Consider the following 570784-nt stretch of genomic DNA (forward strand, 5'->3'; position numbering starts at 1 on the left):
TTGTCTGGACTCATCTCATATATGCTTGTACATCTTCCGCACAGGTCACTTGAGAGACCCTGGTTCTGGCTTATGTGAGCCAAAATTGAATTTGATGTATTAACACAGATTGCTGACGTGATAGGTTAACAATCAATTTTTTCCAAATAATCCTGTATGGACATTCAGTCCTACAGAATTAATTGTGGCTGCATGCAGAAAAATTGCTCAAAACTTCTTAATAACAGTGGGCAATAATGCCATCAGTGTGCTCTTCTACAAAGAATACACTGGTCAGAGAAGACTTCCTACCTAGCATAGCCTCTGGGTAATTAATTTTCCGGGTATTACTGTGGCAGTTGGTTCTGTTCATCACATATCAAATCCCACAATATAATTCATTTGAAGTCCAAAAAATAAGATACACTACAGCTTTGCCATTTGGTTCCAACAATCAGAATATCCACAAAAAGGGAATACCTCCCAACCCCCAAAATTTAAAAATCCTATTTTCTCTCACCTTTCCATCACAATACTCTATTTTTTCCTGCACCTCTTCCTCACTGTTTCTTCTTTCTTGATTCAATATTGACCTTCTAGATAATATTGATTTTGGAGGCTATGTTATGAAAACATCACAGTCACTGTTATATAAACATAAATGTTTTTAAAATATTTTCATTAATTTTAATCAACAATGCAAACCCCGTATTTACTTTCACATATGCAGAGGAAAGATGCCCTTCTTTCGGATATTGCCTTGCACTTGCAATGAATTTTTATGTTTTAGTTGTAACTAGAAATGTTGCACATTAACTCAAATTATCTTCAGTTTGCAAAGCTAAAGGTAGCAAAACGCAAGTCCAAAAATGAGGTGGCAAGAGCACATTCTGGCAAAATTACACTGTAAAAACTGGAGACAATAAACACAAGAACACAGAGCAGAACTATCTCTGAACAGTGGGTTACTCATTTACAAAGAAATGTACCTATATTAGCTAAAGTCGCTCTTCCAAAACAAATTACATGGCCTTTAGCTCTTAGTCAATGCTATCTATGTAACTGAGGGCTATTCCGGATGTTGCAATTCCAATTTACCGTTGCCATGAGTGCTCTTTGCAGTCTGGCAGCATAAAGGAGCCTTAAATTAATTGACATCTGGTACATAGCGTCCAGGGCAGTTACTAGAGAATGTTAATTACTTTTGAAGATGTGGTGAAATTTTGAATTATGGGATCCAAAGGAACAGGGAGTGCTGCTCCCCACGGGGCAATGATATGCTTCAGTAAATGGCTATAAACACCGTGCTCAAAGTTGTCAGATACATCCCTAATGCTCTGTCCACTGCATAGCCTAGAAAGTGGGAATGGAGTGTTATGGAGTGTTTTCCTTTTCTTGGGGTGTTTTATTTCTGTTCACAAGTGGAAAGAAGGCAGTTGTTGATCACGTATGAACCAGAATCATAAGTAGCTCCAACCTTTGCTTGAGCATCCAGAAAAGCAGAATTGTCTGTAAATACTTCATTGTCATCTGTGGTTATGCCACTTCTCCTGTGTGTGGTCACTAAAGACACTTTATTCTGAGGTTTTAGCAGTTTTTCTGTCTTTTTAAGAGTTTTTACTTCCTGAGCCAAAATTAAAATGGTAACTAACAACGTAAGTCTATTAATATTCAACAGCTGTGCAAGAATATATTGATAAAGAAACCTAATCTATTATTTGAAAGCCATTACAATATTTTTTTAAAAGACTGTACTTATATCATGAGTAGAACTAAAAAATTAAGCCAGGAGAGTATTGCTTCTAACTGAATGGAAATTAGCATGCTGTATATGAAAACTAAGACCATGGACTCGCTGAAATTCTATTTTATAGAGTTATGTGGTGAAATACCTCTCTTTCTTCATTGTTATTGCAGGGTATAAAGCTGCAAGTGTCATCGCTATGGTTCTGTGAGAGGGACACATCTTCTGAGCTATCCAAAATTGGCAAAGGACTGCCTGTAAGAAAAAGCAAAGTAAAAGGTCTCATTGCAAGCATATGCAAATTGCTGAATCACCTTTCCATACCTATCTCAGGTTTTTTAAAGATGTCTCAGAGTCTGGCAACACATTGCTTCTTACATGGATAATGTTTGCTAACATCTTTCTATCCTTCCAAAGGTGCTTTGTCCTGGACCAAAATAAAGTGCAGACCACATCCATTCTCCCACCTTTAAAACTTCCAGGACAACAAACTCAGTGAGTAAGCAGGTGACTGCCCAATCTGCTCTCCCTACCTTGTAAAATATAAATTTGATAATTCATCTAAGAATAATAGGATTGTTCTAGTGATAACATCCTCTGCAAGTCAAGAGTTAGAGACCAGTGCCTCCAAACCATCTGCAGACCATTTTAAGCAGACAGAAAGTTTCCACATATCTTACCTTTTACACAGGAAGATGAGTTAGGCTCCTTGAAAAGACCACATACATGTGGGAAAACTCCAGGTGATTTTCTACCATCTGTTTTTCCTCCAGTAGGAGAGGGCTGATGTACAACCTGAAGAAAAATGGAGAGGCCTGGCATGCCTCACTGTAAGATGGGAGCTGTCAGTGACATGGCCAGAGTGCACTTCCCCTGCCTAGGAGTTAAGCTGTTTGTGTTCGGATGTCGTACATGGGTCTAACCTTAGTTCAGAGTCTTGTGGAGAAAGGAAGGTGGAAGAACTGGAAGAAGTGTCAGACAAAGCCATGCCCACTGCCCCGCCCACCGCTTCCCTTCTCTTGGAAGCTGCACTTTGTTTGGTCCATGTTGGTTTGCACTGCAGTCGTCTGTACCTGGCCGTGCACCTCGTTAATCCAAATCCCAGTCCTGACCCATAGGATGACTTCCTATCATGACCCCAGACCTGTTTCATTACTAGAGGCTTTGACAACTGGGATTTTGGTCTAACCCTCACTTCCATCCCCAGCCTGCCCTCCTTTCTGTCTGGGTCTGGGGGATGGGCACTGCCCTGCTGGACTCCATGAGCTGCTTCTGATGGTCCAAGCCCGTGGCCTTCCTGGGAGCCACTAGCCCATGCAATGCCCCAGTGCTTGGTGCATGTGATCAACTCTGAACTTTTTCTGAGGCAAGAGGGGAGGTTTCAAAGCATTCACCCACACTCTGGCCTGCCTATTCAGGTATCTGAATAGCTCAAAGTATGCAACAGTCTCTAAGATAATTTCTGACAAAAAAACCTTGAGTTCCAGGGAAAGAAGACCTAGCAGCAGTCATGTGGGGATCAGGGTGCTGATATAGCTTCTGAAAAATTCTATAAAAAGAAAATAAAGGCAGTTTAAATAAACTATGCTATTGACTTACTTTTTCTGTTTCTAAAGGTGTCAATCTTCCCTGGTTAAGAGTCCTCCTGCCAGTTGGTGTGCTTCTACCAATGGAGTAGTTAGATGGTTTCTTTTCTTGAAATTCTTTTATCACTGATCTCAAAGGATTAGCTCTTTGCACAGAGCTATCTGTTGCCTAAAAAGTTTGAATACATTTTTATTAGGTTAATATAGACATCTTCAAATAGCATTAAAAGTCCTTCTACAACAGGTGCATCATTAAGCAGTTAAACTTTAGAAAAATGTTTATTTGTGTATGTGGGTATACCCACAAACACACACACACATCTTATACATAACTCTGCCTGGGGTCTTGTTTTGCTTTGCACTGTGGAATGATGGGTAGGGTTAAAAGTTAAAGGAGAATAAGAATTACAGAGGAGAACCAGCTGCTGCTTCCTGGATGATGGTCACAATGCCCCACAAAAGTTCCCCAAATACTGATAAACACATGGTATAGAGGATGCAATGCAGAGGGGGCCTCTGTGGCCTCCCTCCACAAACATCCTTCAGGAAGGAGAAATGGTGTTACTTTGACCATGACTGTCTAACAAGGAAGACAAATGCCAAGGAGAACTACCCAATGAGGACCTATGACTACATTCACTCAAACTCCACCTAAACCTAAAGAAATAGTATAAAAGGAGGTTGGAAATGGGGAGAAATCAGAGAAAGATTTCCACTGAAACTGCTGGGATCAGCAGTTTGACTGAGAGGTCAAACCCATCTTCCCTTCCCCCTATTCAGGGATACCTGACAGATGAGAAACTATTCTATGTGTGCTGAGTGCTGTTTTAAGAACTAGAGCTCACTTTTGCTCCATAATATATTGTTTTGTATTAGAGTTTGTGCTTGTGCTTGCTGTATAGTATTATTAGATTGCTTTAAATACATTTTTGCAGATAGACCTGATCACTGATGACCACAAACTTTATTAACTTGTCACAGTTTGTATTAATAAAGAGTGTTATTCCATAAACTGTTAGAGTGAGTCCTTTATAAAGTACTGACAGTTTGCTAGCAGCAGAGTAACGTGTGGGAAGACCTGCTGAGGGGTTCTCCCTTACACTGTTATACGGCAGCCTCTGAAAAAGGGCAATCAAATTACCCCGATCTTGTGAATCTGTTTGTTGAAAGGTTCCCGCGTGGGATACCTGACAGACTGGGTCAGTACATATATGGTTTCATTTTCCCTGGGGCACAAACAGACAAATAAATCTCTGTGGGCTGAGAAAATCTCCCGACTCTAGGAGTCAGGCATATTCCCCCTTTTTCATGTGACACATTTCTCTGTACTGGGACAATGATGCTGGTCAAGGGTAATCCAAGGCTCAAGGCGTCAGGTCAGCAGCTGCTGTCAGGCTCTCACCCCTCAGTCCCAATCACTCTGCCAACAGCAGGAAAGGTAGACGTCTCTGGGATATCACAACTGAGGTGAGCCTAATAAAATCTGTTGCATGATAGTCCATTTTTACTTGCCAGATGTCCACCCTTTTTACGTTTTGATCTCATACATCTCCATCTATCAGAGCTGACACAAGTCTTGTAGAACCCTAAGAGGGGTGTGAGCCACAGAAGGGAAACCAGATGCAAACAGTTTCAAAGAAACTATAGCAGTTATTTAGACTGGAAAGATCACAGAAACAAAAGTACTTCTCCAGTTTTTCATGGAGACCTTAGATAAGAGCAGAGAGGAAACAGAAAATATTCTTGCATGACCACCATGATATACATGGGATTAATACACTGACTCTCAGGGGTTTGAAGCTACAAAGAAAACTTTATGTTGGTATGACAGGAAAACGGAAGCTGTACTCTTGCCTAGATGAAACTTTGAAGGTACTGAACCTAGAAATGGTTGGCAATACGAGACAAAGACATAGACAAAGTCTCACAGCCCACATTGCTAAGTTATACCAGAAATGGCAAGGGATATCTCTCTGTCTGTCAGAACTGATAGCAGAAGAAGCTCTAACACATTGAGCTGGTGAATAATTAGGAGCATATGATCCACGTGATGGTAAGAAACAAAGAAACAATAAAAAAAGCTGGAAGTGGTACCAGGTAACTCTGATTTTGAAATGTCTCACATGCTGAAGAGTGGCTGCTTGAGAAGGTTGTGTAAGCTCTTCATAGAAAGAATATATTCACCATCAGCTTCATTTATTCAAGTCCATGAGCAATTGTTCAAGGGACATGGGACAAGCAAAATACAAATGGGGAGACTGAACTGCTCCTTCTCTGATAACACTGGCCATTGTTTGACAGCTGTAAAATTTTCTCCATATGATCAATGAAATTTAGGGGATCTACTGTTGCTGTGGATGGTGATCTCTTATATATATATTAATAACTGACATTACAATTTAATGGATGTGCTTACAAAAGAAGAAGAAAAGAAAGAAATCCTGTTGTAACACCACAGAGTTGTAGGATTTTAAAAAGCTAAATATTTGCCTCCAAGCATAAAACTGTTCTTAGCAGGAGATAGGCAACTGATTAGCTCTTTCAGACAAGGTCACCTAAAAGGTACATAAATTAATAGAATTTATTGTTTAAAAGAATATGATTTATATTTTTACATTTGGAGGTATTTTCTGCAGACAGATTCTGTGGATATGCTTGAATTCTCCAAACATAATCAGGTTTCCAAATACAAGTGAATGGGCAAATTGTCAAAATACACCTGGGACTTCAACTTGAGACAAGTGGTATAGTACTAAGGACCTTTAAGAGTATTTCTGATGAAGAGATATTATCTCAGAAATTGCAGACTGATGGAAGGAAAGAGCTCCTAATCCATAATTTCATTGCTAAAGATCTCAAGACCGAAACTACCAAACTCTTTAAAAGAACTTGAAAAGCCATCGGTGCAGTTTCACAGCAACTCAAAGCAATTTCAGCTCAGACTTCTAGGGTCCCACTCCTCTTCCTCCGTTCCCAGCCACATGTTTCCAGTCCCTCCTTTTGAGGCACCAGCAACCATAGAGGGAAATTGGCCTGGCTGAGTGAGTAGAATCAGGCAAAAATTAACTATTTTTTTTCTGCCTGGTTAGTTTTGAGTCAGCTGGCTCACGATCTTCAGAAAGTGCCAGTAGGGCCACAGCAGCTCAAATATTCATCAGATTCAGCCAGACACTAACATGTGGCAGCATTTTTTTCCTCTGCAATTCAAGCTTTTAAAGAACTACTTACATAAGACTTGTGAATAGAAGATACTTTATGGCAAGATGGAAGCAGAAAGAAAGAAGAGATATTTGCATGAGCATGGTGAAATATATCAGCCAATTCAGTTGAGAGAGCCTTCATGCAGAACAGTGTTAGTAAAGGTACTCCAGCTCCATGCATTGTAAAAGGTGCTAATTTCAGGTTTTATGCATTGCATACACTAGCATACTTATTTTTAAAGCAATAATGTCAGAGGAATCAAGACAGGTTTAGTGAATTACGTGTAGTTTCAGTTCTTCAAACTGTCCTGGAAATCTCTCACTTCTCAATTCCCATAAATAAGGATCTCTTCTTACCCTCAACTATCATAGTTGAGTCATACAGATTTGCATTCCCCCAACACATCAAAAAGCTTAGAAAAAGCAACAAGTACTCGTGGATAAAGCAGTGAAAACTCAAATGCTATAGAAGTCTGTCTACATATTCACAGAAACTCTCTGCTTCAGAGTTAGTAAATTGTCAGGAAGAACATTTATAGGCAAGGTAATAACATGATCAAAGATCATCAGAATCCCTTGCCAGATTAGACAGTAAAATCTAAGTAGACTGTAAGTAAGCACATCTGACCTTGGCTGAAACTTTTCCAACAAAAATATTAAGAAATGCTATCAGTATACCTTTCAGCACAATTCCCCTCCCCTCCTTCCCCCTTTCCATCCACCCTCACCATGCAAACGAATGGATATTTTCTCACGGAAATCATTAATATCTACCACAGTTGCATTTTAGGCAGGAAATTGGCAACTTGTCCTTTTAATGTGCAGCATTCATAAATCTACTTGTTTGCAGAGGATTCATATAAGTAAATATTAATAATTAATAAATACTAACAATTTGGGCCAACCTGTACATCTTTCAAGCCATATTCTGAAAGAATCATTAATGATGTGCAGTTAAAAATGGACATTTATCTTGTCTCACTAAAGCACAACTTAAAGTGGACAGTTCCTCACCAGGTAGATCATGTTAGAGTATGAACAGAAATCATCCTTAAAAGTATTTTAGGCAACCAAAATATATCTTCTCCAGAGATGTAGAACATCTCATGAATGTGAGGTTTTTTTACTTCATAAATTATGTTTTCAACCTGTATTGATCAGTATTCAGACTTGCTTGCTCCCTAATTGTTTTGGTACGTATCCTCGAATTCTGTTAGTTTTAACAGAAACAAGTCAGACAGTAATTGTTATTTTGCCTTCTTGGTTACAGCTGATGAAACTCCCTAGTCCAAGCTAGCTTTAAATTAAATATGTTATGCTGTAGTGAATTGACCCTGGCCAGATGCCAGGTACTCACTAAAGCTACTCTCTCTCCCTCTGCAACTGGACAGAGGAGAGAAAAAAAAAAATACAGTGAAGGATTCGTGAGTTGAGATAAGGGCTGGGAGAGCTCAGCTACTGATTACCTTCACAGGCAAAACAGACTCAAAGTGGGGATAGTGGATAAATTTATTACTAAGAAGATAAGAGCAAAAGAGTGAGAAATAAAATGACCTTAAAAAAACCAACTTCCCCCCACCCCTCCCTCCTTACATGTTCTCCCTCCCCAGCAGTGCAGGGGAACAGGGAATGGGGGTTACGGTCAGTTGTTGTTTCTGCTGCTGCTCAGGGAGAGGAGTCCTTCCCACAAGTCCTACCCTCTACTTTCTGACTCATGAACAACATATATTGCTTAGAAATACAATCTTGAAGGCAGGCACATAATCTCTGCATCCTCTTCAAAGCTGCTGTTGCACACATGACTGATTCTGCTCTTTGAAGCGTATTTAGTTTAAAGTTGTTCTTACCATTGTCTCTTTTCGTATCTGGCACTGTATAGAATTCACTAGACTTGCTGTCTAGTGACTTTCAAAAACATGCTGTCATGCTCACTACAGTGGAATAGATGCCTCCCTTCTTACCTGACATTTTTTGCATTTTATTTCAGTCCCTAGACAGGCAGAGTCCAGGGTGTGTTGGACAATCTAAGTTTTGCTTTAGCCAGTGGAAGCTTCCAGCAGGTAGGAGGAATTTCAGAGTGACTGTTCACTTGAATAAAGCAAAGATTTCAGCTAAATGTGAGCAAAAGTAAGAAAGGAGATTTATAATAATCAAGGTGCTCATAATAGAAGCAAAAAATACAAAAGCCAAGAGAAAGAAAAGCATGATGAGTCATTTAGATATCTATATTCTAAATAATTACATGTGTAAGAAATATGGTAAGCTGGCTGCGGAGAAGCAGTCATGAACATACCAGCCAGAAAGAAGCATCTCAACTGACATGCTTAGTTAACTTGTCTTAATTTGTAAAAAGCTAAGTGATTTTTCCACTGACTTTACCATGGAGGCCACTAGTACATATTGCAAGTAAAGCCTTGAATGGCGAAATACTAGGTTTATGGTTTGCTGAGGCAACGTAAGGAGATTACTTGTAAAGCAAGTCTGTAAAGTGGCAGGTACAAAGAATTCAGAACATAGCTGAAAACAACAGGCAATTCAGTTTCCTCTAGAAAAGGAAAAAAAAGTTTTTCCTACTGCAAAGTCAGAAGAAAACCTGCAAACAAAGTTATGTAGAATGAGAGCACAAGCTGACTGCAAGAAAATGTGAACATGCTTATACACCCTTCCGTTTGCATAAATTTTGATTCCAAAGAACATTCTCTTAAGTACATATTTGAAACTGTGGAAAAGAGACTACTGGCAGTAGGAATGCATACTTTGGTACTCACATGTCTAATTAAGTGTCTTTGCAAACATGTCTTCAGCTCCACGTGAGAGGTGCTGAGGCTCTTGCGATTATCTCTCCATGAACTTTCTTCTTGTTTGGATGAAGATGCTGTCTCTTGCAGAATAGCTTCTGCAACCTAGTGGAGAATTTGTTATAAATATATACCTTTAAGTTCAAGGCACAACTAGTAGAACCAAACAACATTCAAACCCATCTGGCTCTCTGTTGTAAGAAAAATTATGATATTTAAACACAGTTAATGAAATTCCACATGATGTTCTGCTAGGGACTGAAACTCCCCAGTATAAGACAAAATCTTTGTAGATGCCATCCTAGCATCTTAATATACATCACCCTACTGTCACTCTCACACAACAAAAATATTCAGTGGCTTGAGTAGAAGCCCTACATCACCAAATATCCAAAAGCAATAGAAATAAAACAGAAAAACTGGCCTACAGCAGAAGTCAATTAGCTTTTTCTTATCCTTGCTTTTATTGGAATTTTTATATATTTTGATTCTGTACCTGTGACTGATTTTTTTTTTCTGACCTTCAAAACCTATAAAAGGATGAGTCATATGATCAGGTACATTTGGGAAAATTAAAAATAAAGTGAAATATCACTGCAAATGACATTTTCAATGGATCTTAATAGTATTAGGTGAAAAATCTCATTAACAAGTACATTAAAATCAAATAAAAAGAGCGACTAAAATTTCTTCACTCCATAAAGCGAAGGACAGGTTAATTGGTGGTTCTAACATCTTTTGAAGATGCATTACTAGAAATTAGATTCAAAAATTAGGGAAATGCCTAGGAGTAAATGGCTTGATTTTATTTTCTTCTAGGTTCAGCCATTCTGTGGAGGAGTAGGATTCATCTCACCAGACCGTACCATCTAGAAGATAATTATTTGTTCTAGTTGCTTTGACACACATAGGATGAAAGTGATTCCTCAAAGCATGTATTTGTCTCTCTTGAATGCACAAGGAAATTAAATGATCCACTTAAACCAAATTTCTGTGTTTTGAATTCTAGTCTGAACCATTTAATTTCACCAAGACTTGCTGTCTGCTTTGTGAGAAGTGGTCAACTTTAACTTCCTTTAAATCCCTTACAAGATGTTATTTAATTATATAGTAAAGGAACAAGTAACCCTACAAGTATACTAAACAAGGAGGATACTGAATAAAAAAATTACATGACACCCTGTAAACGTATGATTATACTGTTTTGATTTTAGGAGATCAGCAAAGACATTTATACTAGCAAGCTGTATTTTCCACCCTGATTGTTCTTCCTGTTCCACCCCAGCTTAACTCCTATTCAAGAATGCAACTTGTACCTTTGAAAGGCAGGCCACTGACAGTGTTTCCTTCCCAGAAAGTTTACAACATAAAATAAGAACTGAAATAAGGCTTAATAAAAGATCCCACTATATGTGTTGCCAGAAACAAGCCTGAACCTGGCTGAAGAGATGTTTTATTAAAAAGGTGAATGGCATTATATATATAAAGAGTAAAATTATTTTCAGGAGACTTTAGGTGGCTAATTTAGGCACTGAGAGTAAATTAGTTATCTAGGCTCCCTTCCTAGTTAGCAGAAGAAGACATCTGACCTGATAAAAGAATCTAAGATAGGCTAGCTATATTACCTGGTAAAACTGCCCACCTCATGGACAAGTAAGGCTAAGGTGAGGAGAATCACAAGGAATATATTTACAAAGCATATATTTTAACATGGCTTACTATAGAACAGACTTTCCCCCTTCAGGCTAAGCAGGGGAGGAATGGAGGACCAGTATTCATGCATGACAGCTCCAAAACAAAACTACTCCTGAATTTTTCTTTTTTCAGACGCTATTAAGCACACAATATCTTCCAGTACCGGGGTCACTGATTTTCTGTCCAAAAAATTCACAGCTTTTGGGTTTTTTTCTGCTTTCCATCTCTGATGTTCTGAAACTCTGAGCTCATCTCGAAGCTCCATGTTCTGCCTGGTCAGCAGCTCAACCTGGTCTCTCAGCTTGCTGTAGGCAGCATGCCAGCAGGACTCACTTCTCTTGAACTCCTCCTGCAGTCTGGCAATCTGCTGTTTTAGTATCTATAAACAACAACAACAACAAAAAAGTGTTCCATCTTATTGCCTGCTCTGAACTAGGCATACTCACCTCACACATCCAGAAAGAAGCATGGAGTCTTTTGTTCTGGTTAAAGATCTACACTATAAAGGTCTTCAATTGGAGGAAAAAAAAAAAAAGAAGAAAAAAAGAACATATTTGAAATTATTTCATAAAACCAATAAACAAACAAAACCCTTCAAAACAGTAAAAAGACCCACTGCCCTGTGAACTCCTATATTGTTACAAAGTGAGATGAGAGAAGTTTGTGCTGTGTGAAAAAAATCAGGAAATTCAAACTAATCATAAAACAATCACCATTAAATCTAAAGTCTTTTCAAAAAGGCTAGAATACAAGGTATATTTTAATGACAAAAATATCAGTTCAGATCTTCATGTGGTGACAAAGAATAGTTAAAATGCTTCTTACAAACAGCAAGGGATTGCAAAGCCATAATTTTCAAGAGAGTTGAAAATGAAAATAATGAAATTTGGAGAGGACTTTTCCATATACATTCATCTCTATTAATTTTCCCATGCCCTTTCTTCCCTTGCCCATGCTGATGCAAACACTGAGTCCTCTTCCTTCAGGGCACTCATGCTGGATACCTCAAATGGAATATTGGTGGAGGCAAGATAGAAATGTGCAGTTTGCCCTGCAGTCAACCAATTTTCATATGCAACCCTTTCCTACTTCCCTTGCACTTGTGTGTCTGCCCATTTATTTCCTAATCACCATTCTTTCTTTGTTGTGAGCTCCCTGCTCTGAATCTGGCACATCCATCAGCCATTTTGAAGAATCAGCAGACTGAGAACTTGAGAATCACACAGATAAGTGACTCAGAAAATGTTTTGGGTTTGTTTTGTGGAAAATTAAATTTTTGAACCTGCACTCATTATGATATCAGGTCAGCACAAAAGATTAAAACAATTCTATCAGACTTCATCTCTAGGGCTAGACCTAGTCAGGAAACACAATTATTCCCTGGCAGAAATTCTAAGATTTTTTTTTTTTTTTTAAATCCCAGATGGAAAGAAGGCTGATGTTTTAAAATATTTCACAGAGAGGACATTCAAAATATTTTTATTCAAAATACTAAAATAACCTTACTGAAACATTTCCTGTTGTAGATGTTACCTCTAGAGAAATATGGAATGTAAGCAGAGAAAACGTTCACTATGTGTATAGTACAAAAATAAGTATTTCAAAAATGTACAAATGAAAAATAAAGAAGGTACAGAAAGTTTGAACAAAGTACTATCTTGCCAGTTTTAATTGTTCACAGAATAACAGAATATGCAGAGTTTAAAGAGGCCCACAAAGATCATTGAGTCAAACCCTTAGCTCTGCACAGGACCATCCCCAAGAGTCACACCATGTGCCTGAGAGTGTTCTCAAACATTTCTGGTTAAGAAAAAAATTGAAATTGTCAGTTTGCTGTCAAATATATCCGTTTGGTTTAGACATCCTTTTGCAGCAGAACATTGTTCCAGACATTTCTGAGCATTACCACTACCCACTGTTCTCTCCCATAAAAATATAGCTTTTAGCTGCCCCAGCTCCTTTATTTGTTTCACATAGCTCACCATTTTTTCCTCTCTTTATCAGTGACTCTTCCAGAAAATTGCCCCTCAAGTCATATTATGTCTAGCTGGTTTTAACAGGGAGAATGGCCACAGATAATCAGAGATGACTTTATCACTAGGAAGGCTGAAACAGAGGATTCAAGCAGACAGAATTCCCTAAAGGAACTTAGAAGAAACTATAATAAATGATTTAGGGATGTTATTAGACAGGTTAGACTGTTAGACACACATCTAGATATCATAAAATACCTCAAAGCCAAAGATCAGGATACTTTAAGGAAAAAAATTAACCAACAGTCGCCTCAGGGATGAGAATAGAGAATGAAGGTCATTAACTCTGTTGCACTTGGGACAATGGGTCCTAATATCAACAAGATGCAAAGCCCACTATGGCAGGAGTTGGAAATTTTTCAAGAATCAGCTCAGCTGGGCAAATCAGTACAAGGAAGGATAAGGAACAGGGGAACATCCCAGCTTTCCTCAAGAAATGGAAAGCACAACCTATTTTTTTCTTATATAAAGAAAAACAAATGTATATTTAAAATACAAACCAAAAATGTCCTATTAACATCAAAAATCCTCACTGTACACACAACTGTCCTCAAGATGTGGCATGAATAATTTGCCATGTGTGGCAAATGGAAGGATTCAGATACAACCATAAGATGTCTGCATGCAAGGATACTAATTGATGTAAATTGCATATTTATTCTCCAGAAGACAGCTTACTTGTATTTCTTCTGATTTCACATTTTCTTCAGTGACTCTAACTGTTCTTCTGAACTTGCTCTGGGCAATTTTTTCTTTCTGCAGTGGGTGAGTTTGATCTCTATTGTATTCCAAGGTGTGAGTCAGCTCCTGGCTCCTGAGAGTCTTGGGCTGGTCTATTCGTGTTCTGTTCAGAAGGTAAACAAAAAATATGAGGTTGGCATACAAGACTGTAATGAAGGACTCTTATTAGATGTACCTTCTTCAGGCATGATTTTTGGAGGGCTTGGGCATGTCCCTTATATGCTGGTGTTGCTGGGAGTGGCAACCAGTTATCAGCACTTGTCAAAATTGAGGTACTTCCTCACTGGGAACACTCATGCATGCATTCAGCTATAAAATTTATTCTATTTAGCAGCTGGAAACAATTCTAATTGAAATTTTTGACAACATAATGACCATGAATTTAGAGGCTTTTAAATATATTTTCTATTCAGACAGATCGCTAAATTAGGGCAGACCTGCAGAAGGCACAGCTTGTTCCCTGTCATTGCATCTGTGAAGTGCTGCATCATGCAAGACTGGGGACTGAGCTGTATTTCCAGCAGCCCAGTCATTACTACAAATCAGGTTAACCATGGACCTGAATGAAAGGGGATAAGGTACTTCACTTTCCACAGGTAAATATACTCCAAGATAAGTGTGGGAGTTTAGCACCCAGAAGAGATGGTGCCTTTGAACTTACTGTCTCAAGGCATGAGTGACCTGGAAGTACACTTAAAAGCTCAACAAGAGGGGAGAGTACAAATCTGTACATATCCTCAAACAGAGTTTATTTATATGACTGATCTAACTGCTTAGTTCATTTCTAATATAAGGTTACTTGGTATGTTCAGCCTGGAGGAGACTGAGGGGAGACCTCATTGCAGCTGCAACTTCCTCATCAGGGAAAGAGGAGGGGCAAGCACTGATCACTTCTCTGTGGTGACCAGTGAAAGGACGTGAAGGAATAGCCTGAAGTTGTGTCAGGGGAGGTTTAGATTGAATATTAGAAAGAGGTTCATCACTCAGAGGGTGGTTGGGCACTGGAACAGGCTCCCCAGGGAAGTGGTCACAGCACCAAGCCTGACAGAGTTCAAGAAGCATTTGGATGATATTCTCAGGCACATGGTGTGACTGTTGGGGATGGTCCTGTGCAGGGCTCAATGATCCTTGTGGGTCCCTTCCAACTCAGGATATTTTGTGATTCTTTAAATTATTTGTTATTTTCCTGCTAACAAATAAAAAGCGAGCTCCCAGCTCACTTCGTGACCTACAGCCACCATCTGTCCATCACTATTACTTGAAAAGCAATGCAAGATACAGGAGGCAGCCATGACCTCATGTTTCCCTCTCAGTAATGGAATTTAGCACCTCAGGAGCAAAATATAAGAGTTCTCAAAGATACTAAGAGAAAAACAAACTCCCCATATCCTGCTGTTCTCTATAATGCATTACCTAATTTTTTTTGTTGTTTTCTATTCTAATTAAGCCTGACAAATATTCTGGTTAAAGGCATGCTAAAGAAAACCTCAGCAATAGTCAATAGAAGTATTAATTCCCCTCAAATTAATCCAATTAAATTAGCCCCTGTGTGATTATGTCCAGCCTACCACTGCTCCATATCCAGGCCAGTAACTCTGAAACACAATATACTTGAAGAAAAGCAAGATACAAGATCTATGTGTAACATTTTCCTCTAAAGACTGAACAGTACAGTTTTAAGTCAAGGCTAGAAAACAGATCCTGACCTGAGGTAATGTAATAACCAACAACATCAGGAGCACTCACAAAATTTCTTTGGAGCTTCTGATAAACAGTTCAAAACCCAGCTATAAATTACAAATAGGAGACAGGTGCAGAACACACATAGAAAATATATTAGAAAAGCCTAAACACTTTGTGCAAACCCAAATTCTTGCTTTCATCCCAGGCACATCTCTGCATGAGGTACATCTCAGCAAGCCGTCTGGGAGGCAGAAAACACACATGAAGCAAAAGCACTTTTTTTCCAAGAAAAAGTTTTTCAGTGAAAAGCAAGTCACAAAAATTAAACCAACCACATGTTGGCTACTGCTGTTGGTCCAGAAAGCATCCCGATTCCATACTACAAGGTAATTAAGCATTAAAAATGGCAAATAAGCTGTCCTTGCTGAAGGAACAAAAAATAACCATCACTGAATACTCTGGCTGATGCCAAATGCCATCAACAGCTATCTCAGTGCTGCAGGGGTGGACCCCACAGGCTGATGCCTTGAGTGCTGTCCAGGCTCTGTTAGACACCAGATACAAACAGCATGCTGTATCCCAACTGTTTTTACTCTTTTGCTTATATTATTTCTGCCTGAAAAGGTCTGAAAACAAAGTACTTGGAAATAAAAAAATGGATATATTGGGCAGGTTCAGGCATGTCATGCTGCTCTCAAAAAGATTTTCATTGATTCCAGTGAGCATAAGTTGTCAGCATGGCACAAGTGGTATTGCTATCAGTGTGGCAGTCATCTTGTGTTCCTAATAGGGAACTGATTCCTAATAGGGTTACTGATTTAAAAATACAAAGTAGATTCTCAGATTGCATAAATCAGCACAGGGCAAACACAGCCAGGGAGGATAAGCTGACTTTTGCAGTTAGTTTTCTCTCTTAAATTAAAAAAAAAAAAAAAAAAAAAAAGAAAAGATGTACATATTGTACTAGACTGACATTTTTGAATAAATATCTGTGTGGAAATGCTAGGGGCTACTATGGCTAGTGACATGCATAAATCCATGGAAAGCTCTTTTAAAAACCTGCATTATTATGAGAAAATCAAAGTAATTTCACCTGTAAGGCAGCACTGTCAGCAGGCAGAGAATGTAGTGCTGGCAGAGTCTGGCACTGCAGTGATTCTGCACCAGTACATCACTCCAGAGTCAAAATTTACATTGGCAAAAGTAAAAGCAGAACCTAGTTTCATTAACAGGTTTACAAAGTGTCAAATCCCACAAATATTCACATCCAGAACACCTATTACAGTCAGCCAGATATCATCTTCCAATATATTTGTAAGGTCACAAACAAGAAGGATCTTTAACGAAACCATTTTTTTAAAAGACATTGAAAGTATTTTGCTGGAAGACAGCTATAGGAGGAAAATATACAAACCAATAAATGTAATTGTATCTCTTTTTGTACTTATCCCATGGTCTTTGAAATTAGGAGGAACAGACAAACAGATGTGAAAAATAATTTACTTTGCATTACATATTAAAAAGTTCAAATCAATAGATTATGTTCATTTCATACCAGTTAAGAACTAGGCTTGAAATGCAAAGAGGAAAAGAATCTTTTCTGTGTTTCAGTAGATGGTATCTAGGAACTTCTAACAGATTTCATCACATTAAAAATATGTATTTGATTTGATTGCAAGCAACAGAGACATTTCCATTGCAAACCCCATAGTTCAAAAATTATTTATTGCCAGGATTTTGTGGCAAGAACTTATTTTTCTTCCACAAAGAAGTAAACAAATGCCAAATCAAACTACAAACTAAAACCTTTTCAGCATTCAAAAATTATCTTGAGTTCTTACTGATTTCCCTGTAATCTGAAGATATTCAGCAGCTTATGAAAAACATTTGTCGTTATTCAGCTTTAAGACCCAGAGCTGGCCTCCTTCAGTTAGGTGTTTTACTACGAATCTAGACAGCTAAATAAGTGTTTCAGTTCTGAAACAATACAGATGCCCTTGAAAAGAAGCCAGCTGATAAATAAGAATTTAGCAGCCTGATTTTAAGGATTGTAAAACAAATATTTGCCTCACTGCACACACAAATCAATTTCTGGTGTATATGGATTTACCTGTGAAAATTCATTGCTTTCTCATGTTTTTCTTTCACTGCAGTCAGTGAAGGGGTTCCACTGTTATTACCAGTCTCTAATCCTCTGCTAAGAATGTTCTGGGTTTCTTCTGTAAAGACATCTATGTTAGTACACAGAACTTTGTGAATGTTTATGAACCGTCTCTGCATATTTGAAACCACAGACTGCATAAGTGCCATAAGTTTTATTGCTTAATCTATCAAAAAGAATTAATGTATTTTTGCTTAATTATGCAAGTATTTCATTCCCAGCATATCTCTTAGTAGTGCAACTCAAGTCCTAGAAATCAAGAAAGTGAAACAGATTTGGGATGTATTAGTGTCAGTAGCTGAATTCCTTTTCAGGAACGTGAATGCCAATGATAGTTCAACCTTAGTTTGAGTGTAACCTTCAAAGAGGCCTTGGGAACTCGGTTTTGACGTCAGTCTGACACAGAGCGGAGTGTGCTTACTAAATTGTGACATAGCAATTGAGAACCATGAAAAGTGAATATTTCTGCCCAGATGATTACTCAAGACAGGACAACTGAATTTGGCTGATCCTGCACAAAGAAATAGTTAATGGGTTTGGAATGAGGAGTCAATGTGGAGGAAGTGCTTCAGTGGAAACTAAAAGAAAAGTCAAAAAATTGCTAAATAAAAGAACAAAATCCTGCTTAACCAGGTTGCCATTTCATTGCCAGAAGTAAGATCACTGGGCCAAAAAGCAAGAAATATTGGTTGACCAAAAAAGTAGGGCCACATTCAGGACAAACTGAGTGAAGATTTTCTTAGGAAATTATGATTTGCCACTGATGTGAGGCTCTCTGTGTCTTAGGAACAAAACATGTACATTTGAGAAATTATTTTGCCCACTTTTTAAAAATCATGTATTGTTTTCTCTGAGGAAATTAAAAAAAGAATGTGAACATCTCAATGTCAAGGAGTCAGTCATACCTAAGCATCTCAGGGAACTCTAGCAGTGACTTCAGGGACTCGCTGAACCTTTCACTCATCTCATGGGATCAAATGTCTTCATCTGAAAGTGCACCTTAAACAACAGACTTAGTGATGATGAAGTGCTAAGCAAAACAAGGGGCTTGCAGATTTATCTCTTCCCTTTTCTCTTTTTTTTTTTTCCAGTTTAGGTCTGAGAAATACTAACAAAGGAGGGCATATATCTAGGGAGTACAGGTAGAATGAGTCATAAATACAAGAGAAATTTTCTTCCCCTACAAAAAATAAATGTAAATCAAAACTTGGGTAGCTTTTACCTAAAGTGTCTGTAAAGAGTTTTTTCTGTAGTTCCTTCACTTCAGGGATTTCTTTAATCTTGAAAATAGGAATCTCATGAGCCACTTTTGAGGATGGCAGATGTAGGCTTTTAATACCACTGTCCCTATTCTCATTCTTTGATTCAGGCTCATGCTCTCTCCTTTTCAATCTTGTAAGGTGAAATAGGGACTGCTGAAGAGAAGAGTGAGCCTTGCTCCCTTTCAGACAGACAGCCCCAGTACTAGAATCACTGCTGCTTGTGCTGCAGGAATGATCTTGCTGTCCTGAGATTGCCTGAATATCTTGTTTTCTTGGTGGTGATCTGCTGTACATTTTAGCAGACGTTTTTTCTGTTCCACTGGGTTCATCACTAGCATAGTCACCATCAGAGAGATCCAAATGTCTGTCAGTTTGATCTACTCTCTGAGTCACATGCTGAGAGGGATGCTGAATGTGGTAAGATTTGGGGTCATCATCACTGTTGAGAGATAAGCAGTTTGACTCACAGGACAAAGATGCAACTTGCCACGTCGAGGCAACTGTTCCTTTCCTTTGCCACTCTCGCTGCAAAGCTGAGGATGACTCTCCTTTCTCTGCAGCCTCAAGTGGATTACATGTAATTTTTATTATCTTGTCATTGACCATCTTAAACCCAGAATGGATTTGTCTTTCACTTTCTGAGTTCTGGCTCCCCAAAACAAGTTCCTGTGGGCATACCTGAACCCATTTCTGACCCTGTGTGAATGCAGGGCCCGCACTACACTCTACGTCCTTTGTGTGATCTGTTTCTAAATCCTGCAGTGGATGCCTTTGCAGGAATTCCAGGGGGGTTTTTGCTCCAGCTACGAGATGACCCTTCACAGTCTGATCCACCCTACCTCGGTCCTTTGACAGGGTACTCTCCAAAGGTCTTCCATCAGTTCTGCCTGCTTGTCCTAGAGAATCCATATGATGAGTTTCCCTTTCCTCACCCACTTGTAGGTTCATGCCTGTCACTGTTTCAGGACATGGTTGCAGGATTTCAGGCCATCTTCTCTGTGATGAGTCGACAAGATTTTCCTTTGAGTCTTCATCTCTCCCAATGACTTCTTTTTCTTCTGCACTTTGCTGAACTACTTTTGATTCGCAGTCATTGTTTATCTCCCACTCAGCTAAAGAACAGTCTGCTTTTTTTTCATGGGTATGCATCTGCATGGAGCTACTGACCTGCAGATTTAACTGAGGGTGTTCCCCCAGCTGCAGTATGCCTGTGTTCACTTGGCCAGACTGGAAGAAATGACCCCAGTGATTCAAACCAGCTCTTCTTGAACGCTTGCTGTCTTCTTTTACAGTCTTCTGTTTAATTTTTTTGAGCCTTGCCATAACTTCTCTTCGTTTCAGAGAAACCTTTAGAGGTGTTATTTTTGCCTTGCTCTGGAAAAAGAAAAAAAAATAAAATCCTGAGAATCAGTCTGAGAATCTTTCTCCAGAAAGGAAGATATTCAACATAATTGAAAAAGCTGAGATATCAGAAGTCTTAAAGGCACTGGCTATGGGTAACTGAGTAGATAAGAAACAGCCTTGACACTACAGGAAAGGCATGACAACTTTTAGAAGCAGCCACTATGTTACACCTCCATTCATTCAGCAGTAGAGTCAAAGGGTTAAGATGGTGCTAAATTACTACATGATAGAAGATGATAAAAGTTCTGTCCTTCGTTTTCAAAGGAAGTTCAAGTGACACAGAAATATGTAAATGTATCAGTTTGAGATGTTATTTTGCCAGGGAGACATAAAGAATATTCCTGAGTGATGAGATGTGCATCTTCCAACTCACCAAGCCTAACAAAATGCTGAGTCTGACACCTAGAGGTATCAGGAATAAGCTCATCTCAAACTGCATGCACAGCAAAAAGCAGAACAGTGTTACTGTACTTGGCCCTGGTACAAACACTGTATTTGGAGATGCCCTCATTCTCACATTAGTGGCACATGAGAGACCATTTATTATCAGAGAGTCATAGAATCAGCCAGGTTGGAAAGGACCTCTGACATCATCAAGTCCAACCCTTATGGAACAAACTAACAGAATCAACTTTGATGTTTAATTTAGCTAAGTATCTTGAGACTCAGGCACAAACTATAACCCAAAATATATGTGGAAAGAGAGGAATCCAGTGGAAAACAGTAGGGGAATAGGACTGTGACTGAGTAATAGTTGTTTGTTTTTTTTTTTACTTTGGGGAAAAGCCTTCCAATATCACATGAAAGAACAGTGGAAAAATGTGCTACCATGCCAAAACAGAACCCACACAATACCTAAGTCCATGAGAATTTGTCAAAATCTGAGTGAATGAACCAATGGCAACAGTACCTCTTGCTCCTTGTGCTGTTTCTCTGTGAGATGATTGTCTGCTTTAAGCTGCTCTTCAACAAATATTTCAGAAGTCTTCTGTCTAATGCCAGCTGTTGATGTGATTGGCCTAGGCAAGTAATAAGAAGGTACTTATCTGTAAGGTTCTCCAATTAGTTGTCTTTTGATAATTCTTCTGGAGCTGATCTGGAGTTTAGAACTGTAAGTGTTCTCTACAATTTTATTAAACTATGAAGAATGTTAGTAAAATCTCACTATTGTGTGAATCTGTCTCACTTTAAAACACCCCATCCAGCCTAAGCATTAATTGTACTTTTAGCAAGCAACATTTTTTGGTTGGTATCAGTCTTTCCTTAAAAATAGACAATAGTTAAAAAGAAAAATATTTCAGTCATTTCTCCAGACTAGAGCTGATGGCAATCAGAAGGAACTCACTATCTTTCTGATAGAGTGGTTTGAATTAGGTAGTGAAGGGTGATAGAGTAGAGAAAATAACATCTGTAATGTTGTAGAAGGCCAAAATGAAAGCTGACTCAAAATGAAACATAATACAGCATATATGAATGTATGTAATCAGAAATGTGCTTGAGCCTCAATTTAGTCACTTACTAATAATTTCTGCTGAATATTAAAAATTCTGGGTTTAATAGAGGTGCTAGTTATGCAGCACATCACTGTTCTTTCTATACCCCACCTCTACCTAACACCACTGTACCATGGATGATCTTTTCATTTGTCAGTCTGTCTCTGTTATCACACACCATAGAGCAAAACTGCTGCTGAAGAAGACTCAACATTAGACAATACACATTTCAGGCAAGTTTACTGCAATCCAACTGTAGCCTGCCATCATAGCAAAAATGTCACGAAGACCTGCAGTACATTCAGCTGGAGTAAATTCTGTGCCTTAGTTTCATCCAGTTCATGCCAATAATACAATGTGAACCCCAAGTAGGGGTGGCTGGCAGACAGACTTCAGAAGCTTATTGCTGATCCAAAAAGGCATATGTGGACAGGCCCATTTGTTCAGACATGCTTATGGTCGTGCCACCTCTTCCCAGCCTTCTGCTCTGGTGGTTTTCCCACAGCTTAACACATTCATGACAATTACTGTCCACCTGTGCTTTCCCAGAAGTTGTCCACTTCTCTTTTATACATGCTGGAAGGTTCAGTGTGCCAAAGACCTGCTGCTCCTATCTGCACCAGTTGAGGAAAGGTAACAACTCTATGAGCATTTCTTCCATCACCAGTGCCAACCTACCCCTTCTTGCCTCATTGTGAGCACCCCTCAGTGTCCTGGTACAGCTCCTTTCACAATGCAGTGATGTACCAGATCAGAAAACTGATCCAAGTTAAATGTCACATTTCTCCTCTCTACAGATAATTTTAACAAGAATTACTTCGCTGACCTGGTCACTATACAGGCATATAAAAAATGGTCTCAGCACAGCTGAAGAGGCAGAGGAAAGACAAGAATGAATGAACTACCATCACAAAATGATGGCTACTACAGAAGTGATGGTATATCAGAGGATGTTATCTCTCCCTGCCAACTTTTGTCTTACTTCTATCCTTTGAAGATCATACTTACAAAACAAGTGCATTTAAGTTGGCTAGACCAACATTCTATTATATAGAAGTAGATCAACTGACAGGCCATAGACCTGTCCAATTTCTACCCATGCATATCTGCCACTCTCAAGCAGAAGAAAGAATCATTGTGTTGCAAATATAACACATATTGTTTATACAATCAAGAAAAACATGCTTTTGAAACTTGATGGGCTGACTGAGATAATTTCTCACCTATCTTCTATGTTTCCAGTCTTCATCTTCCCCTCTATGCCAAAGAGAGATGGAGAAATCTCCTCCTTTAGTTGTTCTCTTTGTTCTTCTTTGGCAGCAGAAAAAGCTTCAGAGAAACCTTCTTTTAAATGACTGCTATCTAAGCAGAAAGACAAAGGTCAATGAAAACAAAATCTTTACAGAATAAATAAATGAAAACTAAATATCATAAAATAATTAGAAATATTTGTATTTTCAATAGCATAGGCAAGGTTTTGATTTTTGAAAACATTTTACAGAATATAATTGAATTACATAGGTGAAAGGATGCAATCTGTGAAAAAAAGAGGCTTCTCATCCTCAAGTCTAGAGGTGCTGGAAACATGGAAAGGACAAATGGTATGCTTTGTGCTCCTTGCCTCTAGAGATTTGTAATCCTTGCCTAATGTGTTCACGGCAAAATGTGGCAGTATAGGCACTGCTAGACAGTACTGAATTATTTATGTATCTGTAATTATATGACTTGCAAACCAGTTCATTAAACACTTTAATAATCAGTATTTGTACATATGAGACTTTCTAACCAGGCATTTTCTATTCTATTTTACAAAAGTACAAATTTGTGCATCTTTCTATTGAAGCTGGGTGTGTTCATCACAAGTAGGCAGCTCCCACTTCAATCAATTTTTTTCTGAGTGTCACCTAGTGTTGAGATTCTCCTTCAGGTCAAGCTAGGACTGACAACTGGAGCAGAAGGCCTTTATTTGCTCATTCATACTATGCACTGTTGCTGTAGGCAAGAGCTATACAGCTCACTTCATCATATAAATGCAAGCAGTGCTACTGAAGTCCTTTGTAACATGCTGAAAGGACTTTCTGGTCCAACAACAGGAATACAGAAGTTTTATACTCATCCCTCAGTCTTTCTCAGTTGTGCAGCAAACATCTTCAGTCCAATGGCAGACAAGCAGTGCAGTTTCTGCAACTTGCTTGCCTGTCTTCCACCAGAATATGACTGAGGAGGTCATAGGTGACTCAGTAGGTTGACAGCAGCAAGTGATGCAGAACTCATGTGTTCCTTCCCAAAGTCTTAGGTATGGGGTTGTGCTGTCTCCAGAATGTTTTAATGAGAAGAGGTGCCTAAGCTCTGTAATTTTCAACTTGTGCTTCCCAGTGCAAGGCAAGAACAATGTATCCAAGCAGCTCTTGAATTCACCTTTCTTTTCTTTTCTGTTCTCTTCCTGAGCATCTTGTCTGGAAAGGTTTTTTGTGGGGCTCTCTGTAGACTGAAGCAACGGCTCCGTGCTTATACCTTTAAATAAGAATGTGAAGTGTTACACAAACTGTTGATATGCTTATGCTTATGTTTCCAGCAATAAAAACCCAGACTCATCAGAACAGTTGGGAAAGGGTCATCTCAACCTAGTCCTCAAGCCCATATTCAGCTGAAGAATATCTCAAAGACAACTGCATGGACCAGCTTCCAGTGGGAAGTTATCCTGATGAACTAAGGTCTTTGCACCTTCAAGCCTTAGTTTTACACAGGCAGGTCGAAGTTAGCACTGCTTTAAAAAAATGCAGTCATACCTCCCCCTGTCCTAGAGTGTTCCTGCTGTCCAGTCTTATTCAACTTGTTTAACAACAACCTGGAGGAAGGGATAGAATGCACTCTAAGCAAATCTACTGATGATACAAAACTGGGGGGAGTGATTGATGCACCTGAAGACCATGCTGACATTCAGGGGACCTTAATAGGCTGGAGAGTTGGGCATATAGAAACACAATTAGGTTCAACAAAGGCAAGTGTAGGATATTGCACCTGGGGAGGAATAACCCCAGAATCAGTTGAGGTTGGGGGTTGACCATCTAGAGAGCAGCTCTGAAGGGACCTGGGAGTATTGGTGGATGACAAGCTGACCTTGAGCTGGCAGTATGCCCTTGGGGACAGGAGGGCCAGTGGAATCCTGAGGTACATCAGGAAGTCTGGCCAGTAGGTTGATGGAGGTGATCCTCCCCTTCTATTTAGCCCTTGTGAATCTGGAGTATTGTGTTCAGTCCTGGTCTTCAGAGTTTAAGAAAGACAAGATTCTACTGGAGAGGGTCCGGCAGAAGGCCACAAAGATGATTAGGGGTCTGGAGCATCTCTCTTCTGAGGAGAGACTGCAGAAGCTGGGCCTGTTTGATTTAGAGAAGACTGAGGAGAGATCTCACCAATACATACAAATATCTGAAAGGTGGGTATAAAGAGGATGGTGCCATACTCTTTTCAGTGGTGCCAAGTGACAGGACAGGGAGTAATTGACATAAACTCTAACTATGCTGTGGTTGCATGATTCTGTGATTCAACCACCCACAGACCACCCCTTCTTCTCCCTCATTGGTACTGACAGAAGTATTTCTGAAGCTCTCTGATAAAATTCACTGGCAATTAGTCCACATTCAGTTTAATCCAGCAATAAAAGAATAGTTTCAGACACAAGAAGGAGACAAGACTCTTTCTGTGAGAGTACTTGTCCTGAGCTGTCTTGGAAAATATGAAGTTAAAATTTCAGTTGTGCTATGGGACTGTCTCACAGCATCACAGTCAGGTGTTGTTGCACAAGTTCAAATGAATCCATGATACATGTCTAATTTACATTATCTTCCCTTTTAGGCTGTTTTATTCTGACTTCTTTTTGTTTCTCTTCCCCCCATTTTGAAATCAGTTTTTGATTTCTTGCAAATTTTTTTTTTATTCCTTCTAAGCCTTTGGTATCTTCCCACAGAAGACAAGGTTGGCAAAGTGTAACAAAGAGAAGATGCCAAGTAGAAGCTTACATCGTTTTAACTCTGAATGATGTGATTCCACACCAGTGTGACAAACAGCAAGATTGCTAAAAAAGACCAGGCCTTCTTAGCTAAAGAAACACATTCTCACACCTTTGGAAACTATATCCACATCCTACTTCTTATGTGTCTCCCCTTGAACACAACATACTCCCTACTTCATGTAACTTAGCTTTTCCAATGTAATTCCATTTATATCTGCAAGGTCCAATTTCATTGAGTATGAGAGATAGGATGACTGTGATTCAAAAAATAAAAATAGTCAAGTTTAAAATGCTTTAAAAGCTTTTATAACAGGCCGCCATAATAACAAAGCTCCTTCCCTGACCTACAATAAAACCAGTAATAATCACTAGTAAGGGCAAAAATTCACAGGAGTTGCACTCCTGTCCATTAGGTTCAGATTTCCAGCACTTTTCACCCACCTGAATCTGAAAGCTGCACATGTTCTCCCGAGATTTCTGAACTGCTCTCATTTGGCATGAACACCGGGGACCCGCTTTGCCAAGCAGACTGCATTGCCAAGAGAGAGGTCTGTAAGAATTCCGGGCTCTCAACTTGGCAAGAATTTCCTGATGGGAGCTGGACAGGAATGAAAGTAGCTGGAAAGCATGGAAGGGGTGACGTCATGGCTACTAGGTGAGAAGGTATCCCAGGGGAAACAGAAAAGCCTAAAAATAGTTGCCAGAGAAACAAAATTAGAGAAGCTAAGAAAAATATTTTGCATTGAACCAAAAATCTCTTGCTAAACTGTTATTGCATAAAACCAGTGTTTCTTTCATGTTCTCCAGTGGTTTACATGTTCAGGATGAAATAATGAAATTCTGTTTATGTTATTCTGTTTAAATTGTAAAACCTGCTTGCTGCAACCATCAGTCATAACCACAGTTATCATATGCTACAGGGATGGTGAATTAAATAGAATATACAAAGTACTCATGAGCATGTAAAAAACCCAACATTTCCCTTAGGATCCTTAAGTCCATTAGGAGGTAAAAGCTAGATATTATAAAGTATCTCTGAGCCACACCATAATGCAAAAGAGGGGAAAGTTTTCCTTTTAGGTCTGGGTGGCTGGTTACGCATTGTATTAGAAGACTACATGGAAAAGACATAAGCAGTTCTGCACTGGGAACAAAGTCCAGGTTCACCACTTCTGGGAAAGAAACTCCTTTTTAAGGTTACAAAATCACATTCGCTTCTTATTTTCTTTCTTCACACCATGATTCCTCTCTGTCCTGTGACCTGATTTCAACAAGTAGAAAAAGAATGGCTGAGGCTGAAAATGCCTCACGCCTAGTTAAGGCATTTTTTGCAAAAAGGTTATCTGTGAATTTGAATCCTGTCTGGTACAGACTCAGGAAGATCCCAACTCGCTGCTTCTGGGCAGATGCTTCATCCATGCAGCTAGCAGGTGGGCAGAGCCACTTCTGTCTGTGTTCCATATGAGAATAAAATGACAACCTGTAGTTCAATGAAGTTTTGATTTTACCGTTGATCACTGTATTAGTTTAAATGCATGACAAAGCAACTACCTTTACTGTAATAAGACAAACCATAGCCCTACTAGTTCTTCATATTTTACTTCTTTAAAGCTTAATTGGACTAAATCATGCAGTGTCTTTTGCCACCCTCAATCTACACTGCCTCTAGTAACAAATAAGAGCTTCCAGTGCAGATTTTGGTCAGCTTTTCATTCAAGTCAGCATTTTGTCTATGGCTTTATGCATTAGCTAAATGTAGCTGGATACACAAATACACCCAAATAGCATGCTATAAATATATTTCTTACTGCATGAGCTTGGTCTTGAGTTCATGGTACTAACTGTACTTTCTTCGGAAATGTGTCAAGTGATTTACAGCACTGGGGCAGGGGGAAGAGAATTTGAATGATGAACCATAGCAGACTCAAGGCACTTTCCTTCTCACAATTCAGTCCTTCATGAGAATCCAAAAAAAGTGGTGCAGCCTAACAGTTCTGCTCCTGGTGAACTGATGGAAGTAACAACAAACACCCTGCTAATTGTGGCATTTGGGCAGGGATTAATGAGCAGCATAATTTCTCTGTGGATGTTCTACTTTAATAAGAAAATTTGGAAACCACAGACTGTGTACTTATTCCGCGTGGTCACCACAGACAGCTTGATGAGCATTTGCCTATCATCATACACTGTTATTTCTCAAGTGCCTTATTCTCTTCAGTCCCATATTGCTTTGCACTGCTGGCATCAACAGGAAGCTCAGAAAGGACCCCACAACACAAACAGACAACCTAAGTTGCAGAAAGCCAGGCTTTTGGTGGGCACTGTGCAGCCAGTGTTTGGCCCTTGCTTCCTACCTGGTGCATCTACCCCAGCGTACACCGCCTGCTTTCACACATGCTCTGCAGCTCTGACAGCCATACAGCTTTTCAGGCTACTGTTAACATGTTCAGTGTCAGAACCTGCTGCACCTCAGTGGTGTAATGGATCCAGATGTCCATTGTTTATCCAACCCAACATTTTGCCATTCCTAGGGAAGGTTTTCTGAACCCATGATGCTGAGATGGAATGAAGAAAAGCCCCCTTTATTTTGTTAGCTAACAACAGTTATTATATTCATCTGTGAGTTAGATTAAACTCACTAAAATTTCATTTTCTTTTACAGAAGCAGTAATGTAAGGTCCTTTTTCCCTAAAGCCACCACCAAGTGCCAACTCCAAGAATTTCTGGGATGGGGGTAAGGTGAAGGCAAGAGGCCACAAATTCTTAGTGGTTTTATAATTATTACTTTACCTAAAGTAATGCCTATTGCTTCAAGTGAAAGATCTGCTGCCTTTGCAAGCAGATGTTCCTCATATGGTAACTGAAATAAATAGAACTTTTATTATAAATGATTCTGTCCAAACTGGTCAAGGTAGATGTCCTATGAGGGTTTTTTTTATGTCCATGGATGAACAGCAAAAACATACCTGTCTGAGAGGACTTAGTCATACTATGTATGGTTAGAAAATGGGAAAAAAGTCTTTGAAAAAAATGTAGTTTTTCAATTCTAAAAAGCTGTTTGTAAGACCTCATCAGGCTACACTGAACTCTAGCAAGGTGCCATCACCTAGTTCTTCTAACTCTCCTCTGAAGTCTTAGCATGAGATTCTTGCACAGTCCTCAACTGGGCAAAGAAGCTTGAAATTAGATTGAGGAACTGATGCCAAATCAATGCACAGATGGAGGCTGGGCATGCCTTAGACTGCTTAGGCTCTTAGAACGTCGATTAGGTGAAGCTGCCTCCACAGAAAGTTATCTGAGAAGCAGCAGCAATCCAAGGATCATCTGGCCTTCCTATACCATTACAGATGCTCCCTTTCTGATGCTATGCACAAGCAGCACTGCTAAAGCCAGGACAGTGCTGTCACAAGTCTACACGATTTCCCTAAATTCTTCTTTCACTTTGAGGTCACACACTGAGGAGAACGTGCCACTACTGTGGAAACCATGGGAAGGGGTGAGAGTTCTCCTTTTGTACTTGCTGAGTAGATGGTGTTTTCCAGCAATGCCACTGGTCAAATGAAATTGTTCAATGAATTGCGTCATGCTGTTAGGAACAGGCTGCACTATTAAAGGTAAGAGTTGATTAATGGAAGCATGGTGTGTTGACTTTCTTCCTCTGCTTTTATCCATGAGAATCTGGAACTTTCATTTATAGGTACAGAAGAAAAAGGATATTTCATCTTTTTGGTACTTCTTAACACTATATTGTAATTTTATGTACCACCATTCAAGACTAATTGAAGTCTGTACAGGAGGTCTGTTATTAAACCTAAAGGTTGTCCTGAAATTTTTATGTAAAACAGTAGGAAGGTGTTTTCTGGAGTTTACAGCTTGTGTGCAGTGTGTGTAAAGAAGCAAATGTTTTAGCCCAACTGCCAGAGGAGGAGCCCCCAGCCATTTAAAACAACTATTAAATCTTTTCATTCTTTAAAGAACTACTGCATTTCACTGCTGGAGTGCAAGCATCAGCAGGTGCAGATACCAGTGTCAGGAGGGATGCCCCTATTACCTGGGTTGTAGAGTGCAATGATTTTCTGCTGTTCAGCCACCAGCCTTTGCAACTGCTCCATCTGCTGCTTCATCAGCTGGTCCTGCTGCCCTGGAGCCTGAAAATATCATGAGGATACAGTATCAATCTAGACATCTGAATGGCTTTTAATTAGAAAGAGTCAGCATATCTGGACTTTGGGGTTAGGTTATTTCCTAAAGCCTGTATTACTTTTAATAGACATCTGTATGTAAAACTCTTTTGCCATTTTAGAGCTCAGAATTAATTAGTACACTGACACTGTGCAGACAGCATGTGCCTTGTCAGATTTTGCTACTCAGTCTCACATTAGCCAGCATTTTCTCTTGGTCTGTGTGCTGGGATTTCCTTCTCACAGAAGCTAAAGAACAAAAGGGAGGTGTCCGCTTGTGTTTCGCACCAAGAAGGTGTTAGAACAGCATCAGAGCAGATGATACCCTCAGGTCAAGCTTCACCGTAAAACTTAAAAATACATCAGTGTTCAATATTTCATTGTTGAACTATATAATAAATGGAAATTACTGGTATCATTGATGAATAGGAGCTTTCAAATGTCAATATCCACAAAGCACAGATGCAATTAGGAGGAAATATAAGCATGGTCTGAAATTAGGGTCAAAAGGATGGAAGAATGACTGACTTTACAGGCCTTTTGCAGGCCTTTTGCAGGCCCCTTGCCTCCCCACAGGGACGCACCTATCCAACTTGCCTTGATTTTCTGAATTTCCCAGTTTACATCTGACTCCTTCTTTCAGTAATCTGTTTCTTCTGTCCTGTCCACTGAGAGGAACTACCTGAGATCAGTAGTGCAAGTGATAGGCCTTTTTTTTCCTCTTCTATTTATTGTGAACTACCAGATCTGTCCCAGAACTAAAATTTACAGCATAAAGACAGCCCCATGTTGTTGCTGTGACAGGAGCTTCTCAGCAGTCTACCTGTAAGCAGCATTTCCACTCTACTGTCTCTCTGTCCAGTATTACTTGAGAAGCATCACATAACAAAGCAAAGCCCAAGGTCACTTTTTTAAAAACCAGAATCTTTAAGAACAGTTCAAGTAATTCACATAGACAAATGTCAAAAGGCACCAAAGAACAAAGAATGCCTAAGACCCAGTATCAGATCTCATGACCAGCTGTTGGCAGTTTACAATATCACAGGATATAATCTGGTCATTAAACTAAGTGACCTGGTTAACGTCATCCAAGAAAAGAGGTAACAGACTCTCGCGATTCACAAAAAGATATCTTCAACTGCAGCTTTACTTACATGATTATTTTTTCAACAACCAAGGAATAACAAGATTTCTGCCCCCATATGTAAAGTACCACACTCAGACTGAGAAAGCCTAAGCCCCTATATGTAAAGTACCGTTCCTTAGGCTGAGAGCTGAAAGTGGTGCAGACTCCTGACTGAGTCTTAAGTAATCCCTTGAGAAGGTCAGTAGGGCATTGGATTCCAGGGTAGCCTCAACAGCCCACTTAGGAGTCATCAGCCACAGAAAATTTAGATGATCAAGGAGCCACTGCACTGGCAAAGCCCAGCTATCAATCTCCCAACATGTGACTGAAAAACAAGTTTTGTCTATTGTCAAGAAAAGAAGCCCTGATGTGAGGTGGGTTCAGGACAAGAGACAGACAACACAGTCTTGTTAGCACAGGTTCTTCTGATTTTGACACAATCAAAAAATGTTAAAATAATTTTAGATCTCCAGTGGAGAAAGGATTGATGACTTCCAGCATAGACACGTGTTAAATTCAAGTGTTGGAAACATAAGAGTTTCTTTAAAATATACAACTAAGGCACTGTGTTGTTTATTATCTTACGAGAAACCTATCAAGCACTCAGTGGAAGAGATACTGTGGAGTTTCTTCTGTCCATCACTTTGTCAAAGCTAAGAGGAAAATGTCAGAAATGGGAAAAAAAGTAAAAAAAAGAATATCCCTTCTACTAGGAGGAGGGAGACAGCAATAACTACGAAAGTAGATGAATAAGAGCAAAACTGATCAGTTGCCTCTTGTGAAAAGCATTCTATTACATGGATGCATTAGAGCAACAGCATGAGACACACAGTTATGATACACTTCTCAGTGTTTTCCAGTAAAACTTCCTATCTATACACAGACACAAAAGTTACTGACCCTTTCTTTCTGGACAGGCTGTGCCATTATCAGAAATATACAATATGCAATTATAAATTCAGTGATTATTTAAAGTAAACTAACCTGTTCCATGGTTTTGTATGTGGGAGCACAATGGCTCATCCCAGGCTCTGAAGCAGGGAGCAAAGGAGGAGTGAACATTTCTGAAGTGTCATTTGCATCATAAATCCCAGCCTGGATTACACTGGGATTCAACTTCTGAGGACAAGAATCAGAGCTGGTTGAATAATATAGTTGCCTTGTATGCTGAAAAGCTTGGTTGTGGCCCAAGTTATCTGTTGAGACATTACTGCTGTCCATTGTACCACTGGCTTCACTGCATGAAAGTGGAGAGTTCTTGCTGGAGGACTCACTCATAGTGTCAGCCCAACCCAGGTATGAAGAAGGTGTGACCTTCTCAATTATATTGGAAGATGGTACTGCTCCCTGATAATCTTCTATGACCTTCCTTTAAAGTGTCTGCTTCCATGCCCTCCATTCCAAAATCCCGGTCAGTGATGTGTTATGAAACCCACCATGAACACATGTGTTATACTGACATAGGAAATCCTGTAGTTTATTTTCTTCCTTTTTTTCCTTTTCATCCAATAGATTCTTTTTTAGCCCAGGCTGAATGTAGAGTATCTTCAGACTTCAGAAACTGTAAAACATACATATATATATTTTATGTATTATTATATATGTAAAAGAATATATAAATATACATAGATATGCATATAAAATACTGTTAGGATAGATGAAATACAACCCCCCCTATGAAATCACAATATTTTTGACAGCTAAAAGGGCTTAGATGTACTGCCTGTTCTCTCACAATTAAAGTCTCAGACAAACAGAACAGATTACAATAAAAACCCAAACCCATTCCCCACTAGAAGCATTTGTCAATATGTTTGTCTTTCAGCTAAGTCTTCAGCCTTTCAATTCAGAGAAAGTGCTTCATGATCAAAGATGACTGCAGAAAGCAGGAAATGAAGATAACAGAAGGAAAAAAGGAGAAAACAAATGGCATGGGGAAAAAAACCCAAACAAAAAGATCACTAAAAAACCATCTGATGTTTAAGTAGTTCAAAAGAATGTTTATTTCAAAAAGATAAAATAACACTGCTACAGCCTGCTTGATTCTCCCTGAGACTGGTATGGCTGAGACAGCTGTAAAAATACAAAGTCTACTTCACTCCAGTTCTTCCAGAGCAAGGACCAGACATTTGTTACTTACCTTGAAAAATTGGGGAGGGGTTACACATTTCAGCAGCTGAAGCTGGTAAGCACTTCCATCTTGTCTGCTGCTGAGTAGTTTATTTGCACTCTTTGAGAAATGTGAAGTCTCCAAGAACTTTGTTCAGTCACAAGAAAGTTATTTAATACCTTCTTCCTACCCTAATGTAAGTGGTTTGCGTAAGATGCTTACACACCCTACCAGCTTTGTTACCTGCTTTGACACGATCCATCATATGTAGCTAGGAAACGTTATGTTGTTTGCAGTCTTAAAGTCCCTTTAGAGTGACCAGAAGTTCCTCTGGAAACACTTTGTAAATCTACAAATCTAAAACAACAGAAGTTGAGACTGTCTAGCAGATATGCTAAAATATGAATCCTACAGAATGGATCTTCAATAAGACTGAAAAGAAAAAGGAAGCAGGTGTAGTGAAGACAAAAGAATGGACAGGGAGAGGTCAGAAAGGATGGGCTAAATAATTCCATCTAAAGAAGTAAAGCACATGACTCTATATTGCAATTCCCTCTGAAGCCTAAGAGGGAACACCAAATTCCTGATTCACCCCATTCTTCTGCTGTCTATGGCAGTATTGGTTGTGCCTTAATATTCACCAGGATATGACAATTTGCTTCTACAGAGGTCAAACTCAATTAGAGCTGAAAGCTCCAACCAGAAAGTGATTTTTCAAAGTATAAGGCTGTATGCAAGTTGGTTGTGGGTTTGTTTGTGATTTTTTTTTTAAAGCATAGGAAACAACACCCTCAAAAAATTAGTGAACTGTTCATAGGGTACAAAGTTCAAAAGCTAAGCTTTGTAAAGGCTACTCTCAGTAGTAAGAGGCAAAACAAAAGCTCTTAATGGCCTGTCCCACTGACATCACATTTTGTACCAGGTGCATGGAGACTCCATGTCCTGGACATGCTTTCTCCAAAATACAAATGAAGGAAATATCCTCTCCAGACTAAGAATGGTGGGATCTGGAAACAGGCAGTATTTGCCAAGGGTCTCTCTGAACAAATACTTTGCTTTAGGCACAAAAGTAAGGCATTATGAGGAACTGGATTTTGTGAGGAAACCTCCATGACAAGGAAAAGATATTCTAACCTTGGCACTAATAAGGAAGTCTCTGAGTGGCAAACATGACAGTGTCAGCTTTTATCTCATCAAAAATAAAAAGGAATTCTTAGAAATGTCCATTATAATTTATTTTCTTCATCGGTTTAATATACTGTAAGTTCAGGAAAGTAGGGGTTGTATTTTAATGCATGAGGTTTCACAGGTGATAAATTGTTTATGAAAGTTTACACTGCCTAGGCTGGTAACTGACTTGAGTTTGGATAAGAAACTCAACACTAAAACTTTTTCTATTATGTACCTTTTCAGTGTTTGCTTTGTTATTGCTGCTGATTGCCAGGGAATTACAGAGTAAACAGAAGCTCTCACCCACAGCCCTAATCCCTGCAGTTCTTCCTGGTCTGCACCTCTCAGTCAAAACCACATGAAGCCACTCCTGCTCCTGGCAACACAGTAGTTCCTCAGTAAATACAGCTAAATAAGTCAAAACTTCTCCATGTGAGGCAGAAGTACCTTTGCACCAGCACCTTGGCAGCACTGCAGGAGCAAACAAGGAAAACCAGTACAGGCTGATGATTTTCTTGTGAAGTGTTTGTGAGGAGTCTGTTTCAGCAGAATCTTTTCATTTAAAAAGTATCATAAAGAGTAAAATGTTTTATCTCAGGTCTTAGCTTATGTTTTATCTCAGGTCTAATAAATATTAGACAAAGTAGATAAATAAAGCACTTTTACACAGGCCTTCCACCCATGTAATTTTAAAACACTCGACATGTTAACTGCTTGCATAAAGTCAGTATTTCTATGCATGCGTGACATGACCTTTTAACACTGCTAAATCCTCACAAATTCCACTGAAAACAAGCAGAAATCTAACTGAAAGATCCGACAGTTCTAACCATGTCCCCAAAAATAGCATTAGGAAGTTAACCACGTGTACAAGGGCCTGCACACCTCAACTAAAGTCTCACAGCCAGACTCACAACCCTGCAAAAGAGCTGCCAGTGATAGGAGCATCCAGGGGAATCCCCTTCCCACAGCACTGTCTGAAAGACTTTTGGGACAAGAATTTTCCTAAACCCTGGAGCAGTTGTCCAAGTTTCTCCCTACCAGAGATAGCAATGAGAAGTTATTGTTTGAAACTGCCATTTTGCTTTTTAAAATCTTTTTATTAAAAGTGAAGCAGCATCCATAAACTTAAAGCGTATAGATAAACAGAACAAGGAGGCATAAATCAGTGATGATAATTTTCTTTTAAGTAGCACAGAATATAAAACATTCAACAGGCACTGAAGTGCTGGACTTATGCTGCATTCACTGCATTCTCCAAAATCTGGTAAATGTTTTCTTATTCTGTATCTGCACTGCTCTATACCTAACTATCCCAGTCACTGGTCTTGGTCCTTCTCTGCTGAAAATTGTAGAACTGCATAATAAAATGACACTTTATTTAATAATCTACTTATGCAAATAAGTATGTAGCTCTTCATAGGTTATATTTTTGGCTTCTGTAAACGTGAACGCACATTGACCTGTTGGAGCAAGTCCAGACAAGGACCATGAAGATGATCAGAGGGCTGGAGCACCTCTGGTATGAACACAGGCTAGGAGAGTTGGAGCTGTTCAGCCTAGAGAAGAAAAGGCTCTGGGGTGACCTTAGAGCAGCCTTCCAGTACCTAAAGGGAGCCTGCATGAAAGATGGAGAGGGATTTTCACAAGGGCGTGTAGTGATGAGACAAGGAGGAATGGCCTTAACCTAATAGACAGTGGGTTTAGATTAGATATTAGGAAGATATTATTTACTGTAAAGTTTGATGAGGCACTGGGGCAAGTTGCCCAGAGAAGTTGTGGATGACCCATCCCTGGAAGTGTTCAAGGCCAGGCTGGATGGGGATTTGAGTAACCTCTAGTGGGTGGCATCCATGCCCAGGTCTGGAACTTTAAGGCCCAACAATAACACAAAAAGAATGAAGTCTGGCATCAATTTTCATTAACTTCTGTGTGATGTGGGGTACGTCTAAACCGACAAAATGAAAAATACCATACACAAAGACAAAAATTTCATTAAATTTTGTTTAAATAATACTGAATAGTTTCCAAAAATACTTAGCTAGCCAATTGCTTTTATAGCAGAAAACAAAGCCCTATCTAACACTTCACACCTTAGAGTGATTCAAGAGAAAAGCAAAGCTGGTATCTAGCTAAACAAAATGGAGTTCCAGATAGTTCCTAGAATAATTAATTTAGGATTTAATTACAATCTTCAAGTCTTTTGTTGTAAGAGATATGCTGACAAATGCATTTAGAAGGTGTGTTGGCAGATCATGCCTTTCAAAGTTATTAATGGATTTGTGATATGTTTATATTTGTTTATTTTTCATTATGCTTTGAGATTTAGTCTTCTTATACAATATGCAATTGTTTAATGATATAATAGGAAATCATACATTTGTTTAGGGTGAGGAATATAGTCATCTGTTTGTATTATTACTTGCTCCATGTGACCACAACGGGCTGATACATTTGAAAGCTGCTGTTTAACAGTGGCAAATTATTTCCAATCTATAGCCTGTTCTGCATATGTTATCTGTTGCTATTGGAACACTGAACGTGCCACTGAAGTTAAGATAAGCAGTGCTGAAGCTTCCTGTGCGATGGAGTGACACTGTTTCTCACCACCAGCTGTGAGCAGTTTAGACGAACCCTGGACAGATGCAACATTTTTCTGCTAAGTCTGAATACCTTACATTAGTATTTCCAACACTTTTTATTCTTTCTCCAAGTTGATGGCAGGTCTCCTCTTGGCAAGATGCTGCCAGCTGCCTAGCTAGCAAATGGGATCTTTAGAAGCAGCCACAATGTAGAGCATAGACTAATCTTTCTCTTTTTTTTTTTTTTTAAATCCCTTCTTTTTACTCACGTGCTGGCAGCACGGGCAGTCATCTGCCCCAAACAGTCTAGTCTGCATTGTGGAAGCATGTTACAGCAGTGTAACCTCCAAATTCAGCTTTGTGGTACTTGCTTCTGTTCTTTTGGACAAGCAGTTCCAGACTAAGTTCATGACTTCCCCCAGCTGCAATAGCACAACCTGAGGGCTTGCTCTTCCTGAATTAGTGACTTGCTAGTGTGATTTGTTTAGTTTTGAGTGTACACTACTAGCAACCTAGTAACAGTATCCACAATTCAGTGTAATAATCTAGTTGATATGAGTTACCCTCATTTAAGTACAGCTCACTGACTGTGCACCATTTAGAATACTCCAGAGTGCTTGAATTACATGTAATTTATCTTCACCTCTGTAAAAGTTCCCCAGGAGAGATTTCTGTTGCCTTCCATGTTGACTGTTCAACTTTCACCACAGCAGAATTATTATGACAGTGGAAAACTTCCAAATAAGTTTGGTTTGGAGCTTCTTTTTTTTTTCTCATTTGTACACCACACCATATAGAAAAAGGCCTCTGTTAAACATAGGATAGTTTAGCCACGTGTTACAATTAAATATAATCAACTTTCTAAAAATGTAACTCAAAGCATGCTTGGTAATTCTTATCTCCCTCTGTGCCTTTCCCCTACCCAAATAAAAAGGCTACTCTGGAATTGAAAGCAAACAGAAGGAAGTCCCAAATTACATGAAGCTAAACAAGATCAGTCAGCATGTCCTAATAAAGGTTTCTTTGGATATGAAAAAGCATGTTTTTGTATGATCTCCTATTATACATATGCTACATTTCTCTCTGCCCATCTCTTATCCAAGCATCTGATACCAACCCTTTTTCCCAGAGTGGAGCAGTGACTGAGCTGCCACATCCTCAGCATCCATGGGACTAACGTGGTGAGATGTTGGGAGTCCTCTGGTGTCCAAATAAATTCATATTCAAGTAGAAAATATAATGGGTGCAAACATAATGGGAATAAAACTTAGTTTCAAACCACCTGAAGTCTGCCCTGCTATATAGTTAGTCAGGGGCTGTCTAGCAGAGGAAGTGACCCCAAAGTGATCTGCAAACCAGGTAAATATAAAGCTTCAGGATGCTTAGAATGCAAAGAGCTTTGACAAGCAATTTAAGAAAGATAAAAGCTGGATGAAAGTGAGACCTGAAAGTTCACAAACTAGGAAGAACTACACAAGTCTATAAATATATACAAAATATATAAATACATATATAAATAATATTTACATATGTACAAATATATACATAAACATACTTCCTAGTATGTTACCTAGAGTTTATGAGGAAGCTATTAGTACAACTAAATATGGAAAGAAACATTTGATTTTGCAAGGAACTGCTACAAGGTCAGCACAATCCTTTTCAGTTGTTCTGCTTAATTTCCTTGCAATAAACTATACGTGGAATTTTCTGGTTGGAACTAGGATCAATTTACCTGTTGGCAAGTGCAGCAAAACCAGTAACTCCCTAAGACAAAACAAGTAGGCATTGTTAACTCACTATAATTTAACCCCAAAAGGTAATAGTAATTAAAAGCAACTTGAGAATGGATTTCAAACTTTCTCTCCTGTTGTTGATTTCAATAAACTAATCCCTAAATAGGAGAGGAATTCACCAAATAGCTCCCAGCAAGTGCACCTAATTGGATTTGTAATGCTTTGTCCCTTTTATTATATGTTGTTGTGTCTTAGAAGAGAAATCTACAAGTAGAGTGAGAAAGGTCTGGAGATTAATTCTCTAGAGACATTGCTATCTGCTGTGAAGAAAAAAATTATTTCTGCTAACTGGACAGTACTCCCCCATCTGATTGAGAAAGTTCAAGTAACTGGTTATGTGTACTGACATAAATGGGTACAGATCTCTGTTACACAAAGTCTACTCAAGCCCACAATGATAAAAGATCTGACTTGGGGAAAAGGTAAAACGTAGGACTGCACTGTGCTCTGTAATATGATTCCCCCCAAGATTACTCTTTCAGACACTTCGTACGTGTTTTAACCACTAGAGGGAAATCTTACACCAGTCTGAACGTGCAAACAAACTAAAATCGAAGCATAGAGATGATATGTAATAAATGTAATAATGAAAATAATTTTACGCGTAAAAGAACTGCATGCTCTCTGAAGTAATCTCCAGGGATTCTTAGGAAAGTAGCAATGTCTCACAACATGTTGTGATATTAAGTATGAAATTTCTAAAATATTTAATCAGTGAAGAGTGACACTTTTGTATATCCTACTGGCTACTAAACTCAGATTGATGAAAACCCAAACAGTTTCTGAATACACCCAAGCCTCCATACTTGTGTCAAGAAGCCAGTAACAAAGATTTACAGACAGTTTTTAAGTTGGAACTAGGTGATACCACAGCATTGACTCAGCCTGTTTATGCCATGACATCCACGTTTTCCTCTGGAACTACTCCAGCCCACCTTGAGTGAAGTTCCCAAGAAGAGTACTTTGCCAGTGGAGCTACACTGGCTACAACAGACTATGACAGCAATAATGGGGATACAGCTTACACCAACAAAACTGACTTCCTGCCACTTGTTACTAACCTTTACTTCCTTAACATTAACGTTAACATTTCCATGAGCAACATTGTTTTGAGAGCTGGACATTTGTCTCCTAATTAATTAAAGATATTTTAGAATCTTGCTCTAACTTCTTTTTGTCCACAATTCTTCCGCATAAGCTTCCCCACCCAGAGAATATACATCTCTGATAGTGACTGTCCATATCTGGGAGCACAAACCTCTCTACAGAACCCTGAAAACATGTGTGTGTCTCAGTTGATGTCAGATCCTATAAAAATTGATATCTTCTTTTTGCATTTTTCCCATGAGCTTTTTCTGTTGCCTGGTTATACAGAATATTAAGGGATATAATGGGATGTTTTTATAAGACTAAACTAACCGATTAAAAGCATGTCTTTGGGCATTAAATCTATAGAGATTTAAGGTACAGAATGTGAATGTAGATAATCTGAGCATGAATATTTTAAATGTGGCTCAAATTCAAATGAACAAACATTTTAGATAGCATTTCAGATAAAAATCAAGTGAGTGGAATTAGCTATCATTCAGGTTTTACATCTAATATTTTGCAACTTTAGTAAAAATGTTATGCAAGTTATCATGTTTCTGTACAGTTGTATCATTAGCACAAAACAACAATTTGCACCTTTACAGAAATAAATATAAAGAACAGAAATAGTGAAAAGGAATTAAATCCCCTAGTCTGAGATATAAAGCCATCCTAAAAACACAATTTCCATGGCTTTCTTCAGTAATATATTTTAAATTTAAATTACAAATCAACAGATATTTATAGAAAACTTGAGAGGGAAAAACTTGAAAATAGTTGAGAGCATAACAGCAGTTAGAAATAATTTTTAATGAATCCCTCTTCACACAGCCTAAGACAGGAACAAAAGAGGTTAATGAAAACAAGGTAGAAAATGTTTCCTGCATTGGTAATTCTGTTTTAAAACTCCCTTTCTCTGAAAATCCCAGAGAATACAAAAGAAACACTGTGTTTATACCAAATTAACTACAATGTAAAAGATACACCAGTTCTTCAATGTCAGTTTTGACTATTTCTATCCCTGCTGTAGCACTTGCTTTTGAAGTGTAAAACCAACATACATAACCACTGGTCTGAAAATTACATAAACTGGGAAAAGCCTCTGAAAACAGTACTATTTTTACCACTGTAGTTAAGAGCTGAATCTGTTTTGAATCTGAATCAGAAAAATAAATACAAAGGTGTTTACATTTTTCTATTATAATTTTATGAGACAGATGATTAAAAACATCATAATTTACCTGAGATATATTAAGACGACTCTTTCAAGTTTAATAAATGGGTCTCTCTTAGAAATCAAACCATCTACTATAAATACACAGCATTCATGCATTCTACCCAACAGTACATTTTCTGTATGATAGTGTTTCTTTTTCACTTCCATTCTGTAGTTCCGTAATTGAATACACAACCTAGAAATTATTTTTATAAAAACATACTTGATACTAGTAAAAAATAATAACAAATTACATGGAATAGAAGCAAAGCTTGATCTGATAACTACAAGAAATTAATAGGATTGAATCTGAATAGCAAAAAGATGAGCGAAGAAAATCAGTGATAGCAAGTAGAGTTCCATTTGTAACTGCTTTAATGGCTCCATATTTCTGTAAAAGTTTTTCAGAAATGGGACTATAAACCACAATAAAACCATAGCTCAATGATCCAATGTAGGATAAGAAACAATCAAACAAAAATTCAAACAAAAAATTTTCTGGAAATTGGATAGTTTTTTTACTTTATAATTCCTAACCATTAGATAGGACTAAGCACATATTCCTCACAAATAATACTACCGTGTTTTCTACTGAAGCATCACGGTTGTCTGTGGTTGGCATAAATCAAGTTTGTATATTTTCCATTTTAAAGAAAAATTTTTACTTCAGTGTTCAGCAACTATTTCTTATGGAAGAAGCTGAGTGTTCTCTACTTCCTCTAAGCCTCAGTGAATTAAAAATGTATAAATTTATTCCAGTTAGTACATATTAAATACATATCAATACACTAACTTGTAGTAACTAAAACAAATGTTTAGGAACAACATTAAATGGAATAAGAGCTTTGGAAAGTTTTGATGGAAGAATATTAATTTGACTGGTTTAGCTCAGTCTAATACATACAGACCAAATTGCTAATGCAGTAATTCAATATATTTCTATATATATTCTATATATTTATATATATATATTTATATAGAACATATATTCTATATATTTATATATAGAATAATACATATTCTATATATTTCTATATATTCAATATATTTCTAGCAAAAAGGCAATGAAAATAAATGAAATATGAAGATTTCATTAGAAATATGAATGGTGCATCAGGATATACAACTGGGTTACAAGATACCATCAATCCAAAGAAAACTGATTATGGATAAGAGCTAGAAAACTGTACAGGCAATGGATTTTTCAGTTTGTGGAGAAAGGAATCCTGACTCAGTGGATAAAAATTTTCACCATCAAAATAACTTTTTAACTACTAGGTTTTGTTTTCTTGAGTAATTAAAACCTAGACACTTTTCAACTCAGGTTAGGTAGCGGAGTTCAGTCAATCAAAAATGAAGAATTTTTTTAAGGAACTCATCCTACAGGGAACTGAACTATGCTTGAAGCAACCTAGAGAACAACACTTTTCTTAGTGGTCACATTGTTACCACCGGCTCTTGAGTTATTCACCCACAGGAGAGGAGATGTCATTTAATTCCCTCTTCAACCTGAAGGACCTGCAACTTATACTGTCCAGAAGAAAAATAAAATCTATTGGTGTTGGGCAATTTAAGGGTGAAATTCTCCCTCTTTTTTTGCATTTTACTTTTTTTTTCAGCTGTACTTTGGATAGACTGTTTCAAAGAGGGCATGAGATCTTAACTCAGAAGTGATGGCAAGGGCTTGATGCCTGCTACCACAGGAGGTGGTTGGAGGGAATACCCTGATTACTTGGCAGCAACATAAAAAAGCAGATTATGAACCACTTTCAGTGGTTTTGTGAAATCATTTCCTTGGCATTTATTATAGTATCTGAAAAATAATCAGAAATCTCAAAATATTTTTGATGCTTCATGAGACAAACTGTTCTGACATTTTGAAACTATTATCTTTTTCACTTGATCTAAAACTATTTTCCCGTGTCCAAATTTTTAAAGCTTCAAGTACCATTTTTTGCTTCAGTCACAAGAAAATTTCCCCAAACTTTCAAAAATTGTAAATAACAAGATTGACCTGCAAAGATTCAAAGCAGAGTTATATCTGTTATGTACCTAATCATTATTAATAACCTTCCAAAACAAAAATATTCCTCTCTAGACTGTTTCTTCCAGTCACCACTCACAATCTATAACTATTATCTACATTTGCATATAATTTTCATTTTCTTTCCTTTGCCTTTCCTTTCTAGTTGCAAGGCCCAAATGACTCTGATTGTGTCTGTCCACTGTGACTCTCTTGTAGGCTCACCGGCTTATAGTGATCACACTTGTAAGAAAATTATTATGCAAATAGAAAAGATAGAACATGAAATTTAAATACCATGGGAAGAAAGTTGCCATTTTTTATGGGAAGATGAATAATAATTTAGGTCCATTTTAAAGATTTTCATATGGTAAGTTTCACAGAATATTCTGAGTTGGAAGGGACTCATAGGATCATCAAGTCCAACTCTTAAGTGAAGACTACATATGTCAGAAAACAGATTTAGCTTTAGACTGTCTGTACTGAGATGTTGTGCCTTTATTTAACAGCTTGCACTGATGACCTACCTCCTTCCGAACTGCTAGAATGGGAAGTGTAAAGCAGGGCCACCATGGACCCACCAAAAGCAGAATGGAACCCACTAACAAGCAGACCTTGTACGTGCAGGCAATACCACAACTCAGCCCCAGTTCCCAGCTGGAGGAAGATATGAATCGGCTTCTCGAAGCTTATCAGCCCCATCTTCTGTGTGTAAGACATGACGCAACACTGTGTGTATCCTTCTCGCTTTAAATATGATGGGAAATGAGAAACTCTGTGAAACCAAGTCTTTTCTTTCAAAAAATCCCAGATGGAATATTTTCAACAAAAAAGAAAATTTTACCATGTGTTTGTTATGCACAGTTACCACAACATGAAAATCATAATAAAATGCAGTATACATAGCAATTTTACAATAGCAGCATTACTCCACAAGCAGTAAAAGCAACACAAACTTCCCAAGCTCCCAGGCTCCTCTAAATCTGTGCTCTTTTCATGCCCTGAACTACCAGCATCAGCCCTAACGCACATGTTGGTTCTGCTGACATGGCCACCAAATTAATGACAATATCCGAGGGTCCATCAGCCACACCTGCTGACCAGTCTGCCACTACAGCCACCTGCTGCTGGACATCGAGCAGTAGGACTCTTCTCCTCCTATACTGCAGAGAAAGGTTCTGGTAGCTGGGGGAGCTATAAGGGTGGCTTTTCTGAGAAACTGTTAGAAACTTCCCCCATGTCTTGACACAGCCAATGCCAACTGGCTCCTCCAAGATTGGATCCACCGTTGGCCAGGGCTGATGGCAGCAACGCCTCTCTGATAACATAGTTAAAAAGGATAACAAAGTTAAGTAGGAAAAAAAAGTTATTGTGCAGAAGTAATTGCAGACAGAGAAAACAGGAGTGAGAATATACGAGAGAATCAATGCTGCAGAGACCAAGGTCAGCAAAGTAGGAGATGCCCCAGGCACTGGAGCTAAGATTTCCTTGCAGCTCATGATGAAGACCATGGTGAGGCTGGCTGTTGCCCTGCAGCCAACAGAGGTCCATAGTGGAGCAGAGATCCACTCTGCTCTGCAGTCCCTGGACAACTCCCAGACTAGAGGAGGTGAATGTCCAAAAAAAAGTTGTGACCCCATGGGAACCCAGCGATGGAGCAGAGTCCTGGCAGGATGCAGGGAGAGCAGAGCCCATGCTAGAGAAGGTTTCCTGGTTGGAACTGTGACCCTGTGGGGGACCCACACTGGAGCAGTCTTTTCTTGTAGGACTGCAACCCACAGAAAGGGACCCATGCTGGAACAGGTCCTGAAGAACTACAGCCTGTGGGAAGAACTCATATTGAAGAAGTTCATGGAGGACTGTCTCCTGTGGGAGGGACTCCATGCTGGAGCAGGGGAGTAATTCCTCTCCCTGAGGAGAAAGCAGTGGCAGTAAAAACATGTGATGAACTGATTGTAACCCCCATTCCCTGTCTCCCTGCACTGCTGCAGAGGAGGAGGTAAAGAATTGGGAACAGCATGAAGCCTGGGAAGGAGGAAGGGTTGGGAGTAAGGTGTTTTAAAGATTTGTTCTACTTTTCATTATCCTGCACTGAAATTGACTGGTAATAAATTCAACTAATTTGCTGAAGTTCCATGATAGTAACCTGTGAGTGATCTCTCCCTGCACTTATCTGAACTCCTGAGCCTTTCATTATATTTTCTCTCCCCTGTCTAGTGGAGGAGGGGAATGATAAAGTGGTGGGTACTTGGCAGTTATCCACGTCAAACCACCACAGGAGTCCACACTGTCCTTTACCCCCATCTTTCCCAGAGACAGAGTGGTCAGTCATGGCAACCAAGATTTCAGCTGCACCTCAAGCAGGACTTTTGTCAAGGCCTTGACACCAAAACAATTTGTACCCCAAGAACTCTTTTAGTTGCACCTGTGTACCACATTTCTCTTCCCTCAGCAGCACTTCTCTCCCCCAAACACCAGAGAGCGGCTAGGTACATTTTCTACATTTCAACATAATTTTCAGTGAGCATTTCCCCCTCACACAATCCAGCATCCAGGAGGTTGTACCTGCTCCCATCTGAGGCAGCTGTTCGACCACTGCTTTCAATTCTCCTGGGTCCCTCACAGCTACCAGGGACTGCCGGGTGAGAGACCCCTCTCTCTGGGGAAGGCTCCGGTCTGTGGGACCCAGCTTTGCTCTCTTCCCCTGCCTCCCTCACCCCCGAGGGAGGATGATCTTTCAGCCAGGAAACATTTCACAAAGGCTATGGCATGCCTGCCCTGCCCTCTCCCATGTTCCATCAGTGAGCCTCCTCTGGTGGGACAGGGACAATGACAGGGTCAGTGACTGCCTGTTGGCTGCTGCCTTGCCCCAAAACCCCATTGGGACAGTGTTTGGGTTGGTCAGTGGATGAAGGCCAATGCAGGCATGGAAGCAGGACTGTAGATGATGGATATGCTTTTGAGCCTTGCAAGGTATTGCCCAAGAGCTGCCATAGGTGCTTCAGCCCTGGACTTACTGCTCTAGGGCACAATCCCTCAGGCAGTCTCAGATGGACAGACACTGCACCATTCAGATATGAGAGATTTTGCACTGAATAAGAGAATGTTTCATGGCATGACATGTAGAAAATAACTCTTAAAGTTGAGGCGATTTTTCCCTTTTCAGTACCATATTTTATTTGCTGAATTCTCTCCCAGAAAATCATAATTTCTATGTACAGAAAATACATGCATATGTAATTACATAATTTTCTATTATATTCTTGCCTAAATTGCTATTTGGTAATTAAATTTATGCAATCTTTATCATATCTGACACTGATATTTAAAAACTTCACACTGCAGTGGAAAGAAGTATGGCTTGCACCAGCCAAAGCAGTATTAGCTTTGTGTGCCACATCAATGTGTTTCCTCAAGGAATCTTGATCCTCTTCTGTTCTCCATCCTGCCCCCGTGTCCTTCAGCTCCTGCTCCTATCTACCTCACTATCCCACCATGACTGCTACAGTGTGGTGACGCTCACTCAATGAGCAGAAGATAGACTAAGATCCACTAAGGATTTGCTGAAAAGTCATGGCTGGGTAAAACTAATTGCATTCATTATATTCATAAATATTCCTATATTCATAGTGAGTCAGATGCTGACTCAGTAAAAATTCTGGCTGAATTAAGTCAGATTCTTGTCCTTTTTTTATATATGGTCCTTAATAATTTCTGAAGCTATATATATGCATATTTGAGCTAGTAAATCTATTCACAAGGAAACTTTGCTAACAGTAGCTAAATACAAAGAAATTAATCATATATTGTTGCAACAAAAAGTGTTGGAATAATTGCATTTCCAGACAGTTTGCCACATTTTAAAAAGTGGAATGTGAATTTCAGCTAGAAAGAGACAACTTTTCACAAAGAGGCATTCACTAGATTATCAGCATTGTTGGATTCTAGCACCTGAATCCTGATGCCAAACAAAGAAAAGAAACTCTTAAGCAAAACTCCATTCTCTGTTCAGAGAGAATATCAGGAGATGTCAGAAAACCTTTCTGATGGTATTTCGAGTATTGTCTTTTAATAATAAATTTCTTCTTTTTCTAATGTTCACTTTAGAAGATGTGTCACTGTTGGCTTTGAACAGCCTCAGCCTTGATATAAGCAAGTCCTGATGAGCAGGTGGAGTATAAAACTGGCCAAAGATTTACAAGACCAAACACTTAAGCCCAGCTCTGTCAGCAGCCTCGAGCCTCTTTCTTAATTTCTCTGCTTGGTTTCCTGCCCAGCTTTGCTCAAGATGGGTTAGTATTGTCACAACATGACTTGTTTGCAATAGAAGCAATATAAGTGGAGATCTACACTTAAATAGGATTTACATGTAGAAGTTATGAAGAGAAACAACATAAATGTAAGAATGAGCCTGGACATAACTTTATTCACTTACTTATTCCTTTGGGGACATTTCAGTGTTGCAGGACAGATGAGATGCAATTTTTCCCTTACAAAATGAGGAGACTTCCTCTGTAAACTTCACTTTCCCTAAAATTCTAAGAGAATATACTTCAGAAAAGCATTAAGAGAAGTGAGTAAGATTTCAGTTTTACACAGGACAGTGTTATTCTTTTATCTTAATTGGTTTCTTGAAAGGAGTTGTAGATCATGGAAGCTCTCTTAGAAGCACAGAGAAGCTCAAATGACTTGCAGTCACATGCACAGTGACACTGGTTTGGCTTGCTCAGTGAGAAGAATCCTTCAGTAATAACGTTGTTCAAAGTCTATTATATAGTAAAAGAAGATCCAGTGTCAGTCAGAATTTCACTAGTCTGTCTTGAATGGTAAGTATCAGAGCTTGTCTTTGAACTACGTTTATTGTATTTCTTGTATCTCTTGCACCATAGGTCCTTCATTAGCTTCACAAAATAACTTCTGAACTTCACTCCAATAAATGCGTAGAGCACAGGGTTCACACAACAGTGTAAAAATGCTATGGTTTCAGTGGTGTATTTGGCATAAGCCAATATCTTTTCATTTTCACAAGATTTGTCTATCTTTCCCATGTTTACAGCTGTCACAAGAAGAATAATATTATAAGGTACTTGGCAAACTAGGAAAACAGCTACAATTAATATGATCACACGGATTGCTTTGTTTCTTTTGGAATTCTGAGCTTGTTGCAAGGATTTGACAATGAAGGTATAGCAAAAAATCATGAATATGAAAGGTATAAAAAATCCAAATCCAACTTGTAACCACAAGAGCACTGATTTCAGCATCTTACTTTCAGACTTTTTGTCAAACCTGTTATCGCAAACCTCTTTGGTTTCATTGATGGAGAAGCTGTAACTTTCACTGTAAATAAAAGAGGAACTAGAGACTAAAATTGACAATACCCACACAGCCAAACAGATGAGTTTACTATATGCGACGTGTCCTTGCTCTGAGTTTAAATGACTTCGTAGCCTGTACAATAGCAATGTACCGGTCCACACTGATAAAGGCCAAAAGCAGCATGCCACAGCTGAAGTTGATTGCATAGATACCTCTAGTCATTTTGCAAATGAAATCACCGAAAATCCATTCATTAGCAGCGTAATTCACTGCCCACAGTGGAAGAGTGAGAACAAACAGTATGTCTGCTATGGCCATGTTGAAGAGGTACACGTCTGTCATGGACTTGGTTCTTTCATATAAAGCAAAGGTCATCACTACGAAGATGTTACCAACAAGGCCAACGACACAAATCAATGAATATGCAACTGGCAGAAATACTTTTGTGAACTTCCTGACTTCCGACTTAGAACAAGGTGGCATGATTAGAGAACCATAGTCTGAATAGTCTGGGTAATTGGGATATTCTGTGGTACCAAGGCCTGTCTGTAAAAAAGGAGATCAACAGTTAACATGCAGATATTAATCTTTAATTCTTATATAGTAGAAACACGATAGATGACCAACCACACACCACAATTACAAATGCATTTAATGCTGCAGAGTAGACTTGTAAGACCTGTCTAGGACATTTCATAAACTCGTACTTAAAATATGAACATGGAAGTAATCTTTTTGAATGTCCCAGAGGTCTCCATATTTAAATATATTATGCATAAAGGACTAGTCTGCTGTCACAAAAGTCACAGAAGACTCTACAGTGTAAAAGTCTGAAGTCGAAGTTGTAAAAGTCTGAAGTCGAAGTAGGGGTCTAGTCTTCCTTTACCATCAAGGAAGGGGAACAGACCTTTCTAGTATGTTATTCTCATCATACTAATGTAGTTTGACTAAATCAAGCCCAAAAATGAGTGCTTCTCTCTACTCAGGTAGAAAGGCAAGCCAGGATAACTAGCCTGAGACAGAGTTACCTGCACCACAAACACCAATCCTGTAGTTACATTAAAAGTGTGCAAACCCAAAAAAAAGTGGTCTTTGACAGTGAACTCTGCTGTCAGAAACTACTTCAGCTTAGAGGTTATTAACATATTAACATATAATTAACATATTAACATATATATTAACACCTGAAATTAGGGTGTTTGGATCTGCAGTCTCAAAGAACTGGGACTTCCAAATTCATTGCTTTATTGATGTACTAATACAGTTTATCAATTAAGTGCTTACAGAATTCATTTTGGCAGTACACTTCACAGAAAAATATGCTGAGAAGAACTTCAAAATACTTTCCCAAGGATTTCTGAAAAGAAAGTGAAATAGATTGGATTGGTAAACCAGCACAAGAAATGTGAGTAAGAAGAAAAACACAATTGAAAACAAAACATTTACTCTAAACACAAAATCTCATCATGTCAACTATATCAACAATTCACAGGAGCATCCCCGTTAATCACATATCTCTGCAGCAGAATGTACAGTTGTAGAAAATGGATGGTTTGTCTCAGTATCATTATGTTTATTCATAGGCTAATAAATGATATATGAGAATATGTGACTCTTACTTTCCATTGAATTTGCACCAAAAAAATTAGAGTAAATTAAATTTTACTTTCAGAAATTCTGTGTGACAATGGCAATCAGTGTATTGAGGGAAATATGGAACAAATAAACAGTATACTTCAGTATACCTTAGTATACTTCATAACAGTAATATGAGACTTTGACTTTTTTTTCCACTCTGGCATTTTATCAGTGCATCTCCACACTTTTAATATCACATTACTTGCTCTTTTTTATTACACTAGTGAGGTAAATGAAGAGTGCCAAAATAATATCTTCTGATAGTGTTGAAGATAATACGCCATGGATGAACAGTCTGAGCACTAGTGTTTTGTCTTTGGTGAACAGATTTAGAGTGCTGTGTTCAGTGTGCGGTGTTATAGGCTGCACTCTATGAAAATAATTTGTTTTCTCTATTATCACTGTCATACCTATTTTACAAATGTTAATTAAATTGCAGACCTTGTGGTGAGGAAGTATTACTACCTTTATTTACAAGGAAAGAACCTGAGCACTGAGTCATAGAATAAGTATCTACTTGAGATGTTCAGTTTGAGACACCTACCCCTCTCAACCTCACTTTTAAGAGCGCTTAGAATTACAAAGGACTTCAGTTACATTAAGAATTAAATCCATTGACTGATTGCATGCAAGCTCAGACTCCTGCAAATCAGATCAGAGTCTAAAGTCATAGAAAAATAAAACTGGGAACATGCCAATGGTGGCCACATGTGCGAAGCTGGGCTTAAATGACTTGTTTGACCTCATGCAGGAACCTGTCGGCAGGAGATTTAATTCCTCAGCATTCCCCTGCATGAGTTCAGTCCTTCTGTTTTTCCATCAGTTGTTCTGTGAGAACTGCACCTATCAGCAATTAAGTAATTTCAAGGACTGGATGACATGAGGTCCCATGCTAAGGCTTTAAATGGCAGTTTTGTCTAGGGTTTGCCTGGTTTTTGCTAGTTGTGCTACTAGGAAGAGCACATGGGTCAACTTTAAGTCTAAACAAGCAAAACCTTCCTGTTTGTGAATTACCTAATTTTGAAAGAGGGAGACAGACAATCTGTAAAAGTGGGACAGATGAAGTCCAGATATCACTGGGAAGTTGCAGGAGGGAAAGGACAGAAGAGTCTCCAAAAACATAATGGGAATGACTCATGTGGGGATGCTGGCTTACAACAGAGGGCTGCAGATGAGTAAAGACCCATACTATCCAATGTTGCTAAGGCATCACAACTTCTCTGAATTTCCTGTCCTTTAGACAAATCTTTAACCACCTCTCCAGCTTCCTCTGCTGGCTTTTTGAAACTGATTTTTAGAAGCTGCAGGAATATGACAATCTGAAAGTACTTGAACACCTGAAACAAGTTTTAAACAACTTAAGGTGTCTCTCAGACTTACAATGATGCAAAAGACAAGCAGGTAAGTCGTGCAGTTCACCTCGGGCTGTAGTCCTCTAGCCCATCTCTGTACAACTCTAGTTACCATCTGCTGCTTTACACTCTCTGATCTCATCCAGCCAGGCACTGACATTGCACTTAGCTGCAGCTGCAACAACTCTTCAGTTAGACAGCATTAAAGGGGTACCTGTCTAGGTTATTATTTTAGAAACTGTTATTTTATTGTTGCAAGCAAAACACTATTGTAGGTATCTGCCATTCATATCTTTTTAAGACCTACATGGTTAAAATATACGAAGAGAGCCTGACAACATATCTTCTCTGTAAAAGTCACTCTTCATTCCACTTAGACGAAGTCACTCCCAAACATTAGGGTAATGTATAGAAGGAAGATTACTGGTTGAAGGCATTGAGAATAAAGTCAGCACAGGTGTTTCCTGCAGCCTACAAGAAGGGTTAAGAAGGCATTTCAGATTAAAATAGAGAAAAGGCTGTTTAGTTCTCAGAAGAGCTCAGCAGAGAGCCTATAGAGAACAGCAACTATTCATCACAGGAGAGCTGCATAGTCTCTCTGACTCTGCAGGAATTCACAGAGGCACTGCCAGCCACACATTTTTTCAGAAAATTACATCCACTGTCCAGCAAAAGATTCCTGAGGATGGTTGGTATGAGAGTAGTAGCAAAGGACTCAAACTGAAATCAGAACTGCAGAGATCAGATTCAAACTTGATTTAAATCTATTGAGCTTGACTTCCTTTTTTGAATTTGAGATGGCATTTGCTGAAGTTATTAAGAAGATGCACAGGCTGCTGAGGAAGTTGAATCAGAATTCTTATAAACATAATTTTCTTTTTGACTTAAATCTTTCTAACATTCTTTCAATAGGCACCTTTATAATTTTTAGTCTTCACATTTATGTCTTTATTTAGCATTAACATCTTAGGTAAATATAAAAAATAGATTTCCATATATGTAAGGTGTTGTGTGTGTTCTAGCATCACTTATGCATTACATATGGGCAATGTCTATGCATGTGCCCTCAAAAACATTTATGTTCTGAATATTAAATAGAAAAGCCTTGCATTTTTTTAGCTTATTTTTTCCCCCCCTCATCCACATTATCACATTTCTTTTTACTATGAAAGCAGCATGTGAGTACTCAAAGGTATGACTAAATCACAATCTTAAAAATTATTTAAAATATTATTTGAAGTATACAAGCAAAATACAATTAATAAAGACAGACACAAGAAAAAAGACATTTTTCTGTGAGGAAAAAAATTCAGTCAATAAGTACTTTCAAGAACAGTCCACCTTTGTAAGTACAATCCTACTTACATGTTCACTTTGATACAGTCATCACACATAAGTGCATTATATATTACCTTTTTTTTTTAGTACTTACCAGAAAAATAATTTTCTGTATGCCAGGTGAAAGAGGATGTATGATTCTGTTACATTTTATTGTGGCTGCCTCAAGCACATTTACCATCAGCCTCAACACTTTAATTTGAAAAACAAGAAATAACAGCATTAGTTAAAGGTATAGAGTCAAGCTGAAATAATCACCACTTCCTTCTAATAAGTAGAAAGAATAACCTGCTTTTTTACGTAAAGGAAAATGTTTCTGTGCTGAAAACATGCAAGTTGGAGGCAAATATTTTAGTAATTTACTAATTAGGCTACCTCTATAATGATATTATTTTTAAAATGATCAAGCTAGAATTAGAATCATAAAAGGTAGGGTGTTAATTGCCACCGTGCTCAGAACACATCCTGAATGATGACCTGTTTTTGCAAAGGGTGGACTTAACGTTATGCAGATGAGTAATTTCAACATGAATCATTTAAATCAACAAGATCACTTAGAGTAAAACTGTGAAATTGAGAAAAGTAATAATTGATTCATAGCTGTTTTAGAGGAAAAAATAATAATTTGTTGTATATCAAGGTGCACATAATCCAACTTTTTGGCCTGAACTGCTAACACTAAATGTAAATGTCCAGGTAAAGTAAAATGTGATTGTATTTGCCTGTTTAGCACACACATTTGCTATTCACGTGCATGCTGCTCAGGTCTGCTGTCAAAATTAATTGTAACTAGACGTGAAAATATTTCATTTTATGTTTCCTGAATTTCAAAACCTATAAATAGTTCTTTTCCAGAACGTGGCTCCTGATGGCAACTTACATGTTTGCGTTAGCAGTAGGGAGGGGTAGGGGTGAAGAAAAGAGAAAAAAGAATATCAAAAAAACCCCTTCAAACTCCTTATTTATTTTAGAAATTTTGTTTGTGATCCCATTAGAGACACCAGCTGTCATAAATACAGACAACTTTGTAATATTGTTAGATCTGATTAAATTGATAGAATACTGGACATAAAGAAATGCAGGTTGATAAATGTTTTGCTCACTCATCTTCTTTTCAAAACTGAGCATTATCACAATAGCAGTGGGTCCCTAGAAGCTTAAGTATGGTGCTGTTTTCCACTGACCAAACCCAGTGAATGAACCTTAAGGACCCTTTAAGTGCTTCTTTCTCTTAACTTTGAGAGTGAAGAGATAGATCTATGTCTTGCAAAGCAAACTTCATTACACAAAGACAAACCTAACCCACGGCAGTCATGTAAGGAGCAATAGAAGTAGAAAATCTCTTTCTATTACAAAAACTCATGTCACTTCAAATCATCAAGTCCATGATGACTTTAATCCCTATTCAAACAAGCACTTCTACTGCTAGTAACAGCTTGCAACATCTCTCTCAGGCAACAACCTACTTTTGAAATACCATCAGATTAGTCTGCAAAGCAGTAGAATATTATCAACGATATTTCATGGAATGGGAGCCATCAAAATATAAATCAGAACTTTATTAGCTAATTAAAAGATAAATCAGAGTTTTAGCTTATATATTACAAAAACTATTGCTCATCTTATTCCATATTCAGGTGCTTTCTAATTTAAATGTATCTTGTGCTTTTACCCTGCAATATATTCAATATCCATCATGAATAACAGTCTTTCAGAAGATGAAGAATTCACCACTCGGTGAATGTCAAAATTAATAAAAGGTAACTAGTCAAACTTACCTTCTCAACACATTTTCCTTTAATCCAGTTATAAAGTCCAACCAGCCTTCTTTACAGATGCTTTGTGCTTCACCTTCACACTGTGGCAAGTGGAAAGTTTTTTCTCTTTAACACAACTATTTGATAATCTGCATGTTATGCAAATGAAGCCCTCACATGTAGATAGGTTTTGTTCATATGTTAAAGCTCAGAAAGGAAATCTACTCTCATTTAGTTAATATGGTTATTGCGGTTTCTCAAATCTCACCACATGTTAGTTTTCTGCCACCACTAATTAAGGAAAGAAAATATTTAAAGATAAGGAAAACAAAACCATTGTCTGAGTTATTCCAGAATCCACATGTTTCTTCTGGAATTACTCAGCATGTTGCCTTTTTTGAGTCTAAAAGAAAGGCAGCATGCACGCCCCATGTTGTTCCATCCTGCTTTCATGTTCCTTCGGTTAAATTTAGATTAGTCTAATCTGACTCAAAAATCTGGCCTCAGCTGAGGTTTTGATCTCTTCATCATTACTTTGGACTATAAAACGTAAACTGTGTATTTACATTCAAGTTGTTAATGTTACCTATTTAATTTTTTTAACATGACCATCCTACATTGTCAATATTTATTTTTTGCATTAATTCTATCAAATTTTCCTTCTTTCTGTTTGTATCTGGCTTTTCACTCCCTTTCAAACATGTCAAAATCCTGTTTGGTTTTGGTAGTTCCGTATTTAGTTTTTTGTTCTCCCTATTTCTTCCCCTTTCTTTGTTCAGCTTTTCTAGATTTGTCTTATTACCATCTCCTGTTGTCTTCATAATTTCTTTCCAACAATACGTTTTGTAGCACCACTCTCTTGCTTCCCCTTTGATCTTTTTTTGTTGCCATTTTCAACCTCCCTTCCACCCCTTTCTATTATCCTCTTGTGTGCAGCCCTCCTCATAATGCACATTTTGAGGTGTCAATGATTGATATCCATCCCACATTTACTAGCACCCATAAAAGTTGTAATTACTCAATCACCTCTGTCAAACATTTTAGAGAAGACAGAGCCCTCCTAAAGGTCTTCTACAGGTTTGGGTTTTTTTCCCCACAGGAGCAAATAGTGCTCAGGATGTTAAATGGGAAGTGGTTGTAAAGAGAGCACTTGGGAAGGAGAGGGCCTGCGTAATCAGTGCTTAGGTCTCGCCTCTAGCCCAAGATATGATTGCCTTTGTAAGATATCACAATCCATCAGTTTTCTTCCACCAATGCACTTGCTATTTAACTTGAAAATAAAAGGAAACCAAAACAAATTTATGGTAAACAGTTTGCTGGTCATCGTAAAGATTCAGAGGTGATTTCTTGTCAGACTAAACATGGAATTTTTGAAGAAGGAGCACAGTCATACTCAGAGCACTCCTCTGATTCACTGCAGAATCACTTCTTAGAAACAGCCTAGCTTGTAGCTGGTATGACTTCCAGCAAGAAGTATAAAGAGCAGTAAATGTATCCTTCCACTGATAATCATTGACTTCAGAATAGTTGGTTAAAAATATTTTATTGTCTTGGAGAAAATGTTGATAAACCAAAGTTTTAAACAAAAAATGGTCATATTTTTGATGGAAATTGTTATAGCAAAAATGACAGTTTATAAACCACACCAAAATGCACAGCTGAGTTATTATATGGTTGTTTATGCTTTTATTCTCTTTTGCAGTCTGAGCTTATCAATCAGACTAGATTTCCCAGCTTTGGACAGAAAAAGAATTATGTACAATATAACACCCACAGGGAACCCCCCAAAAGGGAAAAGGAAGGGAAAGGGAAAAGGGAAAAAGGGATAAAAAGCAAGTACTTCCCTTAAGAGAGCAGCAAACCACACCAAAGAACCGCCGGCACTCTCTGCCTCTCGAGGCCAAGTAGGCCCACGAGGCCTCACTGCTTCGCCCGGACAGAGCGACAGCAAAGAACCTTCGCCTTTGGTCTGCTGGAAGAAAGAGGAATGAGAGCTTCCTCTCTCTCTTCTTATTTATACTCTCACTTACGTAAAAATCGTATGGAATACTGGGAACATGGCCTTGGTTCCTTGGTTACAACCTGGTCACCAAGGAAGACCTAGACTCAAAACCACTACAAGATGCCAGGCTGTAATCTCTCTGCCCACAAGAAATTGTTTTATAGAGCAGAAAATGCATGCTTGTTCCTGAAATCCCAAAAAAGAATACATAACACAAGTCTTATTCCCTTATTTTGTACTACCTGAGAAATTCTTTGCATACAACTGTGCATCACCCAGATGATGCACAATCTTTTCTCAGAGGGAGAAGATTGCTCTCATTGTAAACGTCCTTTCTGTGGGGGAAAATGGTTTCATTCCTGTGCATTCCAGCCCAGTGCAGATCTATATTTCAGAAGTACCTAGTACAGTGTTCCTTGATCTCATCTAGGTCAATGAATCCATGAAACCACGTCCATGTTACTGCAATATTTACACAATTTGGCAAAATGAGACCAAGCTTAACACAGCGGCTACACTAAAAAGCTTAAAATCAGATTCTTGCTAAAGTGGATCTAAATTGTTTTTCAAATTAATTATATCAGAACAACGAAGGCAAAATATTGCAAAATATTACCAAATAACTTCTGCTTTCTGAAGTCAATGGTCTACTGCAAGAAAGTTATGCTGAATTGTCTGCCAGTGTATGACTCATTTACACTAGCCTGTAGAGGACAAGTGAATTTCCATTTCATAAATGCTGCAATCACAAGGCAAAGACACAAGTAGAGTTAAGTATGCAATTGCTGAAACAATTTCTATGGGTCTGATCTTGTAGTCAGACCATACCCATTGTGGTAGTATTTTTGTCTTGCTTACTCAGTCACTCACTGTTTCATGTCTCATTGAAATAATTAGCAAAGTAATTTCTCAAAGCCTGTCATCAGTCTCTACTCCCAAGCATTTACATTTTAACCAGAGAATGTAGAATTCATTGACCTGATTTCTTTTCAAAGCTGTACTTTCTTTAAATGACTATTTTTACAAGAGGTCCAAACCATGGAATGCCCCAATCCCATTTCTCTGGCAGTAAGCTTCATGGCCTAAGAGTTAAAAGACAGTTTAAAAGGTGCTTGTATAGCTTATGATACAATTGGTTGCTTAGTATGGAAATGTTAGGTCATCTGGGATCCTGGCTCCCACCTAAAACCACAAATGATGAAATGGAAGAATGAAATTTGAACTTTTGTCTGCATAGTATGAAGTTGCTACCTTGGCTGGATACATATCAGAGATGGCCAGCAATTGCCTTTCAGCACATGGACTGCGACTTTACCAATTGTAAAGATGAACTGAAGGTGTTGTCTGGCCACTTCAATGAGACAATGACTCCCTCATTTTACTTCTATACCATAGTGTAGGCTGTAACCACTAACCACACCAATGATCTGAGGCTACCCAGAGAAAAAATGCCACAGGAGATTGCCCTGCAAGGAGGAAAATCTGCTTTCAGGTCTTCTGCACAGCAGAAATTACTGTTCCTAAACAGTCACCACGGAGAAAGCACTTGTGCAGGCTGGTGAAGGAAGGAAGTTGTGTCCTAATCACAGATCCTCTCTCTGGTCGGGTGTTGGTCAGTGACATAATCAAGCACATGTTTAAATCATTATGTTTTTAATAAGCTTTAAACGTTTTGGGCACTTAATTCTTACTGCGTGGATTAGGAGGGAGGGGCAATGCACACTGGGGTGTTGTGCCAAGCAGATGACAGGCAGAGTGGTTGCTGACACAGGATCTTCTGCTGTGCACAGCTAACACATCTCTCTGAATTCGTGGTGCAGCAGATAGTTACCCTTTCACTTCCCTTCTAAAAGTGGGCAGCCGCTGTTATCGTTTGATCTCTAGGTCTTTATGCATGCAGTCACTTGCTGGTAGTTAGTGCTCTGATAAAACTGATTTTTCCACTGTGATTTTAGAGGTGGTAAAAAAAAAAAAAAAGTAGCACGAAGCACATTACTGATCATTTCCTCACAGGAGCCGCAAGTTGGCAACTGCTGTTGATTAATTCTGTGCTGCACAGAGAATGCAAGCATGTCCTTATATCTCACTTCTGAGAGATGATGGTTTTGTTTCCACAAATATAATCTAGCCTACATTAAGACAGGAACTTGCAAATGCTGTGGGGCAGATATGTCCGAGAACCAAGCAGCACAGCCAAATCTACTGACATAATGCTATAGGGAAAGAGCATGAATAGTGAAGAAGAGTAGATGGTTAGCCCAACCAGGTAAAACTCTCCTGCCAGGCAGCACCAGTAGTACAAAGGGACAGATCAGTTCAATCAGTTCCACAGATCAATTCTGGCATTGATTTGAACTTTACAGCTGTGCGGTGTGTTGACCCTGGCAGGTTAATAGGGTCACATGATAAAGCCACTTTATCATTCCCCTCCTTAACTGGACAGCAGAGAGAAAATACAAGGAAAGGCTCATGAGTTCATATACGGACAGGAAGATATTCACCAATTACTACTGTGGGCAAAACAGACTTGACTTGGAGAAGTTAACTTATTTATTACCAATCAAAATCAGAGCAGGGTAATTAAAGGAAAACAGATCTTACAAACACCTTCCCCCCATCCCTCTCTCCTTCCAGAGTTTAACTTTAGTCCCAGTTCTCTACCTCTTCCCCCTTAGCAGTACAGGGAAAAGGGATTATGGTCAGTTCATCACAGGTTGTTTCTGCTGCTGCTTCCTTCTTAGGGGGAGGACTCCTACCACTCCTCCTGCATGTGGTCTATCTATGAAGTTCTCCAGCATAAATCCTTCCCAAGGGGCTGCAATTCTTCATAAACTGCTTCAAAGTGGGTTCCTTCCATGCAGTGCAGTCCCTCAGGAACAGGTTGCTCCAGTGTGGGTCCCACTTAGGGTCACAAGTCCTGCCAGCAAACGTGCTACAGAGTGAGCTCCTCTCTCCACAGGGCCACAGGTCCTGCCAGGAGTGTGCTCAAGTGCAGGCTTCCCATAGCATCACAGTCTCCTCCCACTGCTCTGGTATGGGGTCCTCGAGGGGCTGCAGATGGATCTCTGCTCCCCTAGGGGCCTCCATGGGCTGCAGGGGCATATCCTGCCTCACCATGGTCTGCACAACAGGCTGCAGTGGAATCTCTGCTCTAGCACCTGGAGTACCTTCTCCCCCTCCTTCTTCCATGACCTGGGTATCTGCAGAGCTGTTTCTCTCATATGTTCTTATTCCTACCTTCTTTGTCTGCAGTGGCTCTTGTGAAGGTTTTTTTTTCCCCACTTCTTAGCTGTGTTTTCTCAGAGGCTTTACCACCATCACTGATAGGCTTGGCCTTGACCAGCAGCATGTCTGTCTTGGAGCCATCTGTCATTGGTTCTATTGGGTACAGGGGAAGCTGTAGCATCCCCACTGTCAAAACCTTGCCACACAAACCCAACACAACCTGGAAAAGCAGAAATTTGGTTACAGCTCTTAGCCTCGTCAAGTAAACTTCTCCATCTGCAGCAAGCCGAGACTTTTTAACAGATCTCTCAGTGTTTCATCCTTACCCAGTGCAAAGCTATGCCAGATAGTTCAGGTGGTAGACTCAGTACAGCCCCCAAATATCCATTTATCTTGCTGTAAGTTTGATTTTGATATCTGTGGCACCTAACTCAAATCTTAATGGTATTTTCCCTGTTCATTACAGGGGGATTGGACTAGATGACCTTTAAAAGCCCCTTTCAACCCAAACTGTTCCATGATTATATGATTGTGTTGTGCAGCACAAACGTGTTCTTTACTGATGGGGAAAGCATGTGTGTCTGTGAGGACTCACTGGAGAAAGCTGGTAACTGATAGCTACCCACGGTCCTTTCTCCCCAGGATGTTTTGGTTGCCTCCACTGCCAAGATTTGGGAAAGTGAGCTAGTATTAACCACTTCCTGCTTCACTGCATCTTCCTCCCACTTCATTGACCAGGCTTGGCAGACATCTAAATTTGCACTGGGCCATCACTCATCCCCAGTGGGCTCTTTCTGCTCTGAAGCTTTAGTGCCCAGTCCAGGAATCATCAGCTAGATGCTAGCAGGGACGCCCTCATCAGGATCTGCAGCTGCTCCCCATGGCTGCTCTCTGTGGCCCCACATAAAGCAGTCTTGGCTCTATCTGCTTCCTCCTACAGAGAGGGACAAGGAGGAACTGACCTTTACATGCCCCAGCACAGTCCTTCCCTTCAGAGGGGACCATCTTACAGATATGCTTCCTTCTCTCACCCTCAAAGTATTCTTTCTGTTCACAGCCAACTGACCTCACCAGTCTGTGTTTGGAGACAGGATCAGAACTCGGATGGTAATATTTGGGCCAGCAGTCTTGTTCTTTCATAACTTCACAAACACAATATTCCTTTTCCTATTTCCAAGCTCAGTTTCTCCCAAAATACCTCTGACCATTGCTACCTGAAATGCTGAGAGGAGACCTGGCCCAGCTAGTCATTTCTCTTTACCTACTGTCAGTCATAGCAGTAGGGATGCTGCTCCTCTGCACCTTTTGTCCATTCATCTCAAGCATATCTGCTCCCTGTTCAATCCAGAGTGGCAGGACTAAGTGTCCTGGCTTAAGGCACACATCACAAGAATCTCTGAGCAGACTACCTTAATATCAAATGTCAAAAAACCAGAATCCAAAATGATAAGTGGATTCTCAAAGCAATGCTGATTACATTGGGTTTGTGTAATCTGTTCCTTGACTTCTCAACCCCAGTGTAAAGTGAAGTCATGGGCTCAGCGTGCCTACAGCTAAACACTGCATTTCATTTAACATTGCAGCACTGACTCTTCAGCCCCTTCTGAATTAGGGAAGGCCTGAGTCTAGTGAGGTGCTTAGACCTGCCTACTTCTAACCATGTGGATAGTCTCAAAGGTGTTTTTCAGTCTGGTTTAAGAGACAATTGGGCTGACATGTCAGCTGCCACAGGCAACTGACCTCCTGTCCCCTACCTTCTCCTGGGCTCTGGCACCTGCCTTTCTCTCCTGGTGACTGTCTTAGTTTGCCAAAACAACTGAAAAGTGTTCATCCTCTTTCTTTGTTGTTTTGTGCTGGTTTTTGGGGTGTTTTTTTATTTTTCAAGTGAGGAATTTGTCCTGTGTTTAGCACAGAGAACCATACTCTTTTAGAGTTCAGGCAAAAGCCAGCAAGAAGCAGCCCAGACCTTGGTCCTAAATACAGTTAGGTCTAGTTTAACTCCCCTCCCTCTGCTTGTGGAACAAGGGTTCTTCTTGGTGAGAATTGTAACTCCCATCTGTAACCAAGAGAAAAGGTCTCACCCACACAGTTGAGGTTTGTCCACACTAACCCACAGTGACATGTGAACTCTCAAAAGGATCCCCTAAGCCTCATATTGACCTGGTTTTAGAGGTAAGATGATGCTTCCTGTCAGGACATAATGTGTTGTGTGTGGCAGTTATACTTGGGTCACCCTGCTGTCACTGGCACATGGAGCAGCTGGTCCTTCAGGAATGCCCTTCAGTCTGTCCAACAGAAAGAATATTCTATTACACTGACATCAAGACTGGCATTCACTGCCGAGCCAGGTCTCTGAGGATATCTTCATTACCCAGCTCTACAACAGGGCGTGTTCCTCATGTCCAAGTTCACACAGAAACCTACTGTCAGTCAGGGTGTGTCCAGGGAGTTGTTTTACTTTTTCCATTTTGATATATACAGGTGTTACATGACACCAACTTTACTTACTGTCTTTTGTGAGGATGCAGGGAAAATCTGCTTCCCTGTCACCAGGGTTTCAGCTTTCATGGCTGCAAAAGAGCAAGTTGTCATGCCACTTCACACAGCAAATGCAGACAGCAGGACCAGAGGTGTTCTCCTTCAGATACTGCCAGACCTGTCCAACCAGCTCTGGCTTTTGGCTGCCTTGTACCCTTGTCAGAGAATCCTTGCTGTTACTACTTCAGTGGGACTAAAACAGGCAAGCAGCTTCCACTAATACAGAATTTCTACTGCACCTTTTCCAGGGATTTTATGTGATTAACACCATGCCTCAGCTGTGCTGGAGAAATGGAGGGAGTCCTACCAGCTGAGCTCCGCCAGAAGGCTCCTGGACATCCTGAAGCGATAATGTGTGGTGTCTTAAAAAATTTAATCCAAACAAATACAACAGAAGAGCTTGCACTGTGATGCCTCACTTAATAGTATTACTGAAGAGTAACTATGAAAAGACCTACACTGTAATTACTAGATTCGTGTCCTCTGTTGCTCAGATGCTATATGCATTGCCTGATAACCATGAGCTACACCTCAGAATTCTGAAGTTCCCCTGGCTCTACAGAAGTGGAACCAATGGCAGGATTAATGACTCAAAAAACAAATAGTTGTTATGGTATGGTATTGCAATAGTAATTTATTTCCTTGTGGATTTCTCATGAAGTTTCAGTACTCAGGTAGACACTTCTCAGCGCAAGGAGCTGGTAAGTAAGGGAAAGGTTGAACTTGAAAACCTCCCCTTCTGCTCTGATGTGCCACCCTATAAGGCTGAGAGTGATGCCATGCCAGTAGCCAGAGAGAAACCTTCAAGCACACTACATAGATCCTGCCTGGTTAAGCAAAGTGTAAGGTGAATGTGAGGCTGGTCCAGCCTGAAATGAAAAGAGCCAGTATTTTTGCAGTTCTCCCTGAAGGTCTTTTTATGACTTTGAAATAACTTTTCTTAACACTAATTTTCCTTTTCCATCACAGCTAAGAAAAACAAAGACTGTAAAAGCCAAGACAGACCATTAGACTGAAAGACTTTTAGAAGCAACAGGAGATTTGTGGTTAAAAGTTATTTTGAGCTACTACTGAGGAAGATGCCCCCTCACTGAAGGCGGCACAAGGTTTTAACGTTAAAAGCTCCCCTCTGATTATAAGTTAATTAAAAAGCTGCTGTTTGAATAAGAAAGAAAGAACCTTTGCTAGAGTTCAGTTTGCTATAAGCTGTGTACTAAGAATGCTTTGTTTTGGAGAGGGCTTAAGATAATTTTTGAAGAAGTTGAAATCTTATTATTCTAATCATTGGAAAATACAAGAATCAGACTTGTTTCTCTTAATAGTCATAAATGCAGAGATTTCTCACTGCCTACAGTTCTATCTTGTTATATCTGAGGTGGCAACATCCTACTTTAAACGTCTTTCATCTTCTCTTTCTGCACTCCTGGAGGGCCCAGGGTGGTTTTCAGTCTGTGTTAGAGTACCTTAACACCCAACTCACATTGCAGCTTTGAAGCTCGTTTTTGACAGCAGTTTCTACTTGGGACAGTTGCCAACCTGCTCTCTCAAGAAGGAACTCTTTCGTCCCCATACCACTCAAAGGCTTTGAACTTAAGACTAGAGTTTGAAGCACTGTCCCGACACTAGGACATTTAAGCATGCCTCTGGGGTGCCCAGTTCTGCCACACAGCCCCTCCTGAATGACCTCTCAGTCTGCCTGGTTCCAGCATCTCTTCCCATTACACAGTAGCTTTAATGTACCACCACAGTGCAGGTCTCCATCGCTGAACTAGTGTTTGTCAGGGAAAAACCACATCTGCCTGATTTGAAGGTAGCTCTAGGGTTTTCTCTCTGCAAAGACAAGTAGATATATTAGTGAGGCCTGCTGTCTCTTTCTCCCCTCCAATTTTGCTCTAAAAGCTCAGATCAACACCAGCATGGGTTTTGTTTCCTTCTGAGCAATGACATTGCCATCACCTCAGACCCATCCCAGACCGAAACGGTCGGTCACTTGCAAACCATCTCACTTTCAGCAGAGAGTTGAGTTGTAATGGCAGGTCATTGTCTCAGGTCAGGGAGGAAGAAAGTGACTGGACCAGCATGGGAGGGAATCCACACAGACACTGGTGGTGCTTGGGGATGTGTAATGAATTTCATGAGCTGTAGGCTGACAAACTGTCAAATTGCAGCAGGTCCATCCACTCACATTTTACAGCTGAGGATGTGACACACTGAAACACTAAGCAGCTTGGCCAGAGTCACCCGTGAAGCCTGTGGCAGACCTGTGAACATACTTTCAGAGATGCAGGTTGGTGCCACAAGGGCTAGATGGCCCCTTCTTGGAACATGATCAGACAAAAGTAATTTCCCCTGGTGCTGTGAGCAGGGTGGTTGGTGGGAGCAAAATTGTGTCAGTCAGGTTCATGGTGTCACTCTGCAGGAAACAAATGCCTCTGGGAGCTGAGACAGAGATGTGATGAGCAGGGGCAATTCAGGGACAACAGAGGGAAAAAGATTAAGTAGGAGACACGGGAATAAAGGTAATGATGGAGGAAAGCCAGAAAGGAAACCGAAGAGGAAACAAACCATATACAGAGTGAAGGAGCTTGAAACAATCAGTCAAGGGATTTTTTAAGTAACTATCTTGTGGCTACCTATGCTGTGCTTAGAGTGGCTGAGTTCCCAGTCTGACAGGCCTCAGGACTAAAGAACAAAGGGGGCTTCTCCGAGATCAGAGGTTTTTTTTACCTTCTCACAAACCATCAAACTAATGGGGAGGAAGAATAGCCAACTCTTGCTAACATCACTGTACAAATCTGGGAGTGAGGACGGCTCTGCACCACATAGTCTGAGCATGCCTCACCATACTCCACCAGGACTTCAGTACTGGTCCCACGCTGCCCCACCACTGACAGTTCAGACTCCAAATATATAGCAGAGGATCCTCCACTGTCCTTCATTCCCCTCCTTTCCATTCTTGAGACTAGATACAAATCTGTGCTCGTGTAGTTTTATATACATGTGGAGTTTTCTGCAGGTAGAGGTTAAGACAAGGGCTTAAGAGGCATCAGTGTCCCTGCACTTACTCACTTCAGTAGGGTTAACATCACAGTATTAAATGCCACTCCCCAGTGCAGTCTTATGCACAGAGAAGGCACTGCCTTCTCCCAGACAGAAAGCTCAGTAGGGAGCATCCTCTTAGCACCTTGCACTGGTGGGCAATACCTTGAATGGCAAAATTTCTGCTTTCCCCCAAGCACTGGCAAATTCTACACCACAAGATTTTTCTGCATTGCCACATTTTTGAATTGGAGCCTTAAATTCCAAGAAATATCATATTTATTAAAGATCACAGTTCACTAACAATCATTCCGAAGATCTGTATGCCCCTGGTTGGTAGCAAAAACCAAACTACTGTGGTTTTAGATTAAACCCTCATTTTAAGAACAAAAGCCAGGGAAGAGAAGGGGCAGCTGTACTCAAGAAAGGAGTATGTCTTTAGCTATGTGTCAGCTTCTCACAGCTCACTGTCTGATCTCCTACACTATTGGAACCAAGAAGGGAGAAAATAAGCTCCGAACAATTATTCTTCCTTGATCTGAATGAAATCTTTTATATGTTTGTGCCTGTTGAAAGTTTGTTTCAATTCCCTTCTCCAACCCCTCAAGGCAGTACAGAGAGGATGAAGTAACAATAAAATGATTCATTAGTAGAATTTGGTTCTACTGTACAGAAAAAAAACAAACAAGCAGTCAACCTGAGCAAAAGTGCAGTAGTGTCAAGTAAACGTATACGTGCTATTTATTGTAAAAGACCGTGCAACTGGACAGTGCTTAGTTTGCTTCCCATGACCAACAGATCCTTGCTGACCAGTAGGAGTATTGGTATACAACAGCATGAGTTAAGATGCATTCTTCTTCTTTTAGTTTTTTTCTTAATTCAAAGTCCATAAGAACAATCTACATTGGGAGATGAGCAAACAAAAAAGGCTGTTCTGCAAGATTTCCTGTTCTGTGATGCATGGGTAATTGACCTATATTTGTGACCCCATTTTTCTTTCAGGTTTGTAGCTGTACTGCAGAGACTCTATCCTTTGACTGAAAGTCTGAAGGAGTGGGAATGGCCAATGCTGGCTACAGACTGAGCCTTAAATGAGGTGAATGACTCCCTAACATGCATGTGTTCTAGCTTCTACATGGCCTTAAGCATGAACCAAACCTTAAATGCTGCTCTTCAACAAAGAAGACACAGAAAGAGACAAACAGCCTTGCTGCCTCAGGCACCTCTTTGTGAATTGCACTCAAACCTGAGCTGCCTGGCACAGCCAGAGCCCAGGGCAGGGTGGGACAGGCTGTTGCTGGCTGTAGTGGTGAACAAGCTGTGGCACAGCGAGAGGACCTCTGCGGTTCTACTCCCACTCATTAAAAAGGGAGAGGGGAGTGACTGACAATTATGAAGCTCCCTCTAAAAATCATGTGTTTCACAGGCTCTTTACATGGTTTGCACTGAAATAAGCTGCACCTGCTTTGTGCACTGCTAGAGCTGTAGGGTTACAAGGTACTTCTGTTACACAAAAAACAGTAGACCAGAGCTGTGAGATCATATAGTCTATATGAGCTACTACACACACGCATCTCTTAACCTTTTCCCAACAAACAGATTTTCTAGCACATTCCCTACACCACCAGACCACAGCCAAACTTAAAGTCCACCTTCCAAACTCTTCTTTACAAATGGGATTATGACTTCCTTCTTCAAAATCAAAGCGCTCCTCAAAGTTAATCTCTAACATGGTGCTGTTATTTCTTCAGATTTTTAATTTTTTTTAAACTCAAATAAATCCTTGCAGCTGCTTCTCCCTGCTCTAAACTGCCCAAACTGGTATCTGCTTCACTATCAAGAACATGGCCATGTGCCCTAGGGAAGGAAGAACAGCTTCAGTCATCCTTTTGTCAATGCAAAGGGAGTTTCCTGCACCAAGACACCACTGGTGCTGGCTGCCAGCAGTTACTGTTTCAGTCAATTTTAGATAACTTGCTCTCTGCTACCACCCATTGCCTTCTCAGCTTCACTGTTCTCAGTTCATGCATGTGTGCTTGATTTTATTTTCTTTGTATAAACTGGATTATCTTGAGTTCTTTCAAAGTGGTACTTGGCACTGCTGAAGTAGTTTCTTGCTATGAAGGTGCATGTGATACTTCTACAGGGCAACTGTGCGAATGACCTGATTTTACTACCTGGTATCTGTTGTGGTTTCCCCCCAGCACTGAGCAATTGAAACGAACACCTAAAAGCTGTTAAGAAATTGAAAAACAACTTACAGCTTGTTTTTAAACTTAGACCCAAGTGTAAGGATCAGCTGCAGTTACTCACACGGTGCATTATTCGATTACTTTTTAAGTCCACATTTTCCAAGAGATTTCTTTAAACATATAAGGTTTAAAAGCTTACCATTTTTATGTTGGCGGGGAGGCTCAGACATACATACACGATCTATGAGATCTAAAATATGTCCGATTTATTAGGATAGCTCAGGGTTTTTACAGCATCTGTATACAAGGTCTCGTGACAAGAAGCACATAATTGGTTACAGGTCACTGTCCAGATGTAAACATGCATTACAAATACCTTTATAATTGGTTATTAACAGGTAACAAGGCAATTATTTACTTTATCAAACTCCACCTTCTTCTTGGCACAGATTTCCTTTTGTTCTAGCAAAGACACCCGCGGCCATCTTGACACCTATAACTTATAGTGCTTATAAAACTATATGAAAGTTTATAAAAGTCTATAAAAGTACCTCACACAATATAAATTGCTCACACATTCATCATGTTCCTCCCACATTTTTACTGCAGTAAAACTGTTTCTACAGGCAAACAAGGTAGTTTGCACACAGAGGCAGCGAGATGAAGCCCGTCTATCCTCATAATAACTAATCTCCCATATAAAGGTAGAATCGTCAAATAATTTGGATTGAAAAGGCTCTCTGGAGGTCCAGCCTCCTGCTCAAAGCAGATCTAACTTCAAAGCTCAATCAAGTGGCTCTCGGTCTGTCCATTTGAGTTTTGAAAATTTCCAGCGATGGAGAGTTCACAATCTCTTTAGGTCCTGGTCTAAGTCTTGGACCATTTTCATGGTGATTTTTTTTAGATTTTTATTTCATATATGCAGCTGGAATTTCTCTCAATGCAATTTGACTGTTCTTTTACTTCTTTGGGCACGTCTAGGAAGAGTCTAGATCTCTTTTTCATATGGCCCATCATGGGCATGGAAGTCCACAGCTTAACCACCCACCTTTACCTTCTCTTCTATAGGGAGAATAGTCCCAGCTCTTCGCAGATGACATGCTCCAGCCTCATCACCATCCTCTAGCCCCTCAACTGGACTGTATCTTGTTGGCATCTCTTGTACCAGGGGAGCCCAAACTGAACACAGTACTCCAGGAGGGGAACCAACCGCTTCTCTCAGTCTGCACACTGACTCATGCTTCCAGATTTTCACTTTTCACAGCTGCACTCAGGCCCTTTTCTGCAAAGCTTCTTTTTATCCAGCCTACCTGCCCTCAATTTGGTTACATAGATGCTTTGAGAGACTTTGGCTAAAGCAAAGGAAAGTTACATCCACTATTGCCCTCAAAGCCACAATGGTTCACAGAAATGTTCCCAGACAGAGCTCTGATTGTTAATTCTAACAGACATCTGAGGTGAGGTACTCCGCTGCATTAGGTCTTTCAGGGAGAATCCTAATGTGAAATACTAAACAGTAGGGTTGGAACTGTACAGTGAAACAAGGATTCAAGGGAGCTTAACTTGTCAGTTATATTTAAATACCTCTAACAATGGAAAACAAGACAAAATTTTGACAAAGCCAAAAGAATAATCAAGACTTATTTTTTTTTTCCTTTGTTGAATCATAAACCATTTGACAACTTGGGTTGACATTCAGTAACCTAATTCAGTCAAGTCTTAGACTTTAGGATTCATCATCAGGAATTGCAAGTTCTTCTGGGTTTAGAAGAATTCTCAATTGCAGACTGGACTAACTCCAAAAAAAAAGCATTTTTCATGAAAACCCCTCAAATCCCATAGAGTTTCCTGAATTTGTTTAAGTGTTAAGATTTCTGGTTCAAGAAGTTTAAAGACACAATTCAGCCAGCACAATAGCTTTATTTTACAATTTGAATTATTATACACAATTCAGTAAAAGCTCACAGGAGGAACAGCACGGAGACTTACCACTTTTTGGTATTTCCTTTAATTAGAGCCAAAGTGCAAGGCCTGCCATTAACTTCCAAGGTAAGAGAACACAGCTGTTAACAAAAGTCATATTAACACTTAAAATATCTTTTGTTTTTGAAAAGGCCACATCTTCAAATGCTATTAGAAATAATTTAATAAACTTTTTGTTTTGTTTGGTATGATAAATTGCCACATATCCTACAGCTAACAGGTAATGGTACATCATGGTTTCCAAGACACGTAAAAAAACCAAACAACACTGTCTCTGCTTTATTCCATACACCTTAAAAAAGGATGCCAGAAAACAATTGTTCCCAGGTGTTCATGTGGAATTTTATTTCCTTCAGATATGCTGTTGCTCTTAAAAAAATAAAATTAAAAAAAAAAAAAAAAAAAAAGAAAAAAAAAGGGAAAAAAAATCCCAAATCAAACTTTTCATATATAGTATCTTGAGGCACAGGTTCCCCTATCCATAAAGAATTTTTTACACAGGCTGTATCATATAACATTGTTGCTATCTGAAGTCTATGGCACATTGACTTTTTGGGGTGAAAAAAATTCTCCTCTGTGTTCAGCTGCTACAATATGGCACAAAGTTAAAAGTTACCACCATGACCAAATATTCTGATGCTTTTTTGCTGGCTATTTTGGGGTGCACATAAATAAAAGGCACACTTTTTCTCTCCTCTCAAATCATTTATGTAATGTACAAGCCTAAGTTCCCAGCACTGCTCCAGGCCTGCTGGCCCAGTGCAACAAAAGATTTAAGTCAGCTTCCAGTGCTAGTAGCAGCTTTATATGCTTAACCAATGGCTTTAGTTTAGCATGCTACTTCCACTGTGGTGATCACTGATGACAGGCCAACAGTGTTCCTGAAAAAAAAAATTACAAAGTCTAAAAAAAGAAAAAAAGTTAAAATTAAATTATTTATATTCAGTTACATGTCTAGTTTCCAAATGTGTTCACAATGTTCAGAAAGTGCACATTTTGAAGTCTTGTTTCAGTATTACAAATGTCCATGACCTATATATTACAGCAGCGCCATGTACAGTATTGTTAAAGAACTGTCAACGTTTCCATTACTGACCCTGTTTTGCAAGAGTATCGTGAAAATACAAGAATTTGCTCTCAGCTAGAACTTAGTGTCCGTAATGTTTTCAGTATGGTATTTTTAAATATTTGCAATTACTTCTGTACAGCACTCAGAATCTGAATAGCAGAGGGTTAGTGGTTTCACTTTTTGGCGCTCATTTACTTAACAAGGATTTTCAAGAATGAAAGTAAACTTACAGCATATGAAGAGCCCTCGATAATAAAAGCTCCACAATGCATTACCACACTGTTAAAAACTTAAGAAAACCCATTAAAAACTTATGAAAACCCATTAAGATTTAGTTAATGATTTGTGAATTCTTATAAAATTATTTTTCGTGATTTAACAACAGATAACATTGAAGAAATTATCATACATAAAAACAGCTTAGGTCTTAACATCAATGGTCTGACAAACATTTAAAAAAGAATATTCTGAGTTAAGCCTAGTGCTAAATTTAGCTCCTAAATATGGCTAAATTTAGATTTAAGAGTTTAGATACTCTCAGTTTGATATGCCTTTACGAAAGCTAAAGTCCAACTTTCAGAAGAATCTGTAAAACAGCAGTTTCAAGTAAGTCTGGAGTAATTAGGTATTGTGGCTAGAGTTACCATAAATACGTACTATATGTTGACTTGATAAAATTGTGTTAAACGATGTGTGAGTTGAACCACTACCTTTGAAGGTTCTTGCTTTGGTTATCTTTAAAAAAAAAAAAAAAATTGAGCTGTTAAAATAACAGTGCAAGTTCACTGTAAAACCACATGCCTCTTTCTTGATGTTCTATCAACTGGTTTTTATTATGCCCACTGCCAGCAATGGACATTTGGCTTGGAAAATCCACCTCCTGCTGTAAAAGGTTTGGCTGAACCAAATGAAGAAAGTAATTCTGATATCAGACTCAAATGGGAACACACTGTTTCATTTAGTTCTTGTAAAGAATATTTAAATGCCTTCTCCATCTACAGTCTTTTTGAAACACAAGGCACAAGTAGGGAGTGGACATTCCAGCAAAAAGTGATTGTCTGAAATTAATAGTCCACAGCAGTCTTCTAGTCCAGCACAATGAAAGATTTCTTGCTGTCCAGTTCTATGCCACGTCTTCTAGATAATCTGCAACGTCACTTAACTGAGAAATGGTAAGGTCTTGTGTGATGCTTTCGAGCTAGAAAACAAATACAATTGCCAACTCAGAAACCACAAAAACAGTATTACGTCGTGTAGTCCTTCATAGAGCAACCCATCCTCTGGGCCTCAAGCTCTTTCAGTGAGATTTCAGAATCCTTTAGGAGATGCTCAGACGGATCATGAGATAATGGGGTTAAGACTTTTGTGTGCTGGGTACTAAACCAGCCTCAAATACATTTTATAAGCCTAGAAAAAGACAGTGAATTGTGTTGCTGAACAACCATGTGGGGATTTTGTTTTGTTGGGGGTTTTTTAATCACTATAATATCTCACTTGGCAGGGATACTAGCTGTAAAAATACAGAATGCAACAAATAATGCAACCTTAACATATTACCTAGGAATGTAGGATAATGGCATATTACTTCACAAAAGGCTAAAAATAAATTCAAGACAAGATAAGAAGACTATCAAGAACAACAATTTAAAAGTAATCATACTTTATCACTGGCATTTGACTCTTCTGTTCCCACAGAAATTTCGTCTATTTCTTCACCGATACTGATATCACTTTTTTCTGAGCGGTGACTAGTACTAAAGAGAAAGAAAAAAAACCATAATCATAGAAATGTCATTTTCAAACATCCACGTATGACATTCACTTCATACCTGACATTTGGTTGAGATTTCATTTCCTAGCAAGTTAAATGTGTAGTTACTTAAAACCCCGTAACAACTAATGGCTTTCTATCTCAATGAAACTATGATAAATAGGATGAGGTTGCTAAGTATTTATTACTGAGCACTCACAATGCTTTAATTTCCAGTTAAATATTTCAGCATATAACAAAATCATTGACTAATAGAATTAATTAAAGTGTTAAAACATTGTTAAGTGCATGGTTCAGGAAAAAAAAAAATCTCAAATCCCTTTCCCAGAAGATGAACAAAGTATCATCTTAAAGTTAACACTAGGTTTTTAAGGAACTCGTTACCCCTATACAGAAAGGGACCTCTTTGTTGGTTTCTGAACTCGTAATTAAATCTATTAAAATAGTAATTGAAGTTTAAAGGTTCCAGCAATAGTGACTGTCTGAAATATTATGAAATAATTCAAATTACAGGTGGATATGCTTAATGCTACTGAGGTATTATCCTTCTCTTACCTGTTGAAGTCATCAGCATATTCATCATCATCTCCGTTTCCTAAAAAAGTTTTAAAAGCTATTAATCAAACAAGTTTTCCTTTTGGGAAATGCAAAATAAAGAATCTATTCCTGCACCAAAATACATGGTTTAATGACCAGAAAAAGTGGGAGTAGATTAAATTACTTGTGCAGATCAGAGAGATGAGTTATGTTTGTCCTTAATTGATCTCAATACTGTTAACACAAACTGTTTCAAAACTGAACATACATTTTCAGGGTGCTGACTACGTTGCTGAATACAAAAGTTAAATACTTGGAAGCTCTATTTTGAAAGAATGCTGACTGTTCTTCTATCACATCTTCTTCATATTGCACCTAAAGCTAACAAGGCAACTTTTGTGGAGGGCAAATAAATATGCAACTGAAAACCAGTAGTACTTATCAGGCTATCTTTTACCACAAATATAACCCCCTTCTTTTTGTGGAAACCTAGACAACAAAATTTATCACTTGATATTAGCAAATGTTTGCACAGAATGAATCAAATTTTTGTTCCATGTGTAAAATACTAATCCACAAGACACATCTTCACAATGGTGTCAAACAGAATGTCAGAAGTAAAAGCTGAAGATTTTAAATCAATGTGTACTTCAGTTTCTCAGATTGCTCTAAGAAGCTGGGCAAGAATTTACAATTAAAAATATCAGAGCTTCCTAATGTTTATCAGTTACTTACCTAATTCTAGTGATCCCAGTTTTGCATTCACCAACCGCAGGTCTTTCAAAACAGAGTTTTTATTCAAATCTGTAAACAAAAGCATTTATATGAGAAATCTGACTTGTAACTCTTCAATAAGATCCCACTTAAACATATCAATCAACCACTTATAACAACTTTCTTTTATAACAACCTTATATACTTTAATAGTATAATACGGCAACATTATATTAAATTTTCAGGTGTGAACTCATAACATTTAAAAACATGAGTAGTAAACAGGGATAATCTCCCAGTACTCGAGATCAGGTTTTACAACACGAAAGGAAATACCCCTAAAGCACTGGAGCAAATAATGTAAGATAAAACAAAGGAGTAAGTCAATTTCAGTTAACAACTGAGCAGTAGAATTACATACTCATAAAAACTGCTTTATATACACACAATAAAAGGAATGTAGAAAAGTATTTCATGCTCCAAAACATAAAATGCCTCAGTGGTAGCATAATATATCAAAACCAGTGTGCAATCACTCAGTAAAGAAAGCATGACTTTAAAGCACATTACAAACAGAAGGGGGCCACATACTCTATCACATTTCCATCTGAATGTGTAGCTCACTCATTATAGGAAATATCTTCTACAATCATCAAAAGACAAAACCATGAAAACTTACTATCAGACTCCTTTATCAAAGGTGCACCAGTCAGGGAGCTTAACCCACTTTTTAGAGGTGGTGCATCAGAAAGAGATGCTAGACCTCCTGCTTTACTGGCTTCCGTTTTCCTAAAACAAACCAAATAAATAAGTACTCCACAGAGCTGTAAAATGTGTGTAGTTAATTTCTTTTCTATTATTAAATTGTCATAAAACTAGAACAGCAATATTACGGCAAAAAAGAGCAAGGGGACAGGACTATTCATTCTGCAATCTTAAAAACAGTAAACCATTTACTGGTACAAGTGCCAAGCACAACATCCACTATGAAAGTCACTTTCTCACCCACGCAAAGACTTCCTCCTATCTTCTCTCACAGAGAGAGCTCCTGCACCTTCATCAGCATCACTATTTTTATCAAGAGACCTTTCATTATTCCCACATGTAAATGCAGCCAAAAGAAGAAAGATTCAGGTATAAATTAGAACTTACTTTAGTTTGTTTTACAACTAAAAGATACTATGTCTGATGAAGATATTAATTCTAAGAGCAATCAGTTCACAGAATGAAAACCTCTCATTTATAGGAAGATAGATCTCATTATCACATGTATAAGTTGACCTGGTTACTACCTAGTTCAAATCCTACTTGCAAGCAAAGGATGAAGAAACACATATTAAAGGAGACCAAGATTTTCATATTTAGTATTGCCAGAACATTGCTACTGTGATTCCATTCCTATAATAATGGACAACATTTGATTCACTCATTGCATCTAGAGCACCAAAACATCACGTGTAACATCACACATTGAAGTGCTTCAAAAGTTTGAACTACGGGTCAGAGACCTAGAGCCACTGAGTACTTGGATCATCTCTCACACTCTCATTAGTAACCGCTTGCTCCCTTCCTCTCCAGTACACTCATCTTACAGGAGTGGGCAAGGCTCCCATGAGGAAATTACCTTATTGCAAACCAAGCGATGCTGGTGCCTCTCCTACTTATTTACCCCTTGGGACTCGAGCACACCAGCACAAGATACCACAAAAGAATTTCACCTGAAGAGTACGTTCTTTTTTCTCCTCTAGAGGAGTTGTCAGGAGAGTAGAAGTGAAGAGATTCAGCAGAGACAGCTTAGTTACAACCAGATTCTAGCTCATTTGTTATTAACATATTCAGCAAGCCTTATTATGGGATCTTACTAGAATACATACATCACAATAACATCATGCATTACAAATTACTACTTGGTGGACTGTGACTCTGCCACAGACACACAAAATTCGGAAATAATTTTTTCTGTAGGGAATTTCCCTGCTAGGAAAAAAAAATCCTTACTTTACAAAATAATTAGAGTCTCTTTCTTGGATGGTCTTTTAAAAGAAATCCAGTTCACCCAGTTTCAAAGTGAATTTTCCTTCTTGTCATATGAAAATGCTCAAATATTAAGAAATTAGTAAATATTATTATGCAGGAGTTTTTCCAGGCTTTTCTAAGTGTCCCAACTTATCATTTAAACCACCTGCTACAACGCTTACTTTAGTTAAAGGCTAGTCAAATGAGCTCTTGAGTAAGGAGGAGTAAATGCAATCATATACAGTTGTAATCTTTATATTAACAATAAGAAAAAGAGAAAATTAATACCACACAATATTTTCCAAACAAAAATCACTGCTCTTTGAGGAAAAAAAATTTGCTTCAACTAAAGCTGTATTATAAACAACCTTCCTCAAAGAGTCCATTAATTTACTAGAAAGAGACCTAGTTTACCTGGGATAATTGCTTTGTGCTGTACCAGAAGGATCCCATTCTAAGAGTAAACATCTACTGAAGTAATAATACGAAAAAGCTTATGGTGCTCTGCCCACTGTCACCATAGTTGGGGGAAGAAAGCCAACATGAGGGGAGTTACTTCCAAACTGACTTACAAATAATTCTGCAATGTCTTCTTAAACTCTAAGGTGGAGCAATTCTCTGATTACTTGAGCACAGCAAAAAGAAAACCATGAAATAATCCTGCAGCATTTCTTAATAGTGATATCTAAACTAGGCTTCAAGATAACTCAACATGATAACACAAAGATAGGTTTTTCAGTTTTATAACAAAGCTGTTGTATAGCTCTGTTTCAAACGATATTTTTCAGTCATCAAACTCCACAGATGAACAACAAAAAATGTGCTTCAGATGCATCTGCAAAATTGGCATATGCAGAACAAACAACACTTCACTGAAAACTTTACTGCACACAAAAGGTGTTGTAACATGAAGAGGAAACCCTCAGCTGTGAGAAAACTCTTCCTACTATTACAGTTTATGGAGCCAGTTTATACTGATTTTTGTCCCCCTTACAAAGCCATACACAGATATTTAAAGCACTATCCCTGTCACTGTCCACTTCTCTTAGTCCAGATCACCACTGCAGCTCTGTTGCAAGAAGAAACACTGCTGCCTGTGCCTCATACATGTTTATTCCACCAAAGAAATTGGCTGTGAACATTTTATAGCCTCACTGATGCACCCTGAAGCAATACGGGTTTTTCCACTCAAGGTACATCCCAAGAGATCCCAGAGGACACTGTGCATTTCAAAGAATAGTCAGAGAAATGCAAATTTCAGAAATAAAATGTTACAGAACAGATCTAAACACTTGCACTTACAAGTGTAAATGATCAAATAACAACTAGCTCTCAAAGGTCTGCAAGTATAGTGAGGACAAAACAAACCTGGTATTATGTAGAACATTCATGTTACCTACCAGCCATAAGTTCTTTCTGGTTTGGGTATAGGATCATCAAAGAAAGAGTCTCCTTCTACATCATCTTCATCCACAGCTGCATCACTCTTTTCTTTGGTATTCAAGTCTTTGTTTTCTAGTTGAGGATCTAGTTTTGCTTCATTAGGCAGAAAATGAATGCTTCTTTTGCTTGTGTCCCCTGATGAGACACTAGTATCACTCTGAGTGTTTTCAGCAGCCTTGAAAGATAAAGAATGAAAGGAATAAGTATTTATGTCTTGTAATACTCTAAGTGGTAATATAAACACACAACACATAATATATAACCACCGTCACTTTTTAAAATGTTAGCTCAAATTCCTGAGAAGTACTAATAAATTTATTAGTATCATCAAGAATCACACAGGAGAAAAAAGTTGTTTTATCACTTTAGAAAGTGTTCTTTATTGTTGCTGCCATAAAAAAACTTCTGTTCCATCCTTTGCATTGCTATGCTATCTAGATCACTCCTATTATAAAAGTAAACAATTTTTAAATATTCAAAATTTTAAAACAATTTCAAATAAATCTACAGACAGACTGACTCTTGTGCTTTATTCATGTTATTTTTCAACTTGTCTATAAGCAAATCTTCTTAGTTACAGCCATTGCCTTCAAAAGAAATGCAAACTACTCTAACTTCCATATTAAATGGTAATCTCTGCAATATATTATTAAGTTTTAAAGTGATAAGCATAAGAAAACTGCAGTTACTGATACATTTTCCTTTCAAATACTAAAATCAAAAATGACACAAATGAGATACTTTAAAAGTACATAACTTCCAGTCTTTGTATCATGCTTATGGCTCAGACCTACAGTCTACAATGTAACGACAATTCCATAAGCTAACTTTAACATCAAGTCATACAACTCAAGTTGTAACTTTGCAAGGCTTTGTGGCCCAAAGAACAATATTCAGATTTACCTAGATAATCAAGCTGCTGTGAAAGAAAAAGATTTTTTTTTAATAGTATTTTTCTACCTAGCAAGGAATACTACTTTTATTTTCTCCTAGACCCATTAAAATTAAACCAGTAAAAAGATTCATTACATTAACTTCCTTTTTGCACACTAAAAACAGCACAGTTTTGAAACAAAACCAACAGTATTGTTTAATGCAGATACCCAACATGTAAGTTGTAAAGTCCCAAGTGTTTCTTTATCAGTAATTAACTTTCAATCAGAAGACTGAAGTAAAATTTTCAAATTATAGGCCACAGGAGTTAAAATTACCCTGGTGGGTCTTTTTCATACCAAGGCCATTTTATCTCAGCCACAGAATCACATTCAATTGCTGGCAGCAGCTCAGTTTTTTTAGGGCAAGAAGAACTACTCAAACCCATAAGTGGTAGTAACAACAATATTTTAATTTCGTATCCTTGAGGAACAGAATTGTTGTTGAAAATTAAGAGCTTAATGATAGCCTGATTAGAATAAAAGGGAAGCTACAGCTACTTCTCTGTTGTGGGCCCAGAGGCAGCAAGCTGCTGCTATGTCATCTGAGAACCTGCAAGCACAACACTTGGTCTTTGCTTGAATTCATAGATAAAAGTTTTGCTGAAGTGAAATAAATACTTTCAAATCGCAGATGATTTAAGTGAATGCCATCATATCATGTGTGTCATAGGAGTTCTCTCTTCTACTTCTCATGTATGTCATGAAGCTTTTCATTATATGTAAATAATCATACCTTATTTGGTATAGAATGTGTACTTGACCTTCCATCAGATGATTTTGATGTGGGGCACTGGCTATCACTTAGAACTGGAGCCACCTAGAAGTTTTACATAAACATTTATTAAAAAATATATTTAATTTTGTCATAATTTCATCCAACAAGAAACAAGGCTACCATTCTCACTTGCACAGTATGCAAACCGTGACACTGTCTGTGGGAAGATGACTTGGTGTAGAATAAGAGAAAATTGGGAAGTTATATTCACATTCTAACAGAAGTTACAACAGTATGGAAATTATAGGGTGAAATGCACGAAATACATTGCACAATGATTGCCCACACAACACACCCTGCAACCCCAAGTGCATGCTAAGAGGGATGAAACAGAGGGTGCAGCAGAGTGGAGATGCTGTGGTCAAGCTCTGTTGTAACTCTTGCAGGGAAGGGAACCCAGTGGTACCATGTAGCTGATAAATCACATAGCAGCTGTCAACCAAGGAAGAGAGGATATGTTGTCTTGCTGCTGAAGCAGCAACTGTGGTGAAATTGCTCTCCTCAGATGAATTCGGTTCTTTATAATCTAATTGTAATACTAACTCCATCTCAAAGTTACCCTCCGCCAAGGTACAACCACCCCTCACTGAGCACGCGCTCTATATTTTATTGACTATAAGTTAAAGAGTGAGTGATAAAATCTTACATCAATCAGTAACAAAAACATGTATGACTACAGTCACTCAAGCTCTACCTAAATGTAAAGTAATAGTATAAAAGTAAACTAAGATTGAGGAGAAGTTAGGGAAGACTCCACCATAACTTCTGGGGTCAGTTGATGGGCTGAACCTGTGTTCTCTCCCATTCAGTAAGAACCATATTCTATGGGTGCTAAATGATTATCTTGAGCTAGATATTGTTGGTGATTAGAGCTTGTTGGTGTTGTGCTTTAAATATGTTTTTGCAGTCAGTTGTTAACATGAGCAATCTTGCAACATTAACTTGCCAGAATTTTCTAATATCAGTGTTTTTATTAATAAAGTGTGTTATTCCACAAACTGTTTAGCATGAGTCCTTCAAGGGCGCTATCAGTTGCCAGTAGCAGATAACATATTTGACAAAGAGTGAGGAAACCCAAGAGAGTGTCTCCAAATCGTAATCAACTATTTGACTCCAATACGCTGTTGATGTGTGCCCCTGAACAAGCCAGTCAAACCGCCCTCTGATGCAGCAAGACTGTTCAGGGGAGCCCCGATAATGGGCAATGACTTTAAACTCCCCTGAAGCAGCTTAAGACTGTGCCCTCTTGTCCTACAGCTGGTTGCCTGGAAGAAGAAACTGATACTCACCTGGCTCCTCCTGGATCCATTCTGTGCTACTATGTTTTAGTAGAATATTAGTAAAGAGTACTAGGGTGGCATTAAAAGTAATAGAATAGTCATGATATTTATCTCTTATCTCTCTGATAAGTAGAGTTGAAGTCATAATATAGTAACAACTCAAAACAGGGTAATATAACAATAGCCAGGTGTTCTTAATTTCAGTTTATTTTTCATCATTGAAATGAAAATTAATAAATAATTACAAAGAAAGAAAAAAATTACATGTTAATACTACTTACTTCTCCATCGCCTGAAATCTTTTTCTGCTGACACTTCCTAACAACCTCCAACAACAGGGGACCACCCACAGTACCTTCTGCTTCTGTAATTCCCAAATCTCGAGCTAAGTTTTCTCGACCATCAAGACCATTTAGCTGAAGGAGAATTAAAAAAAGAATCACGACATAGAAATAACTGTCAGAAAACAAAATATACATTGTAATATAAAAAAAGCTTTTTGGTCTTATTTAACACAGCTTATAGTTTGAGTATCACTGATTTTATTTAAGACTTCGTATTGCACGGGGACTAAAGTAACAAAATCATAGAATCACTTAGGTTGGGAAAGACCCTTAATATCATTAGGTCCACTACTAAACCATATCCCTAAATGCCACACGTACACATCTTTTAGATACCACCTATTGCATAATTTACTTCAGATCTGTACCTGAACTTGTCACAGATCATGCAGAATTGTTTTAAATATGCAAGAATCTATCATTAGCATGCTGTCGCTGTTGGTCCCTCACAACTGAACTATACTTTTTGTCAAGTATATCTGCACAAAGTACTTTGTTTCAATGAAATTTCTCTTAGAATACATTACTGACATTATTTTAATTTTCATGCAACAATACTAACTTAATATTATGACATAGTAAAGTTAGCGGCAAAAAAGGTCACAGGAATGCTCTGATGCATACACTATTATATGATTCCACAAAAATCGTTAACTTGATAATTCATGATTATCGAGTATTGATTCTTAATAAAGGGAAATACTCATATTAGCACACTTTTCTGAAAAATGTGTTTTTATGACAATAAGTACCTTTTACAGACTAAACATAAAAAAGATGTATTTATTATAAAAAGAAGCAAGTGGTTTAAATAAAACTGTTACAGTTTTTCTATTTATTGTCATGCAGTCTGAACAGTCAGGATTGCATACAAACAAAACCAGTATATCTTACTGTGCTTGATTCAGGTTGAAAAACAGCCAACGTAAAATCAAGATTGAAAAACCGCAGAAATTCCGCAACAAGACCTGCTACCAAGCGACCTAAAAAGGAAATAAGAGTAAAAATACACCAGACAGAATTCTTACTTCAAAGATTTAACACTGACGTTGTTTCAGTATGAACATAATTTAGACATTCAGCAAACTAGTACCACATAGCAAATTTGTATACCAACTCCCAAAATTATTTAACTCACCCACTACATTAATAATGCTGCAAGAGCATAGAGATTGCCTACAAAATTCATGTGTAAGATTATTTTTTAAAACTATTCAGCTGTTTTTAAAACATAATTTTAACATTTCTCCTATGTGTTTATTCACTCCTGCACTTCTACAGTTAGTTTTCACTGAGTACTGTTTCTATTGGTCTAGAATGTCTCAGAGTTAGCACAACCATAAGTTATAACAAAATATGAATTTAAATGCATTAATCACCTTAGTTAAAAATGCAATTTCAACAATATTAACTTCAAATATTATAGATTGAGTTCTATTCCAAATGAAATGTAATTATGACATCTGAAAGGAACAAAAGCATGTCACAAAGACTGTACTGTTAATACAATTCAAAGATTTAATACTTTGTTTCCTGTTTTTATTATTTTGAGAAGTATATACTAAAAAAAACTTACCATCTTTTGTACCTAAAAAAGTTTTCAAGCTTTCATTTACCAGAGGTGTTTTGTTCTGTCAAAAAGCAAAAACCAAACAGTAATTAACATCATCTTTGTGCTAGAAATTGAAAACCACAGCAAGATGTTTTATTGAATTCTGTTCCACAATAGTGCCTCACATATGTAATTCACTTCTTCAAAATCTACCTTTGTATTAATTCGACTACCTACAAGTAAAAGCTACATTTATTTAGGAAAATTAAATTTGTCTCAGAGCTGAAGTAACTTCACCAGAATTCTTACTAGCATACTAATTTTTATTTACTTAATGACTAAAAAGACAAGGTAAGCAGTTAACTTCCCAGGTTGCTCCGCTAATATAGTGTGAAGTTTGTTTAAAGAAATTCAGTCCAGCCTTTTAAAAAATGGAAATTTACAAATCTTCTAGACAAAGCATGGACCATGCTAATAACTAGTACACAAATGAATACTAATCTTCTATTAATTAAAAGACTCTCCAAGATATTATGAAGATGGTTTTTTTCTCCCTTGTTAGATTTGCTCTTTTCAACTTTAATTTTTAAACTGAAATAAATCAATGTGCTATGCTTGGGTTTGTCAGAACTGTTCAGGGACTTTTCAAAACCAATTCTACATGCCACTCCTAACATATCAAAATGTCCTGGGTAAGAAAAGGATCCTTTATATGTATTTATTACTACAGCTTTAAATGCTAACACACACACAAGAAAGTGCTGCCTGAAAATTGAATATTTAGGAATTCAGAGGAGTGGTAGTATTAATATACTTCCAGCATCTATAGCATAAATTTAAAATATCATGATAAGCTTTTTGAGAAATGGTGAGCTGAAATCTACTGTAGCAAATTTCTCTTCAGTGCTGTTACTCTAAAGATAGTGTGGGAGGTTGTTCTCTGGGTACTCCATAATATGCTGAAGCTTCCCATAAGAGATGGCACTGTTCTGCTGTATCACTCTTCCATTGTGTCTTCTTCCACAATTTTACACTAAATTTCTGGAATATACAATCTCATATCATAGAATAACTACTTTTTCTCCTTATTAATGTCACAATACTGTCTGTTTCAGTTAACCAATTTTCCTGAAAAAGCACAGCCATCTAACCAGTAGAGGAATAGAAGAGTTTTCCATTCCTCTCTTTTTGAAACAGATGGACATACAGTACTCTCAACTCTACAGTTCCAGAAAATGGAAAGACACAAGAAATGGAGCAATGTCAGCAGCAGAAGAGGTCATAAGACCAGTGTCTGTATACCACAGCAGTATTGTTACATCATCTTGATAGTATCTCATTCCCTTAACATTATTATATTGTCAAAGTATCAATACATAGTACATCTGCTAATTAAGAATTCATGCTTAAGTATTAAAGTAAATCATTCTGAAGCAAGCCTACAACATCTTTATGGGAAATACCAAAAGCATCAGCATTTTACAGCATTACGTTACTTTCACAATACACTTGTCAAAACCCCCCACTATAATATTTTAAATTTCGAAAGACATTATTCTGATTTGAGAAAATCTTGATCAGTCAACTAGATATCTTTTTTTAAATAAGTATTTGATAGAGAATACATTTAGTTATTCTGGTCAGTTTGACAGAAGCAATATAAACCCAGAAGACACAGTTACTTAAAACTACAATTTCAAAAACCTATTTAACAATTCCTATTTTTAAGCATCAAGAAATACCCTGACAATCCTGTTTTGTGTTCTTTATGCATCATGCTCTTATGCAGAAATACATATTTTTATCTTCTTACATGTCACAAAAAGAAAGTATTAAAGCAATTATATTTAATTCTACATGAAGAACTACCAGGATGGTTTTTTCTGCCTGATCTATTTTTTAAGATTCTCTTACCTCTACTTTCTCTTGTTCTTCTAATGCCAAAAACACAGCTGCTCGTAACTCTGCCTGCCAAGTAAAAAACAAAACAAACAGCATTTCTATAAGCACTGTTTTCCCTATGCAAATAGAATGCAAAGAGCTAGCAAGTAGCTTAACAGCTATTTGTTTCTCCTCAAGCAACTTGGCATGGACTGTAATCTACATCAGTGCAATTAAAACACATAAGACTACAGGCAATGTGACTTGAGGCAGAGAAATAATAGTTTCCAGTCTGAGAACAAGGCAGGAGGGGAGAGCAGGGCGAGGGAAGCAGAATTTCATAGAAGACTTCCTAAATTATTTCTTTGTACATAAAAATATTCCAAAGTACCTACATTATCTCCTATTAGTATCTTCCAAGAGTTAAACATTCAGCTCTTTCAGGCAGCTTTGAAACACCATCATTTACATACCCTTCATTTACAATTCATTCAGGAAACATGGACAAATAGCTTATAATAGCCCATTTAAAAGTTAACATTAAGATATACAAATTCCTGTTATTTCTTCTCAGATTATGTGCAAAAACACAGATGTTCTCAAGGAAAAGAGAATCCTAGTCATTCAAACGCTCCTGTAGTAACGTTTTACCTAACTAATTCTAAATATATTACTATCAAGAATCAGAACTCTTCTAAGAACTACTTCGAATATTTAAGCCTTGCATACCTAATTTTTGTAAGCACTAGTTTCTCTACTTCTTTCATTGAATGCACCAAATGGATAACATACATTTGATGAAGTAGTTTGCCACCTTAATCAACTCTTAATCTGACATTTTGAAGTAACTCAGTCATTAGACAACATTGCAGTAATAAACTATAAAAGACAGTGTATGAAAGTTTTCTCAAAAGCAAAAAAAAAGGCAGGGTTTTAAAGAAAGATCTATTTCCATAACTAAGAATAAAAACAGTATGAATAGTGTCTGGACTTTCTCATGTATATTACAAGAGGTAACTAAACACGAATTACCCTGTAACTGTTCCCTCCCACCAAAAAAAAAAAAAAAAAAAAATATCTTTTCATGGGAAAAACAAACACTTCCTTTTTCAGTAATACACTCTTTGGACACCTTTTCAAAGGACAAAATGTAATGCACAAAGGCCTAAAGAATTTCTCATCAGAAGAAGCGTAAAATGCTTACCATAACTGTACGCTCTGGTCATACTGATACTGCAGTCACATTTTTTTCAGTTGCTGGGATATAGCATTCAATCAGAAAATTCTCTTACAAGCAATTAATTTATTTATTATTCTTACTTTTTTTTTTTCAGGTGATGGGGTATAGCAGGCAATCAGCAATCTTACACCTCATTCATTTAAATATTATTCTTACAAAATCAGTTTACATTTAACTTTCCCATCAACAGCTAAAAGCTTGTTGATTGAGTTCTATGTCACTGTGATAAACTTAATATGCCTGTGAGGCTTTCTTTGTCACTTATGCCACAGAAACCAAATATACTAACATAAGAGGACAATAAAAATAAAGCATTCCTGACTAGCTACTACAACTGTTCAAAATAAAACACACCAGCCATTACACACGGATTGGGGTAAACCCCCTTAAGGGTCTGGATAATGGGACTGTACAACAAAGTTGTCTGAAAGTAGTTGCCAATACATCAGCTGATCCAGAGGCTGACCTATTTAAGATTTTGGAACAATATTACAACTATCTTTTTTATTTTTTTTTGCATAACTAGGATTGTTTGCCTGCTCCACTCCTCTAGGTCCAATCTAGAGGCTTTTAATTACAAATTGAGGTGCTTTTCTTCTTATTTATTTAATGGCACAGGGTCAGTTTCTCCCAGATGTTGCCATTCCCCATTAATAGCTGGTTCACCTTTATTTATTTTAGTGCCCAATTAATAACCTTAAGGTCAGGAGCTCATCACTAGAAGATAACACCACCGGCATTTACGACATCTCTGTTTTATCTTACCTGCATCATCTAGAACACCACCCTTAAGCCTTTCCACAGACATGCAGCCCCACAATCAACCCTTCAATCCTGCAAGCATCACAGTATTGAAGTTACACGCTCCTGTACTATCTCCAAAAGGAAGGTTTGCACCACTACAACACACTGACGTTCATCCTTTGAGGTGGGTACTGCTCAGATCACAGTAGGATATTCTCAAAATATCATCTCGATAAATTTAGACATGGAAATATACACTAGAATCTGTGTGAGATTAAGGCAGAAATCCTCAAGCTCATGCAGAAGAAAGTAGAAAGCAAGACAGTAACAAAGCTGAGGACAGAGTAATAATCACCCTAATGCAAGATGAATCATAATAACTAGTAGGATGGATAATGTCATATAGGCTTTTCAGGATCTGAGACCAGTCATAGAGAATTTGAACACCAGCGACTGAGATCAGGTATGGCCATAACACTTTGCTCCCACCAGCAGATATGAAGGCTTATATAACTGCATAGATTAATCCATTTACATCATTCTTCTCACACCTCTTTTGTTTTTAGTAAGTGTAAACAGTTTGCATTTGTCTTTGCTCTGGTATCCTTTGGCACCAGCCCAAACTGTGTTCCACACATTGTTAAAATCTGCTCTTGACATTTTCCGCATGTCCCTATTCCACACTGCCTCATTCTGATAGTAGTTTTCAACATAATACAAATACATTGTGAAGAATTTTATTCACAGTCTAGTAGTAGAGCAGAGCAAAGCTTGATAATCAAAATCCCCACCCATATCCTTCCTAAGGCTTCAATAAAAAAGGGTTATGTCAACAGAGACAGATATTGATGAGTAAGGTAGGTGGCAGTGTCTACCATCCATCAAGCCTACAGACTTCTTTCTCATCCCCTGGAAGATGCCCGTTCTAAGTAGTTTTATCAGGCAAGAGCCCATGTCAATGAGACAGCAATTTGATTTCACTGAACGTAGCTAAAACGAGTAGGGTTAACATTGTAACATGTAACAACTACTGTCTGTATCCCAGAAAAATAGGGGTCAGTGTTTTGAAACAAAAGAATGTTTCCCCTTTTCCTCACGGGCATTTGCAGCTCATCAGACAACACTGTTTTTTACTGATTGCTGCTTACTATAAATCAGAAGCTTGTAGTACATGAAAGAAAGTATCTTTTCTGCACTGCACTATAGTATCCCTCTTCAGAACCTGGACAAGTTAACCCCATTTCAAATACAGAGCCTTTTGCAGGTATCCTAAGTACTGTCCAGGAAAACACATCTCTCAACCTGCAGTTCCCTGGAATAAGGGAAAACAGTTCTTACTATCTCAAGAGCTCCCCAAACACATTTTTGAGGTGACATCTCAAAAATGCCAATCTAATTTGGAAATATGCTCTTAATACAAAGACAACAAGCACCCACCTTAACAAGGTTATCAGTCTGATTTAGTATGCTTGTAAAAGCCATCCACAGCAGCTTAAATAGCAGACACCAGATGAGAAGTAAAAAGATTAAAGACCATCCAGGAATGAAGGATGACCTATAGCCTAGAACTACCTCCCACTTGCAGACTCCACAACATCTCCGGCATATATAAAAATTAGTGGCACATGGGCAGCTTCCTGCACAACTTTCAGCACCTCCACTTCCTAACTCCAAAACAGCTGTCATGTACCTTGGTAGATATAGAGCAGATGCTTTGCTCTGGAAAGAGCAACAGTAGCATATTAAGCTGTTTAATCTCTGGTGATCACCCCAGGCTAAAACCCTGTGTGTATCAGGCTAAAAAGCCTGCACCGGTCTTATACATGCCAGATACGTATCACAAATCCAAAGCTGGTGCCAAAACACAACCAGCAACTTCACTATGAATAATACTCAGTATCCACTCTGTCCCTCCGTCTGCAATATTTGTGAGGTTCTCATCCTTTAGCATGAGGTGGTGTGCTCTCCGCCCCACATGCTACATTTTGAAACCTTGGCTAAGTGACATAAAGGATTGATTGTGCATACATAATCCTTTAGACATAAACAGGTGACCAAGTCTGTGACTAGATGTGCAGTCACATTGTACCTAGTCTCCTCTCAGAGAGGGAGTTCATAAAGCCTTTTCTGAACCTCATATCTCAATGGGAGCATCTCCCTGACAGTTTTGTCTGACCCTGTCCTCTATGCAGTAAATAATCAAGTTTAATTTGCAATCTCAGCTTGTTAAACCACCATCACATTTACCACTGAACTTTGCTAACTTACTACTTTATATCAGTAAGGTATACGTTGCTTCTCTCTTATGAGTGAAGTGTATGACCTCATCTGCAACAGAGTAAGACCAATCAAGTAGTTTGCATGACCATTTTTTGTCAGCAGCATTAATTGGTTAAGAAAGTTAAACTTGCTGGTAATGTAATTGTAAAGATGAAAAATGCTGGGAAAAGGAAGAATTCATAACAAAATGGAAGTAGTAAACACTTAAACCCCTAAACCCTGAATAGCCACAGCTACATTTATCAGATGCATATCACAAAAAGTTCCCGTTCTCATGTTCCCAAAGAAGGATACGTGCATGATATTATGAGGACCATACCGACATTTAGACATTGAATTTCAGTTAGTTTACCTGAAATAATTACAGATGGTTATATTTTACTTAACTTATAAAACTAAAAAGAAATAGATGTTACATTAAAAAAAATTAATTATGCTCCCTGATTACAAGAAATGAGTTGACTCTCTGGTATGAATAGCTTTAAAACAAGCAACCAATCACAACATGCAGAAAGATGACAATGTACTGTAAAGCACGTTCATCATGACAGTTTATAATTCTAAGACATTTAAATGCATTGGTCATTATGATAAATGGAATGAAAATATAAAAGCAAATAGGAAAATTTTAACTGACCTGTATGTATGCAGTTAACATCTCATTCTAAAAAATAGTATTTTTATCTTATCTAGCATCAAAATACCCAGTACCTCAGCTGCCCAAAAGCTTTACTAGGCGTATAACATTTGTGATTCTAACCTCCCTCACATCTGCAGCAACAGCAAGTTCCAGAGAAGATGCAAAATATAGGTAATATAAACTTAATTTTTCCAAAACAAAAGAGATAAAAAGATACAAACCAAACCAAAATAAGATAACAAAGAAGCACAGTAAAAAGCATAATGGCCCCTCTTGCTCTGACGATGACAGCTTCCCTAGGAGAAAGATCACATTCTTTTCAAGACACAACACTCCTATTTGTACACTATCTCATAGAACCATTATAATTTTCACTGAAGTACAAATATTCAAATATCCACAGTCATATTCTGTATGTTTACAGAATTCATTAGAAAGCTGTCTTATCCATTAGACTAATTCCAATGATTAACAAACTATATATACATATAATATATATACACATATTGCAGCTTAGAGAATACCGGAAATTCTTAACTGTAAGTGGCAAATACATTTACACATTTTCCAGTTTTCACAACAGTACTTCATTAAGTACTCTAGGTGCTCAAACTCTAATATAAATTCAAAAATCCTGAACATATTTTTAAAATGTCATATAAGTAATAACATTTCTTTTCAGCTAAATAATTTACATCAACACCAATGCTCACCAGAAATTAATCTCAGAATAAGAATAAACTAATAAACTGGAATCCATTATCAAATCACGCTTTATTAGAGAACAAAGGTATCACAATAAGTTTCTTTCTAAAAATTACTCAGTCATTATGTTACAAAATGTATTAGCTGACAGCCTGATACATTCTATCCCTTGAAATAATTCCCCTTAAATTCTAATCCTTCCAGAGCTGTCATTACCTACAGTGCTTCATAACCAATGCATACCACTGGCCACATTTTTCTCTTTAATATAGCTACTTCAATAACCGCCCCCTAAATGGTCAGTACTCATTCTGAAGTATAAGATAAACAACTGTTTTGATAACATGTAAACATTCAGTTCACCACATAATAAAAAAATATTGACACACAATAAATAAACACTATTGATCAAAGTTATGTTTAATTCATTTTAATGAAGGGATGACTACAATTTTTTTAATGGATTGTATAATCTAATTTCAATTACAAGATGACAATTTAAGAAGACTTGTTCAAACTTAATTCTTCCAGCAATAGGCTTTTTGTCAGATACGAGCAGAACAAATTTGTAAGTCATCATGGACATTAAACTTACATGCCAGTTAAGGTTTACAGCTAAGGAAAAAAAACCACCACGAACTCCTCCAATCAACAGACTTAACCATAAGCATACCAGTTAACAAACAGTAACTCCTAATATTAAAAAGAGCCATAATCCAGTTATATTTTTCTGAGTCATTTGCTAGTTTGCCTTAAGAATACCTTACACAATATTGGATGCCACACACTTTTGGCATTATGGAATAGTGAACCACAATAAATATATTTACACAAAACTCAATGACCTGGCAACTGTAGTATAATAATTTACACATTACACAAAGGCAGGAACTAAGAAACTACAGATCAGGAGCTAAGTGTAACCCAATTGCCTTGTGATTCTTTTTTTAATTACAATTTTATTATCATCATACTTTCATTGTTTAACACTATGTGAGTGGTTAACAGGTGGCCCAAAAGGCCTGTATGACATTAGTCAGTAAAAGGCCTCCCTACTCAAAATGCAGTTATATGAGCTAGAATCCTCACACCTACCCAGGGAGTTTAAATAAGGATTGTCCATTTGAAAGGAAAGAACAACACTGTTTTTAATATTTTTGTTGAAAAGTATGACTAGCCCAAAATGCAGGAGACTTCAAAGCACACACACAAATATGCTCTCATTCCCATTAACCATTTCAGTTATTGAACTGTTCCTAAAATATCAGCAACGACCATCCACCTCTGAAGGCTTAAAACAGAGCATTGTGGACAAATACCACTATCCCTGATGTGAAACCTACACTTCATTTTTCCTTTAGCATGGAAGGAAACCCATCTATTTTTAGGCTTCCTTACCTGCACTGCTGTCTACTATACACACTAGTTATTGTTGGAAGCTTCTAATTTGAACAAGAATCCATGGAAACAACTTTCATACCCTTTCTTACACAAGTTCAGGCTACACCACAGACTTGAAATAGTGTACACTTCACTATCCTCTGTATATTTTCTTAACATGGCATTATTTGTTCACTATAGGCAGGTAGCATCTCCAGAGAGTCTCTAGATTTAGCAAGCCTTCAAGGCACAGCTCAAGCAACCCACACTCAAGACAAAGTGTTTAAATAGAGACTCACAGTAGCTCGCTTGAAATTTTCAAGAGGGGTTTTCCTTATCGAAGCAAGGATAAACTCTACCCACTCCGTCCCGCACCGCCCGGCAGCAGAACGCTCCCAGCCCTAAGTTTAGCGGCAGCAAGGGGGCTCTTGAGGCCACACGGTACCTACGAGGGCAAACCCGCACAACCGGGATCGGGCTCCCCGCGCTCCCGTCCCGGGCATCCCGCATTCCCGAGGGGCACAGCCCGTGCGGCGCTCAGGCCCGGGGCCCTCGTACCAGCTCCACGAGTGGCCAGGGAGCACCAAGGGGAAAGCAGGCGCCACCGCCAGGCCGCGACGCCGAGTCAGCAGCCCCAGCCGGGAATACCGGCTGGAAGCGGGAGCGAGAAGGGACGAAGCCCGGTAAGCCTCAGCCCCCCCCAACACTCCGCAGGGACGCGAGCCGCTGGCAGCGCCAGCCAGCGCTCCCCGCTCCCCGCTCCCCGCCGGGCGGGAAGCTCTCCTTCCCCAACCTTAATCTTATTGAGCACCCCGCTGCTCTCCAGCGTCTGCACCAGCAGGTCCCGCAGCTCCGTGTCCTCCTCCGCCGCCGCGGCCGCCATCTTGCTTCTCCCTGACAACCGCCCAAACCGCGCTAGCGGCGGCACGGAGCCGGCAGATTCGCCACCGCCGCTGCCGGCGGCACCAGCCGAGGGCGGACCCCAGAGAGTGGGGCGGACCGGGCCAGCGGCCCCCCCTCGACACCAGCCCAAGAGGGAACGCAGAGAGGACACGGCCATCCAGCGCCGCCGCCGCCCACAGAGCCTGGAAACTGCGGCGGCGAACGCGCAGAGCGGCGGGCGGGAAGTTCAAAGGAGGGCGGCGGTAACGGCTGAACCGGGCGACCGCCCGGCCCCGTCAGCGGCCCCTCTGACCCTCCCTCCCTCCTTCCCGCAAGGCTCCATCCCAAGGAACCATACGAGGAGCGGCTGAGCCTGCTCAGCCTGGAGGAGACTGAAAGGAGACCTCATCCCACTCTACAACTCACGACGGGAAGAGAAGGGGCACACACTGATCTCCTCTGGTGACCGGTGACAGGACCTGAGGGAATGGCCTGAAGTTGTGTCAGAGGAAGTCTAGGTTGGATATTAGAAAAAGGTTCTTCACTGGAACAGGCTCCCCAGGTCACAGCACCAAGCCTTCCAGAGTTCAAGAAGCGTTTGGACGATACTCTCAGGCATGTGATGTGACTCTTGGGGTGTCCTGTCCTGCAGGGGCAGGAGTCAGAGACAATCCTTATGGGTCCCTTCCAACTCTGAATATTCTGTGATTCTGAACGCCAAATCAAGCCACGTTCTCCCACACCCGCTGCCTACAGGTGCTCTGTATTTGGGTTTAAGGAGCGAACAGCTCCCGCTCCGCGGCAGAGTGCAAGCCCTGGGTGGGTCTCGGCTGCTGAGCCTGGCTGCTCCGCCACACACACGGGCACCCGGTGCCCAACAGCATCGATAAGGGCTTCTGGAGCCCTTGTTTGTAACAAGCATGTTAGCGGTTGCTGCTTCAAATAAAAAGTATAAAGCTCTGTAAATTGTAATGCTTAATCTGCAGCACTACGCGTTGCATTCTCTCACGCGGAACTGCCCATGATTTTTCTTAAAGAGAAGTCCAACATATGATAAATAATTTCGTAAGTTAGGAATGCTCCAAGGGAGCAGGTAGACCTCCTAGTGGCACAGGGCGCTGCTGAAGGCTGCTTTTAAAACGTGCGCAGCGACTCTTTTGGGGATGCCTAAATACTCAGCCTAGCCTGGGCAGGCAGGTGCTCATCACTCTGCCCTGCTTCTGCTGAACCCACAGGAGGTACTGCTGGAGTTTGTTCCCATAGGTTTATTCCCATACCTACCCAAAGAATATAGTGCTGCAATTTTGAAGTCCTGAAATTTGGAAACATTAGCAGTCTTCGACTTCAGAACAAAATTGTGTTAAACTAAACACAAAACTGCACTTCTTAAGACAACAATCCTTTCAATCTAATTTTTCAAAACCGTGTCAGAAACAAATAATAAATGCATAAACATAATGTATGGCATTAGAGTTGTATTTTTTATTTGTTCACTAGATCTCTAAATTTAATGGAAAGACAAAACAGACTTGACACAATAATTGATATAGGTAAAGGAAAGCTAGAGTAAAGGAAAAAAAAGTCAGTAGACTTAGATTATAATTTGTAAAATTCATTTCAGCATTTCAGTTACAGTGGCTTCAAGTTCTCAAATACATGTAGAATAGTTTGAATCCAGTTAACTGATAACCCCTTTCGAGCTCTGCAAAATACCAGACTATTACTTAGGTAAATATTCATCACCTTGAGGGCAATAAACCACAGTTCAGCTTCCTATTGCGATGTAGCCTCAACTTGTCTCACATTTGAAGGAAGTGTTGCCATTTTAAATGTATGTAATTCCCAAGTCAACCCCTAAGGAAACCATAGAAACATATTGGTACACAGTCTCTTAACACAATTTAAATGAAATTTAAGCTTTCAAAATCATGCATGGACTAAGTCTATTGACTTAAAATTAGGACATGAGAATATACATGTATTTCAAAATGTGTGTGTCTGCTCAGAGCATCATAAATGTTTTCTTAACACACCTTTAGGAAAGAAGTCTAACTGGATCTGTTTGTTCTATTTGTGCAATGGAAATAATCAAAGCCAAACAACCACATTGTGTCAGGGAGACAAAATTTGAAAGTCTCTGTCTGGATTCTTAAATCCTAATCTAAATGTAAACTGCTGAAAGGTGGAAAAATGTACTCTTCTGAAGGGTTTAATATAAAATCTTTAAGAAAGATGAATCATGCCAACCTCATTTTGGGTTGTTTGGGTTTTTTTCAAGGCCACACATTTCAGCATATAAACATACAGAAATCTAGATTACTACTACATTTGTTGAGAATTTTTTGAAGAAAATGTTATTTTCATGAAATTTAAAAGAAACTTTTCAAATATTCTGACATTTCCTCATTTTTTCCACCACTTTCTAGTCATAGCGTAATGATTGTTAATAGCCATCAGGAGATAAACGTCAATAAAGAAATAAAAGATCATACTACACAAATGAGTATTAAATGGAAAGTCTTGAGGAAACAGTTGTCCAAAATAGCTGTCCCTTGTCTTTCTCATACTTCTCAAAAGTCTGCAAAGATAAAATCAGGCTGAGTGTCCTTATCTAGTGCCTCTTCATGGGCAGTGACAAAGATCTCAGTGCCAGATGGAGCCATAATGTCCTCAGCAGCAGGAAGAGCAGTGCTGCATACAAGGATCTGGAAAGCTTCACTATTTTTAACTCTTCAACAAAATTTCTGAAACTTTAAATACCTCTTAGACACTGTCAGAGACAACAGCAGATGGATCATGCATTCCATCCAGCACAACATTACATGTCTCACAGAAAGGTGGGCAAAGAGATTTTTTTTGCCTCATCCTTCTTACGTTGTAAATGTGTAAACATAATTAAAATTTTTTTACCAGTGAGTAAAACTGAGACTTTGAACAAAGACCTTATTACAAAGACTGTAATTAATCTGTTTAAAACAAATGTTTTGCTTGCGGAAGCAGATCTGCCCACATATTTCTCCAGTGCATTAATAGAGGATGGCTGTGACATATCCCCCCTAGTTCAAAACTATACAAATTGATTAATAACCACGCTTTGTATTTATGATTCACACACTGGCAGAGAAAGAGGGGTCAGAATATGTTTCATAGTTTAACTTAGCGCTGAGAAAACAGTGAACCAAGTCCTGCCTGGAACATTTGTGACTCATCCCTTGGGCCTCCTTCCTCAGAAGCTTCCTACTGTTTTCAAACACGAGTGTTAGCTTCTCAAACTTTCCTCGCTATTTTGAAGAAGCACGCCACAGTCGCCCGTGTCAGCATTCCTCTGTTCGCCTTACTGAGCTCGCGTTAGTCAGTAGTTCTCCTACTTAGAGTCCTCGTTGCAGCCTCGAGGACCTCCGTGCCGCACACATTCTCAGTAGGAAATCAATGACAATTAAAGCCTAGAATATGCTAAGGAAGAACCAAACCAAAGCAGCAAAACCACGCACATCAATTCTGTCTTCCGCAGCCCCCCGGCGCTCCAGCCTCGCCCGCGCTCCCATGGGCCCGCTCGCCGGGACCCCGGCTGGCCGCGAGGATGCCGCGGGAATGCCGCGGGACACCGCGGCCCCCGAGCGCCCCGGCTGGGGGCGCGGAGCAGCAGGCAGCCCCGGCGCAGGCCACAGGGAGCCGCCGCTGTGGCGGGAGGCGGTGCCGCTCCCACCGCCCTCCCTCCCGCCTCCGAGGCGGGGCTGTGCGCGGCCCGCAGAGAGGCCCGGGCGGGCAGGGCAGGAGCAGCGGGCGGAAGGTAACGCGGGCCGGGGGTCCCGGGCAGGGCTACCCAGCGGGGGCTAAGGTGCGGTGAGGTCTGAACGCGAGGCAGTGAAGGTCAGGTATGAGAATCTCCCTGCTGCTCCCCCTTCCCGTGCCCTGCCCGCCGTGGGGCTGCGTGGCCGTGGCAGCAGCCGGGCAGGAGCAGGTGATGTTTGGCCCGCCCGAGGTGTGCCTGTGGAAGCCAGTGAGATTCTTGATTTGCGCGAAGTTAGGTGGGACTTGCAGGCCTTGGACGGGCTCAAATCATGTTAGGTTTAATTTTTTATGCCTTAAGTTCCCTGTGTAGCAAATCGAAAGTCAGCCAAAGGCATGGCAGCATTTCTCAGAGCTGGGAAGACTGTTAATAGTTCTTTTTACACTTGGCATCAGCTTTGGCTTGCACCAGTCGCCTGCGGGCATCCCGCTTCCGGTGCTCGGGTGATTTGCATTTCTTAAAATTTGAGAAAACACCTCTGTAGTGATTTGCAGCAAGAGCTTATGGTGTCGGGAAGTTACGTCTGGTATCAGTGCCCGGAGCAGAGCAGTGTGCTGGTGGGCCAGGGAGGCGAGGTGGGGCCGCCCTTGGGAGTTCCCCAGGAAGCCAGGCACTGAAACCGCTGCGGCTCGAGTTCTGCCTTGAACTGTACTTTGCAAGACAAGTAGTGAGGAAGTAATACTAAAAAGCTTGCTGTGGCGGTGGACGTGAGTATTGCTTCTTTAAAGTGCTTTTTGTAGTTACTGAGGCTGTCACTCGTGCTTGGGACGAATGGTTAGCTGGGAGTTGACTCTGGAGGAAAAAGTTGCCGGAGCTAAGAGCATTGTTACAAATTAAATTAATGCTTCTGGTATACCGTGTTGTGACTCGGCTTGTCTAACTCGTTGTGGCAGAGGCAGTGCACGCTGCCTTGTTTGGGATGCGACCAAAACCTTGGGTGTTTATTTTTGGGCCTTTAGGTTCCAGACTAGCTGTCCTAGATCTTACCTGTGGACATTGTTTTCAGCATTTAGCAGCGTCTGTCCTATGTCGTAGCCATGGGAGCCCTCTGCTAATGCTTGAGTGCTCTTCTGCAGCCTCGTCTCTATTCTGGTTCTATTTGCTGAATTGAAGTGTAGAGCTGGCAATTTTGTATAAATCTGGGGGTTAAAGAAATAAAATACGGTAGCAGAATATAGTGTTGCTAGTGTGCCAAAGAAGCATGTGCTATGTCGGTAGTCTCCTCAAGATGGTATTATTAAAGTTAAAACTGTGGTGAATGTGTTAAAGAAAGATTTCATCACGATTTATTACAAGTTCACTATAGCCTTTGATAAACCTGGGCAGATAATTTTGATAACAGCACAGAACGATGCTAACACAGCTGAAAGTGACCTTATCCTGACTGGTTTGCTAACACACACATAGACGTTTTGTGCATTCCTATTCCAGGTATAGTAAACCAAGTGTCATCCCAAAGCTATTCTTACTCTTTGGAGTAATGAACATGAGTTGGTAGCCTAGTTTTTATCCATAATGAACATGAATTGGTAGCCTAGTTTCAAATAATAATTTTTTGTATGTTTGCAGGTTTCAGTTTGAAGTTTTAAGTTTTCTTCATTATGGAATATTTTGGAACATCATGACTTTTTTTATGACTTTCATAATATGAAATCCCAGTTTCTTATTAGAGAGGAATTGATGTAAGATTTGCTGAATCAATTCTTTCTTGTATTTGTGCAATGAGTAACCTAGTGGAATTTCTAGTAAACAGAAGCAACTTTTATTAAAAACAGATGTGCTTCATACAGCTTAGTTGTTAACCTAGTTTTATTTTGGATGTGTATTTCCTCAAATATGCATCATTTGGGTGCTTTTCAGGTGAGATTGATGCACTTTTCACCTTTCACCATCAATGTCACAGTCCAGTAAAAGGTCAGCTTGAGCAAATCATTCAGTTTGTCATGATAGTGTTATGGCAGTTCAGTATTGTCTTCAAGCTAAAACATTAGAGTTTATCACTTATCAGTGGAAAAAAAAAGTAAAAGTTACAGATTGGGGCTTCCAACTTTGCTCACTGTCTCTGTTGCCCCTATATTCTGGCTGCAGGGTGCAGTGCAGGGCAATGTGCAGAATAATTCAGCACATTCCATTGTTCTGATAGCAGCATTTTTTGAAGCCCCCTTTGTTTCAGGTCGTTTTTTGATCAAGTATAAGAGTGCTATGAGAAAGAGGGGTAATTGCCTTGATGTTTTTTTGCAGCTTAGTCACTGGGAAAAAAAGTTTCTGCCTTCCTGCCAACTTAACTCATACCAGTTTGCAAAAGAAATGGCATCATGCTTGCTAGTTTATTTTTCTTTCATAATTATTTCCTTAAGGTGTTTCCACACTTGTGTACAATGCAGCTTTTTTTTTGGTGATGTGTCGCATTACTGTCTTTTAAATGGTACTTTCTGCTTTTTATAGATAGGGCAGAATCTTACATGAATCTCACCGAATCTTACACTGCTTACATCTCTCAGTGTTTTATCTTGGGTGCATAGTTTATCATGCTAAAAAGTAGTCTTGCTTGGTTGGTTTTCAGTCGAAAATAACAGTAGATGAAATCATTTAACAGGTCTATAAGGGAGAATCTCATGTCATTAATTCTTGAGGTTCAAGTGATGAGACTTGAGATCACTTAAAATGCAGAATTTCTTGGGGAAATTGGATACCCAGCAGTTAATTACTTATTTGAGACTTTTTTTTATACACTCTGTGAGTGTATAAATTTCTTTAATACAACATATATGTCTTGCTTCAGCTAGCTTTTGATAAAGATCATTTCTACATTATTGATTGCTTTTCTCTACAAGTAGGACACTCCAAATGATCAGAAAATTAACAGTTGGCAACTAATATTTATCTTCTAATACCTTCTATTTGGCTAAGTACTTAGGTAACATATCCATTATAAATTAGAGAGGCATTAATGTATGAAACAGAAGAATGTCTTAAAAAGTGTTAGTTTCTTCACAATTTAGCAAAACCTTCTGATAAATTTAGTTGGCTAATGGTTATTCCTTGTTGCCCAAACCCCTCATGGAGTTTTGAAATCACGCATTTTGTGAGCTGGGAGGCCACCTTGTTGATTTCAGCTCAGCCACAGCATTTGAGGAACTGCGGGGTAGGGCTTGTGGGGGGCCCTGCAAAGTGGGTCCAGAAGCATGCAACAATGGTGGGACAGTGGATGGACTCTTGTTTATGATAAGCTGTGGGTCAGAATTACACTGATTTTCCCTAAGTTAGCTTTAATGGCTGAATCAGCAGTGTCTTCATTGGTGTGAAAAGAGGCTTTATTTGGCTATTATAAAGATGAATTAAAAAAATCTTCATAGAAAAAAGAATATGACTTGGGTAGTGAGTGGTCTGAAAAGGGTCACCTAGATTACATGCAGTGTCTTGTAGTGCTTTTTTTTTTAGGCTTCTCATTTTGCAAAGGTTGGAAAGGAGGTTTGGTGAGGCTTTAATAACTGCATGTAAATACACACATGCACAGCTGTTTCTACAAGGTAACCTTTGAAATACTGTGAAATATCTGATGGATACAGGAGACTGTTGGGTTTTTTTGACCTGTGCCGTGTGAAAGTCCTTCTATTGCTGAAGGTTGATTTTTTTTTTTTTATCACTGATTTTTCAGGTTCACTAGTAGGCAAATTGTGCATGGTTTCATAGAGGCTATCTCAGCTTTATAACAAGAACAGAAACTAATCTGGTTTTAGCAGCGATTTTTTTTAATACCACTTAAGTAGTCAACTGGTATTTGGAGAGAATTTGGACATTATCTTTGGCTTCCTTTATGTTTCTAAGATCAGCCTTTTTCAATCCAACATGAATATTCAATGTTAAGTCAAAATTTCTTTAATGAGTCACTTTAGGCATTTGAGCTGACCACAAGTAGAGTCTTAAATTAAAATGCAGTTGTATAAAAGATTTATGTATATCTATTTATTGGAAGGTGGCTCTACTGTGTGCAAGTAAAGGAAAAAAAAAGAAATGGTATCTCAACCTTGATGCCATTAGTTTATGAAAATGAGCGTACAAGCTGGTGAATCAGGCACAGCTTTCAACGAGATCCCCTCAGGCACATAGTGTGACTCTTGGGGGTGGTCCTGTGCAGCACTAAGAGTTGGACTTGATGATCCTTGTGGGTTCCTTCCAGCTTGGCATATTCTGTGATTATGTGATTCTGTGAGATCCTCATTTTACCCATAGCCTAGAGTTACCCTGTTACCTGGTGTTTCTGAGATAGTAGTGTTTTTCTGCATTTTAACATTTACAGTACACTGGATAAGTAATGGATTTCTTCTTTTAACACCTTTTTACAGCTGTCTGATTAACAAAATGAAACCTGCAAAACTGCACTGTTGGATTCTGGGTTGGTTTTCTATGGCATTATGTTGTTGGTGTACTTCAGATAAATTCACTCAAAGGTAAGTTATGCTATAAAAAGAAATGTCTAACAGCTCATTCTTAAGTGCAGATCAGAATAGTTTAACTTCTAATGAGAAAAGCTTTCTTATTATGTGCTATTTTTGATGTGTTATTCTTCCCTTAAGTGACTTTTAAAAACAAGGCATCTACCTTAACTGGAGGAGCAGGGATCATGCCTAAGCAAATCTTTACATTTACTAATATGCCAGCATGAGAAAAGAGGAAAACTTAAATTACATTTGTTGCACTTAAAACTTGTGTAATCTTGTTTTAAATGAGTCATTTAGACTTGTGGTGTAGTAATGGCAAAAATGGGAAGTAATTTTGAGACCTATAACAAAAAAACTGTAACCATGCCAATGGCATGAACTGTTGCATTATATATCTTTCTTTCTTCCTTGCTCATTTCTCTGTTCCGGTAATTTAAAATTCCTTTTCATATGGCATCCCAACTGGGGCTGGATCAGTGCTGCACAGCCTTTTCGTGGTTGCTGCATTTGGCAGAATCTGAGTTTGAATACCGGTGGGCCACGCCCCAAATCACACCCTTCTATGGTAAAAGCTCAAATTCCTATTGCATTGTAAGAGGAAATAAACTTTTCGCCTTCTTTTCAAAGCTTTGGCAAGAGAATGGTTAAGGGTACCCAGATCAGTGCTGAACTTCATGTAATAGCTGCTTTGCAGCTGGTTGGTAGCTTAAACACTGTGCTGCTGTTTCCTGAATCCCCAGGACATAGGCTGTGCCTTGGCATCTTGGTGACAGAGGCAGTTCTAGAAGCACATTCCTGAACTGCACAGGGCTGGATAACCGGGGTCAAAAGAAAGGGAGATACTTCTGAAGCTGGATAGATATTGAAAATGGCTTTCCTTGAATTCCAGTTCTGAGCTTAAGTTTCTAAAACTTGCTCTGTTTAGTAAGTACCGTTTTCTGACCTATCCTTAGCCAAAAAGTTGTTCTAGGAGATTTGTTTTGGCATGAATGAAATTGCAGAAGTTCCGCTGCTATTTCAAGTACAGGTGGAAGATCTAATGAAAGATCTTTCCTAAGTGAGGATTTCTTTAAAGCAAGGAAACTAACTGCTCTGCAATGTAGAGGAATTCTTTTATTCAAGTTTCCACAGCAACAGAAAAAAACCCAGATAGAAGTGTTAATAGTTTTCATTGTGGCTCTGCCTGGTCATTTCCAGAGCTATTCTCCTAAATTATTTAAGAAACATAAATACATCTGAATGTTTAAGAGAAGATATGTCCATTGCAAAGTAGAAAAACTAGAGGAAAAAAATTGAGAAATGATGTAACACGGGATGTTCCCTGCTTTCTCAGGTTAAGAAGTAACCTTCTCTTTCTCTCTCTCTCTCTTTTTTTTTTTTTTTGGTAATGTAACCTCTGGCAAGAAGTGATGACAGACATGTGTCTATTAGCTTCCAGAGAATAACAGTTTATTTTGACAGTTCTGCACATAATGCTGTCAGTTTGAACAATTTACAGTTCTGTTGATTTTTTTACCATTTGCTGTTCTATTTAATCACTTTGTGTGGTTGCTTGATAGCTAATTATATTTGCTCTAGTGTCTGATGCAACAGGCTTTTTATTTACTTCTAGTTTAACCACAATAGGTTTGCTCCAAATTGTGGGAAAATGCCTCTGTAGAAATGCCATGATATAGGCTTCCAACACTTTTTGAACAAATTTTTGAAGGTTTTTGTTTTGTTTTTTTTTTTACCTCTGCATGGGCATAAGATAGTCCTGGTGCCTCTGTGAGTTATAGGTCTCTTATTCTAAGAGGTTTTCAAACAGACATGCTCTTGTAAAATACACAATACTCCTGTGGTTCTTCCTCAGGTAACCTAACCTTAAGACTTTGTCATAGTTTGATCATTTATTAAATGTTTAAAAATTACTTAATTTTTAGTAAGCATTTTAAAAATGTACTATTTGAATTATGTGTCTATAAACTGAGAAAGTCAGTATTTTTGAGATTTATGGTTTGTACGTTACCTTTTGTTCTGAGCTGTTGGGTTTTTTTAATCTAAAAGTTTGGAGACACTTGCAAGATCCAGTTGCATCTCCTGCAGCGTCAACTACATTGTTTGTGGTCAGTTGTAATCTTTCTTTTCTAGAAGAGTAGTTACAGTTGTATGCATAAGGTTGTATACTTTTTTCCCCCAGATAATATGGTTATCCAGAAGAACTAAAAGATTCTTAACATCTTAAACAAAAACACCTTTTTAAAAAAATATTAATTATTGTTGTAAAAGTGTGCCAGTAAGTGATCTCCTAAATATAAACCAGAACAATGTATTTGTTCTGTATTTAGGAAATGGAAAGCATATGGCCATGCAGTGCCAGAAGGAGAATTTGTTTAACAACGGGGGGTATTAGCAGTTTTCTAATTATGATGTTTCTCTGTGCTTTGTTAGTTTGTGTTTGGAGTTCTTTTTAAAATGCTTGAGGAAAAATAAATTCATCTATCTTTTTCCAGTGACAACCACCCTCATACCTGGAAGAAGCTTTATCTTGCTCATCATTGGCCAGTGACTGTATGCAAGGTGAGATTTTTTGCATGAGTTTATTCTCTTTTATCCTAACAAAGGTAGCCTTGGACAATAAATGTGTGAAAACAGAATGAATAAATCCCATTAAGCATTTAATCTTGGTTTTGCCCTTATATCTTAATAAAGGCTTTGGCTGATCTTGATGCAGCTTTTGCTACTTCCCCTGCACTCCAGAGCAACTGTAAACAGGATGAGATTGTGGTGCGTTACAGTAACTGCACACTAAGCTTGTTAAATAATTTGTTAGTTGTAAAGTTAATCCCAGATTTTTACCAGGCTGTAAGAAGACTTGCCTGCCTTGTTTGACTGAAGGCAGCAGATCAGTACAGGAACTGTCTGCTGCACAGTAAGGTTTTTACCGAAATACTCAGAGGCCTCTTCTCATACAGCTAAGTTAAAAATATGTTATACTTCCAAATGAAGGACATGATCAGATTTACTGATCACAGTAAATGACACAATGATAAAGAACTTTGTGGGTAGTGGAGATGCTTCAGTTTCAGACAAATGTCTCTGGAGCCAAAAAGTTGTCTTAGGCTTATTACTATATTAGAGTCTTATTACTATAATAGAGTCTTATTTTTTGTGGTACTTTTTGTACTTTTTTATTTCTCCTTCCTATTTCTGCAAATACATATGAAAGCAGTAGCAGCAAAAGTCAGATGCTGCCTACATATCTGAGGAAAAGTAGATGTACTTTCCATTACTTAAATGTGGAGGGCAAGTATCAGCAAACAAAACTCAGATGTGCATGACTGACTGAGGCTGAGGACCAAGACCAATGTTCTTTTTATTTTTTGCTTGTCTGTTTCTGAGGGGAAATAAGGACCGATTTGATGCAGTTTGTGTCTGATTTTTTCATTGATTAAACATCACAGTTACTGACTTCAAGCAGAGATGTCAGTGTTCAAGAGTTTATAGTGCCTGGCACGAGTGGGTGTCAGTCAGTAGCAGTGCAAACCCTTGCTTGCATGAATGAGATGTGAACAATTAAAAAAAACCAAAAAACAAATTAAGACACCAACCAACGAATCAAACCCCTACCAATCAGTTTTCCCACTGTATATTTATGCTACCTACTCCTCTTAATTCCTGGGTGGTGCTGTTGGTAAACTGACAAATAACCTCTATAATCTTCCAATGAAATTATAAGGAATAATTAAAGATATTAAGCATCAGAAAGCATAGGCATTCTTCCACTTTGTTGATTCCTTATGATCTTCTGTAGTAAGAAGTAGATGGAACCATTCAAAGAAGTGAAGAAAAAGCAAAATTAAAATCATTGTAAGTGAGCTTTTTTCCCAGTTTCACATCACTGAGTCTTATGAAGAAACTCAACTGTAGTCCCTTAACAGATTTCTTTTTGTCACATAAAAGCAGTTCCTAAATTCAGCTGTGGTTTTGGTTTTTTTTTTTTTAGGAATGTAGACCCTTCTACATGTTGGTGTATTTATATATGATAACTGTTTTGTTTCACAGAGTAAATATTTTTACTCATTCTTTATATTAAAACTGTTGACACAAAGTTGAAAGGAAAAATAGCTGTGTGAAGCAAACTGCAAACTCATTATATCACTTATGTAAAAAACTTTTGAAACACTCCTTTCTGAAAGTACTGACTAGTTTATGCTTCCTGTATAAAGGAATCTGATAATAGACTTTTTCCTACATACTGTGTACTTGAGAGGATAAACACATGAAAGGTTTTAGCTTATTGGCTTCTGCTAGAGATGTGTTCAACAAGAAGTAAATCTGTTTTATTTCCCTCCTCCTAAATTTTTTCAGCACCCTTAGGTTCATTTGTTGATTTGTTTTACCCCTGGGGGTAGGGAGAAGGAAGAAGGGGAATAATTACACACTCTTTGGAGGAGAGAAATTGAGGAGTTGAGCTCTCTCCACAGTTTCAAAAGCAAGGATTTTTCATAGCAGTTGTGATGTACCTTTACAAAACAACACTTAAAATTTATCTTAATTAAATGGATGGCTTAGTTAAGCAGGGTGGTTGGAAGGGAGAGCAGGATTAAATATTTCACTTCCCAGAAGCTGAATTTTCATTTAAACTTGGTGTATCCACATGTGATCCAGTAGCACTACTCTGTTGTATGTACAAAATTCTGTACCAAGGGACTTGTAACTCGGGCAGCTCAACAGGTAACAACTTCTGTGACAGTCCGATGGTTTTTCACGTTTTCACATTTCAGAGGTGAAAAAAACTTCCATGCTTCTGGCACGTGCTGTTTGTGCAATGTCTTGCTGTTACAAATCAGCTGATCTCTCTGCTGCAGCATTCCCTCTCAGCACCGTGGGTGCTGTAAAGCCTTACTGGCACTTTTCTCAGTTTTCTAGATCATGTATAGTTAATTTGCATTGATTTGATTATCATATTACTTCAAAACAGGAGAAAACAGTGCTCCTTTTTCAAATTAATCTGGATATATAAGGCTTTCTGCGGTCTGATGTCCCCTTGAAAATACGTGTTTGTACCCTTGTTTCAAATCAACGGTTGCCTGAATTTGAATTAATCCTCCAGCAATCAGTCTATGATAAACAGGAAGGCTGACAAGTGTTTTTGCAGAAGCAGTCAGTGATAACCAGCTTTTCAGACTAGCATTTTCTTGAGTTATGATATTGATTTAAAATTAACATTGGAAAAATACCAAGGCTAGAATTAGAAAGGAGGATGAAGCTGGCCAAAGCATGTGAGGCATGAACTAATGTTTTTTAGGTTGCATTGACCACTTAGTTCTGCCAACACACAGGATAGCACCAAGAGCCTGATGAAATGTGTGGAAAAAACTGCTAATTAGTGCCTGAATAGGGGAAAACTAATTCCAAAATTAAAATACTCTGGGATTTCCATTAGCATGGAAAACCTGAGAACTGCAGTTAAAGATTGGATAAGGAACACAATTGCCTTGTTCTTGTTGCCACCCTCAGTTGAGCGGGCCGCTGGCTATTAAAGTGCTGTATTTTGGGCTAGATAGCCAAACTCTTTCAGCTCCACAAAGCTTGTGTCATGACAGGAGCAATATTGTTTAGGAGTTTGCAGTGTGTGTTTGTTCAAAATACCCCTTTCAGGAAAAAAAGCTATTGCTGGGTTTAATTGCTTCTGTTGGTGGCAAGAGAGGAGAGGAAGGAAATGGGCACAGAACAAGACTGTCTTGCAGAGCTTGCATATTTGCTGCCACCGGCCTCTGGCATGTGGAAAGCAATTAGTGAGATTACAGGCCTGTCTTTGCTCTTCAGTGCACTCTACTCTTTCTCTGGCATCACATAAAAGGCATTGTGGCATAATTAAGACAGGAGGCAGAGCCAAAAAGGAAAGCTATTATTATGGTGAAAGAAATTCTGAGGAGGTTGTTAGTTAATGGCAGAAAATGTTTACTAAAAAGAGCTGTAATTACTAAGCCGAATAATCTGGGAAAATACAGTAATGGTACTTTATGATGTTTGAAGTTGTATTGTTTTGTTTTGTTCAAGAGTATGTCTCTGCTCTAAACAATAGTTAATATGTAGGCTATTTCTTGAGTATTATCAACAGTTTTGATAAGGGGCACTTTTTTGTTTGTTTTTATAGGAGTGTATATAGTCTTTCTTCTCTCCATTCTCTTGTACCTCAAGTCAAAATACTTAAAAAAATAAATTCTAGCCATTTCACTTGGAATAAGCAATGTATTTAATCTCTTTGTTGTATTTTTTCCTCTTAATACAACAATAAAACTAATTCTGAATGCTTAAAGAAGGTTTTGTGCTTTTGTAATACTATATTTTATTTTGATAGTTTTTATTTTAATGGCACTGCACATCTTGAAAAGATCTGGTGATAAGAAAAATACAGGGAGCTGCCACCTGGAATATGATAAATGCAGATAAAGCTCCATTGATTTAGCATGGATCAGGCTATTCTCTATTACCTCAGAACTGTCCTTTGTCTTCTTTTTATACTGTTTGTTCAGGATACCCCTGGTATTCACTTGATCTGCTTCAAAATTCTTATGCCAGTTGGTCTCTGCTAAGTGGCATAATCCATGACAGCTTCAAGTAACTGGGGTGCACCAGTTCCTTATATGTAAAAGTTATAGAGTAAGAGTTCTCGTGTCTCACTAGAACCTTGGACCATCAGTGCATGAGGTTTTATTTTTCCCTCTAAATCATTGGACACATACAACAAATATTCTTTATTTTTGTTTTCTGCAGATGACTGCTAATGATTGTCAAGACCCTCCAAAGTACTGGACAATACATGGGCTGTGGTATGATCATAGAGGGTTTTTATTTTAGCTGGGAAAAGAAAAATCAAATATTGTACCAGGATGTTTGGTGGCTTGGGTTTTTGTTTGTTTTTGTTCGTTCGTTTGTTTCTGTCTTAATCTATCTGTTCTTATGATTCCTTGAAACAAAATCAAAACCCTGTGGTTTGGCATAAAACTGAAAATCATTTCTGTATCTCATGACTTGCTGAGCTTCTGAAATCCTCTTGCCACATGATTATTTTATTTATACGTCTCCTTATGAGATCAGTAATATTTTCAAACAGAAAGGAAAGTATAGTTTACCCTCTTTTTTTTTTGTACACAGAATTTGTTAATATCTCATGACTGCTTGTGGCTTTAATTATCCTAACTCAGTACTAGTATTGCAAAAGTGTAGGAAAAACCAGTTTGTTGCAAAGGAATCAAGTCACTGGAATTGGTGCCAGTGGCAGTAGTTCAAAAGTTTTCCTGACAAATACACGTAAAAAATCAGTACAGGAGTTTGTTAAGCTATGACTAGTGCCACCAGTGATGTCACATACAAGGTCCCTCCATATTGCTGACACACCAATTTGACTTGTATGCAGAATGAGAGGGACTGGAAGGCCAAAGAAACAACTTCTTAATGAAAAATCTTTTGGCCGTAATTAATGTCTTGAATATTTTATTTCTAAGCCACTGTAGATTCTGATGAGTTACTTGTATTTTTAAGTAAATTCTCCAGCTGTAATCCTGCATATTTAAAATTCTGGCCAATGATACAAAATAGAATGCTGTTTGTCACATTTAGTGAGTAAGGAGACAGCTTTTTTTACTTTTTTATTTTTTGCTTCCCCAGGCCTGACAAAGCTGAAGACTGTAATAGGACATGGCATTTCAATGTCACTGAGATTAAGGTATGTATTTAAAACAAAAACAAATGTACCAAGCAGAGCTGACTGCAATTGCTTCTGCACATCCTACGTGCAAAATCTGTAGCTTATAATGTTTCACTCTTAATGTTTGCTGAGAGGTATGGGTTTTTTTAAGGACTCCAGAAATTCATTAGGTGCTTCTGGTACAACTTGAAGTTGCAGTGCTTGTGATCATTAGCAGCTGTGCCTACTCAGATTTTGTGGACATGTAGTTTGACTCATTCAGTCATATCCTCTTATCCACATACACAATGGATCTGCAGTGGCAAAAAGTACCTCTGAAAGAGATTACAGTCAGTTGATGTTCTCTCTACATTTTCTACTGCACAGCCAGAACTTAGAAAATAAAAGAGTTAAGAGTACAGTGTTCTGTATGTCTTCTCCTAGGCAATTAGTCCTTTTAGGTTCTTTTTCTGATTAAAACAAATCCATATTTCACTCACGTGTTGTAAACAGAGATAAGAAATTTGAGCCGACAAATGTGAAAAGCTGCATGTTTGAACAATTTCTGCAGGGACAGTTGAAGGAAAATCTTACTTTGAGGCAGTGTGTCAGTATAAGTGCGTTCAGATATTTAGGCAGGTGTACCTATCTGTTGTCTCTCCCACAACAGCATTTTCAGAATACTGGGGAAAAGGACCTTTTCTTTTTCTGCACAAAATGTTTCAGTTGGGGATGTTGAAAGATAAGGCTTCAGTTATAGAAAATTTGTTAATGTATGTAGATTGTGTAAGACATAGCTTTTCAACACTGTAGGTGCTTTTATTAACTGTGATTTTTTAGGATCTAATGTCAGACATGAGACACTATTGGCCTGATGTGCTTCATTCGTCACTGAATCGCACCCAGTTCTGGTGAGTATAAAAAAAACAAACCTAAAAAGCATTTTGGATATTATTTTATAAAAAATCTATCTGAGTAGTTCTTCAGCTGAGATGTGTACGAGAAGCAGTGTCCAGGAGGCAGTGTGTCTTGTGAGTTTCATTTAGCATATAAATCTTTTTTCTTGTAAAATGCAGCTGTTGAAGAGAGGGCTATGGCAGAAGTTTTGGAGAAATGAAACTTAGTGAGGAAATGTTTCCTCCCTTAGTCCCCAGGGAAGAGAAACAGCTGCTGTCAACACAATAAATCTGAACAGCAGTAGCTCTCTGGGATGTCACAGCTAAGCTGCAAGAGAAGCTTCCAGGTCTCCTTTCCTAGCTAGATTCACTGTGTTGCTAGCCTTGGGAGAGCTTTTCTTCTGGGCTTCCTCACAGAGGAGGAAATAGAAAAATAGAATGCACCGTATCATCCTAACTGTATTCCTACAGAATTCTCTCCTTTTACTTACTTTCCTAGCAGCCTAAAATCTGGGGATTTTAGGGAGCCTGGGGGATTTATTTGGAGATCAACCTGCTTGACTCATGGGAAGGGAGAAGGAGATTTTTCCTTTCTTGCTGTTTTTCTCTTGGCTTCTGAATAATCAGGCACTTGGACCAGACAGTGGTATTGGTGTATTTTAGTTTGCACAGGCTTTGATTCAAGTGCTTTGTTTTAAACTAAAATCATCGACCATGCAAGTTTGCTGAGCCATGAGCTGCACCAGCCAAGGTATAGATATGCAATTTGTTTTTCCAGAGCTACAGTGAAAGCGGTAACAACAGATAAGAAGCAGAGCAAATAGCTAGGGGCAGTAACATTTAAAGCTGTCTCAACTAGAAGTGCCTGTAAGTTTTCCTTTTAATTGGATGACTGTTTCTTCCCTATGCCACTAGGGAAAAGCTTTGAAGGGAATGTGCAATTCTTCTAGTGTTGTCCTTGCTCTACAGAAGACACTGGTCCTCAGAGTCTTAAATTAGTCCTAGAAGTATCTTATGGCAACCTAAAGTTGCAACTGTCAAAAGTGGTGGTCTCGCTTTTTTTTCCCTCTAGTCCTCTCTTCTTAAACTGTGCTGGGAGGGAATGACTCCTGTGTGGTAGCACAGATTTATGCCACTTTAAACTGTTCCTGGAATTAGAATAAGAAAAATATTTTGATTGACAGAGTAATTTACTCCCTATCACAAGTGCACTGTAATTGGAAGCTATAACTGCAGATTTTGTAAATGCAAGCTTTTAAGCGAACTGAAAGTCAGTAAGGGCCAACTGTACATCTCTCTTCAGTTAAAATGCTATGTTTACTTAGAAATTAAAAAAACCCCACCAAAACCAAAACAACTCTATGGTGTAAAAATCATGCTACAGTAGAAATGAGAATATGAAAGTAAAACTGACTATTCATGATTTTCACTGTTGTAAACTAAAGTCATCTTAATTGGGTAAAGACCACGAGCAATGACAAGCAAAACAGGGATTGAATATCTTAGCATATCATATCAGGGTTTTCCCGAGACTGCTGTAATTGTGCAGTATGTGTCTTCCTGGCTTCACCTCTAACTGCAGCCATGGCTTAAAAGGGGAGGTAAGGAATCTTCCTGGTGATTTGAGGATGGCTGTGGGTACTTCTGTAAAGGTAATGGCACATCTCTGTTCACCTTGTTAGCTTACAAACTGTGAAAATTGTCATCCAAGAGCTTGAATTGGGCAGGATAAAATGCCTTAATATAGGAAAAAGACTAATGTGTGCTTTGTATCTCAAAAGTAGTTAACTGAAGCCGTCCCTTATATGGTAGTTAATATTTTTTGGACCAAATAAAAATTTCTAGAGCAAAAGAATTCCCTTCAGGATGGTTTATACTTAGGTATATGATATAGAAGAAGGAATCTGTGTTTAACCTATTGGACAGCTGAGTGTCCTCAGTCTTTTAGATTTTGTGGGCAGCACTTGTAGCTGTGTTTTACACACCTTCTTTGTTCCTACTCTAATAATGAGGCAGTCTTCAAGCTGGATGGTTTCTCTAATCCTTGGACACACCTGATAAGCTCCTGACTTTGTCACATCTGCATGACTTTGTTCTTCAGGGAGCTCTGTCCTTGTTGTACAAAACAGGAAACAAAATCTCTTTGAAGTTCACCTTCTTTTCCACACATCTGAGTTGTACCAGTTTCATTTCTTTGTACTTCCTCAGCTCCCTGAGACTTAATTTATAGAACTTTATCTCTGAGACAATGCAAGTGTAACATTTATCCTTAGAAGCACCATAGAGAAAATATGATAACACAGTGGAACCCAATCTAGTGCTGTAAGCCTCACTGCTGTGTACCTGCCAAAGCACCCGTGTCCTACAGGGAGGAGAAATGTTCCATGAAGTTACTGACAGTAGGCATACATACTCTGTGCTACTGCCTGTCTCACAGGTGCAAGAGTTGCAGACGGATGGTGGCCTTCATGAACACTGGTAGCTGTGTTCTGTGTCCACATGCCACGCAGCTGTGAGCTGATGTTCAAGTAGAATTAGCTGGTCATATTGCGGTCTAGGTGTGTCTCAGTGAGTAGCATTGAGACATTATTTCTTCTGATTTCTAAACAAACTATTTTATGTTATTCCCTGGTACCTGCAGCTCCTTCATTTCCTAACTACTTCAGTTTGCTTTTAAAAGGAAGAGGTGAGGATGGAATTTCATATGCCTATGCTGAATGTCAGAATTAGCTGCATCTGCATAATTATTTCTGTTCTTTTTTTACATGGCTGTGCTGCAAAATAAAGTAGCACTGTGAAGAGTGATTTGAAATTTGAAAAGGAAGAACTGAAAAAAAAAGACACCCACCTGAAATCCATAGGCAGTCTTATTAAAGATCATGCTGTTTAGTCTTTCAGTAGACTTTAGAATTGATAGAAATATATGTTTAGCTTTTACCCATTTTTTGTCCTATTTGAATTTGTTTGCCATAACTTTGTAAGAGTTTCTCTCTTTTACATTCTGTTCCTTGCTATTAAAGGAATTGATAATGGGCTAGGAACAAGACTTTAGAGCAGGCCTATGAAAATACTGCCACAGGCCAAAGTAAAAGTTAATGCTAAAGTCTTGTTCTTAGCAGCTTTTGCAGTTTCACTGTTCCACCCAGAGTAAGGCTTAATCCTTTGAGTTATGAAAAATTTTTGCTGCTTTGAAAGTGCATTTGATATAAAAGACTCACAGAATCACAGAATATGCTAAGTTGGAAGGGACCGACAAAGATCATCAAGTCCAACCCTTAGCTCTGCACAGGACCATCCCTAAGAGTCACACCATCATCCAAACGCTTCTTAAACTATGTCAGGCTTGGTGCTGCGACCACTTCCCTGGGCAGCCTGTTCCAGCAAAAAACTTCTTTCTCGTGTCCAACCTAAACTTCCCATGGCACCACTTCAGGCCATTCCTCAGGTCCTGTCACTGGTCACTAGAGAGAAGAGATCAGTCTGCCCCTCCTCTTCCTCTTAAGAGGAAGTTGTAAACTGTGATGTCTCCTCTCAGTCTCCCCTTCTCCAATCTGGACAGACCAAGTGACCTCAGTCTTGACTGAAAAATAAAACGTTTAGAGATATTTGTTTTCTAGGCAAATTCTTGCCATTCTGACCTCCAGACATCTCTTTGAAATACACTGGGAGATCGTTGTTTCCTAAGAGCATGATACATATTTACTTCATAGTATTTGGATGTTGCTATAATTGAAATGGTGAGAGTCATCTTTCTTGGTTTTGCTTTTTACATGTGTGCTATTTTTGTGGGCAGTGTCTACTTCCCATGTGTAGCCTTTCAGATACTTGATTTAAGTATAATGAATAGCTTGCACAGCATATATATCTCCAAATAATGTTTTCTAAAATTTAAGTTTTGCTTTTATCTTATAGGAAACATGAGTGGGACAAACATGGCACTTGTGCAGCCACACTTGAGGTCCTCAATTCTCAGAAAAAATACTTTGGTAAAGCCTTAGAACTCTACCAGCGTGTTGATCTCAACAGGTACATAAATGAACTTAGTGATCTGCCTTTTATTTCAAACAGTTTCTAAAAGTTTCAAATCTAGCCAAAATGAAAGTCTAAATCTGATGGCAGAAGGAAAATTAGTGTAAATTACTTTTAGTATTGACATTCAGAAGAAGGGTTGTGTACTCTGAGAAGCATGTCTCTGGTCACTTCAGAGTTTGGTAAACCAGCACCATCTTCCACAGCATCATTTTATACAATGTGAGCCAGTAGATTTTTGAGAAGTTATGTTGGCTGTATCTCTCTACCAAAAGCTGAGGTACCTGTAGACTTCTAAATTAAGTGATGAAGCTGCCCACACTACTGAGTCATACTGAGGCCCAAACACTTGTTTTTAAGACAGTGCTCTGCTCAGAGAAGAGAAAAAGCTGCAGGCAAAATTGTGCAGAACATCCTGGAAAAAGGCTGAGAGGTGACAGCAAGAGAGGCTGTTCTGAAGGGCAGTGTTCAGCTGCTGCAGGCAGCCCTCTGCTGTCCTTTCTAACAACCCCGATATGACACTCTTGCTTTGTCCTAGGGGCTGATTCATCCTCATGGTTCCAAAGCACTGGACATTCCAGATTCAAAATCTTGATGGGAATGTTGTGGCTTGTCCAAGCACTGTAGGTATGCGTTCTGGCTGCAGGTGAATGCCAGAAAGCGTCTTTTCCTGATCAGTGCTTGGTATGGATGAGAGAATGTTTGACTTAGATTTGTTGGCCATGGATTGTCTATCTGTGTAAGTGGCCATTATCTGAGAGAGGATATTGTTTTCTATGTAAAAACATACCTTAAAAAAAACTCAACAAAACAACCCAACAAAACAAAAAAATCCTGATTATGTTCTATCAGTGTCTTGTCCAAGAAATCTCCTAACCAAAGTCTCATTTAGCTTTTGCATGTGCACAAAGGAAATAAGTCTTTCTTCCCTCCATTCTTGTAGGTGTATTTTAAAAGCAGATTTCTCTAGACATGGTGCTTAAGAGCGTGTCATATATAGTGTTAAAATTAATAATATCTGATAAGCCACTTGCCTAAGTTAGCTGTGATGGTGTGACTAAAACATGTACAGATGGCACAGTGACCGTTTATTTGACTCTGTATCAGCATGTGCAACACTGCAGAAGAATAGAGACTGAAGCATGTTGAAATTAATTGCTCAGAGCTTATTATCCATTGTAAAAATGAATATAATTAATGTTATCTTTACTGAAAAGAATGAAGACTGTCAGTGTTCTCACAGTATTTCATTTATACTTAAATGAGAAAAATTAATGTTAGTGATTTAAAAAATTGTTTCCAAAAAGCAAATTATTAAAAAGAGGACATCATGCAGGCTTCTGTAAGAATTAACAGAAGACTGTCTATTTTATTGACCTCCTTATATCCAGTGTAAAATGACAACATAAAACAGCTTGTCCTTTAGTCTGTTGCGTAAAATCTTCCCTGTGCTGAACCTGACCTTGGAAGGATTGAGCATTATCAGCACATATGAATTAAATTCTGCAAGATACTGACCATAGCCACTCCTTAGAGAAAAAGCTGGGACACAGAGACTCATCACATTTTGGGTCCTGAGTCTTGTCAGCTTGGAAACGTGGACTCCTCTCAGGACTGAATCCAAAGGAAGGGGTATACAGGCTAAAGGTTTCTGAGTGTTCCCTCGTTCCTCTTACGTTAACAACTTTCCTAATAAATATGTTTTTGAAAAGAAAACATTTCTGCCCTGACATTAATGTTGATCCAGATTCACACACCATATCCCTCTCCCAGTGTGCTCTGTGCCTCCCACCCCAGCAAGCCCACCCAGTGTTCAATTATGAGGGGGCCCAGAGCAGCCTCACTTGGTCTGCCTCTGTCTCCTCCTGGGGGTAGGAGCACAGAGTTGTTTCAAGGCAAGGGAAAGAAGGCAATTAAACTGCATGCCCTACCTGGCACTGAACGGAGCACTGTGCCAGTCCCTAGCAATACCTGAAGGCTCAACTATCCCAGCTGCTCAGATTCAGGTGGGGGAGAGGGTTATTCCTGACCCTGCTGAGTTAGGTGGAAAATGGCCTTTTAGAGAAGAGGAACCTTTTCTAGGCCTGGTAAAGAATGGAAGACAAGTTGCTCTTGCTACATGTCACTGTAATGCCAGGTTCTCCTTATCTGGTTTACCTAATGATTATGAAGGTATGTTTGCAGAAAACATGGAAAAATGTTTTATCTTTGTTTCAGTTGTCTCTTGAAAGCTGGGATAAAGCCAAGCAGTTCGTATTACAAGGTAAGAGGTGATCTTTTACAAACCAAAATCATGTGCATGCACTTTTTTCAGCAGGAGTCAACTAATTTCTATAGAACAAGCGATCTTTCTAAAATTGTATAGTTTTTTAAGGTTGTGCTTTTCCTAAAAGTTTACGTGAGCTTAATAGGTGTGGGAGATGTTGGAAGATGCACTTGTGACTTATTAATCTCTATAAGCTTTTTAATTTTTCAGATGACTACCATAAAGGAAGCTCTTACAAGATTTTATGGTGTAACACCCAAGATCCAATGCCTTCCTCCAGAAGAGGTAAAAACCCCAAACAAACAAACACTCACTAAACTTTCTGAAATGGAAAAAAAACCAAACCAAAACAAATTTTTTTTAAGCATTTTTATTAAAAAGAAAAAGGCAAAAATAGAGTAAAAAAAAAATCTTCAGTATGGTGAAACTTAGGTCTAGGTGTTCCTTGTGTATGCATCTCTTTGCAGTTTAGATATTGGTTGATTCTTGGAGTTGAGCTCATAAAAATGTTGCTTACATACTGGCACCACTTAGTTCAGCTTATATTATTGTTACCACAGTCTTTTCTTAATGTAGAAATATTGTTACTGCAGGAAGTCGCCATTCTTTACTTACTACCTTTGCAGTTAGGATTCTTACCCAGAAAGTGGGAGCACTGGGTTTTAAAGGTTGCTTTGTCTTAAAAGACTTAAACGTCTCCTCTGTGAATGCTGTAACCACCATGCTAGAGGTGTTGCTGTAGCTGAGCACTTTCCACTCCACCTGCTAAAGCTTAATAACAAATTAACTAAAGCCAACAAGAGTGTGTTACTTGAAGCAACAAAGGAATATTAGTTGAATATCACCCGCTTTTTGTTTTTAAAGAAATACAGAGCTAACACCAACCCCAGTTTCTCGCCCTGTTCACTGTAGTTCTGCCGTTGCTTTTAGAACAGTTGGGATACTGCCCCAATTATGTGAAAGTAATTTACAGCTTGGGTCTCCTGTGCTTAACAGCTGAAGGTAATGGGTAAGAGAAATTTAAAAGTACATCCCAGTTATTTAAAGATAACTCTTTTCAGAGTTTCAGCCTTGTCCATGCCTGAAGTGCAGGATGGAGGTACTTTGATGTTTGAAACATATTGCACCCTTGCTGTTCTTAAGTTTCTCTAAAAAAAAAAAAGGAAAACACAAAAAAAACCCAAAACAAGCAAAACCATCCCAAAAACACTACCCCAAACTAACAACAAAAAAACCCTCACCACAGTTAGTTTTGTCTTGTACATACGTTTTGTCCTGCTTAATTGTTTTGAAACTAGTCTTTTTATACATAAACTTCGTTAGACCTGAGGATTTAGGGGGATTTTCATGTAATCTTTTTGCCACATGAGAGGCCACTGCACCTTCCTGCTTTATTCATGAACAGTATTTTTCTTCTTAGCCTGTCCTTTAGTCCAAAAATGACATTTCTGCTCCTTTTGACAGCTTGGTTTTGTATTCTCTTCAGTAAAAGCTATTATAAAACTGAGTTTCTTTTCTGGCTTTTGGAGAATTTTTATTTGTTTCAGTTCTTGTCCTGCCATGTGCCCTTCGATATTCACGGAGCTGAGCCAGAGCTCGTCATTAAGGTGAATTGCTTCTCTACACTTCTCTCCATGAAGCTGATCTTATCCCTCATGTTTCTAGGGTGAAAAAGCACAGACAATTGGCCAGATTGAATTCTGCTTCACCAAAGAACTGCAACTAAGAAACTGCACGGCACTGAAGGGTGGATCCAACGCAATGCAGGCTCCCTTGAAGCTTGGAACTGAGGAGCTGTCTGTCTGCAATGATACTCTCCCAACCTATTATCCTTCAGAGGTCCAAGATCACAAATGAGGCTGTAATAGTTTGAAAAACTTTTTAAACAGCAAAAAAAATTGTAATTATTGTAATATTACGACCCCCTGTCCATATCACAGGCATACTGTGAAGACTGCTGGAAAACACAGTTCTTTTGCCATTAAATGAGAATGGGCCACATGATGGGATCAGAATCTGATTTATAGCTTTGTCTGGCTTTTTTTGCCTGCTTATGGTTTGAATCAATGTTCAGAAGAGAACTGTGACTTTATTTCTCTTGCAGTTAAGTCTGCCACTTTAGCCACTTTTGGTGTTTACCAATGAGTCAGGGAAATTTTGTAATTCTTTGTTTTGAAAGGATGATTGTCTCTCTGAGATGAGATGACAATTGCTTGAGAAGAAAATATTGTAAACAAAAAGAACTTTGAGGCCTGTCTGGAAATCCATTCCCAGACATAATACCTACCTATGCCTTGCATAAATTTGCTCTCCAGAAGTGCAGAACAGAGACATTGTTCTCTGAGGTGTTAAACCTTTCCTCACTCAGGGATCACAGCTGACCGAAGACAACTTTTGTATAACTTCTTAGTGAAGTGAGGTTAAGTTCTCCAGGTCTGGGTTTTTCTGCCTGAAAGACCCCAGGAAGACTATTCTTTGATTATTTTTGCAAAGTAGCTCCATACAGTCTTGAGGAACAACCAACCTTAGAACGTAATGCTAGTATAGGAAAATTTTAGGCCCTAGAAATGTGTTGTTATTACTTTTTTGTTGTATTTGAACATTTAGCATTATACACAAGTGTGAGTGTCTGCACTTTTATATAAAAATGAGATTGTTGTGTAATTGCTTTGTTCCAAGAAACAGCTTGTTACAGGTGAAACAATAAATACTACAGGATTTTCAGTAAAAAGTACAAATGTTGGCAGTAATGCATCTCTACTCCATAATGATCAGTAACATGACACAAAATTGGGTGTTTCCAAAGGAGACCAAACTTCAGTGACATCCTCTACACCGTGCTGTGTTGTTCTGTCTGTCTCAAATTGTCTTTCAGAGGAAGACACTTACGGCTCAAGGAACCATCTGTTAGAAGAATATTACTGTGAAAACATGAAATGCTTAGAAACAAATTTTCTGAGAAAGTCTTAGAAACAAATTTTGAGTTTCTGGGGAGTTTAGAAACTATTCACATTTACTCTCCTTTTTTACTGTCCCTATTTCTCTACCACCTTTCATTTAACTCTCTGTTACCTACCCATTACAGAATGCTGTCAGTTTTTTAGTCTTTGGTACTTGCAGTATAAAATTTATTTTCTTTTATAATGCCAAATAATACCTAGGGAGAGAAAATATACAGTATCAACTCTCCGCAGTTAAGGTGTAGTGCATTAATTTAAATTGAGGAGAGCCAGTAACTCCAGGGACAAACTTTACAAGGAAGTGACACAGACACTAATAGCCTGCTTAGTGAGAGGCTCCAAGGTAAAGCTGACTCTTGCCGAAGGGAGTCAGCAGATTCACACAAGAGTCACAAATGACCAACCTCTGCAGCAGAGTAGAAAGTATGGCTTCCGTGCATTTTTTTTTTTTAGCCTTATTTTCAAATGCAAGAAATGTGAGGGAACTGATAAGTTTTAAAACTTTAAGGAGAAAAGAACATAACATAACCCAAAATGAGGGAGGGAGGCAGCATGCTAAACAACAGCTTGAAACTGCATAAGTGACTGATGAAAAGTAAGGGTTGGCTAAAAATAACCTCACAGACTCCAAAGTTCTGTTTAAAGGGACATACCTGAAGTACTGCATTTGCCTTAAAAAAACCACACCCAATACTTTTTATTTTGCCAACATTATTGCTACTACTAATAAATTAACCATAGCAAATTTAAATATTTAATGTGTAATAAAATACTATATATGATTACCGTTGCTTGGGTTTTGACAGTCTCACCAGCCTAACTTCTAGGAAGATACAAATGTCTTTTAAAAGCTACTGACTGATTTTTATACAGGGATGTGCCAAGACACTATAATGTTTCAAGTGATGTATTTAAGGGATGCTTCAAGGGCTATGTCTGCATGTGGGCAACCAGTAGAGCAGATGAATGAATGCTGACACCCCTTCAGACCAAAGATCACGTCCAGCCCTTTATGTTCCCTCTAACCATGGCTCTCAGCCAGTTACGAGCCTTGTAAATCACTTTCCATCAAAATGTATATAGTTTCAAGAGTTGGATTAACACAGTTTAAATACAAGAAGAAAACAAAGTTATATTAGGAACCATAAAAATCAGTTCTGAAAAGTGTCATTCACTTCCATAAGTAATATCATCAGACTTGAAAATTCAGCACAGCCTGAGGGTGATTTGGCCTATATTCTTTTCTGCATCATTAAATAAACTGACTAAATTCCAGCAGAAAGGTTGTTCGCACAGTCTTGGTGGTTTAAAACACTAGTCAGCTCTACAATGGGATTTAGCTTGTTTATACCCTTTGTCTGTCTACTCTCTCGTGGAAAATGCTTAAGCATCCCTTGGCATGTAGATTAGAGCATTCCAAGGACAGCCACTCTTCCTGGAGCATGGGCAGGTCCTTTTCTCTCTTTTCTGTCTCTCCTCATGGCCTCACTGAGCCTTTTTCAGTTGCACAGGAGCCCAGCTTCAGCCAAGTTTATGGGGGGTGGGGCGGGAACAGATTGGAAAATTCAGCTTCTCCTGAGTTTCATTAGGTAGCTACCCACGTGCATGTGTATTGTGCTTAAGGGCACATCTGTCTCTTCCTACCGGCAGCCACCTGATCTGCCACTGCCAACCACAACAGGAGATGGGAGAAGCGGGGTGGGGGGACTTCTCCCCATCACTCCCACTCTTAGTGGGGGCAGCAGCTGGTTGCCATGTCCCAGCTGACAGGCAAAGCTACCTCTGCAGGCTGAAACAGAGGTGGCACAGGCCTCTGTCTGTGTCCCTACTCTGCACCCTCAGTGGCTGGAGAGCGCTGGGCCATGCTGCTGGCCCCAGCTGCTGCCCATTGGAAGGAAGAAAGTGGTGGCAGGATTGTAGTGCCAACTCAGCATGTCAATATACTGCAAATCAAGTTCCACAAATGGAGACAGGCTAGGCATCTACAGCAGCACATGCTTTACTTTTATAGTGGGAAAGGGAGATTTTGACAGGAATGGATTCTTGAATTTGGGCACCTCTGTTCTGGTGTGGTGGTGCTTCAGTCAGCTGTGTTCTGTATCTGTCTCTAAGCACCATTAAGCCAAGGCCCTAGATGGTTAATGATGCTGCTAACAGCATTATTGATGCCTGATGATGGTACTGATGATGCAAAGGAAAATTGTCAGGACTTTGCAAGTCACATTCCTAGGAATGGAGCAATCGATGATGAGGAATGTTGTACTTATTCTAAATTCAGATTGTCATGCTGCTAAGGCAGCTTCCTTCACAAGGGTCACTGCATGCCTCCCATCCTTCTAAGTATTCCCTACTCCAAGAAGTTGCCATAGAGTTGATGCAAATAATGTTTTAGAAAGGATTTAAATTTCTTGTGCTTTAAAGAAGAAGAGCTTTAGTATACAGGCTAAGTGAGACCTGATGTGGGAGATGGGCAGAGTATTTTTGTGTGTGTGTACTGTGATTTTCTTTATTCCTTACCTCAAAATAAATTGGAGCATCACAGACTAGATGAGGATTAGATAGAACTCTGGGGCAGCCAAGCCCAACCATGCTCACAGATTGGTGGAACAAAATCTATCAACATACTCAGCATGAAAATCTCAGCACTGACATCCCTACACAGTGCTTAGTCTGAGACTGATATTTTAGTAATCTTCTATAAAAAAGAAGGAAAAATTACCACGTGATAAGAATTTTAAGGAAGTATCGTAAAATTCTTAAGGAAGTTGAAGCATACCAGGGTGCTATCTGTAAGAAATACTTTTCTGACTACAGCCTCATTTACCAGAGAAGAGGCTGTTCACTTAAGTTTCTTCTATAACTCACACAGTTGTTTGCGCTAGAGACCCGTACTCTGCATGTAAATCAGAGGAGACGAGCCAAAACAAAATTAGCAAGAGCTAAGAGCACAGCAGTTACCTTGTAATAATTACAATCTCTCTAAACAAGTATGATGCATCCCAGCAGTTACCCGAGGTTAGATCACTTATTTCTGCTTAGCATTGTTGAGTAAAGCTTCCTGCTGTCAGCCTTGAAGAGGTTTCTCTCCGAAGTACTCAGCTGAAGGTGAAGAAGCTGTGCATACCTGTAGCAGAGATTGGAAAAGCTGTCATGTCACCTGACTGCTGTCATTTTAGCCCATCAGCCTTCCACAGATCCAGCTCCCTTATTGAGATTTCACAGGTTATGATCATGTCCGGATGACTTGTGCTATCAGTTTCCAGTCCTGGCTGTTGTGGGCTTGTGTTGAAAAGAACATTTTGAAGGAGCTGTCCCACCTCATAAACCATGATTTGCAGATGCTTGCCAAAAGCCTGGGGTATGCATTTGTCAAGGATTTATTAGCTAGGAGGCTGGCTGACTAATGCGTGAAGTGGGAACCACTTTGTTGTCTTCCAGGCTCTCAGATGTTACAGGCTTAGAATACTAGTATCCTACTGAGGCAGTTGTTTTATACATAACAGCTGGCCCTGACTTATTTTTTATCCTTCAGCCCCTGCATATCTTCAGAGATTTCAGTCTTGCAGTTTCTGTGGGATTCAGTGAGCAGCTTGTCATTTCTGAAGCCTACTGCATGATAATCACTGTAACAAAATAGCTTTGGGACACAAACTACCCTCTCATCTCCAGTACCTCATGCTGTTTTCTCTTTAATTCCCTTCATTATCCTCAGTGACTTGAGGGATGAATGGATCACGCTCTTTGATCTCACAGGGTAACCAAACTATTTAGGCATAGATATTGTACCTATCTATGATTTTGAGGGATTCTGATTGCAAGGATCACTGGAGTTCTGGAGAAAGGTAGGCGTATTGAGGGACAGCGTCTAATCTTTTATGCCTTTGGCACTCTTTTTTTGGCCTGTCTGGCTGATTAACAGGCTTGCTGTCACACTCACATCTGACCAAGAAACAATGTCTCAAAACTTATTAAATCAGTCATTAAATAAGTCTGGGACCTCCACAATTACTTAAACAGAAATTTGGCATGGATAGGTTGGTCTGTCTGGCAGATGGGAGAACAGGGAAACTGGGGTATGTTTTCTTACTCAGTTCTGCAGCTATCCTTCTGCAAGTGAAATTCAACTTGAAATGTGATGACAATTTTCAGTCCCGCACAATTTAAGACTTCCATGGACTTCTTGTCTGTAGAGGGGCATTTCATCCACTCTAGCCCTGGACAAGTAATTAAAGTCTAAATGCTTAAAAATGTCATAGCTTTTGGAGATAATTAGAACATTTGGTCCCTACAATGGAAATAAAACCCTGGTTTAAGCAGCTGAGCTCTGTGTGCTTACATGGTGGGAACAATGTGGCGCTGCAGAGAGATGGCTAATGCAATAGTTGGACTGTTTTAAATCCAGCTTCTTTCCAGGCTGGCAAAGGCGGGTGTCTGGCTGCTCTGGTGCTGCCCTCTCTAAGCCTTTTGAGATAAACCAGGTATGGCATTCCTGGCAGGAGCCCAGACAGCATTGGTTAGTGCCAACTGCTGAGTCATACATGGCACAGTCACACGCTTTTAGTCACCCTGGAGAGGTTTCTGCTCCCACAAAAGGCCTCTGGAGAAAATGCTGAAGAAGGTTTTGTAGCAGAAATGAGAACCCAGGGCTTTATGATTTTCATGCCTAAATTCCCTCAAATCTCATAAGAAGCGTACATGCTTTTTCACATCCATCTCTTAAAATTTGATAAGCAGTGTTCTGCATGTTTTCCCCTTCTCCAGCTGAATCCTGCTGGAAGCCACTAGTGGTCAGTGGTGGCAATTTTAATTACTGGCAGCTTATTTTACAAGCCACAGAGAGCCAGACAGAGCTAATTCCATAATCCTGAAATATAAATAATATATTATCTAATAGAGATTCTAAAGTCCCTTCAGGCTTGCAAATCAGCCAATTAATAACTTTTTGGTTTAAATGTACTGAACACTGTAATAACCTGATGTCATTTTGAACACAGCAATTAAGTATTCAGTTTACAAGACAAATGGAGACTCATTACAGTCAATCAGGGAGAATTACACAAACTTAAATTGCTGGTATTTATCACAGTTTCTCAAAAGAATATTTTATTAGCAATTTTGAAAGAAAAAGCTGCTGCTCTGTTTTTCTTTAGAAGTACTGCCTTCTTTATAAAGAACTTCTAAGGAGATAATTTTGCAATCCTAATGTTTTATGGTAATTAGACTGTATATGTCACCATAGGTCATTGTGAAATTAGAGAGGGAACATGACAAATATGTCTTATACTGGCAATTTCTTAGCAATTTATTTTAGGTTTTTACCTTTGTAATGACTAATATGAGAGAAAACTTTACTTTAGGTAATAGCAATAGGAACTGATTCAGAAGCCAGTGACTTCCACTACACCAGACAGAACAAAAACTCCAACAAACAAACAAGCAAAAAGGAAGAAATAGTAAGATTCGGTATGCTTAGTTTGTCATATTTGCCTAATTTGGAAAACGCTGGAAATTTTCCAGTACTTTAGAGCTCAGTAACACAAGTAATACAAAGAGCACTTCGTTAAATACACAACACACAGATTCAATTATTTATGATTGCAATTTTTAATGATGTTCATTCCACCCATCTCTGTAAGATTTGTACTATATTTATCTTTTTTACAAGATTGAATGAGCTGTAATAAGCTGCCAAAAGCCAATTATCAATATTGGTGTAATACTAATACTTTGTGGCAGATGAATTAGAATAAAATTATTTCTGTTTAGCCAAGGATTTCAGATGAAATAGCAAGTAGCACCAAGACTAGATTTAGAGAAAGAAACCAGGCTGAGGCTACTTTTCAGAAACTTGCTTAACAATGTTTCCCCCTTATTTCTTTACAGCACAGGAGCCCAGTGGTATTGGCTCCACCTATAGCACTAGGGGGTCCTATTGCTTTAAGGTAAATTTTTAAGATCAGTTGAACAAATCACAGTCAAACTCCGTTAATCAGTAAGCTTTGCATCATGAAAGATTTACAGTAAAGTTCCTGTTTTAACTCTCTGCTTTCGGTAACAGCATGCTTCTCTTCTAGGTTATTTGGCATTAATCATGTCTAGACTGAGATTTTGTGTTTTGTAGTCACTCTTTTTGAAGATGTCATTTACATGAACATTTCCTGAAATGTTACAGTCAACTTCAGTTTCCTTAAGAGACATTGGTATTACAAGACATCTGGAATTTGTATTCAAGTAACAGAGCAGAAAAGTTTGCAGAGAAGACCACCTTAATGAAGTAGTTTTGCCTTAGAAAAGTAGTTACATTTCCATAGGAAGAAGGGAGCAGGTTTGTGTTCATTTCATTTATTCCACACAGAGAAATCTATATAAAGGCTCTGAGATAGTGAGCATGCCATGATGCAGCCTGAGTGCACCAGAGAGTTTATTACCAAATTTTATTCTGGACTTTATATATTTACTGGAATTAGCTACCATGTGACTTGATCTCAGAAGTGTTTCAGGGTAGATTATAAAGTAGAGAAAACTGTCCTGTTGGTGTCATTTATATGAGACAATAAGCAGTTCCATATTCTACTAGCTGTAGGGTTTTTTGGGCAACATTTTAGTTTTGAGAAAAAGTGGGATTTGGTCAGAAGAGAAGGCCATCAGTTCAGTTGATATGCTAGCCTTGTCCAGGTTGGCCAAACAGCCAATTTGTTCCAGGATGCATCCAGAACAATTCTGAATCTCTGTTATTTGCTACATTTTCATTTCTGTCTTGGAAGAATAACTACCAAGCCAAACATTTTCTACAAGTCTGAATTTTATTTTCCAGTGAGCCTTTCCCAGACTTCAGCAACCACTAGAAAGCATTCCTAATGCAGCCAAGATATTTGCAGTTCCAAGAGTATCACAGTGCAGAGCTGTGCTTTATTCTGTATCTGGATCAAAACTTCAGCATTTCAGACAATTCAGTTCTGAAATTCTGAGTCTACTTGTACTTGTGATCTGAACTTCTGCTATGTTTACATTAGCCTTCCTATTCTGGATTTTACAGAAGAGGGAAAGAAACCGAAAGACCAAGTGACTTGCTGCAGATTACAGAGAGAAGTAAATCACCCATGACCAGAACCTCATTTAGTGCTGCGTGTATTAGCTTAAATTAGATTTGCAGCATTATTTGCTCTGTTTTGTTGCACAGTATTGTAAGGGATTTGGCAAAAGATTTGTTTATGTCACAGAGAGAAGAGTTATAAATAATAATGTTTTGTTCCTACAGGTGCTGGTTTACAAATAAAATGACTGCAGGAGAAAATAATGTGCAGTCTGAAAATAATGTGCTATGTATCTGAGTTTAAAATGTACTAATTTATAACATTAAGGCAAGCCAGCATGCATTTCAGTTCTCCCAGACAACATGCATTGTCCATGTGGAGATGAATAATTGCTGTCCTTGAAAGCCTGTACACTAAGGCTGGTGGAAAGCTGTGCTGTCAGTCATCCCAAAGGATGTGTTTCTATGAAGTACCCACCAATTAAGAACATTGACCCCTCACAAAACTTTCCTAAACTTCACAAACAGTGCTGCCCTGTGGGAGACACTGCTGCAAATTTCCCTTCTTCTTGATTTGGGTTTTTCAGGACTGAAAAGTTCTCCTCCTCAGCAAGCAAAATAAGCTGTTTCATCAGGCTCTTCCAAAAACTAAGATCCTCTCTGCAGCCTCTGGATGCAAATCCTGATGCGCATGTGGGCTGTTTTCCCTGGAGTTTTCCAAGAGGTTTGAGGTTTTCTTTGAAATAAATTCTGCACTTTGGGAGCTACTGTGAGGCAGGGGAATGCTTTGAGACTGGGAGGAACCAGTCTTCCTGGAGGATGTTTTCCTCCTGATTCTAGGTTCTCTGAGCATCAGAGGTTTGAAAACAGGGATTTATCTGGTCAATTACATCCAGAGAGAAAGAAGTAAATAAACTGTAGAAATTTTTAATAGCTGTTTGCTTGTGTAGTGAAATAGGCATGACCAGAACAAATAGGATGGGCAAAACCTAAAGTGGTTACTTGACTCCACCAGTGATCTATGGTGGAATTTATGTGTCTTTATCAGGAACAGATTTCTCTGGCTGGAAGCAAGCAAAGCAGCAGACAAAGGAAGAAAATTGTCTCTGTTAAAACTGTTTGGAGGATACTGTCTGAAAGGTCTAGTAATTAGATATACATGCAAGTCAGGGCAGCTGTTTGCCTGGGGTTTTTTTTTTAGCTGTGTGACAGCTACTGGGTCATGTTATATTGCAAGATAATACAATCACAGAAATAGTTTAAATTGCTTTATGTGGGAAATTTCTAGTCAACCGTGTCACAGTGATGTCTCAAGGTAAATTGCAGCAAAGCTTGTAAGAATGTTTTGCAAATTATTTAGGATGTCATAAACAACACTTTTCTGATTTTAGTGATACTGAGAACTCATAGTTATTAAAGTAAGCCTTTACCTCTCCAGTGATAACAGACAGGTGATTAAGACACTGTTTGAAAATAATACTATGTCTCATACTCCGCTCAACAAGGATAATTTTTTTTTCTTTCAGCAGGCTATTGTGAAGCTTTATTACTGCTTATAATGAGGTTCATGATATTAGAGCGAAATTGTACCAGTAATTACTCAAGTCAGAATATCCTGACATGAGAAAATAACATTTTTCAAACCCCAATTAAATGAGCTGAGTGAAGATTCAGAGCTACATGCAGGTTATTACTGGTGACCTATAGAAATGTATAATTATTTCTCGAACATTCAAGCCAGCAGTTACTTAAGCCATTTAAGCAGTAGAAACATGTTTAGGAGTACTTTAAGTAGAAGCAGTAAAAGAAAGTATTGAAAACAGTAGGTTTTAAATGTGAGATAGGAACCTAGGAATTTGAAAACCAGCAAAATTCTAAGATAAAACTATTTTTTCCAAACAATTTAAACATTGGGTCTCAATCATGAATTGCCACTTCTCTACATCTCAGTGAAATTTTAGATGTTTGGTGAAGGGCTAGGCAGCTTTTTAAGCAAGACGGGGATGTTTCTCCATCCAGAGAATAACAGTTAAGGACTTGTGGGGAGGAGAGTGGGAAGTGTGGCTTAAAGTGTCACCAGGGCAAAAAGAGGGCAGCGGATCTTAAGTGCTGAAAAGGAAATGTAAATCCTGCAACACATTTCTGTCTGATTGCTTCCTAGGAAACGTTTTCATATAAAAGAATACACTAGGGGTAAAAAAGTAGGGGGAGGCATTCATAGGGTGGTTCCAGGTTAGCTGAACAGCTGAACATTTAGGGTTAATTCCCAGCTTAAGTCTCAGAAAATCAGCTGAAGGCAATCATTCTGTGTAGAAGTTAATTGAACCCTGAAGACTCAGATGGGCATGATGAAGATAGAGAGTGGAGAAATACTAGACCTTTGAGAGAATAAACGTGAGTATGGATATGTTAAATGAAGCTGGGAAATGAGGGAGGAATTATCACTTGCATTTTGTTTTACGGCTTATTGAGGATAGATGAAAGCACTGTGAGGGACTTTTACCACCCTCTTCCAGATTTGAATTGACAGAGTGACTGTGCAATCCAGCTAAGCTTGAACCTTTTGTTTTTATTCTTTCTGCTGTGACCTTAGTGTTATAAAAGTTTGCTAAATCTTGAAAAGCAAATTGCAAGACTAGTGGGTAATAGCAGCTCAAAGCCTGCAAATACCCCTATTGCCTGTTTGAAAGGCTCTAATGAGGACAAGGGAGCTTTGTTTTGAAATCTAGGAGCATGACTGCTCTTGAAGAATTTTGCTCTCTGCAAGGAAAATTGTCTCATTTGCACAAAGCAAAGACGTCTGTTTTGCCTCTGGTCACCATTGCCCTGCATTCTGTGGTTGAGCACTGCTATGGAAGTGTTACAATTCCGGTCTGGTTTTTGCCTATTTTTGTTGAGCCTTTGGCGAGTTGGTGGTGAGATTCATTTGGTCACCTGTGCATGAGGCCTTGAAACTTCTTTAGAAGTTGCTTTAGCTTTAAAAGTAACTTATGATAATGAATTCTGCTATTCTTGCAGAACAGCTGCGTTTCTTTTCTAGTACAAGTAAACTTTTATTGATCAATACTCATACACCGACTTTAGCAAGCTTTTGCTTTTCAAGCCTTGCTTCACAAATTGTGCGTTACTTTTTTTTGAGAAATACAAAAGCAAGTTAGGGACATACAATGGTTCTTGAAGCAGAACACGGATCATAATTTATAAGGGGACATCAAACATAATCAAAATATAAAATTATACTGCAGGCTTAATTTTATTTAGTGTCAAGAAAGACATTAAGTTCGGAACAAATGCTATACAATACTTGTTCCAGACCTTTTCAAAGTCTCTAGATATAAAGATAGCAAATGGATGACAAAAGAAAACCCAGGAAATTGATATCGTAAAACATCAGGTTGTTTAACTAGATGGGATTTATTCTATTGTACCCTCTTTCTCTCAGTAATTATTGCTAGCAACAAAAATTTCTAACTGTAACTGATTCTAACTAAAATCTAACTGTAAGTTACTACAATTCAATACAATACATATCTGAATCAAAATAACAGTCAGCTAGTGCACATCTGACTGACAGCCCCAGGGGTCAGATATGAGACTACATGGCTGTCTGCACAGTGTGTTTCCTCCTTTGCAAACACCCTCTCACTTGCTCACAAGGAGGATGTGTGTCTTACATGCAACAACAGGTCAAGGGAAATAACTGCTGCAGTCTTGCCAGAAAACCATTCCTTGAAAGTGCTCCCAGCACTAACCCCAGGAGTACTGTTCTTTCCCTCCAGAGCCTAGGAACAAGTGGCTCTCCCACAGGTGGCCCTCATTACCTGAAAGAGGAGCTATAAATTAGTGCAGGCTGGGTATATAGGAACTCTCTCTGCCTTTCTGCCTGGGATCTCTTGTGCAGTTTGTGGTGGTACTGCAGTACTCTGGGGAAGCAACATTGCCTGGGTGGTGGGTAGGGAAGTGTATCATCCCTATGGGCTTCTTAGGCTGTGGTACTGCTGCACCTTGAGCTGAGAAGGTGGAAAGTGGCTTTGAGTGGCATCGTTTCCTTACTGCTCCTCAGGAGGGGGAAGATGGGCATCTAGAGGTAGGAAGGTGCTAGCCTGACTTACTCATATTTAAAACGTGGCAAACGTTGTGGAAAATGCATGCCCCATATAAGCAAGCTTGCTGTTTCTGTCTGGGCCCTTCTGCTGTGTCTTGTGGGGTGGGAGCCTGGCTGCGTGGCATAACAGGTATAACCTGTGAGCACCCCATCCCAGCCTTGTGTGTTTGTGTCCCAGCAGTAGGTAGGAATTCTGGTTTGGGCATGTAATTCTTCTAGGTGATTTTGCTGTGGGAAGCACTTGCTTGACCTTTAATGTCTATTTTGGAGAGTCACTATGTTACAGCTGTTTTCTCTCTGCTAGTGGGTACAGGAAGTAGTAAACAGTTTGGCCCCTTATGCAGCATAATTCTAACTTGCCCATCAAGCTGCTTTTTGGGGTTTTTTTCTTTTTTCCCCAAAGAAATAGGAAATGTGAATTATGTGAAGGTGGTGTACAGCTGTGCTGTGTAGCCCAGCATCACACAGCATGTCAGGATTTTAGCTCTGGTCCATGGCTTCCTGCCCTCAGTTCTCCCCTCAGTCCTTGCCTTTGCTAATAGCAACTGTAGTGATGAGGGGAAATTCTTCCTGGCATTACACAGTTGATAGATGCAGGCTGGCCTTCAAAAAAGCCTTTAATCATTGCTCATAATGTACTTCATTTCTTGAGCTCAGATATGTAAGTCTGTATCTCAGTCATATCATGCATTTGCCTGCAAAAATAAGCAGCTACTATGCTATTCATTTGGCAAACGTAATGGAAATACAGCATATCACACACTAAAAAAGCTCCAAATCTAAAAAAATTGTTAGTTCTGTCTGTTTAAAATTCAAAACACAGGAGAAATTAATTCAATTTGGGATTTGGGTGGGGGTTTTTTTGGGGTTTTTTTGGGTTTTTTGTGGGGTTTTTTTGTTGTTTTTTTTTTTACCAGAAGAGGATTCACATAACACTTGCAGTGTTTAGTAGCTCTATTTTGCTTTCTCATCTTCAAGCTAAGGTCATCTTTAAAAAGACAAATGCAAACTGATTGAAGGAGAGTAAGTCATAATGCATATTTGTGTTTAGATTAGAAATTCTTGATTTCCTGTTCATTTTCTGTGCATGCTTTCTGTGGTCTTTATTGATTTCAATGTTTGTTCTATTGGAAAGATAATAATTCCCTTTGAAATAAGGACACTTGATGTTCAAAGCTCCTGTAATAATAGAGGATTGGTGCAGTTTACATTAAATAGACTTGACTAGTTTCCAGACTGTAGGTTTGATCCCTTGAAGAGGAATTTATGAAGCTGAAGTATGTGACTATGACTTCAGTTAGTGCTGCATCCACTCCTGTTCTTAGTGTGTGAGGTTATGATTTACTGAGTGAAAACCTAACACCGTGCACAAACCTTGAAAATAAATTGTAAACAAAACCCTCCAATGTTCTCGTCCTTTCCTTTGTTCAAGGGTGGGGCTTCCACTCTGTCAGAGCCAGAAGGGTTCTATGCGAATCTTTTCAAAGGATTTTGTTTTGCTTCTCCACCATTTCTTCAAATATTATTGCAATTGCTGAAAAGCTCGTATGTTTCTTGTGTACAGGTTTGAGTGCCTTTTGTCTGAGTTGACATACTAAAAGAAAAGTGGGCAGTTAGTGAATATAACATGCTCTATTTAAATGTAATTTAGAACGTTTATTTTCTTGACACTTTGGGTTTTTCTCCTAAGGTTGATTGAAAAATGGGTCCTCTTTTAGGAACACTATAATTCAGTTATTTGACGTACTTAAGCAGAGTGCATCGTTAGCAGGATCTAGCTTGAAGTCACAAGTGAACTAGTGCCTTGATCCTCAGTCACCCAAAGTGTCTGTGTCATAGTTATTGGATAAGTTACTGTGAGGTTTTCTATTACTTGATGTGTAATCTTATGTCACATTAATGCTACTCCTATTGATTTATGTTTGAAGTTATGCTCTCTCTATGCTTCTAGGCAATCTTACCTTCTCTGCTGTCACAGTGTTTCAGTCTACGTTACAGAAAGAAAATTAAGGAAGTAAGCTGTAATTTTATTTTAAATTTCCTGAATATTCTGTAACCAGAATAATGTTGTTCTAGATCTAAAATAATAACTTCATTACGTAACTAGGATGATGATTTGCTTGTACTTCTAAATGTAACTACTGACAGAAACACTGACCTGTGCAAAAGTAGTCTGTTTCATCAGTGAAAGTTAATGAAGACTTGAAATTTATTTCTTGGGTACAATTCCCTCTGTTTATGCTGGAGTATGACACATGCTCTTACCATGTTTCATTGCAGCCACATCCAGCCTAGAGAGATACAGCGTTGTCACTTTATCATCCTATTGGTGTTTCTGCCCAAAATTGACCCTTTCTGCATGGTCCAATTGAGGTAGCAAAGCTGTTCTTGCTCCGTTTAGTAAGAAAGTGTTTAAGCAGTTAGAGGGAATAGACTGCAGCTACCATCTCTCTCCCTTTTGCCCCAAGGGCCTTGCCATCTGCCCCACTGCTATAGCATTGAGGGGACAGGGGGAGTTTTTCTTTGGTTCTTGGGGAGGGAAGGAGAATATTTTGGGGGGATGGTGTCTCTGGATGCAGTGAGTGTGGCAGGGTAAATGAAGGCTCAGACATTCTCCCCTACCACTTGAATTGCTTTATTGCCTTCAGTTCAGCTTTTCTGGCCCTGAATTAAGGGCAATGTGATTGTCCTTTTATTTCTTCCCATCCACTCATTTTGGCTGCAGTAAATGTTCAGGCTGTGCTGCAGCTGCTGAGAAGTCTTGACCCAGCCTGACTGGAGCTACTGTGTTCAGCTCTCCAACCTCTGACAGAAGTGGCTGCGTACAGCAGGCAAACAAAAGCCTCTTTGTTCAGCCAAGGTGCTGCTGCAGCAATAGAAACAGGGCAGAGATGGGAGTGTGTCCTTGGAATCTCTGCTGTAGTGCACTGTAAGCTGCTCCTTGAAGAGCTATCTAGTGTATTTTTCGGAAAACAATCTCTTCTGTGCGTGTGAGATAAAAATATGAAGTCACAAAACTTACTATAGCCTTGTGTTTCAGGAAAACTTTTGCTAGAACTAATATTTATTGAACATCTTTAACTGCTGTTTACCAGTGCATAACGGGGAATTATCATTTTACCACCTTAATGAGGAATATCCCAGAAGGTTGCACAGGGAATTGTGTAAGAGATTACTTAACTGAATGCTCCTGAGGGTCAGCATCTTTGCCCCAAAAAATGCCTTCATTTTTTGTTAGGTACAGGATGTAGCAGGTAAGGCTGTGTTTGGCAACTCAGCTCTATGAGTGCTTAATGTCTTGCATGGCAAGCTTTGGATATTGGGCAAACTGTCAGCAAATCAGCTCAGGCTTTCTAGCTGTGTGGGCTTGCAGTGCAAACATGATGAAAGTATTCAAATGCCTTGTGGAAAAACCAGTCACCACCTAGTTTAGTGTAGATGGCACTCAAGTAGATTGTAGCACTTGAATGACGCCATGTGTTGTCACTTGGTGTTGCTTTCAGTCTTGTGCACTGGCTCACTAGCCCCAAGGCACACAGGTTATGAAGCCAGACCCAACACTGTACCTCAACTGAACTGATGGTTCAGTGCAGGAACACAGTGGGGCCCCTGCTGTGCTAGCCAATTAGCCCTACTGAGGACATCAGCTAAGCCATGTCTGTACCGAAGAAAGTTAGTCTACCACAGATATCTGAACTAGATTTTCTGTTTTCCAAGTTAATTCTTACAGTATTTACCTCTTCGTTAATAGTAAGAAGTGATTAATGTAGGATATGCCAAATACCTGCAGCTGTAATGCGTATAACTAACAAATGAGAAAAGTGTCTGTTTTTCTACAGCTCCTAATAGCCTTCATCCCTGTTCTGTAGAGGCAGAACAGGCTGGCTTTTAATAACTGTCCATTGCACCCTTTAAACTGAAGGCGTCCAATTACTATTGTTGCTTTCTAAACATATTGATTTTAATGGTCAGTCTAGACCTTCCCATTAAAGAGGAATGGTGAAGCCAGAGCTTTGCAAAAGTTAAAAATTAAGCCAACCTTCTATCTAGCTTTGAGCATTTTATATTTCATGGGACTTAGCAGGCATGGTTTTAATTTGAACATGGTAAGTTATGAGTACTGCTTCTAATATACTGAATGCCTTATCTACCACTGTTTCCTCTTGTGTTTCTCAGGTATGTACTTTACAACTAAATTAAGTAAATTGTTTCAGCAGCACTAGCAACACTTCTTTTGTTGGAGTAAACAACATTTCCCCTGTGAGTGCCATGATTATCAGTGTGTAGGTATTGTTTTGTGTTAATCTCCAGGTTCTGCACAAGTGGTGGTGAAACATTCAAGCGCTGAGCTTGAAAAAATTATTATTGAGGCACTGAACAAAGACAGCTTCTGCTGAGGAAATTTAGTCATCTTGTTTTAGGAATGACGGTAAAGCATTTCAACATCTGCTCTCATGGAGGAAAAGTAATGTGGGGGATTTTATTTGTTTACTTGCTTTCAGTCAGGAAGAGAAGCTTTTGGTAACTTTAGTATAAAACTAGCACAGGATAGGCAACTTAGACTTTGCTCCATAAATGATGCATGGATCCTGGGCAGTTTAAGTCCTGCTCTACTTTTACTAGTTACTTCTAGCATTTGACACGTATCCATTCACTACAGATTTCATCCATCTAATACAAGCTTGATTGCACAGATTATAGGGAACTAGTCATGCAAAGCATGTTTCTTCCATATTTGGGATGGTGTAGTGACAGATTGAGGCTAATATGGAACTATGCTCATGCTTTCTACTTCTTTGCCATAAGGCTGCATTTTATGGTAAATTAGAGTGGCTGTTGATGGATCTGCATGTGATGATAGTGGTCTGGGATGTGCTCAGACCTCACCATTTGCTGTTGAGATTCTGTGTACATGTTGGCTTCTGCCACTGTGTTGCCATCAGTGTTTTCTTCATCACAGGGATGACCAATCCGTTAGCTGAAGGGTCTCTATCTAGATAGTCTCTATCTATCAGAAGGATTTCTGTGGTGTTTTCCTCCAGTTTATACCAATCACGTACTGTCAAATGATGTATTTTGAAGTGTTCTTTTAGTGTGCCTCAGTCTTTCCGTGTTTTGGACTTTAAGGGTAAATCCTTCATGAAAGGGTCTTCATGAAAAGTCTTCATTGGAGTAGACTGCCCAGAGAGGTAGTAGAGTCAGCATTCCTGGAGGTCTTTAAGAAAAGACTAGACATATCACTTAATGTGATGGTCTAGTTGACAAGATGGTGCTTGGTCAAAGGTTGGACTTTATCTCAGAGGTCTTTCCAACCTAAATGATTCTGTTCCTCTCAAATCTACCTGTATGTTGTAGAGGACAATACACATGTGCTTATTCCATAGATACGTATTCAAAAGCATAAAGAGGTTAAAAGTTGGCTACTTGCTTGAAATCTGTGTGTTTATGTGCTGCAGGGCAAAGTTCTTTCTGCCCCAGGAGATCCATCCTCTTTGGCTGCAGAACGTAGCAGGAACCATTTGAAAGGACCAAAGAAACTTTTTTTTTGTTCCTTGGGGAGACTGAAGTAATCTGCAGGAAACATTGCTAATGCTCTGCTCCTATTTTGTTCTTCTCTGAAGTAACTTTTGAGGGATCTTCAGCACACATTGTGCAGTCTGATTGCTTTGGACATTAAGGGATGATCAGTGGTTGGGCCTTCTGTACTTGAGCATTCAAGGCTTTCCAGGAGTCCTTTAGCAGCCAAAACTGACATCAAATAGGTGATGCACTCAGATGGACAGATGTTCTCTAGTGCAGCATCTGAAAGGGACAGGGAAGTGTTACTCCTTTGCTGCCAGCAGGTTTTTTTTCCTCCCCCTTTTACCAATGGTATTGATACTCCAAAGGCCTGATCTTTTCTCAGTGACGGCACTTGGGGGTTTCCATCCTTTAAGACAATGTTGCATGTAGCTTGTTTGCCTGAGATATACCAAATATGAAGCTTACACCTTGTTTGTGTAGTGCTGCAGCTGAACAGATGGGCAAGTGCCAGCCTTGTCCCAGAAAGTTATGTGCAGGGAAGGAGGCTTGACTAAAATTTAGAAAAGGGAAAAAAAAAGATGTTGGGCAGATGGTGCTGGTCTGGCAGTGTGGCCAGGTGATGTTTGCACTGCAGCAACCAGGAAGAGGCATTTAAGTGCAGAGTGGGACCTTGGGAATGCTCTTGAAGGAAGTAGGATTTTTTTTTTTTCCTGAATTCTATGTCAGTAGTACATCTTTTGGCCATTGGCCAGGCAGAAAGTTATCTAGCTCAAGTGCTGAGTGAAGGCGTGTGCTGATGAATGCCTGAGTTTTGGCATGAGGTGATTACATTAATCTGAACACTGAAGTCATGGACCTATAGGTGTGTTGACCTACTGACAGAAACAGTGATTCTTTGTACCTCTTCACTTTTGTGCATCAAATGGGGAAGTAGTACTTTGCTTTTTCACCAAGCAGTTGACATGTAAGTTATTAAAGTACTTTAAAATGTAATTTATACCCAATGTCCTTAAATTTGCTTCTGTACTTGGATATCTCCTGCTAGAGTAGGAGTTACCATAACTCAGAAGAATATTGATGTCTCTGGTCCCCTACTCCATATTTGGTAGCAACCATTACACCCATTATCTACCCCTCAGGAGACAGGTAAAAATAGATTAAAAATCACCATGCAAATAGTCCAGTGTTTTGTTACACAGTAGGTAAAAATGCTTCTTTGTATTCTTGATGCAAGTAGAACTAATCTTCTTGCAATTCTTGGCCTAGTTAGCATATCTGCCAGTATTACTTCTGCTAAAATTTGAAAGTTGCTAACTTTCTTAGGAAAATTCTCTAACTACTGCCTGCTCTGACCAGATCTCTTGTGTGTCCTCAGAGACAAATTGAACTTCTGTTTGCTCCACTGTGTGTTATTTGCTTCTATGGCCCACATATGCCATCCCCTCTTCCCCTTCTATTTCTTTATTCCACTCCTAATGTGATATTTTTAGAAGTGGACTATTCACAATTTTGTGATATTCAGTCTTTTTCTGACACAGTATCTTTAAGTGGATCGAGGGGAGTTGTGGGGGTGTGGTGTGGAGTGAAGCGTGGCTTTTTCTGCTATTCTATTCATATAATAGAATGTCTGTCCTGGTTGTCCCTTAGATGTTACTGTAATGGAAATGACTGGTCACTCTGGAGTGACACAATTATTTCTAGCATTACATGATTAATCTTTTGTCTCAGATTCTGCTTAATTACAGCAGTAATTAAGTTTGCCAAAGAGCTTAGTTTGCCAAATACTTAGAATTCTGAAGCTTGTGGACAAGTAAAGATGCTTTTTTCACATATGGAAATTATGACAGAGTACTCAAATCATGAAGAAGAAAATCAGGTATCCTTATTAATGAAGGAGACCCTATTCTTTCAAAATCTCTAGTCAAACATTGTCCTGGAGTGTTCAGTGGGATTACTCTGAGTAAATGCAGCAAAATAAAAGGGGTGGAGGGAATTACCAGAACCCTCATTATTTCTTTTGAGCTGAGATTGAAAACTTCTGCTTTTCTTTATGTAGGGTTAAGAAATGGAGTATGAAATGCATGCTTTGCTTAGTCCAATAAACTTGAACACTTAATTTGGGTCCAGTTCATATCTTGGTGCTGAAAGAGTGCAGTGAGTCCGCTGCAGGATAGATGCATCATGCTTATAACAGAAGTATATATGCTAAAGCAATAACAAGATCTCATTGCTTGGTTTCCTCTGTTTCTAATTTATGTATGTTTAGACTGACCAAACTGATCTGGAAATGTACTGGTGGCTTTTGATATTCCAGTTTGGTAATAGATTAATACCTACTTAAGGAAGCATGTAACTGTATGTCTCAAGAATTAAGTGAAGTTCTTGGAAAATATGTAAAAAGATTAGATCTACATGCACATATTTTTAACTTGACTGCAGGTGCAGTGATCCCAAACCTTGGATTTGCCTCCCTTAGGATTATGTTGACATGTCCCATTTCCCCAGTTCCTGCTGTCACAGACACTTTGGTCTTTCTCTCAGCCTATGGCACCCAAGATTTATTTGTATCTCAGAGGATAAAATACAGTCCTGTAAATCAGAGCTAAACAGTTTTTTAAAAATCAAGATGACATGATATAATCGTCTACAATCTTCTTGTGTCTTCTCTGTGACCATGTCTGTTTCATAAAAGGGTTTTCTAAAACAAGTGTGGTTTGTGCTCTGAATTTACTGCACTTGGTCCTGTCTCTGTCCTCACATTTGTTGGTGTTATGAGGCTGTTTGGGGGAGTGTGTACATCAAGTTAAAGGTAGTAACTATGTCTCATGTTGTTGCAGGGGAAGAAGAAGGAACAGAATATAAGAGCCAGGGAGTATGTAACAGCCAGGTTCTGTGGCTTGTGATTCCAGTTACGTGTCTGTTATGTGATTGACATCACTCCCACTACACTTTTTTGGTGAGCCATGAGTAAAGGCAACAATCTAGATACTTAATTGCTCAATCTGTAAAGCAGATGAAGCTGCATAATTGGTGTTACGAGTTGTTACTTTAGTGCTGTCACAGAAGTCAAGAAAAGTGTTCATATTCAACACAATTAAAAGACTGAGTTATTGCAGTGGTATCTGAATGCGTGGTTCTATTTGTGACTCTAGTTAAGGTCTGGGGTTTTTTTGTGGGTTTTTTTTTTTCTTTTATTGTGGTTAGTGAATTTGATTCTCCTAGCTGTTTTTGGCATTTGGACTTACAGGGCAGCTTATTCATGTTGAATACGGTTTGGAGAAGCTGGATGAGACTGGAGGAGGAACACTGCTCGAATGTTCCTTTTGTAGACTGGTAGAAGAATTTTCATGGTTCACTAAAACTTGTTCTGAATTTGTACAGCACTGCTTATGGAAATAAGCTGTGGTTTTTTGAGCATGGAATAGAAGAAAAATTCACCCTGCATATTGACTATTTGTTCCAAAATGGCTCTTTGAAGAGCAGTGACTTATTTAATAGTAAAACCTTTTGGACCATGACAAAGTTGCATGAACAAGTTAACATGCATGCTTTGACCTCAATTTGAGGAGGATTCAAATCAACATCTGCATAAATCACGGTCTCTGCAGCTGGACATGTGCCATGCTTGTTACATAGTAAGGGTGTAGTAGACTGTGGGAGCAGAAGGAGGAAATGGCATTTGAATAGGTCGACTTTACTACAGGCTTCATAGTTCAGAGATAAAATAACAAAGGAAATGATAAGTAAGATAATTCTTTTTAAGACTAGAATAATATCGGGCTTGGCAAACCTTAGAATACCCTTCTGTTAACTGCACTTGCTATCAAGATGCCAACGTTTTGAACTGTGGGAAAAAACCTGCCTAATTTTTCTATTGCTTGCTCCAGCCCCCAGTTCAGCCGTGGCGCCCTTCTCCCCTCGCGGGCACAGTGCCCGTGTTCCTCGGAGCGCTGCGGGACGGCCGGGGGGCTCAGCCGGGCGGTGAGGGCGGCGGGGCCGGGCCCGGCGCGGCGCGGGGGGGGCCTCGCTGCCGTTACCATGGCAGCGCCCGCCGCCGCATCCTCGGGATCAACTTTCCCGCTGGCATAAAAGCGAGCCGAGGCGGGGGCGGCGGCCGGGAGGGACGGAACGGGACGGGGCGGCGGGGATCGGTCGGCGGCTGCGGAGCGGCGGCCGCTGCCTCGTAGTGCCTGAGCGCCCCGCCCGCGGGGCTGCCCGGGGCGCGGCGGGCAGGCGGGGAGCCATATTGACGGGCGGCTGGGCTGAGGGTCCCGCGCTGGGCTGGGCACGCCGTCCCGTCGTCCGCTGGCACCTTCGTTTCTCCTCTCCCGCTTGCACCGGCGGCCGACGGCGCACTCCTTTTTCTGCTTGATCCCGTCCTCTGGCACGCATCGCCCAGCATGCCGATCGCCCACTTGCTGGAGCTATGGAAAGGCATAGAGGTGGAGCCCATGGAGACGGAGGTGAGCGGCAGCAGCGGTACTGCCGGCCCCTCGTTCCCGCCGGGGGAACCACCTCGGTTCTGCCCCAAACCTCGCGAAATGGGGTGTGATGAGGATACCTCTCCCTGTCCGCTCCCTGCTGAGAGCGGCAAGCCAGGCGAGGCTCGGGAACCTGTTGCCCCACACGCGGGGCGGTTTGGAGCGCGTTGCGCGGTGCCGCGGCGGTGCGGGATGTCCCGTCCCGTCCTGTCCTGTCCTCACACCGCGGTCGGGTCGGAACCTGCCCCGGGGTGCTAGGGCGGCTGAAAGGGAAAGAGCGTATACCGCAGATACCAGCAAAGCGGGCTGAGGCGGGCTCAGGCTCACACTTAAACATGAATTATGTCATCTGCAATTTGAGGCTCGCGTAAGTCCGTAGACCTCACCTGGGTTCTGATTATCCATTTTCCCGTTGCCTCTAAGCACAAGACTGTGCTTTCAGGATAATACTGGAAACCCAGTGCTGCGGTAACTACCTGGCTGCTGTGTTGTATGTACTCACGATTTGTCTTGTGGCATTTTCGTTACCTGCAGTTTAAGGTTATCTTGTGTCAAGAAAGGGATCATTCAAGGTCAAGTTTTCGGAGTGTGCTCTCAGGCACATGGTGCGATTCTTGGGGTTGTCCTGTGCAGAGACAGGAGCTAGGCTCAGTGATCCTTGTGGACACCTTCCATTTCAGTTTATTCCATGATTTTTTGGTACAGTAACAGGACAAGGGGATTCTTGAGTGTTTCTGGGAGTTTTGAGTAGTGTAGTAAAAATAAAATATTTCAGGTAAAAAATGTACAGCACATCATGCGTATTTGTAAGGGATGGTAGAAATAGATGAAACTTGTGAGGTGTGGGGGTTTTGCATTTTTTTAACACCCTACCCCATTCTTTGATTGAAGTATTGTAACAGCAGTTTGGTGAGAAAGGCAGCTGGGATCTGGGGAATACAAAGCATCTCCCTCAAAAAAGGAGTTACTAGCCTGTGGGAAAGGTTTCATGCAAGGTTTTAGCTTATACATGTAAACAGTACAGTAGAAGTGATACTGTAATGTATTAGCACAGCTCACTCTGGAGTCTCTAGGTGAAGGATAAGTTGTGACGTTTAAGGATAAGTTACAGAGGTTTAAATGGTGTAATTCACTTCTGATTGCTGACACTTGTTCTCCCTTGTGTGATGCAGGGAATCTGAGTACTAATAAACAGATTATAGCTGTGAAACAGTGTATCAGTCCTGACTTTCTTTGAGAAGTCAGCTGACTCCTTGTTAAATCACTTTAACAAGAAGATTTGTATAATTGTACCTATGGCGAACATTTTTCTGCATGAACATCATAAAAATCGTGCTCCCCTCCAAATCTTCCTTTCCACTGACTGCAATATTCAAAGTGCATATGCATGCTTGTTCTTTTTCTTCTTCCGTCCCTTCTTCCTAAAATCAGGTTGTTTTGTGTGTGCCCAGTGTTTTTCTTTCTGGCTTAGACACAAGGCACTTCAGTTACTGCTTAGATTGCTTTTTTTGCTGTCAACTCCTGGGAAAAACTTCCCTGGATCATAGGGTAAGTCCTGCACTAAAGCCCAATATACATAGCTTGGGACATCTTTGTATTGTCACCTCTTGTATTGGCAGAGGACTGTTTAGACCTGTCTTCCAGAAAAAAGTATGTGAATCTCCTAACCAGATGTAACTGCCCTATTGCAATTACAGTTGATCAGAGATTTGGGTTTGTAGGTTATGGTAGCAGGCTTTATTTATTTATTTATTTTAATTTATTTTATTGTTTGTTTGTTTTGTTTTTGGGAGGGGGTTTCTTTTGGGTTTTGTTTGTTTGCTTTGGTTTTTGTTTTGTTTTGTTTCCTGCTTTAAAGAATATGCTGAGCTACACTGCTCTGTTGCAGAACTCTCTTGCAGAGATTTCACTCACAAAAAGTGTACAGAGGGTTAATGAATTGCAGTCATAAACTCCTGTGGTTTAGATGAGAACAAAAGATAAAGCACCATTTATTATATCTATTTATTGCTGTCTCTAAGCACATTAAAGATACGCTATAACTTATAACCATTTTAGATCATGCTGTAGATAGAATTCCTGAAGTACCATTTGCTCAAATCTAGTAAAGGTACATAGAAATTAATTTCACTTCTTGTGGGCTCTTCTCCATGAAGACACTTTCAGACAGCAGAAACATTTACTCTTTAATGAGCTGAGTGCAGCTTAAACACTACTGGTTGCACTGATTCAAGGGAGCTGTCATGGTCTCTGAATCTGTGTGGGATAAAATGTTTTCATGACTGTCTGCAAGTTGTTCTTTTTCACGGAAGATTTTCACAGTTAGTAGACAAGAAGGGAGACAGTTTAATTCTTCGATGCATATGGACCTCTTTCTCCTTCCCTTTCTTGATGCCAAAAAGCCTTTTAAAACAGAGGCATTTATGAGTGCCTGTGCATGAGTCAGGTGCATGACTTGCAGATATTAAAGGCAGCTTTTATAGTAAATCAATCACTTGATAAGGAAGAGTGCATTGAGGGCATGTTCTATATTATGTTTGTATAAAGGAAGGTTAGAGTGAAATCCTGCTTCCTTCACCTGTTGACTCAGGAGGTCATTAATTGTGTTTGACAAGTAAGCAAGAAATTTGGGATATTTGCTGGGTCTAGAATTTCTTTGTGAGTAGGCGAAGTTATTGATCCCACAGATGGGATAGTGAATTACAGCCTTGGGAGTATTTTTCCTGAGGAAGGGCTGTGTGATCAAGCTCTATGTAATCTTTCTACCTATTTTCCAAAGGGTTCATCACTTAATAGATTTCAGCTGAGCTCAATATTGAAACGGAAGTTCAGCATTTAGAAAATGTTGTCCTATATATACATATATTCTCTTTTCTAAGCAAGAAATGCAGTTCCAGTTCTCTAGTTTTTTTCATGAATAATCTTGTTTTGTTCTTTATTCATTCTGTGGCAAATGTGTCTTAACTATTCATCAGCAATTTTAATAGTGCTAGTATGATCTTGCTTTCTTCTCTTAGCATTTTATATATCTTGGTGAAAGCAAGTCTCCATGGATTCAAAGGTTAATTTAACTGTGCTAAGTGTGAAGAATTAAACATGCCTTCTATGGTAGTATAAATTGAAAGCGAATTAACTGCCTAAAACTAAACTGCATTTTGTGCTATATCTTGACTTAGAATTGCCTTTCTTGATAATGTATATTTGCATGACTTTTCCTCTCTTTTCTCCTCTCTGTACACTAGACTGTGTTGGAAGATGCTGCCCCAGATGAAGAACCTGTAAAAGAGGTAAATCTACTTATTTGTGGATCACACAAATGTTAAGGAATTATGATATCTTCTTCTGCCTTCATGGAAACAAAATGTCTCTGATACTATTTCTCCATATGCTTCTAGCTCTGAAGATGTTAACCCATTTTTGATCTCTTACTACAAGGTCAAGTGGAAAAAAAAAAAAGTTGAACTGGAGGTTAGGGAATTTTGATTTACAGGTATTGTCTGTACGTTTTTTCCAAGAAATAGCACACAGCTTCTTGAGGCTTCCTGCAGAGAAGATTTTGTAATAACCTCAAAAAGAATAGCTGTCATATTAACAATATTTGTGTATTGTAAATTGTGCCTGATAAATTAATTCCAACAACTATTAAATCGAAGTCATTACATTTTGTCCACTAGGCTGGCTCTTCACCAGAGGAAGAGTGAGCTAACATTTTGTTTCAAATTAATCTATTGCTTATATTACTGTAGAACTGTGCTATTGTTCTAATTAAAAAAACAAACCCAAACCTACAGGAAAAGGTAAGTCTTGCCTCAAAGTGTTTGAATGTCCAATTTAGACACAGAAGGTCATATGAAGATGCAAAACAGGTGAGAACAAATTAACATCCACTATTATGATTAGTTGAGGGCAAAGATTGACTGTAAAACTGTCTGCCAGTGGCCACAGGTGTTAGTGCAAGGTGCTACTGGTTTGTGTAGAGTAAACCAAGGTGTGCTTGAAAGATCATTTGTCATTTGCTGATGTCAAAAAGTGAAGGAGACTGAATCCCTTCAAGATTGAAGGGAGGCTGCAAAGATGCTTGTCTAAGAAGCCACCTTTTCAAGATAAACTTCTCAGTATGTCTTACTCCTGGAAATACAAGACTTACTTTGGTGTTTGATTTTCAGTGCAAGGATGTGATTTTGTTACTTCCTACTATGCTAAAGGCATAGTTTTAACTCCTTAGTTATAGAAAGGAGCAATAAGTTTTAGTTTTGATCTTTGAAGTGAATACAATTTCCAAATGCATTTTTCTCCTCCTTTTCGTTTTCTTAAGAAGAGCAGTAAATTACTTCTCAAAAATCTTGGGAATGAAATTAGGGGCAGGTAACTTGGCTTGTCACTTTTTTTCAGGATATGGCTGATGATCAAATTTCTGGTTTGTGGGTTTTAGGAGGACTTTTTTCTGAAGACACCTTTGATTTCCCAGATTAATTTAAGCTAGTTAATTTTCATTAGGGATGCTTCTTATAATTCTGAAATTTAAATTTGACAGAAAAAGATGGCATGTAATGCCTACTTGTATAGAAACCTTAATCCTATGTTCTCATTTCCTGATGTAAGTATTACAATTTGCAATCTGATAATGGTGTTTCTTTCTGGTGTCTACTTCTCAACAGGGTGATTGCAGTGCCTGTATGATGAGTGGGAGCACATACTTATGTCTGATTGAAAAGCCTTCTGCACTCGTGCATTATAAAACATGTGCGCAGTGACCACTAACCAATTACTGACAGTGAAATATCACTGTCCAGTGTAGAAGTACCCTCACCCTTCACTTTCCACGTTGCTTCATTACACAGTACTACAGAAAAATACAAGAAAATCTGACTTTCCACCTTACTCTGCTGCTGTTATGCTATTTCAGCTTAGCCTGTAAGCCTCTTTCATTTCTATGAAGCTGGTGTCCTATTGTAGTGGTATTGCAAGAAGGAACAGTCTACTGTTCTAGTGACTGATAGCTGTACTGTGCTGAACCCCAAGTAATTTTTCTTTTTGTTTGAGACATTGAAGAATGGCTTAAGAAGTGAATTTGACTCAAGTAATGCAGTGGCTCACATCTGCTTAAAGGATGTTCTTATAAATAACCTGCTTTAGGCAGTGTTGACCTTCTACTTTCTTCTCTCCTGTGTATGGACAAATGAAATGGTGGTAAAATTCATCATAAAAATTGCACTTCTTTTTTTCTGAGGTCTGATCTTCCTGTTTATGGACAAGTTCTTTAAGTTTCTGGGGGGCAGAAATTAATGGGATTGTTGGATACAGCAAGTGTTTCTGAGGCACATCTTGGCCCTAGAGTGTTGTATGTCAGCTCTGCTCTAGAATTGTCACCTTTATTGCTCAGAGTTGCTATCATCAGGGTTTTTCCCTTGGAGGGGGAACATCCCAAAGCCATGGACCCAGTTTGTCCTACTACAAAGGCAAGCAGGTTAGTGGATGAAAATTTCCTTAAGAGGATTTCAAACTCTTGCAGTTGCTTAGACTTGTGGGATGCAGTTTTCCTTACGTGGTTATATTTGGCAAACTGGCCCTTTCTTGGCAGATAAGCATAGGTTTGACCACCTGTGTTTATCAGAGGCCCCAGCATACTTAAGGGTAATGTGTTTTGTGGTCTAGTCTAGGTTGAAGTGTCAATATTCTATCTTAACCTCCTTGAAGGTGCAGTTGGTAGCAAAATTCTTTGTCACATCTTCCTAAAATAGTGAGTATATGTGCAATAGAGCTCACAGTACTTTGAAATTATAGCATTCAGAAGCTAGCTTGTAATATTGCTTTGAGCTGTTTTACCCTTTCAAGTGAATTTGCGTGCTCTAATTCAAACATTGCATGGGGCTCCTGGGAAAGTAGAGGAGATATGTAGTGGAAATTATGATACACAAACAGAACTGCGTGGCAAAACTGAAAATGGCAGGACCTAGACTTACTATTAACTCTTGTACTGTTTCCAAAGACACATAACTTCTGCTGATACTATGTACGCTGGTGCAAATGTGAATAATAAAATTGGAGAAAGCAAAGGTGGATGCTCTGTGTATAGTCTTATGACAAACATATATTGCAGGCTCAACCACTGTCCATAGAAGATATGAATTTATTGGATCCTCAATGAAAGATCAAGTTTTTATAACTAATGGCAGTAACAGCTCATGTGATAGCATTTAGAAACTGAATTAAAACTATGTTGAATGATCACAGTGAGGAAAGCACAAAACCTGCTTTATCACTGGAAATTTTATATTTGTTGCTGTAGTGCTACTGTTATTAAGGCAATAAGTGCTCATAGCAACATAGAAAGCTAATGCTGGAAGGCACCTCTGGAGCTCCTCTAGTCTGATCTTCTGTACCTTGAATGGACTCTACAAGGTCTCTGGGACCCTATTCTAGTGTTCACACTAGATGCAGAAGAAAATTCTTATGTTTGAATAAAATTACCTGTGCTTTGGTTTGTGTCCACTGCCTGTCACTTCCCTGGATACCACTGTGGAGAGTCTGGCTCTGTCATCTTTTCTTCCTCCATGTATTTATACATATTAATAAGATACTCTCCATTCCTTCCCTGTCCCCTGTCTTTTTTTCAGGGGAAATAAATCCAGCTTTCTCAGAATCTTTTTTTTAATATTAGATCCTCTCATCCATTGATCATTTTTGTGGTGATTATTCACCTTCACTGGGCTTGCTTGGTTTTTGATCCATCTCCCTGTTTGCTTGAATTAATCAGTCAATTCTCTTCAATCAATTCTCCATTATCTTCATCTGAGATAATGATAAGGGAGACAATGTCAAAGCCTTACTTAAAGCCTATGCACTCATCCTCCAAAATGGTTATCTCTTCATAGAAGGCTGCCAGGTTGTTTAAACACAATTTTCCTCTTCACAAATCAATGCTGACTACTCCAAATAATTTTCTTGTCATTTGTATGTTTGTGAATTCCTTCCAGAAGGATCTGATTAATCATCCTTTCCGGTGTCAAGGTGAGGCTGACTGGCTTGCAATTTGTCGGGTCTTCTTTCTTGCAGATAGGAACTACATCCTTTCTTACAGCTCTCAAGAAGCTTTCCTAACTGTTGTGATTCTTCAGAGCATTGCAAATGGTCACACAATAATATTGGCCAGTTCTCTCAGCATTCATGGCTGTATCTCCTCAAGTCCAGCAGACTTTAATTCGGGGAGGGAGAAGAGGGCACCGTATCCAGTTTGTTTAAATGCTTTGTAAACTGACCCTCCTCCACCAAGGCCAAATATTTCTTTTCCACCTGTTTCAGGGGCTTGGGAGTCCTAAAGGCCCAGTATTACCAGTAAAGACCAAGGCAAAAAAAGTACTGGGCACCTTGGCCTTGTATCCTTTGTCACCATCTCCCTTTTCCCACTCAGTAGCAGGACCAAAGCTATTCCTTTTGCAGCTAATATACCTGTAGCAGCCTTTCTTGCTACCCTCTGTGTCTGTGACTAGGTTCATTTGCACATGGGCTTCGCCTTTCCTGATGCCATCACTACATGCTTAATAGTCTCCATGTTCCTCCTGGACACCTCTCTGTTTCCTCCATTTATATATATTCTTTCATGTCTGAATTTTGTCAAATATATTCCTTGTTCATCTGTGCACGCCTTTGACTGCCTCTGCGTGATTTTCTGTTGATCAGGGTGGCCAAATCCTGAGCTTGAATGAGGTGATCCTTGAAAATTACCCTGTTCTCCTGGACCTCTCTCCCTTCCAGGGTCATCTGCCATGGGATTCATCAAAGTAGGTGCTTGAAGAGGACAAAATCTGCTCTACTGAAGCCTAGGATTGTGATCTTGACTTTTGCATTGCTCTATTGCCTCAGGATCTTGAGTTTCTCCTTCTCATGGTTGCTGCAATTAAAACTGCCCTTGAACTTCAGTCTTGACCCGTTCTTTCTTGTTTGTAGGGATCAGGTCCAGCAAAACAACTTCCCTCCTTGGCTTGTTGATCACCTGTGTCAGGAATTGCATTCATCAATGCAGAAATCCCTTGGATTGCTTTTGCAGTTTCAGAAGATACCAGTGTGGATAAAGTGGATTCTTTGAGCATTAGGGTTTGTACACATAAGGCTTCTTCTTGCTGTCTGAAGAAGGCCTTTGCTTCTTCCTCATCAGGTTGTCTGTAGTAGGTACCTACCACAGCATTACAATAGCACAGATGTGCCTCAATGTTGAATTGCCAGTAACAGCCTCTTTCAAAGATGCTGTAGTTGTATTCAACTACAGAAACAATGGGGAATTTTTCCAGGCTGTGTGTTGAGGTCTTCACTAGGATTATGTCAAAACTGCTTAACTGGTTCACACAAGTACTGGAATTGCTGGTGTATTTCTTTGTTTCTCTTGCCAGAAAAATAGCAGTGAACTTAAGGCAAGTCAAAACATTCTGGTTTACCATTAAAATAGTTGCTTTTTTTGCAAAATTGGAGAGGTTGGGTTTTTTCCAGTGGTGTCTGGTGAACGTCTCCTTGTGTCTCCTACTTCAACTAATTAAAGGTCTGAATACATCTGGTATGGACTGTTCAATCCATTATACAGGTAAATGTATGTTGGGGATGATTTTTAATAGTAATCGTAATTGACTGCACAGTCCAGGAAATAAAATCTACATCTCAGTGGATGATCTTGCAGATCACAGGTTAGTATGTGTATTGAGGGCCCTCCAAACAGAATAACTTTAGTTTTCTGCTGCTTTGTGAGTTGTGTGTTTTAGTTGTTGGGAATGCTCACAGAACACAGCCTTCTCCTGGGACAGAAGGTTACTAAAGATAATTGTTGAAGTTTCTTGGTAATCTGGATCTGTGTGTGTGTACACACACACACACAAATCTGTGTCTTGTTAAAAAAGCTTCGGCAATAGAAGCAGCTTGTCCTTTCAGGGAAAAACAAACAGGAAGCTTGTGGTCAAATGAGTGATATTTGACCACGGAGTGGAGAGAAGTGTAATTTTGTAATGTGATGTAAAAGCTCTTGAGGGGGGAAGCCTAGTTCAGGTTGCTAGATGACAGCAACATGTTTACTTAACGTGTTGGTTTTTTTCTTCCTCAAAAAAAGCCCAAACATTCAGAATTATTAAAACATGTTTAAGAAAAACGTTTATAGTAATGAAAAATTGTTTTCTTATCTAGTAATGCATTATAATCACAGTATGTAAGTAGCTGTAAATTCAGGTATCGTGCTACACACATTTCTAAAACAGAGATACCTACCAACTGATCTGGGATGACTTGTTTTTCTCTGCAGAAGTATGTACTGAGTAAGCTCAAATGCAGACCCTTATCCGATTTAGCAGAAGATTACGACCTTGAATAGATTCTTACAAAATTACACTGGTAATGTATTTAAGAAACAAATTATTTCCCCTTCTCACAGCTCTTCTTTGAGCATGTGCTGTAGGCAATGTAAGCTGTTTTACTTTACTTAAACCTTTCCATAAAAAAAATAAATCTGAAGTACTTAGCTCTTATGAAGGATTTGACAGTTAATAACTCTAAATTGCTCTTTAGAAACTTTTTTTTTAATATATTTTGGACATTGATCTACAGTGCCTATGTTACAACACTATAAAAAATTAAATAACTGCCATTCTTTTTTGGAATGAAATTGATCAGGCAACCAACAGAATATTTGAAAAAGTGTATAAAAATGTGTGTCCTTGATGGAGATGAAGGGTTATTCCATCACTGACTTAGTGGGGCTAAAATGTGAGAGGGGACAACTGGGGTTATGGAATGAATGAAGTGTCTTCTCCTCCTCTTGCACCCCAGAGCTTGTGTTCAGAATCCCAGCACTGGTGGGCAAGCTGACAGGACAACATCTGTGCTATAGAATTTTGTTACTTCAGATTCTTTATAAATTGCCTTCTTGTTGTCACTGTCCTCATTAACTGAATTAGGGGAGACACAGGAGAGGTGTCAGTATAAAAAGACCTTATTATTTTTTTCCCTTTGATATTTTTCCTTCTCGTCCCCCTTGTACAATTCATACAGCAAATAGAGATGTAGAAAATTTCAACTGTTTGGGGCTAAGCAGTGTGTAGAAAAACTTACTGAACAAACTGAAAGAACTGAGACCTTTGAATTTTAATGTTTATGTTTAATGATGTCCCATTCATGTTAAACTTCATTTTCTAGCTATTATTGTTGTACAGTCTCTGTTATTTCTTTGAATTACGGCTTTCAGACAGTGTGCTGTTGTGGCTCAGATGCATTAGAAACAAGATAATAGCATTTAAAAAAAACTTCTGAAAAAGTCTGTGAACCTTTATCAGGATTTCTCAATGCCTTTGGCTTTCTGCAGCTGTTGCTAAATGCTGATATCTATGGTGAGTGGCAACCTGCATTGAAACTATACTCTCCACAGCTGAAGAGTGACAGATTTTGTTTCTCAGAAACCTTAGTTTTTAAGAACCAAAAAAGAACTCTGTTTCATTATATATTGAGACCCTAAATGAGGAGACAATGGTGTTCTGGTTGGTAGAAAAGGTCACTGATATTTATAGTTCATGGCAGATCTTCCATTACCTGAGATAGTAACTGATGCTCACTCCCAATGAAGTGTTACTTTTCCATGTGTTGGCCCTGGTCTTCTTAAACCTCTCTTGAATCAGGGCTTTGCTGTGGTGGTGATTTCACCACTATTTCTGTTACTCCAAGAAGAACTGACACAGTGGGGTGATGTAACCTGCAGAGTTCAGGGACAATGCACGGTGGTGTATATTTTGTGGGTGTGTTTTTGGTTGCGTGTTGGATTTTTGGTTGTGTGTTTAGCTATAGAACAAACAGCTAACCAACCAAATTTTTTCTTAAGTGGATGCTAAAATGACCATCTCTGATGTAATCAGTCACGCAGCCACTTGCATGCACAGCAAATATATTGTGTTTTGGAAGCATTTAAAATAATCTTTGCAGTCTGCACTGCAGCACTCACTACTGAGCAAATGTCATGCTGAATGAGGAAAAGAAGCTCTGAAAGTATATGAAAGATGTAAAATGCTTCATGGAATAAGGCTGCTTGATTTTGAACAGGAGTTATTATTCAAGACAAATGAAAGTTTGTCTGGGGAAAAACATGCCCTCGTGAAAACGATCTTGTACCACGATGGTAGTTGGTGCCCAAGAGTGTGCTGGTTCTGAGTGAATTGTATCATCAGGAGAGATGAGTCACTTGGCAGTCCCTAGAGTTAAGGATAATTTGTTTCTGTAATGAGTATGGTGCCTCCTAGAGAGCTGGTTTTTTTTTTTAAATGGAAGCAAACTACAATTTACACGTTACAACTCTAGGGTGAGAAAATCCATTTTTCTTTATTACAATGAGCTCAAAGTCAATTGTTTTCCTTTCTTTTTATCCCTAGATTACTCTAATTTTCTTGCTCCCTCTATGGTTTGTTCTCTCCTAAGAACATAGTGTTTTATGTTGAAATAAGAGTTCTTTTTTTTTTGAATCTTCTTCTTCTCTCCTTCTACTTCCAAGGTTTATAAATAACTTTCACCAAAGGAAAAGTAGTGTGACAAAGAAGCAAGATGAGCACTGTTGTTTTGGAAGAAAAGTATTCCTCTGACTGCTTTCTTCCAAAGATTTGATGAGAAAGATCAGAACATAGGTCTACATCTTAAAAAAATAAATAAATAAATAAAAATTAAAATTATGTTCTCGAGTGAGCATGGCTAGACACAGAAGAATTATGTTGTTATTGTAGATGTTAAGACTTAAGCTTCTGTTTCTAGGCAGTTATGTGTTTCAGGGTGTAGTTTATTTTATCTAATACTTGACTAGTTTTCCTGTTGACTAGAAAGGGAGCTTTTGGCAATAAATTAATCTGGCTGCATTTGAACAAATGAGTTAAACTTGCAGAAGTTCTGTGTTTATGGAATGCGTGATCAGTACATGTGCATGTTCATTACACTCAGGATTTCACAAAGATTATGTCAAAATTTACAAGTAGTGTGTGAAATATGCAGTGTGGGTTTTGTTGCTGCTCTGCATACATTTTAGAAGTTGAGGAGGAAAGCAAATTATCTCTTATGAAGCAACTGAGTTCTTAAAAACTACCAGATGCTTTGTCTCATTTGGCCAACTATTTCTGATAGGTGACCAGAAAAGTCATGTTGTGTACCACCTCTATGGAATACAGAGGGTTGCATCAACACCAGAAATGTGTGGGGGTGAATATAAAGATCTGGTGTCTAGAGTTGCAGGTGGGTATTTGTACAGTATTGTCTCCGTGAAGCTAACTGAAAGTTTCCAACTGTTCAAAACTTTGATCCAGCATTTATATAGAATTTCTGACATATCTAAGTTTTTTGATGTTTAGGTATCATGATCAAATGACTTTCATAATTATATGACGTTAAAACTTTAAGTCTTCTAAATATTTTAATTCTGGATGTGAAGAGCTTAGTAAATGACAAATTCTACCCTTGCTCAGACCGGTTTCATCGAAAGTGAAGGTGGATTTCCTGATTGCTCTTTTGCCTTTATTTTGTAGCTGTTTTCTCCCCTTTTTAATTGGTATGTTTTTGTGAAGTTAATATTTAGAGTAATTAGTAGGTTTGTTTAGCATGGTCTACAATTCTTTTTTCTGATAACAAACTTGAAACAAAAGAAAAATAGAGGGAAACCATAGTGTATACTAATTGGCATTAACATGTTTCATGTATGATTGAGGTACAGTCTATCTGTTTCATTAATGTCTTTTGTTATTTCTGATGCTCTGAGTTTGAAGTGTGGTGTTTAGGCATATTTATTCATATATAGGTACTTGAATAAGTAGCATGATCCTCCTGTACACTGTAACAACCACAGTTCTCATCTCCAGTAATTGGGAACTGGGGAGTCATCAACATTTACTAATCTAAAACTTTATATTTTTAGTCCAATTCTCAATTTTCAAATTGGGGAAAATGTAATACTAATATATTTAATAATACCTCTTTTGAAAGAAAATTCCAAGCACAACAACGAGCAAAACAGTACTTTTCAAGTTTGTGAGACTGTTATTTGAGTGGATTGCTTCGTGGTTTGTGCTGTTAATCATGCATGTTGAGTTTGTATACTCTCCTGCATTTTCCTATAAAAAGTCTTTAATTATGGTGAACAGTCTTGAGAGAGACTTTTTGTATAGTATATATTACAGCAGCTTTTAACATGATTTGCTTTATTAATATATATATTTTTTTAAGAAAACTAAGGCTTCTGACTCACCCTTTTTAATAAAGTAAGCTGATAACAACAGTATTAAATTGCATAAGTAGTGTTTTGGTTCTGTCTGTAAGCCTTCTCCGAGCATCTGTCATCTGAAAACTGTTTCTGACTTACACAGAAGTGTACCTGTGAATTTCTACATCCCATAGTGTGCTTGAGAGCTTTGCTAGAGACTAACACTGGTGGCTAAAGGTGCCGAGCATCTTGCTTAAAATGCTGGATCAAGGGTCTTGAAAACTACTCTGAGAGCGTTTCCTCCTGGATCCCTGATGCAGTAAGTAATTATTCAGCTCCAGGAGTAAGCAGTTAAGTTTGTGTTGCTTTAAGTTTGCTGCTATGATCTAGCTTCCATGATTCATACTCCAGCTTGCCAACTGGAGTTAGAGTAAGGCTTAATTAAATGTGTTAAACATTTTGAACATTTTCCTGAAATATGGTTTGTCATGCTGCATGTAGCTGGCAGACTTGCACACCTTTTTGATTCTCAGAACCAGCTTTGAACAGATAATTGATTTTGGGCAGGTGGTGGGGTGTTTGGTGTACATACTGTCAGCCTTGAAATATCTGTGTAAAAAGAATATTTAATAATTTAAAAATGCCCACGATTAATGGGTGTATACATCATACGTTGTGCAGATGAAGAATGTGTTCTTTTGATTGCTTTGTACTCGTTATAAAATTTGAAAGCCCTAGAGGCTTTGATGTGTCGGTGAGGCTTATACAATCCTATTGATGAAGCTACACAGAATCCAGTTCCTGTCCCTGTCACCCTGCAAGTTCCCCAGCTTTGAAACAGGAATTTGAAAACTGATCTTCCTTTCAAACAGGTAAGCAGGAGTTCTCATGCACAGTAGATCGTCAGCCAGGAGTCTCTAATATTGTTACACCTGGATCCTCATTTTGACTTCTCTAACTCTTTATTCTCCAATAAACTCACTTGTAAATGTAGCTTTAAGAATCTGAATATTTTAAGCTGTAAATGTGACAAAGAATAAAAAAACTATCTAAAATGTATGAATTGGGAGAAAAAAAAATTTAAGTTCAGCTTCTGCACAGAATAACTGTTTATCTCTTAACTTGGTGATTCACTGTTGTGACTGGTTACATGAGTACAAAGTTATTCCTCTTTATTCTTGTTCTTACCCAGTCCTACTAGCCTTTCTTTCTTTTTTTTTTTTTTTTTTTTTTTAACAGTTCACCTGAGTTGCTCTATAAGCTTTGAGAGGAAATTTAACAAAGCTTCTTTGAAAAGCCTGAAATATGCATTTAGTTCCAAATCTTTTAGACTGGCAACATACTGTAGAGAGGAACCTAAGTTTTTCATCCTTAACTTTTTTAATAGTATAGGTGCTGATTAATTGTACAATGGGCTCTGATTACAGGTACAGAATGTTTTGGTGTGGCAATTCATTGCTTCTTTTGCCCATGAAATGTTTGGTCTTTGAAACAGAGTTCACTTTCTGGAATATCTAGAGCTATGGAAAGTGCTTGCTACAGGTTTGAAATGGTGACTTCATCAATTTGCCAGATTTGGTGCTGGGACTGTGGTGGTTCTTGTGATGAATTGTAAGAGCCATAGGCATGGTCTGTTTTCTTTTGAACTGTCTGACTCTTAACTCCTGCCCACTGTGCATGGATTTAAAGATCTCCTGGCAGTCGCAGAATAGGCTGAAGTAGGCTTAAAAACCAGGAATGCCTTCCATGTCCCTTTTGTGATATTGTGTGTGGGGTTTGTTTTTGTGTGGGTTTTTTTGTTTGTTTGTTTTTGGTTTTGTTTTGTAGTGTCCTATATGTGGTACCTGTTCTCTAAATAATACTACAAGTCTTTGCATTCAAGGCATTATAACTACATAATTGTATTTTAGTTAGTATCTTGGTGGCCTTGAAAAGTGCATTACAAGCATAGTTACAGACAACAAATGGCCAAAACAAATGTTACCATCTGGTGACTTAAACAACTGTGACTATCAGTGAACACTTGTGAACCTTCTTTTCCACTGACTTTTCTTATGACTCAGTTATGAATGTGCCTAGGGCTAGCCAAGCGAACTTTGCTTTAGACATTAACAGAGAAAGCTTGTTGTCCTATGGCAATCTACAGAGCCTCCTCTTAAATTTCATAATTATGCCTGGCACAGGAATCTTTGCTCTTGCTGAAGCTGTACACTTACATGTCACTGTCCAGCAAGAAAAGTATGTGCAGACCAGATGCTTCCAAGATACTTATGCAGGCTGATTTGAGCAGAGAGTCTTACTATTGAGAAGACATACAGTTTCTCAGCTGTACAGCTGGGATGAGATGAGGCTGTGGGAGAGAAATGGATCATTAAAATACTGTTTTGCCTAGCTCTCTCTTTGTGCCTGTTTTTTGCTCTTTAACTAATGTAAATGGAACCTGCATGAACAGTTGGAAGAGCTGCTTTTTATAAGATGAAGGAGCTCTGTGTCCCCGGCTGGCAGCTGGGGGAAGCATTTAATGACACCCTAAGTGCTGTATAAGGCAGATGCTGACAGCAGGAGGAACAGTGGGTCCCATTTCTCTAGCTGTCTGGAAATAACAGCGTGTGCAATTCTGAAGAGGAAATCTAACATGGTTTAAGGTGTTCCTTTCACAGTAATAAAAAACCTTGGAGGATGGGGAGCACCTGCAAATCCTCTTTAGCAGAGAATACAGGTGCTGGATGCCTCCCCTGTGGTGGCTGCAGTCTGAATTTGTCTTCAGCTGACAGAGGGAAGTTGGCTTTGTCTTTCTTTATCACAGTGTCTTTTTGTCTCAGAAAAAAACCCTGAGACTTTGTGCTTTTGATTTTTTGCCAGACTATCTGGAGATGTCTTAGAAAAAGTGAGGTAGCTCTTCCTGAGCTGTTTCTTTTAGCTCTTATTTCTTCTGCAGTTTTACTCGGACATCATGCTATGTCAAGATATACTGTTGATCACTTGAATTTAGGATCATTAACTTGCATTGCTAAGACTGACTTTCATCTCTCTGTAAAAGTAAAGTAAAAGTAAGATTATGTAATAGAATACTGATTTTTTTTTTTCCCCTGTTAGGCTTTACACAGCCAAACAAGATAAATGTTTCCAGAAAATGCAGTGAAAACTGGAGTTCCACCTGACCTCATGACTCCATAATGCAAAGGAGCTATGAAATATTGGTGGATGTGCTTATGGGGGTTGGGAGTGCATAGTGTTTTGTACAGGAGTCTCCTTACTTATGTTCTCATCAACAGCAAAACACAAAACACTGTAGTAGCCTTTAAGTATCTGGGCCTGAATAACAGATTTTTCTCATGAAACTCGTGGCAGAAGACTGTATGTGCGCTGCACCTTATTAGGGCAGAGATAGCTGTCTTCCCTATGAGGAAAGGAGGACATAGGAAAAAAGACTTTCCTCTCTATGAGGAAAGAGAAAACCAAAATTCTTCTCATCTTGTTCTAAAAGTATTGTCCTTATGTGGCTAGGAAAAAGTAATGTTTGTCTGTTTATGGAGAGTCAGAGGATCTGGGCACCCAAATCTATCTGCATATTGCATATGGCAAGTTATTGTAACAAAATGATATCTTCAAGACTGAAATGAGTAACTTAATTGTTTCTGCTTCTTTCTGAAGCATTTTGACTTTGTATATAGCAGCATAAATACTAGATTGAATCTGTAAAGTAGAAGCAAAAGAGCCTGCTGTGGGACTTTTCAAATTCTTATAACAAAGCAGATATGGGAGACCAGAATCAACTTTCCTCAGTGCTTGAAGACTTGGAATGGGCATAACTCACTCCCAGTGTGAGTGTCTTGGAGAGGCAGACTACCCTTCGTTTCTGCAATGTAGTTCAGCTTGTGTGAATTATCAGAAATATCCAGTGATTGAAGGTGGTACCAGCTGCATACAAGGGTGTTTTGATGCATTCACGTGTGTGTGTGTGTTTCTCCCCACTGCCCTCCCCCAGTCTTGTTACTAATTTGAAGAGTAAGTCAACTTAAACATAAAAGTAGCCTAAACCCTGGAGGTGGGAGAAATTGGATTAAATAATTTTCATCATGTGTTGCTGTGGCACAATGTAGGACTTCACAGGGCTACCAGACAGTGTTGTGAGGGATAGATGTGACTTTTGCTTAAGCAGAGCAGAGATTTAATTAAGATTTCTGAATGTTAGCCTGATGAGATGAATTCAGACATGCTCAGGTCAATGACCTTTATATCATTACATGATACTTGGAAACATCCATAGGCAAAAGGCAAAACATCCGTTGGGCACCTGCATCTGTGGTATGGGAAGTGATGTCCCTCCTGCCCTGATTATGTTAGTCACAAACATCTTAAGTGACTGGGGTGTGGGTTGGGGTTTGTTTTTTTTTTTTTTTTCTGGGGGGGGGTTTGGGAGAGGGGGTGGAAACACAGGCACACAATGTACACTTAATATCTTTTATCTGAATAGATTACAGTCTTGTAAAGTGCACACTGAAATAATTTCTGATAACATGAAGTACATTTTTCACCAGGTACTGCTCTGCAACTGGTTGTGATATTCCCGCAGCTGTGGGATAGAAAGGTTCAGAATTAGGAGTAGCTATGTGATGACAGCATGAGCTTTAGCTGTGTGCTTGTGTCTGAAGACCCTAACCCATACTACTTTGGATGTATTCCTATATTTTCTTGAACTGGCTAGACTGAAGCTAGCAAATAAACTGCAGTCACATCTCCTAACTGCAGTGTGGACATGCCTGCAGTCTGTTGCCATGGGGATGAAGATAAGTCTAATTTTAAAGAATTATACTGAAAACTTCAATACCCTGAAATTGCATGACCTGTAAGCAAGCAATTTTGCAGCAGTCTTGCTGAAGAATGTCAAGGTTAATTGATTCTATTACATCTTTGTGCTGTTCCTCAGGAAGCAATGTGTATCATCACACTGATAGGATATCCCAATGGTATCAATACTATGGCCAACTTCTGTTAGGCTTGAAAGAGGAGTAGGCACTTGGACCTCTGTTCTCAAAGATTTTGTGAATGTTGTTAAATGAACAAAGATGAGAGACTCAAAGCAGTACCCTACTGGGGATTAAAAAGCAGAACTGTACGTGGCCACAAGTCAATAGGTACTATTCAATGCAAAAAGCAGGCTAGGAAATATGTTTTATGTCCCTTTCCAAAAAGGCAAGAGGAGGGAAGAAGTCGAAGAAACAATAATCATAGATTGGTCGAGGAACAATCTCCATTAGTTCTGCTTCTTGCAGAGCAACTTTAATTTGGTTTTCTTTCTGGGAAGTTTTAGGTCTCCAAAAATACATACAGAAGCCTAATAGTTTCATTTCCCTACAGAAACCATATTGCACCTATTACTGCTACCTGTTGACCTGTTTTTTAACCTTCATTTGATCTAGTTACAAGACCAACTCAGCTTTGAGAGAGAACACACTTTATAGACAAATCATGTAGTTTCTTAATTTTTGTCCATGGGACAGAAACAGTTTTTATTCTTGTTCACCAAGTGCTATGCAAGTGTCACCCTTCACAGTCTAGGAGGAAAACGCAGCGCTTTGGGAATACCTGCTCCCTGTGTGTGCCTGTGCCAGCTGAACCCTGCTGTAGTGGGGCAGGGCTGACACCTAGTGCAGGCTTGGTAGAACTGAACAAGCAGCATATGAAGCTTCTTCAAAGCTCAGTAAAACTTACTTTAAACTTCGGATATCACAAAGATTTTGATTTATAAGTTTTCTGTTTAGACACCTGACAGCTCGCTTGTTCCCTTGCTCATCTTTCTAGCAGGTAGCAGATCTGCTGCTGTAGTGAACAACTAAGGGAGCTGGAAAGTGTGGTCCCTTGTTACTTATAATAACTGTGATAACCAACTGGCTGACTTTAGTCCATGAAAGACATATTTCTGCATTATAGGAGACAGTCATTCACCATATTTTGTACAGATGGAACTGTAGAAATGTAGAAATGTGCATTGGCCATATTACTGTCATATTTGTGGCATTGAAAATGATGCTTGTACTTCTGAGACTAACGCAATACTTCGCCTTCTAAATAGTGGTAACTCTTGAGTTTCTTGTCCTCTTGAAGGGTCTTAGAGAGTGAAACAAATCCACAAAGCAGGTTGGAACTTATCCACGGTAGCCAAGTATTTCTAGTCTTGAATTTAAGGTATTGCAAAGCTTCCAGATAAAGTTTTTTATATACATTTTTTAAACTACTTTGTGTTTTGTATTGTTATACTCTAACAAATGAATGCAGTGCAAATCTGTTGCAGATGGTAACACTGAGTTGCATCATAGAGAATAAGTATTTTAGCTATAATTACTGACTTCAGTGTAGCAAGATTTTATCTTCATTCTTTGCATAGCCATACCCCAGCCAAGTATTAAAAGAAACTGCTCTCCTTTGTTCCAAATCATGCCCTGAAACATACCCCAGCCCATAACTATCTTAGTTCTGCCACAGAGTGTGAGTCAAACCTAACTTTGGACTGGCTTCTTTGGGCATGTGGTTGGTCTAGATGACTTCTAGTGGTTGCTTCCAACCTAAATGACTTTAAGAACCAGGATTTTAGCCTCTGTTTTCCCCCTGCTCTTGCTATGAAGAGTGAGGAAGGATTAATTCTGTGTTTCTTAGATCACAGCCTGATATGTCAATGGAAAGTGCAAGGCGGATGCTGGTTGTTTCTTAACCAAATAAAGAACCGCATTGTCAGCTCCAGTGGTTGGAATGTTGTCACCACAATATTGCAGACCACAGTAACTGTGATGCAGCATAGGGGTCTGACGAGGAGACTGGCACTAGGTAACCTGGGTACACCTGTCAGTTTAACTTTGACGAGGCTGGTTTCTTGGGATGTTCTATGAGACTGGCTGACACAAAGTAGTCCCAGTATAATAGAGCTCAGTTCAGGTCAATCTAAAGCTGGGCTGCAGTGAGGCATTTTTGATATTTGTGATATATGCACTCATGGTAACTTTTCAATTTTCTTAGTTTCAGCAATTCCTGATTGTTAGATCTACAGCACCAGTGCCACAGAGGGTAGCTTATTGTGAGGTTCTGAGCATGTCCATGAGATGGGCCCCTTAGGAAGAAATGCACTGGGGAGAGGGACTTCTCATCTCATCTTGTGCATCTCTGCCAACAAGCCACCTCAAAGATACCACTAGGCTGCAGCAGGAACCCTGATTTGGAGTACATATCTATAACCTATAACAAGCCCAATGGAATTATTCTGGGGTAATGAGTAAATTTGTTAAGCTTGCAGTAACTTTATCCAACAGTAGAGGTCTGTCTTGTTTGGGGAAAGGGTTTTTAATCACTCAAAAATGAATTATTATGTGAGAATTTGAGTAAGTCTTCAGTCATTTCTAGGGTGGAGTTTTCTTTTTGTTTCTTTGAATACCAATTTAAACTTCTTTAATGAGAAGAGCTGACCTGACGGTGCTGTATGAACTTAAGTGAATCATACTTGCCTGTTGCAGGGAAATGCTGGCAATCACTGAGCTGCTGTGAGAAGCAGTAACTGGAAGCTGAAGCCTCTATCTCTTCCCCAGACCTGGTAGCTGAGAACAAAGCTAGAAACCGCTGGCAGATTTTTAGAAGTGTGGGGAAGGAGTTTTTAGAAGCTGGGAAGTGAGCTTGTGCTTCTCTTGAAGTTTTCAAGTCAGAACTGAATTCCTTTCCAGAAAAAAAGGCTTTAGCCAAACCCCAATTATTTGGCTTCAGATAGGCACAAGCAGATGAAAGTTCATGGCTAATGCTAGGCAGGAATTGCTGTAGTAGATGAACATAGTTTTTTCTTCTAATGTTAGCTCACAAAATTACAAAGCTTCTGCCAGAATTTTTATCTTGCAAATCAAATCAGCTCTAAGTACTCTCCATATCAAATTAATTTTTACATCTGTGAATGGAGGGACTGTGCAGTTCAGAAATGGTCTCAGAAGTGCCTAAAAGCACAGGTATCCAGTGCGGGTCTTCTGTTACTTAAAACTCAAACCTCTCTAGTTCATCATTACCTATTAAGGTCTGCAATCTTTATGCCTTTAACCCCCCTCGCTTTTACAGTTCTGGCATGACATTTTCCATGGTGCTGTTTCAGTTGAGCTGTTGGAAACTTATATTTGGTTTTGTTGAAGTTGAGTGACTTCAGCCCAAACACATAATTTGCCATTTATGAGTCAGAACTATGATAGTTCCTGCTAATCATCCTGCAAGTAAAGCATCCCACAACTTGGCTAACTACTCAATGTACAGATGGTTCTCTTATTCCCTCTATCCAAACTTAATGCAAGTTTGCAGTTAATCAATGTAAATTTCAAAATCCTGTTTCTGTATTCCTTCTTAATTTTGCAGATAAGCATTTGAGAGGCAATTCATGAACTGCTCTCTTGCATTACAGATCAAATTTGGTAAGTCTTAATGGTAGTTCTTTGTGTACTTGTCCATACAGAAATTTTGAAAGGTAAAGACAATACAAAATTCTGTGTAAATTTATTGTTTGGAAATATATCACATTTAGCAGAAGGTTACTGTTTGGTTGTTTTTTTTTTTTTAATTTTATTTTGTTGTTCAGTGAAAATACAGTTCTGCATTAGCGAAGCCTTAATTAAATAGATCTTGTAGTTGCCTAAATCAAGCTGCAGCTTATTTAGTTGCTCTTTTCCTGACATTTTTGGTTTAACTGTATTTTTCAAATGTAATTTTAGAATCATCCAGTATTGACAGTGGTTTTGCTGCCTTGTTGCTTTTAAAATTCTAGTTCCACTACCACACCTGAAAGATGAAACTCCTGTGAGAAGCTGGGCATTTTCCCAGCATTAATCCCCTAGTGCATTGTTTTCAGGTGACTTTGTTTATTTGTCAGGGTTTGTTTTACTGTAGGTTATGATCAACTGCAGAAATTACTGGAATTATAACAAAGAATATAATTGTACTACCTTACATGAGATAATAACAGATAATAGGAAGATGGATTTTTTTTATTTTTAAATCTGTGAGCAAAGAACCTGCATGTTGTCACTGTAACATTATATTCTGCATTCCTGTTTTTGGTACATCCACATAATGTCTCAATAGAAGAATAATAGCATCCTTAATCGAAGATGAAAAAGCACGGAAAGTGAAGAGAAAGTTGGTGTTTTTAAAAAAAAAAAAAATCAGTAGTGTAGCTATTTCTAGAAATCTCTTTCAAAATGCTAACAGAACTCAGGTATGGCATTGTTGTGCCAGCTATTGTGCCACTGTGTGTATCTGTAGGAGGTGCAGAACACAGACTTTATAGCATCAATCCTCTTTTGTTTGTGAAGTGTGCAGGAGGTACCATAGGCAGGAGAAAGTGAATAGATTGTACCAGCAGAGCTATGCTGCTGTCCTCAGTTTTTGCAGTTGGAGCTCTCTGTTCAGTTACAGTCATTTCACCTTTGAAAAAGCATAAGAAACATGGTTATTGAGACCAAAGAGTTGGTGGAAACTTATTAGAGCAACGGAGAGAAATGTATATGAGGAGATAGAATATTAAACCTCTTTAACTAAAGGTGAAATCAAGAGATGATTCTTTTGGTTTGTGTGTTTTTTGCTTTTGTGTGGAGAAGTGAAGATGAACCAATTTCAGGTGCAATTTTAAAGTTTTTTCTTCCTTTCCTGTCTAAAATATGCAAGAATAACAAGTAAAACTAAAACACAGGTAGATTCAAATGAATACTAATAAATTAAGAAAATAGGACTAAGTTTTTATTTTATCCCAGAGAAAAGATGTGACTTATTTCCAGTTGTGCATTTTCTGGTTTTCTCTGAAGTCTCTGACTCAAGTCATATATTACTTTTGTTTCTATATCCTTCATAACTGTGAGCAATAAAGAGTCATCAATATAATAAATATTTTTGTAACTCTGGAAATGTATGATTTTAGATAATTTATAAACTTAGAATAGTTAAAAAAAAAAAAAATGTCCAAGAGACATACTTGTTAGAGCACTCTAAATATATGTTGAGATATATGTTGAGACCTAAATCTGAACCTGAGGCATAAAGTAGGGTTATCTCATGTTTTAACTAATGTGAATTTTGTAATCAGTATGTGCAGTATAGAGTCCTAAATAACTTGACCTTATATAAAGGAGGACCAAAATCTCAGCAAGGCCACGAATCATAATGTACCTTTTGAGGATAACCTGATTTTTGTATGGGGTGGATGGGGGGAAGAGTATGGATTATTGTGAGTTTGTGTGAAATATCTCTAAAAAAATCTTTTGACTGTAGGAAAGATTTGCAAATGACTAAGCTAAACACCTTCTTTTATAGCTGCTGTGTACTGATGTTACTTAAAAAGACTTGTAAATAGAAATCAACTTGAAGGTGGCTTGCATTTATAATATAGATTTAGAGAAACTATATGGAGCTGTTTTACCCTCAAAAAAGTGTAATAGAGAAAAGTCTTTGTCAAACCCTGACCACAGTGTCCAATTCACAGCAGAACTCCCCACAGATTTCATCTTCTCCTCACAGTACATCAGGACAGAAGAGAAAAAGATGATAGAATCAAAACCTCTGGGCTGTTGAGGAGTGGGAGGGGAAAGAAAGACATTTTCCTGCAATCCAAACTTCTGATCAAATGTGCTTAGTGTTTTTTTAGGTACATGTTTAAAAACAGAGCCTGAAAACAGATCATATTGGAATTTTCTTGATCTAAGTTATGAATGATCTGTAAGATCAGTTCTTTGCTGTATAGCCCCAGAGCGCTTAAACAGATTTGTACTAACCATTGTCTGGAGTAATCCTTTCTGCATCATAAAGGAGAGAATTCAGTGCTCTGTGTAACAACCTCAAATGATTTAGAGGCAAAACTTGACAAAAACATCATCTTTGGTTCTTGAATATGCAGATCAATAGCACCATGAGCAAAGACTTTTGGATGCCAAGAGCAAAATGTGTGTCAGAAGCTGCTGTGCTGCCCTTACTCTGGGTTTGCCAGTAGGGCTGCAAGAAATGCTATTTGAGTCATAAAGCAGTATTTTTTGTAGCTGCTGTCACGGCTCAGTCCAGTGGCCAGACTTAGTGGAAAATTCTCCTTGTTCAAGAGACCTTGTGTCAGGAACTGGGCTTCTGCACTTTGCATGGGAAGTTTGTGACAGACAACAGAGCTGGTAGTCCTTCCCTCTGATAATCAGGGCCAGAAAGTATGTTCCCAGTATAGATGTGCAGCATTAGGGTTACTGGAAGTTGTGTTAGAAGCTGCTGATCCTAAACACTTAATCTTTAGGGTGTCCAGATTCATATTGAGAAATTTTTTAGAGCCCCACTTCTAAGCACAGACAAGAACGGCTGGATTTGATCCAATATTTACTGATTTACTGACCAACTTTTGCAAGGGGTCAGCTAACCAGGGAAGAAACTGGCTTGTACAAAGCAATTCTCCCGGCATGCTCTAAGTCTGTGAATATGTAAATCAAAACAGGAGATAAAATGGAAATCTGTCAGTTACAGGGACTAAAGTTTGGTTAGAATTGCTGATAAAATATTTTAATGATTTTTTTTAAATTGTGCTTCCTTTTACTCTTCCTTTTTACCGGTGTGAGTTAAAGCAAGAAGGTGTTTTATCTTTTCAGATTTGCATTACTAAGGAAAGTATCAAGGTAACTTAAATAGGTGTAGAAAAGGATATCTGTAATACCACCTTCCTTTTTATGGAACACTTTAATATTGATTCCAATGAAGAGTAACACTATACTGAAAGAAAAATCTGAACTATATTTTTCTTTAATATAAGACACTGTAGATATGCTATATATGCAGAACTAAATGTAGCCTCAAGATGCTTTATTCCTTTAGTCTTGCAGAATTTGCTTATGGCTGGCTTCTCTTGGGAGGCTAATGCCATCTTTCCCATTAGAGCTACTATTAGATGGGAACAGACCTGCTAAGAACTGTGTAGTTCATAAACAGAAATAAAAATAATAATAAAATTAAATAATTAAGAAAAATGTAGTGTTCCTTCTGTGGTTAGATCAGAAAGATGAGGTAAGCATTCATCAATGAATGAGGCATCTTTTATTTAAATTGCCCAAGCAAAGCCTGTAGCATATAACAGTGCACAGACTTGAAAAGGGCAGATAGCCATGTCTGGAAGTAAAGGTGTTATGCACATGATGTTTGGAGGACTTGTTTATTTGCTAGATGTTGCATTTAGCTGAGAAGATTGTGAATAAGCAGAGACTGTGTTAGGTCTGTTCACTGTCACATTTAACAAAAAGCAATTATCTACCATAGTAACCATGACAGAATTCAGAATATATTCAGACACCCATAAATACCTAAAAATAATGCCAAGGTACGTCTTCAGTCCCCAACATTTTTCTTTATTAAAATAAAACCAAATCAACAAAACTGCAGGAATTCAGAATTATAGCTAAAAGTCTACCTTTTACCTTTGCTGTAATGCAGCTCTCTTCCAAAACCTGGTTATGTATTAAAAGGCATAAAAGTGTTTTTATGGTACTTTCAACCTAAATCTAATTGTTTAGTTTGAACTACACTTTAAAGAATTAGATGAATATTGAGTCTGGGATGATTATGTGTTATCTCAAAGAAAGGAAGTCTTTTGAATTTTTTAAGATCTCTTCAAAGTATTTTAATTTGCTTATGTAGAGGAAAATCTTGCAACTTTTGTGGATGTGAGTGCAGAAATAAAAATGCAGCCAAATAATTACAGAGTGAAAAATTAAATTCTAAGTCAATGCTGTTTGACTGGAAATCTCCTAGAGAGAAGTGTAGATACCAAGAAGTGATGCAGATCCTGGAGTAAGAATTGTTAGTTCTAAAAGTAATATGCTGCTTGGTAATTCATACACCAAAATTGCAAGGTTTTTTAAAACTGTGTGGCTTGAGAAGCTCCAAGTTTCTAAACTAAGCTTGCCCTTTTTAAGCAGAAGCTATTGAGAAAGATTCTAGGGGCTGCAATTTGTTTCTGCTACATACATCCAGGTGGGTTTTTTGATGATTTCACCGTCCTGTTTTTACAGGTATCTTTGGTTTTTCTGCACCTTACAGAGTATACAGTGAGATCTTCCTAAGAAATGTTCTTCTTAGCTTTTATCAAAATGGAACCCAAAGGTTTCAAGCATGTAATGCACCAGAGAGAGAATTATCCCCTGTCACACTGCTTGTGTTCCCCAGTTGCAAGTTTTGGAACCTTTTCTTGAAATGGGACTTGGAATTATCTTCGTGGTGTTTTGATAGATATCCTCCTGGTGCAGGATGCTTCTCAGAAAACTACTCTGTAATTCTTTCCCATTAGTCTGAATGCCTGATGGCTAGAATAATCTTTTAAATGCTTTTACCAGGTCTACTGCTTACATTCAGCTGTTGGTTTATCTCAGCAGCTGTCCTGGGTCTGTATTTTTCTCCTGACCAATATTTTGACATACCTTGCACTTCTGTAGCATTTTCTGTGTGCCTCTTCAGTTGGACTTGGACTTTCTCACTGGTGCATAGTGGCATTAGTTCTCAGTTTGGTTCTGCATTTTACTGCAGCTGTCACTTGCCTGTCGTGTTTGGCTCTCCCTTAAATTCACACCTCTGCAGGTAAGTGTGTTTTGAAGTCTCTAAACCTTCTGCTTCCTTGGCTTGACTTACACCTTGCCACTTCCTGGAGGTTAAGCACACGTGCCTCTCTAGAGGTGGAACTTTGCAGCAATGTTTGAAAGTGTTTGAGGTACTTAGGCTTCTGAAGAATGGGACAGCAAGAGGGCAGAGACTTGTGATAAGGAAATGATGTAAATGGGAGAAACATGATACAGGTAGAGATCTGACATGTTAGATTTGGGATTTGTACCTTGTGTGAAATAATATTTATAGTATAAGAACAGGAGATGGAGATTTGGGAACAACTGAAGAGTGTTTGGAAGGAATTCTTATAACACATTTCTGTGTATCCTTATACATGCTGACTCTTCAAGAAGCACTATAGTACTATCAGGGAGGTAGCTTGATCATGAAATGATTTTAAACTGATTAAACTAGCTGCTTCACCATGTGTTCTGTTCTTAAACATAGGGATTATCCCATTGGCATAATTGGGAGTGAATACAGTGTTTCATATCAGATTGTCCTACCACACTTACTGTTTTAGGACACTAGTGGCCCCGGAGATGCAGTATCACTGGTGTGCTGCTGAGCCCTGTCCTTCCAAATCTGGAGCTGAGCTTTAGCTGCAGATTCCCAAAGGGAAGACAGCAATGCCTATGATCACTGGTTCCAACGGCATTGAATCAAACTCAGCATTGGCATGCTCTATAAATACCTCCATGTGTATCTGTATATAACATCTCTGTGTGCAATCTCTTTCTGTGTAGAGTTTTTTCTGAAAACTATTCAGAGGAAATAAGTCTCCAAATGATATAAAGAGAACATAAGTGACAGGCTGTTTCCTGTGCTTGGCTGAATCGCATACAATGTGCTTAATTAAAGGTGCGCAGTGACAGGCTGCGCTCAGCAGGCAGTGCTGGGTAGTGTTCAGAGTCCTGGGTGTTGAGTGAGTTTCTTCTGTAGCACAGGGTTTGAAAGGATCAGTGAGATGCTGAGCATCTCAGTGCCTCTTTCATTCTCCTGTAAATTCTTACCCCTGTACAAGCACCTTTTTTAACTTTGAAGGGTTTTTTTTTTTAGGGAGCAATGCAGACCTGTTATCTTCCTCCTTGTGCTGACAACACAGCTGAAGGCTTCAGCTGAAACTGGAGTGTCTGTATTATAGCTTCCTCATTTGAGTCAAAGATGAGATCCAGCCTAGCCCTTGCCTTTTAATCTGTTGCGGGGCTGGGCTGGTGTCTGGTGACGCACTGAGTTAAGCTGGCTGGAGCGAGTTAATAGAGAAGGCAAAAGGTGTCAAGCCCCTGCAGAATGGCTCAACTATTTGCAATGCCTGACCTGTATCCTGAATGCTGAAAAAAAGATGATAAAGCTGCCTCACAAGAAATTGCAGAAATTTTTCCTTAAAAAGGTAAAATACTTTTTTTATTATTTTTTTTTTTGCTTACTTGCTTTAATTTGGTTGATGACCAAGTTCGACAACTGCATTGTTTTTGTGCTGTCAACCTTGTGATTTCTTTGCACTGAGATGCCTTGAACTGTTCTCTCAATGTAATGTTGTTCTTATCTTGTGGTCTGGGACACAGTGAAAATTCACCAGACTTGAGTGGCATGCTACAGTTTGATCACAGATACAGTTTGCAGATTCTGTCACCCTCTTGTGTTATGCTACCTTTTAACATTGCTCCTTGACTCAGTGGCACTGTATATTCTAAATCTGTCAAGCAACTTAGTGCTATGTTTTTGCAGCATATGAGAGAGAATGCTTCTCATTGACTGACGCTCATTTTAAAAAAAAGTTGGTATTAAAAGGTATGTGTATATGTTACATGTGGGCTGTATATTTGTACTCTGTTTTCAAATATACCCACACAACTCACTAGAGATATGGAGACATCTAATAGAAAACAGTATACTTTCAGGTAGAATTCTGTTTAAAGCTGGGTTTAAAACTACCCCTAGATCATATGTTTCTGTGAAGCACTATACCTGGCTAAGTGCTGTGGTAATTATCTATCTGAAATAGCATTATTTCATATCTGCATTATCTGTGGATCCTGTTTTGGCAACATATAAACATTTATCCCATAGATTATGAAAACATACAGTGTTGTTTTTCTTTCCCCCCTCCTCCCCTCCTTCTCATCTTGGCTACTCATATACACATTTTATTAGTGGCTGCTTAGAAATGCAGTCTGTTTATTCTGTAGAGTATCTCAATTTTCATGCAACGTGTTTGCAGTTGTAGTCAGTTGGAATTTTGCATTTTCACTATGCTGTATAATTTCACATATGAGATTTCATACTGATATCACCTGTTTCAAAATAAAATATTTGACTTGGTTTGTATACTAGTTAAAATAGTTTTAAAAGGGTACAAGAATTGACAATTAGGTTTCAGTGCAAGTTAGAATCTGGCACACAGTTCACTGATTTTTGGAGCGTTTGCAGATGCATATGGTTGGTTGTACCTCTTTGGAGTAAATTTTCACTACTTAAATGTTGACATCACAGTTGTACTGTTGAACTGTCATTTTAGGTTTTCTTATGTTGATTGAAAAGAACTTTCCCTTTTGCTAGTGTATATATTCCTTCATGCTGGCAATATCTGGTCAAATGGTCATAATTCCACTGGGATATAGTAACAACTGTGGATTTTCTGCTATACCCTTGACTATAGGACTGAAACCACCCAATTGATTAACATGGATTAAAATGCTAGAGAAAGAATTATGCTGGATTTTATTTTAATGTAATTTTTGGACATTTATTTAACTGAGCTACTAGTTTGAAGTGACAATGAGAAGATGGGTGCAACCAAGATGGTGTTAAGCATAAGTTATCATGAAAATAGCAGTATGTCATTGGGAGTCTTGGGAGTCTGTTCTCACAAAAAGATCTGTCTGTGTGGTACTAAAGAACAGAGATACCAAATATCATCCATGTATTGATGATTCCTGTTATTTCTCTGGAGGTGGATTGAGCATTTTCAACAAACCATGTTCTTATTTGGGGTAATGTGTAAAACAAAAATGGGGAAAACATCTGTAACCCTTCTAGGACTTATTAAGATGTTAGCTTGTAGAGGCCTTTTTCTGGATGGTGGGAAAGGAAGGCACTGTGGAACAAGTGGCTACATCCTGCCCTATGTTACGTGTGCATACTTTGGACTTGAGTAAGTGCATGAAAGTATTAGGACAGAAACTTGACTCAGACTGGTGCTCTACCTTGATTTTGAGTCACAAGAATTAATAGTGTATGTCAGCCTAGATTGCTAGTTAGTGTTGAGAATTTTTTTCTTCCTCTTAGATGTCTGTTGCATGTGAGCAGGCCATGTTGTGGTTAAGGAAAAAAAGGAAGTAATCTGCAGTAGCTGGAAGGTGAATTAGGTGAACTATGTCTTTGAGGGGTGACTGGGAAGAACTGATAGATATTTTCTGAGAGGTTTTGCTGTGATAAATATGGAGTTCAGTTAATGATTTCTTCCGTTATGTGGCTACTGTCACAGCAATATCTTTTTGAAGCAAGTTTTGAGAAGGACTCATAGCTCCTTTCTTGCTTTTATGAATATAACTTTACTGTGATCTACCTGATGGCTAGCCTTGTGTGTTTATTTTTTAGGTGTTGGTGCAATTAAGTAGTTAAAAGAACATGCTTGATACAGAAGAATGCTCCAAATTGACAAGTTTCTTAAAATAAGTAGATCAGACCTTAGCATGGCCCTGTATTTTCTGGGAAAAGATTATCTACTGAAGAATGACATCAAATTTGATTATTGCAGTAAACATCTCCTTCATAGCTTACGCTTCAATATTATTTACCAAAGCAGCAGTTGAACACCTTATCAGATGTTACTTGGCTTGCTGTTTGTGTAGACACCAGCAGCTCTTGGGCAAGTGAATGATTCTTTTTGTGTATGTGAGGAGTGGTTTCAGAGTTGAACCTTTAAAATGACTGTATTGAAAACATAACTGAGATGTTGTGTTTCAAGTTCCCAGAAGCACACAGTGGTTCCTAAAAGAACTTTTTTCAGGACCTACAAAAATTATTTGGTAAGAGTATATTTAACAACTGTGTTGCCTACTGAACCTTGAAAGGAGTGTTGTCTTTCCAAAGAAAAGGACAGCTGCTTAACATATGAGAATGTCCTTCCATGTAAATTTCTTCTGAAAAGCTTTGTCTGAAACAATTGTGTAAAGGAGAGAGGTGTTCCTCCTGTAGTGCTATAACACTGATATAGTATGCTTTACAAAATGATTATGCACGGAAAATACAATATCACATAAGCTGTTTGATTTAAGAAATGGATCTGAAAATAATTGCTTGTAGTAAACTATAATTCGGTAATTGAGTCAGCATGAAAATAAAAAGCTGGTGAAAAACATTTTGATTTGAATGGCATTCTGGCAGAGAAAAATAGGTTTTCTTAAAAATGGGTAAATTATAGCTTCACTGTTTGAGTAAGATATAATCTCTCCCAATAAGAGAGAAGCACTTAAAGCAAAACAATTAAGACCTTAACTGATGCACTCCTTTACAGGGATGTGGTGCTGTAAATGCTGTTTGTGTGATTTATGGAAATGCGTATGTTTTTTGTAGCATTAAAAGAGAGGATCTTTAATTTTTTTCAGCATTGTGAAAAACAATTTGGTAATGACTGCAGTATTGGCAGAATATTGCTCTGTTGTAGCTTGTGATAAATGTCTCTGCCTTTTCACCATTGCCACCAATAGAAGTTTCTGTCCTTAAGGAATATGTGACTGAGTCACTGATGCAAGGGAGAGCAGAATGAAAAGATATCTAACCACCAAAGGAATCTGACAGTACGGACCTCTTAGATGTCTTTCTGTACATTTGCACATGGGAGAGTCATACACATGGGCAAGGTATTTTTGATCTTTATGATGTTTATGGTGTTGATTCACATTTTTTGTAAAACAATATATTTCATGCACATGTCTATAAAAGTCGCTTTTTGTCATATGCATGCTTGTCTGTTGTGCTCTCAAGGACCTAGCCAGCCTGACTTCAGGGACTGCTCTGTCTTTGGTGATGCTGCCAGTCCAGTTTGGATGGGAGGCTGGAGCCCTTTATAATGGAAGGATTTTCAAATAATCTCCCCTGCTCCTCCATGCACACCTCCTGTAATATTCAGTGACACAATTCCTGTCCTTTATGACGACATTGGTTAGTACAGTGTCAGCTCTTGGAAGCATGGGGAATTTTAGGGGTCTTTAACTAATTTGCATGTTATGCAACGTGACTGTTGCAGGGCCTCTGTGTTAAGGTGCCTAATCTGGCAAATAGGCTGCTTCTGTCGTGACTGTGACAATGTTAGAGAAAGATGAGGATAGTCCTTTCCAAATGTGTTGGAGAGGGTGAAAGGCAAGCAAAATAATTTGGGGAACTCTTTGAAATGAGTATATGGTGTTTCTCTTATGCTTTGTTTTCTACATAAGCTACCAAGAGGGGTGTGTTTGCGTGTGTGTGTGTGTGTGTGTGTGTGTGTGTGTGTGTGGAGGTTTTTTCCTATATCTAGTCCAGAGAAGGTACAGGTTGCCTCAGTTGCTAGCTGGAGCCAGCCTCCTTGGCTCAGGCTGCAAAGACCTAGGTGTTTGATTCACGTGGGCTTTGATTTGTGTATGATGTTGTCCCATCATGACCGCTATTGATATTGCTTTGTCTTATGAGTACATGCTAATGAATCTTCATTCTACCACTGTGAAGACTAAGATAAAAAAACAAAAGTACTTCAGCTTGGCAGTTGTAGGGATGCTGTTGAAGCCAGGTGTGGGAAAGTATTCTTTGTTACACTCAAGCTAGAGGGCCTCAGACTGTTGAGCTTCCTAGAGCTGTTGTAGTGTGGAGCCAGTAAGGCTGCTGAGTGGGTTTTGAGGATGATGGGTGATTCTTGAGGATGAAGGCTAATCAAGACAGGCATCTTCCCAGCATGGTAAGGGGAGGAGAACAGGTTGGAGCTGGGACACCAGCTCAGGGTAGAGCTCTGGAAAACCAGCCTTGTGCAGTTGCTGCAGCTGCTGGAGGAATTGAGGGATATGGAAGACTGGACTCCATTTGTCACGTCTGCATATGTGGGGCCAACTGCTGCCCTGTGTTTTGCAGCAACATCTACCTGCCTCTCTCTGGGGCTGTGGTATAAGCAGGATTGGGCGGGGGGGGGAACTGTTTTGCCACATGCATTGGTATGTTTCTCAAGGCAACTTCCTGCCTTCCCTAGAGTTAACTCCAATGCTGTATTTGTCTTCCAGCTGTAAATGGATGTTAAGGAATAACTAATCTTTTGAACATGAAATATTAACTGCAAGTCCACAGTTGTTTTTATAAGGAACCTTGCTGAAAGTTGTGCTCCAGAAAGTGTGTAATTATTCAAAATAGTCTAGGTTCTCAGTTCCCAGAACAGGTACTGTTTAGGTGTGATCACTTCAAGCAAGTGATTGCGTTGAGAGAAATGACTCAAACTAACACTTAGAGCAGCTGTTTTCTGGAGAGAGGAAAATAAAAAAAACCTGGATATGATTTCTGGTTGGGCTTAAAATGAAAAGTTGCAAGCAGGAGCAGTCTTGTCCTCCCACTCTTAGTGAGAGATGACATTCCTGGTCATTTAAAAACTTTCCTACTGCACCTTCAGAAGACAAGTCTTAGACTTGTCTGTGTGACACTGCCATATTGCTACTGCACTGAGTGGCAGAAGATGCAACTATGTGTTTTGCTGATAGTTTATTTTGAAAGATTGCAGTGGGAGCTTTCTAAAGCATACAAGTCTAAACTTTCCAAGACACTACAAAACAAGTGTGGTTTTGGATGTGTAGTACTTGTAGCTAAAGTATCATGTTCAGTTTTTGGTGTCAACACAGAACAAAGCAGACTGCTCACAAAAGAGGAAACTTCTATTCAAGTCAAGGCAAAGAGTTTTAAAAGGAAAGCAAGAAAATTCAGAGTTTAGTTTGGCTACAGTTGTGTATCGTAGTACATATACATATGTAAAACTAATATAAAGACAAATAATATGTTTATACTGACTTTCAGTTGTGTATAAAACACTGCACAATGCTTTTGCATGTTACAACCAAAAAGTTGTATTCCTATATAGAAAGAAGATTAAGATTGAATATAAAATACTCCTGAATTTAAATTTATTGATGGTCACTTTCAAAATTGCAGTGGAAACTAATCTTTACACTTCTTTTTTGTTCTTTTCTCATGCAACAAGACCTGTACATATTTCTGCCCTTTATATTGGTGTCAGTGTTGCAAAGGAGAGCTTTATTTGAGGAAAGTGAGAAAAGGTTTGCTTTAGAGCTAAGCAACATTATGTATTTTTCTTCTCACCTTATTCTCAGAAATAGCTGAACTAGTCAAACTTGAAAGCTTGCAAAAGAGTTGAGCCTGAGGCAGTCTTCTGGCATGGAAAACTCCAGTCTAAATAGACTTGATTTGGTAGAAATAGACACAACTGAAGTATAATTCTATGATGGGGATGTGTTGGTGCATTCAACAGGAGGTGGTGCTTGTGGAGGTGGTGCAAGAGCCACAGCACTGAGGGAGAATGCAATTCAGCTCTTCAGCACCATCTTCACCACATCCTCCTCCTCCAGGTTGAGCGCCTTGAGCAAGACCATGCCAAATTCTGTGAGCACAACTCAAAAATGTCTACTTAGACACATGACTTACCAGGGAGACAACCCTGCTGTCCATGGGTTGTGAAACTGGATAGCAAATAGAAATCAAGCCCAGTGTGAGAATTTGTACATAGTGAATGTGCATCAGTGCGACTTGGGTGGAGCTGTGTCGGCTTGTCATTAGCTATGCGTGATGTAGCAATCATTTCCAGGTCTTGAAAGAGCAGGGAAGCATACGGACAAGAATAGCAGTAGTTATGTGCAACAGATTGATGTATAATATGAAAAACCTCTCTGAATTTCTGTTATGAATCAAGGAAGTAAAATATATGCTGTATTTTCTGAGTCCAAAGGCTGAATGGGGCTGACGCATGATTCCTTACTAGGTAGGCTTTCTTCTTCCCCCATTAAAAACCCCAAACAAATAGAAGAACAAGTAAAACAAACAAAAAAACTCCCACCCAAAACCTGACAGTGATGCAGGAGGACCTGTGGAAATGCCAGCAAATTTCTATCTCCTGGGTGTACTTGTTGACCTCCTATAAAATTGCTTATGCAGAGCTTAATACTTTCTTAACAGTAAGCTTTTGATCTAGTTTGAGACAGACCTTGGTACTGCTTTGAGAAAAGCTGTACAGTTTTGGCTAAGGAAACAGCCTGGAGATGCTAAATGCTACCAAGTAATCCCTGTTTTCAACCTGCCACAACTCTTCTGTGTTCCTTACTTGCAGCACAGCTTGGACTGTGCTACCAGCCTGTTGCCTGCCTTGCTCTGCTCCACTGGGCATCTCTCCCAGCTATGACACACCATTGACTTCCTGGGAGTGCTCTTGTCTGGGGAGAGCAGGACCTCACTGTATGGGGATGTGGGTGTGCTCTCAGTTGGTTTTACCTCCCTGGCTGAGAAGGACTACTAGATCTGTCTCCTGCAGGTTGTGTTTCACCGACAGACTCACATTTTGGTAGGACTGGGAAGGTCGTGGAATAGAGTCTACCTGAGGAAGCTGGTAGGGGCTCCAAGGTGGCAAGAAGCACTGATGGAGGCTGAAGAATAGAGTGGAGATTTTGACATTAACCTTTGTAAAACCGATGTGAATTTCCTTGCTATTGCTAGCCTAGTATGTCCATTAAATATGTCTTGTAATTTGTTATCTTGTTTAAACAATTGGTAGATAAAGAGGAAGACTACCTGAAACACCACTGTAAGATCAAACAAAAGAAAACCAACAGAAGACAATTATGTGTACTGTTACACACTTACATGCACTAAGCTTTGTCTTATGTAGATGTGTATCAGAATAATATGAAATGTTCTCCCCAAATCTTTTCTGCACAGGGGTGACATCTTCCCTGGAGCACAGAACTGTAGTAAGATCTTTGAAGACTGGTTGCTATAACTACTGCCTGAGGGCCTGGTGCTGAGTGTGCAGAAAAGCACACTCTTGGATGAGGCTAAGCATTCTCTTAGATGAGGCTTTCTAGTATTTCGCAGATTTTTGTACTGTACAGCAATTTCTTGAAATGGGCAGTCAGAAGTTAAAATTCAGGTGGAGATGTATGTATATCATACCTTCTTCCCCTTGTTTTCTTTTACATTTCTCTCTCCTTTATCAATATGTGTGGCGTTGTGCAGTGTCCCTTAAAGAGATCTTACATCTAATTCACTGCTAATTCATGGAAGTCCTCACCAGAAATACCTTTTTTTTTTTTGTCTGGAAGCAAGTGCAGGTGCTTTGTGCTACAGGATCTTGCCACTGGCGTTTGGGAAATACCTCAAGGCTTCAAATATGTCCCTGTAGTCTGTGTGTTGGGGCAAATGCTAGAGTGGCATAAACCCTTTAAATAACAACTATCTTCTGAGTTTCAGAAAGGAGCTCCCTGAGTGGTGACTCCTTGCTGTACTCTGCTGCTTGCTGCGCACTCCCAAAGGCACTGACTGGTTAACTTTTACGGCAAAGTACAGGTAGATGGATGTGTATTTGTTGTTTGTTTGTTTTTTTTATTTAAGCTAAATCAATGCTGTGTTCCCTGCTATGAATATGCTTTGAATCTCAAGTAAGAGAAATGTGCAAGAGATGAGGAGCTGGCAATCTTAAAAGGGTGACTATCTCTATCTGCTTAGCTACACAGTAGAAGGAAGGAAATGCCCCTATAATTACCTTCTGAAAGGATCTTTCAAATACCTGTGCGTGGTATCAGATTAAAGCATAGAGTTTAGGAAAGTATTGCATGAGAACTGTTCTTTGAAGTTTACTTGATTTTGGTATGTAAGAAGAATGGGAAAATGTGATTTCTTAGTGCCCATGACACAGTGCATTTGTCAAGTGCAGCTGTACTCTATCTCTGGAAGACAACTGACATGCTTTCATACAAAGTTTACTTTCTCCATATCTTTCTGTATTTTTTAAGATTTTTGTGGTATGGCTTTCTGCAGAGAGAAGCTTTTTTTGATTTGTTTCTGTTAGTGACTCCTAACTGTGGTAATATTCAGGTCAGTTATTGCAGCTTTTGCCCCACACTTTAACTGATGGGTTCTAGCATGCTGGAGACCCCGTTTGTTGAAAAAGGTACTGAACAGAATTTGGCATAGCTGGTATCTTTTGTCTGCAGTGTGTTGGGCCTCATTCTGTACCTATCATAGCACTTTCAGAGTAGCCCTGTGGCGTAAAGGGCTGTAACTTCCATGGATACCAAGACCAGAAGTAACAGCATTCCCTATGCTTTTAAGGACTGCTGTTCCTGTAACTTGGCTGTGCACTGTACATGCCCTAGCTTTTGATGGACCCCTGAATTCTCCCTTTGCTGAGTAGTCCCATGCTGTCCACTTCCAAAACACTTCACTGACAACTAGTGGGGACTCATGATGAGGAGGTAGTTAAAACAAGCATGGTGAAGGAGCAGAACTTTGCATCATGAGATACTCAGGCTTGATATTCAGGAAACTGACTCAGACTGGAGTCATCACCGTATTCTGTGAGGCTTCTGTGATTGGTATGAAAATGTGACACAGGGGTGTGGAATTTGTCTGCAGAGCTAGTAGCTCAGCAGCTTTTTTCAGGACAAAGCCAGTATGAAATAATTTATGTACTTTCCTCACATTTATCCTGCACTTAATTTTTTTTTTTTTTTGGTAGCCTGTTATGTGAGCTTAATGTGTATACTACTACATTTGTACTGCCTCTCAAAAAAACAAAATGCATTACAACTTGGAAACTTAGTAGAAAAGTCATGGTCAAATGAGTGAGAAATCTACAGCCTGGCAGAGAAGTCTGAGGCAGAAAGTGATGTTTGCATGAAAGATACTTGAAACCTATAAACCCCTCTCTAAAGCTGTAACTTTCAAGGAAATACAGGTTTTTTGGTTCAAAGATGATGATTTTCAGGGTTTTTAGCTTTGTGGTCCATTGAGTGATTTTTCTTGGGATTTTCTTTTTTTTGCCTAGATGTGCTCATGGATTCAGGGGACTGCACATTTCTTCATGAATTCTGGCAGCACTCAGTTCATAGTGTTGACATTAGTCAGTTCTTATTTTCTGTACAGCTAGTATGCTAGATCCTTTCTTTTAACTAGAGCTTGTGATGATAATTATCAGTTTCTTGTTCTGAAAATCAGAGCATTCTCACAAAAGGCTTGATGCTCAGTGGCTCTAAACACATACTTTTCTCTGCATGGAAATTTGTGAACCTACCTGTAAGTGCTTTGTGTACTGCTATCATTCAGGTTATTTACCCTTTGTTGAAATGCAAAGCTCATGGTGTGCTTTAGAGGCGAGAATGAATTGTCTGCTTCAGGAACAATTATGAATATCTTGTGTGAGCAAGCTAATTTCTTTCCAGAACCAGCATTTCCTTTGTAGGTATTTTGAAGAGCAGTTAATAATGTGGGTTTGTTTTTTTGTTTTTTTTTTTTTTCTTTTCTCTTAAATTTATTCCTGTTCAATTTCTTAGCTAACTTTCTGACATACCTTTTTCAAAGTTATATTTATTATATTTGATAGCTTTCTTTATCTTGGTACTTTTTAGTAAATGTTCCTCAGTTTCAGAAAACAATGATAATGGCTTTCTAAATGGCTTAATTCAGTAAAGTGCAGTACTAGACTTGTCACTGGCTATGATCCTTTAACAGCCCAGATCCTTTCCTGTTCCTTTTTACTGGCAGAGAAAGTCATTCATGAGTCTGATGGCATTTGATACAGCATATGAGAGCACTTCAATACTTTAACCTTCTTATGTTGCACCTGAGTAGACTTTACAAGTCACAGAACTATTCTTATAGAGACTTTAAATTTTTCTTTCTGTTCTTAATGTTCATGTATTTCTTTAGCTATCTTTTGGGTTATATCTAGTTCTGTACATCTGTCAGAAATGAACCTGAATTTGTACCATAATCTATGCTGATATGCACAGGGCTTGTTGGATAAACTGGGGAAGACTGAGAAGGGAAGAAAAGAACCTTGACTGCCACAACATATTCAAGCATATTCATCTTGCACACCTGCACTTAAAATTTAATTATACATGTGACTAGATGTAACCTTTATAAAATGTGGAGAAAAACAATGTGAACATACAGAATTTCAAAAATAAAATCCTTCAGGTATTTTTATATCTATTATATGCAATATCATTTAAATAGTACTTGCAGTTGTGGTGCAGTAGGATTGCTACTTGTACCGAATTGTGAGTCCAGTGTAACTCCTGTTGAAATTTTTAACGGTAAACTATATCTGGTCATAATAGTTGTCATCATGTCTGAAGGTTCAGAGCCTGAAATACCACTAGTGCCTTTGGGCTCATCTAGAAATTTTGAAATGTACCAACAGTAGAGTAATTGCTGATCTTGCAATAATACAATGTTAAGTTTTGTTTTGTTTTGTTTTTTAATAATGCTTTTGGAAAGCCAAATGAGAGGCAATGATTAGGATAGTGGGTCACAAGTGAGAATATTTAGATGCCATTGCTAGCTTTGTTCTATTAGATTTTGGTTGAATGTTTCTGCATCCTGAGCCATGACATCCTTAACTTACAGCTTGTGGTGGTTGTGCTTTTGTGAAATGAAGTTTATGGACAGAACTGTTAAAGAGTATTTCTTCTTGTTTTGAAATTTTCCCCTTCTCAACTTACTTTTCAGGTATCTTCCCTAAGTAAAATTTGGGTACACAATGTAAGCAGCATCCTCCAACATGCATTCAAAGTCAGATCCTCTGAATGTTCGAGGTTCACTCTTGAATGTGTTGCTGTTGCTGAGAGGTTCCCTTTTGGTGTATAGCAAAAAGAGATTTGAAGGATTACTGTTTTGCCAGAATGTTTCTATCAAGTCCGAACAACCTTTTCTTGTAATCTCTCAGTACTAAAACCTTCCTACAGAGATGGGTGAAACTTCACTCCTTTTTACTTGTTTTTAGATGTAGGCTATTCTGGAAAAATTGTTTTTCTGACTTGACTTTAAGAAGAAACATCACTCCCAGACTGAATCTAAGGCACCTCAAACTACCAGTGTTTTAATTTGTTTAATTTCCGCTTAATGGAAGACTAGTAGCTGAGCATGGATATTTTTCTATCAAGTCTGTTGTACCTTCTCCTTGGATTACACCCAAAGGTGGCAGTTCTGAACAATGGAACTCCCTTTTCTTCATATAAATGGGATTTTAGCTTCTTCCTTTGCTATATGTTCAGGTTGTCGCCTGTCCTCTGACATCATCCCTGAATTCTTTGCATTGATTTCCCATTTGTTTTGTCTGTTTCCAGGATTCAGCACTGTTGCTAATAGCAAAGCACACATGCTGTGCACCTTCTGCTACGAGCACAAGTCATCCTTCCTGCTATTAGCTGTTTCAGTATGCTGAATGTCATTCAGGCCAAGCTAATTTTTCTTCCTCTTTTGCCAGTGTGATCTCTTTTGCCTTTTTGCTTTAGTTAGGGTGGTTTTCCAGTCCCCTTGAACATGAGTATCAAGTGCCTGCAACAAGTACATTCCATATATATTTCTACACATGGAGCTGTATTTTTTCCTTGCCATAATGGGACCAGTAGGTATTAGTACTGACATGTTCCACCTTTTTTTAAGTTTTCCAGGTTAATGCAGCATCTTTTCAGCAGTCACTGCTGACCTTCAGAAATTATTTTTAAAAGGGAGAAACATGCAAGTATTCAGTTTTCAAACTCTCAGGAAGTAAAGGCAGCAATCTTGGCATGAATCTCTTTTCAGTGACTTCTGGTGTTACTATATAAAGGAAGGTATGAGTCATGCAATGAAGGTAGGTTTCTGTATATTTCCAGTTATCATGCAGGCACTACTCTTTTTGCTTGGGGTTTTTCTCACCTATCTTAAACTTAATGCAGACTACCAAACTGGGTGAGTCTTAGAGGGAATATAAGCATATACACCATGTTTTCTAGAGAGTAATAAATTCACATTCTAATTATGTAGGTATATAGAAAACTCCCCTATTTCTTACTACCTGTTGTATCAGCTAAGCACTGCATAATTTAACCTAAAAATGTAACTCTGAGATATATCTTCATTTCCAGCTCTCTGATGGGTATACCTGCATTTCATTTCTAACCAATTTCCTGTACCAAGCAGAGTAACATTACATCAAAAACGGTAGAAATTATTGACAGTGCATTTGTAACTTACCATATAAACTAGGAGTTAGTACTTTCTAAGACAGTACTGTGTGCAATATTTGCAAGACTGTAGTAGTTTCCAAAAGATACCCACAGAGGTGAGAAATGATAAGATGTGGCTGTGAGGTCCACATTAGATCTCCTGTGATGCTCTGTATGGAAGTCATGGTGTTGGTCTTTGGCCCAAGTGCAAACAGTAGGTTTGAGGAAGACTTGGGTCACGCAAACAGTCCCTAAAGGGCAAGGCAGGGGTGGACAGTGTGAAAGAAATGTAAGACTGTTATTTTGCTAGCTCTAATCCAGGATGCACCCTTTCTGATCTGAATTCATGAGCATAGTTAAATGAGATTTGCAGCATAGACCATATATTTTGTTTAACGTGAGTCTCCCTCCTCCTCTAAATGGATTTTGGGTTTAATTACGCTGTTTCAGCTTTTGATTAGAGTGAAGTCAGTGCACTATGACGTGTTCTTAAAAGAAAAATAACGTTCTAGCCCAATGGAAATGGAATTCTTTTCCAAGGAGATTATTTCCCTTCAGCTTTGCCCACAGATCGGTGAAAGTTGTACTGTTCCCAGAGCAAACAGTGAAGCCCCTTTCAAGTAAACATCAGGTCATGCTCAAAATTGTTTCTGAAAAGTCTGTGGGCTGGGGTGCTCATTAAGATTAGGAGATAAAAGTTTACAGGTGTGTTTTTTACTTTGTTTTTGTTATTGTATTGAAATCTTAAAGGGAAGTAGGCAGTGTTGAAGGAAAAGCAAATCTTAGTATGTCTTTAATAGCCATCTCACAAAAAAGTCTTAAAGCGAATTGGCAATACTTTTCTACATTACAATACTAGAATCCAATAGACATGAGTAAATGTTATCAAAAAACTACAATACATGTCTTTAGCTTGAACTGTGGTTAACTTCCTTATCTTTTACCATAAAATTTTATATTGCAGTTTCTTGCTTTGCTTACAGATCTTAGGATTTAGCTATTCCTCAACCTTGCTTTCAGAGAAGTAAACTAGCAGGAGCCATACAACTATACCATATGATTTTTCCTCCCCCTCTTTTCTGACTGTTGTAGTTAAATAACAAAGAAAAAATCAATGGAATTTACTGTGCCTTTTTTCTTACATCTTTCTTTAGAATTTGGATTTGCCTTGATGTGTTTTGGGATTTTTTTTTAATCTGTGCTAGATTATTTATTCCCATCTCCAGTATGCTGCACCACACTTCTCACTTCTGAAAAAGTGACACAAAAACCCCTGAAGACATCTTAACATGTGTTTTTTCTAAGTGATTGTTTCTCTGCTACTCCTAATCAATTGCTTGATACTGTTTGAAATGAGACTCTACAAGCCAAGTGATAGATTTATATAGGGAAAGTCTTCTGTATGAAAGTTATTCTCATCCCAAACTGGTTTAAAATTCTGTTTTATGTCCTCTGTATTATAAAAATATAAACATATTGTTGTGAGTCACTCAAGCTACCAAAATGGGAAGTGAATCTAGATTTTTAAAATAAAGCTCTTGTATAAACTTACCCGCTGTAAGATGTTGGTACTGTGTTACTGTGAAAGGCTGATGAAGCAAGCAAATAATTGTGTTTCTTTGACTGGATGTTGATAGGATCTTGTTCCCTTTTATTCATAAGCAATACTGAATATGTTGAATTGTACACTGAGGATTCAACCTCTAGTATTGATTTGTCTGAATTACCTTAGGATGGAAGTGTAATTATCTTCGTTTATTTGGGAAAGAACTAGCAACTCTAGTGCACTGGAGGGATATTAGCTATTTATGAACCTTCACCTCCATAGATGAAGAAAACATGAAGTGAGGATTGAGGGGATAGGGAATGGGATGGGACACAACAAAACAAACAAAACACACAGACACAAAAACCCCAAAACAAGCGAAAAACCAAAACCAACAAAAAAAACCTTAATGAACTTTGGAAGTTCCTTTATTTTCACTGGAAGTCCAATGATTTTCTTGTACCTCAGATTGTGTCAGAAGCTGTCACTCAATATTTCAGCTTTTGAGGTGATAATAGACTGCATTATTCATTGAATGACACAGAACATCTGTGAAATAGCTGAAGATGACAGTAAGAAACCTGTTAATTAAAAAGAAATTGCAGAAGAAAGTGATAAACCTAAGGAAATCGTTTCCTCTGTTTTAGTCTTTGCCTTCCTGTTTAATGTTGGAATAGAATGCAGGTTTAACTCTTCAGCTTGAATGGCCCTCTGGTTTACCACATTTATCTTTACATTAAAATAGTATTTTTTTAAAATAACCTTTTCCTATTAAAAGTTGCAGCTAGATTTTCCACCTTAGTATCTGACTGTAGTGAGACAAATTCAAGTGCAGAAAACAGCCTGCTTGATTCAATGAGAAACCCTACAGATGGTTATGCAGTTGTGTTTGGCCACTTAAGTAAACCCAGTTAACAAAACCTATGATTTTTTTTTCTCTAGCTGCTAAGCAGAGTACTTGCTGTCAATGTCCTCCAATTACTGAAGGCTTCTGAAGAGGTAGATGATAAAGTTGGTTACCCAAGACAGATGTGTGTCTCAATCCTCATGTGTAAATGTTCCACTAAAAATGTCATGATGATTACTGCTGCACATCAAGTGCAGCTAATATTTGACAAGTGTTAAAAAGCTTAGAATTTAATCTTTGGCAAGTTTCAGTGGAAGAGGTAACAATATGGGCCCAAACATAAAATGGAAGTTCCATCTGAATATGGGAAAAATCTTCTTTACTGTGAGGGTGATGGAACAAGCTGCCCAGAAAAGTTGTAGAGTTTCGTTCTCTGAAGATATTCAAAACCCACCTGGATGTGATGCTGCACAGCCTGCTCTGGGTGAAGCTGCTTTAGCAGAGAAGTTGGACTAGATCTCCAGAGGTCCCTACCAATCCCAACAACTTTGTGATTCTTTAATATAGGACAGAGGGGCTAAGGCAAGGGGAACCAAATCTATGTTAAGGTTGTGTAGTTACTTAGTGTAAAAGAAAGTAAAGAAAAGAGGTTAAAGACTCTTTTAGTACCTTTTTTCATCTCTTACCTGAGAAGCAGGTTCCTGAATTGAGTAACACTGATCTGTATGAGTGGACCTAAACCAAAAAACATTGTTAAATTAGTTAAAACATTTCTAGATTTTTCTCCTCAGTCCACCATGTATACAAATTTGTAAGGAAGAAAATTTAAAATTTCAAGTTTTTCCTTCAACATTGATCAAAATTGTGCATGGTCATGATGTTAGGGAAATAAAATATGAAAATATGTCAGAAAGTTGTTGAACATCATTGTTTTCAGATAACCTTGTTGCAGTGTTGTGATAAAATATCAACTTAGAGCTACCATGGAAAAAAGTAGGAAGCAAATATGAAGTTGTAGCTGCTGGTGAAAACTTTACACAAGTTCCTTATGTGACTTGGCAGCAGCAGCCTGTCATGAGTGTTTTACCAGCTCTCCTCTTAGACTCCAGCATGCTGGTTTCAGCCTTTGATCGAGGTAGATGGAGTTCTTGGATCTGAAGTGACATGCTGTTTCTGGTATGCTGGGGAAAAAAGTCATCTCTAGTTCTTGTGTTAACATCTGATTCAACTGCTTCTTCAATATTAGCAGTAACAAAGAGTAGTTGCCTGCTATCCTGGCTGTGTGCGTGTGTGAGGATATCAAAGCTGCTCTGCAGTTTGGTGCTGATCTTTAGGAGAGAAGTTGAAAGAGCATAACAGATGTTCCCCTCAAACAACTCTGAAGCCTGGAAGGCTGCATTAGCAACCGGCCTCACGGATAGAAAAGGTGCAAAACGCAAACAGCCTGCTGAATAAAATATGCCCAAGTCCTAGTTTTGCCCATTGTTTCCATGGCAGCCTGGGGCACTGTGGCCTGATGCAGCTGAGCAAACTGGACTCCTCAAACCTGGCTAATGACCTTCTAGCATGCTTACCAAGGGAGTAGGAGGGAGAAGTCTCCCCACTCAGGCTCGTTGGGCAGCAGTGCTTTTCACAGAAACAGCTAGAGTTTATAGAAATTAATGTAAAGACTGCTACAGAGGAAGAGGAGGAGTAGGAGAAGATAGTGAGAGCAAGGCAGAAGCACTGTCGGAGACATAGTTGACTGACACCAGGTGTCCATTCAAAAAGACGCGGTAGTGGGGGAAAGGAAAGACCTCAGCAACAGTATTCAGAGGACTGAGCTGAGAAGAGAAAGCAGGGTGACTAGAAATGGGTATTTACTCTGGGAAAAATGAAAAGGAAGGTAGGAGGGAGCATCTGTAAGCTGTTGTAAGGAGCTGGCTTAGGTGGTGGGCATTCTTGTAGCCTTTTGACTAGGTGCTCTCCTTTTCTGGGGGCAGATGACCAGGCACAATGCAGAGAAGGGAAGCTAATGCTTTTGCTTGCTATTGCTTTACAAGCTCTCCCAACCTGCGTCACTGTCTAAGGATCTATATAAGTATGTTTTTAATTAAGAACTTTAGTTTGGAATCCTACAAGCCGATTGAGAACCAGTATTTACAGATGAGTGACTTTTTTTATTTTCCTCTTATGTTCTTAGTGAAAGGCATATGAAGGGGAAAATAAAAGATTCTCTATGACTTGTAACTGAAGATAAAGTAATATTATAGATGTTGGAAGAGTGCTTGTGATGAATTAAATAGTCCTGAAGAGACTTAGACTGAGACTTACAGAATTTGAAATACCACATAGTTTTGGTAAGAAGTGTATTTTATGTTAACTATTATTATAAGAACTTAATGTTCTTATAAAGATAAAATAACTGAGTCTGCTGGTTTGAGAAAACTCTCCAAATAAAGCAGATTTTGGCCTGTGAAGACATTTATGCACCTTTGCAAATAACTGAAATATAAACTGAAAGTGACCCATAGTGGTACGCAGTTACTTGGAGGTCAGCAATGGGATAATGTTTCACATTAACTGAATTGAATAAAGGATGAGTACAAAAACATATAAAATTTGTTAATTCCTTTTAAGCCCTCACTAATCTATGTGATTGTGGATAATCCCTTGGGATGGCATCAAAATCAGTATATGAAGTGTAGTCAAAAGCATGATGTTCAGCCTTGCAGCATTGCTTGTAGCCCACTAATGCTTTTAAGAAACTGCGTTGCATATAATTTTCTTCTCTTTGGTCAAACTAAGAGTGTCTTCAAATTTAGAAGTGCCCCTATTTGTCCTCTTTCCTCTTGTCCTCTGCCTTAGGTTTTTTCAAGGATCTGACATTTGATACTGCAAAGAAGACAACATGTTTTTCCACATTTGAAGGTTTGTTTAGGTTGTATTTAATCAAGAATGGAGACATTTAAAATAGAAAAGTTCCTGAGTTGCTGGCAAAAAAGGCAAACTAACACCTGCATGTGCGTCATCTCTCTTAAAAGTTACATGCTGGGACTGTTTACTTCAGGCTTTATGTTCTTTACCAAAGCTACCAGAGATTAAAAATGTTCTGTCTAGACAAAGGACCGCTTGGCCTAACATGATTTCCTATCATTTCTTTAATTCTCTTTTCAAAACCTACCACTTACAAGTCTTTCTCAAGACAAACAAGCTGAAAAATCCAAACCCTCAGCTTAGAGCAAGGAATTTAAAAGATGTCTTAGTTATTCCTAGAATGGTTGTCCTTTCTTGTTACATGACTGTCATTCTTCCTTCACCAGTCTCTAGGCTTTATAGTGTTATTGTTTAAAAGATGGAGATGTACTTCAGAGCAGTCTTGAATCTTTGACACTGAAAAATGAAGGGATATGGATATGAGGAAAGTGTCCTTACAGTTAAAACATTACATACTTTTTACGGAATGCAATTGAAAATGGACTTTTTTTTTTTTTTTTTTTTTTACAGTTTAACTTCATAAGCTTTTATTTACTCTGTGCAGCCCTGATCTCTGTGCAAACTGCTCCTTCTAAGCTTTAGCAGCACTGCCACTGCAACTTGTTCAGAGAGACAGATGGTGTACTATTAAATCCACCTGAATGCCTCATCAACAGTGAGAGTAGGCATTGGATGGTTTAGCTGGTTTTAGGGAGGGGGGAATAAAACCCCAACATTAATACTAAAATAAATTGATGCAGCATTGTTCATGACGACCCTGACAACTGGTAATGGGAACTTCTGAAAGTCTTGCCTAGGTTTTTTGTTTGTTTGTTATGTAGATGGTCTTTTCACTGTTGTTCTCATGGTCTCATTCTGGACCTTTGGTTGTTACATGTTACACTAGATGAAAATAAACCTTGTGCTTAAAGATAAACACTTTTATTCAGGTGAAATAAAATTGCTATCTAAATGTGATATTGATCTCAATAAGATACCTTATTATAAAAGTTGAGAGCAGCAATTATAAAAAAAAAGAAGATTATTCTTGTATCTATGAATAATTTGCAGTGACTCATGCAGGTTACCAAATAACCCGATTCAAGTCCTTTTTTTTCTGGCAAAAGCTAATCTATCAGAAAAGGCCATGGCTGTTAATCACTGACCTTTCTAGACTTGTCAAGAGAACTTAAATCAAGTGTACAAATGAAGAAGGAAAAAACAAAACCCAAAGTACTAGTCTGTCTAGTCTTATCAAAAGTGTGATATTAACTTGGTAAGTGTTGCTTAGTTTCTGATTTTCCTCTTCTGTATGTGATGGTTGATATTTGCCTGGCAAACAACTAGCCCTGTTTCAGGTCTTGATTAGCAGGGATGAAGGGTTTTTGTAATGGTTCTGTTTTGTTGTACTGCAGTTCAGTAGTATGGAGAGAAATGATTGCACAGTACACATTTACCACAGTCTGAGAGTTTGGTCACATTTTTGTGTGAAACTGGTGATTTAAGATCTTCTTTCTAATAAATGACTGAGTTCTGTGGCAGGGGAAGTATGTAGAGCAAGAAACCACATTGCACATATTTACAGGATTTAATGCAGAGGAGCTGTTAAGTCTGTATTGTTTCATCTTTCAAAAACTAAGAATGAATGTGCTGCTTGCACCTACTTGTGTATCAGTTATTTCTGTCTGGTGGCTCTCAAAACTACTTTTTCTTTTATTTATAACAGAGATGATCCATATTTGTTTTTCACAAAAGATTCAAGTTTCATGATTCATTTTGAGATAAGCTGTTTTTGGGGACCTATTGATGTATGGCAATGTGTGAAAAGAAAATAAAGATCAAAAACAAGTGGCATGATAAGAAAGAAAGACAGTGGAAACCACTTAGCTTTTCTTATTTTGTTTTATTAAATGATTAAAACTCACTTTCAGTTGAAGAATTCCTACCACTTTTCCATGATCACTTTATACCTTATATGTTGAGGCAGGGTGGAGGACTTAACTGGATGTAAAATGCAGTGCATATGAAAAATACAGATAGGCCTACAGAGGTACTATTATGGGACATGACCCCTAGAAGCAGAAAAATTACGACCAACTATTCATATGAATTTGGTTATTCATGTCCAAAGTAATAGCTGCTGGTAAAACAGAGGGTCAGAATATGTCTCCAAATACATGATCACAGCATTTTCAATCTACTCCAAAGATTACTTCTCCACTCACTTTCCCATACCTCTAAATTGCCTATTTCCCTTTGGTTTTGAGGTTTATATACATACAATGTCTTACAGATCGCAGCAGTGATGGTTCTGACACACTTAAACAGCTTCTGTGATTTCTCTCATAGTCTGCTTCGCCCTTCATTTCACTTATTAGAACACTATCTCCCTCCATCACTTTTCATTACTGTACTTCTCTCTCAATTGTGCGGTTGAGAATGCAGATAATGCGTGTCGTTAACTCTCTGACCCTGGGCTTGTGATGTATAGAGATGTTGTTAAGGGTTTGAGGTATTAACAACCAGAGCTGATGACAAGCTTTCCAAGTAAGTGCTGACCTGATGTACAAGGTTAATGTAACTGTTTGATCTGCTTAATGATGACTGATAACATTAAATATTTGCTGAGTAAACTTCCAGGAATCTAACAAACTCTTACAGATAGAAGGTAAAATGAGCACAAAAAGGTCTAATTCGTATTAGCTTAAGAGAATGTCCATTAAAAATGGCCTTGTAGTTGTTGCACTATTTAGCAGCTCTTAGTTTCGGGCTTAATGTCAGATACCAATGTAAAAAGACACTGTCCTCCTATCTTATTAATTTCTAGGTACTTTCTCGGTGTTAATAATAGATTATTACAGCAAAATCTTTGAAAGAAACTGTGTTCAAAGTCTTGCAGTAGTGACTCTTTTGGTTTTATATCCCTTTCTATGCAGTGCAAGACAAGTATTAAAGGAAATCAGTAGCTTCAGTGTGGTCCAAATGACTAAACACTTGTTCAAATGCTTATGCTCCCCTGTGGGATTGATACGTGGGTTTTTATGTCTGGAGAAGAGATCACAGGTTAGTTTTCTCCGAAGGAATATGCTATACATGCACTGAAATTGCTAGGTGATCCAAACTAGGATGAATTTTTGTGGATAATGGGAGTATTTGCTTCATAACCCCATTACTGCTCTTAAATAAAACAGTATTGTGGGCATAGCAGTGGGAACAGATGAACGGATGTTTTCTAATATCAGGGAATTATTATTATATAATTAGTGTAATTAGTGCATCCTTACCTTTCTTAACAATAAGGTGATAGCTTTTTTTCCTACAGACCAACCTGGGCAGAACTGTCCCGTGATAACTTGTATGCCTTTGTCTCCTTTTCTTTGCAGCTAATTTGTATTGTGCAAAAGGGAGCATGTGGATTGATGTCTAGATTGTTCATGCATGTAATGATGTGAATTGACTTGTTTATTCCCTGAATTCTTTTTATGGGCTCATTTTGAAATAAATTTCTCAGTTACTGATGTGAGTAGTTCAGGAGATGGCTGAACATGCTATGATTTTCCACCTCCAGTGCAGCAGCTGGAGTGAAAATGTTCACATACTTGTAGTCTTCAGTTTGCATAAATCAAAAGAGTGACACTGATGTTCTGCATCTGAGGATCTAGGCCATCAGTGAGATAATGTACAATGAGTAAGATTTGATTGAAGTGTGCTATAAGATTCACTTGTGTAAAAGATGTTATTTATGGAGAAAAATGCATAATATTACAACTACACAAAGCTGGAAGTATTGCTTAGGTAAACTGTTAGAGTTAGTAGCCAGCAAATGGAAAGTGTAAGTTGGAGTGTTTTTCTGTTTTTAACAAAAGAAAATGTTCTCTTTAAGATACTGGGTTTTTTTCTGCTACTGAATTTTGCAGGAGTTCATAAGTTGCTTAATTCTACTTCCAAGCTTCATGGACTTGGATCTCACTTCCCATCCCACAGCCAAACCAGGCAAGGTGATGAGAGAAATTCCAGCAGAACCGTTCTTTTGCTAGTTTTATAGCACTGAGTACTAACTAGAGCTTTGCATGGTTTTCCCTTTTTTTTTTTTTTTTTTTTTGGCCATAGTCATCTTCATTTACAGAGCAAACTCTCATTTCTGGAATTGCTATACTCTTCCTTTGCAAGGAAAAAGTGCTTTGGAGCCTGGTGCATTGCTTTTGGGAAATGACAGCCTGCGTGTCTGACTTTTGTATTTGCTTTCCATGCTTTTTTTTCAAGCTTTTTATCAGTCTCTGACAGCAGAGTATGTGGCGGGACATTCACTTTTATGTCTCTACTTACTTAGGATGTATATTGAATAAAGCAGTGTTGCATTTGTCATTTTGAAAACAGTCTTTCTAGGGAAACAATCTCCTTGAAAAGTTTTGTGCTAGCAGAGTGCTGAATAAACTCCAGGGAATATATTTGACTGTCATGGTTTTGTTTGTTCTGGGAAACATAATTTTGATGTCTGCACACACACCTGGAGTTGAAAGATTTAAGGTTTCACTAACTTACCCACCAGGAGAGCTGTGTATATGCTTTGTGACAAGGGACGTTCTGTCCCTAAAATATATGTGCATCTGTAAGAATGTTCAGCAGCGTGTTCAGTAAATCAGTGTATGCCATAGCTCTTGCTGCTTTGAGTGGTCAATTGATCACATGTTATTAGAAGCTGGGAAGTTCTGGAGAGGCTGTGGGGAGAAAGGCAGAGAGAGAAATCTCTGTATATTTGTCCTGTTGGTTATGCTGCTTCTCCAAGCAGGTTGTATGATCACCTCTGAGGCATATGCTGGCCTAGTTGATTTGACCCAGGATGTCCTCTTGCTTTTATGCCAGCATCATATTTGACAATCACATGTGGCTGCCTCACTGGGATGGTTTTAAGCACAAGCCTGAGGGAGTCATAACTAATGGAACCTTTTTGAATGCTTTTCATTAAGATCACTGCTGTTGCGATTCAAGTTCCTTGCTGTTAGGCATAGCTTCTGTTCAGCGTGTGCTGTAGTGATCTGTTTCTGTAGAGTTGTCTCTACCCTAAAGGGCAGCAAAGTTCTTTCTCTCCCTGCCTACCCTCCTTCCACCCCACCTTTTCCTCAGTTTGATTTGCCTTGTTCTGATTCAAAATGGCATGAGACTTCTGTTTCTGTGACAGAAGTGTGCTCACACAAGAAGGCTACATGCCCTATTTTTAACAGTATCCATTATGCAGGCTTGTTTTTGTTTGTTTGCTGTAACAGCTGTTTTTGAAACATTGGTTATCTATATCCCACAGTCCTCAAGGAGGAGTTTTTATTAGTTGTAAAGTCATATCTGTTATTAATATGCTTTAGTGTTATTGGCTGCAAGATAACTAGAAATTAATCCCTTCTTGATACTACTGTAATCCTTCCATTTGCTCTGTAATAACTGCCTTTCAGACTAGTATTGCTCCATGTAATTTTATTGGCACAGTTTGCAAGTTTGAATCAGAAGTAATTGACGTTTGCACCATATGTTGTTTGATACTCTATTTCAGGCAAGCGGTTTTAAAAAGCATTTTTGTCTGAGAATGCTATAGAACTAAAGAAAAAGTCAGCTTTCATCTACCTGTTCTCCTTACTCATTGTGAATCTAGGCTGTTGGTCAATAGACCATTCTGTACCAGAAATGTTTCAAATAGTGTTGTGTATCCTGCTCTGAATTGTTTAGGCAAAGTTAAACAATCTATCAACACATGCAAGGAGTTTCCTTCAGAAAACAAAACATGAATCTTTCCACCCTGTTACTGCGTCAGTTTCACACAGTGTTTGACAGTAGAAGTCATGCTCCTATTTCCCTGTTTTGACTTAAAATCCAAGTTCAAGTTCCATGTTCAACAACAGTGAGTTTTTGCTCCAAGAGGCCTCTTGGCTGTGTTCTTGCTGCACCCACCAACATACCTGTGGGACTGCAGGCATTTCCTAGAAGATCACCTCTAAGCCCATCATCCAGGTGGGCAGTGTTCACTCAGCCCATGCTACGATCACCATTCATCCATTTGTCCTTAGTCCACCAGAGACTTGGTCCTCCTGGGAAGCCTCCTACCAATGATCTGTTTGGGTCCCTGGAAAATCAAAAATGTGAGCTGATATTTCCCACCTTCTGCAGGATGACATGCAGCTGACTGGGATTGCAGTTCATGTATTACCAGTGTGACTCTGTGCAGTAGCAGCAGGATCTCTGCTGTGTGAGCAGGTGAAGTGGGATGGGAAGGCTGGAAGTTCATAATGTGTCCAAACACATGGTGTTTATAAAGCATATTTTAGGCAAACATACCCCCAATTCTGGCGGCTTGTGAGTTGGGAAGAGGTATAATTTTAAAAACTCAATAGAGATTTGAAGGGTGATCAGACAAGAATTTACCATTTAAAAAGCCCAACCTGAAACAAGTAGTACCATGTTGTAAATATTTAAATACACTAATTGCAACTTGAGGTGCTAATTCTACACTCAAAGCAATTGAAATAAATGTAGGAGAATGCTGCCTAAGTTTTAGGAACAAATGGAAATTACTGCCTATATACGTGAGGTATATAGGGTGTATCTGATCATTTCTACACAAGGACCAAGAATTTTTGATTGAACCAGAGCACGTTTCTATAGAGAGAAGTCTTATTCTCAACTTTCTGGCTCTAAAGATAGAAAAATGCATGTGTGCAAGAATATGCAACCTTTGGCTTATAGGCAGCTTTATTTTCCAGCTAATGTGTGCATCCAGTTTGATGTATTGTTTTCCACCTTTTAAGCTTTCTCCAGCTTTCTTAGGTCCTTTCTAGAAGTCAAGAGACCCTAACTTCTTCAACAGTTACTTTTTAATTCATGAGCTCACTGTTCCATGCTACCAGGTCTGTCACTAACAGGTTCAAGTCTCATTCCTGATACAACTTGTCACTTACTTGAATCTAGCACAGTTCCTCTGCATGTCTCCGGATCAGGCTACATAGACTCTTCTGACTTGACTCTACCATCAACCTGATGGTTTTACTTCAGAGTAACTTTTCTGTTCCTACTAAGCTGTTGTGCTTAGTAGTGTCTGACAAGCAGGACCCTTGTGCAAAATCTTTGTGCTTATCAGGCATCCATCCATGGAGTGCTTGGTTTTTCAAATACTAAGTAAAACACTGCTATTATGACTTTGTATTTTCACCACTATTTTTTTTTTCAATGAAGCAGAAAAAAACAAACAAAATTGGTTTAAATTTTGAAATAAAGGGGCAAAAATGTCCTGTTTCTCACCTACATCTCCAGCTTTCCCTTTTGCTTTAAATCACTTTTTTGCCTGATTACACCACAACAGTAAGGAGAGGAAAAATACAGAATCACATCTGGAATGAAGTTTTGAGTCCTAACAGGAAGCTTGTTTTGGCCCACTGTTTAAAAGGTATGAGAGATGTGAAGAACATTTCAGTATTGTTCTGATATCTTTTTCAGTTAATGGAGCCACTGTGTAATTTGAATATCAGGCTTTCTTATGATGGAGACTGATGACTTTTTCACTCTGTAGTCAGTCTGTTGTATAGCTGCCAGAGAGATGGAGGTGGCATTGTTCCTTGCTGCCCTGTCAGAATGCTCCCATAATCTCTTTAGTGTTGGTATTCTATAAGTTTTGGTACTTGTCAGACTTCTGTGTGGACTGATTCAGGATGCCAAGCTGGGGAAAAAAAAGCTTTACAAAGCTAAAATTAATGGTTTTCTTACAGTTTATTTTCATGAAATGTGGTGCTAGAGCCTGCATACACACCAAAGCAGTCCATACTAAGACTGTTTTATATCATACAGGCAAACTTAGAAATTTAGTATGCAATTTGCCAGTGTTTATTTTGTAGTAACAAACAAAACCCATCTGTTCTTTCTGAGTTTACATACATGCAGAATTAGATCTCTTCAAGGTACAAGAGTCAGGAGAGTTGTGTCTTGTGTTATTTGTGGGGTTATCAGTGCTCTCATCAGTTCATTTTCTGCACTTGTCAGCATTTTGTCTAATGGACACACTGAAGCTTATATAATTCTAGACAGGTGTATCTGTGTTTCTGAAGTCTCTCAACAGTTTAAACCAAAACCAAACCATCTTATTCCTGTTTTCTGCCCCATGAATCGGTGTATTTTCTCTCCATAGTTTCTTTCCTCTCTCTAAACTTTTATTTAGGACTTTGGTGTTACTAGCTAAGCAATTAATTGCCTTTATTTTATTAAAGTGGCATTCCTATCAGTTATGTGTGTAACAGTAAAGGTGTTAGTAAAATGGTGATTTTAAGTGGAGTGATGTTTGCTTATTAGTGCTAGGAACTCCTGTTTGCCTTTTACCTTACTCAGGTTTACTGGGCAGATATTAGAGCTCACAGAATCACTTGTACTATTCAGCTTCCAAAGGCAGTGGAGGAAAAACATTTAGAGTATTAAGTCAGAAACAGAGGAATTACCTCAGTACTTACTGCTGATTATCTAATTCTGTAGCATTATCTTTAAAATCTCAGCAGCTAGAATCGTGCCAATGCATTGGAAATGTGGCTTTAATTTATCTTTTTTTAAGTAAAATATCTATTTGCCCTTCTAGAAGAAGCTTGAAAATGTGAATTGGATACAGTATAACCTGAAAAAGAGCTCATTATTAATTTCAGAAGACTTTGTTGTTTTTTCAGTGAGTCATGTGATTTCTGGGAGCCAAGGCTCCTCTTTTTGAAATTCTGTGTTGGGCAGCTGAGTAGGCTGAAGGCACATGAAGGGAGGGATGGTTGGCAGTGGGAGCTGGACAGGGCTTTCTCATGTCCCTTTGAGGTGCAGAGACTGTTCCAAGCAGTGGTTCAGTTGCTTCCTCCCTCCAGCGCTGTTAAGTGTCCAAGTTGAATGCTAGGAAGAAGTGGTTTTAGGACAGAGATCTCCTTTTCTGATTGATTCATTAGTATGAAGTGGCATTAGTGCAAATAGGGTAACTGTCATCATCAATAAAATTTTGGCACAACAGAATATTAGTCCAGGACTGGTGTTTCCGAATACTGCTGGCAGTCTACATTGTTCCAAAGTGATTGATAATGAATTATTATTTTGCAACAGTTCAACAAATGTGTATCTTTGCTTGTGGGAGAGATACTTCTAAAGTATTTTTTTTCCTATCATCAGGGCATTGCTAAACAAAATCTCCTGTTAGGAAAAGAAGACAGATTTTTTTTTTCATAGTCCTTTGTTCATGTCATGTTTACACTTCATAGCTTTCACTATGTGAAGAGGTATCTGACATCATTACATTCTCAGGTTTTAAGGAACATTGAGTTGCAGTATATTGTTTGGCCACTAAATGTCTCTGAAAACCATACAAAGTGCCAGGAGCAGTAAGTACGTCACAGATAAGGAGCAGAAACGTCTATTGAATTCCACATTTGTCACTGGTGACAGGCACACAGCAAGCTATCCCAAATTATATTTCCTGTGATGTAGCATATTCTGATAATTGGACCTTTTCTTTAAGCTATCCTGCTTCCTCCTACTTCACATATTTAGAGAGTATGAACCTGGAATCAACTATTGCACCGTGTATCCTCCTGGTCATTTGGTTTTCCTGGGATTATCCTGCGTAGAGACTGCAATTGTATTTACAAGCAAATGTCCAGAATGCAACCAGGTTTTATTGGCAGACTTCAGGGAACAGACATACTCCTTGTATCTTTTAGCAGTTTCTTCCCCTGTCTAGTAATTCTTACTCAAAAACTTTTTTGCCTTGCTGGAAATAGGAAAGTGGTGAGCTTTGACTTCTGCTGTTGTTTCTTGGTTTCTTGTTTCTTCCTCAGTTCAGGTATGAGTACACTGGAGGATCTAACATGTCCTTATAGTTATCACACCGTCTTAAAGAGCTCATTCTATTGAATTTATCAAAAAGGAAAAGAATGTCTCTTAGTTTGTTCTCTAGCTGTTTTTTCATACCTTCTGCAACTTCTCTGCAGTATTCTAGACATGTGGACACCAGACTTGGATCAGACCCATTTGCAGAAGTAAAGTTCTCACTGCAGAGCAGTGGCAGGAACAAGAATATGAGGTTTTAAATGTACTTCTGAGTCATATAGCTTTTTCTTTGCAGTGGTGACAATTCTTCATGTAATCTGGTGTCCATAGTACCCTCTATCCACTTGATTTTTGTTCCCCCTGTTCTCTAAATTTTTTACACAAAAGATCCAAACTTCCTTATTTCCTAGCTGAGATGTATTTGTAATGACCTGAGTCTATATTCTTTTTTTTTTATTTAGCAATTATTAAGCACCTTGAAAGGTTTTTCACTAACCTTTAATCCTAAACTGATTAGGCCGCCCAATACCTAATCAAATGTAATCTTAAATACTTAATCAAATGTAATCTCCTTGTTTCAAGCCCTTCATCATGGGCAGATGATGTTCAGTAGTGAAACAGATCAAGACTTTGGTTTGAAGAGTAATACTGTTTTTATATATACATCTGGGCTGTTTGTTTTGAGACTTCAGTTTACTTATGAGCACATCCATATCTGCTTCAGAAGGGTGTTGAGATGTTCTATAGAAATGGTTTTATAGGTCTTTGAAATCCTATGAGAATGGCTCCTGTAATTGTTTATTTTGGATAATAAAAGATTAGGAATTTTTTTCTTTATTTGAACTTTGGACATTTTTGAGCTGTTCTGTGTGAATTATTTAATTGCTTAGAGAATGACCTATAAAGTAATGAATAAAAACAGAAAAAAATGTTCCCAACAATGAAAAAATATAAATAGGGTCTAAATAAAATTGTTAAATATTGATAAAATATTTGTGCCAGCAGTGGTCGCCTGGTCCCTTGAATCAGGACTGAGTCAGATGGCACTCAGAGCACGAGGAGCTGTTTGGCCAAGTATTACAGATAGCATGGTTTTTTGAGTTGTCTAAGAAATTTTAGGGGAAAACCTTATGGTGCCTAATAATGTATCATTTCTCCCCAAAGACGGTCTTGGGTTGCCGCTGTTGGATGTTGCTGGGATGTGTATGTACATTTGCAAACGTTTCTAGACACCATGGTGTCCCTCACAGTATTTCACACAAGACTAACTGCTGTTTATATCCTACTCTATTTTTCATATGTGTACAGTTTTTTGTATAAAATATCTGAATTTTTTGTTTCAACTGTGACAGTAAGTCCTAGCGCTGCTAGCATAACACTCATTCTTCAAGAAAGTTTTTCTTTCATAAATAAATCACAACTGAATTTGACCCCAGTCTGTAGTGGCAGTGATAGAGTTCCTATGACCGTATAAGTGGAAAATATGTGGAAGTGATCACTTTTGTAAGTTCATAGAAGGGTACTTGGGCATGTACAGCTGCTGGGTAGAATTTTCTGTCCCTACTGGTTTTACAATTTTAATTTGGTTGGGGATTTTTTTTCCTTCTTTTTTTTAAAGAAGGAAAAAAAGGAAAAAAATAGGCAACCTGATCTCATTTGTCCCAAGATTGGGCAAGAATCAGTGAGGTCAATTACTACATTAGATCTTCTGAATATGTTGCTGGCAAATACTACTTGGTGTTTTCTTGATAAAGTGTTTCTGTGCACCCTCTGTTGGTAAAGAGCATCTGTCTTTGAAAACCTGTCCCTGGAAAGAATGGGTGCTCCCACTGCAGAGAATTGCAACATTTAGGAAATACATCTTCATCAGGTCTGAAAAAGGCAAAATTTCTAGGTGGAAAATTAAAAGGAAAATGATAAATCAAAGAATAAAGCAGTGAATTTGAATTTGTACACTTTTTTCCTTCTTTTTTTAAAGGCACCTTTTTAAACGAAAGAAGAAACTGATGAGCTGCTGAGGGCTGTGTGGCTCTCACTGGCCTTTCCAAACTTGTGAAGGTGTATGTGCAGGGGAGACTTCCCTGCCTGCCCTGTGTCAGCAAAACTTAAATGAAGAGAGGCTGCTTGTGCTACCTGTTTCTGCTGAAGTGGCAGAAGTTTCAGCAATTAGTAATTTCTTTCTTTTGGATGATTTATACAACAGCTGTTATTTATCTATTCCACGCATTATGCAGGAGACTTAGGATGGAATATGCTGTTTAAAACGATTGCCAAAATAAGAATTGTACAGAGTATTTAGTACCTGGTGTTGTATGAGTAATAGCACTGAATTAGGAATGTATAGAGCAATGCTCCCTGTAGCTCTTCTGATCCTTTAAAAATCATTTACAATTCTCTAATAAGACATATTTACATGCAATTTTAATTTGGTAATTTATAGAGCAGATCATAACTCTGACACATTTTAAGATTGTAATAAGCTTTATTTTTGACACTGCTTCTCTTACAGTCCTTAAAATAAGTAGCTCACTGGCAAAAATCATGTACCTGTGCTTGCTAAGAGCTACATTTTTGTAGTTTTGAGGAAGGTGCTTCTAGATGTGATCTGGTGGTGCAAGAAAAAGATGCTTCATTCACTGTATAAAGTTTTTCACTTTACATCTGGTATGTTTCAAATTTATCAAAAGAATAAATTAATAAAGGCTTAAGGGAATAGCTTCAGCTAACATTAAATATTTTGCCTGTCCTGTTTATGTATTTTTCTCTTTCCCTCCAAACCTTTCCAAAAATATTTTATATTTAAAGAGTACAAGAAAATTACTTCATAAAATGGCTGTGAAAATTATGGAATCAGGCAATATACATTTGTATTATTTTAGATTCTTCAGTCCCCTGTTACTTAGGCAGGTATCCCATCCTCAAAAGAGTGAGTGTTACCCAAGTTTTACAGACAGGTAAGGCAAATGGTGGTTTCTCAGTGTTGCATAGGGAACTGGTGACTGAGAGGGAATTGACTCCAGATTTCTTGAAGCCTGAGCTTATTGCTGTTCTTCCTGCCATGATAGGGAGAGCAAATTTAGTAAATCCTGCCAAGACTAGAGAGACAGGGTAGAGTTGTTCTATTTATATAAAGTTCAGAGAAGTAGAGAATGTCAGGGTTCAGCCCTCCTCTAGTATTGGGAAGTTTATGAAAATGGTCAGAGTTCTGGTTGTTGTTGGCATTTCTCTTGTTGATCAGAGCTGGGTCCCTTCCAGGCATATTGGGGGCAGTTGAGTGATATTGTGTAGCCTCTTTTTCTTCATTCTTTCCTTGAGAATATTTGAAATAAATCTAGTGTTACAGAACAAAGGGTGAGGATGTGGAAGAGTTTGCAGCCCATCAATGTGCAAAATTCCTGTCACTGCTAATTTTGGCATGGTTCTGTCTAAGCTGCACGAAAAGATTTGCACGTTGTTGATTTAAACACATGGGAAAAAATTCAGAAATTTGGGACTTGGCACTGGTACAGAGATCCACGTTGATTCAAGGATCTTAATCTTCCTCTAAACAAAATGTTGGATTTTGCTTTCATTCTCACTAGTGTAAATCATAACTCCACTGAAAGCTGTCGATTTATTCTGGAATTATATGCTAGCGTGACTGAGAGCAGAAGTTGCTTCGTTAGTTTTGTCTGAGAGCAAAGGCTGAGTACCCAGGTAACTGAGTCATTGTACATAAAGAAGTAAATTATTACCTGTATTGTGTTCTCCTTCCAAGAGAAAACCTTTTAAGAGGTTTTTTTGTTTCTTTGTTTATACGAGTGGTAAGGATTTGCAGCCAGCCTCTCTGTGGGAGCTGTGTGCCACTGCCTGTGGCTTAGCTGGGGAACTGATGCCCAAGCGGGTGTTTCAGATGTCTGTACTTTGGCCCAGTTCCCTCTTTGTTTTTGCTGTCACTTCTTCTCTTTGCTTATGCCAAAACTTTCCTCTGTGTTGGGTATTGTGTCTTTTGTCTCTAGGAAGGGTTACCCCAAGGCACCTCCTTGCAAGCTGGTACCACGTGTAGTGTGTGCCAAGTCCTAGAAAAAGCCGTGGAGAGACTTGGGTGTAAGGAACAAAAGCAGGTCTGCAATTGCTCTGCCCCTTCCTATCTGTCTGGTCACTTACAAGTTCATAAGAGCAAAACCTGACTTTTGCATTGATTTTTTGATTTATCCTTGTGTACATAAATAAATGTAGTTACCTACTGAGGGAAGTGGATTCTTATAGTATGTTTCTACTCCTTTTTGTGATAGCTCATCTTAGCACTTTCCTTGCTTTTGTCACTCAGGAATTTTTGAATGGGTTATATGTATAAATGTATTTAAGCATCAGTGTACTCCTGTGATAGTTGGAGGCCAGAATGAGAAATGCAGTTGTGTTGTACTAGTATCTATTTGTCTAGGTTTGGAACATTACACTCTTTTCACCTTCCAAAAGATTGTATAGCTAGGACAGCATACGTAGCTTGACCAATACCATACAGGAAAAGAGCAAGGATAGCTGTTTCGTTGGCTTTCTTTTTTCTTTTGGATGACTAGGAGCACTCCTTCCCTTGTTTAAGCCTGAAATGAGCAGGTTAGGTGCAGGGGGAAAGATGCATTTCATGCCCAGCTGTCCTTTTGCTGATCCAGTGCTCAAGAATTATATTGTAGTGTCCTCCTTTAGCAGAGAACTTGCTGAGAAAAGAAAATTCTCTACAGGATGAAGATTTATGTCTGTAACTGATTAGAAATTATTCAGGAGGAAGATGCAAAGAACCCTTTCAACTGCTTGTTGGGTACAAAGTTTTTAATGTTGTAGAGTGTTAAATGTGTGTGTCAAAATTATAAAAAGATCTTGTGATATTGGGTTAAATAGTGCATATGAAGTGGGGAACAGTTTTACCAGTGGATGAAATTTGGGTGTATAGCCAACTGGCAACACAAGAACAAATATAACAATCTCTTTTCAGGAACTATGGGATGCTTCTATTTAGATGGATTTAGTTAGGCTATTGGCATGACTGAAGTGCTTCCAGAGCATCTATTACAATAGGATATTATGCTAATTGCTACTAAAACTTTGTCTTCAAGGATCAAAATTATTTGAAGAATTACAGGCAAAATACTTGTGCTGGAGAATTTCCAGGGTGACCAGTTCTGCATTTGTGATCACGCATCTCAACCAACGGATGAGTGCTCTCTCTTTGGACTTACTGTAGATTCATAAGGACTAGCAAGAAATAGAATATTTACACCCAACATCCTTTTCTTTGCTTTTTTAATTTTACCTAATGAAATGTCTTTACCAAGAAAGCAATATGCCTTTTCATTCACTGTTTATGCCCATTAACTATACTTTAGTCTGAGATACTGAAATTAGTAGGAAAATAATACATACTGAATACTATTTCAGTTTTCCTGCATTAGCTGTGGTTTAATGTCTCAGACAACTTTTAAATCTCTTACTGATACTTTTGAATGCTATAAATACTTAGTCAGTCTGTATTATTAATAAAAGCATTGATGTTTAACCATCTGTGTTTATAGGCATTATTGTAGGCAGTGATTTTCCTCCTAGTTCTATAATAATCTTTGTGTTTTTCAAGCATTTTTAGTCCTTAGTTAAAACCCTTTAAATTAACCCTGTTAATAACTAATTATAGAAATAATGTTTATGTGACAGTGTAAAGCGCCTGTCAGGCTCCTTTCTAGCACAAAGGGAAAGGAAGAAAGTGCACCTTAGCTTTTTAATGGAAGGGTAAGAAAGGAAAACACAAATGAAATTAGGCCAAGAAAATCTGAAAGTAAGCCTTGACAACAGTACTGCAACTGATGCCTATAAACTTATGCAATTACATCCCAAAAAAAGTGCTATAGTTTGTGCTATTTGTTTCCTTTCAAATCAAGCAACAGGGAAGACAGATCTTCACCCTGCAGGAAACAAGCTGCAGTTTAACTGTGTGGCTTCTTACATTCATCATTTCCTTTGAAGTCCTGACAGTGTACCTGTGCTGTGTATGATACAGCATGAATTTGACAGCAGAAAGAGATGATAAGATTTAGAAAATATTTTTTTTCCCAACCCATAAAGGTTTTTATTTCCTTCTGGGGAATAACTTGTTTCCTTCTATAATTCTATTTATATCGTTGACACATCTGTTCCTTTTGCCTTTGAGGTGCTTTTACAAGATAAATTGTATAATAATCACAGCGTGCCAGGGCTAGATGCTGCCACCAGCTGGATGTAAGTGGTGGCAAGGACAAGCAGTCTCAATGAATAGCTGCTGTCCTGCCTTTTAGCCTGGTGTGCACATGCTATGTAACGTTAATGTCAAAGGAGGTCTCCCTGCCTCTTAGGTCCTTACCTGTTAGTCTGTTGGGATGGAGGCATTGGTGTCACATCTTTCACTTTACACACTTACCCTAGTAAAATGGTAGCCTAAACTAGAGATCACAGAATGAACCTGTTTGGCTGTGGGAGCAGCCCAGCCTAACAATCCTATTTACCAGGCTTAGTATGGAAACTCCCATTTTCATAAAGAAGGAGTGCTCTTGAAATAGTATTTCCAGTTAGGAGAATTCAAGTTCTTTTCGATCTGTGTGCTATTCTATGGGCTGATAAAGAAGCCCTTACCTGTAAAGACTGAGTGAATGTGTTTACGTGACCTTTTTGGTATGCAGAAGAGAAAACGAGGGTAGCTACAGTGAGCTGAAAAATTGGTGCTGAGGAGCGTACAAGTCAGTCGTGATTGTTATGAATGAGATTTAGGTAGTTGGCTGAAGTGCTTTTCAGGAAAAAAATGCTGAATATACAATGGTTTTTTCCCTGTAAAAAAAAGATAAGAAAAACAGCTGTCTTTAAAGATTTCTACAACCTCCCATTGTATCTTGGAGGAATTTAGACACAGACTACCTTAGCATATGTAGTTGACATTGAAAAGTTATCAATAGGAAAATATTGTGATTTTTAATTAAAAACTGTTTTATGGCCATTTAGCAATATACTGTACTATAAGTGAATAATTAAAGAGTACAGAAATAAGTATATCTTGTGTGTTTAAGGGAGGAGTTTTATAACATTATGACTGGGTTTTACTTCATATGATCTTACAAGCTGAAGTGTAACTTAGTGCATCTTTTATTGGGAAAAGATACTCACCTGTTTCTCAACTTGGATGGCTGAAGGAAGTTTTTGCAAAGCCCTGAATAAACATCTGTCCTGACTGTGCAAGCATTTGATGAAGCAAAGCCACCTAAGATGTGAATAACAATGCCTCATTAGCTATCATTTGTTTCAGTTCAGTTTTGTCATTGCAGTCTGTTTTAGTTCTCCGGTTAACATGCCAGTGGCCTTTTACTGCATTTCAATTTTTTCAGGGAGCAGTAGCCAGCTATTTGGAGGACTCAAACCAGATGGCAAGAAACTTGGAGCCTGATTCTCCTTAAATAAGGAGAAACAAGAAATAGTAATGTTCATGTAGAATAAAATTGTTTCAGAGGCAGCAGGATCTAACCCATAGTGTTTTCCCTATTCCCCAGAAAGTCTTTCAAATTATTCAATTTTAATTTCATTCACATGCCTTTTACATTTCTAAGCAATCTCAGCCTTTGAATGCTTCAGTTAATGTTCTGAGACAAATATTACCCTAGTGCAACACCACTGAAGTTGGTAGACCTAAACTCAGAATTAAATTGTCTCCTAAATTTTACTTTGTTTTTATCTTTCTAGCTCAATGTAAAACAAATTCCCACACAATGGATATGGGATTTATATTTTCTTTAAAATTAACTTGAATTGTAATCTAATCTGGATTTTAACTGTATTGGTTTTATCTTGTCTTCTGCTTTTTATTCTATTTCTTTGTCTGGTGGTATTTGTCCTAATTATAATTAGGCTATATATGATTTCTTTGAAGGCAAAGAGCTTCAAAAGCCATAATTAATCTGTGCAGCATCCTTTAGAATGATGAAAGTGCTGTCAAAACCTTTGGCAGTGATTAGTGTATCTGGTCAAAACAAAAATGGATTTTTTTCTGGATTTTAAGATCTCGGAACTTTAATCGCTATCTCAAAGTAGGAGCTACTAATCCAGATATGAATTTAAAGGATGCAGTAAAAATGCTCTCTATGAATTATTTTTGCAACACCATAATATATTTCATTCCCTTAAGTGTGTAAACTGGTGAGAGATTAACCAGTTAATTGTGTTTACAGCATCTTGAGGTTGATTCCTGTGAAGTGTGGAGCAGCTGTGGTGAGGGAAGCTCCTACAATGTCTTGGTATTGTCTGAGGTGCCCAACCATAGAGACAGGCAAAACTTGTGTACCCCGAGTTACAGCCAGTGCAGCACATCTGGGTACTGTCAATTTTTTGTGAATGCTCAGTAAATCCCTCATGTCAGAGAGACGGTTGTTGTCTGGTTGTTAAGTGTACAGGGGAAAAAGGCAGTCTCATCCCGCTAAGACCTTCCTTAATGAACTCTTGAAGGACTTCTGTTGACCTGAACTTTTTTACCCTATATATTTTTTGGTTTTCATTTTACTTACAGAATGTAAAATAAACCTTCTGGCCAATAACCTTGCTGTTTAAGAGTGACTTGGAAGATCATGGATATGGTATGTTGGCACTTGAGTCAGCAGTTGTCTTGCTGTACATATGTCAGAATGACTGAGGTTTTGGCAGGCAGCCAAAAGCCATTTGTAACATATTTCTTCCCAGAACTCTGTTGTAGTAAGAAAGGATTGGTAGACTTTAATTGCCAGATTCCCAGTTTGTGAAATATATCTTCAGTGTCTTTTGGCCTTTCATAGTAATTTCTGTTCAGCCTGATCTTTGAAACTCAACTATTAGTGATTTAATTAAATGATAAAAGGATGAAACAACACTGAAAGACTTAGTGAGAACAAGGCTACTGAAGCCTTGAGTAGGTCTGCCCTGAGCAGAGGTAACTTGCAGCATGTAAAGAGACCTTGTGCATGCCACCTCTCTATCAGAGCAGCTGGCAGTTATCTACACAGTAGATGGAGCACAGGCAGACAGGTTTTTGCAGTGAGTTTCACCAGAAATAAGTATTCTTGCTTTTGCATGCGTATAGAGGTTTTATCAGTCTGTTTTGACCTACAGTGGAAGGAGGCAGAGGCATACAGAAATATTTATCAAAAGCCCTTGGATGGAGAAGCACTTGATGCAGAGCAAGCATCAAATAAGAACCTGGCTCCTTCCACAGTTCAGGTAAGTCAGAGCCTCCAACACTACAAAAATAATAGCTGAGAAAAATGTCCCCAAAATTAAATGGTCCCAGCAAAATGTGCTTGGAAATATTCTGCCCCTGCTTTCAGCTGCACTAAGATTAACTTCAAATGAACTCAGAAATAAAAAAAGACAATTTAAAGTGTTGTCAAATTCCATTTGAATTACAAAATGGCACAGGAGGAAGTAATTTTATTGTTCTAAGCCAAAACATTCAAAAGGTTAGGGTTAAAAAGACAAACTTGTGATTTTTTGAATACTTGTGTCTATGTGGTCTGATACTGCATTTAATTACAGAGTAACATAAACACTTTTTTTGGAAGTGACTCATTTCATTGAAGTGATTCATTTCATTGAACAGAACTTAGAGTGTTCAGTTAGTTGGTATACATTGGTTTTTTTTCATCCTCTTTCAACACATGGTTGAAGGATTGAACATACCACACGTTTCGGTTATCTGCTCTGAAGGCCATGTTGTTCATTTCTTTCAGGTGCTTTTATATACTGTGCAGTTAGAATCTGGGATGATTTAGCAAAAACGCAGTTATGAGATAAATGGGACTGTTTTGCTGCTTGAAGATAGGGAAACTATGGCCTGGATATGAAAATGAAAGTAATCTGGAAAAAAAAAACATAAATGAGCTGAACTGTTTCAATTAAAAGTTTCCTACAAAAGTCCTGTGGCAGGAAGATGACTGTTTGGAGGGAAACTTCCCATGGCAATGTTTGCTAGAATTAAAAGGGGCTCACATAGAAGAAGCATCATTCCCAATACTAAACATTGCTGTAGACCTTCCTTCAGCATTTTCTTCTCTAACTATTTAATTTGTATATTTTGCCTGAGGAAAAGTTAGAGTAATACAAGAATTATAGTTAAGAAAAACAAACAAACACACAACTCAAAAATCAATATGGATGTATGGCAGAGATGACTCATGAATAATATATGTCAGCTTATGTAATACACAATTGAGACACTTTGAGGCCATTTTTAACAGCGTGTCTTTACAATAAGAGTCTGGTGAGTGATCAGTGCTGTAAGCTGTGTTATAGTAGGCTTTTAGCATGGAGACAGGACAGAAGTTGATAGCGTGGTGATGCCATGCTGTTTTCAATATCTGTTGTATTTTGCTTTGAATCACATCCGACCTGTTGCCGTGATGCTTTTTATGCTTTTTCAGCTTTGAAGACAAGGGGTGCAAAAAATCTTGATTCTGTTGGCTGAATTAAACATGTAATATGCACAAAATCTAAACTAGTCCTAGCAACTACATCAAAACCTTTAACTTTCTTAGTCTTTTATGGTGCTGAGATAAACATGGTAAAGGGTCCAAGCAGATACCATTTGATCTGTGATCCCATTTCTTAAACTCTGACAAATCTCTTCACAAAAAATGCAAGAGGACTGGTACTGGAAAAGATATCTTAGTGTTGTCCCATGTCTCAGAATGGTTTTGGATGTTGCTGGAGGTGTTCTTGTCAAAGGTGTTTGCACGGCAGAGCTCAGGAATAAATGCTTCAGTTCTTTCCCCCAAGAACAGGGGCTGTTTACCTTGGTGCCACATTCAAGCCCTCATTGGGTGAACCATTAGGACTGCCAGTTCATTTTCTTCTGACTTACAAAGACTTGCAGGGGTTTGTTTCATTAAGATCTGTGGAGTGAAGGGTGTAAGCTGTTGGAATCAGCCCACCTGGGTATATGCAAGTGACTTCCTGATGGTTTACAGGGGAGTCTGTGGCAGAGCAGCAGGTAGAATTTAGGCTTTCTGAGGAAATGGCTAGAGTAATCCTGCCCATAGAAACAGCCTAGTTCTACTCAGACTAATCTGTACAGCTGGAGGAGTCTTCCTCCTAGGTGTTTATTTTTGATTGCCAGTAGTAGAGAAATGCTAAAAATTAGAGCACACCACCCAACAGAATCTCTTCAGTCATTCAGTGTCTCAGTGGCATGTGGCATTTCTGACTCATGAATGTCATTAGGAAAATGCATTTTCAGAAAGTATTAAGCCATTTTCCTGAGCAGCTGAATAAACTGCTTTCTTGAGGCAAATATTGTTGTACTGTGGATGGAAATCTTTATCACAGTTTAGTCTGGGGCTAAGAGATATTTCTTGCCTTCCTTTCCTCTTCCCCTTACACCATCTGCTCCAATTCAACCTCTTACTTAAAGGCTTCAGTATAACAAAAGATGTGAGATAAGTTGTCCTTGGAAGCTGGAGTGTGTATGAGAGCAAAAGTAACTTATTGCATTTGGTCAGCACGTAGCAGACTACTTTTGCAAATCTATAATGAAAGGGCAAGGTGTTTCAAACACCCTGAAAATCTGATTCCTGCCAATAACCTATTTTACCTCTATTTAAAAGCGGTACTAGGTAGTGGTCATTCTTCCTTTTTGACACAAGTCTTTCTGTGAATTTGATGAATATGGGAAGGAGTATGGGAGAGTATCTTTTAGCAGCTGTTGGTACAAAAGGGTACAGGGCTGCTGGAAAGGCTGGGGAAGTATTAAGCAGTAGGATCAAATGCCTTTGGCAGTCTTTCACACCCTGTGTATTCTGAATATACCACTTAACCGGTCTCCCACCAGCTTATTTGTCTCAAACACTTATCCTGACAACCAAAGCCACCTCCTTGCACACATCACGATCTGTAGAAGTGGATGGAGCAAGCAGCCTACTAAATTTGGTGCGGTCTTTTACTCACAGTGAACTCCAGTTTCAGCAGTTTTGCTCCCTTGAGGTTGAAGATAGGTCTGGGTTTTCAGAGTTGGAAATTATTATCAACTGCCTTTCCTGGAACAGCTGGAACATCATTGAATAGGATGTCTCTTATTTCTTCAGAGACCCGTATGCCTTAGAGCTCTATCTTCTCAATTAAACCACAGCCCCTCTCTTTTTCAATTTTCTGTCTTTGGTGAAAGGTGTTATTTTTTGTACTTGTTACCATTTCTTCGGGGTTTTTTCTTTCTTCCTTTCTTTGTCATTTTCTGTATTCCTAGTGGAATTTGACTGTGGTAACTTGTTTGCTGGTATCTGGATGAAGAATTTCCAGGGCTGAAAGGAAGATTGTTTTTAAATCATGGCAAATTACCTCTGTTCAATCTCATTCTATGCCTGAGATTTTACTTGAGAAGAAAGAAGAGAAAAATCCAGAATACAATAGTATGGGAGGTGGTGAAGATTACTACGTGTTTTCTTAGTTAGTGCCAAAGTAACCCCTATGAACTCCTTGGTTTCCTTTACTCGGAAAAGGGAGAGAACAAAATTGTTAGCAAAACAGGCTCCAGCCTTGGAACTGCCAAAGTCCCTTCTGCAAGGAAGATATTTTTGTCCCTTGTTTTTGGTATTGCATCTCAGCAGTCTTCAATAGCACAATGCGGGTTTGTCTTCTTTTCACTATTCTTGTTAGGCTTTTCCTATACTACAGAAAAATATGGATTTATTGCTCATATTTTGGGTTAGTCTTTCCAGTTGATTTTCAAATTAGCAAATTTTGACTAGATTACTTTTTTGAGCATATTGTAATTATTTAGCCAAAAAAAACCCCAAATGGACACCTTGTGGAGTCCCTATTCATAACTCACCACAATCCATGCTCTTCAAGGTGGGTGGTGTCTGCTCATTGTGTTCAAAAGTGAGTCTCAGATATCTCCTCTGTACTTACCCACTTGTCTGTGTCAGCATGCCAGGGAGTAGATGTTTTGATTGGCAGAGTGTATTTGAGGGGTTTTTTTGCAGAGGTTTTCACAGCTCCCACCCCCAAAGAGTCTTTTGCAAAGGTTCTGCTGATGTTCAAGTAAAACCATTTGCCTTGTGGTCCTTCACAGGGGTTTAGGAGGGATTGCCAAGGAGCTGTGCAGAAGTAGGATGATTGCAAATGACAGCAAATCTGTAGCAACAGAGGAACAGAGACAGGAATGGGAATTACTCTGTGACTGCTGAGAGAACTTGAGAGGAAGGAGGGACCTCATTAAAGTCTGAGAACTGCTCGCCACACTTTCAGTATTTCAGGAACCAAATAATGTCGATTGTTTCTTTTTTTTCTTGTTCTGGGATAAATATGAACACCTGTAGCTCCAACTGCAGAATGATGAACTACTAACACAAATAATTAAAAATGCACACCAAATAAAAGCAATTCAAAACAGCTATCTTACCTTCTTGAATGAGTCTCACTTGTCCAGGATTACTTGCCACTGAATAAGGGACAGGTAATGCAGCTTAGCAAAAATATCGATAAAGTTACTTGCTCGATGAATTATAAAAAGAGGGTGAAGTGGAGAACCAGACATGAAACTAAAAGGGAGGACATAAAATTCTACAATATATAATTTTTTATTTAATAAAATAGTATTTGAAAAATACTTCTGTAGGAATGGGCAAATCTTTGAAAGGATCAGACAAGACAAGTAGTTTCTGAATTTGCATTATGGCTATCAAATCCAACAATGTCATGACCATACCAGATAACTCATAAAACTTCATGGACTCTGAGTGAGGGAAACATTCTTTATTATTACATTTACAGAGTTTCAGTAAAGATAAAACATTGATAACCTGCATATATAAAATCCATATTATTTGAGAGCTTTTATTTTCTTTATTTTGTTATGAGGCAGAATGCAAATATGAATTTTATGGAGAAGGAGATGAGTTGAAGTCAAAACAGGTTCCAGCCAGGTAGATCAGGGATGGGAACATACTGTGCTGAATTGCCCACACAGTGCTGCCAACGTATATGAGTCATGAGTACCAATGCCACTTCCATTTATAGATTCCTTAGGAACAGAGGCAGCTATACATGCCATTGAGTGGCAATTTTTTTAAAGAAGTTTGGACTGAAAATTTTGAGCTCCACAGAACTGATTAAATCAACACAAGACGTCCAAAGTAATTCCCCTCTGAGAAATTACTGAAGTTGCCAAATGCAGCTCTAGGGAAGTTCCAAAGCTTCAGTAATTGCTTTTGTCCCCAAAGGACTCAAGCCTTCAGAAATGTTTATATAAGGCATTAACAGTGAAATATTATGTTTTAGAATGTCAACATTTTGAAATATAGACTTCTGGAAACAAAAGGTTTGATTTTTATTTTCCCAAGGGAACATTCTAAAATATTAACAGCAAATTGAATCATATTCACATTCTGAAAATTTGCAGCCTAAAAAGTTGCTAAGTTACACTTATTCGATCTATTAAGGTGGTCATAGACTAGGGAACCTTGAACTATCTGTATATGCTCTATGAGGAGTGAGTCGTATAAGCTGTGAATAACCATGTAGTGTTACACACTTTCACAGGTTGAGAACACCATATGTAATGTGCATCTGTTAACTTAATACTCATACACATAATTTATATATATGGCTATATTTTAAATAAATTAATTTACATTTCCACACATCAAGTATTTATTGAGAAACTAAGGATTTAAAGGAATAGGAGTTCCAGATTCCTCTTCCATTATCCTATAGAAAGAACTGTTTTCATGGCCTATATAATCCAAGTTGCAAAATATCCACTGAAGGTGAGGCTTTTGTGTCTGAAGTAATCATTCTCTATTGGGATATTTGTTGCTTCTGTTGTTTCCATTTAAAAGAATATTCTTCTTATTCTTCATTCCACAGTAGAAAAGAATTTAGAGAATCCCACTGTTCATATGTGTATACACAGCTGTGTACATATCTGTATGTATATTTTTACAGTTATAGCTACATCTAGGATAGTCTCTCAACATCAGAGTTTATCACCTCTAAACAGAGGAAGTTTCTGGCACCCAGATGAGAGCACCTACCCTGGCAGAGCACACACACACTATGTCACATATTTAAGTCCTATGAATGTAGTTCAGGTTGAGAACTTGAATTTGTCACTTGTGTTCTATATGAATGTCTTAACCTTGAGGCAATTTTTGGGACGTTACGATTTTGGTCTCTCTTGTGAAAGTAGTTCTGCTTTATGTAAGTAATTAAAATACTAATTGAATGTGGATCTTTCACAACTTGAGATGAGTCCCATAACCAGTGGGCTTAGAAAAACAGCCTAGTTAGCCCTGTGAATGTGTAATTAGTTATACAAGATGAGGTTACTCCAGTAGAATAATTGAGAGCAGCTCACCTGAGAATAGCAAAGAAGCTGGTAATTAGTGCACTCACCTAGTCTGTAGAAGATCCACTCCTTCCTGGTATGACTTAGCCTGTTCTGGGATTTGAAGTATGGCATCTCAGATTTCCACTGGGGCTGTGACTGGTTGGATTGTGGGTTGTTTCAGAGAAAACTTGTCTAGATTTTCATAAGAATTTTTAGCTGGTTTGAGGTTTCTCTAGATGAAGAAATGAGAAAAAGAGGTCCGTAATTTTTTTTTTTCAGCAGAAGAGTTTCTTCTTGCACAGCTCTATTAAGAATAACAGCACAAGAAATTCAAGAACTTAAAAAAAAAAAAATCAGTAATGATTCCTGAAATTGTTAATTTGTTAATATTATGTTTTGCAATAACACATAATAAAAGTTACTCTTGTTGCTGATAGGAAAAGTAGACAATGGGTAAAATTATGTTTGCATTGGCCCGTGTTTGTATTTTGACTTCTCCTAGTGCTCACGTGTTTTTCTTTCTCCTGAAATCAGAGTTATGGAAAAGCCTTAGCACTGTTGTTTATAATAGATTCTGCATACTTAACAGCAGTTCCTCTGGGAAAACAAAACTCAAATATCTAGGAAATGTTGCAACCTATCTTGCCTTTCAGAGGATATGACAAGCTTCCTCCTTGCACAGTACGTGGTGTCTGCCTGCAAGCCTGCTGGCACTCTCTGCAGACAGGTCCCAGACACTTGTGATACAGGCTGTTCCCTTCCAGATGTTCTCTGCCCACCAGGATGGATCAGTGAAGAGTATTGGCAAGACATTGTGGAGTAGCTTGTGACTGTATTTGTTCTTTGGAATGAATGGAGAACTCCTCTCCAAAATAGACTGGGACTGTGTACAACACACCCAGTAACAATTAGAGCTCCAAAATGTATTAACTCCTTACAGTATTTGACAGAACATAGCCTCACAGAAAGTCTATTTGCCCTCTCTAAAGGCATACTGTTTGCACTGAAACAATCTGTTGTGCCTTATAAATAAGAGGATAAGTGCTCCTGCAATTAATTGCTGGTGTGGGAATTTAGTAGATTATGTAATGCTACTCATGTGAAAGTGCTCTTTGGCAGTCCAGTACTTTAAAGTGCTGAATGTGTCTATAAAGCTGATCTGTTCTGTTGCCTGCTTTGGTTGTCTACAATTAGTTTGGCTCCATAATTTTTATGAGGGAATGGATATGTTGAGGCTTATTTAAGTTTCTCTCATGATGTGTTGCACATTAAATCCACAAGTTAAAATGGTTGCTGTCCTAAACTGCAAACTCTCTTGGCTCTATAGGCTCCTCATTAATTTTTTTCAGTGAAAATTCCATTGTGTTGCCTGGCACCAGTGAATCATCCCAAAATGTGCTCTGTTTCTCTCATCTAAGCAAACCTGTGATGCTGTGCCAGACTTGACTGGAGCAGCCTTCTGACTACAACAGAGGAAATAGTAGAAGGCTCCTTCTGCAACATCCCCTTATTACTTCTTAGCAATAGATTTCTTTCTGGTATTCGGAGACAAACATTACTGAAGAATCCTTGTTTGGCTTAACTGCTGTATCTGATGTTCAATAACAGAAAGCACTCAAGTGATGCCTAGATCCACTGGAGTGGTTAGATTGATGTTCAGTGGTAAGGTGAACTATTATTTTCACTCTTAACTCTGAGCTGTCTTGTGCTTGTGTGTCAGTGTCCTCATTTGAGACGTTTTGAAGTTTTGGATGCAAGTTGTTTCTACTTTTCCACCTTAGGGACAGTCAGTCAGGAGATGAGACAGATTCCTCAGTGTCACAGGGCCCGTAATTTTCTCTTTGTGTCAATTAACTGGAGAGGCACTTTTCATTCTGTGTTACTGTTCTAGCTCTCCTCTGCACCTTCATTCATACTTCAGGTTGTCACTTGGCATTCTTAAAGCATGTGTTAATATCATCTGTCACTTCCTCCTTGTTAGACTTTAATATTTTAATCCACGTGCTCAGTCTGTGATACCTGACACTGTATTTCTATCCAAGGGATTCTGGAGTTCTCCCATGGGGTTGTTAAAATAAGTTTGTCTTTTGGGCAGTTGTAGAGTAGTGCTCTGTGACTCTGCACTGGACAGGGAGGACAGATCTAATAACATGACTGAAAATGTTGTATTTCATATCACTTTTCATTCATGCTTCTTCTTTTATCCCCCTCCCCAAACCTTTACAAATTTATAAAAGCCTCCTTCTGATATTGGTTTCCATTACTTGCATTGTGGGAGAGTTTAATCATCATCATCATCATCATCATCTAGTCTTCTTCCTAGAAGGTAAAATTATACTAATTTCTTGATATTCCTCTATCTGCTGTGGGGCCAGTTTGAAATACTTAATAGGCATGGGTTTTGGCTTCCCTGTCAATAAAGTGACCAGTATGTTTTGCTTTGTCTTGTAATAACTGGTCTCTTTCTTCCACTTGGGAAATTAAATGAAAATTGGCCAAATACACGTTCTGTTCATGAAACTTCTCAGTTGCTCACTGCAGCTAATTTTGTTGCACCCCAGTCATGACCAGTATTAACAATAACAGGGATATTATACATTCTGGTCTTACTGCAGTTATGATTGCAAACAACTGGACTTTCTGACAGCACAATTGCTATCACAAGCTTTTTGAAAATCTCTAATATTTTTGTGAATGGTGCTTGTCACTTTACATTAGCTGTATAAAACGAGAACAGCCACTTGACACTGCTGGTTTAAAATCTGCTTGGTGCTTTCTGGTCCAGAAACATGCTTGGTTTTCTTGACAGGTTGCAGAAGGAAATTGCTCTTGATTCTTATTTCCCCTGCTCCCTGGTGTGGAGAATAATACAGGGTTTTCTTAGATGTTGATTCAGATAATGCTACCATTATCTAAAATGCTTGCTCTGTGTCTTTCTTCTGTTCCACTGGTGTCTTTTATACTTTCCATATTCTTAAAAGCATGAGATGACTAAAGGCTTATTTGCCCCTTCTGTAGCAAATAATCTCTAACCAATTTTTCCTTTTTGTATTTACTCACTTTTGTCATTTCTGACACTTCAAAATTTTTTAATCAATGTCAGACTGCCAGACGATTTATATTGACAAATCTTGTCCATCATTTACACTTGCTCAGTTATTAAAGACAATATAAGCATATTTTGATTGTTACTTTTTCCTTGTACCTGTAACTTACTGGGAATTTTTCTAATTGTGTGTTGGACAGGAGTGCTGATTTAAAAAACATCCATTGGCTGTTTAGTCTCCTTTAGAACTCATTTGTCCTTTAGTGTATTTGTCTCTAGATGTTTTATCACTCGTTTTTGTTTTTGTTTGTTTTTTTTTCCTTCCTAAATTCTTGTCATCTAGTCTTTTGCTTTATTTTTCTTGCTGCTACTAAAGTAACATCAGAAATTTATTCCTTTCTTTTCCATCTAATTCTCTTTGGAAGTCTTTCTACTTTTCTACCTGTCCTATGGAATAACTGTCATTATCACAAGACGCCTAAGTCTTCAAGGTATTTTTTCCATTTCAGGCTTTCAGTTATAAATTGTAAACTTGAAGTAATTATTTTAGATTCTCATCTTTGATTTTCACTTTAGCCATGTTGTGGTTTTGCTCTGGGTCAATTTACTTTCACACCTCCCGCACAATTACTATTAGTTGAGAGAAGGTTTATGCAGACAAAAGATACCTGATTTGGAAAAATAATATGAACATTTATTACTAACAAGCTAAAACTAAAGAACTATATCTGCAACAATTTTACTTAAGTAAAAGTACTATGTATTTACAGAAATATTTCTCCCCCCCCCCTTTATATCAGTCTAAGGAGGAAAAGCAGTTTCTTTCTCCATTCTCGGAGCTCCAGGTCTCTTCAATAACTCTGCAACACTCTCGTCACATTTGGAACTCTTTTTCTCTTGCTCTGTGTCAGCCTCCAGGGCTCGGCCTACCCCCCTCCTGGGCTAAGACTGGAGGCTTGGGGTTACCCAGGTCCTGAAGGGTTTTCCTTCCATGGGCTTGCAAGGGGACACTTGCCTACCATGGATCTTCTTCCATGGCGTTACAGGGGATAATGGCTTATGAGTCCACCCCTGTTTCCCTATGGAGGTCCCATCCAGTGAACAGCCCTTGGTAGACCTCTCCAGCATGGGTCTAGCATGGATCCCACACATGGATCCCAACATCCCTACCCGAACTGTTTTCTGCTCCAGCGTAGGTTCTCTCAGGGTCACAAATTTCCAGCACCAGCAGCATGGATCTCTCACGGAGATCCCAAGCTTACCCAAGCCGTCTTCGCTCTGGTGTAAGCCTCAGGGTCATAAATTTTCAACAGGACTCTGTCTCATTTCAGTCCCTCTCATGAAGTCTTGGCTCCCTGGTACATCCACAAGCTCCTCTGTGAGCCACATGGAGGTCTCCTCACTCCAACAATCTTTTACAGGTGGCAAGGATTATTTTTCAGTCTTTTCCCTGTTGAAGGGAGAGAGAAAAAGGGGGAAGAAACAGCCCTCCCTTCAAACTTCTCTCTCCTCCGGCTGCCAGCTTTGACCTTGGAGGTCCCTTATCTCTCTGCTAGAATTCTTTCTGCAGCGTTTCTCGTCTAGACAGTCAGTCCTCTAAAGTTTTTTTCCTTCACTCTTACAAGAGAGAAGGGGGGCTTCAGTGCCACACCTGCCCCCGCCCCAGGCTGGGGGAGGAGGGGGCCTGGCCTCCACCTGGGGGCTGCCACCACTCCTACATGGCTGCTACTCTTAATTTCAACTGCGCCACTAACCTTCTCTTCCATTTTCTTAAATATGTAATTAGCAAAGGCGTTACTGAGAGTTTTAATTGGCTTCTTGTCCAGAAATCCACCTGGACAAAACCATCCTCAGCCCCAGGGGCTGGCTGGCTGGGCAAAACCATGACAAACCATATAAAGGTTATGGTTGCATCCTGTATTTGCTTTCTCTATTAGTGTAAATATTTGCAGAAGGCTTGTAAAATTTAATATATAAAAGTTGTACATTAATTACATTACTTTCTATTTTCCTGCAAGAAAATAGGGATAGGCTTGTGGATTTTCCATATGGAACCCAATAATTTTCTGTGAGAAAAATATTTTGATAATCAAATTAAAGGCAGCTTGAACTAAGACTATCTGTACCACCTTGGAGGTACCAGCTCTGTTGTCATAAGGTAAATAGACTTCAGTGTTGATGGTGGTTAAATGCATTTTATCTATTTTATAAAGTGAATTCTTGAAGTATTCCACTGATAAGCATTTGGAAGCAAAATCTCTTTCTTCAGTGGTGTGCTGGAAAGATTTTGTTCGTGCTGTGTAACTGAACGTCAGCTTAAACTGTTGTGCCAGGGTGTGTGTTCATATTGCAGTTCTCATATGCCATTAAAAGATTTGGTTAGTTCCTTGCTTTTTCTGGCAGCGTTACCAGTGATTTAAGATGTGTAATATCACGTTAAGGCAACTGACTTCTGTTCCTCCCTGATACCAAGTATCCAGTTTCTCTGCAAAGGATTTGCAAGAATAGACATTCCTGTTTTAACAACAAGGCAAGGTCGAACAATTCTTATGCACCAGCACCCTTAAAGTCTGTGTAAGGATGCTTAGTTATTTTAGTGAGAGACCTATTTTGAAAATCAATTAACTGCTGTCACCTCAACTCACCAACCTACCAATGCTCCCTGTAGTTCACTGCCTGAGAGAAAAATAGTAAAGAGGAACACAATGTCTCTACTGGAAAATTCAGTAGTTTGACCCTTTCACATATGCCTCCCCATCACACCTGAGCCCTGCTTCATTACAGTTTTTTTAATTTTTATTTTTAAATACAAGAAGGGTGCCACTGTTACTAGCAATTCACCCACAGTGGTAGTGACAACGCACAGGCCTCAAGTTCATGCAGCTACTTGCAGTGATAGATCAGTTTAAGCCAGCTCAGAGCAATTCACTGGATTTTGAAAACAGCTGCCAGAGCTAACAAGCCTCAGCTCCTGGTTCTGACAGTCTGAACACATATAGTGCTGAGCTGCTGTTAGCTGCAGTGAGGATGCCTTTGTATAGATAAGGCTGTATGTGGGTCAGTTTTGAATACTCAAAATCCAATTAAGACTGAGGGCTTTCAGTTTGCCCTTCAGCTACCTTGAGGGCAAAATAATCTCATTTTTGCAAAGAAAACTTATTATAAATGTTTGTTTTGGCATTGCCCGTGAAAGATTTTTTACAACAAACTGTGCCTTCCTCATCCTGCTTACTAGCAAAAATACATGGCAGTGCAACTCTGTGAGGTTTGCATACTGTTTAAAGAAAACACATTTATTTGGCACTATGAGCAAAACAAAAACAAAACCAAACAAAAAAATTTGTAGTAAACTTTTTTGTGTGGATTTCGTTCAGGCTTCTCAGGTGGTCACGTGCAGATTTAGTACACATATAGAAGGGAGCCAATGGAAAAACATGCATATTCTGTCTTACTGTTCCTTTTAGTATTAAGAGTCCTAAACACATAATCCTTTGCCCATTTAACTTGTGTATTTTCTCATTACATATGCATCCACAGTGTGGTGAATGCAAATGCTTAGCAAATGGCTATAGTAATACAGTGTAGTCCAGCAATACCCCTTTTGGCCTTTTTTAGTCTCTTGATGCAGTTGGTACTCATGTTACAAGAATTTCTCCATCAGAGACTAACTTGAGCATCAATGCCACACAAGAGCTTTGCCCTTATCTGTGGGTGAATATGATTAGAATCCAGCCAGGATAAAATTGAACTTACATTTAAAAAAAAAAAAAAAGGCACTTAAGAATTTCTCTGGCTGTTAAAATTGCTTGTAAATGGATTCAGAAACCTGGTTTATCTAAAAACCCAAGATGGAAGAGGGGAGTTATATTTCCATTTTACTTTGTCTATAAAAATCGCCTACCCCAGCCAATTGAAATGTTTTATATTCAATATATATTCAGTAAACAGTATGACACCGTCGGCATCTGCGGCACTTCCTACACTTCATTTTAGATGAATGGGATGGCCAGTGTTACAGTCACGTGGCTGAGTTGTCCCAGCCAAGAGGCTCACTGTATTGACTGAGCACTTATTTCCAGAGGCAGTGTTTCTTAGGTGGCTCCTCTCTCCGATGCCTCTCCCCCACGTGCGCCATCATCTTACAGTTTTTCCAGTCGAGCGTGTGTACTGTTGCTTAGATTTCACACGCTCAGATGCAGGCAATGTAAAGTTTGTGAAGAACCTCATCCTGAACAGGGGATGAACTCCTCTTGGCCCAGTTTAGTTCAGCAAAGCTGATTCTCTGGTGCTCTGTAGCAGACAGCACAATAAAATCTTAATCCATGATTAGGACTTCCAGGTGCTATGTGATACAGCTAATAATATCCCAGTTTCAGGCAAGGTTAAATCTCAGCTGTACAGATCACAGTATTCCTTTCCATGCTGGATGTAAATGCTAATCAAGTTCAACTGATGATTGATGGCTAAAAGAAGGAAAAACCTCTGATGAACCAAGATAATGGGAGCAACTGAGAAATTAGGTGGACTGTTGATTCTAACATCCACTAGTTAATTTTTTTTTTTCTGCAGTTAGCAGGATTTTTTTTTTCCTTCTTTAATAGCATGAACTTTTTAAGATATGAAGCTAATGCAATTATGCCTTCAGGGATAAATCATGTGAAAATCTTTCAAATCAATCCTAATGCTCCAGACAGAATTATTAGAGGTTGTCCCCTGAGAGGATTATGGTTTAAAATTGTGTGTTTGGTGAAAGTTCTGCAATGGAAGAATCTTATTTAGGTTAGTATACGGATAAGAGAAGAGCCACAGAGATTTTAGAACTTGGGGATTGATTGATATAATTTGAAATCTGGGATTGTCCATTAGAGGCTCCTTGTAAACTTTAGTAGATAGAGTAGCAATAAGAGGATCCTCTCATTAAGGAAGAAATGTTTGTAAAATGAGGAAAAGCAGTGAATTAAATGGTAAGATTTCTCAGTGTAGGGAAGTTACTAGTGGTACATGTGCTGTTTATAAATAATCAAGAAGGGAGACACAGGGAAAACAATGAATTTAGTGGTCCTGTGTCATTGGGGATAAAGAGAAGGACTAATAATGAAGAAGTGGTAGGACCTTCCAACAATGGCAGATGACACTGAGTACAGATAAATGTAAAGTGACAGAGGTGTGAAAAATAATACCACTTTTATGTACACAGTGACTGGCCTTGGGTTGACTATTGCCATTCAGGGAAAAAAAAAGACGTTGGGGTTCTTACCCTAGTTCCATGAAAATGTCAGCACATGGTGGCTATGCAAAACACAACACAGTACTACAAATTTTCAGAGAAAAGCAGAGAAAAAAATTTTCTTTGTACCATTGTGGAATTTTATGGTGTACCAGTGTCTCAAATAGCGTGTGCATCTCTGATCCTCCTACTTTTCAGAAAAGGATGACACAGAAATGAGAATAGTGCGAAGAAAAACCCATTAGGATAATCAAAGATATGGAAGAACTTCCCTTTAAGAAACAAATAATCAAAACCTCATGTCTTAAAAAGGAGACAACTGAGGGAAATGAGATAAAAACCTCCAGAATCTTGGTACTGGAACAAGGTTAGTAGAGGCTAGCCAAACTCTCTCCTAGTACCAGAGCATGGGGCTACTGGAGGAAAATTGTGAGGGCCTTCTTTAGAGCAATGAAATAAGCTATTGCTGTAAGGTCTTGTATAATTAAGCTGTGTAACTCCTTCCTTCCAAAAGCTAATAGTGTTCAAACGGGACTGTACAAATTAATGGCGTATAAGAAACTGTAACTCACTATTGAGCGTAGACTACTTTTGGCTCAGGAATTCCCTGACCTACAGCACAGTGTGAGAAGGATATTCAGGAAATATCAGAGCATTCATGTCATGTCCTCTTCTTTTTTGGGCTACTGCTACAGACTGCTATTGGAGAAGAAATCTGGTCTGTGTGGGACTTTGGTCTGAGCCAGTGTGCTTTGTTCCAAGGCTCCTAAATCCCTTGTTTCCATCATCGGTGTCTCTTGCTCCAGATGAAGCAGACCTCTCCAAGACTCCTAATCGATTTCTATATCTATACATTTACCAGGGACATTTAATACCTGGCATCATAGGACAGATTATGAAGGGTTCCTATTTTGACTGCAGCAAAAGCTTAGCACACCTAAGATGTTCCTGTGAAAATATTAATGGCCAACAAATGGATGTCTTTGGATGCTCAGTTCACCAGAGGACAGTCAGCTCTAGTCTTCAGGAGTTTAGGAAGCTCAGCAATTTGCATCCTAATAGAGGGCAGAAAGGTAGACTGGGTAGTAACACTGCCACCTTTGCCTGTGGGCTATCCTGGGGCTGAAGCAGAGCAGCAGTACCATGTACCCAGCAGTTCTGTTCTCTGTCCTCTTGGGTGAACACCTGGATCAGTGCTTCGTCACATGAGTGGACTTTACCACGTTTTAGGCAATTTATATTCATAACAATGCCCAATAGTACAGCTGTAGAAAACCCCTGAAGTAGTAAATCTGCCTGTTATGTACTGTTCAGAGTTACTTGATTGTAACTATTCCATCTACTGTTTCTTTTTACTGTGATAATCTCCACATAATATTTGGAGCATAGACTAGGTGTAAGTCTAGTCAAAAGAGAAAACCAGCAGGGTTTACAGGTCAAGAAGGAAAAGAAAACATTTTTCTAGTTCACTAATTCTGGCCAGTCAAATTTTCCACCGTTCTGCAAAATGTAGTTAAATTATTGGCACATAGCGTATCTGAAGCTGAAAGCTCTGACTGGGAGTACATGATCTGTTGCACTGCTATTCAGACTGCTCTCTCTAGAGACTGATGGAATATTCCTTATGACAGGTAACACCTGAAGCAACTGTCTGCATCCAGTTATTATTACTACCAAAAATCCATTGTTATTGATTAAAGCAACAGATTTGGCATTTTGAAGTCCTTCTCTGAAAACAGCTGTTACCTTACAGCTTGTCAGAGCTGTAAATGTGTAATCTGATAGCAGGTCATCACCTTTCTTTAGTGTTCTCCATCATTCCTCTTGGTTCACAATGGACCTTCTCGAGCAAGTTTTACAAGGTTTTCTTTGGTAGAGTTACTCCTGATTTGCAGGAAGGAGAACAGAATCATGCCCAGCATACTTACTTACTTCCACCTTATGTGGAAAGTTCACAGAACTGTTCCCTGGAAAACCTTTGCTGATCTTACTCATCTACAACCACTCTTGAAAATGCAAACACTTTACAACTCTTTTGTTGTGTAATCGTGTTCCACTTTTTCCCTTCCTTCATTTTTCTATCAGTGCCTGATCAGACAGAATACAGCTGGGGTGGAAAATTACTTAAAATAAAGTGCTGCTCTTTATTCTTTCCCCAGTCTGGTAACCCACTGCATTTTTGCTGAATTCCCTCCTTTTTGAGGGCAAATATTAACCCAGCACCTGACCCATTTGTTTCTACAAAAGTAAAGCTGTATTGACTCAGAATCCTGGCCAAATTTCAACCTGGGTAATTACATGCTTGTCTACATAAATTTCCCTCTGACTTGCATTTCAATAGATGACTGCATTCTGCCTATTGCATTTCAAGCCCTTCTAACTTTCACTTTTGTTGTTCAGTTGTCCTCTGTTACCTGAAAGTACCTTCATTTTGAATAGTGTGGCAATCCATTCAAATATTTTCTCTCTTGACACATGGAGCATATTGAAACCTTCAGGGAGGATATGTACTTCTATGTGTCACTTTATTATTATCTCAATTACTATTACATAAGAGAAAAGATGAGCATATTTTCAAGTTAAAACCAAGGTGAAACAGCAGAGGACAAACACTAAGAAGAACAAAGTGTTTTAATAAAAAAACCACAGGACTATAATCACTGAAAATTAAATCTTTTCGGGATGTCTTAATACATGACAGAGGAACAGAATTGTAGTAGCAGTTTTCTAAACACAAAATTTACCTTATATTATTTTTTTTTTAATTTTAAGTATTCCACTCTCATCCTTGTACTCTTGGCCCTGAGGAGAAGAGTAAATTCCACAGTGGTTTTTGCTAATTGCCAATTAGATAATTTAATTTTTTCAGAAGGTCATGTATTTCCTTTAGTTTGTACAATTAGAAAAATAAGAAATGGTCTCTACTTCCAAAACCCTTGTCATTGTTCTTCATTAAGCTTGCAATGTGTCTGCTTCCAAAGTGGATCCACTTCCTGTCAGGTGATGGTCATCATGGCAAGTCTGTTGTATTCTGTTATATGCCATTAATGACTCTGATATTTTTAGCAGATTTTGTTGTATTCATAGCAAAATATCTATCTACATTAGCATGTGTATATATAAAAATGCATACCTGTAAAGATGAACACGTAACAATATGAAATCAGTATTTATTTTTAACTTGTCTTTAATTACCAACCTAAGGTGCACTAGCATATTAAGGTGTACATCCATTTTGTCTTAAGTGTATTTCTCCACTTAGTTTTCACCTGCTGTTGACATACTTCTGCAGTTTCTTCTGGTCTTATGCTAATTGTCTTGAATCACCTCCCTGTCGTCCATGTGCCTTAACATAGCTTCAAGGAGGTACTGTTCCATGATCTTCCCAGGAACAGAGGTGATGCTGACAGGTCAGTAGTTCCCAGGGTTGTCCTTTCTACCCTTTTTAAAAAGTAGGTGCAGTGATGCCCCTTGAAGTCTGGGTAAGATATGTCAATATTTGTTTGTGATTATTGCATGTCTCCTTAAAATAGTAATGAGGCCCTTATTGTTAAAAAATATGATACTGAGAAGGAAATGTTGGCATCTGAGGCCCTGTAGCCTGTAGGGGCAGATCTCATGATTTAGAGCAACAAGCATTAAAGGTGCATGGGGAGCAAACAGGAGGATTCCCTTGTGCTGTGCAAAATTTGTGATTACCTCCATAATCGATGAGCTGTGTTCAGTCACTTTAAGATGATCCCTAAGCTTTAGCATTTCATGCTAGTGTTCTTCAGGCTGTTCTCTGGAAGAACGAAGTGTATCTATGCTGACCCTCATCCACAGCATTTTGCTGAACATTGTACTGGGACCACTCAGTCTGCCACCAAGCTTGGTTAGGTCTTTGTGGTTCCCCCTGAGAAAAATTGACTATATAGAACAAAAGAGTAAGGCAATTGTTCACGTTCCTTTTGGCAGGTTAATTTATATGAAATGAATGTCGGATGGCACCTTCTGGGCACATTTTATGTGACTTGATGGTAGTTCAAATTCACTGCCTTGAGGCACTTATCATGACCTAGTATAAGCAAGGGTGTATGACTCAGGGAATGTGTTGTCTGCCATCTGTCCTGACTGCTGCACTCATTCAGATATATCCCCTAGGCTAAGCAAAAGAGTAAAGCAGCTTGGAAGATTTTGCCCAGTTTTAAATGCCCTCCTATTGTTTAGACATGACTTAATCTTTTGACCATTAATTTATTATGCAAAAACAGTCAAACATCTGTGGTTAAAACTCAGCGGAATTCATATGTTGTCTATAAATTCGTTTGAAATAGAAGTGTCTTAGTTTGAAGTTGTTATTCTTGGTAATTTTCTATGGAGAAGGAACTGACCAATCTGAATCATTTCAAGTTGCATGAATGGTAGGATATCTGTACAGTTTTACTGCTACACTCTTGAAGCAAACCTTTCGTTAGGGCAGTTTACATCAGAAAACAGCTTTCTCTCTGAACTCCTCATATAGTGAGAGAATAGTGCCATTACTTCAGTGAGCTTTGTACTGTGTTTGTGTTTGACAATAGCTCACACTTCATCATATGTAACTGTGCACACCTGTTGTTCATCAGAACATATTTCCTAGTTCCCAGTCATTTCCTCTGCCTGCCTTCCCTTTCATTTACCTGTGGTATCATGTACTCAGCCTGTATTAAATTTGAAGACAAAAACCAGAAGTAGTGTATATGCTGGATTGAGTGAAAACTGAGCTTCTTAGCCTTTCTTGGAAGAAGTATACTTAGAATTGTAGTCATTTGACAGCTTTGATGCTTAAGCAGCACTGACAGTTACAGTCTGAGGTACCAAATTATTTGATTTCTCAAAATGGGAGCTAGAGTACAAATCTGTATGACACACTTTGTGAATACTGATTGATATTTTAGGGTAATTACTATCTGTTCTGTAAAACTGATTTGAGCTGGTACTTTTTCTTTTCTCTGTGAGTGAGGTATTCATTTCCCTCCAATGTAGCTATTAATCCACAGTTGGGATACATCACCATTTGCTACTAACAAAACCAGTAAAGTACAGACACATTTTGGGTCACTTCACTCATAGTTTTCCCTCTTGCAGATAATTTCCTTCCATTTTTGAGAAAAAGGGGGCCTGTTTAAGGATTTGTAAAAAGGGACTTCATGAACCTTATGTTACTGTAGACCTTGTTCTCTGTCCCTTGGTCTTTCCATGTCTGCTTTTCTACTAACAACTTCTCTGTACAGAGAATAATCCATGTAGCAGTGGAATTGGGTGTGATAAAAGGGGATATGCAAACCAAGCTTAGGGTGATGTTCTGTGGCCCTGAAAATTATTTAGATGTCTGTGCTTTCAGGTGCTTAATTGAAATTCTGAACTATCTCCAGGGTTATTCTTAAAATAGCTGCTCTTGTTGAATAGATATCTAGACATCAGTGAGGAGTACTGCTGTTTCAGTGCTGTTCCTCAGATGCCTTTTTCTCACCACTTTCTTTTTTATTTTCTTTTTCTCTACATACGTATTTCATCTGCTTCCACATGTTATGTGTTGCAGATTAAGACAGGGCAGAAAAATTGTTTTGCAAGGGAAAAGTTGAACTGTTACTCATTTTGAGCTGTAACAAGTACTCTAAAATATGTTTCTAGGTTTTACAAAATGTCTTCGACTTAAAAACCACTTGAATAAACATGGCTGACTTTCCCAACATCTTTTTTTTTCAATTTATAATTTTGCTTTCCTGAATGCTGAAGATAGAGCAATGACAGAATTAACTACAGGAAGAGCCATGAACAAATACTGCAGACCATGAATATTGCATTGACTCTGAGATGCAAGTTTAAAAAGTCCCTTAAGATGTTATTTTGTAAACAGTGCTATTGTAAACCAGGTTTAGGAAATGACTACTGTTGCTTAATGGCTTTCCAGCAACATTAAGTGCTCTTCCACCCAGGAAAACAAATGCATAGCAACTGGAAATTTAAAGTACCTTTTATTTGTATGATTAGTACTGTTGTCAAAGCAGGCTTTTCTAAACATTTAATGGTCCAAGCAGTTATAATTTGATGTAAAATATCCCAAGCCCATGTTATTTACTTAATTGGCAAAATATTTTAAAAAGTCTTACACTTGAAAAGTATGTTCTGATATCCAGCCTAAGTATTCCCCATTAATTTTACCATATTTACAAGTTCTGATACACATGATCCCCCCTAATATTTCCCTATTATCATCTCAGTGAGTTTCTCTCTGCTTTTGTACATTTTAATTCTCTTTCAGCTATTTCGTATAAATAGAAAAGTTGCTTTCATCTCGTTTGATTCTTCATGCTATCCTTTGCTTTTGGGATAGCAGGTAAGGGCTGCCTTGGCCCAGAGGGAAGGTGCACGCAGGGACTTGCTACCCCACACATTTCCCTGAGGCTTCTTGGCAACTGCAGGGCTGGAGAGAGGACAGCTGTGCTGCCTTTAATTTTGATGGGTAAACAACGGTCCGTGGATGGTCAGAAGCGAGGAAGTTCGCAGCATTGCCCTGAGAATTTAACCCCATAGCAGCAGCAGCTGGTGCTTTTGTCAGAAATGCTTTTTCAAGGACTTGGGAAAGGGTGATGTACTCTTCTCCTCAGATGTCACCTAGTGGCTGCTCAGCTGTTTTTTCAATAACCCTTGGAGTTGCTCTCCAAGAGATGATGATCCAGCCCTCCTTGGACTCCATGATCTTACTGTGTCACCATGCATCATAACAATGTTGCAGAAAAAGTACTGAATTAAATAGTACGGTTATTGGGGCCTGGATATTTTTTCAGTGATTTTGTTAGCACAAGCACAGAATGATAATAATTGCATTTGAAGGAAAAGAAATGTGCTACAGATGCCCCATACTGAACCTGTGTCACAGGCTCTTCTAGCTGTGCCTGTGCCACTGTTCCTGTGCCCTGTGTAAAACTTCATCAGCCACCTTGCTTCTGAGGAAGCAATGATCAGGAGACAGTGTGTAAAGAACAAACAACTTGTTGGTTCTAGATGCAGGTTCTAACTGCAGAAACCTCCCTTATTTTTAAAAAAACAAACAAACATACCCACCAAAACTATTTAAAAATGCATATAGCTAGATATCTGGTAAACAGGTGTATATGTTCTGGGTATCTAGCATTTCTTTTAAAGAAAATAGCAACAACAGAACTATTTTGTCTTTTTAACGACTGAAATGCCTTATGCAGCTTGTATAATAGCTGTGACTTTGCACGCCAAAAGAAACAATCTGCTGCTCCTGCTAATCCTTTCAGCCCCTTCTGAGTATTTCTGAGGCTATGTAACCCGAGTTCATCAGTGTTAGCATGGAATCAAATAAATGTTTTTCAGAGAATATTAAAAATGTTGTTCATAATAAAAGTTCTGTAATTTCCATCTTAGTCTGTTTTGAATGTGCTAGCAGATGGAAGGGCTCTCCATGCAGGCTGTGGTGGGAGAACACCATCTGCTTAGCTGGGCCACCATCTCTGTGCCAGTCTGGTTCTGAAGTGTGGCCTGAAAACACTTAGCTTTTGACTCCTTTTTGTGGATCCTATTCAGACAGTTCTGTTTGGGTCTTTTCCTCTTGCGCCTCTGTGATTCTGCTTCTCCTCCTGCATGTACAGATAATAGTTCTCTGTGCTCTTGATGTCTTATGCCCCTAGCAGTGATGACAGTCTTGACTCCCCAGTAGTTTTCAGGATATCCTCTCCCAGGAGACCATAGCACTCCTTGGGTAGAGCAGTGCAATTTTGAGACTTTTTAAGCTAGTACAGCCTAAATAAAGTTGAAAAATTGCCACTTTCCTAGTCAGGCCATTTGATTTTTCTAACCTGAAAATGTTAGCAGCAAAAGCTCAAGTATAAATGCAAACAATTTTCTGTTTTATTTCTAAAATGTAAAAATATAAATTGAACTTACGTGTTGTCTTAGTGGTGGCACAAGAAAGCGTCATAATGGATACTTGTTTAGAAGAATGCCATGTCTTAGGGGCATCATGCTGTGTCCTAAGAAAATATTTAGAAATACATAAGTTTCTATCCACATCTAACAAATGGAACATGAATATTGGTTTAATTTTCTGAGAAGTTCATTAAACAACATAAATATTAAAATGTATCAGCAAATCGAGTCACACGGTTACATTCATAGCATTGCATGTTTTCACTTCCCTGCTCTAGAACAAAGCAGGGCAGCAGTAAAACTGCAACAAATTCCTGAGATTCAATTTCTGGCAAACGACCTTGCAGGGATGCATATTCATTAATCTGCCAAGACTGTGACCCATATCCCTGTTCTTCCTGTGTTGATTGGGTTCTCCTAATTACATGAGCTGTCACCCGATTCCTGGTGACATCACAGGTTGACCTGACCTGTGTGAATTTCTATTTGCCATTCTTAGAGGTTTCCTTCCTTGCTCAAACAAAAATTTATAAATGAGGCTTAAACATTCCTATTAGAATGAAGCTTGTAGCCACAAATGCACATTCAAGCAAAATTCTGCCTGAAAAAATTGCCTTGTCCGTAATTTTAATATCTTGCATTGTTCTAGCAGATTGATTGGTTTTCAGTTACACAACTTTCTAGTTGGTATCTTTTGTACTTAAATGAGTAGTAGAAACTTTAATTATTTGGCTTCCTTGAGTTAACTATTTGAATTATTTTTTTAATGGAAAGATGCACAACTAAATAGCAAATATTCCAGTAGGAAAATTTATATTTTGATGAGATACAGGGATTCCAAGTACTGTTTTGGGGTGGGATTTTTTTGGTGTTACCTTTGTTTCTTTTGAAGAAAACTGTTTTCTCATGAAAATTTCTCAAAATTTCTGCCTCCCACCCCCACCAACTTTCTAAATCTTAATCAGCTGGAGAATGGGAGCTTGACTGTCTTTGCAACCTGCCTTTTCCTTATGAATTCTTAGTGCTTAGTTCTGAAAATTATTATTCTTGTTCTCATATGTCCATATTTAGAGTATAAATTCTTGAAAATTAGTTTTCTAAACAAACGCAGGAAGAACAATTTAAAATGTCACAGTTGATCTGTACAGTGGATTAATAAGTTGATTTTGTGTACATATGTCAGGGTTTAGAGAGAAGATAGCTAAATGCATGTACATCTAGATTACCAGGTATGCAAGATCCATTTTGCACTGTTTAAAATTGAAAAGCAAGATCAAAAATACTCATTTGATCATTTTCAGACTGAAAAAATCATTGTTCAGTGGGAAAAACCTAAGAGTGCTTTTGTCAAAGTCATGTTTTAGCTCTCTAGAACCACACTTTTGAAAGTAAGCCTTTATTCTACTCTAGATGCTACTACTTTAATAAATAATGCATATCTAGTAGTGTGTTTACTGTATGAGGGCCTGTCTTCATTTACAGTTTCATGAGCAAAGTAGCTGGCAGAGGGAGCGGTGTGTATTTGTAATGCAGGCACTACGTTTGCTTTTGTATTAAGTCGCAACGCTGTGCATTTACTTCTAAGCTCCACAAAATGTTCTGGGGCTCTGCCAGTCAATCGCAATTACAACGTGTTGGACCAGTCAGCTCTTGTCACCCCTCAGCTGGGTCAGCCACCTCCATTAGTGCCTGTTCTAATGCACGCTGTGCAGTCGCCGTGGAGGGGGAGGTTGCTGTGAACCGCTGCATGACCCAGATAAAAAATGATTCTTCTCACTTCCCAAGCAGAAAATCTTCATTTTGGCTGTAATACACAGTGTCGTTCACAACCTCTGGACTGACTTCTTGTATCTTTTCATTTGACTCAGGGTCAAAGAAGCAAATATGTGGAATAATCACTTCATGCCATGGTGCACAGTAGGGAAGACACTTGAAACTCTTCAGACAGATGATTTTAAAATGCTTTTTCAGTACATATTTATCAGTAATTCAGTATGTATTTAAGTTAATTCCTTCGCTTATTTTTTTTTTGCTTTTGACTAAGAGATCAGAGTCCTCAGGGCAAATGTTGGTTTAAGCTTTTATTTTCATCATATTAGAGACAATAAGGAATGGACAGGCCTAAAATTGTCAAATTGTAGTTTGTTCTCAAGTTTCCTCTTACTGTGGACAGGAGCTGATTTGATTATGTATCAGAAGGAAATTTAAAGATGTCAGATGCTGACTGCTAGCATCACACTTTTTCCATTTTGACTAGCTATATATTTTAGTATAATATGTACTACTTTGTTTTAGTCTACATCTTGGTTACCTGTTACACAGTCTACTGTTACTTTGTAGTCTTTGGCCCTTGAACTGCGCCTTGAACATACACATGGAAAGTATTCCTACTGACGGTGTAAGGTCAGCTGGCCAGTACTGGAGGTGTCCTAGGTTTGCTGAACAAGCTGAAACCCCATAGTGAGAAGAAATTACAAAAACCAAGTGATGTCAAAAGCTCTGATTCTCTGGGACCCGCCACATGGTGTAGCTAGTCCTATCATGAACAAGGTTGTGGAGTCCCCAGGGGACTGTAGAATATTCCTGGAGCTCTGCCAGGTATGTAATGGGTGCTGTCTGGACTTTGACCATCTGCAAATTTTTTTTGTTGAAGTGATTAGGTCATATATAGTGCCTGACCCAGCCAAGTTCTGCAATAACAGTTTATGTTCAGTTGAAACTTTCATGTTTTAAAGTTAGGAGGGCATTATTCTCTCTAAGTTGCATTGAAGAGAAAAGGTAGCAGTGAGCAAACTGAAGCAGTTTCAGGTTCTGCCTCCTGGTCTGCAGAGGATCACTGCTGTCACCTTCATGAGGTGCAAGTGCTGGCATTTGGGCAACTTATTTTCACCTCTTACCATAATTTCTGTGTGGGGCAGCACAAACATCTTCCTCCTCCTCCTCTGCATTGCTGCCACTGCCAGTTTAATTCACTGTTTCATGTTTTAATCTGACAAAATATGCAAACTGCTGTACTGTTCCTTAGCTGAGTAGTACTAAAGAAACATGAACAAGCTGGGGTGCAAATGACAAATTTGAAGTTAGCATATTGTATACCACATGTTGATGGATGTTAATGAGCTCCCCGCTCTCCTAGCCATGTCCCCTCTGATTCAGTCATTAAATGACAAGACTCCAAACAATTAAACAGATCTGGAGTACCAGCATTTTGTTTTCTGCCATCAGAGAAGCTTAATCTCTATCAATCTTTGGAAGAAAATCAAATCAAATTAACTTTTGTTTTGGCCTTATATGGTACCAAAATAACATGTGGTGGTATTTTTAGGGCATGGAGAGGCAGATCCTCCTGCCTGGAGCTGATGTCTGGGAACAGAGCTCATGTGGGACCCAGTGCTCTGTGGGGGTCCATGACCATTGTGGTACTTTCCCCTTGGCCTGTGTATTTGCTGCCCTTGTAGCCCTTCAGAGGATGGACTATGCTCTGTGGTTTGCTCTTTGAAGATGAGGTGATACATTTATGTCGATGGTAATGTCAGGAGTGTGATCCAGGCCTTTGTATCCTATGCTCTGGGACTGCCTCTGCTTCAAGACAATTTGCTGGAGTTTATTGTGACGAAGAACCTGGAAGCAGAGGCTGGTGGCATGTGGGGTGTGTCTCTCAGGAGCCTGGGCAGCTGTGAGCAGAGTTTGAAAAGAGAGAAGCAGCTTCCGTGTCTTGGTGCCTCTGTTGGGGTCTTGCCTTTATATCTCATCATCTGCAAGAATATTGGCAAACACTGTTAAACTCTTTGTTTTCCAGTTGCTGTTGACCTTGTACTAAAAGTTTGGTGAGTCCAAGGCTTTCTCTGCTGTGCCTTAGTGTTTTCTGAAAAGTTTGAGCTCAGCCTAATTGTCACACAACTGGTTAAAGTATTATTTTTCTTTCTTTGGTTTGGTTTTGCCTGTGAGTCTGTTTGAATACAAAGTGCATTATTAACAGCTTATATTAACATCATTTGTGACTAATATATTATTTAAGTTGAAGGATAAATGATCAAACTTAAAAATAAGTTGCCTTTATTTTATATCACTTTAACTTTGATAGATACTAGACAGACACATAGAACATAGCCCATAAAGACAATTCTCATTCAGTGGTGGGAATTTAATTTTACATAACTTTTTGAGGTCACAGTATCTCTGTCATTTGGATTAAAAAAAAAAAAAGGAGTGAGAGTGATCTCATAAAATCATATTGAATTCATATATACAGGATTTTAAACATACATTGGGTGGATATATCAAGTAATCATAGTATTTTAGAGATGCTATCATTCTTTACTAGTATTCATAATCAGAATAGGGGGGATATCTCCAAAATGTTGTGTTCAAAATTAAAATTCAGCCTTTATGGTGTACCTGTTTTATATTTAAATCTGTTGATGCATAGTACCCACACATTTCTTTACTTTGTTAAAAGTCGGCAACTAATCAATCACTTTGGCTCTGTTGCATTTTTTATACTTCCCCTTTCTTTGATATAATGAAACTTTTGAGAAACACATTATGTAGTTGCTCATACTCCTCAGAGAGGATTCTCCATTAGATTTCTGAATAATTAGGGAAGATATTAAAATGAAGACATTTTTCAAAGACAAATTCTCTTTTAAAACTGTAAACCCTTGCTGCTGGTATTAAAAAGTTACTGCATTTCAAAAAGGTGTGTGCTCATGTGCATACATACAAAAGTGTCTGGAATAAAGACACTGGTGTTTTCAAAGGCACAGGTGGCAGCTAAGCAGTTCAGTCTTTCTGGGCCCAACATAGGACCAAATGTTCTGTCACAGCTGTAGAAATCATTAATATTGCAGGAAAACCGATCAAATGTTATAAAGGAGTCAGTTTTTATTTCCAGGAGTCAAGTAGAAAAGAAAAACTTTGTCTTTTTGAATTTGCCCCTTGCATCTATTTGAATTGGCCCCTTGCCCTCTTTCTGGTGATATGGAGGAGGTGCAAACTATAGTTTTATCCACTTTTAGGTATCTTTCTGCTGATGAGGCAGGTCAAGGGAGGTTTTAGTTAAAGGATAATGGTTCTATTAATTATATTGTTCTGCCCTGTGTTATTTTAATGAAGAGAGACTTTGGATGGGAGTGTGAATTTGCTCAGCTGTAGGGGATGTCACCTATATTACCCTTCCTTGAAGAATAATCATAGCTAATGTAAAGGGGCTAAACTCAGGAGGTGATAAAAAGCATTCTGTGATGGATATGGCAAGTGAGTTTTATGAAGGCACTTACAAACCAACTTCCCTGAACATCACACAGCTCATTGCCTTTGCATGTAAATTTCTTCTGAATGAAAATTGAGGTGCAAGGGGAGTAAGTGCAATTCAGGATCACTTACTAAATCTGCAAGCAGGGAAGCACATATCTGAGAGATTTGGTGATAGGGGACTGAGTACTAACCCGGTTTTGATTCTGAACATCTCCATAATTGTATAGCTGTCATTTCAGATGATGTGTGTATAATTCTGCTATGTCATCTGCCTAGTGGTTTAGGGAATTAAAAATAAATTACAGCATTACAGGACTTTGTCCTGCTAAGATTTATGTAGAACATTTTGCTCTCTTTCATTACAGGGTCATCTGTGTCATTCTGTAGGAACAAAATTTACATTTGTTTTTCTTACTAGGAAACTATTACAGGAACAATATTAAAGAGTACAATAAGAAAGATGCTTAGTAACCAGTCCTCAAGTTTTGTTTCAAAGAAAGACAGGCTTAAGTATTATATTATGACATTAAGTGTGTATTCTGACATTCTGTGTAAACATGTTTGTACTCCACTCTTTTTAATGTCTGTTTTATTCTTCTTTCTTTTATTTTCTTTCTTCTTCTTTTTTTTTTTTTTTTTTTTTTTTTAATGAAAACTAAAACCTGCAGTTTCATTCTGGAGCAGAAATCAGTAGCACAAATTTTAATAACCCAGAAGTTATCCACCTGTCCAGTTAATTCTTCCTTCTGCAACCCTTCCTCTTCTTTGCTGTTATCCTGTTCCCTCTCTGAGATACCCGAAACAAAATAAAGAGCAATTCTTTCTCAGTGACTAACACAAAATCTGCTCTCCTGAATGCTTCTCTAGCAGAAAGTCTGAGTGACTGAGCTGCTGGGTAGCTCCTGAAAGCTATGGCATTGAGAAGAAACCAGATTGATCTCCTGAGTGTGTGATAACCCTTGTTAGGACAGCAATTTAATAAAATGAGACTAATATTTGAAGTTGACTGAATTGCTTATAATTACCCTGTTGATGAGAACTACACAAGTCACAGAGGAAATCCTTATGCTATTTGCTTTCTGCTATTTGCTCTGATTATTTTTTTCATGGAAATACTTAACGCTGTAGAAAGCTGGATCCATGCATAGATACTTGATGGCTGCATTGGCTTCCAGGAGGACTCTTGCTTCTGAACACAAGCATAATTTACCCTGCACTTCATATCTTTTCTGACCTTGCAAATTTGTGCCCTGTTTTCTCTGCTGGGAATATGCCTTCTATCATGGTCATTTGTCAAGGTTAAGTCCAGTGATTAACGTATGTCAAACTTCTGTGTTTGGGGAGGGAAAAATGCTCCAAATGGAAATTGTCGTTCCAGTGGAGGGAATTTTTAGAGGATACTGCTGTTGGTACAGAATTAGAGCATTGCTTTAACTGAAAGTCTCATTGAACTTGAGAACAATAAAAACCTGAAACAGAAGTGACAGTGCTTTTACCACTTTCTGGATGCAGCAGACCTTTGGGGATTGCAGGGGAAAGAGACGTATTTTTGAGTGGCTTTCCATGTCCTGGCAATAAAGTTAAATTGATATGTGTTGGTCATTCCGAAACAAAATGAGTAATATTACTGCTCCCCTGCTCCCCTTACTGGTATGCTGGTTCATGTTCAGTAAAAGGGAACAGTGCCCTCCACTGCAGTAGCTGACTTTGATTTCAAGTGGACTGTTCACAAAGTTATCTACTTAGCATAACTCTGCCCAGCTGGCAGTGTACTGAGTACAGAGTGTAGAGCTAATTCTGCTTGTACATACTTTTGATTCTTTCAGCCTCACAGATTTCAGTAGCGTTCCGAGTTCTTTAAAGAGCCAATTAGTGTTAGTGAAAAATGAAAGCAGCAATGCTTAGGAATTCATCTTTGAAAAATTGTTGACACGTGAATGCTTAACAGTATCACTGAAGCAGCAAGTGTGGCAGCTGAATGCTGGTCTAATTAAGTTTCTCAGGCCAAGTGTGTAAAAACTTAAAGAAAATATCAAAAGTTTATATATTTTAATGAGTAAATCTTCTTCTAATCATGTGTTTACCCGTCATGTGGGCTGAAATTAGAAAGTAACCTATTGTTATTCTGCATTCTGTTTGATTCCCTCCTTGTTTAATTTGGACATGTCTATTTTACACATTCAGCTGTTGCTGTTGGAACACGTGTGGCTGCACATAGTGTCTGCTCATATCTATGTCACTGGGCAGAAATTCCTGTTAAAGGAGGAGTCCTTAATATCATGGATCCGTCACAATAAAACAGAGACTTCTGTGGAGGCAATAGCAGTAAGGTCTTTGACATTACAGTGAATGAGGGCTCCACTAAAATACAGCTTTCCCTTTAGAAAAGGACAATTATGTAAGGGGAAAAGATGATGGTTTTGAAAATTTGTGCTTAGAAGCACAGCAAGCAATGACTTGTAGATGTGTGTCATGTTATCTGTTGTTTAATGATTGCTGTAAGTGAGCAGCATCCTACCTAGACCCAGGAAAGAGTATGGAACAGATAATATGGATAAGACCGAGTTTTTCAAAAAGGAATTTTAAACAAAATAAGCTTTGAAATTCTCATTCTCTAGGTGTGAGACATATATATGTAATACATATATGTGTATGTATAACTTTAAGGCTTTTGTCTTGCTTTTTTGTGACCTTTTTCAAACCTAAATCCTTCTGGGCATTCAATTTTTAGGGCCTGTATTGTTAAGAAAGTTCTATAGGAACTTTCGTGAGCTGTACACTAGGATGGCATGAGGGTGACATAAAAGCTATAGTGATGCTGCATCTACTCAGATACAGTGGAGGTCAGGTGTATGTGTGTTGTTATATGAGGAAGTTTTATCCTAAAAACACAAGAAAATAACATTCCTGAAAAAGGTAATGCTTTCAGGAATTTATGTTAGATTTTTTCAGCATTTCCTGACAAACCTGTGTGAGCTGACAGAAGCAGTGACATAGGAAATCCTAAGTACCATATTGAACAATAGAAATACTCATGTATAATGAGCCTTTCATGGTAGGTTTAATATTCATCATTCCTTTTTTTCTTTTCACATAAAGGGATGTGAGGATTAAAAATCATATTTTTGAACTCTACTCAAAGTTTTTATAGACTTAAATGTAAGGATACTTAATACTACTTGTTTTCTCACATGCAAACTTATTGCATCTAAAGCAAATTTTGGAGAAGGCTTATAATGAAGTTGAACCATCAGTTGTTTACACAAACACATTTTTAATATAAAATGCACCTATTGAAAAAAATGTTTTTTAAGGATCAGGGAAGAAGGATATAATGATTCGTGAGGTTTGAGGGGTTTTTTTGGCCACCTAAACTTTTTCCTGAAAGAGGAAAGTCTTCAGTTGAAACTATAAGAAACTTTCAGTGATAACAGTGATGATTTTGCTGTTTATTGAGCATTAGCTGTGCTTTAACACTAAATACATCTTACATTTAAACAAGAATGCTTTCATTTTTTAGACTTCTCTGAATTACAGTCATAGGCTGTATTTATGTTAAAGGGAGATTTTCTTTAATTTAGGATTTGGTAAAATTCAGATCAATGAATAAGGGAAAAAAAAGCATTTGAAAGCATAATCAACCACTATTCTAGTGAGTGAAGAAAAGAGATAGGCTCACACTGTTAAACATAACATCATATTATTAGTTAAAAAGGCCTTTTTAGCCATCAGCGCGCTTGTAGCAAGCGTGGGTAGAGCCCTTCTCAAATCTTCATTCGCGAAGCCCAGCCATGATGATGATTAGTAGTTATACAATGAAACCAACTATATAAAATGCAAATTGTTGGAGCGTGTAGTTATTAAATAATTTGTTACTGTTTTCCCATATTTGAAATAATGAAAGGTTCTGTTTTCATTACCTGTGCTTATCTGTATTGTCTTTGATTAGCTGTTTCTATATTTTACAACATGTAGTTTCTCAAATTAAGCTGCAGTAATTATTAATTTTTGCACTGTTATTTGTGTATTAGTCAAACACCTAATACGAGCTTAGTACTTATATAGGGAACATATGTTCTCTCTGAAGAGCTGACTGTAAAAATATCTTGGTCCTGAGAACACTGAATGATGCAGGTAGCTTTTTCCAGATGAGTAATCCCTTTCTGACCAAAATACTGCTTGCATAAATTTCCCTCTATTGAATTCATTAAAAACATGCAGGTATATCTTGCCATGAGTCCTAAATGAGAAGTAAAAAGGCTGAATATTTACATTTGTGTTAAATGTACTCCCTTTCCTCTCTGCTTAATTTAATTGAAGATGTAAATGTGCAAGTAATTTTTGGGGGAGTGGGGTTTTTTTGTGGTTTATTTTTGGTTTGGGTTTTGTTGTTATTGTTGTTGTTTTTGTTTTGGCATACCCTACTGGATGTGGAGACTGAGAGGGATTTAGTTTGGGGGTTTCATTTTCCATGCTTTTCATCAGTTAGTGTGTTACTGTTTTCCTAATACTTCACAATTTGAATCCTGCAAATCTATTTATGGTAAGAAATCTTAGGGAATTTTGTGTGAACTTTCAGCAGGTGTAATGCCATTGTTGGATGCAAGTTGACCTTTTTCATTCCCTCTTTTCTAAAGAGGTGAGGAAGCGTTGTGTCATTGCCTGTATGAATTAGTAAATTAATAGCTTCTCATCAAGTGTTTTGAATGCAGTAATTAATGTCACTTCAGGTCATGTTTCATAGCTTGGCAACCCTGAAATGTTTTGAGACTTCCCAGGGTCACAGAAAGAGACATGGTGACAGAATGGATAAAGGAGGTTGCTGTTGGTCCTTGTCTCTGTGTGGGCATGCACACACTCTGGACTGCACCATGCGTAAGCACAGTGCACCCACAGTGAGTCATATGACTGATTTGTGCTCCAATATACACACACTGCACATGGGCACACGTGCGTATTTCCCATGGGAAATCCTGGACAAAAGTGTGGTAGCCTCAGTCTTCCTGCCCAAAGTCAGCACTGGGATCATCAGGGCCATGGAGCTACTGACAGCTAATGGCATTAGCCATGCAGGCTCCCGTGTGCTGCTGGCTGCACAGGCTGGCTTGTCTTGCTCATGGAAAGCTTGGGATAGGCCTTCAGTAGCTCTAAAACAAAACACCATGTTCTGTTCAGTGATCAGAGCAATTATTTGCAATTCAGTTTAAAGAGGGGATCTGGCTATAAGTAAAATATATGCTGAGAAAAAGGGGAAAGATACAAAACTACAGGGCAGCTCAAGGTATTGTTGCAGATGGAGTCCTTCACTTTATTTGTAAGAGAAGCAAAAATATGCTTTATTGATACGAAGTAGCAAATGTGACAGTGGTTTAACAAAATGCAATGGCAAAGTACACTTGATTATTTACTGCATAGAGCACAGGGTCGGACAAAATTGTCAGAGGGATGCTCCCATTGACTCATGACGTTCAGAAAGGGCTTTCTTACTCCTTTTCAGAGAGGAGTCTAAATGTGACTGCTTCCATTCCTAGTCCTGTCCACATTTGCATACCAGCATCCGTAGGGGTCATGGTTTCAGGCAACCCTTGGCTGCCACATTGCTGTCTATCCCCAAAAGTCCCCAGTAAGCTGGACACAGCCTTCACAACTCCCAGTGGTGACTATGGCTTAAGCAGAAAGGGGAGGGAAGCCCCAGGTATGGAGACACAGTGCTAGGTAAAGTCAACTTACCATACCAAGTAAGGTCCTGTTTGGCATTGCAGTTAAGCCCACCCCATGGCCAGTTGTCCTGGAAGGGCACAGAACTGCCATCCTGCTCCTGCATGCTCCCAGCATCTGCTTCTGCTCAGGTACTGGAGCTCATCCAGGATTCTCAGAGGTCAGTTCACAGGAGCTAAGACAGCAGAAAATTTGTGTGTGTAGAGTGTTTCCCTGCTCCTTGGACCAATTGCAGGCTCCTCAGAAAAAGGCAAGAGAAAGTGTTAAGGGAGAAACAGGGAAGGGGATACAGCATGGGAACCCCTTTATCAGTAGCAATGGGGTATTACAACATCAAACTGTACCACTGTAATGATCATATCTAAAGCAGTGGATGCCCATCAGTGTAGCAGATGGTATTATGTGATGAGGCATGGAGATGTAAGGGGATAATCCTGTATTTAAAATGAACCTAGTTCTGTTCATAACCCTATCACAGACTTGCTGAGAGGCCTTGAGCAAACAGTTTCCCACTTCATTGCCTGTTTCTCCAATTAAAGTGATGATCATATTGTCTTCTCATTGACAACTGCTATTCAGGTGCTTAGATGTCCTCTGGTAGGAAACGTTATGAAAGTGAACCCACAAAGTGCAGGACTCTAAATATGGAAAATTAGTAAAAGATGCTAATTTTCTGTACTTTATTATTGCTTGGACCTACAGGCCTAGGGAAAAAAAAGAACTTTCTTTTAATTAAATTTAAAGCTTCATTACTCCTGAGTAGATAAGAGCTCAATATGAAAATATCATTGCTATTCAGAACTACCATAATCTATTGCAAGTCATCTGTGAATCATCTCTAATTAACAAGGTGCTCTATTACAGGGCTTTCTGAATAATGGCAGGCTATTCTTTGCAACCCTCTAAGCTAAAGTCTATTAGCTTTTCATTATCTCAATTACTTTCAATATTCTGGAAAAGCTGTTTGTTGGTTTTGCCTTGCCGAAGAACTCCAAAAAGTGAAGTCGCCGTTGGAAAATAAGGGTATAAAGTTTGTCTCCCAGCTCTCCAAGAAGGATATGCAAATTCCCTTAAATATCTAGAAATGAGAGCTGACATGGAATTTTTTATGGAAATCTAGAAATCCAAGCCTTAGACCCACTGTTTATTTTCAGCCGGTATCATCAGAGAATGGGCTAGGTGCAAGAGGCAGCTACGAGCAATGAAGAAAGATAAAGCCGTCTATGTTTCAAGTTAAGAACAAAAACATGCAACATGCCAATGATTAGAAGACATTCAGTGTTGCTTTGTGATTTCCCTAAAAGACAAGTTGCTGAATCTGATAACAGAGAAAGGAGGAAAGAAAAATAAATATGTACTTTCCACAATTTTAAGTAGTAAATTTGAGCTGTTAACAGCAAGTTGTCTACCCAGCCAGTGTATATTAGCTTCAGCTGCCAACTGTCTTGGATCATTTGTAAAATTCAAACCTGGCTGAACATGAATTCAACAGTCAATATTTAATGTATATGAAAATCATGTATTGTATGCCTGCTGATTTAGAGATAATATAGTGGAAGGGATAATTACAGAATTGTTCATAAGGAAAGTATTTCCCACTAAGCATAAAGGGTCCAACCTGGTTAGACAATGACCCTTTGGTCATTGAAGAATTAAGGAAGCTGCGTACCCAGTGTGACCCATTTGGTAGCTGCCAGCACCAGGTATATGTGCCAATGTTGGTTTTGTATTTGCCAACTTGTATTTGTTAAATCCCTGTGCTATTGTTCATAAATGTTTCTTGCACTTTTCAGGGATGTGATTTTTTTCAGATACTTTTCCTTCCTTTTCCCTCCTTGTGTCTCTTAAAGGGAGTATTGTTTGCTGTTATCTTCCCATGGCTGCAGAGGGTAAGTCGGGCTGGGAGGACAAGGAAGATGACACTTGTTTGTTTCCACTGGAAAGGGGGAGCAGAAGTTATTAGCATTGTTTTGCTGAGATTTGAGAGGCTAAGTTCTAGTAGTTTAGAAAATGCATTTTGGGTGATGAAGGTAATTAGAACAATGCTAACATGATACTAGGATTCAAAACAAACCGAAACCCAAAAACAAACAAACAAAAAAGATTTTTACAAATAATAAAGCATTCCATAAATTTCATATTCTTCTCTTTAGTGGTTTGATATGTGGCATTTTGCTGATGGGAGGTCTGGTATGTGCTTAATGATAGGAATGGAGAAACTATGAGCAACACTGTGGCTGTGTCTGCTCTAATATTGTGACTAATATTCCATATACATTATCTGAAAACATAATCACAGAGGAAATACAAAAAGTCTAGAAGAGAGTTATGCAAATGTCTAAAAACATGCCAGGATTTAATTAAGAGATTGGCATTATTCCACAGTTTATTGCTTATCATGAATGCATAAAGGTTAGCAACAATAATTTCTGATTTGGAGCAAATTGTCTCTTTTTTTTTTTTTTCCCCTCACCTGTTTTGATACATCAAAGTTTCAGGAAGAAAGGAATCGTGCTATTACCTGTAGTCATAGTAGTATATGTTTCAGTTCTGATGCTGGGGCACACGGAGATAAGAAAGATTTGAGCTGCTTCACTTCTCAAGAATCAAAGCAGTCTGGTGAAAAGCACATATTCAAATGAAAGTAATAAATGCAAGTAGTTAAATGCCTCCATAAAATAAATGGTCTTATATACTTTTAAATGAGAAATGCTGTAGTAATATAAATCTAAACTTTTAAACTTCGATTTTGATGACAGTTCTTGCAAAGAAAAAAGTACAGACTTCACTTTGAAAATATGAATTTAAATATGAGTTAAATTTTTAATGTTTGCATATGTAGAAGCAATTGAAATATGGATAATGACATTTTATCACTTCATGATACTAGTCACAACACGTGACATACTGACTTTTTTTTTTTAGATATATCTATTTTTTAAATTTAATAATAACTGATGGTTATGGTTGCTCCTTACTAATAAATGCATCTTATCTTATACTGTCCATTTTGGGGAGACCTAGTGAAGCGGCTTTTTGAAAAACTGCTGAAAAGGCTACTAAGATGTCCAGGTTCTAGAGCACATGATTTACAAGGAGAAGTTGAGGGAGCTGGTGTACCAAATTCTTCTTGGTAGTACCAGGAAAAACAGCTGTGGTCAGTGTCTAAAAGTGCCAGCAAAGCTTTTCTGAAACTAAATGGGAAATTTTGCAAAATGGTTTTTTTGCCTGAAAGGTTGTGCATGTTTTTCAGAAATACCATTTTAACCAGCTCCGACTCAGAGTGCTCTACTGAGCCACTGGCTTTAAAATTTCAAAGTCATTTAAAAACTTCACGTTTATGTGAGAAATACTAGATGGTATTATTTATCCCATGATTGCTTAGCTTCATTCTATTTCATATAAAAATCATCAAGACATATCCAAATAAAACTCAAATCAAGGTTAGGGTAAAATTCAGATTATGCATTAGTGGTTGAGAGTGGGAAATTTCTCATAGTAGTGTTGGAGATACCACCAAAACCAAGCATTACAACGTTACAAGTTAATGGTACACTGAAAATAAATGCTTTTTTTTTGAGGGAAGAAAACATAAAATGGTTTGGGTTGGAAGGGGCCTTAAAGATCATTCCCCTGCCATGGCCAGGGATGCCACTAGATCAGGTTACCCAGGGCATCATCCAGCCTGGCCTTGAACACTTGCAGGGATGAGAGAACTGCAGCTTCTCTGGCCAGACTTTTCCAGTGTATCAACACCCTCTGAGTAAAGAATTTCCTCCTAACATATAATCTAAATATTCCCTCTTTTCATTTAAAACTGTTGCTGCTTGTCCTATCACTATCTGCTCATGTAAAAAGTCACTTTTCATCTCTTTTATCAGCCTCCTTTAGGTATTAGAAGGCGATTATAAGGTCTCCCTGAAGCCTTCTCTTCCCAAGGCTAAACAACCCCAACTCTCTCAGTGTGTCTTTGTAGGAGGTGTTTCAAACCTCTCATCATCTTTGTGGTCCTCCTCTGGACTTACTCCAACAAGTCCGTGTCCTTCTTATGTTGGAACCTCCAAAGAGAGGAATGGAGAGCTTTCTGTCCTATTCTGTTGAGTACACAACAGGCCTCCAGTGAACCACAAATCTGAAATAGTAATGGAAAAATTAAAGAAAATCATAAAGTATTTCTTGTGATGAAGAGCTACTAATTAATGCTATTACTGAGGCTCTGATGAAAACTCTTCTGTTCATGACATCTACAAGAGAGATAAATATAGACATGAACAAGTCTAGGACAGTCTGTGTACTGGGACACAAATAGGGGGAGAGATGGTTGAGTGAGGGGAGGCTAAAAGCTCACTTGCATTTAGCATAGCCAAGTCAAGACTGGGAGAAGATTGCCCTTTAAAAAACAATTTGCTTGTAGGTGGGGAAAAGAAAAAACTTTAAGGAAGATACTAACGTAGGAGCAAACAACTTTAAGTTAGCCATGGTGCATCTAGGGTAGGCACTAGAGTGAATAGGAATGTGAGTTTCTGGGCAGTCTCCCAATGAGACCAAAAAGTACTTAGAAGTTAAATAAATACATGATGATTTTGTGATGGCATTAAAACAAGTTTTTAAGAGTTCAAGAAATCTGTATATTGATTAGATGCCTGTGATTACGTCCAAGTTGCATTTGATAATGGTTCTTAAATTCACTGAGCAGTGTGCATCAGACACATCCAAACTACGTGAATGCCAGTTGCATTCACAGTGATGTCTCAGACCTGTAGCACCTAACCTGAGCTCAAGTTCTGCATGTGCTAGCATAAATGTGTACAGAGATTTGTTAGAGGTGCATACTTGTGTGTGCAGTTATACAGAAGTAACATAACATGAAATTGCCTGACAGGGAAAGTATTAGCAGCCACAGAAGATTAGATCAGACAAATACAAGAAAATAGTATTCAGAAAGTCAGTTAGAGTGGTACTACACTCCCAGTGGTTGGGCTTCTGCAGTAAAGGGGAGCCCAGTCAATTCTAGTGGCTTTCCCAGTGGGTGGACTTGGCACTTCTGAGTCAATTAAACAGCTTCCTGAATTTCTTCAGTACAGCTGTAGGTTACTGTCTCACCCCTTTTGGGATCTTTTTACTTTTAAACAAGCCAATAACCTTTTGTAGATTAAACTTTTTGGAAAGCATATAATGTCAATCTGTAATTCCAAGTTTTGTATGTTTTCAGCCAATTCGCTTCTGCTAGTTTTATAATAGAGAAAAATACTTTAGAACATTTTAAAATGTTCTTTCTATACCACAGCTTTTATCTTAACCTTCAGTCTTTATCTTATCCTTCACTATGATCTGAAGGACATTTTGAAGTGGCCTGCTCAGTGATTCCAGATTTGCTGGGCCAGGCAGCTGCACCACGGCACTTCATATCTGGGAAACCGACAGTTTGTGTTGGTGTAACCTATCTCTACCAAGAGAGGAGGCAGAGCCATCTCACAAGCACACATTCCTGCCCCCACCACAAGAAAAAAATATTGAGTAGGCACAGATATTTCTACAGTGAATCAGATCAGGGAACCGAACTGGTTTAAAATTAGTATTCTGGGGTGATTTTTTGCCTAATTTTAATCTGGACCAGTTCTCCAGTTTGGTTCATTCTGTGGCCATGTCAATAGTTCATTCTGTGGCCATGTCAATAGTTCCTCTGTGCCAACACAGAGGAAGAACAAAATGATGGTCTGGAGATGGCAGAGTGAGACCACAAGTGAGGGCTTATACCAGGACTAATGATTTCTCTGATTGAGCCAAGATCTTTTGTCTAAAATACAACAAAACTCCACGCAGCCTTCAAACCCATGTCTAGCCCTGTGTGAAGCAGGTGGCTTTAACTCAACTCCTCCTTCCCATGAGAAACTTGTTGCAGTCCCTGTTTCCCAGCATCTCTTCTAGCTGCACCCATCTTGCAGCAGGTTAAGTGGGCCAGGGCAGTTGTATTTTCTTCTTCAGTGAAATCATAGAATCATTTAGTTTGGGAAAGACCTCTGAGATCATCAAGTCCAATCATTAGCCCACCACTGCCAAGTCCACCACCAAACCATGTCCCTAAGTGCCACATTTACACATCTTTTAAGTACCTTCAGGGATGGTGACTCAATCACTTCCCTGGGCAGCATGTTCCAATACTTGACAACCCTTTCCATGAAGAAAATTTTCCTAAAATTCAATCTAAACCTCCCCTGGCAGAAATTGAGGCCGTTTCCTATTGTCTTATCCCTAGCTGTTGTAGAAGAGGGCAACCCTCACCTCACTACATCCTTCTTTCAGGTACTTGTAAAGAGCTATGTTCTCAAGGTTCTTCTTGCAGTGCAGGACCTTCTTGCAAAACTGAACACAGGATTCAAGGTGCAGCCTTACCTGTGTGAGTACACAGCACTGCCCTTATCCTGCTGGCCACATTATTTCTGATACAAGCCAGGATGCCACTGGCCTTCTTGGCCACCTGGGCACACCGCTGGCTCATGTCCAGCCAGCTGTCAAACAGGACCCCAATTTCCTTTTCTGCTAGGCAACTTTCCAGCTACTCTTCTCCAAGCCTGTAGCACGGCATGGGTTGTTGTGACTGAAGTGCAGGACCTGGTACTTGGCCTTGTTGAACCTCATACAGCTGACCTTAGCCCATCGACTCAGCCTGTCAGAATCACTCTGCAGAGCCCTCCTACCCTCCAGCAGATCAACACACCCACCCAACTTGGTGTTATTTGCAAAATTCACGAAGGTGCACTTAATCTCCTCATCCAGATCATCAATAAAGATATTAAACAGGATTGGCACCAAAACTGAGCCCTGGGTACACCACTGGTGGTCAGACACCAACTGGATGTTTCAAATCTGATGTTTCTCATGCTCTCATGTGATTCCAGAAACCACAAGATTTTAAAGCCATGTGTGCTAGGAGATGCACAATAATACTTTAAAAATTCCATCATGCTGCTGAAAGGATTTCTGTCCATCTCTGTGTTACCAGCCTATGTGTTGTTACATGACAGGTATAGCCCTCTGAATATTGCTTTGTGGTTCCTTCTCACTCATATTTCTTCTTGCGTGTTTTTGGACCTTCTGAAGTCCAGAGATGTGCCATAAAATAGTTCCTAAAAATTAAATATTAGAAAGCAATTCTTCTCCCTTCAAGCTCAAGGTTTTGTTGTTGTTTTGGGGGTTTTTGTTTGTGGTGGTGTTGTTATTTCAAGTTCCTTGAGTTAAAAGGAGTGAGTCATGCTTTTGAAGAGGAGGTCTGAGGAACATAAAATAAAAGAGATGAGGAGAGAATTCTGGAGTAAGGGAATGGAGTAAAGGAGATATTGTAAATGTTAAAAACATATTAGAATCACCATAAATAAAGCAGGTTTTAGTCCCCAAGACATACAGTAGCAAGCCTCTGCTGTGCCTTTTTGAAATGCTCTTAGATGGCCTTGCTTGCAGTTCCCCAGGCAGTGCAACTAGAGCAAGATGCCCTTGAAAAGCTCTTTGGAAGATGTAAAAAGTCTCTTTTGTCTGTAGTGGAGGGAGGGGAAACCTTGTTACAAGTCTGTGCAGTAATTGCCTTATTTGTTCCTCATATCTGAGGTGTATATCTATTTTCTCCTTTGGTAGTTGAAGCAAAAGAAAAGTCTCAGTCTCCTAATTGGTACATGTTCTGTCCTACATCACTCTGCATGGTAAGATTGCATAACAGATGTTAAAAGAGGTATCAGAATTCAAAATCAGATCCCAGTAAGGTATTAGGGCAAAGGTGTCACATTTTAATGAATGTATATCACTGTACACTGCAAGCTTTATGAATTTGAGATGGCTGCTTCGGGACATTAACAGAAATGTAATGTTCAAAGGCAGGGGGGTTTTACAGGAGTTTTCATTGGTTCAAAAAAATATTGGAGTTGAACAGCAACATTGCTAGCAAAGTAATGAATTTAAGATTCATGTTGGGTATTAAAGGGTGTTTCCTTTTGTTTGAAGAACAACCACTGTATTTAGATAGACAATTTCACTAAGGAAGAGTTTTATAACATCCTGGCCACAAGTGTACGTTTTTCCCCATAGCATGCTAAGGTGGGCATAGAAGTTCTCTAGGATTTTAATCCGTATATTAAATTTACGAATTAGTATTTGAACTTTTAATTGACTTATTAAATAGCATGGCTTACTATATGATAGAATTAATTGTACATTTTAATATCTAATTATTGATAAATACTGCCAATTTAGCATTGAACATATGGGAAAGAGATCCTTGTTTCATATGTGTTTGTGTTGTACATAATCAGTGTTGCTTATTTCTCAATATATCTCATGTGGAATTTTAGGGTTATTTCAGGATTTGAAAAGATACATGAAATTCACAGAAAGATGTCAAAGGCTTTAATTGACTTACTATGAGGAGCTGACTTTTTTTGTCCACTAGGCTGTCATTAGGTTAATCAAAACACTTGGATGTTGAATAATCTGCCTGTGCTCTTTATAACTAACTTCACACACTTGTTAGGTGAGTAGGAAGACATACAGAAGATGTTGACATTTCTTCCAGATATTTGTTGAAGCATCAGCCAGGAAGACTCACCTCCAGTATGAGCAGGCTCAGTGATGCCAAAGAGCCTCATGCACTTCCTGCTGCGTGGTGACTTAGGTGAGAGGAGTTACACTACACTTAAGAGAAAGTGACACTTTATGTATGTGAAATTTAAGAAGGGAAAGGTCATCTAACATATTGATTATATCCAGATCATAATGCAGTCTTGTAACAACGATCAGTCCTAAACTGGAGACATTTTTGTGGCTTGTCTTTCTTGCCTTTACTGCTTTCACTGAACTGTAGTGGCTGTCTCTGGACCCACATAGTCCTTGTGGTAAACACAGCCCTGTTGTTCATCCTTGTGTCTTTGGATGGCTATTGAATGGAGGCCACTTTGCTCTGATCCCAAGTGAGCTGCCTACACACATACCTCTACAGTTGAGCATGGCTGTGGGGTTCACAGAATCACAGAATATGCTGAGTTGGAAGGGACTGCAAGGATCATCGAGTCCAACTCCTGGCTCTGCACAGGACCATCCTGAAAAGTCATACCACGTGCCTGAGTGCAGCCCAGGGCATGTGGATGTTTTCAAAGTAGCTCTAAAAACTCAGGTTTTATTGCTTCATGATGCCACAAACCTTCTAGTAAAAGCTAGCATAGTAGTTTGGCTAATACTATTCCCACATCCATCTCAGTTTCAGGTGTGAAATGCTAATGCCAATTTCTTTAGCTTTATTATATAAAGTGGATGGAAGATGAGTTCAATACTGCTTTTAATTTGTTAGCAGTAAAATGGGACATTGGGCTGTATATTGTTCTGGGTGAATTAAGAAATCATTGCATGAATGTATCAAATAGAATATAAATAACTTTTTGAAGGTCAAAATGATTTTGCACAGGGTTTTTTTTTTTCACACTTCCTGTACAGCTGGTTTAGAGACAGAATTTAGACCTTTTTTTTTCTCTGCCTGTTTCTTCAGCTTCTATTTCAAAAATAGGCAGGGAGAGTTGTGCCTGTAATCAGGAGTTAAGTACTGTTACTAGTAATTTAAAGCAGTCCTTCAAAATTTGTCCAAAAAGGCATACAAGTCCAACAAGAAGGAAGCTAATGCTAAAGATTTTAAGCATGACTACTGTTTTTTTTTATTTATGAAGCTCACTTTTGTCCTGCCAAACATGGGGTAGGTGTTCATACAACCTCAAGCCCCATTTTCAGTGTTAAGTGTGTAATATATTTTGAAAATATTCCATGTATCATTTGCCCTGCCAGATGTAACATCTATAAGGTAAATTTACATATCCCATTGGTTTATTCTTTGACATTACTCACAGTTAATCTGTTTCCGTAAACAAATCTAGCAAATATGTGCCAGGCTTATACTAAAATTTTGGCTGTGAACAGGTAATAGTATTTATTGTGTTTACTCTGAAAGTGCTCTCATGCAGTGACAGAATGCTTCAGCCCCATTTTATGGAAGGAGATTTGAAGCAGTTTTCTCTCTGCTCTGCACTGCAGGTGCAAACCTTTAGGGTCCTGAGTTTACACACCCACTTATCAAAATCAGGGACCTCTGTAGAGTGCACTCTGTCTCCTTTCTGGCTCAAAAATACTTGCATTTTCTTCACTGGGGACAGGCGATTTTGTTAAAAAGAATAAGAGGAAAACTATAAAGTCCATGCCCCCATTCTGATAGTAGATCCAGGATGTTGCTGGATTTTGTACGTGCCCTGGAGCTAGACACAGCCAGAGAGTTTAAGGTTCTTCAAGGTCACACAAAATAGTGTCAGATACAGAAGAAAGGTACTCATTCAGGTCAATCAGTTCAACTAAATATGATGCTTTTTATCTATTAACTTAACTTTTGTACCTCTTGTGTGTAGATATATTCGATAACGGAAGGGAAAAATTTTACCTAAAATTGGTACTTTCCTGAATGAAAGTTTGCAAGCCCCATCATACATTTGTCTGTTTCTCAAGGTTTCAGTGACAAACAGTGGTCTTTTCTCCTTACTGCAGTGTCAGTTTCTTCTGCTGATGATTATCAGAAGTAGAAACAGGCACTTCGGTAAATGTTCCTTGCACTATTTCTGCTTTTAGGCTTATGATATCTTTCAGAGCCTATCAAGGTAAATTTGCCTAATAGCAGATTTCTAACAAGTGCCATTTTTTTTAGTAGTGTTCATGGCTAGTCTGAATAAACATTAAACATATACTGTGCATAATGAAATTCTTCCATCCAATTTCCTATTGTAGAATGTTCACTCAAAGTAGACATTCATAAATATTCATACAATAAGACTGTTTATACTTCAGTTACTAAGTAGTATCCTTCCTTCCAGAAAACTTCCAGTCTTTTACAAGAGAACAGTATGATTTTCTGCTTATTATCCAAAGGAAAGAAAGCAGAATTTTATCTTCAGCAATCTCCTTCATCCATGTTGGAGTAGAAGTTTATGTAATATAAAGGAGATTGGGGTTTTGGGTTCTTTGTCTTATACTTGTATCTAAGCCACCAAAATCTAATAAGACCACTATATAGTATCATCCAGGAAAATAAAATGCTCAGTGACATCACTCAAAAGCAAAAAAAGAAATTGAGGCTGACACTCTTCCATACAAAGTGCTACACAATGTAATCTCCATCCCAGAAGTAGTCTACAGCCAACTGACGTATGTGTGGTCAGTGATGCTGTTGCACATTCCTGTATCTGTAAGAAGCAAAGCACATGAGGGAGCAGTCAATACAGCAATTGTGACACTTGCTGATCTGACGTTTGCGCACTAACACAAGATGCTTTTGTGAGAGTTAAAACGTCTTTCATCTGCTGAAAACTCAAGCAAAAACTATTTTCTAGTCCTGGAGCTATTACTCCTGCAACAGTCCCAGTTCTCCCTACACAAGTAAGAACAAGCTATTGTCCTCATAGTGTAGCTCATTTGATATCTGAAAGTAACACTTATCATCATGTGACTAGTGGGTGCTTAGGAGGAATTGAGGAAGTAGATTTTTAGGCAACTGCACCAAGGAGACCTCAAAGTCATGAAGCTCTGTCAGGGAAGGTTTAGGTTAGGAAAAGGTTTTTCATCCAGAGTGTGGCTGGGTACTGGAACAGGCTCCACAGGAAAGTGGTCACAGCACCAAGCCAAATGCTTCAAGAAGCATTTGGACAATGCTCTCAGACACATGGTGTGATTCTGGGGTTGTCCTGTGCAGGGCCAGGACCTGGACTTAAGGATCCTTGTGGGCCCTTCCACCTCATGATATTCTATGGCTCTTCTGCACCAGCACGGCACAGAAATGGTTCATCGACCTAGTGCCATCTGTGTACATTTTTTTTCATCTTACTACTGAAGTAGTCTACTGGAAAGTCTTCAGTACTTTTCTCTCTATCTAAGCTACTTGCATCCCTGCAAAATACAATTTCAGATCTACCAAGAATTTATTTTGGTGCCCATTTTAAGAACATTTGAAGCTGTTGAATGGAATCCACTGATTGGAATATCACCATATTGAGTAAAATGGGTCTTTTCAAAGCAAGTCATTCTCTCCTGTAGTTGCTGCAGCTCTATTTATACTAGTTGCTTTTCATATAATTACCAGTGTGTTGGATAATGCTTTTAACAACAAGGGCATTACACATATGTGGGTAAAAGAGGTACTCTGCTTTTGCTCAGACTCCTGAGGCCTTGAGATTACAAGTGCAAGATTAAACTGGCATTGTAGGGCTGTTATGCTGCTCTTGGGAATAGAGAAGACTGTGTCCAAGGAGCCTGTGTCCTGCCAGTTTATTGGACCCAGTTAGAGAAGTTGTATGACTTTGCTTTCTTCTTCCTTCTGAGCAGTGATTTTAATTTGCAAAATGACTGAAGGGGCCTGCACCTCCACTGGAAGCTTCTCGTAGTTCATATATAGAAAAGGTTGAAAATTACTGAAGCTTGTGATACACAGCCAGGAGGTCAGAGAAGGGAGAAAAAGCACTTTCTTTCCTGCCTGTTGCCTTATATCCTAATCCAGCCAACATTGCTGATCACTTGTCACTGCTAGTGAGAATGTCTGAGATGGCAAATCACTGCTTGTATTTCACAGTGCTGGCAGGGCAGTATACCTTTTTTTGAGAGAGAGAAAACTCTAGTGAAGTAAGTAAGCAGGACAAGGTACTTAATGTATGGCAGCAGAAAGGCTGATACTCACACTGGTATGCTGGTCTAATGAGATTAAAGCCCAAGCATTTCTTTGGGCAAAGCTCATCATATATTATTTAAAGAAGCATCAATCAGAAAAATAACCACCTCACTCACTGAGGAAACAAAAGCCATATGGCAATTTGTCTAGCATTCAAGATGAGGAAACAGCAGTCACTGAAAGAGTCATATACTATCTAATCACCTGGGGGAAAGTGGTGTTCCTTATTCTGATGATTGGTGTCTCTTGGAAACATCTGCTCTTGCTCCTGATTTTCCTTAATGAGAGCATAAATGACACTGTGCAATTCACCTTTTCTGTAGCATTGTCTCTTGAGCCTCTATTGAGGGAGTTTCATTTTCCCTTTCTTTGCATATCATGTTCTGCTAATCTTATTTGTTCTGTCAATGGTGTCTCTGCTTCTGATGCTTTCTTATTTCTCTCTGGATCTTTTTCTGGCTTTCTGATGAACTTATTGAGGAAGGATAGGTAATATTGATTGCATTTCCAAGGAAGATACTATCAACTCATAGTTTTTGCTTTCACAGTGATCACTGAATTTGCTCAAGTAGCAGATTAATTTTGGGTTTGTTCATAAATTGTTGATTCACATAAAAAAAAAAAGAGAAGGTCCAATTTGGACATGATATGGGGCCTGATATGCTGTGTAAGGTAGTAATACAAAACTTCTCTCAGTAATCATATCATCCAGTTTGTGGTAGATGTCTTGGATTTGCATGTTGTATTGTTTAGAAATTGATGACTCATCTGGCATTGATTACTGTCAGCCCTCTTGCTTGGGTTCTGTGCAGGCTGTTTCATTGTCCCACGTTAATTTTCTAAGTCTGGGTCCTTCAGTCTGTTACTGCTCTTGGTATGGTACATCTGCACACATGAGGAAAGGACCTTTGGCTTATATTAGATATTGATTGGGAATTCACCAATTACCTTTTAAAAATTCCAACCCAGACTATGTAATATCTAATTTCAAGTGGTCTCAGTTGGAGAGTTTGTCTTGAATCCTAGCTACAGGCTTTTGGATTTTGGGTGTTTTTAAGCCTTTTTCCAGTTGAAGTAAACTTTATTTTGCTATTAAGGTCACTGGGAGGAGGGGCAGCTGTGGTATTGTATTTATTTTTTGTGTGTTTAACAGCAAATATGATTCTAGTTTTAACAAGTATCTTCCAGAAAACAGATTAGTATTACTGGTTGATTCCAGTGTGCCATATGTACACTCCACCATGTTTATTGTTTATTCTTGTCTTAAACAGAGACATTTGGTGATTTTCTTTTTTCATCACATTTCTCAGAAGTTGCTCAGAGGGGAGCTGAGAAATAATTTACAAACATGAATTTTTAAGTGCAATTAATTTTTCACGTTGTAGGTTGATCTGGCTGTTGTATGTTTATAAATATAACTATGCATGTTCCAATTTAATCTAATAAATTTTTTTGGCTTGCTTGTTTTTATTAGAATCACTGTGAGAAGTGGATATTGTCTGACGATGTGAAAGTCTGAGTTAATGTTTTTGAAGTCTCATTTATTCTTCTGAAGCAAAGTTAAGGTCAATGTCTTGAAGCATGCTATCTGAATGGAACTATAGTAGAATTTGCTCTTCATATATCTATCCCTATCCATTTGCTAGTTTTACATGCATATGTATTTTTTCTTATTTCTGTATTTGTATTCTTTTTTTATGTACCTTTTTGCATCTCAGTTGCTTTTGCTTTTTGCATTTGGAAGATAACTTTGCAATAAATATCTCTGCTGCTCTGCTGCCCAGTAGGTGAGGAACAATGTCCTAGCACTGGTGGTTGATTGTCCTTCTGTATTTAATAGTTAATCACCTATCTGAAAGGAGAGTAAGAAAGCAAGATCATGCCTGTTTCCATGCCTGAGTCTTGGCAGGGGTGTGAGAGAGTTACATGCTCTTCATGTTACAGTATAACTTTTAGCATCCAAGTCTAGTTTTTGCTCTGATGTTCATAATTAATTGCCAGTACATTGTAACTGATTTTCTAAAAATTATTTTTGTGGTAAAGAACAAAATTCTGAACGTAGTAAGTGTACCTGATAGTTAGGTATTAAGTCACAGCCTGTGTAATTTTCTTGGAAGTTTATTACAGTGAGGATACATGTAATGGTGACTGCACATCCTTGTATGTGAAATCACTATGTATGTAATGGGTTAGGAAGGTTGTGATAAATCTAGTGGTCTAAATGGTAACAGTCACTCACGTACTGCTTATTATTGCACACAGTGCCGTGCATTCAAAGCTGGGAAATTACCACTCCTCTGCGTTAATAAAGATGTCAGTGTCCAGGGATATAGCTGTGATGGGAAGGGTTCAGGGACCTACCCTGAACTTGTCTGATGGCTTTTTAAAACTCAAGTGGCTTACACAGGTGGGAATGTGTGAGGCTGCCAAAAGCCATTGCCAGCACAAAGCCTGGTCTAGCCAATGTCAGGACAACTCTTTGCCAAGCAAAGGGCAGAACAGAAGCAGAAGCAGCAGCAGCAGCAGCTGTGTGGTGTGGCAGGACAGGTGAGAGGTCAGGTAATCAGGTAAGTGCCTGAGGCCTTTGTGCCACTGCAGATTTTACTGCAGCAGGGGTGTGAGACACAAAACTTGACTAGAGAGGCTGCATCAGCAAATAATTTTGTCATTAACCAACTAATTATTGTTTTGCTTCTGGAAAGGGTTTTGGTGTACCTATAGATAGATACCTGAGTTTTATCTTGAGACAGTTGCCTCTGCTCCAGGATTTTTAGCTGGGAAACAACACAACTGTAATGGCGAAGGGCTTCCAGAATCACAGAATCACAGAATACGCAGAGTTTAAATGAAACCATAAAAGCCTATTTGTTTATTTATTTATTTGTTTGTTTACTGATACTTTTCGGGGTACATATAGACTATGGTGAGCTTTTTACAGAAGAGTGGGACAGAGAACCTGTGAACAAAGCAGGTAGTGACAGGCATTACCAAGTGAGGTAGTTACAATAGAGACCAAATATGCAGTTAAAGCAAAGTGCATCTCTTTTAGAGCAGATGGACTATCGTGGTATTGTTATTTAACCTCCGAGTGTCTTCTCATGCTGTAGTGGTGTCAGCTGTCCCTGGGCTTATTTATCTGAGTCATTAATAAGTCATCAGGGTAATTCCCTTTCCATATGAGGTTACGGAAGGCAGGCATGTCTGGGTGCTCCTCAGTAGTCAGAAAGGAAAGATTGCCATGGACAAGGAGTTTGAGCTGTGTGCAGCAGGCAGAGAAAGCTCTTTGGTCTCTGGATCACAGTGAGATTTATTAGTTTTTAAAGAAAAGCTGAAAAATGTGATCTCATTTAGGGGACATGGGGGTGCAGCTATAAGTCTGCATGCTTGCCTGTATAGTTAGGAGCTCAAAATTACAGCCTGTAAATAGATGTACATATTTAAACTCCTAGAGGGGCTGTAGCTCCCTGCTGTAGTACAATAAGAATAGTAATACTTACCATTTAGATTGTGCTTTCTATTTTCAGAGCTGTGGCAGTGTTAGGTATTTCGATGTAAAGCGGGTGGGTAATTGTGAACAGGGTGTTAAGCTTTTCCATTCTGAGGGCTTGGGGTGGGGGCGGGGGATGAAATGTTATTTTGCATACTCCCCATAATAAAAGGAGGTTCAGACTCTTCTACTCTGGCAGTGGGGGCACGACGTCTTTCAGCTTTCTTCCAGGAGCGACTCTCACGAGGGAGCTGATTTCTTCTCAGATCTGACCACCACAGCCCTCAGTAATTATAGCAGCGTCTGAATTCTGAGCTAAAAACAGAAGTGCAGCATGTGCCTATTCCCCATGTGATTCAGAAAGCAGGAAATTGAAAGAGCCTGACTGAGAGGAGAGGGAGTGCAAAAGCAATAGACACATCTAGTATTTGTCTCAAACCTGCTACGCCTGGGACGCAGGAGCTGTCATCTGCCGGCGCTGATTCTGCGTGCAGCCAGAGCGGAGCCTGATTGGGTGTAGTAGGACCTAAGGCAAGGGGGAGAGGCAGCGGGGAGAGAGTTGGGCTCGCCGCACCGAAATGTAAACAGTGGGAAGCGAGACGGGAGTATAACGCCTTTATGCTCCGAGCAGCGAGCATCTGGCTCTGGGCTCCCATGGCTCCGGCAGCGTACCTCTTGCAGGTCTCGCTCTGCCTGTCTTGATGAACAGAAGCAGACCCTTCGGAGGATCTCCTGCCTGTGGATATAAATAGGGGGCAATCGGGATGCGCTAGCTTTCGCCGCCGGCGCCGCAGCTCCTTCGTGCTCCGCGCCGCAGCTGGGACAGGGCGATGGACATGAATATGAAGAAGTTCACAGTGCGTCGGTTCTTCTCAGTCTATCTCCGCAAGAAGTCTCGGTCAAAGAGCTCGAGCCTAAGTAGATTTGAGGTAAAATTCACCTTAACTTTGTTAAATATAGCAAATGCCATTAGGTGCAGGTAAGTAACAGAGGTATAAGGTATAAGAATGCCTGCGTTTACTGATGTGATAAGTAGGTTAAGGTGCTCTTTCCCTGGAGGTGGTGATATTCGCACCTAATGTTCTTTGTTTCAGTGTAATTCAGTGCTTTTTCTCGGTAGTAGTCAATACATTGAATAATATATTTAGTGTGTTGCCAAGGATCCTTTTATCAGCCTTGCAGGGGAGGGGAAAGCTGGTTCAGGACATCATGAAGTTGTAGGAAATAATTACAGATCCACTTAAATTAGCACAAATGTCATCATACTTTGACATAGTCTCATATTTTAGTCTTCCCCTGCACATATATCATTCTTAGTGCTAGTTTTCCAAATAATTAATTCATTTGCTAGTGCCTTTTATATATATGTGGTAGGTTAAATAGGGATTTTCTTGCTTGTTTTTAGGTTTTCCTGTTTGCACATATTTTTTGCATTTCTCTTCTCTCCTATGCATCTCTTACAGCATTGTATAATTTATTTTGCTGTAGGAGAAGTTGTTCTTCGGGAGGTAGGGGGACAATGTCAAAGCTGTAACGATTTAGCAGTGTGGGGAGGTGAAGGCAATTCAAGTCAGAGAGGTATTAGCAGATGGGAATGTGTGAACGGGTTAGAACCGGAGTTTCTGCCTCTCTTCCTCGAACCATTGTTCTTCAGCCCTATATTTGGAGCTGTGAATAGTCGGCAGGATGTGAGATCAATTGAATAGATGTCAGTTATATTTATGTTGTTCACTCTATCATTGCAGATGATCTGCAACCCCTGCATTAAAATAGAGGTAGATGGGGCCTGATTCTCTTCTGTCTCACATTTATTTTGTGCTGGTGTACTTCAATTGACCTCTGAGGAGTTACTCTGATTTTGCACTGGTATTCCCATGAGTAGGATTATTTTTAGGCTGTGTGAATACATTTTAAAATGTTATTCCCTTAGTGTCCTATTTAAAGCACCAGGTAATTGTTTGAATGTAAAGTTCTTCATATGTCATTGCTTAAACAGGACATGCAGAAAAGCAGAGTTTTTGACCTGTGTGGGTTTTTGTGGCGTTTTTTTTCCCTTTCTTTCTTAACTCTTTAAAAATCAACTTTTTAAAAAAATGATTGTGTAAGGTACTTAATTTAATTTACATCATCAAATAGCCATGCTATGCATTTAAAATAAATGAATAGCTCCCTCCTTGCACCAGCCTTGTCCCCGTTGCAAAGTTTAAGCTAGAATAAATGTTCTTTGTAACACACTCTAAATTCTCTAAACTCATGCCCCACCAGAGACAACAGAAAGTAGACCTGGAGTTACATGAAGGAGTTCTGAGACAAATGAGTGTCTTCACAGGCTGTCAGCATCAGGATGGGATGTTAGGAGGGGAGGTGATTTGGAGAGAGCAGAACCCCACCAAATCTCATAAGTATTCATTTGAAAGTGCTGTAGTTTCTGAGAAACAGATTCTACCACATTAACTATTTAATTTACTGGATAATCTGGCATGGATGACCAGTACGACTCAGCATTTGTATCAGGCTAGACCTTGTTTCATTAAAAGAAAAAGAAAGGGGAAAGAAGAAGTCTTTACAAATCTCTTTGATTGTCAGTATTAGTTTGCTGGATGTTGTCAATAATTATAAAATAGTTTCTCTTTATGTGAGTTTCATTGTAGTGATTTTTTTCTGTTATTTTAAATAATTTGTTTCAAGAAGCAGCCTGATACATTTCCTATCTCTCATGTAGCTTCCGAGCATTTTGTCCACTTTTCCTTCTCTCTCCCTTGGCTTGCCAGTAATGACCAACTTGATGCAAAGTGACTCAGTATTATAATGCAATTGGGAATAAGGGTTGTTCCAAGTAGAAAGAAAAAATGATTCATAAAATCTGTTCTGCTATTTAAGTGTGAAAATCATCAGAGACGTTCCTGCTTAGAGGGGGGAAAACTAAATATGAACATCAAGCCCCCTCTGTGATTTCCATCCCTGAGTTCTTCTATGCATAAACTTGCAATTGCAGGCTAACAAGCGCTTGTCAGACAAACAGAAAGTGTAAGGAAGCCTGTTGGTAGCTGGATTTTTAAAAGCCAGAACGTTCTTTATCCTAGTAGGTAGACATTTTTAAAGATACAGTAAAAAGATACAGTTTATTATATCATGGAATGAGTAAAAGTAAAATAAAGGGAAAAAATTTGGAGAAAACATGTGGCGTTGCTTTGCTTAGTGCGCATTAGCTAATGTACCTGGCAGAAATTGTGTTGTGAAATGTCATTTGAAATTTGGAAGGGAACTGCTTTGCCTGACTTGTGTAGGATTTTTGTTACGGTGTTCTTTTGACCAGGTGGGAAAGAGGGTTGAAGGATTTAAGATCGATACTCTAGTATCTTTAAAATACCACTATTAGAGTAGATAAAAAAATAGTATAAGTTATTAATATAAAGATTAAATACTTCTTCTGCTGTGGTATTCTACACTTTAAATTCACTTGCAATGAGCTTCATAGCTCATGGAGCATGGATACAGATGCAGATAATGACTTAGCACATCACAGCTTGTAACTTGACCTTTAACTTTCATATGCCAATATCACTGCTATACCTAAAACAATAAGGTCATTGCCTTCTCTAGATAGCCAGCTTTCATGTTTTTGTCCTGCTAAAAGAGGCAGAGCACACTCTGGTAAATCAAATATTACAGGGGTTTAGTTTCATCTTGCCTAAAATGTGCACCCTTTTTATTGTTCTGGGAAAACCTGGCTGAAATTTGAACTTATTTGGCTACAGTTTTGGTTTTTTTCAGTTTATATTATTTTTCAGTATGGCCTGCATTGTCCTTCATTTATAAGTTATCTAGTGATGTAATTTTATTAAGTGTGCAGAGCCAAGTTCTGCCATTCTGCATGCACAGAGTTCTGATTGAAGTCAGCTGAAAATCCAGCCAAGTCAATGGGAACTGCATGTGTGCATCTGAGAAAGGACTTTGTTTATGGTTCTTGCTGAGTGTTGATGAACGTGAATGTGAAACCATCAGGAGAAAATACGCATGGGTGTGGATCTGCTAAAGACTTTGAGACCCAGTGGAATGCATCTTATGGCAGTGAGCAATATCCCTTGATTTATAAATCAAAAATTAAATATGCCATTTGAACAAGCTGGGAAATACCTAAGCATGTAAAGAATTCGATTATATTTATTCCAGTGATGCAGGAATGGTGGTTTTTTTTGGTTTTGTTGGGAATTTTTTGTTTTGGTTTGGTTTTTTGGAAATTACCAATTGACCAAAAACATTGAGTTTTATTCTTTCAGAAGACGTTTCTGTCTTTTGTGTTCCTGATGTATTTTTAATTAATTATTCTTACTCTTTAATTTCTTTCTTTTAGTTTTTGTTTAGTCTTATTGGTAATGAGGAATCCAAATGTTTGATCTATGTATGGGGCCTAGAGCCTAGCAGAGTTTCTGCAAATCAATGCAAAACTAATCTGGAGCCTGGTGTGTCTCAGCATAGTCAGTTGTGAGAGGCAGGACCTCCTGTGGATGATTCACGTGTGGGTCCTCCTTTGGTTCCGACTCTCTCACACAGAAAATGGAAGTGAGCCTATGCAGACTGGTAAGGAGTAGTGCAGAAAGACTGGCACTGGCTTTATGATACTTTGCTGTGAATCTTAGGCTCTGATTCTGATTTCCTACAAGCTAAAGTTACAGCAGCCTTAGGAAAGCTGCCAGCAAATGCTGAGCTAGACTGCTCCTTTTGCACAGTGGGCTGGAGCAAAACTTCACTTGCAAAGGCTTGTGAATTCTTCTGCACTAGTATAAAGAACAATTCTGTTCTTTATCAATAGTATGTCCTTTATTCTGTCTTCTCTTTTGTATTTTTATACTTAATCACTTGGTAGAGGAATAGAGTCTTTCTGTAAAAGGTTAGCCAGAAAAAAGGCAAGTTAAAGAAAGGAGATGGGGATTAACAACCCATGAACAGCTCTGCAAGGTGCAAATCCTTTAGTTGTTATTTTTTTCCCCGTGGTAATGATCATCTTTGTGATGTGTGTTCTTGTTACAGCAGGTTACCGACACTATTGTAGTGTCTCACTTCCCCCAGCTGCAGGCAAGACTTTTATGAGGAAATGCTGCAATTCTTGTAGTCTTGTACGGCTTGCTGGGGGAAGGGAGGCAAGGCAGGGAGAGCAAGCAAGAGCAGGAGGAGCGTGTAGTCCATCAGATAGGTCACTTGAGGAGCCAGGAAATCCATTTTTCAGGCTCATTTTGACAACTTGCTTTGTCAGTACAGGTGGTTCAGACCTTTGTGCTTTGCATTTCCCATTTGCAAAATGAAAATTATGATGAATATTCAAGTCCTTTGATACTATTCTACCTATTTACATTGGCTTTGGTGGTAAGAAAGTGCACTCATAATGTACACATTTATAATAAAGAAATTGCTCCCCAATTCCCCAACTACTTATGACTTTATCCCAAATAAAGTCTCTTGTGCCTCAGGGTTGCTATGTGCTCCTTTCCACAAGATCAAACTGCTGAGCTACAGAAAGGGAAAATTAAGTAGGTAGATGTAGGGATAACTTGTCCACAGTAAAATCATAGAAAATTTGGGCTGGGAGGCATTTAAAAGATTTTGATCTGGGCTTCCTCTTCTTCCTCCATAGGCAGTGTTACCTATATCTAAACTATTCCACCAAAGATGGGGTTTTTTACCTATTATTCAAAGCCTCCAGTCGTAAATGCCCATAACTTCCATAGGTGATATATTTTGCAACATTATCCTTAGCATTTGAGAGTTTTTCTGATGTCTAACACAAGTTTTTCCTACAGCAATTTAAGCCTGCATCTTCTTGTCCTCCCCATTGTAACTGTGAAAAAGAGATTGTTTCCTGTTCTTTGCAACAGGATTTGTATGCATTTGAAAGCTTTTCAGGTCCCTTTCCTCAGTCTTTCTGTAGGGTAGGAATAATGTGTTTTATCCTTTCTGAAAGTTAGGGACTTCCAGGAACAAGACCTTGGCCTAGTCACAGCAACATTGTTAGGTAGAATCTCTTCATCTTTTTTTTGAATGCTAATTGTCCCTTGTAAAAATCACTTTTATTTCAAAGGCCCCTACCCTGTCAAAGACCAATCCAAACTGTTGTTTTATGCTCCATTTCCACCATCTAAATGTCTGCATGGTGCCCTGATCTGATGGTATTTGGCATCCAGACCAGAGTTGACAGACTTGATCCATGGGCTCTGATGTCAAATCAATTCTGACATACATACATCACATAATTAGACACAGGCTCTGGTCACATAACCAGGGTACATGCATGTTTGGGCATATAGAGCAGGGGCCTGGGATCATAATAGACGAGGTCTTCATTTGGTTGTGGGATGGGTCATGTCTGATCAGCTGATAGGACAAGCACACGCATACCTTGTGTGACACAGTGATATGGTAAACAGATGTTTGATCGTGATCACGAGCCTCTCCACTCTGTCGGTGAGCCAGGTTCCCTGGGCCTGGAGCATTTGTGTGGGGGTGTACAGGAGAAGAAGAGCTGAACCTGGTGGACTGGTTGGAAGATCTGGGCAGCTGAGTCCCCACCTAGCAGTTATTTGGAGTAACATAGTTTTATACAAGAGGCAAATGTGTAATTTTATTCTAGGTTTTAGCTCCTAACATTATATCTTGTCTAACCCTGTGGCATAAAAAGTCTTTTCTCAGAGGGCTTAGCTCTTTTTTACCTCTTTTCGTTATCAATGAATGATTTGGTTCATGCACTTTTCTGCTAGTCTTAGGAGAGGACTCCTTTTGTGTGTGTTTTCTGCATTTATATCCTCACAGGTAACTGGAAATATTTCTAAAGTAAAATAGAAATCAGAACAAAACCTCTCCTTATGTTGATTTGCCAGTTACCTAAAAGACAAATACTTTTCATCTAAATATTTGCTAGTCATTTCTTTTGTTCACTTAACAAGACTTACTGTCCCAATTCAGCAAGAATTCAGTAAAAGTATTTGCTATCAAGGACTCAAAGTACTACAGAATGGTTAGTTCTGCACACAGGGCACACTCTCTGAGTATGCCATCAGCTCTTGCAGAGTACAGTTTTGCTTCCTGGAGAACAAAGTCACAGGAAATGGAAAAGAATGATTGGATCACTGTGTCTGCCTTGAAAATAGCTCTCTGACTGAGGATGTGTAATGAAGCAAGTGATACATCTATTCAAGGTCCTTGCATGACAGCTACAATTCACGTACAGGGAAATGCCTTCCAGGCACATAGTTTGGGATGCGTGTTTCCTCACTGGGTGCATGGATGATGGTGGTGGGGTGGCCACAGCATGGCTTTGGAAGACTTTGAAGGGAGCTGTCATCCTTGAGCTGTGTAATCTCTCTCACTGCTTCAAGCTGTACTGTATTTGAAATGTATCAGTGTTTCAGCAGAGCTGCATTTACTGTGGGATGCGGGAGAACTTAGAGCTCTCTTCTAGCTGAGAGCCAGGAGTTCAAGGATACTGGAGGTGTGAACCATTTAAAGTGCAGAAAACAAAACTGTGATGTTCCTAATGAAAAAAACTTTTTCCTTATATTGCAGTGATATTATTAAGCATTGTGTAGCAGTGCACAGGCAAGAAGAGAAGATATAGGTTACCAGTGTGCTTTCAGATGATAAGTGATGATAATAATTGGAAAAATGCCAGTTAACTTATTAAACCTTAACACACGAACTCATATAAACTCCATCTGTAATTAAAGGGTGTCATGCTCTTTCCTGCAGGGCCAAATCTGAACCTGTGTATGACTGGCAGAAGGCTGTAGATAGTTCTCTTTTGAGGAGTTGTTATGAATAAACTGAAGGTTTTGCGAGGAGGGAAACTGAGTGTGGGGTTTTATCTATAAAATTCACCTTTCTTTGTTGTTAAACAATGAAAGCTAGCAAGTCCTGCTTGCTCTCAGAAGTACCACCCTCAAGACAATTTTGTGGTACCCTCTTGTGATGTCTAACAGGAACATATCAGCTCAGTGCTGCAGCATGGGGCTTCTTTAGAGATACTTGAATGCTAGGTTGTGTCAGTTCGTGCTACACATTACAGGTAAAAAGTAGTGGTGAGCTGAGTTTGAGGGTAGGCAGGAAAAGAAATTGTTTTTTTTTCCTTGGTTTGTGTAAACATGTGGAATATGGTTTATCCATGTGTGTATATGTTCAGAGCCTGGGGTTTTATGTTGTGGCTTTTTACTAAGTTCTGTAGAACTCAACAAGGAGAAAACTAGTATGATTAGACTTTTTAGAGTTTGTACAAAAATTTAGCTTAAAAACCAATTTAATACAGGATGCTGTTTCTTCTACAAATAGGGAAATAATATTTAAGCATAATAAAAAATTACATCTGTTCAAGAGGAATATTAGAGATTGACCTTAAAAACTGCAAAGAAAGCTTAACTCAGTGCTGAATTTGTGGGTGTTATCTATCAATATTTACAAGATTGAGCCTTTGACATCTCCATATATGCATTAACACAAATATGTATTCCAGACTCGAAGCTTTGCCATGTCCCTAGGGGAGAAGAAATCCAGTAATACCTTCAGCTAGCAGTATATGGCACAGGATCCTACATGCCATAAAAAGTGAATGAATTAGGTGGCGGTGAGAACTGTTGAGAAATGCTCAAAAACATTTGGAAAAGTTCAAACCTATAGGTTTGAAAGATCTGTGTGCTGTAGAATGCGTTTTGGGATTGACAATTTTTTGGGGTGGTGATGCTCTGGAGAAAGAAGGTGTGCCCTTGACATTTGTCCCTACTGTCCCAGAAGTCAGTGTTGCTGAGCAGTGCTCACATAGCACCAAGGCTGTTTCCCAGTATTCCCCCCCGACACCAGTAGTCTGGGACTGGGCAGGATCTTGGGAGGGGACACAGCCAGGACAGCTGACCCAAAATGACCAACTGAGTATTTCATACCATATGACATCTGCTCAGATATAAAAGTTAAAAGAAAGGAGGAGGTGGGAGAGCATTTGTTGTTATGCAGTTGGTGTTCTGGAGCAACCACTGCACGTACTGAAACCTTACTTCACAGGAAGTGGCTGGGCAATGCCTGCTGATGGAATTAGATAATATGTCTTTTGTTGTTCTTTGCTCTTGCATGCAGTCTTTGCTTTTGCTTATATTAAACTGCCTTTACCTTGACCCATTAGGATTTCTTTCATCTTTTTCTTCACTGCCCACCTGAGGAGGAGAGTGAGAGAGAGGCTTTGGAGAGTACCTGGCATCACCACATTTGTCTGGGGGGAAAAGATTTTTCTTTTAGTAAAAATTTCTGTTGTTTTTTCTAGTGAGTAACAATGAAAATCCTGCAGCATTTTAACTTTGTTTTCTCCACTTTCACATTGAGAGCAACTAGTGGACAGGTTCTATGACTCTGACAGATATTTTTGTCTTTAACTTCTGCATCAGCAGTTCTCCATGCCAGTCTTTCCTGTATGATACAATCTCTTTGACTAGAAAATGCCTGGGACAGCAATTAAACATTGTAATTGCTTTCATTTTAAAGCCATCTCTCTAAATATCTGATACCCTGCTGGATCTGAGCTAGTCTGCACAGTATCTACTTTATTCCTGTATAGTTAAGCATTGCAATTACTACTAAACTATAATCGGAAAGCAAGGCTTTATATTAGATTATTTCTGTGACAGAGTTCAAGACCATTTTGTATCACTAGATTTGAATTTTTTGATTGCATAATTTGTGCAGGTGTTAAATAGTACATACTTCCTAAGCTTTTCAATAACATTTAATTATGTTGTAAAAGCTTGAAGATTTTTTCTGGCAAGTAAAATCACTAATTTTTCTTCCAAGAAAACCCCTCTTTAATGTTTCATTAAATCAATACTATCAAGATAGCTAAACCAAGACATTTTCAAAATGTGAATGGTTTTCACGTGTTGGCATTTTGTCACTGATTTCAAGCACATGGCAGTGCCTACATTTGAAAAAGTGGAGAAGATGATGTATCTGTTCTTGTTTTCCAGATTCTCATACCTTTGGGAGTTACCTTCTTTGTATGTGGCAACTAGTGAAATAGGCATAATAGGAGGAAAGTGTGATAGTTAATCTTAGCTCTTAGTTTTGCATTCTGTCAACATCCCTTAAACTTCTCTTTGTAAAGGAGGACCACATGTAGGCATCAACTACTCAGTCTCTCCAGCACTGTGAAGTTGTCCTCTGCCTGCCAGTCAGAGATAATAATACTGTTTCATTTTCATTATTTAAGCCTCCTTTGTCCATGGTGAGGTTTTAGCTATTGTAAGCCAAAAATATATAAAGCTAGTAAAGCAGAAGTTGGATCAAACTAAGCTAGGGGCATTGAGGGGAGACTTTGCCTTCTCCTTTAAAAACATTTACTGTACATTATCCTTAGTTTGTTGGCTAACTCAAGCCATTATGTCATAAGGATGAGTCCTTTGGGGGCATTTTCTCTGGTCTGAAAAAAAAGGCAGTTGCACCATGTTAACTGAATACTGGTACAAGACAAAAAAACCCCACCCGTGTTATCAGAGCGGGAGACAAACCAATTTCCTGTGATCTGTTGTTGAGATTTGTTTTCTCCCCTGTGATTTCAAGTTTTTATGCATTTGAAGAATCCATACTAAAAGCACACTTCAAGTACACCTGCTTCTTCTTTTCATATTTTTGTGGAAAAATTAATGCCACATCATAATATACCAAGCGGCAATGTAGATAAGGATGGTGGGCTGCAGAACTTGCTGTCTGCAAAGTGAGCGTAGATAATATTTATTCACCTACTTCCCTCTGTTCCATGAGTACAATTATGGCAGCATCCAGATGTTTTCTTTTCCCTTCCAATTGCTGTTAATGCCATCAATGCTGCAGCATCCCTTCTTGCACAGCAAAGAAATTCAGTCTGTGTTTACTTTTCTCTGAAAGATCATGTGCTAAAAAAAAAGGCCTAATGGCATCTTTTATCTGCTAGTATGAAATGAATTTCTAAAAGCAACAGGAATTATGTATTCTAGCAAAGAAATTTTTCATTTTTCCCTGACAGGAAAACCCATATGGAACATTAAAAGGAATATCAATAATGGTTCTGAGGACTGTCACTTCCAAGAGATAGACTACCTATAGCGATTATCTGCCAAAAGATAAACATTTTATCCCAATTACCTTTTTGAAAATATTCTCTCCACACATCAGGATAAAGTTTACATACCAGTTTACTCTTGAAAATGAGTATTCTGCTATAAAAGGTGTAAGTTACCTATAATCACGTTGTTTGCTTAGTCAAAGATAATTATGGGAATGGTGCCAACTACCATTTTTTTCACTTGCTTGGTTCAAAAGTGTTTTCTACCTCTTTAACAGGTTTATAAAAGAAGCTATAAAATTATTTTGTGTAATGTTTGTATTGAAAGAAATGCTATAACAGGCAGGCATTTGATGTTATGAGAGGAGTTGTTTCCTTGGAGCTGTAAAGAAAGTCTTAAGTTTTTGACTTAATATTTCCATCTTTCTCATAAAACATGTCAAAGGAGTGAATTAAAAATGTAATCTTTTCTAATGCAGACAATCTGGATCATTTCAAAACTAGAGCTTTTTGAAGAGCCTTATTTATGAAAAATAGATCGGTCCCTGGCTTCCGTTCTTGACAGCTTGTTCTTCTATTGATCAGTTTAGGGTTTTTGTCTGTCTCATCTTTTGTGCTCATCTGATCCTCCTTGTTGTTAATCACACAATTGCCACAACCATGGCAATTATAACCTATCCCTAGGGAAGTGGGGACTTTAAAAACATTTATGCACCACAGCCAAGAGAAAGTTTGCCCTTTTACCCTAGCTTTTTAAATCCTTCTGCTGGTGTGAAATTCATGGGACTAAGACAGAAATAAGAACAGAGTTCTCTCCGTGGAGTACCACTATGGTCTGCAAGCACTCATTTATCTTTCTGGTGATCAGAGAACTGTTGCTGTCTGGGATTTTGTATCATCTCTTCAGGGAGGCACATCAACTCCCCATTTTCCAGTTACCAAGGAGAAGAAATTAAGTTGTTTTGTCCTCCTAGGGTATGATTCTTTACTCTTGTCTGCAGACATTTCTTTCCTCTTGTAAATAAAGGTTGAAGATTTGAATATGCTGTGCAATGGTGTAGAATGACACAGCTGGACCACGGAAATGCTGAACTCTGCACTCATAGAAACTGTGCCCTTGAGACCAGGCTCTTGACTCCTGGTGTCTACTGAAACTCACTTTGCCTTCTCACATGTTTCCCTTTTAAGGTAACAGTCTTGCTTTTTCCTTCTCCTTCACCCTATCATTCATCTGATTCATCTGATTCAGCTATTTTGTTTTATGCTTTAGACTCAAACAATGGGAATCACATGTTTTTGCTTTTCTTGTACTGCCTCTGTTTTAGTACTTTCCACCCTCATTTTACTGAGGTAACAGGGAGTCATCTGTAAAAACAAAGCTTTGTTTGAGGAAGTGCTGATTCAGAGGAGATACCTCCAAGGCTGGGGAATGCTTAGATAGCTCCAGAATAAATCCCCAATGCAGTACTTACTCTCAGAAATATCCACACTTCATATGTTGTAGTCCTTGCCTATTTCTCTTCAAATGACTCTGCATTCTGGCATTCTGTAGTTTAAATGTCTTGTGATCCTTTCTCTTTCAGGGAGAGCAGCAGCCAAAACTCCAAGGGAGTCCCCTTGCATCACAGGCTCTAGAGAGTATTGTTGAGGGTTTCATATCTATGACTCAGCTCTGCTTCCAACTGAGCACGAATGTCTGTCTGGGATTTTAGCTTTATATAGTACTGTTTTCACAGCACCTCTACTCCGATTTTAAGGCACGGTTACTATGGCATCTACAGTATCTTATAAAATAGTGAAATAAAGATATCACTGTTAACATTTTTGTGTTGTGTAACAACTTTTGTTCCTGTTTTGTCTGTGTGTTTTCACCCTTTGGGTCTTCTTTTGAACGTTATGGAAAAAGCCTCGAAGTGAAAATGAGCTGCTGATTTTGGTCTGTTGTCATTTCAGATATGTGAAGTCACACAAAGCCTCATGGCTTTTTATGGTTTCTGCACAGTCATCATCCATTTTAACTTGCTAAAAGGAGTAAGCTTGTGTAGTTGTTGATCTTGGAATTTTTGTGACAAATTTCAAACTAGTCTGCATTAATTAAGATCTTTTATGATACAAGGATCTTCCATTCGAAGCACCTTACTCTTGTGGTAAGGGCTACTTCTTTTGACTGTATAATGCTATAAAGCTTAAATCAGTGCAAACCTACAATTCAAAGCAAATGAAAAGCAAATTAAATTGCTTTTTTTTCCTCTATGGAATTGTAATGAGATCTGAATCAAAAGACAACTTGCATTGCTATTGTTGTGACAACATACTACCAGACTTGCAGCAGTATTCCTTCCTCATCACCAAAATTCAAGATGTAGCAGAATGCATTAGCAACCTGCTGTAGATAAACTTCCTTTGCTTCTATCTGTCGTCTGGTTGGTGGCCTCAAGTTGCCAGTAAGAACTACACCAAAAATAATGTTGTAGTTTAATGTTTAAGTGCATCTTAAATGATTACCAACTTTTGGGCTAGCATAAAACTGGTGTCCTCATAACTGAGCATGTAAAAGAGAACTGTCTCCTGGCCAGGCCTGAGAACCTAGAAGGCTAAATTTGATTGTATGGGAGATTAAAGTGTAGGATGGCAACAAATCTGGATCTGAAATCACAATATTCTGTATATTTGGCCTCTATAATATACTGAGGTTGTTAAATTGTGAATCTCTGTTTTCCTCAGTGTAATTTTAACTCTTTCCTGACTAGATCTTAGGCACTGTCTTGTTCTTTCCTCTTAAACTAAAGTATCTTCAGGGCATATTAATTAAATAAAACAAACCAAGTGGATCTCAGTTGGTTGCTGAGTTTCCCAGCCAGAAGTGGATGGATGAGGTGTGCTATTGTCCCAGCAGTGGATGGTTCCCTTGTATGCAAACCAGAATGTCAGGGTCTTACACTGGTTTTCCTTTACTTTTCTGAAATGGTGATGTGTCAGTGAGCTGTGTGTCTGCCATGCAGTCATTTGAAGGGGATTGGCTGTGTGTGAACACAGGAAATTTACTGAAAAACAGAATTGTTGGTTTGGATTCATTTTTAGTCTAGTTTCCTAAGAAAATGAGGCTTTATACCTGCTCCCACACCCCTCTCTGTCTCTTTGCTTTGAAAGCATTGGCAAATTCAACAGAGATAGGCAGAGGAACAGTGCTCTTGAAGACAATGTTCCTGTAAAGTTCGTGAAAATAGGAGCCTAGAGAAAGAGACACCGCTGCTACCACAGAATTAAGGAAAAGGGAGAACAAGAGTGGAAGCATACTCATTAGCCACTGAATAAACCAAGGGAGATGGTTGGAGAGAGGGGGATGGCTTGATAAGAAATGGGAATTCATGACCTCCCCCTGTTTTCAGAATAGTTACTGTACCTCAATGCTAGGAAGCAAAATAGGATTTATATATTTTTTTTGTGAGAAGTGTATTTGGATTACAGAAACGAGTGGAGTAATCTATTTACCTGTATAAATATTTGGGCTTTGAAATATTGTACTACCCAATCATGATATAATTTATTGTAATAGTGCAGCCTTTTACTAGTGTTCTTCCCATGCTATGAAATAAGCTAGCTCTTTTGGTTTAGCAATTCCTGCTCTAATCTAATGGGTAATTTGTCATGGTTACTGAAATACTTTCTCTATAAGGGGCAGGCAAAATAGTATAATGCTGGCTGTTTTTCTCTTTGAAATCCAGTGACCATCTTTGTGTGGAAATATATTAAAGATATTTGTTTGGAGGTACTTATAATACCTTGTATTGAGGGGAAAAGAGAGGCATTTTACTATAATTTAAGGAGAAAGAAGTCACAGAACTTAACATCAAATGATGGATTTATCTGTAGAATTATTTTGAAAATCTTATAGGTGTTAGTAGAAAGTGTAGGCTGACAAAGTAAGAATTAATCAGAAAAATTATCATAGTCACAAGGTTTAAGAAAACTTGTTACAGAATTATAATAGAACATCAGTGTTTGCTTGAAATATCCTATCTTGCTAGCTGATACTGGCTGTGATAAGATGAATAGTTAATTTCTCTGGATAAAAGTGGGTGTTTAGCCTGGTAAGAGAGGCTTTGGAAGTGCAGTGACGAGTCCTCAGGCAGAAATATTTGGAGCAAGCAAGATGGTGTTTACTGATGTTCTCCTTGAAATAATGTATTATAATAATTGCTGCAAAATCCTGTTGCATATGACCATACACTATCAAATTACTTAGTTTGGTGTCTCATATTTCCATGCTGAATAGTCAAGTGGGTTAATATACTAAATTTTGACATTTTCTTATGATTGCAAGATGTGTAAAGAGCAAAGCAAGATTTCTACTTGGTGACACTGTGAAGCTGCTAAATTTCTTAGCCAAGCCCTGACTATATGCCTGTGCCCCACAGCCTGGAGTTAAAATTGACCTGTTTTGCACAGCCTCCTTACACTTTGCCTCTGAATTACAAGTGTGACATCAATGCATACAGGAGAGAAGGGGACTTGTGTGGGCATGTATAACAAATGTTTTACACTAACCAGATTATACACATTTTTTTATCAGACAGTCTGTTCTGCTGTTTGCAATAAAGGGAACATAAGCAAATAATGCCTAGTGGTATTTTTGCTCCTTATTAGGACCGTTTCTGAACAGGATTCAAATTATACAATTTATAAGGAATATGTTGTAATTACAGCCATATCTTGTGTATGTGTGTATATGGCATTTAATATGAATAATGCATGTAACAGTGTAAATACATATCATATGGCAGGTTTTCCATGGAAAATGCTAAGAGGCTTAGAGTTTGATCTCATAATACCATAGGCAACCTCTTGTTGACTCAGACTGGGGGTTTGTTTAGTTCTGCTGGTCACCAAATAGATTAGCAGCTCAAGGTTTTGCTGCTGACATTGCTTTGGAACTGAAATTGTTGTGGTTTTTTTGTTGTTTTTGTTGTTTTTTTTTTTGTTTGTTTTTGGTTTTTTTTCTTAATTCCTGGAAGTCTCTCCTCCTAACTGATATTGTGCTACTTATTTTAAAAATGATGTCAGCTTTTTAGAGTTTAAACTCCTCTTAAAGTGATTTTCAGGGCATGACTGAACAATTTCTGACCTTGTTCCTTCCCTCTTGTTCTCACGGTTGAGCGGTTTTTCTATATCACCTGTCCCCACAGGTGCAGGCTTTTCCCTTTTGGTCTTTAAGAGGCTCTTCCTGCCCCTGAAAAGAGCTGCTAATGAAATAGTCTTTTCCCCAGCTGCTTCAGATGTATCTTCTGTTCCACTGCTGAAGCCCATCCTGTAGAATAAGCCACTTACCTTCCCTTGTTAAATAATTTCTAAGTATCCATTCTTGCCACTAACTGAAGCAAACAAGCTCAGTGGATCATTTCATGCTGCAAATGTCCTTTCCTTGAATCTTCTGTGGTCCTTCTGTTGCCTTAACTTCCACTCTGTAACATTTCCCTCTGTCATAGAATGGTAGAATGGCTTGGGTTGGAAGGAAATTTAAAAGATCATCTAGTTCCAAGTCCCCTGCCATGGCCAGGGACACCATCCACGTAGACCAAATATCCATAATGCTTTACAAAGCCTTTCAGCTTTTCCTTTTATAGTTAGTGATACTAGGGAAGTTAGCATTCAGAATTCCCTCTGAGTTGCCAATGCGTTTACTAGCATAATGTTAAGGACTGTCAGAGTTTTTGATTCTGTATGATAATCAAAACTGTCTGCACAGTCATAAGGGTAAAACTTTAAAGCAAAATTCAGGCATTTGTTTTGATCCAAATCATAGATTACTGTGTTCTCCACTGAAGGTCTCAGTTTCTTAATGATAAATAGCTCTTACTTACAGAGAACACCCATGCTAACACACTTTCATGGTGTTAGTGCATGGGGGTTGTATTTTACAACCAATCCGTTCTTTTCCTCCATTTCTCGGCCCATTTGCAAGCTCCTTATTTTTGTAAGAGACTCGAAGATGGGAAGTGCTCTCTTTATTTCCAGGGGACAAGCGTCTCTCAGGCCAGACAGACACTCCCCAGACACTGCCTTGGTGTTCTCTACTGTCCCACCATGGTGAGCTTGTGTGTACTTATCTGTACTGATTTCAGCTGTACTGCAACCAACTTCTTGAGAACCGGGTTTATGCTTACTACTCCTACACTAAACCTACTTTTTTTTCTGGACCAGCCAACACTGATCTCCCCAGAAGTCTTTAAGTACACTTTTCCCAGAGCTTTCATCATGCATGCACTCTGGATTCGTATTCAGCGGCTCCTGGTTCTTTGACCAAAGAGAAACAAACAGTGTAAGGCTTCCAAACCCAGAGGGTTTTATCATGGGGGGGTGGGGGGAAGGGAACCAGTGTCAAAATAAAGTTTGCGTGTGTCTCCTTGCCTTTGTTTCTTCCCATACTTAGGAATTCTTTGGCTTTGATCAGGGTACTCTAAGGGGGTTTATGGATTTATATTCAGATCTCTGTATCCAATTAATCTTAAGAAAAAGTTTTCTATCCTACCCAATCCTGCATGGCTTCTCATCCCAGATACTCCTCTGAAAGGATTAGTGCTGTAACTGCATTGTTTCTCTTCCTGAGGAGTCAGATTCAACAATACCCCTCTCTGGAGTGGTGTATAAACAGGAAAACAGCTAAATATAGATCACAGAGAGAGAAGGAATAGAATGCAACAGTATGCACAAGAGAAGGATTGCTTGGACAGATGGTGTAGGGCCTAGAGGAAATGTGGAGGGAGAGAGAAAGAGGCTTGAGAACGAACAACAGAGATGGGAAAAAAATTTACCTGCGGCATAAGCTGTTCAAGGGAGTAAGGAGGCAGAAGGAACATCCCTCTGTTCCCTAGAACAATCTGTAACGAACTGGGTTAGCATGAGCAGAGAACAGAGGCCATAGTAGACTCAAAACATTGTTTACTTTTTGGTTATCAGCTGCCTTGATCAGAAGCTGGTCAGCAGAACAGTCTTGGGTACCGCAGCCAACTCCTCCTGGGCAGCCAGCTTTGGTAGAGCAGAAGGCAGGGGTGGTCAGCCTTCATATTAAACAGAATATAAACATTATTTAGTGGGATGGCAAACCATGAGAAATTTAGGGAGCTGCTGCTTCAAACATCTTCCTGCCTTGTTCCCTTAGGTTTATTTGTTTAATTCTCTTGTGCGTTAGCACAAGTTGCTGACCCAGAGCAGTCTAACCACCTCCAGTCACAAACTGGCTTAGAGGAGAAAGAGGGCCCTTATGTATCTCTTTCTCCACACTGAGTCCTTACCCAGCTCTTACCTTTCCTGCCCAAGCCAGGTAGGATGTGACTGGCACACTAGCCGTGTGCTTACATGGATGCACCAGGACCCATCTACATCCCCAGTTACCAGTTTCGGCAACTCCCATCAAGCATGCGTTGCTGTGAGTGCCTCTGTAAATGGGGATGATGAGGTGCTCCTGTGGTGGATCACCTGCTTTGCATCAGTGGCAGCAGGTGAGATGGGTGTCTGTCCTTCGGGAGCCTGCGGACAACTGCTTGGTGCGTTAGCTCAAATCATGGACAAAGCAGGGCTGTGGCACTGACACCCCAGGCTGTGAGCTGGGGCAGCGATGGGCAAATGGACTGTCTGTTCTGCTGCCTCCAACACCAGGGCAGTAATTTTCAAAGGAGATGGAGAAAACGGTGAGAAGCAGAAACATATTTGATTGCCCTGGCTAAATCTGCCAAACCCTGATGGTTGGAGCCTCGGGTCATTTTTGGAAGGACACCCAGGGTTCTGTGTAAATTAAGGCTGGATTCAAAACCTCCTTCTGATTCCTTCCATGCACAAATAGCTTCTCTACAAATATATGGTGTCTGTCTTTTTCTTCCCCACCGTCCTTCCAACAGATCTGCACAGGCTAAACTGTTGGTTGCTGATGAGCTCTTTTTGGAACAGATGATTACCTGGGCCTTTTTATACTGCCAAGCAATTTCATACTGTTTTGCTTTCTATTCTATGTAAATGTGTGCAATTACTCATACTTCTTGCTTAGAAACACATTTGGAAAAAAATTGCAGTGACAGAAAATAGGCATCTTATATCTCATTTAATGTTTAAAAACATTCTTCATCCTATCTTTTATTTTTGAAATGAGACACATGTTCATTTAAGGGAAATTTTTCTCATTTAAGCAAGAATGAGGAAAAAATCAGACCATTATAGAAAAGCTTTAAGAGGCTTTTTTTTTTTCCCCAATTAAATAAGCAGCACACCTTATAATGTTCCAAAATGAGGAATAAACCATTGGGGTTTTTGGTGATTTCTTTTTTAAATTTCACTACCTTGTTTAGAAAAATATTATTTGACAGTTAATTTATTTTTTACAGAACCAAACATATCTGTATGAGTATTGTGGGATTCAAAGCATCAGATAGCTAAGTCTGGTACTCATCTGTTTGTGGAAAGATGTGTCATCTTTGATGAGATTATATCTTATATGCACAAGTCTTTGCAGGATTAAAGTAAAGGTCTCTGTACTTTTTAATTGTTTTATTACCAAAGTACCTCAAGCTTCAGTTTATCAGGAAGTTATCATAAGGAGATTACTAATTTTCATATTTTGTGGGTTTTCAGTCTTAGGATATTTTAATATTGCCTAGCATCCATATAGAAGGACACAAACTTGGTAAAATTAAGTTCTCTTATGTCAGAAAAAATCATTGTTAATATAGCCTGAAATCTAAAACATTCTCTTGCACTTTTAAATTACTCAAGCTTTTAAATCAAAGATATTTGCATATTTGGCACTGAGTTTACTTTTTTTGTTCTGCCTGTCCAGAAATATTACTTAATGTTGAGGAAGAGCTAGTAGTTGCATTTCTATTAGAGCAGAATATTGTGGGGAGTAAAAGCAGTGTATAGCAGTGTCAGAGACTGAAACAGTTAATGATTTACACATTCTAAGTTCACCAAAAGACTTTTCCACATTGAAAAGAAGCGGCTGCTCACCCAGCAAAGCCCACCCCTCCCTGAATACTGCTAAAGGACCTTCAGATCAGATAAGTGGGTGCCATTGTCCAGCTATCCTGGGTGCAGATGCCTACCTGAGGCTGCAAACTTGATTTCCAGATAAGGGAAGAGGCTAAGAAGAGGCAAGTCCTGCAAAGTGGGAAAATCCCTTTTCTCATGCCAAGTCCTCATCTAGCCTGGGCTATACATCTCAAATGATGGACCATGATTGATGCTGGCATGATAGGCAGCTGCAGCTCTCTTTGGAGATGTTGGAGGCTCATGGCATGGCCCATGACACTATCACTGTAAAACTCCCCACCCTGATAGGTGCAAGGCATTCCCACCTGAGCTAGAAGTGTATAATAACTCAAACATCTTTGAGTTGTGTGAGGGGCTTCCCCCAGCCCCAACAATCAGGACCACCACTTCAACCAACAGACATGGAAGCTACAGCTGCAGAGTTTCATCGCTGGACCCAGTGGGTGATGACTATATATGTCTTTCCACCCTTATCCTTCCTCTCCCTTTCTCTTCCTTATGCATTTCCCTAAGCGTTACCTTTATTGCTATAGATGCAATGCTTTAACAATGCTTTATTGCCATAGATGCTTTAATACTGCTATGCTTTAATAGTGCTATATTGCTATGCTTTAATCTACAGATGCTTTAGTATTAACAGTGCCATATTGCTATAGATGCTCTAATATTGCTTTATTGCTATAGATGCTTTAATGTTACTATGCTTTAATAGTGCTATATTGCTACACTTTGATGTTGATATATTGCTGTATAAATGATAACATATATATATGTACAGATGTTGTATTGCTATAGAATGATTACACCCAAAATGGCAACATACCTGTTTACCTTTGAAACAATATTGTTCTAAAATAATCCCTACATGTGTATGTTTACAAACACCAATTATTCAGTGTTGTTTCACTCTAATCCACCCTAAGGGATTTACTAACAAGAACCTGTGTTACCCTCCCCATTCTGGGGTGGGTCGCAATAAGCTTTGTTTAGTTGTCTTCAAAATGCTGCAGACTCATTCCATTCTGCATTCTCCTGCATGGTAAAATCTACTGTGTGTACCTGTGCAAGGTTTTGGGTTTATTTTGTTGTTTCACTCTGTGAGAGCAGGTGCGTTACTGTTTGAAAAGATTAGGCTGATTATAGCACAATAATAAAAGACCACAAATCCTACCCCTTCTGTCCCCAGTAACACCAAGGTGCCGCAGCAGTAGAACCAGCACAGAGAAGGCTGCAGAGTGCTGTACTCATCTAGTGTCAAATAGAAATATGCCATTGTCCTTTGGGGCTAGGGGTCTGCTGCAGACTCCAAATTCTCTATGAGTTTTGTTCTTTTTTTTTTAACATGAAGGTTCTCTAAGAAAGAATTGGGATTGTTTTCTAATGTAGTATTAAATGGCATTACTTCTCATGTTGAAATTCTTTAATGGCAATGCTTGTTACATAAGTCTAATCTGTGTTAGAAAAGTAACTGAATTAACAGTAAGGTCAGGAGTCTGGTTTCTATATGCCAGATAAAGGTTATCGTCATGTATTGCTAATGGAGATCCTAATTTTTGGTGCTCTACATATTATCTCGTGTTCTAAAAGTATATTATATCTTACGGTACTTTAAATGTTCTATATTTATGAAATATTTTTATTATTTCAGTTCCTTTATTCAGCATGCACACGGAGCTGCAGATTCTCCATGGCCTCTGCCTCCTTTCCCCAGTTCTGGCCCCTAATGCCATCAGCAGTCTTACTGCAGTCCCTGGATGAGCACAGGCATGTGCACACAAATCAACACACACATGCATCTGCCTATCCTACCTTGTCCGTGCTCCAGACAGCTCATTTCACAGATTTCAAGCTTGTCCCCACCTTGGGGCCAGCTGCCACCACAACCTGACTCCTTGGTCCTTGCCCTGGGTATGCCTGAAAAAAGGCTGCAATGCAAAGAAGGAATGAGGGATTACAAATGATTTTAGGATGTTTTACCAAACAAAAGGTGTAGGAGGAGCAGTGAGCTTTCAGTTCAGTGAGGAGCCATTACTATGACCATGGATGCTCTGTGTTGGTACTCACCAACAGGGCATGGCTGTGTTAGGTACTTTGATTGTGAAGACAGAAAATGTCCTGTGAACTTTCTAAGTAAGGGATGTGGTGGGGGCCTGGCAGTGAAGGGCTATAGCAGAGAGAGGAAGCTGAGCAAAACTCAGACCAAAGATGATGTGCTTCAGAAGGGAGGAAAGCTGACTTAGAACTAAATTTAAAAAAAAAAAAGAGAGGAAGGGAGGAGAGAGAAACATGATAGAGAGGAGGAAAGAAGGCACATTGAAGTAAACAACAGAGAAACAAGGATGTGAGAGGATTGTAGTGAACAATCAACACAAGGCTGAGAAACTCTTGTCAGAAGCTTACAGAGTGCTGGAAAAAGTGAAAACCTGTTTTGAGTGTTTCAACAGCTGTTCCTTCCAGCTGGTTTTGTACTCTGCAAATCTTGCCCTCCTCCCCCAAGCCTTCCCCAAAGTGCACTGTGGTGAATCACAACTGGTAACTCCTCTGCAGATGCAGTTTGGGCTGAGGAAAGCTAATATCCTCTGGTGTTTCCAGTTTTTGGCTGGAAATCCTGTGAATGATAGACAATCTAGAGGCTCCTGCTTTTTCTAGCATAGCACGGTCCAACAAGGAACACGCAGCTTGCACCCACATTATTACAGAGGAATGCAATAAAACATCTCCCTGAAAGATGGAAGCAAACCCAACAGGAAGAGTTTGACTGGTCAAAGTTACATCTCTGTACCAGGATACATTTCTTTTTCATGTTCACAAATAATGAAGCTAAGCCAGCAAAAGGTTGATGTAGTGACATAAGCCCAGCAAACCTAATTTCCCATTTTCAGTAACATGTTTTCCAAGTTAGATGTTGCTGCTTTGTTAGCGCATTCGATAGAGCATCACTGGCAATCTGCCATTCAAGATTTAGTTTAAGGGCTTTACTGAAAGAGTAACCTGCCCTTTACAACATTCACTGCCTGTGCATGGGACTGCAGTCATGACCTGGAAAATACCACTATCATGATGTTACTTGGTTTTTTCTAGACCATGTTATCATTCTGTAATATAAAAATGCTAATGATACTTAAAATCTCACTTCACTTTTTACATGGTTCATGTACTTTTCATTCCCCTAAGCTTGGACAATGAATCTAAGCCAAAAGATTTTTTTTGGTTGTTGTTTTTTGATTGTTTTTGTTTGTTTTGGTTTTTTGTTTGATTGTTTTTGTTTGGTACTTTTTTGTTTGTTTTGTGTTTAGGGGTTTTTTGCTTGTTTTTTTCTTTGGAGTCAGAGTCCACTGTATTAATTTTATTGAAAAAAGTGGGCCCAGAGACTGAAGTGCTCATTTGTCAATGTCACTAGCTATTGAGGATATATGGTCTATGCCAGTTTTTAAAAAGATGCTGTATTACTTTCTATAGAGTATATGAGACTAGAGAGAAAAACATTTATGTAGCTCCATCGCTACAAAGTGTTAAAGATATATAAAAAAACAAGTCCCTTATTTAAGTCTTCAGTAATTATTTTATTTACTAAAATTGCAACCAAAGCACTGCAAAGCAATGGTTTTCCTTTCAAAACCAGTTCTATTGACCTTAAAAATATATTTCAATATAATTTCAATTGATGATATGTTTAGGCAAGGCCTTCAACATAAAATTTATGTCTTGAATTTTAAATTGTAACATATATTTTCAGGACCTAAGCCAAAATTACTTGCTGAGATCAGGCTGCATTTAACGTGGAATATAAAAGTAATACTTTTGAGCAGAATTAAAGCCAAAGCTTAAGCTCAGCTATTACAAATTCGCTCTGTGGTCTTGACTGAAGCTTGGACAAATACGAACTTTTTTCTTACTTTTGTGTAGAACTGTAAACTGTATAAAACAGCAATAGCAAACTACAAATGCATGCTCCCAATCCTCCACTGATTATGCTTGTGTGTTTCCAGTTGGATGCAAGTCAATAAGCAGCTGATAGTAAATTGGACCACAGTACTGAGTAACATCTCGAACTACAAGTCAGAAGAATGAGTTATTTTCTATGAGCATGAGGTGTATGCAGACGGTCAATTTTCTGTTGGGATGACGTGTTAAGGTGCAGTTGTTCACTGGGCTGTCCAGGCAAGAGATTCAGGGCTGATCGTGTGTGAGCTGACTGCTGTAAGCAGCATGGGCTGGGTTTTTCTAAACCTTCCCCAGTACTTCTAGCAAAATGTGATTCTCTTCATTTGAGCTCTGTAAGATCATGAGATCTGTAGTGTCATATGAACTAAGAATTAATGTGGAAAAAAATCAGTAATACGCAGCACACTTGGTATAAGTGAGTGACTGCCCAGTTGTTAGGATATCTTGGGCACTAGTTTTACTACCAGTAAATGTAAAATCCTAATGCATCCTCTTCCTGGTAGTTTTGTCCCCTCACTGTTGACAGGATGTACTAAAAATAGTCTCCAGCCTATAGATATCCAAACAATGAGACTACTGATACAATTTTGGGAGCAGGGATGTTGCCCTGAGCTATTTATTTACACTAAGAAGCAGCAGGAGGCAAAACTAGTTTTTGTAGATGTAGCTTAGTAAAAATTTCTCCCGAGATTGGATCATAATTTCTTCCTCATTTTGTTTTCAGTGAATAGTTGAGATAGGGTAGAAATATACTTTCCCTCTGAGGAGTGGAGTAGTTTGTTTTAAATTTCCATGGTAATCTCTACTAGCTCAGAAATTTATCTAAAAACCTGAAGGACAGCTGAGCTCCAGCATGCAGAAATTAATGGAGTATCTAGTTATGCTTGGGACAACTATGGCTCTGCCAGTTATGGTGCCTGATTAAAAGGCTGTAAGTCTTAATAGGTAGAATAAGTGAGTTGGTCCTGGTTAATCTTCTAAAATGAGGTAAGGTAGAGATGAATATCTGTACTCACCTCAAGGCAGAGAGTGAGATTCTGCCTTCTTAAATATGTTTCCTGTACCAGTTTCTGTTGAAGAAATGTGTGCTCATTTCACTTGTCATATTTTTACTCTTTGCACTGAGCAGAATTAAGGCTTGCAACCTCTATGCTGATGTCCCTAACAAAAGCTACAGCTGGGATCTCTGGCCATTTCCAGCCGCTGCAGGTCCATGGCTGTGGTGTGTCAGGCCATCATTAAGTTCACCAGCAGTGGGGGGCACATGGGAGCAGCAGCTGTTACCTGCTAGGCCTGCCAGAAGGAATCAAGTAGTCCAGGCAGGACAGCAAAGTTATGGATCTATGCCCACGGGCCAAATGCAACTCATATTGAGCAGTTTATGAAAAAGGCAAACAAGCTTCTTTCACCATCATATTATAAAATTGGATATAATCTATGTTGAAATGTATCATCTGAACTGTATTTATGTTCTTCGGTGAGTGGTAGATAGAAAGCATGTTTTACTGTGAAAAGCAGTGTGTGACCTTGTAGTGCTATTTACATGCCTATTATAAATGGAAGAAAATGTAGATTTTACACCGCTACACTTGGAAAAAAATGTAGATTTTACACCGCTGCATTTGTCATACAAATCATAATCCCTAGGCAAGTCCAGGCAAAGACTGCTAGTATTTTTATGAATAATACAGAACTATGTGTTTTAGTTGTCTCTTTGCAAAAATTTTTACTATTTCAGGAAAGTGAATGAGCTTCCTCTTAAATAACACTTGCTGACTCTCAGAAGGAAAAAGATTGTTGGTCTGCACATCCTGTAGCTCTTCTCACCACCACCCACTACTTTGTCTGAGGATTGTTTTGGTTTGATTTGGGTTTGTGTTTTGTGGTTTTTTTTTTGAGCTCAGGTTTTGTTTTCTTCTCCTGTTACCTTATGAATGGTCCCCTGTGCATTCACTATTATGGATTTCTCTGTTTCTTGTAGGTCAAAAACATTGTCCCTCTCACATAGAGGCACACAGTGTTAAGCCAGGGAGGATGGCCTATGTGCCATGCAAGCTTCTTATCATCCATAGGTGTGAACACCAGTGTTAGGCAAGAGAGGAAGAAAGATACTTGAGAATTTGTTGTAGAGACAAAAGCAATTGCAAACCGGTAGCCTCCTTTTACCAGTTCTACTCCCAAATTCATTTATGTCATGAGGCTGAAGAGATGCAGTGCACAGTGTGTCACCCACTGCCCCAAAGCTTAGTCTAGCCATGACTATGCACAGCTTGATGCCACATCACACATCACACAATGGAGGCATGATGATGTTTCAGGACCCCTCCTTGAGCAATGCTGTAGGCATACAGGCTGACCTTAAATCTCCAGAATTTTCTTTTCAGTCAAGATAGTAGAAAACTAGAGCTGGAGGTTTTATTTTGACAATAAAACAGTAATTGGGATGTAAATTGAATTTTGGAAGGAGCCTAAAAAAACGGAATTTGACAGAAGGAATTTACATCTTGATGTTGGATCCCAGTGTTCTTTCCCTCCTCCTTTTCTAGTTGTTCAAGGGTTTTCCTGTGGTATGTGTCAAAAATATGCTTCTAAGCACTTGGCTAGTGAATTATTCCTTCATGATGAAGTGTGCCTGTAGCCCTCTACTCTTCTGCTGTCCTTGGGTAGAAAGGTCTGTGATGAAAAGACTGCTTTAGAGAGCCTTGTAGTGTGTCTTGGAGATGGTTTCATTCCACTTGACCTCATCCTGTCTGGCAATGCCTTTTACAGCTCAAGCTTTTAATTCAGGATTACTTTACCTCTGATCTTCATGTGCTTCGCTGTGGTCTCTGGTCTCTGTATCGACATGCCTACTGCATGTCTTCCACCCCTAAGGAAAAGTCATCAGTTCCTAGATCAAGTGGCAAAAATCACTATGAAAACAATGACAGAAATTCCTGTTGATGGGTTTCTGTGGTAGATGAAATGATTCTCTACTTTAAAAAAAAGTTGTATGCAGGACTATATTAAAAAATCAGAGAAACTAACTTTAAAAATGTGTTTGGGAATATCTGAGTTCTGAAATGGTCAGATACTACCTGCAAGCATTCACTTTTTTCCCCGACTTACTGAAAACAGAACTTTCCTCAGTAATGATTTTCATGAATCATTCAATACAGGGATTTGCTTGGCAAATATGCATTTATAATCTTTTCATCAATAATAAGGTCCATTGTTTCCTGCTGTGTTTTTTTCTTTTTTCCTCATGTCCTTTTTTGGAGAACTGCAAGCAATAAGAAATACTTTTATTGAATTTTTGGAGTGACATGTCACATCTGACTGCCTCCCAGCATGTTGGCTCCAATAGACATATGAGTAATAGCGGAGTCCAAAACTGCCATGACAGAATGACGTATTTTAATACATCATTTGGGAAGCGTGAAAAGGGCAGCAGTCTGTGGAACAGACAATTGAAGAACTTGTGTTTTTAAAGAAAGAACAACCTTTAGGCATCCATGCCTATTGTTCTTGGAAGGAGTTGAGGTGGGAAATGTAGCTATTAGAATAAGTTGGAAAGTGCAAGACATTTTGCAATGTCCTTTCCATTCTTTATCCTTTTCTTGGCATATTCACTCTTTCCCATCATCTGTTTAGGAAAAAACACCAAACTAAAACAGTGACCTCAAACAAACATTTGCTTTGTGGGCAGGTATTAGACATACAAAAGCAGCATCTTTGGTAAATTCAGGACATAGGAGACCTAGTGCAAATGTGAAAAATGACTTGAATATGCCAGACTAGCTAGCTGAATCTTGTGTGCTAACCAAGATGGCCAAGTGAAAAATGAAGAGGAGGCAGCCTCTCACCTGTTAAAGCTCATGCAAGTCAGTGAAAGTCACTTGCATAGAAGCTGTTCTAATACACAAGCATATGTGTAGTTTAGAAAACAAGCTTTTGATGTTGGGGTCTTTTTGTCTGCCTTGCAAAATATCTGGCATGCAAAGGGCACCAAAGAACTGTGCAAGTTACAGCAGTGAGGTGGAACTGCCATTAAAGCTGTCCCACATTTCTGGAAGTGATGGGCAAACATCAGGATGCTTTGAATTGACCTGCATGTCAGCAGAGAACAAGGAGGATGTTCAACTGCTGCAAGTTGTCTCACATCACTGTTACCAGAGGTTTACTCAAGCCTTATCAACAGTGACCGTTTCCTTCAATTCTTATAGGAATTTAGTGCGGGGAGGAAAACTTATGGGTTCACAGCTTTGGAAACGAACAAGTCATTTTGCTTATGAACAGCAGAACCAGTGCAGTTCTAATAGAAACAAAACAAGATAGTAATTCAGTTTTTATACTCTGTCATGTTTCTGCTGGTCATATGGCATGTGGTAGGAGTGTTTAATACACATGCATTTACAGGGAGTTCATTGTGGAGCATCAGTCATTTACACAATTCCTTTTGTTTCTGATAACTACAGTTTGGCAGCATTTTAATGAATTATAAAAATAATATCTCACCAGTCACTTTTGTAGGCTTGACCTCTTCAGATTGCAGTCTTGCTTTTTCTCCTGAATGCCCCCATTTCTGTATTCAGAAAGGGGGTGTTTGTTTTTGAGTCTCACAAATAGTCAGCAGCTGCAGCAGGAAAAATATTCTCTTTCAAGCAGTAAATCTGTTTTGGAATTGTTTTTTCAGTTTCTCATTTTCTTCTGTTTCCCTTCTCCCACGTTGTTAGAGCCCTCCCCCCTTACCATGGACCATGGTCTAGTGAAAAAAACAGCTGCTTATGGTAAGCTGTGTGCAAACTACAAACAGAATGCTTCACACCTTGAGGCAGCTGCCCATAAACATCTGAAGGTGTTTTTTTGTTGTTTTTGTTTGTTTGTTTGTTTGTTTGTTTGTTTTTAACTTTCCTGACAGCTCGAAGGCACGCAGTTTTATTTCAGAGGGTCCAGGTTAGACAGCAACTCATTTACAGTCGTCTTTTGAAGGCATTGTCATATGCTGATGGTGACCTCTGTCATAAGACTTCTGTTCTTTGAGACTGTTGTCTGGTCTTGCAAATGAAGTAAGGCCCTTGAAGATTTATACTGCACTGCTAGCAGTACTTCTAAGGTGGCAGCAATTGCTCACAATTGCAGAGCAACAGCAATGAGAGTGCAGAATTTGGGCTTGTTTTTCATCCTTTGTTAGTGCCTCTTCGATGAAGTAGTCAAGAGATGAGTCTGGAGGATGAGTAAGATTGTTGTCTTTGGCATCAGGAGCCAAATTACAAAAAAAAAAAAAAAAAAAAAGTGGAAATACAGATCTTTCACGTGGGCAGAAGCAGTAGGGTGAAACAACAGAAGCCAATTGTGAACCACTGGACAAATATATTCATAAAACTGGAGAGGGAGAAGGGCCTTCAGTTTCCTCTCGCGTCATGGCAATTCTTTATCTGCTTCATGGCACTGAAAAATAGTAAAAGCTCATGGAAAAAACGTATCTCAGCTCTCTGCTGCTCTGTTCCATAGATGAGAAGGATGAATGGGAGGAGCCCCCTCAGAACTAATGACTGAATTTGACTCATTGTATTTACTTAATTTTTTTTAAAATGTTGGGCTTAGGGGAGATTTTAGCAGTTTACTTAGAGCAGGCAGGGACTAGGGATATTCTGTCAGAATTGCTGAGCTGTGCCTCACCCACTTGGTCCCCATGAGATTTTGGTGCGCTGAACATTTCTGCATCTCAAATATACCAAATTAGGCAGAGTTGTGGAACTGTTTCTCAGTACATTTTCTTTCTGTTTATCAAATTTGTATTTTAAAATCTTCTTCGAGACTGTACCAGCATTTCTTTTTATGGGACAGTATGGTACCACACTCTTTTATTCACCATTTGATTTGCAATTGATTGCTTGCTTTCAGTGAGGCTGGAAAATTAACTTAGATACACGTGAAAGTAACATTTAAAAGGTAACATAGCTGTTCTTCAGTGGAAGGGAAAAAAGGCTTTTGGTGAAATAACAGAATATCCTCAGAACATATCTTATACTAAATCAAAGGCCTTTGTTTTGTTCCAATGAGAATGCAAATTTTACAATTTTTTTTGGTCTCTTGTGAAGGTTGTGAATGAGGAGTTGGGAGTCAGGCATTTTATTGCAAGACCGTGATAAATATTTTCAGGCATATATAGAAGAGAGCACAGTGTGTTACCATGTTCTTATACTAGCTAGAGTCTCAAGAACACTATAAATCATCACAGGGCTGCACAAGCCTGTACAGAGACAGGATTAATGACTCTGGCAAAGTGTTTGCAATAATGTGATTCATGCTTTTCAGGCCCTAAGCTGGATTCTCTGTTTAGTTCCATGTTATGTGAGGTACTTGTGTCCCTAATTGTCATATAATTGTTCATAGAGTGATTAGGAAGTGTGGTGTGCTGTGGGTGACTGGAATTATTTATTTTTGTTCCAAAGTATGAACTTGAATTATGAGTGAATTGAAAGGAGACTGGAAATTAGGCCCATATCCTGCATATACTTCTGCAGATGTAGCAGATGAGTAGACATGTTTATATTTAATCATGTGCATAAATGTTTACATGAACAGTGTTTCTATTTTTAAAGAGTGGAGGAACTTTTAAATTGTTGCCTTTCTCAATTCAATTCATGTATAACAAAATTTTAATACCTTTTCTTTATAGGTTCTTGAAAAATCTACTTGTAGCTCAGAAAGTCAGTTCAGGTTTATCACACTAGCCAAGGAACTAGAATAGAGCAATGAACGTTGTGTAGTTCTAAATAAGTAGTGCAGATACCAGAATCATCCAATAAAATAATTTTGGTCAAATCAAAGTCAGAATTCAGATGCATTTCAAGTAAGAAGAATATCGAGAACCTACTTGAGACACACAAGATGCAGGTAAGTTCCCCCCTAGAACTTCAAATTATCGCAAATTGCTTTGAAGTATTTCATGTGAAACATCACAAACATGTGAATGTGGTGGACTTACCCTGGCTGGATGCCAGGTGTCCATCAAAACTGCTCTATCATTCCCTCCTCAGCTGGACAGTGGAGAGAAAATATATTGAAAGAAACCTCATGGGTCAAGATAGAGGCAGTTTAATAAAGGCAAAAGCTGCATTTAGAAGCAAAGGAAAGCAAAAGATGTAGTCTCTATTTCCCATCAGCAAGCGATGTCCAGCTGTTTCCCTGGAAGCAGTGCTTCAGTACATGTAGTGGTTGCTCTGGAAGATGACGAATACCCTGGGATCAAAGTTATAGTTCCTACTCTTCTGTGGCTGCCTTTGCTTTGAAGGTAGGATTGCGTAAAGTAGCTGGTTCTATCAAGTCCCTTCTTCCAGTAGAAGTGGTCATAAGTATCAGTCATTCCTTGGATAAAAGAGGTAGGCAGGTATGTTATTAAATAAATGTACCAGTTTTTCATCATACTGCATTAAATTGAGAAAATTAATGTAGTTTAAGCCTTTATATCAGAACTGATTATGGGGATTCACTTACTCTGGTCATTTGAATCAAATGTGTATGTGTAAAACACTCTCTAAATTTCATTTGTGGGTTGAGGGACAGGCAAATATTTGCAAAATGTATTTGGTTTAAATATTAGGCTTTCAGGAGAGGAAGTTGATGGCATGATTTATTTTCCTACAAATCTGTTTTCAAAGATATGAAAGAAAATGGAAACCAGCAGATTTGAAGCAGTAAAAATATAAATTACAAGAAGTAGACACGTTGCCTGAAATTTACAGAGGATTTACAGTAATTAGGTAACTCCATTGAAAGTCCTGGCCATTGTATTTATACAAGCTATTGTATATTATATAAACCATTTTTTTTTTCCTAATGTGTTTTCTGTGGCTCATCATCATTAAAACAGTTCATCTGGTAGTTCAGCAAAGACATAGTTTTTTTTCCTACAGGCCTCCAGTCTGATAATGACAATGTGGCATTGGTTTGGGGAAAAGTGTAAATTTACAGATCTGTCTACAGAAGAGAGCAGAGCTGAGGCTGGCTGTAGGGAACAGTAAAAGTTCTGTCTCCTGGATAAAACACACATAGAAAAAATGTCTGTTTCAGTATTTAAAAATAAAATAAAGTATTTAACCAATAGGAGAGCTGCAGACAAATGAATCAATATTTACTTCTGATATCAGTCCATCTAAAGGAAGAATATGTAGCCAGAAAAAAGAAAGAGGACTCGGGCTGGTTTTTGATTTGCATTTATCAAAATACTGCTGAAGAACATGCCCAAATTCCAACGTACTCTAATGAACTTTGGAAGACAGTAGAAGCAGCAGGAGAGAGAAAGGATAAAAAATTTTGTTACTTTGTTGTTGATACTGTGAAGGTATTAAAGTTAGTATGTGTAATAGGACCAAAATCTTGAAGGTTTTAAAGCATGCAATGTAACACATATGCCTGTCAGTGTGTATAATTTTTACATTTTATTTTCATGTTCTGACTTTACTGGGAGGGATTTTTTTAAATACAATCTTTATGAAGAAGGAAAATCCAGATTAGGAACTACTGTCAGCCAGATGAGGGAAGTTAAGCAGATGGCCAGCTACTGCAAAAAGCTTAGAGAAAACTACCTAGTGTGCAGACTTGGGATTGAGGGGTTGAGGCTGGTTTGTCTGCAAGTTCAAAAGCCCAAGTGGAATTTAGTAGGTTACCTAGTATTACTTAAAATAGTTCTATTCAAGCTGTGGAATGACTTTCAAAGCTATCTTTCCAATATTAATTAAGATGGCTATAGTGTATAAGTCTTAAAATATATTAAATCTCATGATTGCCATTCTTTTCCCCCTTTCCCTAAGATGTAGAATCTGTTAAAAAAATCTCTGCTTTGAAGTCAAATGCATGACTATATTTAAAGTATGTACTACAGTTTCCTATGTTTTTCTAACCAGTATTATTTCTGCTGGATTTAAGTGTATATGGTCTTCTGAAAATCTTCAGGGCAGCATAAATCTAAGTAGTAGTCAGTCAGTTTCAACATCACTTCTGAAGCCACAGTTCCAAAACCTATCCCTCTTTCCTTTTTTTTTTTTAACCTTTCCAGCTGCAAATTTCTACCTGGCCACACTTTGAGACACAATGAGTGATTTCAATATAGCAGAAGGCACATGTTATTTAAAACCAGTTGAAACTGTGGAAGTCATGAAATTCAAAGCTTAAACTGCTCTTTACTGTCTGTTGGACCTGTTGAAAAAGACTATGAGAATGTGTTTGTGTATCATCCACGATTTGCTGTGATTTGCATTTCTCCTGAAAACAATGCTGGTGCAGTGAGCAGGTATGTGTTAAGTAAGGACTGGTTTATAATGTGTGTTATAATTTGGTGTAGTGTACCTGCTTCTATTTCTTGTGAGCTTGAGTGCTCCTAGTAAGTTATTACAGAGTCCTGGGGACTTCAGTGAGCATTTGAGTCGGACTCTCAATCCCTTATTTAGGCAAATGTTTTAAGACAGCTTTGACAGTAGAATCAGTGTCTCCATGTAGTTAGTTGTCAAATGTATTTTATATTTGCTTGGCTAAAAGTACAGCATTGCACTACATATTGCTTCCTCTTTCCCCACTTCCCCACACTCATGAAAAGTGGTGAGCCAAGTTACCTGTGAGACTGTAAACATGTATGACATTTTTGAGAAAAGATCTTGGTTAGAGGATGAAGATGCTACTTCACAAGACAAAGCATTTGAGATCTTTATCATGAAATTACTGGATCATTTTGTCCTTTATATTATCTATCACTGGATTGACTTGCCAAATGCATTTGTGAGTGTGTATCTCTCACTAGTAATTCAAGCTAGCTTGCTAATGTTACCCTAACCACCTTTGCTTCCAACTGCACAGGACAGGAAGTATATACATATCTGTGCTGTGGAACTGTTAGGTTTGGATAATGTTATTGTCTTTGACTCTCTAGAAATGTGTTGGTGGATACTATACACCTATATGGTTTATGTATGTTAGTATATTTGCAGCTACAGTGTAAATGGAAGTTGTCTGAGAGCATTGTAGGATTCTGTAATATCCCAGTCCAAGGTGGAGGTCTTGGAACTAAATCAGAATTGGAGCTCCTGAATTCAGGAGCTCTGTATGACCCCCCGATACAGATTAGGTTTTAATTGTATACTGTGGGATTACTTTAAAAGAGAAGACTAAAGCAGAATTTAAGAGGCCAGCTGCATGTGTCTTCCATGGAAGCCAAAAGGAGCACACAGTGGAGACTTCCAATATCTTCAGCATTGGGAAGGTTTTTTTGTTGCTTACTGTGAAATGTAGTCCTTTACTTGGGTGCTAGTTCTTGAATGTCATAGGGCTTGTTTGGCTTTCAGATCCAACTGCCACCTCTTTATATATGCAAAGTGGTTCCTGTGTTAGCTTCTTTATCATCATTTGGAAGTGAAAATAAAACTAATACTTTATCAACTGATTTTACTTGCTCCTGGATTACCTTGGAATAATGTAAAGCACTGAGGTGTATTTATCTGTGATTATGGAGGAGGATCTAACAGATGCAGTGTGCAATGGCAAAAGTTATGACATGTTTTGCGTGTGGTGTTTTAATTGCTTAGATGATTACAAGAGTGCCTAATGAAGTATCTTGATTTAAGCTGTATAGCCAAAGCAGACAAAATTGTCAAATACGATCCACTCTTTCAGTGTTTTTCAAGTGAAGATCAGCATAACAGAAAGAACACCAGAAGATTAAAGACTATTCTTAGTTTTGTTGATCACTGGAAAATTTTAGGGTTTTAGTGTTTTAGCTTCTGAAAACTGCTTTCACCTTTAAAATATAGCTAGAGGAGAAAAATCTCATTAAAGGGAATGCAGAATGACACTGGTTTTCTTTTCATATATTAAGGTTTTGTCCATTAAATCAGGACCAAAAGCAATGCTTGGATCTTGATGTAAGTCTGTATGTGGGATTGGGAGAAAACAAACAAACAAACAAGAAAAAAAAATGATATTTAAGTAATGTAAAGTTCGATGATGGCCATTTGGGTTTTGAACTACAAGGTTTTTATTTGAGGAAGGGGATGTGTATGGTTGGGGGGAGGAATAAATAGTAGTTGACCCAGCAACAACTGAAAATAAGCTTGCCGGTGTCAGGTTAACTAAGTATATTAGTAACAGCTGTTTTTCATGTATGCCAAACAGGATCCCTGACTATCAACTATTGACTTTTCTAACAGGCATCTGGACTTCCAAACATGATATGCAGCAGCCCATTACTATTTTGAACAAGATCTCATATTTCTTCTTCTGGAGATATATGAGAAACTGTAATTCTGGTGACCTCTAGGAGACCTGTATGACTTAAGCACCCAGGATCTCATTTCTTCCTTGATAATTGTTTTTCTGATTCATAACTCCCTTGAAAATTGAAGGTATTAGGTTGTTTCAATCATGTGTGACAGTGGTACCCTCTATGCTCTGCATTAGAAATCAGTGATGTGAAGCCAGACTGGCCTGTCACATAGGAGGCAGTTCTAGAGGATGGAAAGTGGAGGGTTTCTCACAGGGGCTTCCTCCTTGATAATCCCAATTAGTAATAAAGAACTTGTTGAAATGGAATTTGTGTATAAATTAGCTAAGTTTTTAGCACAGAGCATGTATATAGAGCATTTATATAGAGAGAGCTCCAGCTCTATGTAGAGCTCAATATATAGAGCATTTACAGCAACTAGTTGTATAAATACCTTTCTTATTCTGTGCTGAAGTAATGAGGGAGGATGAAGAAGTTGCACCAAAACACGGAAACATGACTAGCTTTCCAATGGTTGTCCCTTTTGAGGCAATCAGCAAGCTCCATTCTTGGATCCGGACCCTACTTAGAATTAAAAAGAATTATGTTGACTCTGGCACAGATGTGTAAGTTTAGCTCTGGGAATAACGTGTCCCTGAGTGGCACATAGGATTTGCATTCAATTTTTATGAACCCTCATAAGGCCATTGTTCTCCAGTTTCTGATTGATTGTCTTTATGTAATAAGGACAACTGATATAGACTTGTCAGAGTGACTGAGGAAGGTCAGCTGTGACTGGTTCAGTTTAACACAAACTGCTAAAGTTGCAGGATAATTATGGTTTTGTTGCTTGCTGCAAAGCACATTATTTAAGTGGGGTTTTTTTAACTGATGCCTGATGAATTGTGCTTTCTTCCTCTAAATCTTACTCTATCGTGCAGTAGTCCTAATTGCAGTTTACTCATGTTGATTGATGGAGGACATCAGTCTCTTTGTCAGATATGGGAGGTGGACATGGAGTAAATATTTTCAAAGGTCCCTGATTAGGGGTTCTCATGAGGAGGAGTGTCAATTTTCAGAGCAGGTAATCAGTCACAACTCAGACTGAACAGGATCCGTAAGTAATAAACATCTCAGAAACCTAAGCCCAAGTGTTTTCTTGTGGGCACCTGATATTATTCTTTCTTTGTGCTGCCACAGAGCAGGGGTAGGAAGGTGAGAGATGATGGACTCCACACTAGAGTCATCTTAAGGCCTGCAACTTAACTTTGTACCATCCGCAGCTCAGCTGCAATATATAAATTAAAGGGTAATACTGAAGGGTGTTTTGATGTGGGTGTGACAGTGGCGTCTGAATCACCTGTCTGGACTTTTGCAATAAAAAGATTTCTCACTTCTGCCAGACTAACTTGGTCCCAGACCCAGAGTCCATTGCATCAGCTCTCCACAGAACCCAAATACAAAGAGAACAGTTCTACAGGAAGTAAAATAGTCTAGGGTGCACCCTTGCCCCCAAGCTGGAATTAGTAGGAAGTGGTACTGGTTGCAGTTAAGCTCAGATGAGATTCCAAAATGTCTTTTCATGGAGTCCTTTCTGTTCCTTACTCTACCAAGTCCCTCTACGTGGTTCAGCAAAGGTCCCCACACCAGCCCCAGAGCCTCACAAAACTTCCATCAGTTTTGGAGTTCCCCACTGATCTTAGCCCAAACCTATTTGTAGTCCTTGAGTCACACACACTGCCAACTCAGACATTGTAGATCCCTCCCAGGTACTTCTACTTACTATTTTCTCTTCCAGTCACAAATCCCTGCCCATCTGCACCATCTTTCCAATGCCAGCCTTCCTCTTGCATTCCTCTTCAACTTTATCTTGGAGTGCCTAGGGTGCTTACACCCATCTTACCCCTCTGCTGCTTTGCTGCTGCTGCTGTGCTTCTGGTGGCCACTGCTGCTCTGTACGTGAGACCTGACCTCACTGTGAACTCTCTCTTGGCCACCTCCATTCTGATCTCCCCTTTCAGAGGAAAACTCTGCCTCCTGCTGTGAGGCTGTAAAAAGCCAAAGTACCAACTGCACCCACCAAAATCATATAAGACAGAAATCAGAAGACTTGAAGGTTTACTTCTCTTCCCATTTGCTCTGCTTTCTGTTCATTGTCCACCTCAGAGAAGCTTGTTTGGTGGGCCAGTTGTCACTGTGGAACAGTTGGTTTAATTCTTGAGGCTCTACAGCTACCCCAGGTTTAGTTTGTCTCTATTTTGATGTGGGATGGTGGAACCCTGTACCACATCTCTTAGTCTCTCATGGATTCCCAATTTCTGAGTGTTCTTTACAACCTGAGCCTTTCTTCTTTAGCCTTAGTCTACCTGTCCACTATGCAAAACCACCACTGAGACAGGAGAAGAGCTACGCAGTCCTAATGTCTTAAAGGGAAGGGACTCCTTCTAACTGATGGGTTTTTCTGTCCATTGAGAAAAGGCTCTCAGAGCCAACTTTGCCTAGCAGTTCTTCACACCAGTAGTGAAAACAGCAGCTGTTTGTGACTGGAGCACAGACAGAGAATGGTTTGCCTTTCCTAAGTATGACTATAAATGTCATAGTTTTCTGGGCTTTACCACTCAGCTGGTTTTAATGCCCCAGATGCAGCAAAAAATATCGCCCCATTGCAAGCAGTTCCTGTTTTCCAAGAGTGGCCAGATAAATTTGCATCTCTCCAGTGCATAGGAATAGATTGCATTGCCTTCTCTGAGTGTCAGGTGGCTAGGCTCACAAGATGCATAACTCAGTCTGTGTGCACTTTAATATATAGTTCTGAGGTTAGTTTTGGTGATCAGATTGTCTTTCCAAGCCTCGAAGCAGAGAAACTGGAAAACCGTTCATGGAAATCCCGTCAGGAAAAGAGGCTTTCCTAAGTGGATGAAGAGAGATGAAAGATGTGTTGTTGTCCCCTTTTTTTAGCTGAATATATTTTAATTCTGTTGTAATATGAATTACTCTTATAATCTAAATTCTGCTCTAAGAGGTGGGTGATAGGATGTGTGTTTTTGAGAAAGGTGGCACTCAAACTGGCTTTTTCTTTAGGTCTGTTACAAGAATGATTTAGTTTTATTGCTGTGTTGAACAGTAACTGTTACCCCAGGGTTTGGTGGAAAAAGGTTCTGGGAACCTTTTTGATTCTGCTCAGTACAGCACGGCTCCATCTTTTTGTGACAGCTAGTAAGCACAGTGTTTCCATCTGCACTGTTTCTATGACATTATAGAAACTTTTGGTGGCAGACCTGTTCACATAGGAGAATACAAAGTTTAACTATATAGAAATTAATCATGAAATAGATATTGACTGTGAATTGAAAAAAACAAAACAAAAACCACACAAAACCCTGCCTGGATTTACTATTGCATAATCCATGGGAGCATGTGTTCATTTTAAAACGAGAGGTGATGTTTTCTGTGCTGTGCTCCTTCACCCTGTAAATAATGGATGAACTTGTGAAGATGTTAAGAACAGAATTTTTCTACCAACATGGAAGAGGTTATTGGAAATGGTGTATGTTTAGAGGTATGGAAATAGGTGTAGTTTAGGTGGTGGGTCTGGTTTCCTCTGGTTGTTGCAGGGACCCATACTGAGAATATGTATACTATGTTCCTGCTACAAGGCCTTTTTACATTTCCAGAGTGAAATGAGGGAAACAGTGTAATGGTATGAACTTTGAAACAGAAACATTCTTGTAGACATTGATTTTGATTTATTTCCGAAACCCCAAGAAAAAAATCACAACAAAATAAAAGTAGCAACAAAAAATGGAATTGAATGTCATAGAGGAGTTGAGAAGCTGACACTGGGAAAGGGGGAGCACAATTTACTGAAGTCCCCTTGCCTTACAGTACTGCTCTCAGCATCATCTCTATTCCAGTCTGTGACCCTGTCTGGTCTCAGAGATGGCTTCAGTGGAAACACTGTATCTTCAGCAATATTCCACACCAGGCAGCTTTTTGTTTTGTATTATTTTATATTTCTTCTGCCTAACAGGAAATTTAGTCATAATTCTATATGATAAATTTATTTTTAAGTTGTCTTTAAAAATTAATGTTCCTATTCGGTATTGTTGCTTTCTTCTGTTCTATCTGTAGTTTTTCTGTGCTGGCAGAATAGAAGGTGTCTAGAAAGTCTGATACAGGATTAGGGTTAGTTTCCAGCTAAATTTGACCTGCATGGCACTGAGTACTGTAGGATTCATTGCTAATTAATAATTTTATCAATTTTCTTCGCAGAATCAGGATGCACATTGTCCATCAGAGAATTAGTTTGTTATTTTAGCTAAAGAAGTTTGCAATACAAACTTTGAAACAAAAATTAAAATATGTTTTATGCATCCTATATTTCTACAGAAATTAAAAAATTATGCTGATAAAAACATAATTCTATCATTCACAAAGAAAAAAGATTTGTTCTTGGCAAGTTGATGTGAAGTGTGATATTTTTATAGCTTTGAACACCTATCTTGAAAAGATATCCAAAAGGTCTGACTAATGTAATAGATTTAGCAAATTAATAAGACCTGTTTTGTTGAAAAAAAGGTGCATATAATTCACTTGGGCATTCTGTACATCTCTGAGCTGTTTTCATTTTCTGGCTTGCATCTAGCTTTCAATAATAGGTACACAATTTATTTCAATGTAATTATTTCATCTTTGCATTCCCAGAAATTCCTGTAATAATCTGAATTTATATTTAAACTGTCTCTTTCCTTTTAGAAGTCGAATTTGATAGAACTGAATTTGGTTTTCCTGCAGACGTTTTGCAGGCAGTTTTCTGTCTTCACTTAAAGGTCAGGCATTTCATTCCTTAGTGTTTGAAAGCCAGAGTTTCCAGCCCCTGTGAAACACGTGAGACTTTTCCACGACAGGGTCAGGTGCCTCGGTCTCAGCAGATGGGTAGGGTGTAGGAAACGGTGGTAAGCATTGCATGTGTGGGTCTGCTGCAGCCTTTGCTGTGACACCTCTGAGACTGAAAGGTGGTATCTGTAACACGTGGCTATGCTGTAAGGCAATTTATTGGAGAAGCAGTTTGAGGAGAGAGAGTGCCTTGAGCTGCTGCCATGCCAGGTGTTCATGGCAAAAAAACCCCCAAAACAACCCAATCATTTACACTATGCAACCTTTGACTGTGGGAATGCTTCACACTTAATTGTTTAGAAACCCTTTAAAGGCAAGGTGTATCAAGTACCCTGTCTAGTATTGTCTTGTCTCATTGCAAAAAATCCATGCATTTCAGAAAAGCATTTTGCCATTTGATGTGGCTGTTCTCTTTGTGGCAAGAAATGCAGTTTCTGTAGCATAGGGCCTCTTCTGCACGCATGACTGTGTTGTGTTTGTCGGTGTATGTACCATTCTCAGTTTTACTTTTAATAGAGTTAAGTGCCTTTGAAGCACAAGAGGAGTTTTTTAATGAGACTTAATCTCATTATCTGCTTTTACCTGATCCTATCATTGCTTGTTGCTTACAGTGTAGGAAAAGAAAAGCTCCCTGGAAATCTTATTCTGAAGTGTGGAATTGGTGTGAAATCAATCTTGCTTCTTAACAGGAGGCTGGCAGGGAGGGAAGGGGGTGAATCACAGATCAGAAGCAGAGTGAATCAACATCTGGCTTTGGTTTGGGGTTTATTTCTTTGCTTTTCCCAAAGCTGTGTGGTTAAAGGATTTCAGTTTTATTATAATTCTTATTAATTGTATTGTTAATCTCTCTACTGTAAATTAAAGCTCTGGTTCCTATAAAGTTATGAACTTCTTTTTGATTTATCCATGGTGCCTGCTAAGCATCTAACTAGAGCAATTTTTGTGTGTTATTACTTTTTCTAGTTGTGCTCAAGCCTACAGTGGAACAGAGATTACTCAGCAAATGTCTGTAACAACAGTGGGTTGTAAATGCTTAATTAGGCAAATGTGTAGTAATTTAGCAAGTGAGATATTTTAGCCATCCTTGATTTAATTATGTGCTGTATGTGTGAATAGCACATAAAAAACTAGAGGGGGAAAATGCATTACAAATTGGTTAGATTGCTTTGTTAAACTGAGTTTAGATTTTCCTTAGGATACAGTTTCAATAAACCAACTGAAGTAGACTATTTCCTTTAGGAATTCAAGCATAAGTCACTGTCTGAAAAAATGTCATTAATTATTTACAGCATTGCTGCACTTTTGTCCCTTTCCTACTTCACAGGGTATCACTTTTCCAAGTGCTTGTTTTGGTAGAAATCCTCCTCTTTTTTTTTTTTTTTTTTCTTTTCTTCTTTTTAATGTAGGCATGGATCACTGCAGATTTGCTGAAATTATATATTGTTATTTCCTTCTTGCATGCATAACCTGGGAAATAGTTAGAATTTGCTTAAGTAGTGGGTGTATTCTTTTCTTCCCAAATATATTCATGGTGTGTGGGGGGACAGGAGGAGGAAGGAGAGGAGAAGAGTGGCAATGATCCATTTTCATCTAGCAACATTTTTGAATATAGTGAGCTGGATAGTCCAAGAAGTTGCTTTTTCTGATTCAACATGGTATATAATGAATGTAGAAGACAAGTAGAAATCCTCATGGAAAACTTCCATATTAGGGGCACATCCATCCATGTAGCAGTCTCTTCTATGGAATATCCTCTTCTTTCCCCCTCTTGCAATAGAATAGAAGAGGCAGAACATGTCATAGAAGGGAAGGATATTGCTCCTCTGCTGGTGCTGCTCTCATTTTTGCCAAAAATGGTACTTACACCTCAGGAAGCCACAAACAAACCTTTCCGCTTCTGAGTCTGCTTGCTGTGTGGGAGCACAACTTGGGCAAAGGGGAGTTGAGTGTGTCATTACCTTCAAGATATTTTAGAAGGTACGAATGTTTTCTAGCCATAATATGCATGCAGAGATGGTGGAGCTGCACCTGACAACACAGCTATATTAGGGCTTCTCACATCACAGCAAAGCCCTGGTCTCCTACAGTATAGTATTGCTACCTGGATCTAGTGTATAAAATAGATGACGCTCTTGTCTTTCTCACTTTTGAAGATGAGAGGGAAGTCACAGCAGAACTGAGACAGTCATGTCTCTTCCTCAGCTCAGTGCCCCACACTTCAGATGTCCTTTAGGGAGATCCAAAGGGCTGGGTTATGCCTGGAGTCTGAGCTCCGGGCAAGAAAGAGGGAATTGAGAACAGCTTTTTGATCTTTAGTTGCCAGAGAGTAACAATACTTTATGCTACCAGTTTTATGTTACATAAAATGTACCTCCTGTAAAAATTTGTTACAAATTTTTTATTGCAGAAATCAGTTATTCCAGTTATATTCTCTTCCCCTTTTAGAGAGTGTTCACCTTTCTCTGCCTGATGTTTCATCATTATTCATGAGCAGCATTAATGAAGCAGGTGCATAATTTGCACAAGAAATATCTGCCTGTAGTGTCCATAGTTCATTCCAGTGAGGAAGAGGCATTGAGGTAGACTGCTGAAAATGAAACCTGCTCCCTCTTCTTCTGGAAGGTGTAAATATGTTTCAATATTAAACAGAAGAATCTGATTTTGTCAGGTTGTAGCAGTAAATAGTGGCACCAATCAACCCTGAGAAGCAATTAATTTACACAATAATTAGTAATCACTTGCCTTTATATGGAAATTAAAGGCTAACAGCCTTTCCCCAACACTAAATGATCTGAATCTTCGTTCCAAAGACAGCTCCTATGCCCCAGCTTCAGCCAGGTTAAATTTTCTGTCGCAGGTTTCCTGCCAGACACTTGAGGCTGAGTGACAGCTCTTTATTATCAGCAGGGCTGCAGATCTGCATCTTCGCTTTCGCAGTGTTTTCAGTCATTCTTTGTTTATGCTTCAACATTCTGCAGTCTGTTTATTCCTGCCTGACAGCATTTGTTTGTCTGTCTGGCAGGTCACAAGTAGCTGGCTGGAGTTAGTTCAGTGCATATAGTAGGCCACTTTACTGATACAATTTTAGGATTTTGAAAGGTGTTTCGGTGCTTGGAGAATGGGAACTGAACTTTTTCAAATACCAATGCACACAAGTGAAACGAGCCACATTAAAATCCTGTTTCATAATTGCCAGGAGGCTGTGATATTAATATATAGATACCATATATATATGTGGTATTAATATATACTGTTTAAATGTGTGCAATTTGTTATAGGAAAAAACCCAAGCAAACTAGGTGCCTAGTAACAAGGCTTCATCCAACCTGTCCTGGATAAATTCAGGTCATATTTTTTAGATTGACTTCCAGAGTGATGCCTCTTGGAGTGTTTCCAAAATATAATCAATATATATGATGTGATAAACAGCCTGTTTTTAGAATGTGCATGACCATTTTCCAGTTTCAGATCAGTCATGATAGGCAGATTATCAGCTCTCAGTGAACTCCTAAGCAAACTAAATAATTTAGCACAATCATGGGGTTGAATTCATGTGATCAGGAGCCTGACAAAACACAAAGGGGTTACCCAGGGCATTTGGTGGGAAAAAGCAAGAAGTTCTCCAACCTCCCACGTCTCTCGTAGGGACCTTCTCCCTTCCTGCTCCTCTCAGCTGTGCTCTGATGAGTAGGACTGTGGAGTTTGGGCAGGATTTTGCCTAGGGACAGAAGGCAAATATAAACACAGAAGAGTAACAGTCACTAGTTACATTGAATCAAGTGGAATTTTCCATCATTGTTACTGCTTATTGTACCTATTGCCAGAACGAACAGCATCCCTGGCCAGGAGCCATGGTCCTCCCTTCTGGTGCTCACAGGGGACAGAAGATGACCCTGCCCAGGGATCTTGTCAGGCACCTGCAAGACAACAAACCAAGACAGACAAATTGGCAAACAGAGGAGTACAAAGAAACAAGGAGAGGAAACTGAGCAAACTGAAAAGCAAAGTGCTCAGCAGCCAGTAACCCTGATGATGGACAATTTTTATTTTCTTTCCTCTTTTCTTTTTTTCCCCTTTCTTCTTTTTTTATTTTTTTTAATATCACTTTTATCATTAAAAGTGTTTGATTTGCTCCTTACTTTTTACTAGTGAAATGTTAATCCTGTCAGTAGATCATTCTCTGTGTCACTTCCTCCTAATTAAATATTGACACTTTTCCAGAACAGAATGCTCATGACAGAAAAATGAATATACTAGTCTGGATGTGGGCAAAACTTAGTTTGACCTTAAGATAATGAATAAGAAGATGAAAATCTCAGTAAAAAAAAAAAAAAAAGGGCATCTGGCATGTTTGGGTTGTTTTCTCAGGAAACAGTAGATGGTCAAGGATAGGGAAACAAATGTTTTCATGCTCTGCATCCTGCATTTTCTCATCAGTGCCTTGCTTGAATATTTCTCATCATGTTAAGGTTGAGTGTGATGTTGTTGAGGCCTGCCACAGTTGTAGAAGAGCTTGAGGACTTTTCTGTTTTGCAAGTAATGTCCTTTCAGTCTTGACAAATTTTGAAAGTCACTCAGCATTTATGGCAGCATGGAAGGAATGTCGGTAGTAAGTATTAAGAATAAATTTTGGGATATTTGAGGAATTTCCTCTGGAAAGGGTAGCTGCCTGCTGTGAAGTGTTTTATACCAACATTTGTGGTTGAAAAATGAGTCCAAGCATTGTAAATGATTAAGAGACATTATACAGGTCTAAAAAGGAGAGTTCCCTTTCTCTTAATTTGATCTTCAGTGGAAATTGCAGATTCAGATGTTCAAATATTCTTATATAATGGGGAATCTAATAGATTGCCTAATTTCTTTAAAATATTTCTGAAATGTGCAGTAGAAATTTTCAAAAGTGAATTTTCTAAAGTCTGATGGAGCAATCTGAAAAGGTTATCATTTTCTAAAAATGAGAAATAAAACTTGCTCATACCTTGTAGCTTCTAACACTGATTGGTACTCAGTGTGTAGGTGTGATTATCAGCATAATAAAAGTCCATTTTCTCTGTAAGAAGAAAAAGAAAGTTACTTTGCCCTTGATGATATCGCTGCAAGACATGAGTAATCTTTATTGAATTTGTGAGCAATCATCTGAAGTAACTGCACAGAACTTTTAAAACTCAGTAGAAGTTTTTTAATTAGCCCTTTTTTTCTTTTGGTCTTAAATTCAGTTCCCTGTAGAAAAGGCTAATATTGTGATTGGCATTTGTGTGTTATTTAAATGTTACTTTACTAAGAAGTTATCAAAATTTTTAATTCTGCTAGGAATGAAGATGGATCAGTTTGATACTAATTGACCAGAAGAGATAAAGCCACAGTATTACAGCATTGTGAATATTATGCAACTATACCTGTAGTAAAATTTAGAAAGCAGTATTTTTCAGATGTGTGTTATGCTTTGCTCTCTGCTTGTTTATTATTTTCTGCATACTATATTACTCATAGGAAAAATAAAAAGTTTGATGGATTCTTCAGGAGCTCTCCTGCATACAAACCAGTGCTGTGCCAGATTCCTTCCTATAGCAAGGTTGCCTAGCCTTCCCCTTTTCTGAGAGGGTTCTGAACCACACATGGACTGTGACTGAGATTTACAGACTTTCATTGAGGAACGTACCATAGGTATGCTTGGTGTTGGCCTTCCCGTCAGGTTTGGAATATGGAATTTTCCTTGGGAAAGCCATTGTGAGTGCTTCTGAAAATGGCAGTATTCTGACAGCTCTGCTGATTGATAGCTTAATTATCTGGAACTGGAGTCCAGATTATTCCCTAGGTTGAGGGAGAGGGGAAATGACAGTACTTTGGGGATTGAAAGCTCTTCTTCAAGGCAAATTGTAACACGAGGGGAGATTTGGTTGCTGTTACAGAGAGTGCTGTAGTACAAAAGCAGTAGCCCCTGCTAAACTAGGCTGGACCACAGACTCACCTGTACAGAGTGCTGGTAGCTGTAAGAGGCTGCTTGTGCCCAGTTGACTTACTTGAAGGAGAAAATTAAACAAGAATAAACAAAACCCAAAACAAAACAAAAGAGATGAAAGAAGCATATTTAGAATTGGTTCGGTGAGTTTCAAGGCTTGGTTAACTCTGAATTACTTTTTGCATAAACCTTTTTCTCAAAGGATCTTCACATCTGTGAATTTTTTTTGCTATTTCTCTCCATGGCTGGAGGCCTGTAGCATACAACCTGCGTGACAGTAAGTGTCACTGTTATTAAAGCTGAGCAACAGTATGTTAAAATATCAACTGAATAACTGTGGTCAGTGGATTCTGTGGAGAACATAAGCAACAGACCATCCATTTGCTATCTTCTCAGTCTTCAGGATTGTTTGGAAAATACTGGGATGTGAAATGAAGAAATGTGCTCCTCTGGTTTCTGTAGTCCTTAAAAGTGAGGGATGATACAGGTTAATGTCCAGCTGAGGAACCAGAAGAGGATGGTGGTGATCAGAGAGATTTTAATCCCTGAAGAGGGTGTTTCCATGGTCTGACTGAAACTGCATTGAAGAAATTGATTGACTTCAGTTCAGACCTTAATTTCTGTGACAGTGCTGAGCTTTTCTTACTGTGGTAAGCCTCTGCTGTAAGGTGGACCATGACGGATCTGCTGTTGAGGGTGGGCTGGAGGGGATGAGCATGAGTGTCTGGCGCAACCTGGGGCTCCTGGAGCAAGGGCAGCCCCTGCTCATCTCCCACTCATCCCAGTTTGCCGTGGCAATGGGGAGGAGCTCAGGGGTTGTATCCAGCAACATAAGGTGGTTTGGTTCAAGTTGCTGTCAAAATGCAAGTCCTGACTTTTTTTACTTTGGGCCTAATGTGAGGCATTGCATAACGTTAATTTTATTCTTTTGCAGTGCTCAGCCAGTGGCACTTCAGGCTGGGCGAGATGTTATCCTCAGCTGCCTTTACACATGGGTTTTAGGGCACTGGTTTATGTAACCCACTTAATGGGTTTTTTCCTTATATTGTTGCCAGATGTCACTCCTTGTACATATTTGCCCTTTACAGCTCACTTGGCTTTCCTTGATCAGGGCTCTGCCTCTCTGCTGTGTTAGCAGAGCTTGGCCCTACCTCACAGAGGTCAAAGAGCTCAGAAAGGAATGGTCTGCTGGATTGAAGAAAAGGGAGCAGATCATGGTCCCACCATTCCCAGCAGTCATTCCACAGCTCTGACCAGTTCATTCAGCTGGGAACAAGGAGGTTCCATATCTGCTCCACACTCTCATGTTCAGACTTGGGCGGAAAGGAAAGGGCCCGTACTTTCTGCAATGGCTATCAACGCACATAAGTTCCGTGGGAAAACCCCTGTGTAAAAGTTTGAATGCAATGAGTCTTGAAAAAGATGTGTCACGCTGTGGTCAGTGCATTTCATTTATTTTAAATAGGTGTGTAGTCACGTCCAAGCTGCTGTCACAAAGTTTTCCAAGAATTTGAAATGTATGGAGAGCTTTGAGATTTCCTGTTTTAAAGTCCATACAAGGTGCCTGTCTCACTGACTGTGGGGCTGTACTCAGCTGGTAGGTGGCGGCATACAGGGTCGAACACACACTTTGCCAGAACAAATGTGCAATTCGGTCAATCCAGATGACTCCATGAGACCTCGGATGTCTCCAGCAGCATAACCAGTCTGGTCTCTGGTACAGAAAATAATTTGTTCTAGTTTTATTTTTTTCTAGTCTGGGAATGAATTTGTCTGTCCCGTGCGGTTCCCTATATACAGAGAGGTGCTCTGAAATTATGTCATTTGAAGTAGCAACAGGCCTGGTAGATTATGTGTCAGCCCTACCTGTGTCTACTCATGCTTGCTGCTATGATACCAAATTGAAATTACAGCTACCTAGCCAACGTGATTTTACATTCAGGCATTTTTTATCTAATAGAGAAGTCTTTTTAAGTCACCAAGTCTTAATGTATTTAACAGTTTTCAAAAGTTACTTTAATTTTACAAACACTTCCTCAGAATTTTTGCTTGAAAACTATATAATGCTTTTTGTATATAATTTTTCAATTTTTGTCTTAGGATGTCCAAATTTTTAAAATTTACTTTGAAAGTAACACGAAAATGAATTTTAAAACATGAGAGAAAATGAGTTTTTACAGCATCTTTTCAAAATTGATTATACAACCCCAGCTCAAAATCTATTCTCAAGATATGCTTGGTTAAAAAAAAGTCTAGATCTAAATTTATGTATATATATATATAAAGTAACCTTTGTAGCAAAATCCAAGATAGTTCAATAAAGTTTCCATCTCATTTTTAATTAAATACAATATTCCTTCCAGTGAGAAGATTCTTAAAATTAAAGATTAAACAGGAGTTTAAGAAGTTTTAGAAGTCTAGTAGATAGAAAGTTAAAAAGTGTTCTTACATTACAGTTAGCGGAGCTCTTTGAGAAAGCACATCTTTATTTTAGCATTAGCTAAGTAATCAGGATAACTGGATGCCTCAGTCTCCAGTATTAAACACATGAATGCTGTGCAGGTAGTCCCAGAAGTTCATGAAGAGGTGATTATCAGTAAGAGCATAAGCTGCTACTGTCTAAATGTTCTAGTTTTTCTTTCACTCATACTAAGTATTCCCTTATTCTACAATTGGTTAATCATTAGATGTATGACATAATTTACATTTAGTGGCATTGCAAGCACTAATTTCACTGTTTATTTCCTGAAATACCGCAGTTGATGTTTTTGGAACTAGAGAAAACTATTTCACTACAAGTTCTATACTTATAAGATTAAAATACTCTTTTTATGCAAATACTGCCTTCCTCCAGGATTACTGTAATTGATGGTTCTGTCTCTTGGATTTGTGGAGATGGCTATTTTCAGACTGTCTGCAGGTAATGACTGTTCTCTGACTTGTTAATCTCTACTATTCTGATTATCTGAGCAGATGTTGCTTAACCCACAAAATGGCTAGTACCAGTAAGACCAATAAAGAATGCAAGTCAGGGGAAAAGTTTCAATGAAAATGTGGGGCAGAGACAGCCAGCAGGAGAGAGGAAGGCACAATGAAGACAGTGAAGGTATAAAGAAATTTTTAGCTTGCATTTTTCATGTGAAAAACATTCTGGAATGGCAGACTTTGGTTTTAGGTGAGTATTGGAGGTAGTTTCTGGACACAGAAAGGATTGCCCACTTGTATGGTGGTCTGAGGCACGCATGCTTCTCCATGCTTCTTCTATGACCTCTGCAAATGAGGAATTCCCAAAGGATGGGTACCTGCAGCGTGTCTTGGCTCTCCACATTTGGGGGTTCGTGGGACCTCTGAAAATAAACAATTTGGGGTTCTTCCAGAGAGATGTGTTGGGCACACAGTTGCATCAGCAGAAATGGGAGTGGGGATCAAGCAGTGAAGTCCTCTAGCAGTTCCTCTAATGACTTGATATTTGATCTTTCAGGAACTGGAATATCCTATAAGTGCAGGGTAACTTCCTGCCAATACACCCTGGAGACTTATCCCACCTAGTGAGCATATGCTGAATCTAATGGGATGGACCTCTCATGGTGGCATTTCAAGCTCTGCCTGCAAGGGCAGGGTCAAGGTTACATAAAGAGGAGCCGTGTAGAAATGTCCCAGGCCAGGCTGTGCAAAGCTGGTCTGAGCACTGCACTGCCAGCTCTGATGACGGGGTAATCGAACCCGAGAGCTGTGTACCTAACATTTCCATACAGTTCTGTAAGCATTAGCATGCTCTAAACAGCACGGTGTTTTGAGATGGGCCATTTCATTTCCATTAACCTAAAAACAGCTTTTAGTGTACTTTGTACTTTTGAACCTGAAGTAAACCATAAATACCCTCTGTTACAAGCTCTGGAGATTTAGAAACATGAATAGTAAAGACCATTGAATTAAAATTTAGCAATTACATCAGTGTTGCCTTATGATAGGGCTGGGGAATCAGGAAATTTGGGCTTTATTTCTGGTCCTGTCAAGTTCACTGTGTGACCATAGACAAGCAGCTTAACCTTGCGGCATCCGAGGTTAATACCTACCCAACTTGCAGTGCTTTCTGAGGCTAGATTAATGTTTCTGTTGTTACTTGCAATGGATGATGTTCATAGTGCATATGCTGTTGATAATAACAATAAAGAAAAATAAAATGTAACTTACTTTATTTTTTATAGATAGAAAATGCAGAAGTCACAGCCTGTGCGTTTTAACATTTTGAAGAATGCTGCATAGAATTTGATAGAAATAATTGCAGATAATCAAGCAAGTAAATTTATGTAACTATTAATTGTTCATTTGTTTGTTTGTCTGTTTGTTTTAGCCATGTGATTAATCCTAGATTTTTGATGACCCAGATTAGGTCAGCACTGCAATCACTTTAGCAATGCAGGAATACAGAAACTTTCCAATGGAAAATTATAGCAATGGGTTCCCTGAGGAAAGAAACATACAAAGCAGCCCTTTCTAGGCAGTCAAAAGGAAATAATCGACTTTTCATTGCTTTATAGATGCAGCTACAAATTACAAAACTCATCTTCTTTCAGAGTAAGTGGTTTTGGGACCCTTGGCATTAGTGGTCAGTGGAGTAAATCCTGTATTTGGATTGTTGAAATGTCTTTCAGTGTCACTGGAAACTTTGAAGGGAATTTAATTTCCCTTTCACAGAGAGAGAAAGCAAAATGAAGGGACACTGCAGGACTAATGCAATGCTGGGCTGTTCCTCAGGCAGTTACCTTATGCATTTATAACCAAAGGGTTTTGTTTTCACCTTCTGTAGTCAAGTGGGGGTTTTTTTGGAAATCATTTTACACTGGATTACTGAAGGTTCTTAGTCTTTTACAAACCAGGTGAACCATGCAGATTCTCACTTGGGTTTCAATTGAATTAGTTTTGAATTACTGGATTTGATAAGGCTCTATATTATTGAAATGTTTTTGTACAGGTTGCAGTGGCTGCTGGCATCCTGTGCAAGGAGCTTTCAAACCTGGATGAAAACCTAAATTTTCTTGGTCATTTTCTATATAAATGCTTGGGGAGTTTTGTTGCTGTTTAAGTAACCATGTGTTCAGACCTGTACCACTTTAGGAAAAGTTTCTTTAAATACCTAGGTAATTTTTAATTCAGTTTGTTTATGGTTGCTCTTTGTGTAGCATTATAGTCTGGAAATGAGCTCTTTCACACCGAGGAGTGCTAAAATATAAATGGGTACAGTACTGGAGCTCATCTGGCTGGGTTGGTGTATCAGGAGCACTGAGAATTTTCCCCTGCAGATGTTCACATCAGGGGTACATGGTCCAGGTGCCACCTTCTGAATACCAGAAGAGTCGCTGGCATTTATCTTTTTTCAGAGAAGACTTGCATTCTGATGGAAGATAAGCTGGTGAAATCCTGCTGGTTTTCCTTCTGCTCCCTTTTATAACAAGAGGTGAAATAACACAACATTATCTGGTTGTTGTCTAGACTGATGCAGTCAAGCAGCAAATAAAATAAAGGCCTAAGTCTTCAGATTTTTATGCCCTCATCAGTATAGTGGAGTTCAGTACAGTGGAGTCACGCTGTTTGGAATCCACAATCAGGATCTAATAATTTATTCTTTTTTCTAATAACTTTTAAAGACCAAGTGATGAATCTTCATCCTTGACTTTTCTTCATGAAGTAATGGTATTTATGTATTTATGTATTTTGATGCTGCTCTAAAGTCCGTAGTAAGTTCTTTGATAGTTGAGTCAATGTTTTGTTAACAGGATGTTTCCCATCTTTTTTACTGCTTCAAATTTACTAACAACAAATTTAGAAACTCTCACTGACAGTTGATTAAAAAGGGGCATAATTTGTTGCCCCACTTACCTTATTTTGTTGATTAGCTGCAACAGATATTGATGCCCAATTCACTCTTTATGTGAGTAAATTTGGCACATATGCATGACAGTTCTTCCTCTTGTATCACCATTAGCAGGCTTTAACTAACTGGCATTCTGCCATCATGGGAAACGAGAGTTGTTTTCCCTCAGTGTGCATCTTCTGTTCACCATCTGTATCCTCTGTTTTTAGGGCTTGATCCTGCAAAACTGAGAGCAATTTCTTCTCAAACATCTACATATGTTACTAGTAATGGAGCTAAAAGCATAAATCAGAATTATGCCTATTAATAAAGGGAGGAGTTTTTAAGATCTGGGCCCTAAACTTGTAAGGAGGATTCTGAATATCTGTTATAAATCTTGTAATGGTCAGCCATTTATTAATAGTATTCACTGTCTTTACAGTCATGTGGACATACTGTGGGCCCTTTAAAAACACAACAGAAAAATTCAATACCAGATAGAATAAAACAAAAAAGGACAGTTGAAGACTAGTAGGATAAAAGCTGATTACACATTAAGTGGCATCTATTCTGGTGTTTCTCTGTCCTTTCCAGGGAAGGGTTCTCCAGATGTCTAACCTGAATTTTTGACACTGTGATTAAGTTTATTGCTTCTGACTTTATCCATAATATAATTTAGGTTTGGTGCATGTCTCCAGTCTTGCATAGTTGGAGAAATAATGCAGGTAGACATTATAACAGGCTTGGTTTGTGGCTTAAAGTTTTCATGCACAGATTAGGAGGTGGGGAACAGCCCCTGTTTAGACCAGTAGGGTTTTCCTTGAATCCCAGAGCGGGCTGGGAAGGGGTTGTGAGATCAAGTCTGGGAGCTCCTCTGGTATCTGTCTGCAGTGTTCCTATGGGTTACAAACCTGTGCATTGCTTTTGCCCAGAACTTCTGTGTCAATTATAATAGCCAAGGTGATAACCCTGCAGTGTTGAATGGTTGTGTGGCTGCGATGGGCTGGAAGCTTGTCAGCTTCATTTAGGATGACTCTTTGCAACCCAAATCCTTCCATCATCTCTTTGAGGCCATGCTGCTGGAATGTACCCCATGTGTTTTGCCTTATGTCTCCTCCAGAGCTGGCTGCAATTACAAAACAACCCAGCTCCTTTCATTAATGCCATTTCTTCAGGGTGTTATATGTTGTGGGACCAGCCACCTCACTTGCTGTGGCTTACTTTCAAGTCAGGATTTAAAAGACTAGTTACAACTTCCCAGCAGCAGAGCAGCTGGAGACCTGTTTGAGGCAATGCCTCGCCGGGGTGGAGGAGCTGATGATGAACTGAGGGGCGGCAGCTCTGCTCATCTCCCCATCATGGCCTTCATAATGCTGATGAGGACCCCAGGAACTGCATCCCACTCCAGCTCCTGCCCAGCCTAGCCCTGCTGCTCCTCTCAGCACTCTCCCAGCCTCAGCTTGACACCCAGATATTTGTGATGGGATGACTGGAAGGCAGGCAGGAGGTTTTCAGGTAGGATGAGAAGTAACTTGATTTGCTTGTTTTCTGGTGAAGAAAATACTGCAAAGGATTATGTGCCTTCTATTGGTGACTTCTGAGGGAGAGAAATTCAGTAGCTAGCTTGGCTGATAGGCACTGTTAATGTATGATCAACTTAGGTCTTTGGATGAACTTCTATAAAAAAAAAATTCTCATGATTTTTCTCCAGATAAAACCCAGCATATACATGTAACCATATATTTTTTCCTTGTTAATAATTGGAAATAATATTGTGCATTTTCTATAATAGTTATTGCATTTGGTATATGTCACACTGGGCTAACTTGCAGCCTTGGCACAAAAGACTGGCTCTATTTTCAGTGCCCTTAACTGCAAGAAAAATTGCTTAGATTGTTCTTCTGCTCTCTGCTCTTCCAGGAATCATAGTTATAAATGCACCTAAACAACCTTCAATGCCCTTAAAATATATAGTTACAGCTTTTTGGCATAGAAGTAGTTACAGAAATGACAGCTGATGTGGATTTTTTACTTCTCTTTACTCTTACCTCCAAATGAAGGCTATTTACACAGCAGTGTTATGTGTAACCTAGCTTTACTTACTATTCCATATAACTGGAAAATAAGATATAGCTGCTGTGCAGAGATTCAGTTCTCTTGTTACTTGACTTTTCAGATGGATCCAGTAACATAATTTAATGCAAACTCCCAGATGATGTCCATGCTAATCTTCACAAGCATAAGGAGTTCTATGAAGACAAAGAATTTTGATATTGTACAAAAAGCTTCGGTTATAACTTCTGGGTTAAATTTAAGGATAGCAGATGTCAATTTACTCAGCCTTTGTGGGTAAAGAAACGTTTTGAACAGTGAAAACAAATCAGAAAAAGCATAGTCCAAAAATAATGTTTTTGAGACAACTGAGCTTTTAACAAAGCAAACTGGAACTCTGCTTTGGCATAGCAGGACCCTGCTGTGTAGTTACCAATGAAAAAGAACAGTTTTAAATGTAAATAAATTTAAGAATACAAAAAAAGCAAAATTTGTGACAAATTCATAATCAGCTTTTCATTGTGTTTTACATTAAAAGATTTTTTTCCTTGCAGTATTGGCTTAAATTACAGAAACTTTACCTCCCATGGTGTCTTGGAAACACTGTGGCATTGCTCATTGTTTATGACAGGGCAAATGGGGAAACAAATGAGTGCTGGACTTGTGCATTTGATTAAACACTTCTTTAAAGTAACACTTTAAAAAAAGCTGTGGTTTGAGCTTTCCTCTTTGGCTTTCACTGATCATCTTCTGGTTGTGTTGTCTATATTTCCATTGTCCATAATATTAATTTTGGCTTCCTGTTGTTACTGATTGATTGAATTACTCCACTTACTATTCAGTTGTCTTTATGCTATTATTTATAAAATATCACTGTAGTTATAAGTGATGCAGATATGGTTGGTTGGCTAGGGTTATAAAGTAAGACTCTCTATAAAGGCTATAATCTACAGTGGACATAATTGCCTAGGACTCCGTGAGAGGCACAATAAATACCTTATCTGTAAAGGAACAGGAGGAGCTGTTACTTGGTGTCCTCTGTTTCCTACACGATCACTGAATTCAAGTGAGTTTCCAATTTTTTATGTGGCAAAAAAATTACTGGTGATTATAATGTTGCATCAGATTCTTCTTCAGAATTCTGTCTTCCAACTGCATTAAGGATTTCTCTGGCTTTGCATCCCAGTGGAGCCAGCTGGTGATTTTGACTATCAGTGTGATAGCGTCCACCATATAGGGCATCAAAAAGCATTTTTCTTTGATTAGCTTGATGTAAAAAATATTTGATTATGCATGGGTGAAATTTGGCATTGTATTTTGCTACTCCTTCTTATTTGTTCAGCTTACTAACTGAACAAATGTTAAAATGTTAAAGTAGAATAGCAAGAACTCATTTAACCTGTGTCCATTCACTTTTTCTGAATGGGAGGTTAGCCTCTTCTAGGAGCCCCAGACAGCTTTGTGGCTGCTCTGAGCATAGGAACAATCTCACACAGTTTATTGTATAGTAACCTTTAACATTATGAGAGAGGTTGGGGTGTTGCACTATGAAGATCTGTGCTCTGGTCTTTTTGTAAGTACAGTTCTGTAATCACTTATGTCCATTCAGTAAGAACTGTAGATACAAGTTTGTCTTCTCTCTCCACCTTGCCCATTTACACTGTGCAGCAAACTGTTTTTCAGTAAAGCTATTTGGATAATCTTTTATTAAAAACAAAACAACACAACACCTACCTGTTAAGATGCCATGTGGATTTGTTGTAATCATTCTCAGACAGAATAGGACAATGTTGAAATAGCCACAGGTCAATAAAATTACTGACAGGAGCTTGGTAATCTCAGTTTGACCTTTTGCCTGTTTGTGTATATGTTTAAAAAGTGCTTGTAGAATGGAGCCTAGAGCAATGAATTTGCTCTAAAACTGGTGTACTCAATACTTTAAAACCTTGGAGGCTTCTGCGCAGAAATGGATTAAACAAAAAGAATTCCTTTCCATTGGCTTCCTTCATCATCATGTAGCTTTATTTTCAATAGCATTTTGTGAATAAGGTGGTTGAAGTTGAGAACCAAGAGCACTTGATGTACATCTCCCCTTACATAGTTGGGACAGAGTAAAAAGTGTGCAGGGCAGCTGAAAGCCCTGTCTTGCAATCTGCAGGGACGTGGTGGTGAGCACGGCAGTAGGGCTCAGTTTTAAGTTGTCTTGGCAGTTTCTAGCGGTTGTCAGGTGATCTAATGGGCGAAATACTTCAAGGATTGTGCTAAAAAGTGAAATGTATTTTGAATTAAGAGACTGAAGAAACTGGTGTTTTCTCATATTTGTTAAAGCTCCCCCCACTGTGAAAGTTTAGCAAGCTGTCTGACACAGCGTTATGGTTTTGCTCTTCCAGTTTCACGTCCAAGAGCCCTGATTTCCCTGGTTTGTGGTAGTGGATCATGGCAGTAGCCAGGCAGGTTAAGAATGTCCCTGCAGAAGGTTGTTGCAGTAGTTGGTATGAGTATACATCAGGCCAGAAAACTGAAACTATGGAAGCACCTCACATTGTCTGTTGGAGACTGTAGAAAATCCGTAGTGAAAAAAGGTAGGTCAGTCAAGGGCTGGCCTGGAAATATCCAGTATAATGCAGTGTATATCTTTTGAAATGCACATATGCTTCATCTGATGCTAAAGGAATCATTCAGGTACGAGGGAAGGGAGAATTAATCTGTATCTGAGCTAACCAGCATAGACTTTACAATCGGCAGAAAGGGGCAGATAGTACTAAGTCCTATTTTAGAGGCCTGCTGTTGTCTGAAATAAAGCAAAGCCTAAAAGCACCCATTTCTCTGTCAGCTGGACACAAGTTTTAGACAGATACCTCAGAGAGAGATATATGTTTGGATGAATCCTACTCTGAAAGTCCTTCTGGACTTCAGTAGACTGTGGATCAGCTTTGGCTGAACTTTTGATTTTTGCTGCTGTAAAGCTGTGATAAGCTCATCAAGATCCAAGTCAGCTGAGAACAAACTAACTTATCCCATGTGCACTTTTGTTATACAAAAACATATTATCCATTGTAAATCTCTGCAAAAGGGATTGGTACAGTAGTTTGACCTCATTGAAATAAGGGAGTCTTCCAAACAATGTTGCAACGGAGTTTCTTTGCATCCAGATTGCTTTTCTGTGTTTTGTTTATTCTCATTCTTAAAAGATACGTATTTTCAGTCAGTGTGTGTACATAATATATGCTTCTGTTTAGTACAGTGATTGTAAACAATTGTTCCCTTCACAGAAAAGAGGATGTGTGATAATGAGTTAGCAGCTTGTTCCTTGGAGACTGACTGTGTGAATCTTTGAGGGACATGAACAGAGGCTTCTTAGTAGTTCACAAAACCACAAAATGTGATGGGCTTTTTCCTGGGCCAGATTTCCAGTAGATCTGCTGTAAATCTGTTTTAAACAGGTACTAGTGTGTGGTAACAGGCACTGAAATACGTACATCTGCAAATAATGACCTGGGTCATAGCCATGGATGTAATAAAAGTGTACAGCTGAAGAGATAAGTATGCAGTTTTAGTATCCCTTGTTAAATATTTGTCCATGAAACTGGAGCCCAGCATGGGATGAGGTATTGTCAGGTACTTTGTGTAACTTTTTTTTTAGTTTATCTGTGTGTTTTTGTGTAGCTTAAAAAATTGAAGCTGGAGTCTACATAAATAAGCAGAGCTTGGATTTACAGCATTCATATGTGTTTTGGTAGCCCAACTGAGTTACTGGAGAAGGCTGGATGCCCAAGGCTATTAACCATTTATGCAGCAAAGCCTGGTCCCCATTGTGCTCTCATCCTTCCTTTTGTGAGCAGTTCTAAGTGTGCCAGGGCTGCTTACCAGCTTTCCCATTAGGTCACTCCAGTACATGCATGCATGCCTGCACTCTTTCCTCATCTCAGGAAGATGGTTAGGTATTTAAGTCAGATTAAGCGACTGTGTAAAAGAGACAAAAGTTATATTTCAAGTTGTTTAATATTGCAGTTCTTCTCTCAGTTTGCTTCTCTGTTGGCATAGGCACAAGACCAGTTGTCCTTGTCTGGTGCCCTTTTTGATACTTCTTTTCTCTCTGCCTTCAACCTCTTATTCCTCTGTCCATGTTGTTGCTAAATCTTGTCATATCATCTCTGTAGAATTTCTCTTTTGCCATCTTCTCTCTGCCTTGTTCAGCTGCATCAGGCTCTCTCTTTCAATGCCTTCACTGATGCTCTGTGCTATGAACAGTAGCATTAAGACTAATTTGTATTTCCCTTGATTCCATAATGACCTCACATTAGTCCCTTTCCCTATTAATACTCTGCCTGTAAAATGCCATTGAGATAATGAACCTCATTACAACACGTTTTTCCCTGAAATAATAGCAGCAAGACTCCAGTTTGTGAAGTACAAGCTGGTTGAACCCTTAGCTGATGCTTGATTTAATTAATGGGAGGATGCAAAATGTGCAAGCAGGCCAGTATTCCTCTCACAGACAAAATGATAATTACCAAACCCTGCAAGTGATTTGTAAACAGCAGACGGGTATTTTTCCTAAACTGACTAATCCAGTAATGTGATTATCTCTTATTACAGCCTTTTGTCCACTCTGCCTCACATTTTGAGATGAAACCTGATATTTTTCCTTCAATATGCATATTAAAGATGATTCAGTTCTTTTAAATCATCATGCAAATGCCCCAGGGCTTTGTATTTTTTACTTACTGTGCTGTGGTGCTGTTTTATTTGGATCAAGAAATGGTAAGGAAATGGTTGCAAATATGTTTTGCTTAAGCAGTTTATCTTCTTAGTGCAGCTGGAGTTTTTATTTCACACTCAAATGCACTAGTAAAACATCAGGAACCTTTTTTTCTAGTCTGTGAAGCAGCTGAGTACAGCAATAAGGAAACTGGAGTAATTTAGTAAGTATTTATAATTCTTGAATAGTATCCTGAACAGGTAGTCCTTCCTCCTTTTTGGAGCCTAATATAGTATCTGAGTATTTCATAGTCTTTCCAGTGCCTTTATACTCCACTAACCTCATGAAAAAGGAAGATGACTTTACCTGCATTTTACAGATGGAAAGCTGGGACACAGGGATGTGGGGCCTACCTGTATCCTGTGATGGAAATGCATGAATGATGGGTTGCCATCACATTAGGACTGTCACACTAGGTCTTCCATGTGAATGCTGATGTGCTGCAGCAGGTGCCAGGCAGCTCTGGTGAGTGAGCTGCAGTGCTGGTGGGTGGGGGCATTGCTGGGAGGGTCTCTAGTGGGAGTCACCCAAGCCACTCACAGAGAGTTTGTGAGTGGTTCAGAACAGAGTGCAGAGGGAATGATACTGAGCTGGGAATCAGACTTGAACTGTAGTGGAGAGTAACATATGAAAGCCTGTATAAATTATTTTTTTTTCAGTGCAGTCATGTGTACTGTCCCCTACTGTTGCATGTTGTTTTCATAACTCTTTTTAGTGGTGACATAGCGTCATCATAAGGAAACAAGAATACTTATCCTTCGAGGAGTAAAAATATCTTCTAGGCACTGGCTGCAGAGAGACTGGAGTTAGTTCCTTGGTGAATGAGCAGCAAGTGTTCTTCTTTTGCCTATTCACCAGCAGAAAGAATCAGTAATGGACCTTACAGCTCTTCTGAGTTGTAAAGGCCAGTGGCACACCTGTAAGCCATGCCAAGTAGGATGTTGATGCAAATGTTCCTGCTCTTATTTATTGTAGCTTAGAGTAATATAGCTGAGTTCTTTGTCCTTTAATGGTGTGACTCATTTTGGGACTGTGTCTGTTAAAGTTCACAAGTGTATATGAGTATTTGTAGAGTGCTGCTATATGAGTAAGGCTGGCCAACTGTTTGTATTTTTTTTTTTTTGTGACCAGATGGTTCTGCTTTTGTTCTGCTTTTTTTAACCCCTTGTTTTAATAGTTTAATCTCCAAAACTTCTGCCAGCTTGGGGGAAGCCTTTAAGTGAGTAATACAGTATAGAATCAGACCCTGAATAGGTCTTTCTTGTATTAGCATAGAGAAGCACTCTCCATTCCTGTTTTTTCCGTCTGGTTCATTGCCCTCCCTCCCCTAGTCTGTCATGCTTGACCATGTGCTTTCTTCAAACCGCCAAGAACATCCATCTCACTTTTGTCACAGGATGATGCCTTTTGTGCAAACATAAATATTTAGAGAAGTTTACAAAAGATTAAGCTTCATCGAGTCAAGCATTCCTGCTAATGCAGTGTTGGGGCAAGTTAGCAGGGAGCAAGGGCCTGGGCTGCTGTGCACAGCTGTTGCAAGTTCAAACTATGGAACATTCATTTTTGACTCCACCAACCTCACTGATCAAAACCATTTTCAGAGTTGGCTGCTGTTTTTTTCCAGAGTGAAATCCTTCCCATCAAAACAGCTTCTTCAGTGTGCAGGCTTTGTCTGTGTTGTGAATCTCTTGCCTTAGTTTTATTATTGTTATGCAAATTCCTGATGCAGATAATGCTGCACTTGCTGGAACAGTGAAAAAAAAAATCTATGTTAGAGAAGTTCTTAAGATGTAACTCAGAGCAAAACCAGTTGGGAGATCTGTGATTTGATAGTTTGGGTTTCACTCTGATCATCAATGTCTGAGAAAAATTATGCCGTATTCCTTATTAATGTAATACAGGGAGACTTCAAAAGACATAAATGAGAAAGTCCTGTATAAGTAAGAATATTAATCAAGAATATAAGAGGATTTGGTTTGTGGGGTTTTTTTTCCTAGTAAGGTAAAACAAACAGAAGTTATTCTAGAATTTATGCAGCAAGTAAGTGATAAGATTATAGAACTACATGCGAAGGCAAATGGGTGCATGTGTGCAAACACATCAGCATATCTTTCCTTTAAGGGGCTGTGTCCATCTTCAGCCTCAAGCACTGACAGTTTGGCTTTCTGCTCCAGTGGGAAGTGGATTTGTCATGCTAGCTAAAATACTATCTACCTTTTGGACAGCTCACAAGTAACACCACTGTGGTGATGATTGGTGAAAAAATAGATGTCTGGCGTGCTTTTCTTCAGTGCTGCTTTGCTGCCCCTTTCTAGCGAGGAGACCACAGGAAATCCTACCTTCCTAGAAAAATATCCTGCTTCCTCCTAAGGACCCGTGGATCAGGCAGCTCAACTTGACTTTGGGCAAATTGAAAGAGAATATTCTTTCATAGGAAGTGGCTCAAGCTTCATTGTTTGAGACACGGAAAACCACAGTAGAAAAAAAAACAGCCGGTCTGACCAAGATGACCCTTAAAAGCCTCTTCTAACCAACGTTTTTACACTTTAATGAAGTCACAAAATCTAACAGATTTTTCCCATCTTTGGAATCTGTGCTTCTCTGATAAACTTTGGTAGGCCTTGTATTTTGTTCCATTCTTTTTAAATAATATCTTTTTTTTGATATTTTAATTAGAGATGCATATAATTATTGTTTTTATTGCAAGTTTTTAATTAATTATGCTATTCTCTGGGAATACTAGAAATTTTTAAGCATTCTTCCAGCAAGCTAAATTTTCAGCACCCTAATACTTTCAATATATTCCTGTAACCGAACAAATTTAATGAACCTAAAGAGGTTATTTTAAATTTAGTAATACAATGAGAAATATGCTTCAGGTTGTAGGCCTAAGACTTTGATGATGAATGTGAATGGACAAATTAAAACTCACTTATCATTAAACTTGCAAATGTTGCTGAAAGTGAGTTCATGGTTCAGGCTGAAGTACAATCTAGCTGAATTACAAAGGAGTTTGCTGTTTGTGGTAGATCTCATCCACAGTTTTTGAGATCAAGGTGTCAGCTCAAAGGAGAAGAAAATCTGAGGAAGATATATGGTGTATATAAAATTTGGGTTAGTTTCCTTTTCACAGAGTTTTGTCTCCTGAATAATTTCCAAATTTGGATCCACATCCTGCATCACCTGGTTGCAGTGGATGGTTCTTGCTGGGCTGTGCTTCTGCGTGAAACAGAGATGGGCCAAATCATGAAATGGTGACTAGGTGCCCTCAAGCTGCGTTGATTTGAGACGTCATGCAGTTTTCTTCATCAAACCATACTTGTTGGTGGGGATCCATACAAAGAGACTGGCCTGCAGAAGTAAATCCTTCCAAACTCTGCTTGTGCTTCATAGAGAGCGAACTCCCAAGCATGTGAGGTCTAGTATGGAGTTGATTCAGGAGCCCAACTCCCTGGGGAGTGATTTTTATCATTTGTGAGTAACTGCTGAACAAGATGGGTGGTGAGCCCTGCTGTCCAGATACTTCATCTAAACTGTAGTGTGGCAGGGTGGGCTAAGCTTGAAATAATGTTCTTACCAATGTACAAGTCTCTCAGCTGCAGGCAATTTACTAAAGATGCATGTCCCTCAATATGAAAACTCATCACTTCTGAACTTGGTGGAGCCTTTGATAACAGCATGTGGATAATACTGTGTTTCTTTAGGAAACAGCCAATACAAAGTATTGAAGTTGTATGAATGTACTACTGTTTTTCTCATCTAGGAAAAACTTTTTAAAAAAATTGATACATTTAATATCTCCCACAGTAATTAAAGCCAGAAAAATGCGAAGAGAGATCCTGACAGTTATGTACTTAGAAATTCTTTAAATCTCTCTGTGAAAACTGTTCATTGGTTTCAAACATTTCCTTTCAGGCAAACCTTAAACTAGAGGAACTAGGTGCAGAAAAATGAGTTGCTGTGAGATGATGATTATTTTCCCCAATTGTGGTAGCATGTGCAAAGTAGACAAAGCTTTCCAAACCAAGCAGAGGATACAGTCCCTATTCCAAAGCATATGAGTGTAAAGGGGCAAGGTAGGGAATAGGAGGAATGCAAGCCATGTATCCAATGAATTACAGCTGGTAGAAAGCGATGGCAGTTTTTCTGGAGGAGAAGAGAATGAAATTTATTCTTGTTTAGTGCAGAATATACTTAATTAGTAATTGCCCTTAAACTGGAATATGAAAAAAAAAAAGTTTTGTACTCAAAATCTGTATTTTAGGGGTAGAAAAGTTAGAACAAGTAGTTTGGAGGAAAAAAAAAAAAAAAAAAAAAGAAAAAACCACCCACAAGCCCAAACCAAAACATTCAAACATAGGTGTACAAAACATACAGAAATAAAAGTAAGTCTAAATATTATCTTCCCTTATCATTGTGTCCTTGAAAAGCAGGTCCTTTCTTCCAGGTTTCTTTTCAGCTCAGTGACTTTCTGGGTTGCTGCAAACTGCGCAGTCCCTCTGGGTCTCGCATGACCCAGTCACTCTCTTTTTAGAGGAATATGCCAAAATGACTTGAAACAAACAACTAAAACAAATGCCATATGTCACAGCTTGCAAGATGAAAGTCCTAGCTGAACTGGTGTCTTTGAGGAATATGCATCTATTGACAGGAAAATATTTTAACAAAAGAACTTGGAAAATCTGAAGCATATAAAGCTAAGTCTTGCAAGCAAGAAAGTGTCAGTCTTCCTCCCACCACCACCCCATTTTCACATCTAATCGTTAATTTGTTTTCTATTTAAAGGGTTACCAGTAGTAACATTAGAATTTTTGAGGTAAATAGGGAGAGACACTTCTAGTGTCTCTAGACATTTCTTTATTACCTACTCGTTTGAAGAGTTGCTGCTTAAGACTAAGAAAGTTTTTTAAGATTGATTTGAGTAATTAGTTGAGGGGAAACAGAGAAAATATGTGGAGAGATGTGTGCTGGACCCTCTGTAGTACAGATCTGAGTACATGCCACTCTGCTAGCAAGGTCTCTGATGGGCATACCAAGTTCCACAGTGAATTTTTGACCTCAGTTTGTATATTTTTTCTTTACCTAGTCATATCTTGAGGCTCAATAAACAGAAGTACCACACCTGGATGTCCTGACAGTTACCATCCCCAGCAGTAACAGGCATGTGGAATATTTGGACAAGCATTTGTTTCTATTTTCAAAATTTGCTACATGACTGTAGCATCACAGGAGATGAGATTTTAAAAATTAATATATTTCCTTAGGATAAGAGCTCTGATTTGGGGATATTGTTTTCTTTTCTTTGCAGGAAGAAGGTATCGTGAAGGAAATAGACATCAGTCATCATGTCAAGGAAGGTTTTGAAAAAGCAGATCCTTCTCAGTTTGAGCTACTGAAAGTATTAGGACAAGGTTCATATGGGAAGGTAATTTTTATTGTTATCTAATCACCTAGAGCAATACTGAAAATATAATATCTTTTCTCTGAGTTCATTTACACTGATAACTTTGTCCGTATATAAATTATATAGTAAAGGCAGATAAGCAAAGCTCTTCTATGTTCATTTTAATAACACTTTTTTCTTTTAGCTTGATTTCTGCATATAAACCAGTTTAGCAAACAGTGCTTATGGCTCTGGGCAGTGAGCATCACTGTTTATAAAATTAGATTCTTCTCCCTCTTTCTGACCTGTTCACCAGGGAATTGAGTGTGCCACTGCTGCTTAGTTGGAGGATATAAATAGGAACATTCAAAGACTTAAAAAAGTTAGCTGCACAATTCTCACTAAGGGCAAATGAGACCTCAAGCACATTTCCAAGTCCCAGACTGCTGTTAAGCTCACACTTAAACTCACACTTAAGCTCACACTTAAGCTCACACTTAAGCTCACAGAGACCTGGGAAAATCCTGCAGATAAACCCTAGTGCAGAGGACAGCAATCATTATGGTGAGATCATAGGGGGGAAAAAAAAAACCTGGTTACATGACCACAAGCTAATTTATGGAAATAGCATTCTTCACATAACCTTAAGACCAAGGATTTTCTGAATCCTAAAGACAGTTCTTCTCCATCAGGACACGTTAGTTGGAAATGAGAATAGAAATGAAAGATGGAAAGTAAGAGGGAAGAGTCAATTCTGCCTTAAAGTCTTTCCATAGTTTAAACAAGACATTGAAACCTTTGGAACAGTAAACCTAATTGAAACCAGGCATGAAAAAGCTTATAATTGTAAATATATTGTTTTGTGGGGGTTTTAAAAAATATTTCCCAATCAGGGCCTTAGAAGGTATATTGAGAGTAATTATCAACTTCCCGAGTATTCTAGAATTATATTGATAATTAAATCTATTAGAAGTTCCCTGAGATGAGAGGTATCAGGAAAGTTAACATTCAATACCAAGTTTTAATCTAGAGAATTTCTTGAGAACACAGTGACGATATTTGAGTTTTGAAAATTAAATAAATGTGAAAAATCAAACAACTCAAAATTAGATTTACTGTATGACTCAATACAAGAAGGAGAAGAGCAAGAGAAGGAAACGTCTTCTGCAAAAACAACACAGGCAGAATGGCCAGTTTTCAGATTCAGGCAGTAAAGATTTTAGAAATGGCTCACTGTCTGTCTTATAATGTATTGGTTGTTATATTTCAGTATTTACTTTTTGAATTGGTCTTCTAGCTTTAACCTTTTTATAAGCAGAATGTCTAGTCTCTGCCACCACTTCCCAAAAGGAGATCTGATTTCTGGGAGATCAGAGTGTGAGTATGGACATCATACTTATTTGGAGCTGCATGTGATTACAAATGACTTTCTGTTTCTTATCCAGTCTTTAACCACCTAAATTTTCATCACCTTGGTACTTGAGCTAATAGTTCAAATTGTAAGTGTCCAGGGATGCAAGCCTTTAGGTTTTCAAGTTGTTCCCCCAAGGCCTAAATAATTTCTTGCAGGATTAGACATAATTTCTAAGGGAGTGGCCTCAACACTCTTGAGAGGCATAGCACTTGCTTGGCTTTCTAGATTAGGATTTGGGTGATAACCCAATTGTTCCAGCTCAAGGTGTTTTGCTACTTCAGGTGTTAGTAACCTGAGGTGCTTGCAAACATATCAAAATAGAAAATTGAAAGTCATGCTCAGCCACATGCCTATGCTATTCTGGGAGACTAGTATAGTTTAGCTAATATAACCAGTGAAGTAAGCACTCCAGGGCCACTTAGTGGTTTTAAGAATGATGTAGTTTTACCTTTAAGAATAATCAGAAGGATGACATCATTTTGCAGTACAGTGCATTTTCGTTTGTTCTGTTTCCTTTTTGGTTTGATGATTGTTTTGATGTCCTCTGAAAAAGAACACAGTGTTCTTGACTCATCTTTTTTGGAGGGAATGCAGACAAGTATCCTGTCCCATGCTAGAGGGAACAGCTGACTAGTGACTAGTAACGTAAATTGGTAATTTTGCTTATTATAGCAATACAGGTAGTGGAAGTTTTGCAAGATTATATGGCAGACAAGATATTTGTACAAGGGCAGCCTAGTATTTCTGCAGATGCAGCATGCTGTGTTGTTCTATGAGCACTGCTGCTTAAAACCATTATCTTAAGGGTTTGGATTTTGGCCTTTTTTTGGGGTAAAAATTCTATAACCATTTTTACAGAATAATAATACAGCTGAAAATCTGGTGTCTGGGCAAGCTTGCTTTTGACTTTCTGCTCCCTTTCAGTGTAATGCAAAAATTAAATCTTTTACTTGAGCTGGATAGAAAAATATCCCGGCTTTTCTCTGTAAACTTCTAAATGGATTGACTTCCTGTTAATGCTGGAGCAGCTGAGCTTAATTTATCATGAATGTTAATGAAAAACACTTCACAAAGTCTTATGTGTTCCTGTTGGATCCAGATTTCATCATTTGTTCCTACAGTTGTGAGTGTCAGAGCTATTTGTACGTTCATCAAACTAGGAAACAGGAGATGGGAACAAGCAACATGTGCCCAAGCTCAGCAGCGAGTCAGGGCAGCTTGAGGAACTGTGCATATCTCCTATACACAGGAAACATCTTGAGAAGGAAAATCTCACCAAAACATGTCAGATCATATGTAGAAGTGTGGTAGCAATGATGCTGTCAGATGTAAGAGTCCTGATTAAGGTGTTTAATTTTTTTTTTCTATTTCTAGCTTCTGTACCTGTTTGGTAAAAGTTGTTCTCCCTTTCCACAAACCTTTCCTTAAAGGGTGTTTGAGAAGATCCTGATCTGTTAACAGAGTTTTATTTTAGTAAGATAAGTATTTCAACTTGCAAATAATGAACTAGAAACAGACTTCCTCCTTTTTTTTTTTTTTTCCTTTTTGTATTTTAGGTGGAGACAGTTAGCAAAGCTGCATGGTTCCTGGACAGGGAATTAATAAAATAATTGCCACAGAATTTTAATCTAACTAGACATTCATTAGTTACATAATTTCACCTTGACTTTTTTAATTTGTACATTTGTAATTATATGCTATGTATGTGGGACTGTATTTTTATTTCTGCATTTGTCTTCAGCTTCTGTCCAGTAGCACAAGTGCTGAAATAAAAAAATAAATAAATAATTAAAAAAGACACTGTTTTCTGGTACTTCTGACCTCAGCAGACAGAGTAAGTCCTGGGAATCAACTAAAACATTTGTTTATTTTATTTTCTATTGTTAAAACACTGAAAGTCATATAAAGACCAAACTAAGCTACTGATTTCTTTGTTTGCTACCCTTCCAGTGCTCACATGCACTCAGGGGCAGATAAATATTTGCATGGAGTAAAACAAATAGGATATATTTTTAGCCACAATTTTAGTTTATTTCAGTTAAAAATTTACATTGTCAGAAGATGAGGCATAGGAGACTATAACAGGGAAAACTGTCTTTATTATACTAACAGATTTTCAGCTGTATGAACTTTCTGCTTCAGTTATATCTTAGGCAAAGTCACCATTCATGATTTCCATCACAGAATAAACCAAACTGGTTTTTCTCTTTAATGTAATTGATGGCAATAATTTTAAGACACTGCACATTCCTAAACACAAATGAGACATAATCTTTTTTCATTTAAAGTTGGTCAGAATATGAAGAAGTATGTGCATCCTGATACTGACTCTTCACCCAACTTTATTGGATATATAAGGGCAATTAATAATGTCGAACAGATTTTCTCTGTGAGGTGGTAAAGGCTTAAAACTGAAAATTTCTAGAGCTAGCTCAACCAACTGCAGGTGAAATAGATACGAAATATTTTCATCTAGTAATGTTCACTGGATTTCCTGAAAAATAGTATCTATTCTTCTATCAAATGCAGTAAGGCTTGTAAGTAGAAATCAGTACTCATTTATACAAAACCTTTGCTTTTTACAGGTATTTCTAGTAAGGAAAATCAAAGGATCTGATGCAGGCCAGCTTTATGCCATGAAGGTACTTAAGAAGGCAACTCTGAAAGGTAGGGATTGGCACAGTGGCTGCAGTCTCTATTTCCATGTTACTTAGTAATTACTTTTTCTTGCCATATTTTAGATCACTGCTGCTTTATGGTATATGAATGCATAAATATGTCTCTGCTGTCCTCTGTAGCAAATGTTCTAAAAAACATAAACAAAAATATATTACCTATAAAGTGTGGGAGAAGGAAAACAGGAGTTTGGAGTTTCCCAGATTCATGCTTTCTTCCTTTTCGTAGTGTTATTTATAGGACTTCTATTGGGTATACACTAATTTGTAATGCAGTGTCAGTATCTTTCTGTTGCTGAAGTAAATAAGGATATTGTTGAAGTAAAACCTGGCTGCTACTGGGCAGAATGGCCTTCCCAGCTGGTGCCTCTCACTACGTGCCTGAAAACTCATGGGAGTGTGTTTTCAAGTGAGAGGAGTCATTTTGAGGTTGTTAAGATCATGCTGTTTCCTAGCTCACGACCAGTCAGTGCATGGGCTATAGGAGGCTAGGGCCAAATGACTGATGTTTAAAAGCCGGTCATTCTCACCTGGGGCCACTGGCTGCTACAGCCTCACTCAGATGGAAAAGAAATTGATAGCGAAGCCCAGCACTGAAAAGCAAACAGAATAAATTCGGTCTTAGTTGAAGTCCTTAGTGTTTGTTCCTCCATGGAGCTAGGAAAATTTAGTTGTCTTGTTTCCCTGACCTAGCACTGTACTCTGTTTTTTCCCCTCAAAAGCCTGACACTTTTTGCAGATAAATTGGAGAGCATTCATTTTGCCTAAAGCAGATATTTTGCTTTCTCTTGGACAGTGTCGTTTTGTGCAGTGCAGTATAGTGCCTAAATTTCTATCCTAATTGAAGAGTAATCATTTTGAGATAGTTCTGATCCCTTAAAAAAACAAATTTCTTTAGCATGAAGAATACAAATTAATTTACCAGTAATTGGAATGTAGAGTTACAGCAGGTGGTGGCAGGTAGAGCCAGCACCTCTTCTGAGTACTAGTCAAAAGGAGGAACTAGCACACCAGGCATTTAGGCAATCCTTTCCCCTGAGAAAGCCTTTTCAGAGAAAAATTAGTTTGAAGCAATGCTGGCGTGCTGATCTTTGTGTTTGGAATGTAGATGAGAATGTTTGTTCTAGCAGAAGAGCATACTGTAAATAAACTCTTAAATAGCACTGGATATTAAGACATAAAAAGTAATAGGTCAGACCTTTGTACATAATGTGTAAGATAGAGTGATTCTCTGACTTCTCAACCAAGAGCAGGACTGTGAAATGCCCAAACTGAGCTGAAATCAGTTCTTGGAGTCTTCTCCACCAGGCAGAGTCATCTCCTGATGGGCATGGTATCTGAGCAAGGGCTGTGTAACCCCTTAGACATCAATATGTACAAGAAACTTATTTCTCTTTCTTTTGACGACCCATAACTTTTCACCCAAAGTGAAAACTTGGTATTCCCTCTTTTGCTGTGTAATGCTGAGGTGTGTTGAGCAGCTTTGGACAGGGGGAGGGTTTCTTTTGCATCCCCAAACACTTGATTGCTTCTTAATATTTGATGGCTAAATATGTAACATTGGATTACACTGGAAAAGAAAAGACCTGTATTATGGCAGTATCTTAGGAAATCTCAAAATTTAGATAGTGATTTTAAGTTACCCATATTGTACCATCAAACTTCTGTTCTTTCAAGCAGCCCCTGGTGGTCTAGTGGTTAAGGGCGCGACGCTGTCACCACCGAGACCCGGGTTCGATTCCCGGTCAGGGCCACTCCTGGGCTGATGGAGCTCGTTAGCCCTGTAAAAAGGCAACCCATCTATGTCCTGAGGACCTCGCTGCCACCGTCCAAGCTCGCTTGGCCCCGGCAGATGAACCTTAGGATTAAAGGGTGGGCTCAGTTCCGCGCACACTGTGTCTCACCTAAAAAATCCAATGCGCAGGCTGGAAGGTGTAAAGACCTTCCCCGGATCTTCGCTCGCGAAGACTGGCCATTATATTATTATTATTTTCAAGAACAGGCACCTCTGTGTTTGCAGTTCCTTGGTTCATTATAGCACAGAAACATTGCTCTCCTCCCTTGGCTGTTACAGCAGGCTATTTATTGTTTTCTCAAGTGTGGGTCACCAAATCCAAAAGTTGGGGCTAATTTTTGATTTTGCTGGATTGCATTTCTCTCCCCTTCAGACTACTTACCCCTCTGACTGCTAGCTCTGGATTTCCCATTAATCTCAAGATAATTAGCACATCAGTAGGAACTAATCTGTCCACACTAGTTTCTACAAGTAAGGTAAACTTGACAACTGTTTAACTCAAAGTACAAAAATAAAGGCAGAATCCCATTGTCACAGGGCAAGTGAGACAAGCAACAACAAGGATTGCTGTCAGTAAGTTTCCATGTAACTTTTGGCACAGAGATAATATTTCTGACAGCTAAGTCTCATCTTTTAAGTGAGAGTGCTGAATTGTTGCCAACTACCTACACTACAAAAGGCTAGAAGTCTGTGAGGTATTTATTATTATGTCAAGCAATGAGAGCAAAGCTACAAGTATTTGTTAGCACTGTGGTAAGTATTTCCTGATAAAAGACATACTAGAAGACAAAGTTCTGAATGATTTTGCTTTCTGACCTGTACTCTGCACAGTACCACATGGAGCAGGAAAGTCAAAGCTCTTGGTGCTCTTGGCCACTGACGTGGTCAGACAGCCCTAAATGTTATAGTAGGTCTTTTCTGTAGTGAAACAAATTTGCAAAATATGTAAATGGAGAAGTTGGAAAGAAAAGAAAAGAAGAGGGGGTAGCAAAGCTGATTTCTTTTCTGGATTAGCCTGAAGAATGAAAACCTAGATAAATAAGAACATTAGGAAGTTAAATGCCTTCAGGAGCGATGGTTTAAAACTAGCTTTGTACATTGCTCTGAAGAGCAACCATAGGAGGTCCTGTGGAAGGTATTCCTATCCTGGGAGCCTGACTCTGGCTGTGGCTGGCTGGTAATGTTTAGGAAGAAGCAGAACTACAAAATGGTGCTTTCTCCACTGTGTCTACTATTTCCTGCCTCCTTCCAGAATAGTTGCCTGTTGTTAACACGATCCCAACTTCACCAACAGCAGAGGTTAGTATATAAAGGGTTACAGCAAGCAGCAGCACTCTTCAAGCATTTACAGCTCAAAAATGTTTTTCATACAAAAGAGGCTTTGTGTAGGTTTGAGCTTGAAGAAGGTCTGCTAATCAGCAAAACCGCTGCTGCTGTGTAAGGAAAATTAGGCTCCAAAATATTCCAGTTTAGATTGTAAAAGTTTGCAGAGACACATGCTCTACACACAAATATTTGTGAAAATGAAATTAATTTTAACCTCATGAAAGTTCATATTAAATGTAGAGTATATCTGAATAAGCACCTATAACAGCACGGATCCTTCAAAGTGAGAAAGCCACTGCTCCTCTTGCTTTTAAATGAGAGCATTGCACACAAGTTTCTTTCTTTCATGAATCATTTTGTTTTGCTTGTGGGTATCTGATTTTAAAGCAGAAAGCTTCCTGAAGAAACTAGACAAGTGTTTCATTCTATTTATTAATTTTAGGAAAACCTTGTTCAAAATGTTTAAGGATGTTATGTCTGTTAGGTGCCAGATATTGAATACATCAGTTTCAAGGCTGCATGTATATATGAATAACTTACTGTCTTTCAAATGCTGTATATTAAATTACAGTACCCTAATAGCTAACTTTGCAAATATAAACCCTTTTTACAGGCTCCAAGTTCTCAAAGACCTAAATAAGGCACTTAAATACCTTCCAGGAGTGAAACTTTTGCCTTTCAGAATGTCATTAGATAATACTCTTAAAATGTTGCTTTCATGTCTTCATTACATTCTACTTTTTCTTTTTCTTTAAAATTAGATTTTTAGATTAAAAATCGAAGAGAAGAAAGTTGATCTATATGTTTAAAAGCTAACAGAAATATATCAGTGAGTCTCAGCTGCCCATCCTGAATACATTGTGATACTGAGGAAGCAGAAATAAAACAGGGATTGTTTGTTCAGCGTATATTTGTGCCTTGTATTCACCAGCAAAGCTGGAACAGATGGACAGGGCAGGCTGGTTGTTTTGATTCACTCAGCATTTCTCTCGAGGTGTCTTAGGCTTCATTGGCTTTACTGAATGTGCTTCAGGATTCCATGATCAAGAGTTGTTTAGATTGGTTGCAATCTAAGCCTCATTAAACACTCATGAAATGCCCATAAATCCCCAGCAGGTTGCTGTGTTGGAACACAAGGGCTACTTTCTGGAGCTTGAAAATCAAAGACCCATTCCTCCAGGAGACATGCAATGGCATGAAGCCATAATTCACTGGCATAATGCTTATGAACTTTATAAATATTACAGTGATGATCTAGCGAAGGTTATATGTTGGATCATGAGGAAGTAGTTTGCATTTGCATACTTGGTTGGTAATAGGCTGCATAAATCTTGGCACAGGAAGATATTTGACCCTGAGAATGCAAACTACCTGTTTCTGCTTTTGGGGCTTAGAAATGATAATCTTTTTTGTCAAAACCTCTGATATGCTTTGCAGTTTATGATCCCCTCAGTTTAAGCCACTAGGCTTAGGGCTTTACTGTTGTTTGCTGAGTGTGTGTGATGGTTATAGGTGTAGTAAGCCATGAAAACAGCTTTAGTGACTCAGAGAGCTTGTGGTGTTCTCGGGCATGTTGGATTGATGATATTAATTATACACTAAATTGAACAACTAATTTAGATGTTACCAGGTGAAGTGTGATTTCTGTCTAAACCAGTGATAAAATTGTAGTGGTTTCCCTGATTAGACACCAACTGAAGTGGCTTCTTCAGCTTTCCTCTGTGTATGGCTCAGTTTCCCTGTAACAATGGTGGTACTTTAGATTTCAGATACTGAACTACAGTGGTTTCCCTCTGGTTCGAAGGGAATAAAAATCCAACAAATGAGAACTGAGAACAATTTAACCTTATAAAGCAGGACTCAAAACGAGTCTTAACCTCAGATAAACCTATCTCCTTTGTGTTGAGTTTTTCAAGATGTCTTGTTCTATTTTGTTCAGCCCTTGTGTTTGGTGAAAGGCTCTGTTATTCTTCTAGGCTTGCCATTTAAATTTTGGTTTATTATGTTTTCTTAAAGTGTTCTGGAATATTTTTTTATATCTTCCTGGGCCTCTTATTACTCTTTTCTAAACAATTCACCAGGGAAGTCCTCTCCACAGGACAGTTCAAACCCCACAGCAGAGCTCCCCTTGTCATGGTGTTTGGAGGAAAGGCTGAATTCTCTGCATCCTTGGGAACTGCTGCCTAGGCTTCTTTAGTCTGAGAATTTTAACCCTCCAAATGTCATGGCTCTGAGCTCAAAATAAAACCAACACATTGATGGAACTGGAATTGCCCTTAAAGCTGTGACATAGACTCACCCATCTCCACAAATAACCATCCGCTAATTTTTCAGTCAGGGAAGGAAATAACTTCTGTGTGCACAAACACAATAACATTTGATTCCTCTGTATATTTCACAAGTGGCTTGAAAATGTAAAGATCAACTTAGTTGGTATGTGCTCAGCCATACAACAATGCACTTGGGTCACCATCCGGACCTTGTCCATTCACATGCAAGTTTTGTGGGCTAGGATTCAAGATCTCCAGCTTTGTGGTGAGTTGCAGAACGTGCCAATCTTTCCTTTGACAGTTTAGGAGCAAACTGGAATTAGTTGCTGTCATATGAGGAAGCAAAACTTTCTTTCCTCTGGGGGAGTTTTGAAAATGAAAACAAGAAGTTCTTCAACAATCAGTGCTTAGAGGTCACTATCAGTCTGTAGCTTTACAGTGCCTTTGCAAGGTTTCTTGCATCAGATGACCTCTTTCTTCCTCCCCTAAAAAGTCAGCTTGCCCAGGGCTTGCTTTTACTGAAGGAAGAAAGGGTACAGTACTTTAGAGAGAGCTCACTTAGGTTGTTTCTAATGGGCTGCAGAGAATAATGTGTTTGTATACTATAATGAATATGAACTGTGGTTGTACAACTAGCTCATTGTGTGTCAGTAAACATTACAGAGAGTCCTGAATATACAGCAGACTGGACAGGTCAAAAATTGCAAAAAACATTGCTGGAAGTTTATTTTCATAGTGCTTGCTAAAGAGTTCATTGAGACTGTAGCATTTAAGTTAGATACTTAATACTCTTTAGTGATTCTGTACAGTGTTTGGATTCAGGTTTGGATGAGAAGGGAAAAATTTCCCTATAAATATAAACCGAGCATGCATCACTTAAAGGTTTTATTATCTGTTTTATTCAAACCATGTGGGAGTTCTCACTGTATGAAGTCCTGATTAAATTATAGCCTCTTCACAATGCCAAGTGCATTGTGAAGGTCCTATTAGCAGGCAAAATTTCCACTGCTAAACCATTAAAAAAGTGAACCCCGGATATTAAAAATGTTCTGTTTTGTAGCAAGGGAGTATTTTGGCTAGTTTATTTTACACAAAAACCTGTTGTTCCTTGTGGAGCTTTTCCTAAGTACCAAAGAAAATTCAGCTTTCTCTTTGTGAAACCTTTGGCTGTTGAGTTCTGTATAGGGTCACCTTGTTAAAATTGTTGCTCCAGTTGCTAAACAGCACATTATTCCTATTGCACTAAGCAGGACAGAATTATTACACCTTCACCTAAATACAGGTAAAAAAATAAAATCAACCTCCCTATTTTTCTCCCTGTCATCCAACCACACTGACTCACATAGAAGCATACACTTCTGCACTTATCGTATATGCTGTAGGTAAAACTGCTGTGCCTGGCAAACCTAAGCACAGCGAAGTTCCCTCCTGATGAAACTAATTCAGGAGCATGCCCAGTGCCCTCCAGTGTCTCATAAGCATTTAGGTCCTAGGACCAAAGTGTGACATAAAATGTGGGGCAACTTCAGGTCTCCGCACCCATTGTTACTTTCCACAGATTGGAACCACGATACTTCCTAGTGCACTCATAGGTTTAAGCCAAAGTTTCGGACTTTGCCTTGTTGAGTCACTCTTCGGTCCGTGAAATACAGAAAGAATGACTTAACTTTAAATTTACAAAAACAAATGCAGGTTGCATTTGAATTTGCCCCCATCTATTCCAGCCAGTAAAGGAATGGTCACTGGGATTCTTAAGGAATGAGTAGTTCATTATACTCATGTCTTTTTTAGTAGTAGAAAGCAATTTTTCAAATCATTTTATAATTTTCAGTCAGTTTTCCATCTACCTCTTTAAAGTTTCGGTTGATCCTGCTGTGCTTGACACAGTGAATAAGGAGCAACGGAGACACTTCAAACTGCAGCTCCTGTAGGTACCATCATTAAAAAGTTTTCAGACCCAAACTCATGCTTCAAACTCTCCATAGCAGACTTGATCTTTCACTACTGCTTACTTTCCTTTGGATTATTCTCTTCATTGCACTGTATATCTAATGAAAGATATTTGCAGTTGTTCCCAAAATGGGTTTTGTTTTATAGAAAAGACCATATTTGATATTTTTTATTATCAAGTAGCAGATTGCTGTTAATTGCTTTTGATGTAGATTCAGGAATAGAGAGACTATGTGAACAGTTGTCCTGAAGCCATCAGTGAAATGTTTATCCTGTTGGAAAATGTGGTGCAATTCTGTTTTATCTGTAGAAAAAACCCTTTTACCAGGAAAGGACTGGGAGGTGCAATGGCCTTTGTCAGGCTTCCCTCATCAACAATAACTGGAAAGCAGAAGAGGACACAAAAGCACAGCTTAGTGTAATTGAAACAGATCTGTAAAGATGGCATTAAGCTCCAGCTAAACAAATGAGTCCAGAGTAAGACAGTCACTGCTGGCCATGTGCAGTGCTCTGCCTGGGCCAAGTACCTGGGAGTGAGGACTGGCTGATCCCCAGGACAATCACAGAGACTCTGGTTCTGCCTTGGAAGCCTAACTTGTGTCCTTGATGGTCTGTGCCAGGTAAACCCACTGGTGTGGTACTCTCAGAGGGCACCAGGTGCCTTGCACTGCTACTAAAGCATCAGCTGGAAGGCACCTGAAAAAGTCCCATGGCCCACCTCTGACCTAGGGTGGCACTAGCTATGCTTTTGTGTCATTCCTCACAGGTGTTTGCCTAACTTGTTCTTCGACTGTCTCTATCCCTACTGTTACAAAATGCTTCCTTAGCATATGTCCAGTATCTGCCTTGCCACAGCTGGAGCTATTAATTCACATCCTCTCTATTGAGAGCAGTTTCCTCTCTGCAGTTTTCTTCCGCATCTTGAAGATTGTTATCACATTTAGCTTCCATCTTATGTAGGCTGACAATCTTTTATGTTCCTTTCCTTCCTCAGGGTTCATTTTTTCTGGATGTTCGGGTTAGAAGATTTAGTTTAGAACTAGGTGAGTCAGAAGTGACTGTTAAACAAAATGTGATCTGCTCTGGCTTCATGTCCCACATCTCAGGTCCTCTGTGAGTGCTTTTGTTATGACAGAATAGCAGAAGTACCCCTTCTCTACCGTGCAGGTTATTGAAAATTCAGGTGGTTTAATTGAACCAATAGAAATCATTAAAAGACAGCAAAGTGGTCATATTATTGAGATGTTGAATATTTGTTCCTTGGAGAATCCCATCAAGAGAAAGTTCCTAGGAAAAGCCAGCCCTCAAATAGATGGATTTGTAAAATGGCTCTTCTTTCCATTCCTGCTCAAGGCAGCAGCATTTCTGGAGGGTGGTTTCAGTTCTTCATAGTTGCCTGCAGCTATCAACCTCCATTCCCCTTCTCTCATGTTTTTAGTTTCAGAATTAAATTCAACATCAGTGGGCAGGACATACCCAGGCCAGTCAGGCTTTATCAGTAACACCACAGCACTGGTCATTCTTTTACCTTGCCTTTTGCTGTCCTTTGTGTTCTGTCTGGGATCATGTAGGCCAAATGGAAATCTTCATGTGAAGGTCTACTTTTCTGGTTCTTGTTTTTTCTTTTCTTGTTTTTTTAATGCTTTTTCTTGTTTTTCCTTGCTTTGCCTTGCCTTCTCCTCTCTTCTCTCTTCCTCTTCCTCTCTTCTGAGTCTTGAGTCTTGAAATTTCTAATTTCTTGTTTGTCTTGTGCTGTCTTAAAGGAACTTTGTAAGCTTTGCATTTGCTTGTAATGCTTCTAATTTTAAGAAACCCACTGCAGAAACAGAGAAGCTATTGCTGGCAACCCATCGAGTCAGCTGTGCAGCATGTGAATGAACCTCTGGAAGTCTTTTAATCCTGCCTGACGTCCAAGAGCTTGCTGTTGGTACCACGAGGCTGTATGAATTACAGGAAGAGAAAAATTGCTCTTTTGGCAAACACAAGCTCCCATACTTTTAATCTTCATTTCCTTTGATTTTATGTCATGTATTCTGTTCTTTCACGGCAGGCTGCGTGTTTAGCAAAGGAACTGGTACCTCGGTTTGGGAATTACAAGACTTTGGCTCTGCTCGCATCTCTGCTGTCAGCCTGCTGCATGAACATAAACCAGATACTCTTCTTCTCAATCTCCATATCTGTAATGTTAACCTAATTATGCCAGCCTCCTCTTCAGACTGCATAATGTTCTTATGAAGACTAATAGTCAGATATTAATGGAGATGTTATTAACACCCCTCCCCACTTTAAGTGCAATCTGCTGCATTATGGAATTTAATGGCTAAAGATTCCAAATGGATGAAATTGTTAGGAAATGTCTCTTCTGTGTAATGCATTGACTATTTGAAATAATCAGAGCTATGAATCAACCATGCCTTTGAATAAATTTATAGATGTAGTGGAAAGCTAAATTGAAAATACAATAGCTAAATATCTCTGGGATTTTTAAACTCCCTGATGGACTCTGCAAGTCTTTGGCTGTGATACAAATCCATTATCTATATAAAAAGCGTTTGTTTGTTCTGTTCACTGAATAAGTTGCACCAGTTGGAACATCCAACGTAATTGCCATGTAACCAAGTTCAGCTGCCTGCAACTGCAGTGCATTTATAGTTGTTTGGAACCTAAATTCATAAGCATCCTCTTGGAATTGCATCCAACTGCTTTTATGGTTCTTATACCACAGCAAAAAATCTTATTTCCTTTCATGCGTGAGGACAGATTAACAGAGTGGTCAACACTGCCACTTGATGCCATTTTAAGTCATAATGACAGCAGAAGACAGGGATTCAGCTGCACTGGTGATGGTTTGCCTCTCAGGATTGCAGCTGGATCACTTGTAAACCTTCACCAAACAGCTGGTTAGGTGTTCTGTTCACGACTGCTGGAGGTGTGCTAGCACTTATCTGGCTCTCCATAAAAGTTAGATGCCACAATGTGTGGGACTACCATCTGAGATTTGTTTCAACAGAAACAAAATTATTCTCTGTTTTTTTATAATCTTCATGTGGGTCACATATGTCAGTTATGGTTTCCTCATGGCTGTGGCATTTGCTCCAAGTTGGAGGTTTTGATGATGTTCAAAGAGAGATCAGCAGTCAGCAACAACAACAGCCTCTCATTTCTATTTTATCTACAGGATTTTCTATCAGCATGCAACAGTAACTGACACACTCAAGAGGTTTCCATGGCATGGAAATTTAAGTGATATTTCCCCAGCAGTAGTTTATTTTTGTCAATTCAAGCAAAGCCTGACTTGTACAGATAATTGTACAGTGTCTGTGGTCATCTTTCAGACTTTGTGTGTGCTATGACATAGTTGCCATTTAGTGGGCAATTGTCTTCATCAGCGCTGTTAACTTGAAGCTGATTTCCTGCTGAGAGGGAGTTTCAAGTTTATGGCTGACATAACCTATATTTCCTCTTTTTCTATTTCACTTACCTCCTCCTATTTATATTCCTTTCTTTCCTTTTATTTTGATAAATAAATCTGTTCCATCATCCATGTTTATATCCTTAATAATGTCATACTGCTAGGTACTATCTTGACCCTTGTATATTACCATAAGAAAGAAACATCTTCAAATGTAAAAGGACTGTTTTGTATTTTTGTTTTTTCACAACATCCCTCACATTTGGGTCACCTTTACCACCTATTTCTGTCTCCTAGGAACTTTCCTCATAAAGAGAAAAGGATTAGCCCCCAGCTTGTGTCGTCGCCCTTGCTGAGAATAGCCAGTGGCTTTGCTCAGCAGCTCCAGTGAGCCACTAGTAGCAGACTTTTATGCAGAAGACAATTTGTTAAGCATCAGATTTTGACCTTGGTACCAAGGAAATCAGGATGCTCTTCCTAAATGCACAGCCTTCATTTAGCTGGCTTTCCAACCTACTGAAATCTAGACATCCCCATTTTCCAGAAGCCCCTCAACTGTCCCCAGGTGAGCTGGAATCTGGTCTCCCCCAGATTCCCAAGGGAGCTCTCTAGGGCAAAGGAAACCTGCCATCCCTTGAGCCAAACAGCAGGGATAAGTGGTGGGCCTGGGCATGTGATCTGGGGTGTGGAGCCAAGGAAAAGGCAATAGGAATGACAAAGCCTCAGCAGAGGGTCAGGAAGAGAGAGGGCTATGGATCATGCGCAGCAGTTGCTCCAGGTGGCATTCCGAGGGAGACTGAGCTTAGTGGTGAGAGCGAGACAAGGCCAGAGGTATTCTTCTCTGCAACTTCAGGAGGCAGGTGATAGCTATCTGCCAGTTTCTCCAGAGCATCCCTCCTCCTCCCACCTCTTTCTGCTTGGAACCTGAGAGGGGGCTGCAGAGGAATAGAGGTGCTCAGCTCCAGGGTGGGCAGAGCAGGTGGTTGCGTGGTGGCTTCCCTTGGTAGAGAAGGGAAGAGGCAGGAGTGAGGATGTTCAGCCCTGCCACTGGTTTGGGGAGTGGAAGTGATTTGAAGTGTGACTACGGGTGAGACTGATGGAGTAAAAATGAGGTGCTCAGAAGATGTAAGACTTGACCTTGCTGCATGAGATTTGCCCATGTCAGAGGACTCCTTACATGCATCCTCATTAGAAATATTGCCATCCTGTTATGACAACCTTGTGTTTAATTTGCTATAGAGAGTTTGCCACATGAGAGGGTTTTCTCAAGCAGAAGAAAGCGAACAACTTCCAAAACAAAGTTTTGAGGAAGCCTGAAAGTTTGCACTCTGTGTATGAGGAGCATGATGGGCTGAGCAGTCACTGGAAGGACTGTCACATGGGTGGTGCTCCCTGGGCTGGGTGGTCCTGGAAGAGCTGCATTACCCCTCTCCATTACCCACAGCTGTCACATATGGGGTAACAGCCATAGTGATCAGAGGCTCTTGGAAAGGCTGTTTGAGATTTCAGAATTAAAAGCACTGTGTGGAAGCTAAACTGCTCATGGTTATTCTTCACTAGGTTTTCAAGTTGATTCCTAGTAAGAATTTTAAGTTTCTGGTATTTTTTTCACTTTGCTGGAATATTCTAATGTAGTGTTATGGGTATTAATCCTGGTACAAATGCTCCATTTCAGACAGCCTTCCAAACACTTGTGCGTAATGGTGAATTTTTTTTTTTTAATTTTTTTTTTAAGGTATGCTTTATTGAGGTAGTCACTGCAGCAAAATAGCACATAGTGAAAGATCTAGTCTCATTCCCCTGCAGTCAAGGAAGGATGGTTTCTAAATCATTGTTCAGCTTTTTCTGTTCTTTTTTTTTTTTTTTTTTAATGTGTCAATATGAGTTTTGAATCCCAGCCCTTTATTCTGCTTCATAAGGGTTCATGGAGTTACGGTTTGCCCGACATAGCCTACATTTTCTCTTTTTCTGTTTCACTTACCTCCTCCTATTTGTATTCCTTTCTTTCCTTTTATTTTGAGAACTAAGTCTTCTCCGTCCTCCATGTTTATATCCTTTAAATATTTATCTGCTCTCCTCCCGTCTCCTTTTAGTCATTGCTTAGTACAGTTTATGTTTAGCTTTTGGCAGTTACTCAGTAACATAGGAAAGAAAGAAAGAAAGAAAATTTCCTCTTCAGTTAAGTATTCTTGTAGAGTTCAAGCAGCTACATATACTTTCAGAACTGTATACAGGGACGGAGATGTAGATGGTGAGATCCTATTAATGTCAACAGCGGTTTTACTACCAACTGTTTTAGGGCCATGATTTCACCCAGAGGCACTCTGAACTTAGTCACATCTTCCACAAGACTCCCTATACGGTAGTGAGTCCAGGCTGAAAAACAATTTGTAATTGTTTGAGCACTGCGTTTCTCTTCTCTAAGGAGAAAACACTAGATCAGCCTTTTTTTGTTTTGTTTCTTGTTGTGTGGCCAAGGCTTGCTGTTTGCAAAGGTTTAGTCAGTGTGTCGATAAGAACACAAGACCAAGGTGTTTCTTATGCTCTAATTTAGGAAATGACCTTGTCTTAACTTCACACCCTACTTGCTGATGGGACTGGAGGCTTTTGCAGTGACAGACAGCCATCTCGCAGATGCTCATTCATTTTTATGAGGCAAACACATCAACAGAGCTATATTAAGCATGTCTGTGTAAAACTTCAGGGCCTGGGCAAAGCAGAGGTTCACTCTGCGTGAATGTTTAGATTCAACACCACAGTTTTACTGGACTATTTAAATTCTAAATTATATTCTAATTTGTCTATATTCTGTGCAGATAGCTTGGAGGGCTGTGTAACTGGTAACCTGATAAACCTCATCCTGTGTGGTTTACAAATAGAAACCTTCTTAGAGCTTCGTATCTCCTAAATGAACTGTGTCCTCAGTGTGGGATGATAAGCCACTATCCCAACTTCCTCAGTGATGCCTTGAATATACTAGTTACTTGTTTCAGAAACCAAACTGTTTGGAATTCAGTAACTGAAGTGCTCACGCAAAAATTTTTGCTAGAGCAAGGCAGATTGGATTGGCTCTGTTTACCACATCCAAGCAGCCTAATGGAAGGAGTGTTTAGAGTGAGAAATCATCATAGTGCAGTCGTGGTCAGGACAGCTTGGAGAGAATGTTAACATTTGCCTCCTGTCCCGTGACCAAATACATCCAACTATCAATCCAAACCAAAAAATTCTGAGAAATGCACTCATTGTCCAGCCACTGCCTCACATTACCCATATTGGAACTAAGTGGGCAAACTACCCTCCAGTAAGGACAATTGCAAAACCATTACTTAATAATTTTGTATATTTACCCTACACTTGAAAGACATAGGTGTTCTGTTTTAAAAACAGGCCTGGTGGGCTTGGTAAACATATTTTTTCCTGAATAATGATCAATAAATCCTCTTTTTTTATTATTCCATCTTCTGAATTTATATTACAACTGAAAAAGATCAAGTTTCTGATAGAGTGTCTATCCACAGGAACAGGACTGTTGAGGGAAAGTTTGCTTGACAAAACAACAGTAGTAAGCATTTCAGCAGAATGCTCTGGTTTGACTGTGTGCAATTTAAAAAAATATTTTATTGTTGTATGTTATAGTGTTTAGGAAAGAGTAGATTAAGACATAAAATAAAACTCAAAAAAGAGTACTTTAATGCACTCAAAATAATTTTTCTCAATTTGATTTTGGCAAAATGTGCTGAATGTAGACCTTTTGTTCCAATTTATTAAAAAGCCACAGCAAAAATATCTTTGAAAATATCTATAATTACAAGCTTCAAGCAGCTCTACAGAAAACATTTACTAGTATTATTTCAGCCTATGAGCAAAACTGCCCCAGTGGCAAATGACAGCATCCCAGTACATACATTCTACACTGAGGGGTAATACCACATTCCCACTCCTTCCAGGAATTCTCACTTAATATTTTATAGAAGATTATCAGTCTCATCCATAAACATTCCAACTGGATCGGGCCGAGGGTTCTATACTATGCCATTAAACAATATATGAGTAAGGCCTCATATAACAAAATAGGAGGGACTTGGGTGAGCTTTAAATTGCTCTCACACAGGGGCATTTTGCCCTGGGTCAGTGTGCCAAGGAACTTCCTGGGGAGCTCCAGCACCACCTTCACCCCCTTTCAGTTCTGGCAGGCCTTTTAAGTGAATTAGTAGTTGCTCAAAAATCCTGGAAGAGAGGAAATGTCCCTTTCAGTAGAACTGGCTTTTTAGACCTGGAGAGACTGAATAAAGGGAACTATTTTTTTTTCTGTAGAAGGTTGGCATAAGAGGGAATATCTTTGCATTTTCACCATTGAGCCAGTGGTCACTCCCAATACTTTTCAATCATAAGCTGTATTTTTGCCTTTGATGATATGTTGCAGAACATATTTGTGGTTAATACTAAAGGGCAGACAGTTTTCACACCTCCAGAGTAAAGTAATCCACAAACTTTATTTGGCCTTGCCTGTAAAACCCAACAAAACAGGTGTGTTTTAAGAGCAAAGAGCAGCAGTGGTTGATTAAACCATGCAGAGCTTCAAGTTTAAAAGTCAAGGGGTGAAACTCATTACCCTGAGAGACCCAGCAGTTCCTGGATGTTTGGATCATCTCCATCCCAAGCAGGATAGGAAAAAAAATAATTTCTCCAGTGCTTCTGTCGATTTAGTAACATCTTGTGCTGGTTTAAGAGTAAACCAGCAGAAGAAATGATGCCATCTCAAGAGATTATAAATCAGAGTTACAATTTATTATGAAGATTACAATAAATACAATGAGAGAGAAAACTGTTTTTAACCCCCAAAGACAGATGTATAACCCAGCACCCTGGGGCAAGAACAGAATGTGTTCCTTGGCCCCTGTGCTGAGCACCACAGTGGTCCCCCTGGGTGCAAAGTAAAAGGAAAGGAAACCTGTTGGTCTGGGTGATGGTTGCAGTCCTGTTGAAGTTCTAGTCCTCCTCTCAATCTGACAAGTGGTACGAGAAGTCCCAAACCCCGAAGTTTACATATGCTCAGGTTCAGGTGGCAATGCCCAGTAGCTCTCCCAGGGCAGGGAGCTTCACAATGGGTGATTTAACTCTGTGAGTCTTGGGATGTTTTTGGAATCTGTGATGGTCTAGGTCGTTGCAGCTGCCTATTTATGCCAGTCCAAGGTGGCCCATTAGCAGAGATGACCCCTCAGGCTGGGTGTGAAGGTGTTAATGCCTTTCCGGAGGGGAGTTACCACAGCTGAGTCATTGGTGCGAAGACAAAGAAACACTCCCCTGCCTCGAAGGGTTTCTTTAACACCCAGCTTGTAGCCTGAGGTGTCAGGTGTGCCCTGGGCAGCTGCTGCAAACAATTCATTTATTACCAGTCCATCAGAAATGACACAGAGGGTGTAGGATACTTAGTTTTGGCTATACCCACATAGTGATAAACTGGTCCCAGCCTCTGTAACTAGGACACATTTCAATAGCAAACACAAGGCAATCGCTCATTTAATACAGGAATGCCCCACGGGTAGGAAGTATGAGGCTTGGTGCTGCCTCTTCCTTGCAGTTGCAAGTGAGTTATGCAGTGTTGCAGCAGGGCAGTAGTTGCAAGGGAAATAGAGTCTAACAGGGGATATGAGAGAAGTTTGATGGAGAAAATTCATCCTTCTTTAGACTGTATTTAAGAGTAGGGGTAAGGACTATATATACCTGTTCATCTTTTCTTTGTTGGATTCTTGTAAGTTGGAACTAAACTTTAAATTATCTATTTTGTGTAGGGGAAGAAGGCCAACTCTCTCATAACTGTTTCAAACAACTTTTTTTTTTTTTTATTGTACAACTATATCAATCCACTTTCTCCCTTCAGGTCATCGTAATTTCCAGAGCCACTGATGAATGGCGTTTACTGGGACCTCTTAATTCTAAGGCCAGCCCTCTTATTTGGTTGTCATTTTAAATTATGCCTGTTCCTAGAGCATAGGTAATTATTACCTGTCAGTAAAAGTTAATATTGAAATTGTTGTTATTGCCTGCAATAGTACTAGTAGTAATAATAAAAATAATAATAGTTATAAGTCTGTTCAAATGAAGCAAATATAATAAAAAATAGGATCATGTTACACTCCAGTTCAAGAAACAAATACTTTATTGATGACTTCACAGGATATCACATCCACTAAGGTAAATAAATTTAAATAGAACATGTGCTTTAGATTAAAAAAAACAAAGTTCCAGGTGCAACTATGCAGAGGTGCTGAAGACTTTCAGTTTTGCACAAGTCATAAACAGATGTCTTTCCAGCTGCAGTTTTTGGCTTTCTAGAGGAAGTTCCCTGCTAGCAGATGGCAGCTTTCTCTTCTCTTCATCAAGCTGTTTATTAAGTCTGTTTTTAATGATGTTAGTTAGAACTGATTTATGCAGTTGTGAGGGGTGTAATTCTGACTTTGCTGGTGTTGTACATCACCATAGGATTTTGCTTACTGGATACCATTGCACATCTGCAGCTCACAGACCTTGGGGAGGCATGGTTTCGTCTGGGACCTATGCATAAGCATATCTGTGTATATTCAGTTTCTCCAGTTTTGCTTAAAAATACACAAAAATTGAAATTTCACCTCTGCATAAGGACGTGAGCATAAGGACATGAGATTTATGTGATCGCCTGGCTGGTCTGTCGGTCAGTATTTCTCTAATGATGGGGTTGAATCCACCAGCTAATTTCAGCCAAAAATCTAAAACAAACCTAATCTCCTACAGCGTCTATGGGAGAGATCCAAGTTGGTGTCCCAGTGAAGAAACAGCAGCTGCCAGAGGCTCCATGAGGTAGAAAGGAGGCCACCAAGCAGCATTCCCAGCCCACCAGGCTACTCTGTGTTGGGCAAGGGTATCAGGAAAATGTGTGAGGAGCTCAGGTTACTGCTCTGAGGATTTGTTTCCAGCTGAATTAGAATATTCTAGAACTCGTGTTTGCTCCTGACAACTCTGATTTTTTTTTTTTTTTAATGTAGCATTAGACTTCATTGATCTGTTCTTTAATTCTCCATGTTGCAAAATTGAGCAGAGGTACTTCAGAGGGATATTGCAAGATTTAATTGAGTTTTCCAAAGATTTAGAGAGAATAATGAATATGTGATAAAGAGTATAAATGGAAGTTTAATACTAAAGTTTAGTATTGATTTAGAGACGTCTGCCATTCCAAATCTCAACACTGAAGCAGCCAAGCTACCTTAAAATACAAACAAACAAAGGAAAGTCTTTGATTTCTTTAAAGCCAAAGTGTTGTTTCATGTAAAAGTGAAAAGAAAAGAAAAAAAAGGGGAGGGGAGGGAGGGAAGATAAAATGACCTGCTCCAGACCCTGGACTCCTAAAACCAAGTCTACATCCTTATTGATTTTTCAGAGTGTCCTTTTACAAAGGAATATCTCCTGCTTTGTAGATGTGGGTTTTTTATCTTTACTGCAGCAATGCTAGGGATGAGTGGTAAAGCTCTGGTTTTAATGGCTCTTTCTCCGTCTCTAAAAGGTTCCGTATTTCAGGTCACAGAGGATCTTTCTTCCAGAAGATAATCTTCACAAAATTATATGCATTTCAAAAGAAAAGCCCATAAAGTCCCTATGTGACATTATCAGTGTACTTCTACGTTCAGGTGTTAACAGGACACTTTTCTGTTTTCCTTTGTGTTGTAATAATGCTCTGCTGATGAAGGTACAACATGAAATGCTGCTCTTTAAAGAGAATTTGAGGTTTTTTACTGTGTGGAACAAAAACACAGTAATGCAAATGGTATTTCCAAGCAGAACCATTGAATCCAGACTCTGATAATTTTTGGAAAGCCTGTATTTCTCCATATCTCATGTAATTAGTCACCACACAAGTACTCTGTCTTCTGGACATAGTGTGAATTTGAATTTAGAAATTAGCTCTCTGCTCTCGTCTACAACAGCCAGCATTAAAAAACAGATTAAAATATCAGAAACGGAATTGAAAAGGTTTATATATATATTCAATTTTCTTTATCTTTTATGTGCTCCAGTGCTACATGAAGAATTTGAAATTGGTTTGCATATTCCTAATCTTTAGTCATATTTTGCTTTTGTTCCACGAGGCATGGCGCTGAGTTTTAAGGAAGTGAGGAGGGTAGTGGATGAAATTTAAAGCCATCATTTCTGATGCTTTATCTGGTTTATTTCTTCTGTTATCGATACTTTTTGATGGAGATTTAATTAAATAGCTTAGTTTGTAGCTCCCCCTGTTCTTGCCTTATTAATTAATTAAGGCTCCACTCCTGGTTAAGCAGTGACATTTCTTATTAAAATGTCATTTTGAAAGGTAGGGATGGGCAAATAATTTATAATCAATAATGCTTTTTGCCAAACACCGCTGAGGGAATTGCAGAAATCTTTGACCTTGTTTGTGTGTTTTCTGTGTGCATCTTCCTGCAGGAATAGCTTTCTGTAAGTGACAGGTACTTGTGTCAGACATGCAGGGGGATTTCTCTCCCTGATATTTCAGGTCAAGGGACTCCGTAGCACAAAAAGGACAAAAGGCAAAAGGCCATGAGAACAAGTCACTAAGACACCAAACCTATCATCTAACAACCCATTCCTAGTTTAAAAAAATAACTAAAAATTAAGCTCCCAAATGCCGATTTTAGCCTGGTGACACCAAGAAGATTGTCTCTAAAACAGTGGACAAAGACTGACACACTTAGAGAGGTAACCAAATCACCAAGTCCTGCCCTGAACCACTCCAAAGGACTCTGGGGAGGGACCAGGCTCCTGTATCTCAATGCACCCGGCAAATATTCATGCTGGAACTAGATTTATGAAAGGATCTATGCTTCTAACACCAGCTTAAAAAAGTAGGTTATCTCAGAGCTATTGATAAGTGTTAGAACTCTCTTCAGTTTTAGGTGCCTTGCAGAGCTCCCAAAATCTATCTCGATCCCCTTATTTAAAAACAGTGTTTAGGCTAGATGTCATTTAATTATTTCTAGAGGTGTATAGGAGCAGACAAGTACTTTGCTTGCATTTGCAAGGCTGCATTAATAAGTCAGAGACATTCACAGGGCCTGAACACACAAACGACTGCAGTCATGAGCAAAGCAGATTGTGCTGGACCACAACTAATGCGTACAGAAAATATTTCACCTATGAGACTCTGCCTTCCTGTGCTGTTGGCAAACAGAGGTGAGAGCAACAGCCAAGTTCAGCACCTATGGAGGAAGTCGGAATATATCACATATATCTCTGCACCGTCTGTGTGGGCAGCCAGAGCTGGATAGCCCCAAGTCACTGACTCCCTGCCCTGCTGCTGGTCCTCAGAACAGACAGGATGCTCCTTTCCTCTGGGCTGGTCTTTCTGATAGACATACATCTTGGCTCCTATCTTTTACCACTGATGCACCGCCCTGTGGTTCCTCCCATAGGAAAGCCGGAGACGAGTTTCATTGCACTGAAGACTTTGTTGTTTATCAAGTCTGTTCTGCAGCCCAGTGCTCTTAGCCAGGCAGTCCATTAAGACATCTGTAATATGCACTGTCTTGCTGGATCTTTCTCTGCCTTAGACTTTTAAAGGGCAAAGCCATAAGCAGAAAATGGTGTCTGTCATGGGAACGCTAATTTAAAGCATCCATGCCCTGGTGGGATCCAGCTGGCCCCAAAGGAAGGTGCATGACACATGTGGGGCACCAGTGGGGTTTCAGCCCAGGGAACAGGGCAGACCCCACTGCAAGTGCCACCCACCCTCATTAGTGGTCTTGCCAGCAAAAGGTGTTGGTGGAGTACTGGGCTGGCCCAGGCCATGTGAGGACAGCAGTGCCCAGATAGTAACTACCTTTGTGGTGCTTCTGAGCCTCTGGCTTCACGATCCTAATTTCTGCTCCAAAAAGGCCAGTATTAAAAGAATTAAATGTAGCCCCATAATGCAGCAGCTACTGAAGCCAATTTTTTCACATAAGATTTTCTTTCCCAATAGTTATCAAGTGATATGCTCAAGCTTTTCATCTTCCTTTTCTTTTTATTTTCCCTTCCTAAGTTAAAAACACTGGGAGAGAGACAGTGGAGGATCAGGAGGGGCCACTTGGCATGGGTCAAGTGCAGTACAAGTTTGGCTGTGAGTGCCCAAGCGTTTGTAACTTTCAAACAGGTTCTTCTTCAGGCTGTGGCAAAGTCTGAGAAACTCAGCCCTACAGGAGCTTCTAGAGAAAGCTTTAAGAAACAAGAGCTACTAGGAGCAGAAAGTATATCTTACATACATGTGTATGTAGGTGTCTGCATACCTACACAAAATTTCTTCTTCAGTACTAACAGTTATCGAAGGAACAACATCATGACTGGTTTAGAATTTGTAAACAAAAGCAATTTCATTTTTATTTGACACTTGAAAATTGAAGCTGAAATATAATCTTCATACATTAATACCAGTTTAAATTTGATACATATTAGTTTGTACAAGACTCTAGGTAAAACCCCCCCATGCCTTGTAACATATAATCTATATGCAAAAACTGAAACTGCTCTTCAAGTCATATTTAAAATTATTTCTTTTGAAGTAGAAAAATCAACTTTTACTCCAGGTAAGTCTGAAGACAGAGAAAAGACCAGCAAAGTAAGCAGCAATATCCTTCTCTTTAATGTTCAGAACTAGACAGATAGAAGTGGATAAGCTCTATTTATTTGCATATATCCTCAGCTGCCTCCCCTTCTCTTTCATACAACACTAATACCTGGAAATGGGAATTGTTTTTATTTTTGGGTAGCAGGTGTTTCCTTCCTTTGTTACAGGCTCCACCAGTCTGGTCCCTTCTGCCTGGTGATCACCAGGGATTATTTCAGGGAGAGCTAATTTGTCCAACATCATGCAATCTTTGTGAATTTGTGCTCATTAGTCCAGGCTGGATTCTCTGCCTCTGTCTGACATACAATGTAAAGATAAGTGGCAAACCACACTTCTAAAAAACAAATTCAGTATTGGTGGAAGGGTCAAGATCTTAGCAGTTGAATGCTACTCCCAGTGGGCATTTTAGTCATACAGGTGAATATTCTGATGGTGCTCTTGTGTTATGTACACTGGTGCCAGCAGATGGATACCTCTAGGGAGGCTGCTCCTGAAGTTAAAATTGGCCTAGGCAGATGGAAGTTACAGAGTAAAGAAAGGACAATGGCAGAAAGCAAGTGGATTTGCCTTTCTGGAGAATATGATTCTTAGGTTCTTGAGTGCTAGGACTGCATAAAAATCTGAGCCTATATAGCTTTCTGCCTTCAGAGCATTTAAATCAGACAGTATTTGATGCTGTAAAGATGCACAGAGCAGGGCAGATCACCAACTGACATGCCAAGCTAAAGTCCTGACTACAAGTTCCAGTGATGATCTTTTGGCAGCCAATCTGAAGGTGGTGATTAGAGCAGCTCTGGAGTAAATTAGGTTCAGGGTGGTTTCAGGGCCATGATTCTGGAGAATGAGATGATGTCTTCTATGGCAGCATCATCATCTTTTCTTTAATTTTGGCATGCCTCCTGTGTGCATGTGGGGAGAAGAGTGATGTGGCACCCTGATAGGTCCACAGCCTGCAACCACCACGGCAGTGAGCAGGGCACAGGGAAGGGGGCTTTAGCAAGGCACCTGCCTGCACAGCTGGGCCTTTCCCTGTTCAGAGGTTGAAATGATGGGGAGAGAAGGGCGTGCTGCTGTTCTGACAGGCTGTTCTCACACCTGTGCAGTGTAAATGCAGGCAGGCACTTTGTTAGGCTAACTAACCTGGCTTAATGGGAAGCATCCCATGTAGCAATGCCCACCTGTACAACAAGAATTCCTGCCTGGGATCTTTGCTGATCTATAGCATAAGAAATGGTCTGCCTTCACATAGGTTAAGCATTCTGTGAGTGTGTGACGTGTGATTTTCACTTGGGAGATAAGATTAAAATTCTAAGATCCCCTTTGTTTTGAATTTTATCTAGAAGGTAGCTTAGGTTGAATGAGCTAGTAAACCTTACATCACTATTGACCTAAGTTTAGCATCAAAATAGCAAGAAATCCAAGTATCTCTCTAATACTATTTAAGGTTTTCAGACCAGCTGGTTTGGACTTATTTCTGTGCATCAGTTTTTGAAGTACAGCAACAGACTGTGTGGTTTCATTATGGTATGTTCATTACTGGTGTGCTGAGAGGACTCAGCTTCTCAGCAGCTCCACAGCACGTGCATGCAGTGACAGAATCTCACTGAGATCTCAGGCTTTGCTACCTAAAATAGTTTCATAACATCTCTTGTAGATGATTTCATCTGAAAAGCATATTGGCATTGTGTAATGCAGAGAAAGAAGAAAATGTCAATACTTTCAATAAAACAGTGATTGACTAAAAAATGCATCTTTAAGATCAAGATTTGATAATATGGGGACTTGAATCCTCCTCAGTGTCTGAACATTCTGCTAGATGTTTTTACTTTGAAATTTTCAGCATCAGTGTTGATTAGCTTGAACTCAGCTCACCTCTGTAACAGTGATTTCCCTTAAGATTATTCATCTTAACCCCTAAAAATAATTTTTGTTACTGCTATCACACAGTAAATTTATTTCTACACACACATTAAAAAACCTAGTTATTTACTCCTTTTATTTTCTTTTTTTTCTTATTGCTGATTGTTAGGATGGTTTACTGGAAGTTTTTTTGTGTAATTGTCTTCCTGTTGTTTGTAATTCTGTAGTCCTTTTAGTTAGGGCAGTTCTACTACAGAGGAAGATAGGGAGCCCTCCTGAAGAACATACTCTTACTACAGTCAGGACAGGCAGAAAAAGAGGACACTTGATTGGTGTGGTTTGCCAAAGGTCACACCACAAGCCATCAGCAGAGTGAGAAGCAGAATCCAGATCACCGTAACCTCATTCCAGTACTGTATCTAGTGACCATGCTGCCTCTTAATATGTCACTGTTCTTGTTGTTCCCTTTTAATAGTTCGAGATCGGGTACGATCAAAAATGGAGAGAGATATTTTGGCAGAAGTGAACCATCCCTTCATAGTCAAGCTTCATTATGGTAACTATAATAAAATATAATTCATGTTTGTTCTAAATTTGGTTGGATAATTGTAACTAGATGTATTATAACTTCATACAAATACCCCCCCCCCCGCCTATTTACAGCTCTGTTTCTAACAAAGTCATAAAGGCTACCTATGTGAAATTCTTCATTTATGCTAAAGGATAATTTCAGTATAAGTTTTAGTCATTCCTCCACCAAAATAGATTTGTCATAAAGTCTGACATGATAGGTAGTGCTAGTGGATTAGCTGCTGCATATACAGCTGCCAACCCCCTTACCTGATGTCTGAGAAAGAAGAGAATCTAAATAAAAACTGTTTTTAATAACCAGTACCAGTCCAAATTTATATATGTGTGTGTGTATGAATGTGGTGTCTTGCTGGAGTTACCTCCTCATCAGCTTCCTGGGGAGCCCCATTATTACTATAAAGGGTATTCAAAGAACATTTGGATAGTGCAGGCTCTCATCTCATACAAACCTGGGAGCTTCTTTCTATGCCTAGCCCTCAGTGAATCCTGGTAAGTACTTCCCCCTGCAGTGGGAAGTACTGTTGATTCATAGGTGCTTGGAGGGGAAAGGAATGTTAGTAATACGCTGTTGTCTCTCAGCTGATACCATTTTCCCCATAGTCCGAGCTCAATTGCTTAGTTCTGTAGAGAAATTAATTTTTTCAGTTCTCAAAGATCTGAAATGACAGTGAAGCAATGGCATGAATGATACACTGCTAGTCCACAAGACTTACTCTTTGGAGACTTTATCTTGATTCAAACTGCCAACATCTCCATCCTTTTCTAATGCAGCATTTCAAACAGAGGGAAAGTTGTATCTAATACTAGATTTCCTGCGGGGAGGAGACCTTTTCACCAGACTCTCCAAAGAGGTAAGCTGATAGATCTTTAACTTAGAAATTAAAGACTGTCTTGGATTTTCAGAACCAGTGGGAATGAAAAATGGCCTTGGGAATAGTCCTCTATATGTGTAATAGAGCTGTATTATCTTGCATGTTTAAGTGGATTCTTAAAAACTGTATTTGAATTATGACATGGGTAATGCAGCAGATACCATGTAGGCATCACTGTCAGAGAAAACGGCACCACTGCTAAGCCATTCCTAGAGCAAAATAGCCCCGACACATTGCTTTCAAAATAAATCTTGAATGTGATGAGAAACAGTCTGAGAAATCAATCTCCAATACCTCTTGCCCCGGGTATGAGCAGAGAACCACTGCAAAGACACACACTCTGCCAGCAGAGAGAAGAGATAGCCATGGTTCAGGGACGGCTACTGCACCAAGTGAGGAGAGAGCTGCCTCCTGGAGCAGCTGCTGGGAGCAGGTCAGAGGCCACACCCCGGGGCTGGGAGGCTGCCTCGACTGCTCTTCTCCTGCCTGCAAGGAGCAGCTGCTGCTTCCATCACCTTCTCAGGCTCTCGTCCCATCCCTGTCCTCTGCACGCCCTGCCCCTGGAGAGGGACTACTGCTGCTTAAGGAAACAGCAGCCAGGGAACAGCCCAAACTTGAGTCTCGCTGATGCTCATACAGAGCAGCTGCAGTAGGTTTTCTAGGTTCATTTACCTCTTCCCAGCCTCTCCAAACACCTCTGTGAGCCAGCAGAGTCAGAGACATTCCTGTGTGCAGTGCAAGAGGCTCCAGTGAGGCAGGCCAGGTGCCCTGGAGTTGTCTGCACCCTGGTGTTCTCTGTCCCCAACACGATGTCCCCAGCCCATGGTCATTTTCCAGGGTGTGGAGACAGGGGTGCAGGAAACCACTTATAACAGAGTCTTTAAAGATACAGACCTTTCAAATGCCATCTTGAGGGGAAGCTCTGTTAGTCTTCTTGGGTTTGGGGAGTTACTGAAGGACTGAAAAAGCTGTGAAAACAGCATTTTTAGTCAAAAGTTGCCTAGCTCCGCCCCACCCCTTCAATTCGTCATTCTGGGACATGCTGCAGGCTGCTGTGTGCACCACAGCTTGGGACCCCAAGTATTTGCTTTCAAGGCTTGTTTGCTAATGAAAGAAGACATTGGCAACAGGTTAATTGAACTGCTGAGTGATGATACTTATATAAGTGCTTAGTACATGGTAGCAGTTATTTTTAATATGAGGAAGAAGATTTAAAACCCCTGTAAAATATCCTTCTGCTGTTTGTCATGAGACCAGGCTTTATTATGAGGCAACATTACCATCACAGCAAAGACCTCCCTGTTTTCATGGAAGAGGAGAGAAAATGTGACTTGCCTACAGAGGGCAGGTCCCTGTTCTGTACAAGCAGAGAACTCAGATGTGGAAGATAACAACTCAGACTTTGTACTTCTTTAAAGCTTCACATTTCCCCCAAAGCTTTTCCAGTGCAATTCACTGACTTCTCTGCTTTATACCATCACAAATGAGTCCTCTTAACTTGAAAGTAAAGATGTACTTTTCTTTTTCCAGTGTTTGTAGCTGACATTGTCTACCTATATTTTGCAGCCATTTAATGGCAAGGTATTGCAAAGGAAGAAGGTCTGGGAAAACTTGTACTGTTTGCGATTTGTTATTATAGATTTGCTTGAATGGTATTGATTTCAGTGGACTTCCAGGCAGATCCCATATATATATCTATATCTATCTGTCTATCTATCTATCTATCTATCTGTCTATCTATCTATCTATCTATATCTATCTATCTATCTATCTCACATACGTGCATGCAAAGCTTGCGTATTTCTTGCTCTGTCTTTCTGAGACATCTGACATTAAGGTATATCTCTATAGATTAGATTTTTCCCTGATTCTGTTGATTTAATTTCTTGACTACATTATTTATTTTAAACTTTATAAATAATTTAAATTTATTTTGAAAATTAATGCAATTTTTACGTTCAGTACAATTAAATTTTTAGTCATGGTTTTTGCTTGTGTATTTATTTATTATTTTGCTTGTATTTGTATTTCTAGCCTTTGCAGTGAAATTCTTAATTAAATTGTGAGACATCTGTTCTTTGAATCATCTCTTTTTTCTCTCAGCTGTCTGGAGCTTCTCAGAGCACTTAAGTATTTTGGCTATGCCTTTCGGAGAGCAGAGACTTAATTTTGAAATCAAGCTCTGCAACTTCTACTGTAGTATTTGCATACTGTGGTGTTTACATATGACAAGTAAATTTGTATTGAGCTGACTTATTTTACTTCTGTCGTGCATAGTATTCACACTTGTGTGTCCAATATATCAGCTTCTCTTTTTGCATAATTATCTCTCTACATATTGAAATTTAATGAAAGAGAAAGTCTGAGAGACAATGAAAGCTGAACCAAAGGGGTTTCTTGCCATTTGAATTTTTCAGAGTTTAGTGGTTTTTTAATTACAGAAGTTTCTTCTCACCTAAAACAGGGCTTTCAGTTTTAGCAGTATCCTGTATCAACTATAGAAAAAAGGGCCCTCGGTTTACACCTCATCAGGCTCTGGATGTTAGATAAGACATCACTGCTTAGGGCATCTGCACTGAGATTCCTGGAACCTTCAGTGTATGGGGTTTTAAATTCATCTCAAAGTCTCTTCATGCTGTGTATTCTGCTCGGATTTGGAAGCATTTCCCTTCCCCAGAAAGGTTTTCCCATGCTGTTTCCTGGAAATTTGGTAACCAAATGCCAAGATTTTAGCAAATATAGGGATATGAAAGCAATAAGGACTGCACTGACTGTATTTAATTTCGCCATAAATTTCCAAATGCTAAGGAGTTAAAACCTTATTCATATTATTGTGACATGATGCCATCCAAACAGATAAAACAGATGAATAACAGCAGCATATTTTGAGGAACAGAAGTACTTAACAGTTCAAGTTTTGTTCTATAAGGGGAATCTGGTAAGAATGGTTAATGTGAGTACAGACAAATTATGGAAAACTGAACCTGATATGGTGGTCCTTCCAGCATTCCCAAGTTAGACAATTCCTCCCCTGTCTGTTTAACGCAAGCCAGCCCACCACTGTCCAATAAATAGATGTGTTCTTTTCTTCCTTTGCTCTAGGTGATGTTTACAGAAGAGGATGTCAAGTTCTACTTAGCTGAGCTGGCCTTGGCATTAGACCATCTCCATGGTCTTGGAATTATTTACAGGGATCTAAAACCAGAAAAGTAAGTTAATAAGAAAAAGCATACTGAAACATATATACATTTTAGGTTGTTTCTGCTCCTTGTCATGCTACTAAATCAGGTGCCAGAGGCTCTGCTTTCCTTATTGTATGTGAGACTCTACACAAGGCCCTCACTAACAGCAGTAGGGTCTTCCTATCATATCATTTTAACATGAGGCCAAGTGTTTTGACTGTGCTCCAGTATAATGGGACCTTTGTGTGCCTAGCCTTCAGTTTAGTAAATGATCTCAGCACAGATTTCAGATCCCTGTGCCTTTAGCAGTGTTCTCTATTTGCAGCATTTAGTCTGGCCTTCCCCTTGATGCAGTGTAAACCACTCGAAGCAACTCCACTTCCAGCTCATACGAAATATGTCATGGTCATGGCACCTTTCAGTTTTATTGTAGCCATTACTTAAAGTGAATGAGCATGTCTGAAAACTAGTGTACCTGTTAGCTCACAAGAGGCATGACAATCAGGATTTTAAAAACACTTTTATTAACTAGCCAAAATATTTTCCAAAGATTTATTCTCACTTACATTTGCAGCAATTTTCCACTCCTAACGTGATGCTATGGAGCATTTTCCTTTCTCTTATTTTATTTTCAGTACTTCAGGAGAGCAAACGACACCCTCAGTGCTATCACTGGGAGTGGCATGATACTGTTTTTATTCTGTGCCCTTTGCCTTGTGCTTTGCCTGCATCTGCTGTGCCGGCTCAAATAGAGCAAGCTGCAACATTTAAAAATTACCAACCTTTTTAATGTAATGGTCACCATCATTTATAAAAGATGACCATTAAGGGCAGTCTGCTTGGCAGTTGCTTACACTTTCAAAGTCCAACAACAAAGCAACCTTTTCCTTCTGTGGCATCAAATTGAAAAATCTGCAGCTCTTTCTTTAAAATGGAGTGTTATTGCTCTCACAATCATGGACAAAACAAGAGACCAAAAGTGACAGGTGAACTTTGGCAGTGAGAAGTTGAAGGGGAGGAAACTGTTTATCTACGTTAGAGTTCTATATGATGTAAATTTTAAATTCATTTATGTTTTGGTTAGAAAAGTAATAGTAGTAGTACTATACAAGTTCAACAGATGTACTTAATAAGAGCTCTCATTCTCTTGGACTAGAAACTGTTTTGCAGATGATCAGATTTTTCAGTCTAGTTCATTTATGCAACCAAAACTGAAAACCAGAGTTTTAGGCAAATATGGGAAGTCGTCCTCCAACTTAAACAGCTGGAGGGAGCAAAGTACCGGTTTGTTACTCACATGAAATGCAGGTAGGCAGCTGTCACACCACAGCTGCCACAGCCACATGCTGTTGCATCCTCTGCCAGAAGGTCTTCAGTTTCATCTTCATTCTGAATTGCTTTTTTATCCATCTAGCATCAACATTCATGAATGTAACAGAATAACTCCAGCTATAGGTTTTCAGTTTTAAACTTTGATTCTAGTGAGCATTAGTATGAATCATGCACTACTTTTCTGTCTCATGTTTGGTGAAGCTGATTTTCAAGCTAACACATGATATATGAATTTGCTATTTGAAGGTATCCAGACATGAGCTTGTATTCAAGTATAAGTCACAATGCTGCTACATTTATAGGGACAAGCTGTAATTTTTTGCTTTAGGACAAGTTAGAAACCAAGGAGAAAATTAAGTGCATGTCAAAACTATTCACTGTATTTGAGATACTGAGAACTGGATTTTTCAGAGTTCTCATCATGAAGTGTCACTCTGCATTTCAAAGCACATCTCTCAGTGACTCCAGCTGCAAGTGAGAGTGCTTAAAATTTCTGCAGACCAAGATGCAATGCTTCAAATTAGGGATCAGTGAATCGAGAAATTAGAGCTCACCTAAGAAATGAAGGTGTCACTAATTTGCCATTGTCAAATAAAAGCATGTAGAAAAGATGGAATTCAGCTTTCTGTGTATTTTTGTGTGAGCTGAAACCAGCCATCTCCTTCAATGTACTGCTCTGCTAAAATCCCTGAGTGTTACCAGTCTCCCAAGTGGGACAAGATTTCTCTGGAAGAAAACAGTATTATTGTGTAACTGAAAACTTTAATATAGTGAGTGGCAACCTTCACTCTTGTATTTCCTAACTTTTGTATATATGGTTTATGGTCTTTTATGTACAGTTAAATGGATAGCAGTAATACAGTTTCATTTGGATGCAAATGCCATAGTATAAAATTGGTTTACATGAATATTACTGTTGTACAGGAAAGGGAATGACACAAAAGTTCATACCTGGAGATAAAGCAAGGCATTTGATTGAAAACCACATCTTTTAAAAATAGCTCTATTAGTGCAAAGCCTGTGCGTAGTCATACCTAGGACAGCAGAGCATGACAGCCCATTAAAATAAATAGATACAACAGAATAAGAAAAAAGTATTCTCAAGGGAAAAATTGCTAGTTTTGAAAGTTACGTCTGGGAAAGAATAGATTTCTAAATCAGCCAATAGAAGAAAATTAGGACCATCCCAGGATGTTCTCATCCTCCCCTTGCCTCTGGGCTAGGCTGTATATATCAAGGCCATTACAGGTGTGTTGCTAACCTAGTCTTAAAATAGCTGCTGGTCTCCATGGGAGGCCTAGAAAGGACATCTAGAAAGTTGCTCCAAATAGGTAATTCGAAATTCCTTTGCTGCTGTTGCAGGCCACTGCTCCTTGGCCTATCCTCCTGGACTCCCCAGCCTGCTCGTTCTGCTCTCAGCAGCAACCTCAGGAGATTGCAAGCACATCATTCTTCTGCACATTGAACTCTTCTTCAGTAGTCAGTCTTTATAGGTGTTCAATCATTCTCAGTCCTTGCCTTTGGTTTCCCTTGATACCTATCTCCTTTGAAGTGCAACGTGCAGAATCCTACACAGAAGAGGCATTACCAGTCTGATTAGAGCGCGAGGTTTACTCTGTCAGATTTGCAGAACTGAGATAAACTAATTAGTTTGTAATTTCCCCATTCTCTCTCTTCCCCACCCTGCCCCGCCGTCACTTTGTTAAAGATAGGCACTGCATATGATCTTTCATTGTTCAATGCTTTTGCTGTCCTTCAGAAGCTTCTAAAAGTAACTCCTAATAGGTTTGAGATTGCTTCAGTCAGCGCTGTAAGTATCCTAAAATGAAGTTCATCAGAATTGTTTGCATCAAAAAAACTAGTTAGAAAATAGCACTGTTCAGACCATTTGAAAGAGCCCTCAGTATATTAAAATTAAAGGTCCAGCATTTTTTTTTAAATTCCTTGAGCAAAAATCCATGTTAACAATTCAAAGCTATCAATTAATTTTATGTGCAACTGAGAGTAGTTCTAAAGTCAGCTGTACTTACTTCAAAAAGGCAAGAAATAGAGTTTTCTAGTTAAATTTTTGTTTAGAACAAGCAGATGCTTCCCTTAAATTGTTGCAGCCAAATTCTTCTCCTTGAGTTGTCTTGGGGGTTTCAGTGTCATCTCTTGTGGAACAAGGTATTGTTCAGTCACACTGAAAGCCATGGAGTTACTTACATGGTGAGGCAAATTTTTATTTAAGAATTGTAGGATCAAGCTGTTAAATATGGTAAACATGCCAAAATAGAAAAATGGGAACTTTTAAAGTAGTATGTGATGCATATGTTATTTCTTATGCTGTGGTTTAAGGGTATGAGTGACTTAGAAGTAACTCTGCCATCTGAAAATACTTGGACTTTATTATTTATCTTTGTTTTTTCTCTCTCCAGGAGCCTAAGTGCACCTTGATACAATTCTGTCAGAGGGGCTTTGATTAACAAGGGGTGTGTTTGTTGTGAAGCCCTCAGTTATCTGTACAAGGGACAGTTCATATGACTGCTCATACAACAACTTCTGATATGCTGAACTATATTCTAAAACACCAAACACCCAAACACCACTGTTTAATGCATCATGTTGCAAACTATGGCAATTCATTTATGAATGTAGCTGCCCTGTGTAGAGAGGGAAGATCTGAAAATCAGTAAAGGACAAAGGGTTATGGTGGAAAATAAACATCAACTTCCATCAAAGTAACAGTCCCTTTTGGGGACTTTGGGCTGTCAAACAAAGCCACAGCAGAGTTTATGTTCAGCAGGGTGAGATAGCATGGGATTCTATGAAATAGTATGGGATCATGCAAACACTGAAATGTCACAAAATGCTGACAGTTTGTGAGAATCGTCATCTCTTTGATAGATATTTGACTGCTTCATCTAGTACTTTCATAACAAAACCTGCAATCAAATGAAACACTCTTTATGAAGTTTCATGTTTTCTTTCCAACCTGAAAATTTGGCTGCAGTTTCTGAGAAGCATGAAGTGTGGGTTGAATCTTCTGCAAAACTATGCTGACTTTGAAAAAAGACTTAAATCATCCAAAGGGAAAAAAAAAAAAAAAAAAGCAGTCCTAGAGTTCTTGTTTGAATAGATTTGGCAAAACTACACATTGATTTGGGTATGTTGGAGCACAAAGTGAAGCCCAAAAGACATGAGTCAAAACCAAAAAGAGAGAGAAATGGGAGAGAATTGCTCTGGCCTTGATTTAAGACATGATATAAAACAATGCCAACAACTCATAATGAAAGCTTTTTATCCCTGTGATAAAGTTGCATCAGAAAACTACTATGGATTTTGCAGTCCTAGGTCTACTATGAGCTTCTCTTGTAACTTGGAGTATGTCATTTCCCTGCTACTAACTTAGCTTCCCAGCCTCTGGGATGGAGATTTTTAGCCTTTATTTTCTGAAGACATACTTTTAAACTGAGATCAGTGAAAGCAGTTTGAATGTTTGGGGAATGATCCTGATGCTAAAATGTTCAATCATAGAATAATAGAATATCCCAAGACAACCTCAAGAATCACACCATGTGTCTGAGAGCATTGTCCAAACACTTGTTGAACTCTGTCAGGCTTGGTGCTGTGACCACTTACTTCCCTCAGGTATCTCTTCCAGTGCCCAGACAACCTCTGAGTGAGGAACATTTTTCTGAAATCCAACCTGTACCTCAGGTCCTATCACTAGAGAGAAGAGATCTGTGCCTGCCCCTCCACTTCCCCTTGTAAGGAAGCTGTAGACTGCAGTGAATTCTCCCCTCAGTTTCTTCTTCTTGAAGAGATAGCCTTATTTTGTGGAATTTTTTGTTCCAAGCCTTTGTGTGGTTAACTTATTTATGATGTTGGTATATTCTTCACCAAATAATGGTTGTTACTGTTTTGAAGAGCAGGTCAGCAATGACAGTATCCTGTAAAATGGGCTGCCCAGGGAGGTGGTGGATTCTCCGTCCCAGGAGGTATTTAAGAAGAGACTGGATGTGGCACTTAGTGCCATAATCTAGTAACTGCAGTGGTAGGGGATCAAGGGTTGGACTTGATGATCTCAGAAGTCCTGTCCAACCCATCTGATTCTATGATTTATGATTCTGTGGATTCTGTGATTCTATGAAAAGCACTCAAATCTTAAACTGAACAAATAAAATGGAAAAATCTCATAGAGAAAGGTTATCACTCAATGGAATTATAACCTAGTTTAGCATTTAAAAGTAGTCTACTTTTTATGGTTTTTATAATTTTAAAATATTATTTTAGAGGAAATATTATTCTCAAGCCTGAATCACATTTGCAACTTCTGGTCTTTCTTGCCTTCTACAGAATAATACTAGTTTATTGCAGATTATTTTATCCTGCAAACCATAGCTAAAGTAATTGTGATTGATTGTCACAATAAAGTTTCTGCTATGAACATATTGGGATAAAAGGGAACTGTGAAGTGATAAAGATAAAAAGAGATGACACAGAGTATGATCAGGTAATAAGTTTGCTTCTGCAGTCAAAGGAAAACTATTTGTTGTTGTAATTCAGATGTTTAGAAGCAAGTATGTTGTTCTTTGCTTCTTAATGTCACTCTAAGATAATTCAGTGCAACAGTTGTCTTTTTTCTTTCCCTCACTTTTAGCGTATTACTTTCTTTTCCATCACATATAATCTTTGGCTAGTAACTGTAACATTATTTGTAATGGCAGATGGCAAATATGGGAGCACCCAGCTGTCTAAAGAGTGCTTCCAGGGGCCAGAGGAAGCTGCCAGCAGCTGAGGGCATGGTAAAAGGGTGGTTAGGGAACATGAGACAGAGGAGGAAACTGTAGATCGCATTTTAGGGGATATAGAATACACATCCATTGGAAACCAGGATCCATTCATTTTGCTGCTCATGTGAACATTCAGTGTGAGAAACTCTGTTGTTGTGTGCTTCTGACTCACTTGACTAAGTATTATCAGCCTGATAGCTGTGCCGGTGTTGCCTCCATCCCTTTAATGAGGGTAAGGTATGAACCCACAAATCAGTGTGAAGGTCAACGTATGGGAAACATACATTGTATGCATACAGAAGGAGCATGGATTTTCAATTAGAAATCGTGAAATATAAAATCTATAAAATAAAAAATTGATGTTTCTGGGAAAATCCCCACAACCTTTGAATTGCATTGTTATTCACTGAGGCTTCCTGGGCATGGAGCAAAATTTTGCATGGTTTCTTTGAGCTCTACTGCCCCTTGCTTTTTTTCCAGATCTGAGTCTGAGTTCACACTCACTTCCACACTGGCAGATGTTGTATTCTCTTCTCTTCTGAAGCACAGGTTTAGGGGTTGCAGTCACAAAAATACATTTAAACATACCTGTTATAGGCTACTACCTAAAAATTATGCCTCTTCGAGAAAACTGCGGAGAAAGAATAAAGGTAAAGATGCTTTAATTGAGAAGAAAAAGCTTTAATTACTGAAGACATAGTAGGGACTCAGCTTCTGGCCTTTGTTCGATGAATGACACAACAACAGCTTGTTCCAAACACATAAATGAACGACCAAAGATCATCTTTTTTCAGTTATGTTTCAGTACAGACACATCCTTTCATAAAAGTATAGCCCATTATATTTGGTTCACTTCTGTCTTATTTTCTTCCTGAATAATTGTATTAAAGTGACTCTCTAAGAGAAGAGGAATATAAAAATAGCTGACACCTTGCTAGACCATTTTGAAAAGTGAATGAGAAGGAATTAGAACTGAAGAAACACCACCTTCATTACTATGTCAGTATGTACTTACCAAAAATCATTATTTTTCATATTCAGTGTTCCTTCTTGTTTCCACAAAAACTAGCACTGCTTTTTGTGAACTACAGTCATTTTTCACACAGAAATGTTGGAGTGCCTTTGTGAGAATAAAATACGTTGGCAGGTGGCAAACATGAGAACACTTGAACTTGGCTTCCAGGCTGAATTTTCATTTGTGCTTTTGGACAGAATAAATTAGCAGAGGCTGAGATCCAAGAGATTAGGCTGTGACTAGGCATTGTGCTCCACGATCACATTTATTACTTCAGCATGAACCTTTGGAGTTAATTTTAGGTCCAGTGATCCAAGCTCTGATTATGAGTAGAAGACCTGTAGCTCCTCCTCCTGCTGGAAGAATGCACTCTGCAGTAGTTGGCTTTGAACACTGTGTTCTTTCTGAGCTCTGTTTGCATGCTCACCTTGAGCATCCTATGGAGTAAGGAGGAGGCTCCTCATGCAACTGCTGCAGGCTGTGCGTGCTTCAGACATGAGATTAGGTGGACCTTTGAGGCTCATTTTTCTTTCTGGAAATTTTTTCTTTTTAGAATCCACTAACAATTTGTTTACATAAGTATTTGAGTCTTGCATATCTCCTTATCTATCTTAAACATTTTTATTTCTTGTTTGGTAACTGACATCTATGCCTGACTAATGAATGAATGTTGTTTTTGTTTTTGTTTTCTTTATAGCATTCTTCTTGATGAAGAGGGTCACATTAAGATAACAGGTATGTGAGGCACAGAAAAATTAACATCTACAAGCTGATTATTTCTTCTGCAGAATGTTCCATGTATCTTGGCCTTTGGTTGGAAGGAATTTTCTTACAAAAACTACAAGCCAGAAGAGTTTGCATGGTGGGCTTCTCTGGCAATTTTCAAACCCCCATGCTGCACAGCACATGGAGAACATAGCATTTTCTTGGTGAAATTGTACTCTTGACTGATGTGAAGCATGTAGGCTTGGCTGCCTACCACTGTGGATGAAAGGATTCTCCCATTATGACTGCTTTACTCCAAGCAGAGGATGCCTGGAAAGACACCCCTTTGCCACCCTGGAGGTGCTGTCTAGCCATCCTTTTCACTGGTGCCTTTTCACTGGTGGCATCTGTGATTATTGTTGCTAATCCTTTGGTTATCTGAGCAAGAATCCTTACTGGCAGTGCTTTCACCAAACCTGAACTGTATATTTCTGCTTATTTAAACGCTCTCGTCTGCTTTGGGCCAGAACCTCTTTATGAACAGAGAAAATGATATACCTACCTTCAGGGTGTATTAACAAGTGCCAACCAGACACTCCATGTCGGCGGGCCTTCAGCACACAAGTGCTTGTGGCCTTTCTGCACACAAACAGAAGGGTTCTTCATCAGCTGGCTGGTGTGTTTTGTTCAAACAGATTAAGTGAGCAAAAGCATAAATAATCATTTTTATAGACTTGACAGGTCATTTTTGTTTCAATTTATTTAGATTTTGGTCTGAGTAAAGAAGCCATTGACCACGACAAGAGAGCATACTCATTCTGTGGGACGATAGAGTATATGGCCCCAGAGGTGGTCAACCGACGAGGACACACGCAGAGTGCTGACTGGTGGTCTTTTGGTGTACTCATGGTAATGGAAAATTTGTGTTTGTTTGTTGGAGGGGTGGTTGTAGGAGGGATTAGATCCCTCAGATAAAAAGTACTGCTTTCAGCAGTCAAAGTTTGATAGAAAAGTGGATGCGTAATGATTGCTTGGTCATTTTCATTGCATCATCTGTGGCAAGCCAGCTGCTCCAGGCAGTATATGAAGTAACATTTGGCCCCTAGATTCCCTCTTTTTTCTTACAGTCCTTTGCTGCCTCAGTTGGTTGCCATGAGTCATGAATATTTCTCTGGCACAGAAACAGAGCAGGGCAAGCTCAGAAAAGCAGGAGTATTTCAGAAGAAACATCTTCCTAGCTACTAACACGGTTCCTGTTAGGAAACAGTTCACCAAGTAGCAATTTTCAGATGTTAGGGAAATCTTCCTAGAGAAACTTAGAATTATACTGCTTTTTGCAAAATACAGATTTAAAAGGATGTATTTTACAGGGCTCTCTGAGTGTTTCACAGGACCTCAGTAGTCCTTTTGCCACTCATTTGTCTTCTTTACAAAAGCACTGCTGACTCTTATTCCACTGATAACTGGCTGTGCATGTCCTATAGTCTTATTAGCTCAAAAGCCTCTCTTCTCTTCTGATGGGAAAAGAAAACAAGTGCATATGTGTGCCATGGCATGATTCTTTCTTCTTCTCTATCATTATACGGTGTCTTGATTATGACCAGTTTGGGATGTTTGCTTTGTTCTGAGTACATGCTGAAGCTGGTTTAAAAAAATTCATGTATGAAAGAGTTTTAAAATAACTGCTCTTCAGGTGGGGAAACTCACCAGAAACAGACACAAGTGTATCAACTGACACAGAGTAATAGCTAGGAATTCATCTTTTCCTGACGGCTCTTTGCATTAGATTAGTTATACAGAAGTTGAAATTTTCCCCTGCTGTTGTTTAACTTTTAAGTGCCCTCAAGCTATTCTAGAGGTAGTTTAAATTAAACCGATATCAGAAACTTTCCTAATTCATTTTTATACATGGTAATAAATGAAAAGTTAGATAAAATGCAAATGAATGTACAAAAAATCAGTCATGATAGGTTGATCTTTTACTTTATGAGATAGCCATCTTTTTCTGAACAAAGGAAATGAAGTGGACCTCATGGCCTCAATTAGAATAGAGTATTTGCTACAGTGTTGCAGAGGAAATCCATTAATTGAAGATGCTTATTTGTCCAGTAATAGTCCAAAATTGGTATAGTACCTATACCATCATAGGGAAAAACACCACAGAAAGAAAGGAGCTATTTCAGCTAAAGAGTAATGTTTTCCCTAGAGCAGGTAGGAATAAACTCATTGTGAAATTAGTCTTGAAAGTCAAAAGAAATCTCGTGACTGCTGAAGAAGTGAGGTCCTAGAAAACATCTTCCAAGAAGAGCTCCAAGAGATATAGGCTACAGTGAAGCCGCTTGGCTTATGAGAAGGACCCGATTACATCCTCCTGTGTGCTGCAGTAGTTGACACTGAAATGCAATGTCAGGAAAGTTTTTCAGAGAGGTATTAAACTCTCCTCAAGCCAGCCTTCTAAAATTAGCTGTTCAAGTGCTAACCTGCTCTCCCACTGCACCCATCCAGCCTCTTCAGTCTGTGGTGCTGTCGGTGCTGAGAAGGATGAAGGAGTGATCAAAAGATGGCTTGTGACACTGTATGAACACTATAGGTTTTTGGAGCCCAGACACCATGCACTTACCGCTCTCACAGGGCTCTGTCCAGATAACAGAGGTGATGCTGCTCTGTCCTGAAGTGTGCAGGCTGCAGATGTACCCAGGTGCTTGGGGCACGACCACCACCAGCAGCACATCTCTGCAGCTGTGGCTCACAGTGCACCTCACCACGGTTATCTCAGCTTCCCTGCAGAATCAGGGCAGAAGCAGAAATTAACATAGTAATGTGGTCTTCTAATGCAGCACCCTTTCCTGTGGCATGGAAACTATTTTATAGTACAGTACACTACATTCCACAATCCATAGAGTATATTTAAATTTTGTTCACCTTAAGCAGACAGCTGGTGCCACCAGAGGAAGTAAGTATAGGAAGCAGTGTGAAAACCAGTGGAAATTTGGGTTGGGGAGTGCCTACATCACTGATCTAGCAAGTTGACAGCAGTTAATATAAGTAAATATTGTAATTTATTACCTGAAGTATAAAAAGAGTGGAACATCCTTATCTCCTGTGGCCACAAATACATTTATGGGTGCTCAGCACTTCTGAACCATATGTTTAATCAGGAAAATCCCTAGGTTATATTTCATAGAATAAATATATCCCTACCCCCTACCCTTTAATTTTTTATCATATATTTAATTTTGGAGGATAGATGTACATTCTCACTATCTGTCTCCAGTTAAGTGATGTTTCATTTGGTGTATAGATTGTTTTTATTTCACCAGCTAATAAACTGGGCTACTACCTCCCTGTTTTTTGCTAGGCTTTCTTTTTTTTTCTCTTCCATCACTCTTTTCAACCCTCCCTTAGGGATTCAGTGTGTTAGAACTAGAAAAGATAAAACTCCCTATAAAAGGAGATGAATTAAAGAAAGTAAAACCTTTGTAACTGTATGCTTATGCTTTAAGCCTTAGAGTGCTACCAGACATCTTAGAGAAAAATAGGTCTAATCAGTTCAATCTTTTTTTCCTTTTCAACATTTAACTGGTTGGGACAGAAAAAGGGTATTTCCGCACACTAAAAGTGTGGGAAGATTTTCTGATGCTGTCTTTTGCTTTGCTCTTTTCTTCTTGTTTTCCTTGGTTTATTACTTGTATGTTCTATTAGGGAAGCTGTTTTTTCTGACAGTCTGAAAACCTGAAGATCATTAAATGGCATTCAAATTAATTATTTATATTTCTCTCTAATTAATTTGCATTATGATATAAAATAGACAAAATATAGTGGTTGGTGGAATATGCATAGATTGAAAGGAAGTGTATGTGATAGTATAATTTTCATATTTATGTGATAGCATAATTTTCATTAATTTTCTAATATTTATCAAAAGAGGGAACATATTAGGCAGATAGTTATAAAATGGCCTATAACCTTATTATCAGAAGAGCAACCAAACACTTTCATCTGTTCTGTTCTGTGAAGAGGGATTAATATTTCAGTATGAAGAGTTGGGTTATGCTAGGGGCTCCTTGCCAAACTTCAGTGACCAGGGCACAGACTAGAATCACACTGAATGATCCTTGAAGACAGCCTTAAATGTGACATGTTTTGATGATTAATATCAAAACAAACTTGTCTGGAAATGACTATTTTCTGGTCTTGACTTTTTTATTCTTTATGTTATTAATTATTTCATTAATTATTCACTGGGGGTTTTACCATCAACACCAGTATAATTTCATTTATCACCTGGTAGGCCACACAACCAAAACTCTTACCTGCTCTGTTTGTTTTCTGTTCAGTTTGTTTGAATTGGTTTCATGGTAGCTTAGTATATGTCAAAGAGTATAGTTATAAAAATATTGAAATTTACCCTTTCCAGCATTCCAGAGGACAGTACCAGCCTCTCATTAAATATGTGATGATGACTGCTGGGACCCAACTATAATTTTGTGCTGGTGAATTTATGTGACTTATCATAACCAGACAGTTTTCGTTTTCTGCCTTTCTGTACTTTACTCACTGCATTGGAGGTTTTGGAGAAGTCATACTCTGCCAAAGTTTTGGATCAAGAAATCTGCATTAACAGGCGTCTGACTTAAATTGTTAAAAAGTTGGATATTTCACTAATACCTTTTCAGCTGCACTGCGAGAGCTTTCATGCCCACACTGCCATCTCTGAATCCCAGATAAACTGGTCTGCATGATATAACATGCAGAAGTTCTCTTGGAAAGCCTCCCAGAGCAGTGGTTTTGTAGTTCATTGTACCAGCTGATTTACAAGCCCACCACCTCATGGAAGGTGCTTATCTGCTTCAGTTCTGGTAAAAAACACCTTTGAGAGTCCTGTGACCAGAAAGGGGAATATAACTAGAGAAAGAATAGCTATGATGACTTAGTAGGCGGTCCCAAATAAAAATAAATGTGTTTATATACGTCAGCAATGTAGGGAATGTGTAAGTAGTGTAAGTCTTCACAAGGAAAGAAGTTGTCCTTTTGATATCCAAAACTATTCAGCTCTGTACTAATTTTGTAGTAACTATACAGTAGCATTGGAAAAAATCAGTAAAAGACATCAATGCATTACAATCTTCTTTTACAAAATCCCATCATAACACTTGTTTCCTTCCAAGTGCAAGAGATAGTCTTCATGAACATTATTTTGAATGTTTATGGTCGCTGCTATGTTAAGGTATTCAACCCTTTGCAAGTATTAATTAATTACACCTCACACCCAGCTAATGATGAAAAATTCTTAATGCATTTTACAAATGATAAAACTGAGTGCTTGAGCAGGTCTCAGATACCTGGAAAATGAGTGGAAGTGTTGAGAAGAGAACCTGGCCATTCTGACAAGAGTATCTCTCTCTGCTATCCAAAACTGAGTGGTATCAAGTTTCTTCATAACACTGAATTTTATCCTAGGCTCACAATACTTCAGCAGACTTGGGCTGAAGTAATTTGCACAGTCTGCTCTCCTTCCATCTGTTAGGAAGATTCATATGGCAGTTATCCAAGCTGTAGATTTTTTTCTCATTCATTATCTTCCTCAAAGACCTACCAGGGTTGCTTCTTGAATCCATTTCCTCAGCAAATGTAGTACTCTTTTCCAAGGTCTTCCCTCAGGTACATCTTCTGGTGTCTCAAGTGCCTACTGAAATTGGAGACTGCCCTGAAAACAGAAAAGCACTGCAGAGTATGGAGAGACCTTAGCAGGAGCTCGACTATGTGACTTCAGAGGCCCCTTCCCATCAACCTTTAATTCTGTGGTTCTCTTAATAGGCAGCTGAACTGGAACAAATATTTGCCTTTCTTGCTGAATATTGATAGAGAAAGGAAGTCAAGGTAGGAGTGAGGCTCAGCCTTCTGAAGTACTGGCTAGCAGAAGATAGCCCTCCAGAATACCCAGGAAGTGAATCCCTGGGAAAGAAGGAGCAAACAGAGGGTTTATATGGATGGGAAGGAAGGGAGAGTGAAAACTGAGTCTCCCAGCAAAACTATAGGGACTGCTTTAATAGCCAGAAATACTACAGAGTTCATTGTCAGCTAGGCTTAGCTTACTGCGACCTATACAGCTTTGTATTTATGTGCAAGGGTGTAAGCAGCAGGTGCTCACTTCTGTTTTCATGTTTAGGTTTTGCAAGATTTTTGATTTTTTAAAGAAATAAGTAGGAAGACAGTGCAGTAAAGTGGTAGCTTTAGCTGATGAGCATTAACTCATGAACTATTTGAATATTTTTTTTTTCCAGTCTTGTTATTTCATTTTTAACCTTCAACAAATTTAGTCAATACTTCAATTGAGAAACCAGTGCTTTCTTCTAGCTGCAACTTAGTTAAGTCCATTAAAGTAAAAAGCTCTGGTACACTTAAGTCATGTAGCTGCCTTTCTCTTTAAATATTGCTGTTAAGTCTATTTCTTCTGTAATTGGAGACATGTGGTAACAAAGTGCTAGCCATTACAGCAGCAAAGGAACTATTCCCTGCAGCCTCCAGGATGGCCATTTCCCCTACGTCCTCCTGCAACTTAAATTCCCTCCTTCCTTCCCTCCTTCCTTCCCTCCCTCCTTCCTTCCTTCCTTCCTTCCTTCTTCTCTCCCTCCCTCCCTCCCTCCCTCCCAGCTGTAGAGGGAACTACAGTTGACTTCTTCCCACATATCACTGACCCAGCAGTTGCTTATATCTGTATCATCTGCATCAGCAGCGTCAAGCCCTGTACTGCCGGTATAAATGAGACATAGCAGTCATTGTTAGTGCTGTAAATTGGATTTATTAAAACAACAAAGTAACATGAGCAAGTTTAAGTGAACATTAGGTACACGTCCTGAACATAAATGCTTTAAAAATCACAAGGGTTTGGAACAATACGTACTATTTCTGCTGCTGCCCTGGCAAGCAATGTTCTCTGCCCTTCGTCTCCAGTACATCTGAACACTTTTATCAGGACTGAGGCGTTAATAGGCCAGAATTACTTTGGAAATGGTATTTAGGTTCCAATGTCATTTAGGCAGTTTTAAAAATAGTCCCCCATTTTTTTTCTCTGTAGAAGATGAATTGCTTTCCTCCAGCTCTACCAGGCAACTCTTCTCTTGCCTCTCCTAACCTAAGCAGAAGATAACATATTTGTTTTTTACAAATCTTGTTTATATTTGTCAGCTGTAAACAATTTTTAAAAGTGTTTTTTTCCTGTTTCTACTATGGGTTTTATTGCCTTGAGGTAATTTGTTACTAATGCAGATTAATCCTTCAATTAATTATGTTCAGTTAGTTATCTGGCTTCTAAATCTCTCCTCTGTCCTTCTCCCAAAACTAGCACAGCAGTCTCACCATTAGTTTTCCTATGTTTTCTATATTTTTCTCACGGTATAGCTATATTTAATCTGGGCAAAAGGCAAGAGTCAGGCTGTGGAGCAGTCTGACACAGGTTTTGGTAATGAAAGGATCCTTTTTAGCACAAACATGCTTCTTGGAAGCAGTGGGGCTTCTTGTGGGATAACGTACAAAAATACATATAGGCTTGCAGAGTCTTTCCTGTCATAACAGGTATTTAGTTATAGCAATGAGTATTAATTATTAGATTCTTATTATAGTAGAAGAGATCCAATGCCTGAGTCACAGACATGAGCAAGTAATGGTTTTCCTCACCCTCAGTGGACACTGCCCTCCTTTGTGCCTAGGCTGAATTATGTTCTTGGTATCTTTGTGTTTGGTGATGCATAGCCTTCAGCATCCCTTAGTTAGAGAAACCAGCTACAACATGTACCTCCATGAAACTCCATGGCAAGAGCTGTGTGAAAGACCTGGTATTGCAACCATATTAAGGCAACTTCTTTGGCTGGGGTTTTGATAGGCTTTTTTTTTTCTTTTTTCTTCTTACAGATGTGAAATTCCAGTCGAATTTACTGAAAGCACTAATCTGTTTCAAAGGAACCATAAGTGATTGATGTTTTCACACATGTGTTAGGCAAATAATTGATGATGATTGTCGAGTTTTGCTTTGAGATTTGGGTTTAGGTAAATGTGATACTTGGAAAATTCGACAGGGGAACCAAAGCAGGAGAGAAAAAGCATACTGAAATGCCTTGGGAATGTGGGGTTCATGCTTGTTTCTCCTGCAAAATATAGCAGAAGCATCTCTAAGTGGTGCAAATATACAATCAAAAAGGCAGTTCGTCTCAACCTAAAAAGATGGGGAGTGAACCCGTTTTTCATGGACAACAGTCTGTGCCAAACACCTAAGAACAGCCATACCCATGCAGACTAAGGGACCCTCCAGCCAAATATCTCATTTCCAGCATTGATCATAAAACAGGTGCTGGTGGAAACAACATGTATGACACTTCTTCCCAAACATACCAAAACTTGACCCCAAGTATCAGCATAAACACTTTGTAACAAGACTCTCAAGTTAAACAGTCTTGTTCTGCATAATCCAGTTTTGCTGTGTCTTTTTTTTCTGAAGCACAGCCTGTTGGACCATTTTGTTTCCTAAAGTTTTCAGTTGTGTTGAAAATAGAAGATGGGTGTGTCTATCAGCCATGCAGACCACTTCAACACCGATTTGATTTACCATTTTTTTGTTACTCTACAGTTTGAAATGCTGACAGGATCATTGCCCTTCCAGGGAAAAGACAGAAAGGAGACAATGGCACTCATTCTTAAGTGAGTATTGAAACTGGTTTCATTCTTCTAACTATGAGTTAACTCTAGCCCTTTAGAGAGTTTATAGTTCCCAAGTACAGTGCACCTAAATTTCAAAGCTATGTAAGGCATGAATTTAGTAAGGCACACGTAGCTGATGCCTGTATGTGACTCTTAAAACTACTTTCAGAATAAATAGTAGGAACTGAATTACTCAGAGGGCCTTACAAAAGGAATTTATCTTACTTTCTCTAATAATGTCAATATCCACACAATGTAGGAACAGTCAAATTACTGCAGGACCTTATATTTTGTTGTTGCCAAGTTTCAAATATTTTCCTTTGCAAATTTCTTATTCTTTTGATGTTAAGTGCAGAAACATGTATTTGAAGCTAAGCTTTTCTCAGTATTACATTTTTTTTCTGTAGCAGTGAATGGCCAAGAGAAAATATTTACTCTCTTTAAACAGTATATGGTTTAGTACAATTGTTTTCATTAGGTTTGGTTGTTTAAATCCTTCTTGATCCCCAAATTTATTCCAGCAAGCTAAAAAAGTGGAAAAATTCTGTAGGAAAATTACCTATTTAGATTGCAAAAGGTTTTATGAGATTCACTGACTTCTAGTGAAGTCAGTGGGAAAACCTCTCTCAACTTCAGCAGAACAGAGGTCCTCGCTCTGTGTTGCATTATGCTTGGGTAGTCTTTTTTACACCGATTTCATGTGTCTGCCCATCCTGAGTACTACAATTCCACCTTTTCAGTGACAGCAGGATGGAAAAAAAAAAATCTTGAAAAATCTATTTTCTTTTCAAGTGTTGTGTTCTTTCAGAGCCAAGCTGGGAATGCCACAATTCCTGAGCATAGAAGCCCAGAGCCTGCTGCGAGCCCTCTTCAAAAGGAACCCCTCCAACAGATTAGGTACGTATGTGCATTTGATCGGGGCATTTGTTACATGCACCCTGCCTTGTCAGGTGGTGATCATTTCTCTCAGCACATCTTTTCTGATAGTTCTCCTCTTCATTATATTGCATTTTGCATTCCTTCCCAGAGCACAATGAACCTTTAGCATTGCTAGAGAAATTTGCAAAGAGCACAGGTAAAGCACTGGAATTTAAAACATGGTATTAATTTTTATTTCATTTTTTTGGTAAAGAGGGAGAATAAACTGCCAGCTTTTCTGGAGGATTTAAGATAACTGCTGAATATGATACTATAGGGAACTGAGAAACAAGTGTGTTTTAAAAATCTGTATAACTCAGCTGCAAATCTGAGTTTTCATCTCTGCCATTCTCAAATGTGTTTCAATCCTGTCTCATTCTGTTAGCTGGGAGCATTCCTCACAGTAGGCTTTGTTCTTTATTATCCTAAATGTATCATGGCCTTTTTACTAATGTCTCTTCACCCTTTTTTAATAAGCCTATTTAAATTGTGATAAACAAGAAGTATGTATTGGATAATGTATCTTATGCCATCTGTACACTTGTTTAAGAGTTTTATTAAGAAATTAATTGCATTTGATGAGGTCATGGGCAATGCCTGTTGCGTGATTTTCATTGCAAATTTTGTCCTTGCTCCACACAGGGATGAGATGACAACCTAGCCAAGCACAGTGCTGGGTGGGAATGGGGAGCCAGTCCTTCAGCATGCTGCTGTGTCCCCTCTTGTCCTGAGGGGATGCCACATGGCCTGCAGAGGGAATGTCCCCAAGAGGTTTTACCTCTTCACCTAAATGGTAGCTCTTGCAGTCTGACATGCTGTAGACATGAGTGGAAAAACACATTTTCTCAGCAGGTTTCAATTGTTCTCAAGTAATTTGTTTGACATTAGGAAAAAATAGAGTGTTGGGATTTCTGGATTTAATCCCTGTTCAAAAAAATAAGGCGCTGCAGCAAATATAACCTTTTTCCCACTCCCTACCTCTGTTCCTTTCTACTGTTTCCTCCCTGTCTCCGTCTCTTAGTTTTGTTCTGCTCTGCTCATTTTGTGGCTTCCCACAATTTGCTATCCATCCAAAATGGGGCTCCGGTGAAGTCGGCAGGCGTTTCTAGATACCAGTCCTTAAATAAAAAGCTACTTGCTGAAAGAATCAAAGTTCCTTAGTTTTAGCCGGTTTTAGCTTAGTTTTACTCTTACTAACCAAGTTCTTGCTTATTAATGTGAGGCTGCTTTTATATAAATCCTTGCACTCTATAATGTGTTTAAATTGGCAAGTTGATCTGAAAGAATTACTTATCTCCTTGAACCCTCATGGGCCTGAATGGCACATGAGAGTATTTGCAGGCAGTAGGTTTGATTGTGCTGATTATTCTTTACTGATAGGTTTTATTACTATATTGAAGTTAAAAACCCAGAACCACTGGACTTTTGCAGCAGGGTCAGGGTTGCCCCTTCGGGCTTCCAGAGCTGTCCCTGAACATACCCTTGGGCCACTTCCCTCCTCCATTTGAGGCAAGGGCCAGGCCACACGGTGCTGCCTGCAGTCACAGCACATAACACAAGGATTCATGGGCTATGCGGGCAGATCTCATGGCTGGAAAAAACTGCAGGAAGTGATGAACCTTCTCAATCATGTAAAATCAGTCACTAGGAGTTGGAAGTCCTTCACTCTTTACAGAGTTAGACTATTATCATCCTAAATCTGTTTAATATACTAAGTTAAACAGAGATGGAGTCAAGTCTTTGCACTTAACAATATATTCCTTCTGAGCCAGAGCTCTGAAGTGACCCCAAGTGGGAAATGCGAATTTTTCAAACAAATGCCTGCTTCAACTGCATGCTGTATACCTTACTGCACATTGCAGCCTCCCACGAAGAGAAATAGCTGTGGGTGGGCTTTTGTCTTGCTCCTGATTTCTGTGGTTTTGTGGAAAAAGGAACAACAACAGTAGGAAAAAGTGTAGCTTTCAAATAGATCATCTGTAGAAAGCATGTCATTTCCATCACTTCATGTATCCATTAGCCTAAGCAAGAGGAAGAAGAGAAACAGTAGGGAAGGGACAGAGCAGAGAAAATTGAATGAATTAGCAGTTATCCTCAGTCTAGGATGTGCTAACAGTGTCTTAGTGTCTAAGCATTTATCCCAGTCCTTCAAAATCAGTTCAGCACTCAGGCTTCATCTTTACGTGGTTAAGAACATCAGTTGCACATTGCAGAGTTTCCAGTTACCTCCACTGAACACAAAACATTTTTCACAGATATTTCTTCTCTGAAGAGTTGCTTAATGTGATTCTCTTCCAAGTAACTGTCGGTTTCATGTTTCTGTCGGCATTGCTAAAATCAGAATGAATCTGCCAAGGGAATCTAGTGCAGACTTCAGACTGCGCTGAAAAAAACATGCTAGGGAAGTCATAGAAGTCTTATACTAAGACTTAGTATTTTCTTGTTCAGTACCCATGGGCCATAAACAGCTGCCTGGGGACAATTAAGAGTGGGGTAAACGTGTGTTACTTCACCCAAATTTTCTCCCACCCTACTCCTGCTTTAAGGTCAAGCGAGGGGTTTCCTGAACCTCTTGTGGTTTGTTGATGAAGTAATCTTCAACAGATTTCTTTTCAACACACTTCCTGGCCTACTCATGAACCTATATAAATATTTTGCATTGCATCATCTTTTCCAAGTAATTCCACATCACACAGCTGTCTGTTTCTTGACAAAACATCTCCAGGTTCTTCTGGAGGAATCTTCTGAACCTGATTCCTGCTAGCATCATTTAATATCCTATTGTAAACCTTCTTGGTCACCTGTTTCCATGTTGGAAAGTCCTGACCTATTCAAACATTCCATACCATTCCTTGTTGACCTTCTTGGATTTTTCCTCCTTTTCATAAGTATATCCTCTTACAGGTGAGTGTGTCAACATCCATGGTATGGTTGTAGGCGTACAACAGATATACACAATGACAATGTAGTGATGTTCTCCCTTTTGTCCTCTCTTCTCTTTCTAAGATTTGATTTCACACTGTATTTGCCTAAAGCTGTCTGTCTGTCTGTCATAACCCACAGGCCTCAGTGGGGCTGATCACCTCTGAGCACACAATTTTGTATGGTGGGCTAGGATTGTTTATCCTCGTGTGCATCGCTTACGTTTGTCTATACTGAAAGATTACTGGGGTGGGGAAGTAATCAGAAGATCATCTCTCTTGCATTATTATCCAGCAGGCCTGACAGACAATCCTGCATGTTATGTTTGCTTTTTGTATCCATTCATCAGTGACTGTCAAGCAGGCTGTAGGAAGCCATTCCAGATCATTGCGTTTTGGCAAACATCGATAATGTCTTGTACACAAGGGGAGCAGACATCACATTTACAAAAGCTTCAGTTGACAAGACCTTTGTAAAGGTGCTTGTAATGTTGATCTTCTGAAAGTACAAATACTGCAGATAAAAAGCTGAATCCTCTGAGGTGCTGAGTGCCCCTTGGTAGGTAATTATGAATCCCAGGTCCTTCTGGGGAATCAAGGATGCTCAGAATGCTTGTAAAGAAGTATGCTGGGTACCTTTCAGGGACTGATTTCAAAATTGCAGTGCAAAGCCTTTGCTTCCAGGTGTTAATTCTCCTTGAAATGAAATGAAGGGTGCTATTAATAAAGTCAAATCAACCTCATAAATGACAGTCTAAATCATCTCTGACAGTTGTTTAATTATTACTGAGCACCTGTTGGGTTTTCTGATGACACTGAAGCAAATCAATTGAGGTAAAGGAATAAAAAAGGCAATTTTCAGTGAAGACATAAGGCAAAGTAATGAAAAATTAGGTTTCTTACCCAATCTCAGAGGACTTTCCCTCAAATTCCTATAGTAATGTAACAGAAATTTAATACTGGAGGAAACGTAACATTGAGAGTGATGATTTTGGTACTCAGAGGAATTTGAAGACAATATTTGAAAAGGGGAAATCTAAAGCTCTAGGTTATGTCAAATCATTTGGAGCCTCTTGGTATTTTGAATCTGCACTTATTTGTAGTGCAGCTTTCTTTGCCTGTGAAGAACAGGTAGCTAGTCAAGATTTGAAAGTCAGTGCACATAGCAGAGCTGCTGCTGGTGGCAGGGAGCAGCTGTAGCCTTGCCAGACTATGAGGATATCTTGGGGCCTCCTCTCCTGACCTCACTGGTGCATGTGTTCTGCTGTGCCTAAAATGCCATGTCTCATTCAATCTTGAACGTGCAGCTATTCAGCCTTGGCAGCATCCTCAATAAGAGAAAAGTAAAAACCCTCAGCCATCAGATTCTCATTAATGAAGTGCCCTTGTCTGTATTTTTGGTAGTTTATACTGTTACGGCAGTTGTACTGTCCAGGGTTCCTTGAACTAGAAGAAATGTTTATATGGTAACTCTGACTTTGTCAGAAGAAAAGTGGGGATAGGGAGGAAAACTGAAGAACAGAAGTCATGCAACACTCTTCTAAGCATTACTTCATTTTCATTCTTTCATTCTCTTGCCAGGTGCTGGATTTGATGGAGTGGAAGAAATTAAACGTCATCCTTTCTTTGTTACTATAGATTGGAACGTAAGTGGAGCAGAATTTAATTTTTTTTATTATTTCTTTTTCTTAGCTAAATTTTATGAAGACAAACTGCTATGCTTAGGAAAAAAGGCATTCTCTAACAGAGAACCCAGGAACCTTTTCAGTGGGTGGCTGTGTTCCTCTTGCATACATATTTGGCAGTGGTGGGTTTATAGTTGAACCCACAGGTCTTAAAGGTCTTTTCCAATGTAAATGATTTTATGATTCTATATATATGCTTGTTCACATACCCACAAATGAAAGGAAGAGAAAGCTGCTTTCAGCATTGCTGGGGTTTTTTTGACTTCTTGTCTCTGTTTTGTCTGATAGTCTGTCTAATCATTATACTACCTGAGGCTATTTGCAGCATTCTGCAGAAAAATTTTCACATTCAGCTCTAATAAACATGAGACTTCAATTGTGGGAGCTCGACTGGAGTGAAAATCAGTAGCTTTAGATGAAATAATTCCTGTAGTATTCAGTTGTAAAAGAAAAAAGAGCCAAAGGACTGGGCTTGAAAGAGATACTTCATAAGGAATCAATCTGATGCTCTAGGTCCCTCCATCGTTCTGCTTTTATGTTCTATACTGAACTACTTGTTCCTCCTCACTCAGTTGGGCAGGCTGGACTAAAAGCGAGTTTTATTCTTTCCAATATCAGAGACCTTCAGGAATCCTTTTCTCTCTTGGAATGATTCAGAGCAGCCCCAGGTCTGCTGCTACATCTCTGCCAACAGTAGCTCCAAGGAGCTCCAAGACCTCCAGGCTCACTCTTTTCCCAAACTCAACATGGTGCTACTGGGACTGCCTGGGCATTCACAGAGCTGGTACACCAGGCTGCTCAGCAGGTTGTGCTGCTTTATGCTGGAAGAATCATAAATCTTCCAACAGGATAGCTTTGTTAACCCATTCTTGTCATTTTTGCCTGAGTGACCATAGGACAGTATCTGCCCGTTCCACTGGGCTGCAATGGGGGCTATAGAAAAGCACAAAATAGATGGATTTTCAAAAGCATGATTTTACACCTCTGAGCATACAAGTCAACCAGCCAGAACTGGCAATGTCAGCTCCTCTTACAAGTGTTTGATGTTTTATTGAGGTGAACTATTATTTTAACATCAGCACTCAAAATTGGAACAGCAGACATTTGATCAAATGAAATGTGGTTCAAATAAGACATGTCAGAGCTGATTAACAGAATGGTAAACAAGGATTTCTTTTATTGCTATCAGCTACAGCTCATAAAGCTGGTGGTAGAGATTAGCTGCATATTTGATTTAGATGTGTATGAGGTTAAACCTCATATTTTCAGCATCTTATTTGTTCAAATCAATTTATTTTTAGACAAACCTGGAAGCAAACATTTTTCATGTGTGATCTGAACAACTATCAGTGCACCAGAACTTCTGTTTGCCACATTCCTCTAGCATTTTCTAGTTTAATTTTATTCAACCTGTGTTATGATTGTAATGTCTCTTTAATATTTAATGTGTCCACTTACAAATGCTAGTGTGACAGGTCACATTGATTGCAGTTCTTAAGATAAATTCTGGTAAAACCACATGAATGTGTTTCACAGAGCCATTCCCAAACTGCTGCCCAGGACTTTGCATTAAGGCTCATTCTTCTGTGAAAGAACATTTTGTGGTGCCCAAGTAGCCTTTGAAAGGACCACAAAATCATTTATTTTGGAAAAACTTATTAGAAAAACCCAGTTTGAGTAGCATTTTGAAGAGCTGGCATGACTCATAAGCATGTTAAAATATGATCAATGAAAAATGGAGTTCGAGACTTTCCTTTATGGTCCAGCTGACTTTTAGTCCCAGGACATACGTTCTGGACTCTAGATTCTTTCCTCTTCTGCTTCTTACTAATTATGAAATTTTGTATGTTGACTTTACATTTATGGAAACAGAAAGTGAAAATAAAAAATAGGAATTTGGAAGACTTGGGTTGTTTATTATTATTATTATTATTATTATTATTATTATTATTATTATCTGTAGTCCTCTTATATCTCCACAGTCCTTAGCTTTACAATCAAAATACAGGTCAGATGAATATGTCTTGATGTAATAAGAAGCACTGGAGCAGTGAGAGGGTTTTTCTTCTGTGTTTGTTAGTGGAGCAGCTCACTAACTCATCACAGATAAATGAGGCTCTGAATCTTGGAAAGGTTTTCAGAAAAGTCAGTTTTGTCCCATGAGACTCCTCAAGACCACCTTCTGTCATGATAATTGGTGATTGTTTCAAGTTCAGTTCTTCAGGGAACAATTTCCTTCCAATTCCTGAGGAAACTCAACAGTCCTCCATCATTTGAAACAGCTCTTATGGACAGGGAAATATCTGCCACGAAGAAGACAGGTATGCTTGAACATGCCTTGGGGCTAGAGAGGAACATGGATTTAATTGCCCTTTGATGTCTTATCTAGCCCTCTGCCTCTGCTGTAAAATGTAGCTGCGAAGATCCATTTTAATCCAACACAGTTAGTACTTATTGCACTTTCTTTGAGACAGATCATTATTACACCGATCAGCTGTCATCTTTGTAATATATTTCCTCATTTTATTCTAATTTTCCAATCACTCATGGAGATCTTGGGAGGCTTATCTCATTACAGCAGCTACAATATTGTATGTATTTCAGAGCAATGTGAGCCAGCCTGGCCCTGAGCTGAAGCCAGGACTTTGACTTACAGTGATCGTCCAACCAGCTGTTAACATGTCCCCCATGAACAGAAAGGGAACAGGGTCAAAGAAGAGAGAACAGAAATGGATCAGACACAGATGTTTATGGCTGATCTCTATATGGTTGCAGGAAAAGAGTCCCTGATGCCCTCATTTTGTTCTCCGCTAATGTATACAGAATCTCTCACATCAATTTGCAGGCAGTCAGCAAGCAGTGCTGTTGAGGCAGGACAGAAATGTTCATTTACTTTATGCCTTGGTAATATAAAGACCTCAGAGAGCAAGAAACAAGCTCTTTTGGAGGACTTCTGTACTACCTTGGCAGCTATGATAGGACTGCTGTGACTGACAGCACAGAAAATTTCAGCTTTTGATCCTCCATCAAAAGCTCCCTTATCATGAAGGGTCAGAACGGGTTAGTGTCTGCTGGAAATGCAGTGTGAATCATTTTTTTAAGCATGATTTTTCCTGCAAGAGTGATGTGATAATCAGGAACAGACCACCAAGTTGTATCATCTAATTTTAAAAAGAGATTCAAAGCAGAAATGAGTTAGCTTATTCCTTCTAAGTTGTGTATGAAGTCTAGATATTGCACTGATGAAGTCATTAGAATCACAGATGGAAACGTGTGACTTGGACCATCATTTCAGAGTATTTTCAGAGCTGTTCTCTTGGGTTTTAAATGTGTTTACCTGTTGGGGCAGTTATTTCCCATCTTTCACTGTCTTTAAACAGACACAACCTCATACGGTGTCTGGTTTGCATGAAGGCAGCGAACACAGAGGAAACAACATAGTGTAAAAATGGCCCCTGTTACAATGCTGAAGATGCTGCCAAGCACATCCGTGCTGATAGCACGTGACCACTCTGTGCAGAGGCAGTAAATACCGTCCTGGAAAACATGAGTGTGGCCAGAGAACAACCCTCCTCCTCCTGGCCTTTTGCAGATGCCATTCCCATGTTCCAGAGTGCCATTCTCCAGCAAAATCTCTAGTCACCCTAGGTTTAACTTCTGGTTTACTTCTGTGCTAAACGAACTGTGGACAATCTGACACAGAGTTTTCATGCCCAGGCTTAAATTTTGGCATGAGCTAATCTCTATAAGAATCTCGTTTTTACAGCTGTTGTCACCCCATAACAGAGGCCTAAATTTCCACTTTACTGGGTGAAAAATAGATTAAGATTTCTGCAGCTATCAGTCTTACTGCTCTAAGGCATTTAGTAGGCACTGTGACGCAAATTCAGTGAATCTGTTGTTAAATTAATGGACTGTCTTTTGTGGTCGAGGCTGGGACTCTCAGGAAGGAGGCTGGATACCCAGCTTCTTGACAGTTTTACCTGCTTACTAAGCTTGTACCCCCTTTCTTCCTAAGACAAGCAGACCCAAACCAAGTTGACCTCAGATAGTTTCAGTCACTGGCTCTGAGAAAGCACAGTCTGGTTCCTGGGTTTTTTTACTTACTGTTTCTTCTTTCCAGGCCATGCATGATGCATTTCTGGTTTCTCATTGAAAATGAAGAATGAAATCCCTTTTTTGAGACCGCAGTTGGAGGAGTGGACTATAAACAGTAGTTTTTGTTTGGATGACAGGCTAAATTGAAACTAGAGTAAATGACATGCTAGAAAATAAACTGTTAAATACAGCTGAGGAAAGGAATGGGAAGAAAGTGGAATCAAGTTCTTTTTCCTTCAATACTAATCAGAGATCAAACTAAACTGAAAGCATGAATTAATTGCAGGTTTTACCAACAGCAAAAATGAACCTCAAGGTTTGAATTCTGCTATCTTTTCTATTGCTTGCAGGCAATAACATTGAGCTGTTAATCTAGGAGAGGACAAACATTTTAGAATGTAGTTCATCCTTTTGTCTGTTTATTGGATTTTCCATGACAGGTATATGTATCAAGGGAGTTTATTCTCACACTACATGTGCACCACTGTGGAGGGTATAATCTTTCTATTTCTAGAAGATATCTAAGGAATAATTCAATTCTTGATCAAAGAAACTCAGTTGAGGAAATTACTAAATAGGTTTTAATTAAATTAAACCATTTTTTCTTCTTCTTGATATTCGCCAGGCACATTTACAGAACATTTACATCTCTGGGGTTTTTTAGGAGTGCATTTTTTTAAAAGATGATGAAAAATTAACTGCTTATCATTAAGAAGAGAAAGACACGAAATGTTGCAGCATTTTGTTACTGTACTCCTTGGTGTATTGAGTTCCAGCTGAGGAGGTGTTCAGATGAAGCTCATATTAGAGACCTGGCAACATATTTTAAGAAAAGGTCACTGGGACTTGGAGGAAAATCAGTTATTTCAAATAAAAATGTTTCTATCTGAAATCAGAAAGGCAGTTGATAGAAGCTCATAGTTTCTCAAACTTGTGTAGAACTGTTTTCCAGTTAATTCATAGGTGCTTCTTAATCTGAAGGTACTGATTATCAAAGTCTCAGAAGGATGTGAGGGGTTGATAAGTAGACAGAAGCATGAATGTGTATCCAGGTGTGAATATCTAAATCAGTACTCTCACACCTTAGAGTTCATCTTCCTCGTTTGGTGAATTATGCACTCCCTCAGCACAGCCTCTGGATCTGACAGCTCTGTATGATACATGGTGATTCCTGATATCTGTCAGTCACATTTTTCTGTGCTAAGTCAATGCTGTGGCCAGTTTAAAAAATTTGAGATAGGATGTGGGAGATTATTCTTTACTGGGAAGCACATATCCAAAGTCTCTTGAACACCTAATAAGATCCAAAACAATAATTTGGATATCAAAACTGGGATTTAAACTGAGAAAACTAGGATTCTGTTCACATTTAAATGGATGATGGAACTCACAGTAACTTTTGCATACAGAACCAGTATTACCATGACTTGAAAAGAACATCCAGAAGTTATGAGACAGCCTGATAGAAATGGGCAAAGACAAGATTTGAAATTTAACTTGCTATGTCATTTGCCACCCTGATTAGTTTCTGTTGGAAGAGGTCAAGGTCAAGATACATCAGCCCTGAATAGTTTTGGAACAATGATAAGGGATAATAGGTTAATATTTAGTTACCTGATTCAAGAGCTTGGGGAAAAAAGTTTTAGGCAGTTTACCTTTTACTGTTCTGTCAGAAACAGCAGAAATAATTTCTATCACAAGTGGAAAAGGAAAAGGGAGTCATCTGGGTTGTGCTGAGAAGTGCCTTTCACTTGCATAAGCAACTTTGTTTTCATCCCTCCCAGAAAGCAACATCATGATTACACATCTTTAGATGGTAGGTGACTCATGATGAATCTTAAATCCCTCTCTCATAGTGGAGGATGTGGGTTAGGGATTCAAAATACAAATGTAGCTCCAACAGCACTTAAGAAAATACAGACAGGTGAAGGAATTAAGAGGCCAGAGAGAATACGGTTGCGATAATAAAAAGAGAGTGCAGTTCCTGAATGATGCACAGCTCTAAAACATTTTCCAAGTTTTGGACCTCACAGGATAAGCGGTACAGTTAATTCAGGGAGGAAGCACATGCATGTGACCATATTGCTTTCTGCAGTAGAAGCACTGCAGTTGTGAATTAAGACAAATAAAGGGAAGCTGGAAGCAAATAGCTTTCTCAAGGTGAAGTCCTAGCAATAGAAATGTGTTCAGTAGGTGCTGAGTGAGTTCCCTTTAAAGTTCTGTGCAGACAAAAAAAGATGTATGTTAATTGCTATGTTGATACTTTCCAGCTGATGAGGGACACTTCCTGCTTAAGATTGAAATTGGCTTTTAATTATTTGGCTTTGCATTGTGGGTCACAGCAGTTTTTCATCTCTTTTTCTCTCAGAAGATACAGAGCAGTTTTATGCAAGCAGAAACTTTTTATGGTGAAATGGCCATTAATTATTATATTCAGGCTCACCATTTCACTTTTCCAAGGAATTCAACCATAAACATATCCTTTCTATTAAGGCTAATACTATGCTACAGAATTTCCTGCTTCAAGAACCTTTATTTATCAATGCAAAATCAGGTTCAAATTATGGTGATGTGTGTATATCTTAGGTTTAAACACATGCTTTATATTACAGAAGTTAATTCACCACAAAACCTACAGTTAAAAAGAATCATCTTGCATGCAAAGAGCTGGACAAGCATTTATTAATCTCCATTAAATATTTTGAAAAATTAGCTCATTAGGAAGTTGTTTTGAGAGCTAACCTAAAAATACATATTACAAACAATCATAAAGTGAACTCTCCCATTCTTATCACGCTTGAGAGTTTGGATGAAATGTTATATTTATGCTCAGACATGTTCATTATGGGGAACTGTCTGTGGCAACTAATTCAGCCCTTTGAAACCTGAGAACAAAAGCATTTCTAGAAAGGAAATGCACTCTAGGGACTAAAACATGGGCCAGGGAGTCAAACTGAAGCTTTGTTACCCATGCTGCCATTAACATAATATTCAATTTTGGCCATTTCAAGTAGAGATGATGCAAAAGGCTCTTTCTATCAACCTCTAGAGGCTTTGGATCAGATCCAGACGTGCTGCACCTGAGTTTGTTCATCACCTAAAATGTGTGTATGTGTTGTGTGTATGAATGCTTGCAAAGGAGCACGGTGTAGCAATATCTTAAAGATCACTAAGGATGAATTAAGAGACCATGAAGTCCCTCATAATAAAGGCAGTGTATTAGGATGAATTTATGGTGCCTGTTACTTAGGTGATCCCCTACATGACCCCTTACTCACCAGCAGAAACTCACACACCTAGCAGTGCTTACCTTCCTCTCTTGATTATGTTTTTCCTTGGTTTTGCTCCTCAGCTCAAGCCACATTTAGACCTTCAATGTGATTTCCCACCCATCCACTGTGCTTTCTTTCTAGCATATTTTGATGGGAATTTCATTTAATCCTCAGCTGTCAGCCCCCTTCCATTTTACCAGATATACCAAAAGAACAAGTCTCTTGTTTAGGTTATAAGGACCAGGCAGTCAAACCTGTTGCTCAGCTCAGTCTGGCAGCATGTCAAACATGTTGCTAATTCTTGACAAATAGTAAATGCTAAAACAGTCTCAGCTTCCTAGTGGTTCTTTGTGCTGATAGCCATTGCTGCACCACTAAAGTCACCCTGTTTCCTCATATTACCATTGCACATTCCAGTCCTGTCCTTAGACCAGTGAATTTCCAGAGGCCCCAGCTGGAACACTGTACCAGTCTATGGGCTAAATTTTCACCAGAAACATTTGTATTTATATTCCGGACTGCAGGAGCTAAAAAGTCCAGGGACCTTCCAGGGCACAGATTCTAAGGCAGCCTGGAGCCAGAGCCATGGATGTGTCCTCCTTTTCTGTCAGTCCTGCAGGGATACCATAGAGCTGAGAGAGGACACCCTAAAGAAAGTGGGGGAGTCTGTCTCCAGATATTGATGGTGTACACATTCATGTTGATTGTGATCTGTTCTTCTCCTTGTAGAAACTGTACAGAAAAGAAATCAAGCCACCTTTCAAGCCCGCAGTGGGACGGCCAGAAGACACCTTTCATTTTGATCCAGAGTTCACATCTCGAACTCCCACAGGTTAGTAAGGTGGTGCATGGTAATATAACTTTTCAGTTAGTAAGTTCATTCTTCCTTCCACTTCCTATTTCAACGGGGTCTTAAAGTCAGATCACCTGTGGAGTTACAGGGTTTTGCAACATCCAGCAAGATGCAAAGATTGATTTGTCTCCAGGAAGAACAGATTTCACACTTTTAGAAGGAAAAGTAGCTGTTGATTTGCTATTTTATTCCTCACCATTGCTTACACTAGCTGAATTTAGCTATTTTAAATTACTTAGTATGTGGTCAACAGCAATGAAGAATCATCAAGTTCTCAGATCAGCAGAGTTACGGTTATGCCAACAGGAAATTTGGCCCACAATATTTAGAAAAGTGCTTGCAGTGAGAATGTTGTTCATGTAACTTCTATTTCCTAACAGGAATATCACACTTCGTGCACTGTATATAAAGGTGATTGTTGCACAAAACTCCATTTTTTAGTGGAAAGCAAGAATCCTAGTGATGTCAGAGTGGTAATTCCACTTGTATTTCCTCTTGCTAGATATGGATAGGTTACATTACATTTCTGCCTGTGATATCCCTATAAAGAAATATTTATTTATACATTCTAAAATACAAGAATCTAATTAGCTGTTGTTTGTAAAACACTTTGAAGATGGTAAGAACTGTAAATATCACATGGTATTGTAATAACCAAGTATAAGGTCTCAAGCTCCAACATGCAAATTGCCCCAGAACTGTTGCAGTAAGAGTGAAAGACCACTACAAAAACACCCACATAATAGCACGTGAATGACAGCTGAGATACGTCCTGTCATTTTTGTTCAAGCTGATCATGACCTGCACCATTTTTTTCTTAAAACTAGCCCAAACGTCTGTTCTAGGCCTGACCCAAACTTACTTTCGTGGGGTTTGAAATAACAGTAACTACTCTAAATCTTTTATCAATTGATCCTAGTTTGTTGTTTTGTGGGGGGAACAAGGACATGCTGACTTATGCAAACAGTAAAAATATTACACTCTGGTTTATATGTATCCAACTGGAACATCCACCTGTCTCCAGTATGTTTGGTCGTCTTCTAATATTCCTATCCCACTGCATGGAAAAAATGATCTTTGGATACCAGGCATTTCCTTCCTCTGATTTTAGCTCTCATTTAGATTTCAGAGGAACTAATTTCTCTGAAATATTGGAGTCTGCAAATCAGTCTGATCTTGAGAGAAGTGCAGTTTCTGGTGCTGCCCTGGGAAGTCTCACTGACTTGCAAAGAAGCATTAAGAATTTGGATTGCTTTGGAAGTTCACACTTCATTGGTTGTGCTGATGCCTGGGGCTATATTTTACACTCTGCATCTTACTACTGTTGCTTAATTCACTTTGATATGTTGTACAAGATTCTGACATGGAAGTTTTGTCTTGAGGCGGTGGCTGGGGTGGGCAGATGGCCTCACTCAATTCTGCTTTGGGCTGCTATGGAAAGTGGCCTGGGAATCAAACCATGTCATTTCAAAATAGGTGTAATTCAAAGTGTGAATGCCTTTACACTTCTAGAATGATGGAAAATCCCTTGCAGACTGGCAGGATACTTTGCAGACCCTGACTGTTGACTGGTTGGGTGAGCATCACAAAAGTATATCATACTGGCTCATATTGCCGGTAGAATAGAACAAGAACCATTTATATTTTGTGTTTTTTTCTGTCCTGACATAGACCCCAAATAATGTAACCCAGTTACTAAGAACATACCCAGACAGAGAGCACTGTAATAATTCCTGCGCCATGATCATGCAGTTGTGTTTTAATGAAGCTGTCAGAAAGATACTACCAAGGAGGGTATACAGATACATATTGCACTCTGTCTTAAAGAATGAGTTCTCCTGCCTAAAAGCAAGTTTATGTCAACGGTTTGGATCCAGTAACTTGCCAGTCCAGTGATTTTCTGTGCCTCAGAGAGTTTCTTTACCCTTGAGGTTGAAACAGCTTTCTTTGGACTCTTAACCTCAGATCAAAGAGTGCCAAAGATGTGGTTTCTGACACTGACAGTTCATCTCTATGGGTATAGTTTTGCATCACTTTTTCTCTGAGATTTTTCCAAGTTGAAGTTGCTTTTCCGTCCACTAACTTCCTGAATTCATCACTGTGGACCCACATCTCATTTGTGGTGACTCAGCTCCTCACAGGAGAAATGATGATTTGAACAAGGATCAAACCAAGATCATTTTTGTGATCCAACTTAGATTTCAGTCTGCAAATGTTTGTACTGTTGTAATTGATGGGCCAGCATGCTGTAACCAGCAGGGATATTTTAGACTGGCTTTACTGCTGAGAAAAAAATAAGTAAAATTGCACCTGAAGTATCTAAATATCCTCCTCTGTAAATAAGATAATAATGTTTGCTAAGCCCAGTGAAGCATAATGAAGGAAATTACTTAAGATTTAAGAAGCCTTTGAAAACCCTTACAATTAGATGCTCTAGTGGAACAAAGCATTATGATTATCACAGGGAGAAAGATAACCATTATACAAGTTTGGTGTTTGCAAGGAGGTTCTAACTCAGACATGTGAAATGACTCTGTATTTATAGAGACTAGGAAAATTATTTAGATTTCTGAGCTATCAGTTAATTAACATGATTTAAACATAATTTTACACTTTAAAAAATGTTTTAGCATTTAATTCATGTGATGGGCATATCAGTTGTGGGTGATGAATATTTAATAGTGAACACCAAATAATCAGTAGTTCTACTAGTGCTGCTCAAGCAGTTGGCAGCAAATCATGAAGGAACAGGTTTTTTTAAAAGATATGACCTACCTCTTTAGTTTTGGAGCTGGATCACAGCTTTTCTGAAGTCCAGGAGTGTTTAGATTTTAATTATTGTCATTCTCTTTTTTAAAACAAACATTCTTTCCTCCTAATTAATTCCCCTTGGAAAAATCACTGTTCTATATATGCCACTGTAGGAAGTATCCAGTGACGCAAGAGGTCTGGTATGATTCAGCCATGTGTTTGCAAGGAGAGTGCCCATCAAACTGAGATAAAAAATAGCCCAAAAGACAATCTTCTCCATCTGAACTCTGACTTGCTGTGATTATTTCTGACTCCTGTCAAAGCTGAGGTGGCTTTGTGGTGAGAAATATAATTAGCTGGATTCTCAGTTTTGTTTATTTCCAAGCAGATATTTTATTTTTACGAAATTCTGGCTTCAGATCCTCTGTTCATTTGACCAGTAGATTTATACAGGGAGTTTGCACAGTAAGAAATACACATTCTCACATATTTTCAAGGCTGAAGGCAATATTCAGTCTTTCGTGCTGTTGCCCTATGCACTAATGGGTGGTACTGATGGTGTAGCAGATGAGTCCAGTGGGGATGTATTTTCTTTGGATTACTGAGTATTTACACACTTACTACAAGGAGACAGCTTTCTAAAGGAAGTTTAGCTCTGTAACTTTGTCATGGTCAATCACATGTTTCACTGGAGGAAGTGTAAAGGGAAGGGGAGATAAAAAACCAAACCCCCCCAAAAAACCCAAATTAAAAGGTCAGCAAATTTTAGTACTTGTAGGTTTTATAATACCCAGCCAGTTAGCAAGGAATGGTTTCCAAAGTGACTCTTCTTGCTTATGAAAATACCTGGGATAAAACATACACTGGGGAGACAGATCTCTTTAAAGCTTTTCAGAATTTTAAGTGAAACACAGCTCTTCTCTTCTTGCTTTGTCATGCTGTTTCCTTCACCGAGGGTGGTGCAGGTACCAGGAACTGCTTTCTGGTCATTTCATTCCAAAAATAGAATAATTCAGGTTTTTCTGAACTCCAGCCATTCCTCCCCTGGTTTTGCCATGTTAGGGGAAGAAATGGGGAGAAAATCTCCATGAAGCTTAGTTAAAACAATCCTAGTTGTTTTGTGCACCTGAGGACAAGTCAACCAGTGTCTTCCCTGGAGTAGGTCCCAGCTCCTAAAGCTGTTCCCTATAAGAAGATCCCTATAAGGCCATAAACCACCACTGCTGGAGTATTGTGCTTTAACATTTCCTCATGTCTTCTCTACATTCTCCTAACTCACACAACATGCCACTAGCTTTTGTAATGTCTGTAGTCAGGTTGTGCTGCAGAGGACAGATATAGCAGCCTGCAGCTTTCTTCCGCTGCCTGGAGAACCTCTTCTAAGTCAAAAGATGCCCTGCCTTGAGTCTTCTGTCTCTCTCCTAGCCTCACTGCCTTGTACCTTCTCTGTGTGTGTGGACCCTCGGCAGTACTTTGCCGAAGAATGAACATGCACTTTGAAAAAAACCTCTGTATCCAAGAGGAAAGATCTTTATCCAGAGGAAAGGAATGAAGAAGGCACACCGAATTTGCCTAGTAACCACAGTGGTAGTGGATCAAGGGCTGGACTTGATGATCTCAGAGGTCCTTTCCAACCTCGCTGATTCTATGATTCTCTGAAAGCCATGATATGGAGGTGAATTATATTCACATGTATCTGCCAGTTTGTCAGGATCTGCTACTGACTGGCAGGAGAGACTTTTTGGTGGGTGCAGTGCTCTTCCTGCTGTTCTTTCATGCAGCTCATGAGGCCATTTTCTTCCTTCTCCTACAGATTCCCCAGGTGTTCCTCCAAGTGCCAATGCTCATCATCTTTTCAGAGGGTTCAGCTTTGTTGCCTCCAACTTGGTGCAGGAGCCTGCACAGCAAGATGTGCACAAAATGACTGTTCACCCAATTGTGCAGGTACTGATGCTGACATTACACTTTATATCTGGTGGGCAGATACGTATGTGCATAGTGTATTTAAAGTGACTCAGCATTACCGCTGGTATTTCACAGCTACCTACTGTAGGTAGGAGGTGTTTACATGCCGTGTGTAGGGGTGGAAAATGAGAATTTTTCCCCCATGGCATTTATTCATAAGTTAACATTCCCCACAACCTTTGCAAAGGAAATAAGAACTGCACTTTATCACACCTTAAATGAAAAGTACTTCTGAATAGCTAAAATATGATTCCAGTTGTGATGCGGGGCAAGTAACGAAGTTTTTCACTGAATTCACGTCATTCTCAACAGTTTTGTCTTGGATTAGATGATACAGTGTGTGTTGACAAAGGGGTTTAAAGACACAAAGCCCGAGCTCATGGGTGTAAGAGGCTACTATACTCCTGTTGCTGTTGCACAAAAGCCTGGGTGTACTCACCTAAAGCAGGGTGGCTTGATGGGAGAAAGACTTGCCAGACACTTGGTCCTTTGCTGCCATTCCTGTACAACATACTATACAGTTGTTGTAATTTAAATGAGAAATAAATTGCTACAAAAGGCTCAGTGCTTCAGACGATAAGTGAATAGGGAAAAAGAAATGGGCTGCTTAAAGATGCAGTGAATTTTCTCACTAGGAAAAAGTTCATCTCCTACCCACAACCAAAGGTGTATGTGCCTTAAGGGGAGAGCCCCTGCCTGTAGTTTTCATCCTTATTTTAATAATTTACAGCAGACTATGCTATATTATTAAAGATGCTATTATGCAATATTAGGTGAAATGTTCAGCAAGCAGTTACATATCAAAGTGTTATACATATTCCTGTGATTGGCTTTGTAAAAATGTATTGAATGTTAACATACACATGTCTTATAATGTAGCAGGTTCTGTGTGGACTTTGCTAGCAAGGTTACTTATTTAGACAGAGGATTATAGAGGATTTTTAGAGCTGCTGGTCGTTTCTTTAGTCCTGGGATGGAATTTGCAGCAAAGCCTTAGATTCGGGTTTCACCATTTAACCAGTCCACCTGCCCAGACATTTTCCAAAGGGCATATGGATTAAGAGCTTAAAATAGTAACCTCTCACGCAAAATCCGTAATTAAACATATTCTGGAAAAGACCTCCCGTGGTCTGGAGGCACCCCACATATGTGGGATATCTCTTTTGAAGACTATGAGGCCATTAGTATCTTATAAGTTTTCTGCCCTCAATAGTTAGAAATAAGTTTATATTGTCAAGATATGTGGGGTTTTCAGGAGATTTGGGCGCACAGTTTGCTATCAATTTCTAATAGATATTGATTTTCTGCAATCCACCACAGTTTTGCTGTTACTTCTACATGGACAACTCCATCTTGTAGACTACAAAAAGGTAAAAAGGGAGAAGGCATACTTCTTTATTTAAGTAAAGAGCTTCAGAATTTTTTCACTGGACTTGGAAAAACTGCTAAGGACAAGAAAGATCTGTGAGGGAGATGAGATCAAGGACCTCCTTTAAGAGAAGGCTAATCCTTGCTTTTACATTCTGATTACCTTGTTTCTTTTGTCTTTCCCTGTAGCAGTTACATGGGAACAACATTCACTTTACAGATGGATACGAGATCAAGGAAGACATAGGAATTGGCTCCTATTCAGTGTGCAAGAGATGCGTTCATAAAGCTACAGAAACAGAGTTTGCAGTGAAGGTAAGAAAGCCTCTGGTAGATGCCAGAAATGTAGCTGAGACTGCTCTGCCAGCCTGGGTAGCAGTGTAGTCAGTGGATTTTTTTTTTTTGGCTGATTTCTTGTTGGCAGGTGTTGCTTCATTTTTTTCCTCTTCTCTAAGATGATAGGTTTTATGATAAACTTATATTATTTCTCACACTTCAATCTCATCAAATAAAATTCCTGTATGGAAAAAACCTTTGCAGTCTTGCATGGCTTATCACTGTTAACCACTTCAGCCACGGTCCTCACAAACTGGATAAAATTTTTAACAGCTCCTACATGGAATCATTATAAATAGGATAACATATAAAAATGATTGAAAATTTAAAATATTATGTATCCTATTTTCTCAAGTTGTTTAGATCTGGTATTTTTTATTGTAATTAGACAGATCTGTTGGTGAAAACCATGATCACCTAAAAAACTCGTATTTCTTTTTGTCTGCTTGACATTCAAAACCAACATGCTACCCAAAGGAGCAAAAGTCAATCTTCTGCAGAGATTTAAAATATTAATTTAGTTGGATGTTAAAGACAAGTCAGAGTTCTAAACATGCAATTTTCTTTAAGAAAACGTGTAGCAATTAAAGCATTCATGTTAGAAAAGTATTTAATGTTTTTGTTCTTGTACCAAAAAGACACAAGTTTAGATTAAATGAGGAATTATTATAATGATTTTGAAAAAACAGGGACAGTTAAGTCAGATCCTTTCGTTCTGTAGCATCTCTTGGGAACAGGTTGCAGTACATAGAGAAATGTCTTTACTAAACTTCCAGTAAATAAGAGGATCTGGCTAATTGCCACTCTACTTTTCTCATTTTAAAATTTTAGATATGTAAACTTTATGAATAAATGAGATTGTTTCCGCTATTAAATAAGATGATGAAAGCTTAGGGAAGTGATCCAAACTGCAATTCATGAGATAAATGAACTCCAGGTAGTAAATAGAATTATATTAAACATTTTATTCAGTCTTATTTTCCACTACTGGACTGATGACAATGCAGTAGCCATGAAAATCCATGAAACTTCTGGTATTTCCCCATGGTGGCCACAAAAATCTGTAAACCACTAGTAACTGACAGTCTGTTGATGTCATTGTTCAAATAATGGTTGATCTTTCTAGGCTACATCATAATTAGGAGCATGGGCCTATCAGCAGGTCTGTGGGCTTGCATGTGATTGTGCTAATATTTTCATTTCTAATTAATAGAAAATTTAGAGTTTTCCAGGGTCCAGGTTATTTGTCAACAGATGGCATTATGTTATAGTAGGTATAGTAGTATTAATTCTGTATAATTAAATTATGTCTGTGATGAACAAAATGTATACTAAATTAAAATAATTTTACTATTTTACTTATACCAAGTATTGCTGATAGTTTTATTAGTGTAAATACAACCAGTGAGAAACCAAAACGGAAGAACCTCCATCCTGAAAGATGCCTGTGCCTGAATCCAAACTGCCTGAACATCAGTGGGTGTTTGGAGAACCTCAGGGGATCCAGAGCAAACTCAACACATGGAAACACTCAAAACTGCAGCAGAGTTCAACACTGTGATTGCTAGGTTTATGCTCTTTCCCATTTTTAATAATATTTCCACTTTTTATTCCTTTCTTCCTCCACTCACGATGATTCTCTTCTTGTCACATCAGTATGTCTTGATTCTGACTGCCAATGTAGGCAGCACGTGCAGCATCTCAGTTTCTGAAACAGTGTGAGTCAAATGTGTAGCAGATTTGGGGTTGGAGACATTTGGTGGGTTTCTGTTTGTACTGTCTTTCAAGCACATTTAGTGCTGTCTCTTTGATTATTACTCCTACCAATACATTAATTTTACTTTTCTTTCAATATAATTTTAATTTCATAATAAAATTATATTATTTTGTTAGTAGCTCACTTTCAAAAAAATTGCACAATGCCACCCATTTCCAAGTAATTAGATAGTACAGGAGTTGCAACTGATATTATCATAATTATATATCAGTCCCTTTTGACATGCATTCTTTAACTCTATCTATAAAAATCACTGTAATTAGGCTCTTTTGATTTCTGTCAGTAAGTATAATTTTCTCAGTGCTCTCTAGTACATAGCATTCACAGGAAAAAGTATCTGCAGTGATTGTGTGATAGGCAGCAGCCCCACTTGCCTTGCACCACCTCATTAAAAGCTCCCTCTTTCAGATGAACTGGCAACATGTCAGAGAACATCATCTTGTCTCCTCAGGGGAAGCTGGTGATAGGAAAAAAGGAAATTATGTGGTGGCATCACTGCAGGAAGACACACATCATGTCACTGTGTAAATAAATAATCCTTCCGTGGAGACTGCCACTCATCTTATTTACTATTGTTGTGTGGTGCCATATTGAGGCAGCAGAGTACTTAGCCAGAGTAAATTGAGTCAGAGCTACAGTCAGAAAATCCACTCAGAAAACAAAACTTTTCCTAGCCCAGAAGCAGAATGTATTTATTAAAATACAAAACATTTCAGCCCTTTTCCTTTTGCTTGCCAGCTGCTACTAATTGGGGGATATCTTGTAGAGATATTTAGATGTCTAGCAGTGCAAAGAAGTTCTTTGCTGGTGTCATGAAAGGACTTGAACAGATCTGAAATTTCATTCCTTTCAGAGTTCACTGTGATTATGCACATCACTCACTGAGGTGCTTTTGGAATTTCCCCTAGACACCTCTCTGCACCTACAGGCAGTTGTACTCCCTATGTAAATCCAATTGTTGAGCCTGCAGAAGAGAATTTTCTTGCAACCTATTCCCTCTTCTTCCATTGCCAACTGTAAAAAATGAAATGCTAATAATAATCTCTAAACTTATTTAAGACATGCCTTCGGGTTCCTAACTGCGGTGTTTCAGAATTCAGAGTTACATATCCATTTCTGAGAGCATTTCAACACCACGCAACAGAAAATTGTGAAGACAGCCAAATATCCTGCAAACTGAGTCTACCCTAAAACTAGTAGCCACTTACCTGGTCAGTGCAGGTAGATGTTGGTTTAGCAAGTCTGTGTATCATATTCTACTGCATGTAGATACTGTGAGGAGCTTTTAAAATTCTACTCTAAGGCTTTCTTTCTATCTCATTCCCAAGTGAAGAAAGTATAAAGTTATGAAATACAAGTAAGTATATTGTTCATTCTTCTGAATCACAGAATCACAGTATATTCCGAGTTGGATGCTGGTAGAAAGAAGAGAGATGGGGGAAAAGAGTGTTTGTTCTTTGATGGACCTCTAATGTGTTTCAGATTCTTCTGCTACAATATTGATCATCCTGACTAAAAAAGGCCTAATGATTTTTAATAGGAAAGGGAATAGTAATAGTTACAAGCTTCACATGGGTATAAATGTAACAGTGAGGTCAGAAGCAAAGGAAAATCAGATCAAACTACTTCAGCCACATCAGTATCTAGAGAAAATAAGTCAATTAAGTAAAAGAATGATGCTAAAGGAGATGAGAGGGGTTTCTGTGGGTGGAAGAAAGTTTGCAATGGAAGCCTAAGCAGATTAAGAGCTCTTGTTTGGAGTTCAGAGTTGTAGGTGAATCAGATTTTTCAAAACCTGCCAGAGATTTGATGCAATCAACATATTCCAAATGTTTTTCTTTACTTAAAACCATTGCACAGCTTTCAAGCTTGGAGCGCTAGTGAAGCTTTCAAGCTGGATTTTCAGATGTGCTTCTTACTGATGCCAGATTAAGTAAATTTGAAAAGGACTTGATTGCATCTTCCTTTTTCTAAGGATTTATCTATTTAGATTGACTCCTTAACCCCCAGGAGGGATTACTGATGGATAACAGCCAAGTAGAAACTGCTCAGCTATGGCCTGCTCTGCCCCCAAAATAGTAACTGCCCCAGCCCATACGCTGCAGAGGTGGGTGGTTTAAGTGCCAGACTCAACACCTTGATGTCAACCGTCTTCTTCTCCAGGTCACAGGAATATGTAACTGATTAAGTCTTGCGGATTTTTAGTCCCTCCATGCTGCAGAGCCAGGGCAAACAAATAGGTAAAAGCACACATTTTTCCCTCCTTTGAAGAAGAAAAGCATACCGTAGATATAGTCCCCATTGACAAGTCCAATCTTGCAGATGCCGATATTAGAGTGGAATTTGGATCTCAAAACAAAAGTGAATTTCATGATTTTTTCCTATCTCTGTGATGTACTAACCAACTGTTAGGCTCCAAATGTTCCAGAGTTGTGAGCAAAGCCAAAGTTTGCAGTCTGTGTCTGCCACTGGGGTACAAGTTAGTTTATGCTAGAGACCTAGTAAATCCTGCAGTTCATACATAATTCTGGTAAATACCAAACACTGAAAGCACATTTATCTAGCATGCTTTGGTATAGACAGACTGGAGAGAAGGTGCGTTTTAATTAGCTACAAAAATTCAATACCAGTGGAGAAGTGATGTCAAAATGCTACCAATAAATAGAAATCGGTACCTCATGAGAGCTGGTTTTAGTAGGCCTGTGCAATCAAACTTGTTGTATACCTCTATTTATTTGCTAATAACAGTGAGTGACATAGTCAGCAAAACACATATAAATTCCAGAGTTGTTTCATCATTTTCTTGAACTTTATTTTCCTCTTTCACTAGTGCTCACAGTTTTGGTTTGGTTGTTTGTAGGTGGTTAGTGTAAGTAGATAAAATTGCAGATAATCTGAAGACAGGAAGTTACACAGTAGTATTTAGTGGCTCTACAACATTTTCACCTTATCAAATTATTTATGAAGAGCATATCCTTTGCCTCTGAAGATCATATCAATGATTCTGAAAGATACTTTTCAATATTTTATTGAGAAAATATCTCTGACTGCAATGTCTCCAAGAGTTTTGATTCCTATTTGCTTTCGTTTCCTGAGTGACTTGTAATGAAGCTGTTCAGTGTACTCAATAATTCATAGGATGAAAATACAAATATTTGAATACCAGCATCAGACAAGCATTTCATAAATACTTTGCTAGTGTAGTTAAAGTTTCATTAATAAAATTAAAAAGCAAACACATAGATTTCTATCTTACTAACATTCTTGCATATAAGTAAGTGAGTTTTTCCTGTAGTACCTGGGTAGGAATACTAAACCCTGTGGGACTATGTGTACTTTTGGTATCCATGGTTTAAAACAGAATATAAACAAATTAGAGAAAATATATAGCAGAAAATGTGCAAGAATTACAAGGCAAGCTCTACCTAGAGAGCTACAAATATGTATGACGTAAGACAGACAAGAGTCTGGTGGGACACAATCAAAATCTATATATATCTCTAAGGTGATATAAATGATAGATGACAGCCATTTGGCTGCTAAAGACATCAAGACAAGACAGAATGTCTTGAAGCTAAAAAAGGGAGTTTCAGAAAAGAAAAAAAAACCTGATTGTGAGAGCAGTTGGTAAAACAGACTCTTCAAGGACATGACCGAGATGTTCTCCCCCTCACACGCAAAGAAGTTGGGTTTGTCATATTAGTGGAAATGTAGCCTTACAAATGCAGGGTCAGAGGTACAAGACCCCTTCTTACCTTGATAAACTACTGAGAACACTTAGCATGTTCTCCCCTGAAACTGGGTTTATAAAGCTGGGCATCACAGGAAATACTGTGGTCCAGACACTTCAGTAAAAAATGTTTTTGACTGTCTGAAGCATACTCAAGCTTCTTGGCAGTGTGGCACCAGATTCTGTAGGCTATAGGGTGCCATGGAGGAAATACAGGCTTTTGAGGAAATTTAAGTACAAATCTGTGACATTCTTTAAGCATCTATAGGGTGGGCTGTCTTCTAGAGTGCTCTGCAAAGAAACCAGCATTTATAACCCTAGTAAGGGCTAGTTACCATACTGAGTGATTACAAACAGCATGGAGGGTGACCTCTAGATACAATGGAAACAGAGAATGGTTTACAGTAAAATGGATGGAGTAGCAAAGGAGTGATGGATAAAGTTGTCTATGAGGATCTTATGTCTGATCTGTGGCAGTATTTTTGAAGGCTTTCTTGGTTTTCCCATTTCAAACAACTTTATCAAAAGGCTTGACTTCCACACTGGACCAGGGCCACTCTGTACAATTTCACTCACCACAGTAGGAGGTAACATAGCATACTTTATATGGTGCCCTCATTTTTTAAGATTTGGGTTTACTGAAATACCTGCAAAACTTAATGAGAGTCACTTTTCTACTGTTTTCATTTGAGTGTGTTCCAGATAGGAGTTGCACTTGATGATCCTGATGAGTCCCTTCCAACTCAGCATATTCAGTGATTTCTGCAGATACTCTCCCCGTAGAAATAAGTCAGTTCTTCAAGGAGGCACTGCTCAAATACGCAGAGCCCAGCAGCTTCAGAAAGGATAGGCCAATACAGAGTGCTGGGCTCTGCTTGAAGGACTTGGGAGAAGGCAGGGCAGAGAGGCAGGGGTGGCCTGAGCACTTCTCCAAGTAGCCAGCTTGTTTCTAGCAGCAAAAATCGTTGCTGGCTTTTGGGGTAAATGGGATCAAAGCACAGATTAAGTCTTAACTAAAAAATCAGAAAGGGCAGATGGAAATATGGAAGTGTGTGCAGGCCACCTCTTAGTCTCAGCTTCAAAGCAAATCTTAGATGTGCAGTGGTTGTACATCTCCTCTGGTGTAAGGATTCCTGCAGTCTCCTCCTCATTTGGTCACAAAGCTCACAGTGTTTCTCTCCATGGCATGGCTGAACCTCTGAAGACTGTGAAAATATGGTATTTCTTTCTGCTAAGTAGATCTTTTCTGAGACCTAGGATCAGGCAGCAGTTTCTCTACAGTTTAATAATATCATGTTTCTCTTAGCTAGCTTGCTTGCCAAATACCTAAAGTATTTTGGACAGAATTTGGTCCTTCGTGGCTCTGTTTCTCTTTTGGGGCCATTCAAACTATGTTTCTTATATTTGTCTTCCATATTGATGTAATAATTTTCCCCTTTTATAAGTTCTGAATATGATACACTAGTTTCCAAAGCTTTTTGTAAAAGAAGATGGGAGTAGCACTGCAGTTATTTTACAGGCTGAAAAGTCATCAGTCTGATCCAAGGACGTGTGCTGAGCATAGCAGACTAAAACACAGTGTGGATCCCTTCCCACCAAGCTCTTCTGCCTCCAAAACTGTAGACTTCTCCCAAAAATGAGCTTTTCTGTTTCACAGGTGCTATTGGAATAAATTTGTTATTGTTTCTGCACTGGTTAGAAAATATGTACTACCACATAAATGTTAATTACAAGTCCTACAGTTCCAGCTGACAACTTAGGAGTGCTAAGTCAGCAAACAGTGGCAGCAAATGGGCATGCTCTATGTGCAGAAATGTTTAGTGTCTCATCTGCATGGCTTGATCTGATGGGTAGTCCTTATTTCAGAAAATTATTGCTAATTAGGCTTGTTTCTTTTAATATTCAGTTTACTATTTTTTGGAAAGATTTAAGCACGGATAGAGGGAATGAATTTCTGGAGCTAATCAAAACTAATAGCAGAGCAAATAGTCCCTCAGAAACTATTAGGCTTGGAAAAGTTCTCCTTGGAGACATCTTAAATGTAAAATTATACCATGTCCTTTTAAATAATATTAGCTTTTCTGCAGTGATTTTCATCCACATTCAGCTTGAGTAATTTGACATCAAAAAGGAACCAAATTAAAACAGATGCTTGGCATAACTGTGGCTTATTTTTAGAATGAAATATTACTGAAATGGAAACCTGTACATTTTCCAGCAGCACAGAACTGCAGAACTCTGTTTCTGTGACACTTGCATTGGAATTAATACTGTAGATGAAGCTGTCAGGTTACAAGCTCTGCATGCTGTCACACCTCCTTTCTTCTGAAGAGATGCAAATCCCACCTACAGTCAGTTCCACTAGTGGTGCCCTGAATTTTCAAATACATCATAGTGTACACATAATGTGAAAATGGATTCAAAATTAATTCTCCCTTTCCTCATCCCTCTCTTCCCAGAAAAGAAAAGGATTTTTACAGGGAGTATCACATTGCAGTATGTAATGAATCCGTTCTGAAAGGTGATTAATCCATGCTTGCACTCCAAACAGACTATAGAAAAACCTTAGAAGTATGTAATAGAAAATAAAGCAGCTTCAAAAAGCATAAGAAGCTCTCTTCCTTCTCCATGCTTTTTTTCACAAAGCCATTAAAAATTCCCTCGTGCTGGTCAAAAGGAGCTTTACATCATCCTGCTTCCTAAACACACTGGCAGCCTCAGCTGTGGCCGTTCAAGGTATTGCAAGGACCAGGTGTCTGCCCTGACCTATTGTTGCTGTAGATGGAGCAGCAGATTAGGACTATACCAGTAGCTCAGCTGCCCCAGTTCACACTTCTGTATCTCAGTTTCAGCCCCCAGGAAAGGTCACTTGGGGCAGATGAAGACAAGGTAAATGCTGATCCCATTTGGACTGGGGGCAAAAAGAGCTATGCCTTATGCCTCTGCAGCATGATCCACTGAAACTCCTCAGTCAGAGCCCCACAACCCACCCTGCACCTGTGCTGCAGGGTGTACCTTTAATGCTTCCCAGTATTTGTGGATTTTGTTGTGGAATAAATCTACTAAAATAAAATGGAGAATTTTTACTGCAGTCCATGGTAGTGGCAAACACCATGGTGTTAAGGGTTAAACCACCATGCCAGTACTAGGTACATTCACCTTCCCCAAGAATGGAGATACCTACCATCACCCATTTCAATTGATGTGATTTAGACAGAGCTTTTGAGTCCTGTTTCACTGAAGAGGAAAAAAATCAAGTCAGAGCTAAGCAAATGTTATAATACAGTCTTGTTTGTTCATTAAAGATGCATAAAGTCCTTTCTCCCCAGCACAGAAAGACCCAACAACACACAGCAGTTTCCTCACTGCTAGCTCCAGCTTAGCCTGACGAGTACCCCATCCTTTCTCCTCAGGCCCATATCACTGCTCTTCCCATCAGTGCATCTCATGTTTCTTTTCTGTCTCCTTTCTCACTCTCTTGTTTTTCTCTCACCTTTTCTTTTAGGCTGTTCATTTTCCAGAGAGCAAAGGCAGTTAAACTGTCTCCTCCTACCTCTTGCCTTTTTCCAGTCTCACTGCTGTAGTGATGGAGAACTCCATGTGAGAAACACAGCCATTCTCCATTCTCCTCCTGCACAGCCACTCAGGTTAATTTCAGTGTTTGAAAGGGCAATTTGTATTAACATGGCTGGTTCTGTGAAAGCAGATTAGAGAGTGCTTACAGATACCATTTCTTTGGCAGGGCTGTAAAGGCTGTAAGTCCCAGTTGGTGGGTAGTATCAAACAGCTGAGAACTCTAACAATCTGCTAATGGCATAACTAGGTCCAGAAGAAGAAATTTATCTACGTGTTTGGAAGCATGCAAATACCTTCGCAAAACTGCAATAATCAAATACAAATATATGCTGTCTATATAGTTGGTGTGCTAATTTCAGCAAGGATTTATCCTCATAGAATTTTATTGATACTCTCTTTTATGCTCATCAGTCCACTCTGCCAAGACTTGAAGTCATTGAAAACCTGTTAGTAAGGGAGAATTGGGTGATTTTTTCCATTCAGAAGACTTGCAGAAGGACTTCTAAAAACTGGCCAGGTGCATTAATTAGGATTTGGGAAATATTCTCTCCCAATCATTTCTTTCTTGATACAGAAAGACTTCATTATTGTCCTTTAAAGGAACTTGACTCATTTTAAAATATCATTTAATTCTTTGCCTAAATCCCACTGAAGAAAATGCACCTCTTTCTTTCAGTTAGTCAGTCACACAAAGGGTGCGATAGTGAAAGAACGAACAAGTCCCCTATTAGAAAAAAAGGGACACTATTGATTGTACTGCATCCCTTTTACTCTGGAATTGTTTCATACACTGTGACATAAATTAGTTTCCAAGCAATCCCTGGGTGTCCAATACATAGAGAAAAGTCTGTTTGCTTTATGTCTCAGGTTCTTTCTTTTCTGAAGGGCAATAGAAGACCCTTGGGCTTTGTAGTTCTTCTCTGCCAAAGTACAATAGAGCTCATGTTATTTATACATTACAGTGGCTTTCTGAGCTGGTCTTCACCACATATCTATAGAGAGAAATAGAAAAGTAGCATCATCACATATTATTCAGAATCCCAGGACTAGTAGCTGAGAAGATCTTCCCTTACTTTTGTAACAGAGGGTGTTTATGTATACATTTTAGTTGAGTTCAAATCAGAATTAATTTCCTATAGAAAAGACATCATTCCTTGCACAGGTAGAGCTTCAGGAGGTTAATGGGCTGTCACAAGAGAGGAACAGAGAAGAGTCTGTCTTCATGCAAAACATGAAGCGTCTCAGAGGAAATAGGGACCAAGGTGTCAAACACTCTTTTTTACTGCAAGAAATATTTAGAAGTTACATACTTTTGCTCAGCTTTTAATCAAGGTTTAAGATTGTTATTTCGTATCTAAAATCCTTTCTAAAATTTAGCTTGTCATCATCCAACAACAGAGCTTGAAAGCTGTTAGCAAAAAAATCGATTGACTAATAATAATGTGAATTCTGAACAAGAGCAGACACATGTCACAAGCTGTGATAATATGTGGTCTCATGTAGGAAGTCTGATGAGACTACAGCAAATGTGTACCCAAATCTGTGGGTTTTTTTCTTTAGCATTGCATTTTCCAGTATATAGGTAGGAAATAATCCAGAACCTTTAGTCCTCTTTAGAGCAGAGCACCCAACAACAGGCTGGGCTTGGCAAGACAGCCTGAAAGCACATCAGAGATGTGGTATTAAAATGAATTTGAGGACCATACCTAACTGCTACATTGGTTGGATGTGAAATGCCACATACATTGTTGTCTGGTCCAAACAATCTGCAATGGTTGATTTAGTGGACAAAACCAGAACCTCTCCATATGCAGAGGTGGACTGACAGTAGAGATGATCTGTAAAAATTACAGATAAATAAACTCCAAAGCAGGAGCAGAAGCAATAAACAGTACCACAGAAATGGAAAGCTAAGTGCCAGGTACAGGTGTCTGCTCTGGTAGTGGTTCACTGCTTATCAAAGCCCATTGGAAAAAACAACCATGTCCCCACCCTGGGAGAGCCTGGGGAATACCAGAGCTCACCACAGCAGGAACATAGTCCCGAGGAGCCAGAGATGCTTGCCAGGTCCCCTTTGGAAAGAAACAGGAACAAAGAAACAAACCTTAGTTTGTTTCCAGGAGGAAGAGCACAGGCACGGTTAGACTTTGTAATGCCTCTCTCACTTTCTCTGGCAATCGCTAAGTCTGACTTAGGAACACTTTTCAAATTGTGGTTGAGGCTGCTTCATATCTCTTGATATTGACCCACTCCAGAAAGGTGGGTGTGCATGTAGATAAGCTCGTAGGATTGTGGACAAGGTGTTCGCAGTGATTTTGGTCTTGGTGCCCAGCAGCTTGGATGTTGTTGTCTGGAGAAGGAAGTGATTACTGCACAAGTATGGTAGAAGCCACATGCTTTTTCCAGGAGGCCAAACAGCCAGGAGGCTGGTTGTCAAGCATGGGGAAAGCATGCAGGGGAGACTGTGCTGGGGCTGCCTCTGTCCTGCCTCTGTCCTGCTGCATCTGCACAAGGTGCCTGAAGCATGCTTTCCCTCAGTGTTACATACAGGGAAGACTCACACTGCAAACTGGAAAGTACAGCTGCACAAAAAGCACTTAACATCCATCTAGTGAAACTACTACCTTTTTGGTGACATAATTTATTTCATTTAATCTGATATCTTTTGAGAATCTTAGAACTACTTATGAATATCACTGGAAGGCCACAATGCATCTTCCCTAGCCCTTGTTTGATGAGGAACACTGGACCTGTGTTTTACCACAGCTCATTTTGGCACTAAGGTGGGGAAAGATTTGCAGATATTCTGGGAATCCAGCACCTCGTGTTGTGATACAGTCACCTCTGTGTGCAAAAGGAGGCAGCAACCACTGATCGAACCTCCCTGACAGGGCAGCTTCCCTCTTGGCAAAGTCTGCTGTGGGTTGAACAACACACCAGAATACTCACTGAAAGGGTTATCAAGCACTGGAACAGGCTGCCCAGAGAAATGGTGGAGTCACCATCCCTGGAGGTATTTAAAATAGGTGTGTAGATGTGGCACTTGTGGACATGGTTTAGTGGTGGACTTGGCAATACTAGCTTAATTAGCTTAATGCTAGCTTAAAAAGATCTCAGAGATCTTTTCGAACTTAATTCCAGCTTGATTCTATGGCTTTCTGAAAAAGAAGACCAGAAGAATCGGGTGTCACAGTGGAGCCACGGGGCATATTTAAGGAACTGCTGTGGCCATTGCAACATCCGAATAAAGAAACTTGTGCATATTGCAGCCAGTCTGAACTGCTGAGAGATTTCTGCTAAAGCTGAAGTGATTTCCTCTGCTGCTTTATCAGTCATGGGCCAAATGTACGTCACAGGCACACTGAAAAGAGGCACTGTCAGGGTGACAACCTCTTGCTGTAGAGTCAAAAATATTGTTCTGGTCTGTCTAACCAGACTGCCCAGAGACTGAAAGGAATTTGGCAGGTCCCTTCACAGCTCTGACAATGATTTGTGGTGCAGTTTGGGGCAGCTTGTCCATTTAATCACTGTGTCACAGCTTGCACACACATTAAAGCTAAAATGTGTGGGCCTGTGGGCCTGTCTTGCAATTTGCATTTATATAGCATATTGTGAATTAGAAGCATTACATATCATCTGCCACTGTTGCTACTAAATCAGTAACAGACTGCTTTAGGTTATGTTGGTTTTAGTTTTGTGTCAATAGTTCAGATTATTTTTGGTTTGAATCTTTTTTTTAGGCTGTATATATGCATTTATAATCCTGGATTATTAATAGTTGCTTAAAATTTTCCACAGCTCTAGGTATTTCCCTCACAGGAAACTACAACAGAAAAGGGATCTGGAATATATTGCTTGCTACAGTAGCATAGTGATAGTAGTACTTCACACAGTGGTGGTAGTACTTGCCACAGTACATTCTTCTGGTTTGTACAGGGCAGGTGGATGCAAACAAGGGCACATTAACTTGACAAAAGCTATATTAGTTTAGCCTAGGAAGTGACCCTGAGGATTTTTTTGTATGTTAAGAGTTATTGGTTGAGTGGGACACATTCAGTCACTGTGGTTGTATTTACGAGGAGTCAGTTGATCAGGATTTCATTGGCTTCTTGGTAATGTCTCAAATAAACTGCAAGAACAACAGTATACTAAGGAGAAATTACTAGCAGAATTCTTTTCCATTCACCTGTTTTTGAAGTTTTCCTTTATTTATTCAAAAGCAGATGACAATCATCTTCCTGCATCAGCTGCCTCTTGTACCTTCATTTGTCACACTTCTACTAATTCAGTCAAATCACTGATATGGCTTCAAATGCTTGCCTCAACCATGGACAACTACTGACAATCATTATCACTGCACCTACATGCCAGTCATGAGGACTATGAAACCTCTGATATATTCAGTTGTGCATTTTTATGGCTGATGCGTAAAATTCTAGACATGTACTTAAATGTGTATCACCATAATTAAGCCATTAAAAATGCATGCATTTTATAAAAAAAGTAGACAGGCTCATTAGCAAAAGAGGCTTTTAAAAAGTTGTTTCCCTGATAACACCATAATTTTAAATCTGTGCCTAGTTATTAGAGAGAACTAACCATATTTAAGGTTGGAAGCCTTGAAATCCAAGACAATAATGAAATTATGATTTTCGGAAAATGGCACCCATTCTACTTTGGTACACCTGTTATTCAAAAGTACTGCTGCTGCTGTTTCTTAGCATTAAGAAATATTGCCAAAATACTGTACTCCTTAAGAGTGAGTCTTTGGCCATTCCCTGTGAAGTTGCATTTGAGATTCCCACGTGCAGAGATCTCCCTTGTATTGTCTTATAGCTTTTTTTTTGTTTGTTTCATATTTATCATTTAAATCCACAAAGTGAGAAACATTAATCAATGCTTTCAACTGGGCAAATGACTAAAGCTCTTTGACTGACATCCCAAAAATAGGTAACAGGAGCATTGCTATTCTAGCAGCTGGCTTTCCATGAGGAGATGCTCTCTAAGCAGAGGTGTCATGTTTTTTCTGAGACCTGCTGCTATAAAACTAAAACATTTTTATGTCTCACTCTGATAAGGCAAAAGATGTTGATATCATTACATGTCATTACAACAGCATGGCACAAAGAGCCAACTGATTACCAATAGCTTCAATTCAAATCTCCCCTGACAGAAAATGCCATTTTCACTTCTGACAAACACCCTTGATAAGTAATTTTTATTAATTTATCAGCAGACATACAAGCATATGCCAATAATATAAATAATGGCCAGTCTTCGCGAGCGAAGATCCGGGGAAGGTCTTTCCACCTTCCAGCCTGCGCATTGGATTTTTTAGGTGAGACACAGTGTGCGCGGAACTGAGCCCACCCTTTAATCCTAAGGTTCATCTGCCGGGGCCAAGCGAGCTTGGACGGTGGCAGTGAGGTCCTTAGGACGTAGGTGGGTTGCCTTTAAGGGCTAACGAGCCCCACCTGCCCGGGAGTGGCCCTGACCGGGAATCGAACCCGGGTCTCCGCGGTGATAGCGCGGCGCCTTTACCCCTAGACCACCAGGGGCTCCTTGCCAATATTATGATTCTATCCATTTTTTTTATGTCAAAGAGGTAATTTTAAAGCTATGATTATTTTAAAACTTTCAAGGTTGTTTGGTTTCTAAATGACACTTCTTGTAACTGCCATTATTTATAGGTAAACAGAACTATAGGCATCAGAAAGAGGGCCTACACCTCCAGAATCTAAACTAATTATTGCTCCATCTGGCTTTGGCAGACAGTCAGCATAGCTCTCATTTGCACATGGTTTGATCTGTCCTCTCGTAAAATAATGATTAATAGAAGAATTTTAAATATTAATTTGTTTAAACTGTAGAAATTGCTTGGTTTGCGCTTGGTGCTGCTAGCTGGTATTTGACTTCACTGTGCTTCATTTATTCCAGATAATTGATAAGAGTAAGAGAGACCCCTCTGAAGAAATTGAGATCCTCTTGCGATATGGACAGCATCCAAATATCATTACTCTTAAAGATGTGAGTAGTCTTTGAGCACTTCAGCATTAAATGATTTTCATCTTATGGTCAGGCCCACTTATTAGTCCATGTCTGGAAAATTCTTCAGTTGAAGGTCAGAGCTAAAACCAGACCCATTGAAATCAGGGGAAAAAAAAATATGACTCAACAAATTACTGGATAGCATTTGGAAAGTCTGGTCAGGTTATATATTCTCCAATTACTCTCTGACAGACTGTAAATAAATCCAAAGGGGCAGAGTGCTGGAGAACAACAAAATGTGTTTGGTTTTGAAGCACTGTTTAAAAGGAGATCTCCCTAGCTGGGTGTTTCGGTGCACATTGCTGAACACACAGAGTGGTGCTGCTGGACAGGGGATGATCTTTCATGAGCAGCAGCCATTCCCATGCAGCCTGTGGTATGTGCTTTGTTAGGAAGAGGATGGCTCACAGAGTCTCTAGGATTTCCCCCAATAGTGTTTTAATGCCAGGGTGTATTTACCTTCTACTCAAGCAGCCTGAGAAGACGTGAAGGTATTTTTCTTCAGCATTTCATATGAAAAATAGCCTACACCATGCATACATACAGTAATGACGTTTAGTCAGAGATGTTTTACTTACATTGCCTACAGTCTCACCTAGGATTGCCCACACCATGTCAGATTCAGAATTTACAGAACAAAGTCCTGCTTATGTCCGTGGCCAGTACGTTGTGGTTTAGACTTTGTAGAAGCAGATAAAAATTTTCTAATTGTATTCCCTCAAGAGAATCTCACTTAATTCCCAAGTGTTAAAGAGTATCTCAAAATCTGTGCAAAAAAAGGCTTTGTATCCCTTTCCAAAATCATTTAGCATTGATGGCTATAACGCTGCTCATTATTGCAGTCCAGGTAAAGGATTATGACATGAAAATGGCTGTCTTCCAATTTAAATGACAAAATGTCTTTTACCCCTTGCCCTTGACATTGAAGATAAATATATGTTGTAGCTGATGTCAACAATGTATTCCCCAGAATTGCAAATATAAACTATATAATATCATTAGATGCAGGTCTTGGCCAACAGTATAATACAGTTCTTTAGTTGATCATGACTCGAAGGGAAATATTGATATTTCAAATGGCAAATGTTACCCTGTAGAAGTGTAAAGAGAGAACACTACTGAGAAGGAGGCTTGGGTGAGAGCCAGCAGACATTTGGGGCTGTGTGAAGTGGTGCTGCTTTTAGCAGCTTGGTCTGCTCTCCTGGCATGATAGCAGAACAAGAAAGCTACACTTCTGTATGGTCAAATCAGCAAGCTGCTAAAGACACAAGAAAAAAGTGATGATTAAGTAATTTTAAAAAATTTCCTTTTCTGTTGTTAAGCATAATAAGCACATTTCCCACACATTAGCTGACAATTTCTTCTTGCACCATCTCACACAAGCAAGCCAACACTGTGATTAAAGGACCAACCTTTACCAAGTTAATGGGTCCAAAACATGTATTTATTCTGTTACTCTTCCAGGTGTATGATGATGGGAAATTCGTGTACCTGGTGATGGAGCTGATGAGGGGAGGTGAGCTCCTGGACCGCATTCTTCGGCAGAAGTGTTTCTCAGAGCGGGAGGCCAGCGCTGTGCTGTGCACCATCACCAGGACTGTGGACTACCTGCACTCTCAGGGCGTAAGCATGGCTTTTTTGGCTTAGCTGCACCAGCTTTCTTAAAATCCAACTTCTAGAAATAGCAAATAGTTGTGATTTTGATTCTCTGGAATGTAAATGGGGAGGGCAGTGTTCCTCCCAAAAAATCTTTTACTGTATTTATAATTACATTTGGTTTGTGAAATAGGGTCGTAGGCTTTCTATGCATTTTCCCACTAAGCAGAAGTATATTGAAGTGGTATTTTTATTCCCACATTACGGGGGTTTTGAAGTTCATGTACCTTGTTGAGGTATCACTTGTTTGCTTTTTATCACAGTCATTATTGCAGTACCTGATCTCTTAACAGACTTTCAAATAGGGTTGCTGAATCAGCAGATAGGTAGAAAATCAAATGCTTAGCTCTCCAAATGAAGTGGAAGTTTGAGCAGCTGATGGGAAAGGCTTCTGACATGCTGTTAAAAGCTGGCTTTTAGAGTATAAGCCTCTATATACAGCAGTTTGAAAATCTCTCATTTTCTGCATTTCAGGGACAAGCAGTTTGGATGACTAGTCAAATATTTGCTGCTTTTCCTGCTTCATGGTTAAAACAAGTGCATTTTTTGCTTTGGCTTTTATGTTTTCATGATAATTTTTCAGTCATGTTATAACAAATAAAGGCTATTTTCCCACCACTGAAATGCAGCATGTCTGGTAAAACACACAGTCCCTTGGAGTTGTGTAAATACATTTTGAAATCAGGGAAAAAAATCTCTCCTTTCAGTTGTGAGCTACTCATATGTACAGTGAAGAAGACCTTGCACACTTTCCTCCTATGATGTGATTTCTTCTTCACCTTTTAGCTGAGTATTTCAAGCCATCATGTTCCAGGAGACTCTGCCACCGAGATGATCATACAACAGCCCACTCTGGCTACACTCAGGAAAGTTGTCCCCCCTTAACACAGCAACCTTCATCTTGATAAACCAGCACAGGCTGTCAAAGATTTTATTTCTCATTTTAACAGACTTTAACCTTGTTTTTCCCCCTCTTCATTTGTCCAAGGCTTTTAAGTAACTTTTTTCCAAAACTTAAATATTTTCAGCATGAGCTGTTGACCTACCTCGACCAGCAGACCAGGAATAGCAGCCAAGCCTGGATGCTCCCTGACCTCCTCTTCTTACTTGTTTCTCGCTTCTCTTTCTTGTTAAGGTGGTGCACCGAGACCTCAAGCCAAGTAATATCCTCTACATGGATGAGTCAGGAAACCCAGACTCTATCAGGATCTGTGACTTTGGGTTTGCTAAGCAACTGAGAGCGGAGAATGGGCTGCTCATGACTCCCTGCTACACGGCCAACTTTGTTGCCCCGGAGGTAGGATCATATTTCAAAGCCTTCAATAATGAGTGTCATAGGAAGCAGTCCTTCCTCCCTCTCTCCCTTTTCCTTGCTGCCTTTACAGGAGGAACAAGGCAGAAACCAGGCTACTGGCACTTGGACAGTCTCTATTACCATAACTTTCCTATTCCTGAACTTGTCATGACAGTTATTTTTCTTCTGACAGAAGCTGGTGTCTGTCTTGGACTGACTTACACCATGCTTTGACTCATTACTGGGATAAATATCTTTTTTTCTCTAGCTGCTTCTGATCAGACTGCTTCCCCTATAGTGCACTGTGTCAGAGCAGGATTCAGGCTTAAGAGGGAAATCTTGATGTCAGGAATAAAATCTTCATGTCAGGTTGCCCAGGGAGGTGGGGCAGTCTCCTTCTCGAGATATCCAAAAGCCATCTGGACACAATCCTGAGTAGCATGTTCTAGGAGACTCTGCTTGAGTAGGGAGGTTGTACTGTCCCTTCCAGCCCTTCCATTCCATGATATGAGCTAAAGAAACACCTCTCCTCCTGGACTTTCCTAGTACCAATCCCCCCTTTATGGGAGATGTAGGAAAGGGCTGCTTTCTAATTTTACAGAGAGGGAAACAGATGAAGACCGAACAGCTTGTCCCAAGCATAGGGAGAATGTCTGCCTCACTGGCAAGTGCTGCTACTTTCATGTAGGCCTGTGGGAGTGGGCTTGGATCATACAGCAGTTTTAATGGTTTGGGCTCTTTGCTGTATTTGACCCTTGAGACGTTCATAGCTGCTTCCTTCTGATGAAGGAGCAACAAGTTAGTTTCCTGGGTAATTGTCCATTTCTTGGAGCAATGAAAATCAGAAATGTACTTTAGTACACTACTTCAAATGTGTGTCTTCCTCTGCCTGTTATGGTCCATATAAGAAAAACAAAAGACTATTGTCTTTCAATTCTACATGTGTCCTCTACTATAAAATACTGGTGTCTCTCAGTTGGTATAAATCAGCAATCTTTTCTTCCCCATAAGTCTCCTTCATCCACTGTTCATCTGTACTGTATATAACTGGGAAGAGAAAAATGGGATGATCTTTCTATACAAAGATCCTTTCATGATACCAAGAGTTAATCCCAGGAATCACAGCCTTCCTGCATCAGAAAGAGAATTTGTTACATTAAGACCATTGCCAGGGCAGTATAAATTGAAAACAGGTTTATTTCAGCAAAGAAGTCTTCTATGGCCAAGAAAGATTGGTTTGTTATTTTAAGGGTGTTTGATTGGGTTTCCATATTAGAAATGGGAATGAGCTTTTAAAAATTTATCAAAGTACATAAAAAGGTTCTGTAGCACCATAGCCATTCAATTTCTAAAGCAAAAAATAATCACATTTGCAAGATTTGCAGCACTCAGATTTTCTCCAAGATACAATGTGCTTAAAATAGGTGTAGCTATTTTTCGTGATGGGCTGTTTTGTGTAGTGTCTAGTCACAAACGTTGCCAGCCCAGTGTATTTTCAGATCAGACTCTTCTGATCTGAACTGAAAACAGAAATCACTCTCCCAGACATTCGTGATGAGTAAGAAGGCTCCTGCTAATGCAGGAGACTTTGGAGATTAATTGAAACATTACCAGAACTGGCAGAGAGCTTACATAAAGCCCTAAGTGCTTTTACATTTCACCTGTGATATAATGCTGCCCTCCAGCCTAGACTTGACTTTCATGTTCCCTGTCTGAGCCCCACTGCAACATCTGCCGCGTGCTCATGAAACTAATCAAGGAGGCAGAAAGTCAGCTGAGCTGATGACAAAGAGGACAGTGACGGAAGAAGGAGGACGTGTTTTCCCACTTGGATCTCCCAGTATTTTGGAAACATTTAGTCTGGGATTTCGATGATAGCAAGAGCAAAGATGAAGGCTACCCGAGAGAAAGAGGCACGCTGCCACCTAGTGCGAGTCATGCTGCATGCGGGGAGGGAAGCGCCGGGCTCTTTCCATACTGATGCAGTAAGGTCCTTTTGGATTGAGTAAAAATATTTTATTCTTCAGTTTTCCTCCAATATCCATGAAGAACTACTGTTCTGGCATTTGAAAATATGAGATTGTTTGTTAGATTTTGTACCCATATGCATTGTCATAGCTGAAAAAAAAAAAGTGTGTTTGTAACCTTGTTAACCCAATAAGTCAAAGTCTTGCAAAAATAAAAGAGGGTTGGATAAATATCTGAGTCACTATCAGCATTGGATAAACCCAGGGTATCATTATCTCCAGGGTACCCATTCTCTCCACAGTGCCCTGCCAAGTGTGGCACTAAGAACCAGCTCGTGCCTCTATTTCAGATCCCACTGAGTTCTCAAGGTGACCCAAACCTCTTCCTTGATGGTAAATTCTTCAGCATCCATTACAGCAAGACCCCACTGCATGTTTTGCAAAGCTCTTTCCCCAAATGATTTATTTCTAAAACACATGCCTGTTTGTGTTTCATACCATCTCCTGCCTAGATCAAACACCAATCTTTTTGGCCATGGTTTCTCACACTTTATTCTGTCTGCTCAGTATTCTCATTTTAACCACAATTGCACAGACCTGCTGGAGATATTTTCAAATAGCAGCAACACTAACTGATAACTCACTAGATCCCGTTGTTATCTGTGGGGTGAAGTTGCTGCTGATAAAAAGTACTTGCCTGCAAAGCTTTCCCTGGGCACTGGCACAGAGCGAATGTCCCTGTTATGTAGCAGTGCTCCTGCAAACTGAATGATAGCACACAGCAACACCTCTCCATTATTTTGAGGTTATGTAACCTCTTGCTTAATATCCTGATCCACTAAGTAGCGTCACTGCCTGATTTTTCTGTCATTTACCTTGGACTTGGTTGTTCTTGGTTATTGGAGGAAAACAGCGATGAAGTGAAAATGTAACTGTTCAAAACACCATGAGAATGACCACATGGAAATACAAATGTTGGGTATTCAGTCTCACAGGTGAAGCAAGAAGCAACTGGGTTTGTCAAATAGCAAAGAAGTTTTCCCATAAAAACTAACATTATAGAGCAGGAATGAATGCAGGAACTAAAGAAAACAAATATAACAGCCAGAAAGCCTATATATGATGTGCAGGAAAGAGAGGCAGAAGCAGGATTTTACCAACTTTGTCAAGAGCAGTAAATGTGGCTTTTTCTCTGGTTTTGTTGTTGTGGGGTTTTTTTGGTTTGGTTATATTTTCTTCCAGGTAGCAAATGTTCGCTCAGCAGCATACCTGACAGATGGTTGCTTTACCACTCATCATTTACAAAATCTGTCAAGGCAACTTTCTTTCAAACTGTTTTTCCTTAGCAGAGTTTGGTCTTTTCTATGATAGACTTCAGATTGCTTTTATTAAGTAAATCACCCTGGGTAGTAAGGCTGCAGGTCAGAGAAAGACTTGCTGAATTTGTACATTCCTTTTTCACGTGCTTTGCAAAAAGATGTATCTGCTGATCCATCAGAGCAGGACAAAACTTTCCTTATGTATCAGAACTGAAAAAACAGAAGGGTAGCTTGCTTTTATGGGCAAGTGGAACCACTGAGGTTGTCCCTGAGCTTGGCTAGTGACTTCACTTTCACTTGGACCTGCAGTGACCCAAATAGACATTTGTTCTAATGTGCACTAGCATAAACGAAATCTAGGCTTTACCCTTACTGCTATAACTTACCATCCTGCATTGATATTGAACCTACTGGTCAGATCTCTGCTGAGTACCATGGGTCTTTGTTTTCCCCATAGGAAAAGGGGATCAAGTTTTAGCCTGCTATCTGTGAAGTCCAATCTAAATGCATCCACTTTTCATTATACAGATGTAATACAAGAACAAGCCTTTTATCTTTCTTTGCAGTTGTCATGCATCTTTATTAGTCTGGCATTAAATATGCTTTAGTGTGCATCCATTTGCTGTATCAAATCCAAACTGAACTCAGTTGGAATACTTATCACTGTCATTCAGCCTTATGATTGTTGCATCCATTGTGTTCTCAGGAACTTTTATGTTAGGAGTATGTGTTTCATAGGAGGATGTGTTTCAAAGTATTAATGGCTTTTTTATTATGAAACATTTTCAGTAATTGAAATATTGTTCTGCTTTGCTTCATGTTAGATGGTCAGAGAAGTTCACAGAGTCTCCAACAAACTCTCTCTCTCTCACTGTGCGTCTCTCTCACTGTGGAAGGGACAGATGTGCTTGGTTTGAACCAGCTAACCAGCTCATTCTAGCCTGGACTTCACCTTTCTCCACACCACTACTGGACATTTTGATCCCATGGCAGCCACCTGTTCAAACCAGATCTGTGGTTAAGCCCTGGAAATGTCAACAGATACAACCACTAATCAGTGCTTTTTGCAGATCAGAAGCTAAAAGTCCAGGAATGCAGATTAAATTGTTTTCATCTTTCTCTTTCCTTCACAAAGGTCCTTAAACGCCAAGGTTATGATGCAGCCTGTGACATTTGGAGCTTGGGGATCCTACTGTACACCATGTTGGCAGGGTGAGTGATGAGCTTCTCCTAGAACTGTAATCTCCAGTGAGCTCACCAGTTCAGCACTAATCAATCCTGAAAGGAGTCACAGACAGAGATAGTAAACTGTCTGGCCTCTTTGGAGCAATGTGTTTGGTTGTGTGAAGCAAGAAAATAGATGCCAAGACCTAGAGTTAGAATATGTTTTTCCTAGCGTGCATAAATACTTTGACACTTGACAAATTGTTCAGGGTTTTAACAGACAGTGGCTATAAGTATGCACTGAGACCTAGCCTCCTAAAGGGTTCACTCACCCTTTTAAGTAGTGTGAAAGTTTTACATTAGGAGAGGTCCACAGGACTGTGGAGAGCCACATCATGTTCACCTTAGTCAGGGAAGGATGTTAATTTATTCCATTAATACATGTATTCTCTTCAGCTTTATTATTTTTCTACTGTTACTGTTATTGAGGTATCTGAGCACCTTAAAAAGTTCAAAAAAGTCCCCACCCAAACATAGTTTTCAGATGCTATTTGAAAAGGACAGAAGGTAAAGGAACAGATCAGCAAGAATAGCAACAGGCAGCAGGAACTTTTGCCTACCAATTAGCCTACCAGTGTGTTGGCTAATTTTAAATATTGACACAAGAAAATCCAGAGAAAGAGACATATTGAAATAAGTAGTGAAGGATAGGAATAGGATGTGCAACCCCAGTCTAGAGTTACTAGGCCCCTGAAATTAATTTCCTGGATATGGTATGTGAACATTCATCATCCCTAAGTGCAGCTTAAAACATTTCAGTGACCTCTCTAAACTGTTAAATCTGCTTCATGATCATTCAGGTGTGGCAGAAAGCTTGGATTAATTTCTAGATTTTATACAGAAAATAAAGAATTGCACTCTACCTTTCCATTATTTGCCTCGTGGATTATAGAAAAGGTGATGGAGTCTCTCTATCATCTGTTTTGTTCCTGAGTAAAATGTGTTCAACTTCACTGAAATATATTGTGACTTCCTGGGGAAGTCTCCCTGTCTGATAAGATCTCCAAGAACTTGTTTCTGTTTGGCTAATAGTATAGATTTGCAGTGATACACAGACAGAATCAGTAAAATAAAATCAAGACAGTCACATTTGTTCAGTTGATTATGTTCCAAATGCTTCCTCATTAAATGCAGGAAAAAATCCAAATACATTTGAATCAGAAATACAAATTGCACAACTTAATAATGGCCAGTGACATTAAATTTACTGATGGGTGCTATGAACTTGTACCTCACTTTTTCTGAACTTACAAGAGTAATACAAAAGTTGAGAAATGCTGACTTTTTAGGTGCCAGTGCTGCATTTATGGATGATCTTGTTCTTCCTCACCAGAGGAGATTAGTAGGACCTGACTATTATTTGCACTCGGGATTTTATTCTTCTCCCATCATCACTGTGAGCAGAAAGGGCTGAGACAGCCAGGACTAGAGCATAGGCTTGGGATCCTGTTAATGGAGCTAGTGGCAGACCCCAGAGTTTTTGCCAGTCCTTAACTCTTACTGTGTCCCTCCTGATAGTTATAGGTTGGAATAACATTACATATCTCTTTGGGCTGAACTTGTGTGAAGTCTGAAATGTTTATGAAAATGAGAAAATACAGTGTGAGGAACTGAATTTGCTACTAGAAATCAGGTAGGATAGGAAGTTGTGGCCAAACCAAATATTTGTCTAAAACCCCTCTGTCAAGTTTTCAGAAGAGAAAAGATAGAAAGAAAAGTATAAAAATCCCAAATTCTTCTAAACCTACAGAGCTCTTCAAGATCACAGAGTAAAATTTGACCTGGTAGATTTTAGTCAGCTGCAAAAACCTTATGTCTTGTCACTTTCTGAAGACAAAAAGTGTATCCTCTGCATAAGACACTAATTTTGTAAAGCTGGGTTCATCTTACTAGTCATTTCTGACTGTCTGGATCAGTAAGTAACCTATTGCAGATAATTTCTTTTGCCCAAGAGACTTGAATTTCTTTTGCCCAAGAGACTTGAACATTATGGCTAACAAAACCTTACAAAATACATTGGAAAGGGTTCTTTTTTCCTTGTTCTTTTTTTTTTTTTTTTTGTGTTCCAGATCTTATTTTTTCTCCTTTATGGTTTTTGTCCTTTCTTGCCATTATCAAGGTACTGGTATTGGCAATAAAGCAGAGTTAAAGCAAGAGGTAAAAACATGTCTATTTTTACAAAGAATATTTAATTCCTAAAAAATGAGAACAAAATAAAAATTAGGAATAATAAAAGGAATCAGTCTTTTTGCTCTACAGAACAATAGGAGGAACCACCAGCCTTTATAGGTTGAGTGAAAATGAAGTCACAATGTCTGTGGTAGATTCTGGAAACAAATTCCTGTTGTAATCACTGGCAGTTAACACTAGAACATAGAAATTATGGACTTGCAAATTACATTGCATTTTTCTCTCTGTTTGTTTTGTTTGTTTTATTGTTTATTTGGTTTTTTTTTAATAGATTCACTCCTTTTGCAAACGGACCAGATGACACTCCAGAGGAGATTCTGGCCAGGATTGGCAGTGGCAAATATGCTCTTACTGGAGGAAACTGGGATTCAGTATCTGATACTGCAAAGGTCAGTGAACCCTTTCTCAGATTTTGTCTTGAGATTTAAACAGCACAGAACTCTTTTTTGGTGCAACTGCACTTTTAAAACAAGTGAAGGTTTGTTAATGCCACAAATGTATGGTCAATACATGGATCACCTTTTTGCTGCTCAAATTTAACCAGGAGCAGGCAGTTTACAAACTACCACTTTTAATTCCTGTACAGTTCACAGTTTAGGCTGGGTGGGAAAGCTAGCAAGCTTCCAGTTGCCTGGCATTAATCAGAAACTCTGACAGGATTTAAGGAGATTTCAGTTTTAGCAACTGGTAGTATCCAATGGAAGAATATTGATACATCCCACCACAAAACTGCAGTCAATCCTAATAACATATTAATGTTGCTACCAACACCTATAAGCCCCACAGTGTATTTTTTATCAGATGTCCAGTTTTGAAATTAAAATGTTCAGATGCTATACAACTGACCTAATTGAATTTTAGCTGCCTGAATGTTAGATTTCTATTCTAAGCTTCTCTTGTAACCATGCTTTGGGGTCAGGGAGGAGATGCCTCTAGGTGGCGTGCTCTCCAGGGGGAGTTCATCACTCCTGTGAAGTCACCAGTAATTAATGTTCAGTCAATAAGCTGAATACCCTGCACATTATCTTTTGACAGTATTATCTGCTGAGAGTTGAACATTACACTTGAAAATTTTGCAGATCAAGACCTGACACTTAAAGAATATAAAGCCTATCTGAAGTGCATCATTCTCTCCACTGGACGTGCTAGTGATGGCATTGCCACCGGAAAGATCCTAGTAAAACCTGCACTGCTGTTAATTACTTTTTCCCTTGTATTGTTTTCTTCCTCAAACCCAGGACATTGTGTCTAAGATGCTTCACGTAGACCCTCATCAGCGCCTCACAGCAGTCCAAGTCCTAAGACATCCATGGATAGTGAACAGGGATTATCTATCTCAAAACCAACTCAGCAGACAGGATGTTCACCTGGTGAAGGTACTTCCTACACCCTTGCCTCTTCCTTCCTTGCAGAACGAGCTGTCATTTGTGTAAATATTGTGGAAAGTGATAGAGGAGTTGGGAAGATTATAGCCACAGAGGCCAAATTTAATATGGCACTGTATTAACAGTAAAGATTTTTGCCCTGTCACGTGCTCAATATTTTTAACTTCAAGCTGCTTTGTAATAACCTGGTGGCATTCTGTGCATATACTTCCTTTCACCACTTTGAATCAGAGATACCCTAGCTGTCCGCCAGCCTAAAAGCTATTATCATTTCATGGAAATTGTGCATGCATCACAATATTTTCAGGAGACAGGATAGGGGAAGGGAAAAGCATCAGAGAACTAAATTTCAGCCCAATGTTTTATCTTTCTCTATTTTACAGGGTGCAATGGCAGCCACTTACTTTGCTTTAAACCGAGCACCTCAGGCACCGAGGCTGGAGCCTGTATTGTCCTCCAATCTGGCTCAGCGGCGAGGCATGAAAAGACTTACCTCTACCAGGTTGTAGCAGTACCCCCAAAACACCTCTTTGGAAACCCACAGTTTATTATTTGAGAAATTCAACTTTACTTGGCTAGTAGACCTTTTTTGGACAACCTGCACATGAAGTCGCCAAAACTAGCAGAAGCTCATGTAAGGCAAAGTTCTCCTTTGCTACATCATTTCTTTTACATTCCAGCCCGGGGCCCCAAGTTTAACAACTTCACAAAGATGTGCCAATTTTTCCAGTAGCTCTGTTTCTTTACTGAGATAAAGCCAAATAAAGTAGGTGTGCTCCATCCTTTCCACCCTAGGAAAACTATTTTTGAGTCCTTAAGATGTTCCATGGGAGCAGTGCTCATTTTGTTTCTCAAGAAAAGCACTTTTTGCTATGAAGAACGCAATCGGGTATGAATGCTGTTCCAGCATGTCATGATGAAGTGACTTGGCTGGTCACCAGTAGACATCTGCTGATCTCCACTCACCCCAGGAAGAGTGAAGGCTGCAGAGACACGTGACTAAAACCTTATCTGAAACAAGTGCTGTACAACATGAAGGAGAGAGAGCTGTTGGTGTTGAAAATACCTTCTGATTTCGAGGAATCTTTTGCACTTTTCCCCCACCTTCTCTGGAACAAAGCCAGCACCTCTCAAGGCATGTGTGCCACTAGGCCTGACTTACTCAAAGCTCTCCGAAAGCAGAAAACCTCTGAGAAACTTGGTCTTCTGATGAAATTGTTGGGTCTTATGAGACTGTGGGAAAGCATTCATGTAAAGCAGTGTGAGTAGGAGCCTATAGATCAGGCAAGAAAAAGATGTCTGCTCTCAGCCAGCAAGCAGGTCTGGAAGGAGTAGGGGAGGGGTCTGGGGAACTGAACAAGAGGCAGGGAAAGGTGTGGGTGAAACTGAGGACAGTAGGCAAAAAGACCCATGGCAGCATGGTGGAGAGTACTGGCAAAGGCAACTAACACGCAAGTGGTTGGGGGGCAAACTGGGACTCCCTTTCAAAGCAAGGGACAGTCCCTCTTCAGGGACTGGTACAGAAGGGGGTGGGTGGCTGGGCTGCCCAGGGGCCAGGGGGTCAGTGCGGCCATCCTCCCACTCTGTCACGCAGTCTGCTCACTGAAAGCAGTTCTGGTGGGCAGTAGTGCCACTCTGGAGCAAGCAAGGCCATTTCCAGTCATTGCTACCTGCCCTTCCCTGGCTATTCACCCAAATCAGCCCCTGTCACCCAATATTTCATGTCCCTGCCTGGCTGTTCTGCTCTAGCAGAGCAAAACTCCCCATGCCATGTGTGTGCAGAGAGTACCACTTCTGAAGAGTTCAGCTAACTCTGTTACAAGCTTTAATAATAATAAATTATGAGGAGAAACGGGAGGATGCTCTGCTTTTATAGTTATATGAATATGTACATGTGTATTTATATACATATAAAACAAAAGTTCTGTACCCTAATACCTGGATTTTCCAGGTGCAGGGAAAGAGAACTTTTGTTGAAATGGTCTCAGCAAAATCGACCTTTTTTCTCTTTCCCTGGTTTCAAAGAAAGTGAGCAAGGTTTGTGGTGCCGGATGTGAACTATTTTTTTATTCTTTTTCTTACCCATCTTGGCTTAGGGTGGTCACAAGATGACCAGGATTCTTCTTTGTACTGCTTTTGTTAATTTTATTTTCTGAGTGAATTTTGTCACCTCAGATGCTTTGTGGGAAAAGCTCCTGTGCTATGTTGGTGTTTTCTGTTGTGACGGGGGGGGAAAAAAATGTGAACATGGAGCTTCATATGCTAGATGTGGTAATTTTTCCTTGCTGGGTAGTTTGTACATCTCAGTGCTGAACTGGAATTACCAGATCACTGAATCAGAGTGTCCAAGGGAACAAGGAGTTTCATTTGCTATAGCAATATGCTTCCTAAAACTAGCTCTGTTTCAATGTTGACTGAAGTTTGTTTGTTTGCATTAGTCTATTTTTAAATTTAAATTTATTCTTAATAATTTAAACCGATATTTAATGTTCGGGTTTATGTGCTGTGCACAGAGGACAGCTGCAAAGCAGCTCTCTTTGAAGCCCTTCTCTTTTCTAAAATAAACAATGCTGTGAAACTCCACACAGTGGCTGAATCGGCTGGGACTGATGAGTACAAACACACAGGTGTGTGTCTGTGGTTATATACGCAGCAGCCCGCATTCTCTCCTGTGGCTAAGCTGTGCTTAGGACCGGTTTTTTGCCGCCTTTATAATTTTTTGCTTGTTAGAAGTTAAGTCTCACGTATTTCTGCTAGCAGTACACTGTGAGGATATCCACAAACAGGGATATCCTGGCTGGTGCAGAATAGCTCTGGCCAAGCCTTGTTTCCCTCGAAGTGACTTCTGTCCTTGAAGAAGGCAAGGTGGGCACAAAGATGCAAAGGGCAGCCTGCAGTGAGGGGTGGATTTTCTTGGGTCTCAGCTGGTATGTGCTGTTTCAACAAAATATATTTTTAATAGTCAGTGTAATTGTCTTGTATATGGGCAGAAGGAGTGTTGTAACGATTATGTACAGTTTTTGTCTCCCTGTGAGATTTCCTGGTCATCTTACATTGCTTTGGTTTGCTTCTTCACACAACCATTGGAAATAGTCTTAATTCCCTCTTGTTATACTCAATCGTAATTCTTTGAGCATTTTTTTCAACTGAATATTATTGGAGGCCAAACTTACAGGATGATGCTCTTCCCGAAGTTGGATCGCCCCTTAAGCCATGGATGCCACAAGGGCTTCTTATGCTGCTGGTCCACTGAACTTAATGCCAGCATATGCAAGTGCTGACACTAAAAAAAGGCAGGTAGTCACTTTCTCTTGACCTCAGCTGCTCTTATGTCCTTTCGCACCTCCCTTATCCAGTTCACCATGGGGCAAAACAAATGGGGACAGCAAGAAGGCAACAGCATCTGTTTTGCCAACAGCACTGTCAACACATCAGGGTGGCTACAAGTTCAGTGTCACCTCTGTTCCTCTGTTTCTGAGTTATGCTGAGCAGAGCCCAGGTATGGCTCAGAGTCAGGGTGATAAATGATGGGATGTTTGTACAGCAGCAGGTTACCAGTGCCAAACCGTGGGCACAGAGAGAGAGGACCAGTCCAAGCTTCTGAAAATGTGCCACAAGCTCATATAAACTCCCTGTGACCAGAAGGTGTAGGGCCACCGATGGTATGCCATGGGGAAATAATGTTGACTGTATGTCTTTTTGCCACCAGTGACCTCATAAAGAGAACAGAAAAGAATCCAGGGGTTTGTTTTTAAATCATCTGTTTTTACAGAGAAATTCTTGATTTTGTAGAGTGCTACAGCTTTCTCAATCCCTAGAATTAAGGCACTCAAACACGGAAGATGCAGCAGATTACTGTAGCAGAAAATATATCTTATCTTTCACTGGAAAAATATTCTCAGGCAGGTGTTTTGAAGCTCTGCCTTAGGATGTGTGTATCAGAAATGCCAAAGCAAATATTTAGAAGCAAAGTTCTCTTGTTGAACATTTGCAGGTGGCACCTTTAAACAAGAGTCACGTGAGCTCCACATTCATATATCTGAATCCTAAAAGACAGGTAAGCCGCAAAATCAGGACAGATATTCCTTCCATTAAAATAAAAAGGTCTAAAATAATGTTAATAAGATGCTTTAGTATAGTTCATTAAAAAAAAAAAAAAAGGAAACTGTGCAAGCCCATTTTCTTTTCCTCTTTTGAAGTATACATCATTTTCCTTTAGAAGTGTGTATTCTGACCCTGCTTCTGAAATCCTGTGTTGCACCAACACATTGCAGCTAAGCTGCTTCTGGTACCTCAGTTCCTGTGTGAACACAGTCCCACATTCCTCACTCCATGTCTACCCACAACAGACGCAAACAACAATTGCAGACACTCTCCTATTCTGAAAGTTAGCAAAAGTGTGAGAGTTTTAACTCGGAAGATGAAGTGAAGTTAAATGTAAGGTTCTCATTGTGTACAGACCTAAAACTCTGAGTGTTTAGGTGAAGGGTGGTTTAAAGTCTGTGCAGAACAAGAATGTTACAGAGTAAATAAAATCACAGTAGTTCAGACAGCCAAATTTTAGCTAAAATCTCTTCATAGGTTTTTGTGGGCCTAGACCTTGCATTTCCAGGTGCAACTAGATGACAACATGTGCATGTCAGCCAGGTAACCAAGGCATCTGCTCAAGCATGTCACCACAAGGCTTGCACATGGAAATGTTTTGCAGCCTGAAGTTTGGAGTCTAAAAGTAAGAATTTGGTCTTTTTCATCATCCTGTATTGTGTAAGCCATGATGTTCAGTGTTGAACTGTACAACCACTGTTCTTGCTTTGGTGTGCATAGTTACAGAGTCAATTTGTGCTCCACTATGTCTCCTAAATGGGTGTTATGAATATAGTTTTCAGAGACACTGTAGCCTGAAAAGAAAATGAGGCAAATTAATGCCCTTTTTGATAAAGGCAAATTTTGAAAGGAGAGACTGGAAAAATGCATTTGAAGTGCAGAAAATAAAAACTAGTTGCTAAAAGATTGTTTCTAATTTCCTATCAGAGGCAAATCTTGCGTCCTTTGCTCCTATGTTAGTTCTTTAATCTATATGCACCTTCAGGGAATCAAGGGGAATAGCTCAGAGTAGGGTCCTCTTTCCTTGGCCATTAGATGATGATACATGTAAGGGATTTACTTGGATAGTATTAAATGAATTTGACTAAATATGAACCATGATCTAGCACTTTGTTTACAGGCTCCATATTCATGTTTACAAATTATGACTTCTGAGGCTCACGCTTTTTATGTTTCCTGTATGAAAAGGGCAACCAGTGTACAGATATTTATTATGTTTACCAGCGTTTCTGAATAGATTTTTTTTATAGTACATGGTTTTATGAAGTGTAATATTTTTATAGCAGAATGATGATCTTTGGACTTTCTATATTGTTACCTACAGTTGTTTGCAAACAAGCTCTTCGCTCCCTTTTTTCCGTGCACTGTATCCCATGTTGCTGCTGCTACTATTGCTGGCCTCAGCTGCTGCTGCCCCACTGTGACGTGGGCTGATGGTATTGTGAAAGTGTGCAAACTAACTTCAAAGAGTTGTGATTGTGCTGAAGGGCTGGCTGCATGCTGGGTTCCTCCTGGCAGGAGGGATGTGGAACTGTACCCTACCAGAGCAAGAGTTTACTGTGGATGGCCCCCAAGGAGAAACCTCAGTGCTCACCTTTGTATTCTGCCATTTTGGCTTGGCATGCCCATCCTTTCCTTTCTTTATAAAGAAATAAAAAGAAAAGAAAAAAAAAAGGATCCTGCTCATTTTTGCACAATTCCTTTCCAGTCCCTGAGCACTGGCCATGTTTGAATGCCATGTGTTGGTCACAATAAAAGCACAGTTACTTATTAAAATTATACCTGGAGCTGTGATCTCTGTGCAGCCTGAACACTCAAACCTCTGCTTTGGGAAGCAACAAGTAAGCCTTTAACCCCTTATCAGTCAGACAGTTCACCCATAAGACAAATTTAGGATTTCAGTGCCAGACAAATGAGTACTTTCTCACAAGCTGCCTAGCATGAATTTCCCTTGCCCCTCTGAGATCTTCCCAAGGTCTCAAACTGTTCCTCTGCAACCGTTCCTCTGCAAACTGCCAGTCACTGGCAAGCAGCCTGCATAGCCTTTTCTGCTTGTTGAACTTATTAGTGACCACAAAAGCAAAATCAACCTCTTTTAATTCAAGGGATTGGTTCTGGCATTGCCACATCTGAGCTTGCACACAATTACACCGGCCTTCACGTCTGGATTTTCATCAGACCCAGCAGCATCACAAAGGTGGTGAGTCTGGCTCAGGATCCACACAGGAACAGCATGTGGTCCCAGATACTGAGAAACAGCATGTGATTCAGGTCCAAGCAAGCATAACTGAGGAAACTTGGACTTGTATGTTATTTGTAAGATCTCTGCTCTGACCATAGGTAGCCTTATGCCTCTGTTCTCCCATCAGCTTCTCCTGTCCTACTCCCACTTCTTCCTTTCTTTTCTCTGTCATAAAAGAAACAACCCTTCCTGCTCCTTTAGTCCTCATGGTCCTTCACCACTGAGACATTCATGTCCCTACCAATTCTCTACCTCTGCACCCCAGTGCCTACCATGAACTATTCCTCTCTTCTCTTACCAAGCTTCTGTCCCACAGGTCCATCTTGTGGGTTTTGTAGCCTCTTCTGGTCAGCAGGCCAGTGACTTCTGTGCACCTGTCTTTATAAGCCCAGTGGTTAAAAAAGGAGGGTTCTCTCGAGAACCATAATCATGTACAAGAACATCCAAATTGAAAAGCTGAAGAGGAAAAAAAACCAACAGGCTTTCTCTTCCCTCCCCTCTTCTAGTGCCTCTTTTAACATGGCCATGATCAAGAATGAGCCAAGTTCAGCCACTCTTGGAAAATACATAACTCTTCAGAGGACCTGGTTAGGAAGCCTTGGGGAATGCTAGGCCCTGGGCAGGCAGATAAAGGTCTTGCCCTCCAACCCTAGAAAATGAATAAATGAGATGTCTAAGAAGAAGGTTTTCTAAAATATGTTTAAGTTCTTCATCAAGACACAGCCCTTTTAGGAAATCTGCATTGGCACCATCTTAAATCTCTCACTTTCTGAGGAGTAATGATACTTTTTCTCCTGAATGGAGAAGAACACATTTGCTTAAAACAAACAAACAAACCAACCACAAAAGTAGCAAAGAACTTCCCTCGCTCTTGTAATTTTGCTCTTTAGTCAACATTCATTTCCTTCCTCTGTATTTCTCCTGCTTTATCCCATCCCAGTTCACCTTCCCTCAGAGGCAGGGAGGCCCTGCAGAGAGACCTCGACAAATTAGAGGTCTGGGAAATCACCAACCATGAAGTTCAACAAGGGAAAGCTCCAGATTCTGCACCTGGGACAGAGCACCCCTGGATCTTTGTACAGACTGGGGAATGAGATGCTGGAAAGCAGCACTCCGTAAAGAGACCTGGGGGTCCTGGTTGATGGCAGGTTGAATATGAGTCAGCAGTGCCCTGGCAGCCAGGATGGCCAACCGTATTCTGGGGGCATCAGGCAAAGCATCTCCAGCCAGGCGAGAGAGGGGATTGTCCCACTTTGGTCAGCACTGGTGTGGCCTCATCTTAAATATTGTGTGCAGTTTTGGGTGCCACAATACGGGAAAGATATTAAGCTCTTAGAGTGTCCGAAGGAGGGTAATGAAGGATGGGAAGGGCCTTGAGGGGAAGCTGCATGAGGAGCTGCTGAGGTCACTTGGTCTGTTCACCCTGGAGAAGAGGAGACTGAGGGGAGATCTCACTGCAGTCTACAACTTCCTCATGAAGGGAAGAGGAGTGGTAGGGACTGATCTCATCTCTCTGGTGACCAGTGACAGAACCCAAGGAAATGGCCTGAAGTTGTGTCAGGGGAGGTTTAGGTTGGGTATTAGGAAAAGGTTCTTCACTCAGAGGATGGCTGGGCACTGGAACAGGCTCCCTGGTGAAGTGGTCACAGCACCAAGTATGACAGAGTTCAAGAAAAGAGTTCAAGAAACTTTGGTTGCTTCACCCCCTTTTCATGTTGCACTTGTTGTGTACCATGAAAATTGTCCTGAGACTCAGAAACTTGTTATATGCCTGAATAGCATCTTGTTCAAGGGCCGCATAACTGAAGGCTGAGTACCTTGAGCACTAGAGCAAGGCAAATGATAGGCAGTAACAGTAACAGCTAATGTATGAAGATCATAAGAAGCAAGGATTTTGCATGAAAATCTGTGAAAAAGAGCTGAAGACAAGGATTTCAGGCTGTGTCCAGCCTTTAGAATCCCTTCTCCCATCCAGACAGTAGGAGTATTTTTAACAGCCGGTGCACTGTAGTTATCTATGAGTAACCTGAATAACTGTGTCCATTCATCTAGATGGACTGGAGCTCTCACTGTTTTCTAAACAACCAAAGCTGGCCTGAGATCAATTCCATTTTTTGTTGAGGAAATTAGTTTATTAAGAGGCTGATGACTCACAACCTGTGGTAAGCCTGTGTGTTGTTTTGGCTTGGCATACTCCTACCTAATTCTTCCTGTCCTTCAGGTTCTGTGATCACTGGTAAAAATAGCTGCAGTCATAAAGCCTAACAGTTTCCCTACTAGAATTTTGCAGCTTCAGTTTTAGTGGTAGTCTTGCCAAGGCATGCAAATGAAGATTCGGTGATTTCCATTGCATTTACCCTGACTTTCTAATTGTCACTTTTTTTGATGAGAATTATCTGGGTTCCTGTCACTATTGTAAACTACTATTATCAATCAGTTATTTGCTTTACTCATCTATTTACTTATTTCACCTGTTGGTACTAAAACAGTTTGACCTTTAGGAACATCAGCTGTTACCATGGAGCCTTAAACACAGAGAACAGAAAAAAACCCTCCACTCACTTCAGGGAAGTGACAAGAGTGATTTATCAGCTTTTAGAAACTCTTGGCAGTGCTGATCTTTTGCTATTTGGACCTCTGGTCTCTCTTAAACCACCAATCTGCTGCCATCAGTTGCGCTCTGAGTAGAGCTGCACATCAGCTACGGGTTGCAGTCTTTCTGTTGTGTCTGTGGACTAATACATGCAGGTAAAAACTCTGTAGAGGAATGAACAACATGTTTCTCAATGTGTGACTCGGTGGGGATAAAGCGGAATACCCAGCTGAGATGTATGCATGCTTTTGTCCTAGCCAAAAGAAGGGCACGTTCAGCTGAGCAAAAATGAGGATTATTTGTTGTGCAATTCAGATGCAAAACTGTTATTACTCTCCCAAGTCCAGGAATGACAGCAACCTTCTGAGAATCTCACGTCAGATATCCAACACACGCATTCACACAACTTGCACAATCGCCAGTTCCAAGAAGTCTCCCAAGTGGCTCCATGTTCTCCCACCATTAGATGGTCTATGAGGAAAAATACAGTTTTGGCATTTGAACCAGGGTGAGTTGTATGGTGTATGTCCACCACCACATGCAAAAATCATTGCTCAGTGACCTTTAAACTTGGTATGTTTTTCTACTGTTTATAGCCATTCAAGTCAAAAATACCCTCATAGTCTTGCAGTCAACATCTGAAAGCTCAGTCTGAAACAGTCTGGGTGACTCCCTCAGACACGTATTTCTTCCAGATTATGTTTCATTAAGTAGAATGCCTAAATAGGAAAGATCCATTGCCATTGGCCATACCCTATGCTTAAATGCCAGTGCTTCAGTCTTCTTAAAACTTTCAGTCAATATCATCAACAAGCACTTGATGCTCTTAAAAATTGATCTGTAAGAATTACGAGGAAACCTTACCAATCTAACTGGAAGCTTCATCCTGGCTTCTAAAGCAAAGTAGAAGAAGAGATTAGGCAGTATACGTTAGAGGCAAGAAAATGTCATGCTAAACCTATCATTGAGGCATCAAGTGTCATTTTTTAAATGCACCAACTGATATAAACTTAATACATTTAAAAGGTCCAAAGTTTGGATGCAGGAAAAAAAACCACAAAATGCCTTCCGTGATTAAAGACCCTGATCTGTCCAGCTTAGCCTGGAGATGGCTGAGAAGTGATTACTGTCTACAAGAATCTTCACAGGGAGAAAAATCCCATGTTTTGGAAGAACAGAGAGACAAACCAGAGCTCAAAACCAGGCAAATGTCTGGGTGCAAAATTCATACAGCTGCAGAATGGAAATGAGGTAGCTGTAGCTCTAAAAGTGAGGCTGGTTATTCACTGGAACAAAATCATCAAAAGAGAAAAAGGGTTTGCCATTCCCTTTGTATCACTTTTAGTAGTACCCCTTAGTGGAACAAAGGTTAGTGAAGAAGCAAGTGGATGATTTCAACAGCTTGCAGTAATCTGGAAATCAATTTAAATGCTATGGTGGTCTCTTTAGACCTCAAATATGACATGCACTCATATTGCCCTAGCACAAGCAGTCAACACGGGATGAACAAATCAGGTGCCACAGGATTAATGGATGAACTCCAAAGATTAATTCAAAGATTTTTAGGCCATAAACAACTGGAGCAATCACCTTTCTCTGTCCAAATCTGTATCTCTACTGTGGTACACATGGAGAATATTTGCTGCCTTTGACAATATAGAATATCCTTTTGAAATTTTCTGATGTTTACAACTACCTATGATGTTAATTTAGAACAACCTGTTTCACAGCGTTGGTGCAATATGTTTAAAACCTGTAGCAAGACTGAGTAAATGGTGTTCCCAAAAAATATTAAAAACTCACTGTCTTAAGACCCAAATAAATTATAGCAGCGTTAGTGGTTCACTAATCCTGTAAACCACAGGAGGGCCTTAAACAAACAGATCTCAAACATGAGTGAGGCCTTCAAGTACAGATATAAATAAGGCTTTAATCTTGAATAAGGTCTCCAATCAGAATTAAGCTGTTTAAAAGAGAGTGAAAATTAGGCCACAAAATCTTGAATTCTTAAATTTCCAAGGCCTGGAGCTGAGTGACAACTGATGAACTGACTGACTTTACGCAGCTTCTAAACACCTAAGAGATGTACACCAAGACAGACAGATAAAGAGCCTGCAAAATTCTAATCACAGCAACCTGGGTATTTTTTTTTAAAAAAAAGGTAGGAAGAAGGGAAGTAAATTATTAAATAAATGCAAATGCTGTTTAGTAGTGCACAGTAACTGTGAAAGAAAGTGCACTACTTTCCTCATCTTAAAGATGGTGAATATTAGCAATTCTGAAAAGAACTATTTTTTGTAAACCTAAACATTAAAAAAATTGTCTAATGACACTTGTTCCATCTCTGTGATAAACACTGCTGTAGCAGCCTCCTTGAGGAATGATGTGGCAGAAATTTGCGGAGAGCAGCCACTCAGTATGGAAGTGCTGCATAGCCACCCCCATTGGGGCACCCTCCTGTGAAGTGACAGTCCCTCTTTTAGTCCAAAGAGTATTAAATAAGCCTACACTTGCATCACGCTCCCAGGAGGTGTTTGTGTGGGTCTGGCCAAAAACAGCCTGAAGAAGGAGCTGGTGATATTCCCTTCTCTGATCTGCAGCATCTTTGGTAAGTACTGGAATCACAGGGTTTCCACGTGATGCAGAGATGATGCTCCCGCTGCCTCCTCCTGAGCTTTCACATAAAGGAAGGAGCAGCTTTCAGTAAGTTGTAAAAATGTACTTCTGCACAGCCTTCAAGAGGGACACTGAGCAAAAAAGCAGCACCAAGGTCACAGTGTGGTGGCACAATAAGGGCATTTCTCTATTCCAAATTTCTTCTTGGTTCAGTTTTGTTGAGCTTCCTGCTAAGTGTGAAAGGTTTGGCAGGGCTAACAATCCCTTTCTGTGCAGGGCAGACACTGCTGTCCAGTCCAGGCGCCAAGGATCAGTAGCTAGGTATTGCACAGCTTTTGGGTATAGGCTCTCATACTTAATTTATAAGGTGCTCAGTGTGAAAAACAAGATATCTCTTGTAAAAAAGAAGATAGTCCTTGTGAACTGAAGCTGTAGCATCACCATCTAGTATTAATGTTTATTGGAAAGATCAATACTCATACAAAAGATGAACTCAGACATCTGTGGGGCACAAGATTTCAAATCTTTCTCATAAGACAAGGACCCTCTTTACAGAGTTTGGAGGTTGTCTATAATCACCAGTCGCACATTTGCACACGCACATTTGGGAACGTGAGTAAAATACATCTATTTTTTTAAAAGTACACATACTTGAATATCCACATCTTTTTTCCTGTTAGGCCTTGTACAAACCTAAAGACTTTGTGCTGAGTCCTGAATGACTTTGTAGAAGTCCACCATGACCTATTGTTTATTTCACTTTGACCCCAGTAGCTTTGGAAAGGACTTTGTCATGTTTACCTTCAAGTTACTCATCTTGTATGCCCATGGTTTGTTTATCCACTTTAGTCTACTGAAATTTCCCCCTTTCTTTTAGTTAAAGAAATAGGCCAAAGGTGATTTCAGGGTCCCTATCTGGACACACATCACCAATTCATTCAAAGACCTTTGGCTTCCTTTAGTAAGTCAGGGGCATCCTAGATACTGCCTTGCTCTCACATTTGTCCAGTGAGTGAGAGAAATCTCTGTCTATCAAGAGAAAAATTGACCCTAATTTTAACATTACCATGGATACTATGATTAGACTGAAGTGAGCCCTGGTGTAATCATGCATTTCTGTCTCAAACGTGCTAATCTAATTCCCCCCCCCCCCTAGATTAAGCCTACCAATATTTATGTTCAAGGTTTTCCAGTGGCAGTAGTTTAGGTAGTTGTTCTTTAACTGGGGAAGGGATGGAAGAGGAAAAAGCACAGAACTGTACTTTTCTACCAGAAGTGATCCGCCACTCCTGGCCATCCTCCAGTCTCACTGGGGTTGTTTAGGCTGGGGCGAGCCAAGGTGCCAGAAAAGTGCACATGGTAAGCAAATTTATTAGTAGTGAAAAATGTCATAAACCTATATTTTTATCATATTCTTCTAAATTTATACTTATTCAGCTAAATAAAAATTCATGAGTCCTGAGAAAGATTACATAGGTAAAATGATTGTCATTATTTTCCAGTGTGTGTCTCAACTTTGACCTCTTACTTTCTGCCATCAGTCAGAACTCTTTGCTTCTCCTTATAATCTTTGGGATGTTTGTATTAAATAAAGCATGTTAAGAAGGACATAGAAAGCTCGGGAGAAAAAACATGATTAATTTTCTTCATGAAGTACAAGTGTTTCAGCACACACTTTGCTAGGCAATAATCAAGGAAGCAAATCTCCCCACAACCTTACTTAAGAAGTTCATGCCACATCATTGATACTCATTCCTCAGAAAATGGAAATAATTTTTAAAAGTAGAGTACAAAAGTATTTCCCTTTTTTTTTTTTTTTTCTTTTTTTGGATCATGTTGGATTCATCACCAAGGCAGGTTTTCCATGATGAGGAAACCAACTTTGCTTTGCAGCCCAGTTCGACATCTGCTAGGAAGTGCAGCCTGTCAAGTGAGCACCACCAGCCCTCCTGTTCCGCTCCTCTGGACACCACGGTTGTAGCAATGAAGTGATTGTATGTCATTTAACTGTAAAAGAAGTTTCCCTGATTGAAGGAGGAGAATTTTGCAAGGTGGTGTTACAAGAAGGGGCTCTCTTACCGCAGTTGACCTGATTTAGCAATATAAAGTACAGAGTGCACCTGACTGAACAGGCAGCCCTCATCCCTTCCTTCCCAAACACAAGATAATTATCCACAATTGCCTCAGAGATACCAGTAATTTAGTGGAGTGATAATAGAAACAGCAGTTTGGTGGTGCTTCTGACATGGATGTGCGGCTATTAAAAATTTATTTTTTAATAAATTTATTATAACAATTTCTTGTTGTAAATTAGTTATAATCATTTATTATAACAATTTACTTAAAAAAAGAGTATTTTATAAGTTAAAAAGAAAACCACAAAACCCAGTTTCAAAGGTCCATTTCTTAAACAGTAGTCAATATATCCATGTAGCCCAGTACCTGTATGTACATCACCAATTGCAAGTATAAGTAATTTGTGAATAAACCCATTAATCAGATCTTCTTCCCGATGTTCTAAAACCCGATTTCTTCTAAGCAACCCTAGCAATGTAGCTTTATATTTAAAATATTATCTAAAATTATCTCATTTGAAGCATTATTAGATGTATAAACTAATTAAGTAAACTTTAGGGATGAGCTTCAGCCCAGAGAAAGATCTTAAGACATTTAGTATCAGTCTTCATGACAGTGAAACACACATTAATATAGCCATCACCACTACACATATTTCAGCATGAAGGTGGCTTAAGCAATTTCAGCTGCAATTTTGACTGTCTTTTTTACCATGTGGGACTAATTGAGGACTCAGAGCAGCCTCATCACAGAAAGGCCCCATCCTCCACCTGCCCCAAGGCTCTTCTGCACCACACATATGCAGTGCTGCTTGTGCAGGGTGTCTCCTTCATCTACAGCCAGTTGACTTTTAGGAAAAAAAAAATCCCAGGAGAAAACATGCCCTTAAGAACAGTTGTACTGTAAGCTTAAGTAGGGGAAGATACTGTTTGGGGTTTTCTGTTTGTTTGTTTGTTTCAGGTTGGTTTGGGGTTTTTCCCACCCTTCACAGAGGGTTGATGCTGGCAGTCAGCCCAGCAGCGAGGAGCTGCTCCCACCCTTTAGCAGTGGCCTCCAGCCATCCAGGCTGCTTTTCAGGCACAGAGAAAAGGAGCAGCCTCACTACCAACCCAGTTGCTTCTCTGCCAGTTCTGTACTCTGCTTTCCCCAGTTTTGGACATTACAACTTTTCATAGCACAGGACTAGCTGTTTTCTATGCTCACATAATACAGACAATGTTAGAGACAGAGCTTGTGTTATTCCTACCTACAGAGTTCATAATAACAGGAATAACTATGCTAATGAAAGTTTCAAGTGTTCAGACCCGCCCAGCCATAATCTAATCATGACAGACAGGTCTTTTTGCATGTAAGGCAGGAAAAAGCAGTGATAACTGCAGCAATCGCCTGAAATGCTTGGCTTCTGTGCTGACAAAATGCTTTCATTTTTCTTTGTTGTAGGTAGCACTCTTGCTTCAGTTCCTGCTGCCCAGCTGTTGCTTGGCTGGCCTAAAACAATTGTTAATCACAATAGCAGCTAATCTGCCAATATTTACATCTCGGCAACCCAAGTTTTTTTCCAGACGCATTCTGCATCTATTTCAGTTCTTAACTCTGTCCATTACAATACCTACATTGTAGTGTTCCTTTGGCCTTTCATAGAGGAGGGGCTGTCTTTTTCTTGTGGTTTTGTAATTACACCAGTGTCTTATTATGTCTTCTGCTTGAAATAATGTTTTACTTTGATGTTTGATCCTACTCCAGATCCTACTGAGAACTGCAGATGATGAAATGCCTCTATCTCCATAATCCAATAATTTACCCTAATTGATAAGGTTTTACATAGAAACTATCAATCTCTAAAATGATAGATGCTAATCGTGTGTGACTATGCCAGCTTCGTGGTCAGTCAGTGTGAGAACTGTTACCTGCTAGAAGCTGTATTTTTCAGCACTGAGTAAAGTATTTCTGCATTTCAGAAAATGTTTTCTAAAATGAAGTACAGCTTCTTTTCAAGTGATTTAGTTGTTAAGCATTTATTTCAGGTTTTTTTAGACTAATACTACAGTAATATTTCTAGTAGGATGCCTTCACAAACGTGTCAGGGCTGACCATGTATTTTACATATGTTATTCATTATTTATACAGGACAGCCTCCCGAGTTGGCATTCTCAGCTGTTCAATCTACTTTGTTACTCCTGTATGCTCCACATGGAGTAAAACTGCTCAAGCACCATGCCAGCATGTAGGGATAATGTATCTATTATCAAAGATGCAAAGACAAATGCAAGTGTTACATCAAGCCGTGCTCTCGCTTGGCTCAATTTGAGATTGCAGGCAGATAAAATGTCATAGTCAACTACTCTAGTCAATCGTTTCATCCACCTACTAGGTGATTTGTGTCCACTTCAATGAACAGGTATTTCATTATAAGGTCTAGGAAAACTGTCCAAGCAGTATATCTTTTCTTCATATTTTTCTGCAACTTTGGAGCTCACGTAGCAGGGAAAAATTAACTACTTCAGTCCTGAAGTCACAGTTTCTTGAACTACTTTTTTAATGATTGTTCCCATGTTTGTCAAGCAACACTCCAAATAATGTTTTCTTGCAATTCTTTTTACAGCTGGGAAAAGGCACTATCATTTTCCCCTGCAGGTGTTTGTTAAGAGTGGTATCAGACACAATCTTTAGGACTGACTTTATTGTCAGAAGCTTAACTACTGCATAGCACTAATAGACTGCTCTGAAGTGTCCATAGCACTGATTTTACTGCCAGGAAGGTAGTACACCCGTCTACATACAGGGATATGCTACCATGCATGTGCCTGCAAAGGCATTTCAAGAGGAAGACAAGAGATGCCTGAAAAGGAGAAATATCGCAGACTGCTTTACTCAGCAGCTAGATCTGCATGTGTTGAGGTCAAGAAGTGCTGCTTCCTGAGGTGCAGTTCTGGGATAAGGAGAACAGGACTGGGCATATTTATTTTCCCTGTAGCTAGGTGGATTGACCCTGCCACCCCTACCCCCCACCCTCAAAAACGGGAAATGTGGAATATGGAAACTCTCTTCTGAAGGAGACACAGCATTCATTTTCTAAACAGACCAAGCATCCAGCAGCTCACCTCCTCACAGAGACAAAATCTAAGATACTACCAAACATTATTAAGGCTCACCTGGCCCTGGCTACCTTAAAAGACACCAGCACTAGGTGCACTAGCACTGAAGACTTTTTGAGTCAATTGTGAAGGAGTCCTAGAGTAACTGCTGGAGAACTCTACAGTCTATCTGCTAAAAATAAGGAAGGGAATTCAAGCATGCCAGCTTGGAAATCTAGTGAGGAAGAGTTTAGGGTAACGATGGACAGTAACAAAAGTCAGCAAGTGAGTTGAAAATGTGGTGACCTGTCCAAAGGCTAAGAGAAAATAAGGAGAATAACTGGACAGCCTTACAAACTTCAGAAGTATCTCTTCACAGAGGTCAGAATTATAAGGCTAACAAGAAACAAATGAAAGCAATGATGATTCCAGGAGGAATTCCAGGAAATGGCAGGTAGGATATTTGTGAAGATAATATAAGGGATAAAAGATTTCAAGGAGTCTGTCTGAAAACCAAACCAGCTAGCTACAAGTACCTGTTATGATTAGAAGAAACATAAGAGACATCCTCAAACATACATGGCTTGTCTTATTCACAAGCACAGTTTAAAATAAGGCAAAGGAATTGCAGTCATTAAATAATGCAGAAAGAGTCCATGACAGGCAGGTAAAGACAGAAATATGGTAATAATAACTCAAAATAGGTCTAAATTCAGTGTGAAAAAAATAGACAGAAGCATAGTTGAGACCAGGAAGGGAACCAGTGAAATTTTAGAAACAAATGTGTGGTAGAACCTAATGAAACTTGCTCTGAGGTCCACCAGGCCATCGCAGAAGCAATTTGTCAAGCTAGTAATCTTCCTTCAGCTCACGGAGAAGACAGGGCAGTCCTGCAGTAAAGAAGAACACATGTCTGAAGAGAAGGGGTTAAAAACAACCTACCAAACTATAACTCGAATGGCCTGATTCTCACATGTAAAAAAAAAAAAAAAAAACACAAACCTGCTGGAATCATTTATTAAGCTACCAGTTAATGTTCACTTAGGGAACAACATGCTTAAAAGTACACCTGGACTTGTCAAGAGCAACTCAGAATCACAGAATATTCTGAGCTGGAAGGGACTCACAAGGATCATCAAGTCACTACGCTTAACTGAATGGCCCATACAGGAACTGAACCCTTGACATTATTAACACCAATCTCTAACCAACTGAGCTAATCTCACTCACATCAAATCGAATTTATTTTCTCTATTGAACAGGCTAAAGGGGGTAAAAGAAAAGCTATGAATAAGATAAACTAAGGGAGTTTTTTGTATGGAGTTTGACATCCTTATAAGAAACCTGAAAACCAGTATGCTAATAAAAGCAGTGTAAATACATACAGAACAAAAGCAAACTTCAAATCCTTGCTAGCTGTTTTTGTTGTGTAACTGGTAGAGCCTGTCATGTGGGACTGCTTCCTTCTGGGCACGTCTCTAGTTAATGATTTTTCCATTAACTATTTTAAAAAGTGAGATACTCTCAAAATTGGAGAAGGGTACTGCACTGCTGGTAAGGCTTTGACAGAGACATGTTGACCCTTGGCTATGCCTTAAGAAAGCTGTAAACACAAATGGAGTAGGCAAAAGGTTAAAAGACTTTAAAGGCACAGCCTCTGAAAAAAAGGCTGGAAGAATTCATTTACTCCAGGAAGAAAGACTAAAGAACAACTACTTCCAATGCAAACAGATTCTTTTTTTTTTTTTTCTCCATACATAGAGTTAAGAAAGAAAAAGAATTACAAATATTCAGTAAAGGAGAATAAGAATTTTCAGCCTTATTCTGCAAGGCTAAAAATGTATGTATAACAGTAGCTGTAATATTAACAACTGAGTCTGGCCATATAGGATATGCGGAATCCCACCACATGAGATTTTTGTTCAAACATACAGAACTGATTTCCACAGACCTTCCTTCTGTCAGTGCATGTCGAATCCACTAGAATAAACGATTCTTTGAGACCTCATTCAGATTCACATTGCTGCTTTTAAATAGGAGTCTAAATAGTCCACAGAAGAATGTTGGGCTACATTTTAGCTTTGGGATTAAAACTCTTCCTCACACTCAGCAAAGCCAGGGGTGGTTGTGGGGTGTCATATATGCATGTCATATCATATATCCAGAAAAAGGAAATGACACCCAATGCTTTTCCTAAAACCTGCTGCTCTCTGAGCAAGCAATGGGAGGAGAAGGATAAAGAACATTTTTTTCTCAGGTTTTTGGTGGGTGGTTTTGCTTGGGGGGGTTGGTTTTTGTGTTTTCAGAGTGGGTTTGGGGTGTTTTTTGTTTTGGTTTGGGTTTTTTGTTTGTTTTGGGTTTTTGTGGGGTTTTGTTTGGTTTTTTATTTGTTTTTGTTGTTCTGTTGTTGTTGTTATTGGTTTGGGTTTTTTAACCAGAGATCTTGCAGGGAAGAGGGAAGCAGAAGGAAATGAAGCAGCCATGGCCTCCAGGGCTTCTTGCAGAGCTTAGGCATGGCCTAGGCTGCACTCTCAGCCCAGCTCTAGACTGCAGAAACTGAGGCTGCAAGCCTTTGGAAAACAGATGAGATAAACGTCCATTTTCACTATCTCTAGTGCACCGGGCAAAGATAAAAGAAGTAATGCACATAAAGGTATTTATTTGCATGGCCCACATTTTATGGAGATAGTATTTGCAGGGTTAGAGTTTATCTTCACCTCTATGCGGCGACCTCTGCTCAGGTATGAAATAGAAAGTGCTAGTGAGGGATGGAATCTTAGACCATCACACGTAAAACAACGGAAGCAACTATCACAGAAAGAAGGAATTGCTAGGGCTGGAAGCGACCTCTGGAGATCACCTAGTCCAGCCCTCTTGCCAAGGCAGGTGGCACAGGAACGCGTCCAGGTGGGGTTTGAACGTCTCCAGAGAGGCAGACTCCCCCACTCCACGGGCAGCCCGTTCCCGTGCCGCGCCGGCATTCCCGCACTGCCCCACTCCTGCACTGCCCCACTCCCGCACTGCCCCGTCCCCGCACTGCCCCATCCCCGCACTGCCCCATCCCCGCACTGCCCCATCCCCGCACTGCCCCACTCCTGCACCGCCCCATTCCCGCACCGCCCATTCCCGCACCGCCCCACTCCCGCACCGCCCCATTCCCGCACCGCCCATTCCCGCACTGCCCCATTCCCGCACTGCCCCATCCCTGCACCGCCCCACTCCCGCACCGCCCCATTCCCGCACTGCCCATTCCCGCACCGCCCCATTCCCGCACTGCCCCATTCCCGCACTGCCCATTCCCGCACTGCCCCATTCCCGCACTGCCCCATCCCTGCACTGCCCCATTCCTGCACCGCCCCATCCCTGCACTGCCCCATTCCCCACGCCCCCCCCGCCCCCGACACGCGCCACTGCGGGGGCGGAGCCACACGCCTCGAGGCGCGGGGCGCGCCAATAGGCAGCCACCTGCCGCGGCCGCGCAGCCAATGGCGGCCCGGGGCGCGGCCGCGCGGCCGTTCCCCGAGGGGCGCGGAGGAATGTCGGCGGCGCGGCCCGCGGAAACCCCTCCGGGGCGCGCTGTGCGACGGCCGCCCCCTCCTGCCGCAGCGCTGCTTTACGGCACGCTGCCCGTACCCCTGCCCGCGGCCACCCCACCGCCCGGGCCGGGCGCGCGCGGGGGGCGGGGCCGCCGCAGCCAATGGGCTGTGAGAGCGCCGCGGTGACGGGAGCGGGGGGGTGGGGGCGGTGGCGCGCGCTGCCGTAAAGCGGGCGGCGGGCGGCGCGCGGGGCACTTGTCACCGGCGGCGGCGGCGGCGACAGCGCGGGCAGAGGCGGCCGGGCCGGGCGGGAGCGCCGTGCCGAGGGCGCCATGGCGGGGGCGCTGGGCCGCAAGGCCGTGGACTATGTGCGCAGCAAGGAGTTCAGGGACTACCTGATGAGGTGAGCGCGGCGCGGGGGCGGGTGTCACCGCCGCGCACGTCGCCCTGCTCCGCCCCGCCCGGGCGGCGGCGGCCACCGTCCCTTCCCCGACCTCTCCCGAGCCCCGCAGCCTCGGGGCGCCGTTTGACCCCCGCGGGGCTCGCCCTCGCCGGCTGGGCGCCGGGAGCAGGCAGCAGCAGCCCGGCCCGCGGGTGCCGCGCCCGCCGTCGCCGCGGCTCCAGAGGGCGGTGGGGCTGTCGTGTCCCGCCGCGTCCCGGGGAAACCCGGCTTGACCTTGAAGCGGCGCGGCGCGGTTCGAAGCTGCCGCGGCAGCTGCGCCCCTGGTGACCTTCGCTGTGCCGGCGGTGACAGCGGGAGGCCCCGGGGGTGCGGAGCTGCCGCCCCGCTCCGCTCCGCGCCGGGGGCTCGCTCGGGGCGGGAGCCCCGGGCCGGCACAGCGTCACAAAGAGCCGGCGGCTGCCGTGGGCAGGAGCGAGCTTGGTCCCAGATGCAGTCTGCAGACCGCTCATTTAGATCCCCGAGAACGTGTAAGTGGGTGCTTCTTTTCAGAGGCTCGTTGGAGCCCCGGTGTCACGGGAACGTGGCTTAAGTCGCCTCCCACACAGCTCAGTACTTTTGTCAAGCTTCGCCTTGCGTGCCGCGGTAAGGGGTATGGTACCTTGAGCTGAAATCACGAACCTGCCTTGAGGAACAGTTGCAGCACATTTAAATCTGGTCGAACTACATGTATAGGAGCAGTCTTGAGTAGTCTCTGGCAGACAGGCTGTTTGGCAAAACTAAACAAATAAAAACGGACTCTTCTAATAAAGGTGGTTGAGCAACCTTTTGCTATAGCTGTTGCTCGCTGTCTTACCTACATCTATTGCAACCAGTGTTTGATGTTGAGCAAGCATGTAGGAGGACATCTGTTTATCTGAGAAATGGAGTCTTGATTAAAGCAGCAGGAGATGGTGTAAGCTTGCATGGAAGAGGGATTATAGTATAAAGGCTCAGTAAGGCCTTAAGGAGGGTAGATTTTGATAAGATATTAGGAAGAAATTCTTTGCTGTAAGGGTAAAGCACTGGAACAAGTTGCCCGAAGAGATTATGGACTCCCCATCCCTGGAAGTGTTCAAAACCAGGCTGGATGGGGCTTTGAGTGACCTATCTGGTGAGAGGTGTCCTGGCCCATGGCAGGAGCTAGATGATCTTTAAGGTCCCTTCCAACCCAAACCATTCTATGATTCTATGTAGAGTGTTTGTTTGGCATTCACAAAATCAAGATCCACAGAAACAGTGAGGCAAAAAGAGAGTAAAATGTGAGGTAAAAGAGAACATCCTTGAAGCAAAATGAAGATGGCCCAGAGCAGGCTTCTGTGATTCCTGTTGAAAGTCTTGAGGATATTATGTAAGTTTGATAGATGCATGTTAACATTAATGTTTATTTAATTGTAGCAGGATTCATGTCAAGTATATAAATGGCCATTAGACCAGTGGTGTGCTTCATAAGTAGAAAAACAAACAAAAATCTAGGAGAGATAACGGCTGCTTCCTAATGCCACCACAGTTAGTGGAAGGATCTCTTTCCTCACCAAAGACTGAGAAGGTTTTGAAAAAAAAAACCACTTTTCAAATGTATTTCATCTAGTCTTCAAACAAGCTATATAAATAAGACTATATTGTAAAAAAGAAAAAGAGCATTCCACAGGATTCTACCATTGTGGAATGTGCTCTGCCTCGTTATGTACAAAGATACTTGATTAATTTTTACTTGTATTACTGGGTGTGTCCTGAAGGGCAGAAGTCAGTTGCTCCATCTGGTGTGGCCTTTCAGCATTGTTCCTTGCTTACTAAGAGACAAGTGTCTCCTAGTGTTGGCTTTATGTTGAGTTGAAAATTTAGGTGACTGTCTGTCTTCTCCATAGAAGAAATGGAGAGTTAACTCTTTGCATTTCTTCCTTAAGATGATTGATTCCCCAGGCTACAGGACAATTTTCTTCTTTTCCTGAAGAAAATTCCCTTCTTTCTTTGCACGTAGAGAAGAAGCTTTGAGACTGTGGTGTCTGTTCTAAAAATCAGCATCTAATCACTGCTGCTTTGTGGGAAATAAATTGAAGTATTGTTTGGAATACTGCTGTTGTGCTTTGAATTGCTCGACCCTCAATAGAATAACTGAAGTTACCCAAAGTGGTGGAATTAAGTGCTTCATTACTATAGTTTGGGGCAATCAAAACTTGCAGAGATCTATTAGAATAAGTAGCTTTAGCTTCATAACTTTAAAACAGGAAAGCAAGCATAATGAATGCATGCTGCTTTTCTCAGGTGGATATATCTGGCATTAGAATTGCATTATGTCATGGGTTACCTTTGGATCTTGCACAAGGAAAAAGAAAAATTGCTTTTAAAACTGTCATTAATAATTAATTGTTTTGCCAGTATCACATCTGGCTTTTCTCAAGTGATGATTAATAGTGATTTGAATGACTGTAAATCATATAAATACAAATTTCCCCTAACCATGTCTTAACGCTTTAAAAAGAGCCCAGTAAAAAATGTAAGCTGTAGGTAGACTTCCTGCTTCTTATCAAATGCTGCAGTAATGTTTAATTTAAAACTAGCTGATTAGCATATGAAAGCTTGGTAGCTCTATATATTGTGAACTTCAAGTTGCATTTTTTGTAAAGATCCTAAAAATGGAAGCTGTCACTAGAGTTGTATTATCTAAGCCACTAATAGTAGGCAATAGATCCTCTTATTTCTTACCTATTGATTTAAACCAACGTCTTCTGAAAAACATCCAGTAAAACAGCTTCCCTCCTCCTTTGAGAGAGAAGATATATAGGCCATTCTAGACAAGCTTCCTTTTCTTGTGGTGGAAGCATAAATTATAATATAACGAGTCCTGAGGAGTCCTAAAATCGGATAACAGAAAAATAAGCATGGAGAGTGCCGTTTTCTGGGGCACTTCTGAAATGTCTCTTCGTGATGACTCAGCAGTAATGCAAATGTAGTGACTGTTAACGTAGAGGGCTCTGAGATAGTTCATTCCTTGTAAACCCTGAGCACTTTTGTCATGTAAGCTCTCTTTTAATTGAAATGAACTTCAGAAGAATTGGCATCAGTAATATAACTAGAATTAGCTGATCTTCAGTTCTCATTAGTAAATTTTTAAACATGAGGACATAAGAACTTTAAAAAAGCCCATCCTGTCTGGTCTGTGCTAGAAGCTGAAGGACACGATGCCTGCTTGTCTTTGTGCTCTGAGAACTGAACAATCTTAACCCTTTTGCAGAAGGGTGGTACCCCTTCCACTCAGGGGATGGCAGTGCAGGGGAAACAAATAGTGACAGTTCACCTGTATTTGCTGAATGCTCTCTGGTCTGTTAAAATCCTCATTGCCAGTATGAAGAGAATATGTGCAGAAATATTTGAAAAATACATCTTCTCCACTATAGACTTTTTGGAATGAACTGTAGTACCAATATAAGGTATTGATCAGCTCTGGTGATGTCTAGACACTTACTGAATGTAATTCTTGAAGTTCTTGGAAACTACTAGTTTAGAATAGAATCACTTCAGAAATAGATGTATGCACATACTGCAGTATCCTAACTGTTGTATATGGTGCATTTGTTGCTGCTCTACTGGCTGCAGAGCTTGGGGCTGGATGCCTGCCTCTGAAAGAGTCTACATGCCCTTGATTTGCCCTCTTCTAGGAGTATAATAACTGTTCCAGTCTCGTGATTGCGAGGACAACCTTACAAGACCTTAGCCAGAGCTGCCTGCTCTGTTAAAATAGCATCAGTTTGATTCTATTTTAGGCTTTCACCTCCTGAAAACAACTTCCAGTTTAAAAACTAAGACTGACTTCTGTTGGCACAAAAACATTGTGCCAGGAGACACATCTGAACTTGTTTAGTTAAGGTTTTGTGAAAAAAAATTGTGTGCACTTGTCTTGTGAACTTGAATTAACTATTGCTTCAGATCAGTTAAAAAGAAAACAAAAAACAAGTGGTTAGACTAGTCAAGGGCGTCCTAACAAAGCACCTTGAACCAGTCTGTGGCTTGTTAACAAAGGGTCACTGAAATGCACATCCAGTGTGATTTCCTCAGTTGACCTGATTGTTCCCTTACTGCAGCCATTTACAAAATAGTACTCTAAGAAGATGGAAATCAGTGTGAGGGAAGTGATGGTTACAGAGTAGCTCAGGACAGTGGTAGGCTTTCTATTACCCTACCTGTTAGCTGGTTTCTCATAAGTCAGAACTAATTCAGAACTAAATTCTATCAGTATCTTTGATAGAAAGAAGGTGCTTAAAAGTTCTGAAGCATTTTAAAAGGTTGAGTAGCAAACAATTCTTAAATATATGCTGCAGTCCAGCCTTCATGCATAGATCATTATTACATAAATTAGTATCTAGATGATCACTTAAATGAACCCCATACATGACCAAAGTGTAATTACATGCTAGATCAGTGGAAGTGTGTTATAGCTCATGTTTGGTACAGCCACAGTTGGCACAAACCGTAGTGACATGACAGTAAGATCTCTGGCAGTCTTTGGTTTGACCTACTTACATAGGTATACAAAGAATTCCAGGCGACTTCAAAGCTTTCACTGAAGAATTTTAGCTGTTTAGCTTTGTCATGACAAACCTTGATGGTCTTTGGCATGCTTTAAAACTAGTTGGGATGGGATCTTGGGAGCTTTGAAGGATCTAACATCTTCCATGGACTATAATTGGATTTTATGTTACTAGAAAAAAAGAGTGCAGCAAACACTTGTCACAGTAACAGCTCTCGAGGGGAAATGAAATTTTTAAAATACTTATACAGTAATCAATGTCATGACAGCTTCCTGACTTGTCCCTATCTTCTATTTGTTGTGCACTTCTCTCTGTGCAGATTATGAAAGAAACTAACATTTTTTTCTTCTTTTTTTCCATGTGCTTTTTGAATGGAAAACAATCATGGTGCACTTGAACAGTACGGTAAGAAAAGGGAGGGGATTTCTGTTTTCGCATTCTTTGTAACTTCAGTAACTTGCTGTCTTCTTGCCTCAGCACTGATAAACTCTTGTCTGCACCTGAAAAGCATCCTACAAACCTCCAGGAGTGATGCATTAGTAACATTTATTTGCAAGTCTGAGATTAAGGTGTCCAAATCTTAGCTCCTTCAGAATGTTTTCAGTTAAAGGAGCTTCATATTTTCAGTACTCTTTGCTAAGGACATCAGAGTAGTCTGTAACCCACTCTTCTACATAGCAATACTGGTACGTGACCAAACTACCTGGCTTATCTTTATTGGCCTTTATGCCAGACAATAAATGTACCATATAACTCTCACTAGAGACTCTTCTGTCCTTGAGGCCTTTGTTTGCTCCTGAAACTGCAAGTGGGTATTTTATGCCTGTTATGCTGTGAGTCATAATGTTATGGAAGACTTGCTCTTCTACATAGGCAAAAGACAAACTGTATAGGTGTAGTTTAATTCTGTGTGTGGAAGCTTCAAAGAGGTGCCAGCCTGAAGGCACTTAAAACCAGAGAGCCATCTCAAGTGAGAAGGTTCTAAATCTAACTCCCTGGTCAGCATAGGAGCGCTACAGCTGCAGCACTTCTGGGATGTGAACTGCTTGTGCAGCCCGAACTTGAGTGGTCCATAGTTTATAGTGTATTACTTGGTTATGTTCTAATGGCAATTGATTAAGTAAAAATGTCAAGATGACTTAATTTACTTTTCAAAACAGAGGTCAACACTAAGATTCTTAAAGCTGTAAATGTTTCATAGATTCAAAAAAATCAAGCTTAATTTTCTGAAACAACAGTTGTTTAAATGAGACTCCTGAAATGTCTATAAAAACCTCACCAAGTACCTGTAGTAGGTCACCACTTAAAATCTGCAGTCTGCTTTAGTGTGGTGTTGCTAAAACAAGTTGGCCTGCGCTCTCAATGTGCAAATAATCATGGTTGTGACTAGTTGTTTGGTTTCCAGTCCTCTTGTTGTCCTTTAAAATTATTTAAATGGCTACATTAAAAACTCTAAATCAACACCTTGTGTTCTGCTGACTTCATTTTCTGTGAATGTTTGTATTTTGTTGCTGCATATCTTTGTAAGTGGTATTATAGGTACATATGGCTGTACAGGGTAAATACTGCATAGCCATGCGACTCTTCTCAGTTATGCCATGTTACCTCTGATGTGCTTGAGGGGCTTTAACCATTACAGATGTCAATTTTCTCATCAGTAGGAATATAGTAAACAAATGCATTTATTGCATTCTTCAGAATACTGTTGTTACAAATCCAAGTTTGGACATTTGCACATTCTATAGACACTTGCAGAAATACTGCATTGTTTTGCATGTTGCGCTAAGATTCAGCTATCAAAACAGCATGTCTAACTTAAACTCACTTTTTTCTATAATTTTTGTAGTTAACTTTCTTGTATTGCAACCCAAATCTGCAGGAAGCAAGTGTGGCTTTCAATCTTACTGTAGTATTACAAGCTAGTATCCAGACTGGCAAGAGCATCTTGTAATTAAAATTGCAAGAAACTTAAATATCCCCTGGTAATTCCAAATCACTAAATATGTTGCAGTTAGAGAAAGTGTCAAAAGAATGGATATAGCTGCTGTCTACAAAGCTTTTTCTTGCAAGGTGCATGCATCTCTTTTGCCATATCTGTCCAAGTTACTCTTGAGAATCCTTAGTTGGCCATTAGAAGAAGCTGATGCAAATGCTGTGTGCATCATCTGTGGAAAGAATTCTGGTAAAGCCTCGTTACTCATAATGGTCATGGAAGATGGACTTATGACACTATTTTTGTCAGTTCAGAGTCTTTTAGATAAAACCCACCAAATAGAACTCTTGTTGTTTTTTCTGACTTGATTCTTTCCACTTCTTGTCTCTGGTTTTTCTCTGGATGTACACACCTGTAGCTACTTTTTCTACTCTTACATGTGTCAAATCACTGAGTTTTAAATAATGACTAAGTTGTTTGAGCAATTGCATATGAAGCTCAGGGTAACAGTCTGGTTTGTTTGCATGTCCCTGCTCTTTCAAAAAGAGAGTGTTAGCTCTCACAAGAAGATGCTTGATGAGCATTTCTTCATCCTCATTGTAATATGAAACCAGTTCCAGTTCTTCACTTCAGCAAGTCCTTGTATTTTCATTATATTTTTGAGGAGTCTTATTGGAAAGAGATAAATGCTAAGTCTCTGCACAGAAGTGAGCTGTAAATCTGAGGTTATTATATGACAATGCCAATCAGACTACGTAATGATTGCTGAGCTATAATTACATAAAACTCCGTTTCAATGACTTTACAGTAGTTCTTCTCCAGTCTGCAAGAATATTCAGAGTAGGTTCCTTTTCCTTCCTGTCTGAAGACTAGATCCCACTGAAAGAAGGGTTTAGTCTTTCTGTCATACATCAAAAGTAGTTCCTGTCATTTTGTGGAATTTTACCCATAACCCTGTCCCCTGTAGCTTTGTATGGCTGAGGAAAACTGTAAGAATACTGCTGGAGGTCTTTGGGTTTTTTTAACTTTTTTGTTTCCCCTCCTTACAGCACTTCTGGGGGCCAGTTGCCAACTGGGGACTTCCTGTTGCTGCTATTAATGACATGAAGAAATCACCAGAAATCGTTAGTGGCCGAATGACATTTGGTAAGACCTGAGACAAACTTCTTGTTAGTAAACTGACTGAAGAACACACAGTTTCTGTCTTTCAAGCAGTGATATATTATCAGTTGTCTGCAAGCTTGTGATCAAAGCAGATGTAGATATCAAATATCTTGTTATATGACTTCAGAGGCCTCTTGAATTGAGGTACTGAGAAGCTGCAGAGCTCTCTTTTGGAGAGCTTTCAAGTAATTCAGGAGGGGAGAGGGAGGCAGGTGTTGAGTCTTAGCAGTTTTTATCACCAGACTGTCTCCTAAAGTATAGTTCTTATGGTGCCTTGTACACACACTTGTTAAAATGCTTTTTTGTTAAAAAACTTTTTACACAGTTGTTTGTGTTTTTTTCCTTAACTAACTTAATAACTTAATTCTGAGTAATTTTTTTTCCCACAAGCAAAAACCTTTGGTTTAAGAAAATTTATAGCCTCATCATCATTAGGCTCTGCTTAGAGTAATTCAGTCTGTTAGTCAGCTTCCTTGAGGCAGAAGACTAGTTTAAATAGTCCCAGTAGAGTAAAACTGTTTTGCAAATAACATTTTGGCGACAGCTACACAACTCAGAAAAGTTGAGACACTTTAATTTTTGTGAGTATATATAGTGTGGTGTGTGTACAAATAGTCTTTTATTCAAGCCTGTCAGAGTTTCACAAATCTAGTGAATTCTTGGGTTGTAATTTGCTGTATTTAAATGCAATTATGATAGGAGAACAGATTAAAATAATTTCTCATCTTTCTGGAAAGCAGGTAACAAAGCTTCACTCTTCTGACTGTTCATGATTTCCTGGAGATGGAAACCTCCTTCTCTTAAAGTCCATTTTAATATGTTGCCAGCAAAAACTGTTTTTTAAATACAATACAATACAAAAACTGTATTTAAATAATTGTATCTTTAAAGAGACTCAGTCTTATACAGGTATTCTGACAATTTCTAGGACAGGCCATGTCTCATTGGGATTAACTCGGATTTTTCTGGCTGAGATAATTTAGGTGATAAACTAAAAAGACTTCAGTTTCATAGCACGATAATGTATGAGCAAAACTTTTTTGGGAAGCTGTAGCCCTGTAGAGAAATAAACACTGTTGTATCTTTTCTTGCATTGGATCCTCAAAGTGGACGTATTTGTAGGACTATTGGAAAACTTAAGAGCAATGAGAAATGTTCTACTTGTCAGTACATGCAATAATAGGAAAATTATGCCTCAGTAAAATGCAAATATTTACAATCTATTAACAATATCATCTCTTGCAGCACTGTGTTGTTACTCTTTGGCTTTCATGAGATTTGCCTACAAAGTGCAGCCAAGGAACTGGCTTCTTTTTGCATGCCACTTGACTAATGAAGTTGCACAACTTATTCAAGGAGGACGACTGATCAAATACAGGCAAGTCACACTTCGACATTTTAAAGTCATAAAGTGGTGACTCCTGTAATAAGTACTCTGTTAGTGGTTTTTAACTGTGGTGCAAACCTCTGCATGGTTTCTGAACTTGTTTTAACTTCATTACCTTTTGCAAACATAGTAACAAGCTTGGTGTCAGTAGGCTGAACTTGTTACTTTGCACCTCCTTTGAACTGTCTGAGGTGTGCACATAGAAAAGGCAGGAAGCCCTCATGGTCGTGGGTGGGTGTAGACAGGGCTTTCAGCAGATGCTGGCTATGTTGGGGTTTTTTTCATGCATTATGTTGATGAGTCTGCATGTGTCCATCTTGGTAACTAATTCCTGACAGGGAAACATCCATAAAACTGTGAAGGAGCTGTATGTCTGAAAGAGAAATCGAGCTAAACCTCTTAGAGCTGACCATTCTATATGTGAGGTAAATCTAACTGATGTGACTGGGGAACAGACTGCAATCAGTCTCACACCCTTGTTGTGTAGCAAGTAGTGCAGACACTGCCCTGAGCAATCCTAATGAGTCAGGATTATGGCTTTTCTCTTTTCTGCTCCAAGTAATTAATGTGGAGCAATGGGAGGATGAAAGCTCCTGAACTATAAATTAAAGAATGAGAGTAAGCAAAACTGCAAGTGGACTTGCCTTTGTTAAATGACTGGCCGATGTCTTTCATTCATAGAGTTTTACTGTAAGTTCAGATTTATTTTTTTTTATAACCATTGTAATTCAGTATTCACTCTTACAAAAGCTGTTCTTCTTTTGGCAGGCTGGAGAAAAAGAACTAAATATGTAACTTGAAATAAGCCAAGGAATGTATTCATCCTGAATTACAACCAAGGAAGACTTGCCATCTACAGTTGCTGTGACAATTACAGTGGGGATAAAACAGAAACACGTATTATGAATATGACCCCACCAAGAATTCTTCTACTAATTTTTTTATCTTACCTTTTAAAAAGTATTCAGCAATGTAAACCATTACATTTAAATTTTTGCTGCCTTACAGATCCTTAATAACTACCCTTTTAATAAAAAGTCAAGTCAGCCAAATAACACGCAATATTTGAAAACCCAACTTTTTTATCTAACAGTCTACAAAAGTGGCCCACGATGGTTTGACAAAACTAGTTTTCAATTCAACATGAACAGAGGTTGGTAAACAGAACTGTAGGTGGTATCATTGTTCTATGTATTAACATATTCTTAAAAGCCATTTAACTTGAATGCATTCATTCCTATTCTGTTTTTTGTTTTTGTTTTTTTTTTAACTTGAGCAGTGGCTTGCTAATCTACAAGAACAAATGTGTAGATAGGCAGCCTGGAAGTGACCAGCCATCCCTCTTCCCTGACTGCATGCCTTGTCTCAGTAAGAGACTTTATTAACATACATTTTTAAATCGCACATTATTTAAAGAAGGCTTGGAAAAACAACAGCATAGCACTGAATGAAGGAAGGCAACAAAGCTTGATACTATTCTTTGAGAAGTTCTGAATGGATTTTTTTTTTTTTTCCTACTGTTTGAGTTGTTCTAGATGTATGTAATCTTTACACAGGCAAAAATTAGTGTGCTTGGAGTCTAAGATCTGAAGGACACAAAGTGCCTTTCAGTAGTTTTTGACTTCATTGTGAGAGGGGTTTTTCTGCATGACCTGCCTGAAAGTTACATTGCTGTAAAGATAAAAATGACAAGGAATGTAAGAGTGTATGTTAGAGATTTTATTTCAGTGCAGTGTTTTTGAACAATAAACATGTTCCTAATGGCAATAAATTTATTGAACACTTGGAAAAGTTTTGGTTTTCATGTTGTGGTACCTGATCCTAAAGTGAAATTTTAGTATGGAGTGTCATTTTATTACTGTAACAGCATGAAGCAAAAACAGGCTCAAAAAGTAAACGATGTGTACTGAGTTCAGGTAAGCGTCCTCTGGATCCTAACACATCTTTCCTGCTGCAAGGAAAAGAGGGTGCGGGTTCTTGACTCAGACTGATGCTGAGACAACTTCCTGCTGTGATAAGCAGGGTTGAATTCAGAGCTCTCACTATGCAGATAAGTCAATATTACATATTCTCTTCTAGCAAATATAAGGTGGTCAGTTACGACTCGGTCTAATTCTACTGTGTTCTCAGCTGCATCATGGCAACACTTTTTTAATGGGCATACAAGAAAGAGGGTTATAGGGCATGTCTGCTGGATGGGTAAAACTAGTACTGACTGCTGCTTGTTGCTTTAGAAAAGCTACTTTAGAAAAGCTACTGACTCTTCAGTACTGCTTGCTTGTCACAAAAGTATGATTTTCTCTGCTTCCCTCCCTCCCTATCTATCTCCTGGAATAGAAGCAGCATTACACTTCTGTGTGAGTAGTGAGACACAAGCAGATAAGGATGACGGATTATCTTGGCACCTTATTGTTTGTTATGTTATTGCTGGAGAGAAAATAAGTTACAGGTGAGTTTGAACTTCATAGGCATGAAATGTAGTGTGTTGGGCTGCACTTGGGTAAAGCTTGCATTTTGTGATGTACTCTGGCCTCACCTGATGTTTTGATCACTGATTTTCTTAATTAATTAATCAGTCCTGATTGTCTTAATTTCCAGAGGCAGGGAATACCATTTACAGGAGTTTATTCTCTCATTTTGCTGGTAGTTGTACCATACTTTCTCATGTACTTCCTTCGAGCTTTCTCCTGCCTTTCTTCCCCCTATTCATTCACTGTGACAAGGCTCGAGTTATTTCATACTGGATTAGTGCAAGAGTGAATTGCAGGTGGAAAGTGGGCTCTAACTTGCTTTGATCAAATTTTAAACCAGTGATGCTTCCTGCAGTCCATACAGACTTCTTAGGGAAGGGTGCAGCAAAGCCTTTTTAATGGGAATTGAAGGGACAGAGCCCTGTCTGGGATGGGGAATCTGGTGAATTTCCACAGACAATCAGCTTAGTGACAAAAATAGTTTATATGGGCAGAGTGCCATCAAGTGGCCTATGATGTGTCCTTCAAAGCATTATTTTTTAATCCATTCATATACCATTTCTTTGTTTAAATAATGGTGCTAGGAGCAAGGGGACACCTTACGGAGGAGAAATGAGGAAATTATTGCAGTAAAGTTGTGGTTAATCTATATCCTCCTCCTCTGGCACAGAACACTGAAACACATTGGCATGTGGCCATTTTGGGATGGGGCTGCTTGGGATAATCCAAAAAGGAACATTTTAAAGAAACGGGGGAGATTATATATTCTTGAGTCTGAATACCTTAATGGAGTTAATGGCTTCCTTGTTTCTCTCCCTCACCCCACTCAGGTAGCATTGGATGAAAGAATGGAGCTATGACAGTCACTATTACTGATTAGTAATAATCCAAAATTAGAACTTAGAATTCACATTTGATTTATAAGATTGCAGGGCTTGTTGCTACTTGCTGTTATTCTGGAATACCTATTTGGTTTTAATTTCATGGCTTGCTTTAGTAAATACTTTCAGCTGTAGGATATATCCTGCCACTTAAAATCTGTGCTGCCCTGATCCCAGGCACTGTCTTGAGTGTACTGCTTCTGGTGCACTGCAGTAAGACTGGAAACCACATGGCCTTTCCTCTCTTGCTGCAGTGGCTACTGCTGTAGGGACAGCTGTTGTCTTCTTTCATGTTTTCAGACAGAAAAGAATTTCTCACCTTTCTGCTGGTAGACTGCTGATTAGGAATGCAACACCTTTAGGCATTCAAGTGGGAGACAGTACCAGCTAAGCTCTCAGTCTGTCCCTCTTCCCCCTTTTTTACCCAGATTAAGCCTGAGGTCTCTTGACTCACTTTTTTAAGTAATTTCTACCTCTTCTGCTGTTGCAAGATTTAAGTGTCCTTGATCTGGAAGCTTGATGATTTACGATTCAAATGTGGTAGCACAGTAATTAATGGACAGAAAGCAATAACCATAATTGTGGAGTCAGAAGAGATTACTTAAAAGGATTCTTTAATGAGCGTAGTAACACCTACTGATAGTGAATTTTGCTCAACCTCCCACAACTATCTCATGCTGTATAGTAATTTCAGCTTGTGCTGCTATGTATCTGTTTGTTTGTTTGTTTGTTTTGGTTTGTATTTTTAGTTTGCTTCTATGACTTCTGAATGGTGTGAACTTTCCCTACTCTAAAACCAGTAGAAAACTCTCTTAGCCACAGTACTACAAATACAGCCTGGCAGCTCTCAGAGAAAACAGATTATTAATGTGTTTTTCATACTGGAACTGGTTTCATACATCATTGGTTTAAAATCTGATCAAAGCAAGTTAGAGCCCACTTTCCACCTGCACTTCACTCTTGCACTAATCCAGTGTGAAAAACACAGTAAAATGTAGTTGTCCATAGCATTGAGGGTTATCTTTTGTTCTCTGTACAAAGCACAGTGGTGTCATCTGAGCAAGGACAGCACTGCAGAGAACTGGGCAGAAAAAGGGGAAAAAAAGTCTCAGTAAATTTGCAGACTGAGAGAACGCACCAAAAAAAGTGAGATTTTTTCCCCTTGGGACCAAGGCAGGTTTTGACATGGAAGTAGAGTGTTTAGAAAATAGAATCCTAGGTTAGGACAGACCAGTCATTCAACTACTCTAGTGCCTTCCCTGGGTTCTCACATGAATGCTGATACAAACTGTATTATGGCCAAACTAATACACAGCATCAACTTATCAAATGTGTTTACTTCAACTGTGTGTGTTTCCAGTGTCCATGAACCCGTATTACAGTGCTGCAGGTGCAGACACGTGTTACTGCTTAGATGCCGGTTATAAGAAGTCGAAAGGAGTCAGGAAGAGCAAGAAGAAAAAGATGAGATAGGGAAGAGTACCAAAAAACCTACTAGAGTGATGCTTTCATATCGCTTAGCACAAAGCTCTTAATGAATGCAGTCTGTTTCTTCATGCTGATGTGACAGACCAATAATATAAAATGGTAATCTATAAAATAATTGCAAGCAGAGTTACCAGCTCTCTTAGGTTTTCAACCTGTGTGTCACAGGATATGTTGGTCCTGTCTGCATTTAGGGAAGAACAGTGCAAAATGCCTGATGTAATATGTCTCCAGTTCTGCTTCTTTAGAGTTGGAGAATTTCTACTTTCAACTTAATGCAGAGGCTTAAAAATTTATTCTAATTGAACAAGACATTGCTGCAAGTTATACTATCTCTGTAAAGTGACAAAGGAAGCAGTCTGATGTTTTACAATGAGGCAATTTCTTTATTAAATTAGTCACAGAGAAGTAAGGATGTCTCTCCCCACCCAACCCTTTTCTGCTTTTGCCAATCTAATACCTACCAGTGCATTCCATTTAGTTACCGTGGTAACCACTTATAAATAACCAATGTCCATCGAATCCACTCAATAGCAGCCAGAAGGTTTCCTGGAAAACCTGTTCTGAGTGTCGTCATTGAGGTCTTGCTCCTTCAAGATCATTGCCTCTATCATGTGGCCTTCTGACCATGATACTGCTCTCTTCTCTTCCTACTTTTTTCTCCTTCCCCCTCCCTTCCCACCGTCTTTAACAGTAGGTTTCAAGTAACTATGGCAACAAGGCTGGGAATTTTCCTCTTGTTCATTTCATCTGAAATCTGGGGCATGTCTTTCTCCTTAAGGGAAACTGTTGTATGGGGATAACTGGCCCAAACTCAGCCCTTGGTGCAAGAGAAAGCAGTGCCAGTTATGGCAGCACTTGCAAGTACTTACATGGTATTTGGACCACTGTGTTAGAAAAATGTAAAGGTACAAAGTAAGCCACTTAAAATGTTGAAAGCATTTAATAATTTTTTAAGCATTCAGCACATAATTTACTCAGAGGAGAACCGCGCTATAACTTGCTTTAATTGGTGTTGATTTATAGGCTGGTTGGAGAAGTTTCATATCATGTTTGTGGTTCTAAGGTATGTATTAACTCAAGGGATGCCTTCTCGGAGTGGTGTTGAGTGATGTAAATGATTCTTTAAAGAGGAAATGTGGTAGTGTGAAATCTTAAAGGTGTCTCCTGGCAGGACAAAATACTAATCTCCTCTAATCTGTCACTGCAGTCTGCCTGAATCTGAGATCACAGTTTAAAGACAGAAAGATCTCCAGATTTTAACTTGTAGCAGTGCCAAGGGAGTAGCAAGATTGTCTCAAACACTCCTGTCTTACACATTTGGATATACCATGTCTCCTTTCCCCTACGGTGGCTTAAAATTTTAAAACAATTACTGTATTTGTTCATGGGGAAGCTATTCAAAGCAACAATTTTAAGGTATTTTTGTATGAACTTGATGCTATGAGTCACCTGGAAGAAAAGCACAAAGCCAGCAGTGTGATCAGTAACCTCTCCATTACTTTGTGTTTCTTATACTGTAACTTAGTAAACATCGGCATCAGCTCTCAGCTGGATTATTGTTAGTAACAGAAATGGGTTCAAAGATCTGGCAGGGTATCCAGTAGTGTATCAGTTAACCAAGTGTCTGTGCTACCTGATCTGAGTGTACGATGGCACACAGAGATGAGCTCACAGGGCTGTTTAGTACTTCCTTGCACGTGTTTTGTCAGGCACCATGAGCCAATAAAGGCTATTACCTTTGCCTCCAAAGCTTTGCAGCAGCTCACAGTGTTCCTGTGGATCACAAACACACCTAGCTACAAGTTGCCTGCTAAGCACTCAGGGAAACAGTGAGACCTATGAGTGAGGTTACTTTTTATCGCTAATGAAGTGACAATTGGATCTGGAAAGGTCTGAGTCACAGCAGAAACAATTACCATGAAACCACGAAGTGGCCTGTGACTTGGGGTGATGTGCAGAAATTCAGACAAATTAGAACAGATGGGTTTCCTGAACTGAGGCATAAGAAAGGGGATGCCTTTTTCAGCTTTTGCTTCCTTGTTCCTTATTTTTGGAGCACCGCTACTTGTCACTGTCACTGATGCAGGCTTGTTGGAGCACGTTCATGATGGCATTTTCAGGGGCACAGGATCTTTTCAAAAGACATGAGGGGCATTCATTCCCCACTGGTAAGCTCCTTTCCTTTCAGTGGGCTTCAGAAGCTGCTGCTTTATTGGATCTGAGATGTTTGCACCAAGCAGCAGGATTGAGGTGGAGTCTTACCACGTGGAATAGGCAAGTCCTTGAAGCAGCTCTACATTTTCTGTTTTCTACCATGCTCCCAGTTGGACTGTGTAAGAGATCCTTTACTTAATATTCCTTGTAACCCCTGACTTTCACCTTTCAGCGATATTCAGTCAAATATCCCATTTCCAAAGGTAAAGAATGTGGTAAAGGTGGGGAGTGATACAGGACATTAGAGCCCTGACATCTGACCAGAGCAATCACAGAACTGTTATTTTTATGAAATAAGGGTTTACAGCTGGTAGATCTGCAAGACTGAAAGGCATAGACACTGCCCTGTGTACATTAAAAGTATACCACCAACTGCACCAATTCAGCAAGTTGCCTGAATTGATGCATTTTTCAGGAAGGCAACATAACTTCAGCAGATTTTCTAGCTAGCTTTAAATTTAGATGTGGATGCATGCAAAACAGTAAGGTCAAAAATTGATGGAACTTGTAAGCAAACCATACCATACTGTACAAATAGAGAAACTGAAGCTTGCAAATCCATAAGCCAGAAATTAGCTCCGGATGTGGTAGGTTTGTGATATAAAGGCAAAATGATATTTTGTACTGGCTATTTTGACTCATGTTATCAAAAGAATTTGAGCTTTTTGGAAAAGGAGGACAATTTTTTGATCCTACTACCTTATCAGCCAAAGTTCATCAGCACAGAAACACTGGAAACATAGGCTTTCTGAGTTGCCTGTTTTTCATGGCAAGGTGATGACTGTCTCATGATATTTCAAGAGAGTGCAGAGAATTAAAAATTTCTGTTGAGCAGAGAAACTAGGAAAAATAAATGTTAGGTGAGTATTCCAACCTTCTACTAAAGAAAAGAGCAGGGAAACAAAAACCACCCTTTGCCTCATTTAGGAGTGGGTGTCCATCAGGAAGGGGGCACAGCTCAGGTAGCAGCAGGCAGGAAAGAGGGGTTGTGGTAGGATGCAAGCTGGAACCCCCCACACACTGCCCGGGTTTGCACTGCTCTTCTTTGCTTTACAGCATTGAGACTGTGCACTTTTTCACACAGAAACAAAAACACAGCTTCAGCTTGCTCTCTGGCAGATGCTTACATGCCTGTATTCCCTGTATAACCAGAAAGCCATCAGTAATCCAAGGCAGAGCCAAACACTCCTGCTTAAAGTCATGCAGACCAGAAGGGTAGACCCAGATTTAAATTGTCTGTATCTCTATATATCTATAAATTTGGAGGGGGTGGGGGGTGTCAGGGAAAGACAGGTTTTTTTCTTGTTTTTATATTTTGGTCTCAAATATGCTTTGGAATTAAGACACTTTTGTAACAAATCATTTTATTACAATTCTGGGAGATACTAATGGGTTTTTATGACCTAATCAATCTTTCCATTGCTTAAAGTAATAGTCCTATCTTGCTCTTTCTCTATATATATTTGTAAAAGTAAATAAAAATTATATATTTAAAGGCTGGTCCTGCCTATATTTAAATTAAAAGAGGTAATGGTAAGGCTCATTATCCTAATTCATCAGACTGAAACTTAGGTGTCTGGTCTGACCTAGTCATCCATGCTTCCTCTGCAGCCACCAGAGAGCAGAAGGCAATCTCTCCTTTACTAAAATAACTGCCTTAGATGAGAACTGCTCCCTGAAAGTGCCACCTCTCTCTATGGACTGTAGCAATCCAGAAAATTGCTCTAAATTTTAGGCTTCATTTTTTGACTGCATCTAGTTAAATTTAGTAAAAGAAATTAATTACAAAGCTTGAAGACAGCAGCTATGATTTTGAAAAACCCAACAACTGCTTCAAGGAGGTAGCACAGGAGATGTGCCCTGGTTTTAAAGGCCTTCAAACAATCACCTGGTGGGATCTACATACAAATACTTTGGAATCCATCAATAGGTTGTGAGGGTATATTGGAAACTGAAAGCAGGCAGCAATCTTTCAAGATAGCACTCTTTCCTGCTCCCTGTCTTCCCTTCACATGCCACCATCCATGAAAAGGCCATGTACCACTGCCTTGAAGACCAAACATGGCATCTCAAGCAGTCAACTGAGAAATCACTGGAGTCAGGGCTTTGTGGGAAAGCTATGGGGATACAGAAGGGCTTGCACACATTTGGCTTTAGGGGGCATCCCAAAGATTTCAGCTGCAGGTTGTGTTCCACTTGGGAGGAGGTGGGGAAGAGACTGCCATGCTCTGACAGGTTTGTTGTCACGCCACCATTTCCAGTGGAAGCATGAGCCCGCAGCATTTCTATGGAACAGAGGAACTAGTAAAAGTAAACTGTTGTGGGTAATTTTTGCCATCCCTCTGCCCAAGCAAATAGCAGTGAAGCAAACAAAACTCCCAGCATCATGCAGCCATTATGCAGGACAAAAAGTAAGCTGGATGCTGTACTTATAAGGTCTCACTGACCATTCCAGAGGCACCTGAAGCATCAGGAAGTTCCCCCTCCTTCTCCATTCCATTTAAAACCAACAAAACTACCTTCTGCTCCTACCAGCTAAGGTCTGCTCCCTGTCCCACAGGTCCAAATGCCTTGTGCTTTCAGCTATTCTGCTTCTGCAGAAGTAAATGGGTCATAGGGGAGAGAGCTTCCTGAGGTTTGAGCTGTATGGATGTAATCTTCCAGGCCCTGCTGTGTCACACTCTTCAAAGCTTCACTTCCTCACAAGCAGAAGTCAAGGCAGAGATGGGGCTGTCCTAGTACACCCACCGATCTGCAGAAAATGGCATCCTCGGGAAGCTGGGAGCTGTGGAAAGGCAGCCACCACCTTGGCTTCTCCTTCCAGGACAGGCAGGAATGTTTTCTTCTTATCTATGGAGTCCTCCGACAAAGAAGAGAGGCCCTGAAGAGGCATGAGGAGACAGGAATGACTCCATCAATGCAGGGTCCTCCAGGAAGCAGTTCTTAGTCTGGGATAGCGAGAAGAGGGACATGGGAACAGTAGCTCCTGCCAGCCATGAGTTCCCTTCAGAGCCAACCCCAAATGACACTCCCATGTTGACAACTTTGGACCAGCAGCAGAGGAGGAGAAGGTCACCAAAGACGCTTTGCTCATCACCTCCTGCTCCTGTCAACTGCAAACCACCCAAGGCACTCAAGCCAAGCAGATGGCAGCAAGCTCCATAGGAGATGCCATGACCAGCTGGGCCTCTTCCTGGGGCCACTGGGCATGCCAGGTACCAGAAAGATGATTTTTGCACACATCCCCACCCCTCATATACAAAAATTCCTTCTTACTTTTCTCCTCCCTGGCTTGGAAGGTCATGGTCATGTTGTTCCTTTACACACTGTCCTTTCTGCTCAGGTCCTCACGAGGTACAGGCAATGCTGGCCAGCTCAGGAGGGTGACATTTTGCTGTTATTTGGCTATTTCACACAGCCACGTCTGCAAGTGTTTCTCCTACTACGAATTTTGGCCTTAACCTAAAGCTTCCTGAGATGCCAATGACCATCAGGCTGGAAAGGCACAGTTTGTGTTCAAGTGTTTCACCTAAAAGTCAAGGTAAAAGGCAGATGGAAAACTTCCTAAGTGTGCATGGGGAGGGGAGCAGGGTGGGAGGGGAAGGTTTCTGTCCTGAAGGGCCTCATTAGGGGCTCTGATGCCCTGGCTTTTATCAAGTTTCATTCACATAGCAGCAGGTTACACAGCCCTTATCACTCATCTTCCTCTCCTGTACCACCCCACACGGCTGCCTGCTGTCACTGCAGCAGGCAGGGCACACCCCTCCATCCTTTTTCCCGAGCCACCAGCCTCATTCCTGCTGGTAATGCACTCAGGCCAGGGCTGCAGCGCTCATCTGAGAGCAGATCACACAGCAGACACATATTGCATTCAGGGGCAGTGTCTGAACAGAGCAGGACAGAGAAGACTTAGGTAGAATGACCATGCTTGAGCAGAGGGGATGGAAGTTGGAGTGTTGCTCGGAATGAGCAAGCAGAGCCAAACACACGGCAGCATGATGGCCTCTGCCATAACCCTTCTTCCAGGGGCAGAGGTTAAGAGAGTACACAGCACCACACTGGAAATCTCTGGAAGAAGGCATTTACACTTAATCCTGTTTCTGCCCTAGTCATTCCTAGCTGGAAAAGCACCTGACTTGCTCTCAGTTGGTGTGCGGGATGCTACAGGTGCCCATAATTCAAGAAGGGGTGAGGCTGTTTGCTTCTACAACCTCTCTGGGCAACCTGTTCCAGCGTGTGATCAGTCACACAGTAAAGGAGTTCTTCCTCATATCAGGTGGAACTTCTGTGCCTCAGTTTCTGCACGTTGCCTCGCGTCCCGGTGGTCGGCACCACCGCGAGGAGCCTGGCTCCATCCTCTTGGCACCCTCTCCAGCCAAGAGGATGGAGCCAGGCTCCTCGCGGTGGTGCCGACCACCGGGACACGAGGCAACGGGCAGAAACTGAGGCACACCAAGTCCCTCCTGAATACGAGGTGCCCTAACGCGGCCCTGCCGGGGCACTGAACACCCACGGCGCCGTGTCCTGCGTCTGCCCAGAGGGCTTTATTTAACCACCAGCTCGCACCACCGCGCTCATGCAGGCTGAAAAACCCTTCTTCCTCCCCACTGCCCCCGCCGGGGGCTGCAGAGGGGCCCACCCCGCTCCAGGCGGCTCCCACGCCCGTCCCACCCGGGCTCCCGGGAGCGCCGCCCGGGAACCTCCCACAGCGGGGCGGCCGCCCCAGCGCGCAGGCGCGGCCCGTCACTTCCAGGCTGGGCCGGGGGCCGGAGGGGGAGCGGCCTCTGTCCCGTCCCGTCCCGTCCCGTCCCGTCCCGTTCCCCGGCGTGGCCCGGCCCGACCGGAGGGAGGGAGGGCCGGCATGGAGAAGCTGCGGCGGGTGCTGGCCGGGCAGGACGACGAGGAGCAGGGACTGACGGCGCAGGTACCGCCCGGCGAGGGCCTGTCCTCCCTGCCCCCTCCCCGAAAAGTTTTCTGCGTGCGCCGAAGGACGGGGGGCTGTGGGCACCAAGGCCTGGGCGGTGTATGAGTTTTGGCAGATTCCTGTCGTGTGAAGCTTTTTTGTTCTGTTGGTGGCTTGGGGTCATTAGGTTTTGTTTTGTCAGGTCTGGCTTTGAGGTGGCGGGGTCTCCTTGTGTCGTGTGTGCTCCTGCTGCCCGGCCTTGGTGCTCGATCAGTCAGACAACAGATTTTCGTTCTAAAGAAGGGTCTGGTTGTGCTCTAGGACGACCCTGCTTAAGCAAGGGGTTTGGACCAAATCGCCGCCCACTGTGGTCCCTTCTTCCAACCTGACCCCTTCTGTGATTCTGTGTAAATTGCTTCTCCATTTCCTTGTGCCTTTGAATTTGCAAAAGCAAAGAAAGGTTTTCTTCAGACAAAGATCGTTTTGTGTATGTTGTGCTGAAGTTACTTTTTGCGCCATACTCCTCAAGTACAACTTAACTTGCGTATTTCCTTCCCGCTATCTTCCTCATCTCTTTGTTTCAGTTTTACTGCGTTTGAACACCGCACATTCCTGAGAATTAATCTCTAGGCTGAAGCAAAACTGAGCATACTTACAAAGAACCATTTATTCCATCAGCTCCCTCTTAATCGGTGTGACTGCAGGTCAGAGTGCCCCACATCAAGGAATATCTCGATACTGCTTGCTGCAGGGTGCTGGAGCGTAGTGGAGGAAGCAGGAATGTAGAGCAGCCTGTGTCTGACAGCAGCTAGCAAACCGTGGTGAACCTGCACAGCCTGAGCAGAGCTGGCATAATACTGGTCCTAGCAGCTCGCTGTTGACATGCTTCATTTGGTTTTGCACTGAGTTGCTGCTGGTCTTCAAGGTTTAAGAACTTGGCCTCTTTGCCACAGTAAAACAGCTAAATTTTGTCCACACCTAATTCTGGAAGCAGTGTAGAATCTGCGCTTTCACATCAGAACTGGCTGCCAGCATTTGGGAGGGATTCTTCACCTTCTGGTCTTGTCTCAAGATTATCAAACAAATACTTACATTTCCATTAATCTCAACTCAGTTCCAAGAGAATTAATTAATCTGCCACTACTAGGCACATTTCATGTGAGGCCTGTTAGTGAGACAGAGGTTGATGCTGTAATGTTTAAAGCAATGATCAGCAGATAAAAGCCTACATCCCTAATATTTTTATATTTGAGGTATATATGCTGAGGAGAGAACTGAGCTAATAGTGTGTTACTTGTTAAATGTCAGTAATTAAATTATATATGATTTCACTGTAGCATGTAATGATAGTGTTATAGCCAGAGAAGACTTTAAGTAATAAAAGATGTGCCTATATTTAAAGCCTGTCCAGTACCTGATAGAAGAAAACATATAAATATGTCTTTGGCATAACCAGAAAGATCTTTAAAAAAAAAAAAAAAAAAAAAAAAAAGAAAGAGAAAGAAAAAAATCAAGTGCTTAGGCAATTTCTCATCTGTAGGTTCCTCTCAAAGTAGCAATGTGTTTGTAAAACACTGGAAATCAAGCCTCTTTTTAGTGAGAAAATTCATACGTGACATTCACTAAAGCTATAACTGAATGGTGCTGACTATTTTTAAAATGTGTGTAGTAGAACAGAAAAGTATAAGCACCCATGAAGAGAAGAACACTTTTTAAGAGGTAAGGTTGTGAAAGAAAGTATAAGGTTATGCATTTTGTGTGTAAAATCTTCAACTGTTGTAGTGATCTTTCTGGAACTGCGTCATGTGTTTAGTTAAAAACAATGACCCTCTCTTTGGAATAGCTGACACTTGTGTAATAGCTATCATATGGTTCATGTCTATAGATATCTCTGTGTTTTTCTCCTTGATTTTTACAGAACCATTAGCATGAAGGCAGTAGAAATTCCTGCTAAGTAGAAGAAAAGTATATAATGAAACAACTGTCTTATGATTCACTGGAGTTCTGTACTTTCTAAACCAACTCTTGTTTCTTGCTGCAGTTAGATCCATTACTCTAAATATATTATAGAAAATGAATTAAAGGGATTCATTATCAAAAAAGATCAGTAATAAATTGTAAGTATGCCAGTGTACTGATGATGTCAGGACAACATTATGCTTTTTAGTTTTATCAATACCAAAACTAAAATAAAATCAGTCCATGTGATGCATTGGCTAAGTTTCATGTCAGCTGACAGCTGCTTAAAGCATTCAACAAGATTTCAGCAAGGAGGAATAGACCAGATATTTACATTTCTTATATTTAACTCTCTGGTGATAACATAAATATATATAACGAAGTCTGTTAGGGAAAGATGAAAATATCTCTTTAAATATTTAAAAAATATTTCTTAGAAACTCAATTCGGCAATTTACACAACATTTGTTTGATTTTTCTCCATTGCTTGCATAATCTTAAATTTACCACCAAGAAAAGATGTAGTTGCTAATAATAAAGTTCTAGAATATTTCTTAAAACTTGTAAAATAAAATGTTTCTGCTTTTCTATTTGCCCACATGGAAAACTTTTATATGATCATTAATATATGGAGGGAGCTTAGGTAGATGTTCAGAACCACAAGAAGTATTTTTGATTAGAGGCAGCCTTGCAGATTATTATTCATTTTGTTTACTGTGCAAACTGTTCAGCAAAGATGGTGTTACCCCGTCACTTGCAGCTTGTGTATCGGACTATTGCAAGACTGTTCCTTATGATTCAGGAAGTCTCCCTTACAGATTCCAGTTTCCACTTAGGTTTCCTCTTAGTTTCTGGATGTCTTGGTCATTTCTTTGACACAGTATTAGCTTGAAATAACCAGTGAATAAAAATCTTTGCTTCTTGCCCAGGAGATTGGCATTAAAGCTTAGCTACAGAAAACTAAGGATTACCATTTGCTGATTTCAGTTTCTTTTTTCTTTTCTTCTTAGAAACAAGCTGATAACAGTACAGCAAGAGGGGTGTGTTTTACAGGAACTCCCTTGCCACCACTACTGTCTAGTTCTCCATATGAATCTTTCCCCAGATATGGAACTTGCCTGGCAATTTTTTCAGTCTTTTAAGTAAAAGCTTCTGCTAATGCTAATATCACAGACTGCAATGTCAACTCTTTTTATCTGAAATCTGGGATTAGCTGTACGGTTTATGTCAGACACAGGAAAAAAAGATCCTAATCACCCTCGCATTGTTTGCTGCTTGTGTTGCAGGGTCAGCTTAGACTTACTTATTCATAAGGTTCCGTTTCATAGTCTCTGAGAAGCTAAACTGTTACTTCAGGATGTCTCGTGGTCCCTCGTATAGACATTACTGCTCCTGCAGCACGTGTGGCAGAATAGACACACGCTGTGACAGGTCCTCAGCTTTTACAGATTATAGCCTGGCACTTTAGCACAAGCTGATGTCTGTGGTTTACGTAGCTGAGCTATGTACCTGTCACTCAACTTTTCCAGCAAGTTCCATTGCTTCCATGAAACCTCAGAAGTATTAATCATAGAATTTCCTGAGTTAGAAGAGACGCACAAGAATCACTGAGTCCAACTCCTGGCCCTGCACAGGACATCCCCAAGAATCACACCATGTGCCTGAGAGCATTGTCCAAATGCATCTTGAACTCTGTCAACTTCACCCATCCTCTGGGTGAAGAACCTTTTCTTAATATCCAACCTAAACCTCCCCTGACACAACTTCAGGCCGTTCCCTTGGGTCCTGTCACTGGTCACCACAGAGAAGAGATCAGTGTCTACCCCTCCACTTCCCCTCATGAGGAAGCTGTAGACTGCAATGGAGTATCCCCTCAGACTCCTCTAAGAGATACTCCTAGGTATCAGGGACTAAGAAAATGCGTCTCTAGTTTCAGGATTTCAAACACTGCATCATCTAGGTTCAGCTTCACCACATAAATGGTGACGGCATTGGGAATGGTTGGACGATTAGCCTTCATTTTAATGCCAATTAATTTATTATTACAGAGGATGCTATGTTGTGGTGCTCTGGCAGCCCTCATGCCACAGCCTGTCTTCCTGTAGCTCATGTGCATGTATTGTCAATCTAAGTTTTTAAGAAATAAATCCATAAAATATATCAAACTAGTTTTAAAATCATATTTTAAATCTTGTGGCATTTTTTGCTTCAAGCCCTTGTACGGTTCTCTTGTTTCTTGTATTTGTATTTTTTTCAACTCAACTGTTAGGGATTTAGATGAAGATAAAGCTGTTTACAAATTTATATGAAGAATGAAATTTCCTGTTAGTAATTTCAGGAGCACCGTAGATATTAAGATTAGAGGTAGAATATTGGTAAGTGGCAGCAATGTGCCTGATACACCTGAATAAATGATTTATCTTCATCCTTTATGTGCTTTCTAGGCAATCTGAAATGTGTATGTTGGGTTTACTGATAGTCTTGGCCTCTCCACACTTCATTTCTGAGCAGGGATGGAAAGGATTTTTACTCCTTTTTTTCTATGTGTGTGCTTGTGATCAGTTGCCTGAATAGGTGTAACTAAAAGTGTGATTGAAGTGGATATCTTCAGCTATGTCCTGTGTGCTCCTCCTACACTTTGTACATGTGTAGGACTGTGACTATCAAATATGATTTCCAATACTAAACCATCTTTCAGTTACTGTTTTTGTCTGTTTCCTTAATGCATACATAAGGATAAAGTGTTGGACCTAACAAGGTAAGCTGCATCTTCTGACCTTTGAGAAGTTCTGTCTTAATTGCTGAACACAGAGAAGAGGAAAGAAAACTCAGAACCATAGGGTATCCCAGCTCTGTGTCTGCTCAGGCAGTAAGCCGGTGTAAAAGATTATTTTTACTACTCTAGTCCCCCTTCTTAAAAAAGTATTCCAAGTATTTAATTTTATTAAATAAGATGACTCATTTTTTTATAAAAGTTTATAAAGAAAATAGTTCCAGCTGTTCCTTGTTGACATATATTCAGATGATGATTCATCCCAACACATATACATGTGCTTTTCCTGTGGCACTTTTTTTTATTAAACTAGATATGGATTCTTCATTTGTACAGATGTGAAATTGTTCTAAGTAGTAATCAAATTTCATTGGTCCATTTACCACTGCCTGAAAGAGAAATTTCTCCAGAGAGTAGGAGAAACATCATACCTAACTTGTATATTTGGTTAATAAAACTTGATTAAAATATCTGTAGACTAGATAACAAGAGGGCAAGTTTGCTTGTGTCATCTGAACAGATAGGAAAGTTGGCTTTTTATAATCATCTGATGTAAGCTGAGGCAATGCTTCACTTAATAGGCCAGTTTAGAATAGAAAGTATATTTAATTGTAGTGACCTGGAGTAAGCTGAAATACATTGTTCTTACAGCATGGGTGGGGAAGATGACCTGAGCATATTAACAAATCACTGCTGCTGAAGGAGACTGTTCTACCAGCTCTGTGGCCCTGCCTCTTTCTTTACATCAGCACTGTGGCTTTTCTGACAGCTTGAAGAGCTGATTTGGCTCATTAGGACTAAGTCATCAGAATAGAAGGAACACTAGTCCTTTTCCCACGTTGTGAGTTGTGTCACCTAGTTCAGCTCATTAGGGGAGTCTTACAGGTTCTGGAGTCACTCTGGAGAAGGAGGAAGTAAAATAATCTCTTTCAGCAGGTTAGCTGTCTGATGAGACAAGCTTTGTGTTAATCTGCTTACACCTTCACCCTGTAAGGAACAGTAATTGAAGCAGAGTCATAATGCTTGTGGTGGATACTGGTAATAGTATGTTCAAGGGATCATGTCTAGTAACAGGAAAAGGAAGTAATATTCATAGGAACCTACATGTTGTTGTGCTGCACAAATAGATATATTCCACTGCAAATTGCTAGAAGGTTCATCCATTCTTTTGCTTTGGTACAATTGTGATAATTTTCACTTGAATGGTAAAAAGAAAGTGTTTGAAAGTGGGGTAGTATTGCTTGAATGCCAGGATATACCTTCATGAGTTTTGTCCTTTTTGTTTGTTTTGGAAGTATGTTTCCAGATTGCTAATAAAATTTTGCACTGTGAAAGAATTAATATGCAAGTGTCTGTTAAGGTAAAATGACTGCTTCTGGCTAAACAAATATTTTGTTTGAAATTAAGGACTTCAGTGTTAAAGGAAAAATTTCCTTTAGATTGTTCAAAACTGACTTTGTAATATCCTCTTTTTTCCCCTCTCTTCCTGTTAAGGTCCTTGATGCCTCAACACTCAGCTTTGGTACTCGAGTCAGATGGTTTGCCATATGCTTTGTTGCTGGCATCGTGTGCTCTTTTCTTGTAAGTAAAGAGTGGATTTTTCCCTGTGCTTTACTACTGTTCTACAGTAGAACTTCATTCATATTCACACTTTATATGTGATTCTGTGTTTGCTTTATTCTGTATTCTGAATTTTTTATCCATAAATTTACCTGGACATTAAATGTATTATTGGCATGTAGGGCTGTTGCTCTCTAAATTACAATTTTACCATTTTTCTTCCACTCACAGCAGAGAGCATTATTATTGTAGTATCATAGATTTTCTTACTAAAAGGTTTGAAGACTGACAAAATGTAGATTTGTTACTGGTGTACTAGGGGTGTGTACCCATCTTATTTTTATTCCCTTCAATAAAAGGGGAAAAGAGGCTAGGCTTGAAAGGTTTCTAAAGGGTGAAGAAACCACAAGTGTAACCTATCACACCTAACAAATCAATAGGTGATAACTGTGGTACTATATTGACATTTGAAAATCCTGCTGCATTCCTGGTGTTCTTAGAGTCAGCAAATCATTTATTCGTTCTTGAACTTGAGGGGCTGGCAGGAGTCTCAAGCCTGCAGTTAAAAGTTGAGATCTGTTAATTGTTTTGGTTAATCACAATCTGGCACTCTTACCTGTGAGAAATTTTATTTAAATAGTAATCAGATCAATAAAGGAAATAGAGAGTGGTATTTTCCATATTGATATCTATGCCAAGTACGGTGACATCTCTGGCCACATACTTGTGTTGGAGAGGGAGCAAGTTCTAGGGAGGGAGCTCAAGATTGGATAGCCCTTTTTTAGGTTTGGTTGAATCCCTCTCCCTGACATTAACACCCCCCCCCCCCTATTTAACCAGTATAATCACAAATTTTACTATACACCACATTTGTGCTTTAACATCTATTTCTGGGCATGTTAACATCACTGATTTTGCTGCTTTTTTTTTTTTCTTAGTATTTAAACTTTGTGTCTGTTCTGTATCCCATGGTGTAATACTATGAAACAGCAGATAAAGGGCTTTTGGATCTTGGTTTCTTAAAGCTTCCTTGAATTATCTTGAGCGTGGTAACAGTCAAAACTCTGAGTAGTGTGTTTGTGAACCTCACGTCTTGTAGAATTTAGCTTCCTAGCTAAGCTTTTCCACATAAGAGAGACCTGTCAACTCCACCTTCTTTTCATTCCGATTATGGACCTTTTGGTAAATTTTTTAAGTTCTTGGCCGATGAAAATTGAAGGTGGTGTTTTTTCTTTAATCAAATCTTTGCAAAGTGGCTGTAGCTTTCATTGTAGAATAGAGCTACACTCTTTTCTTTCAGCTTTCCATAGCTACTTCTACTGTGCAAACTGACACCACAGATTTGCACTAAAATTGCAATTGGGTAGAATATAGTTGCCTTTTTTTTTTTTTTTCCCCCCAGGACACAGTGTCCACATCACAGCTTGTTTTGCTTCTAGCTTAGGCTCCATTTAGGCTCTAACAGGCTGAGAAGATTGGGGTTGTTCAGCCTGGAGAAGAGAAGGTTGCATGGAGACCTCATAGCAGCTTTCCAGTATCTGAAAGGGGCCTGCAAGGAAGTTAGGGAGGGACTCTTCATCAGGAACTGTAGTGATACAATAAGGAGTGATGGGTACAAACTGAAAGTGGGGACATTTAGGTTAGATATATGGAAGAAATTCTTTAGTATGAAGTGCTGAAACAGGTTGCCCAGGGATGTGGTGGATGCCACAAGGCTGGGTTGGATGGGGCATCGAGCAACTCAGTCCAGTGGGAGGTGTCCCTGCCCGTGGCAGGGGGGTTGTAACTAGGTGATCTTTGAGGTCCTTCTAACCCAAACCATTCTATGATTCCATTTCTCTCTGATCATCATAGGTAACTGTAATCAGCAGAAGGGTTTGGATTTTTTTGTGTTTAGTGGAAATAAGAGATGTCTGGAAGTAAGTGTTCTAAAATGTTTCTAGTCAGCCTTAGTGTGTATTAGACTACAGAACCAGATGGTAGATTGGAGGAGGAGATGGTGAATATTAGTGGAGTTTTAAGACATTTTATCCTTTGTGTGTGGAGGTGCAGGATGTACAGTGGGGCACTGTAACAAAACTGAAAGTGCTGTAAATAGCATATAACCAGTACAAGTAACTGTGTTAAACAATATAAACAAATATTGCCTAGTTGTAAAGATATTGTGAAGTACGGTAAACCAACACGTTGTTTTGCCAGTAGGTGGCAGTAGAAGTATGATGAGTAGTGACTGCTGCAGCTCTGAGAGCAGAGTACTCTGCTAGCGTTAGGTCAGAATGATGCTCTTCGTAGTCTGAAAATATATTTATAGACTATAAAATCTAAAAAATTGCAATTAACTAATTGCAAACATATAAATAACCTGTCTTTTATAGGGAACAGCATTGCTATGGCTCCCAAACGGGATCAAACTTTTTGCAGTGTTCTACACCCTGGGAAATATTGCTGCGTTAGCCAGGTACGATTTCTTAGTTATGGTTCTTAGAAGAGTACCCTCCTTTTCATCTACATTTCCATTTGCTTTTGCTCTAGAATGGTGTCTGTTTATGTTGTGTATAAACAACATTGTTTTCATATTGAAATGATAATATAAAAACTTGTTTATTTAACAGATTTAACACTGTCATAATTGTTGACTATTAGTTATCTTACATGCTTGTTTTGTGGACACATCACAACTGCTATCTGAAGTATGAGTAACAAATTGCTGATTGCATGCTTTATACTTCTTACAGCTACGTCCTTCTGCCAGGTGCAGAAGTGCCTCAGTTTTAGGGACAAGGTGGTAGTATGACCATTGTGTGGATGCTTTCTTATTGCAAGGAGCTTTTTGCTTTTAACAGAGAGATCATCCTGTTTCTCTCTCAAGAGAAAATTCTTTGAAAAGGAGATGTTCAGGAAATCCTTGTTTTGATTGTAAGGCCAAAAGCAGAACCTAAAAATCATCCACAGTGTATTTTTAAACAATTTAATTCTTTGAAGTATTCCATATAACAGTCTTAAAAGATTTGCAGAAGGGAACTCTTAGGATCAAAAAATTTTCTTTCACAGTTTGAAAAACATGTGAGAAACAATGTCCATGCAGTATTTTCAGTTTCTGTTTGTCCTCCTTCTTTTATTACCTTAGTATAGTTGAAGCATGGTCATGGGGCTCAAACCCCGTGGAGTCTGGTCTTGACTTTCCTGGATTCTATTACTTTAGTCAAATGACTTAATTCTTGAATCAAAGCATTGTTAATCTGTTAAAGCTCTGGTCATGTGACATTAACATTTGAGAAATGTGAAGATGTACTGCTTTTCCTCAACAAATTTGTTAGGAGACAAAAATTTCTATACTGAAATCAAATCTCATTTGTAGAACAATTACAACTCATACTCAAACAGAACAAAAAATCAATACCGGAGGTAAGCAAAGCTGAGTGTTTCCCATTCATTTGTTTTGTTTTTTTTTTTTCTCTCCTATTAGTACATGTTTCCTGATGGGGCCACTGAAGCAATTGAAAGCAATGTTTGATCCAAAACGATTAATAGCTACAATTGTGATGCTGGTAAATATACTATCTTTGCTTCCTTTTATTAAAAAGTTTTCCTTTAGCCTCAGAGCTAAATTTGAAGCTTTTCTAAAGGGAGGTTATTTCTTTGTACTGAGAAATAACAGTTAAGCTGTTTAGCTCTATATGTCATAGAAATTATCTAGCTCCTTTCTATGAGCCTGTGTTTTTGTTGCTTATGGGGTTTTTTTAATTAATCATTTGGAGTGAAATGTTCTTTTTACTGAATAATTGTTACGAAATGCTAATAGTAGGTTGATTATTTTTAATTTATTTTCTAAAATAAAATTTAAAAAATTTCTAAAATAAATTTTAAATAAATATAATTAAATTAAAAATAAAATTTAAATTCAATAAAAAATAAATTTTAATTTATTGTATAAAATAAATTTACTTCAAGAACAAGGCGAGAGAGAGACATTTTAGCTACTGTGAAAAGTCAGTGGTCACCCAAGTGTAGCTTGACAGTTGTTTGTTGGCTGCAGCTCTGTCTGTAAAGGTTAGTGGTTCAGCGCTTTCAAAGCAATGGAGAAAAATAATTTATTTCCCCCAGAGTGTGGGAAGTCACATGTTCAGCTTCATGATTCTCCATTGTGACATCCCTGGCTCCTTTACTTCCATGACCATTATTTCTTCTTTCAGGGGGATGGAAAAAACTCCCCATCCCCAATGTCAGAATTCCTATCCCAAAGCTCTATATTAGGTACTTCAAAACAAGTTTTCTGCCCTTCTTGCTCCTCTGTTGTTTTGTATTTAATTTCTCTCTTGTTCCTCCTGATTAGTTTCAACTTTTATTTTTTAAATGTAGTTGTCTATTCTTATTCTCCCTATCATACAACTTTTTTTCTACTTGATTAGAGCTGATGTGGGTGCAAATTTTTTCTGAATGGCTTTCATATGGGTATGTCCTCTCGCATACCGATATTAAAAAAAAAAAAAAAGAATCTTATTTAGGAAGCTCGTGTTTGCCCATATCTTTTGGGAAAGTCACGTGATCCTTAGCTTGCACTCCGAGCTTGGTTTGGTTTGGTTTGGGGTTTTTTTGTTTTGTTTTGCCATCTTTTACAACCAAGTTACAAGTCCTAGGGAAGCTAAGTTTCATAGGTCTGCAGTAAAAATGTCCAAGGATATCTCCAGCTCTCTAAGAGTCTGTGTTTGCTGAGCATGAATTCTGCAACACTTTACAGCTGTGGGCTTTTTTCTGGTGAAACTGAGAGCCTAAGCCAGACCCTTAAAAACAGCAGGCACCAAAATAATTTTGCTCTGATGATCCTGTTATCCATGATGCTCAGATATGGTGACAAAGACAATAACTTGCTTTGAAGGCTGTAGAAACAATACACATCAGGGAAATGGAAAGAGAAAAGAGAGTAGAGAAAACACCACAGACCTTCCTAGCTGTGCAAAGGAGCTACCAACAAGGTTTGGAAAAGATGGAATGAAAGGTTTCACCGAATAGTGAACATGAACACTGGATGAGAGCTAAGACTGTTAGAATAGAAAATTTCAGTAAAACGGAGAAGAACTGGAAAATTTACAAAGTTTTGAAAACTTTTTATGCATTTGACTATTTTAATCCCCATCCTCACACAAAGCTAGAGTTGTAGGCAGTTCAGGAATCACAAACACGTTTGGAAAATTTCAAGAGTCTGTTATGTTTCTTTCAATAGAAAACCAACAAATTTTTTTCAGTGAAAATGAATTTAAAGGTTTTTCTGGTTTCTGCTATGTGCAATGACAAATGGAGGAAGCCAGATGAGATTTAGTGGAAAAGTTCAAATTGATGATTAAGCTTCAACGAATGGCTGTGATTACTTGGCATAGTAAACCAAATATATCATTGTAATGATCCTTAAAAGTATAGCAGTACCTTGAACAAAGCTTCACATGAGCATTTTCACTGTGTCTGAGCCAGCTGCTTCCTAGTGGGCGCTTCATTACTGTCAGAGGATAAAAAAGCACTGGCAGATGAAGTATAGCCTCTGTTTGCCAGATACTGTAATGGTGAATGGATGTTTTTAATAATGGGTTGTTTGTAGTGATGCACATACCTTTCTTGTCAGAGATGGTTGTTACGAATACTAGATTCAAAATGATAATATGTACTGAAATAATAGAGTAGCAGCTCCCAGACTGGTTGCTTTCAATCAAGCTTTATCATCTAACCCCACCTCTTAATAGACCTACACATAAGGCTACATACACCTGGTTATACTCCTCCTGGTTCTTGAAGTCAATTTCTTACTCCTTTTTCTTCCAAGACTTGTCTTGTCCCAGCCCTCCTGGCCTTCCGTATCTCATACTGTGCTTTGGAAAACACACTTTACATGGAGTTCAACATGATAGTCACTGTGTGACAGGCTTTAGCTCTGTGTGTTTCATAAGTGAATTCTGAAAATGCTGGTTGCCCATTTCAAACATGAGAACAGTTACTGTATTTGCTTTGCTGTGTATTTGAGTATTCATTCTGGGGTTTTTTGTCTCTCCTTTCATCTCACCCCAGCTTTGCCTACTATTGACTCTATGTGCTGTATTCTGGGTAAGTGAGAACACTTTATTCCTCTAAAAAGCAATCTATCTTCATTAGTTTATTAATTGTATTGTGTATAGTTCAATTGTGGAGGAAAGATGAGCTTTGTGTGTGGTGTTTCTGTTGTCAGGTGCAGTTTAGTTTAGGTGGAGTGATGAGTCTGCTGGCTGTAAAATCAAACGCACCCTTCCACCTGCTTGTGATGTAGATGAGAATACAAAAGCTAGAGCTTCAGGTTCAGTCTGCAGACCTCTGGAATAAAAACTAAGAAAAGCAAGTTAAAATATTGTTTCATTTCAGTGATGTCAGAAAATATCAGAGAATATGTAGTGGTCTTCAGAAGCCATGGCTGCAGAATATTAAGCTGATTAAGACAACAGCAGAACAAGTACCTTCAAGCATTTTGATTGAAAACTGGCTGTACCTACATGCCACAGAAGTAAATATGTTGTTGGACATATTCATATGGAATGAACTTCCATATTTGCAGAAGTACAGTCTCATGAGAGAGTGGTAGCACTGATGCTGTTAAGTGTTTTCAAAGCTAGAAAAGGTTTTCATAGCATGATGCTAATGAAGTGATGGATGAAACAAATGGAGAGTTGTTAGAGAGAGGAAAGAAGTAGCAAATTAAGATGATTTAGGCATTGTCAGTTAACTCAATTTTTGATTGAACAGACTGTTCCAATTGTTTACAGTATAGAATGGTGCAAAATGATCTAACTAGCCGTATTTGCTTCATTTTTACTTAGTGGAACAAAAAAGGTTTGGCGATGTTATTCTGCATATTGCAGTTTTTGGCAATGACATGGTAAGATTCTTAAAATTCCTTTTCATTTCTTCTCCCTGTTCCTACACCCTCATGATTATAAACCTATATATACATGCTTTGCAAGTAAGTGTACCCAAATGCCAGCCTCAATCTGTTCTTCTAAGATAGGTTGTGTAACTCCAACAAAATCTATATTCAATCGTCTTGCAGAAATGACAATTTTAAGTATATTCTGCAATGTGTGAACTTATCTGAAGCCTTATAAAAGGAATACATTGCAAAAAGGTTCTCATGCCTTTTCTGTATTGTGAAAGTAACAGTATAAGCGTATGTTCTGCGCATCTCTCTCTTTTTTGAGTTCTATTTTTTCATTTTTGAAGTGAAAGAAACTAAACATTTTCATCCTGCCTCAAGAATACACAGCAGCACTGGGTGAAGAGTGGGTGGATGTGAGAGGGTAAATTTAGTGCGGCAGGTACTATGATGACCACCCAAATTCACTCGGGCAAGGCTTGGCAATGTGTGAGTGAAGGTGAATGCCTGAAATCCTGGCAGAACTTTTGGAAGTTACCTCTTTCTCCATAGATACATACTTTGTCTCTTTGTCCCAGGTGAATTACTTGGTGCTAACTGTCAGGCGACCCAAGGTGACCACAGTTCTTGTTTGAACTTGCCCTGAATACACAGAGCCTGTCTATGCTGAACTTGGGTTTGAGGACAAGTAACTGGACTGTTGGGCATTGTGCTATGCCCAGGCAAATGCTTGGTATTAGATAGAGCTAACTCAGACTGTGTTCTGCATGTTTTCAACAGACAGTTCGCATTTGTTAAGTGTCCTACAGTTTGATCAGGCTGGGCATGAGAACAAAACACCTCCTGGAGGCTTGTGAGAAGCAAGTTTCAGAGGACAATAGAGTTATCAGCTGTTGGAGTGTCACAGTTGTGGCATATTGTTCATACTACAGCATATATCTCTATTTAGAGTTACATAAATATTAGATGTATATTTGCATAGTAATTCAGATTCTCTTTAAAGCTGGAAAAAAGTTGTCTCTATCATCGTGAATAGTTTTTCCAGAAGCATTCTTTTTGGGTCTGGTGATAATAAATCTTGGTTTTTTAAGTTCACGTGCATTAGAAAGTATAAACTACGTTAAAAAAAAAAACAACAAGGAGAAGTAAACCACCAAATCCTTGTCAGTATGTTTAGTTCTTATCCAAATATGTAATCTTTTCTCAGGTAAGCATTAAATGGGATAGGTAATCTTGTTTAAAGTTGTGTTACAACAGGTTGCTTTTATTAATGCTGGATTATAGTGAAATAATTCAGCTCAAGGAGATACATAAACACTCTGCAAATATATTTTTTTCCTCTTTTTTTCAGGTATAGTCTGTCATATATTCCTTTTGCAAGGTGAGTCTGCATAATTTTCATCTTAACAAAAGTCAATTACCTTTAGGCTGGGAAGAAAGTATGTGAGAAGAACATAACATCCTTCCTTTCCTTTTTAATTTTTGGAAAATGACATAGCTTAACTCAAAACTAATGCTTAATACAAACTTCAAATACAAATAAAGTGCACAGTAATTATCTTGGATAAATTTCCCTCTAGTTTTCATCACTGAAAAAAAAATCTTGTTTAAGTTATCCAGTAATTTAAAAATACAGTGATACAATAGTGACTTTTATGGTATTAAAGTCAACTTACAGATTTGAGGTCTTAGTTAAAAGCAAATGAACGACATAGTTTCAGCTACTAAGTCTACTTCTGAATTCCTCCATCATTTTTGGGAGAGGCAAAGGCAATGCTTTGTGTTAATTTTCATTTTGGTAAGCTTCTCTTTGTTTTCACTCTCGTGTACAAAAAGGGAATGAAAGCTAGCCAAACACAGAGTGAAAACACATGCAAGTAATCAAATATAAGAACCTATTATAGGAACCTATTTTTTCTAGAATGATTCATGTAAAATGCAGTTTGGTCTTTCAACTGTGTTTATAAAAAACAAACCAACAAGTTTTTTTAAAGCTTCAGATTTCATCTAGGAAGGACTTTTTTTTTTTTTATATAGTAGTTGATAGTTACAGTGGATAAAACACTTTACCTGAACTTAGGCTTCAAATTGTCATCTTCCTATTTCTGACAACCCAAGCTAACCCATTCAGAAGTAGTGTTCTGAATTCTTGCAGTTCCCAGTAGCCAGGAGACAGTCTCAGTAGGCTCCCTCCTCTTCTTTTTTTTAATATTTTTTTTTTAATGTTCTGCTCTTTACAGAAAGCAAGTTGAGCTTCCAGTCACTGTTTGTTTGGTTTGTTTCCCCTACCAATAGTACTTTTAAGTTCTGGGCAGAAAAAGATCTGGTTACATACATCAGTTAATTTCTTTGGGTTTATTTGTCTATTAGATTTTATGAGCCAAAGAATTGGATTTTATACAGGCTACTTTTAGTAATTCAGTGAATTCTTTAAGGATTATTGAGTTCTTTGCTTATGTGGAATGCTATCATAAATTTCTTGGATAGGCTGCCTTTCTTACAGAAACAGTGCTCTAAACCCTGTTAGGTGCCAGAGAACAGTATTATGTCATTTGTATAAAGTATGCATTTCTCTTGCTTTCAGCTATTAATGGTTTACTCTTAAAAACAGTTAACTTGTTCATGGGTTTGTTGGGGGGTTTTGTTGGTTTGTGCTTGGTTTTTTTAGTTAATTGTGGCTCTGGCAAAAAAAGCCCCCTCAAACCAAACCCAAATGAAAACAACAACAAATGCAACAAAACCAAAATCCATACCTACAGTGACTTTAAATAGAGTCACGAAGGTATGTTTCTTCATTTTTCAAACTAACTAACAACAGAATACAAATTCCACTCCTTAGTAAGTTGTTACTTTCTGAGAAAATGAAAAATAAATGAGATTAAAGTGAGTCATGTAAGTATAACAGTCAGAAAACAGCTTATTTTCAATTTAAAAAATACAGCCCTTCAGATCTTTGAAACCTTAAGGCAGCACCAGCTCTCCATCCTACACTGTCAGTATGTGCACTTTAAACCCTTCAGCCTGTGCTTTATTTCCTGCACTGTGATGGTTTTAACTCCAGTGTAGTTTGGACTCAAAGCACCTGCGGCTTGCTGACTGTCTGGATTTGGTGCATTCCTCGGCCATGCCCTTGCTGGCCAGCCTGAATGAAATAAGACTCTGACCTTTGCTAAGCCTCCAAGTTTGCTGCAGAGCAATTCTTAACACAATGTCTGCATTTTAGCATGTGCTGGAATATAAACAGCGTGGGAGACCTGTGTTTCAGGTTGGGCTTGAGCCTTTGCTTTAGTCAGTTCAATAGAGGAGGTCACACACAGATCCTGCATTTAATAAACTATTGATATTTGTCTTTAGTTTCTTTTGTATTTTAATTTTAAATATGTGATGGTTGAGATGTCTATAAAGAAAATAACAAATAACTTTTTTTTTTCTTTTTAAAGGGATGCTGTGATTAAATGCTTCTCATCCTGTCTAGGGTAAATTATAAACAGGAACCACTGTCCACTTTAGAAGCCAACTGTAAATTTTGCTCAGAAAACTATACTTTTCTACTCCTGAAATAACCAGTAACAATTTAGTATTTTCTGTGCCTTTTGGATTTGGAAAGATTAAATAATTTTTACTAGAAAGAGTTTTAAAAATAAATTTTGTGAATTGTTTGTGTTTACCCTGGAACTTCCAGGCTTTTTTTTAACAAAAAAGTACACTGAAATACTTCATGCAGAGTAGTCTTAAAACTACTTTGCATCCAGTAACAGCTTATTTCTCAGTGGAGGCAAGCCCCTATGATCTGGGTAGTATGCATAAAGATTTCATTTACAGTTCTGTCTAAAATTTGCAAGGTGCCATTCATGTTTGTACATTATCCACTGTATGTTTTCCCAAAGACAGAGTTTTATAAACATTGTAAAGATTTGGTAAGTTATAATTAACTTCTCATTTGAAATGTTCTGTACAAGTGCCTTGTGAAAAAAGCTTAATGAGGATATGTGAAAGATCTGTTTAATGCTTGTTGGATTTTATTGAAAAACTGTATTTTAAATGATTTTTTAAACTTTTGTACTTAAATGCTTTTTACTAAAAGAACTTATGGCAAATGTATAAATGAGACTTGTGAAATAAATTCATTTTAAAGGTGCCTAAAATAATTTTCTTTAGGAATCGGCTACAGAGGCTGAAAATTTCAGCATTACACTTTAACTATGAAAGTAGAAAAAGGGGGATATGTGCATGACTATCCAAATTTGGTTATTAAATTTGCAGACGTGACTTTAAAGCTTCTTTGTTTTTGGTATTTAGAAAAACTGTTCATCCTGACTTAAACTGGTAACAGATTGAAATGAAATACTTTAATACTTTGCCTGGCTTCAGTAAGAGGTTCTCATTTCTAAATTTTTTAAAGAAAGAGCTATTTAGTTATTCTGGAGCAAAGTTAAATCTGTAATGGTTGATAATATATTGCAGAGATTCTTTTGCACAGGATAGATATGCTTGATTCATGTGTTCAAAACCTGTTGTTTTGGAATTACATTTTTCTGTTAATCCACAAATACAGAAGAAGGAATGGCTTGTAAAGACATGAGCTGCAGTGTCAGGAAGGGGAAAACCCCAGTCTTCTTAGTATTCAGGGCTCAGACTAAAGAGAGGAATTGCAGTACAATACATTCCTGTGAATCTCGGTGTATGTTGCAAAACATAGCAACATCTTTTGGGGAAACTGTATACAGGGTGATTGCATTATTTTGCATCTAAACTGCCAACCAAGGAACACCTTTTAACCGATTAAAACAACAAATTGCTGTAAGGCATCCTTCCTGCTGGTAATGGGGGCCTGGGTAGTCCTGGCCCTGCAGCAGGCTCTTGGGCTTGCTAGTAACTGTGTGGTGTAGTGACGTGCTCCAGCTTTGCTCACCCCAGCACTTCGGTGCTGGAGGACCCTTGAGAGAACTTTGAGTTCCTTGTAGTTATCAATTTGCATTGAAGTAGAACATGCATAGGTGGTGATGGATGTAATCCAGGTTATGGCCATCACTGCGTCTTCCTCTCTTGCTGCCACTGATCACAGCTGACATCAAGGGGATCCCTTCCCACTAGTCAGTCAGTGCTTCAGCACTGGGCTTTCAGTTGCTCCAGAGCTTGTTTTGCCCATAATCCATCAGTTCTGATGGTACACAATTAATCACTGTAAGTTTTAATTAGAATGGTATTGGTTTTTCTGATTTTTTTCTTATTTATTTATGCACTATGGTAAATAATGAAGTTAACGCTGCTCAGTTAACACTTAGATCACCAGGAGAGAAAGGGTTCAAGAGCTGAGGTCCAAAAGTTCCATGTACTGGTAGGCCCTTATATGCACTTTAATGTTACATTATGTGCTCTTACTTGTTTTCTCTCCTGAAAATGTAAGGATTTACGTCCTCCATCTGCATACAGAGCACATATACTGTATTGTTTTGTCTATATTTTTTGCTCCTCCACATCCTGTCTTTCTTTAGTGAGTATTCCAAAAGCTCACAGCTGATGAATCCTCGTAGTATAATACCCTTTATGATAGTGTGGAACCATAGGTGTGAAGATCTCTGTCTCAGTGGACTGCATATGTTTTGCCTGTCTTTTGATAAAGTTTTGGTATGCTATGTAAAATAGTACTTTGAAGTAAGTGCTGTAGAACTGATATGCCATGACTACTTTGGCTAAATTTTGGAGTGGTAGTAATCTTGGATTGATAGGAAACATGTTTACTTACTACTGTCCCATGAAACCTCTACAAACTTCTGTTGTTGAGTAGGACTTGAAAGGAAATTGCTGCCTTGTCCATCAGAAAAAAAACCCCCAACCAACAAAACACAAAACAAAACAAAAAACCAAACAAAAAACAAAACCAACCAAACAAAAAAAGCCAAGAACCAAAACCCACAACAAAACCAAACCAAGAAACCACCCCAACAGCAGTGTTGAACTATGCACTTTGTCTCAGTCACAGATGGCAGTGAGGCTAGGAAGAAACACGTCCGGACTATGCTCTTCCTGAGTAAGCAGAGCAGCTCTTGTCCTTAAAGGTGGTTGTGCATTGGAATTTGGTGTAGTAGCAAGTCTGCAAGAGGTCTGAGTGTGAGTGCACTCTTGTCTAGTCTGCCTAATCTTATTCACGGTAATTCAAGTAATCAAGGAGCTCAAAATATCATTAAAGTTTTGAAGAGGGTGTTAGTGTAATGTGACATTAAAATACTGCCCTTTCACATTTGGGCGCCTGAGGACTCTGGGAAGAATTTGAAGCCTGTTTGCCCTCGGGGCGTGCGTGAGCCCCACCGTACTGTTCTTTACCTTCGACTCTGCTGTGGGCCGGGCGGAAGAGGATCGGGAGAAGTAGCACCCGCAGCGAGCTAATGAGGCTCGTCCAGGAGGAACGGACAGTGCCGGCACTACCCCGATCCCAGCCCGCACGCCCACCCCGCGCCGGGGAAGGGTGTTCCCGGGGCGGGCGAAGGGCGGGAAGGGGGGCGGGTTATCGAGAGGGAAAAGCCACGGCGGCTGTCGGTGCGGATCGAGCTCGCATCTAACGCCGGCGGTCGGGGCTCCTTGTCCGCCTGTGGCCATGGGGCTGCAGCCCCGGCGCGCCGCGGGTCCCTGCCCGCCCGCGGGGAGAGGCGCCGCCCTGCCCGGAGCGCGCCCCACGGCTCCCTGGGCCCGCAGCGATGAGCCAGAGGGAGCTCCCGGCCGCACCGCCACCCTGCCGCCTCTCCTGCCGGCCCCCACGGCCTCCTCCGCTGCCGCCCGGCCGCAGCCCAAGAAGCCGCCGGCGGCCGCCTCGGCTCCCAAGAAGGCAGCGCCGCGGCCCGCGGAGGAGAAGGCGCCGAGGAAGGCGCGGGGAGCGCCCCCGGAGCGGCCGGGCCCCCTCTCCAGCTCCTGGCCCTGCTCGTCCCTACAGCGGCCGCCGCCGCGGAGGGTGCCGGCTGAGCGGGGAGCGCGGCCCCAGCCCGCCCCGCCGCAGGTGCGGGGGCGCCCGGGGGCGGGCAGCCGCTCCTGTGAGAGCCTCGGCGGGGGGCCGGGGGAGGCGGCGGGGCGCTTCTCTCTCAGCCTGCCCCCGGAGGCGATCCGAGTGCTGCAGCGCCGCAGCCTGGAGCGGCAGCGGGGGCAGATCACCCCTGCGCCCGGCGGCAGAGCGACCCTGGCCCGGCGCGGCGGCGGCGACCTGCGCGCCCTGCTGAAGGTTTCGCTGCTCAACGACCAGCACCGCTACGACGACGAGGAGTACGAGGAGGAGGAGGAGGCGGGGGCGGCAGCAGACGAGGGGCTGGTGCGGAAATGCACGGAGTGGCTGCGCGGCGTGGAGAACGCGGTCGGCCGCGACCACCCCGAACGGCTGGAGACGCTGCCGCACCTCGGCACCCTCTGAGCCGCCCGGGACCGGGGCCGGGAGAGCGGCGCGGAGGGGCCTCCGGATCGAGAGGTGGGGCCGCTGTCTGCAGCCGTCATCATAGCCTTTGTCGTGCCGTCGGCGCCGCGGGTTCCGCCGTGGGGCCGTTCGCGGAGCCCCCGGACTGGAGCCGATCGGGGGGGCGGCGCCGCCGCTGGGGCGAGGGACAAAGGAGCGGCGACGGCCGGTGCTCGGAGGGAGGGCAGCTGGCTCTGGGCGTCCTGTCTCCACCCTTGGGGTTTTTTTAAGACTTACTTTAAGAGTACTTTATAAGATGTGCGTAATGGTTTTGTATATTTGTACATAAAAGTTCATTTTTATTTATTTGAATAAATGACTCCTGTGTTGCGGTAGCCTTTGCGCCTTGCTAGCTTCGCGTCCCCAGTCTGGCGGTGTCCACCAGCGCGTGTTCGCTGTCTCGATGTCCTCAAGGTAAGGATGGCGGGCCGACCACCGTGGGAAGAGCCTGATACCGTTGAAACCCAGGTTTGCTTGTTGATTCAGTTGCCGCCAACTCGGCTCTAAAGAAGACGCTGTGGCGGAGGAGACGGTGCGGCACAGGCGAGATATCGAGCAGGTGGGGGCGAGCCCGTCCCTGCTGGGGGCAGATGGTGGCGGGGGCGGCCACCGCGCCAGCGGGGAGCATCCCTCGCATGGACAAGAGGAGGAGGAGGGCGCAGTGCAGGCGGCCGTGGAGTGGGCAGAGGCTGATCAGGTCGTCTGCGCCCGGGGCCGCGTCTGCGCCGGGCAACGGGAGGGGAGCGGCTGGGTCTGTGTGTGTTCAGCGCGATTTCCCAGACAGTAATTCAGACACATCCGACCTTTCGAGCTGCTGCCAATTTACGAGGTGGAGGAGGAGGGAAGGAGGGAGGGAGCGCAGCAGCAGCATCCTTTGTCAGCGTCCCCCGGCCTCACATTGCCAGGGCCCACCGCAGCCTTCCCTGCTCCGGGCTGTGACCGTACTTCGTGTTCAGAGCTCTGTGTGTTGGGAGAGGTGAGGAGGGCCAGCGAGAGATTCAAAAATTACCGTCAGAAAAGGAAAGGTAAATCTTGAATGGGCTGACAGTTGTCTCGGCCACCTACTGCCGATCTCATATTGTTACCCGGCTTCTCAGAACAACAGTCAGACCTAAACATTTACTGTGATTCTATAAATGTTTTGTAAATGAATGTTTGAGCATTTAGGAACCCGTTAAATTGAATTACTCTTAGCAGAGTAAAACAAAGATCAGTGCCACAAATTGGGCATTATACATTTCACTTAGATGCCAGTTGTTTACACCAAATGACATTTGTGTTGACTGTTCTATTAAATCATAGAAGATAAACCTTTCTATATATTAGTTGCACTATGTAGCAGTGTGCTACATTTTGGTTTGTTCAAGCACTTTTTTCCATTTTTTTAACCTGAAATTTCAGGAATTACATGCTTTGAGAAAATATTTATTTATTAGATGCATTGATTCCATTCCATGGCTAGGCTTCGCAAACGAAGGTTTGAGAAGGGCTCTACCCACGCTTGCACCAAGTGCGCTGATGGTTAAAAAGGCCAGTGCAAGATAGACAAGTCCGGTTGCAGAAGGTACAGCAGAAAGACTCCCCAGGTGGTATCGATGAGACGCGATTCTTTCTGCGTTGTCTTTTCTCCTCGAGAGTGATCCTGCATGTGTTCTCAAAAGCAGCAGCAGCATTATAGATGGTGTGTCTCCAGGCCTCCCGATTGGAGGCCAGGGTAGACCAATGGTGGTGATCAATATGGCCAAGGCTGAGGGATTGTTTCAGGCAGTCCTTGTATCACCTCTTCAGGGCTCCTCTCTTGCGGCAGCCAGTGGCAAGTTCCCCATAGAGCACGATCTTAGGGAGGCGGTAGTCCTGCATCCTGGAGACGTGCCCTGCCCAGCGCAGCTGTGTTCTCAGCAGCATGGCCTCAGTGCTCGTGACTGCTGCCTGTTCAAGGACAGACGTGTTGGTCACAGCATTGATACTGCCATTGAAAAAGTGATGAACCACTGTAAGACGTGTGAAATAGCTATGCTCGTAGGCTGCAGAAGAAAGCAAGGGGCATGAGAATTTACAGAGTCTAATTCTATTTCATTTACACAAATGCAAAGATTCATTTGTAGTGATAGCTTATGAAATACATGCATCTTCATATGCCTTTAGCTGAGTTTGCATGTAATTCTGCTGTAATTATCAATTTTCAGTAACATCTTCAAGCAAATATGCCTCAACAATTGCAAATTTCTTGCCAAATTTAATATATGATGGATTGATGTAGACTAATTTTTTATTGTTGTTTTTCCATCTTCTAACAATAAGGAAAATGGTAGTAGTTGAGCTATAGCTGCATTTTCCTTTTGTGTCTCTTTTGGAAATGCAAGTTTACAAATGAGCATCCTGGACTCCTAACGTTGTTCCTTATAAGTGCTCTATGGTTTCTTATCAGCTATAATCAGTATCTCCAATTGCAGCAAAAAGTGATTCATTCATTATGGGCTGAAGTATGTTAAAGCTTGTGAGGCTGAAAGCTGCTTTGTTCAGAGCCTGAAGTGTGGCAAAAAAATCAATAAATTTGAATGCACAGCAGCAACAAATACAGCATGAGCTGAGGGAGTGTGAAATTGAAGAAGACGGCCAAGTCTGACAAAGGAGGAACCTGCTCAAAGTATATTAGAAAGAAGAATTTGAGAACTTGGGAATTACCTTTTTTTTCCCCTGAAGAATTGATTAGAGCACTGCTGCCCAGAGGTCATGCAGCTAGGATCTTCTGTGTTAGGTCACTGTGCATGGTAACTGGAAGTGGGACTGAGATGAGCTCATCCTGACATAAGGTTATGCAGTCCTGATTTTGGGCCGGATGTTAAGAGCCACTGGATTTTCTGAAGTCATATAACTACTGACTGACTGTAATACTACCTCCTTTACCAAATGGTAACATTAAGATTTATTGTTTTCTTTATTTGCTCCCTTTCTGTTCTCTTTGAATGATAAATGATGCCCCTAGTGTTCTGAATACTTTCAGCTGAAATGCCCATAAATCTTATAAGCAATATTAGAGGAAACAGAGGAAGATACTCCCTTCATACTAATAGTAACTTCTGTTAATTTTGCACACAGCTTACCTCTCAGTACTTTTTCAGTTAAAAAGAAAACTGTTGGGTTCTAATATCTAAAAACTGTAGATAAATTAAACATAATAAAACTATTTAAGTCATTAGTATGTGTCACAATGGACATTTGAGCTCAGTGGCAGGCTTCAAAAGACCAAAATGCCAGTGGAAATTCAGACAGTGGTGAAAACACTGAAATAAATCATTGCATTTGTCTTAGTGCAGCATCGCTACTGCTATCTAAGATCTATTATTTAATTATATGGGAATAGGCATCATATAATGAACTAATCGACTGTTCCTTTCCTAGATGAAAGAGAAAGAGCCTTCTGAACTGTTGAGAACCAAAACTTTCCATCCCACTGGTCCCCAGTCAGCCTGAGCCTCCCTCCATCTGAGACATGGGTTCAGGAGAGATTGCTATTGGCATGACTGGAAAATTCAAGTGGGATGCTGTGAAACAGCATTTCTCCTTGTCACATGTGCTCAACTAAGGTGAGAGGGCTTTCCCTGGACAATAAGGCCACTGCTGCTTCCCCCCAGTTCTCAGCCTCTGGAGCTGCTCCAGTGTAAATATGATAAGGTAAGAACCCTTCTTCTATATCGGTGAAAAAATCAGGCATGTTTAGGAATACTTCTCAGATGGCATAGATTTGATTTTACCACAAGAACCAACAAGCAGCCTGGAAGTCACTACATTTGCCTTTTGCAGTGTATTAGCCATCTCCAAAGTGCCTTAGCCTAAGCCTCCCATTCATAACCCTTTTAGCTGCTGAAGGAGAGTTAGGAGCAGCTGGTACCATGGATGCTTAAAATAATCAATAATTGCTTCAGGGTAGATAGCTTCTTCCTCCAAACACATCAGTATGATTTACAGTGGAAAAAAACACCCAACCAACACATACTCTGAGTCTCTTTTTTTTTTTTTTTCTTTCAAGGTAGCTAATAAATAGTGTTGGACTTACTGCTGTTTCTTGGCAAGCCTGAGTAAACAGAGGAAGCCCACGTTTCCCTAACCAAACAGCCCCAGCCATAAGCATCACTGAGTTTGTTCTTGGGTTCTAGCCCAAATCTCAGCTTTCCCACTCCACTGACAGTTAGTACCATCTTTCATCTCAAAGCTGGGGGGAGAGCATTGTGTTGCCCAGCTTTTGTGGTTTTTTGCGTTTTTCCTCACCAGAACGCTTGTAAAGCTCATGCAAGTGGTATTCACTGAGCTCTTGACAGACATCTCCACCTGCCCTTCCCAGCTGTGCCTAAGGGATCTGACACACAGCTGGATGGGAGCATCAGTTTGTGGGCTGCTGTCCTGAGAGGACTAGTGGGGTGGTGTTTGTGTTGACCAGCAACTGTCCTTACAATTGGGGGGCTCTTTCTTTGGTTTTGTGGGTTGTTTTTGTGAGGTACGTAAAGGCACATTCTGTTTTCTCTCTTAAGAAAAGCCTCTTTTAGGTGGTGGTTTTGTAAAGAGAAGAGCTTTTGAGAAGGTTTGGCTTTGGCACTTCCTGGAAGAGAAATCACTGCTTTGCAATGACCAGGTACAGTGATGTGCAAGCCCCCAGCTGACACCACTGTAAGGAGGTGAGCCCAAAGGATGCCAAGTAACTATCCTAACAAACCCTACTGCAGTTCACTTCCTGGTCTCCAAGAAAGATGTGAATGTTTCTTTCCCTTGCCAGGGAGGAAAACCTGAAGTAATAGTCTCTTGAAATAGTGCTGGTAGTTTGTTATTTATGGCTGCTCTTGTTACTTCAGAATATAGGGAAAACATGACTGAACATGACTGACTGAATGAATGCCTGCAACAGGACTGCTCAGCTGATGGGCTCTGGTCTGGATCTCACCCAGCTTCAGGACCAAGCAAGCAGATGGATGTGGTATGGGTTAGGAGCTACTTCCAGAGAAAGAAGCTGTTTCCCAGTGATAACAGTAAGATGAGTGCATAGACAATCAAATAAGGTCTTTTAGCCTCTTTTAATTTTATCAAAAGAGTTGTTAAAGGTTATTTTTGGAAGGACATTATTTAAAATCCATTTTTTCCCTTCCTTGCAATGTACGGTGAGGGCCTGAGAGTTCTGGGATGGCTTAAAGGTTTCTTCGTTCCTTTCCCTCCCAACCCCCATAAAATGGAAGATATGAAAAACATGCAGCCTGTGTTTTGCAGTCAGTTGTCTTGAGTTAATGACTGTCCTGGTTTCGTTTGAGATAGAATTGATTTCTTCTCAGTACGGTGCTGTGTTTTGGATTCAGCATGAGAATAATGTTGATAACACACTGATGTTTTTTGCTAAGTCCTTTTCATCTTAAGTCAAGACCTCTTTATGTTTCGTGCTCTGCCAGTGAGGAGGTACACAAAATGAAAACTGGGAGAGAACATAACCAGGACAGGTGACCAGGACAGGCCAGAAGGGTATTTCATACTATAGAACATCATGCCCAGTATATAAACTGTGGGAGCTACCCAGAATGGGGGCTGATCTGGGTTTAGGGTCTAGCACTAGTCAGCAGGTGATGAGCAATTATACTGTGTATCATTTCTTTGGTTTGTGGTTTTGTTTTATTAATTATCATTGCTATTATATTTTACTTTGTTTCAACTATTAAACTTTTCTTAACCTACAAGCTTTACTTTTGATTGTCCCTTCTATTCCACGGCTGGGGGTGGGGAGGTGGTGAGTGAGTGGCTGCATGGTGCTTAGTTGCCAGCTGGGCTTAAATCATGACAGTGATATTAGGTCATTCTTATTGTAAGGGCCCACGTTTTGGGTGGAAGTGCTAGGTGTAATAAAAACTGTAAGAATTATTTCTTCTCCCGGAATTAGTTTTACTTTTTGTTCAGTGAGGGTCAACAGATGTTCATCTCTCAGCACTCTGACTGAAAGGAGTGTAATACTTCCATTATCTTTTCTGTCACCATCACACTTGGGTGTTGGTCAGAGCTGAGCTTTGAATGAAAAGACAAAAAAGTTCCTAATTAAGCATAAAAATAAATTAGCACAGAAGCTATTACCTTCTTAGCAAATAGCACAGGAGAGAGCATACTGTAGCAAATTCTGGTATTCTGAATCTTTTTTTTTTTTCCCCTAAACATTCTCTTGTCTGCCAGAGTTTCACCAACCAGCATGGTCCCAACAGCCGGGCAGGTAGTCACACAGTGAGGAGCTAGGAAATGATTCACAGCATTTGCTTTGCCAGGGAATTTTCTGAATAGCAAAACCCGAGTGGGAACAGCACTAAGCAACCAAACTCTCAGTGCTTTAGATTAAAACCTATCAGAGGCTATTTAGGACTAGGATAGAAGTAGGAAGAAGTAAAAGCAAAATTCTGCAGAAAAGGCTCTCGATGAGTGAAGCACCTGAGAGCAATTGGCAAGGAAAAAACTGCGGGGTGGAGGTGGAGCTGCATGGTGGGGGTGTCCCGAGGCGAGAGGTGTCCTTGGCTGGGGCCATGCCTCTCCCCCGGGATGGGGAACCACGGGAACCTCCCGGGAGTGCCAGAGGGGACAGAGTGGGGGCCGTCCCTCTGTGGGGCCCCATTGCCCCTGCTCCCCTTGTGCTGGCCTGGCCCGGGAAAGAGTTAATAGTTCTCAGTAAGAAGCTGCGGCTTTACTTTTCTCTCTCCTTTTTGTTTGTATTTTGTTGATGTTGTTGTTGTTTTTGCTTTAACATAATGCGTTTGGTAATTATGGCTATGTTCTTTGAAAACATTTTATTTGCTTAGTGCCTAGTATGTGAAGATCTTTAAAGAGATCCAGCCATTTTAGTAGATGTTCATATAATATAGTCCTCCCCTTTTTTTCCCTTCTGCAGCAACCACTGTTATAGCTTCTCATCTCATTCCTCATAATGAGCGAAACCGGTCTCCCCTTCTTTCCCTCACCCCTGCAGTGCAAAGTTTCAAAGCAAAGAGAAAAAGAGTCAACAGTTGAATAAATGTTTCTGTGACACTGTTGTGTGGGACTATGTGTCATTTTATCACCACGTGAACTACTGAACAGATCCTGAGAGTGAATTTCATGCCTCTTACCAGGTGGGTTGTCCTACACGTTCACACGCCTTCTCCACATCAGTTTGCAATGCCTGAAATCTCTTCTCGAGACAGGCCCAAACACTCTGCACAAACATTATTAAAAAAGACCACTATGATGCCCTGGTGTTAAGTACTTGTTAAGAAGATATTTTGTACTGCTCACTGTATTCAACCATATGTTCTATGGAGACTGGATGTTTTTCAATTAATAGGTAGTCCCTGAGCTGCTTTTAACTTTGAGAAAAATGTTGTACGAAGACTTCATGCAGGTCATTTTAAGGTAGAAAATAATATGTCTTGGCAGGTGTATGTGTGGGGTAATGCACAAGATGTCATTAGGATGTGATTCTTTTAAATTACACATACATGGAAAATACTAATCTATTGCTTTCAATCTCATTTAATTTTTCCCAGTGAGATTACAAAAAGATTTTCTCAAAATGGGAAATAGTCTGACCCAGACACTATTAATGATCACTGTGATATCTTTAACTGAAAACTGGCAATATTGCAGGGGGAAATTACTGTGAAATAGCAAATATTTAATTCATATTGATGCTTACAATGCTTTTTGGACTGGTTTTTGCTTCCTGGCATATTTGGGAAAGTTTACTGCGCAGGATAGGGCATTCATGTGCTTATTGCTAACCTTGTCATACTGACAGTTCATTGTTGGGATTGTATTTTTTTTCTTTTTTTTGGAGTTCTTATGGAATATATGTCTCTATAGTGGTTCTCTCTGCTATTTGAGATTTAAAAAATGCTGCAATTTGTGGATTGTTTGAAAAATGCCAGTTACTTCTAAAGATTTAATGAAATTTCTGAAAAAGTAAGCCAATGACCTATAGGCTTGAATCTGTTAATGAGAAATCTCTGCCTCCACTGGCAAGTTATTTAAAAGATGATGAAAGCCAGAGGAACATACATTGAGAATGTGCAGCTGTCAAAACTGCAGACTAGGGGCAGGCAAAGGACTAAGAACATGGGTTATCTAGGGCAGTACTGAAGAGTAAGTAGAACCATGGACTACAAAATTCACCTGCCAAATGGTGCTCTCATCAGAATGAGCAGCTGGAGAACTGTAGTGAATCAAGTTAGAAATCCTAAAACACACCTTTCCTGAGTCTGAAAGGTTGATTTTTTTTTCCTTTTTTTTTGGTGGGAGGAGGGAGGAAAAATGTTCTGTGATTTTATTTTCTTTTTCTTAACTTCAGAATGATTAATTTCAAAAGAAATTTGAAGGTAGTAAATGTATCTCTAACCTCTAGTGGATGAATACAGATTTCAAGCAGAGCAGAAGGAGCTCAGGAAACTGGTTGCAGACAGCTGTGCCACCACTGGCTGATCCCCAGCTGTGGCAGGACCTGCTTGGCTCAGCTGGCTGAGCTGCTTAGCATGCCTGCTTCCCAAACCATCAAATCCTGTGAGCTGGAAACCTTTGCTCATCTGGTTTGCTTTGACTGATACAACTAGGGAGAGCTTCCACAAGGGGCTGAGTCAATAGATGCAAATGAGATGTTTTGCTATAAATCTTGACTGTGCCCAGCAGGTCAGCACTGACCACCTGAAGAGTTCACTCTGCACCCTATTTTTTCCTCTTTAGGGGGGGTGGGAGTGGGGGGGCTTAAACCATTGCTAGTTAGAAGCACATGAATAGAGAAGAGGTGGTGTTAGTAGTCACACAGGAGCTTATTTCCATGCCTCTTGGATGGGGTCACATAAAAAGCAGGATTTCATCACACCTGATGGTCACAAATGTGCCTACATTGACTGGTTTAGTTGTTTACAGGGGTAATAGCAAGTTGTGTGAGTGATCCTTGCTCGCACCATTGTCTGCATACTGCTGGACAGCAAAGGGGTTCAGTTTTGCTTGAGAAGCAAGCAGAGCGGGTCACTAAGGCTCCTTTCTTTTTTTTCCTTTTTTTTTGTTTTCTATTTCATCATGAAAAGAAAGAAAACAGTTTACAAGAACATATCTTAAGGTGTTTGGTGTTTATATCCCATTTATAGACCTGTAATTCATCCTCAGTTAATATAACAACAAAGTTAATAAAATAACCTTTATTTTGATTCTCTGAATGATTCACCATCCCTCTTTGTGGCTGTTTTGTTCAAAAATAAAGGGGGAGAGGTTATCCTGAGTACAAAGGGAGATGATAAAAGCTTCAGTCTGTTTCTGGACCTCCTACGTAATATTGCCATAGTAACAAGGAGCTGAATGTGGCTGTTCATCACTGAATGCTGAGGTAAAGCAGACACTCTTCTTATTCAAAGGAATATTACTAAAATACATATTTTTTAAGGGGTCAATAAGGAATCAGGAAAAAATTACCTGCCTTACTTAGCACACTCTGTAAGCTAATAATAAAGTGCCACTTTGAAAGAAGACAGGACAAGTAAGGCATTTAGCAAACATTTATAATGCTGTAAATCAGAGCATTTTATCTTCCACACAAAGCAATGCTGAGGTGTGATGTGCAGTCACGGATAATATATTTTGACATAAAAATTACATGAGACAAGCAGCTCTCTTTTCTTCTGCTTAATACATTTCTGGCATGGCCGTTGGCTGTGGCTATTGCCAAATATTTGCACTGCAGCATTGACTGGCTGGCCTCTAATCCAGATTATAGTATAAGTGGGTAAGGTATCTTGTGTTTTTAGAACTGCATGATGTCACCTAGATCCTGGTGCTATATTTTAACCATTAAACCACCTCCAGAGGGGATTAAATTCTGTTCCAGGTGTGTGCATCAGGTAAGTATGTATATCTTTGACATTTCAGTGGAAAAACGAATAGCTTAATTGCTCACAGGAAAAAATTGGGAAGGATAAAAAAGTGCACCCATTTCAGTGTACTATTACTAGTGTAAATACTGTTACTACTGTAACTTCTCTATGCTTTATAGTAAGAATTAGATATTTAACTTGTCGCATTTCTATGTCCAATAGCAGCTTCCCCCCTGCCTTTTTTAACTTTTCTGGATTTGATCAAATGATGGATTAACAATGAAATTTGTTACTCTGCACACACTCTTAAAGGCCTTATTAAATTGCAAAATGTTGATCTGGTGTGGTTTTGTTTTTGTTTTTTTTTCTTTTCTGAAGGCTTTTTCAGTCTGAAGCTTGTTTAAAATGAGAGCTTGAAGCATGGAGCAGAACCTGACTATCAGCCACGGCTGCCTTCTGAGATCAGGGGGTAGGAAATTGCAGAAATGGAGACTGAGCTGAGAGTGCTGGAAAATCCCTGTGAAATGCCAAAGTAAATGGATACCCCAACTCCTTCTGTGACTGACTTAGGTAGCAGGTGACAAACTGGCTCCACAGGCAGAACCACTTTCTTCCCTCAGCTCTGTGCTGGCACCCAGGCAATCCTACGTGTGCTGGCAGCTGCTGGAGCAGGTTAGGTGGTACATGAGGTGTCATTTCTTTGAGAAGGCAGGAGGTAGGGTGGCCTTCACTTTCTCCTCTTTGAAAAGGGCACCCTGGGCAGTCAGATACACATGCACACCACGGTTGTGGAGTCAAGCGCACTGAAGTTAGGTATGAAGTAGTTCAACCATCCCCCTTTATTTATGTGCTCATATAGCCTTTTTATAAGTGATCTCTACATCACTTACATGCTTAGAATTTGGGTTTCCAGGTGCAGCCTAGTTGTGTATCTGGGAGTTTTTATGCCTTCCGGTGATGGATTTTACAACAGCTCCCTGCACTGGCCGGTGGAAAATGCCAGAACCTGCCTAATTATGCAGCCTGTTGGGCTGCATGTTGACATGTTCTGGTTCATATTGACTGTGTTGCCTGGTAAAAGGCTGGCAAATCCAAACTTTCAAGTTCTGAGCGTACTAATGGGGGCTTTCTTGTATTTCATCTGCCAGGGAGTCTGCGTGGAAGGGAACAAATAAGGATCGTGTAACTTGGTCTCTTTCCACAGTTTGAACACTTGCCTGAATTGTATTTTTATTGCTTGTCTATGAGTAATAAATACTTTTTTTTTTTTTTTTTTTCCTGTGAAACTGTGTCCTATCTGACTTGTGGAGCTCCGGTTTCAAAATCAGCCCTTAGGATTTCAAGGGCAGCTTTGTGTGCGTGGGAAACTGTTGTTCATGAGGAGGCAGGAAACAAAGATTTGGAAGAGAGAAAATTTATCTGTGGGTTACTGTTTCTTTCAGATTACTGTAATTAAAAGAAAAATTGATAGTTTTAGGAACAAATGAAGTGCAGGATTCCTCTCTACCTGGTTCATGTCCTGGTCTTAGGGAAGAGTTATTGCTTCATATGTGTCCTCTTTGCCTTGTCTAATAGTCTCAGAGAAGTTTAAATATTCTTCCTCAATGTAGTCAATAGCCTGGTTGTTATGTTGCTTTCCTGGAAGGTGAGGGAATGTGGATGTGAACTGTTCCATGCAGAGGAAGTGAGTGCGGTGACCACTACTGGTCTGTTACTCAAAGTGTGCCATTTTTTAGGACAGTTTGCACCATCAGAGAGATGACAGTGAAATGTTTCTGCTTGTGAGGGAGCCCAGCTCCTATAGATGTCTAAGTCGATAGCTAACTCATTACAATAATGTTTAGTGCAACATCTGAGTGTAGATTTGAGAAACATTTTCTTGGACACTTCTTTGTTACTTTAGGGATTTTTCTTCCCCATCTCTGCAGCCAGGGTATGAAAAAAAGTTAATGCTCCTGTGAGAGGGCAAATCTTCAGCCCTTTAGCCCTGGGCTTTGTCAGAGTTTGATGTCTGGCTTGGACTTGTGAATGCTAGTCTGTGAGCTGCAATACCTAACACCTAGATGGGGTAATGCCAAGTGTTGCCTCACTGTGAGTGTATCCCTCTTTTGACTGCAGTGGATTCAGGCCCTTGTCTTAATTTCTATGTGTTGTGATGCAGGTGCTTTTGCACAACAAAAATCTTTCTGTTTGGGGAAAAAGATAATGTAATGAAGATAGGACTATAATGTGTACTTTCTGTGGTTATTTGTTTAAATTCTTTAGAAAAAGTAGACAATGTATCATCTAACAGAAAGATGAAGAAATGTTGACACAAGGCAGTGTTGGTTTATGTTGGGGTTCAGTATGGTATCTTATGTACTGCCAGCAATTAATCCAACACATGAATGACCAGTTAAGAACATTAGCACACAAACAGGCAGATTTGAACTTGGATTTAACAGTACATTTACAGTGACTTCTCAGCAGTTGTGTTCATTTGGGCTAAGATCTGGCTCACATAAAGGATCGATATGCCAACATATGTATTTGATTTTTCATCTGCTGAATACTTTTTCTGCTTGTCCTTGTGTAATTGCCAGGATGCTGCACACTGTAACTCACCCTTGTGTAAGGCCAGTCTTGTATTCCTTATGTTGTTTCCTCTTCTTTCAACAACCACTTGTTGATTGATTCTTCACCCATCTCGAGGCTGAATGACTGGTGCTGCAGGAGGTATGGAATCTCAACAGTAAAACGTATACTGCATACAAAGTCTTCAGCTTTGCAGGTGGAGAGTTGCATGAGCTTAAAAGGAGTCTTGGACTGTCTTGTTCCAGAAAGTTTTCTTATGGTAGTTTAATTACTTCTTTGTTTAGATTTCTGCACCTTTGCTGTGCTATCTTCAAGCCCCTTTGATGTTGGTCCAGAAATAAACTTCACACCTGTGTTGGTAGGGAAGAGGTGAAGAGCCACTGACTCACAACAATACCTCTTCATCTAAGCTTATGTATATGTCTGTTTTGTACGTTCTCTGTAGAATAAAGCTTCGAGCTCAGCTCTAGGAAGCTTACTGAGTTGTCTAAGTATAGTGCTGCTGGGAACCTCTGTGTGGGAAGAGGCAAATGAGATATCACCAGGGAGATGCTACACGATGGAGTGGGGGAGGGGGAAATAGGAAAATAAGGTTGATGTGAAGAAGAGTAGACAGGAGCTTAGGGACATGGCACAACAACAAAATACCTCAGTCTGTGGCACGGTTCCATTTCTCTCTCATAAATCTTGTACTGCACACATGGTTCTCAGTAGCATCATCTTGCCTCTAGAGATGCGAGCACCTGCACCATCTGTCAGCCTTGACCTCAGAGGCAGGACATCCCTGGCTGTTTGCTGGTAACTCAGTGCGGATGTGCATTGATTTAAAACCATAGAATAATCAGCGCTTTTCCCCCTTGCTGCTTTTGACAGAACTGCAAAAGTTTGCTTCTCTTTGCTGCCCAGGATCCTTCACATGTTGGATTTAAAAATGAGAGTTGAACAGGCATGGCTGGAATTACTGCCACTTCCTTTAGCCCTCTCACTTACAAGACACTGTCAGTGCCATAAGGTATTATTGCTGTCTTTCTTTGCTCCGGGCACTGTTGCTGCCTCATACTTGGAGAGAGGGCTGTGAGGTGGGTGCCGAGGCTGCCTTCCACTCTTCTCACCACAGTGGGTGCCTGCAGGCCTTTCTGCAGGGTGGGAACCACCAGGATTATGCATGTTTGCTCGTGTCCTTGGTAACAATGTATTACTTACAATGAAAGCGAGATTCTTCCCACTTCAAGCAATTTGCCTCTTGAGCAGCACTTTGGTTTTTAACCAGTGAGATGGATTTTGCAAATAAGCTGGAGGAGGAAGTAGTGGTGCTTTATGCTTATGTTTTTGTGTTTTGTTCTTGTTGTTTTCTTTTAACAAAACAAAGCTTCTTTTTAAATGTCATTCATTTTTATTGTCCGTACTGTCATTTTGCTTGTTGTCACATCTGCCTCATTTTGCTGCTTATGAGATATATATATTATCTATTTACTGACTTTCAAAATCAATCATTGGCATTCTTGAGATTTCACAGCAACAAATAGTACTAGTGAAAGAGAGAAGCAATATTGTGCAGGAATAAGTGCAGTCAATAATGCCAGATATTTCTGCGAGATGATAGCTATTTTCTTTTCAGGTGTCAGTTTCCTGCAAAAAAGAAAGGCGTGGTCAGACTTGATCTCAAATAGCACTTGTGAGGGACGAGTGAATGTGCATGTTAACTGCTTTGTGTTGCCTCTTGACCTCTGGTGGGGGAGCTTGTACCACCTCAGAAGCATTGCCACAAAAGCTATGGCCCTGTATGATTTGGGATGAGAGATGCTTTCTGAAAGGGCTGTTTCTTGGAATGACACTTAGGAATTTGGTGAGCCCAGAAAAGTATCAGGCTTTAGCCAGAGTTGGATGCTGAACCATTGATAATTTAGAATAAACCAAGGAAAAAACATCTCACAGATAGAATACACTAACTAATGTAAGATTTTTCTGTATCTAGTACATGAATACTTTAGTTCCTCAAGTCAGATACGAGGTCACAGGTCAGTGCAGGACAAAGAGCTGACCTGTTTTATGCTCTTGCCACTAAAAACCCATTCCAACCCAGACCTCAAAAATGAGAGTACATGCTTATCCTGAACCTCCATGTTGTACTTGCCTGGAATATTTGCTTAGGGATGGTCTAACAGATAGCTTGTTCAATCAGGTAGTGCATCTCTTCCAGATTAGTCTAGTTTTAGTGAGACATTTTCAAAAAACTCTTTTTTTCTTTTTGGTCTGTGCTCTTAAGAAATGCTTTGATTCTTTGATATCCCAACACAGTTCTGCGTGGTTTTAGATGTGCAACAGGCACCCAACAAATCAACATAGTTTATTTCTTTGTATCAAAAATTTGGGCAAGCCTTGCCTTTCTGTGAATCATCAGAGCTGTTGTTCTGCCGCAGGCCAACCCTCCAAGACCTTCAGCTTTGCCCATGTCCTGCAGGCTGTAAGTCACACCTGCCTACCTACTATGGATGTCCCTGATACACTAATTGCATCACACGTGGCACAAGAAGCCTTGCATTTCAGCAGGACTTATAGGTTGTTTAGGATGACATTTTTGTGGTTTGCTGGTGCAGCCTCTAGAATTTTGGCTGCCCATTTCTGTTCTGTACAGCAGAAGAATGTGTCTGCTGAGGGTTAATTTGTCAGTTAAGTGTGCACAACTTCCACTCCAGTTTACTGGAGGTGACTGAGAACAAGAAGAAGGTTCTTGGCATTTAAATATGGGTAGTATGGAGAAGTGTGTTATTACAGCCAGCTATATCCTAGCTTCATTCTGGTTATTGGCTCCAGTTAGCCCCAGGTTTCATACCTAGGGGTAGCAGCCCAGGCACATGTATTGAGTCACTTACTCAAACCCTTAGAAACACAGTCCTCACACTAGTTCTTTATATTTTGAAGTAGAGTGTTAGCCTATGTTATTGCTTCATAGTAGCAAAGTTAAAAGTACTTATGAATTAAATGCTCAATTACATGCTCAATTAGATGCTTCAATTGCATATGTTTTAGCAGGGTCTGAATTATATATTGGCAAAGACAAACCAGATGGTAGCCATTGCCACAATTGCACAGCCTCTCTTCTTTTTGGCACTGATTTATCTTTGTACAGAATATCAAACATGGCAAAGAGAAGAGGATAAAAGGCAAATGAGCATTTAGTGAGGGTGATGAGGAAGGTATGGTGAAGCAAGCCCTGATGGATCAGGTCATGCCATTATGGCAGGTTACCTGTAACCAACAGTAGTGAATTTCAGGATTTCTGATCGAGTAGCAAGGAAATGGTTCTGTTGCCCAAGGGCTGGAATTCCCTGTTTCATAGCTGGCTGCCAAGAGAGTTTCTATGCTGGTGATAAGAGAATGGATACAGACATCTGTTGTGGTCACTCTAGTGGTATGTTCAATTAATTTGTCTATTTTTAGTCTTATGTCTGTGCAGGCAAGAGAAATATTTGACTATATAGCCTAAATATTTTTAGGTGTGGTATTTTGCTGTTCCTTTGCTTCAGTGCTCATTGTTTTCAACTGCTAGCAGGTGAGAGTCTGCAGATGAAGGCTGGTAAAGAGTTCTTTGGTCAATTTTGGTATAGAAATGTATATCACCTGTGTGTCACATTAGAGTTGACCTTGATTAACCAGGACATTAGGGGGATGGTATTCAACAGTATTTGCTTGATAATGGCATATGCAAATATGTGCTATATCAGAGGACACTTGTTAAGAAAGCTTTTGAGGTGAGTGTTGTGGGATACTCTCAGGATTTTCTTATGGTTAGTGCTCAGCTTTGGTGTTTACTTTATCAGGGTGCAATTTGACACATATAGATCTCAGCTCATGCCTTGCTAATAACCCCAAGAAATGTGCTTTTTCTTCAAGTACCATCATGCCATTTGCAGGACAATGGCATGCAGTAATATAGCAGCTATGATTTTGTGGTGCCAGAGACAGTAACTGTATGCAGTTGAAAAGACACCATGTATTCAAACTTCTTAGCTGCACCTGTTGAGATTTACAAGGGGTAATGGTTTGAAACTGAAGGGCAGTCAATTTAGATTAGATATAAGGAAGAAGTTTTTGAGAAGGAACGTGGTGAAACACTGAAACAGGTTGCCCAGAGAGGTGCTGGATGCCCCATCCCTGGAAACATTCAAGGTTAGGCTGGAGAGGCCTCTGAGCAACTTGGGCTAGTTGAAGACGTCCCTCCTCATTGTAGTGGAATTGGATGAAATGTCCCACCACAAACAATTCCATGATTCTACAACTCTGCTGGAAGTTTGAATGTACTTTTCTCTCAGAAAGCTGATTCCTATGGCTTTTCTTTTTCTCCTTTACTGTTACTCTGATCCCACATAGCTGTTTGGCATATTATGCAGCTGAGGTGACATCTCTGTTCATCAGGGCAGCTAATGATCCAAACTCCCGGAGACTGGGGCAGCAGATAGGAACAAGCTGCGGATGCCGGGGCTCAGAGGAGGCGTGCGGGCGCTGAAGGACACTCAGGTCAATGTTGCCATCTACTGGGGCCCTACAGGAGTTGCCAGTTGCGTACAGCTGGAAAACTCTGCCGCCTTGTATTTGTAGTCCGGAGCTGGAAAGTGAGCAGATAAGAGCAGATGTCAGCAGATAAAAAGTAAAAACCTCTCGTCCAAGTTCTTTCAAGCTGAGTTTAGAGAAAAAAGGCTTCCAGAAACTGGGAAAGGAAAAGATTCTTGGACTAAATCTGCTGGTGCCTTCCCCTTTCCCCAGAAAAAAAAGCCACCACCAGTATGAACATTTCCTTCAAGCAATACTACTGGCCTGTACTTTACGATACTTGTAAAGTGTTCTGTACAAGGTGGTTTTGCTCATATTCATTGCTCTGTGCCCTGAACGTCTCAATTTCCAAATTAGTCAACCAGTACTTACATCAAATAAAAGTGTTAATATTTTTGTGCTACAGCAAATAAAAGTGTTAATATTTTTGTGCTCCTAAGAGGCGTGTAGCACTAGGAGGAGAGGAAATTTATGCCTCATCTTCTTTGTTGCATTAATTAGTTTTCTTTTACCTATGTAATGCAGATAGATTTGTTAGGAAGATATCAAAGACCAGTCTGTCTCTTCAGTTTTAAGGACACATTAAAACAAGTATGTGAAATGACATTTCAAAGGGCGTATTATTTAAACAGTTTCAACTTGCTAAGCAACTTGAATCCCTTCAGCTTTTCCTTTTATTTTCCTTCTATCCAGGATATACATAAGTGTGTTGATAACAGAAGAAAAATACATTTATTTAAGAACAACAAAAAAAATCTGTCAAGGGTAAATTAGTGATACACCCCATCCCTCCAACACCCACTGCCTTGCCTTTTCTCTCCCCCCTCCCCCCCAGTGCCAGTTTAAAATGTACTAGGATCTCTACAGCCAGATAAATGCTATTTATGACTCCTACCAGGACTTGCTGAATAGGGAAGTTCAAAGGCAGAGAATTCAGATCTCAGTATCTGATTTTTATCATCAAACAAAATTTTGAACAGCAAAAGATGGAAAAAAGTGTGAAGTTTGAAGAGGCAGGGAGGATGTTGGACAGAGGGAGTAGCCAATATTTATGTATTAAATTCTTCGAATTACAAGAAGAAATCTGTTTTCAGAAAGACTTTATATTTTCCTCTGAATGCTTTCTTGGTACAGAAAAACATTTTCTATCTCCAGTTCAGCTAAAATGGACCAATTGGCACTGAGGGCTGGAATTATTAAGGTGCAGCTTTGGCACAGATTCATATATCTTTGAACAATTCATGTATTATAATAATAACTCAGCAGGTTTAAAAGCAGTAAACAATGACTATACATGAAACACAATAAAAGCAAAATATATCAGGCAAAAGGAAGGGAGTTTACAACAGTAACTACAAGAGTAATTATTTTTTCCGATGATAGGTGCAAAGGCACGTGAGATATTAAAACCACTTTTCTAGTTATGCAGTCACTGAAAAAATAAACTAGTAAGAATTGTGATGTTCTGTTTTCTTTTTTTACTTTGATATTTGAAGAAATTCTGAAATAAATAATATAAAAAAATATACAATCTTTTAGTAACACACTGAATGAAACTGCTGTAACAAGAAACTGCAGACAGCCCAGCAATCTCCAAACAGTTTTTATAGCTTGCAATTCACCAAATGCCAATTGTGGAAATCTCCTTCCTGTCTGTCACTCAGGTTGCTAACAGTGGCATCCTTTTATGGACTCTTACCCTTTGCAGTTGCTATTCTTTCTTTTCCTCAGAAGAGGAGAAAGGCTTTCCAAAATTTTCACAGGTGAAGCATGCCATATTTTCAGGAAGCACTGGGGAACAATCCTGCCAGGAGTGAAATAGCACATTTATTTTGGTGATATGCCAGCCTGCAAAATCCCTGTGGACATCAATATCTAAATGTTAGGGGTTGTAGGTTTGGTCTGTCAGCTTGGCTGCACAACAGCTTTGTTACTTGATAGGAATTCTCCTCCCTTATGCATAATCCTCCTTATGCATTAAGGTTTTTGTTCCTGGTGGTATTATTTTGTCTAGCTATGAATTTCCACATGCTGTCTTGGACTGTTATTGCCCAGCTTGTGATTCTGTTTTTACAAAATCTTGTTAAGCTGGCTTGCTGACAGAAATACAGTCAGAGCAGTGAGCTGAATTTTGTTCATTTGCAACTAGCCTGCAGGCAGAAACAGTTCTTGTCCTCTCTCATGTTCTGTGGCTTCTGTCAGCTCGAGGATTTTGTGCTGACGTGCCCTGTTGCCCCTTAGCAAAGTTTTCCCTGGGGTATCCTCATCTCTTTACACTATTTAGTCCTCCAGCAGGGTCAGTGAAGACATGAACGTGTTGGCCTCTGAAACAGATGCCACAAATCAGTCTAGCACTTCTTTCTAATTTTAATGGAGATGAGCTACTAGTTGTAATTTCTCGAATCTCTCAGTTAAGATGTAGAGAGACCGTAAATCTTAAAGCAACAAACATCCCCAAATCCTACACTTTGAAGTGAGTAGGAGCTCCTGGGTCATCAGCACTTTTCGGAAACAGGCTGCTTAACTAGGTGTCCGAATCCATTACAGTCTTTTTTCTTTTTTCTTTTTTCTTTCTGAAAACTTTGGTCTCAATGTTTGAGGAAACATAAAATAAAACATTTGCACGGTGTTAGCAGCGCCTCTCTGAACAGCCTCATACAAAGCCAGTGGATACTGTAGCATCCAAACTCAGCACTCCTGTGCCAAGCCAAGCATTTGGCTTGAGGATTCATTACATTTATTATTGCTAAATTTTGTTTGGTGGGATGTATTTTGGGGTTTTGTTTGCTTTCAACTTTTTATCAATAAAAATTATGAAAACCAAACCAAGAAAACCTAACCCAAATGTCAGGCTTGTTGTGGGGGTTTTATTTTGGTTTGGTTTTTCCTTTTTTTTTTTTTGAGTTTTTCTAAGTTTCTTCTATCAGGACTTTTCATTCCCTATCTTACATTGTCTGCTTTCAAAACTTACTTGGGTGTGGGATGGGATATCCTAAACAATTGCTGCAACATCTGCTAAATCATGTTTCTTTGCAGAGTATAACACAACTAAATGAATGCAATATATTATGTTCTTATTCTTGCTTCCTCATTTCTGTCTTAAACTGAAAATTCAGTTTAAACTCCACAGTCTCCATAGAAGAATAATGAGTTAATCAAGCTGTGTGCTGTTACTTGAATTGGAGACTTTTTTAGAAGAACTAGTACAATTTTTCCAGTATATAACTGTATAAGCAATATAGTGAAACACAGATTTAAAAAGTAGACCAATTTCTGATAAATTCTTTATTTCATCAATTAGGAAAGGAGGGGAAGAAACATGAAGGTGGTACCATGACTTATCATCTATTATGGAACATATCATGGCACAAGTGTTTACATTTTACTTCAGAGTAAACTCTTCAGCCTGTGTTGGCTGACTCTTGAGGGCTGACTCATCCTGCCCAGCAGCCTTCAGCAGCCTGGCTTGTTGGACTAACAGCCTGAGTGGTGTGGAACTTTTGTTTTAATGGCACAGCTACGCTTCCGCCACAGCACTTTGTAATCTCATGGTGAGCAGGTGCTCATAATTTGTATTGGGGGTTATTCTGTCTGAATAATCTTGTACTAAGCCTTTAGTACTTGGGCATCACAGATGCCCAAGCATTGCAAAGAAGTGGGTAAGAGCTGAACCCTGTGCTGGGAAGTGTGGTGCTTCACTATTGCTTGTAACTCTGCAGCATTATTTGTGTGTTGAGTCTTTGACAGGCTGCAGCAGAACCATCAGCAATCCGATTTCCCCCTTTGTAACCACATGATCTGGACCTTTACTCGGTGGAGATGGTTTTTGCGGTGGTGAGTTTTTGTGGTGGTGAGTCCCTCAGGGTGGTGAGTCCCTCAGGCAGCTCTCCTGCCCAGAGGTCCCAGCATGATGATACTTGTGTCCTAGCAATTGCAGCCAGAGAGAGCCATGAGAATATGTGAGAGAACCAGTGCTGCAAACACCATGGTCATTGAACAAGGAGGGGAAGGTGGTGCTCCAGGTGCTGGAGCAGATATTCCCCTGCAGCTTGTGGTGCAGGCTGCTCCCATGCAGGGACCCATCCTGGAGAAGCCTCTTTCTGAAGGACTGCACCCATGGAAGGGACCCACACTGGAGCATGATCATGAAGAACTACAGCCCATGAGGAGGACTCACCTTGGAGGAGTTAATGGAGGACTGTCACCTATGGAAGGGATCCATGCTGGAGCAGGGGAAGCGTGTGAGGAGTCCTCCCCCTGAGGAAGAAGGAGTGGTAAAAAAATTAAACTAATTTCCCCAAGTCAAGTCTGGTTTTCCATGACAGTAACAGGTGAGTGATCTTTCCCTGTCCTTATCTTGACCCATGGGACTTCATTGTATTTTCTCTCCCCTGACCTGAGGAGAGGAGTGGCAGAGTGGCTTTGTTGGGCACTTTGGTGGGCACAGCCAGAGTTGACCCAAGTACACCAAAACAGATATATGATACTTCAGATATGCTATATCATCTTTCTCATGCTTTGGCTTTCCCTCCCAGTTCACAGGATGCTGCTCATATCTTTGGAGAAGCCTAGTCCTGACAGAGGGGGAATTGGAAAATCAAAGGAATGGCAGTCAATATAGGGCAAGAGAGACAAAGTTCATCACCTCTCACTGGCAAACCTTGCTGTGGTCAGCAAAGCACGGTTAATATCTGTGGGATAATGTAAGACAGTTGAATAGATTTAGGTTTTTTGTTTTCTGTTTGAATGTTAGATTGAAGCCTCTTTGAAAAGTAAAATTGAACAAAAATCAAAGAAAGAAGGAGGTCTCCAAGCAGAGGGTGCTTGAATTTGTAAATAATGAAGAACACTTCCACTTCTTTTCTTCAGGATTTAAAATCTAGACACTGCATAAATTATCTTTTTATACCCTGATGACATCTGTCTTCTAAAATATGGACAGAGAAACCTGCACCCAGATCAAACAAGACAATTTGTTGTAACTTGTGGTTTTCCGTCTGTCTGCCCATCTCCCTTCTTGTCTTTCTTTGAGATTAAGGATGCTCTTAGGCAGAGGGTCATAAAGATTGGTACTGGTTTCAAAAGGTAGTCCTTGAATAAGGAAGACAAGATGGCTTTGGAGCATTGTCTGAATGCTGCCTAAAGTGATGGAGGACAGCACTGCAGGCACACATGCTCTTCACAGTTTACAGTACAGAATGTGACCAGGGTATTTATATGTATTTTGTACGTTTCACCACCATTTTGTATGTATATGTATCTATATCTGTATGCAGTATGCGTAACAACACAATAGACTGAGCTCTGGTTTATGGCTTGCCCATTTTGTGACTTAAATGTTCCTCTCTTGACACTGGCTTTTCAGGTCATATAGCCAGGAAAATTAAGCAGATTTGCAAGAGGTAGTAGTAATTACTTGTCTTGTTGCTATTCTTTCAATGTAACTGTAACCAGACATCAAGGCACAGACTTCAACAGACTGTTACAGTCCTTTAGAGTTGTCCTTCTCCCTCTGCAAGAGCATCCGATGCCTGAAGCTCTGGACCTTTGTTCTTGCGTTCTCAAGGCTAGACTTGCAGCAAGAGGAGAGTGAGACGCTCCTCTCCAGCACAGAGATCATATGAGCAGATGAGATTTACAAAAGAACATCTTAGTGTATAAGCTGTTGTGCTGTGATGGCTGCAGTAGTGTGAGTGAGGAATAGCCCCTTTGGAGCAGCGCAGGGTGCCTCATTTCAGAATGTGCTTGGTTACTTCTGTGAGTCCTTCGAAGCCAGTTACGTGGACACATGGGCATTTTGAATAATTTACAAAGCAGTCATGAGACATCGTTGGGTGGCACTTTGCTTCTCCTCTTTTCATTCTCTTGAGGAGAAGGTCAAGTGAACAGATGAAACTTCCCATGTCGAAATGACAGGAAAGGTGAGGGAAATCCCATTTAGTCAGCATTCAAATTAGTAAACTACTTTGTAATTTCAGAACTATATTAATTTATTTCACATTAAAAATAGAAAGTCTGCAAGAATTTCTTCTTTTTGACAGGGTAACTGATGACTGACAATTGTCCATTTTTTTCTTTTTTTCTGTTGACTGTTGAGATGATTGTCAGTAAAGCCTTGAGCTGACAGAAATAAATTTAAAGCTGAGAATCTTCCCGGGATAGAAGATATTTCACACAGTTTTACTAGCAGCTGCATGTGTACATGCTGGGCAATTGACCAGGCTGGAAATAAGAATATATATTTAAAAAAAAAAAAAAAAAAAAAAAGCCTAAGCCATGTAGATATTTTTAAAACAACAACAAAAATCCTTGGTATGATTTTTTTAAAGTTGCTTTAAAACAATAGTTAATAAAAGGGGGAAGCTTCTGTGTCAATAAGCTAAGAAAAATCCCACTTTTCCAGGATTTTTATTTCAAATTCAAATGAAAATCACTTGTTCATTGTTGTTTTGGTGGGGGGTTTTCCGTTGTTGCCGTTGTTTGTTTTTAAATTCTATTTTGCATGTGATTTTTAAGCAAAAGGCCATTTTTAAGTGTCTGTTGATGAAAGAAAAGTTGTCCTAATCTATTTTTGTTGTTTAGGAAATATGGAAAAAAAAAGTTGAAATGACAAAATTTGTTTAGGGGAGAAGGTGTATTGAAGACTTGTTTGAATGTGTAGTTAAATTAATTCTTAGGATATGTGGCACTAGATAAACTAGATGTAATTTCTGGATTTTTTTTTTAATGGTAGCTGCAAATTAGGATAAATATATAGTTGAGATTAGACTTACTAGTTCTTATTATTCTTTGTATCACTTTTATAAATTTTTCAGATGTTTAAAAAACCTAAAAGATTTCACTTTGAAATACCTCTGAAGTTTACAACTAGATAGGATGTCTCAAAGTTTTCAATGAGATGCTGCAAGCTGTTTAAATACATGCTGCCAGTTTCTGTGTTTTTGATATCAGGATTGTTTTCCTGACCTAGTAATTTACGGGGTTTTGCAACTTAGTGGCCTTATTTTGCATGTAAGATTACCAGTGAAGAGCAAAAGCTGCTCCTAGATACTCTAAAAGGCTTGGGTTCTATTTCAATCCTTTGAAGGTTACTTTAACTGAGGAACACTCCAACAAAAGTAGCAGCCTAACTTTGCAAGACATTTCCATCTGAACTTGTAATAAAAAGTATGTAGTCTGATTCACTCCCTGGGCGAGAGGGAAATAAATCTCCTGCTTAAGACAGTCATTATATCTGGTGCCACATATCAGGTTGTCTCTACAGCTCCCTGTTAAAATAGAGTTGTAGGCTTATTAGCATCCTATTAATATGTGCATAAAATGTAGTCTGTGTCTGAGCCCAAATACACAAGCTGGGAAATCAAAGAGAAATCCTTCACACCTTTTGCTGGCTTCATCCTGAACTTTTATTTAGCTCAAAACAACTTCCTTAAGAGAATTTCCTCTTCTAAAGGAAACACTTTTCTCCATACTTAACAGGAGAATACTGCATTGAATTATTTTTGGAGTGACACAGTCACCATTGGGAGGGAATTGCTTTAATCATGACATATGAATCTTAATTTTGTCTTGTGTAAAGTATCAATCAATTTGAAAAGCATTGACTCATCTGGGGCTTTTTTTCTTTATAGGTGAAGTTTAGGGAAATGTTGAGTAGAGAGCATTTTCACTTATTTTTTCAAAAGCTTATAAGGGAAGGACTACAAAGGCTGCACTGTGTTACAAGTTTTGTTTTATTTGTATGAACAATAGTAGCATAATTGTTTCTGAGTTCTTTAGGACTTTATATATACTACAAAATTACCTCTAAAATTACCTCGGGTTGGTTTAATACTGACTTAAATATTGCAGTGGAAAAACTTTGTCTTAAACAGTCATTGTAATTTAGAATTTGTTCTGTTTAGCTTATGTTAGTAAGCACTGGATTTAGGCTGAACTAATATAAGTCACTATTAAACTGAAATAAGACTCTTGTACAAGTTTAAAGTTTAGTATTTAATTTAAGTGTTTTGTAAACCAGTGCAGCTTGGTGATCAGACAGAGACTGTTGTAGTTGGAAAGTCAAGTAGACTGCAGTCTCATGCTAGTTAAGCACCTTCCTTTTTCCAGGCAGATAGAGAAACACCCTGATAATTTTGTCAGGCAGAAAAGGAAAAAAATGATTCCCTAATACAGTACTGACTCTTTTATATTCACACTGCAGTTTGGAAATTTGATGAATAAGTATTTGTCAGCTTCTACACATCTCTGATAATCTTTCCCTGCACTGGTAGTCAGACTATCATTTGACTATTACTGGTTTTTAACTTGTGTTGTTTTGGGAGCCAGTGGCAACTGGCTGTGGAAAAGTGTGTTTCCTAACTCTTCTTGGTCCAAACTGGTTCAAAAAGTTACACCTGAGAGTCTGGCCTGGGCTCCAGAATAATTTGAATAAGTTATCAGGAATTGTAGCACTTTGTGCATGGGAGAAGGATGCAGAGAATGAGGTGTAACTGTTGGATGGAAATCTTATTCAAGGTGGCATTTGTATAAAGCAAGCTGAGAGCTGCACTTGGGGAGGGAATTGGATAGATCCTTGCATGCACTGTTTTGTCTGATGCCTCGCAAAGTTCTCAAATGTGCCTTATAAACTGCTAGGAATTGTTTAAAAAAAGTTAGGCAATTCTGTTAAAGCTTGAGGATTGAGAAAAACCATTTGGCAAAGGAAGGTGGAGTGCTTTTAAAATCAAACCAGCTATTTGTGTCCTTTAAAATAATCTAATTTAACAGTTCAGACAGTTTCCAATAGCTTTATGTTGTTCAAACCACCAAAAGTCTGTATTTTGTTCTTCAAGATTTTTGTTTTCCGAAATATTTTCCCCCTTTATTTTCCTGCTTTGCAGCTGCCAGTGAAAGTGTCCCCTGAATTGCCTGCAGCCTGATGGTAACTGTCCTGCAGAACCAGCACCAGCAACCTCCAGGCAAGCTCTTCCAACACTGCTGTGCCAATAGGTCTGGAAAAGGTACTTCATCCAATTACTGTTGTCAAAAAGATTTGTAAAAGTATGCTAATGCTTCTTTTTACAGGAGTTCCTCGCACTGTTGCTCAGAGCTTCCACTGCATTATTTCCCATTGTATGTAAATGTCAAATAAATACATGGAGGACTGGAAAATGCAGGCTTCTTCCTCTGCTGGAGCCTGCACGCACGAAATGGCTGAAATTTTGTGGCCTTGTCAACTCTCTCATGGGGGCCTCTAAGTCTAAAAAGAATCAACATCTCACATTTTCTTCTCTTCCAGTATTTTAAAGTCTGTTTTCCACAATAAATCATATACATGGATTTAATGCAAATATGGAAATGAAATTAAATTTAAAAAATAAAAAACTAATTTTTTTTGCCCAAGATCTTTTTGTAGAGGAGACCATATCTGTAGAAATTAATAGACCAACTCAGCTGTTTTTGTTGTAAAGGCCTGTAGATGTCTAACTGGACTCATGTTCATTTGCAGGCATGTCTGCATGGTCATAGTGTGCCCTGCAGTGTTTTGGGTACACAGAAGAAAAACAGCAGTGGTAATGAAAATAAGCGTATTTAAATAAGTGACTGTGGTTGCTGACAAACTTCAAATCAGCTTTATCCTTACAATTTAAACCCAGAAGTACTTGAGATACATTAATATGTCAATATTTATGTAGCGAAAGTCTTTAGCACTGATTCCTCAAATCTGCAGCATACTTTTAAGTCAGCCTCCAGTTGTCCTCCCTCGGCACTTGTCAGCTCACATCACAAAGTGAGGCTGAGGTCAGATGGATGGATGGATGTAGGACGTGCTTCACCTTGCACGTGCCAGCTGCTGGTGGGTGTTTTGGTCCACAGATCCAGATTAGAGGTTGCTCAAAGTGAAAAACCCCAAGTGGATGCTGGGTCCTCTGTACTGACCTTCATTCTGCAGGTTCAGCTTCCTCTGTGTGGTGCTAATTTAAGTGTGACCAGAGATGTGCACCCAGATTCTGTTAATTTAATTAGTCTTAATGTGTCTGTAGTGCATCTTAGGAGGTGTGAAACTCTTGGTCGTTGCTATTTGTACTGATGAAGTCTGTAAAAATGTATTAGGACTTAAAATCTTAACCTGGAGAATGCAATTCCTTGGTATGCTAGCATATAATCACTCATTTTTAGTATTGACAGCTATATATTTCGAGCAAATAAAATAACCTAAAGACTGCAGGGCTGGTTGTGCCAGTCTGTGTTAAAAAATGAAGGTCTGTAGGAGCAAAGGATAATGATTTTGTTTTTTTTTTTCTTAATGGCTTTCTTCAGAAGAAAAAATTTTGGGGAGTATTGAAGAGAAAGGGGGAAAAATGGACTGCAGGGGAAACTGAGAGCTGGATTCTGGTCTAGTGGAGGACCTGCATCCGTTTCTCTGTTGAATTTAGCAGGTATGATGAGAACCCCCACAAAGTATGTCTGCAGCGAAGCAAGGCATTTAAATATGTGCTTTAATGCTTCATATCTGCTGCCTTTCTTACCCTAAATCTCATAGTTGCTCTGCGTAGGAAGGTACATATGTAATGGGTTATGGAGAGTAGAAACAAGCGGGCGTATACAGTGTAGGCACAATGCTTTGCTCTGCTCATTGCCTGCAGATGTCCAAGCTATGACTGTCTGTGCTGTCTGTGAGCCAGCATCGTTGGAAACTGGGGCTGTAAAACTGTAGTGTGTGACCTGTTGATCTCCATGGTGTCTCCTGGTGCTTCTCTTTTATGGTCTTTTTACACGTCTCTAGCCTTCCCAGTGCTGGCATTGCTGGAATGCAGCACCAGACTCTGGGACAAGACAGGTGAAATGGTTGTAAACTAACAAGGAGACGAAAGCCTTTGCTCTTCTCCTCACCTATTCTGGATTTCAGTAAGACTGTTAGCATGATAGCATTGTAGTTATATTTAAAGGAACACAAAATGTGAATCACTGTATGTAGTGATTGTGACTGTGACAGCTACTTATTAACACCTGAATATCAATATAGTGCTGGTTAAGTATCTGTGAATCTTATCAACCAGCCCCAACGATGCAGAGAAGGGCAAATCTCATGTCTACATTTTACTTGATTTGTGAGATCAGGCTCTGACATCTAAAATTTAGAGCCACTTTTGATCTGATGCTCACTTAATCACATTTTTATGCTTTTTACCCATTTTGTAATACTTGATATGACAAGGGAAAATCTGAAAGGGGGTGAGAGTAGAAAATGAGCAGAGCAAAACAGTATATGCACTGTCTGCCTCTTTCTCAACCCATTTTTGAGTTTAGTTTATCTAGAGCTTCTGATGTAGCCCGTTGTTTTTTCCATGCAGGGAGAAACTGGGCACCCAGTGACTGAAAATTATGTATGTTACTAGTACAAGCCTGGATTTTTCAATTTCTTTAACAGTTAGCCTTTCAAGAATGCCAAGTGGGAATCTCATGAAAGTATTAAATATTGCTCCCTATTTAGTGTAAATATTAGTGATTTAAAAGAACTTGCAAACTGTGCTGATTTCCTCTGAGCAGTTTTTGTTCCGAGATTTTTGTTTGTGTGGAATTACCTACGTTTATAGGTAGTGAATGCTCACATTTACTATACTTAGCTGGCAGGGAGAAATAGTGCTATTGGTTTTAGTAGTGCAAGAGGTAGCACTGAGAGATACTACTAAAAATAGCTGTTCCTACTGTTTGCATGAATATTGTGCAAAACCTCAACAGGACCTTGAACTCCTGGAGAACAACAGATGTGGAAAAACTGTTGTCTCTAATTGACACTGTGGTGTCAGGTGAACAGAAGCAGTGAGCTAAACAAGTGCTTCCTCTGGGTTAAGCTGCATTTCTGATCTCTGGGACGACGCTATGTTCCTAGCTATGTTTGGCTAGCACTAAACTGTCTGTGATAGCATTTACTTGGTAGCATGCTCTCAGTAAATGTTTCAGATTTTTCTTATATATCTCTGTCATATTTAAATGGCTATCAGGTTTGCAACAAGTAATTTCTTACCGTTCAGGATGTGAATCTCATTTTCTTGGGAAAAAATAGAACAATGCAAACCTTATTTCTTTCACAAAGGAATAACTTTTAAAAGTTTCACAAACTCACAAAACCTCCTCAAATCTCTGACTATAATAGACTCAGTGATCTACAGTTTGAATGATGGAGAGTGTAAGATGATTTTTTTCCCATGGAAAATTAAAATTTTTTCTTTCTTCATGAAGATATGATGTGATTTTTCACAAGTGTGTGAATCTTTATAATCCTGCCTAATCTTGTAGCATGAGATTCCTCTTAACCTCAGCTGCTAAAAGCTAAGTATCTCTCCTAAGCTAGTAATCTAGGAAGTAATTTCCCACCCTTCCCCCACCTCCCCCAGCAGATAGCGATGCCAGGGTGATTCATCTCACCTGTTTTACTCACCTATCCTAGAATGGGATAAATGGCGATCTGGAGACACTTATCTCTCTTGCTTGACTACAGAAGGAGTCTCCATGACTGGCTTGGACAAGCCACCTGATTTCTAGGTGGCTATGGAGCAGGGAGACTATCTCTTTTGATCTCAGTGTATTAGATGTAGTTTTCAAAGATGTTTTCTTAGCGCTGAAAGGATTGCTTATATATATGCACACACTCGTACAAATAATACCTTTCTTAGTACTGGGTATTTTGTGTATGGATTTGTGTACACTTTAATGATCAGTACTTAAGTGTATAATTTTGTGTCCCAAATTTCTTTCTGAGAAGTGGCAAGATGAAATGTATGTATGTGGATAAGCTATGCAGGCACAACAACTCCCTTCACACAGAGGAACAGGGAAGCTCTCACTGTAACTGGGTGAAACTCCTACCAGTTTGGTACCTGAGAAAGGCCAATCTAGGCTGATGTCAAATGGAATAAATAAACCTAATTCTGAAAAATCAGTAAACATCCATAATAGTTGTATCCTTTTAGCTGTGGAGGAAGATGTTTTGAGTTCACACGTATTCATGGAGTGGCACCTCAACAGACTCCACTCAGTTCAGTTCTCTGGTAAGTCTAGGTCTGTGGAAAAGGGCAAGCTGGTTAGGGAAACTGAGGTTTCCCTAGTTGTAGTTTTTCCGTATTGCTGAGGAACATCAGTGCCTGGATTGTTTTGGTACACTAACTTCTGTGAAGCAGCGCTCCTGTCCCAGCATGCCAGGAAACAGTGGTGCAGACCCTTCAGCACTTGGTTCCCTGCTGAGCTGAGAGGAACCACAGAGGTACTGAATTTCCTAACTTTGGTGGCTGCATGGTCTCCTTGAAGTGCTGAGCTGCAAAGCAGCAGCAGTGAGAAGTTAGTGCTGCCACAGTTCTTAGTGGGTCCTAGACACTTTCCGTGGCATGAGCACTGGACAGGTGAGCTACAGGGACTGTGGGTTTTTTGGTCAATTATCCTTCTGGACTCTAAGCCACCAGTATCTGGGAATGATAAGGACACTTCTATGCCACACACTTGTATGACAGTACCAAGACACATGTCACAAGGCTTAAGGCATATAGCTGGTTACTGTTCAAAACTCATAGGATGGATGTTCCAAGAACTCTGTTGCAGAGTTTATCCCTGTCACAGATGATTTTCAGTGCAGGTTGAGGGGGCCTGTTGCATGGAGAGGCTGCACAGCTCTCTCATGCTGCTGGATGAGCAGAATTTGGAAGTTACAGTGAGAACTGTCAGCAGAGGCAGCGGAGGGAGCACGGGGCATGGGTAACTGGGCACACCTTTGCCAAAAGCCAGTGAGGATTTAACATATAGTGCTATGGGAAACTAACTCATCTGCTGATGTTTGATTTTTTTGAAATGGCAGAAATGGGGAAAAAATTGTTAAAAATGAAGGAAAATCAAAGAGTGACGTGGAGCACTGTGAATTAGCACCCTTGTGGTCTGCTTTCCTTGTTGTCTTGTAATGCCGAAAGCACTGAGAAACTATTGGACTTCAACTGATGATATTTTGGTTAACTTTCATCTAGCAGTGATGATGGAAGCAGAAATGGCATGTGTGAGAGCACTCTGGCTGTGAGACAAGGTTAATTTAGTGAAGTTAAGTGGATTGTTTCACCCATATTGTGTTATAGCATGACACGCTAGAAAGAGCTCTCGGTTCTTTGGGCTGGACTCTGACTTTCCTGTGTATTTTGCAGTGCTACAATGATGCAAAAGTCCTTAATTGCATAAAAACAGTGGCAGGTTGCAAAGTTTTGGTTTGGGAAGTTACAACCAGCTTTTTTTATTTTGTATCTTATAATCTCAGTGCAAAATTGAGAATCTTATTTTGTGTCACATTTCAATAAAACTCTGTGCTTCCTAAGGGAAGATGTGAAGTGCAATCTATGAGGCACTTTAAAAGTCTGGAGTAATTTATTGAGGTTCTTCATATGGTAGATACAAAGTATCTCACAGTTGGCATAAGGATCTCAAAATTGCATATATTTCATGCCATGTTTTTGGCTGAAGTAGAATATATTTTTGTCACTTTGTTAATTGTTGAAGACCTTGACTTAAATTTTAAGAACAATATCCTTTTCACTCTGTTCTATCAGAAAGGTTGTGATTAGAAAAAAATTACTGTTCTTATGGCAAAAGTCTGAGAATTCACATATGTTTTCTCTGTGAATCCATTTTCCTGACCTAAGCTGTCGAGTTTTGCATTGTCCTCCAAAAGAGAAGTTGAAAAGGAGTGAGAGGGAGAGACAAAGGATCACAGTATCTCAATTTTACTTTCTTTCCTGAAGAGTGTTCTCCTCGGACAGACAGTAATTGTAGTTTCTAATGACACAAACTTGAAGGGAAACAGAAGAAGACTACAAACAGGTTTATGGGCCTATCAGCAGGAATATGTGGCTACAAATTGCTGAGTAAATGAAACAGCCTGTTGTTTCCTAAGCCTGAGTTTGTGAGTGTTATGCCAAAGTATTTGAGGAGGAGCTAGAGCACCAGGCGGTGTAAAGGATACCTGCTGGGCCCTAATTGGTGCCCACTGTTGTTAATGGCTTCCTGTGGCTGAATGTTTACTTGTCATTTGTTTTGTGCTTTGTTTCCCAGCTACTGGAAGGAAAAAAAATACTGACCAAAACTTTATTTTGCTTTTAAGTGGACATCGCTGGACATCAAGTGCCATGCTGCAAATTGTCCCACAACACTAAGTACCTTGAGACTATTCCTCAGTCCTGTTATTAGCTGTTAGACTTCAGAGTTAAATTTGCTTTAGATATTGGTTTTGAATTTGAAAAACTACCTGATTTTTTTTGCAAACTATTTTTATCATATATTTAATACATATTATATATTATATAACTAAGAAAATTATGCCATATAAATGTCTAAAGCTTTTTCTTCTGCTAGTCTTTGTATGGTTTAACATTTTAAAAATACCTCAGAGAATATCACTCTATTTTTAGGTATCTGTTTTCCTGAAATGTCCATTTCTCTCATAAATCTCATTTTTTGTGGGATATTTGTAAGTGGTCTGCGAAAGATGAAAAAGAATGAAAACCTGCATGCTCAGAGCTTCCCTGCAAAAGATTCTCTTCCTGTATATGATGCAGTTGCTGTCTGGTTTAGTGGGATTTTTTTCTCTTCTGATCCAAAGGGATTAAAAAGAAAACTATCCAGGTCAATGTTTCAGACCCTTTGCTTACCCTGTCCTTGGTTTCTCTAACAAGACAGCCTGTTATTACCAGCTGTGGTGTGAGCACCACCCTGCTGGGAAAAAGGAGTGAAACCACTGTTTTTAACTGGGCCACCAAATAGTTTGTGGTGAATAACCATGTACACACATTGCTGATGAAGAAGGAATTAGAACTAGTAAAAACATCCTAATCCTATAATCTTAAATCATCTGCTTCTCCTATACTGGGTTGTGGAAGTTGGGTTTTCTTTGACTGGTATCAGTGGAGATTTAGTTTCAGTAATCCTGGAGAGCAACACAGACTTCAGATAAAAAGCACCTATATCTCAATGTAGCAACTAATTCTTACAGCAAGAATTTTTAGATATTTGTCCTCTGTTCACAGGGACATACAGTCTGATATACAGAAACATAGTATGATTGCAAAGAACCAAATCAGTTTGTGATAAGGCTGTGTTTGGAAGCCAGTTCTATAGCAGTAATATGTTAGATTTCAGACAGTCTTGAGATGACCTCAGAGGCAGACCAGACAACATAGGAGAAGATTTCCCTGAAGTAAAGAGCAATTTTTGGGGGGACATAAATCTAATTGCTTGATTACCACTGCCTGTTGTTTCAGCTCTGTTTCACATGTGTATCTCTTCCATGTGCATTTGGCTCGCATGATGCATTTGCTTGCAGATGCACTGTCCACAAAATATTCTCATATTATTTTCTTGCCACTCTACATAACACCAGCTGGAGTTCTTTATTAGGCATGGAGTTTGGAAGCTACTAAAATCTGAAGGAAACTTTACCCAGTGTAGAAGACCATGATTTAGATATGGAGTTTCAAATATTTAATCTGTGCTTACATAGGTAGTGGAGAGAGGGAAGGAAAATGGGCTCAAAATTGCCCATAGCATGTAGCCAGGAAGATTTTCACTTTGTAGGCTTATCTCAAGAAAAGCGCTCTAATTAATATGGGAGTCCTTTTCTGTAATTCCTGAAGGACCTTGATTGGTAAGAATAAAGAGGCATCTAAGCTGATTTCTCTTGAGTAGGAAGATGGTGATCAAAAAACAGCAGAGGGAGGAGTAAACAGATTTGCCCCATCTTCAAGGGGAAGCTTAGTGTATCTGAGTGTATCTGAAAGTATCCTTATTCCTAAGTATGTCTCTAATGCATCTTCTGGCATGTAGCAAGGTATTTGTTATCTTTTATTTGTTCTTGTTATTGAGTATTAAATAATCTAGTATTTTTATGTAACCTTTCTCTCTTGGATTGGAAGACTAAACTCCAGAACCAACAGAACTGTGAAGACTTTTTGGATGTTGGTTTCACTGGGCTGTCATAATTCATAGATCAAATAAAAATCTGGGGATATAAGATCAAAAATTTTGTTTTCTTACACATTTGATCATAGCTGAATATTTAAGCAGTTTATCTGGATGGGGAGGGGGGAAGAAAGGAGCCCCAAACCGATTGCAAAAAGTGACAGCAAGAAGGCAGTAAGAAAACAAAAGCCAGATCTTTAAGTGTTCTAGGAGTGTGTAACTCATTAAAACCAATGATTCTGTTATCTTTTGGGTCACCTGAAAATCAAGTCCAGTAATATGATGTTATTCCTTTAGAGTATTTCTTCTGTTTATCACATTTTTTCTGCTTGTTAAACAAAAAACATCCCAGTCTATAGAAAAGGAAAGTCAAAAGTACATTTCAAATAGACATATGAAATGCCCAAATCCAAAGTAATCTTAAAATTATTTTAATAAAAAAGAAGCCTCTGTGCCAGAATATGTAGATACTCTGATCAATTTGCCCAACATGTTTTGAACAAGTGGTTTTCATGACTGACTGTACTACAGCATTAAACTGATTATTCAAGTGCATTAATCTTTGATGAGACATATCTTGATTTTGGTTTTGATAATTTATGTATCACTTGCTCATTTTGATCCCCCCATAGTAATAAGGAGATCAGGTTCTCAGTCTTTATCTTGCTTCTCTCTTAACCTTTCCCTATCTATTTTATACCCTTATGTTGGTTTATACCCTAATTTTTACCACAATCTTACAAATATGGACTTGGTTTACTGCAGCTATTCCATTAATCTGAACTTGAATGTTGAATCAAAGCTGCCAGATCTATATATAAATTAAGGGAAAAGAGTATTAGTCAATTAAAACTATTCCTTTGATTTCTGTAGAGGTGTCTCAATCTCCATCAGTAGATCTGGAGCATAGATTACTCAGCACTTACATTCTGTTTATAGTATATAATGTCTTACACAGATCTATGAGTACTGTGATATTAAGAAATTTTTAAAATTCTATGGATAAATGCTAGTCTAGAAACTGAGTGTTGGAGAGATGTTGAAATGGAACCATTTCTATTTCTTTCACAAGCTTGCAATAAAATTTTGATTATGGATTTTCTTTGACTTTACAGCGATTTCTACCAAAAGTTTGCCTTCTGCTACCTTTGTAAGAACCATTATGCACCGGCTGGCCATGATTTCTCTAAACCGAGGTTGTGAGCAGATGAAAAAATAAGCAATTTTTATTATAGTTAAATAAAACACTTGTGCTTTCAAACAGTGCTACTTAGACCAGTATTATGCCATCCAAAATCATTCCTCCCTGTGTCTAAGCTGTGCTTGGAACAGGAAAATAGTGGGGACAGCTACCATGAGCTGGTCTGCTCTGGCAGACCCACTGCCTCAGTCCTTGTTGAGGACCTGCCTCCATGCTTCAAATACTTATACAAGCAAAGTAATTCTTTTGCTGATAGATGTTCCCTTAAAAAAATAAGTTCTTTCATTAGAACAGCATTTTTGGCTATCAGGCTGTGGCTCCACTGTGGTTTTGCTAGAGTAGTGAGTGTCCCATGGTGGTGGAATTGCTCCCTGCCTTCCCTACACTATTCTTTAGTCAGACAGCTGCCTGGTAAGGATTGAAATTTGGACCTAGATTTAGAAACATGCTCATCCAGTTTCTTAGTTCTTTGTTACTTCTCAGTTGTGAAGAATGAGGAATAACACACCAGTGTTTTTCTAGGGCTTGGGGTGACCCTTTTATTTCACTGTAAGTTTGACAGTGAACTCATGTACACCTACATGCCATGGGAATGACACTGTGCTGTATGGTAGGAAGGGACCGAAGAAAGTTAGAGGAAACAAATATTAATTATTCAGGCAGTGTTTCTAGGCTAGGGAAGTTCTGTGTCAGATTCAGGGATCTGCTCCTGCTGTTAGGGGGAAGCAAAAAACCTAAAGAAAAGAATATTTGTCAAGGTATCAGAGTTTTTGATGCTCCATACGAAAACTAAGTGGTATGGAGGCAGGAAGATTGAGGATATATAAGTGGAAGAGGAGTGACACAGAGATAAGAAAGTTGCAAATGCTCCGAATAAGCTTTATTGGTGTTTGCCCCAATGTTCGTGGTAGAACACCTTCTCTTCCAGTTCATCGTGGCCAGATGTCCGGTGCAAAGGTGCTGTAAACAGAAAATGCAAAAAGAGTAAGTTTAAAGGATGGTGATGAATAATGCTTGAAAAGACCTAATAGCACTCCCAGTTCTAATTATATGCATAGAAGGGATTTGTTATCACGTCTGAAAACTGTTTTGGTTAAAACCACTTTTCAGATAAGTTAGCCATGAAAACTGCTTGGGTGAAACAGCAGCAGGATAAGAAGGAAACCAAAATATCTGCCAGTTTTACTTCAGGCCCCTTCTCACCTCCTCCCCTCAAGCCCACTTGTTTCCCCTCTTTGTGTACAGTTCACCAGCTGTGCCCTGTGAGATGAGCTGGGGTGGGCTGCGTTCCTCACACCTCTATGTGATGCACACATCGCTCTCCCAGTCTGTCAGACTTAGCAGTATTTCTTGGGCCAGACTGTCAGGTTGCTGAGAATAAGTGAGGGTTTAATTTGCAGTTTGCATTCTTTTCCTAAGTACTACATGCTCTGGAGAGAAGTCAAAAGCAGTTGTATGATTATGAACTCAACAGTTCCATCCATCTATCTTCTAGTTTAATGAAGTCAGTTCTGTCCAGAAGGTATTTCACATGTTGGGCCCACTAAACTCATTTATATTGCAAGGGACAAAAATAACATCCTTTTTCTATAGGAACAAAAAATGTGGTGAGCCTCAGTCTCTTCTTGCCAGATTAAATATTCTAATCTTAAATCCAATTTTTTTTTTTTTTTTTTGTGCATAGGTATACATATGGTCATTTTGTTTTACCTGTTTCTTAATGGTACTCCATTTGATGCTGTGGTATGATATAGCTTTTTTCTTTTTCTCAGAAGTGCTGAAACCAAACACTATAGTAACTGATCGTCAGAACAACTTTTTCTGTGTCTCCAGACTTGTAGCATATTCATCCCTGTTATCTAGATAATGTAACAACATCAGCAATCTTAATAGTGTTTGTGTAGAGGACTTTTCTACTCCCTACCACTCATCCGTATCATCCGTAACATGTTGATTGCTTTCTGTTTTGACTGAAGAGGGAAGCTACAAATCCTGTGCTACAGGTGGCAGAGCTGCAGTGCTCTGGCACTTGTCCTATGTCCTCAGCTCCAGTGGTGACAAATGGGCCTGCCAATGCCCAGCTACTTATTTGCACGACTTCAGCTGTGCCTCTTGTGGCTGATATCTTTGTCATGGCTGCACATTTTTCCTGTGGCAACGATGCAGGTGACAAGCTATGTTTTAGTTAAAGCATTTAAGCTATAAGGCTGAGGCCTTTAAGGTGGCCTTTAATATGAGAGGAAGAGCTGACTGATTTGATATGATGAACGCTTTTCTTTTGACCAAGGGAACGCTTCAGCCTCCTGTCCAGCTTACAACCCAGCCTCTCTCTTCCCAGTTAGACTAGAGACAAATATACTGTGTGATCTCTGCAATATGTAAAGCCTTGATAGACCTGAAGTTGCACAGGTCTCTTCTGTCAAACTGAAGATGCTGCTTACACCACTTCCCCCAGCTATAGTCCCTTGTGACAGGATCTCCTCTATAGGATGATCTGGCATGGAGGATTCCCCCCTGTCATCCTGCTGCCACCCTGGCAGCCTGCACAGCTGCCACCACAGCAGGAAGTGGGACACTTCATAGAAAATCCCTGCCTTGTTTTTTGGGAAGATGAGGGAAAGTGGAATGACAAAGTTATCTTTTCTGACCATCTGACCTCTTCCCTAATTTTACCTCTGCCTTTTCTGAGTAGCACTCTAATTCGCCAGCAGGTGGGAAAAGAGCTGTTTATGGCAGGCTTTGCCCTATGAGGACATCAACATGCCCTGGAGAATAATAAACAAATGAAGTCTAATAAATGAAGACCTACTTGAGCTCTGGGTAGGATTTAGCATTGGAGAACAGGCATTGTGAGAGCTTTGCTTTGACTGAGATGTGGAGTTCTTGCCCATGGAACACCAGACAATACCAAACAGTATCTTTTGTCCATAGGCTGGAAAAGGGCTTGGATAAGCAAATTCCACTCTGCTTTCTCTCTTTATCTGACAGCTACAGTCTCAAAGCTGGAGCCAGGAGTAGCTCACAGTGAATCCCTCTGATGAGCAGACATCCCATGAGACAGACACCCATGAGCAGAACAGGGGGACTTGGGCCTTCTTCATGCTTTTGGGTAGGCTGACAGGAAGGTCTGGACAATCATATATCACTAAAACGGACATATTCCATTGCTATTAAAAGCAGCTTTGAGGCCATTTTCATTTCCACCTTTACTGTCTGAGTAGATGTTACCTCTATAAATTGCAGTTTTGTCTGTCCTTAAAATTACCTTTCCATAGGATTCAGCCACCAGCTGACACCTTTCGGAGGATTTAGAGTAACCCTTATCCAGTGTGCAGAGCTGGCAAAGAGCAGCATGAAATGAAGGTGAAATTTACCCCATTAACAGGACAAAAGTGAAAACACAGAAATGTAATTGTTCTAATTCTTTATTTAAGGAAAAGCCCACATGTGAACTGCTGCCTAGTCTGGATTAGCTGCCAGGAAGCCAAATTGTGCACCCAGAAAAAACCCTGGATGATTTCCCTCTGTGACAGCACCCTGGGTTCCCACTAATATAAACGACAGCACAAAACAGTTCCCAAGTGCTGATGGTGAGAAAGCAGCCTGTCTTAGCTTCTGGAAAGAGGTTTATTTGTAGCCACTTTCAGGTGACTCTTGGTAATTGTTCCCAAACGAAGGGAGGGTTAGCTGGGGTGTCACCAAACCGTGAGGGGGCCTGATCAGCCTTTCATCCTGCCCCAGGCCAAGGGTGGACCACACAGACCCTGTTTGCCTGACCCAAGGCAAATATGCCTTGGCTCAGTGCTTGTTTCTGTATGCTTGGCCGAGGCAGAAAGTGATTGTTCACAAACAGGTGAGAGAAAAATAAAGTGGAGAAATGAAGGAGCAGCCTTTTACGCGTGAAAGGAGGAAAAGGCCACTCGAAAATTACTTGAAAACCCCTGAACCTTTCAGACAATTATATTGGCAAGATGATAAGAAGAACAAATGAATTGAAGTCAAGGTATTTTTAGAAGAGAAAACGGAAAATAGAAAGTTCAGGCCAGGAGTTTAGATGGGCTGGTCGAAATGGGTTGTCTTATTCTGGCACGTCCCGGTTGGGGTGGCTTAACTGTGATCCCACGAGTGGGGTGGGGAAGGAAAACCAAAGAGGGGAACATGGCACATATGCAGATTGGGTTCTTGATAATGACTTTCCTTCCTCCTAGTATTTTGTATATTAGGAATATATTTATTCTCACACAAGGAGTTGCAAGTAGTTATGACACTGAGCCATTCTACAGTGATAACCTGTGCAATGCAAGTGTGTAGGTAGCCATGGGTGCAAGTCTGTGGAGAATCAGGCCCAGAAAGCTTTTGTTTTTCTCTATGAATTACAAATGGCTTTCAATCAAAGGCCTGCTCGCAAACTGGCACTAATTTAAATACATCTTCTTTTTTTTTTTTTTGAACTGATACAGGCAATTGATGTAGCTTTTACATAGACATTGCCTAGAGCATTTCCTGATTTTGTATTGTTGCCCACCACAGTTAGAGAGATATATTCAAATCCTAAGATTTGTTGGTGCTTATTCTCACAGAACGAACTTTCATAAATGTTAGTGCCCTTGTACTTTCCTTAATTTCCCTGCTCCCATCATATAAAGCCAGGCAAGTCTTCTTTCAGTTTTCATTTGATTCAGCTCTGCTCTTCAGCTTTGGTTAAATGAGGATCCTCAGACTCATGAAGTTAAAATAATTGTTTAAAATATTTTTCCTCTGCAGTTCTTGTTCTCTAGCTCTAACTTTAGTTTACAGAGAGGCCAACTTCTTGTTACTCTGAGAAAATAGAATTTTTATGGAATTGCTGCAGGGAGCAACCCTAGACTAGAGGAGAGGACCAGATGCAGAGTTCACATTTCAATACTTCATCTGAGTTTTAAAATAGAAGACAAAAGAGAATAGAATAGTTCCGCTGGAAAGGACCTACAGTGATCATCTAGTTCAAATGTCTATCAGTTTGAACAAGCAAACAAAAAAAAAATCTGTATATAAAATCTTTTATAAAGAATCTGTAATTCTTGCAATTTTGTTCCAAATTGTAGGTATTAAAACAATTACAATGTAGGCAAGGAGATGTTGTTTTCCTTTTTCTTGGATGATATCACTGTGCATAATAAACTCTTGAAGTGAATGACATTTATCTGAATAGCAAGAAAATAGATCCCCTTTCCAGATGTTACTTACACTTGGGACACTGCTTATGTCGAAGAAGAACTGCATGTATTTAACTGTTGAAAGTTGGAATTTTAATAAAATCCATCTCAGGCATCAAACTGCAGTCTGTAATCTTGGTTTAGGTAAAGACACCCACATTCATGGAGACTAGAACGTGCCAGACAGTCGTGTTGCAGAGAATAGCAGCTGCGATGCTACACGAAGGGCTGCCGATAGGCAACCTGCATGCAGCCACATGGGCTTGAAGGCTAAGAGAGTTTCCTGGAACAGGCACCAGCTGCTTCATGCTGCTTAACTTCTGTGCTAGAAAGCTTCCCTTGGCATGCTTGATTTACTAGTGTTGGCAGAGCATCAGCAAGCCCTAAGAAATGGTTTGTAGTCTGGCATGTTGAAGAAATCAGTGAAAACACTGAGAGCAAACAGGTTGGCTTCCTGAAAGGCAGAGTATCCTGCATCAGTAGCATTCACTTCATGCCTCCCTTCATTTCTTGCCTCTCAAAAGACAGTTAGATCTGAAGCATAAAGATGAGAGTTTAAATATGATAACTCTTGCCTTTTCCACTGGAATTATTCTAAATGAAAGTAAACTGGAGAAACTAATATTGTAAGTAAATTGTGTAAATGTGTAAGTAAATAATTTCTTCACTTTCACCCTTATTCTCAGGAAATAAAGTTTATTTGTAATTCTACTGTCTGTTTCTCTTTCTTCCCCTGCTTCTGAACACACTGGCTTTTTTTTTTTTTCTATCTAGGGTCCTAAAGGGTTTGTGAAAACTGGTATCTGGGAACAGGAGTGTGAGTCAGGGGCAAATATGAAGAAGAGATTTTCAATGCAAGTTCAAGTTGCCTTTTTAAATGTCACTTGAGGACACGTTCATCATTGGCACTGCAAGAAGCCAGCAAGTGAGAGCTTTTACTCAGCTCTTGACATAGAATTTAGGGATAATGGGCAGGAATTAAAAATTCAACAGTACAGGAAAGGAATTCACAGAGGATATGGATCAACAATTTTTGTTACTGCTGCTGCATTTTAGTTTTTGTGTCATTAATGTTGCTGCAAAGTGATTACTATATCTGAGTAAACCAGGTTCCTGGGAGTGTAATGCATATATGTCATAGAATCATAGAATCATAGAATAGATTGGGTTGGAAAAGACCTCCAAGATCATCAAGTCCAACCCCTGATCCAACTCTAATTACTATATCATGGCACTAAGGGTCATGTCCAATCTCTTTTTAAAAACTTCCAGGGATGGTGAATCCACCACCTCTCTGGGCAGGCCGTTCCAATGCCTGATCACCCTCTCTGTAAAGAATTTCTTCCTAACATCTAACCTAAACTTCCCCTGGCAGAGCTTGAGCCCATGTCCCCTTGTCCTGTTGTTGGTTGCCTGGGAGAAGAGACCAACCCCCACCTGGCTATAACTTCCCTTCAGGTAGTTGAAGAGAGTGATGTCATTCAGTTCATCAGAAGTGTAGAAAGACAGGAGTGGCAAAGAACTGAAAAGAAAAACATTTGTAGTAGATCAAGATGACCAAGACAGGACAAGCATGTTGTCTGGATGTATTTGTTTTATTGTGGAGGAGGATCTGAAAGGCATGAAATATTCCAGCACTGGTAGGCAGACATTTTAAAATTTGAAGATTTGGAAATGGGAATAATGCTGCTCCTAACAGCAATGGAGAAAAGGAAATAACATAAAAGGAAAATAACATCAAAGGAAAAAGACAAGCTGTTCAGTAATATCTGCAAATTTTAGTTTTAAGCAAATAGTCATCCTTCCAGGACAGCAAATCAGAGGTGCTATTAAATGTGTAGTGCTAAACTGAGGGAGATCACTTTGGTATTGAGATGTAGATTTGTGAGCCATTTACCTAAGGGTAACAGTTATATCAGTGTGAAGAGAAGAGGCTCCCTGAGGATAAGATACAGAAGATGACACCCAGGATAGAGCTTTGAAGAGCTCTCACAGACAGGGGACAAGAGATAGTGAAGAATGAGGAGCCATTGGAGGGCGATGAGAAATCCATGTATGTGCTGGGCTGCGGTGAAACACAGGGAATGCTTTGTTAGGGCTAGGGGGCATCAGAAGGGCCCATGATTTGGTCCTCACAGCCTAGATCAAATTTGTACTGTTTGAGCTTGCATGTTAAAAATAAATTGCATCTCTCTACACTATAGTCATAACTTCAAAACTAGGGGCCAAAGCCCAGGTGAGTTTTAAAGGAGAAAAAGGGTGACAAGGAAGGGTAGAAGCCAGGAAGGAGAAATATACTGCAGACTGTCACAGAGCTGAGAAGGGGACAAAACTGAGTGAGGTGCGTACAGTGTTCAGCATGGCAGAAGTGAAAAGGAAAAAGCCAGGATGGGTCAGGGAGGAGGAGTTGACTGTGAATAGGAGTATCAGGCTTCAGAAGGATGAGGCAGGAGTTTAAATGCCAAGGAGGGCCTGGGATTACAGGATTTTGTGTGTCTGTCTGGTGACTACTATAGTGTACTTGAATGTTAGTAGCTGAAGACTATGATTCCACTCTCTTCCCTCATACATCAGTTTCTAATAACAATAAAATAAATCCCCAAACAGCTCCACTTCATGCTTCAGCCAGCCTTCCTTTCCCAGAGCAGTACCACCTTACGTGTGCCCAGTGCCTCTTGTCCTGAAAGAGACCCTGGCACATCCTCCTCTCAGGCATGACTAAAATGCATCTGCCTTAGGAGGAGGCAGTCTGTGGATGGCGGGGCCTGGCCACCCTGGTGCAGGGGCAGGAGGAGTGGCTGCACCTCTTCATGTGGAATTTTGAGGAACTGCACCTTGTGAGGACCAGCCTGGCTACCCACACCAATTCATCCTTTCACAGAAGTTTCAGAAAAGTAGCCACCGATAGGCAAGAAACTGTCATCAACCATTAAGAAAACCCTTCCCTTTCCAGTCCACCTTCTGCTGGAACCCATAACTCACAAATCAGAGCCTCTTGCACACCGGCTACTCCTCTAGACACAGCAGCTGAGATTAATGTGAAATTCTGTTTTCTGAAGCTGTATGTGTTGACATTCTCTTCATTGTAAAGTTACTCTTAACCTTAGCAGCAGATAGAGTTAGATGCTGAGTGGAAGATGCTAGAGAATCTAGATAAAAATCAGGTATTGTGCATAATATCTAGGAAAGAGAAGCATGTGTATCCTATAAATCTCTAAAAATAGAGTTTGGGGCTTGAGAACCAAAAATCATTGTTTGTTTAGACCACTTAAGGCAGTTCATCCTAACAGTCACAGTATTTAAGTGAAGACTTTTTTTTCTCACTCTGTATCAGAGACAAAGCATGGATTTGAAATTAATTTTTATTCTTCACTTACTGCTTAATGTGTTTTTAGTAAAGATACTCTAGGGAGGCCCCACTGTAGTAGTTTGCTGTTATGAAGAGTGTGGATTATGGATGCAAAACAATCTATGTGGAAATTTGTGCAAAGTAGATGGTACATTGTGAATAGAAACATGATTCTTCTGACAGGGTTTTCCTTTTACATACTTAGTAGTGTTGAGGAATAAGCTTCTTTACACAAAGTGGATACAGGTAGATAATCTGAAAAGTTATTCTGTAGGACTGTCCCTTAGGAAGTTATTTCAAATGAAACATTTCCAGTTATCTCTGGAGTGAAAATTGATAATCAGGAAAAAAAATCTACAGTTGTTAACCACAAATTCTTTCATGAGTGGATGACTGTCAGATATGATATTGGTGGTCTCTTGACATACCAGCAAGGGTGACTGATGTGGAAAATGGGAGATCTGTGTAGTTAATTTTTAGCAGCATAGGTAAGGAAGTCTGGAGAGCACCATAAATCTTTGTGCTTTTCAGCAAACTCACGGTGAAAATGCAAACCACAGTACCACTTCTTTCTTAGAAAATGTGGGTTTATTCAGCCATGTAGTTTACAAATAATAAATAATAATGGCTGAGGTTTCATGCCAGTGTGATCAGGGATTTTCATATTTAATCTCATAGTTGTCAGTTGTGTGCCCTTGAAGCTGTGTCACTGAGACAGATACTTGCCTGTGGGAATTCGAAGCACTCTCCAGGAACTGTGATACCTTGTGCTGACAAGTCCTTGGTGAGTGTGAACTCTCGCTGTTTTCTTCATCAAGGTGGCTTCTGGGGGAGCAGGTTCCGCATCAGCTGTGCCAAAGAGCAAATCCTAATTTATTTTAAAATGTGCTTAGAATGTAATATGTGAACAGGGGTGTTTCAATGTTTGTGTATGTATTGGTTATTATGGAATCTCTTTTAAGTCCAGTGTATAAAATGTGTCATTTATGTTGTATGTAGTTCCTAAAGCTTATTAGTCTTATTGTAATATACAGTGAGTTAGACATAGTGTAATCTATAGCTTGGTGTATAAAAGGGTGGCAGGTGTGTTTGGCTGAGGCTATGTAGGCTGTTTTCTATCACCTTGATCTGATGTTGTCATTTATATCAGTGCAAGAAGATGTAAACTGTGGCTAATTCAGGGAGGTGGCAATAACTGCCCAAGGTGCGGACACTCAGACTTCGTTCTAGCCAGTATTGCAATGAGAAATATGTTAGTTTCTCTTCCAGAGCACTTTTCAAACAGCTACTTTTTGGAGGCTTGGGGTGAAGTGAGGTGGTTGTGTGTGTTTTGTTGTTTGGGTGTTTTGTGGGGGCTTGTGTGTTCTTTCTTTCTTTCTTAGTAGAAGAGCATACAGAGTTGCTTTATCAAAATTATTTTTGGAAAATATCAGTAACAGTGCTGAAGTCATATGCAGAAAGGGCATTTAAAGGAACAACTAGTAAAAGTTGTTAAGTTTTTTTAATTTCTTTCTTGAAAGCATCTTCAGTTTTGTCTGACATATGGACCTAAGACCAACACATTCCATTGTGAAAGTATCCCTAATGATGTGCTAGTTCTCAAGGATGTATCAGAGTGCTGCAGCTAACACCCGATAACACTGCTCACTCCAGTGCTGGCACACTTTGCCTGATGGGTGCAAAATCCCTCCTGAAACAGATCTGAAGCAAGAAGCCAGGATCTGCATTGACTTGCAGGACTATTCAGCAAGCAGCAAAAAAATAGATTCTCACTCATAGTTCTCTTTGTCAGGAGGCTATGTTGAATACCTGATCCTTTCCCTCTTTGGATGTCTTCTTTTCCCCCTTGTTTTCTTCATGCAGGAAATGCAAGTGTTACTTGTCTTACAAGGATTTAGCAATTTTCTTGTTTTTTAGAGCATAATAGTTACGCATTGTGGCAAGATTTTCCTTTTTTTTTTTTTTTTCCCCGCCCGCCCCCGACTGAAGTTAAAGCAAAGCTCATATGTATGATACATTAACAAAGACTAGGGGAGTTATACTGAGTATCTTTGCTCTGAGACTGACCCTTCCTTAACTTCTATTATGTTAAAATGAATATGCATCTGACAAAGAACTGCAGGATGCACACACTTTTGGAGGTTGCTGGAAATAACTCCCTTGCTTTAACTTGTTTTCGGGTTGCACAAGGTTTCTGCATGAAGAGAACTACGAGGACTTTGTTGTTTACAAAGTACAATATATAGCTAACCTCTGGCACCAGGTCCAGGAGGCAGGTCTGCTGCCTTCACTCTTTGCTCAGCTGGCCTCCTGCCTAACCTGCCCCCTGTAACTGGAATATTTGTAGTTACTTTCCCTCTCAGTAGCAGCTTCTGTTGAATTGCGTGGTCAGAAAGACACAGACAAGATTGTTTGTAGGTTTCTTTAATTAGACCCACTGAAAAAAGGGTACTTTAGGGTACACAAGCTCTTCTCCAGGCTAAGACTAATAATCTTGTTGTTTGAAGAACGCTAACCAAGCTTCAAAGGGTGTTTTCTGTCTGAAGTCTCTTAATCTAATCCTGTATTTATTCATTACATTGTAAGACCAGGAGGGCCTAACTGATTATTGACCCTGTCTCCTGTTCAGGGGTCCATTATATTTCATCCAGCTGTCATACAGGGCAGTGACCAGTATTTGGCCAAAGCAGGTAGTTCAGAGAGGTGGTCAGTTTTGACAATGACCTTGCCTGCTGTTACTATTTGTAAGTGTTCATGGTTAAGTACTGAAGTAAAGCAAGATGCCTCTGTTAAAGTGATTGGATCAAATCTACTGCTATAAGCACTTAAAAGCATTGAAAAGAGTGGTTGCAAGGGATCTCTAGAGGTTTCTCATCCAACTTCTGCTTCAACTTCAAATCTAGATCATGTTAATCAGCATCTTTTCTAGGAACTTGGCCTATTTCAATATACTCATTCTGAACCTGCCTGTGCCGCAAAGTACAAAAAAATTTCATGGGGAAATTTTATATCAGATACATTACAAAATCCAAGTGTATTGCATCCACACAGTTGTTATTGCCAACCTAACTTGTCGAATAATGAAAAACTGCTGACTGTATTTACCATGTTTTATTCAGTAAACAAACTCTTTTTTCAGTAAAGAAACTCTTCTCTAAATTATTGTCATAAACTCTTTCATCTAAGAGTCTCTAATTTGGGGCATTGACACGAACTTTTGCATGAAACTTGCCATCAGCAGATCCAAATCAAGCCTACTTTGTGGATGAGGTCTCCTTTGCTGCCTCAGTTGTGAACCTTAGCACCTCTGGCTCGTGCCTGGAAATGAAAACGTGTAAATACCTTACACTTATGCTGCTTCCAGCAGAGCCAGATCCAGGCATTTCTGAAACACTAGTGCAATGCTACTTGTATGCCACCTCTGAGAGCTGCAGATAGCAGCTCCTTGATCAACAGGGATTTGAGGCAAATGGATGAAGCTGTGGGAGCAAACACTGAGCCAACATAATTGCACCTCTCTAGGTCTCATGGAAATGTAATAACTACTTGAAGTACAATGACTGTGTTTAAGGTTTCATCAGAATAGCCTTAGTGCAAAGCTTAGTATAGTCCTCTCCATACCACACATTTTTTATTTAAAGAGGAGTAAGGTGGCCTGAACAAGCCTTTAAATCTCTGTTTCAGTTCTTGGTCTCTGAGACAGATTTTGTGTCTTCATGTATAACTGCCTTTTATGACAGATCTTAGAAGGAACCACTGTAATTTTCTAGCTGGCAAGAAAAAAAATAATTTCAAGGATTTTTGAATTTTTACTGTTGCTAATGATCAACTTGCCACAGATGCGCTAAGTAATGGGCTGCTGCTACAGCCAAGCTGACATAATAGCTATTGCTTCTAAGTCTGCTCCCTCCCCTTCCTGTCCTTGGTCTCCTGCTAGTGCTCCTCTGACACCAAAGTGAGCCAGTTCACAGAGCTCAAACAAAAGGAAAAAAACACCTGGGTTTTCTTTTTTTTGTTTGTTTATTTTGGTTTTTCAAATTGTGTCTATATTCTTTCCACTGATTTGCTTCCCTTAATTGTGAACTGGCCAGGACTTCAGTTTCACAATAATTTGGATTGATGTAAGTGTGCTGTATAAAGCAAAGTTGTGAACTCCAGTTCTTCCCTGCTTGTGCTCCTGCTGAATCTCACACCACCTGTGTCAAGGAGACAGATCTCAGTGCTGACCTGGAGGAAAATCATCTCCCCACACCCTAATTTTCCTTCAGGTTAGTTTTGAGATGCTTTCTTGATATGGCTTATTACATAGCTGTACAAATACTAGGAGGAGGGGACAGGACTTCCTTTAGCTGGTAATTTCCACTTGGCTGAGAGGGAATGCAGGAAGGCTACTTCAGCTATGCCCTTTTAAAACTGGATCCATTTCACTGACACTGAATCATTTACTCTGTATTTCCATTGAAAGTAAATTAGAACAGAATACACCACAATGGAAAGAAAATATATTGGATGAAAAGAGAGTGAAGTATGGAAAAACCAGAATGTGATCCTCTTCAGAAGTTTTTTTGCTTTCAGAGAAATGGAGTTTGGCTTGAATAAGGAAAATACTCTAAAACATTCCTGCATTTTATGTTAGTCACTTTTTTTCCTAGGTGAAGATGCACTTTAGGGTGGCACATCAAAGGGTAAATACACTATCATGATCTGAATATCCCATAAAGAAAATGCATCCTTCTGACTTTGTTTTCTTTCTTCTGCCCACAGTACTGAGCCAGACTGCAGGGATCGGCCTGCTGCCGACAGCTGCCTCGTTCTCATAAACACACAAAGCCCCCAAAAGAGACTAAGCAAATATTTCCTATGCTAAGTGTGAAACTCCCAGCACTTGCTGGCTCCTTTCAGCTGAATTTTGCTCTATAATATAACTCTAATATTGCTCTATATATAACTCAGCAGTTTTTTCCAATGGCCTTACCAGAGTTGCCCTTGGTAGCCATTTTTACAGAGTTACTCCTAAGCCAGTGTGTGGCTTGGTTATGCTAGGCTTCAAAGCTCTCATTGCTGTTAAAAGTTATCTGAACTAAAAAGGAAAATATTTGTAACTTGTCAATTCCCACACGTTGAAGTAGCAGTTATATTATAACCATTCTTCTTATAATTCTAATTGTAATACCTCTCTGGTCTGTTTTTTAAAAATAATAATAAAAAATAACCTTGCCAAGCTTTTCAAGGAATGTTTTTTGCTTTAGTCCTCCTTTATTTGTATGTTCATATGGTGCAAAAGAACTAGTCCAGCCCTGTACAGCATGAGGCTAATGTATCACTTGAGTTGTCAAAGTCCTGCCAGTGACTATACTGTTCCTCTCCTCAAGGCTTTCCAATGAAACTTCTCATTCTAATGCTCTCAACAAAAGGCATATTATTATTATTATTATTATTATTATTATTATCATTAGTTCTAAATGTTCTGCATATGCTGGTTTTAAACAATCATAGCTGTCTTTCTTCCTTGTTGCTGAGGATGAAACATATATTTACATGTTTCATCAATTATAAACTGGTATCTTTCATCCAGTTAGTAGATATTGTGAGAACTTTGTCTCACTGTCATCTCTTTGTTGCACTGGACCATTGCTTAGGCCTACATTTAGTCCCACCTTGATAATACAATGTTTAGCTCTCCCTCTCCTCCAGTACTGATATGTCTATTCTTCAGAGCATAGCAGCTAAAATAATTGAGAAAATCCATGTGTACTAGAAACCACTTATTATCTGAGTAAGATAGGAGAGTTATGAGAAGCAGGATAGCCCTGCCAGCCTGGTGCTCCGTCCATGTTCAAATAGGAGATTTAACCTCGCACTGCATCATGCTGTGCCTCACTCAGCCTTAGGGTTTAAAGCCTTTGATTTCAAATTAGGAAGGAGTACGTCATAATAACATTAAATGTTGGACAAAGAAACTGGTAGAAATCAGTGTCTCATATCACGAAGGTACTTGTTTAAATCAAAATATAACCCACAGGTACACTGATACAGAGCAGAGATGGCAGCAGTGGTCTCTTTTGCCACTGATAACCATTTTGTGTTTTAAGTAACCTATAAGATTTAGTAAAGAAGGGGAGGCTCTGCTGTGGTACACATCACTTGTGGCAGACAAGTCACGTCAGCGTAGCATGTGGCTTGGAGCTGCAGTTGTCAGTACCTCAGCTGTGCTGGGGAGGGCAGAGCTCAGGTGGGCAGAGAAACAGTCAGTAGGACAGACAGAACAATTAGTAGGATGCTCAGCAGCAGAACCAAGACTGAGTCCTTAATTATCCATGAAGAACAGGTGGGCATGCCTGGAGTTGAGATGTTTACTCCTTGAGCCTTATAGATGACTTTACCAGAATGTGATTGAGGCATTTCAAAGGGGACTTGTAAAGCAGTAAAAATCAGGATGCTGCATGTGGCACTCAGTGTTGCTGTATCCATTAAAAAGAATCTCAGGATAAAGAATCCTACAGAAGTCCAGAGAAAGGAAAAACCTAAAAACTGGTGCGAGATAAATCTGCTGTCTCAATTATTTTTATGTTCTAGCACCTCACAGCCTTAAGGTTGATTGTTTACACATGTCATTACAACCTGTCATTGTGGAATGAGGGTTGTGCTGCCATTAACACCAGAGAAGGGAGGGAGTTGTGGTGCAAAAAGACTGTATAGCATGCACATGGCTCTTGAAGAGTCTTGTGGCAGAGCAGATAATTTACTACAGTGTTCTACAACAGCCCCCACCATGGCCAGTCTCCCTTAGCTTTTCAGTTTTTTACATGCTTTGTAAAAAAATTTATTTTCTTGTGGGAGCACAGAGGATGGGCTCATGATCCTCCAGAGCTGCAAGGTCAGAGCTTCTTTCTTGAAAAGCTGATGGTAACATATGGTTGGGAAGACATTTTGGGGCATCTCAAACATAATGAGAAAGGGCAGTTCATGTGATGAGGTGACTTGTGGGGGCAGCACAAAACCTATTGAGATTTGTTGAGTTTAAACAAGATTTTGTTTCTTGTGCTTTCCTATCTGCTGACACAATGGGGAGGTTATTACAACTGCTGCAGAATAGATAGCTAAAGATTAGTCTGGCGGTCAGGGGAACCAGCAAAAGCAATTATTCATGAGCTCACCTTACTGTTCCTTCTGACAGCTAGGAAATAAGTGTCTAGTAAAAATATAGAGAGTTGTTACCTTCTCTATATCTCCTTCCCTATTTCCTTGCTGTACGTGGACACTCTGACAGTTCTGTTCCTGAGTTAAGTTTTTGAGCTTTTGTTGCTTTTCAGGTTACATACAGACCATCTCTGTGCAGTCCTGGGATGAGCAGTTTGTGTTATATTTCCATGCTGAAGGTACTGGCACAGTTTTCCACAGCAGTTACTGGAAAATATGAGAGACAGTGTCTTATGTCCGAGTTCCCTTGGAATTCTGTTATCAGAACTGGACTTAGGAACAGCAAGAAATATATGCATATCATATGCACCTGATGGACTTGTCAGCAAACCATGCCATGCCAGCTCTGAGCAAATTGTAAATGAAGGCATGAAGAAAACAGTGCATTTTTCACTGTTGCAGACACTAAGGTCCATTCTGGATCCCACTGGTTTTTCTTAGAGATGTTCAGCTATCTCACCACTCGATGTGCCTGGATCCAGCTCATTTACATTTGGCACTGCTTGTCTTCAGGTTTGTGATTGCTCCCAGTCCTCTTTTGAACTTCTAGGAATTGCTGCATCAGAAATGGTTGTTGAGGGAAATAACAGTGAAAAATACATGAGCAGGCTAGGAGCTTGAAATTCATCTATTGCTGCTTGCCAGAGGGGGCATAGACATCATGTAAGTCCAGAACTGAACTTGCACCTTTGAGATTTAGGCAGTGCCCAGTAGTTCTCTATCTGTAGGAGTTGTGGCAATAAAAAAATATAATTCGGTTACAGAACTGTGTGTAGACAAATCCCTGGGTTGCTTAAATTTTTATGTAGTAGCAAACAGCAGACAGTGCAGCTGATACTTTTCTGACTTACTAACTCCTCTTAGACCTCCCATCCCCTCACAATATGTTCCTCACTAGCTGCCTCTCTCAGTCCTTATTTGCTAACTCTTTGTTAGCACCAAAATACTGCCCAGCTTTAAAACACTGAAAGGCCAAGGTAAAATATAGATGTCTGAAGGTGGGAGTGCTAGGGGATCTAGGACCTAGAGGTTGAAGAAATGCTAGAGTCCCACACCTAATTAGGGGCTCAGGGACAGATTTAAAGCCCGCATGCAACTGTTCAGGCTCTCCTAAAAGGAGATAAGGATGGTAGTTTAAGCTGGGCACTAAACATTTTGTGAAATCTGGGCCATGCCTTGGTGTTTGGATGATCTGAAAATTTAAGTCCCATTGATTCTGAGTGGTGGAGAACATCATGTGTCACTTGAGTATTCCGGAAAATGGTTCCTGCAGGCACCCATTTCTAAAATCTCAAGCTGAAGTTGTTTAAGGTTGTTCTTTAAGCACTGTTGAGATCACATTTTGAGCAATGATTAAAACAAAGCAGATTTTAAAGTGATTTTTAAAAGCTAAGAGTTTTAGATATTATTTATTACATTGTTCAGTTGTTTCAAGAACAACAGGACACTAGGTTTTGAGTTTTTTTTCTCCCCAGCAGTTGATCCCCTTTGCCTTCATTGACCAAATGTAAACGGGAGCAGAAATTTTCAGATGAAAGTTTATGACACAAATGAATCCCAGTGATTGATTTTTGTTTTCCTCTGTGAAGTCTACATAATGGGAGGTATCTTCTTATCATTGAGTAAAATCATTGAATGATTTAACGAGGGATTAAATGAAAAGTAAGAGTTTTCGTACTGGTGTGATGTAAATCGTGCATCCAATTAAAGCCTCAAAGCATTTTTTAAAAGCTGTATAAAAGGTGAATCATTTCTGTAAACAGCCCTTAAAGTGAAAACCCAACACCTTTGCTGTGGGAGAAGTAATACGATCTCAAATACCTCTGCAAACAAAGAGTCCCTTTCCTTCTGCGAGCTGCTCTCTTTTTTCAGCAGCTCAGCATGGGGTGCCAGAAAAATCATTAATGGGCCCATCTTGCACTTCTGGCTTTTCCACACCTGCGTATCACGATCTCTGCTGTAACTTTATGGACCGTGAGGAGGCAGGTTTGACGCCATGAATGACAGGCTCAGCTAACAGCTGCAGGATGGGCAGAAAGCCAGACAGTAAAATGTAAAGAGGAGGAAGGAGAGGGATCACCTTTGAAGTTTACAAAAAAAAAAGCATGACTTTGACCACTTCCTTTTTTAATTAGCTGTCTCAGGTACATTGAGCTACCAGTTTGAGTGGAAACTGGTGGGGGTTTGTTGGAAATGCTGAAGGTAACACTATAAGAGTTTAATCTCAATGTGACTTATGTTTTTAAACTTTTTAATTGTTTGTTTGGAGTGTTTTTTGGTTTAATTTTTGTTTGTTGTTTTGGGGTTTTTTTGTTAACTTAAACATCCTAGCAGAGCTTATTCTGTTTGGGAACGCCTGAACTACAGCTAAAATCTGTATCTTGCAAGTGTGAAAAACTACATTAAATCTACATTGAAAGGTAGAATTTTGATCCCATTCTAGCCAGGAAATTGATGATCACCACTCCCATAGCAACCAGGACAGACTTCTGGGACATATAGTTTGAATTTTCTTTATATATGTATATAGTGTTAATTTTTGGTCAATGTCCATGCCCGCACCAGGAGGTTGCTTTTGATTTGTTTACTGTAGCTGAAAGCCGAATTGGAGAAGAATTGTAGAGGATTTGCAGTTGCTGCAGGAACCCAACTTTCCTGTTCCCTCAATAGGCCAAAAGTTCACTTTGAACTATGAAGTCCCTACTCCTGTCTATGCATGTTAAAGAATATTCAGGGAGAAAATGCAAACTGTTGTCATCCATGTAGGAACTATATATATTTAATTTACAAGACTTTAAATTAAGAGTAAGTATTTTGATGTTAATAATCTATGTTAGGGTCAGATCCTTATAGATGGAAGTGTTTTTTCCTAAGATTTACTTTTGTAACTGAAAAGGCTTACTCTTAAAAGTCCTTTAAGGATAAGGAAATCTATTTGTGCCTGCAGAGCGATGTATAATTATTGATATTAAAACAAGTGTTTCTTGTAAGGAGGATTCAAATTATTTGCATATTCTTGCAATGCTATGATAGTGGTACTTCACAGTAGGTATTACAAGACTTAAATACTCAAAACATTTTCCATTTCTCCTGCTGCAAATTTGGCGAAGGCATTCTCCAAATGGAAGGCTGCCTCAGAAAATTAGTTTGGGAATTTACTGGAGATACAAAAATCCTTCAGACTGAATGGGAAAAAAAAATCAACATAATTTTCTGCTGTCCTGCTCTAAAGAGCAGTGTGATCTCACAGTAAAATCCCAGGGTGCAGTATCAATGATGTGAGACTTCATTGTGATCTGTAACTGCAACAGGCCTGAGTCTGTTCTGTGCTTCAAAGGAAAAAAAGAAAAGGAAAGAAAAAGTAACACTGGATATTACTGTAAATCCACCAGATTCATGTGGGAATTCAGATTTATACAGAAACTGAATCTGGTCTAGTGTGCCACTGTGTTTTAAAAGCTTCAAAAAAGAGGCAAAATGGGGCACCAAACTGTGTATTATCTTATACATAGGTGATTTGAATAAATTAAAGAAACTTCTTGGAGTAATTATTCTCTTTTAAGCAGAAAAATAAAAAGATTGTTTAGACTCTAGTTGATAAGCTGTAATTGAAATATATAATTTTATATATCATAACATTTATTTAAACTGGCCTAAGCTATTATTTAATTTACTTTTACAGAGTCCAGTTTTAGCATTCTAGTACAATAAATTTGTCTGTCATTCCTTGGTGTATCTTCTGTCTCTGGACATAGCATTTAACAGAAAAGCTTACTAGAGAGCATGCAGACAGGTGGTTCCCTATAGCTGAAACACTTCCCAGTGTTGATATTATTTTTAAGATCAGGTACTGTAGATAGATTTCATGGTGTTTTCAGAAGTAATTTATATAAACTAATGGCCTTAAAAAACCTGTCCAGTATTTATGGCTAGTTTTACTCTTTATTTAGTAAAGCATAAGACAAAAATTGTATCCCAATATCATATAACAATAAGATATTATGAACAAATAACAGCTTTTTGTAGAGGATGGTAAAATACGGGTAAATTGACAGCACAGGACATAAGCCTTTTATTTTTATGAAAACCTTGTCAAAACTTGCACATTTTTTCAAGAGATTGGATTTTGGGAAATACTATTTACTGCAGAAGTTTTAGACTTATTTGATTATTAAAGAACTGGAAAGTTCTTGTCTTCTAAAGAAAAGACAATCTAATCCACTTGCCTGCCCAGTGCAGCCTCAGATAATGTACACTCTATTTTTGATAGATATTTATCTAACTTTTTCTCAGGGACCCACTTTCTCTGTCAAATTTGGTTGAGAGCCTCCCCTTTCCTTCCCATAAAAATGTGTTTCTCAACCTGGAACCTTAACCTTCTTCCTGCAACTAAATCCCATTCCTTCCCCCCCCCCTATTTTCCCCCAATAACTAAATGAATAGAAAAAGTCCTATCAATTCCTTTCCACAGGTTTGCAGATCATAGTGTGTTCAGTCTTTTCTTTTTAAGCTAACAAACACCATTTTAATTAACTGCATTTTCTAAAGCTCTGTTCACCTTCACTGTTCTCTTCAGCTGTTCTGTGTCCCTCTTGAAGCATCTCACACACAGCTGGATGCAGTACTCCCTTGCAGATGGAACACAGCATATAATTGAGTTATTACGTGTTGTGATTTCCAGCCTGGACTTAGGCTTCTAGCTCCTCTTGCAGTGTTTGGATTTGCTAAGCTTGCAATCCTCCAGCTTTCAGCTCAGTCTCTAACCAGCTGCTTTGCAGCCTTTCATCTTGTGGTGCATTATTCCTGCCTGTGTGCGCTGTCTTGCATCTGTCTGCGCTGGATAGCCTGCCGCTGCTTCAGACCACACTTTCAATTTGTGCAAATCACTTTGTATTCTAAACCCAGCTTCCTGGTACTCTATTCCCACTTGGTGTCATCCACAGGTTTAATAAAATCATTCACTACTCTGTCGCTGCATGATGTATTATGGACTCTAAGATAATACAGGTGGAATATAGATAGAGTTTTTCAAAAGGATTAAAGCTCTGTTTAGTGGTTCCAATAGTGATCCTTGGAATACTAAATCAGAAGCCTGAATGGTGAAGTAAATGGATGTACAAGGACTTATGGTCTGGAAAAAAGTTGTGAAGTAATAGGATAAAAAGCAACAAGATCTGTCTTCCCCATAGAAATATAGCCCCCCTTCCCAATAATGTAGTAGCATGTCTAGTGATAGAACTAAACACTGAATTGGAGATCACAGAAATAATTCTTCTGATGAGGCTAGGCTTTTTTTGTACTGACATAAAAGAGAATCTCTGTAAGCCACCACCAGGTGAACCATAACTGAATTTGTGAGTCATTTTCTGCTCTCAGGAAAGTAGACCTGAGTTCTGTGATATCTAGATCAGAGAGATTACTTTTCATAACGGGCTCTAGAAATCCATTTTTTTTTTTTTGGTACCTTTCAGCCCAAGCAACATGGGGGTCACTAAGTCCTACAAGTTAAGGAGACAGCAGGTTGGTTTGGGGACTGTCCAGGTATTCCAGTGAGTCATGGAGATAGGGGGGAGAAAAGGTAAAACTTCATATCAGCACTGAATGAGTGCTTTAGCAGACTGTAAGCCACCGTGCTGTTTCACAGTGTGATGCTTTTGAATGAGCCTTCACCTGGGTTCTTCTTTTTAAAACCTGAACTGTTACCAGATTTTTTTTCTCAAGGTAATATTGAGGCCTCATTGAGGAAGGCGGGGTATTTCATATTGAAACAGCTGGCAGCCTGCAATTCCTGTTTGTCCTATTAGGCTCACATTTTGCTATTTCTGTTTTATGCTACAACTGGACTTTTTATTATGTCCCACAGCTGAAGCTTTCTGGGCCCTCTGAATTGCAGAGAAGACCTGAAGAGCCTTGGAAAGAGATGAGTTCTGCCAGAAAATCTTCACAACATCTCTCTGTTATCCATGCTTTCTCCTCCCTCATCTCCCTGCCCAACTAAAAAAAAACAAAACAAAACATAAAGCAAGGTTTATTTGAACTCTTGTAATTAGATTTGTCTGGGAGAACAACCAAAGTGTCAAGGTTTCAAAGGGAAATTCAGAAAAGTCAAGAGCAAGTAGAGACTTGAAGGGGCAAAAGGGAAGTCGAAAAAAAGAAAAGCTGGTCTTTATCATGGTAATAGTAATGAAGCCAAGCTGAAAAAGCCCAGACAGGGGGCTGAGTTACTGTACTGTGAACTGCTTCCTGCCGCTGGGCTCCACACGGCAGCATCCCCGAACGGATTAGGGAACCACAGAGCCGCTCCGGCTACCAAGCCTTGGGACTTCTGTGAGTGGGACACTTCTGATTCTCACTCTGAGTACCAATGGAGCAGGAAAGACTAAAGAAGTAAACCGCTTACTGCTTGCAGGTGGGGAGCGTTTGGGTGGGGAAAACATCATTTCTCTTGCTGGAGGGCCTCACCGCAGGGGGCTGAGTACCCTCACAGCCTGGATGGCTTCTGTGCCAGCTGGGCGCTCAGCAGCCTGTAGGAGGTAGCTCTCAGGTTTCCCTTCCTGGCCCTCTTTCTCCAAGTCTACAATCCGACTTTGTGCTTGGGAGCGTGCTGGAGACGGGCGTGGGTGCTGATCCAGAAGCAGTCTGTGGAAAATAATTTCTTAGCCCGGGGTCCAGCAGCACAGGAGACCCCATTCCTGGGAAGCTGCCGTGCAATTTCCCTGCCTCTCTGCATGCATATCCCCCCCCGGGGTATCCAGTCCTTCACGGGTGCAATCAGGCTGCTAATCAATTAGGCAAATTGACTGCAGGGGTGAGCTATTTCCTACTCCTGGTAACAACACTGGGTTAACTCCATATTTCCCAGGAACTCTGGTCCTCCCCTTCTGAGTGATTTTTTTTCAGAGGCTTGAAGGACTAAATTATGAAAAAGCAGAGTAAATGCAGACATGCTCTGTTACTGAAGAAAATAAAATAATTTAGCTAAGTGTGGGAGTATTTTGGTGACCCTTTAAAAAAGTGTATTAATTTGGATTCAAAGGGACAAATATTCTAGTTAAGCAGGTGTGGGAGCACTTGCTCTTTAAATCCCAGTCAACCAAAGACAGAGTGCACATGAGCACACTCACAATTACTCACTCTGATACTCATGCTGTATGTATTTAAATTTGTAGGTGCTACAAGCGGATATGACATGCCACTTAACAAATACAACTTCAAAAGTCCTGAGGACAGAAGTTCCAGATGAAAGTTAGGCTGCACTTTCCCTCTCAGTTGTTCTTCATGGCAGGGATTTATTTTTGCCAGGCTCTGCAAGGAGCTCTGCATAAACATGTCACTGAAGTCTCAAAAACTACACATAGGGGCAGGCATATTGGAGATCGGGGTCACATGATGATCTGTTTTTCTTAAATATTATTTTACATACACCAGACTTTTGGTTTCACAAATTCTTTCCGAAGATGTTGCCACGTCTTTGCCAGGATACACTGTTCTGTCTGATTTCATTTGCTGCTTCGGGAGTTTTTGCACTACAACTTCTTGCCTGATGTTACATATGGGACAGAAAAGACATCCCCCACAGTGCTGGAATCAGTTGCTTTCAGTGTGTAGCTGAGCAGCCCACCACGCATATGCCTGTGCTGTTGTTTCTGTACAGTCCTAGCAGTTGCTTTAGCCTCGCTCTATTGGAACACAGAATGCTGAAGGTGTTGTATAATGAGTCACCCACACTGGTATTTTATAAATTGAAAATGGACCCTGCAATAAGAATGATTCCTGAAATATTCTGAAGTCCAGTTTCATAGCCTTAGCTTACAGTTAGTCCTGAAGTCACTCAAATATTTTAGAGATAACTCTCATAGAAATAGTATAACTTTGTTTCTTTTTTGCTAGATTTACTGAATTCATACAGAAACCCAAAATAAATAACTCAATGAATTTGCCATCATACATATATAAAAATTAAAGATTGCTGAGATTAAAATTTGGTACTCAAATTCATTAATGGCAATTTGTAAATTACACATAAATATACATTCCATGTATGAGAGATATGGCCACACAATAAAATAATGAAAAGCAGAGAGTGTTAGTGACAAGTCATGTACATTTAATATAAAAATTGTATTTTATAAAGAATATTACATCTCTCTACAGCTGTTCCAGTATGGTAGAAAACCAAAAGTTTTATACTTTGGGCTTTTTGTTTGTTTGTTTTTGTTTGTTTAGTTTGGTTTTTGGTTTGGTTTTCTGTTGTTGTTTTTTGGGGTTTGGGTTTTTTTTGTTATCGCATTTCTGAGTCTAATGCAAGGCTTCATCAATTGAGTTAAGGGAATAGGAATTTCAGGAAGTCATTAGATGTCAAGTGTTATACAGTATTATGCAGACAATGTTTACCTCCTAGTTGATTCAAATATGAAAATTCCTTTAAGTAAGCCCTGTTTATAATAATCACAGTTTATAATAATTGCAGTGTCTATTTTTTTTTTTTACCTACAATACAGAACCTCTAAAAAGAGTAAGAAATATTTCCAACATGACAGGCACTTTTTTAATTGCACCATATGTATGATTTTGAGTATTGGTATGGGGTAGCAGGGTGAGTGTCTAAAGTAAAATTAACTTTGCGGTGAAAACTTGCAGCAGGCAGATGAGCGGTAGGTACCAGAGGTAGGGAGCTCACACATCAAAACCTTTGAAACCACTATGCAGTTTGGTATAACTGGTATACAGTTGAGTTCAGGATTGATGTAGCAGAAATCTGGTAATCTCAAGTGCTAATTTGTGGGCAGACATGGACTGTAGGCTGAATGTTGTCTAGCACTTGTAACTTCTTGTTCTCATGAGAGCTAAAATTAACTAAATTTGGTTTTTTAAAGATTTTTTTAAAAATTGTGCCTCTGGTAGATAAATGGTAAATCTGCCCAGAAGACTGGAGGAGCTGTGAACTGGATTTCACATCTTCCGTTTTCAACATATCCCTGTTCTGCATGAGGTTTTATGGAAATAAAATGAATTCAAAGAAATTAGCTGCAATAGTTCTTGGATGTACATTTCATGTTTTTTTACTCTAAAGCTTATAAATGTTTATTAACCATAAAAAGAAAAGACTGTTTTTTAAAAATGGAGTTTTTATCTACTTATATCTACAAATAAGCTTTTCAAGCAAATGACATCAGGATCTTTACAGAACACCAATTTGCAGGTATAACCACAAAAGTATAGTAAGACCAAGAGTAAGCTTTTATTTTTATAGTACACCATAAAAGGGAATTCTGAATATTTACGATTAATAAGATATATGAAAGCCAAAGTGAAAATCTGAGAGTTTGTTTGAAATTAATTTCTGATTTTTTTGATATATGGATGACAGGCATTTGGCTAAAATAAAAACCATTATTGCAAGAAATAAAATAAAATTAAGCAATAAAGAAATATTTCCCTCGTTTAGCTAATATTTTACTGAAAAATCTCAAAACCAACAAAACCCATGAATGGATTATAATAGTCTCAGACTGTGGGACATTCTTTCTGAATTCAGGGATGTACAGCTCTTCTTAAGAAACAAAACTTTTTAATACTGTTCTTTCACAGGCTTCTTTTGCATGGTCCCTCTAAGTACTTCTTTGTACAGTATATTTAACAAGCAGTGTAACTGTGGTAGAGGAAACATTCATAAAATAATAGTTAATTTTGACAGCATTTTTCTTACCTGTTTTTAGGCACCTACTTTAAACATCTAACCTTCTCTCTATCTCAGCTGTCCTCTGTCACTCATGAGGAAGCAGGGTTTCACCAAATCTGAGTTAGCCATGAACCGCAGTCCCCATGCTAACTGGCAGAAATATGCTTTCTTATTCTTTAAAAAGTGCAGTCTAAATCTATTGTCAAGGCTCAAAGGTGATAAATAATTCTAGTTACTAATGGAAGTGATCCAGAGCTTGAAAGATGCATTAAGTTCTGTGTATGATTATTGCCATATTTGATGGCTTTTAGCTGTATTCAGTATTCTCCTGTGAGGGTGCAGAGTTGGGTTTTGTTACTCAAAATAATTCTGTGTTCCTTTTATCCCGAGGGGGATGATTTATTTCCAAGAGAACATTATAAATCACCAGGTGTCACTGAGAAAGTGATGGAGGAATACACATTTCCGGTTTTGGACAGAAAGAAGCAGCGGGGACAACAATGCAAGAGATCTTTCAAAGCATGCAAAGTTTTCTATGTATTAAGAATTGAAGACAATGAGGTCACTGAGATGTGAGTACATTTTCTCCACATAATGATTTGAATAAGCATATTTCCTAGATCACAGTCACTCTTGCAAGAAGCTCTATTTATTTCTGCAAGAGTAATAGTAGTTTCTGTGAGTAAAATGCCTATGTTCTTTCAATCTCTGACTGAAAGCAGAAACCTGATTTATAATAAACAGTAAGGTCTCCAAAGCCTTTTTCTTTCTGTAACTGTGATTCAGAACAATGCAGTTCTGAAAGTAATCACACATTCAAATACAAGGAGGTGTGAGCTTTCAAATATACTGAAAGTGAATATTCAGAACATCACATCCTGGTGTTTGCTTCTGATGTTAAAAACCTGCTGTGCCAACCAGGATGCATGTTTTCAAAAGTCTATAACTTTATTTTGAAGCCAGATTTCTTCAAACAGAGCAAGGCACATATTTACCTTCCAGGGATTTGTGCCATTTGTGACAACTTTGGCACCCTTAAAAGAAACTGATTTTGAGTTTCCTTGAATGCAAAAGTACATGCAAATAAAATTTTCACAGCTCATTTTTAGATAAATTTGGGTGTTCTGAGTAACATTTTACTAATAGTTTCTTTTCAGTTGAGGAAGGAAAAGTTTGATATAGTTCTACCAGAGAAGAGATGTTCCAAATAAATGAAAAGTCAGAAATTAATTTATTACTATAGAAAATATATATCTAACCTAATTATTTTGCAAATATAGCACTATGCCATAAACATTTAAATTAGGTCTATGAAATTAATTGTTTATAGTAAGCCTTTTCCAAGGAGTTTTTAACGTATCTTGCAGTCTGGGGCATCAGAAATCCAGTGCCAGTGCTGTAGCCCCAAAAGAAGTAAATCCTGTGCTTCTGACTCTTCAAGACATGGTTCTGAAGCATCCAGTACTGGTACATTGCTCCTCACTTATTCTACAACATCCTGTTCAGTTCCATAAGTCTGTTGTACCAACTTTGGAGACTGTCTAATTTGAAGGCAGATCTGGGGTTGATTTTGCACTCAGTTCTGAATGCAGAAACACAGAGAGACTTCAACTCTACTGCTCTAATAGGCATGCACATGTTGTTATTAATACTTTGCCCCTAAAATATAGTGTGAGGAACTTGAAAAGTACAGGTTTTAGGGATCTGATTAAGAGTAGATCTAGTGAAAAATGAGAATGCATTAATTTTAAAACATATTCTCCTTCCTGAACAAAGAAAAGTAAAATTTGGTACCACCCAAAGAGGAGATCTCAAGATTTCTGGCAATAGGAAAGCTGCATTTTGACTTGAAAACTAAAAAAACTTTTTGGCTCAGATTGCGTTATTTTCATTCCTTGTAATGACACCACGTGTTCTGGTTCAGCTTAGTGTTAACCTGTATTCCTCTGACACAGGGGTGCTGGAACTCACATGGAAAGAAAAGCACAGACTACCTCTGTCTGGCTCCCACATCGGCCCAGCCTCCTGAGCTACACTCATTCATGAATTCTCCAGTGATCAGAGGAGAGACCTCCTTGCATCATATGTAAATGTAGGATGTGCTGTCCAGCCAAGGGAGCCCCATTAGAAATAAGCCACCATCCTTCTGTGGAATCTGGCTCAAAGGTGACCAGCTGTTGTACTTGGCTCCAAATATTTGGACTCTTTTAACAAACAGTACTATTGGGACTCAGATTTGATTTAAAACCAATATAATTTTTTGTATCAGATTTTTCCAGTTAGAATGATACATGTTCTGTGAAAATGCTTGCTTCTGTAAACACTGCATTTTTCTCCCTCCTTAAGTAGCAAAGTACTAAAGTATTTTTAAAGAAGCCGATATAATTACAGCGATGATATATCTCTTGTTAAGAACTGATACTATTAAATTACATGGCTTAATTCTTCTATATAATGGTGAACATTTGTTTGGGTTTTTTTAACTCTAAGTGGCTAAATAAAGACTTACTCCTTGGACTTATGCAGATAAAGAGGAAGTCTCTTAAACTGGAAAGGAATTACTAAAATGTAGAAGCAAGAAATTCCATTTGTATAATTTCTCAAAAAGCTACATAGGTACAGATTATCTATAAATACTTGGAAGTTTTGGTATTAACAACCATCCTCGTGCTGCATGAAGACAAGAATTTTTGCCACTGTTCTTCTTCCTCTTCTGTGACAAATCTGTGAAGTAATTTTTCAGAATGGTTGGTGTTTCCACAACTCAAAGCTTAAACTACTGTAATGAAACTTGAATTTCTCCATTTGCACGAATACACTTACAGTACTGAAAACCAGAATTAGCAATTTTTGCTTTATTTTGTACTGCAATTAAGTTGAATGAAAATGTTTTCCAATGCAAGACCTTCCATGTACCAGTAAGTACAAGTAACAAAACTGAATATGAATCAATAAATTCACCTTCCCAGGAAACGGTATAATAAGTATATTCAGAAGTCTGTTCATATTGGTTTTTGAAGAATATGGTTTTCAGTTTCGTTTTATGGAAGTCTTCATTATCTCACATGTGGCTGGGCTATCTTACACTCTCAGTAACTGCTCACAGAACTAAAGACACCACGGATTAATGTAGCAGAGACCAGACCCTCAGCTGTATGAGAGAACACAGTTCTTGCAATGGAAGAGATGCGAACACTTGAAAGAATCAGAGATGGTCAGTGAAGAAGAAAAAACCTCTCATAGATGGATCACTAACTATTTTAAAGTAGAAATATTCACTGAAAGCTAAGAGTTCCAACAAAATGAGAAACTTAATCATTCATGATGGAGAAAGAAATATGTAAACATCAGAAAGATGTGTGAGATAAAACAACCAAATTTTAAACGTGTAAAATTTTGTTCCCTCTCTCCTTAGAACATGAAAGGGACAGGCAAAATATTTTTCCTGTCACAACTGGAAACTGCAAGACAAATTTATCCAGATACGTAAACTGCTTTCCTGATCCGTGAGAACTGACTGGTCAACTTTCTGTTTGTGTAGACACGGATGAAGCCAAAGTGCCAGCAGCTTACCACAACTAGTGGAAAAAATACCCTACAGCAGTTCCAAGACTGTGTATTAGTGGCCACTGCTAAGTAAGCAAGCCTTTGGAGGGTATTTATCACACTGCAACCATGCAGAAGAAATTGGTTTCAAGGCTTGAACACCCTATTTACTAGTGGAGACAGGGATGAATATGTAAGGGCAGTGTAACTTCATTGCAGAAAGAGGAACCTAGAGAACAAGTTTGTTTCTTACTTCCACAAAAAGGCTGCTAGTTTTGCATATCTTGCACAGAACACAACGTGCCCTGAAACAGAGCAACTGAAATGGTAAATCTGTGAAAAGTAAAGCCAGTGATGAGATCTCACAAAAAGAAAAAAAGGGGACTGGCTAACCTGCTTTGCAAGAACATGGCTATTCCAATAAACAATTCATATTCACAAGAGGAATCTTCCTGAATTTGATACTGCTCTCTTTTGAGCCTTTTTTTTTTTTTCAGATTTAATCAATAAATTGATGTTTAATCCAATTTTATAACTGAGAATTCAGAGTTTAACCGCATTCACACCATGATAGCTTCATTTCCAGCTACCAATTTCAGAGTTTCAAGTACAGCAGATAAAGAACTGAAAAAAAAAAAATCATCCATGACCAGTGAAGAAAGTCTTCCAACCTTTACTAACCTCTTAAAATAAAATAAAAAAGAACAAAAAGTTTTAGCAAAATAAGGTGTCCTGTTTCTTTGCCTTATTCTCCAGGCAATAAGCCAGGGGATAAAAGTGCTATTTACAACAGACATGCAAGCTTACAAAAGAAATTAGTAAAGACACATTTTGTTGAAGGCGCCTAAAATCCAGAACAAAGGTTGTAAGATTCTTAAATGGTATATTTCTGCACTTAACCGCTAATAAAAGTGGCTACTAATTGTTAGGCCCAAGAATTATATGAGAGGGACCATTAACATGTTGTTCTGTTTTTGAAGTATCTGTCTGCATTAACATAGGCCATTGTAGTGCAGATTACATTGAAATGCTGACTACTCTGCTGTAATATTGCTAGGAGGAAAACATTCAGTCCTACAGCAAAGAACTGATATTAGTTAACTTAGAAAAGGTAACTATTGCTCTGTTTCTGATATTTTAGATGGTCTGCTTGATAACTGAAGATATGTATTAATTTCCCATGACAATTTGGCGTTTCTTCTTTCTACAAATAAATGGTTTACACTAGGAGTTGTTAACCTAAAACAAAGCAGTTACGTATACAAACAATGCAAAAGCTGTGACATTAATGCCAACTTCTTCCTGCTGAATCTTTCAGGATACGTAACAAATTTAAGTTTTAAATCTAGAGAAAAATCAAATCACTGTAGGTCAGGTTAGTTTTCTTTGCAGCAGTCAGCCCTGCCTAAGAGAAACCAGTACTTTTGAGCTGTTAAAAAATACGTTTAGATCAATGTGTCAAAATCAATGAAGTCAGCATCTTCTATAGACTTGCCATATTAGATTTTCTGCCTTACATTTTCATATCCAATACTTTTTAAACAAAGTGCCAAATGAAGAGAGAAAAAGGTAAAAAAAGATAGTCACAATCAGAGCAAAAGAAGTGTGTTTGTTTGCACATGCTAATCAGTTTCCTCTGTGTGTTTTAGTTTTCCCCTTCGTAGGTTCAAACTGAGAGTGGATAGGAACAACCAACAACTAACCCAACAGATATGCTTCTTCCATCATCTCTCCTTCCCTTTTTTTTCCTCCTCCAAACAAAGAAGTTTCTCCTACCGGGCTTCTCCTCAGCTTACCAGACTGGCTCCTTTCTGCTCCCATTCCTCCCACTGCTTCATGGCCCCTTCCCCCACCACCTTGCCTGTCTCCTGCCTGTTCCCACTGGTTTTCCATCCTCCCTCCCGTCAGTCCTGGCTCTTTGTTCCCACAGGGCTCTACAAATGAGCAGCAGGAGTTCAGTTCTCTCTTTTAATTTTTTTTTTCTCTTTTTCTCTGGGGGAAAACATGGAACATTTGAAGTCCCATTGACAGCAGACAAGAAGATAGCAAGGAAAAGAAGGAACCTGTGAAGGAAAGTGAAGAGAAATTAAGCTAAATAGCCCATTTGGGGTGAAGTTGCCTCATAAGGTTTTCAGAAAGCTTTTGCACATAGAAATAATGAGTATATTTTCAAATCCATAAAAGGATTTTTAGCAAGGAACTAGCTCTCTGCAGTAGAGAACTGAAAGGCCTCAGGTGCATAGTACTACCTGCTAGTGTAATGGTGGCCTGGGTAAAAGAGTAACAGTCTCTTTAAAGAGGAAGAGAAAGCGTAGCTATCATTTTCCTGGCTTTGGAAAGGCGTATGACAAATCTTTCATTAAATCCACAAAAACCAACTTTGACCACCACCAGATTGTGACTGGGAGAATAACTGCCTAAACAAGTTTAAGCAATTACGAAAAATGTTTACAAAGTGATGTGTCTCTCTTGCCTATTTAAAAATTAACACTACCCCAGCTGAATCCAGGACATAAAGAAAGGCATGGTTGGAAATGAAGAACGTTTCCAATCAGGTTCTTCAAACAGTTTTTAAAGTCCTGCCTGCTTCTAGACTCTGTTTGAGATAATCATAATGTGTTACTTAAAACTGAGTTAATGGAACAAGCAGCAGTCAGACCAGTCCCGCTTAGATTGCATGGCAGTGCTGAGGAAGATGAAGGTGCCTACAGATTTGTTATCCCTAATATCAAAGATCAAAAGAGTCAAGTGTTGTTCTGCAGCACAGCACATAAATTACTTTATAAGAGAATTCTCATGCCTCCTGATGGACCTATGAAAACTAGCAGACACTAATAGGCAGTAAAATAATTTCTCTAGAAGTTCACTTCTGCTGTTTGTTTGCATACCTCTCTGGGACAGAGGTGAAATTTGCAAGTATTTCCCCCTGAATCCTCCTCCCCTGTATTGAAAACAATGAAATTCTACTTGAATTAGGACAACAGGGGAGGCAATTTAAAGGGGCCCTAACGATTCAGTCTCTTAATCACAACTGTAACAAAATGCTGTTATCCTTGCCGGCAATTCCCTAGCAATTTACAGTACAGTAGTGTAAACGGAGAAGACATTGCATTGCAAAGAAACCTGACTAGATAACCAGATCTTCATCTTCAGTTTCCCCTCTCACTGCACTGTTACACAAATCCTAGTGATTGCCAGTTGCTCTGCCATCCTGAAGCAAGCCACTTGGGAACTACATTTCGACCCTGACATTGAATGTAAAGTTATTTAGAAACTGAAGTCAGTACAGATGTTTGCTTCTGAATAACCCATGTAATGAGGAGGGCATTTCAGTAGGACTGTGTGAATGCACACCAGCAGCCCCATTAGGCTGCAATAGCAACTTAAGAGGTTTTACTGTGGGGGCAACCTAAAATCACTCTGGCTGAACTGTAGTTTGGGCTGCTACACAAAAGGGACTTCCTTCCTGCGTATAAGACAGAAATTAAATTGCTGGGCAGGCTTCCCCTGTGAGGCTCTGGAACCCTAGGCTGCCCCAAGTCTAGAGGTTCTTTTAGTGTATAAGAAAAGGAATACATAATTAGGAACTTGGGAAAGAGCTGAAGGACTTTGAAGAGAACTTTCCAAAGAAAGAAGACCTAAAGAAAGGATTCAATTTTTTTCTTTTATGTCATTGCTGGGCTGATTTCCTGATAAACAATTGCTCAAATATAAAAAGATTTTGGTAGACTCTCAATGGTAGGTTAAATAGAGTCAAATAAAGATGGATTTTTATTATCTGCATATAAATGAAGGTAATTTAAAATGTAGGGTGTAAACAGCTTGTGTAAAGGCCAAGAAAATACCCCAAGGACCAATCTGGTCTTCAAAAGATTGTGAAGTTTCTAACAGCTTGTTAATTGCTGATTTATCAGTAAATCCCAAACCCAAATCAGTGTTCCAAAGCAAAAACCATAGAAATGCCAATCTCTGTTGAACACCATAAAGAAAACAAACTTCACATACTTGTGGGTGATTTTTGAATTACTGTAATTCTTATGACTCCCATAGGTTGTATTTACTCACTCTCAAATCAATCCCTACTTAGCCATTACCACCGTGGTTTTCAAACCTTGAATATTTGAATCTTAGTGTCCTTTCTAAGAGATTCTTCAATAGGTGGAAACTGCTAAAAAAATAATTGGTCTTTAGTCTTTAATCTGGACACTTCTGGTAAGAAAAAATGTCTTTTTAAATGACAGTAGCTGTTAAGACAAAACTCTTAAGCCATCTATTCCTATATTCTTTTAGGGTCAAAGCATTCTCAAATAGGATTATCTCTTTATTTTTCCTCTCTCTTTATGACCAGTTGATGGGAAAAGGCAGAAGAAATGTTAGGTGTAATTAGTTTATTTTAAAGCATATGGCTAAGTCAGGATCACTTTCCAGAATACCATATTTCTGCCGACAGCCTTTTTACACAAGATCTTCAGCCAGTTCTACATGAAAAGTTCAGCTTCTAGCAACGTGTAAAGAGAAAGTCTTTCAGAGCTCTTAATTTATGTAAAATTAGGAAAGTAATTTCAAAACAGATATGAAATAAACAATTGCCTTTCCCTTCCTGAGGTTTGTTCTCTAGAAGGATTTTCTCACCAGGACTTGCAGCAACAGGAGTTTCACTGGTGCTATGCACAGAGCTCTTCAGCTACATGTGAAGGGAAGATAGTGCTGTCCCAGCCACTTCAGGATTTCCACATGGAACCCTAGTACCAAAACACTGAAGTAAAAAAAAAAATTAAAAGTATTTGGGATTGAGTGTCAGACTTTCTTAACTGGGACATCTCAGATATATCCACTGAAATCTCACCTTCCTACCTGATGTTACTGTTCAGTTGCCGTTCAGAATTGTGTTCAAATGATGTGTTAGTTGGTCTAAAGCTGTGGATACTTCACTTATAATAGTTCATACCATCCTTTATATGTGCTTAGTTTTCTGTAGAATTTCATATTGCTTTGTTAACTCTGAAAAATTTGAAGAAAATATTGTGTTTTTAAAAAATATTTTAGAACTGTTGTTGCTGTTTTGAATCATGATTGAAGCTTAAACCAAATTTTTACAGAGACAGACAAAAGTTATGTCCACAAATACTTTAAATACATTGGGGATCACTATTTTTCTCTGAGTCAGAACACTGACAATATTAAGAAAACAAAGTTTTGCTAAAGTCTTTGGGGAAGACTGAAGGGTAAAATTTTATTCTGTATGCATCCTTCAGATGGCTTTTGCAAAGCACTGTGAAGCATGAAGCCTGGAGCAGGCAGTTACGTGTTTCCTCTGTCTCTCATGACAGCTGGTTGATATCCAGAAGGCTTTCTGGAGCTGTACTTCATCTTGGAAGGAAATCTGTGACTCTGTGTATCTATCTAGTTGTCTTCTTTTATCTTCTTGTTTTCTTTTCCTGTAATGTTTAAGCTACAAATGTATCCAACTTCTGTGGCTAATTTTAGGCATGAGAATCCAAATCAGTAACTTTATTTCTGCAATTGCTTTATCCAGCCTAACACAATTAGTTTGGCGAGTAAAGCTGAGAATGTGCATCCCTCTGTGTCTGAGGGCAGGTGGAAAATAGAAGTTGTGGGGGCTGAATTAATCTTAGTTTTCTACAGGTCTTCACTTTGGTAGGAATCGTAGGTATTTAGCATCACCAATTAACAGGTGACTTATTCAGGTGTTTGATTTTAGGCACCCAGATGGGTTGAATTTTGAGTTGTTTTTCTTTCTTGGGTTTGGATATAGGTGAGGAAAGGGTGGTACTCTATACCTTGTAAGATGTAAAAGTATGGAGGGAGAGAACTGGTTTAAGGTTGCATATCAGGATATATATAGAAGGAATAGGATTAAAGCCAAGCAGAGTAAAATGTGTGCACCACATGAGAAAAGAGAGAGCTTGCAAGCAAGATATGTTTGTCTGTAAGAGTGTTTTCCAAGACAAGCAAAGGAAATCTTAGCATGCACAGACATTTGAAAGGAATCTGGAAAAAAAAAGAGACATTTGCTGGACCCTGATCAGAAATGGTTTTCATGTCTGATATTGTCTCTGGATAGTTGGCATGAAACACAGTGATTTTTCTTAAAAATACATGGAGCAGCCAAAAGCTTGTAGCCACTTGTGCCTTGCTGAGAGATCAACTTCCATAAAACTGAGTTCCTTTAAAGAAGGTGCCATGCTGTCAGCACATCTGTCTTGAGAAAGGGAAGGAAGCACTGAAGGTGGAGGATTGCTTTTCATTAATTGCATCATATTGAGCTTCCAGGCAGACAAGTACTTGAGATGGCCAAAAGGTGGAGAGTTTTAAGGTCCTCCCCCTGTTTTCTATCTCCACCCCCCCTCCCCAAAAGAAATGTTTTGCTAAAAACTCCTTGTGGCAAAGCAAGGGCTTTAAAAGTAAAGCTATGATCAAAACAAAATATTTGGAGACTTGGTTAACTTCTAATGTGTATACTCTATCAAGTTACGCTTCTTCTTCACTGTTATTCAGGGTTCAAATCCCCAATAAAATTAAAAATATAAGCAAAAATGAAATAGGATCACAAGTCATTACCCAGTCTTGTAAATTCATGGCTAGGTTTCACGAACGAAGATTTGAGAAGGGCTCTACCCACTCTTGCTGCAAGTGCTCTAGTCTTGTAAATACAGGAGTCTTCAGCTGCCATCTGTTGTGCTGAGAAGAAAAATTGTAAGAACTGGGGAGGTATTCATCCTTCATTTAGTTTTATTCTTGTATGGATCACTCATGGAAAAACTTCTTATGCTTTCAGCAGAAATATTTCCTAGGTAAAATCTATAGAAACTAGCTGATGATTAAGAACTTCTTTAGCATAAACTTCATTAATAAAATGAGTTTATGGATTTTCTAATTTATTTGCCTGAAATGTATACCTGACATTAACTTAATATTGTTTTGGTGTTACACACTGTAATCTTGTATTTCTAGATGTAAAATGGGGTGAAAACTTTTCCCTGCATCACAACAGTTACTTTTTGAATAGAAATATATTTATTATAAGTGTACACAACCTAATATGTGACACAAGGCATCTTCCAAAGATAAAGTCTTGAATTAAATCCTATTTTTATCAAAGCTTTCAATGTGTTGAGGCTTGAAGTGAAGGGTTTTCTTCCCAAATGAAGGTGCCTTGAAGTTCTTTTCCTATGGTTCAGACTGACCCTGTCCTTGACATCTGGACAGACAGGAACAGGAAATTAATTCCTGGGTATACGTGGCATCTGCCACAATATTCTTGAAGTGAAATGCACCTTAAATTACTGACTTGGACAATACTGAAATCTTCTCTCTGTTTTCTTAAAAAGAATTTTTGCAAAGCCAGTGTTAAACACAAATAACGTGCTGTCAAAGGGATAGAATTCAAGGAGCTTCAATTAGTGGTATTTGTGGGGCTTTTATTAGTATAAAACAACAATGAATATAACATGACTGTGATTTGTTTTAATTCAACTTGTTTTTAAAAAAGCCAAAGAAGGCACATAAATGCTTGCAATGTGCCTGCAAGGTTATTAATGAATTTGGGTATTCCCAGCTTTATTAGTGTTAACATATGCAAGTGTTCCAAAAACATCCAGCAGGAAAAATGCACCCTTCTTAGAAAACCAGACTGAATTTGCATTACCAGAGATCAAAGGTTTTGAATTTTTGTTTTGACATGCAATTACTTTTCATTATGCATTATTAGCTTATTTGATACTTTCTTGCATTACAAATGGTTCTAGAGAAAATAAGGATGGGTATTAGCAATGAAAATTTCTGTATAATATTTTTGCCCTGAAGGTTACCAAAACGGAGGTCCTGAAGACTTGCTCAAAGTGAGAGAGTGAGTCAGTAGAGCCCAGAATCAGCTCTCCTTGCATCCAGACTCTTGTGCTGTACATTAGTCAACCATCTTCCCATAGTTCATTTAATACTTTCATATAATATGAAAATATTTATATCAGATGTGGAAAAGACTTTGCTGATGAAGGAAATGTGGGTAAGATGAAGAGTTAGGTGTAGAGAGTAGAGAGAGGTCACATACAGCTTGGAAGAAAGAAGTTAATTGCGTTCAGAGCAATATTAGAGAGGAGAGAGTGGAGGGGCCTAAAAAGTGGCTCAGTTGGTCTACAGGTGTGGTACACGTGAATTGAAATAATCTCTAGATGGAGTAAAGTTTCCATCCTTTCCTCTGAGCCTGCTGCACCAAGATGATGAAAACATCATCAGAGTTATGCAAAACTGTTGGTATCAGTCAGTAGAGGTTAACTCAAATGAAGTAAGGAAGAAAACAGTTTTCTGTCTGAGACCTTCCTTGCTGATGAGAAGCAAAGAATTTGCTTTCAGCAACCCTTCGTTGCTTAAGGTGTCCAAGTGCTTTTAATTTATATGGATGAGGGAGTTACCTAGAGCAAGAAATCAGAAAATAATCTTGGCAGTAAAGGATTCAGAAGGATCTGTAAGGTTTGAGGCCACGTTTAAGGCTAATTCCAAAACACAAGATAATCTAGATTTAGGTACGAGTTGCCTGGTGAATACTAAAAATCTTATCCTTATTTATAAAGTATAAAATAGCGCTCATTAGCGCTGTATGTTTGACTTTCCTGTGGACCAGTGAGGAGGAGGAAGAAAAGCTCTAAAACAGTAAAGGAAGGGAAAAAACTCCTCACAAAACAACAGAAAAGAGCTTGATTTGGTTTTAAAAATTCTGCAGTTACAAATTAGGACTTACATCTCTTTTTGTAGAGGTGTTAATACCGTCTACCTGTGAAGTACCCAGTTTGTCTTATACCTTACAGTAATTTTCATGAGATTCTCAAAGGAGAGAGAAAGGAAAAATTATGAATTTTCAACTGCCTTAAATCTTTCGTTGATGGTGAAAGTTTGATTCTTAGCACTGCATAATTTTATAAAGAGAGACAACACTTAGGGCAAAGATCAATATTCCCAGTAAAAGTCTGTTGTTTTGGTTATTAATGTCAGAAAATCTGAGGACTTTTGTATTTGAGACCTAAACATTAACTTTTTAAGTTACCCCAACCTATCTCAACAAGAAAGGCTGAGTTCACATTAATGCCCTTTGGGAACTATATGGATAGAAGTATAAGAAAAGGTAGTGTTTATGGTAGTCTCCCTACAGGACTCCTGTTAGGTCCTTTATAACAATGCTCATACTTTCTATCATTAGATTCCTATGGTCCCTGTTTGAAGCAGACATTGAGGTGCTGGAGTGGGTCCAGAGAAGAGCAACCAGGCTGGTGAAAGGACTTGAGCACAAGTCCTATGAAGAGAGACTGAGGGAGCTGGGGTTGTTTAGTCTGGAGAAGAGGAGGCTCAGAGGTGACCTCATCACTCTCTACAACTACCTGAAAGGAGGTTGTAGCCAGGTGGGGGTCGGTCTCTTCTCCCAGGCAATCAGCAGCAGGACAAGAGGGCATGGGCTTAAGCTCTGCCAGGGGAGGTTTAAGTTGGATATTAGAAAGAAGTTCTTTACAGAGAGAGTGATCAGGCATTGGAATGGCCTGCCCAGGGAGGTGGTGGATTCACCATCCCTGGAGGTTTTTAAGATGAGGCTGGATGTGGCACTGAGTGCCATGGTCTGGTAATGACAGTGGGGTTGGATCAAGGGTTGGACTTGATGATCTCGGAGGTCTCTTCCAACCCAGTTAATTCTATGATTCTATGATTCTGTGATTCTATGATTCTATGTCTTCATTGTGGGGTGGCTGTTTTTATTTTGGATTTGTTGTTTTGTTTTTGTTTGATTGTTTGTTTTTTTAGGGTTATCCTTTAGACCAGGATAATACAGTAAACAGTATCTAATACAGTACACAGTATCTATTATTCTACTACTTTTCTTTGCATCCACTGTAGTCCCTGTTGTGCCTGTCTCTCTTTGCAGCTTTTAACGAAATGACCTGTTAAGAGTGGTGGGTGGTTCTTATTTGTGTCACCTACTTGTTCCCACCAGTTCACTCAGGATAACTTGGTTTAAATTATGCTAGTCATCTAAGCAATATTGTTAAGATGTTGTAAAAGATATTCTAGCTCAAAATTTTGAATTTGGATCAAAAAGAGTCTGCTCTCAAGTTTGCTGATTTCATATATCTTTGTTCCAGACTCACCCTTATGGGCTTTCATGAGAGCTTCTGTTTGTTATTTTTCCCCAGTTGGTGCTGTCTAGTGCAGCAGGCGCTGAAGTGATTGGAAGTTTGATCATCGACTTTCATGAGGGAAACCTCAGGATCTGAGCATTTGATCTGGAGAGGGTGCTTAGCAGTACTCAAGCAAAGATCTGACTAAGTCAACGGGAGTTTTGCCACCTTCCAAAACTGCAGGATGGCACTTTGCCTTTGCCTTGCCCTCCCAAATGCTAAAGGGGGAAAGCAAAACAAACCAAAATCAACATGTTGTGCTCTGCTCAAACTACTTGAAAAGAAAATGTTTTTTAAAAATATGTATGCATCAAAACCTGTGGAGAAAATCAGTCCTATAAAATACTAAAAGTAGAGAACATGAAGCATACTTATTCCAGAGGCTTAATGCTCACAATGTATGAAGTTAAAATGGATAAAATCACTGTATGTTTTCCCAGGTTATCATGTCTTATGTAGGTGTATGTTAGCACAATGGGGTTACAAAATGGTAAGTTCTTATATAAAACTCTTCCAGCATGATCTTTAGGCTTTTTCTTGTTTAAGCCTTGTATATAGGGAAAAATGATATGCTCGATTAAATGAAATCCAGAAGCTTCCTAGGAAAATGGCATTTACATCCACATTAATGCCTCAATAGTAGTAGTATCAGTAAGAGATTCCTTCCCAGTGTCCAGGAAAAAGCAGCTGACAAGTAGAGATGAACATCTCTGTTACATATACATAATAACAAATATATTCATTTTTATTAAGGGGTGGGGGGGAAGTGGAAACCTAAGCAGTGGGAAAGCAGGTGTTTATTCTTCAAGGGTGGGAAGTTTTGACCTTTGAAAGGTGAGTTTCATCCCCAGGTGCAGTGGGTGCTGGCCCGGCCCACGGCTGCTGCCCGGGGCAGGATGGGATGGGGTGGGAGCGCTGCAAAGATGCGAGTCCGACACCAAGGGTGGTGTTAATAGCATGTGTCCCCCCCCAGAATCGAAAGTTGAAGGATAATTAAACAAATACCTCCAATACTTAAACACGTTCTCACATTTTCGCATGGCGTTCCCAGGCAGTTAAAGCTGCACAGGGGCAGCTGGTACCCGAGGGCTGCGGGACCTCGGGGACGGACTGGTTCCCGCTGGAAACGTGTCTGGGTGTTTGCGATGTCCCGAGGAATAAGATAGAGAATGACTGACAGGCCTTCTGAACCCAAAGTAACAGCTGGAGGCTACTGCTCTTCCCATGCAAGAGGAAAAGTATTGCTATAAATCGGGAATCTTTATAGCTGTTCAGCTGAAGGAAGTTTTTTGGCTGTAAACTGTCATGCACTGCAGCTCCCAGTGAAAAGACTGTGGAAGTGGGGAATCCTCTCTCCTGAGAACCAAAGTGCAATTAAGATCAGACAGAGAGGGAAGGAAATAAAATAAAGACAACAGGAATCTAAACCGAGGAAAAACTTTACAGTTTGGGCTTGTTGGATATTTTGGGGTGGTTGTTAGGTTGGTTTTGGTTTTTTCCCGGTTCCAAAGATTATGTATAAACTCCTGGAAAGGGGTGTTTTCTTCATGGTTATTTCAAAATTGATAGCTGGAGAGACTTCTTTTTGGAAAGACCAACTAAATTTGAGAGCATACATCATTTGTCTGGGATGAGTGGCTCGCTCATTTGCTAAGTATTAAATAAAACTTGAGATATATTGAATTAAATTGAACTCCAACTCTCTTCCTTTTGTCTAAAGAGAGCGATCAGTGCAAAAAGTATTAACTGTATAGATAAGTGTCTGCTGCCGAAGGACTTCCCATTTCTTGAGAGTATATACATATATGCACAGAGGAATTAGTCCTTCCTTGAAGCATCGATCTGGAAGGACTAAATGGTGTTTTAAAAACTCAGATCACCTAAATACACATTTAGATCGTCTCTAGTTATTTTATTTATTCATTTTTGGTATGGTTCATTTTCTACGGAAACCGCTCCGTCGCTTTCAATTCCGGCTGTTCCCGCTGCTTTCGGCTCTTAAAACACGTTCATTGTCAGGTGGGGTAGAGCTGAGGAAGAGCTGAGGCTGGAGACTGCCTACACGGGACCCATCATCACCGCCCCCACCACTCTCGTCCCCTTTCCCCTCCACGGACCGTACCCTAAAAGCGATGCGACTTCTGCAAGAGTTGAAAAGTCTCTCTCTGTCACCTGCACGGAGCGGGCGACTGTCCGTGCAAGTCCTTCTTCGGGGTTAGCCTTTCCTGGTGCTCAGCTTTTTGTTTAAGGATTAAGATGTTTGAAATGTCTCCTTCAAAGCACGAACCCGAAGATGGGGCTGCCAGCCCATTCGAAGGCCAGTGTGCTTTAAGTGCTCGTGGCTTTTGTTAGGTCGTGTTTGCTTGTTTTGAGTGGAGCGCCTTCAGTGAAATAAACACCTGATAGCGAAAAGATCATCTCCAGCTACCACTAGCAGTGACTACATATCAACTTAGTAAACTTTGTCCATAATTCCTTTGCAAATGCTGCTTACCCCTTCCAAAGAGCACAAAAAGCAGGCGGTGCTCAGGCAGAAAGAACTTTAAGAAACTTTAACGCAGATATTAATCTGAAGGGTTAACATTTTTTTTCGCGTTTCTACACAGTGGTTGAAGAGAGGTGGCTTGCGGAATTCGGCACATCGGGTTGAAGGGGGGAAAAAAAGCTCTGCGGAGTTAAGTTAATGGTGTATGAGCCCGATGGTGCTGTGTAATGAAAATACAGCCCTAAACTTTAGCTCCTAAACCAAAAAGAAACCGAAGGTAATAGTGGAAGGTCTGGGATTATTTGAAGTTTGACGAGGGCAGACACGCTCAGGCTGCTGCTCAGCTGGGTGCGGAGTGTGGAAAGGCAGGACGTGCAGGCAGGAGGTGTCTCTCCGCAGAAAGAGCCGGTGCCCGGACTGAACCAGCGTCTGCATTCTGCAAAAAGAACCTTCAGTGTGCCTTCCCCTGGCAGCCCTGACTTCCAGCTCCTTCTGCGGCCAGACAGCTCGACAGTGTAACCTGGGCACTTTCTCCTTAAATATGAAAAATCCCGGCAAAGATGATGCGCTGTGTTTGGAGAAGAAGAGGTGCCTATTTTAGAAACAACTCTGATTTTTACACCGCGCCCCTTCTTTTTCCCTCTCCTTTGCTCCCGTTTAAAGGACTTGTTATTGTTTAAAGAGACCCCATTGAACTATTTCCTGCTCATTGTCACCTCTCTCCCCCTCACCCTCTATCCAGGGATTCTCACGGAAAGGTAATAAACTGTTTCCCTCACACCACAGACCGCCACAGCCCCGGAGAATGCAAACTATTACAACACCGGCTGGCGGGAGTGCTTCAGAGCATCCCTCCTCTCCCTCGTCCCAGCTCTTGTTTTTGTGTCAAATAACTTTAAAAGAAGTTCAGCCCGCCGCAAAGTTTCACCCGTGAGGCTCAGCCTCCACTCTTGCCCGCAGGAACTCGCGGGGGTTTCTCCTTGTTACACGAAAGTGTAACTTTAGCTGTCGATCTGTGTTTTTCAGAAGTACGTTTTTATTTATGTGGGATGACAGGTAACCATTCATCTGATTTTTAGATTTTTTTCTTTTTTTAATATTTTATTTAGGTAGGGTGGCTGGAAACCATCGCTGTCGAGCATCTCGCCTGCGAAGGCGCTTCCTGTGCTGGTGGTGCTATGTGGCAAACTTCGACTTTTCTCACGGGTGGGCTCTTGGGCTCACTTAAAACCGGGGAGACGGTGTCGGGGAGTGCCCGTGCTGTGCCAGGTTCGTGGTCAGCCGCTTTACAATGCTGTTTCGGCTCTTTGGATAAATTTTACTGCAAGGTTTGTCGTTGCCAACTGCATCCTTCACTGAAGCAGTAGTGTCTGTCAAGGGGGCAGGGGCAGCGCGGGAACGGGGATGGGTGTGGATGCTGACAGCCTGCGGCTGCTTGCCGAGAAGGACTTCCCGTTTTTTCCCCTAAACATGGATCAGTGGCGGGGGTGTCTCCCGCCGAGGACTGACTGCCTAAAAGCGGACCGTGGGGCTGGCTGCGCCGGTGGCTGCGGCGGGCGGGTGCCGCGCTCGCCGGTTGTGAGGCTGTTGCCGAGATGGGCCATTTCCTCCGCGGCTGCCGGAGCCCCGGCCCCGGCGGCTTTGATAGAGGTGCAAACATTTGGGGGCAGATTTACATAAAATAGCCGCGTTCAATCCCGCGGGCCGCAATTAAACATCACAGGCCCCCGCGGGCCCCGCTGTGATATGGCCGCGGGCAGCCAATGGCGGGGCCCGGCCCGCCGGATCAAAGGCGCCGCCCGCCAATCAGCGGGGCCCCCCCGTGGTCGCGGTGATGTCACCGGGGGGGCGTTTATGGCGGGCTATAACAGCGCTGGGGCCGCCCAGGGCCAGGGGAGGCAGCGCCGGGCCCGGCTCTGCTCGGGGCTGCGCCACGGAGCTGCCCCGTCGGGCGGGCGCGGGGCCACAGCATGAGCTCCCCCGGCCCGGAGGGCGCGGGCAAGCCCCCGCAGTACCGCGTGGACCACCTGCTGAGCGCCGTGGAGAGCGAGATGCAGGCGGGCAGCGAGAAGGGCGACCCCACGGAGCGGGAGCTGCGCGTCGCGCTGGAGGACAGCGACCTGTGGCTGCGCTTCAAGGAGCTCACCAACGAGATGATTGTCACCAAGAACGGCAGGTAGGGAGGGAGGGAGAGAGGGAGAGGGAAGGGGGTGCCGCCGGCCCCGCTCCCGGCCGCCCGCAGGGGGGTGAGGGGGTCCCGGGGCCGGGGTTTGCGGAGTGACCCCCGCCGTACCCCGCGCCTCCGTGTCGCCCCGCAGGAGGATGTTCCCGGTGCTGAAGGTGAGCGTGTCGGGGCTGGATCCAAACGCCATGTACTCCTTCCTGCTGGACTTCGTGGCGGCCGACGGGCACCGCTGGAAGTACGTGAACGGGGAGTGGGTACCGGGCGGGAAGCCGGAGCCGCAGGCGCCCAGCTGCGTCTACATCCACCCTGACTCGCCTAATTTCGGCGCCCACTGGATGAAGGCGCCCGTCTCCTTCAGTAAAGTCAAACTCACCAACAAGCTCAACGGCGGCGGCCAGGTAAGCACTGGCACAGGCACCGGGACATGTCGGGCAGCGGAGCTGGACCGACCCAACCCGACCCCTCCTGTCCCTGCGGGGCGGCAGGTCCTGCCAAGCCCCCTGCTCACTCACCCTCTCCTTAAAGCTCCTTTTCATACTGCTGGGGTGAGTTGTGCTTCCCCCTCCGTCTACCCCCTGCACCTCCTCCCCAACTTCGTTCCTTCAGGAGACTTGTTCTTTCCACCGAAGATGGATGCCTTGATGTTTTATGACTTTCCTGTTTAGAAGTCTCTTTCTGATCTGAATAATGCCAAGGATGTGGTAGATGAATCTTTCTGGCTAGTGTGTCACTGATGTGTTAGTGACTCTGCAAGCACCTTGTCAAGTAATAGGGATAAGAATAACTACGCACAAAGTTGTGGTGTCTGTTCCCAGTGCACTTCTCCTTCTCTTACAGCTTCAGTTTTAGGGTTTATTCACACCTGTTGCTTTTTTCTTTTAGATACTTTAAAACCTGTGTGCTCTCTCTACCTGCCAGCATCTGCCACTAGTTCTGTCCCTGCTCACCTGCTCTGTCCACTTGCTCACAGATCATGTTGAACTCCCTGCACAAGTATGAGCCAAGGATTCATATAGTGCGAGTGGGTGGCCCACAGCGGATGATCACCAGCCATTCCTTCCCAGAGACCCAGTTTATAGCCGTGACGGCCTACCAGAACGAGGAGGTATGCACAGCAGGGAAGAAAGGATGCCACTACCAGGAAATTTTAAGTGGCAAAGTGCATGTTACAGAGCAAAATAATGGATTTCTTTTCAAGTTTTTCAATTCTTCCTGTGCTTTTTTTTTTTTTAACCTAAATATAAAAACTTGAATTAATGTATGTAAAAGACCTATAAATGTATTATAGCGTTCCGATAAAGTTCTGATCACTCTCTCAACATGTACTGCAAATTCTTTGTAGGAGAGTCATTCTTTAAAGATTCTGTGGGGCAAACAACTATGATAAAAAAATATGGTTGTCATTTTCAGCTACACAGGGAAATAACTGGATGTGCCAGTTTTGGAACGGCCCTTTTTCTGTTAGCCTAAATTTGTATCTATGTTGAATGAATCTGCAAATTACCAATCTTTCTGAGATTTCTCTGATGTCCATTTTGCTCTGACTAGAAATGTGAAGATTTTTATAACTCTTTAGTGTACTACCTTTCTTAGGTGTTTCCTTAGATGATCAATAAACCTGTGCAATTCAGTCTCTTAGAATTCGTCAGAGAAACTAATTCCTAGCCCTTTGATAATACTTCAGACCTTAAAGAGCTGTTTAATTGATGTCTGTAGGTTGCTATTATGGCCCTACTTTTATTTCTTAAAAGTAAGATTTTTACCAACTTCAGTGTATAGTCCTAATTAAAATCCTAATGTCAGTGTGATAATGAATGGTGATACTTGTGAATAAAGATATTTGTTGTTGTTTTTAGATCACAGCTTTAAAAATTAAATACAATCCGTTTGCAAAGGCATTTCTTGATGCAAAAGAAAGGTGAGAGTTCTTAATTTAATTCTAAAGTGTGGATTTCTAGCGTACATTTGTAGAGGCATATTCTTAACTAATGCAACACGGTTTCTTTTATAGAAGTGATCACAAAGATATGATGGAGGAAGTGGGAGACAATCAGCAGTCTGGGTATTCACAGTGTACGTTTCCTTTCATTACACATCATGAGCGTAATTTTCTTCCATCTCATCTGTTAAGTTAAGCAAAACTTGGAGACCGCTGTTTGCTGGCTGGCTTGTTAGTTCATAGGGAGAATAGTATTAACAATCCTTGTGATTGCGGTTTGTGCAGGTTTATGACTGTATAAACATTATGATCTCTGTGGTTAAGACTTCTTTTCTTACACTCAAAATTGTTTAATAGAATGTTGCAATTGCCTTCATGTCCAAAAAGACAAGTGCCCTTGTCAGCAGTGTTCACGGGGATATGGAGACAAAAGTTTATTTCATAGAATTACTGAAACAGTACTTATGTTTTAAGTATTTTAAGAAAAATATGGGCATTCGCCCAAAGTTTTTTCAGATGATTAAAAAGTATTAGTGTTTTAATGATTTCTGTTTTAACAGATGATTGTCAAAAAAGCCCACGGGCTATAAAGGGGGGGGAGTTGATTTGCAGTAGGAATTATTTTGTTTCAGAGGAAATACTTAATTTTTAAGAGTAGTTCTTAGCACTCTGAGAAACTTCAGAGCTTAGCTACAGATTGAGCTTGAAGAGCAATTTAGAACTGAATAACATGCTAACAATTACTGAGCACATACTACCTACATATGGCAGGGTTTAACAATTTCTGTGTTTCTTTACTGTGATTGTAATGAAATGGTAATTTAAAAAATAACGTTGGCTTGACATGGGGATTTTTTTAAGCTGTTGTTTCTCTTCCTGCCTGGCTGCATTACATACCCCTCTTACAGACCTGTTGCTTCCCCACAGTAGGTAGTTGGCTTATTCCTGGGACTGGGACTCTCTGCCCCCCTGCCAATCCTCACCCCCAGTTTGGAGCCCCCCTGTCACTCTCCCCTGCTCACAGCTGTGAAAGATACTCGTCGCTGAGGAACCACCGTCCTGCCCCCTACGCCACCCCTTACACCCATAGAAACAACTCGCCAAGTAAGTCTGATGTTACAGCTCTGTAAAAAGGTGGGGGATGAGTGGAGGGATGCGAACTTTGAGCAGTGGTATTGTGCACAATGCCCCAGAAATTAAGGTCGCTAAGTAGCTCAGTTTGTGCAGAAGGCTTAGGGTCAGCATTGCAAAGGAATGTCCCCAGTCTCTTTATGATGGAAAAACTGTCCCCTGGTAATTGATCAGACTATATTGAGCTGGCTTTGTCTTGTGCTCTTGAGTTCTTGAAACCATTGAGCTTAAACTTTTTTATTTTTTTTTTTTTAATTTTGAAAATAAGGACTTTAATGATTATTTATAGGCAGTACACTGAAATGAAGGTGTACCTCTGGTTCTGTTAGTATCCGTTATTATTAACACATAATAATTGAGGGCCTGATTATGTTAGTTTCAGTTGCCAATAGCTGTAGTTAATGTCCGTGCCATGACTGCATAAAAAGAAATAATATGGAGTTGAGTAAATTGCAGAGCTATTAAAAGTTGTGCTCAGAGATAGGCAAATATCTTAAGGCTTAGTGTCTCAAGCACTAGCTACTTAAGGGAGAAAAAAACATTTTTAATTGATTTTTTTTAAAATATATTTTCTTTCTTCTCACAAAGGCTGTATAGATGTTGTAGGTTCCCATAAAAATTATTTAATATTTTGAATTATGGAGTAATACACAGGGCTTCTAGATGCAGCCTGACCAATCTCATATGTAGCTTTGTAGTTCATTTTGAAGTGAAAAACTAGTTTTCTGTGGACTTTTCTCGCATTGTGGAAATTTTTATGCAAGTTTTGTGATTTAAATAATAAAAGAAGAAAACACATGTGGTGTTCCTTTTTGTTCCCTGGTCCTTGGCAATAGATAGTTGTATGGGATTCCCTTTATAGCTTCCTAGTGCCTCTGCTATATTGGCCAGCCAGTTTTGGTCACAAGCTGAGTAGTCTAAGCCACAGTCCAGTCATTCCTAATGGTGCCCAGGGTGGACTTCAAAGCCCATGGCAGCTCAGCTCAAAACTGGGATGTGTGATTCAGTAATATGCTTTTTATCCAGGTCTGCCAGACTGTTACTGCTGGCATAGGTGATGGAGATCAAGAAGGTGCCCTGCAAGGTCCCCAGGTGACTGGGACAGTGTCAGTAAAGAGCCTGCCTCTTCCCACAGACTGAATAAACAAGTATGGGCTAAATTAGCAGGTGGTTTGCAGATAGCATTTTGGCTATAGCTTCTTCACAGGAATAAGACTTCACAGTCATGAGTTGAGCAAAACAGCATATCAGGGCAATGGCAGTGAAAGGTTGAGCTTGACACAGCTGGTTGTGGCTTCATTTTCTTCATTTTTTTTCCTCTCTGTGTGGGTAATTTTGTCTTTTTTTTTTTTTTCCTTTTTTCAAGGTAGTAGTTGAGGGGGGTGGTTTAAAGCTATAGATTGCATTTAAATGCAAGATTATGTGGCCTGATTCTAGTGTGTTTAAGTGATTATTTGTTTTCTCAGCAGCCTATGCCGATAACTCCTCTGCTTGCCTATCCATGCTGCAGTCCCATGACAACTGGTCTTCTCTAGGAGTTACTACACACACAGCGATGCTGCCCATGAGTCACAACACTGGCACAGCTACCAGCTCCAGGTAGGATTCTGTCCTCAGCAGCCCTCAAATGGATGCCTTGGTACTTTCTAGGAAGAGGGGGCTGAAAAAGGAGATAGTCACCAGCAAATTAGAAATCCTTCTGGCCACGTGTGAATCATTAGTTCTCTGTGAGGCACTGAGAAGGACTATTCACAAGGAAAACTGAATTGAAGAAACAGAATTTTTTTTAATGTTTTGGTTTTGGAAATGTAGCTACTAGTGACAGCAGTATTTGATAGATTATGGATTGAAAATCACTTAGATAAACATTACATTGAATTTGATGATGCTTTCTTAAGTTTCATCTCCTTTCAGCATAATGGTGTTTTAAAAATTTATTTTTTTATTTCTTTCATTTTGCCCAGTCACTGCTTTCTCAGCCATCTCCATAAATCCTTGTTCTGCTACAAATGTTGGGGGCAGTGAACTGTATAGTGGAGAAGGAGCACACTGTTGGGGCAGTAATTCTTTACTTAAGCCTTGCCACTCTAACCAGCATAGCATGGTGGTGAAAGTCCATATACATGTGGTGAAAGTCTTAGTATTTTGTGATCATAAAAATGTATCTTTTTTCCTCTTTTTACTTATTATCGTAATTAAACTTTTGGATCCTTTAGCAGAGATTTAGCTTACAGTTAGTCCCTTGGAACTAAACTTGAGAATTCAAAGACAGACTGAAAAGGTGGTAAAATATTTGCTGTTAACCACAGAGGGACAAGGTTTGAACATCTTCCTCAACAATTCAGGCCTACCATTCTATTTGTGGAAAGCATTTTTATTTGAACCATGCACATGGACACTCGGCTGTTAATCAGACTATGTACTACTACTCAGTAGTTGTGGGTAGTAGGTGTGTAGCAGTAGGTGTGTTTATACATATGTGTTTGTGTATGTAGATACTTAGAGAAGAGAGAGTGCAGAGGCTCTAGTGTCCTGATGAGGCTTTTTTCCTTTCAAGCAGCCCTTTCTGTAATATCTGTGTCATCTGCAGCCATCTGCAGTCTGGCTTCTAACCTGAGCTGATGAGCAAAGAGGGCTGAGTTGCTGTTTGGAGGCATCCATCCCTGTCTGACTACAGAGGCACCCAAGGGGTTAGGATTCTAACAGACTCATGGCAGTGTATTCAAACCTGGCTGCCTCCAACAGCTGCTGTGTCCACCTCCACCATGTGCCTTTCCCCCTAATGCCATCATAGCTCAGAAATCAGTTCTCAAACCTCTGCATTTTTCAGCCAGCCAGTTCATTTCTCAACTTGGCTTAAAATTGGCTAGTATACCTAGTGCTGGAACCTGCTGTTGGAAAACAGGGAGATTGGATTTATTTGTGAGGCTGCCATGAATGCGAATCCTGCCTGAGGGTCCTTCGTACCTCACAGTGACTGGGAACTGCCTAGTGAATTTCATCATCTCCAGCAAATGGACCCAGCCTGGGGTCTGTGTTGTGACCTGAGAAACTGCCAGCAGGCGCTAGAGTCACTAATAACTTGTTTTGTTTATCGCTTTCCCTCTTTCAGTCAGTACCCCAACTTATGGTCTGTGAGTAACAGCACCATCACACCGGTGTCTCAGTCAAGCGGGATGTCCAATGGCCTGAGCTCCCAGTTTTTGCGTGGCTCTCCTGCACACTACACTGCTCTTCCTCACCCCGTCACAGCCACCTCCTCTGCCTCGCCCCTGTACGACGGCGGGGCACCCACAGACCTGCCCGACAGCCAATATGATGCCTCTGCACATGCCAGGCTGGCATCCACGTGGACACCTGTCACGCCCCCTTCCATGTAAACCTCGACCTTTTCCTCTAAGGCAGACTTTTTAGCTACTGAATTGCTTTAAATGCTTAATCCTGAAGGAAGACAAAAAGGAGACATGAAGGAAACTGCAAACAAAGCATCTGCACTGCTTTGCATAGAGCATCTGTATTATACCTCTTATAGTGAACAGTGCATCACTGACTTCATGTAGAGTTTACAAATCTGGTGAGTGTGCAATTCTGAGAGCAGATTCACTGCTTTTAATATTTTTCCTTTTTTAAAGTTTGATAGACTTAAGTTTTAAGTTTTTTACTTAGATTCCAAATTTCTCAGTGTTCTGATATATTTGGACCTGAAATTTGGCATTGTTCTTAAGTTGCTCAAAACTGGTTTTCAGTTAATTTTTTTAAATTACAAACTTAGCTATAATCATGAGAAGACTTATTAACCATCTAGTTAGAAGCATTCTGAAATATGCACAAATGTAGCTGAGGAGTGAAGTTTTTGGAAAATCATGTGCACTAACACGTATTTGCCTCACAAATACGTTGTGTTCTTAACTGTATGCTTATTTCCTTGCTGCTGAATTAATGTTGAGACAATCTGCAAGAACTATAATTTTCCCAATAAGAGCAGTATTAATGTTTGGTCTAAAAAGTTTTACCCAAAAGACTCCTTTTAGAGGTAAGTTTTGCTGTTTGATTATATAGATTTCAGAAACCCATCAGCTTAACTAAACATCTCATTTCAAACAGCCGGTGTCTAATTAGGAGCCCTATCCAAAACGTTTTGAGACATTGAAAATACATCACTGTTTTTTTGTTGTTGTTGTTTTGTTTTGTTTTGTTTTTTTTTAAATGGTCTTTGTCTCAGGCCTTAAGGGAGGGAGTTCAACACCTGGAGAATCATTGTAATTTATTTTATGTCAATCTTCTTCTCTGATCTATATTTATTATTTGGTAAGTTACAACGTTATTTTCTACATGTTAAGATATGTAAATAATCCCTCAACCAGCATTGTACTCTTTTAAGACAATCATGTGGGATATTTAACAACATGGATGTAAGTAGTTAACTTATTGTAAGAGGGAAATCTGTAGTTATGAAGAATTTTGGGGAAAAGTGCAGATACCCTAAGATTTAAAATACACTGGCTGCTTGACTTGCTGCAATGAACAGGTCTTCATAAAATACCTCCTTCGTGACTGATATTAAGTAATGTGATCCAAATCTCTAATGTAAGCTAACCCAAAACATTGGCTTAAAGCGTGCCCTTAGACATGTCTCTTTCTCCCACTGGCAAATATATGTCCTGGGGTAAGGGAGTTCTTCTGCATAAGCCATAATAAATAACTTTTATAATGAAGTGCCTAAATAGTGAAGCAAAATTCTGTATCAGGGAATTCCTTAAATAACTGATTGATGTGTGCTCATGTGCTACAGTGCAACTTTAAGATGGAAAAGCAAGTATTTGCCACTATTCTGGGCTATTTAGCACCCTAGGGGCAGGTCCCTGCACCTCGAAAGGCTTTGGCAGGGCTTTCTCCCTGCAGAGGGATCTGTGTGCAACTGTGGGCTGCGGTCTCCTGAGGGTGGTACTCCAGCAGGAGATGGCATCAGACGCGAATGGCTGCATGGCCGCATCCTCTGTCAATATGTAAATATTGATCTAAGTGCTCCTGTTTTACTGTGAAGGTACATTGTGTAAATGATGTAAGTGCATTTTTATTTAGACTATTTTGTAGAAATTAGCAACGTATTTCATTGTGAGGTTTTATACTTGTATTTTGGAAGCATAATTTAACTTGGAAAAAAAAAAGTAAAGATTCTTAAAACCCAGTGCTTGATTTTTAGTTTATGGGAGTGGTGGGAAAGGTGAAACAAATACACATCAGCCATATTGAAGCTGCACTATGTTGACCTTCCATGGAGCAGTTTCACAAATGGGTCCTGCTGCAACATGAAACATCTCTGCATGAAGGTTCAGAGGGTTCTTCCCTGATTCCCCACCCTCCCTCCCTTTTTTGTTTGTCCCTCTTTTTGGTAAATCCTTGGCTGCCTGATGTTCAGAGGTGGTACCTGCACTTGGTGTTGTGTGAAAGCTCTTTTCCCCCAGTGACCAGTCTACAGGGTAAATGCTGGAGCTGGATGCAAGCCAGGCAGCTGCTGCGTTTTACCTTGATAACCAGATTGTCAAGTGTGTTTCTGAATCCTTGCCCCCAGTAATAAACACCGAACTGCTGCCTGGTCCCTTCAGCTACTGAAGGAGTTTATCAGCTGACCTAGCACTACAGTGACTCTGCTTATAGCTGAGCGCACAAATACGCTGCTTCTGAAAGCTGGCATAGTGGGGGACCCCAGCCTGTGTTGCAGAGGGAGCCAGGTTTATGCCCTGCCCTCAAAGCAGATATGTCAGGGGAAAAGGATGATCAATCTGCCACAGATTCATTTAAGTTGGCCTTTAAGGTCATGGAGTTCAGCTCTTAACCCAGCACTGCCACGGCCACCGCTCAACCATGTCCCTAAGCACCACATCTACATTTCTTTTAATTACTTCCAGGGTTGGTGACTCCACTATCTCCCTGTACAGTGAAAGGGAACCATAAAGCAGGAGACAGGTGCTAGGTCTAGGGCTGCAAGCAGTCCCTTTGCATGGCCTCTGGCAGGCAGCCCACTGTGGGGCTTTGGTGGAGGACAGCCCACAGCTACTGCCCAGCATAGAGGTCAGCAGTTTCTCAGGTTCTTGCAGAGATTGCACTGAAGTAACAATTCCATGTCCATGTGGACAAAAATAGTTGGGGCTATTTAGTTCGATGAGTGACAGCTCATTTTTATAATAACAGGCCTGCAGATGGTGCCTTTGGGCTGTGAAGTGGAGGAGCCTGGTCCTGCTCCATGCTGGTACCAGATGGATCTTACCTAATTGGCTTTTTTTGGTGTGAGATTTTTTTTTCTCCTCCTGTACTTTCAAATTAAAGAAACCAAAACCTTTCAAACCCTTGAATGCAATTTGCATGCTGTTTTAAAGCAACCTGAGTGTTTCAATATCTGTCTATTCCCACCTGCTCAGTTTAGGACCATCTTTGTCCTAAACTGTGCTTTTTCTCTTACTGGGTTAATGTAGCCAAGCAGCCATCACAAGGTACCATCAGGGTTGTAGTTGCTGGAGGGGCTGGGCAGTCGGACCCAGATAACTCCACAAATACTTAAGCCAGCATGAAAATGAACTTTGTGTGACTCACCTGTGGGCTCACAACAGCAGCACTGTGCTATGCTCCTTCCTTGGCTGCCCACTGGTGCACCTCTGGGGCTGCTGGCAGAGGCAAGGTGGAAGAGCAAATGTAGCAGACATTTCCAAATGCTGAAGAAGACTGGTGTGAGATGGCTTGCCTCAAACAACACATCGATGAGTGTGCCTCTGCTGTTTCACTGCACCACCTCTGCCTCTTCGCTGCTCCTGTCACCGTGCTGCGCACCAGACAAACACTGGGGCTGCAGACCACTGTGAGGCTGGGGGAGGTCCTAATGCTTAGGGACTAAGCCGTCAGCAAGTGCTCAGGACTCTTAGGAAACCTATACTGTTTTCCCCCTCAATATGTTAATGCTTTTTTCCTTTCTTTGCTTTCCTTTGGGTAATGAATAATTGCTTGCAGTAAAAATCTCTGTAGACCCCTCAGCCCAGTTGTGCAGAAATGTCTTGCTCTGCCTGCAAAAACCATGTGAATACTCAGTGCCAAGCAGGAGTAAAGTGGGAGATTGGGTATTCCCATGCTTGTCTCCAGCCTGACTCTCCCCCATGGATGTCAATTAGATTTGTGAGTTAAGTGAGATAATACACATTAAGGTACTGCATCACTGATGTAAATATAAATAAATAAAAAGTAATTAAAATAAAAAAATTAGAAATAACCCCCCCTTCTTTACACCCTTCTGAGGTGTAAAGAAGACAGAAGCAAAAACATGTATGTTTTTTAAATCACACAGAGACTCCTTCCAAAGGCATAGATCTGTGAAGAAAATAGTTTCCTCTTCAGAGATTCTGGCTTTAGTTGCTCCTGTATTTCTATGCCTTTGGAAACTGAGATAAAGAAAATGAGGGAACCAGTCTGAGGTGTACATGGTGCAGTTCCAGTATTTTTCATAGTGCCTAGCACCTTGCAGATGCCTTTATTTCCGACAATGTCAAAGGTTCTTTGAGAAGATAGCAATCCAGACACAGGTTCTCCCACTGCACATACCACTGTGATATTGAGGATCTGGATGTTGTGGACTTTAAAGCCCAAGGTTATAAGACTGGGTACAGCAGTTGCTTTTGTAAACAGAGAAGCCACAGGGGTTCTCAGAGATCTCCTTTCGCCACCAGTGCTTTTCCATGCCCAAAATTGTTCCTTCTGTTCTTTGTATTCATTTGCATTCCTTGCTCTCCCAAGTGGACACTTCCACTTTTATTCCTGGGAACCACAGCAAACCATCCATACACAGAAGGAGTCTTTGTTAGCTAAAGTGCTGGCTTATGTTTATTGTGTTTATCATGTTTATCAAGTCTCAAGTCTGTCTCCAGTGCCAATAGGAGCAGGGTGGGTTCTGAAGCCCATTCCCAGTGATAGTGTCCCAGAAGTGGATGTTGGCTGGCTGTGTCCTTGAGTCAGTGTGGAAGCAACAGAGATCCATCAGAGTTTCCATATATTGTATACCTCCTGTATGATCACATAGCTCATTGCAATTCAAATTTCAAGTCAATCAAGGGTTCCCTCCCTCCCCATTTCCCACTGTTTTTTGGCTTTTTTTTTTAATGAATGGCACAGTTATACTTCTGGTGCTGAACTCCTGACATGTCTCTGAGCCTTGTCTCCCAAAGAACCACCTGAGGTGGTGCCACAGGTATGTGACCAGAGGACTCCTATAGATGACTCTCTGTACCTGCTTGGGCAAGCAGCTTGCAGATTTTTCTTGCTTTTCCCACACCTCTTACAGTCTTGCTGCACTACAAAAGTGGGTTACTGTTTCTTGATGCTAGTAAACTAATTAATTGTTTCAGTAAGTCCATCAATGCCAATAATTCTTCTGTGATTTGCAATTACTGGACTTGTACCATAGAGAGTTGGAAGGGTTCTCCTGAACCAAGTTCCTTAATTATAGAAAATCCTTTCACCAAGACCTTTTTATCTTAAAAGACATTTTTGTCTTAAAACTGTCTGGTAAGATTCTGGGGAGGTTTTTTTGTGTGCCTATATACCTGTGGCAAGTGGTGTTGCTTTTTTTTGATTGGCAGACAGTTGCAGCTCCCTTGCTTCTCATTGCTTAGAAGCTATCTTTTAATTGCCAGCTGAAATTTATCTGTAATAGTCTTATGACTGTCTGATCTTGAGCCAAAACCTATTCCCATCTTAAATAATTCTTCTCCCTTGGTAGTGTTTAAGCTGATATGTATTGCTAGGAAGTAATTTCTCGGCCTCTCTTTTGATAGGTTGTAAAACCCTCTCTTCTCCTCGGGTAGCTTTCCCTCTCCTGCTGGCCCTCTGTCCCTGTATGGCTTTATACAAGTGTACATGGTATAAAGCACGGGCTTGCAGAACAGCCTATGCAATGGCACACTGCTTCCCTTTTTCCACTGAAATTAGCCATTTTGATAACTTTGAAGAACACATTTCCACTATGTAGAGTACCATCAGTGATTGACTGGTCGTGGTGATCCACATCCTTCTTTAGCTATTTTTGCTGATGAACTCCCATATTTTGTCAGAAAGTATTATTAATATCTTGACTATGACTTGGTGGAGCCCCTGGTGGTCTAGTGGTAAAGGCGCCGCTCTATCACCGCTGAGACCCGGGTTCGATTCCCGGTCAGGGCCACTCCCGGGCAGGTGGGGCTCGTTAGCCCTTAAAGGCAACCCACCTACGTCCTAAGGACCTCGCTGCCACCGTCCAAGCTCGCTTGGCCCCGGCAGATGAACCTTAGGATTAAAGGGTGGGCTCAGTTCCGCGCACACTGTGTCTCACCTAAAAAATCCAATGCGCAGGCTGGAAGGTGTAAAGACCTTCCCCGGATCTTCGCTCGCGAAGACTGGCCATTATTATTATTATATGACTTGGTGCCCTTGCCCCTGTCAGCTGTATACCACTTAACATTGCTCCCCAGTTTTCTAGTTTGTCCTGTGAGATATCTCCATTTTGCTCTGCATTAATGATGTCTCTCAACCTCACATCTTGAGCAGATCTTGTCAATGATGACTTCACTTTTAGACTAAGACATAAATGAAAGGGCTAAACCAAGACTGGTCCAACTCCTCTGCTGGCAGCCTTTTTTGAACCCGGCCCTTCTCCAATAGGTAGGCTCTTACCTAATCTACAGATTTGCAAGTTGCTTGCTAATCTTCTTTTGTGATTTTTGAGGACAGTCTCAGTCCTGTGCATATGGGAACAGGAGCTGCCTCACTGGCAGTCACCTGTGAGGGTCAGAGCTAGCAGGCAGAAATGCTGCTGGAGGGAGGAGATGCATTTGTATAACACACCCCCATCCCACCCTACCCCTCTAAAACTCTGCTGATTGTCCCTGACGGTGGCATGGGAGGTTCAGAGGGCTGGAGGGAAGTTGTGACATCTTAGTGCTTCAACTGAGGCCAGGTAGCAGTAAACCCAAAGGCCATATCAGCTTCCATCCCTATCCTTCATAATCCTTTCTTTCAAACTTTGTAGTGAAGCTGTTTGTTCTGGAAGATGATCCACCCAATGTCTGTCATGTATAATTACATCTCTGCCTCTGCAAGCCTTTGCCTTGCTCCAGCAGCTTTCTTTCCCCTGCCTTTTAGCACACCTCCCACATCTGCTATTTGCTGCATGTGCTTCACTGGGCCTGACCTGAGGAACTTTTCCTGCTGGGTCACAATTTCAAATCTCCAAATTCTGGAAGAGAAATTATATATTTATTCCCTGAGCTTGAGCACACTCAACTGCTCAAGCCCTCTTTGCATTTTAGAGGTGACTGACTATTCCCAAACCTTAGCTTCCATTGGCTTTTCTGACTTTGGTAATGAATGCCTGTGGACAAAAACCCCTGTATTAGCTTTAATTCCTATCAGGCTCTAATGGTACAGCTACCCCACTCCTCTCTCTCCTCTCTTTGCACGTGGGCTGTGGGTGTTCTGGTCCTCACCCTTGGCAGAGGCTAACACAAGGTAGGGTGTGTCTGGTTTGCAGCATCTGGGCTCTCTGAATATTGTTCAGTGACTTCTTGAAGGGTCTTCCAAGGCCCAAGTTATATCAGTCAGTATGGCAAAAGTTATATGGTTTACACAGTCAACCTGGAAAAAACTGACTTGCTGAATGGAGGAAAAACCTAGAGAAGCCTGACATGGAAAGGAAACTGGAACACTCAGCAGCTCATGAACAACATCTGCCTGTTTGTTCACGTTTGTGATACAGGATCCTCTAAGAGAAGCTGAAATTAGCTGGTAGCTTATCTTAGCTTCATCTGGACTGCATGAATTTAATGTTATTTTAGATTCAAGGTGGCTGTTGCTAGTTACCTTGTACAATAATTGGCACTGTTTTGCAAAAGGTTTTGGCTTGTTGAGTTGAATTGGGTTTTGGGGACTGTACTAAATGTGTGGAACTTCATGCTTGTTCTATTCTTAACCTTAATAAAACATTTGTAACCTTAGTAAAACATTCACAGTGATCAAATTGTGAAAATTTAGTAAGTTCCCACATGAAAGCTTCTGTTCCAAAACACTAGAAGTGGTGTCCCATGCTGTGTTCTGTGCCTGAATTTATGTCCGAAGGTGGATGGTCTGTGTGATGGTCTAGTTGTAATACTTGTAATCCAGAACAATTATGTGTACTGGTTGTCCCACTCTTACTGGATGGCTCCATCATCTATCACTTCTTTGCACAGTTATGTGTTGACTGCAGAGGGCAGGAGGGGAAAGAGAAATTTCCACTTGCCCCAGCAGCAGGTTTGTGTATTTCCTGGAGTTAATTTACATCCCTACAAAATGAAATGCAGTCTTGCCATCGGTGTCTGTGGAAACTTCTGGCTTTTTCCTCTTCCCTTTGGACACATGCAAACTCTCAAAACCCCCCACAAAGTAGCCACAGGTTGATGCACACTTTTCTTATGCCCTTGGCAACCACAGAATTTAATGGTACTTTGGCTGCTGCACAGCTGCTGCCAGGATGCATGCAGGGCTGGAGCTGGGGATCTCTGCAGAGGAAGGGGGGAAATCCAGGCTTAGGGCAAGATGTAGAAGAGGAGCACTGAGTCAGAAAACTTGAGAAAATGAGTCCTGTAACTTTTTGACATCTTGTATTTATGGAAATTTTCTTATATCTCTGAGAGGATTATTTGTAGTGAGTGTAGTGATCTCTTCTACAGTGCATAAAGAGGATTGCCACACTGTCATTGGAATTTTCATGTAGATATTAACATGAAAGTGTAACTACCCTAAGCTAGGGTTATTTTTTACCACACTAAAAATAACCAGCAATTGGACACTAACTTGAATATAAGGGTAGTGTCACCTTCCATTACAGGATAAATAAAAAGAGATGAACTTTGGCAGCTGGACAGGCAGCAATCTCTCCTGTATGTATTTTTTTTTACCTACAAGCACATTTTTCTATGTAGGTGAGAAATGGTTCTCATCTTGAAAGCATTTGCTTCTGTAAACCACAGAGCTGTTGCTGGAGGATGCCAGGCAATTCTGCAAATATGCTGACTGCTAAAAAACAGTAGCAATTAAACTGCCCTTGAAAAACTGCCTGTCAGAACACTAAATTTGTGTTTTTAAACTGCCCAGCGGCAACAAACAAACCTAACTTTTAATTTTGATTCGCCTTTTGGGTTTTTTTTGCTAGTAAATAAATGACAGCATTCCTCTCAGCCTTCTAATTTGTCAGTTTAAGGAGTAGCTTTCTTTGTTGAATTTCTGCTGTTTGGTAATGAAACAAGGCAAACCTCATCTGCAGTTTGAGAAGAGCTTCGGAAACTGGGTTTCAGAAGATAGCCAGGGGCTGGGGTGAACCTTTCTCTTTTTCCTTGTATGAATTTGCAGTATGAAGCTTGGCTTGGCACAAACTCCATCTCAGAAAGGCTTCTAGTATGGTCTGTTTTGCTTTAACAGACTTGGTATCAAATGGTTGTTTCTAATCCTCAGTTTTATTCCAGCTCTGAGTTATGTGATTGTGGTGGTCCCAGTTAAAGATTGAATTTTTCACTGAAATGTGCATTTTTATCCTGAAACTTGAATTGCTTAGTTGTGTGTATGCTGTGGGTTTTGTTGGGTTTTGTTTTTTTGTTTGTGGGTTTTGTTTGCTTTGGGGTTTTGTTTGTTTGGGGGTTTTGTTTGGTTTGAGGTTTTGTTGGTTTTGGTTTTGGTTTTGGTTTTGGTTTGTTGTTGTTGTTGTTGTTGTTGTTTTAAGAAAAAGTTGCTGGCAATGAGACAGTCCCCTTAAGCGTATAGGTGTAGGGTGCCAGGTTCACCCTGTTGTCTCTACTTGCAACAGCATTCATGCTGCTTTTTTGGTGCATTGCTACAGAGAAGCGATCTGGACCAAAATCAGGATTTGGAGAATGGATTTCATGTAGGGACCTCCTTCTGAAGACTGCATCACCCTGAAATGTTTGGAAATACTTTGCTCTTTTACGTTTGGTTGGTTTTTGTGTGTGTGTGTTTTGTTTCTCTTTAGGGGAGTTTTGTTTAGTTGGTTGGTTTTGTGTTTGTTTTGTTTTTGTTTTTGTGGTGAATTTCTGTAGAGTTCAGGGAGCCACTGCTTGCACTTAGCAAGCACTTACAGTTGGAAAAATTAGGACAATTATTGTGGAAATTATACTGTCATATGAAAAGGTGATCCTGAGATAACAAATCTGGAGCTTACCAAGCCCTAAATAAGGATTCCCTAGCCCAAAATCCCATCTTCCTGCCTGGGAGTGCCAATTATGTCAATGTCCATGTGTATCTCTGCAGCTGGGCTTCAGGCAGCTGCAGAATACCTTTGTCAGGGATGAAGACCTCCCTGATGGGTGTAGCCTGTGCCACTGCCTGAGCTGTGCCTAGACCTATCTCTCTCCATTTTGGAGGTGAGGATGACGTATTCCATTTACTGGTGGTACCTGGACCTCAAGGAACATTTTCCAAGTGAAAAGTCACATGGCCGATCTTTAAATATAATTTTTCTTTTTCTTTTCTCTTGGTGCAGGGTATACTTGTCCTGCTCTTCTAGATTCTCCATGCGTGTTCTGGCACATGTAATGAGCTGAGCTGAGGTTTAGCTTCAGGTTTATGCTCTGGGAGCACAACTTAGCCCAGGAGAAGA

General features: G+C 39.6%; 8 protein-coding genes across 17 annotated transcripts; 6 read left to right on the forward strand and 2 right to left on the reverse strand.

Moving 5' to 3' along the window:
* Window positions 1–47529: 47529 nt before the first annotated feature.
* On the reverse strand, window positions 47530–56231 carry CCR6 (C-C motif chemokine receptor 6). Its single transcript, XM_050315641.1, is given in 5 exon segments — window positions 47530–48501; window positions 48503–48949; window positions 49688–49760; window positions 52826–52923; window positions 54510–56231. Coding segments are annotated over 3 exon segments (1104 nt in total). The 5' UTR covers window positions 49697–49760; window positions 52826–52923; window positions 54510–56231; the 3' UTR covers window positions 47530–47853.
* A 13153-nt stretch (window positions 56232–69384) lies between these two features.
* CEP43 (centrosomal protein 43) lies at window positions 69385–91680 on the reverse strand. The gene is made up of 12 exons (XM_050315640.1): window positions 91567–91680; window positions 83818–83871; window positions 81928–81982; window positions 81246–81334; window positions 80289–80423; window positions 78686–78769; window positions 76975–77192; window positions 74238–74347; window positions 73580–73648; window positions 72863–72902; window positions 72197–72290; window positions 69385–71734 (listed from the first exon to the last, which is right to left on the reverse strand). The coding sequence occupies exons 1-12, from the start codon at window positions 91654–91656 to the stop codon at window positions 71660–71662; spliced, it is 1113 nt and encodes a 370-aa protein (XP_050171597.1). The 5' UTR covers window positions 91657–91680; the 3' UTR covers window positions 69385–71659.
* Window positions 91681–95383: 3703 nt separating this feature from the next.
* Window positions 95384–116773, forward strand: RNASET2 (ribonuclease T2). 3 transcript variants are annotated; one of them, XM_050315642.1, is made up of 10 exons: window positions 95384–95445; window positions 99792–99896; window positions 102380–102446; window positions 106650–106705; window positions 107544–107601; window positions 108403–108473; window positions 112371–112484; window positions 114705–114750; window positions 114964–115038; window positions 116419–116773. In XM_050315642.1, the coding sequence occupies exons 2-10, from the start codon at window positions 99808–99810 to the stop codon at window positions 116608–116610; spliced, it is 768 nt and encodes a 255-aa protein (XP_050171599.1). In that variant the 5' UTR covers window positions 95384–95445; window positions 99792–99807; the 3' UTR covers window positions 116611–116773. The 3 variants fall into 3 exon arrangements, with proteins under 3 accessions (XP_050171599.1, XP_050171601.1, XP_050171600.1); XM_050315644.1 differs by lacking the exon at window positions 95384–95445 and adding an exon at window positions 95512–95530; XM_050315643.1 differs by lacking the exon at window positions 95384–95445 and adding an exon at window positions 96021–96152.
* A 49840-nt stretch (window positions 116774–166613) lies between these two features.
* RPS6KA2 (ribosomal protein S6 kinase A2) lies at window positions 166614–415403 on the forward strand. Of its 2 annotated transcripts, none has more exons than XM_050315637.1 (21): window positions 166614–167066; window positions 317912–318028; window positions 321986–322067; window positions 345797–345877; window positions 346684–346763; window positions 349887–349993; window positions 357786–357823; window positions 358560–358702; window positions 366417–366487; window positions 367296–367384; window positions 371908–371972; window positions 380111–380213; window positions 384799–384929; window positions 386508–386633; window positions 401675–401764; window positions 403250–403408; window positions 404577–404738; window positions 409157–409233; window positions 411707–411824; window positions 412674–412811; window positions 413204–415403. In XM_050315637.1, the coding sequence occupies exons 1-21, from the start codon at window positions 167019–167021 to the stop codon at window positions 413327–413329; spliced, it is 2151 nt and encodes a 716-aa protein (XP_050171594.1). In that variant the 5' UTR covers window positions 166614–167018; the 3' UTR covers window positions 413330–415403. The 2 variants fall into 2 exon arrangements, with proteins under 2 accessions (XP_050171594.1, XP_050171593.1); XM_050315636.1 differs by lacking the exon at window positions 166614–167066 and adding an exon at window positions 253971–254724.
* A 16-nt stretch (window positions 415404–415419) lies between these two features.
* Window positions 415420–444304, forward strand: MPC1 (mitochondrial pyruvate carrier 1). Of its 2 annotated transcripts, XM_050315646.1 has the most exons (5): window positions 433327–433464; window positions 438431–438434; window positions 441012–441108; window positions 442372–442504; window positions 443282–444304. In XM_050315646.1, the coding sequence occupies exons 1-5, from the start codon at window positions 433394–433396 to the stop codon at window positions 443298–443300; spliced, it is 324 nt and encodes a 107-aa protein (XP_050171603.1). In that variant the 5' UTR covers window positions 433327–433393; the 3' UTR covers window positions 443301–444304. The 2 variants fall into 2 exon arrangements, with proteins under 2 accessions (XP_050171602.1, XP_050171603.1); XM_050315645.1 differs by lacking the exons at window positions 433327–433464; window positions 438431–438434 and adding an exon at window positions 415420–415437 and having other exon boundaries at window positions 441011–441108.
* A 10027-nt stretch (window positions 444305–454331) lies between these two features.
* SFT2D1 (SFT2 domain containing 1) lies at window positions 454332–471690 on the forward strand. Its single transcript, XM_050314643.1, has 8 exons — window positions 454332–454491; window positions 460697–460783; window positions 463138–463220; window positions 464229–464310; window positions 466817–466852; window positions 467596–467654; window positions 469000–469029; window positions 471089–471690. The coding sequence occupies exons 1-8, from the start codon at window positions 454429–454431 to the stop codon at window positions 471126–471128; spliced, it is 480 nt and encodes a 159-aa protein (XP_050170600.1). The 5' UTR covers window positions 454332–454428; the 3' UTR covers window positions 471129–471690.
* A 221-nt stretch (window positions 471691–471911) lies between these two features.
* On the forward strand, window positions 471912–480797 carry PRR18 (proline rich 18). Of its 5 annotated transcripts, XM_050314641.1 has the most exons (3): window positions 471912–478758; window positions 479613–479713; window positions 479931–480797. In XM_050314641.1, the coding sequence occupies exon 1, from the start codon at window positions 474244–474246 to the stop codon at window positions 475042–475044; it is 801 nt and encodes a 266-aa protein (XP_050170598.1). In that variant the 5' UTR covers window positions 471912–474243; the 3' UTR covers window positions 475045–478758; window positions 479613–479713; window positions 479931–480797. The 5 variants fall into 5 exon arrangements, with proteins under 5 accessions (XP_050170598.1, XP_050170596.1, XP_050170597.1 ...); XM_050314639.1 differs by having other exon boundaries at window positions 471912–479713; XM_050314640.1 differs by having other exon boundaries at window positions 479613–480797.
* A 73023-nt stretch (window positions 480798–553820) lies between these two features.
* On the forward strand, window positions 553821–561290 carry TBXT (T-box transcription factor T). Of its 2 annotated transcripts, none has more exons than XM_050316484.1 (8): window positions 553821–554042; window positions 554185–554449; window positions 555022–555156; window positions 555908–555969; window positions 556063–556124; window positions 556918–557094; window positions 558588–558720; window positions 560234–561290. In XM_050316484.1, the coding sequence occupies exons 1-8, from the start codon at window positions 553837–553839 to the stop codon at window positions 560499–560501; spliced, it is 1308 nt and encodes a 435-aa protein (XP_050172441.1). In that variant the 5' UTR covers window positions 553821–553836; the 3' UTR covers window positions 560502–561290. The 2 variants fall into 2 exon arrangements, with proteins under 2 accessions (XP_050172441.1, XP_050172442.1); XM_050316485.1 differs by having other exon boundaries at window positions 553837–554042; window positions 558591–558720; window positions 560234–561278.
* Window positions 561291–570784: the final 9494 nt, after the last annotated feature.

This window comes from Myiozetetes cayanensis, unplaced genomic scaffold (genome assembly GCF_022539395.1).
Source record: "Myiozetetes cayanensis isolate MyiCay16 unplaced genomic scaffold, myiCay2020 scf2-11, whole genome shotgun sequence".
Classification (NCBI taxonomy): Eukaryota; Metazoa; Chordata; class Aves; order Passeriformes; family Tyrannidae; genus Myiozetetes; species Myiozetetes cayanensis.

Excerpts from the sequence above, each read along its gene's own strand:
- CEP43 (XM_050315640.1), bottom strand. The coding sequence starts at position 91,656 with ATGGCGGCCGCGGCGGCGGAGGAGGACACGGAGCTGCGGGACCTGCTG. Across the intron at positions 77,193-78,685 it reads CACATTCTATACCAAATAAG|GCTGCTGAAAACACTCAGAG; the intron begins GTATGATTATTT and ends TTATCTTTCAAG. Across the intron at positions 72,291-72,862 it reads TATGCTGATGACTTCAACAG|TACTAGTCACCGCTCAGAAA; the intron begins GTAAGAGAAGGA and ends CTTTCTCTTTAG.
- RNASET2 (XM_050315642.1), top strand. The coding sequence starts at position 99,808 with ATGAAACCTGCAAAACTGCACTGTTGGATTCTGGGTTGGTTTTCTATG. Across the intron at positions 102,447-106,649 it reads GGCCAGTGACTGTATGCAAG|ATGACTGCTAATGATTGTCA; the intron begins GTGAGATTTTTT and ends TGTTTTCTGCAG. Across the intron at positions 108,474-112,370 it reads CTGAATCGCACCCAGTTCTG|GAAACATGAGTGGGACAAAC; the intron begins GTGAGTATAAAA and ends TTTATCTTATAG.
- RPS6KA2 (XM_050315636.1), top strand. The coding sequence starts at position 254,626 with ATGGACATGAATATGAAGAAGTTCACAGTGCGTCGGTTCTTCTCAGTC. Across the intron at positions 254,725-317,911 it reads CGAGCCTAAGTAGATTTGAG|GAAGAAGGTATCGTGAAGGA; the intron begins GTAAAATTCACC and ends TTTTCTTTGCAG. Across the intron at positions 384,930-386,507 it reads CTGTTCACCCAATTGTGCAG|CAGTTACATGGGAACAACAT; the intron begins GTACTGATGCTG and ends CTTTCCCTGTAG.
- MPC1 (XM_050315646.1), top strand. The coding sequence starts at position 433,394 with ATGGCGGGGGCGCTGGGCCGCAAGGCCGTGGACTATGTGCGCAGCAAG. Across the intron at positions 441,109-442,371 it reads TAGTGGCCGAATGACATTTG|CACTGTGTTGTTACTCTTTG; the intron begins GTAAGACCTGAG and ends CATCTCTTGCAG.
- SFT2D1 (XM_050314643.1), top strand. The coding sequence starts at position 454,429 with ATGGAGAAGCTGCGGCGGGTGCTGGCCGGGCAGGACGACGAGGAGCAG. Across the intron at positions 463,221-464,228 it reads AATATTGCTGCGTTAGCCAG|TACATGTTTCCTGATGGGGC; the intron begins GTACGATTTCTT and ends CTCTCCTATTAG. Across the intron at positions 464,311-466,816 it reads TAGCTACAATTGTGATGCTG|CTTTGCCTACTATTGACTCT; the intron begins GTAAATATACTA and ends ATCTCACCCCAG.
- PRR18 (XM_050314639.1), top strand. The coding sequence starts at position 474,244 with ATGGGGCTGCAGCCCCGGCGCGCCGCGGGTCCCTGCCCGCCCGCGGGG.
- TBXT (XM_050316484.1), top strand. The coding sequence starts at position 553,837 with ATGAGCTCCCCCGGCCCGGAGGGCGCGGGCAAGCCCCCGCAGTACCGC. Across the intron at positions 555,970-556,062 it reads TTTCTTGATGCAAAAGAAAG|AAGTGATCACAAAGATATGA; the intron begins GTGAGAGTTCTT and ends TTTCTTTTATAG. Across the intron at positions 556,125-556,917 it reads GCAGTCTGGGTATTCACAGT|TAGGTAGTTGGCTTATTCCT; the intron begins GTACGTTTCCTT and ends GCTTCCCCACAG.